The sequence below is a fragment of the Typopeltis vanoorti genome, chromosome 16 (genome assembly GCF_054136105.1).
Source record: "Typopeltis vanoorti isolate ZY-2024b chromosome 16, IOZ_Tvanoo_1.0, whole genome shotgun sequence".
NCBI classification, from domain to species: domain Eukaryota; kingdom Metazoa; phylum Arthropoda; class Arachnida; order Uropygi; family Thelyphonidae; genus Typopeltis; species Typopeltis vanoorti.
In genome coordinates this window covers 114,748,842-115,325,557 of record NC_143564.1, presented here as the reverse complement: position 1 = coordinate 115,325,557, position 576,716 = coordinate 114,748,842, and the positions used below count along the sequence as shown (strand labels likewise).

At 35.6% G+C, this 576,716-nt stretch overlaps 4 protein-coding genes across 9 annotated transcripts in view; 1 reads left to right on the top strand and 3 right to left on the bottom strand.

The window, feature by feature from the left end:
• Nucleotides 1–55,537, top strand: part of Ufc1 (Ubiquitin-fold modifier conjugating enzyme 1) — a 115,767-nt gene extending 60,230 nt beyond the window's left edge. For 3 of the 4 annotated variants that reach the window (XM_090406117.1, XM_090406116.1, XM_090406115.1), the window contains exons 3-7: nucleotides 17,495–17,626; nucleotides 47,123–47,199; nucleotides 50,345–50,383; nucleotides 55,143–55,233; nucleotides 55,416–55,537. In XM_090406117.1, the coding sequence (XP_090262243.1) occupies nucleotides 17,495–17,626; nucleotides 47,123–47,199; nucleotides 50,345–50,383; nucleotides 55,143–55,233; nucleotides 55,416–55,493 (417 nt within the window). In that variant the 3' untranslated portion in view covers nucleotides 55,494–55,537. The remainder of the gene's footprint in view (nucleotides 1–17,494; nucleotides 17,627–47,122; nucleotides 47,200–50,344; nucleotides 50,384–55,142; nucleotides 55,234–55,415) is intronic. The other variant, XM_090406118.1, reaches the window with a different exon arrangement.
• A 56-nt stretch (nucleotides 55,538–55,593) lies between these two features.
• Nucleotides 55,594–243,783, bottom strand: LOC150098277 (uncharacterized). 3 transcript variants are annotated; one of them, XM_090406100.1, is made up of 12 exons: nucleotides 243,669–243,783; nucleotides 219,093–219,170; nucleotides 208,987–209,074; nucleotides 193,620–193,769; nucleotides 178,347–178,449; nucleotides 161,265–161,409; nucleotides 152,921–153,108; nucleotides 112,160–112,302; nucleotides 104,033–104,222; nucleotides 94,558–94,732; nucleotides 74,051–74,195; nucleotides 55,594–61,584 (listed from the first exon to the last, which is right to left on the bottom strand). In XM_090406100.1, exons 2-12 carry the CDS (start codon nucleotides 219,141–219,143, stop codon nucleotides 57,674–57,676), a joined length of 5,289 nt encoding a protein of 1,762 aa, XP_090262226.1. In that variant the 5' UTR covers nucleotides 219,144–219,170; nucleotides 243,669–243,783; the 3' UTR covers nucleotides 55,594–57,673. The 3 variants fall into 3 exon arrangements, with proteins under 3 accessions (XP_090262226.1, XP_090262225.1, XP_090262227.1); XM_090406099.1 differs by lacking the exon at nucleotides 243,669–243,783 and adding an exon at nucleotides 243,451–243,537; XM_090406101.1 differs by lacking the exons at nucleotides 178,347–178,449; nucleotides 208,987–209,074; nucleotides 219,093–219,170; nucleotides 243,669–243,783 and having other exon boundaries at nucleotides 193,620–193,702.
• Nucleotides 243,784–257,241: 13,458 nt separating this feature from the next.
• LOC150098276 (GTPase-activating protein rrc-1-like) lies at nucleotides 257,242–295,913 on the bottom strand. The gene is made up of 4 exons (XM_090406294.1): nucleotides 295,859–295,913; nucleotides 294,606–294,869; nucleotides 261,914–262,009; nucleotides 257,242–257,265 (listed from the first exon to the last, which is right to left on the bottom strand). The coding sequence occupies exons 2-4, from the start codon at nucleotides 294,708–294,710 to the stop codon at nucleotides 257,242–257,244; spliced, it is 225 nt and encodes a 74-aa protein (XP_090262420.1). The 5' UTR covers nucleotides 294,711–294,869; nucleotides 295,859–295,913.
• Nucleotides 295,914–323,100: 27,187 nt separating this feature from the next.
• LOC150098275 (uncharacterized) lies at nucleotides 323,101–576,395 on the bottom strand. Its single transcript, XM_090406293.1, has 4 exons — nucleotides 576,306–576,395; nucleotides 443,094–443,220; nucleotides 426,864–426,966; nucleotides 323,101–323,238 (listed from the first exon to the last, which is right to left on the bottom strand). Exons 1-4 carry the CDS (start codon nucleotides 576,370–576,372, stop codon nucleotides 323,101–323,103), a joined length of 435 nt encoding a protein of 144 aa, XP_090262419.1. The 5' UTR covers nucleotides 576,373–576,395.
• Between the last annotated feature and the right edge of the window lie 321 nt (nucleotides 576,396–576,716).

Genomic DNA, 576,716 nt, shown 5'->3' with positions numbered 1-576,716 from the left:
TTGTGTAATAATTTCTTGTGGGTATAAAATAGAAATGGAATCAAAAATTAAAAAAAAGTTATCCGGTGCACAAAATCGTAAGTGCCATGCTGCGAAAGAAGCAGATATTAAGAAACAAACTGGGGCTCTTAATAAATTTGTTAAAATATTAAAATATTCTGATGCAGATTGTGACTCGATACATTAGAAATCAGAGTTCAAAAACCGTGCACATCATCCAGTTTGCATGAAAGTACTATTGCAACTATTGAACAAGATAATTGAACATGATTTAAGTGAAAAATAGTTAGGATTTAGTCAACTACAACAAGTAGTTGTAGTTGACTAAATTAAAAAGTTGTTAGTCTCTGTAAATTTAGAAGATCCAGGTGAATGGGGAAATATTGATGAAAAATTACAAGTTGTTTAAATTGAAATGGCGCCTGTTCAAAATAAAAATATAATATATCCCAGAGATACATACGATCATAAATTTGGCGACACGTATTATAATAGAAAAATGGAAAATGGGAGCTCTTGCCAAGAACATGGCTCATTTATTCCGAAACTTTAAATTCTGTTTTTTGCTTTTGTTGCAAACTTGTCGCACCTACTGAATCACTTACTGAGTCTTGTAGAAGATTATAACGATTGGAGAAATGCAAGTACAACTTTACATAGACATGAGACTAGTTTAATTCACATGAAAAATTTCTTAAAATGGAAGGAACTTGATAAAAATTAAAAAAACAACAAAACTACTATTGATTTCCAGACTCAAAGCATGTATGAAATGGAAAAGAAACAATGGTCGGGTGTTTTAGAACAGCGCTTAACAAACTGTGGGCCGTAGGTTTTGTTGAGGGGGGCCATGAAATAATGAAAACAAATTTAAAATGTTTTAAGACTAAGTAGATTTTTTTATTTTAAAAGAAACGTATTTGACTTTTATTATTTCTTTTTTGTTATTTTTTATATTTTAATGCAAAAATTCGCACATTGGTGTTGGTTCACAAACTTTGCTTCCTGCGTATTTCGGCATTTAATGAATATTAGTAAATATTGTTTATTCATATGTTTCATTTCAAAGCAGTGGTTAATTGTATTTACTTCGAATGCTCTCCAGGGAAGTTCCAAATCTTCCTGTCCCTTTCATCACGCGTTCGTAATCAGGGACTGTTGATATTGACTTTATATACATATCAAAACTCGTTTTATATTATCACTGTCATCCGAGCTAGTTTTCTGTTACCAATAAAAGTTTCGCATATACTTCACACATGAAAAAAAAGCTTAAACAAGTTCATGTGGGGAGATAGTAACTTGCTTGCAGTGCTAAACAATACGCCCTCCCTAAAGTCACTATACTGCAGAGGCAATAAAAACAAGTACTTTTATTATGTCAGTGAATAAGGTATGAGAAGTCTGTGTAATATATTTCTCAACAAATAGTGCAATTAGAGACAACTGGGATAAAAACACTAATTAATGAATCACATGTCCCCTCATACAGAAACTAAGCTGTATAGGCTGAAACAAAACCATATGTTGCATGGGCAAACACAGTATCTAACTAAAAACTATTGTTATTAATTAGATGTGTGTGAGTTCGATTTCCCAAGGCAGCAATAAAATTCAACCGAACGTGTTAAAATTCGTAAAAGCGTTAAAACTAAGTAATATATATATATATATAATGAATGTTATGGCAGTTTCACATATGGAAATCGGTTGAAGAGAGTTAGCATTTCAACTCAATTGTCAGCTATGCTTTTATCTTTCAGTTGCGCGATCTTTTGTTAATACCGCACCAATCATATGCATGTTTTAATAACCTGCCTTTGCTGTCTGTTTCGCGTTAGGATTAATTACCTTAAAGGGAGAAAAGTCACAAAAGAGAAAAATGTTCCTTGTCCGGGGAGTCCCTTATTCAGGTAATATTCACTAATTTCATGGCATCAGTCTGTGGTGTGCCAGTATCGGTAAGTGGTGATATTATTTGATCTATTCTACGTTAAAAAATTTAACCCTGGGATGGAGAAGTGGCTGATAAAAAATATAAAAAAATTCCCCGAACAATCAGAAGAAGCAGAAACAGACTCAAAAAAAAGGACAGTATTTCATATTTTACCAGAACGTTTTTGAAATTTTAAATAATGAAAATTTTAATAAAGAAACTCAGCATGAAGCACAAACATTATGTGCTAAAACAAAGGACTACAAATTTATTTGCTCTATTATAACTTGGCATGATTTACTTAACAGAATAAACCCTGTGAGTAAAATGCTTCTGGACAAAAATATGAACATTACACTTGCTTTAGAATCTATCGAAGACTTAAAAATATTCTTACAAGAGTATCGATCAGATACAAATTTTAAAGAAGTTCTAAAAACGGCAAAAGAACTGAGTGAAGAGGTGGATGGAGAACAAGAATTTAAAACTGGTACGGAAGTTCGACAACGAAAGAAGACATGACAATTGGACTACGAGCATCATGACGAAACACCACAATCACCAGAAGATAAATTTAGAGTGAATGTGTTTTATACACTTCTAGACGTTGCAATGTGTTCGTTAATAGAACGTTTTGAACAACTAAAAGATATGATAATTTCAATTTCTTGTATAGATTACTACAAATTAATTAGCGAAGATTTACGAAGAAATTGTGACGATTTAGAGATTCTCTTGAAGGACTGCGACAATAAAGACGTAAATGCAATAGAACTATTTGACGAGTTATATGCTTTTCGGGATATTTTTCGGAAGGATAATTTAAATATTCAAAAGCCCTTTCGATATTCTAAATTTTATTGTGTCCAATAACTTATCTTTCCCTAACTTTTCAATTGCTTTAAGAATACTATTAACCTTAACTGTTAGTGTAGCAAGCGGTGAACGTTCCTTTTCCAAGTTGAAAATTGATTAAAACCTACTTAAGAACAAGTATGTCACAAAAAAGGCTTGTTAGTTTGCCACTAATAACTATTGAAAATGATATATGTGCGGAATTAGATGTTAAGAACATTATTTCTAATTTTGTGAATATGAAATCAAGAACCTTAAAATTTTAATTAAATAAATTTCAAGTATATTTATGTAATTTAATTTATTTTCTGTTATTCTGTAAAGATGTTATTTTTTGAATACTTATATTAAATGTTCTAATTATTTCTGAATTCTTTTCTTATTTTCTCATCTATCTTGAGTTTCTTTTATTTTCCTAAAAATTGGTTCCATTTATAAGAATTATTAAAAAATTTTTACAAGTTACTAAGAATTTAGTAACTTGTAAAATGCAAGAATTTTTTAAACTTTAGTTCAAATAAATTTTAACTTTAATTAAAAGTCATTTTAATTTTGGTAGCGATTTGGGTCAGTGAGAAGGATATAATCCTTGTATCATTATATTAAACGATTAAAGTGAAGTGGCTTTATCAAAATTTGCTTTAACTTTTGAGAATTTTTTGAATATTCAGGTTTTTAATGATTATCCTGCCTAGTCAACACTCCCGGTTCATTACATTTAGCGAACCAACGTGGGTCTGTTCTGTCAATATTTATTTAAGAAATTTCAAATAATTTAAATTTTTATTATCGTAAAAGAACCACACACTTCCGGATCGTTACAGGGGCGCTTAGATAGAAATTGCATGCAGGTGGCAAAGACCCTAGCACCGGCTCTGAGTATGATATAGGGAGTATTGTATTTTCAGAGGGAATAAACAAAATAGGACGAGAGGAGAGTTATCACTGATGATAGCTGAAGAACTATAACAACTGAAATGGCTCATTTGAGGTTGTTTGGATGTATGATAGAGGCCATCATCATCAATTGCATCAGTCTTGGGACTGGTAGCTCAGTAGCAGTTTCCTTTATTCCACTGTCTTCTTAATCTCCTGGTGACTCCTCAGGCCCATGCTTTCTTTGACTTGGTCAACAAAGCTTTTCCTTGGTCTGCTCCTTCTTTTCCCCTCTATTTTGCCTTCAGTTTTTTTTTTCCACAAGTCCAACTTGCTGAAGTATATGTCCATACCGCCTATCTCTTCTAATTTTGATTAATCTAATTAGACTTCTTGTTTTGCTTATCTCTCTCAGGACTCGTGTTTGATTTTTGTTTTTTTTTCTTTCCAATTTATTTCGTTCAAGCAGTGCTAGCACCACATTTCAAAAGCCTTCACTCTTCTTACGTCTTCTCTACCTAGAATCCAGGTTTCACATCCATACAGTGCTATACTCCATATCTTCTATGTCTTCTCTTGCTCTGCCATCTTCTGTTATTAGGCTTCCTTAAGTACTTAAGGCTTTTTACTTGTTTTATTTGTTTCCCATTGATATCTGTATGCTCTATAATTGATAGGGATTTTGCCTGTAACAAGAATTTTAGTCTTATCTGTATTGATTTTCATTTTATATTTTTCGAAGTTATTGTTTAATAATTCTAGTATTGTTTTTAATGTTCTTCTGTTTTCTGCTACAAGGGCTATATTCTGTCCATCGGCAAATCTCAAACACGACTTGTTCTCCATTTATCTTTATGCCACTATTTATTTTTTCTTTAGTTTCCTTAATGGCATTTTTCAATATATAAATGAAATAAAAGTGGTGAAAGTATACATCCTTATCTTACTCCACTCATATTTATTATTTTCTCTTTATCATTGATTTTAATCTGCCCATTTTGATTTTTATATATTTGATAAATTATTTTTCTATCCCTCAAGTCTGTGCCGATATTAGGTAGGCAATTTAGGAGTATTTGGTGGTTTACTTTATCAAACACTTTCTCTAAATCGTAGAAGCAAATGTAAATATTTTTATTAAGATCTATTCTCTCTATTATTTTCTTAAACAGAGTATTTTTCCTTATTTCTGAATTCAAATTGGTCTTCATCCAGTAGACAGTCTATTTTTGAATAATTCTTAGCAGAATTTTGCTGACATGTGGGATTAAAGCTATTGTTGTAATTTGGCAGCATTTATTAGATTTTTTTTTATTGGCATTCTAGTTGATTTCATAAACCCCTTTGGTATTTATCCTCTATCATAGATTTGGACTATTAATTGATAGAGTAAGGTTTTTGTCTTATCACCTAGATTTTGTAGTACTTTTATAGCAATATTGTCTACACCTGGACCTTTTCCCTTACTCATTTCTGATAGTGCTTTATCAAATTCTTGCATTATTGGGAGTCCTAGATTATCTTCATTTTGATTTTCTATGTTAATATCGACATGTAGTTCATCGCCATTATAGTGATTTTCAAGATAATTCTTCCATTCCATTAATATATCCTCAGATTCTATGACTAATTTTCCATTTTCATCTTTGATGGCATTGTTTTTGCTATTATTAAATTTGAAAGTAAATTTGTTAATTTATTTATAGGCTCTCTCTCTCTATGTTTTCTTTTTTAAATAATTCATCTATGTTATTACATTATTCTTCCAGATATTATTTTTTGGCTTGTCTACATTTTCTTGTAATTTGATTTTTAAGATATTTGTATTTGGCCATATCTTTTTCTTTAATAGCATTTTTATATTTTCTTTTTTCATCTATAAGGCCAAGTATTTCATCTGTTATCCAATGTTTGGTCTTTCCCTTTTCCAAATTTTTCAATAATTGATTTGATTCATTTGTAATAGATTCTTTAATCATATTCCATTGGTTATATTACTCTGACTATTTATGTTTTCTGAAATGTTGTGTCAGTTGTCTCTTGGTATCTTCTCTTTACTTCTTCACTCTTTAATTTTCCAAGGTTCCATCTTATTGGTTTGTCTCTTGATTTATTCTCTATGTTTCAGTTCTGCTTTCATTAAGACAAGGTAATGGTCACTGTTGATGTCGGTACCTGGATAGCTTTTGCAGTTTTTATTTGGTTTCTGTATCTTTTCTTGACCAATATATAATCTATTTGAATCCCCAGGTGCTTTCCTGGTGTATCTTCTTTTTGGAACTTAAAATAATGTATTTGCTATAACTAACTGTTTTTGCATTCAAAATTCTGTTAATTGCTTTCCTCTTTCATTCTACGTCCAAGATGAAATCATCCTGAAACATTATCATTGCCCTCTTCTCCCACTATAGCATTCTGATCTCCCATTATTGTTGTATTGAATCTGGTTTTAAAGCTGTTCAAGATTTCTTCATCGCTATGTTGTGATGTTGGCATGTAGACCATTATAATATTGAGGTTTACTGGTTCATTTTGAATACTTATAGCCATGATTCTGTCACTGTGGTTAATTATTGTAGTAATTAAATTTCCAACTTTTTTCTGAAACATTATTGCAATGCCTGACTCTCGAGATAGAGGCCAACAAGATACAATATAAACTAGGATATACAGAGGTTCAACGTGATGTATCAGCAAATTATAATGAGTACAGGCTAATCAGTGAACATGGAGAACTTCAACTGTGGGGATGTAGATTGAAGGGTGAAAAAATCACATGGTAAGATGGAAATGGAATTTATATAGTTGCTAGGTCTAATTACTGGAAACAGCATATGGTGGAGGGTACCAGTTGAGTGTGTTGGCTCTGATAATAGCATGAGGAGATGTATCCTTAAGATAGCCACTGCCACTTACAGGAGAAAATGACAATGTAGTCTTGTTCTGAGAGGTTGCTAAACACACAGAATTCTCATACCATTGATTTTAACAAGCTTCGAGTAGAATGGAGTAAAAAGCTACTGGCGAAGAATGTTAGTAGTACATGGGAAATGATCAGGGGTGTTATAGGAGGGAAGCAGTATCAAACTGCATATGGTCAGGATAATAAACCAAGTGGAAATTAAATGGATGAGTAACAACATAAAGCAGGAGCTGGGGGGAAAAAAACAGAAAAAGAAACATTGTATGGTGAGTGGGGGATATAAATAAAAAGGTGATCAGCTTGTCCATGAGCAATACAAAGTCCAGGCAAGAAAAGTGACCAGCATGGTAAGGAAAGCTAAATCACATTATGAGAGGAAATTAGCTAAGAACAGCTAAAGGAAATCCGAAAGAGTTTTTTCTTGTACAGCAAGTAAGGTGAAAATGATTATGGGAGATTAACTTTAATCATTGCTGATGGTAGGAAAGTGACAGAAGCAGAAGAAATGTTGAGTTATTGAGTAATCACTTTGGAAAAGTGTATTCTTGTCCATCCTTGAGTCCTTAATGGATTAAAGCCTTCCACCTTTTTCTGTCTAAAAGCAATCTCTTTCATGCCAACAGCCTTGACAAGTTCAGTGAATTTTAAGGGCTTTATACCATGTTATTGATCTTCCTCTGGGTCTTGTACCCTCCGTAATGCCCTCATATACCAGGCAAGGTCATCTGTCTGGTTCCATTTGCACAATATGACCAAATCAATGGCATCGATGCTTTTTAACTATGTTATCTTGAAGCACTTGTGCATTAGTCTTATGTTCTGTCCAAGGCAAGGACTTCCATACGTCCAGTCAGATGGTAATATATGGTTGGGTAGAGTCAGCCACTGTTGTGTGGTCCGTACCCAGTTCTATTTATTTTCCTGAAACATTTTGATTTCAAAAGCCAACAGTTTCTTCCTGCTTTTTTTTTTTTTTTAAGGTCTGAGTTTCTGTCCCTTGGAGAACTGTTGGTAGTATTATAATTTTATTTGTAAATTAATTTCATTATAAAATTTTATTTTTAACTTGTTCTATTAAGTGTTATCCTTGATTATTATTACTATTATTATTATTGATTTGATTATCCCTATATTTCATTGATTAGGTGTTATCTGTATTGGATATTTTCCAATTTTCATTATATTTGTTTTACTTGAATTTATAATCACATAATTTCTGCAAGTTTCTTATAATTTTGTCATTAGAGATTTGAGATTTGGTTTAGATCAACTGCATATATGATATGTGTAATTGGTCTTCCATTGACTTTTACTTCTTTTGATGAGGACAGGACTACTCTACCAAATGGTAGTACTTAAAAAAAAAAAAAAAAAAATCCAATGAGTTGATCAAAAGTTACACAACGTGTATGTTTATGAGTTACCTTATATATTTTTTATTAATAATAGCATTTATTAATGTACTGGATGATAAGTAGTCAATGACATATCATTTAAATTTCAGTTTTTGAGTATTTCAGTTACATTCATGTTGAGATTGTGCATAGATTTATACGATGGTGGTCTGAAAAGTTCTCTGCCTAACAATAAAAAAATGGATTTATAATTTCAAAATTATTTTTATTTTTCAGTGTAATCTCTTAAAACTAATACATTTATACCAGCGATGCTCCAGCACCATTATCCCATCCCTGTAGTGTTCTCAGTAAGATCTGCAAAATACCTCTCTACAGCTGCAATCACCTCTTGATTAGAAGAAAAACGCTGACCAGCAAGGAAGAGTTTTAGTTTTGGGAAGAGATAGAAGTCACAGGGAGCCAAATCTGGGGAATAGGGTGGATGTTTCAACAATTCATAGTACAGATCCCTTAATTTTCCTATTGCCCAAACAGCTTTGTGGGCAGGTGCATTGTCCTGATGAAAGATGATTTTTTTCGTCTGCAAACTAGGTCTTTTCTCATGAATTTTTTCATCTAGTCTGGTTGAAAGATTGGAATAATATTCCCTGGTTATTGTTTTACCCTTTTCAAGATAATTAATAAACAAAATGCCTTTAGCATCCCAAAACACCGATGCCATGGCCTTTCCTTCTGACAGAACCGATTTTGTATTCTCAACCACTCGCTTCTGTCCACTGTTTTGACTGCTGTTTGGATTCTGTTGTGTAATGGTGAATCCAAATCTCATCCGTAGTGATAAATTGATGCACAAAATCAGTTTTATTCTTGTTAAAAATGCTCCAAGCACTGTTCAGAGATTTTCATGCAAGTACGTTTTTGATCTGCTGTGCACAAGTGCAGCACCCATCTTGCACAAAGCTTTTTCATTTGCAATTCTTCGTGCAAAATATATCCTACACTTTCTTTTGAAATGCCTATAGTCTCAGCAAATTTCACGCACTTTGACTTGCCGGTCATCCAATACTATATCGTGCATCTTCAAGGCTGGTACAGCCATGTTTAAACTCAGCAGCCCATTTCTTAATTGTTGAAAATGAAGGAGAAGAGTGCCCATAAACTTTTATGCACTTTGAATGAATTTCTTTTGGTGTTAAACCTTCTTTTACAATGAAATTTATAACCGCACGATAATCGATTTTATCCATTTCAAGGAATACAGTCAACACTTTTGCTTCAGACAGATGTATCAACTTGGAAAAAAAAATCTTCCCGATAGTGTTGCCATCTATGGTCGAGGCTGAGAACCTTTCAGACCACCCTCGTATTTCAAGTCTGGGATGTATCTTCAAAGTTAGGTAAATTGTTTAGCTTGTTCAGTGCCTTTCTAGTGTGATTGGAAAAGACCCAAGTTTGATTCTCTTTATTACGAGGAGAATCTTTATATGTTCTTTTTCAAATAAAGGTGAATTAGCCAGTCTCATATGGAGCAGCAGGGATTTTTTTTTTTCTTGAAAACTCAAGTTTTTCATCTCACATACAAGCAAATCGTTGACTAGAACACATAATTTACATATAGAAAATACTGTTTGTGGTAGGGGGTAGATGGCATCGTGTATGTGTTGATTGTAATAGTTGGAGAATGAAGTAGGGGAGATGGTGAGTTATGTAGAGTGCCCTCCTGCAATGAGTCCTTGGAGGTGTCATGTAATAATAATATAATTATAAAGATATTTTTATCTGAATTGGCATAGTGCACAAGGGCTTGCTGGTTTCTTAGTGGATATGGTCTCAGATCCATACTGTGTTGATTTGCTTTTGTTTCCTTGATATTTAAGATAGATCAGATGGATTAATAGACTGTGTGAAGAAATGGTTTTAGTTTTTAGTCAGATTCTTTAGGCTGAGCGTGATTTTAAGGTGGTCTGAGAGATTGAATCATTTTGTTACACTTTCGTAAGCATTATGACATATTGGTGTTAGATATTTGAAAATGGTGTGAGAGAATTCAGAGGTGAATGATCATTTTGGTCATTCACCTCTGAATTTGTAGAGTGCTCCACAAACCTTCATTTACACAAACTTCAGCTGATAGGTGATAATGAGGGAATATGATAGAAACATGGAGTTTTAGAGTAGATGCTAAAGATATTTCTGTATGTAACACAGAAGAAAACAATGGATCATCCCTGTCCCTGGAAGTTGTGCATTAATGTGATTAGCAAGTGTGGAAATAGATTTTTTGCATGGAGAGTAGTAAATGAGTAGAGTAGGTTGTCAGAGGTGGTGTTGAGTGTGTTGTTGGTAAAAAGCTTTATCACATTTGCACTAGGATATGTTTTGTGTTGCATATTGCAAAACAGCACAAGTACAGCCTGGCTTGAATGTGTTAAGGAGAGATATGATAGGTTTGCTTTTTTTTTTTTTTTTAATACTGATCCCATACACAAAAGGTCAAAGAACTTATTGGCACATCAGTACCATGTGGGATGCAGGTGAGAATTTGAGAAAGAAGTTTATTGATATTTTTATTGAAGAGCTGTAGGTTGTAATTATTTGGGAATGCTTCATGAAAAAAGCTGCTCCAGAGGACAGGAGTTGATTGAATAAAAGAGGAAAAGTAGAAGGTTTGGTGTTTTTGCAGTTGTACTGAAAAGGAATGTTTGGCAGCTGCTATTCTTGTTTTAACAGATCCACTAGACAAATGGGGGAATGATGGTAATCAGTTCCGTGGAGCAATGACAATGGAAGTGCCTGTAGAATTGACACAGTGCTGAAACTGCATCTGAGAAAAATAGAGGTCGAAGTGAGTTTGTAAGGGAGGGGATCATCTGTGAGCCAAATTCCTTGCCTCTGGACATCACAAAAATACAGAGTAAAAGAAAAATTGGAAAGAGTTTGGTAACAACATAGAAGATAGATCTTATGAAGGTGGAAAAATATTTTAAAGGCTGTTTAAAAACATAGAAATTGACTATTCAGAGATGAAGATATGCATAAACTAAATCAGTGATGCTAATTACTTATATGAAAAATTATTTAACATGAACATGTGCTAGACACAGCTCAGCATGAACATGTTAATTCAATACATCCTTGATTTAACAGACTAACTGGGGGAAACAGTGTATGTAAGGTTGAAAAGTCTGTTAAATCAAAAATCCATAAACTAGTATCTACCTAGTTTAGCCATAAATAAAGTTACAACTTGAACAGTGCATAAACCTTTATCCATAAATCATTTACAGCTTTCAGCACATATAAACCACATGTATATAACAGCACTCAATGTTTGAAATGTCCTCCTTTTGTCTTCATGCACACCCAAAGTCTGTGAGGCCCATATCGATGGTGGCATGCACAACATCCAGTGGAAACGTTGCCACTTCTCACTCCAAATCCACCTTTAGGCACGATGCGGGGGTGTTATTTCTTGCAGGCTACTTTCAAAAGCTCCAACCACAATTTGAAGTCCAATGGATTCAGATTGGGACTTCCACAAGCCAGTCAGATGGTGATATATAGTTGGGTACATTCACTTCCAACCACTATGTTCTCCCCGGGACTTTTTGAATGGGCAAACCACCTGGCTGGTTTTACTGACCGCCCGGCTAATTAATGTTGTGAATTGACATGGAAAAATAATTTAAGACATTTTTTAATTAATAGTGATGAGAAATCGAACCGGAGAGTCTCGATACTCGTGAGACACCAATCTCGAGAGCTTTCGATATTCACTTTGATGCACACCAATCCGTATGTGGAAGAAGACAAATATAGGGATCTTGAATACAACAGTATCGGTTGCAAAGAAGATCTTTTACGAAAGAGACATAATTTTGATGTTTGAAAGAAATAAATTGTGAAAATTGAGCGAATTCGAATCAAAGGCAAAAATCAATGTTAAAAATCTACATTTATTTTTCTTAATAATGGTTTTTGTCCAAAAATCGTGAGTCAAGTATTTAATATTTTATTTTGTGAAAGAAAATAGACCTGCGCATCAAATATAGTTGTGATCTTGGAGAATTCTCAAAACTCTCGAGGACTATGACATCAGTCTCAAGTGATACCAATTCCCATTCCTAGTAATTAATACTTATAAATAGTAAAATTGGGACATAACATGCATTATGTGTCTCGGGTATTACTGTCAGTGCATAATTCGGTGATTTGTTCTGATTAATTTAATAACAATGATATTTTGTATTTATTAAATTACCCCAAAATGAGTAAAAAGTCGAGTCAGAAAACCACACTTTCTTAAGTTATTTTAAGAAAGATGAAATCAATAAGCATAGTAGCGAAGACACCAAACCAACAACAGAATCATTGATTTCTTCAGAGTCTTTCAAATGTAAAATATGCGTCTAAACACCGTTTATCAGGTATTAACAGTGATTGGTTTAAAAAATTCCATTGGTTAGTAGTGAAAGATAATGGAATGATGTGTTCCACATGTATGAAATATGGAAAGAGATGACCCACAAACAAGGAAGTGACTTGGGTAACTATTATTATTATAATCATTATTTCGGGCAACTCCAAGGAGTCGACAGCCTCATCAAGAGAGGCCCTAATATCATGTCAAGAACAACTATTCGACATTCACATAGTATCTATCATACCTCGCCTTGAACTAGCTCTAACACCGTTGTTAACCACATTCTTGCCCAGCTTCCATGAATAGTCCCTAGTCCTCCCACCACCAATCCTATTCTCAAAAATATCTTCTGGATTGATCTTATAGAAACCCTTCAGTAATTTGAATGTCTCAATCATATCACCCCCTTTTCTGCCTATCAACCAATTTTTGCAACCCACAAATCTTCAATCTGTTCTCATAAGGTTCATTCCACAGACCTACCACCATCTTGGTCACTCGTCTCTGGATCCTCTCCACCTCCTCCCCATCAAGAAGAAACTCCGGTGCCTATATCTGAGCACAATAGTCCAGGTGGAGTCTTATCAGGGCTCAATATAGAGGAACAATAACTTGTTTGTCTCTGCTTGTTAAAGTATTTTTCAGTAACCAAGTGATTTGATGAGCTGATTTAGCCATTTTTGCAATGTGTCCCCTAAACTTCAACTCTCTATCCACCAACACCCCCAAATCTCTGGCTTCATCAATCTCTTGGAGTACGGTTCCACCAATGTGATATACTGCTGCTAATCTTTTCACTCCAAAATGCAAACCTTACACTTTGCCATATTAAATTGACATCCATTTTCCCTAGCCCAGTCCTCCAAACTATCCAAATCATCCTGCAAAATTTTGACATCCTGTGCACTCACAATTGCTCTACCCAACTTTGCATCATCAGCAAACAAGTGAACACTTCCTCTCAGATCCTTTCCTATATCGTTAATGAACAAATTGAAAAGTAGTGGTCCAAGAACAGAACCCTGCAGCACACCACTAGTTACAAGCCATCTTTTTGACTCCACTCCTGAATAAACCACTCTCTGGTATCTCTCCATCAGCCACCCTCCTTTCCATCTCACCAACCCTATATCCATCCCCATCTGTTCCAGTTTACTGATTAGAGTTCCATGTGGTATCCTGTCAAAGGCCTTGGCAAGGTCCAGTAGAATCACTGTAAACCCATTACCCTTATTCAGTTGAGCCGTCGCTGTGTTATAAAATGTGAGCAAGTTACTGAGGCATGATCTACCCTTCACAAAACCATGTTGCCCCCCATACAGTATCCCATTTTCATCTATCCAATCCTGTATTCTTCTCTTGACTAGTTTCTCCAAGAACTTGACAACGATTCCTGATATGCTAATCGGTCGGTAATTTACAACAGTAGTCTTGGAACCTCCTTTATGCAATGGAACTATTTTCTCCTCTTTCCATCCCCCTCAGGACTAACCCAGACCCGAGACGCAGATTAAACAAAATGGTCAAGGGTACTGACAATTCTTTAGCCGCTTCACGTATGACACTAGCTGGTATACCATCCAATCCCACAGATGTATTGACATTGAGGTTTTGCAATAGACTACTCACCTCCACCTCATTCACCACAATTCCCATATAATCTATTGGTTCATTCATTTCTGCAATGTCAACACCTGGATGATATACTCTTGCAAAGTGCTCGCTTAGTAATTCAACTATATCAACTGATTCAGTTACCTCCCTACCATCGGCATTCTTTAAAATCATTCTGCCATATACATTTTTTCTTTTACTTGCAACATATCGAAAAAACTGTTTAGGATTCTCTTTAGCCTGCATGGCCAATGTTCTTTCGTAATCCTTTTTTGCTTTTCTTACTACACTCGTTACCCCTCTGGCCTGGGCTTTATATTGTTCATGTGCCTGCCGGTCACCTTTCTCCTTAAATTCCCTCCATAGTTGTTTCTTTTTTTGCAGCTCAGGCTTAATGTTGTTATTCATCCATTTAACTCCTACTTGATTTATTATTCGGACTCTAGGTATACAGTCAGCCATTGCTTCATGTAAACACTTTTTAACTGCCTCCCATGCACTGTCAACTTCTAGCCCTTGCAGTTGTACATGGCATGGCACGGCACTGTACCAATCAATCTCCTAAGCTTGTCATACTTACCAGCCTGATAATTCCACATGTACCCTGTCTTAATTGTAAATTCCACACCTTTAGCCACCTCCCAAGTCAAGACCCCATGATCACTCACCAGTTGGTGGCAATGTGGTCATATTCGTTACAACCAAATTCTCAGATGCAGTTACCAGGTCATGCACTCTCTGACCCCTAGTATTTTCCATTACATGCATCGCAGATAGTTATCCCTTAATAACCGCATAAAATCCAATTCCTTCCTCCCATGTGTCCTCTCCTCCTTCCAGTCAATGTTACCATACTTGAAATCTCCCATAATAATTACCCTCCTTCCACTCATTTCTTCTATTTGCTTATGCATATTATCTCCACCATCTATTCCATCATCTGGTCTATAGCAGCACCCAACTGTATATTTTGTTCTGCTAATTTCAATCTCACACCAAATAGCCTCAGATATGCTCTTTTCTCTATCCTGCAGTTCCACTTCTATTCACCTTGGCTGTAGCTCATCCGCTATCATCAATAACACACCTCCCCCCATTTTATTCTCCCTGTCTCTTCTGAACACACCATACCCCTCACATTCAGTCCCACTAGCTGTATCATCTTCTGTCAGCCATGTTTCACTAATGCCAATAACCTGTGGTCTGGAAGTGCCAAACCAAGGCCAAAAATTCTTCCCTCTTGTTCCTAATACTTCTGGCATTTGTATACATGAATTGCAGAAGCCGATTTGTCCAATCCCTATTTTCATGCCTTATACTAACTATCCCATTCTGATTCGTGGTCTTTCCTACTCGCTTGGGTATATTACACACATTCACACACTCAACTGTCTCCCTAAAATCTGCATATCTACTCCTCTCCCCTTAATAACTCTAGTTTCCCTGGTTCTGTACATTTACTTCCACTACATTCGACAACACCTTTTCAATCTCCATACACCAAATCCATTCAAATGTAAACCATCCATTTTATATAATTCCTTTCGCCCATCGAACTCATTCCACACATCCACAAATTCCACACCACTCATCAAACATAATTCACGCATAAAGTCATTGGCAATTATGGCTCTCCTTCTATACGCTTCACTGTCATACTGCGGAAACAGACTCACCATCCTAACTCTCTCACTCTTTTCTTTTGCTACCTCAAGCAATTCCTTCACATCCTCACTCGTAGCCTTTTTTTGTTTCCTTTCAAATCATTTGTACCTGCAACCACTATCAATTCCTTCACTCGCTGTTTTTGCATTCTAATTGACTCACTTACATTCTTTACATTCGCACCAGGTTGATACGATTTTGTTAAACACTCAACTAACACACCTCTTACTAAGGAATCCCCATACAACACACGCTCTTTCATTTTGTTTACACTCACTTTCATACCCTTATTTTTTCTATCATACTTTTGCCGATTATTAGTCGGTACGCTTGTTAAAGATTTTTGCCAACACTCCAGCTACTGATTTGCTCTGTGTATTGCTCCATGTAATAGTGCTATTTCACTCATTGCGTCAGTGTCATCATTTTTATTCTCCGAAGATTCATTCAATCGTTCTGTATGCTTAACTTCATTCTCTCTTTCAACGCCACTCTCACAGCTATCAGGTACTACCTCGCAAATATCATCATTCATACCTCAAATATCGCTGTTATCTAGATTTTCACTTTCGACAATGATATTACTCACATGACCTGAAACACTCTTTAAATCCTCACATTCTTTACACTTTTTGCACACATTCACTCCACTATCATTGTTTAACCAGACTCCAGCAGCTCTCTGCAATGCATACATTTCGCAAATGGTACACTGAATCAAGTCTTTTAAGTTAAGATTTTCAGACAAATATGGCGGCCTGGACGCCATCTATCTATTCCTCTTTATGGGAGCCATGTGCACAGATAATCGTATCTATCAATTTACTTATTAAAATACAGTCATACCCCGACTTATGCGAATCCAGAGTTACGCGGTTTCATATATGTACGTATTCCCGTCCCGCTTCGCGCCTCACCACTAGTCGTATCTTTCCGGCGCTGGCCGCATTCGCCAGTGTCTCAATGGCACCGGTCTCATGCTAAGCATTGAAATTCATCTCCCGCCAAAAGACAATCACAAACATCCATGCCTATAGTGGGATTCAAACCTCTACAGCCTGTTGGTTGGACAAGGTATTCTAACCACTTGACCAACCATTATTTTAACTAATGCCATTATAACTGGAATATGATGGCTCTTTCAAGTGCCCAGCAAGTTCCAAATAACACCAAAAATATTTCTCTTTGTAAATTATTACATTCTTTATTTTGCAAAAGAAAGAAAATATTTGCAAAATAATTCTTTATTTTGCAAATTATTTTGCTTTAATCAATAATACAAATGTATTATCATTTAATAGCCCACTCTGTATTATATTCAAGAGAAGAATATTTTTCATACTTTTTTTATAATCTAATCAAGTTTTGTATGTAACCCTCATCTCCTCTCAAAAAAAAAAAAAAAAAAAAAAAAAAAAAAAAAAAAAAAAGCTGGAATCCTGCTCTAGAAACCAGTCATTCAGGACTCCAACAAACAGGATGGTAGTCAGACATCAGGTGATTCTCATCTCCTGGTGTCTGACTACCATCCTGTTTGCTAGTAGTCAGACATCAGGGCTTTACAAACATCCATCTGCTTAAGTGGGACTCAGGCCCACAGCCTCTTCATTACAAAAGCAGATGCTATTTGCCCCTCCCCTCCCCCCACAAGTTATCATAAAATGCCTTAATGTCAGTGTAACTGCAACATTCTTTAATTACAACTCAATTCCAGTTAACCTGGATGTTTGTTTAGATATTCACAAACATCCATGCTTATTAGAATTCTAATGCTTTTTTATTCCTTTTTTTATTCATTTGCTTATTTTCTCACAGAAATATCAAACTTCTATTTTCAATTTCAGTATGTACAAAACAACAAAGATAGCGACAATGACTGGTTTCGATTAGAATCAAACAAGGATGGTACTCGATGGTTTGGGAAATGCTGGTACATTCATGAGTTGCTGAAGTATGAATTTGATATAGAGTTTGATGTAAGTTATCATTATTATCCTTATGATATTTTCACTGTATTAATAACTTGATATGCACTGTCAATTTAAGTTTGTGTTTCTAGTATCACTCCAAGAGATTGAAACAAATTGTCTAATTCAGTATATAAACAGTCTGACGATTTTTAGTATCACCAAAAGGGATTGCATTTCTCTCCTTGTACTGCCATTTATCTCGAACTTCTCCTTGCCTAGACACATCAGTAGCTTCCTGAGCATCTAAAAAAACAGGCATTATTTTCCTAAGATGTTATTTTTTTTTTTTTTTTCACCCATCCTTAGAGTACTGCTCACATGCTTGGTGGTGCACTTAAAAAAATTCTCCATGCTGTTGAAATTCTTCATTTATCTTTTGTAGCATTTCCATTCACATTGCTTTTCTGAACTTGGAACCGTCATTCCTCCATTTTCTGTTGGGCATGTTAAAATAAGAGCAATAACTGTCCAACATCCCATTATAGCTGTAAACACACCAAACCTGCTTCTCCTTTTCTTCTTTTATTTCTATCACTCTGGAACAACCTACCTCAGATAGTGTTCCCCAAACAACTATAACCTTCAGCCAATGAAAATATCAATAGACTTCATTTTCTAACCCTCACCAATTGTACACTACACACGGTGTTAATGTGTTATTAATGTGTTCTACCTGTTATTTATGGGATCAGTATTTAAGAAGGGAAAAAAAGTCTGATTTCTTTGTGTGCTTCCTTTCTATGTAGTGGAACATGCATGTCCCAAATCATCTTGATTGAAGCATTCCCTCTATGAAAAAAAATGCCTCAAAGTTTGCAAAAAATTAAAAATGCCTGACTTTTGAAGCCCAAAAGAGTTATGCAGGAGACAAATAAACATTTGAAATTTTTATGGGAGTTGCTCTTAATAGGTAGTGTTTATAAAACAAAATTGGTACCATTCTGTTATTTTCATTCCTTTAACATAGATAACCTTTGGAAAATGAACAAAACTGGATTTTTTTGTTTCAGCACGTATTTAGTACATCCACTTATCAGTTCTATCATTTTGAGTTCATGAGTAGTGTGCCATATGATAGTAGCGAAGAAAGTAAAAAATAAATGAATGAATGCTTAAAAAAGAAAATAATATTGATGTTCAGGTGCATGAAACAAATTGAATGTTTAAATTGAAGAAACTAATTTAATCTGTAGGTTTTTTTTTTACAGTTCATTACATTTCATTTTGATAAATTGATAACATAATATATATATATATATATATATAGTGCCTGTAGTGCCTCCATAGTGCAATTGGATGAATGATGATACTTTGCACCCTTCGATTGGAAAAAGTCGAACTTGGTTCTCATTGTGATGGGAGGAATCTTTATATGGACTTTTTCAGTTGAAGGTGAGTTAGCCGATCCTATACAGAGGTAGCAGGGTTTTTCCTTTGGAAACTCTGGATTTTTCATCCCACATACAGACAAAAAATACTAGTGGTGGTGGTGGGCAGTAGATGGCATTGATGTAGATGATAATAGTAGAGGTTGGGTGTAGTTGTGGAGTGTGTGTCTTCTCTCGATGATTCCTCGTACTCTTGGGAGGTGTCATGAAATAATAATATGAACATGAAGTATATGAAACAATTAGATTCACATGTTCAAATCTGAAAAGAATTGTGGCGGCCACAGAACTTGTGGCAATTCATGCACGTTTGAACTTGAGTTTTTCTGAATCACTAAGGTTCAGACAGTATTCAACATTTTATTTGTCATTCCTCCTTGACTCTTTACTCCAGCTTTGTTTAGTCTCATGTTAGATATATTGGTGTGAAGTTTGGTTTGTACCCAAATTGACTAAATGTGAATATGTAGTATACTGTTCATCTTTTTTGGTAAACAAGCGAGCCATAATCTTCTTGATTCTATCATCATCATCATCAGTTTTGGGACTGGTAGCTCAGCAGCAATTTCCTCCATTCTGCTCTTTATTCTATATCATTTTAATTAATAGATGATAATGAGTTACGGTTGTAAATATGTATGTGTATCATTAATAAGATGTGTAGAGAAATATTTTTATACGTTGTCATCATCAAATTCTTGATATTTACCCTTCATGGAAGAGGTGTACAGGATATTATGACAGTACTACATAAAAAATTTACATCATTATTAACTTCATATTTGCAATTTTCCTCCAAATTAATCTTTTATCTGTCAGGACTCCAGTGACATCATCATCAGCAAATTCCTGACATTTACCCTCGTTGGTTGGGGTGTACAGGATATGATGATAGTACTACATGAAACATCGACATCATTACTAACTTCCTATCAACGATTTTCCTCCAATCAACCTGTTATCTGTCAAGACTCCAACATTACCGGATCTTATATTACTGTCTTCTAAGGCACATTTTACTGTATCAATCCACCTATATCTTGATATAGTAATAATAATATGAACTTGGCCTTCCTCTGGGTCTTTTTCCTGCCAACCTGGCACAGAACACTTGTTTTACTAATCTTTCCTCTCTGGTTCTGGTTAAGTGACCATACCACCTGAGATTTGCTCTGCTAACGCATTCCTGGATGCTGACAATTTTAAATTCCTTTCCTAATATCCTCATTTTTCATATGATATTGCCATTGATGTCATCTTTTCACACCAATAATCTTTCTCAGAACTCATATCTGTGGCTTCTAGTCTTTGGTCAAGTGTTTTACTTCTGAACCAGCTCTCAGATCCATAAGTTAAAACTGGTTTGAACACTGTCTGTATATAGCTAAATTAGTGTCTGACTAATTTCTCGGGGTGCTTAAGGGTGAAAGCTATATAACTGAGAGGAGACCTTCACCATAGCCTTTAAAGGAATGCAGAGAACCGACCAGAGCTTCTGACCTAATGTCCAATCCTCACCTTGTCGTGGTACACCCTGTTGAGTATCTACCTGAACGATACTGAACGAACGAGGATGGACTAGCAACTTAGGATTTAGCCGACCAAATTGTATTCTTATTGGCTTAAACCAAATTACAAAATGATGGTACAACATGACAAAATTTCATGCTGCCTGGTGCTTCGCATGGTTAAACAAGGCCTCTGTTGTTTTCGGCAGAGAACAAGGAGGAACAGCAAAAAGTCAGCTACTAGAACAAATCTGAAAACACACCCCAACTCAACATCACCAGAGTTAAAGATCGGCACTGTCAGCATAAGAAGCCTGAATGGCAAAGAAATGGAGCTAGCTGAGGAATTAGATAAGTACCAGATCAACATAATAGGGGTGACTGAAACAAAAAAGACAAAAACTGGTGAAATCTTTCTGAGCAATAAATACAAAATGTTATATTCATGCAATGACAATCAAGGAAAAGAAGCAGTAGCCATAGTATTCAACATTAAATACGAGGCTAATCTTCTTGAATGGCAAGCAGTCTGAAGTAGAGTATTGTGGGCAAATATGAGAATGGTGAACTGGACAATGAGACTTATTTGTGCCCATGGTCCTACAGAAGGTTCCACTAAGGTAGAAATGGAGGAATTTTTTGATGCTTTAGAAAAAGCAACTGACACAATGAAAAAGGAAAAGTTGGTCCTTGTTGGGGATCTAAATAGCAGAGTAGGAAATGATTTTCAGACATGCAAAAATATTTTGGGAAAATTTGGAGAAAAGAGCAAAGCTAATAATAATGACAAATACCTGTTGGATTTATGCTCAGGACATGGACTGGTTATTACTAACACCATGTTCCAACATAAAAATGTGCACAAATTCACATGGAGAGAAGAGGCAAGAAATAAGAAAAGTCTCATTGACTATGTTATTGTTGATAGTGATGTTTTTTCCATGGTGCAGGACACCAGAGTGTACAGAGGATTTGAAATTGGAAGTGTTCACTGTTTAGTCTTGAGCAGGATAGAATTGAATTTCATATTGAAAAGAATAACATGTAAGAAAGTTTTAAAGTGAATAAAACTTGAGCAGCTCTTAGATATGAACTGTAAACTAAAGTACACAAACATTGAAGAAAAAATGAAAGAGTTTGAGAACAGAAACCAAACCTTGGAGATTCAGTGGCAAGCCTTGAAGAAAACCCTCATTGATTCAGCCAGAGAGGCATGTGATGAGGTTGTCTGCAAGGATAGAAAAATCAGAACTCCATGGTGGTCACAGGAAGTTAAAGAGACAGTGAATGAAAAGAAGAAAGCGTATCAAAAGTTCCTGGCAAATAAGTCAGCTGGTGTGCTGATAAAATACAGAGACAAATCTAAGAATGCTAAACACTGTGTAAAACTAGCTAAACAAAAAAAGTCATGGAAGGACTTTGGCAAAAACATTGAAAATAAATATCAAGAAGTTGGTAAGATATTCTGTAGATTATTGAAGAAGCTTAGAAATTGAGGAAAGAGTACTGTAAAAGGAGTTAGAGATGATAAAGGTGACATGAAAACAGGAGAAAAAGATATCCTTCATGTATGGACTAATTACTTCAAAAAATTGCTAAATGAAACAAAAAGTGATATCACAGTGGTAAAAAACACTCAACAGGCATACAGTCAGGAATACATATCCATACTTGAAGTAGAAAAAACCATCAAAGGCTTGAAATGTGGAAAGGCAGCAGGAGTAGATGATATTCGACCAGAAATGCTGAAGTATGGCGGTATAAAAGTCTTACAGTGGCTGCACTGCATAGTTCAGAAAGCCTGGACAGAGGGACGAATTCCCGATGATTGGAGTAGAGCTCTCATAGTACCCATGTATAAAAGGGAAATAAAACTGAATGTGAGAATTACAGAGGTATTTCCCTACTGAGTGTTCCGGTAAGATTTATGCAAGTATACTTCAGAAGTGGTTGAGAAAAATTGTGGAAATAAAGCTTGGTGTAGAACAAGCTGGATTCAGGCCAAATAGAGGCTGTCAGGATCAGATCTTCACTTTACGACAAATAGTTGAGAAATCATGGGAATATAACAATGATCTATATTTAAGTTTTGTAGATCTGGAAAAGGCATATGATAAGGTGTCAATGGGGCATTATATCAAGCAATACTTGTTTAAATCATTGTTTAAAGATTGGGTTTATAAAACCCCCAAAAGAGAGCAATATAGCAAATACAAGTAGCTGTAAGCAACAAGAAAACATTGATATTGCATCTGGGTCAAATGAAATTGATAAGAGTGTGTCGTCTGACATCTCTACAGAACCAAAATTTTAAAATAAATCATTTTTTGTTTAAATGAATATATAAATTCAAATAAAATAGATATTTAATTTTAATTAATATTTTTACTTAATTAATTAGTGGGTAAGCCTGTGTAGCTCAGCGGATGTGGCGTTTGCACACCACGGCGCTTGGCCGCACGAAGGAAGGCTTGGTTTCGAGTCTAGTCGGCGACTAGAGGAAATTTTTCTAAGCCTTTTTTCGACCGGTTCCCGAGTTAGTCGATCTCTGGTACGGGCAAGCGGGTTTTTCCTCCCGGAAACTCGGGTTTTTCGTCCCGTAAACTCAAGAAAATCGACCGTAGAACCCACATTATTTTAGACATTAAATATATTGTGTTAGGGTTAGGGACCACGAGATGGCAGCACATTTGAGCCGTCTCTCTTCACTGTGTACCGCTTAATTAGTGATAGCCTTGGGCCATCTATCTCTGATTGGTACCAGTGGAGATTGAACTGCCCACTCAGTCTCCAAAAGTTAGATTGGGCCTCGCCTAATAATGGCCTCGCCTAATCCCGTATACGGGAATGAATAAAAAGGCGTTAGCTGATTTTTTTTTTTTTTTAATTAGTGGGTACTTGGTAATAATGAAAATTTAAGAAGGGGTACACAGATATCTGAAGTTCGAGAAACACTGATCTATGTGAATCACATTATGAAGGAAAGTGGTATTAAACATCATATCAAAATTGGAGGTGTGAATGTCAGTTCTTTGCTTTATGCAGACAATGTTATACTGTAAAACTGGGATTCCAATTTTAATTTAATATTTGTATTCATATATATATATCTTCTGTTCTGACTTTCCCCATTTAGTAATTTCTTAATCTAACATCAGCGAGTCATGTCTTAACTATCAATCTAGTCCAATGAGCAATTTTACTAGATGTGCACATCGGCTATGAAGACAAGGGAAATGTCGTTAATTGGTGCCAATTCCTTTGTTTCAATTCTGGTATTGGTTCCTTTTTAATTTTACGGAAAATTCATATTTATACTGCACCACCCTAAAATGTACTTGATGAATATTTATTCAAGGAACCAAAGTCTAGATCAGCACACTGTCTCATAATTCTTAAACACTTCGCAGAGTATTCTCAATTAATCTCACTATTAGGAATTACCTCGCAGTCGTAGCCCCCTATTTTATGTTTGTTATTCTTGCCTCCCTCCTTGGTTCGAACTTTTATGAACAGTTCAGTAAAATGAAAATCAGCCAAGTCTTCATATTCATTTCAAAAGAAATTAACATTTAATTCACTGAATAGGCATAATACATGTTATAAGAAATTTTTACTGACATAAAATTAATCTTCATAATATTGGGAAGTGAGTAGTTTCATTTATGATTGCTAAATCTCCTTTAACTCATTAGATCATAATTTCATACCATTAATTCTAACAAAGATCTAATTCTCATCTATATATGACACCATTAAAGACTATCCTTTCTATAATTCACATACATTCACAAATATCTTCACACTATTATTCCAATTAAAGTATAGAGTTCCTAAGTTTCATCAGCATAACTCCTAAAGTTCTTTCAATGAGGGCTCAGTCCTGAGTTGAAGATTTTACCTATATCTAATTATTGACTCCTACACAATTTTACACAACAAATAAGAGTGTACATTACCCATAGTTGGGGACACACTAGGCCTGCATGTGTATCCCTACAGCACCTTCAATTTCCAGATTACTTTCCAGGTTTACCTCGGCTTTTCTACACGAGTTGAATTTCGACATGACACATCGCTGATGGGGGAAGCAATTCTGGCTCCCCGCTCGCTCATCAATCAGCTGGGCATGAGTCTTCAATATCCGGCATGATCTGGAACTTTACTGTGTCAGGTCATTCCATAGCCTAGAACTGCCCATGGACACTGCTGCTTGCTGCGATGACCACTCCAGTACAGGGAATGAGAAAAAAGCCTAGAGCTGGTGCCGCAGCACCTTTTAAAACGTGTGCCCTATGTTTCTTGCCTATGTCATCCTGATTTCTCCCTTTCCTCACGGCACGTCACGCCTTTCAGCACCTAGCGTGCTCTTCGGAGGACATTCGCGTGCGCGTCCTAGTGCACGTGTATGACACAAGGCCATTGCTGTATAAACGGATTGTCCTTTGCCTTCAACATTGTAATAGCACTTACATAGATTACACATAGTTTAAACTTCACAAAACACTTAATTATTTTCAATATGATGCATTAGGTAAAACTTTCTTAAATATTAACGTAACTGATAAATTACAATTGGTTATTTTTCTCTTGATATATTAATACTGGCTCTGGAATTGATAAACCGTGTTAAATCTGAATGAAGGTAAAGGTTTTGACTTTTCCTTTCATTCAGAGTATAACAATGCTTCTAAATAAATCAGCTACAAGTCTGCAAGAGTCCTTAACTAAATTGAATAGTTGTTGTAATAGATATGGTATGAAGGTCAGCAATAAAAAGACAAAGACAATGAAAATAGGCATAATCGTTAAAAATGTCAACTGCATTGTGAACGGAGAACCTGTGGAACAAGTAAAACATTTCAGCTACTTAGGCACAATTATTTAGTGAAGATGGTAAATCAAATATGGAAATAGACATGAGAATCAACAAAGCTGCTATGGTAGGAAGCCAATTGAATAAATTCATATGGAATAAGAGAGAAATTAGTCAGAACACTAAATTAGTTATATACAAGACAGTGTTCAAACCAGTTTTAACTTATGGATCTGAGAGCTGGGTCAGAAGTAAAACACTTGACCAAAGACTAGAGACCGCAGATATGAGAGTCCTGAGAAAGATTATAGGCGTGAACAGATGGCATCAATGGCAATATCATATTAAAAACGAGGATATTAGGAAAGAACTTGACATTGTCAACATCCAGGAATGCGTTAGCAGAGCTAATCTCAGGTGGTATGGTCACTTAAACAGAATGGGCGAGGAAAGATTAGCAAAATAAGTGTTCTCTGCCAGGTTGGCAGGAAAACGACCCAGAGGAGGACCAAGATATAGGTGGATTGATACTGTACAAAGTTCCTTAGATAATAGAAATATAAGATCTGATAATGTTGGAGTCTTGACAAGTAACAGACTAATTTGGAGGAAAATTGTAGATAGGAAATTAGTAATAATGTAAATTTTTCATGTCGTACTATCATATCCTGTAGACACCTCTTGAGGGTACATTGCAGGAATTTGATGATGATGATGATGACTAATTTCTCTCTTATTCCATATGAATTTATTCAATTGACTTCCTACCATACCAGCTTTGTTGATTTTGTTGTCTATTTCCATATTTAATTTACCATCTTCACTAAAAATCGTGCCTGAGTAGCTGAAATGTTATACTTGTTCCACAGGTTCTCCATTCACAACGCATTCGACATTTTCAACGATTCTGCCTATTTTCATTGTCTTTGTCTTTTTATTGCTGACCTTCATATCATATCTATTACAACAGCTATTCAATTTAGTCAGGGAATCTTGCAGACTTGTAGTGGATTTATTTAGAAGTATAACATCATCTGCATAAAGCAAAGAGCTGACATTAACATCTCCAATTTTGATATCAGGTTTAATACTACTTTCCTTCATAATGTGATCCATATAGATAATGAGTAACAGAAGGGATAATATGCATCCTTGTCTTCACCACATTTAATATCAAATCATCTTCCTGTACTTCCTTCAGTTTTAACTGCTGACTTACAACTCAAATAAAGACTAAGTATTGCTTGATATAATGCCCCATTGACACTATATAACTTTAACGTTTTCAATAGCTTTTCTTTTCACCTTGTCATATGCCATTTGCAGGTTTACAAAACTTAGATACAGATCTTTGTTATATTCCCACGAGTTCCTTTGTTCAATGTCCAGGTAGATACCTAACAGGGTGCACCATGAGAAGGTGAGGATTGGATATTAGGTCAGCAGCCCTTGTCGGCTCTCTGCATTCCTTTAAAGGCTATGTGGAGCACCCCCTCCAAGTAGAAATCCAACATATATTTGTCGTTATTATTAGTTTTGCTCTCTTCTCCAAATTTTCACAATATTTGTGTATGTCTGACAATCATTTCCTACTCTGCTATTTAGATCTCCAACAAGGCCCAACTTTTTTTTTTTTGCATTGTGTCAGTTGCTTTCTCTACACCCTCAAAAAATTCCTTCACTTCAACTGTAATAGAATCTTCTGTGGGATTATATGTTATATTTTGGTCTTCTAAGGAACTTACTGTATCAATCCACCTAAATCTTGATCATCTGCTCTGTCTCTTTCTTGGCATTCTGGCAAAAAAGACTTGTTTTGGAAACCTTTCCTCTCCCATTCTATTTAAGTTACTGTACCATCTTAGATTAGCTCTGCTCATCATGTATTCCTGAATGCTAGCAGTGTCAAGTTCCTTCATATAGACTATGTATTGTTCAGTATGATGCACCATTAATATGGTACAGTTCTGATGTTTTGAATAGCTCTTCTCATGGCACTTTGACACTTGCCTTTTTCAGATCTACAAACCTCAATACAGATTCACCTTATATTCCCATGTTTTCTCAACTTCTTTGTCTTAGATTGAAAAATGTAATCCTTACAACCTGTATTTTGTCTGAACCAAACTTGTTCTTCTCCAGGTTTTCCTTCCACATTTTTTCTTAGTCTCTTTTAATGTATGTTTGCATAAATCTTCCTGGAATGCTCAGTAGGGAAATTCCTTTGTAATTCCAACATCCAGTTTTAATTCCCTCATTTTTATAAATGGCTTCTATGATAGCTCCAATCATCTGAAATTCAACTTTGAGACCAAGCTATCTGAATTATGCATTGTAGCTATTGTAACACTTTTATATTTCCATCGTTGATCATTTCTAGTCAAATATTATTTATTCCAGCTGCATTTCCACATTTTTATGGCTTTTCGTGCCTTGAAGTATTGATATGTTCTTCTGATTGCATTACTCTTGACTGCTTTCTAGCACTGTTCTGTCACTTCTGATTTCATTCACTATTCTTTCAAACTAATTACTCCAGACTTCAAGAAAATCCTTATTTTCTGTTTTCATCTTGCCTTTTCATCACTAATTCCTTTTACAACACTCTTTCCTCCATTTCTAAACTTTTACAGTATCCTCCAGAATGTTTTGCCACTTTCTGATATTTATCTTGTATATCCTGAAGTCTTCTGACTTTTGGTCAGCTACTTTTTCACCTTGCTTTGCTTTCTTACATTTTTCTCTATGATTTATTTTTGTGAAAATTTTCTATAGTCTTTCTTCCTTTTCATGAAGAGTCTTTTAACTTTCTGAGTCTACCATGTTCCCCAGTTCAGAACACCATGGTGTTCTGAACATGGTGTTTTTCTATCCTTGCCTTTGTCTTAGATTTTTCAATCTAAACAAAGAAGTTGAGAAAACGTGGGAATATAATGTAAATCTGTATTGAGGTTTGTAGATCTGAAAAAGGCAATTGTCAAAGTGCCATGCACAATAAGTGGAAGATGTTTAACTAAAAGTCTAAAAACATTAGAGAAATTTTTCACGGAACACTTGTTCAGATTTCACGGGACATTAGTGTTTTGCAGAACATAGTTTGATAAATGCTGATCTAGATGTCTGTAAGTAGTGTGACCTCAATGTAATCACTAGTATTGAAGAACACAGTGGTATTACCATCTATTGGTACTACCAGCACTAATAGAGGGCTTTTGTTGCGAAATGAAAAGTGTTTCATGACTAAAAAAATTTGTGAGGAACACTGATCTAGATAATCCTACTAATTCATCCAAAAAAAACTACCAGAACTTTAAAAAAAATGCATCATCATCAAATTCCTGCCATGTACCCTCAAGGGGTGTATATGATATGATAGTACTACATGAAAAAAATTACATCATTAGTAACTTCCTATCTACAATTTTCCTCCAAATCAGTCTGTTACTTGTCAAGATTCCAACATTATCAGATCTTATATTTCTATCGTCTAAGGCACTTTGTACCGCATCAATCCACCTATATCTTGGTCTTCCTCTGGATCGTTTTGCTGCCAACCTGGCAGAGAACACTTGTTTTGCTAATCTTTCTTCGCCCATTCTGTTTAAGTGACCATACCACCTGAGATTAGCTCTGCTAACGCATTCTTGGATGCTGACAATGTCAAGTTCTTTCCTAATATCCTTGTTTTTAATATGATATTGCCATTGATGCCATCTGTTCACGCCTATAATCTTTCTCAGGACTCTTATATCTGCGGTCTCTAGTCTTTGGTCAAGTGTTTTACTTCTGCCCCAGCTCTCAGATCCATAAGTTAAAACTGGTTTGAACACTGTCTTGTATATAACTAATTTAGTGTTCTGACTAATTTCTCTCTTATTCCATATGAATTTATTCAATTGACTTCCTACCATACCAGCTTTGTTGATTCTCATGTCTATTTCCATATTTGATTTACCATCTTCACTAAATAATTGTGCCTAAGTAGCTGAAATGTTTTACTTGTTCCACAGGTTCTCCGTTCACAACGCAGTTGACATTTTTAACAATTCTGCCTATTTTCATTGTCTTTGTCTTTTTATTGCTGACCTTCATACCATATCTATTACAACAGCTATTCAATTTAGTCAGAGAATCTTGCAGATTTGTAGCGGATTTATTTAGAAGTATAACATCATCCGCATAAAGCAAAGAGCTGACATTAACATCTCCAATTTTGATATCATGTTTAATACCACTTTCCTTCATAATGTGATCCATATAGATAATGAATAACAGAGGGAATAATGTACATCCTTGTCTCACACCAGATTTAACATTAAACCAACTTCCTGTACTCCCTTCAATTTTAACTGCTGACTTACAACTCAAATAAAGATTAAGTATTGCTTGATATAATGTCCCCATTGACACCATATAACTGTAGCATACTGAATAGCTTCTCTCTTGGCACGTTGTCATATGCCTTTTCCAGATCTACAAAACTTAAATACAGATCTTTGTTATATTCCCATTATTTCTCAGCAATTTGTCGTAAAGTGAAGATCTGATCCTGACAGCCTCTATTTGGCCTGAATCCAGCTTGTTCTTCACCAAGCTTTTCTTCCACAATTCTTCTGAGCCATTTCTCAAGTATACTTGTATAAATCTTACCAGAAACACTCAGTAGGGAAATACCTCTGTAATTCTGACATTCAGTTTTATTTACCTTTTTATATATATGTACTATGAGAGCTCTACTCCAATCATTGGGAATTCGTCCCTCTGTCCAGGCCTTCCGAACTATGCAGTTCAGCCACTGTAAGACTTTTATGCCACCATACTTCAGCATTTCTGATCGAATATCTTTGAATCCTGCTGCCTTTCCACTTTCAAGCCTTTGATGACTTTTTCTACTTCAAGTATGTACATGTATTCTTGACTGTATGCCTGTTGAGTTTTTTTTTTCCACTGTGCTATCACTGCTTGTTTCATTTAGCAATTTTTCAAAGTAATTACTCCATACTTCAAGGATATCTTTTTCTCCAGTTTTCATGTCACCGATATCATCTCTAATTCCTTTTACAACACGCTTTCCTCCATTTCTGAGCTTCTTCAACAAAATCCAGAATATCTTGCCACCTTGATATTTATTTTCTATGTTCTTACCAAAGTCTTCCCTTGACTTTTGTTTAGACTAGTTTTACACAGTGTTTAGCTTTCTTACATTTGTCTATGTATTCTCTAAGAACACAAGCTGAGTTATTTGCCAGGAACTTTTGATATGCTTTCTTCTTTTCCTTCACTGCCTCTTTAATTTCCTGTGTCCACCATGGAGGTCTGATTTTTCTATCCTTGCAGACAACCTCACCACATGCCTCTCTGGGTGAATCAATAAGTGTTTTCCTCAAGGCTTGCCACTGAATCTACAAGGTTTGATTCCTGTTCTCAAACTCTTTCATTTTTTCTTCAATAATCTTTATGTATTTTAGTCTACAGTTCACATCTGGGAGCTGCTGAACTTTTATTCGCTTTAAAATTTTCTTACATGATAGTAAGAAAGATTTAACATTAAACCATTCTTTTCAATATGAAATTCAATTTTATCCTGCTCAAAACTAAATAGTAATCACGTCCAATTTCAAATCCTCTGTACACTCTGGTGTCCTGCACCAGGGAGAAAACATCACTATCGACAATAACATAGTCAATGAGACTTTTCTTATTCCTTGCCTCTCTCCACGTGAATTTGTGCACATTTTTATATTGGAACATGGTGTTAGTAATAACCAGTCCATGTCCTGAACAGAAATCCAACAGGTATTTGCCATTATTATTAGCTTTGCTCTTTTCTCCAAATTTTCCCAATATATTTTTGTATGTATGATGATCATTTCCTACTCTGCTATTTAGATCCCTAACAAGGACCAACTTTTCCTTTTTCATTGTGTCAGTTGCTTTCTCTAAAGCTTCAAAAAATTACTCCATGTCTACCTTAGTAGAACCTTCTCTCTGACCATAGGCACAAATAAGTGTCATTGTCCAGTTCTCTATTCTGATATTTGTCCACGTGACTCTACTTGAGACTGCCTGCCATTCAAGAAGATTAGCCTCGTATTTAGTGTTGAATACTGTGGCTACTCCTTCTTTTCCTTGATTGTCATTGCCTGAATATAACATTTTGTATTTATTGCTCAGAAAGGTCTCACCAGTTTTTGTCTTTTTTGTTTCAGTCACCCTTAATATGTCGATCTGGTACTTATCTAATTCCTCAGCTAGCTTAATTTCTTTGCCATTCAGGCTTCTTATGTTGATAGTATACTGATCTTTAACTCTGGTGATGTTGAGTTGGGGTGTGTTTTCAGATTTGTTCCAGTAACTGACTCTTCGCTGTTCGCCCTGGTTCCCTGGCAAACAACGGGGGCCTTGTGTAACAGAGTGACGCCCCAACCGGCATGAAATTCTGCCATGTTGTACCATCATTTATGTTTTGGTTTAAGCCAATAAGAATACAATTTGGTTGGCTAAATTCCAAATTGCCAGCCCGTCCTCGTTCTTTCATTATCTAGGTAGAAAGTGTTTCATGACTGAAAAAGTTTGCAGAACACTGATCTAGATTATGATCCTACTAATTCATCCCCCCCCCCCCAAAAAAAAACCCCTTTAAAATGGCATTCTTAAGAATGTTACATCTTGGTCTCTGAATTAGTTAAAAAAAATCCAAACCTTTTTGTCCTCTCCACCCTGGATATACAGAATACCAAAAATTCACTAACCAAAAAAACCCCTGCTCCATCCTATAGTAGATGCCTGATTCTCGCTTCTTTAAACTAGCCAAAAATGAGCTAAATAGGTATTTCTCCCCTCCCCCCTTACTTGGCCATACTTTATCTGATATAAAGAATTCCATCCACTTGAAATCTTTAATCCAAAACTTAGTTTTAAACAATAATGATATCATGGTTAGTTTTGACTTTTTTACATCAATTCTTTATTCACCAATAACCCCCCTATTTTCTGACACTTGGCTTACAAATCCTCCAACATCACATAACTGATACAATTTTGCCATCCATCAGTTAATTCATTTGAAATGGCACTATATGTATATACAGATAGTGTACAGCCATTGGCACTCTTTCTCTCTCTCCTGTTCTAGCCAATTGCTGTGTGGAGCTTTTTGAAAAACATTCTCTTGATACTGCTGTTCTCATACCTTTTGGCTACGATATAGTGATGATGTGTTCTCCATTTGGCCACATAGCTCAAGCACATTAGTCTCATTCCTTCTCCACTTCAGCATCCCAGAATCCAATTCACTATAGAAAAAGAAATTAACAGTAGTCTATCTTTTCTAGACACTAATCCCAATGTTACTCTTTCTTTCTTTCTGTTTCCATTGTCAGCCTAGCCATATAAGTACAACCCCTGGCAAAAAGTATCCGATCAATGTTATTTATCACTGTGACTGCAATATACCCTGTATATTTTTGGAAAGTTTAACATACGAACATTTTAGCATGCAAGAAATGAAATAGCTCACTTTAAAGTATAAAATGAAAAGAAAAAGTTATGTACGATTCAAAGATTTAAAAGTTAATTTACAGAAAATAAATTATCTGTGTTAAAAAAAGTATCTAATCAAGCTGACAATTGAAAAAAAAAATTAAGCTATCGCTGAGGAAACAAACACTTATCATTCCCCAATATGCAAATCTACAATTGTCTGTGCACACGTAAAGTAAAGCATAGAGAAAACATTGATAAGGAGCGAATCGTGGGTGTGAAATCCAAATTCTTTCTGTAGTGTCAAAGGATGACTCTTGTGAAAGAACTTTCCAGCAATTTAAAAAACCGAATGATTGAATATCTGAATGACCATGCAGCATTAAGTTGTTTGGATCTAACTACAGAGTGAAGATAAGTGACTGCACAGTAATTTGAAATCGGCTGAATGGTCAAGTATTTCACTTTTGCAAAGCAAAAACAAAACCTCTTTGACAAAGCAACACAAAAAAGTGCATTTCTAATGGTGTAAAAATCATGTAAATTGGGAATTTGTGACTGGAAAAAAGGTTATTTTTAGTGACGAATCTTGAATTTGCCTTGGAACCAGTGATAATAACGGTATGGAGAAAACTTGGTAAAAAGTTCTTCAATGAGTGCATTAATACTAAGGCTAAATTTTCACCCTCATTTACCATTCGGAGTTGCGTGACATCACACGGTGTTGGAAAACTATGTATCATGTTACATACAGTCGACTCTGAAGTCCACAAAAAAATTTTAGAGCATTTTTTGTTTGGTTCCTAGCATTGAAAAATATACCAGTATTCCAATGACTTCATTTTTCAAGATGATAATGCATCTTGTCACTGCAGCAGATGAATCAACTATCTGTGAAACAATAGAAACACTCCAATTGAAACTATGACTTGGCCTTTGAATAGCCTGAACCTTAATCCAATTTGAAAATGTTTGGAATATTTTAAAGTGAAAAATTAACACCAAAGACCCACAAATGCCGCCGAATTACATCAAGCAATCATGAAAAGCTGGAGTGAAATTCTGCCAACTGACTGTCAAAAGCTTATTGAGTCCATGCCACGAAGGATGAAACCATCATTTGGGCTAAAGGAAGAACAACAAGATGCTGAGTTTGGTGATTGGATATACATTTCCCAATTAAAGAATGATTGCATACTTTTTTCTTCAGTGTTTGATTTCCATTCACCTAATTTCTGATTTTCATTCACCTAGGTCCAGTGGTTAAAAGTAACTATAAAATATTTTTTGTAATAAATTTTGTTTCTTTTTTAACCATATATATAATCATAACTATTCAGTTTGAACAAAATTTGTTTTGGGGAAAAATAAATCCTAATATACATATGATGTTTGTGTTACAGTCATTGATCGGATACTTTTTGCCAGGGGATGTAGATTGTAGATACATATGCTAATTTTCCAATCATCCCCCCCCCATCCCCCAAACATGAAAGATATCATTAAAACCTTTTGAACAGAGCCTCCAATCTTTGTTCATTTCCAGGCTCCCCCCCCCCTTCCTGTCCAGTGGCTATAATGACAAAAAGATTAAAGTAGTTTTTCCTATTGTCACCTCACATCCCTCTCAACATACAGATTATAATAATGTCATTGCCATTCCCTATATGCATGGTACCTCTGAAAAAATTGCCAGAACTTTAAAGAAATACCTCTGCACCGCTTTTAAACCTCATGTGACTATCCTTACTGATGTAAGAATCAACTACTCTTGCCACTATGTGTTCAAGAAGTGTGAAAACTTCTCTGTTCTTGTAGCTTGTTATTTTATGGTTTAACTATATTATGGGAGATTTGCCAATATTATTATTATTATTATCCGTGACACCTCCAAGGAGTCCGAAGACTCATCACATCCCACTATATAACACTCCGCCTCCACTACCAATCACCCACACCAATGCCATCCACTGCCCACAACCACTACTACCACAGCTAGTATTTTTTGTCTGTAAATTGCGTGTGTTCTGAAGGGCCGATTTGTATCTATGCTAGATGAAAAACCCGAGTTTCCGGGAGAAAAAACCCTACTACCTCCGTATGAGATTGGCTAACTCACCTTCGATTGAAAAAGTCCATATAAAGATTCCTTCCGTCATGACGAGAATCGAACTTAGGCCTTTTCTAATCGAAGGGTGCAACGCAACATACCGTCATTCTTCCAGTTGCGCTACGAAGGCACTTATATATCTGCCTTAAAAGACAGAAATACAGCATCAACTGCCAAAACTGTGGTCAGCTGCATCTAGATGACCATGCCTTCGATACCTTGCACAAAATCAAATTTAAAAAAATACTGTGTTTTACTATAGCAAATACAACTCAAAAAACCTTTTGGAATTAGCAGCAGATTTAAAAGACTAACCCATTCCAAATATAAATATTAGTAATATTTATTTAGAATTGCTTGGGCACAATCAATGTTAGTAAGTAACATTGATTCTAAAAAAGAAGGATAAATGAATAAAGAAGGGCTATAATATCAAATGATTGGATTTGTAGGCTGTGTAGAAGGAACAGATGTGAATTTTTTGATGTGTGGAGTGAGTTTGAGGGAAGATTGGATTTGTGTAAGAGGGATACTGCACGCTTGAATGCATTTGTTATCAGGAGTATTGAAAAACTAACTGGTATGAGACCTAGCACAAAGAGTCAGGGAAACTAAACTCTAATGGGAGGAATCGGCATTGTCATGGAAATGATTGTGAGAAGAGAACGATTTCAACTTTGTGCTAGTCTGGTTCAGACCCATCAAATGTGTGCAAAGATGTCCACATCTTTAAGGTACTAGAGAAGAACAGAGATCTGTAATTTGTCAAACTGTGTCATGCAGACTATAGACAAGAGTACACAAAAGAACATGCAGGTAGCTTATGTCTGTACACAAATGCTAGGAGTATCAGAAACCAAGGGGTAGAGTTTCCTGCTTTGGTCAATATGTTGGGACCTCAGATTGTAAGCTTTAGTGAGACCTGGCTATCAGAATCAGACATACTAATATCAAGTGTAAAGGGTACAGTAGGGTAGGAGTCAAATAGATGCGTAATCTTAATAACAGCAGGCAAGAAGAGTCACAGCTGTTGTATGGAAAGCTGAGTATGAAAAGAAACCAACTCTGCAAAGCTAAAGACAACCACTAAGAATTCTATCAATATGCTGCAAGTAAAAGAAAGAATGAATATTAAAGAATAACTACTGAATGCAGAAGTGGTTATTTAACTACTAAGTGCCCATTTTGCTAAAAGCTATCAAACTGGTGTATGCAACATTGAATTCGCTACCACCTCTTCAATAATGAAGAAACTCAGGTGTATGAAGAGGAGGTATTGGAGTTGTTGCACAAACTGAATAAGAATTCGGCAATAGGGACTGATGGAATATCAGCACAAGTACAAAAAGAGTGTTCTGAACTGGCTATTCCTTTGACCAGGGTATAATCTGAGTCTCAGAACTGGGAAGATACCTCAGGAATAAAAAGAATGTATGGTAATTCCATTGCACAAGGTTGTGCAAAGACCGATTTTTTTCAACTGTTGACCAGTCAGTATCTCAGGAGTAGTGGTGAAGATTTTGGAAAAGTTGGTTAGGACTCGTATTCAGAAATGGGTTGACAGTGAATCTCTATTTTGTAATGAGCAACATGGGCTTACTAAGGGAAGGTCATGTTTTAGCAACTTGCTCACATTCTATAATAATGTTACCATTGAGCTAGACAAGGAATTGGATACACCATGATGCTTTTGGGTTTTGCTAAAGCTTTTGATTTAGTGTGGATAAGAGGATGTCTGACTGACAGATATCAAACAGCGGTACACCACAAGGATCAATCCTAGGTCCAGTGTTATGCATTCCGTACATAAATAACAATGGGAAGGATTTGACAAGTTGACATACGGCTATTTGCTGATGATGCAAAGATAGGTCAGGTAATCAGGAATGTGACTGATATGCAGTACTTGCAGAATGATTTAAATACGCTGTAATTGTGGGCATACAAAAATGGATGTAAGTAAATGTCAAGTCATGCACTTTGGCATGATTAGATATCCAATGTTGTATTATATTGGTGGGATTATGTTAGAAAAAACTGAACAGGCTAGGGATTTTGGAGTGTTTGTAGTAGAAAGTTGAAGTTCAGGGCCCATGAAGCAGAGATTGTAAATACAACTCAGAAGATAATTGTAATGCTGAAATGAACTTTCATATGCATAGATAAGGATGTCATTTTGCTTCTTTACAAGGCCTTGATAAGACCTCACATGGACTATTGTGCACAGGTCTGGTATCCTGATTTTTGTTGTGATTCCGATACAGTGGAGAGAGGTCAAAGGAGAGTGTCAAAAATGATATTAGGATTGTGGAATACTGATTATGATGATAGATTGAAAATTTGTAGACTACAGACACCAGCAAACAAGAGAAATAGGGGCGATATGATTGATACTTACAAACTTAAGAAAGGGTCTTACAAGATTTCAGTTGATGGAATATTTCATTTTATGGAGGGTGGGGACAGGACAAAGGGCATCTTTGGAAGCTGAGAATGAATGCTGCTTAAGTGGTGAGGGCTAAATTTTTGTCTCATAGAGTTGGACGCGATTTGAGTGGATTGCTGTTGGATGTTGTGTGTACACAAGCAGTATGAATGAATTCAAGAGCAAGTCTGATCAGGGACGGCTCATGCATAGGCACTGCGAAACTGCAGCACCCCCAGTTTTTCTCGATATATAAATATATTTATTAATTTATTTATATTTGCTTGTAATATTTAATTTTATCATCAACTGACTTACAGCTATACAATTCTATACAATCCTATACAATTCTCTTATTTTGTATAAAAATTAATAAAACTCCATCTTGTAGCACTTAGGAGGGCGAAGGACACTAGCAGCACTGTGTTTACCACAGTGTCATATTGCTACGCGCACAGGCATATGCACGTCATACGATCTATTAGCGTAATGTGGCACTGTCCGTCGTGCAGTTCCACTGTTGTTTATATGCAGTTTGCACCAGTAGTCGAGTGTTTGTAGTGCTTATCGTGTTTACTCAGTCTCTTTAAATATTTGGACATTACAATTAAGGGATTATTATAATTACGGCTATTTTGCCTGCTTCAGTTTAGGAGTGCCCCTGTTTAAATGTCATTGGCTATTTCGGATTCTTAGGGCATTGTAGAATCCATGAGTAAATAGCAAATGACATTTAAACAGGGGCACTCCTAAACTGAAGCAGGCAAAATAGCCGTAATTATAATAGTTTATTAAGAGGAGTAACATGGGAGTTTTCCCAGAAATAATATACACAATTAAGGGATTTAATTGTAATGTCCAAAAATTGTAAATCCATTTCTTTAATTACAATTAAAGGAATGGATTTTATTTTTAAGTAATTTTGAATTATACCAAACTGTATAATTTTATCGATAATAAACAATATTTTTTCATGTTTAATTTTTTTTTAATTTTTACCATAATTTTGATATTTTATCCAAACACACATACACTGTATACTTACAGTGTGTATGTATATTTCGAAAGTTGCAGCACCCCCACGATTTCAAGCCACGAGCCGCCACTGAGTATGATAGCTGGTGCATGTAGTATGTGGCCTGAAGGTCTCTCTTAATAATAATAATAATAAACTTCCCAAGATTTGGTAAACATTAATTCTTAGACCTTCCTATCCAATAGCCAAGGCTAGCTACTACTACTACCATAGATAATGCCTTTCTAAGGACTTTTAGGTTTCTAGTCTTAACATCTACTTATTGTGCATGTTTGTGTATGGTAGTACAATTTTTATATTGTATCCCAGATGTCTCTTTGACAGAAAAATAAATTATTTTTTCTCTGTCTTGAACTGCTGTCACTGCCTCTGCACTCTCATGCTCTGGCAGAAAGCGGCTCAGCATGGCAACGGACAGTGAGTAAAGGACACTTTGGTGTAACCAAGAGGTCCAAAAAACTGTCCTGGCAAAAAAGGAGGCCTACCTAACATGGTTAAGGTCAGGTCACCTGAGATGCATTTACGGTACACTGAGGCATGAATAGCTGCTGCTGAGGCAGTAAAGACAGCAAAGCAGAAGGCTTGCGAATCCTTTGGAGAAAGATTAGACTCATCCTATGCAAATACAAACAAAGTATTCTGGCAGACCATCCGTTGCCTTCAAGGGAGGAAATCGTGCACAGCAAGGGCAATTAAGGCCTCTGATTGTGCACTTTTAACAACCAAGAAGGATATCCTCCACAGATGGAGGGAATACTTTGAGAGCCTTCTTAACCCAGGTGGCCCAGCAGTTGTGGACATCCAAGAGGTGCAGATCAGGCGATGACTAGTCTCACAGCAGAAGAGGTACATTTATCAATAAAATCGCTAAAATCAGGCAAGGCTGCTGGTGATGATGAAATTCGACCCAAAATGCTAAAAGCTTTAAATCAAGACGGGGTTCTCTGACTGACTCAAGTGTGTCAGGCTGCTTGGATATCTGGGCGAGCACCAAAGCAATGGCAGACAGGCATAATAATACCAGTCTTCAAGAAGGGAGACCAGAGAGATTGCAGCAACTATCGTGGCATCTCTCTGCTCAGCCTGCCTGGGAAAGAAGATGCAGGAGCATAGTTGAGTCAAAGTTCCAGGAAGACCAATGCGGCTTTTGTCCTGGTAGAAGCACAACTGATCAAATCTTCAGTTTAAGGCAAGTCTTTGAGAAATCTTGGGAATATGCCAAGACTGTCTATACATGTTTTGTGGACTTGGAGAAGGCATATGATTGGGTTCCTTGGGATAAGCTTTGGCAAATAGTACAGGAGTATGGAATGGATGACCAACTATTAGCTGCCATCAAGTTATGAATGCCCGGAGTTTTGTGTCAGGGTAAACAGCACACAGTCTCCGTTGGCCTCTGCCAAGGATGCGTTCTCTCACCCCTCCTTTTCATATTATTTATGGACTGGATTGATAGGCACAGCCAAGGCAGTGAGTGTGTCAGAATTGGAAGATGTAGCATTGGACATCTGCTTTTTGCAGATGACCTAGTTCTGCTTAGCTCTTCCACAGATGACCTCCAGCGAACCCTGGATAAGTTTGTAGCTGTTTGTGCAGAAGCCGGAATGAAGATCAATGTGGCCAAAATGAAACAATTGTGGTCTCAAGACAACCATCCCAGTGCACTCTACATGTGAGTGGAGTCCCACTGAGGTAGGTGAAGAAGTTTAAATACCTTGGTTCCATATTCACGAGTGATGGAAAGTGGGACGAAGAGCTAGATACTCGGATTGGCTCAGCAAGTGCAATTTGCGGGAGCTTGGGAGTATTGAAGCAGGAGTTAAGCCAGAAGGCAAAGCTGGCTGTCTTCAATACAGTCTGTCCCATCCTCACCTATGAGGTTCCTTCGAGGGGTTACGGGGCTGACAAGACTCGACAGAGTCAGAAGCTCTGCAATTGTTAAGATAAACTCTAACCGTTGCTTTTCCGTGTTGAGAGATATCACAGTTATGTTGGTACGGGCACCTGGTCAGAATGTCACAAGAGAGGCTCCCTCAGCAGGCCCTCTTTAACCCAGAGGGTGGGAGGCCACATGGAAGACCAAGGACTCGCTGGATAGATTATATCCAAAACCTTGGGTGGACACGTTTGGGAGTCCCACCAGAACACCTGAGCTTGGTGGCAGAGGATCATGACCATTGGAAGTTCCTCTTGCATCTGCTGCCCCCACAACCCAGTTAGGAAAGGTGTACCTTGACGATGAATGAAAAAAAAAAAAAAAAAGGAATGAATTCTATGTTAGTAATAATTAGTTTTTTTTTTTTTTTTTTTTTTTTTTGTGCGTGTGCTGTTTTCTTTCTTTTAAACCTAATTATGAGATTTGTGCTAGGTTTCTGCAGTGTGACTTCATCTATATCAATTATTGGAGAATTGTGATATTAAGTTTCATGTTTGTTTCCTTCATAATGTAATTAATATACATTTTGAATAACAGTTGACATAGCACCCACCCTTGTCTTACATCTGGCCATCTTCCTGTGCATCCTTCAATTCTAATAGACTTAAGTATTGTTCTGTGTAATGCTTCATTTATATCATATAATTGGAGTGTTTAAAGAGCCTTTCTTTTCTGGATTCCACAAAACTTAAATACAATAAGTTCGCTCTTGTGACCTAGCCTTCTAAATTATGAAGAATAGCTGCTCCAACACTTTTATACCTCCTTATTTGACCTTATTAACTAGAAACATCACATAAAGATGAGAGACTTTGGGTTAGAAAGACTTGGGTTCAAACCCTTCTAAGACATTAGGAATCTTTATATGGACTTTTCACTTGTATCAGAGTTTAATGGATATGAAGTTGGTGGGATTTTCTTTTCAAATGAGACACCAGTCAGAGGAATGCATGCAATTAACAAATATAATGTGCTTCCTCATGCCCTGACTTGCTTCAGCCATAAACACAACCAAACTAAAGCTGTCATATACTTAATGGTATAGATAGCATCATCAATTATGTGCCAAAGAAATTAGCAGGAGCACTTTATGTAAGAGAAAGGAAAGATCCATGAAGAACCCACAACATTTCATTAATAAGACTTATTGTGAGAAACACTGGAAATGCTCTGGTTAGTTGGTCACTGTCCTGTTCAGTAATATTTCCGTCAGTAATACTATTCTATTGTTACAGAAGAAATCCTTGACTCATATTGCTGTCCTCTTCTCACATCTCTTACAGTCAAGATGCTTTCTCCAAGTAACTTTTTCATGCAGAACAAGGGTACAGCCATGGGCTTTCCACTTTTCACCTCAATAGTCCATTGTTAGATGGATTCTTTTGGCAGGAAACATTAGACTTCTATCCTTTAAAAGCCAAAGTATGGCTCACGTATGCAGAAGATGTGTTCATTATCTGGCTGCATAGTGTTTAAGCCATTATTGCTTTCCTTTTAAACAAAGTCTGCACAGTTAGCATAGTGCGCTTCACAATCTTATGCCCGGTAAAGGAGTGTCCTGGGTTCATTTCCCGTCGTTGATATGAAGAGCTTAAGGATCTTTCTCAGACATAGCCAAGTTATCCAGTCTTGGGCGTGGACAGCAGGGTTTTTCTCCCCAGTTTATCTGGGGTTTTTCCTTCCACAAGCAGGCAAACCAGCCCCATGAACACACGCAGCTACAGTCATAGAATATACCGGGAGGCATAGGGCTACTCACCTTATTCTCGGGATGGGTTGAACTAAGAAGAGCTTAAAATAGCTCTGTAACAGGCCAGTAGGCCTAACACGTAGAAGGAAGAAGAAGAGAAGAGTAAACAAAATACAATTCACAGTTCAACTTTAAGAAACGGAAATAAACTTTCATTTTCAACACATTCATTTACCACTCTCCATCAGGTGATCTGTCATTTTCTGCTTATTGTAAACCGATACATACATGTAAACTCCTTCTGCCATAAGACATGTTAGAAAAATGGCCTGTCCATTTGTTCCAGTTAATAGTTTACATAAGCAAAAAAGACCATCAGTAATGGTCTTTTTTATAATCATGATTATAAAAATCTCGATTATAATCATGCTGTATCCATTCCAGTATACCAAAAAGATTTCAGGAAAAAATAGCACAGGGGAGTACAACCCTATAGCAGCTTTCAAATGTCAGTCAAAAATTAATAACTTCATTTCTTCAAAAGATCACCTTCTCTTAAATTGTAATAGATGATCAATTACAGGACTAAGTTTTGTTAATATGTTATTTTTTACATATATAGTAGATCTCCTCATTTTTTGATCAGTATAAATTTTCTAGGGGATACTTAAAGCTGTGTAACTGAGAAGAGGCCTCCACATAGACTTAAAGGAATACAGAGAACCGACCACAGCTTCTGACCTAATGTCCAATTCTCACCTTCTCGTGGTGTCTATTAGGTGTCTACCTGGATACTGAACAAATGAGGGTGGGCTGGCAATTTGGGAATTAGCCAACCAAATCGTATTCTTATTGACTTAAACCACAAAGTAAAATCATGTTGGAGGCTTAATGGATTTTTTTACAACACTCAAAAAGAATTAAAATAGAATTTAATACTTCCTATATTTCGTCCTAGTCACTAGGACATCTGCGGGGATTACAGAAACAATTAATGTAACATGCACACACAAATCTTACAGTACTTAGCCCAACCACGTGGGTGACACTAAAGTCCTATCTAGGTGGAGCACCCTCTAAGGGCGGTAGTAGGTGGCCTGGAATGTAAGGTGGGACCTCTGGTGATGAGTGTTTCCCAAATCTTCGGAAGCTTAATGCAACCGTATTTTTTAAGATTTGGTTGGTTTCTGAGAGCTGCTGCTGCTTCTAAGAAAAGTCTCTCTTTCTTGAATTTGCTGTGGTGGAGCATGGTGGTTTTCTTCCATGATACTCTGTGGGTGGTGTCCAAAACATGGTCAGCCAAGCCTGAATGGCCATAGTTATGTTTGCACATGTAAGACTTGTGTTCCTCCAGGCGGATGGATGCTGATCTGCCTGTCTGTCCAAAGTACGCCAGCTTACAGGAACAAGGTACTTTGTAAACTCCAGGCAGCGAGAGAGGAGGGAGTTGATCTTTCGTAGAACGGATAAGGGTAGCAAGTTTGCGGTAGGGCTTATATGCTGTGTGTAGGTTGTACTTTTTTAGTATCTTGGCTATTTTATCAGATGTGCCATGGATGTAGGGTATGGTGATGGTATTTTTAAAATCTTTTTGACGAGTAGGACAGGGAATGGGGGAGAAACTGATTATTTTTTTGATACTGTGTTCGCTGTAGCCATTGGAGAGGAAAGTGTTGTATGTGGTTAAGCTCAGTAGTAAGGGCGGTTCCACTGGAACAAAGATTGTGGGCTCTCTTAGTAAGAGTTTTGATCATGCCATACTGTTGTGAGGGGTGGTGGTGGGAGAGTTTGTGAATGTATCTGCCTGTGTGTGTGGGGGGGGTTTCTGTATACAGTGAAGGCAAGTGTATCATTAGGCAGGCGTGTGACTAAGTTGTCTAGGAAGGGTAAAACAATTGTTCTTTTCCCTTTCCATCGTAAACTGGATTCTTGAATGTAGGCTGTTGAGGTGACTGAAGAAGGAGTCTAATGAGTCTGGGCCATGAGGCCAAATAGAGAACATCATCTACATATCTTATCCAGATAGAAGGTTTGAGTGAGGCTGAGTCTATGGCTTGTTTTTCGAAATCTTCCATATAGAAATTGGCAGGGGGGGGGGGGTGAGAGGGGGGAACCCACTCTATCTGCTTGTAGATTTTGTTCTTCCAAGAGAAATACCCAGAGTTAATGGCAAAGGAAAAGAGATCTAAGATGTCAGAGGGAAAAACGTTTTCTAAGAGAGATAAGGTGTCAGTTAGGGGAATATTGGTAAACAAAGAGGAAATATCAAAGCTTACCAATATGTCTGCATTATTCAAAGTTAAATTTTCTGTGAGGGCTTTAAAATGGGTCGAGTTTTTTATATAGGAAGTGGACCTTCCGGTTAGAGGGGGTCAGAGAGTTAGCCAGCTGTTTAGACAGTCTGTAGCAAGGTGGCATCTACTATAGGTCTGAGTGGGGAATTGGGTTTGTGGATTTTTGGTAAACCGTATAATCGGGGGGGGGACGGGAGCGGAAAGGTTTAAGTTTTTTCGTGACTTCAGGGGGCCAGGAAGGTTACTTTTTTAAGTAAGATTTTTAATTTCTTAGCCTGTGTTTTTGTGGGGTCGTGTTCTAGCGGGATGTAGGTAGCTCGATCGCGGAGGATAATGTTCATTTTACGATTGTATTCACTGGTATTAAGAACGACTGTGGCATTACTCTTATCCGCTCTGGTGATGACGATACTTTTTTCTTTGCGTAGTTTCACGAGAGCCATGCGTTGGGCATATGATAAGTTGCTTTTTGGAGGCGAAGAACGAGCGAGGATGTTGGCTACGTCAAGCCTGATGTTGTTGGCTATCTCCAATGGTAAGCGACCGATCCCCCGTTCGATGTTAACCATAACATCGAGCACCGGCACTTTCTTCGGGGCGACGGCAAAATTACAGCCGAGGCAAAGGGCACTGACGGCATCGTCGCTGAGCCTTTTGGAAGAGAGGTTTACTACTGTCTGGAGCGGTTGAATTTGTGGTTGTGGTTTATTTTTAACCAGGTTGCTATATTTCTTGACGTGTTTATTTTTTATTTTTTGAAATTCTCTCTGTGCGGAGGTTTCCGAAATGCCAGAGAGAATCGACCAAAGTTCTGGGTTAAGAACGGTGGAGAGCTCTGAATGTAAGGAGCCAATGACGGCGTTCGTCACTGAGAGGGTGGCACGAGTAGAGGTGATTTGCTCGCGTAGTAATGCCAGGCTGACACGGTTATATATACGGAGTGCTTTTTTGGAATGGAAATTGATCTTCATTTTAACGCAGTTCGGTATCACTCTTGTATCCCGACATCCGTTTAGAAAGGCCAGCCTATTTAGTTGCCTAGATAGTCGTAGTTTTGACTTACCGTATTGCTTGGATTTGCGTGCTAGATCTTCTCCATGAATGATTTGAATTCGTGTGTAGAGGCTTAAATGCTGGGAATACAAAAAGGGAGCACAAAGTAAAATGATGGTACAACATGAAAGAATTTCATGAGAGCTCGGGCGTCGCCCGGTTAAACAAGGTCTCCATTGTTTTAACCAGGGAACTAGGGCGAACAGCGAAAAGTCAGCTACTGGAACAAATCTTGAAACATATCCGAACATAACATCACCAGAGTTAAAGATGAGTACTATCAACATATGGAGCTGGCTGAGAAATTGGTTAAGTACCAGATCGACATAATAGGGGTGACGGAAACCAAAAAAAAAAAAAAAAAAACTGGTGATTTCTTCCCAGGCAATAACAATCAAGGAAAAGAATGAGTAGCTATAGTAAAGAAAACAATTCAAAAACAGAAAAGAAAAGTAAATGAGATCGTAATTGTAGTAGATACTAAACTAGTGTTAGTTCAGTGTTAGTACTAGTTCAGTATGAGAGAAGACATGTGAAAGGGTTGTTGGAAGAGGCAAGAGTGAAGAGTAAGAAAATGAAAATAGTCAGTATATTACCTCAATGTAATAAAAAATGAATTAAGAAGAAGGGCTATGATGGGGAAATGATTCGATGCAATACATAGGCTGTGTAGAAGGAATAGATGCAAGTTTTTGGATGTCGGAGTGAGTTTGAGAGAAGATTAGATTTGTATAAGAGGATGGCCTACACCTGAATGCGTTTGGTATCAGGAGTCTTGAAAAATTAAGAGAGTCAGGGAAACTAAATTATAAAGGGAGGAATGGTGAGAATGTGAATGTAAGAACGACAATGTTATATTATTATTATTATTATGTGACACCACCTCCAGGGAGTCCAAAGACTCATCGAGGGAAAGTGTGCCAACAGCATCAAACGATTGAACCCCTTTCAACTACTAACTGCGCTCAAACTTGCTTTACTTTTTGTGAGCCATTAGCAGAGGCTCTACCAATTGACCAACCTTTGCTGGCTATGACAGGAATGGGCTTTATCATGGAAATGGTTGAGAGGAGAGAACGATTTCGGCTTTATGTTCGTCTGGATCGGACCCATCAAACATGTACAAAGATGTCTACATGTATAAGGCACTAGAGGAGATTAGAGATCTGCAAATTGTGTCATGCAGACAAGGGTGCACAAAAGAACATGCAGGTAGATTATTATGTATGTACACAAATGCTAGGAGTATCAGAAACAAAGGGGTAGAGATTGTTCCCTTGGTCAAGTGTAAAGGGTACAGCATTTTTAGGAAGGATAGGAGAGGAGGGGCATGCTTGCTAATGATATCAGAGACTTGAATCCAGTTAGAGTTGAGACCTATAATTGTAGTACTACTACTAACAGTATTTCATGTGGCAGTGAGTTTGAAGCCGTCTGGTGTGAGGTAGAATCTAACAAGATCAATTACATGGTGGGATGTTGTTACAGACCTGGTTGATAGTGATGAAGAAATGCAAAAAGAGTAATCACAATGGGAGACTTTAATTATCTAAATATTGATTGGGTAGCAGTAGAAGCTAGTGTGGGGAGGTGCAATTTGATTAGACATTTGCTCTAAAATCTGCTGAGATTTTTTCCTCTCTCTTTCCAAGAAAGATACTATGGCTGAGTTAGTCATTCATTTTGAGAAAAAAGTTTCATACAAAAATCCAAAGTAAATAAAGAAGGGGACTAATATTTATTTTTTTTTCTCTCCCTTGGAAGATTCCTGTTACTTATCCCACTACAGCTCCAGAAATAGCCATTCCTGAATTAGATGGAAAGACTGCAAAAATGTACAGGTGAGTTGCTGTTAATTAGTCCAGATTATATTGCTATGCAACAGATGTTACCATTTATACACAGTCTTGCCATAAATATTGTTACAACTAAAGTGCAGCCAACATTTGTGTTTCATATAGCTAAATAACTCTCTACTGATAGTTAACATGCAGTGGAAGATTATGAGGGTTGAAATGCAGCTACCTGTTATTTTCAACATACTAAAATCACTCAGGATCAGTAGGATGTTTGTGTATCGGACTATTAACCATTATAACTGTACTGAAGACTTATCTGACTGCTAAAGAACAGGTCAATATGCTGCATTAGGAAGCAATAGCTTGTGAGGGCCTGTGAAAGCATATCTCTGCCATAATACTGTGAAATATGAAAGTTTTGCAGAGAATGATGCTACATGTACTAATTGAAGACCTGGGTGTGAGTGCTTATCATTCTACTGGACACTTCCTAACATCACAGCTTATGTGGCAGAGGGTGATAAAATAAAAAGCACTTATCCAGCTTTATGCAAATGACAGATGAGATTTTCATCATTGAAAAGTCACATAACCGCCATAGCACCCAAGATTCAGAGAGGTTATCAGTGATGGAGGGGGAGGTATCCAAGTTGCATTTCTGCAAGAAAGGGGGCCAAAGTGTATCAAGACACCATGCTGGAATCTCTGGTACGGCCCCTGAACAATACTTTATTTATTACTAACTATTATAATAATGGAATTAACTCACGTAAATTATTCTTTATTCGTAGAATTTTCACCTGAGTATCACAGGCATCATCAGTACAGGTACAAAGCTAATTAAACAATAACTGTTAGATTCACAAAGTGCCACCTAAGTAGCTCAGGTTAAATTTCCTAAATTTATTTAATTATTTAATATTTAATTCAATTATAATAATTTAATTTTTTTTAATAAATACTGTATATATAAATGTGTATACAATTATATGTTAGGAAAGATTTTCTGCTTTATAAAGTACTATCTCCCACAAGGGGGGAAAGACGTAGACCATCGGATCTGTTTAGGTTAGGGGAGTGAAGTAATGTTTCACATGTTTCTTTGTATAACCGTTCCATTAGGAACCAACTTTTGTGAATGACTTTTGTCTTGTTCCACTTAACTCTGTCTTATGTTGATGGCATGTTCTGCAATTCCAGACTGTTTGGGTTCAAGGTACTGGATGTACGACTGGTGTTCTTCTAACCGGACCTGGAGCAGATCTTCCTGTTTGTCCGAAATATGATAATCCACACGAGCAGGGAATCTGGTAGACACCTGGATAGCTGAGATGTGGGAGCGTGTCCTTTGGAGACATTGGGAATGTGGAGATTTTTCTGATGGGTCGAAAAGCCACACAGATATTTAGTGGTTTTAGCACCTTAGCTATGCGTTCACTAACCCTGTGTACATAGGGGATAGGTATACGTGTAGGTTCTTCTGTACTTGAAGAGGATGCTGGAGCATGACTACTTAAAGCTCTTTTTATGAAGGAGGAATTAATATACTGTAATTCTTTTTGTAAAAGTTCTGAAGAACAAAAGGAGTTGGCTGTATGAACTAGTGTTTTTATAGTACCTGCCTTTTGGCTGGGATGGTGATGTGATTCAGCGTGGATGTACTGGCCTGTATGAGTCTCTTTCCTATAGACTGTGAATTGTAGATAATCATCTGGTTGGTGAAGAATCAAGAGGTCTAGAAGGGCTAACTGCTTATTTACTTCTACTTCTAGGGATGAAGTGCATTAATTTTTGAGAGAAACTGTTGTAGTTCTGAGGTACCCTTCCATATGGCAAAAATGTCATCCAAATATTAGGTCTGGATGTAATGTTGTCAAAGATATGCTGTTCGAAATGCTCCATGAAGTAGTTGGCAATAATCCAAAATAGTATTTTGGATTATTGGATTACCCATTGCTGTCCCTTCAATTTGTTGGTATAACTGGTTTTTGAAGGAAAAATAACTGGACTTTATTACAAATTCAAATAATTTGACAATGTCTGCAGGAAATTCTTGGTGTAGTAATTCTATGCTGTCCGCCAACGGAACATTCGTAAATAGCGAAACAACATCTAGACTAATCATAATCATCCGAATCGTCTAGATGCAGATCGGAAATTTTATTTCTGAAGTCCACAGAATTTTTTATATTTATATATGTAGCAGTTCTTCTAGTTGAAGAAGTGAGTAAATTTGACAGAAATTTTGATATTTTGTAAGTGGGACAACCTATACAGTCTACAACCGGTCTTAATGGAATTCCTGGCTTATGTACTTTTGGAAGACCATATAATCTCAGTGGGCACTTGAAGGGGGTCTTTAGTGTTTTCTTTTTATCTTCATCCCATATCGATATTTTTTCTATAAGGGCCTTAAGCTTTTTTATTTGAATACCGGCAGGATCTGAAGTGAGGGGCCTATAAGTCGAATAGTCGCGGAGTAACAGTGATATTTTTCTCTCATATTCTCCTCTGTCTTGGATGACTACAGCCTTCCCGTTGTCAGCTTTCATAATAATTAGGTTCTTGTTATTTTTAGCGATTTCAGTGCTTTTTGTCTAGCATACAATACGTTCAGCCGCGGAGGCTTGGCATTAAAAAGAATTTTTGCACACTCGAATCTTGTTCTGTTAGCTGTTTTTTGGGGTAAGGATCGAATACCTCTGTCTATACTATGGAAAAAAGTCTATTATGGGTACTTTATTCGGAGGAACGGCAAAATTATGCCCTTTTGACAGAACGAAACATTCGCTGTCTGTCAGTGGGCGGCCTGATACGTTGATCACTACTCTATCTGTATCAATGACAGTATTACTAGATTTGGGGTGGCTCACCAGTGAATCAAACTAGCGTTTCAATCTATCACGGGAAGCATTAAAAACCTTTCAGTATGACTTTTTTTTAATTATTATAATTGAATAATTAAATTTAGGAAATTTAACCTTAGCTACTTAGGTGGAGCTTTGTGAATATAAGTTATTGTTTAATTAGCCTTGTACCTGTACTGACGATGCCTGTGATACTCAGGTGAAAATTCTACGAATAAAGAATAATTTATGCGAGTTAAATCCGTTATTATAATAGTTAGTAATATGTCTACTCACAGTATTTCCTTACTGAAACTAATACTTTATTTATTTCATGGTAGGCAGTGGATCTTCCAAGAGGACTCTGCACTGCACATAAGGTAAGGACCACACAACTGTGGTTGGAGATGACGTGTCCAACCACAACCCATTGCTCTTCAAATTGTGGTCTGGGCTTAGGAGAGTTGCTTACAAGAAACAACACCAGCCTGAAGGTGGATTTAGAGTGAGCAGTGGCAGCATTTCCATTGGATGTTATATGTGCTGAAAACTGTAAATGATTTATTGGTAGGTGTATTTATGGTTTGCAGGAATAGTCGAGACTTCTTGGCAGGTTGCTATGATGCCTGTCGAAAAGACTCAGAACTAGGTAAAACAAATAAGGATGCAATTCCCATCTATAACAACCAGTTTCATTGCAAATATCCAGGTTAATTTAATTATTGAAGAAAGGGCCAACAGATAAACTATGCTGTCTTTTTAATTAGTACTGAAAGATCAGAGGAAGTTGGGTTACTCTTTATGGATATATTATAACTAATGAAAAAAAAAAATTTTTTTTTCTCCTGACTAGCATTGTGATGGAAGATGATCAATTATCCCCTTACATTAAAATTTTTAATTCACTTTTATCACACATTAGATGATTTCAAGTTTGGCTTATACAATATTTTACTCCATGTGAGTTTAGGTTTAAAACACCTGCATATGGATATTTCAGGATTTTACAGAAAAAATAGTGATAATGTGACAATCCATTAGCCTTTCTATGATACTATGCTGTTGTAGTTTCTTTTATTTTTTTTTTATGAAAATGCACAAAATGTTTCATTGTGGCAGGGTACTAGTGACTGCCACTGTACTGGTGTCAAGTAATAAGTAGTCAAAAACAAAATAATTTCTTTTGAGGAGGTTCTTAAGAGTCAAAGCTGGATTACTGGGAAGAAACCTCCACATTCCTTAAATGCTATGTGGAGAACCAGCCAGCACTTCTGACTTAATGCCCTGGCTTGAGAATTAGCAGGAAATTTGACCAAAAATTTTTTTATTGGCTTATGAGTTCAAGATTTGTACCATCAATGAAAAAGAACTGGATAAGTACCAGATCAACATAATAGGTGTGATCTTTCTAAGCAAAATATATTTAACACTAAATATGAGGATAATCTTCTTTAAGAGTCTAGGAAGAACAAATTCCTCTCTTCTGTTTCTAGATTGCTATTGGCTAGTTTATAAAATCATTAACTGTATAACTTATAGTCAGAAATATGGTACTATTCCACAGTATGAGCTGCATCTGTAATGTGGTTGGGAATCCAAACATCAAAAGTTGTAATACATCACCAAGCACTGGATGTGGATTATACACCAGAGAGAACAGTCTGTATAAATTACATGCTTTTGGCATTTTTATATGCACAAGTGTGAGCTGAATGGCAGCCAACTTGAGATTTCTTGCCCATCTATACTGATGGTTCAAGATCAGAGTGGGCTGCTCAGCTATAGAAGTTTGTGTGCATTAAAGGGTGCAGGTAATGTTGTCAACATTCATGCAAGTAGCTTCTTGAACGTGCATACCAAAAGGATGAATGGCAGTCTGATGTGTGTGATATTGAGCCTCCCCACATAGAGAAAAGAGACTAGTCAATATAGAATGATCTGATTATTTTTAGAGCATAACTATATTGAATCAAATGAACTCCCTCTATCTCTTAAACACATTGAATGGGTGATGTGCAAAAAAGCACTGATAGCTATCCAACCACCAGTGTGCACATGATAATTACATGAAAATGAACATCGCTCAGCACCCCAATCCAAGATGATGAACATGTGTAAAGTCTGCAGAAAAGCTAAATCCATGAAGAAACATAATTGTCTTTTAATGACTATTTCAGGAGTGACAATTTACTAAGTGTAACCCTCTTCTTGATGAGATGTGGTTGTTTAGTTACAAGACAGTTTTTTGACCAATTTTAACTTGTAGGCTCCAGAGATTTGATTTTTATGGTGCAAAGGTAATTGGTTGGCAGGATTATATTAAATTAAAAATGAGGAAAGAACTTTGTTAGCAGAGTTTCAGGTGGTATGGTTACTTGAACATAATGTTGATAGGAAAGGTTAGCAAAACGGTTTTTTTTTTACTGCCCTGGCAAGGAGTACAAGATCTAGATAGATTTTTAATTTATCAAACACCTTAGAAGAATATTGTGTGCCAAGACTACAATATTATCAGATTACTATCAACAATTTTTCTTCAAATTAGTACTACATGAAAAAGTTTCATAATATGCTGTATACTCCCTGAGGGTACATGTCAGGAATTTGATGATTTCTTTTGATAAACAATGCCAAGTATAAACTTTTACTAAGTGTAACCTTAAAGGAAAGCCAAAATTCCATGGTTGGCTCTAGAAGCATAACAGTTCTTAGAAAATAAAGTAATAAAAAAAATTATCTTCTGTTTAAAGAATTAAAGGAAATAGTACTTTAGAATATCTCCAGTTTTCACTTTACTTTGATCACCTTTTAATGTGACTCTCACAGTGGGATTCAAAACTTCATCCTGTTGATTAGAGAGTAGATAAGCCAACAGATTACTTTTAAGATGGTTAAATGAAATACAGATGCTGCATGACTACTATAGGTTGTAAAAAAAGAAAAAAATCAGAAACATGAAATGTGGAAAGGTACTTGAATATATAATACTCAAGGATAGAAGTTATATAGTAATCATCTATATAAAAAAAAATAGAAAAATCTAGGTTCAGACCAAATAAGAATTATCAAGATCAGAATATTTGATTTGAGAAAATATAGGACTTTTGCATAGAGCAATTATGTAGCCTATATTTACAACAAAGCCCTCGAGATGTCCTATGTGAACACTAGTTATGTATATGCAGCATTTGATTATATTTCTAATATGGCATAATGCAGTCATATTCAACAAAATGTTTATCTTAGTGATAATTCATTGCCTGATATGAAACATCTTTAAAGCAAGATTTCTAGATGATCTAACCCTTCAGCTCACAGCTGCTTGTGGGGAAAAACTGTATTGACCACCAGATATAAAAATAAGTTTAGGAGATGTGTGTAGGTATTATAGTGAATGAAAATATCTGATAGATAAAGGTTGTATGATTTCATTTAGCCCTCTGACAAATATTTTTGGTAAGTGATTCTGGAAAACATGAAGGCTGAGTGCTACAATTCATTTAAATTTCAAGTTTTAAACTGCTTCTGTTTTATTTATATGACAGGCAACACTGAATAATCCAATAGAATTCTAAGTGGTTACAGAGAAAAGGCAACATTTTTTGTTAGTTCCTTTATATGCTTCATACAAGTTCTAAATCAAAACAACATTGTGTAGAAGATTAACACTACTGCCAAAGGGTAGTTCCCCCGAAAAATACCCTAAAGTTACAGCACCATGGCTAGATGCTGTAACTTATACGAGGGCTGTTCAATAAGTAATAAGACTAATTTTACTGTCGCGAAACCACTCATCACGATATTAATTTCTGTGGAATAAAGAAATGTTGCTGTCTGTATTAACAAAAGAGGCTGATAGATGGCGTATACGGGCTGGTGTGCCAGAGTGTCACGTGACTAAACACAAGCTTGTTTCGCCGTGACCAGTCATCGAAATGGAAGCGTCCTTGGAACAGTATTATACTGTTCCAAGGACACTTCCATTTAATTATGCAATTAAATTTTGTGTGCGTTTGCAAAAATCGGCATTGGACACTTTTAACATGATACGCGAAGCTTTCCGCGATGAAGCAATGTTGAGGGCAAGTGTTTTTCACTGGCATAAAACTTTTAAGGAAGGAAGGCAAAATGTGGAAGATCTTGAACATGAGGGAAGACCTTCAGCGATTATCATCAAGCAGGATGCAGAATTACAGTACGCCAGCATGTTGTCCTGAATATTTCTGTGGGAAGTGTTCACTCAATCATGGCTGAACATTTGGGACTGAAACATGTTTGTGCCCGATGGATTCCCAAACTCTTGATGCTAGAGTGGATGTGTGCACAGAATGGAAAGAAAGACTGGAACAAGAAGGTGACAACTTCTTAAAATGCATCATTACAGCAGATGAAGCTTGGGTGTATCACTATGACCCTACAATGAAACAACAAAGCAGTGAATGGAAGCATCCATCTTTGCCTACTCCCAAGAAAGCAGAAACTGTAAAATCAGCTGGTAAAATTATGACCATACTGTTTTTTTTTTGACTACGAAGGCATTGTAGAACTGTAGAACCCGGGAATACTGTAAACGGCTCATACTATGTTCACATCATGTTTTACGGACAATGGTACAGCACATCAAAAGGAAATGTCCATTGCTGAAGAATGGCTTCTTATTGCACCACGATAATGTAAGGCCACATATTGCTGGTGGTGTAGTGGACGTTTTGCAGAAGAACAACATAGATATCCTACCACACCCTCCATACAGTCCTGATCTTGCACCGTGCAATTTCTGGCTGTTTCCTCAGCTCAAGAAACCACTAAGAGGCCGCCGTTTCGAAAGAACTCTCAAAAAACGGACTTTCACATGTGTTTAAGAAGTGGACGCAACGTTGGGACGAATGCATCGTGTCTCACGGTAGTTACTTCAAAAAAGACCATGTAAATGATGACGATTAAAGGTAATCTGTTTTCTATATAAATATAGTCTTATAACTTATTGAACAGCCTATGTACACAGACACTTTCTCTGGAGTTAATGACATGTAGCTGAGAAATTGTGCTATAAATTATAACAATATAATATTTTAGTTCACTTCGGCTGCCTTCTTTTATGATAATTATGTACAGTAATTTATTTCTTTGTATTTAAAGAGGAGGAAAAATCTGCTTGACTGATCACTTTAAACCACTTTGGGCAAGGAATGTACCTAAGTTTGGAATTGCACATGCTATGGCACTTGGCGTAAGTATCGCGATAATAGTTCATTTTTGTAATTTCAGACTTTAATTGACAATTTAAAAAGATTCATTGCTGTAGTAATAAGGCTATTACATGGGGGAATGTGTATAACTGAAGTAGAAAATTATATATATATATAATCTTACTGCCTGATTAAATTAATATCTTTTCTTTTATTTCTCTAGTTAGGACCTTGGTTAGCTGTTGAAATTCCAGATATGATTCAACGAAGTATCATTGTTCACAAGAACCAAGAAATGTAACCGTGTTATTAACTGTCTGATTGATTAAACATTATTTTCCAGCATGGCTTTGTTTCATAGCTTAATATATATATTTTAAAAGATTCAAGTACACACTATAGCAACACATACCATTTTAATTTTTGCAGTGACTTATACATGAATGCATTCTGTACAATGATAAGATGAACTATGACTCAATATCATCTCCTGCTAGTTTGTAAATTCTCAACAAGAAAAAAAAATACAGGCTATATACATTTTCCCCCCCCACACACACACACTTCATTATCAATCTCTGGCATCTCAGAAACAACATGCATTACAGCTCTTTCACAATGATCAATGCAAAATATACATAACATTTCAGGATATAAATATTTTTTTTTGTTTTTGTTTTTTTTTTACAGAGGATACTAACCATCAATGCACATACATATCATGGTTCATTTCTCATAGATCTTCCATACATTTATTACAAAAATAACAAGCAACTTATAAATGCATTCATACTTATAGATAACACCAAAGAAAGATGAATTCTAAAACTGTACAAATGAACATAATTCTCTCGGATAATTTCTACAATAGGTTTCCATTTCAAGCTGTGAGTTAGTTTAAATGCATAGTGCATAAAGAATTCTAAAAACCTCCATATTAACTTTAACTCTTTCAGGACCCACGTGGGTTTGACTGCTTAGGCATGTTCTTTTGAGATCACTAAATTTCTGTACATAATGAATTGCAGATGAAAAATAATACAGCATTAATGATTATATTACATGTGAAATCTGTACAAACCTTTTTTTTCAAAACTGTACAATATGCAACTTGAAGGAAGACAAGGAATGTCTATATAGGTTATAGTAGCAAACCAATTCTGATACTAACAAGAAAATTGTTATATATATATATATATATTTGTAAAAGCACATCCTGCAACCGTCATAAAATTCATCGTGTTTTTTTAAAAGAAAATTGCAATAAGCAAAGGCTATTTTCAGTACAAAATAACTCCACACAAATGACAACGAATATTTCAAATAAAAAGTTAGTGAATTAAGTATGCCTATTACAAGATATTGTTAAACACTCAACTCCTATATATATGTGTGTGTAAAAAAAGTGCTTACTAACACATTTCTGTTCAGGATAAGTATAGTAAATACACAAAAATTTGTGTGATTAATGTAAAATACATTAGTTTCATAAAAAAATGTAAAAGATCATTAGTGGAAGCATATAAACAAAGAATAAAAAATATAGGAACAAGTATCTTAATAGTAAGCTAGGAGAATTTTTTTTTTTTTTAAGTAAATGTAAATCAACATCTATGGGCCAGACATGAATGTTATGGAACTTATGTGAGATGTAGGCAATTGCAAATTTTATTATTGAAGCAGAAGTGAAGTGGTACAGATTAAATTGTTCATCTGTTTTCTGACTGTTTAAAATTATGTTAGTTCAGGACATAGTAAATTTACTGAGATTTATTTAAAAAATGCCAGGCTAAAGTGAATTTAAAAGTTGTATAACAGATTACGTTATAAAAATACTGATTGCAAAAACTACTGCAACTATTTATATATATATTAGAAACAAAGGTCCTGAAAGAGTAAAGCAAAATACAGTTATGATTCTGTCTAAATGCAACTGCTATTAAAGGTTATAAATGCTGTAATCTACTATTCTATATCTATAGGCAATGAAAGGCTTTTAGGAAGATTGATTTTTTTTTTAAGAAATTTTTTTTTTAATTTAAAAAAAAAAAAAGCTAGAATCACCACAATAAGTTGCTATATATAGTGTTCTAGCTCTATTCTTTTTAATCATAAATGGAATGGAAGGATAAAAATGAGTTTAATAAGTGTGAGTAAATGGTCAAACTCTGCAACAGTAGGGCATGGCAGTTGCATTCAGGTTTGGTCTATCTTGGAAGCCCTTATGCAGTGGAATTTTTAATCCCACCCCATTGGCTGTTGCATGGTAATAGCTTATAATTATACATAAGCCTTTTTATTTGAAAGTCACAGTTAAGACTCACTTTATTATTATTATTATACAACACATTATTTGGTCTTCCAGATTACATGCACAGCATGCACAACTTGTACTCAACAACCTTTTGACTGCCTTCCAGCAGTCATGCAAGTTAATGTTTTACCTGAGCTTATTTTCACATAACTCTTCCCTATAAGTCATTAATGATGGGAAGAGGACAATGCAGATTTCGAAGTTTCATCTTTTGAAGGAAGTCCTGGCACCTGGCCAGACCTTGCAGCACCAAAAGTATCACTGGAACGTTCAAACATGGCTGCCCGTTCACGTACTAATTTAGGCACAGCCGACAGTCCACGACTAGTAGCAAGTTCCTCATGTTTCCTTGCTATAATGTTCGAATGAGGAGATCTGTGTTTTGGCACACTCTCCGAGTCTGTTTCTAATAAAGTTACCTCCTTCTCTGGCCTAGTTAAACCTATCTGCACAGCAGAAGGTTGTGTGTCTGTAGTGGCAGCCCTAGATGTAGGTGGAGGTAATGACTTTGGCCTCTCTTTTGGTGGAGAAATCCGCTGCAGTCTCTCCTTATCTGTACTTGGACATACATCTCTTAAATGTGCAGTTTCAAGATGATGATCCTTACCAGGCAAATTGTCACATGGCAAGTTATCAGTTTTTTTATCTGGATGACTGGTCTGCCACCTACAGAGCTCTTGTTTGTGAATCACATTATCTTTTCTTTCAGTGTTGCATTCTAAATCTGACATCCTTGCCCTACCTTTATCTCCATTTTCAGATTTAACAGATGAAAGTTCCATGTTACTTTCGATATCTGCTTCTTTTCCCCTTTTAGATGGAGAAAGATGGCGGCACTCACTTGCTTGGGAATCATGATTAGGACTAGATGGAATAGAACTCGTACCACCTCTACCTGAACGAAACTTAGTTTGAACCCTATCTTTTTCACTTATATCTGTCCGTAAACTGTCTAACTGAAGCATTTCTCTGAGTTGTGCTCTACGTTCTTCTTTGTAACGATCTATCCTTTCTCTTCTTGTTCCATTTCTATCAGAAATAGAAGGTCTTTTTTCTAAAGGCTTAGAGTTGCTGGTTGGGGATTCAGGTGATTTCAAGGCAGTAGGACTTTCAGGTTTTCGGGAGTTATGCATTTCAGTAGCATGTGAAGGAGAATGAAGAACTTTGTTTTGCGGTGACCTTGTCAATGACGTATCAGCTATTTGTTCAAAAACTGGTGAATGATCAGAGAGAGCATTATTGGATATCTGAGACCTTGAAATGGAAGCTTTTGGTGGCCGACCAATGTCAAGACTCTGAGGTCTCTCAGAATGTTGACTTTTCCTGGGTGTGGGGCTGTCTTCTTTACTTGAAGATTCTTGTTCCTTCCAAAATACTGGAGAGGGTATCCTGCTGATAGATGACTTTGACATTGCTACACTTTCTGCTTGTGGTTTTTCAACAGGTTCTTGAAAGTTAATTTTTTGAGAAGGTTCTGCAGCACATGCATGCAGTGAAGAAGACTGCAGAGATTGTAGTTTCAATACTTTCAATTGGGTGAATAAGCTAGGCTGAGAGAGTTTTGATTTGGTTTGTGGTGGTGGTGGTACAGGTTCTTCAGTAACTGGAGTTCTTTCTGGTTGAACAGTAGTAATTTCATCCCTGGATGGCTGGCTTTCAAACTTAGATAACAATTCCTTCACTGAGGCTTTTTTCTCCATCCTTAAATAACGACTGTACATTTGTGAAGGTGGTGGCTCTGAAAGTCGTTTATGCTCACCCCTCACATCATATTTATTTGCACCTAAGACATCTTCAGGTTCAGAAATTCGTTTCCTGCCAGCATCTGAAGAAAATACTTCAAGTTGTCTTCCTGGAGATCTTCTAAACTCAACATCCTGCAAAAGAATATCATCATCTTCTTTAATAATTTTGTCTGAAAGTTGTCCCATAATTGCATCTTTTACAGAAGCAGGAGTTTCTTGTCTCTGCTGTGTTTTTTGTTGCCATTCAGCTTGTATTTGCTCCATTTCTTGCCTCATTTGACGATCACGGACAATTGTTCTCCCAATTTCAGATTCAAATTTCCTTCTTGACTCTTCAACTGGTGAAACTGGGGATAATTTTTCTATACAAATTTTCCTCCTTCCAATGAAAGGAGAAACAGAAGAATCCTGACTCATAGAAGAAAAGTCTTGATTGTTAAAGTCATCAGAGCTGTTTTGTGATTCATCTGGTTCTTTCACACTTGTTCTCTGGTCCACTATCTCATCCCCTATATTTCCAATTAAATTGTGTTCAGAATCTAAACCAGAACTGTTAAATAAATCATCACCACCAGGTGCAGAAAACAGAGATTCTACACATATATCTTTTATATCAGATATCTCACTTTCTTTTGTAATAACACTGGGAGACAGCTTCTTTTCATCAATAAACACAAGATCAGCAAAACATGGCATCTCTACAGAGGAATGAGTAGTCACCAATAAGGCAGAAGCATTATCTGGTGGTGTATTTAATTTATTTTCTTCTAGGAATTCTCTAGTTTTCAGTTCCTTCTCAACACAGAATTGATGTTCTGGACATGTAGGTGTGATTGTTTGATGTGTATGCCTATCATCCACAGAATCCTTTACAGATGAATCTTTAGTTTCAATGCTAGCAGTCTCATCATAATCTGATAAAATATGAAGTGGAGCTACAGCTATTTCTAGCTGCTTGCATTCTTCAGCTACGAATGCCACACAAGTATTATTAGGACCTGCACCCTCACTTTGTAGTTCAGATGATCTCCCTCTTTCAGCATCTTCTGGACTTCCACTTAATTCAGATTCTGCACTACTACTAGGCATGTCAGAAACATTATCCATAGTTGGAGACTCTGGGGTAGCTAAAGAACTGTCCATAGGTGGAATGCAGTACATATCAACTCCTTCCTCACCCTCTTGAGCAAAACTTTCAGAAAAGAGGCTCTGTTCTGGAGAATCAAAAGAAAGCAATTGAGACAAACTAAGAGTATCAGAAAGAGTAGCTTCCACTGAAAGACTAAGAAGAATTTCTCTTGTCTCCTTTGTATCTGTCAATGGGCCTGTCTTCTGCTGGTTTTTTTCCTCCCTATTTTGTTTATCCAATTCTGGAACAACTTCATGAAAGCTACATTCATCTCTCTTTAAGAGCTTTGAACTTTCATCTTGTTCATCATCTGAGGAGCTTTCTTGAGTAGCATGAACTTCAACAATGACAGTCTTTTCATTTCCATACCTCTCTACCACTGTCTTATTGGCCTCTGCTTCGGCACTAATATCAGTAGGCTCACTACCTAAAGGAATTAAAGGTTCAACCACTCCAATTTCGTTAGATGGAGTTTCACGTTTACTATCTGCATCATTTTGGTTATTTTCTAAAAAGAGAGGTGATATTTCCAATGTAGAATCTTTATTTTCTCTTGAAGTGACATCCATTCCAATGAACTGTTCTGAACTACAAAGGCTTGCAGATTTAAACAAGTTTAAACCATCTGAGAACATATTGTGAGTAGCTTTTAATTCCTTTTGATTATTAGAATTTAAATTTTCTGGGAAGACATCACTGTTACTTTGTCCACTAAAAGTCAAAGTATCTTCCGATGTGTGAAAACCATTTGGATGCATCTTGGAACTTAGTTTCTGAACTTTAGGTGTGCATACTTCTGAATCAACACAGGAAAGTTTCTGTTTATGAGCAGTTTTTTGTGAACCATTAGGTGATGTGTAGGAGCTGCTGCCATCGTATTTTTGATGTCCACTGTCTAAAATGAAATCACCATTTATGTGAAGAAGCTCTTGAAAATCCATATCACTATCACCTTCATTATCATGATAATCTTGATTCATCAAAAGGGATTTACATGTTCTCTGAAATAGAACATCATCCTCTTCCATCTCTTGTTCTTCTTGCACTGGGATATCAACACCATGTTCAAAATAAGAGTCATGAGAAACAGATCTTATATGTTTATGGTAGCCTGGTGATTTTGAAGGAGAAGAGTAGTCAGGAGTACCATCTGGGAGAGAGCTATACTCTGGAGTGGGTTGCCAAGAAGGAATTCTACTGACATCTGAAAGGAAAAGAATTAATTACTTTTAATTCATAAATTTTGTGTACCTAATATTAATATGATAATATGTAAACTAACTGAAGAGCTAAAGCAACTAAAATGGGACATTCTCGGACTGTGTGAAGTTAGACGTAATGGTGAAGATATTCTTTAATTAAAAAAACTGAGACATATTATATTGTAGATGCCAAGATAACAAAAGAATCAGTGTGGTTGGGTTCATGATCAACAAAAAATTGAAGAACAGCATAATAGAATTTGGTATAATAGCAAACAACAACCGATGAAGAAATTGAAGCCTTCTATCATGATGTCCCAACTCTACAAGAAAGGAAAACATCATTTCAGAATTGTAATGTGAATGATATTGGTTTAAAAATTGGTAAACAATAATCAGATGAGAACTCAATGGGAAATTTTGGATATGGCATGAGAGACGATAGAGGAGCAAGGTTAATAGAATTTGCAGAAAAAGAAAACCTGTACATCATGAATTTCTTATTCAAGAAAAAAACACATAGGAAGTGGACATGGAAAAGTCCAAATGGAAAAAATAGGGAAACTGACTTTATCCTCAGCAATAAGAAAAACATCTTTCAAGACTACTTTGTCTACAACATTGGAAGTGACCATCATATGGTACGCAGTAAAATCCAAATAAACTGCCAAAAAGAAAGAAGGAAAATGTTTTGAAGATCAAAACAAAACACAGATGTACATGAACTAAATAACGAATTTAAACATTTTATTATAGATGACAATGCTGATCCATCAGAAAGTAATGACATTATTATCCAAAACCTTTTACAATGCTCTCTTGAAATAGCTGGTACCACAGAACAGTAACAAAACAGCTTATGAAGGAACGAAGAGAAATGAAACAATCAAACAACCTACAGAATAAAATTGAATATAATGAAGTGTGCAAAATGATCAGAAAGCATATCACAGAAGATATAAGGAAATTCAATTGAAATTCATACGACAAACAATTAAAAACAACTGTAATCTCAATAAAGCCAAACAGCAATAAACAGATGATTGCAGTCAAACTACAAGATGGGACCATAACCAGAGATAGATATACTACTATAGCAAAAAGAATTTTACTCAGTATTATATCAGGATGATGAATTAAATGAAAAAGACAACTACGAAATAGCTGAAGTACCACAGATTCTACCAGAAAACGTTATGTGGAGCATCCAAAGCTTGCAAAATGGAAAAGCAGCATGATAGAGTTATAGCTGAACTTCTAAAAACAGGTGGAGAAATAATCTACAAACTTTTAGCAAAACTATTTACTTTATGCCTGAAGAAAAATGATGTACCAAGAACATCGAAGAAGGCTACCCTAATTCTGCTACATAAAAAAGGTGAGATAGATGACTTGAACTACTGACACATTAGTCTACTATCTGTGATTTACAAAGTGTTTACAAAAGTCTTAACTCATAGGCTTTGTACAACTCTAGACCTAGTACAACCAAAAGAGCAGGCAGGCTTTTGAAGTGGCTTTGGTACAGTGGACCATATTCAAGTTGTACAGCAGATTATTGAACGGTGTAATGAATATCAGTGAAATAATCAATAAAACCAAGACATACCATTACGTCTTGGTTTTATTGATTATGAGAAAGCCTTTAATTCAGTAAAAACTTGTGAAATACTTATGAAACCAACAAGTGGAGGAGCCATATGTTAGGATAAAATCAGCATGCAGCAATTCATTTCAATGGAAACATCTCTACTGTGGAAATACAGAGAGGTTAGACAGGGTGATGCAATATCCCAGAAATTATTCACAGCATGCCTAGAAGAAAAATTCAAACTTCTTGGTTGGGAAGGGAAAGGTCTGAAGATAAACGGAAGATATTTAAGCCATTTATGCTTTGCATATGATATAGTTGTCTTTACTTCAACTGCACATGAATTATGGATTTGTATCCATGAACTCCAAATTTCTAGAAAAACAGCTGGCCTAAAGAAGACCCAAGTTATGTCCAACCAGAAATAATAAAAATCAATAATCAGGAAATTAAACAAGTAGATCATTACATATACTTAGGACAACAGTTATCAATGGAACAAAATATCATGGACAAAATTAAAAGACACACGATGCTTGGGTGGAAAGCATTTGAAAAATTACTTTCAATAATCAAAAGCCAACTTTACTTCAACCCAAGGTCCATTATGCCTGAAAAGAAAAGTTTTTAACCAATGTGTTCTTCCTATATTGGCAGATGGCTGTAAAACATGGACACTAAATGCAAAGGAAATTCAAAAATTAAGAACAATACAATTTAGTATGGAAAGAAGTATGCTTGGTATCACAAGACTGGATCATAAAAGGAATGCATGGATAAGAAACTAAAGTCTCTGCATCATAGGAAGAGCGAAACATCTGAAGTGGCAATGGGCTGGGCATGTTGCTCGAAGATAAGATCAACGATGGATAAAAAAGTACTGGAATGGATTCCATGAGAGGAAAAATGACCACAACACTGACCTAAATCATGGTGGATTTACCCTCCTGCAAATCTGATGATATCATCAGATTTGCAGGAGGGCCACTGACAGACAGTTTTGGAGTAATCTTGGAAAGGCCCTCATCCAGCAGTGGATCACCAATGGCTGATAATGATGATGAATATGTAAGTTGTATACATCATATAAAGTTGACTGCATGAACAGCTCAATTAGTAAAACCCATTGTTATCTACTGTCACAGCAGGTCCAAAATGCCGTCTAAGAGAATAAGGCTTGACTGAGAAAGGACAAGCCTTATAAAGTTACTTAATAACTTGTTTACAGGCTATATGGCTGGTATACATATTTATACCACTATGAAAATAACACGAGAAACCATGTGAGGTTGTGAAGAATATCATGTGACTGTCGGATACCAGAAATGGTTGGCAATGATCAAATGACGCAATACATCGTTGCACTATGAAACAAGATGTTTCTGACAGCAGAAGTCTATTTGACTAATTCGTATAACAAAAACTGCACTAATTTGTGTAGGTTTTAATTATGCATTTTACTAAATTAATTAGTAAAAAGTGTTTTGTTGTTGGTCATCTTATTTAAGAATAATCAGTGTGATTGGGTGTAGATAATGATGGGGGGGGGGGGGGCAAGGGGATCCTGCTATTTCCATATGAGAATGGGTAATTAATTTATACTTGTTTTTCACTCAGGTCTTTCCAAAGTTTATACACACACGCACATCATTTTATGACAGATTTACTAATTTCATTTTATTTTACAGCATACTATTTCATGGATCTGACACATCATGTTCTAGGCAAGTTTTGTTCCAGGAGTCAGCTAAACATGCAAATGGACTATGTAACTGTAAAAATCATGAATTTTCCAAGCTCTTTTGAAATGGCCCTTGTAGTATGTAATGTTCTTTACATTGTGAATGCTTAGCTTCACCACCTAATTAATGTGAAAGTGGACTTCAAGTAAAACACTATGCACTCGTTTTCTTTCATGTGTGCTTGTTCCATAAAGTAAGACTTCAAAATGGAGAACTGGACTTAGGTGACATACTGCACTATATATATATACACACACACACACACATCATGCTTTACATGAGGTGTGCTGATGGTGCAGTAGGGTTCACAGCACAATGTCATGTTAGTTACTTCACTCCCATGAATGCCATATGAGCATTAAAGTCAATCTAAAAAGTGGTAGGTTATCACCAGCTTAGATGACACATATGTTTGCTTAATTGGCGACTTCTGTTTTTTAGGATCTGTGATTAAATTTTGAAGAAGAGAAAAAGTTACCTTAGAAAGGGCTAAAGACAGTTTTTAATGATTTTGCAATATTTTGAACCAGAACTGAAAAAAAACTGTAGATATTTCACTAGAAAAACTTTCTGGTCAAATATCACCTACGACATTACAAGCTTTTGATGTCCCACCACCTCAAGTATTGATATGTATTCCGAACTACATTCCTCTTGAATATTTTTCACTACAGCTTTATAATTTAAGTCCTAAGCATTTACTCCAGATATCCAAAATATCTTTAATTTCAATGTCCATGTCACTTTTATCATCTAATTCTGTTTACTGCACTTTTCTACCATTTCTACATTTTTTCTAAGCCTCCAAAACATTTTGCCACCTTCCTGATATTTATCTTTCATATTACCAGTCTTCCCATAATTTTTACACATAGCTTAGTTCTCTTACATTTTTCTCTGTATTCTCTTAGGTCTCTTGTCTTAAGAGAATACTTTATGTTCAAATATCCTGGATATCTGGAGTAAATCTGCCAAATGACTTGCTAGAAACTTGCAATATGATTTCTTCTTTTCCCAGACATAATAAAAAATCAGACCTCTGCCATAGAGGTCCAATTTTTCTATCCTTACAAGCAACCTCACTACATACCTGCCTGGCTGAATCAATGTTTTCTTCAGGGTTTGCCAAGACCCCAAGGTTTGATTCTTGTTTTCGAACTCTTTCTTTTTTTTTTTCTTCAATAATGCTTGTATAGCTGAGTCTGCAAGTTCACCTGTAAAATCTGTTCAACTTTAATTTAAAAAAAAAAAAAAAAAAAAACTTTCTTTTCAATATAAATTTGAAGTAGGATAAAAATGAATAAGTGATGATCATTTCCAATTTCAAATCCCCTGTATACAATAGTTCATGTAAATATATCACTATCAAAGACAATATAATCAATAAGATGTGTCTTTTTATTATTATATGAATTTGTGCACATCTTTATGTAATGTTAGTAGTGACTAGTCAATGTCCTTAAACAAAAATCCAGCAAGTACCTATCATTAGCTTTGCACTTATCTCCTAATTTTCCCCAAACAATTCTATATGCCTGGGATTCATTTATTATCCTGCTGAGATCCTAGACATAAATGTTTCATTGTCCAATTCCACATTTTGAAACATGCTCACATAAACTTCTTGAATGGCAGACAGTTTCAAGTAGTGGTGATGAATGTTATTACTACTCTCTCCTTTCTTACATTTTTTATTTAGACTGCACCTGTTTTAGTCTTCTGTCTCAGAATCAGGAGAATGGGTTGGCAATTTGGGATTTAACAGACCAAACTGTGTTTCTTATTGGAACCATAATGCAAAATGATGGAACGACAGGACAGAACTTCACACTGGCTGGGACGTCACCTGGTTAAACAAGCCCTCTGTTGTTTTCATCAGGGAACTAGGGCGAACAACAAAAAAGTCAGCTACTGAATTTTTGCTGAAGATGATTGGTACAATCAATGTAAGAAACATCAATGGAACTAGCAGAAAAACTGGATAAGTACCAGATCAATATAATAAGTGTTAAAACAAAAACAGGTGCGATATTCAGCAATAAATACAAGATATTCTATTCAGGCGAGAATTACATAGACATGTAGAAGGAGTAGCTATTGCCTGAATCTTGTCATGAATAGAACTGCTTACCATTCAATTTTCTTGAATGGCAAGCAATATCAAGCAGAGTGATATGGGCAAATATCAGAATGGACAATGAGATTTATTTGTGCCCAAAAGAAATTTGTACTGTTTCTAAGGAAGAAATGGAGGGATTTTCTGAGGCATTAGAGAAGACAACGAGCATGACAAAAAGGAAAACTTGGTCCTTGTTGGATATCTAAACAGCAGATTAGAAATGAATACCAGACATGTAGAAAAGAGCAAAACTAATAATGGTAATTATTTGCTGGATTTCTGTTCAGGATATGCACTAGTTATTCCTAGCACCATGTTTCAACATAATGCACACTAATTCATGTGGAGAGAAGACGCAAGAAATAACATAGTCTATGAGATTTTTCTTATTGTTGATAGCAATGTTTCCCACTGCTTCAGGACAGAAAAGTATACAGAGGGTTTAAAATTGGAAGTAATCACCATTTAGTTTTGAACAGGATAAAATTTTATATTGAAAAGAAGAGTATGTAAGAAAGTTTTAAAATGAATCAAAGTTGATCAGCTTGCAGACTAAAATACAAAAAATGTTATTCAAGAAAAAAATGAAAGTTTGAAAACAAGAACCAACCTTGTAGATTCAGTGCCAAACCCTGAAGAACAATGATTGATTCAGCCAGAAAACTGAATGGGTTGAAAATTCAGAACTCCATTTGGGGACTCAGGAAGTTAAAGCGGCTATATCAAGGAAAAGAAGAAAAGTGTCAAAAGTTAAGTCTGCTTGTGCTCTTAGAGAATACTGAGAAAAATGTAAGAAAGTGAAGCACTGTGTAAAACTAGCTAAACAAAAGTCATGGGAAGACTTTAGTAAGAACATAAAAAGAAATATCAGAAAGGTAGCAAAATATCCTAGAGGTTATTGAAAAATCTTAGAAATAGAGGAAAGAGATAAAGATATTATAGATGTCTGGAGTAATTACTTAGAAAAACTGCTGAATGAGACAAGCATTAGCAGCATGGTGAAAGATTTCATTCAACAGGAAGACAAATACTTGAAGCAGGAAAAATCCATCAAAAACTTGACATGCAAAAAAACAACTGGAGAAGATATCCAATCAGAAATACTCAATACAGAGGTATACAAGTTTTACAGTGGCTACACTGCATAATTTAGAAGGCTTGGTCAGCAGGTCAAATTCTGGATGATGGGAGAAGAACTTTCAATAATACACATCTATAAAAAGGGAAATAAAACTGAATGTGAGAATTACATAGGAATTTCAATACTGAGTGTTCCTGGTGAGATTTATGCAAGTATAATTAAGAAATGGGTAAGAAAATTTGAAGAAGGCAAGTTTGGAAAAGAACAAGCTGGATTCGGGCCAAATAGATGTTGTCATGATCAAATTTTCACTTTAAGACGTTTAAATAGTGGAGAATTCATGAGAATATCACAAGAATTTGTATTTAAGTTTCATAGGAAAGGCATACAGTACAATAAAGTGCCAAGAGAAAAGCTGTTCTAAATGCTATGGTTATATGTTGTGAACAGGACATTATATCAAGCAATATTAATTGAAAGAAGTACAGGAAGATGGTGTGATTTTAAATAAGACATAAATGAGCGATTATCTCCACTGTTATTCATCATCTTTACAGATCATATTATAAAGCAAAGTAGTATTAGATCTGATATTAAAATTAGAGATGTTAATCTCAGCTCTTTACTATATGCAAGTGATGTTGTACTTCTAAATAAATAAATACTGCAGACTTATACAGTTTGCAGTATTCCCTGACTAAACTAGATGCTGTTATAATAAATTTAGTTTAATCCTTTATCCGAGTGTGAGCAAACAAAGTTTGCGCCTGAAAATATCTTCAGGACTCTGGTAAGATAGCAACACTGGGTAACTCATAGGCAAAGGTGGACCAAGCTAACATCACTGTTGAATGCTGTTATAATAAATTTGAAGTAGGCAGACACACTGAAAACATAAAATGCATCCTGAATGGAGATCCTATAGAACAAGTAAAATATTTTTGCTTGTTAATTATCATTTTTAACAGGAGTTGAAATAAATATCCAAAAAATGAATCCTCAGACAATTGTTCCAGATGGGAACAATATATTTCTATTCTACTGAAACATTTGATGTTAAGGTTTTGGGATATCTATCTTTGAATATATAATCCATAGGATTTATTCTCCACTGCAGTTCAGAGAAAAAATTTCACTCTCACAAAATGATGCTGTCTGAAACACACACTGCTTATATCCTCTCTATAAATAAAACTTTTCTTTTATTTCTGTTTTGTATTTCAATAAATTTAAATTATCAATATTATTTTCCTTGTTAATATTAACAATAAACAAAGAAATACTATTTTTGCATCTTTTTTTTTTCACTATGATAAAAATATGCACAAAATATGATAAAAATGTGCACAACTTCACATGGAGAGAAGAGGCAAGGAATAAGAAAGTCTCATTGACTATGTTATTGTTGATAGTGATGTTTTTCTCCCTGGTGCAGGACACCAGAGTGTACAGAGGATTTTGTCTATTTAGTCTTGAGCAGGATAAAATTGAATTCCATATTGAAAAGAATAGCATGTAAGAGTTTAAAGTGAATAAAAGTTCAGTAGCTCTCAGATGTGAACTATAGACTAAAATACACAAAGTTTATTGAATTAAAAATGAAAGTTTGAGAACAGGAACCAAACTTTGGAGATTAAGTGGCAAGTCTTGAAGAAAACCCTGATTGATTCAGCCAGAGAGGCATGTGGTGAGGTTGTCTGCAAGTATAGAAAAATCAGAACTCCATGGTGGACACAGAAAGTTAAAAAGGCAGTGAAGGAAAAGAAAAAAGCAATCAAAAGTTCCTGGCAAATAAGTCTGCTTGTGCTCTTAGAGAATACAGAGACAAATGTAAGAAAGCTGAACACTGTGTAAAATTAGCTAAACAAAAGTCATGGGAGGACTTGGGCAAGAACATAGAAAATAAATATCAAGAAGGTGGCAAAATATTCTGGAGTTTGTTGAAGAAGCTCAGAAATGGAGGAAAGAGTGCTGTAAAAAGATTTAGAGATGATAAAGGTGATATGAAAACAGGAGAAAAAGATATCCTTGAAGTATGGAGTAATTACTTCGAAAATTTGCTAAATGAAACAAGCAGTGATGCACAGTGGTAAAAAAAAAAAAACTTAACAGGCATACAGTCAGAAATACATATCCATACTTGAAATAGAAAAAGCCATCAAAGGCTTTAAATATTGAAAGGCAGCAGGATTCGATGATATTCGATCAGAAATGCTGAAGTATGGTGGCATAAAAGTCTTACAGTGGCTATACTGCATAGTTCGGAAAGCCGGAACAGAGGGATGAATTCCAGGTGATTGGAGTAGAGCTCTCATAATACCCATATATAAAAAGGAAAATAAAACTGAATGTGAAAATTACAGAGGTATTTCCCTACTGAATGTTAAATGAAACAAGCAGTGATGCACAGTGGTAAAAAAAAAAAAAAACTTAACAGGCATACAGTCAGAAATACATATTCATACTATAATATAAATAGAAATATAATTATATAATTATAAATAGAATTATAAATAGAAAATTTATTTTATAAATTTTCTATTTATAAAAATAAAAACAAACAGAATCATAAGATTATTGGATGAAGCTCAGCCTAATGAACAAGCTAGATGCCAACAAGATTCCCTGCTACAAGTCTGCAAGATGTATGCATATACTTGAGAAACAGTTGAGAAGAAGTGTGGAAGAAAAGCTTGGTGAAGCTGGATTCAAGCCAAATAGAGGCTGTCAGGATCAGATCTTCACTTTACGACAAATAGTTGAGAGAAATCATGGGAATATAACAAAGATCTGTATTAAGTTTTGTCGATCTGGAAAAGGCATATGACAAAGTGCCAAGAGAGAAGCTATTCAATACACAAGTTATATGGTGTGAATGGGGCATTATATCAAGCAATAATTGGTCTTTATTTGAGTTGTAAGTCAGCAGTTAGAAATGAAGGAAGTACAGGAAGATGGTTTAATGTTAAATCTGGTGTGAAACAAGGATGTACATTATCCCCTATGTTATTCATTATCTATATGGATCACATTATGAAGGAAAGTGGTATGATATCAAAATTGGAGATGTTAACGTCAGCTCTTGCTTTATGCGGATGATGTTATACTTCTAAATAAATCTGCTACAAGTCTGCAAGATTCCCTGACTAAATTGGATAACTGTTGTAATAGATACGGTATGAAGGTCAGCAATAAAAATATGCAAAATCGTTGAAGACGTCGACTGCATTGTGAACGGAGAACCTGTGGAACAAGTAAAACATTTCAGCTACTTAGGCACAATTTTTAGTGAAGATGGTAAAATAAATATGGAAATAGACAACAGAATCAACAAACCTGGTATGGTAGGAAGTCAACTGAATAAATTCATATGGATTAAGAGAGAGATTAGTCGGAACACTAAATTAGCTGTATACAAGACAGTGTTCAAACCAGTTTTAACTTATGGATCTGAGAGCTGGGTCAGAAGTAAAACACTTGACCAAAGACCGCAGATATGAGAGTCCTGAGAAAGATTAGAGGTGTGAACAGATGGCATCAATGGCAATATCATATTAAAAACGAGGATATTAGGAAAGAACTTGATATTGTCAGCATCCAGGAATGTGTTAGTAGAGCTAATCTCAGGTGGTATGGTCACTTAAACAGAATGGGCAAGGAAAGATTAGTAAAACAAGTATTCTCTTCAGGTTGGCAGGAAAACGACCCAGAGGAAGACCAAGATATAGGTGGATTGATACGGTGCGAAGTGCCTTAGACGATAGAAATATAAGATCTGATACTGTTGGAGTCTTGACAAGTAACAGACTGATTTGGAGGAAAATTGTAGACAGGAAGTTAGTAATGATGTAAATTTTTCATGTAGTACTATCATATCATATACACCTTTTGAGGGTACATGGCAGGAATTTGATGATGATAAAAAACGTCTGACACTAGCCAAAAAAGAAATACTAAAATTAGCAGATGTAAGTGGACAAGATATCAAAGATAAAAAAGGCTACACAATATTTTTCAAAATTGTATAACACCATCAGCACTGTTGAAAACACTAATACATGGAAGTCAGAATAATATGAACATTTTCCAGAATTACAAAATTTTGAAATCGAACAAGCAATGAAAGATATGAAAAATAATAAAATGCCAAGAGAAATATAGAACTAAAAATCTATTCAATAAATGCCTAAAAACAGAAAAATATACAAACAGCTGGAACAATGCTATTATGATACTCTGACAGCAAGTTATATATAGGTCTATAATTTTCTATTTATAAAAATAAAAACAAACAGAATCATAAGATTATTGGATGAAGCTCAGCCTAATGAACAAGCTAGATGCCAAAAAGGATTTAGCACAATTGACCATCTGCAGACATTGAATCAGCCAAGAGAAAAATGCAGAGAATACACTATGTTACCTAGGGTTTTATAAATTATAAAAAACCTTCAATTCAGTTGAAAAACAGGAAGTCATTGCTATTATTATAATAGCAATGAAGAAACATGGAGTAAGCTAAAATTATATACAGATAATGAAATACATGAAAAAGCAACTGCTAGTATCCTTATAAATGAACATAATAACCATTCCAAATAAACAGAGTACAACAAGGAGATACTATTTCACCAAAATTATTCAGTGCAGTATTAGAATATGGCCTGAGTGAATTAGATTGGAGTGACATTAATGGTAAAAAAACTAAATCATTTATGATATGCTGATGATATTGTAGTAATAGCAAACAACAAAACAGAACAAGAAGAAATGATGAATTAAACACAGTATCAAATAAAGTAAGATATACATAAACTATGAAAAGACTAAAATGCTGACAAATATTGAAGGAAACAAGATAACAGAAGAACAAACAACAATAGATAATAACAAAATAGAACAATATGAGAATATGTATACCTTGATAGAATCTTTACCTCAGGAGAAAAAAAAAAGAAATCATTTATGCAGAAATAAAACAGAGAATTCAGCCAGGGTGGCTTTTGGTAAACTGAAAAAATTCCCATGCAGTAAAATAAAACCACAAACTAGGGCTAACCTTTTTCAACTAGAGATATGGCCAATAACCAAACAAATACTGGACAAAATAAAGAAAACTAAGTGCAGAATGGAGAGAGAGAGAGTCATGCTAAACATCAAAATGAAAGACAAAATAAGGAATGAAGATAAAAGGAAAAAAAGTGGTGGATATATGGGAAGAAATTTCAAAATTAAAATAGAGATGGGCAGGACATATTGCTTAGATGAAATGAAGGAAGATGAATGCCTGGATGACCATGAGAAGATAGATGGAGAATGTTGGCATCAGAAAGCATTCAACAGAGAAAGTTGGAGGCCTTTAAAACATAAATGGTTATCAAATAATGGGCTAGAAGAAGAAGATCATAATTCTTAATCCCAAATAGTAATTAAATATATGTGGGTGTGTTTTGAATTATTCCGAGAGGAACAGAACATTTTATTTTGGTTCAAAACTATTACAACCCCTCATTTTTAGTCAAGATGGCAAATGAAATATGGAAATTGACAACAGAATTAGCAATAACACAAAAGTAAGTGTGTGTATCTAGCTTGCAGAGACTTTTACAGCTATTGAAAGAACTATAGTCAAGCATCTGCTATTATTATTAACCTGTGTGAAACTCCATTTAAGTTGCACGTATTGATTTTGAAGGAACTTTTACTTCGAACCACATAACTTAGTAATAAACAAATCAAAATGTGAAACAAGAAACGCTTCCACTACAGTGATTCAATTCGAAGATTACATTGTTTGAGTAATTCATTTAGAAAAATCTTTTTAAATGTACATGTAACAAATTTATTCATTTCTCAATCCCTACAGTCTGCAATGTGAGTGGAGAAGTAATTAATTATAAACTATGATCAGATTCTCAATGTAGGAGATTATTACCTGAAGGACTAAAGGAATCCAATATATCAGAATTTCGACAAGATATTCCACCTCCTGAAGAAGATATCAAGGATTCTGCGCTTTTGACAGTCCTTAATTTCTTTGGATTTGTATGAGATACATCTAATTCTGTAACAGCTTTGTCCTGCAACAGATGAAGTTTACATTAATTTAGAATATCAGATTAAGAACAAGTTCAACAGATTTGCCTTCATTGGCAGTATGTCTGACAGTACAGCAATATGATGTCACCATAATAATTGCAACAGTCTCTCTAGCACAGTGGTTTCACTTAATCAGAAAGATCTGCATATTGATCTATAAATGTGAGGCAGAATGACCAACAAGATCTTTACACTTCATGATTTATTTAAAAAAAAAAGCATTTTATAAGAAACTACCACTTATGAAATACATCTGAACATCCTCAGTGCAAAATTATGAGCATACTTTAAAAAATATTTTTTAAAAAATCAGCTAACGCCTTTTTGTTCCTGTATAGGGAGTAGGCGAGGCCGTTTTTAAGCCCTATCTAACTTTTGGAGATTGAGTGGGCAGTTCAATCTCCACTGGTAGCCAATCAGAGATAGCTTGCCCAAAACTATCACTAATTAATCGGCACGCAGTGAAGAAGGTGGCTAGTAAGTGCTGTCATCTGGTGGTCCCTAAACCTAACACAATATTTTTAATGTCTGAAAATAGTGTAGGTTCGACGGCCGATTTTCTTGAGTTTACAGGAGAAAAAACCCACTAGCCTGTGCCAGAGAGATTGACTAACTCTGGAACCGGTCGAGAAAAGGCTTAGAAAAAGTTCCTCTAGTCGCCGACTAGATTCGAACGTCTTTCGTCGTGCGGCCAAGCGCTGTAGAGTGCAAACGCCACTTCTACTGAGCTACACAGGATAATAACAGAAATGTAATCTCCAAACAACAGTGTCTTAAAAACAAACAAAAGAACTTTAAAAAAAAAAAAAACTGTGGTTTTAAAAGATTTGCATACAATATATTTAGTCCATTACTATCAAGTAAACAGGACCTTCTTTTTTGCTTAATGACCTTCATCTGTGTTAGGAATTCTAAATACCCATAAAAATTACTAAAAATTAAAAATATTACTTAAAACCATTAATTATTATTATTACGGGCTCTCCAGGGAGGCCCTAAACATCATGTCCACACAACTATACGACATTCTCGCGGTATCTATCATACCTTGCCTTGAACTCACTCACCGTCACAGCACCCACAACAGACTCTGGCAGCTTATTCCACTCATTTATCACTCTAAAAGTAAAGAATCTCTAACACCCCTGCTAACCACACTCTTGCCCAGCTTCCATAGGTGTCCCCTAGTTCCACCACCACCAGTCCTGATCTCAAAAATATCCACTGAATTAATCCTATAGAAACCCTTTAGCAATTTGAATGTCTCAATCATATCTCCCCTTTTCCACCTATCAACTAATTTCTGCAACCCACAAATCTTCAACCTGTTCTCATATGGTTCATTCCATTGACCCGCTATCATCTTAGTCACTCGCCTCTGGATCCTCCCCATAATAAATTATAATGAATTATAAAATTCTCTGCTAGTTTCCAGGAAATTAAAAGATCACAATAACCAGGCACTTCTAAAAGTAAGGGAACAAAATATATTATAGTCAAGAAATCCAAGTAAGATATTCACGAGGTAAGTCCTGAATTGCATTTTTTTTTTTGCAAGTTCAAACTTCAGCTTAAAAAGTATATTTTTTAAGATAAAACATACTTTTCACGTATAGTTGTTCTCTATAAGTTTACATCCCCCCCCCCCATCACAGAAAGATTCTACAATTCATAAGTCACAAGGGTCACTACTATTGTACTAACCGGTGCACTAGCAGAATTATTTGTTAGACAAGTGGTCAGTATACTTACTCTCCAACCAACATGGGTTCAAATGCTGCCATGGATATGATGTTCGTGAATGTCTTTATGATGAATGTCAATGTATGAAATTTTTTGAAGATATTCCAGATGTAAAAACCTCACATAATTGCAATTTACTTATGTTTATTTTCTGCAGTAAATGGGTTTATTTTTGTTACATGATAATAAATAAATAAATTCTGTTCTCATTTTGCAAACTTAATTGTTCTTATCTTAATTGTTTACAAATGTGTGCCTTAGCATTACTGGAACTACTGTTGTGTCCCTATTTACGATTATTAAACTTTCCTTTTCTCCTTTCAAGTGAATCTCTATTTTCTGTAATCAAAACTTAACTATGCACGAGATATTACAAAATTCAATTTAAGCTTTTTCTCCCCTTAGTGTCCCTAATATTTATATTATACTGCGCCTTTCAGGACATTTAGTTTTAGATATATAATTTGAAAACAAGGAGCAAAATACAAAAACATGTCTGAGCGTGAAATTATTAAGCAGTCGTGACCCTCTATCTCGTAACTTAACACATTAATTTCACCACGTGATTAGGTTCATACGTTTTTCAAGTGGTGCATTAGGCGGCAATTTCAGACAACTGTATTATTAGTGAATAAAAGTTTTATTTAAAATTGCAAACATGGTACAATTCAATTTCTATTATATAAAACACAATTCAATACTAAGAATAAAGATTACAAAATTACACAAGCAAAATACAAGTATTAGGGCAAAATCCTATATGGGAATTTGCGATCATGGCATCATAACAGACTTTATAGATATAAATATACACATATAATCCTGGAACAAATTAACACTTTACTTAACCTTATACTAGTCAGAATGCTCTATATTGCTATAATACCATGGACATTAATGTTTATTTTCAGTTTACCTTATCTAACTTACAGAACAAAACAATATAGATTAAACTATCCTTTCGCTATACCCATACATACATTTGACCTTTAAGACACTCTCATATGAGATACCATGCGCATACATAAATCTCTAGCACATGAATGCTTATCAAATAATATAAACTAGTTTACTCTCACTCTGCTCTGATTTGTACTAAAGTCCTAGTATATCTTCGACTGTCCAGTAATTAACAATGATTGCCACTATATGCAATTTCAATTGATACAAGATTTTACAGTACCTTTCTAGGACAAACCCTGGTTTTCACATTCTATACCTTTCATGTTTGAATTAAGGACACACACAGGATCTTCTATTCTATCACTATGGAACTCATCACGTGAGCACGGACTTCTGTATGGATCTTCTTTCCCTCGATACGAGTACTGAATGATGAGATACACAGACAATTCCTTCCTTCTTATAACTAGACGCCGTTCCTCATCGCTTGCAATAGGATTACGGGATCGAATTCCCACAGACTTTGTTTCCTTGTTGCGTAGGATGGAGATAACTCCTACGCTGTCACTCAGGAAAACCTGTGTTACCTATATGAAATTTTCATGAAGAAACTCTGAGAAAAAAAGCCTTGTGTGTGTGTGGGGGGGGGGGGGGAGTTCTAACCCTTTTATCTGCATGGCCCCTATCGGCACCTTCTTCAATTTCTTTTCTTCCCCCCTACTGGAGTCGATCTCACTCACCAATTAAAGTTGCGTTTTTCTGCCCAAAACATGCTATTGTTCCTCGCACGCGACTCTCAAGTGACGACGTCTCACTTCGGGAGTTGACCTTGAGCGATCGTCATTTGTTTTAAGCTAGCTTCTATACTAAATTAATCCCCTTTTTTGAATTTACTTGAATATTTTAATCTCCTTTTTTCAAGTGTTAAACTAGCCTCTCACATACAAATTCTTATCTCTAATCTTCTTTACCTTACTTAACCTATCTTTTTCATATCCTCTTTTGTAATAAGATTCCCTTTTTCACTATTTAGTTAACAAACAATTTCTGCTATATTTATTTTACTTGGATGCAAGCATATTTTTTGTCTTTCTTTAAATATTTTGTATTGGCTACATACATAGGATTTTATATTTTTATTTTCTTGTTACACCATGATAACTGAAATTTTAACATTCTTGGTTATCAGGGTGTAACAAAAGTCCCCCTTTTAAATAAAAATTTTTTCTTAAAAATTTTTCTATGAAGTGTTCCTCTTCTCATATCCTGGGTTTTCCCCTTCCTCCCCCCCCCCTTTTTTTTTGAGATTCCACATTTCTTGGATTTCCTCCCTATCATCTGATAAACCTTCCACTCCCTCTCCTCTCATCCCTACAGGAACTTGCTGTTTGTTGAAGAAATACCTGGTGAATTGTATGCACCGAGCTCTGCTATGTGCTTTATCCTGATTGTATCTCCCTCCTTTAGATTTCCTTCTCATACTTTTCCCCTTTGTGCCCTTTGTTGAGATCCTTTCGTCAGACATCCATTTATCGGAGGCATGCATCTTTAAGGGATAAACTCCTTTCCTGTGGTCCACCTTACCATTTTGTCAGGGCCTAAGGTTATACCGGGTTTGTTCTAGTAATCTGTCTTCACTCTGACCCCCATAGACCCCATTCCCCGTATTTGTCGGCATTTGCTTGTTTGTTATGCTTTCCCCCATACACTGTATAAACTGATTGAACCTGGAGGACTGTCGATCTGAGACTGGAATTTCGCCCTCTCATTGACAATCAGTACTATTCCCTCTTCTTGAGGGGGCATTCACATCATGTCTTCCTTCTTGACAAAGACTGTTACCTCCTTTTGTAGTCCTTCTCCTTCTGTATTCACTCTCCATCGAATCTCCATGGCATACCAGCTTATTAGACCTTGTCCTAGTTTTAATCTATCAGAGTGTACTACCAGGATTTCCCTTGTTTAGATTTCTCTCTTATTTTAAATGTCACTGGGGGACAATTTTTCTTGAATTTCATATGGTCTGGCTGTGCTCCTTCCAAACTTCCCCCCCTTTTTATTAATAGAATTCTGTTCTAACAAGACCAGATCGCTGGGATTCAGATCCTTGTATCTCCTCAATTTGTTAGCATAATTTCTTGCCCTTTGTGAGCAAGCCTCACTGGATTCGTACACCATCTCATACACAATTCTGTTATTGGCGATCGGGCTATTGAGATAATCATCAATGTCTGGAAAGCCCGAATGTACATGGGAATTTCTGAAATCAGCAGGGAAGGTTGACTCAAAACCATAGAGGATAACGGTGGGGGCTTCTCTGATGGCGGTATGTAGGGCAGTTCTGCATGTGAATAACGTGCGAAGTAAAAAGATATCCCAATTCGAGATCTGGAGAGTGGATATTTTAGACAAGGTAAGCTTCAAGGTCCTGTTCAATCTTTCCACCATTCCATTTCCTTGAGGATGATAAGGAGTGGTGAACAATTTCTTTACTCTTAACAACTTACACAGCTGTAACATGACTTCAGCTGTGAAGTTGGAGCCCTTGTCAGAGAGAGAGAGAAGTGTCTGGGGCGTCCCATATCTAGAAATAATCAGCTTGAAAAATTTATAACTTACTGTTTGGGCCGATTGGTTCTTAATTGCTACAGCCTCTGGATATCATGAAAACATGTCTATGACCACTAAGATGTACCTATTTCCCTTCTTAGTGATAGGTGGGGGGGGCCCCACGATATCCATGGCTACAGCCTGAAAAGGATGCATGGGATTAGGAAAAGACTGAAGGGGAGCCTTACCCACAATGCTGGACTTCTGCTGACACAAATGACAAGAAGTCACATACGATTCTACATCTCCCTTCATCCCCTTCCATATATATCGATTACGAACTCTGTTCCACATTCTATGCACCCCTTGGTGACCTGCCAGGTCAGCGTCATGAAAGGTGAATAGCAACCATGGGATCATTTTCTCTGGAACTACGATTTTGTCCTTCCATCTCCCTGTGATGCTTTGTTTGGACAATAAGAGACCATTCGGATCAATGTATAGTGTGTGATTAAAAGAATCTTTAATAAGGAACTTCTCTCCTCTCAAAACTTTCTCATAAATCTCCCCCCATACTGGATCTCTCCTTTGCTCTTCGATTATGCGAGACTTATCCTATACTTGTTCTAAAGAATTTAATTCCCTTCTTGCCTATTTCTTTTCTTTGTATATAGGGAAAATCACCTCTTTACTAGGACTGACATCACTATCATGTACACCATCCAGAGATCTGGACAGATAGTCGGCAACCACGTTCACTGAGCCAGGGATGTATTTTACTTCCAAATCAAATTCTTGCATCTCCAGAGCCCACCTAATGATTCTCTGATTTTTGTCCTTCACTGAGGATATAAATGACAATGACTTGTGATCAGAGCGCAAGATGAGATTTTATCCTAATAACATATACCTGAACTTTCTTAATGCATAAACAATAGCAAGAGCTTCCTTTTCAATTACTGAGTAATTTATCTCAGAAAGCTTTCTACTGATAAAGGCGATTGGCTTAAACCCCCCTTCCTCCTTCTGCTCTACAACAGAGGCGATTGTATCATTGGAAGCATCAGCGGAGAGATAAAATTCCTTACCCAGTTTGGGATAGGCCAGGACAGGTGACTTAGTTAGAGCTAGATTTAAGCGTTGATGTGCAATCTACTGTTCGTTTCCCCACTCGAATTTTTTTCCTTTCTTTGTGAGTCTAACTATAGGTTCCATCAGTTTGGAGCATTTGGGAATGAACTTCCTGTAGAAGTTGATCATTCCCAAATACCTCCTAACATGCCTTACAGTTGTGGGAGTTCTTGCCTTCAATATGGAAGATTTGCATTTAGAACACTTCAGAGATAACTGAGCTCTGTTAAGCCTTTCCATGAGCTCTATGAGTAGTCTTTTATGCTCCTTAACACAAGATGAGTAAACCAGAAGATCATCCTGGAAACAGATAACCCCTTCTCCCAACATATCTGACAGCACAGAGTTCATCAGACTCTGAAAACTCAAGGCTGAGTTCCTGGCCCCCTGAGGGAGTCGACACAGCTGATACTTCTGCCATCTTGTGGTGAAGGCAAAGTATTTTCTGTCCTCCTCCCTCAAAGAAATCTGGAAATAGCCAGAGTTCAGATCTAGTTTGGAGAAGTACTTAGCTCCCTACAGGCCAATCAACGTCCTCAATTTTGCACACAGGAAAATCTATAGGTTTTGTGACCTTATTGATTTCCCTCAGGTCCAGTACAAACCTTAACTCACCATTAGGCTTTTCTACTAAGATAAATGGGCTATTCCATCTAGAATTTGACTTTTCAATAATTCCAGCCTTCTCATATTCCAGGAGTAATTTCTTGAATGTTTCCATATGCTTTAGTGGGGTCTGATATTGCCTCACATATATGGGCACATCAGAACTGATTTTAACAGCATGTTGAACCAGGTTAGTACAAGAAAGCGAGCTGATCTCTTCTGTGAACACTTTTGGATACTTGTGGAATACTGAATTAAACAACTCCATCATGTGAATCCTTTCCTGCTCAGAACTAAGGTTCTTAATGGTATCTTGGATCAGTTTATTCCTCCACATGCTGGACTCCTCTTCCCAATCCTTCAATTCAACCTTTCAAGGCTTCTCTCTTCCCTACATGGTCTTGCATTCTGCACTGCGGCCTGCACTCTTTTCCACAAAGAAACAGTATTCCACTTGCAAAATCACACATAAAGTTATGTTTTTCTAAAAAATCAATCCCCAGTATGATTTGATTGCTAGTGTCTGCAGCCTAGGGTAAGACAAGCATCTCATGCCTGATATTGATAGGAAAGCAGGGTATGGAAATTCTTGCCTTCACTCTCATGACTGAAGAAAGCTTAACCTTCACAATTCCCATGATCTTGATGGGTTGACTTAGTTTAGTAAAGCTATTAGAGACTACATCCTGGAATGCCTCAACCAAATTTTCTGGGATTACCGATATGTGAGCACCAGTATCAAACAGGAATTTACAGGGTATACCCTCTATCAAACCTTCTACCAATGGCAGGGGCAATTCCCTTTTCACCTCTGCTAAGGAAACAGTTTGCATTCTTACCCCTTCTCCCTTCACTGAATCATCTCTCCCAGTTGAACTACCGACAACCGCACTTATACTTCTCTCATTCTCTTTACTTAACCCCTTTCTTAGTTGTTCCCTCAGAGAAGAGGCTTGCTCCATTTCATCCAAATTTTTCTCTCTTTTTCTGGCCAGGCTAAAGCACGAATCTAGGTCCTGGGCCCCTTTCTTAAATATCACTTCTCTTAGTCAATCACATAATCCGATTCTAAACTGTTGGAAGGCTAACCACTTCAAGTGGGCCTTTTCCTCTGGGAACGAGAACCTCATGGATTGTGACACAGACATAATTCTGCTCAGAAATTTAGATATACTTTCTCCCTCCTCTTGTAGGCAATTATACAACTCCTTCAATACTTGGGAACTCCCCTTTTTCTAGCAAATTCTGAGACCAATATTTCTTTGAATTGTTGATAATTCAAGGCTTCCCTTAAGAACGCCTTGGCCTTTCCCACCAGTTTAGTCCTGAGCAAGACTAGCAACTGAAAATCAGTCCATCCTCCAACTCTCCTAAGCTCTTCTATGTAACTAAAAAAATTTAGGACGTCATCAGTCTCCTCACCCGAAAATTGTGGGAACACCTGCTGTGGGTTAATGTAATGAAAAAATTCGCTGTTATTCATGCCTAAATTTACTACTAGAGGGTTCAGTCATACTTGCATCCAATTTACACTAATTTACTCTTTAAAATTTTCAACAAAACTTAACTAAACTTTTGCCTCTCAGTTGTCTGACCTGCACCCAAAACCAACTTGTTGTGAATAGCTTATAATTAAGATTTTAATTAGCTAAACTACATCCTGTCGACTGCGCCATTTATGTTGTGTCCCTATTTACGATCATTAAACTTTCCTTTTCTCCTTTCAAGTGAATCTCTATATTTTCTTTAATCAAAACTTAACTATGCACGAGATATTACAAAATTCAAATATTTAAGCTTTTTCTCCCCTTAGCGTCCCTAATATTTATATTATACTGCACCTTTCAGGACATTTAGTTTTAGATATATAATTTGAAAACAAGGAGCAAAATACAAAAACATGTCTGAGCGTGAAATTTTAAGCAGTCGTGACCCTCTATCTCGTAACTTAACACATTAATTTCCCACGTGATTAGGTTCATACGTTTTTTAGTTTTAGATATATAATTTGAAAACAAGGAGCAAAATACAAAAACATGTCTGAGCGTGAAATTTTAAGCAGTCGTGACCCTCTATCTCGTAAATTAACACATTAATTTCCCACGTGATTAGGTTCATACGTTTTTCAAGTGGTGCATTAGGCAGCAATTTCAGACAACTGTATTATTAGTGAACAAAAGTTTATTTAATATCGCAAACATGGTACAATTCAATTTCTATTATATAAAACACAATTCAATACTAAGAATAAAAATTACAAAATTACACAAGCAAAATACAAGTATTAGGGCAAAATCCTATATGGGAATTTGCGATCATGGTGTCATAACAGACTTTATAGATATAAATATACACATATAATCCTGGAACAAATTAACACTTTACTTAACCTTACAGAACAAAACAATATAGATTAAACTATCCTTTCGCTATACCCATACATACATTTGACCTTTAAGACACTCTCATATGAGATACCATGCGCATACATAAATCTCTAGCACATGAATACTTATCAAATAATATAAATTAGTTTACTCTCACTCTTTTACTGTCCAGTAATTAACAATGATTGCCACTATATGCAATTTCAATTGATACAAGATTTTACAGTACCTTTCTAGGACTTGTTTTTACGATCTATACCTTTCGTGCTTGAATTAAGGACACACACACACAGGATCTTCTATTCTATCACTATGGAACTCATCACGTGGGCACGGATTTCTGTATGGATCTTCTTTCCCTCGATACGAGTACTGGATGATGAGATACATAGACAATTCCTTCCTTCTCGTAACTAGACGGCGTTCCTCGTCTCTTGCAATAGAATTACGGGATCAAATTCCGCACACTTTGTTTCCTTGTGTTATCTATACAAAATTTTCGTGAAGAAACTCTGAGAAAAAAAGCCATGTGAGGGGGTTCCTAACCCTTTTATCTGCATGGCCCTTATCGGCACCTTCTTCAATTTCTTCCCCCCCCCCCCTACTGGAGTCGATCTCACTAACCAATTAAAGTCGTGTTTTTCTGCCCAAAACATGCTACGGTTCCTTGCATGCGACTCTCAAGTGACAACGTCTCTTCGGGAGTTGACCTTGAGCGATCGTAATTTGTTTTAAGCTAGCCTCTATACTAAATTAATCCCCTTTTTTGAATTTACTTGAATATTTTAATCTCCTTTTTTCAAGTGTTAAACTAGTCTCTCACATACAAATTCTTATCTCTAATCTTCTTTGTCTTACTTAACCTATCTTTTTCATATCCTCTTTTGTAATAAGATTCCCTTTTTCATTATTTAGTTAACAAACAATTTCTGCTATGTTTATTTTACTTGGATGCAAGTATATTTTCTCTTTAAATATTTTGTATTAGCTACTTACATAGGATTTTATATTTTTATTTTCTTGTTACACCATGATAACTGAAATTTTTACATTCTTGGTTATCAGGGTGCAACACTACCATATGGTTAAGCAGCACTGAAAGAAACGAAAGAGTTGCATTTAAATAGTGAATTTGCTCAACATAATAATATAATCCTTAGTGAATTATATAAAAGATTATACTTCTTCTTCTGCAGCTTCTCCCACTTAAGTGGAGTCACTGTTGATGATGAGTCTCCTCCACATCCTCCTGTTTTGGGCTGTCACCACATCCAAGTTCTTCATCCTCAAGTCCTCTTCTACCAGCTCCCTCCATCTCTTCTTTGGCCGCCCACACTTCCTCTTTCCTTGCACATCCATCTGCATGACCCTTCTTCCCACATATTCGTGCTCCCTCCTCATCACATGACCAAACCATCTCAACCTTGCCTCCTGTATTTTCGCTCCTAAGTTCGTAACTTTCACTGTTCCCCTGACATAGTCATTTCTCAGATGATCCTTTCTGGTCACACCGCACATCCACCTAAGCATTCTCATCTCTGCTACTTCCATCCTGCTGATGTTATTTTTCCTCAGGGCCACAGTTTTTATTGCATATGTCATAGATGGCCTCACTACTGTCCTATATAAAAAATTATACATACAACATTATTTCTATGTCTGTTTTTAGTATTCCTATTGTAACATGCAATTGCTTGACTGATAGTGCCCATGTTGTCGCTTGAGATTTGCTTTGGATCTTGTATTACTAATTTCCTCCAAATTATTACTATCAGCATTCCAATATAGTCATACTTAATATGCTGGTCTTCATTTGGGTCTTTTTTCTGCCATCTTAGCATCAGACTCCTGTTTCGCTAACCTTTCCTCTCCTATTCTGCTTAAGTGATCATACCATCTCAGTTTAGCTCTACTCACACATTCTTGAATTCTAACGATGTCAAGTATCTTCCTAATATCTTCATTTTTAATATGATATTGCCATTGATGCCATCTGTTCACTCCCCTAATTTTTCTAAGAACCCATATCTGTGGTCTCTAGTCTTTGTGTGCTTTATTTCTAACCCAACTCTCAGATCCACAACATAAAACTGGTTTGAATACTGCTAGTTTAGTGTTTTGGCTAATTTCTCTCTTCTTTCATATAATTTTATTTGACTGTCTCCCTGCCATACCAGCTTTGCTTATTCTGTTGTCTATTTCCATATTTAATTTACCATCTTCACTAACTGTGCCTAAAGAACTATAGAAATTGTTCTATAGATTTGAGAATGCAGGCAGTTTTCATGTTCCTGTCTATTTTCATAGTTTTGGTCTTTTTATTGCTGATTTTCATACCGAATTTTTTAATTCAGAGAATCCTGGAGACTTGCATTGGATGTATATAGGAGTACATCATCTGCATACCACAAAGAGCTAAGGTTGATATATATCAAATTCTAATGTCATGTTTAATGCCATTTTCTTTCATAATGCAATCCATATAGATGATGAATAAGAGTGGAGAATGTGTTCACTCTTATCGAACATCTGATTTTACATCAAACCATCTTCTAACTGCTGACTTACAACCTAAATATAGTTCGTATGTCACTTTGTATAATGTTTCATTTATGCCATATAATTGCACCTTTTTTAAAGGGCTTGTTTCCTGGCACCTTGTCACATGTTATTGTGACAGATCTCTTTTCCAGATTTATGAAATATAAGTAGAGATCTTCTTACATTTTCATGGTTTCTCAACCTATCTGTTGTGAAGTGAAAATCTGATCTTGACAACCTCCATTTGGCTTGAACCCACTGTTCTTACCTGGAACGCTTAGAAGAGAAATTCCTCTGTAATTCTCACATTCAGTTTTATTCCCCTTTTTATAGATGGAGCTAAGAACTCTACTCCAGTCTTCTGAATTATACAAGTGTAGCCACTGCAAAACATTTATACCTCCACATTTGAGCATTTCTGATTAAATATCTTCTACTCCAGCTAACCAGCCAATAAACAAAATATAATTATTTATATTCAGTTAACTCAATATCTACAACTGACTTTTAACATAAAAAGTTGGATACATGCAAAGGTGTGGGTTAACACCATGTTCAGTCTCTAGAGAGCAGGGTTTTCAGATTCTGTACAATAGGTTTACAACCTTTGTTTTAAGTCATACTAAAAACCATTCAACCAACAGAGGGTTACAAAAATCATGTAATCAAGAGGTGAGTAGATATATCTGTTGATCACACAACAAGTCAATATGACAACAAAATACAGCTTCGGTGACAGGGTATAACTCTCACCAGTTTAAGGCATGCAGCAACGATTGCAACAGCACAGGTAATAAAAAAAAGATGCTGTCTGAAACAAATCAGAGTTGCAGTTGTCCTACAATGCAGCAGGCAGGAACACTACAGAATAGTGGCTGATGGTGGTGTGAAAAGTTTTCTTGGCTTACATTACATTCCCTGAATGAAGCACAGATCTTCTGTGAACAGGAACGTGGAGAAGTTTGCTACACTTTGTTGGCTGGCTCAATCACCAAGTATACTAATTCAGAAGCTGTAGAATGAGATGAAATGAGTTATTTGCAACAGGGATCTTCCTGGTCCAGTGTGAAGCATTTGCATAAAACAGCATCTGTTTTATGCAAATGTTTCACACTGTTATTAGGTATACATCTACCTAATAAACTGATCAGTTGGCTGAGTGAGCAGAGCATATACTCTCTAACCAAAACATTGTAGTACAGCAGATTCCACTGTATACATGGATATTTGTAAATGTCAAGATAGAAGATGAATTTTATCATCTAGTATGAAACCACTACTCTCCTTATTGAAGTTCTGAATGGCTTGAAAGTGTGATCTCTAGAGCATGAATTTATAGACACAGTTTATCAAAACAGTCCCTTGCTATATTCAATACTTGTATGCTAATTACAGAACAGTCAAAGTAAAAGTCAACTTCATGATTTCAAAAAATATACCATGCTTTTTCTCAATGTTAACTGATATCCCTTCTTTCTTGCAATAAGGATATTGTTGTGTCCTTTTTAGAATTTTTATTCTAACTAGTAATTTCCTCTCATCTATGTTCTACTATTATCTATGCTCGAGATATCACCAAAATTTTTACTAATATCTAAGTTATTTCTCCCCTTAGTTCCCCTAATATTTGTATTATACTGCACCTTTTGGGATATTTAGTTTGAGACATTATATACAAAAACAAGGAGAAAGAACTAAAATATGTCTGAAAGTGAAACAATGTTGCAGTCGTGACACTTTATCTCGTTTCTTAACACATTAATTTCCTGCGTGATTAGGTTCGTAATTTTTCAAGTGGTGCATTGGACAGCAATTTCAGACAACTGTTTTACCATTGGACAAAAGGTTTATTAAATTCCTTAACATGGTACAATTCAAATTTTAGTTATTACTCGATTCAATGCTATACTAAATATTTACAAACTGACATTAGCTTATCATAAATAATTAAGCTATGATCCTATAATGGGTATTACGATCATGCCGCCATACACATTCAACACATAACTTCATATGACATGGACATATAAGATTAATTCACACTATTTCACTATCCAGACTTAAGTAGCTTAACTAAACCATTTACTGCACTAACACATAACTATGACATTTAAACTTTCTTATACAATATAACAGACATGAAAAATTCTCAGGACACTTAATAACTCATATAACATTAACACTAGCCAGCTTACTTTCAATATATATTGTCAGATACTAAAGTCTTAGTATTGTTTTCTTGGTCACTTCAACAGTTCAGTATTAGAATAATGATAACTAATACAGACGAATCTTAGTTAACATGAGATATAATTTACAGTACCTTTCTTTCCTGAGTTTTCCATATGGGCCTCTATCTTTGTCTGATTGAAGTATCCTGGTATAACCTCTCCGATAATCTGCTTCTCCTATGTTCCCTTTTGAATTGAACTATGCCTACGTGGTCTTTACCTTTCGTTATTCAGGACACACTTCGAATTGTCTAAATAACGGCTGTGCAACTCGCGACGTGGATATCGATTTCTTTAAAGCTTTCCCTTTTTCGTGGTTGTCACTGAAGTTGAAACACAAAGAATATGCTTTCTTTTCCTCGACTATATGGCATTCTTCGCTCCTTACATAGGAAATACGGAACCGAAATTCCGCTCACTTTTGTTTCCGTGTTGTGACGACGGAGATATAACTCCAATCTCGCCACTCAGGAAAACACCGTGAAACCCATACGAAGGAGCTCGCGAAGAACTCTCCTGGAACAGAACCAAAAGCCTAAAAAGCCTCTTGGGGGGGGCCCAACCCTTTTATACTTGCTCTCCTAACGGCACCCTCTTTAACTTCTTTTCTCTGCCCCCTACTTGATTTTACTTCACCGACCAATTAGGGTGGCGTTTTTCTGCCAAACGTCCTTTGGTTGGCGAGCCCGTAACGATGTCTCAATCCGGGAATCGGCCCTGAGCAAGTGTCTGTTGTTTGTCTTTTGCTAGTCTCTAACTTAATCCCCTTTCCAAAATTTCTCTATGAATTTACTTAATATTTTAATCTCTTACATACTCTAATACTTTAGCCTCTCACATACCATCTCTTATGACTAATCTCTTACATACTTTAGTCTCTTATTATATTTTAATCTCTTACATACTCTAATACTTTAGCCTCTCACATACCATCTCTTATGACTAATCCTTTTCTGTTTTATTTAGTTAAATTTTCTCTCTTATATCATATCACAACATTAATATATTCTTTCTTTTTATTAGTTAGTTCAACAAACACCTTTATATTTTATATATTTTATTGAATGCAAGAATATTTCCTTTTCTTTTAAATAATTCATCTTAATTAGCTATTAGCTTTAATGCAGGGTTTTTTATTTATTTGCTCTTCATGTTACACCATGATAACTGAGAATTCTACATTCTTAAGATATCAGGGTTTAACAATATCCAGCAATGGTGAGGAATCTGAAGATAGGAAGCAACCACAGGGACATGCAGTGAATGCATCAAAAGATGTAAGCCTACTGACCAACCAAATGCCCCTGGAAATTTCCAAGTATCTCCAACTCATTCCTTGGCTTGTACCAAAAAGTATGTAATGTAGGCTAGATCTATTAGAAATCAAATGGTAGAATGCATACTAATGGTCATCAACTAATTGACAAACCTCTAAATGGTGAAGGAGTTCACAGCATAAACTTTTAAACTTTCTCCATTATTTTAAAAAGAACTAAAGTGAGAGAGCAATAATGGGAAGGTAGTGGTAGTTAATTTTTTTTTCTTTTTTGAATAGATATTTTTTTTGAACAGAATAGATACTGGCTAAATTAATTCCACCCACAAGGTGAGCTATCTGGTAATCCTGATCTAGAATTTTTAGAACAGAATTTTTTCAAACCACGTCAGACTAAAATTCATTTACCACCTGAAGATATTCCATGTCCTGAATGGGACTGGACAGTGCAGGTGCTATGTACTTGGCCAAAAACAGAGAAATACAATACGGAATGGATTCTATATTATCTCTGTGATTTAATAAAAAAAAAAGGTCTGGCAATAATTTATCTGAAATTTTTTTTAAAAAATGCCAAAGTATTATTATTATTTTTTTTTTGAAAAAAGATTAAACAAATCTACACAAATTGGGCGAGAAAAGATTAGCAAAACAAGTGTTCTCTGCTGGGGTGCTTAAGGGTCAAAGCTGTATAACTGAGAGGAGACCTCCACATAGCCTTTAAAGGAATGCAGAGAACCCACTAGGACTTCTGACCTAATGTCCAATCCTCCAATTCACGTGGTGCACCCTGTTAGGTATCTACTTGAATACTGAATGAACGAGGATGAGCTGGCAATTTCGGATTTAGCTGACCAAATTGTATTCTTATTGGTTAAACCAAAATAAAAAATGATGGCACGACATGACAAAATTTCATGCCAGCTGGGGTGTCGCATGGTTAAACAAAGCCCCCGTTGTTTACGCCAGGGAACCAGGGCGAACAGCGAAAAGTCAGCTACTGGAAAAAATCTGAAAACAAACCCAAACTCAACGTCACCAGAGTTAAAGATCGGTACTATCAACATAAGAAGCCTGAATGGCAAAGAAATGGAGCTAGCTGAGGAATTAGATAAGTACCAGATCAACATAATAGGAGTGACTGAAACAAAAAAGACAAAAACTGGCGAGATCTTTCTGAGCAATAAATACAAAATGTTATATTCAGGAAATGAAAATTAAGGAAAAGAAGGAGTAGCAATAGTATTCAACACAAAATACGAGGCTAATCTTCTTGAATGGCAGTCGGTCTCAAGTAGAGTAATGTGGGCAAATATGAGAATGGGGACTGGACAATGAGACTTACTTGTGCCTATGGTCCCACAGAAGGTTCTACTAACGTAGAAGTGGAGGAATTTTTTGAGCCTTTAGAAAAAGCAACTGACACAATGAAAAAGGAAAAGTTGATCCTTGTTGGGTATCTAAATAGCAGAGTAGGAAATGATTGTGAGACATACAAAAATATTTTGGGAAAATTTGAAGAAAAGAGCAAAGCTAATAATAATGGCAAATATCTGTTGGATTTCTGCTCAGGACATGGACTGGTTATTACTAACACCATGTTCCAACATAAAAATGTGCACAAATTCACATGGAGAGAAGAGGCAAGGAATAAGAAAAGTCTCATTGACTATGTTATTGTTGATAGTGATGTTTTCTCCCTGGTGCAGGACACCAGAGTGTACATAAGATTTAAAATTGGAAGCGATCACTATTTAGTCTTGAGCAGGATAAAATTGAATTTCATATTGAAAAGAATAACATGTATGAAAGTTTTAAAGCGAATAAAAGTTAAGCAGCTCTCGGATGTGAACTGTAGACTAAAATACACAAAGATTATTCATGAAAAAATGAAAGAGTTTGAGAACAGGAATCAAACCTTGGAGATTCAGTGGCAAACTCTGAAGAAAACATTGATTGATTCTGCTAGAGAGGCATGTGGTGAGGTTGTCTGCAAGGATAAAAAAATCAGAACTCCCTGGTGGACACAGGATGTTAAAGAGGCAGTGAAGGAAAAGAAGAAAGCATATCAAAAGTTCCTGGCAAATAATCCAGCTTGTGCTCTTAGAGAATACAGAGACAAATGCAAGAATGCTAAACACTATGTACAAACTAGTTAAACAAAAGTCATGGGAGGACTTTGGCAAGAATATAGAAAATAAATATCAAGAAGGTGGCAAAATATTCTGGTGGTTGTTGAAGAAGCTTAGGATTGGAGGAAAGAGTGCTGTAAAAGGAGTTAGAGATGATAAAGGTGACATGAAAATGGGAGAAAAAGATATCCATGAAGTATGGAGTAATTACTTTGAATAACTGCTAAATGAAACAACCAGTGATGACAGCACAGTGGTAAAAAACACTGACCATGCATGCAGTCAGGAATACATATCCATACTTGAAGTAGAAAAAGCCATCAAAGGCTTGAAATGTGGAAAGGCGGCAGGAGTAGATGATATTCGACCAGAAATGCTGAAGTATGGTGGTGTAAGAGACATATATAGTGGTGTAAGAGACTTATACAGTGGCTGCACTGCATAAGTCAGAAAGCCTGGACAGAGGGACGAATTCCCGATGATTGCAGTAGAGCTCTCATAGTACCCATATATAAAAAGGGAAATAAAACTGAATGTGAGAATTACAGAGGTATTTCCCTACTGAGTGTTCCTGGCAAGATCTTGCAAGTATACTTGATAAACGGTTGAGAAGAATTGTGGAAGAAAAGCTTGATGAAGAACAAGCTGGATTCAGGCCAAATAGAGGCTGTCAGGATCAGATCTTCACTTTACGACAAATAGTCGAGAAAGCATGGGAATATAACAGAGATCTGTATTTAAGTTTTGTCAATTTGGAAAAGGCATATGACAAGGTGCCAAGAGAGAAGCTATTCAATACGCTACAGTTATATGGTGTCAATGGGGCATTATATCAAGCAATACTTAGTCTTTATTTGAGTTGTAAGTCAGCAGTTAGAATTGAAGTACAGGAAGATGGTTTAATGTTAAATCTGGTGTGAGACAAGGATGTACATTATCCCCTCTGTTATTCATTATCTATATGGATCACATTATAAAGGAAAGTGGTATTAAACACGATATCAAAATTGGAGATGTTAATGTCAGCTCTTTGCTTTATGCGGATGATGTTATACTTCTAAATAAATCTGCTACAAGTCCACAAGATTCTTTGACTAAATTGAATAGCTGTTGTAATAGATATGGTATGAAGGTCAGCAATAAAAAGACAAAGACAATGAAAATAGGCAGAATCATTGAAAATGTCAACTGTGTTGTGAATGGAGAACCTGTGGAACAAGTAAAACATTTCAGCTACTTAGGAAAGATTTTTAGTGAAGATGGTAAATTAAATATGGAAATAGACATCAGAATCAACAAAGCTGGTATGGTAGGAAGTCAATTGAATAAATTCATACGGAATAAGAGAGAAATTAGTTGGAACACTAAATTAGCTATACAAAAGACAGTGTTCAAACCAGTTTTAACTTATGGATCTGAGAGCTGGGTCAGAAGTAAAACACTTGACCAAAGACCACAGATATGAGAGTCCTGAGAAAGATTAGAGATGTGAACAGATGGCATCAATGGTAATATCATATTAAAAACGAGAATATTAGGAAAGAACTTGACATTGTCAGCATCCAGGAATGTGTTAGCAGAGCTAATCTCAGGTGGTATGGTCACTTAAACAGAATGGGCGAAGAAAGATTAGCAAAACAAGTGTTCTCTGCCAGGTTGGCAGGAAAACAACCCAGAGGAAGACCAAGATATAGGTGGATTGATACGGTACAAAGTGCCTTAGACGATAGAAATATAAGATCTGATAATGTTGGAGTCTTGACAAGTATCAGACTGATTTGGAGGAAAATTGTAGATAGGAAGTTAGTAATGATGTAAATTTTTCGTGTAGTACTATCATATCCTGTACACCCTCTTGAGGGTACATGGCAGGAATTTGATGATGATGGTGGATACATTTATCTTTTAACAGACATAAAAGAGAAACTTGTAACTGCTGGGGCTGTACTATATTAATCATTAATCTGTCTTTGGTATTTCTGAATTTTCTCATATTATTATTATGTAACACCTCCAGGGAATCCAAAGACTCATCAAGGGAGGGCATCTGTTCTACAACTCTATGTCTCCACCTTCATCATCCACACCAAAGCCATCTAATGCCGACCACCACTAGTACTTGCACAGACAATCACAAACATCCATGCCCACGGCGGGATTCGAACCTGCAGCCTTTTGGCTGGAGAACGGATACACTAACCACTCAGCCAACCAGGCATATCTTAAGCATTCCGGATAGATTTAGAAGATTTTGTTATGCATCAGTTAACTTGTTAATGATGTGAAGAAAGCAATCAGCTCTTTGAAGTGCTGAGTTGCAAAGTTGAAAAAAATTAACAGTCCCTTCAGGAGATTTGTAATAGGCTGACAATTAGATATAATAAATACAATAAACATTTTTAGCTGGTAACTAGAAGGTTTTAGCATTCCTTCTGGAATGCTGAAAGTTTTCTCAAGTTACTGGAACAAATGTTCACACACACACACACACACACACACACACACACACACACACACACACACACACACACACACACACACACACACAAAGTTACTGAACCAGAAACAGTAGGTAATCATCAGATACTCTGATGAAGAAGTAAATCAGCTTTTTGAAATTTAAAGTAACGTAAAAACGAAACATTATTTCCAGCATTTGAAATAAAAAAATCAATTGCATAGCAACCTTTTTTCATTATACAGCACCGCAAAGATACCTCATACCAGTAAAATAAATAAAAAAATCTGTCAATTTCATTGGACTTGCACACATGAAGGCATGATTCGTGTATATGAAATTATGATGCATTAACCATTTTAACTGGGAATTAAATATTTCTTACCTGTAGTGGAAGAGGAGAGTGCTGCAGTGAACTAGAGCTAATCTTTCGAGGACTCTGGATTCTGGGAACCATTTTTCCTCTTTCTTTATCCCTAGCACTACTTGTATGCCATCCTCTAGAAAAGAAAGACTTCCAACTAGAAGGAGACTTCTTTAACTTGGTGCTACCACGTTTACTGTCAAACAGAAACAGTGAATAATCAGTGTGTATCAATAGAAGCAAATCTTTGAATAAGAAATACAGGTAAGAAATATCAAACATCAGATTTTTAATAATTCTTTCAATTTCATCATTTTTTATGCATCCTTGAGGGTTGTGGAGAATATAACTGGATATGGTGTATACACTGCTGCTATCCTTCCCTTCTGACAATTGATAACATGGGACAGAACTTGGCATACTCAATTAGTAAAAATCTTCTACTTTGTAGTTTGACATGTAGCTTTTTTTGAATGCTTTTTTTTAGCTATTTCCAGGTCAGTATAGCATGATCACTGTCAACAAGAGAACCCCCCTCTGACACTATAATGAGATCAACACTCTTTGACCTCAAGTTCTTTCTGTAACATGCTGCTTGAGGAAACTATCTCACAATGCCTCAATGAATTTTACTTCATTCTTCTCAAAAATGCAACCACTACCTAATCATTTAGTCACCCATGATAATTGCTGTTTAGCACCCATTAGGTCGATTTGGTGATGTCTTTCATTATCACTAGATCTGCAACAACACCTCATTATATATATTTATAGTGAGGTGTTGAACTTGTATATTTGAACTTGTCAAAATCCACCTCACACCAGACAGCTTTAAATTTGCTGCTACGTGGAAAATTGACCCCCATGGAGCTTGCGACTTGCAGGCACGGACATGGCTAACCCAGGTTCCCAGAGCTAAGTATGATCTATTTCAAAGCTTTTGGTCATACTTTTCTCTTCCTCTTCCACGTCTTGTGTCTACTCTCATACTAATATTCTTCCTGATGAGGGTTCTTCACTTAAAACTTATCTGTCTCTTTTCTTGCTTACTAACCCCAGGAGGAGGAGGTCCTCCATTCTCCCTGAAGCTATTAGAGTATTCGAGGGCTAGGGGTGTTTCCTCCTCTTTCAACTAACCACTAACATTCCTAGTAGTGGGCAGCAGCAGTGCTATTTGTATTAGTAGCACTGTAGCTACTTGTACTACCACATTACATTTCCAAATAAAAGCAGCAATGGAAGTTAAAAAAGTTAAGATCGGTGATGGAGCCTTCATTGAAGGAGTCATGCCTGGCAGAAGAAGTAACCAGGCTTCTCAGGTCGACAGCCAATGAAATCCTGGTACTTATTCAAAAACGAAGACAAGAAATAAGCTGAATATTGGAACGTGGAATGCAAGAACACTACTAGAATCAGGTAAAATGGAAAATGTGAAAAAAAATGGAAGACTTAAAATAGACATTCTGGACATTAGTGAGATGAGGGACAGGGTGATTTCTGGAGTGGAGAATTTCGAATAATATATTCAGGACAAAAGAAGGGAGAGTCTGGCATTGCAATAATGCTTCAGAAAAAAGTTGGAAATTTAATCACTACAAGAATTAACACAGTGATAGAATCATGGCTATAAGTGTTCAAAATGAACCAGTAAACCTTAATATTATAATAAAGAAGATGGTCTACATGCCAACATCATGATATAGCGATGAAGAAATTTATGAACAAATAGAAGAAATCTGGAACAGCTTTAAAGACAGAGACAATACAATAATAATGGGAGAAGAGAGCAATGATAATCTTTCAGGAAGATTTGGTCTTGGATGGAGGAATAAAAGAGGAAAGCAATTAACAGAATTTTGTACACACAAGCAGTTAGTTATAGCAAATACACTATTTCAAGTCCCAAAAAGAAGAAGATACACCTGGGGATTCAAATAGATTATATTTTGGTCAAGAAAAGATACAGAAATCAAATAAAAAAATTGCAAAAGCTATCCAGGTGCCGACATCAATAGTGACCATAACCTTGTCTTAATCAAAACAAAACTGAAACATAGGAAACAAATCCAAAGAGGCAAACCAATAAGATGGAACCTTGAAAAATTAAAGAGTAAAGGAGCAACTGATCACAACATTCCAGAAAACATAAATAGTCAGAATAATATTGAAAGCCAATGGAATATGATTAAAGAATCTATTACAAATGCATCAAGTCAATTATTGAAAAATACAGAGAAAGAAAAAATAAAACATTGGATAACAGATGAAATACTTAGCCTTATGAATGAAAGAGGAAAATATAAAAATGCTGTTAAAGAAGAATATATGGCCAAAACCAAATTGTAAGAAAATGTAGACAAACCAAAAAAGAATACTTGGCAGATGTAATAACATGGATGAATTATTTAAAAAAGAAAACATAGAGAGAGAGCTATAAAGAAATTCACAAACTGACTTTCAAATTTAATAAAAATAGCAAAAACAATGCCATCAAAGATGGAAATGGAAAATTACTCATAGAATCTGAGGATATATTAATGGAATGGAAGAATTATCTTGAAAATCTCTATAATGGCAATGAACTTGATGTCGATATTAGCACAGAAAATCAAAATCAAAAAATCCTTTCCAATATCAATGATATTGGAAAGGATCTGAGAGGAAGTGTTCACTTGTTTGCTGATGATGCAAAGTTGGGTAGAGCAATTGTGAGTGCACAGGATGTCAAAATTTTACAGGATGATTTGGATAGTTTGGAGGACTGGGCTAGGAAAAATGGATGTCAATTTAATGTGGCAAAGTGTAAGGTTATGCACTTTGGGGTGAAAAGAATAGCAGCAGTATATCGCATTGGTGGAACCATACTCCAGGAGATTGATGAGGCCAGAGATTTGGGAGTGTTGGTGGATAGGGAGTTGAAGTTTAGGGGGCACATTGCAAAAGTAACTAAAACAGCTCACCAAATCACTTGGCTTCTGAAAAATACTTTAACATGCAGAGACGAACAAGTTGTTGTTCCTCTGTATCGAGCCTTGATAAGACCCCATCTGGACTTCTGTGCCCAGTTATGGGCACCAGGGTTTCTTCGTGATGGGGAGGAAGTCGAGAGGGTCCAGAGACGAGTGACCAAGATGATAGCAGGTCTGTGGAATGAACCTTATGAGAATAGGTTGAAGATTTGTGGGTTGCAGAAATTGGACGATAGGCGAAGGAGGGGTGATATGATTGAGACATTCAAATTACTGAAGGGTTTTTATAAGATTGATCCAGAAGATATTTTTGAAAATATGACTGGTGGTGGGAGGACTAGGGGCCATGCATGGAAGCTGGGCAAGAGCGTGGTTGACAAGGGTGTTAGAGCTAGGTTCTTTACTTGGAGAGTGGTAAACGAGTGGAATAAGCTTCCAGAGTCTGTTGTGGGTGCTACGACCATGAATGAGTTCAAGGCAAGGTATGATAGATACTGTGTGAATGCTGAATAGTTGTTCTTGACATGATGTTAGGGCCTCCCTCGATGAGTCTGTCGACTCCTTGGAGTTTCCCGGAACAATAATAATAATAATAATAATAATAATAATAATAGCCCTTGTAGCAGAAACCAGAAGATGGTTAAAAACAATACTAGCATTACTAAATGTTGTACCATCAAGGTAAAGAAGGAGAAGCCATAGTATTCAACACTAAATATGAGGCTAATCTTGAATGGTAGGCAATCTCAAGTAGAGTGATTTTTCCATAAACATATAAAAAAATATAACAATTTGTGTAAATCCAAACCGCAACCACTCCAGACGGTAGTTAATCTATCTTCCAAAAGGCTCAACGACGATGCAGTCAGTGCCCTAAGCCTCGGAAAAATTTTGCGGTTGCACCGAAAGAAGTGGCGGTGCTTGATGTAATGTTTATTATCGAACATGGGTTCTGTCGCTTAACGCCGGAGAAAGCAAATAACATTAGACTTGATGTTATTCGCCAAAATCCTTGCCCAGTCTTCGCCTCCAAAAAGTAATTTATCATCCGGACAATGCACTGCTCTCATGAAATTACGGAAAAAAAAAAGTATCATCACCACCAGAGCGGATAAGGGTAATGCCACAGAATACAATCGAAAAATGGAGATTATCCTCCGAGATCACTCTACCTACATCCCACTAGAACACGACCCCACAAAAACACAATTAAAAAATTACTTGAAAAAGTATCTTCCTGACATTACGAAAAAACTCAAACCTTTCTGTTCCCATTCCCCCCCCCCGAATATACGGTTTACCAAAAATCCACAACCCGATTCCCCACTGAGACCTATAGTAGATGCCACTAATGCACCTTGCTACAAACTGTCAGAACAGCTGATCAACTCTCTGACCCCATCACTGAACTTTCCACATTCTATATAAAAAAACTTTGCCCAATTTAAAACCCAAATAGAAAATATAACCTTAAATAACACAGACATATTGCTAAGCTTTGACGTCTCCTCATTGTTTACCGATATTCCCTTAATTGATACCTTAACACTCTTAGAAAACGTTTTCCTTCTGCCATCTTAGCTCTCTTTTCCTTTGCCATCAATTCTGGTTATTTTTCTTGGAAGAACAAAATCTACAAGCAGATAGAGGGAACCGCCATGGGTTTCCCCCCTCGCATCCCCTTTTGCAAATTTTTATATGGAAGATTTTGAAAAACGAGCCATAGACTCAGCCCCTCCCAAACCTTCTATCTGGATAAGATATGTAGATGATGTTCTCTATTTGGCCTCATGGCCCAGACTCATTAGACTCCTTCCTCAGTCACCTCAACAGCCTACATTCAAGAATCCAGTTTACGATGGAAAGGGAAAAGAACAATTGTTTACCCTTCCTAGACACCTTAGTTACACGCCTTCCTACCGGTACACTTTCCTTCACTGTATATAGAAAACCTACACACACAGGCAGATACATTCGCAAACTCTCCCACGACCACCCCACTAAATGGCATTATTAAAACGCTAACCAAGAGAGCCCACAATCTTTGTTCCAGTGGAACCTCCCTTACAACTGCGCTTGACCACATACATAACACTTTCCTCTCCCATGGAATTACGGAAAGAACATTATTAAAAATCACACAGCGATCACAGTATTAAAAAAATAATCAGTTGCTTCCCCATTCCCTGGTCTTCTCTTCAGAAAGCGTTTAGAAATGCCATCATAATACCCTATATCCATGGCACATCGGAAAATAGCCAAGATTTTAAAAAGGACAACCTACACACAGCATTTAAGCCCCACCGCAGACTCGCTATCCTTATCCGTTCTACAAAAGATCAGCTCCCTCCTCTCTCAGTACCTGGAGTTTATAAAAAATATCCTGTTCCTGTAAGCTTGCATACTTTGGACAGAAGGCAGATCAGCAATCATCCACCTGGAGGAACACAAGTCATACATCTGCAACCACTACTAAGGTCAGTCAGGCCTGGTTGACCATGTCTTCGGTACAACCCACAGGATCTCATGGAAAAAAAACCACCATGCTCCACCACCACAAATTCAAAAAAGAGAGAATATTTTTAGAATCAGCAGCAGCTCTCAGAAATCAACCCAATCTTAATAAATACAGTTGCGTAATCCAACACCGGGCAATTCATTGCAAAGGTGGAGCAAGCTAACATCACTCCTATCTGAGTATCTCCCATAATGCAAAAATTTCTCAGTATCTCCCTTAATGCATAACATTATACATATCCACAAGGAGATGTGTTTTGCATTATGGGAGATACTGAGATAGGAGTGATGTTAGCTTCCTCCACCTTTGCAATGAGTTTCCCGGTGTTGTACCACCTTACCCCAGTCCTGAAGATCCTTTCAGGCGCAAACTTTGTTTACTCACACTTGGATAAAGGATTAAACTAAATTTATTCTAGTCTAACCAAGTGAAAAATAAACTTTCAACAGTTGCATTAAGCTTCCTAAGATTTGGGAAACACTTATCATTAGAGATCCCATCTTACATTTCAGGCCACCTACAATTGCGTTAGAGGGTGCTCCACCTAGATAGGACTTTAGAATCACCCAAGTGGTTGGGCTTAATATTGTGTGGTATTTGTGTATATGTTACATTAGTTTTTTCGTAATCCCTGAAGATGTCTCAGTGACTGAGATGAAATATAGGAAGCATTAATTCTGTTTTAATCCTTTCTGAGTGCTGTATACAATCGATTAAGCCTCCAACATGATGGCCTCAGAGCACTTAAGCCTCTACACAAGGATGTACATTATCCCTCTGTTATTCATTATCTATATGGATCACCTTATGAAGTTAAGTGGTATTAAATCTAATATCAAAATTGGAGATATTAATGTCATCATCTGCATAAAATCACTTTTATGCAGATGATGTTATACTTCTAAATAAATCCCCTACAAGTCTGCAAGATTCCCTGACTAAATTGAATAACTTTGTTTAAATTGAATAAAGTTGTAATAGATATGGTATGAAGGTAAGCATTAAAAAGACAAAAACAATGAAAATAGGCAGAAACATTGAAAATATCAACTGCATTGTGAATGGAGAACCCATAGAACAAGTAAAACATTTCATCTGCTTAGGCACGATTTTTAGCAAAGACAATAAATTAAATATGGAAATAGACAACAGAATCAACAAAGCTAGTATGGTAGGAAGTCAATTGAATAAATTTATATGGAATAAGAGAGAAATTAGCCAAAACATTAAATTAGCTATATACAAGACAGTGTTCAAACCAATTTTAATTTATGGATCTGAGAGCTGGGTTAGAAGTAAAACACTTGACCAAAGATTAGAGACCACAGATATGAGATTCCTGAGAAAGATTAGTGGCATGAACAGATGGCATCAATGGCAATATCATATTAAAAATGTGGATATTAGGAAACAACTTTATATTAACAGCATCCAGGAATGCATTAGCAGAGCTAATCTCAGGTGGTATGGTCACTTAAGAAGAATGGGAGAGGAAAGATTAGCAAAACAAAAAGACCCAGAGGAAGACCAAGATATAGGTGGATTGATACAGTAAAAAATGCCTTAGAAGACAGAAATATAAGACCTGATAATATTGGAATCTTGACAGGCAACAGACTGATTTAGAGGAAAAGTATATATGGGAAGTTAGTAATGGTGTAAATTTTTCATGTAGTATTATCATATCCTGTACACCCACATTCCTGATATATACTACCCCTTGAGGGTATATATCAGGAATTTGATGATGAATTACTATATAATAACCTTGAAAAATATAAAATGAAAATCAACACAGATAGGACTAAAATACTGGTTACTGGCAAAACCCCTATACCAATATAAAGCATATAGACATCAGCAGGAAACAAATAAAACAAGTAATAAGCTTTAAATACTTAGAAAGCCTAATAACAGAAGATGGCAGAACAAGAGAAGACATAACATCAAGAATAAACAATGCAAAAGCCCAATTCTCTAAAATGAAAAGCATTTTATCAGGAAACCTCAACCTATAATTGAAAAAAAAAAAAAATTAATAAAGACATTGATATGGAGCATCGCACTGTATGGATGTGAAACCTGAATTCTAGGCAGAGAAGATGTAAGAAGATTGGGGGCTTTTGAAATGTGGTGCCACATGAACAAAATAAATAGACAGAAAAATAAATCAAATGAACAAGTCCTGAGAGAGATAAGCAAAACAAGAAGTCTAATTAGATCGATCAAAATTAGAAGGGATAGGTGGTATGGACATATACTTCGGCATGATGCACTTGTGAAAAGAATAACTGAAGGCAAAATAGAGGAAAAAAGAAGAGGAGGCAGACCAAGGAAAAGCTTTGTTGACCAAGTCAAAGAAAGCATGGGCTTGAGGAGTTACCAAGAGATTAAGAAGAAAGCCAATAACAGAGTGGAATGGAGAAAATTGCTGCTGAGCTACCAGTCCCAAGATTGATGATGATAGAAAATTGTTACTTGTATAGCTCTCTACCCTAGTTGAACTCAAATCATCCAACATTAACCCCCCCCACTTTCCATATCTTGCCTATCCTTCCAAAAAAACTGTGATCTTTACTTTGGATATCAGTAAGCATATCTATCTCCCAAGAGTCAGGTTTCACTAATGTCTATAATCTGAAGTCTCATTTTATTCACTAAGGCAACACAGCTCTTTGTTCCTGATACTCCTCACACTCATATATACAGCCACAGTACACCTTAAGGCTTTTCTCATACACTCCTCTGTAGTTTGCATGACTCAGTCAGACAACCTTCAGACCATTGTTCATATTGAATGCTTTAATTATATAGATATCCTTATAATCCAAACCGGACGAACATGCAATCAACCTTTTCTAATAATCACATCCATGATAATGCACATTCATACCATTAACAGAGTTGCAGAAATTTTCACCATTCCTTTGACAATTATCTACACATACTGGCCACTGAATTAGAACCTTTTAACCCCAGGATATCTCACCTTTTGAGAAACCAGTCAGTTGCTCTGCTGTTTTCAAAATCGTGGCTCCAGTCAGGCAGGCACCTGCAATAAGCCCTTTATCAAACTCCAAAAGAATTTTTTTTTAACCTATTGTGATTAAAACTACCGGCAATTACTGACCAGCAGAATTCTTAAATAGTTGCTTACAATACATAGTGACCAAGTATTTTGCATATATATGTAGTTTCCCTGGCTCTCCAATATTGAGTCACTTATCAACAAATAGTGTTTCCAGACCCCTGATATCAAATGCATTCAAGTGCAGGCTGTTCCTCATATAAATCAGCTCTTCCCTCAAGCTCACTCCACCATCCAAAAGCTCTCATCTATTACTTCTACTCAGCCTACACATCAAATCTTTTGTCATCATAGCCTTCTTAATTTAGTGTTATCATATCTTGCAACAAACTGTATTTATCACTAGTTAAATCAATTGTACCTACATTATTTTCTGTTTTTCAAATGCATTTGTTATGTTTGATTTTTTTTTTCCTCCAGGAAAACAATAACACAGTCATGTCCCTCCTTCCTCCAGGAAACTAATGACACCAGTCATTATGTTTTATGAGGTGATTGCCACACCAAATAACACCCTTTTTACATTCAACTTTACCTTGTCATTACGTAATATTGACCAATGACCACACAAATAATTTTTCTCTTCCCTTTTAAACCCAAGGAGTTGAAAGATTTTCCAAACATCAGACAGGCTTGATTCATCTGGGAATGCTGCCTAAAGTTACAATAACAATCCTAACTATTTTCTTTGGCACATTTTCCAAACACCATCTACTACCTGTATTTCATGTGAACAACATATGCTATTCAAATACAATACGAGTAGTTGACAGCAACAAATACATACTAAAGCAGTTCTCACTGAAACAACATGCGAGATTATGGGAAAAGAATCTACAGTTTATGTGAAAAGCAACTTAAAAATTCTGCAAAGGCAATTTTAATGAACATAACCTATAAAGAGGTTATTCTTAATCTTACCTTGTTGGAAGATCAATGACAGTATGATATTTTGCAGGTAAGTTATCAGGTCCACCGCCAACTTCAATGTATTTTTGCTGCGTAGGTGGCAAGTTAGCTGAAAGAGCTCTAGATCGAGCCTCTTCTAGAGATAGCAGTTTTGTAGGTGTTGAAATAGCAAGTGATTTTGGCCTTGTTCTTTTGGGAGTACCTAAACATTCAAATTAAATTTAATTTAGGAATTATAAGAATAATACAATAATAGCCTTAAAAAGAAAGTCAATTTTATTCTAGAACTATTACATAGGGGGTGCTTAAGGGTCAAAGCTACATAACTGAGAGGAGACCTCCACATAGCCTTTAAAGGAATGCGGAGAACCGACTAGGGCTTCTGACCTAATGTCCAATCCTCCAATTCTCGTGGTACACCCTGTTGGGTATCTACTTGGATACTGAACGAATGAGGATGGGCTGGCAATTTGGGATTTAGCCGACCAAATTGTATTCTTATTGGTTAAACCAAAATAAAAAATGATGGTACGACATGACAAAATTTCATGCCAGCTGGGGCGTCACCTGGTTAAACAAAGCCCCCATTGTTTTTGCCAGGGAACTAGCGCAAACAGCGAAAAGTCAGCTACTGGAACAAATCCTAAAACCCATCCCAACTCGATGTGGAGGAAAATTGTAGTCGTGTAGTACTATCATATCCTATACACATCTTGAAGGTATATATATCAGGAATTTGATGATAATGATGAACTATTACATATAGTTCATCATCATCATCAATTATAATTGTTTCTGGCACAAGTTCACAAGAAAAAAGAAAAAGCCTCATTGACTGTCATTGTTGATAGTGATATTTTCTTGCTGGTTAAAGATACAAGAGTGTACAGTATGTCTGAAATTGGAAGTAACCATTACTTAGTGCTAAGCAGGATAAAAATGGATATTCATTGCAAAGAACAGTATGTTAGAAAGTTTTAAAAAGAATTAAAGTTGAATAGCTTTTACAGGTAAACTGTAGGCTTGACTATACAAACATTATTGAAGAAAATTTGAAACAGTTTGAAAATAAGAATCAAAACCTTGGAATCTCAGTGGGAAATGTTGAAGAAGACATTGACTGAATCAGCTAGGGAGGTATGTGGTGAAGTTGTCTGTAAAGATAGAAAAATAAGAATCCCATGGTGGACACAGGTAATTGTGGAGGAAAAGAAATCATACCAAAAGTTCCTAACAAATAAGCAGATGCCCTAAAATGAAATTTGTCACCTAGTAAGTCCATTACTCTATATTATTGGAGTCCTGAATGGCTTGCATGTTTGGTCTTATAGAGCAGGGTTTCTGGATTAAGAAAAATAAATAAATAAGAATTATAAAAGTTAATAAAAATAGAATAAAAAAAAATCCTCATGAGTGAGATAGGGATTTATAAACTTTCTTGGTGGGAGTCATATGGCTTAAATGCTTGGAAATTTTCTTTAGGTGCTGGGCAAACTTCACTATTTATTGACATTCTGGAGTTACAAGAAGAGTTTTCAAATTCCATTCATGGCACTAATGGCCACAGGTTTACAATTTTTTTGTATGTACAGTAATCATGAAAAACTTTAATCACTGTAATGTATTTAGCACACACTTCATGCAAAGTGCAAATACAAAGTTTTAATTGAATTCGAAGTCCTCTACTGAAAGTATATTGAAAAATTCTAATAAATGGGCATGAAGCTTTTTTTTTGCTTCTTCCCACACCTCAGTTTAATCTCACTCATAAAAGCTAATAAACACATTTAGCAACTAACACCAAATATCAAACTTGCTTAAGGGTCAAAGCTGTATATGAATAAGGAATGCAGAGTCCCGACAAGGGTTTCTGACCTAATGTCCAATCTTTACCTTCTCGTGGTGCACCCTGTTCGGTATCTACCTGGATACTGAACGAACGAGGATGGGCTGGAAATTTGGGATTTAGCCAACCAAATTGTATTCCTACTGGTTAAACCAAAATACAAAATTATGGTACGACATGAAAAAATTTCATGCCGGCTGGGGCGTCGCCTGGGTAAACAAGGCCCCCGTTGTTTTCGCCAGAGAACCAGGAAGAACAGCAAAAAGTCAGCTACTGGAACAAGAAGCCTGAATGGCAAAGAAATAAAGCTAGCGGAGGAATTAGATAAGTACCAGATCGACATAATAGGGGTGACTGAAACAAAGACGACAAAAACTGGTGAAAACTTTCTGAGCAATAAATACAAATATTTTATTCAGGAAATGACAATCAAGGAAAAGAAGGAATAGCCATAGTATTCAACACAAAATACGAGGCTCATCTTCTTGAATGGCAGGCAGTGTCAAGTGAGTGATTTGGGCAAATATCAGAATGGGGAATTGGACAATGAGACTTATTTGTGGCTATGGTCCCACAGAAGACTCTACTAAGGCAGAAATGGAGGAATTTTTTGAGGCTCTAGAGAAAGCTACTGACACAATGAAAAAGGAAAAGTTGGTCCTTGTTGGGGATCTAAATAGCAGAGTAGGAAGTGATTGTCAGACATACAAAAATGTTTTGGGAAAATTTGGAGATAAGAGCAACGCTAATAATAATGGCAAATACCTGTTGGATTTCTGCTCAGGACATGGACTGGTTATTACTAACATCATGTTCCAACATAAAAATGTGCACAAATTCACATGGAGAGAAGAGGCAAGGAATAAGAAAAGTCTCATTGACTATGTTATTGTTGATAGTGATGTTTTCTCCCTGGTGCAGGACACCAGAGTGTACAGAGGATTTGAAATTGGAAGTGATCACTATTTATTCTTGAGCAGGATAAAATTGAATTTCATATTGAAAAGAATGACATGTAAGAAAGTTTTAAAGCGAATAAAAGTTGAGCAGCTCTCAGATGTGAACTGTGAAAAGACTAAAATACACAAAGATTATTGAAGAAAAAATGAAAGAGTTTGAGAACAGGAACCAAACCTTGGAGATTCAGTGTCAAGCCTTGAAGAAAACCCTGATTGATTCAGCTAGAGAGGTATGTGGTGAAGTTGTCTGCAAGGATAGAAAAATTAGAACTCCATGGTGGACACAGGAAGTTAAAGAGACAGTGAAGGAAAAGAAGAAAGCATATCAAACGTTCCTGGCAAATAAGTAAGCTTGTGCTCTTAGAGAATACAGAGACAAATATAAGAAAGCTAAACAGTGTGTCTTCTTCTTCTTATTGTGCTATCTTCTATCAAAGGTCAGCGACCATCTTGGCGAACAAACTGCACTCGTGCTAATCTGAGCAGTTGTGCGCTGCTCTTTCCTGTCCACGTCTTGATGTTGTCAAACCATGATATTCTTTTTCTTCCTCTAGTTCCTTTGCCACCAATTCTTCCTATCAAAATAGTTTGTAGAAGTTGGTATTTGCTGTTTCTCATGATGTGGCCAAGATATGATATTTTTCGTTTCTTGATTATTTGTACAAGATGTTTAGCTTTGCCAATGGATTTTAAGACATCTTCATTGGTAATTTTTTCTGTCCATGATATCTTTAGCATTCTTCTGTATAGCCACATCTCAAAGGCTTCGATTTTCTTGATGGTTGTCACATTCAATGTCCATGTTTCAACTCCATAAAGCAGAATAGACCACACGTAGCATTTCAGCATTCGGCATCTGACTTCCATGTTTAGGTCTTTATTGCAGATTAGTGTTCTCATTTTCATGAAGGACTGCCGTGCAACTTCAATCCTTGTCTTTATATCTATTTCTGGATCCCACCGTTCATTAAGCCAGCAACCAAGATATTTATATCTTGACACTTGATCAATATTTTTCCCATTGAGTGTCAGTTTCATTGATGAGGCTGGATGTTTGCTGATGATCATGTATTTTGTCTTGTTGATGTTTATATTTATTCCCATTCTTTGGCTTTCTATGTATACTCTGTCAATGAGTTTTTGGAGATCCATAATATTATCTGCAATTAGCACGGCGTCATCTGCATATCGAAGGTTGTTAACAATCTTTCCATTTATTGTGATTCCCTCTGGACATTCTTCCAATGCTTTTTTAAAGATTACCTCTGCATATATGTTGAACAGGAGTGGTGAGAGCACACATCCTTGTCTCACTCCTCTTTTAATGTTAATATCACTGGTGGTAATGTTGTCTAATTGAACGGTAGCTGACTGATTCCAATACAGATTTGTTATTAGTCTTATGTCTTGTTCGTCTAGCCTTATTTGTTGAAGGACTTCTATTAAGTTAGTGTGCCTGACTTTGTCGAATGCTTTTTCAAAATCTATGAAACACATAAAGACAGATTTCTGTTTTTCTATGCATTTTTGTATCAATATTTGGGTACAGAAAAGGGCCTCTCTAGTACCAAAACCATTCCGAAAGCCAAATTGTGTTTCACTTAGAGTTTCTTCACTTTTTCTATAAATGCGATTTTGAATTACTTTCAAAAATATTTTTAATGTTTGGCTCATTAGACTAATAAGTCGGAAGTCACCACAGGAATTCACTTTGGGTTTCTTTGGGATAGTGATAAATGTAGATTTGAGCCAATCTGATGGAAATTCATCACTTTCATATATTTCATTAAATAGTTTTTCAAGAAGTTTGATGTTATCTGGTTCTATTAATTTTAAAAATTCTGATTGCACACCATCTGGTCCACTGGCTTTTCCTGTTTTATTTGTTCGTATAGCATTCTCTATTTCGCATTTCATGATTGCTGGTCCTTGAATGTTATCTTTTATATTTATAGGCTTCTGTCTAGTATCATTGAAAAGTTCTGTTACATATTTTATCCAAATCTGTGCTTTATTCTCTTCTTCTAGAACTATTTTTCCATTTTCGTCTCTTAGAGACACTATTTGCTTTTTCCTCATTTTTCCAGAAATTTCATTGATTTTCTTATACAGATTGAAATTATCATGTTTCTTCTGAAGCAGTTCAATTTCAGTACATAAATTTTTCATCCAATTTTCCTTCGCTTCTTTTATTTTTTTTCTTGATGATGTTATGTGTTTCTGTATACCTGGTAAGGTCTTTGTTTTTGTACATTCTTCTTGTATCAATAAGAGAAAGAATCTCATCTGTCATCCATTCCTGTTGTTTTATATTATTCACATAACCTACTTCTTCAATACTTGTTGTTACGATGGCATTCTTTAAGCTATTCCAAAGAGATTCCACACTTTTATTTTCTTCTATGTTAATCTGTTGTAATCGCAGGTTAAGCTGTGTCTTGGCACTTTTATTTATGTTCGGGTCTTTCAGTTTTTCTACATCAATTTTCTTTTTCTTCTTTTGTGATTTTTTAGCTGATTTTAATCTAAGACGTACTTCTGCAACTATGAGATTTTGGTCTGATGAGATATCTGCTCCAGGATAAGTTCTTTGCACTCTTTATACTACTGTGGAATCTTTTATTTATCAGTATATAATCAATTTGATTTCTGACAATGTTATGTTGGTTATCTTGAGGCGATTTCCAAGTGTACAGTCTTCTGGGTGGAAGTTTAAACCAGGTATTTGCTATTGTTAGATCTTCTTCCTGACAGAACTGGACTAGGCTATCTCCTCTGTCGTTTCTGGTGCCTAAGCCAGGTTCGCCAACAATTTCTCCATCACCTCCTCTTCCCACTTTTGCATTGAAGTCACCCTTCACTATGTTTATATCATGTTTCTTTGTTAGTTTTTTAATCTGTTTTAGGTGTTCATAAAACTCTTCAACATCTTCTTCACTTTTGTCAGCTGTGGGTGCATAAGCTTGGATGATATTTATGTTAATGGGGTTTCCCTTAAGTTGTAACAGCATTATCCTTTCAGAAAATGGAATCCAATTTATTACTGATTTATTGATTTCTTCATCTACTAAACAGTGTGTAAAACTAGCTAAATAAAAGTCATGGGAGGACTTTGGCAAGAACATTGAAAATAAATATCAAGAAGGTGGGAAAATATTATGGAGGTTGTTGAAAAAGATATACTTGAAGTATGGAGTAATTACTTTGAAAATTTGCTAAATGAATCAAGCAGTGATGACAGCACAGTGATAAAAAAACACTGACCAGGCATGCATTCAGCAATACATATCCATACTTGAAGTAGAAAAAGCCATCAAAGGCTTGAAATGTGGAAAGGCAGCAGGAGTAGATGATATTTGACCAGAAATGCTGAAGCATGGTGGTATAAAAGTCTTACAGTGGCTGCACTGCATAGTTCAGAAAGCCTGGACAGAGGGACGAATTCCTGATGATTGGAATAGAGCTCTCATAGTACCTATATATTAAAAGGGAAATAAAACTGAATGTGAGAATTACAGAGGTATTTCCCTACTGAGTGTTCCTGGCAAGATCTATGCAAGTATACTTGAGAAACGGTTGAGAAGAATTGTGGAAGAAAAGCTTGGTGAAGAACAAGCTGGATTCAGGTCAAATAGAGGCTGTCAGGATTAGATCTTCACTTTATGAAAAATAGTGGAGAAATCATGGGAATATAACAAAATCTGAATTTAAGTTTTGTCGATTTGGAAAAGGCAAATGACAAGGTGCCAAGAGAGAAGCTATTCAATACGCTACAGTTATATGGTGTCAATGGAGCATTATATCAAGCAATACTTAGTCTTTATTTGAGTTGTAAGTCAGCAGTTAGAATTAAAGGAAGTACAGGAAGATGGTTTAATGTTAAATCTGGTGTGAGACAAGGATGTACATTATCCCCTCTGTTATTCATTATCTATATGGTTCACATTATGAAGGAAAGTGGTATCAAAATTGGAGATTTTAATGTCAGCTTTTTGCTTTATGCAGATGATGTTATACTTCTAAATAAATCCACTACAAGTCTGCAAGATTCTCTGACTAAATTGAATAACTATTGTAATAGATGTGGTATGAAGGTCAGCAATAAAAAGACAGAATGAAAATAGGTAGAATCGTTGAAAATGTCAAGTGGTTTTGAATGGAGAACCTGTGGAACAAGTAAAACATTTCAGCTACTTAGGCACGATTTTTAGTGAAGATGGTAAATTAAATATGGGAATAGACAACAGAATCAACAAAGCTGGTATGATAGGAAGTCAATTGAATAATTTCATATGGAATAAGAGAGAAATTAGTCGGAACACTAAATTACTGTATACAAGACAGTGTTCAAACCAGTTTTAACTTATGGATCTGAGAGCTGGGTCAGAAGTAAAACACTTGACCAAAGACCACAGATATGAGAGTCCTGAGAAAGATTAGAGATGTGAACAGATGGCATCAATGGTAATATCATATTAAAAACGAGAATATTAGGAAAGAACTTGACATTGTCAGCATCCAGGAATGCGTTAGCAGAGCTAATCTCAGGTGGTATGGTCACATAAACAGAATGGGCGAGGAAAGATTAGCAAAACAAGTGTTCTCTGCCAAGTTGGCAGGAAAACGATCCAGAGGAAGACCAAGATATAGGTGGATTGATACGGTACAAAGTGCCTTAGACGATAGAAATATAAGATCTGGTAATGTTAGAGTCTTGAATAGTAACAGACTGATTTGGAGGAAAATTGTAGATAGGAAGTTAGTAATGATGTAAATTTTTCATGTAGTACTATCATATCCTGTGCACTCCTTGAGGATACATGGCAGGAATTTGATGATGATGAAGCCAATGTAGTTCTCAAATAAATGGGCTAACAATCTCACACTACACAATAAAAGTGACTACCCACCTAAAGACTTTCACAAACATCCAAGCCGAAGTGGGATTTGAACTGTTAGTCTGTTAAGAGCAGAGATACAACATTTAGTTCTAATTAATTAAGAAGTCCTGAAGAGAATATAAGTGACTTTTGGAAGCTTCAAACTTCTTTATATTTTTCCAGTATAGTTTCCCAGTACTTCCCATCCACCAGATGCATGTCAATCACCAAATGGGAAGTGAGGATCCCCATTCGAGTTTAAAAAGCAAGAATAAGGTGTTGTCTTGAAAGTAGGCATTCTAATAAGTGTCGATCTCATAATGTCCAAAAAAAGGTGCCAATACAATGAGAAGACAATAGGTCTAATCTACATAATTCTATCAGCAAGTAAAACAGCACTCAAAATAAATATATTTTTAAATTAGTTTAATGATTTTAATAAATTTCAACATACCATCACCTGGCCCAGGACTATGAAACATAGGCATCTTCTCACTAAATATGATGTCTGTATATCTAATAAGATACTCTGTCAGCACTGCTTGGACACCAACAACATGCAAGGCACCAACTCCACCTCCTTCCACATCTCTAGACCTAAAAGAAAAAAAAAGAAAGAAAGCTATCAAGTAATGTTTTCACTAAATGAAGATGTGATATATCAAATTACACTAACTTCAAAGCTGCTATTCACAACTCTGCAATACCACCCCCCTCCTGCCATCCAAGAATATTACATGAGCTCCTTAGCTGTTTGGTTGCTTGGTATTAATATCCCCCCTCTCCCCCCCCATGCACAGTGAGAAGGGATTAAATTATTCTTGCTTTTCTAATTCTCATGGAATTTAGGAATGATTAGATAATCAAAAATTCCAGATATGAATACATACTTATGATTAAACACTATAATATGAAATAACTAAAAAAAAAAGCATTAATTTATATATATATATATATATATAAACTATCAAAAAAATTTATAACTAAATCCTCAAAACAGCTTAAAAACAAAAGTGAATTATTATAAAAATGATGAATGTTACATATCTACCTAATCTTACTTAAAACAGCTGATATGTAAGTATAGTAGATATGTAACATTCATCATTTTTATAATTATTCACTTTTGTTTTTAAGCTGTTTTGAGGATTTAGTTATAAATTTCTTTGATAGTTTATTTATATATATATATATATATATATATATATATATATATATATATAAATTAATGCTTTTTTTTTTTACTTATTTCATATTATAGTGTTTAATCATAAGTATGTATTCATATCTGGAATTTTTGATTTAGTTTAATGTAAGATAGATTATCTTACATTAAACTTCCCCTTCCAAATCCAAGCTTGTTCAGAACCAATCACACAGCCCAATGCTCGATTATGGAAAATTCAGGAAGTATCACATTTTTTCCTGTTCAATCACCATTTTGTAATTTAGTTACGATGTCAAGTTTCTCTTTTAGAGTCAAAAAACAACACATTCATATTTTTTAAAGTCTTTCAACATCGATATTTTCAAAGATGCTATTCCACAATAAAAGGAGAGGACAATGTATCAAAACATATCTCAGAGACAGATGGGAATAGAAATATGAGTGTAAGAGATCCTAATGGATGTTTACAAACCATTAAAAAAAAAAAAAACACAGACGTCCGCTTATACATATAACCAAGTGAGAAACTTCCTAATAGCACATTCTGACTTATGTAAGAGTTATATCCTGCAAACCTTTATGTAGTCAAATTTAACCTGCTCCACTAGTTAATTACACCCTATTATATGTGTTTACAGTATGCATACATACATTAACATGTTTTAAATGATATTTCTATTAGTTTTATTCACAGGATGCATGCACAAATTAGACTTTAATATGTTGTTATTAATGTGAAGTAATATAATACAATAAAAATAAATAGCAGAAGAAATAAAAATGATTACTTTGGCCATTTGACTTTCCTTATGAAATTATCAAGATATGAGTGTGTTAATTCATGGCTTTTGATACCAATCTTGGAAATAAAATTTCCAAGACTGGTATCAAAACACAGGAAAATGTGTGTAAGACTGAATTTAGGTTAAGTCGGGGTATGTTTGTACACCTAACTATATCGATTTTGCAGCAAGACAGATCACTTCAAATAAAGGCCAAGCTACATTTAGATTCAATAAAAGCCAACATTATATCCACCTAACCAAAAGAAGAATAAATAAAGCTTTGCTGTCATTATCACATAATCCAAGGTCAGTTTCCCTTTTATAAATGGTAAGATTTCTAGTGGTAGGTTTTTCAAAAATACATGAAATGCATTTTTTTTTTAATATGACTCCTGTCGACTAACAGTTGTAAATCCAATATTATTGATAGTGTGGGCTAAGGATTAATTATTTTTTTATTAATATTTATACTTTTATTATATTATAATTTATTATTTTACATAATCCAGAGATCCTGATATAGAGACCAAATGTGGAACTTTTTCAAGCCACTTCAGGCAGCTAATAAATGGGACCACACTGGATGATGAAATTCATCTTCCACCTGTCATAGTATTCAAACTTGCAGTTTGTTGGTTGGTGAGTAAATATACTACTCAGCCAACTAAGCCAGGAATTAATATTTTTTTAATGTCAACCTCCACTAAGGTTGTTGAAAATTTACAGTGCATTAATGCCAAGAGTGGGCCAAGGTTGCTCTTTAAAGGCCCATTATTAACATTAGGTTTCACCATACAAACATAAAAATGCAATGATAAAACAAATTGTAAACTCAATCTGCATATCAACTCTAGTGAGCATGCAAAAAAATTCCTTACTTGAAAACACTGAAGTAAAATTGTATACAGCAACAAATTTTGGCCAAAAATAAAGATGAACAGTAGCCAAATAGTAATTGTAGTAGCCAAATCTCTTGTAGTAGCTTACTTCTGTGACATGGAGCTACAATAGAAGTTACTGTCAAGAATTTCAATGTCTTTTTTATACAGCTGTACAGTTATTTGGAAACCCTTCATCTCCCATAGAAATGACAAACCACCTATAGTGGAGTCTAGAACATAGACTAATGAACTATAGCAAAAGAATGTACCATGATTAGTAATCAAACAGAATTCCTACTTATCCTCTATGAGATTGCAAAGCTGGGGTTTGGATCCACAATATACTTCATGATTTATAGATCTGTCCTGATTTTGCTGAATGTGGCCACTTCAGCAAAATGAATCATTTTGCTGAAGTGGCTATGTCATCGCACAAGCTTGGTTAGGACTCCTATCCAGACAAGAACAGTATAGTATGATGACATTATCTTAGAAAAGGCAGAAAGTTCACCTAAAATAACACTGCCACTATTCATTGAGCAAAAAATGTTTCACGAGTGGTATCATTAACAATAAGTTCTGCCTAGTCTATCAACTGAATCTTACTGAAAAGATGTGGGATCATATATCACGAACAATTACCTACAGTCTCTTACTAGAAATATTTTGGGGTGTCATTCCAAGAGATCTAGATGAAGTGCAGCAATTTCATTTTAAACACTGGAGGTAGTCCATCTTAGAAAAAGCACTCAAATTCAAAAATCAGAAATATTTCTGGATAATCCATGACTACTAAAGTCTTTACAAGTATCCTTTCTTCCCGACTAATTTCCCGACATTTCGACCTTCATATTAAGGTCATCATCTGGAGTATATACAAATATACAAGGACAAGCTGAGTTACATTTCACACAGTACGCTAAAGAGACAATGAATTGAACAACGATTATTCTACTGGCATGACCTCTAGTGAAAATATAATATAGTAATTTGAAGCTCTGTAAGACAAGTGATTTTTTTTTTTTTATTTATTGAGTTTTTTTTTTAGATTAGTTAATGTGTTTTTGAAGACAAAAGTAGTAATGGCCATTAAAGAACTAAAATGTGGAAAGGCAGAAGGAATATATGAAATACCTGCAGAATTCCTGAAAAAACAACTACAGAAGAAAGGAACTGAAGAAATAACCAAAATAATAAATTTAATTTATAACAAAGGAGAATTACCAAAAGATTTTATGACCTTAATGGTTATACCTATACCAAAGAAAAGTAATGCAGTGAACTGCAAGGACTTGAGAACAATAAGCCTCATTTCCCATACATCAAAAATACTTATGAGAATCTTAACACAAAGAATTGCACTTCCGAGATATTTGCATCTAAATTGCATCTAAAGTAGAAGAATTTCTTGGAGAACATCAGTTTGGTTTCAGGAAGGTAGGGGAACAAGAGATGCGATTGGACTGTTAAGAATAGTAAGTGAAAGAAGTCTAGAAGTGAATAAAGAAGTTAACATCTGTTATATAGATTTTGAGAAAGCTTTTGACTATGTAAAATGGATAAGATGGTGGAAGTAATGGAAAATATTGGTATAGATTGGAAAGACATAAGGCTAATTATTTGGTGAGAGACATATATAGTACAAAAGAACCAGGTATCATTGGACGAGGAGTAAGACAAGGCTGTTCTCTGTCACCAATTTTGTTCAACATGTATTCCGAAGCAATGCTAAAAGAAGCACTGGAGAATTCGGAAGAAGGAATAAAGATTGGAGATAGACAGATATTTGCAATAAGATACGCAGATGACAAGGCATTACTATCAAACACTGAAACAGGACTACAACATCTGTTGAACAGATTACTGGAATCCTGTATCAATTATGGAATGAAAATTAACATCAGAAAAACAAAGGTGATGAAAATAGCAAGGAAAGAAGCAAATATGGATATCAGAATAAATGGGGAAAAATTGAATCAAGTAAATACATTTAAATATCTCGGAAGTGTTATTAGCAGTGATGGAAGATGTAAAAGTGACATAAAAGCAAGAATAGCAATGGGAAGAGATGCCTTTAATAGAAAATGGAATTTATTCAGAAGTAAAATGGATAGAGACCTAAAGAAAAGACTAATAAAATGTTATGTGGGGAGTGTTGCCCTCTATGCATCTGAAACTTGGACATTGAAGAAAGAAGAAATTAAGATTTTAGAAAGTTTTGAGATGTGGATTTGGAGAATGGAAAAAATCAAATGGACAGATAAAATAACTAAAGAGGTCTTAAAAGAGTAGAAGAAGAAAGAAGTCTGTTAAGGAGGATAAAAAGAAGCAAGGGAAACTGGATCGGACATATTCTGAGAGGGAATGGAATCATCAGAGATGCCATCGAAGGAAAAATAGGTGGAAAAAGACCCAGAGGAAGAGTAAGGAAAACAATGCTAGATGACATGCTCAATGGAGACAGGTACACAACCTTGAAAGAGAAGGCTCAGAACAGAAGAGAGTGAAAGGAAAGTTTCTGCTACTAAAAGAAGAACCTGCTCAATTGCAGAATACTAAAGAAGAAGAAGTAGTGTGCTTTTACTATATTATTGTGGTGTTTAGTGATTTTATTATATTTAATACATCTGCTAATATATTTTAAGATATGTTGTTAAATTAAGATAGTTTTAACAACAATAACATGAATTCCAGAAACGAGAACCTTTAATACTAATAACATACATGAAGAAAAATTAACATATGAAATTTCCAAAAGGGATATTAGAAAATCGACCAGAGGGTTAGAGAAAACAGAGAAATGTTTACAATAAAGCAGAAAAGAAAAATAAGGAGAATAATAAGAGGCAGGAAAGCAGAAATTCTTAAGTTTTCAATGAATAATAACAAAGGTAAAAAAAAAAAAAATTTTAATAGGGGGGGGGGGTTTCAATTAAAATATATGAAATGCATGGGATATATGTGAAGTATCCTCATAAGTAGGCTACGTGTATATATCCATCCATCAGTGGCTTTAACAGGCACTTAAGTGCCCATAGTCTTCCAAGTATCCTTGGATTTCTTAACTGTAATATGAGGATAAGGTGGTAACCCTATGTCTCTAAATATTCTTGTTTGTAAATTGTGTGTGTTTGTGCATGCGAATTTAACTGCCTCTGTATGAAAATAACTTCCTCTTAATTGTGTATATTACTATGCATTATGGGAAGATCACTCCCAGACCAATTTTGACTGGTCCAGGAGTTTTGATGTACAAACTTTGCTTGCTTATACTTAGATAAAGGTTAAACAAGAATATAATTTCTTGGCAAGTATAACTTACTAAGTGAAAACAACTCTCAAACACTGTTATAGTAAGCTCACTCATATAACAAACTATCAAAAGTCTTCAAAGCCCTATAGCATCAATCCTATTCTAAGTAAATTCACTACAGCAAGCTCTTCATCATAAATTCAATGATTTCAGGAAAAACACAAAAATAACAAAAATAAAGAAATGAATAAAAAATTACAACAACAAATAAATAAATAAAAAATACATTAAATTACAAACTGGAGTTTAGTTCTGAACACATCGCCTTATTATCCCATAAAGAAAAACGCTTCCTTTTAATTGTGTATATTACTATGATTATGGGAAGATCACTCCCAGACCAATTTTGATTGGTCCAGGAGTTTTGATATACAAACTTTGTTTGCTTAGTTTGTACATCAAAACTTAGATAAAGGTTAACAAAAATATAATTTCTTGGCAAGTATAACTTACTAAGTGAAAAAAACTCTCAAACACTGTTATAGTAAGCTCACTCATATAACAAAAGTCTTCAAAGCCCTATAGCATCAATCCTATTCTAAATAAATTCACTATAGCAAACTCTTCATTATAAATTCAATGATTTCAGGAAAAATGCATTTAACAAAAATAAATAAAAAATACATTAAATCACAAACTGGAGTTTAGTTCTGAATACATCAGCAAATAGTAATGAAGGGTCATCACACGCTGTTATGACAACTCAGTATCTCACAAGTTATTGCTTATAACTTTTACTGAGAATTAACACTTTAACTGCCCCGATACTAATTTTTTTTTCCGTCTTCACAGGCCACTGCGCTGAATTGTAATATTATATTATTCTAGTGATTATTTCACTTAACCACGCTGTGAAAACAATTTTTTGTTTTGGTTGAGACATTTATTCAGTGTGACACGTGCATTTCACGTGGCCTGGTGAGAAAAGTAAGACTGTGCCAACAATAAAACACCACGTGGCCATTTGAGGCATGCGCATTTCGCACATAACCTATCTACCAAATTTGGATTTCTTAGTATAGTTGTTTACCGAGTTGTTTTGACTTTGTTTTATCGCTAGCTAAGTGATATTGTGAAACAAAAAACAGGTACTTCTTTTCATTATGTAATTCTGATGTAAAATATTGAATGTTTTGAGAAAGTTATTATTTTAGTAATATGGGTGACCAGGGCTATCAGAAGTGGGCATGCAGAGCATGCAGGCGCCACTACGAAGGGGACGCCGCCACCGGGGAACGGTTCATAAGTTAATTTTTAAGAAATAAAATTTTTATCATGAAAACAAAAAATTCTTAGAATGATCAATATTAAAATAAATAAGGCCGGATACACTGAATAAAAATTTAAAAACAAATTGTAAACTGCAAAATTGTATCAGCTGGCTGTTTACAATTTTGCAGTGAGAGCAGGCTAAACTTGGCTGCAGAATGGTGTGTCTACTACAGTTTACCTAAAGTAAAATGGTAAACAGTTTTTTTGTGCAGAAACGAATTTTCATACAAAATATTTGTTCCTAGTTAGCCAGTCATATGGTACGCATCTCAGTAGGCTACTGACAGCAGCACAGTGCGAACTATTATTTCGTCTCTGTGTCGTGTTGTGTAATAATTTCTTGTGGGTATAAAATAGCAATGGAATCAAAAATTAAAAAAAAGTTATCCGGTGCACAAAATCATAAGCGTCATGCTGCGAAAGAAGCAGATATTAAGAAACAAACTGGGGCTCTTAATAAATTTGTTAAAATATTCTAATGCAGATTGTAACCAACTCGATACATCAGAAATCAGAGTTGACAAACCATGCACATCATCCAGTTTGAATGAAAGTTGTACTATTACAACTGTTGAACAAGATAATAAGACGCAGGATTTAAGTGAAAAACAGTTAGGAGAAGATTTAGTTGTAGTTGACCACGAAACTAACATGTTGTTAGTCTCTGTAAATTTAGAAGATACAGGTGAATGGGGAAATATTGATGAAAAATTATGAGCTGTTTTAATTGAAATGGGGCCTGTTCAAAAGAAAAATATAATATATCCCAGAGATACATATGGTTGCAAATTTGGCGACACGTATTATAATAGAAAAATGGAAAACGGGAAGCTCGTGCAAAGAACATGGCTCATTTATTCCGAAACTTTAAATTCTGTTTTTTGCTTTCGTTGCAAACTTGTCGCACCTACTGAATCAAGTAGTCTTGTAGAAGGTTATAACGATTGGCGAAATGTAAGTACAACTTTGCATAGACATGAGACTAGTTTAACTCACATGAAAAATTTCTTAAAATGGAAGGAACTTGATAAAAAATTTAATAATCAAAACTACTATTGATTGCCAGACTCAAAGCATGTATGAAATGGAAAAGAAACATTGGACGAGTGTTTTAGAACGCTTGATTGAAATTATAAAATTCCTTGGTAGCCAAAATTTAGCTTTTTGCGGATCATCTGAAAAATTATGTGAAAGGAATAACGGCAATTTTTTAAAAATTAATCTAACTGTTTGCGAAGTTTGATCCCGTTATGGAAAACTCGTGTTGAAAGGGCCCTACATAGAAATAATTGAGTACACTATTTAAGTAAAGACAGACAAAATGAAATATTGGAAACTTTAAGTAAAGCAATCAGGGATACAAGTTTATTATCAATTTGAAAATCTAAATATTATTCCATAATTTTAGACTGCACACCTGATGCAAGTAAAACAGAATGACCATTATTATTTGCTTTGTTTCCTGTGACAATGGAATTGTCAAGATCAGGAGAAACATTTTAGGTTTTGTAGATATATCAGATTCCATAGGACATGGTTTATGTGCAACAATAATGGAACAACTGGAAAAATGGAACATTCCCATTGAAGACATGCGAGGTCAAGGGTATGACAATGCGGCAAATATGAAAGGGAAAAAAATATGGGCTCCAAAATTTCCTTTTGAACAAAAATCCTCGAGCTTTCGTGCCATGTGCTGCTCACACTCTAAATCTAATCATTAACGATGCAGCCAAAGTGAATGCAGATACAATTAGTTTCTTTGCAATTATTCAAGAAATATACAATTTCTTTTCATTCTCTTACAAACATTGTGCGATCCTTTTAAGGTTCGTGAAAATTTTAACATTGAAACAGCCATCAGAAACGCTATGGGAAAGTAAAATTAATGCAATCCCCCCCCCTCTACAATATCAGTTAGGAGAAATTTATGATGCACTTTTTGAAAATTTAAATAATGAAAATTTTCATAAAGAAACTCAGCATGAAGCACAAACATTATGTGCTAAAATAAAGGACTACAAATTTATTTGCTCTCTTATAACTTGGCATGATTTACTTAACAGAATAAACCTGTGAGTAAAATGCTTCAAGACAAAAATATGAACATTACACTTGCTTTACAATCTATCGTAAACTTAAAAATATTCTTACAAGAGTATCGATCAGATACAAATTTTAAAGAAGTTCCAAAAACGACAAAAGAACTGAGTGAAGAGGTGGATGGAGAACAAGAATTTAAAACTGGTACGGAAGTTCGACGATGAAAGAAGACATGACAATTTGACTACGAGCATCATGACGAAACGTCACAATCGCCAGAAGATAAATTTAGAGTGAATGTGTTTTATACACTTCTAAACGTTGCAATGTGTTCATTAATAGAACGTTTTGAACAACTAAAAACATATTATGATAATTTCAATTTCTTGTATAGATTACTACAAATTAATAATGAAGATTTACGAAAAGATTGTGACGATTTAGAGATTCTCTTGAAGGACGACGGCAATAAAGACGTAAATGCAATAGAACTATATGACGAGTTATGTGCTTTCCGGGATATTTTTCAGAAGGATAATTTAAATATTCAAAACCCTTTCGATATTCTTAATTTTATTGTGTCCAATAATTTACCTATCCCTAACTTTTCAACTGCTTTAAGAATACTATTAACCTTACCTGTTAGTGTAGCGAGCAGTGAACGTTCTTTTTCCACGTTGAATTGATTAAAACCTACTTAAGAACAAGTATGTCACAAAAAAAGGCTTGTTAGTTTGGCGTTAATAACTATTGAAAATTATATATGTGCAGAATTAGACGTTAAGAACATTATTTTTAATTTTGTGAATATTAAATCAAAAACCCTAAAATTTTAATTTAAAAAATGTCAAGTATATTTATCTAATTTAATTTATTTTTTGTTATTCTGTAAAGATGTAATTTTTTGAATACTTATATTAAATGTTCTAATTATTTCTGAATTCTTTTCTTATTTTTTCATCTATCTTGAGTTTCTTTTATTTTCCTAAAAGATAATTCCACTTATAAAAATTATTAAAAAAATTTTACAAGTTACTAAGAATTTACTAACTTGTAAAATGAAAGAATTTTTTAAACTTTAGTTCAAATAAATTTTAACTTTAATTAAAATTCATTTTAATTTTGTTAGCTATTCGGGTCGGTGAGAAGGCTTTAATCCCTGTATCATTATATCCAACGATTAAAGTGAAGTGGCTTTGTCAAAATTTGCTTTAACTTTTAAGAATTTTTTGAATATTCGGGTTTTTAACGATTATCCTGCCTAGTCAACACCCCCGATTCATTTACATTTAGAGAACCAATGTGTGGCTGTTCTGTCAAAATTTATTTAAGAAATTTCAAATAATTTAAATTTTTATTATCGTAAAAGAACCACACTCGTCCGGATCGTTACAGGGGTGCTTAGATAGAAATTGCATGCGGGCGCCAAAGACCCTAGCGCCGGTTCTGTGGGTGACTATGAGAAACAGCAGCAAAGATTGCAAAAACGTTTGGATGAATTGATGTCTGAAAAAGAAGACCATCCTTTCGAGGGCTCATCTGATGATGCAGAGTATGAGCCAAGCAAAGCAGGTGGCTCATCATCTTCAGATAGTGAAAAACTGCTCTTGAAAAAGAAAAAAACACTGCCAGACATTCCTGCTATTTTTCCATCTTGTTCCTCATCCACAAACTTGCCTACGAAAAACTATTTTACAGACGACCACATAATAATTTCTACCTAAATGATTCTTCAGAAAAAGAATATGAAGATGAATTACCTTCTCTGGCATGGGGCGAAGTAATGGGAAGGTATTTGAAGGAATTTCCATTCTAAGATGAAAATGCAGGAAAATACTTGAACTTTTTGAAAATATGTTCGAAAAGTTCACCCATCGATTTTTATAGATTGTTCTTAGATGATCATTTGTTGGAAGTCATGATCAATGAAACTAATCTTTATGCTTCTCACAAAATAAACGCAAGTTGTTTGCCTAGTGCAAGAATCAACAAATGGGAAGATACCAACATACAAGAAATGAAGAATTTCACTGGATTGCAGCTTTGGATGGGTCTTTTCCGTCTGCCTCACCTGTCTGACTATTGGTCGAAAAAATAATGTATTCAAATAAATGAGTAATGTCATGTCACGAAATCGTTTCGAGCTGCTGCTATCAAACTGGCATTTTTTGAATAATGAAACTGCAGATGTTTCCAATAGACTATATAAGCACACGCCACTAATTGAATCTTTGAGAGCTAATTTCAAATGTTATTTAACACCCAGAGAATGAGTTTGTATAGACAAGACATTGGTCCCTTTTCGAGGCAGGATAACATTCCTGCAATACAAAAAAAAAACAAACAACATAAATTCACAGTCAACCTATTCAAAGTTATGCGTCGAAAGTGCTATATAGACCTATGACTTCAGAATTTACTGCAGGAAAGAGAAAAATCTGACAAATGTCAATGAAAATGACCCAACTACTGTTGTTATGAAATTATACGACCCACTGCTGGATTGTGGCAGAACAGTTTACATAGACAATTAGTACATGTGTAGATCTCGCCCATAAGTTACTTGAAAGAAAAACACACCTCGTCGGTACCTTGAGGAAAAACAACCCCAAGAGAAATAATTAAAAAAAAACTAAGAAAAGGTGAATGTATCTCTACAGGAATTGTGGTCAAAAAGTGGCAGGACAAATGTGATATCCTAACTCTTCCTACAAAGAAGCATGTTGGTCAGATGATGATGGTCAGCTCCAGTAGAAATTCTGAAGTAAATAAGCCTGATGCTGCCGTAGATTATAACAAATCTAAGACTTTCATAGATTTATCTAACCAGATCAAATCTTACTCAACAAATTTGAAAAAGGGTATCAAATGGTACAGAAAAATTGCCGTTGAAATGCTTCTAGGGTGGTCTGTCGTAAACTCTTATTTTCTCTATAAAGGTGTGGCTGGTAGAAACATATCAACAACTGCTTTTAGAGAGCAAGCTGACGAATCTTTGTTAAGTCTGTGTAAAAATAATCAAGAACGTCAATCCCAGAAGATGAATAAACATATGTTGGCAGATAGGGGTACATCTAACAGGCAAAGATGTGTTGTTTTCTATAACAAAATATGAACATAAAGTGGCAAAAATGTTTACATAGACAATTTTATTTTCACTAAAGAATAATGACAGCTAAGAAAGCATCAACTTCTCGGTGGAAATGTGACCAGTGCGAAAAATATTACCGTGTGACATGCTTTTGCAAAGCCCATGGATTGTACTCTTTAGCGATTAGCTATTTTTTTTTTTCATTTATTGACTAAAAATAATGTTTCATTTATTGTCTTCAAGCTGAAATCAAAATAGCTTTCGTTTCTTGCCGTTTTGAAATAAGTACTTCAATTTATCTCCTTTGTTTTATTGAAACACTTGCGAAAAAAATAGTAAAAATGTATACATATATTTTCTTATTTTGATACATGAAAAATTTCAAGTATTTTGATGGCTAAGCTCGGTTTCTAGTGCACCAGGCCATGCTTATATACATACAGCCCATGCATTAAAAATAGCTGCTGTGAGACACAGCTGTTTCACTAAAGAATAATGACAAGTTAACCTGTGAAACAGATACGTATCACATGGCACTAGTGGAAAGTGCATTTGTGAGGCACACTTGTTGCATACAACAGTCAAAGTGTTAAAAACTGTAATTTGCACAAAAAAAAAAAAAAAATAGAAAACACAAAAAAGTGAGACAAAAACAACTAACTTGAGATATTGGAAGAATGGATCTAACCTAAATCAGAGAACTGACAGATATGTAAAAGATCTGATGATGTTGACAGAATTAAAATAAAATGCAATGGCAAACTTCTATACAATACCAAATTATGGTTTGTAGATGATTTGTGAGAGGAACAAAGGAACAAGTATGTACATGCAGAACATTAGTTTGAAAAGAATTGACTCTGTAGTACAACATTCTAATTATGTCAACCTAGATATGTTTTGAAGAGATTTTGCATAGTGGATGAAAGCAAAAAATATGATTTTTGTCATAATCTCTTCATTATCTGTTCTTGTTGTGAAATCAATCTGCTGTCACTTAAATAAACATATGGTTGGATAGTACAGATGACTCCTGTTCTATGAGTCAAATGATATACTAACCTATCAAAACCTAGTTAACTAAGCCCCATTATTTGAGATTTGGATAACAAAATTACTGCATTATTATACAAAAATCTTACATCCTATTCAATTGAAATCTTTATTAAATTGAGAAATATTCTAATAAACTATGCAGAAAAATTAACACTTTAGCTACATTAATCAAAATTCAAAAATGAATTGCTTTGAGAAGAAAAAAAAGCACATATATGCAGCTTCAAAATGCGATCCACTAAAGCACTTTTTTTTTCTTCCAATTTTCACATCACTAGCAAAAGCACACAATTGACAGTTAAGCAGTAAATATGCTAAGCAATGCAGCAATTCACATAAAGAAACATATACCTACCCATGAACATATCCAAGATTGCAGGAACAAAATGAAATTTATTATTTTCCAGTATTAATAACTTAGCAAGAATATTATAAACCTTATATTTGCATCTGTATTCAGATATTATTATTTTTATTATAAGTAGTAGTATATAATATTTTTTAAGGAAAATAAAACATAACTAGTACAAAATAAGATGTGCATTAATTTTGAAATAAGTGTACAGGAAATTTTCAAAAACAAAATTAACACCATAATTCTCTGTTGTTCTGTGCAATCCAGTTGTCTTGGTCTTGAAAACAAAAGCTCTCCATCCCACTTGCCCTCTTGTCTTTTCTTTCAGCAACTGTAAGCTCCTTTATGTGCTTTAACTTTTGTGGCCTAACTCACAGTTTTTATCTTTCATAATTTTTGTTAGATTTAACAACTTATTTTTTTTTCATATGGCTGTCCTTCATTTAATTTCATCTTCACATTTACCATTACTGCTTATTCTGGACCCCAGTAAATCATACCTTTCAATGATCTCTATTTTATATCTTCCTCTACCATTAATTCATCTAAATTGCCAGAAGCCATCATTTTTGCTTTGCTGATTAAGCTGGGCTTTGTTACTTTCCCTTTTCATCAATAAAAATCTACCACTCCAGATCTTCTTTAGTTTCTTCTATGAGGGTTGCATCATCTGCATTTCTTAAATTATTTATTTTTCTAGTCCAACAAAAAGACTGTAGAAAATGGACATGGCGATCAAATGATGGGAAAACCAAGAACATGATCGATATGATTACGATTCAAAGAAGATGGATAACATCAGTACAGCAGTATTGAACTTTTCAAGGAGTGGATATAGACTCGGATCATAGTTTAGTGATTGCAAACATCAAGTTGAAATTAAAAAGAAAATATAAACCCCATCATCAGAAACAAAGAGATAAACAATCATAAGTGAAGCAGAAATAGGAAGAAGGTACAGAACAGTGTTAGAAGAAAAACTTAAGAGTGTGGACAAAGAAAAAAATTCGAATCTAAGAGTCAAAAGAGTAATGAAGGCGATAGAAATGCAGTTAAAGAAACAGTACCAGAAGAAGAGAAGATCAAGAAGTGGATTAGACAAGAAACACTGAAGTTAGTACAGGAGAAAAGAATGCTGAAGATAAGAAGGGATACATCAGAACAAATAGAGGAACAATACAGAAGAAAGTGTAATGAGGTGAAAAAAGCAGGGAGGTGTACAAAATGATTAGAACCATTAATAGAAAGTGGCAACCAAAACAGACCAAAATTAAAGATGAAAAAGACAAAAAATAGTTAAAAAATTACAGAAATGCACCATCTATCTTTACTCATCAATGATATTGATGAGTAAAGATAAAAATTGTACAGCAGTGGACAAGATACTTTAGTGAGTTATATGAAGAAAAACTAGATTTAGATAGAGTTGGGAAGCTGACCTGATTGAAGAATTGAAGCAGATATCACCATCATGTAATGAGTATGATAAGGACATTTTAAGAGAAGACGTAGAAAAAGCAATAGGACGGCTAAAACACAACAAGATAGGAGAAATGATAAAATATGGTGACAAAAGTATGGTTACAGAAATGCACCAACTATGTAATATGATATGGAAAGAAGAGAGGCCAGAGGAGTGGGTGAAATCAATATTAGGTGACATTATACAAGAAAGAAAATAAGCTAGAATGTAAACATTATAGAACAAATGCCTTGACAAGTCATCTTGATAAGATGGTGATGATGATATTGACAGAAAGATTGAGAATACAATTTGAAGCATACCTCAGACGAGCAAGCATGATTTGTAAAAAAGAAATAAAGATCAGGATTGTAAAGGGAAGAACAAATCTGAAGACCATGAATAACATCTGGAAAAGTAAAGTGATCAGCCTGCAAACAAAACTAAGAGTACTGGAAACATGCATCTTTAGCAGTATACTGTATGGATCTGAAACGTGGGTAATAAATAAAGAACCAAGAAAAGGAATTTTGGCATTTAAAATAACTTGTTACAGGAAGATTCTAAGAAAAGGATGGGTACAGAAAGTAACAAATGAAGAGCTGTATCAAAAGATACAATCAAAGGAGACTCTAATGCAGAAATGGTTATAAAATGGAAGCTGCAATTATTTGGACACATCTACAGAATTAATGAGGACCGGAAGATAAAGACATTCATGTTTGGTATTATGGATGGTGTAAACAGAAGAGGTAGACCATACAGAGAATGGATAGACGACATAAAGGACTGGTGTGGAATGGGTGTACAGAAACAGTGACACTGTGCAATGGATGAAGAAAGGTGGAAGAAGACAGTGAAGGAGGCATTGGATACCAGCGGACAGTGAGCTCATGATTCGTGATGATGATGAATCTTAATTCCAGCTGGGTCTTTGTCCAAGTTAGCCATTCTCATAGTATATTCATATAAATAGTAAAAAGATAGGGCAACAATATACAGCCTTACTGCATCCCTTTTTCCACTTGAAAAATGTTTTGCCAAAGACTGTTTTCACTGAAACTTCTTGGTTGTCATACAGTTCTCTTATCGAGAGAGATGCTCATGTATTTCCATTAATCTCATCAGAATCCAGTCTGTTGTGATCCACAAAATCCAAAGCTTTCTTACAATCAATAAAACAGATGAATACTTCCTTCTGAAATTCTCTTTTTCTTTCCATAATTCATCTCATGTTCGCTATCTGGTCTCTAGTTCCTCTACCTCTCCTAAAGTCTGCCTTTTCTTCTGGCATTTCTCTATTCACATATGGCTCCAACCTTTGCTGGATCACTTTCAGCATAACTTTACTTGCACATGAAATTAAAGTGATGGTTCTATTAATTCTCACAGTCTCTGGGATATGATTTTTTTTGGAACTGGGATGAATATTGATGTTTTCCAATCTCTAGGCCAGTATATTTTCTTCCAAACCTGTTGATAAATTTCAGTTAATATATCCATTGCTTCATCCCCAGCTGCTCTCAATAATTCCACTAACACTCCAGGAGCTTTTCCTTTTGGCAGCTGTTCCACCACTGATATCACTTCACTTTTCAGGTAATATATTACCTTTTCAGATATCGTATTACATGAAATAGGTAATATTACCTATTTCAGGCCATATATTACCCTCCCCAACTGTTATACTTGTTCTTCATTCATTCACACTATCTACACTCACCACCCCCAATGGCAATCCATTCCAATCATGCACTGCTCAGAGAAAAATATAGCTCTTGCCTCTTCCTGTTGGCATTTTTTCTCAACTTCCAAAGATGCTCTTGTCCTTTCTACACCCTCAATAAAATGAAAAATTCCATGTGTGTGTGTGTGTAGGGTTAATAGCCTCACCTACTCCCTATAGAGGAATAAAAGACATTTTGCTAGTGCCTGCAGTCCACAAATTCTCAATCCGTCTTCATAATATGTACTACACAATCCCAATATCGTTTTGAACACTATCCTTTGCACTCTCTCTCTCTCTCTCTCTCTCTCCCCCCCCACTATACCAGAATTGCCACAGAAATCAGACCTGTGCACAATAGTCCAAGTGAGATCTTATCACAGTCTTGTAAACAAAATTACTTGCTTATCAGCACTGCAATCTTTAACCTTAAACTTCAACTTCCTATCTATTAAAACTTTAAGATCACTAGCTGGATCAGTTTTTCCTAACATAATCTCACCAATATAATATGACAATTGGATATCTCATCACACTAAAGTGCATGACTTTATATTTACCAGCATTGAACTAACAGTCATTTTCACATGCCCATAATTCCAGCCTATTAAAAAATAATTCTGTAAATACTTCATATCAATTGTATTCCTGATTATTCTGCCTATCTTTGCATCTTCAGCAAATAGCTGCATGTCTCCTGTCAAATTCTTGTCAATGTCATTAACGTATAGATTGTATAACGTATAACAATGGACTAAGGACTGTTCCTTGTAGTACACCACTAGTTTTGCAGACTAACATCATCCACATACCACTTTTTGATATCTGTCAACCAGCCATCATATCTTTACAATAATATTTTATAATCCAATCCTATATTCTCCAATTTATACAACAGTCTTCCATGATGTATTCTGTCAAAAGGCTTAGCAAAGTCCAAAAGCATCATGGTGTATCCATTCCTCATGTCTTAATGGTAATATTATTATAGAATGTAAGCAAGCTGCTCAAACATGACCTTCCCTTAGTAAAACCCATGCTGTTCATTGTAAAGTATAGATTCTCTATCAACCCATTTCTGTATGTGAGAACTTCTCCAAAATCTTCACCACCACTCCAGAGATACTGATAGATCAACAGTTGGATACAACAAAGTGCACCACCCTTGTGCAATGGGATAACCACACACATTCTTTGCATTCCTGTAGAATCTCCCCTATTTTGAGAGAAAAATTATAGAGCCTGGTCAAAGGAATATTATCCTAACTACTCTTTCTACAGGGGATATAAAATAAATAAAAAAAGTTTGCCAATCCAAGTTTATGGACATTTTTCCTTTTATTCTCTTCTTAATGAAACTGATGACAACTGTGAAGTTTGAAATCACTCCAAAATGCAAAATTACTCAAAAATAAAAAATAAAACAAATTTTATATATATACACACACAGACAAAAAATTTATATATATATATATACACACACACATCACACAGCTTTTTTTTTTTTTTTTTCCCAAACAGTTTTCCATCCATCCATAATGATCATAGATATAACAGACTATTATCTTTTGTTTACAAGCATACTAAATTTAGGCCAAGGAGGAAAAAACTTATTAAAGAATAATTTAATAAGTCAGAACAGTTTAGAAATAACTGTGAAGAAAGGGAAACCAATGAGATAATTGACTCTGAGTTTGAATTTAGACTAAAAGAATTGTGGCTCACATTCTGAGAATGAGCAGAATGAGTGCTTACTTTGTTTTACAAAATAAGCACTCACTAAGGTGTTGGTACTCTTTGTTTGGTATACTAGGTAAATGTGTAAAAAATTGCACATTTACTATCCATATGTCAACACATCATGATTAATATAAAAGTGCCAGTACTCTGTACCTTGCCTACTCTCTTAAAAAAAAAAAAAAGCACTGGATAGAATTATTTTTTCTCTCTTCTTCTGAAGATGTATAAAATATAGTGCAAAAATTATCAAGTGCATATGGGAAGGTGTGTTGGTGAAAAAGGATATCAATGAACACAAATATTGGCTAACATGAACACTAATTGAATCGCACAGTAAAAACTAGTAGTGCAAATGTTTCTACCATTATCACTGAAATACGTAGCAGTGGGTGTAGAGCTTTTGCTGTGGCTAAGACAAATTTTTCCAACCATTTTTTATACTTTAGTTCAGTATCACAAATTGACAAAAAAAAAAGTTTAACTTTTTTTTTTAAGAAATGCAATTTGATTTGACTATTTCAACAAGTAAATTTTACAAAAATAGTGAATTATATATATATATATGTGATGATCAGCTTTTACTCGGTTGTTATACATTTGAAAAAAATATAGATTTAATGACTATAAGACCGAGATAACATATAAAGATTTTAATGATAAATACTACTAGTTTCGGCATATAGCAGCCTTCTTCAGGTATTTATAAAGGAAAAGAATACTAATAAACATTGAATTATTTAACAAACTGGAAATTACAGGTACAAATTGCCTCACATAATCGATACATAAAACCATTGTGATATATATATATATATCACAACGTTTATATGTATATATTTTATATATATATAAATATATACATCTATATTTATATATTTCATATGTATATATTTCATATATACATATGAAATATATGTATATATGAAATATATACATATATTTTTTTTTTATATATTTTCATTTATATATATACATATATATAAAAATATATACATCTATATTTATATATTTCATATGTATATATGAAATATATGTATATTTCATATATACATATATGTATATATAAAACATATGTTTTATATATATAAAAATGTATATATATATATATATATATATACACACACATACACACACACACACACACTATTAATGCAGTTCACAAACAATGAATTTTATCACTAACTATATTTTATTTATATAGATGAATCTTACTGTACACCCTGCCTTGCTTACTTAGCAACATTCAGCAATTGTGACTGTTTAAAAATAAGTCCAAGTAGCTATGACTAGAGACAAATACATATATATATATATATATATATATATACTGTATTTTTCCGTGTATAAGATGATACCTTTTTCTAAAATTTTTAGACCAAAAATTGGGGGACATCTTATACATGAGGAAGTAACCAGTTGAGAGACCCACGGTTGCCATGGCAAAACTGCCAATACCTTGTCTCCGCAAACAGGCTTCCACCAATCACTAGCATTTGTTAACTTTGTGGATTGACGTCATTAACGGCTGATTCTGAATAAACCAATCAAAACTCTGAAAGCATTCATACGTCTGCAACTCATTGGTGGGGTAGGTTAATGCATTAACAATATTTTGAGCACTAGCCCATAAAAATGTCCAAAAATAAAAAACGATTGTCATATTCTTCAAATTCAAGTTAAAAGTCATCAATTATGCACAAGAACATGGAAATAAAGCTTCAGAGAGACAGTTTGGACCACTGATTGTATAAAAACTCAGTGGTCCAAACTGTCTCTCTACTGTCTAAGTAGACAGTAGAGAAAACAGGAAGAACAACTACTCAAGATGCCAAAAAAGAAGAGGACCTTAAGAGGAAAACCAGCAAAATGACCAAACTTGGAGCACAGGCTTAAGACTTGGATTATGGAGCAGTGCCAGAGTGGGATATGTGTGTCAACCAAGCTTATTCCATATGATGCAAAAAGGCTTGCCAGAGAAATGAACATTGCTGATTTCATAGGAAAGGCAAAATGGTGCTTCAACTTCATGAGGAGAGAAGGGTTGGCCATGAGAACACAAACCAAGTTAGCTCAGAAATATTACCTAATTACTAAATATACTTTGAATATTTAAAAAATATATCAAATGTGTTTTATGTTTAAAATACCGATTTCTTAATTTTGGGTTAAAAAAAGTAGTGTTCGTCTTATACACGGAAAAATATGGTGTGTGCGTGTGTGAGAGAGAGAGAGAGATAACAGATTTACTCAGCTGAGAGACATATTTTTCAAAAAGATTAAATGACTGAAAGCAGAGAGATAAAAGTAGATTGCACAACTAGTGACTTCTTTGGGTGCATAACAAGAGGGAACAACCAACAAAAATTAAAGAGACAAAAAACTATACATTAAAGCATTAGTGTATTAACATTTGAAGATGTTCTGTGTATCTCTTCATTGTTGGGCGTGCGCATGCGTTCAACATCTCGTGAATGCTAAAGTTGGATGGCAGTGCAATGACAGTCTGAGAGATTATAGCTGAGATTAGTGTTGAGATGTACTTGATTTAGGACGATTTCTTTAGATTCTACAATTCTTCTTTCCAGTTCATCATAGCATCGAAAGATATTTCCAGATTTGTCCCATAAGAGTAGATGAATAAAGTTTTCCTCATTAGTGTCAGCAGAATTCAGGACATGGTTCGACATAGCACTAGCTCTGGTTCTGCCATATGTGATGTCTCTTTTATGTTCCTCAAGACTTAATTCTATGGATTTTTCTGTCTGTCCAAAATAAGGCTTATTGCAGTTACACCAAATTCAGTAAATGCCAGGATATTTCAAGTTGTTATGTTTTTTGTTTGGGCCTACTGAACAAGGAACGAAGTTTCAGAAGAGGAGTGAAAGAAGTCCGGATGTTGTATATTTTTTAAGAACTTTGGCTAATTTTGGCAAAACGGAACTGATATATGGTAGGGATATGTAGCCTTTTTCACTATGGCAAGGAGGTAGATTAAAAAGTAACTTATTAACTGTTTGTTTCGAATTTACCTAGCGTAGAGATAATACCAAGTTTTTGAGGTTGAAAGTGAGACTGTGCATGGAGATATCTACTGGTGTGAGGTGGTTTCCTGTAAATAGAGATTTTTAATTTCTCAGAAATACAAGTGAGTTTGACATCTAAGAATGGAAGAGAGCCAATCTCTAATTTGGCAGTAAATTGGATTTTTGGGTGTTGACTGTTGAGGTGGTCTAGGAAATTCTTTAGAGATTCAGGACCGTGACTCCAGATTAAGAAGATGTCATCGATATATCTTTTCCACAATCTTGGTTTCAATGGAAAAGAGGAGATAGCTTTTTTTCTTCAAAAGATTCCAAATGTAAATTCACCAGTATGGGCGATAACGGATTACCCATGGCTAAACTAAAGTTTTGTTCGTAAATAATGTCTCTAAACTAGAAGGAATTAACACAATGGGTTAAGATGAAACTAGTCATGCAATTAAAATAGCATTTTTACTTTTATCACTCAGCTTTTAGTCATTTAATCTTTTTTAAAAAAAAAAAAAAAAATATATATATATATATATACAGTAAAACTCCGTTTTTACGTTCCCACAATTTACGTCATTTTCCGTTGGTCCCATCTTAAGGCCTATTCTTAAGATATATTGTTTTCCCATCATTAACAACTTGATGTGGACGTTATTTCCCGTGCTTTGCAGTTTTTTCTCGGGTGACAACACTGATTTTCGAATCGGTTTCCTCTCATTCAAATCGATTTCTGCAGAAATCTGTGGATTTCTGTTCACAGATGGCGTTGCTTTTGGCTGTAGTTTCGTTTCCGCCATCATGGTGACTTGCACGTTTGCAGCAGTGATGTACGATACCATGATTTTTCAATCACAGTACGAATTGATACCGTGAAGTTTTCAGATCAGTAATTTTAAACTGTCAGTAACTCGTGGCACCTGTAACGTGTTGTGATGTGGTTTCACGTTCACAGTGCTATATTGAAATCGTGAACAAAGATCATACACAAATTGCAAAATCACATTCACGCTTCTACCAAGTAACAGTTGTTACTCGTGAATATTAGATATCAGTGAATAAACCACAGTTCGTGAAATATCGCTTCACTAGCTTGCAGTGTTGGTGTTCGTAGTCCCAATTCAGAAGCATGTGGTATATTGCAGAATTTCTGCTATGTAATTTAGCGTGTGATAGTTGCTTTCAAGTTGCGGTGGTGGATGATCCATGTTAGTAACATGGAGAAAAAAGACAGAAAATGTATTTCGGTAGAAGAAAAGATGGCAATTCTGCGACATGTAGATTGGCATGCTGGAACACGTGTGTAATTAGCAAAAGATCTTGGAATCTCCCTGTCCACTTTGAACACGATAGTAAAAAACAGGTCAAGCATTGAACTCAATGCAAAGCAATCTGGCACTATGTCAAAAACACGAAAATATATCCGGACATCGACATACGATGAATTGGATAAACTTGTGGCAGAGTGGTTTGTTTCTACGAGAGCATCGAGGTTGGGAATTAATGGTTTTACTGCATCAAATGGATGGACTGATCGTTTCAAGACTTATCACAATATTGTGTATAATCAAGTGTGTGGAGAAAGTAATAGTGTTGCAGGGGAAACTGTAAACCAGTGGAAACATGAACTAAAGTTTATTATTCAGAACTACGAACCAAAAAATATTTTCAATGTTGATGAAACTGGGCTCTTTTATAACATTCTGCAAGTAAAACTTTGTTTTAAAGGAGAGAAGTGTCACAGTGGAAAACTCAGCAAGCAGAGGGTAACTGTTTTGCTCATGGTCAATGCTGATGGATCAGAAAAATTACCTCCACTGGTAATTGGTAAATTTAAAAAGCCAAGGTGTTTTAAGAACGTGAAAAATCTGACTACTAAGCATGATGCCAACAGCACAGCATGGATGACCAGCATCTTTACATCCACCATGCATGCTCTGGATGCTAAAATAGGGGTAAATCACAGCAAAATACTACTACTGCTAGACAAATATCCTGCATACCCTGAAGATCTGCAGCTCAGTAACATAAGATTTAGTGTTCTTCCCCCTAATTGTACAAGTGAGTTTCAGCCATTAGATCTGGGCATCATCCATGCATTTAAATGGAAATATAGAAAAATGCTTGTTGATAAAGCTGTGTTTATGCATGATAATGGTATGGACCCAAAACAAATGACCATATCAATCCTTGATGCCATGCATTATGTGGCCAAAGCATGGTTGCATGTTACTCCTGAAACCATATCCAACCGTTTCTGGAAGGCAGGAAGAGGAAGGTAAGAAGTTTGTGGAAGAGGAGGAACAACTACAGGAAGAAGAAATGTTAGAGCCCAACAACTGGTATGTAATGGATAAGTCTTCCTCATTTCAAGACTATGTTGATGTTGATGCTGGTGTGATCACATCAGTGGTATCAAGTGTAGAAGACATCTTTTCCAACCACCTTGGTGAAGAAGAAGAAAAGGAAGAAGTGTTTGAAAAAGACTGTAATCATGAACCTACCGTCCCTACTAGTAAAGAAGCAATGGACGCTATCTCTGTTTTGAGGCAGTATATTGCAAGTGCATCAGGAGATGATGGGGCATTTAATGCCTTATACACAGTGGAGAGGCAGGTAGAACTTATAAGAGTGCAGAAAAAGCAAAAACAATCAACAATTAAAGATTTTTTTAAATAGATAAATGTAAGTAATTGTAAATTCATTTATTTTCAGTTATTAAATTTTGTAATCTAGTATGTAGAGTCACATACTAGCAGTAAGTCATCTTTTAGTCTTTTTTTCATGTTTTTTTTTTCCTGCTTTTACACTTTCTTGCTATTTACACTATTTTCCATCAGTTCCCTTTTTTTCTATTTCAAAACATCATCTCATTCACTGTCAAGTTATTTATTGATCGCATTTGGCTGCCAAATTTATCAAAGCAGTTTTATTTCCAGAAGGTGGGAAGGATTGAGACAGCCCGTAAGATTTGCAGTACAAGCACATGAAACATAAAATGATTAGTAATAAAGAAAGATGATGGATGTGTTTCAATACTGCTACACAAGAAGTCAATATCAGGTAAATATTTGAAACTGCAATTCTTAGATTTCTGCTTTGAAATTAAACATATGAATAAACTAATCCGCGCAGTTAGCCTAGTGGCTATGCGCTTCGCAACCATATGCCTGGGGAAGGAGTGTCCTAGGTTCGATTCCCGTCGGTGACGTGAGGAGCTGAAGGATCTTCCTCAGCCATAGCCAAGTTAGCCAGTCTTGGGCATGGACAGCAGGGTTTTTTCCCAAGTTTATTCTGGGGTTTTTCATCCCGCAAAGCAGGCAAACTGGCCTTGAGAACTCAACACTACAGGCCATAGGATACACCGGGGCATAAGGCTGACCACCTTATCCTGTAAACGGAGTGAGGTCCGATGATCAATGGACCCTCGACACCGCAAGGTAAAAGAGGGTATAAGGAAGATGAGATGAGATAAACATATATTTACTAATATTCATTAAGTGCCGAAATACGCAGGAAGCAAAATTTGCGAACCCGCACCAATGTGCAATTTTTTTCTCATTAAAATATAAAAAAATAACAAAAAAGAAATAATAAATAATAAAAATTAAATAGGTTTCTTTTAAGATAAAAAAATTAAAACATTAAAAAATTAAAACATTTTCAATTTGTTTTCATTATTTCACAGCCCCCCCTCAACAAAATCTACGGCCCCCAAGGGGTCTGCTGCCCTAAACAACACTCTCTCTCTAATGCTCTTTAAACATAGGACTATCTAAATCCAAAGCCGATGTCAGTGGCAAAATAGCCAAAGACAAAGCAATTGATGTCCTGGCTCTCCAGGAAACCCATGTCCTGACACAGCCCTCAATAGACTAAAGATTCCAGGCCTAATTCTTCTATCTTATGACTGCCATCCCAAGCATGGCCTGGCAACCTAATCCAGCCTGGCCTCAAGGACATAACCCAATGTGTACCTGATGCAGAATACTGCATAGGTATTAAAGTTCAAAAAACCACCATCGCAATCCTGGCCTGATCAGATGGACTGGCCACCACCTCACCCTGCTATCTATGTTAGTGACTTCAACTCTCATCACACCATGTGGGGATATTCCTCTAACAACAGGGATGGTAATAATCTAGTTAACTGGATAGATACATATAACCTGTATTTGATTTACGATGCCAAGCATGAAGGCACTCTCCACTCAACCAGATGGAACAGAACCTACACCCCGAATCTACGCGTAGTCTCTAAAGATTCTGAAGACCACCCTCTGCCAACAACCAGAACCATCCTCAACAGACTCCCAAATAGTCAGCATTGTCCTACACTAATAGAGACAGACACATCAATCCCAGTCATCAGCAGAACACCAATCACTAGATGGAACCTTCGCAGATCCAACTGGAATGCATTTGAGAAACAAATCAAGCAAACCATTAAAGCAATTCCAAACACCCCTAATTGCTATCCCAGATTTGTTAAATTAATCAAAACTGCAGCCAAAGCATCTATTCCTAGATGCTACAGAAAACAATACATCCCATGCTGGAGTAGAGAAACTGAGGAACTTTTAGCCAAATATGAAGACTGAAGATCCAACTGTTGCTAAGGAGCTCATAGCAACTCTGGATAAAAACAGAAAGGAAAGATGGTTCTCAACCATCCATGAACTTGATTTCACCACATCCAGCTGGAAAAGCTGGTCACTTCTGAGAAAATTAGGTGGTGCAGAACCAACAACACACAAAACAATAGAGATAACTCCTGATCAAATGGCTAATCATTTACTGAAAACCACCAAGATATGTCCCAGCTCTGTCAGGAAAATTACTGTGCAATCTTCCATCAGAAAAATCCTGAAGACTGGCCCTCGAGCTTCCTGAACTTGTACACCCAGTATCTTGGGAAGAGGTACAGGAAGCCTTAAAACTCACCAAGAATGGCAAGGCTGCAGGAGTGGATGGTATCCTCCACGAGTTTCTAAAACATCTCGGTCAATGAGGTCAAACATGGCTGGCCACCCTTTTCTCAAAAATTATAATGACTGGAAAACTACCAAATCTGTGGCAGCAAGCCAAAATAATTGCCGTGCCCAAACCAGGGAAAGATCAAAATGATGTCAAAAATCTACAACCTATCTCCTTGCTTTGCTCCACCTTTAATTAAGCTCTTTGAAAGAATTCTCCTTAAAAGAATTTCACCACTCATCGAAAGAGCACTCCCGATTGAACAAACTGGCTTCAGGGTGGGAAGAAGTCGATGTGACCAGGTCCTGGCAACACAGACTGAAGCAGGTTTCCAGAAGAAACTTAAATCGAGAGCCACTTTCATTAACCTAACATCAGCTTATGACACAGTCTGAATCAGGGGCCTCCTCCTAAAACTAGGAAATATTATAAGGTGCAAAAAAAATTTCCAGCTTTTTGAATCCATTCTCTCCAACAGAAAGATCTGGGTCCATACTGGTGGAAACAAGAGCAGGCTCAGATTCCTTCACAACGGTCTCCTGCAGAGCTCTGTGTTAGCCCCTTTACTCTTTAACATCTACGTGTATGACTTACCACATACCAGCTCAAGCAAGCTTATGTAGCTGATGACCTAGTGATCCTACATCAATCTACCTACCTCCTTTGCCAACCTGAAATCAACCTTGAACATGGACCTGAACATCCTGGAAGAATACTTCAAGCAGTGGTACTTGAAGCCAAATTCAACAAAAAAAAAATGTGTCCACAGTATTTCACCTGAACAATGCAGAGGTGAATCGACACCTCAACCTTTCTTTCTGTGGAAAAATGGTAGAACACGAGCCTCACCCAAAATACCTTGGAGTGGGCCTGGACAGAAGCCTAACCTATAAAAGGCACATCACCAACCTATCCAACAAAATTAAAACGAGAAACAATATCATTTCAAGGCTTGCTGGAACAACCTGGGGTGCAGAAGTTCTAAGGTCGCCTGCACCAGTCCTTGCATTCTCTGCGGCAGAATACTGTGCCCCTGTCTGGGAAAGAAGTGCACATATTAGCATTATAGACACCCAGCTAAACTGTAACATGTGAACAATTAGGGGGACAGTGAGAAGCACACCTCTCTCCTGGCTGCCTCTCCTATCTAACATTACTCCAGCAAACATATGGAGAAGACAAGCCTCGATTAAAGAATTTAATAAAGTGATGAGCAAACCCATTCTCTCATATATCCACCAAAACCAGAAAAAACAAAACCAGACTCTCATAAATCCACCTACTCTTCGCCTAAAATCTAGAAAGCCTTTCTGGTCCATGGACGAACTCTCTTCAGCTGCCCTATCATCAACACCTAACATATGGAAAGAACACTGGTCCAACAATCTTCCAACAAACGGCTTCCCGGTAGAAGATCCCAGTGCTCTACAGCCTGGTTTTATCCTTCCTAGGAAGATTTGGTCATTTATCAACAGGATCAGAACTAACCACGGCAGATATGGCTACCTACTACATAAATGGAAGCTGTTAGACTACCCATATTGTGATTTTTCTCCCATGGCCCAGACGATTACTCATATTGTGAACGACTGCCCAAGGTGAAAATTTCACTGTGGTGGCCTATAGGACATCCACAAGGTGATGGGTGAGGCCCTAGATTGGCTTTCCAGACTGGACATTGACCTGTAGCTGTTTTGTATTCCTTTTGCCATAAGAATAAATAAATAAATTTCCAAAGGGTTGGAATCTAAAATGTCTGGAACTGAAATCCTTAATTCGAACATAATAGCATTCCCTTTTAAAGACTCTAAAAACACTTTCAATTTCAGTTACCAGTTTTCTATTAAAAGTCAAAACGTAAATCATCTTCACTTTCTTCCATTCTTGAAGGTTCAGAAGTTTATTTTCTTTCTATGTGAAAGACTACGAAAAAATTAACAGTCATTAGGTTGCTGTATCTTCTTCCCCAATAGTTGTTCTGTCATCATTGTTGTAACATCCACTGATAACTATCAAATGAAAAATTTCATAAATATCTGTTATCAAGTTCCAAAAATATCCTAATTTCTCTCATAGAAATATTATAGTATTATTTTCACTCCATGCATGCTCCACTAAGGGGTACAGTTATGGGTTTTCATTTCAGTCATGAAGTGAGAAAGATGAGCTGCCATTGTGTGTTATAATTAGGCACCAGACATGAAAACAGTAAATCTGTTTTCATGTCGAGTAAACAAGTAATCTTTTCATATCATGAATACATTTAAATTAAATTACAATTATTGTTTCTAAAAAAGAAATTTTTAAACAAATCAATGCATTCATTTAGTTAAATTTTAACCTTAAAAACGCATATACAGTATGCATGACAAATGTATATAATAGGCAATCTATTATTTTAAAAAATATATATTTGTACTTTTCTCACAATATAATTTCATTAACAAAATAAACAGATCACCATAAACAAAAATTAAAATTGGCACATTCTAATTAAATACCATAGTACATCTATACATCTTATTGTTCGAACACCATAAGTAGGTGCACAGTCATAATATAGTATCATATTAAGCTTATTTTCACAGCTCACAACATCAATTAGCTTAGCGAGATTAAATGCTTAAAACTTTTACATAACAAAAATGCATTTAATACTGTTATTTAAAAAATACAATTATCTTGCACAGACGAGTCAAAGACTAGATCATGTGACTGAGTGCTACCTACTTTGTTTTCCGAGATTTTTAATATTTGTCTTTCCTATAAAATTATTATTGGAGAATTTATATTAATTCACTCTTATTATGAACAATAAATGAAAGACACAAACTGAGTTGCAATGAGCTGTTGTTGCATACATTTTAAACCCATGTTACAGAAAAGCATATTTCTGTGTAATGTATAATGAGAATTAAAGAATGTATTACTTTGTTTTGCCATCATAACATTTAGTTTATTAAAACATCACCTATACCAATATTTATATAAAGTAGACCAATACATTCTCACAATGGTAAGCAGTACCACTTTCACGGCAAATCAAGTGTCATCTAGAATAGGAGGAAAGACTAAAACAACTCATCTGTAAAGAGTACAGGGTATAAAAACATTACTGCAAATGTGTCTACGATATGCTGTGGATAAAGGCATGCAAGACTACAGGCCTTTGGGAGCACAGACCTACTCGTTGCAGATGTCATGCCACATTTTGTTGAGATATTTGGTTACCTGTGTTTGAATGGAACCAACCTGCAAGCTGACTTCACGTGGTGCATCAATTACGTTTTGCTGTTATAACCAAAAATCTTTCTTCATGCTCTGTCTGGAACACATTCCATTGGTTTGAAATGCTGTCCAGAGCCTAGATACAACGCAATGTGAGATTCCTAACTCTGGCAATATCAGTAATTCTGTAGCCTTCTTCAAACCTTCCAATAATTCTCTGTGTGAAGTCATCTAGATGTCTTTGAGAGATTACAAGATATCCAAGTTTGCAACTTTATTCCTTCACGAAAAGAACTTCCTTCAAACACAATTCACTTAGCACAGCCTTATGCCTTTTATCCTATTGAGTGCTACCATGTGACCCCTTTGTGTATGATTCAAAAATTTAAATGTGTACCTGCTTTCTGCTTGAAATCATCAGTTATACAAATTGCCACAAGCTGATGTACCTAAATTTCCTGTTGTAATCTTCAGAAATAGTGTTTGTCCTTAGATTTTGGATCCCAGTGTATGACAGTCATATAAAGATGGCTACGACAAGTCACTGACCATATCTCAATATGCGCAATTTCAATAATTTGCAAATGGTTTCAGATTTTCGTAGCAGAAGCAATGATGGACCTAGAACTCTGACTAGGACAATCACTAATCCCAGTTGCATCAGAAGCCAAGTTCTTGCGACTGATATTTGAATAAATTCAATTTCCTCCCTCACATATGTCAGTTATGAATGATCAACAGATTTTCTACTTTTCCAGCGACAGATATAGCAGTGCTGGGGTCATGGTGTGGGAAGGCATTATGCTTAATGTACACACCAAGCTACAAATGCTGGAAAAAAAACTATGACTGGTGAACGACATTGCAGCAAAATTCTTCAACATCATGTTCAATTGTTCCATGGTGCTGTATGGGAAGAATTCATTTTTACAAATGAATATGCCACGCGACATTGTACACGCGAAGCGGAGATACTTGTAGTGACCGAAGATATTAATCAAATCGAGTGGCCAGCATGCTCCCCAGATTCAACCCCATAGAACACATTTAGGTCACTATAGGAAGATGCACTGCTGCTTGAAATTTCCCACCAGAAAACAAACAAGCCCTTATCAGCTCAAGAATTACTGAATCACTTGGTGCTAAGCATGATATGCCATTGTGAGAGCTGCATTGCAGTTTGGGTAGACATATCCCATACTGAAATGTCTCCTGCATAGTTTTCTGAAGCCCCGTACATTAATTCCTTAACTACATCTTTAAGAAATTTGTAGTTTTTGCCAAAAACATATTGCAACTTAATTTGTATGAAATTTATAACACATTTTTTGTGTAACATAATTTATTATGCTGGCAATAAATTTATGTCCACATTTGGCTGTAATCATGAAAATGTTTTCATATATAGGTAAAAATGTAGTTCATTCTTAGCTTTTGGACAACTGTGTATCACATGAGTGACAGAAGATGGTAAAGTCATTCACATATAGGGCATTACTTATTGTTGGAGAAAGCTGTTCTGTTACTGAGTTGACACTGATTGCAAAAAGCATGACACTTAGAACCTTGTGGAATTCCCTTTTCTCCATTACAGGGGCAGGAGAGGGAAGTTCCTACTCAGACTTGGAAGATTCGGTTAGATAAGATGTTTATGATTAAAAAAAAAAAAAAAAAAGAGGGAGATTATTCCTTCTAAGACCAAAATTATATAAGTCTTTCAGTGTTCCAAATCTCCAAGCAGTGTCATATGCTTTCCATATTAAAAGACAAGAGTTAACCATTTTTTCAAGAATCTTACGAGTAGCTCGTTAGAGCAATTTGACAGTAGTTATTTCAGAATAATGGATATTTCCCTGGCTTAGGAAAGACAATTATAATCACCTTTTGCCAGGTATCTGAAAATATGCTCTCACAGAAAATTCTGTTGTAAAGGTGCAACAGCTAATCTGTAGCTGATGTTGACAGATGCTTTACCATCTTGTAATGGATATTATCTGATCCAACGGCAGTTGGACAACATTTAAGCAAAGTAGCTTTTATTTCTTCTCTGGTAAATGGTCTGTTGTATTCTATTGTGCTGTTCAAAGGAAAACAGATTTGTTGTTTTTCTGTTTTGCTTTTTTGAGGAGCAAGGGACTCAGAGGGATAAGAATATGTGCCAATGTTCTTGCAAAAATCTCCTCGAGTGTGTCAGCAATCACTATTGAATCAGCAATTGTGCAACCATTGTGCTCAAGGATAGAGAGCTGGTGGGTAATATATTCACCTTTCATTTTTTGAATTTTTTCCCATACTTAATACAGAAGAAGTAAATTGGATCAAAGATTCCTTTTGGTTCTGATGTCTGATGTGTCTTGCTCAAGCTCATTTGAAAGCAATTAGATTTGTCACTGTGGAACATCTGCAAAAAAATACCCCAAGCTTTCTTCTGGGCTTCTTTAGCTGTTGTGCAATCATCATTCCACTATGGTTTATGAAACTGTGGTAATGAGCTGATGGTTCACAGTTGCAGTTGTGGCTGCTATTATAATACATTCTGTTACAGGCATCACTGATTGATAGGAGATGAACTGACTGTTGCAGAATCAAAAACTGCTAATGAGGAAAAGGTGTACCACCAGCATGCTCAATTTATATCCACCATGATATCACGAGAAAGTGATCACTCCCAAATAGGTCATCAGTTTCTCACTTAAATTTACAGTGGGAAAAGGGATAGTTAAGTCAATGGCAGTGAATGTTGAGATGCGTATGGAAGAAGGTGCTGCTTTCTGTATTTAACAGGTTGTTGTTGAGCATATGCTTGAAATTCTTCCTCTGATGTTTGTTTGAGCACTACTCAACAGTGTTGGGTCCATTTAATTCCCCCATTAAAAGTAAGGAGGATCATAACTGTAATATGACATCATTACAGTCATCTTAAGAAATAGCTGTGACAGGAGGAAGGTAGATGCAGCATGCCGTTATCATATTTCTGACTCAGAGTCAGATAGCAACTGCTTCCACGTTAGTGTTAATTTGGATTCATTGCAAGGGGTATCACAAAGATGGTGACTTCTCTGTGGGTAGGTCCATCTCCTATCCAGTCCTTATGAATAATAGTAACATTACAGAGAGCCAGATCACTGCTCAGTTTCAGATATGTTTACTGCAAGCAGAAGCATATTGGTTTATACTTTTGCAAGAGAACCTCGATGTCGTCTATGTTTTGTCGGAATCCATGACTAATCCATTGTAGGAATGTTTCCGTTATTTTTTTTTTGTGATATCACCTGGCTTCCTATGAGTAGTTTTGTTTTCATCAGTCTTGAATTATTTTCTTTTTTGAGAATTGTGGACAAGCCAGTATCCATCATTTCTTTTGGAAAAATATCCAAGACATCCTCAAATTGCACTCCCTCTAGGACAAGAGGGAGTGCAATTGATTGTTTTATATTCCTGAGGAGAAGCAGAGGTATTCTGTTAATGAGCCATGTAATAAAGGATCTGAAAGCATATCTTTAATTCTCTGTGGTGCAGAATCCAATATTTTTAATAAGAGGATTTTCATGTAGTGGGACCCCTTTTTTGGGATATCTTCAGGAATGAGTCCATAATGACTTCACTTTCATTTGCTCAAAGGAGATAGCAAGCAAATCATATCTTTCAGGGATATTGTAGTTGTGAAAAGGCAGGATTGACATCCTTATCAATGTCCCAACTGAAACTTTCTTTACAGTTTCCTATTCAGTAAGAGAGTTTAGCAGATGTTGTTGTTGTTGCTACTGCTGTGGTATACTGCCTCTACACATCCTTGTATGTGGCATTGCTCTGTTTTTAACTTTTGTATCTCTTTTCATCCTTCCACCTTTGGCATGTCAGGTGGCCTATATCTTCTATATATTTCCAGGTGGTCTATATATTTTCACATTCCTTACCAACACATCAGGCACAGATCAGATGGCAGAGCTACTATAGGCAGTTTGAGTATGACCACATTTCCACCATTTAAAGCAACATAAGGGATATAGATGTATGTGGCATTGCTCTGTTTTTAACTTTTGTATTTCTTTTCATCCTTCCACCTTTGACATGTCAGGTGGCCTATATCTTCTATATATTTTCAGGTGGTCAATATATTTTCACATTCCTTACCAATACATCAGGCACAGATGGCAGAGCTACTATAGGCAGTTTGAGTATGACCACATTTCCACATTTAAAGCAACATAAGGGATATACAGCTGTTCTGAACATTTGTGACATCCTGCTTTGATATCACAAATCTGCTACTTACGGCTGTCACTCTGTGGTACTTGAGTTCAGAGCATATCTTTTCAATGGAACATGAAGGAGGTCTCATTTGGATAATACACCTTGAGAAAAGTTTAAAGTTTTGTGGTGAGTAATTGTAATCAATATTCCCCACGATAGATATTCTATGGAGTACTTTTTTTCTAAGTGTGCTACTGTAGCTGTTTCAATAAGGATATCTACTGAACACAGTTTCTTGACATTTGAAGAAAGGTGACAGTTTTCTAATTGGACGTTCACCTGTTAAGTGTATGATTAGGAACAGTGGCATATTTGTTGCAGCTTCTGGTATTTTTTGTTTCATACTTTGCTTTTCTGTTGATGATCCTATGGTTTCTGTACCTTTTTTGGAGCTTGTTAAGGACCCTGATAAACATTCATTATATTTTTTTTATTCAATAATCATTCTCAGGAAGAGTTGAATTTGTTTGAGCTCTCCACTCGCCACAGAGCTACAAATGGATGCCCACTCTATATGAGCACCACAGCAAGCCCACAAGTCGACTAATGCTGTCCAGGCCATCCAGGACCACCTGCTTTGCCAAAGTAGTACAAGACTACCAGGATCAACACATACACACACACACTTAATTAGTTCTAAAATATGTTTCAGTATTTGTCTCATTGTGTTTTAGTTAATCAAAATACATGTAAAGAGGTTTATCGCCTATTGTTGATCTACTTTTCCTAAATCCTTGTTATTCATCAGATACTTCAATGAAATTATTTATTATATTTCCTATTATTTTTGTGCATAATTTTAATGTAGTACAGAACAGATTTATCCCTCTGCAGTTGTCTGGATCTGTCCTGTCTCCTTTCTTAATGATTGGTATCATTGTCTTTCGCCAATCCCTTGGTATTCTTTTTGATTTAAATACTATATTTATCATAGATATCATATAGTACAAAATTTTACAAACTGTTTCCCCAACATATAGATTTGAATAGTTCATTCTGAATCTTACCTATTCCAGCTGATTTTCTTTTTTCTTAATTCCTTAAGAGTTTAATATCTTTTTCTATTACTTCAAAAGTTCCATTATCCTCTTCATAAACACTGTCTTCGATATTATGTTTTTTTTTTTTTCTGTATATAATTTTAAAAAAATCGTTATAAGATCTCAAGGTTCATACTTTCATTTAGCTCTTTTGAGTATCATAAAAATATTGTTCTAATTCTTTAGAGTAGTTATTCCAGTGTTCCTGTTTCATTTTCCTTATCTCACTATTTACTTTATTTTGTATAGTTTTGTATTCTTCATACATTTCATACTTTATATATTGAGATATTTGATTTGTATATATCTGTGAAATGCAGTTTTCTTTTTTCACTAAGCATCTTATTTTTTTTAAAACCATGGTATCCATCTCTGATTATTTTATCTCCGGGTGCTTAAGGGTCAAAGCTATATAACTGAGAGGAGACCTCCACATAGCCTTTAAAGGAATGCGGAGAACTGACCAGGGCTTCTGACCTAATGTCCAATCCTCACCTTCTCGGGGTGCACCCTGCTGGGTATCTACCTGGATACTGAACGAACGAGGATGGGCAGGCAATTTGGGATATAGCCGACCAAATTGTATTCTTATTGGCTTAAACAAAGATACAAAATGATGGTACAACATGACAAAATTTCATGAAAGCTGGGGCGTAGCCTGGTTAAACAAGGCCCACCGTTGTTTTCGCCAAGGAACCAGGGCGAACAGCGAAAAGTCAGCTACTGGAACAAATCTCAAAGCACACCCCAACTCAACATCACCAGAGTTAAAGATCGGTATTATCAACATAAGAAGCCTGAATGGCAAAGAAATGTAGCTAGCTGAATAATGAGATAAGTACCAGATCCACATAATACGGGTGGGATAAACAAAAAAGACAAAAAATGGTCAGATCCTTTTGAGCAATAAATACAAAATGTTATATTCAAGCAATGACAATCAAGGAAAAGAAGATGTAGCAATAGTATTCAACACTAAACACAAGCTAATCTTCTTCAATGGCAGGCAATCTCAAGTAGAGTGATGTGGTCAAATATCAGAATGGGGAACTGGACAATGAGACTTATTTGTACCTATGGTACCAGAGAAGGTTCTACTAAGGTAGAAGTGGAGGAATTTTTTGATGCTTTAGAGAAAGCAACTGACACAATGAAAAAGGAAAAGTTGGTCCTTGTTGGGGATCTAAATAGCAGAGTAGGAAGTGATTATCAGACATACAAAAATATTTTGGAAAAATTTGGAGAAAAGCTAATAATAATAGCAAATACCTATTGGATTTCTGCTCAGGACATGGACTGGTTATTACTACCACCATGTTCCAACATAAAAATGTGCACAAATTCACATGGAGAGAAGAGGCAAGGAATAAGAAAAGTCTCATTGACCATGTTATTGTTGATAGTGATGTTTTCTCCCTGGTGCAGGACACCAGAGTGTACAGAGGATTTGAAATTGGAAGTATTCACTATTTAGTCTTGAGCAGGATAAAACTGAATTTCATGTAAGAATGTCTTAAAGCGAATAAAAGTTGAGCAGCTTTCAGATATGAACTGTATACTAAAATACACAAAGATTACTGAAGAAAAAGATGGAAGAGTTTGAGAACAAGAATCACAGCTTAAAGTTTCAGGGGCAAACCTTGAAGAAAACCCTGATTGATTCAGCCAGAGAGGCATGTGGAAAGGTTGTCTGCAAGGATAAAAAATTCAGAACTCCATGGTGGACACAGGAAGAAAAGAGGCAGTGAAGGAAAAGAAGAAAGCATATCAAAAGTTCCTGGCAAATAAGTCTGCTTGTGCTCTTAGAGAATACAGAGACAAATATAAGCTAAACACTATGTAAAACTAGCTAAACAAAAGTCATGGGAGGACTTTGGCAAGAACACAGAAAATAAATATCAAGAAGGTGGTAAGATATTCTAGAGGTTGTTGAAGAAGCTTAGAAATGGAGGAAAGAGTGCTGTAAAAAGAGTTAGAGATAATAAAGGTGACATGAAAATGGGAGAAAAAGATATCCTTGAAGTATGGAGTAATAACTTTGAAAAACTGCTGAATGAAACAAGCAGTGATGACAGCAGAGTGGTAAAAAACACTGACCAGGCATGCAGGCAGGAATACATATCCATACTTGAAGTAGAAAAAGCCATCAAAGGCTTGATATGTGGAAAGGCAGCAGGAGTAGATGATATTTGACCAGAAATGCTGAAGTATGGTGGTATAAGAGTCCTTTCAGTGACTGCACTGCATAGTTCAGAAAGCCTGGACAGAGGGATGAATTCCCGATGATTGGAGTAAAGCTCTCATAGTACCCATATATAAAAAGGGAAATAAAACTGAATGTGAGAATTACAGACGTATTTCCCTACTGAGTGTTCCTGGCAAAATCTATGCAAGTATACTTGAGAAACGGTTGAGAAGAGTTGTGGAAGAAAAGCTTGGTGAAGAACAAGCTGGATTCAGGCCAAACAGAGGCTGTCAGGATCAGATCTTCACTTTACTACGAATAGTTGAAAAAGCATGGGAATATAACAAAGATCTGTATTTAAGTTTTGTCGATTGGGAAAAGGCATATGACAAGGTGCCAAGAGAGAAGCTCTTCAGTACGCTGCAGTTATATGGTGTCAATGGGGCATTATATCAAGCAATACTGAGTCTTTATTTGAGTTGTAAGTCAGCAGTTAGAATTGAAGGAAGTACAGGAAGATGGTTTAATGTTAAATCTGGTGTGAGACAAGGATGTACATTATCCCCTCTGTTATTTATTATCTATATGGATCACATTATAAAGGAAAGTGGTATTAAACATGATATCAAAATTGGAGATGTTAATGTCAGCCGTTTGCTTTATGCGGATGATGTTATATTTCTAAATAAATCTGCTACAAGTCTGCAAGATTCTCTGACTAAAGTGAATAGCTGTTGTAATAGATATGGTATGAAGATCAGCAATAAAAAGACAAAGACAATGAAAATAGGCAGAATCATTGAAAATGTCAATTGTGTTGTGAATGGAGAACCTGTGGAACAAGTAAAACATTTCAGCTACTTAGGACGATTTTTAGTCCTAAGTAGTCCTAAATCCCAAATTGCCAGCCCATCCTCGTTCATTCAGTATCCAAGTAGATACCCAACAGGGTGTACCACGAGAATTGGAGGATTGGACATTAGGTCAGAAGCCCTGGTCAGTTCTCAGCATTCCTTTAAAGGCTATATGGAGGTCTCCTCTCAGTTATACAGCTTTGACCCTTAAGCACCCCTCACTTCCTCATTATATTACAAAAGGTGATTAATTAGCTTTTATAATAATATAGTTGCAGTTATAGCATGTGCGAAGAGGACCAATTCCCATGTGCATGTTTAGTAGCTTGCACTGTGTACAGATTTAGTGCAAATTTTCATATCCAAATAATGTATTACCAGAATGAAAATAAGGTGACATATTTAATATTCAAACACAACTGATAATTTAAATAAAATTTAAATTATATAACTAAATGTATTTTACATAATGAACAAAAGAGTAAATTATACATAAATGCAGTGCAGCACATTTTACGGTATGTAGTGTACTATGAATATATGAAGTGATGAGTTTTTCATCACTTCATATATCCTCATCCAATATTCATCAGAATACCAAATACTTACTTTTGTAAAATGTAACATCAGAAAATTAATAGTTAAATATTAGTTAAATATATTGTTAAAACTTGAATATTTTGTTCACAGTTTTACAGAGTAATAAATTACATGAATGCATTTGAAAAGTTTATAAAACTGCTTTTTTTAAAAAAAAAAAGCAAATATTTCAGTGCATTTTAACTGAGAACTTTTATATGCAAAATCATAACCTACAGCATCCCATATAACATCTGAATCCAAGGTATGTGACACTGTTATAAGTGGAGATAACAGTATTTTGTTTACTAGCCTGGATATTATAACAATAAAAAATACTCATCTGCTAGTCGGTGACTATAAAATCATCAGAAATCTACTATTTTGAATTTTGCCCCCTCCTTCAGTACATACATGTTTCAAGTATAGAGGAATGACAATGATGGTAAACAGCACACTAGGCATACCAGCAAGTATCATCAAAGATGAAATGAGAAGAAATAAGGCATTACTGTGAAAATACAGGCTGAAACTGTAACTAATTACTAAAATAGCAGTAGTAATGAGAATAAGAGCCTCTGTAGCTCAGTCAGTATAGACGAAGCCCTTTGGTTGGAAAGACCTGGGTTCGATTCCCGTCAGTGATGTGAGGAACTTTAACTGGTCTCTTTCGACCAAAGGCGGGTTAGCCGGTCTCATATGAAGGGTAGGGGATTTGTTCACCTGGAAACTCGAGTTTTTAATCCCTCAGAACAGACAAACTGTCCATCTCCGTGAACACACATGGATTACAGTCATGAATATGTCCCAGCTATGTGCTGGTCCCGAGCCTGGATAAAATTGGGAAGAAAGCAATGGTGAACTACCCTGTAAAAATCTCACCAGAAACTTTGTGAGCAATGCCTATAAAGTCACCTATGGTCAGTGAAAATACAGTGAAAACTACTTCAGAATACAAATAAAAGGGAAAAACAAGAACTAATGAGAATAATCCTGAATCAATCCCAAAGTGACTACAGATATCATTTTTATAGTTATACCATCATGCACGAGGATGAAAGTTTTATATCAACAGAATGTTTTATTATGAAAACCTTCATCCATCTGTTTTTCTGGCAATAGATAAATATGACAAATGCACAGAAATCAGCAGTATACCTGGCATCCAGTATAACACAAGTCAACAAGAATACAGCAAACATACTAGATTCCTGTAGCTTACATTGTAATGACCTTCATTACAATTCCAAAAGACTTTGGAATGGGAAATATCGTATACATTTCTGCTGAGCAGTAGAAGTGCATGTTTCTGCTAGGAAATGGACATTGCAAAATCAAATTGGAAACCTCTTGTAGAATTTTTGTTTTCTTAATCCAATCGAATGGTGTAACATTTAAAGAGTATCATACAAGTATAGTACTTTACTTTTAATTCTGAATGCCTGTGTCAATGAAGAGAGCGCTTTTATGATAAATGAAGTCAGTCTGAATATCATTTTACATTTCAATCTTCTCGTAGGCATGCTATGTCAGTTGTTCAAATTAGGTCAACAAATTAAACTCATCCACAGTGAATGCTTAAGCATTATTTTAATAAATACTATTTTAATATTTCAAGTGAAGTTAAAATTGTTTTCCAAGAAAGGTCAATTTATCTTAGCATGCTTTAATCCCATAATGATACAATCGCATCACTTTGGTGCAGTGAGAAAGAATGGATTGCATCATCCTATAAAAGCCGATCAAACCAATTCACCTTCTCAATTCTCAGTTGGGCTAATGACAGTATGTGAACTACTTCAGAATACAATAAATAATACTGAAAAAGTAAAATCAGTTTCATTATTTGGGCAATTGTTAGTTGATAAGTGTGAGAAACAAAGGTAATGTTACTTTCACACCAACTTAAATAGATCTGAAACATTAAATAATTAATTCCTATTATGCTATTATAGGTGTTATCAGAAGATTCAATTTAAATGTTCAATTTCCCAAAAATAAAATGGACTAAAACATTTAGTAAATTATATGCAACCAAAATTTTACACATTTATCTTACATAATACAAACAGTGAACAATCAAATTTTCTCTTCCTGTTACATTTTCACTTTTTCAAACATTAATGGTTTAATGCAACAGGAATAACAATATTAAAAGAGCAACTTAAAAAACCAACCTTAAGAGATTAGGTGCCCATACAATAGCAACATTCTTAGGTGTCATACCGGTTTGAGCACCATAAGCAGCAACTTTAGTAAGATGGCGCATGAGATATTCCAATGTCCTATAATGAGGTGGTGGAAGTTGTTGAACAACATCCCGCAGTTTCAATAATCGCACTTCCTCATCAGCCTGGACTGCACTCTGAGAAAATTGTTATAATTTAAATGGGTTGTTTATAGAATATCAATAGCAAAAGTGAATGAGCCAAGATAAAAATCATTTGAAAAAATACTTTTAATTCAGACATCTGATGCATCATATTACAAACAATAATAATAATACAGAAAAATGAAATCAAATCCCATTTATTCCATAAATAAATTAACAATCAAGTTCAATTATAAGAAATATTACATCTTTTTCTCTAATTAACACAAAAAGAGTGATCACATATCTTTAAGTGATTATTCCTGTTGTGTTAATTAGATAAAGATTACTTATATATTTTTACACATCAGATACACAATGTGTACATGTAATGTGGTTGGCAGGTAAGAATAAAATCAAGTGAATCACTCTATAAAGTATACATTATCATTTAAATTTCATGTAATCTTTTCTATGGTATAAGCAAAAACATTTCAATAGGAAATAGGGTAATATAATTATAATATTTAGAATACTGTAAAATTTCATTCAAAGCACACTCAATTTATTTCACAGTAGCAATATATAACACTGGAATACATTCCAGAAATATATTTTTATATTATGGGTAAACAAATAAAGTTTCACAGATTGTTTAACAAGAGTGTTTATTTCTGTACAATTTCATACAAACTACCATCTTCTGCCTTAGAAACTATATATATAAGATTTGACAATATTGGAATGAAATAAACACTCTTGTTAATATCTTGAAGAAAGCTGTTCAAAATGCTCCAGTTATATAGTGTAAATGGGATACTATATCAAGCAATACATAGTCTCTATTTGAGTTGTAAATATGCAATTAGATTAAAGGAGGTACAGGAAGTGGTTTGATGTTAAGTCAGGTGTGCAACAATGTCATACATTATCTCCACTCTTATTCATCATCTATATGGATCATATTATGAAGGAAGTGGTATTAAACCTGATATCAAAATTGGATATGTTAATCTCGGCTCTTTACTTTATATGGAGAGGATGTTATAGTCCTGAATAAATCCAGAACAAGTCTGCAGGATTCCTGGCTAAATTGAATAACTGCTGTAGTAAATTTGGAATGAAAATCAGCATTTAAATGACAAAGACAATGAAATACAGTGGTATCTCGCTAATCCGAACCTCTTTAGTTCGAACCCTCTAGTAATTCGAATTGTGGTTTGAAAGAAAAAATGTTTTATTTATTATGTATTATTATTTTAACTATTATTATTTATTTTATTATTATTACAGTAGAGTATTTTTTTCATACTGTCAATTGTACGGTTATACTGTAGGCTTATTTTGATTTATTGTAAAGACCTGCTTTTAAATGTAATTTCCTGAAATTAAGACGTTACTACATCAATAAAAAATACAAATTTGAAGGATGTAGCTTTCTCAGTTGTTGCTTTGGAAGCTGTCAAACCTGAAGCAATTCGAGCGTCATGGAAAAAACTGTGGCCTTCTAGAATTTACTAAGATAACTACGATGATACACAAAAAGAGGAAATTCAAAATGTGCATAATTTGGTTAAAAATCTAAATCCAGATGTTGAAATTTCACAAACAGATGTTACGGAATGGATCACAGGTAGAATTGAAAGTGAATTCGAAATCAAATCAGATGCTGAAATTATAAATATGACGCTACAGAATGAACTAGAAGACGATGATGACGATAAAGAACTCTAAGAAAAAAAAGTAAAACATAAAGAGGCAGTTGACAGTTTTAATAAGCGTATAGAATGGGCTAAGCAGAATTATATGCTATTCCCTTCCACAAAATTTTATTGCTAATGCAGCTCCGAGAAAAAGCATTCCAAAAACATTTAGCTTCCAAGAAACAAAAGAACATCAAATACATTAAAGAGCCAAGAGGCTATTTTTCCGGCGGCGTAAATTAAGTTAAGGGGATAATAAATCCCACATTATTTTATTTTAAAGCTGGATTCGAAACTTGGAGATCAGAATCTATCAAAATCTAAGAGTTTCATGCCGAAGAACTATCGGCGAGTCCAGGCGTAAGTGATCACCTGGGTGGTACAACACTAGGGCAACTCGTTGCACAGATGGAGCAAACTCCTTCACTATCCTTAATATTTTCTCATAATGTAACACGCAGCTCCTTGGGGATTTATTATCCCATTAACTTAATTTACACTGCTGGAAAAATGGCCTCTTGGCTCTTTAAAGTAGTAATAATAATATATAATAATAATATATGGGTACACTGCTCTGGCAATTCGTTAGTGGGGTTTATGTAAGTTCGGTTCACTCAAACCTTGGTATTCCAGGTCTACCTGCTCACTGATGAGACCTCAATAAAGGTTGACACCGGTCTGGGTAGTGACCTCTCCTCATAATGCAAAACAATAATACATCTCCAAGCAGCTGCATTTTACATTATAAGAAAATATTAAGGACAGTGAAGGAGTTTGCTCCACCTTTGCAAAGAGTTGCCCTAGTGTTGTGCTACCCAGGTGATCACTTACACCCCTGGACTCGCCGATAGTTCTTCGTCATGAAACTCTTACGTTGATAGATTTTGATCTCCGAGTTTCATATCCGGCTTTAAAATAAAATAATGTGGGATTTATTATCCCCTTAACTTAAGAACGTCAGATACTTTTTTAGAAAGAAATAAAAAAAACTTTTCTGTGTTGTGTGCAAGAAAGTGATTTTTTTTACGCAAATTAAGTTACGTACTGACGTATGCAATTTAAAAAAAAAAAAAAAATCAGCTAACGCCTTTTTATTCCCGTATATGGGAGTAGGCGAGGCCATTTAGCCCTATCTAACTTTTGGAGACTGAGTGCCAGTTCAATCTCCACTGGTACCAATCAGAGATAGATTGCCCAAGGCTATCACAAATTAAGCGGTACACAGTGAAGAGAGACGGCTCAAATGTGCCACCATCTCGTGGTCCCTAACCCTCACATAATATATTTAATGTCTGAAATAATGCGAGTTCTACGGCCGATTTTCTTGAGTTTACAGTATGCAAATTTTATTAAATCAGAATCCTCAACAATACAGATACATACAAACTAAATTTTTTACTAAAATAAATTTGTGTGCTGTATTATTTTTTAAGTTTTACATTACAGTACAGTAGCTTTTTTTTTTCTATCAGTTACTTCATTTATTTACAGAATTAAATTGATGTACCATTAGAATCTGATTATTTTTGTCTTAAATGCTAGTTATTGTTGTCTCTTGGGGGAAAATTCGCTAATCCAAACAAGCATAGTTTGGATTAGCAAATAATCTATGGTTTGGATTAGTAAGATACCACTGTACGTAGAAATAATGAAAGCATCAAATGCATCCTATAGAACAAGTAAAACATTTCAGCTATTTAGGCACAATTTTAGTGAAGATGGCAAATTAAATTTGGAAACAGGCAGCAGAATTAGCAAAGTAGGTATGATAAGTCAACTGAATAAATTTATATTGAATAAGAAAGAGATTAGTCAAAACACTAAACTAGCTGTATACAAGACAGTGTTCAAACCAATTTTAACTTATGGATCTGAGAGCTAGGTTACAGACTGGAGACCACAGATATGAGAGTCATGAGAAAGATTAGGACACTAAACAGATGGTATCAGTGGCAGTAGCATATTAAAAACAAGGATATTATGAAAGAACTTGACATTGTTAGCATTCAAGAATGTGTTAGCAGAGCTAATCTCAGGTGGTATGGACACTTGAACAGAATCGGAGAGGAAAGATAAGCTAAACGTATTCTTTGCCAGGATGGCAGGAAAAAGACCCAGAGGAAGACCAAGAGGCAGATGGATTGATAAAGTAAAAAGTGTCTTAGAATAAGACACTTTTTACTTTATCAGAACAGAATAAGTTCTGATAATATTGGAATGTTGACAGATAACAGGCTAATCGGAGGAAAACTGTTGATAGGTAGTAATGATGTAACTTCCTAGCATACCAGCTTTATTAATTCTGTAACCTATATCCATATTTACTTTACCATCTTCACTAAAAATTGTGCCCAAATAGCTGAAATATTTTACTTCTATAGTGTTCACCATTCAAGATACAGTGGATGTTTTCAATGTTTCTGCCTACTTTCACTGTCTATGGCATTGCTGATTTTCATACCAAATTTATTACAACAGTTACTCAATTTACTCAGGGAATACTGCAGACTTGTACTGGATTAATTCAGAAGTGTAACATCATCTGCATAAAGTAAAGAGCTAAGATTAACACTGCCAGTTTTAGCATCAGATTTACTACCACTTTCTTTCATAATGTGATCCATATAGATAATGAATAACAGTGGAGATAATGTGCACCCTTGTCATGCACCTGATTTAATATCAAACGATCTTCCTGTATGTCATTCAATTCTAAGTGCTGACTTACACAGCTTACACAGAGACTATGTATAGCTTGATACAGTGGCCCATTTACACCATATGATTGTAGCATTTTGAAGAGCTCATTGGCACCTTTTCACATGCCTTTTCCAGATCTATGAAACTTTAAATACAAATTCTTGTTATTTTCCCAAGATTTCTCAACTATTTGTCTTAAAGTGAAAATTTGATCTTGACCTCTATTTGGCCTGAATCCAGCTGTTCTTCACCAAGATTCCCTTCCACACTTTTTTTTTAACTGTTTCTCAAGCATAATTGCATACATCTTATCAAGAACTTTCAGTTGGGAAATACTTCTGAAATTCTCATATTCAGTTTTATTTCTTATTTTTTTTTTATAGATAGGTACTAATGAGAGCTCTGCTCTAATCATCTGGAATTTGACCCTCTGATCAAGGCCTTCTGAATTATGCAATGCAGTCACCATAAAACTTTTGGACCTCTATTTTCTACCCCTTTTATACCCCTATTTGAGCATACTGGTGAAAATCCATCTACTCCAGCTGCTCTTCTGCATTTCAGGTTTTTGATTACTTGTTTCTATTTCAAGTACGGATAGGTATTCCTGACTGCATTCCTGTTGTGAGTTTCTACCATTGTGCTGACACTGCCTGTTTCATTTAGCAGTTCTTGCCAAGTAATTACTCCATACATCTAGCGTATTCTTGAGTTTTCATGTCGCCTTTATCATTTCTGATTCCTTTTACAGTACTTTTTCCTCCGTTTCTAAACCTTTTTCAATAGCCTCCAGAATATTTTACCACCTTCCTGATATTTATAATCTATGTTCTTATTAAAATCTTCCCATAACTTTTATTAAGCTAGTTTTACACAGTACTTTGTTTTCTTAGATTTTTCTGTGTATTTTTTTAGGTGCACAAGCTGACTTACTTGTGCAGAACTTTCGATAAGCTTTCTTCTTTTCCTTGACTGCCTCTTTAATTTCCTGAATCAACCACTGAGTTCAGATTTTTCTATCCTTACAACCTCAGCACATTCCTCTCTGGCTGAATCAATCAATGTTTTTTTCATGGTCTGCCAATGAATCTCCAAGATTTGGTTCTCATTCTCAAACTCTTTCATTATTTCTTGAATAATGTTTGTGTATTTTAGTTTACAGTTCACATCTGAGAGCTGCTCAACTTATTTGCTTTAAAAATTTCTTACATGTTCTTCTTTACAGTATGAAATTCAAATTCATCCCCCTCAAAACTAAACAGTGATCACTTCCTATTTCAGATCCTCTATATACTCTTGTGATCAGAACCAGTGGGAAAACATTGCTATCAACTATAATATAGTCAATGAGATTTTTCTTATTGCATCTTCTCTCCATGTGAATTTGCACACATCTTTATATTGGAACATGGTGTTAGTAATAACTAATCCATATCCTGAACAGAAATCCAGCAAACACTTAACATTATTTCTTTCCTCTTTTCCTCAAATTTTCCAAAAAGATTTCTATATGCCCAGTAATCATTTCCACTGTGCTTTTTAGATCTCCAACAAGGACCAACTTTTCCTTTCTCATTGTGCCGGCTGCCTTCTCTAATGCTTCAAAAAAATTTCTCCATTTCTTAGAACCTTCTGTAGAATAATAAGCACAAATAAGTCTTATTGTCCAATTACCTATTATAATATTTGCTCACATCACTCTACTTGATATTGCCTGACATTCAAGAAGATTATCCTCATATTTAGTGTTGAATACTATAGCCCCCTCTTTTCACTAATTGTTATTGCCTGAATTTGTTAGTCAGAAAGATCTCACTTGTTATCTTCTTTGTTTCAGTCATGCCTATTATGTCAATCTGGTACTATTCAATTCTTCTGCTAGTTCCCTTTCTCTTCCACCGACGCTTATTGCACTGACAGTACCAATCTTGGACTTTGCTGATGTTGAGTTAGGATGTGTTCTGGGATTTGTTCCAGTAGCGGACTTTGCACTGTTTGCTCTGGTTCCCTGACAAAAAGAAAAAGAGCTTTGTTTAATCAGGTCATGCCCCAGCTGGCATGAAATTCTGTCATGTTGTATGATCATTTTACATTGTGGTTTGCCAATAAGAATACAATCTGGTCAGTTATATCCCAAATTGCCAGTCCATCCTCATTCATTCAGTATCCAGGTAGTTACCTGATAGGGCGCACCACGAGAAGGTGAGGAATGGATATTAGATCAGAAGTCCCAGTCAGTTCTCCACATTCCTTAAAAGGCTAGGTGGAGATCTCCACAGAGTGTTAAAAGCTTAGATACACTAAATTAAACTAATATGTACACAATTTGGAGATGATATAGACTGATACCCTGTAAAAATGTGAAAACAAGGGTGACACTTGATGAATCTGATAAAATCTGCTTCAGTTTATAGGGCTCAGACAGATTATGAATGCAGTCACTATTTAGCAGTGACCGCATTTGTTGACAAAGCAAGGGCCGTCAATTAAAATAGGAGTGATGGTTAGTCCAGTACACGACTCACACATAGGCAAGTCATCACCCCTCAACAGGAAGTAGCAAGAGCCAAGCAAGAACAACTTCCTCTTGACAGTCCAGTGCAGACTAGACTACGACAATTTGACTTTAGCGATGCTATGATGGAGCTTATTATTGAAGTCTCTATTCCATGATGACTGTCACTGGGATAAAAGTTTATATCTGATCTGCCAAAAATAATACATGGGAGAGGCAGATTGGCTGCAGCATTGGCATACTGATTTCCTACAATCCCAATGTGGCTTGGAATCCAACAATATCCAATGGAATAACAGATGACTGTTGCTTGGATAAAGTTGTATCTGATAATATGCTAGAAATTCATGTATGGGATAGGCAGATGATGAAAGATTGAGAAACAATCTGACCTGACTGCAGTATTTGCAGCTTCATTTCCTCCAATCCCAATGTGGATTACAATCCAACAGAAGTGTACATCCAAGTGTAGCTTACATAACTGGATTAAGAACAGTAGTGTATTTGTTAAAATTTCTGATGTTTTTATTTCTTATTTTCATTTTCTGTTGATGATTCTACGGTTTCTGAATCTGGTTTGGGCTTGTTCGGGGCCATGATAAACAAGAGGATGAAAAATTATTCATACTCAAAGGGAGATTGATTCAGTGCCAGAGCTCCCCATCTACCATAGAGCTACATAGGGATGCCTGCCAGAGAGCAGGCAGCTAGCCTTGAGCACTGTCCCTAGACCATGAAGAAGATACTTGTGACAACCTGGACCCTTGAAGGCAAGTCCACTAGCTAATTGATCCTGGCCTGCCCAACCAGGATCATCTGACTAGCCAAAGCAGAGGCCAAAGTAGTGCAAAACCACCAGTTTTTCCCGATTTCAGATATCCATGGGTCGGTATAGCACAACGAACATAGCAATGAATATTGGATCCCAATGACGATTATCTTGAATGCAGGATAATTAAAAAGACTCAGGAGAAGTACAGTGAAGAATATAGGAGGCATAGAAAAAGAATAAGAACAAAAAGAGCCAGCACCATCACTGGGAAGTCACCTCCAGCATGAATAGGTACTCAAATGGAATGGAGGGGAAAAAAAAAAGAATAATTTGCATGGAAACAGGGCAATTTAACTCTTTTCAAAAGCTAATTGTTTAGATGAAAATGGATATACTACAGAAATTTCCAATCAAAAATAACAAAAAACATTGCAAAATCAATTATACACCAATTTTAATTGAAATAACATTCAGGATGTTTCAAATGAATGTTAATATATCAAAACATTTTGTTACTTACTACAAATTTGTCATATAAGTGGTATGTAAGAAGTGGATTTGGCAATTCTCTGAAATACATTTTAAGAAGAGAGGCAACACAGTGAATATCTTGAAGGATTGCTTCATCATAAAGATCAGGTACTCTATCTTCATCAAATGCCAACCTGTACATAAAACATCTTACATAAATACTAATATAGCAGAATACAGAAAGAAAAAAAAATACTTATGAAGTAAAAAAAAAATATATATATATATATATATATATATTTTTTTTTGGTGCTGTTGTTAAGCATTACTTTTCCAACAATGTACCTGTAACATACCACTGTGGAATGTTATACAATATCAACAGTATTTCTCATCTTCATACAATAAATATTGAAATCATCAACACGACTAAACTGCAGGATATAGAGATGATGCATGGTGTTACAGTTCTGCTCACATGCTGCAAAATTCCAACTCTATTGTTAAATTCTAGCTTCGTATTTAACAGTAACCAAAAGCTAGGTAACGTTTTCTTTTCAGATGAAGAATAAGTCATTTAAATAGTAGACAGAATACCTATTAAAGGAGTTTTCAGAAGAACTTATGAAATGCTATTTATACCTGGTGAATATCAGCAAATAGCAGACAGTTTCTCTGAACAGAGTTACTGGTCCAATATTGTTTGAAGAAAGCTATTGCAGAACATTATTAGAGCACATAATAGTTTGGTTTGCTAGAGTTAGAAGCAGGATTTGTAGTTCAATATGACAGGATCAAACCACATACCAGACAAACATGACATTACTGGAAAATAATTGTGATAAAGAATTATTTATGCAGGGGGATCTGACACCACAGGATTACTCACATTACTCACTCCCCCCCATGGGATCATCTTAAAGAACATACATACAATAATTCTCAGAGCATGAAGAATAAGAAAAACTGCAAGGTAGCAATTTCCAACAGTGATTATGGTACTCTTTTATCAGGTGGCATGCAATGTGGTAAAATGAGCAAAATATCTGCATGGAGAAGATGCTTATTTCACCTTATGCTTGTCATAAAATTATACTCTTCTTTATGCTTTGCATGCACTTTGAGTAGATTTTCTTGAATTTAAATAACAAGGTTTTTATCTTGTATAAGCTTTTATTTATACTAGCTGTATACGTTTATGCTTTACCCAAGAGTAAGCAAACAAAGTTTACACGTGAAGTACCTCCATGCCTTGGCTATTTGCATATAGAGGCTGTTGAATTCACTCAATTGCCTTTGTATTCAATAATACAAAGCACACTTCCTTTTAGATACATATATATTCCTATGTAGTATGGAAAAGGTAACTACTATGACTGATTTTGACCTTTACTGAGATACTGTTAAAGTGCAGGGAGGTATCTCTCCAAAAACTGTGAATGATCTACAAGATCACTTTAAAATCTCACTGAGTGATCCAAAAGGATTACTAACCTAAACACATCACTTTTGCTCAGCAGTGACTCCACTCAGTGACAAGCAAAATTTAATACCACACACAACTGCTCTATTCCCGTGAAGAAAATTCAAAGACAAACATTATTAAAATGTCATCAATAGGAACAAGACTCAGGAAGATACCAAGGTTATCAATTATCAACTTTACTGACATAAGGGGTGAAGCAAAAGCTTTTCATATTCCCCACTATCTTGAGAGAAACTGTGAGTGAAGAAAGTTTATGAGCTAATTGCTCACCCTGAGTGGGCTAGGAGATTAGTCCTCAGTGTTGAAGTTTAGGATGGCTTTAGGTCTTTTATGTTTGAAATAATCCATTGCGTCATAATCTGCAGCCAGTTTGATCAGTTTGTTAAGGTGCACAGAGCTTTTGAGAAGAATTTGATTGCTATAGTCTGCATGAAAGTGTAAATACAGGGGACATTTGTGTCCTGGTGTAGCTGGACAGTTTACATGAACCACGGGGCGCCCAGGATCATTCTGAGACATTTATTCTGGATACATTGTAATTTGAGAATATTAGTATTTGAAGTACGACTCCAGGACGGTGAAGCGTAGATGACTATTGGACGAACCATCAGTTTGTATATGAGGTTTGATTGTGGTGCTCAGCTTACTGTTTCTGTTAATTAGCGGGTAGAGCTGGGCTGTGGTATTTGATGTGTTTGCACAGAAAGTCTTGATATGCGAGCTGAAAGTCAATTTTCTGTCTAATATTACTCCAAGATATTTGATCTCAGTTTTCCATGGGATTTTAGTGTTGAAAAGGAGGATATCTTCTTTAGGAAGCACTGATCATCTAGAGAATAGGACGGCTACACTCTTCAGGGGATTCACTTGGAGTCACCATTTGGTGAAATACTGTTCGATTAGAAGTAGGTTTTCTTGCAGTTTCTTGATGGTTAGGTGTGGCTTAAAAGATCTGGCCAATATCGCTGTATCATCTGCATATAGAGTTTTAATTGAAGATAATGGGTTGTGCAGTATATCATAAGTATAAGGAGAATAGGATTGGTACTAGTAAGGATCCTTGTGGAACTCCAGCCAAGATGTGTTTTTGTGTCGAGACTACCCCACACATCCTGACTTGCATGCGCCTATCGTAGAGGTATGCCCTTTATAAGATGAATGATTCCGGTTGGTACACCAGATGATATCAGTTTGTATAGCAAACCATAATGCCAAACCTTGTCAAATGCACTGGCTATGTCAAGGAAAACAGTGCATTGATGCCAGTTAAAACCCATGATGATGTGTTCCACTAATCTGTGTATTTGTTGTGTGGTGCTATGCGATTGTCGGAAGCCAAACTGCTCCTCAGGAAGGATATTTAGTCGGAGTACTGAATCTTGGAGTCTGGTAAGAATTACCTTCTCGGCAATTTTGCCAAGATTTGAGATGAGGCCAATTGGTCTGTAATTTTGAGGCAATCTGGGATCTTTTCCAGGTTTATGGATTGGTATTATGTCCACCAGTTTCCAGTAGGAAGGGAAATGTTTGTAGTGAAGGATGGAGTTAATTATATTTGTCAGATGGACAATAGCTCTACGTGGTAGAAGCTTTATTATTTTGTTAGAGATACCATCGGATCCAGGAGCCTTTTTGTTCTTAAACTTCTTAATAAGATCATATATTTCAGCAGGTGAGGTGGGTGTAATTTGAGTGGAATATGTGAGAACAAAATTGAGTGAATATCTGACGTTACGGTGTATCTTGTATATATGGTTAAAATCGAGGTGATCGTATGCAGGTTTACATTGTTTTTCAAGATGATTTGCTATTGCTTCAGCTTTATCAGCATCAGTGTGGATGAGACCTGAATCTGTTTGGAGGGGAGGAGAAGAGGTTCATTTCTGTTTTTAATCTTTCGGATGAGATTCCATATGGAGTGGTTATCAATAGAGATGGAGGTCAGTTTTTCTTCCCAGAGTTGAGTTCTATGGGCTGTGAGGGCATCGCTCACTGCAGAGTTGAACCTGTTCAAGATCTGTTTGTCTTGTGGTGCCCTGGTGTTGTGGTATCTTTTTCTTACCTTATTTTTTTTTTTCTCTAATCAGATTCATAATATCTTCTGGCAAGTGGTTGGATTTGCAGGTAGTTGCAGGGGTAGTAAATGCTGCACAGGTTGCTTTAATCTGTTCTGTTAATTTGTAACGGCTGTTTCAATTTCCTCTTTTGATTTAATGATGGGAACAGGACCAATATATTTTGGAAGTACCTTGGAGAGCCTTTCCCAAGGAATGAATGAGTGGGAGGGAAGAGATAATTTTTCAAGGTTTCCCAATTTTAACCGTATTGGGTTATGGTCTGATGACAGATCGTTAATCGTCATTAAATTGTATTGGAGTCTGATGTGCTGCAATATGGCTATGCCCAACACATCAGCCAGACCATAAGTGTTGTGATGGGTGGGGTCAGCGGGACCTATTACATGAAGATTGTTGAAACCAGCATAGTTTTGTAGTATCTGTCCTTTGTTGGTGGAACGGCTATTCCAGGTTGAATGCTTGGCATTTAAATCACCTGCCAGAATGATAGGCTCTCTGGTATCAAATACAGCGTTCAAATCCGAGAACAGTAATGTCTTTTGCGGAGGATGATATGCTATGAAGATCTTCAATTTGCCGACAGAACTCTTGAGAATCTCAATGCCTGTGACCTTGAGGTTGGTGGTAGGAGGGATGTTTATGGAGTGATGAGAGATGAAACTTTTAATGAAAATGGCCGTGCCTCCTCCTCTGTGGAATAGTCCATCAGCTCTGTACAGTTGGTATCCACAAATTTTGAGGTTGTCTGAAGGTCGTAGGTGCATCTCATTTAGTAAAAGGAAATTTGGCTGATGTCTTTGGACAAAATTTTGAAGTTCTAAAATCTTACTCCTCAGGCCGTTCGCATTCCACGCAATGATCTCTAAAGATTCTGGTTTTAATTTGTTACTGTTCATTAGTGAGCGCTGAAATAATGGCTTGTGCGTCCTTTAGAAATCTGTTAGTAGAACTTTGTGAAGGGTTGGATCTGCTAAAATCCAACAGCATATTTGCAAGAGAAGAGGTAATGATAGCTGTCACATTTGTGTGTGGTGTTGTCTGTTCATGGGATGACTGTTTAGGACGAGTTACATCCGCATATGTCCTAGATTGTTGTTGTGGAGTTACTCTTTTGGGAACCTCTGGCTTCGTCTGAAGGGCATCTGACCTTTTATATTGAACTTCAGGAAACTGTGAAGTAATCTCTGACGTAGGTGTGCTGAGTGAGGAAGAAAATGTTTCTGCTTCTGATTTTCTATTTCTTGGATTGTGAGCACATCCTTTGTAATTGGCAGTGTGAGGACCGCCACAATTGGCACATTGAGCCAGGGTAGATTTTGGTTTAGTGCATGTATTTGTCGGGTGGGCGACCCTACATTTTAGACATCTGAATTCAGCCCTGCACATCTTTTGGGCGTGGCCAAATCTTTGACATCTGTGGCACTGCCCTGTTGAAGATCTTTTTCTTAGTGGTTCTATAGTAGTTTTTTGTCCACAGATGGATGTCAGTTCATATATGTGCTTATAAGCTTGATTGATCTCAATTAGAACCAATGGCATTGGAGTCTTGTCTTTTTTGGTCATTTTACTGACCTTGACGGGTGGTAGGTCTTGTTGGTGTAGATCCGCAACCACTTCTTCTATGGATATGTCTTCCAAGACACCTCTGATTACTACCTTGAGATTTCTTTCTGATCCTAGTGAAAAGGTGTGATACTGTATACCTTTGGCATCCAATTCACCAGTCAACCTTCGATAATCCATCACTGAGCAGGGCTGTATTTTAATACCTTCTGTGACATTCTTTGCTTGACTGTATGAAATCTTTAAATTGGACATCATAGTCCTTAGGGACATCCATTTTTTCTTTTCTCGCATAATAATCGGAGGTATCTTTTCCCTTGAGGAGGTAGGAGAGTCCGGGTCAGGACTGTCTTCTTCCATTCCATCTGCTTTGGGTGGTTCAGAGGCTGGAGTTTTGTGTTTTTTGTGAGCGCGAACCTCCTGATAATCGCTATAATCTGCAATGGAATTGTCATCAGCAGTTGTTTCTATTATGCTGGCGCTACTTTGATGGATACTGGGCAGAAGTTCAGAGAGTTGAGGGTCATTTGAATCAATCTCTTTTATTTGATGAATTACGACTTTACCTGGCCATTTAGTATGCAGTAGATTGCCTACATGCCAGAAGTTCTTTGAAATTTAGTTCTTCATATGGTGCCTCCATGATTGGCCCCAAACTCTGTCCTGTGGGGCAGGACATGCCTTGTCACGATAGCAAATAGATAGTTGCTTATGATTACAAGATATGAAACAATGGCAATACTAGCGGCAGTAGGCCTAGTGTATCGCCCTTGTAATTTCAATTGACTTACCTGGATAAACCACTATGGAAAAATAAAGTGTCTGTTTATGATAGCAGGCAATTAACTACTATTACTAGTGAATAAGCATAAATTGCTAAAAAACATATCAATCAAATTCGCAATTCACCAACAATACACGAAACACTAACATGTGAGACGCCATCTTTTCTCACATCTCGATTTTCCGATCATTCCGCTGTGTTCCTCCTTTTTTTATGTACTGCTCATGACCAGATACCAAGGTTGAATTAATGAAGAAATCATATATTTTCTATATATAAGTAGCAGAAAGGTGTATTGACTTATTATTAAATTACTCTGGATTAGAGATGGTTGTAAAAAGTTTTTTCACTACATTACAAAGTAAATTATACCTGTTAAAAAGTTATATTCTTGTTTAATCCTTTGCTCAAGTGGAAAGTGTTACTACCTAGAATAAAACCAGCTTGTACAGGCATTATAAGAGTCAGTTGAAAATCTAGAAGTACTACATTTTTTCCCAGATTTAACTTGGGCTGTATCTGAAATTTAGAACTGTTTGTGTGTCCATGAAATGAAAAATTATTTTTATTTTATCGCTTCATGGCATTATGCCAACATTCAACAGAACTACTTATGTCAGAAATGTCAAATGCTCCTATATTCTTATTGTCTTCTATTACACAATGAGATCTCATTACTGACGATTAGTATAGAACTCCTTCTCTCTCTTTCCTGATGATATGCAATTTTCATAACTTGTGGTCAGCACATATACTTCACCACTAGTTTTACATCCAGGGAAGAAAGACCATATGACAGAGATCAACTTGGAGATTTCTTCTGCTGTGTGAACTAGTACAAATATTTTCCTAGATAACAGATGTAGAGAGAATTGAACACATTTACATTCATAAAAGATGTCACCACTGTTAAGTTGTGAATGAAGATATTTTATATGTTTTAATACTTCATTCACATTTAACATAATCCACCATGTCATAAGCAAGACTTGTAAATATTATTTGTTGTTAGTCTCTTGCTTGTAATATATTATTCATATAAATGCTTTGAGTTTTGTTTGTTATTAATTATTTAATCTTAGAATATGTAATAATAATAAAAACACTCTATATAAACATGTCATTCATTTTATTTAGTTTATTCTGTAAAATTTATTATAAGAAACTGTATGTATGTAAATTTAAATGTATATTATATGAATTGCAATATATCTTTTATTTCTGTATGTAAGCGTGATTTTATGTAATTCTTCTGATAGGATTTGATTGACTGCTGAAGGAGAAACGGAGTTTGTTTTAGTTAGCTCGTGCTGAGAATGTGAGCTACTGTGTATAAACAGAGAAGCCAGTGGAAATAAGCTGAACTGGTTAGAACCGGATTTTGGCGGGAAGACGGAACGTAGTTGATTGGAAAAACGAAAGTAAGTAAAAGGAGAAGCCTTAGAGAGAGCATAGAGACCGGTTGTGTGTAACAGAAGGAGGAGTTGATATATGCCGTAAATCGACTATGAAAGGACGGGGAATAATAGGCATTGTGAATTACTTCTATGGGAGTTCTGATACTACAATATTTTCCAAGTGGTTTGTGGAAGAATAGTGCAGAACCGAAGTTAATACATAGAAGAAAATAAGGAATTAGTAGATAACTGAAACCTAGTGCATCAAGACTTGTATATTTCTGTGTCTATAATTCAGTTATTATAGTGGAAAATTTCTTTAGAATTGTGTTGCCATAAAATAAAAGTCGACAAGAGTTTCAAATGTACCTTTGTGAATTTGATGTGTAGCAACAGTAACCCGGTAAGAGTTGTCCTTTCTGTAACCTGTGAAGCTATAACTGTTAACTCCGTCGGATATATTTTAACCTTAGCTGTGGTGTTATGTCGATTAATGGTCGAATGTTAGATGTGCTGAAGTACTTTCCCCACAAAATAATAAGTGTCATGTTGTTCTATTAAATGTTAGCTGACTGAGAAAAAATAAAGTGTAGCCTGTCATAAGATTAATTATTGTAACATCTGGAAGGTCGAACTTTTAAGAATTGTTTTCAACTTGGTTGACTGAACATAACTGATAAATGAATGTTTGATAATTTATGGATTGTAATTATTCTCAATACTTTAAACTGAGCTAATATATTTATGATATGATTCATCCAATTGGTTAGAGTGAAATATGTCAGAGAAATACTAATGCTTTGTGAATTAACAATTGTTAACATTAGTCATGATCCTCAAAATTAAATGAGAAGTTATTAATGTATGAATGTGAATTCTTATAATATTTTAATTGGATGCAGATAGTTATACTTAAATGTATATATTGTACTTTTCCACATTAAATGTTTTCTTTTGTTGAGTTAAACTTGGTGTTTGCCTGATTTTCTTTCATTGCACCGCTCTTAAAATTATTCGGACCTTTGCAGAAGCCTTAAATACTAGTAATAACCTCGGCCTGAAGATAAAGTGATAATATAAGTTTAGCTAATGATTCATTCCTCTATATTGTTTAGACTAATCTGAATACAGGGTGGCGCAGTATAATATAAATTTCTTTATATTTAGATGAGCATCAATCAACAACTAACCAAGTATTATGGAAATTAAAGAGGCAAAGATAAGATTAACAAACCAACAAAAATGGAACAGTCAGTTAAGTGGGACGTTCCAACACCACATGCCAGAGAAATTCAAACATGTTTAAAATTTGTTCTGGCAGAGATTTGATGAAAAAGTGCACTAGAGAATAGTCAAGCTCAGAATGGGTGCAATTTTTAAATTTACTGTTAAAGATAACTCAAACACAGCAGCAAAAAATGTTAAAACCTACATGTCGTATTGTCTAGGACTTCACAATTATCCTGTAGTCATGGATGTTTATGAATTTCATTAGCATGTATGAGATCGCCACTCTACTTTGCAGACCTAAAACAGCTTGAAAAAGTTAAGTTGTCTAGAAAGCATGGTATCCTGATTATCTAACCCTAAGCATATGCATGTACAATGGGTTTATACATTTTCTTGAATAGGATTCACAAAAAAAAAAACACATTTCATTACTAAGAATGGTCAGATTTAACTAAATTTAAGGTGGCAAGGAAAATTTTAATAGTGTTGCCATAGTGTGGTCAATAACAGCAATGCATTTTGTTTGCAAAGACCTGATGTTGGAGTTCTATCTAGGATGTGAAGAATATTTTATAAGGGCTTAGGGTTTTTTGCCCTCCAAGAAACTTTCATCCCACAAAACAGACAAACCAGTATGAGAATACACACAACGGACAAATGGAACAGACTATGTAGATAGAATTAACTCCCCTATCATAACATTAATTAGTTTATAAGAAGGTTAATACGGGGTGCTTAAGGGTCAAAGCTGTATAACTGGGAGGAGACCTCCACATAGCTTTTAAAGGAATGCGGAGAACCGACCAGGGCTTCTGACCTAATGTCCAATCCTCCAATTCTCATGGTGCACCCTGTTGGGTATCTACTTGGATACTGAACGAACGAGGATGGGCTGGCAATTTGGGATTTAGCCGACCAAATTGTATTCTTATTGGTTAAACCAAAATAAAAAATGTTGGTACAACATGACAAAATTTCATGCCGGCTGGGGCGTCGCCTGGTTAAACAAGGCGCCCCCGTTGTTTTCGCCAGGGAACCAGGGCAAACAGCAAAAAGTCAGCTACTGGAACAAATCTGAAAACAAACCCCAACTCAACATCACCAGAGTTAAAGATCGGTACTATCAACGTAAGAAGCCTGAATGGCAAAGAAATGGAGCTAGCTGAGGAATTATATAAGTACCAGATCGACATAATAGGAGTGACTAAAACAAAAAAGACCAAAACTGGTGAGATCTTTCTGAGCAATAAATACAAAATGTTATTTTCAGGCAATGACAATCAAGGAAAAGAAGGAGTAGCCATAGTATTCAACACAAAATACGAGGCTAATCTTCTTGAATGGCAGTCAGTCTCAAGTAGAGTAATGTGGGCAAATATGAGAATGGGGAACTGGACAATGAGATGTATTTGTGCCTATGGTCCCACAGAAGGTTCTACTAAGGTAGAAGTGGAGGAATTTTTTGAGGCTTTAGAAAAAGCAACTGACACAATGAAAAAGGAAAAGTTGGTCCTTGTTGGGGATCTAAATAGCAGAGTAGGAAATGATTGTGAGACATACAAAAATATTTTGGGAAAATTTGGAGAAAAGAGCAAAGCTAATAATAATGGCAAATATCTGTTGGATTTTTGCTCAGGACATGGACTGGTTATTACTAACACCATGTTCCAACATAAAAATGTGCACAAATTCACATGGAGAGAAGAGGATAGGAATAAAAAAAGTCTCATTGACTATGTTATTGTTGATAGTGATGTTTTCTCCCTGGTGCAGGACACCAGAGTGTACAGAGGATTTGAAATTGGAAGTGATCACTATTTAGTCTTGAGCAGGATAAAATTGAATTTCATATTGAAAAGAATAACATGTATGAAAGTTTTAAAGCGAATAAAAGTTGAGCAGCTCTCGGATGTGAACTGTAGACTAAAATACACAAAGATTATTGAAGAAAAAATGAAAGAGTTTGAGAACAGGAATCAAACCTTGGAGATTCAGTGGCAAACTCTGAAGAAAACATTGATTGATTCTGCCAGAGAAGCATGTGGTGAGATTGTCTGCAAGGATAAAAAAATCAGAACTCCTTGGTGGACACAGGAAGTTAAATAGGCAGTGAAGGAAAAGAAGAAAGCATATCAAAAGTTCCTGGCAAATAAGTCAGCTTGTGCTCTTAGAGAATATAGAGACAAATGCAAGAATGCTAAACACTGTGTAAAACTAGCTAAACAAAAGTCATGGGAGCACTTTGGCAAGAACACAGAAAATAAATATCAAGAAGGTGGCAAAATATTCTGGAGGTTGTTGAAGAAGCTTAGGAATGCAGGAAAGAGTGCTGTAAAAGGAGTTAGAGATGATAAAGGTGACATAAAAACTGGAGAAAAAGATATCCTTGAAGTATGGAGTAATTATTTTGAAAAACTGCTAAATGAAACAAGCAGTGATGACAACACAGTGGTAAAAAACACTGACCAGGCATGCAGGCAGGAATACATATCCATACTTGAAGTAGAAAAAGCCATCAAAGGCTTGAAATATGAAAAGGCAGCTGCAGTAGATGATATTCGACCAAAAATGCTCAAGTATGGTAGTATAAGAGTCTTACAGTGGCTGCACTGCATAGTTCAGAATGCCTGGACAGAGGGACGAATTCCCCGATGATTGGAGTAGAACTCTCATAGTACCCATATACAAAAAGGGAAATAAAACTGAATGTGAGAATTACAGAGGCATTTCCCTACTGAGTGTTCCTGGCAAGATCTATGCAAGTATACTTGAGAAACGGTTGAGAAGAATTGTGGAAGAAAAGCTTGGTGAAGAACAAGCTGGATTCAGGCCAAATAGAGGCTGTCAGGATCAGATCTTCACTTTACGACAAACAGTCAAGAAAGCATGGGAATATAACAAAGATCTGTATTTAAGTTTTGTCGATTTGGAAAAGGCATATGATAAGGTGCCAAGAGAGAAGCTCTTCAATACGCTGCAGTTATGTTATATGGTGTCAATGGGGCATTATATCAAGCAATACTTAGTCTTTATTTGAGTTGTAAGTCAGCAGTTAGAATTGAAGGAAGTTCAGGAAGATGGTTTAATGTTAAATCTGGTGTCAGACAAGGATGTACATTATCCCCTCTGTTATTCATTATTTATATGGATCACATTATGAAGGAAAGTGGTATTAAACATGATATCAAAATTGGAGATGTTAATGTCAGCTCTTTGCTTTATGATGTTATACTTCTAAATAAATCCGCTACAAGTCTGCAAGATTCTCTGACTAAACTGAATATTTGTTGTAATAGATATGGTATGAAGGTCAGCAATAAAAAGACAAAGACAATGAAAATAGGCAGAATCATTGAAAATGTCAACTGTGTTGTGAATGGAGAACCTGTGGAACAAGTAAAACATTTCAGCTACTTAGGCACGATTTTTAGTGAAGATGGTAAATTAAATATGGGAATAGACAACAGAATCAACAAAGCTGGTATGATAGGAAGTCAATTGAATAAATTCATATGGAATAAGAGAGAAATTAGTCGGAACACTAAATTAGCTGTATACAAGACAGTGTTCAAACCAGTTTTAACTTATGGATCTGAGAGCTGGGTCAGAAGTAAAACACTTGACCAAAGACTAGAGACCGCAGATATGAGAGTCCTGAGAAAGATTATAGGCATGAACAGATGGCATCAATGGCAATATCATATTAAAAACGAGGATATTAGGAAAAAACTTGATATTGTCAGCATCCAGGAATGCGTTAGCAGAGCTAATCTCAGGTGGTATGGTCACCTAAACAGAATGGGCGAGAAAAGATTAGCAAAACAAGTGTTCTCTGCCAGGTTGACAGCAAAACGACCCATAGGAAGACCAAGATATAGGTGTATTGATACGGTACAAAGTGCCTTAGACAATAGAAATATAAGATCTGATAATGTTGGAGTCTTGACAAGTAACAGACTGATTTGGAGGAAAATTGTAGATAGGAAGTTAGTAATGATATAATTTTTTCATGTAGTACTATCATATCCTGTACACACCTTGTAGGTACATGGCAGGAATTTGATGATGATGATGATGAAGGCTAATACATAAGATGAGATGAGACAATTTTAGTAATGATCCCAAATTTTATCAAAAATTCATCAACCAGGCAGAGCTTAGCTGTTACATAAATATTCAAGATAAAAGAAACTCAAGAGCCATTTACTACAGCATTACAACTCATTATTATTATATTTTAATGACAGTTCCACTTATAAAAAGTTGGAAACTTATAGTAATTATCAACACTATGTGGAGAATAAAGAGTATTATCCAAAACACATGTTTCAAAGATTAAAAAAACAAGGCTAATTTTCATGCTGCTTCAGTACTATAATAAACAAGGTGGCACAGGACAAACAAAATGTAGTACACAAAGTAGAGATATTATACATAGGACATGCTTAAGCAGGGAAAAACTGAAAACAGTTTTGAAGAGACAAAGTTTATGATGGTTAAACATAGGGATTGGCACTAATTCATTACAATTATTTAATAGTATTAACAACAAAATAAATGATAAATGATAATTTATTAAGAGGGTTATTTAAGAGTCAGAGCTGGAAAACTGAGAGGAGTTTTTTCTTACCCAATGCCCACTTCTCATCCTCTCACATGCATTGTGTTACTAGCTATCAGGATACAGAACAAATGAAGATGGACTGGCAGTGGGACTCAGTTGTCCAAACAGCATTTTGTATTGACTTCAAATACAAACATGATGGTGCAGACACAATCAAAAGTCACACGAGTTGGTGGTTACCCAGTCAAATGAGGCTCACCAATTTCATGAGGGAATCCAGGGTGAAAAGTCAAGCTACTTGAAACAACCTTAAACTGTAGAAGTGAAAGTGAACACAAGCACCCTAAGTAACAAGCATCAATGCAAAAAGATATACAAGCTAGTAAAAGAATTCGAGAAATATCAAAATGAGAAAATAAGTTACTGACATGACGACAAAAACAAGCAAGATACTTCCAAAGGAAAACTAAGATGCAGCTATATTCAGTAATAGATGATCAGGAAAAAGAAAGAGTTGCTATGGTATTCAATACCAAACTTATACAATAAACAAAACAAACAAACATCTTGAATGACAGGCAATTTCAAATGCTTATGTGGGGAAATTTCAAAATCTGAAAATAAGACTTATTCGTGACTAACGTCCTACAGAAGGTTGCAGTACAAATAAAGTTGAGGATATTTTGTTAATCAGTAAAGAGTGCAGTTGATATGAAGAAAATGAAATGGCTGGTTTTTGTTGGAGACCTAAATAACAGATAAATGAGTCTCACAGAGATATATTTAGAAAACATTTACAAAAAAGATAATAATAATGAATCCTTGCTGGATTTTTTTGTTCAGAACGCACATTGCCTAGTCATCACAAACACCAAATTCTAATATAAAGATGTGCATAAATTTACATGGAGAGAACACACAAGAAATAATAAAAGACAAGTTATTGATGCTAGTGGTATCTTCAGACTGATTCAAGATGTCCATGTATCCAGGGATCTATAATGGGGGAGGGGGGGATCTATAATAAGAGAGATCACTACCTAGTTTTGAGTTACATATCACACAATTATATGGTGTAAGTGGAACAGGATAATGAGAGCACAGAACTAATACTTTATTTGTAAGTCAGGAATTAGGATTGAACGATGTATAAATGATGGTCTGATGTAAAATCAAGTGGAAAACTATTTTTTTTCTATTAGATATTATATCTGACACGAGCAACTCCTAACACTGTCTAAATCCCAAATCCATCCTATCTTAGAATACTTATCTCATATATGGAGTGGTTCACCAAAAATCTCTATAAATGCTTGATGCTGTCCAGAAAAGAGAGAGAGACTCAGTTAACCAGTGACTGTTCTTATAGACTCACTCCATACACTATGTCACAGATATATTGTTTATGCTCTGTACCTTATACAGGGATTTTCATAGGTGTCATTTAGCTGAACTGGCTAATGCCATTCATCCACTTTCTCACAAAAACATGCAGCTGTGGAACAACATTAATTCACTGTCCAGATCCAAACAATACTAAATCAACTTCCCATCCTTCTTTTTCATACGCTCTACCTCTGTACTATGGGGAAGTCTTCTGCACAGAGTTTACTAAGGACTACAACCTTCAATTGTTCCAAAAAACTATGAATATGTTCCTCCCCCCATGACCACTTGCCCACATATGGCAATGTGTTATGAGTCTTGCATGCTCATGTGTGTGTGGGAGGGATATATATGCACATAATCAATTCAAATCAGCAAATTTCAAAATGGAGAATTTGAGAGAAACTAATTTGTGTCTATGGTCCCAAGAAAAGATTATACCCTGGAAGAGGTGGAATTCAAGTTATTTTTGAAGTCATTAGAGAAGAAAGATGAAAAAGAAAAAGGAAAAGCTGGTTCTTGTTGAAATTTAAACAGTAAGATAGGAAGCAAACTCCAGATATACAGAACTGCTTTGGAAAAATATAACTGACTGCCATTCTTTATAAAACTTTCTTGCATATTTTTGTCATGCTGAAAACTAAATGGTGATCACTTCCTATTTCAAATACCCTGTATGCTTGTATCCTGACCCAGCATGAAGATAACCATTTAATAACAATCAATAAGACTTTGCTTCTTTCCATATGAACTTTATGTTGCAACAACCTTTTCTTCAGTTTAGGAGATATTCATTGAACCATCCTCTCAGAAAGAATCCGAGCAACTCCATTGTGAAGCTACCTCAAAATCGGGGAAATAAATCATGAAACTCGGATTCTCTCGAATCCTTAACGTTTCTGATGGAGAGATTTGCTCCAAATCAAAAAGTTAATTAGTGACAGCCATAAGAAGAATTCTTATACCTGGAGATGGTATCCTAGTACTGACCAAGAATACTTTTACATTTAACAACCTGAAAAAAATCTCCCAAATCAGTACAAGGTAAATGAGATTCATTGCTTTCACATATCCCCAAACCCTATGTGCTGCTTTAAATGTCAGAAATGCAGTTGTGATCATATCGCCAGTCATGGCTCAGTCATGTGTCCAATGTGGCAGCAAATAGCATGAGAATGAAGACTAAGTACAAAATACCCAATTCTAGTAATAGTGAGAGGGAAATCCAACCTACTCTTAAGCATGCAAATGTGGAGGGATGTAAAGGAGATGTAAAAGATCAAAACCCAAGAAGAACATACCATATCTGGAGACACAAAGAAAGTATACTATAACATCTACTGGAAAATCTTCTTATTCTGAGAACATTAAAAAGGTATCTAAGTTGACATTAACATCATTACTGTCCCACCTTCTCACAGCTACATAATCCCTGAATGGAATGATATAAAAGCAGTCTCAATAGAGTGAATAAGAGAGGGGAAGGGGGAACTCTGAAAACATACCACAAATTATTCTGCTACACCAAAACCTGCTAGTCAGTAAAATAATGAACCATGCTCCTCAAAGAATAAAGGATGTGTTTCCAGATCCAGTAATAGATAGGATGGATAGCACAATCTCCCCCCCACACACACACACCTGTCAAGACAGAAAAAGAAAACAATAAAACTACCAAGTGTCCTAGACAGCTTAGAATTTGACAATTTTTGGATGCTTCCCTTGGTAGCCAAAAAAAATAAAATCCATTAATGAAAGCAAATCCTTACTTTTAAAACCAGATACCAGATGGAGATTTACTAAAGATAATAACTAGCACTTTCCTTTGATGAACCTGTCACTTAAAGGTGAAAGCTAGTTAACTGGGAGAAAAACTCCACAGAACCTTTTAAGGAGTGTGAAGAACTAATTGATAATGTCTAATTCTCACCATCACATGATACATAAGTAGGTATACACTGAATGCCGAGCAAAGGATGTGTTGGCAGTTTAGGGCTTAGCCAACCAAACTTATTCTGTATTAACTTAAACCAGAAATAAACACAATGGAAAAACACAGTGAAATGTCATGCCAACCTGGTTAAACAAGATCCCTGCTTGTTTTCATCAGAGAGCCAGACACAATTTGTTACAAAAAAATAAATAAATAAAAATAATAATAATAATAAATTGTTTAACAAAATTCCAGTACTCCATTTTAATTAAAACTAATTGGTGGTCTTCATAATAAATTAATTTTTGGACCATCCATGATACTAACATGCTAAAGGTTTTCAGTCTTTTGCAGAAAAGACTGAAATAAAAATTAAACATGTATTCCTCGTAATCATTTCTGAATTTTGATAACTCCACAAAAAAGAAAGTAGTTGTTCAGTGTTGGGGCTTGTTGCAATTAAAAACCTGTACAATAGTTATAAAAAATCTGACACAGATGTTTAAAATATCCATTATCATTCTCGTGTGGTGATAAGAATATATAATTCTTATTACATATTACACATGTCAATGTGGCTCAAAGAATTGCATTTCCAGACTTTTAAATGCAGCAAATCCCAACATTGAAATCCTGATGACTTGTCCTTTGTGAGTATATGTTCAACTGCTGATAACATATTTCTAAAACATCCTGTATGTACAACATACCTTAGCTTTTGTATGTTAGATGTCACTCCTGATAATCTGTATATTCCATCAACAATTCCATGTTCTTCAATGAACTCTGAACAACACTTTAGCACTAGAGGAACTACATACAAAATTGAACTACTTGTTAAAGAGCAGGAAAACTGCAACACTTTTTATATTTTATAAATTATATTTATAGAAATAATTATATTTATTCTTCTAATACAGGTAACATTCAAGAAATTTCAACTGCATACTTTTACAGTTCACAAGTATTTGCAAATAAATCTCTAAATCAAAGAATTAGAATAATTTCTAAAAATACTTGAATTTCAAATTAATTTGAAACCTTTCTATTTCTATGAGAAGCTTTTTTGAAACATTAACAAATTAAAATTCTAAAACCAGATAATGAGGTACAAAACTAGTGGAGTCATTTAAGAGTCGAATCTAGACAACTGAAAAAATTCTACATAGCCTAAAAAACTCACGTAGAAAGATTATTTATTAGTATAATTTTCGCCTGTGTGTCACAGGCATCCTCAGGCGAAAATTATACTAATAAATAATCTTTCTACGTGAGTTTTTTCCGTTATTTATTGTGTACCGATATGTCTACTCATGGTTTACCTCTTTTAAAACTTCTACATAGCCTGCTTGAGAACCAACCAATGTTCAATCATCACCATACCTTACCTATGGTACACCCAGTTAGTAGGTATTCTTAGATACTGAATGAATGAAGAAGGTTTGTGTCTATCTTTTCCCTGGTTGTCATTATATACTAGAGTTGACCTGCTTAAGCAGTTAATATCACAGATTTAGATCCAGGATATTATTATTATAATAAGTTAAGAGATAAAGAAAATTCAAAAATAATATCTTTATTTACAAATACTTAATATTAGTGTAGATTTATGGTATTGCCTTAACAGTGTATGAAAATGTTTGTTTCATAAGCATATATGCAAATTTGAATTATAAATAAACTTGTCTCCTAAAGAGAAAACGGCTCACAATCTTATCAGCATAGTTAAAGAACATAAACTTCAAGCAAAATTCCTTGTCTTCTCTTCAAGATCACAGGATTTGATGAGAATACACAAACTAAAACAGTTAACTTCAAACCTATAAAGTACAGTTTCTTCTGCTCTCAATAATGGTCATTAAAATATAATTACTTAGCTCATACCTGTTTTTCTTTTAAAACAAGAAAATAATATGTGCACAACGTTTCTTAAGAGAGAACATACCTTCTGAATAATGTCGGTTCCTTTCCTATTTCCTTTAAAGATAACTTTAAATTTCCCTTTTTTCCTTGTGGAAACTTCTTTATCCTTAAACACAAAAAAAAATTCATCTCTTTCAGGTTTACAGCGCTTAACTAGAACACTGCATATATCAAAAAGGAACTGTCCATTGCTTCAGAAGAAACTATATATCACTTATCCATGCCAGAACTTAGCTTCATATAAGAGAAATTCATCCACTGATTTTGCAATAACTATTTGTTTCCCTCATCACACTTGTTTCCACCTTTTTTGGTTTAAGAATTCCTTTAAACTCTATTTCACCTCTAAACTTGCAACTTTTTAAAAAGTCATTTATTCTAATCAATACCACAGCTGTTCTATTATTCTTTCTTACTAACTAATTCAAGTTCTTCTTTGCAAGTACAATCTTTGCACAAGCACACTACCTGATGTAATAAGCAACATGGTGGTGAGATGAAAGTCACTTGTTGTAAACAAGACTGCAGTTCTTCAATGGCATGAAAATGACATTGAAAAGGTCAATATTTTCTTCTCTGAAGAAAATATGAAGAAGATATGTTACAGATATAAAAAAATAGAGACGAGTCCTTTTTTTAGAAATAAATATGCAATCAAACAGTTTGCAACAGGTCATACGTATACAAAAATTTTAACAAAAGATAACTAACACTGGATTTTAATAGATCATAATACATATTTAATTAAACCGACTAGTTATGCTATTTCATTAAACCAATCACATATGCTAGTGACTTCTTCTAGGTTAGGCAGAACAAACAAATATACAATAAGTGGTAAACATGAACCATTACATAACTAAAGAGTAAAATATAAAAGCTGTGTAAAAATAATCAATAAACAGCATCTGTGTATGTGTCACTTATTAAATACTGGTGGTAAGGAATACATCAATATGACAAAAGTCTGCATGATAAGATGATTTCATCTGAGCATGGCACAAATCACATTTTGAGCAGTGAGTGTTCCACCAATCTACGTCCAACTGTACTGTTTTATATGTGAAAATTCATCGTTCTGTTTCTGTGCATAATATTTTACCATATTTGCAATGCTGCATTACTGAAGGGTAAGATGGGTAAGAACAGAAATTTTAGCCACAAGTTAACCATCAATATACTTTACCAACAAAATTACATATTGTTGCTTATTAATGTTGCATATTAAGTAAAAATGTCATGCCAACTGTAGCCACAAATACCTGTTTCCTTTTCTTCTTCTTCTTTGAGTGCCATCTATTATCAGAGGTCAGTGACCACCTTGGCAAATTTTGAGCGATCCTCAGCCACTCTGAGCAGTCTCTTAGAGTCCATACCAGTCCACTGTCTGATATCTGTCAGCCAAGATTTTCTTCATCTTCCTTATATTTTTCATTAAAAAGTAGGTGACCAAGATATGCAGTTTTCCTTCTTTTTATAGTATCTAAAGTTCACATGATTTCCCCATTTGTTCCAGTACTTCCTGATTGGACGTTTTTGCTGTCCATGGGATGTTTAACATTCATTGTATAACCACATCTCAAGGGCTTCAAGTCTTTTTATTGATATTGTCTTCAAGATCCAAGTTTTGCACCATACAGCAGTACAGACCATACATAGCATTTAACCATGCGTACTCTAAACTATAAATTTAAACTGCGGTTACACAATGTTGATTTCATCAAGAGAAAATTTTTTCTTGCCATTTTAATTTCTGGATTGCAATCTTCATTTAACCAGCATCCAAGATATTTAAACTTTGCCACTCTTTCTATTTGTTTTCCATTTAAAGAAAGTGCTAAATTAAGAATTGGTTTCTTGCTTATGACCATGAATTTAGTTTTGGTGATATTTATTTTTAATCCTATCTTTTCACTCTCTTTGTTCGCTAGTTCTGGAAGATTTTCAACATCCTGAATATTGTCAGCCAGGAGAGCTATGTCATCAGCATATCGAATGTTACTGATGATTTCATCATTTACATTAATCCCTTCCTTTCTTCTTTCCTTTTAAGACTTTTTGAAATATGGCTTCTGAGTAAATGTTAAAAAGAAGAGGAGACAGCAAGCATCCTTGCCTTACTTCTCATTTGATGTTAATGGGGTCTGTAATAATGTCATCAACTTGAACAGATGCCATTTGGTTCCAATACAAGTTTTCAATGATCCTGATGTCTTTACCATCTAATCTAATTCTTTTTAATAGTGCAATCATTTCAGCATGTTGGACTTTGTCAAATGCTTTCTCGAAGTCGATGAAACAAATGAATATTCCCTTGTTTTGGTCAATACATTTTTGGAATAAGATCTGAGAACAGAAAAGGGCCTCTCTTGTTCCCAAGCCGTTTCTAAATCCGAATTGGGTATCACTGATGGTGTCTTCACGTTTTCTGTATATTCTTTTTTGAATTATTTTCAGAAACATTTTGAGAACGTGACTCATTAGGCTGATCATTCTATAGTCATTACAAGTTTTCGCATTTACTCAATTTGTTTCTTATCTCAGGTTTTTTAATTTTCCTAAATCAAACCTTTTTTGTTGATGTTTCTTAGTATAACTTTCAGTCTAAGTTGTGTTTCCTTTTATTACATTTAAATATCATGCAATAATCATAAAATCAGACTCTTACAACGTACAGATATCTCAGTAAGATGCAAACACAAACCAATTTCAGTAATAAATATTTAAAAATTACTGTTTTTAATTCCTTGAAATACTTGTAATATTCCGTCTTTTGTGACAATTTTTTTTTTCTATGAGGATACATCAGAGACAGCTCAAAAATATTCATTTCATACAAAAAAAATTTCAAAAAATAAAATAATAAAGTGGAAAATTTATTTTAATTTGGTTAATTTAAATGAAAAAAATTTGTAAAAATGAGTGGGCCCAATAGAGAAAGTATGTATGTATTGGCATGCATTGCACATGCAGCCTAGTGTGAATTCATTTTGGTAGTAACAATGTAGCATCATCATTGTCACATTAATCAAAAATAACTGAATAATTGCAATAACTGAAATAATCATTTATAAGCAAAGTGTTCATGCACTCCAGGTTGGTTTTCCAAATAGACAGCATATTTACTCTGTAATCAACAAGCTGTGGGGTCTAAAATCACAGTGGCAGATGATTTTTCTTCATCATCATCATCAAATTCCTGCCATGTACCCTCAAGGGGTGTACAGGATATGACAGTACTACATGAAAAAATTACATCATTACTAACTTCCTATCTACAATTTTCCTCCAAATCAGTCTGTTACTTGTCAAGACTCCAACATTATCAGATCTTATATTTCTATCGTCTAAGGCACTTTGTACCATATCAATCCACCTATATCTTGGTCTTCCTCTGGATCGTTTTCCTGCCAACCTAGCAGAGAACACTTGTTTTGCTAATCTTTCCTTGCCCATTCTGTTTAAGTGACCACACCACCTGAGATTAGCTCTGCTAACGCATTCCTGGAAGCTGACAATGTCAAGTTCTTTCCTAATATCCTCGTTTTTAATATGATATTGCCATTGATGCCATCTGTTCACACCTCTAATCTTTCTCAGGACTCTCATATCTGCGGTCTCTAATCTTTGGTCAAGTGTTTTACTTCTGTCCCAGCTCTCAGATCCATAAGTTAAAACTGGTTTGAACACTGTCTTGTATATAACTAATTTAGTGTTCTGACTAATTTCTCTCTTATTCCAAATGAATTTATTCAATTGATTTCCTACCATACCAGCTTTGTTGATTCTGTTTGTCTATTTCCATATTTAATTTACCAGCTTTTTCTACTTCAAGTATGGATGTGTATTCCTGACTATATGCCTGTTGAGTGTTTTTTACCACTGGGCTATCACTGCTTGTTTCATTTAGCAATTTTTTGAAGTAATTACTCCATATTTCAAGGATATCTTTTTCTCCTGTTTTCATGTCACCTTTATGATCTCTAATTCCTTTTACAGCACTCTTTCCTCCATTTCTGAGCTTCTTCAACAACTTCCAGAATATTTTGCCACCGTCTTGATATTTATTTTCTATGTTCTTGCCAAAGTGCTCCCATGACTTTTGTTTAGCTAGTTTTACATAGTGTTTAGCTTTCTTACATTTGTCTCTGTATTCTCTAAGAACACAAGCCGACTTATTTGCCAAGAACTTTTGATATGCTTTCTTCTTTTCCTTCACTGCCTCTTTTACTTCCTGTGTCCACCATGGAGTTCTGATTTTTCTAACCTTGCAGACAACCTCACCACATGCCTCTCTGGCTGAATTAATCAGGGTTGTTAGATCCTAAATGAAGGAATCTTGGAAAGAAATCATTCATTTGAAATCTAACATATAAAACTTGCTGACAAAGAGAAATACTGCACATCAGCTGTAATTAAAAGTGAAACTTCTTCACTTTATGCAAAATTTGTATTCTTTATTTCAAGTGCCTTATATTTAAGCTGATGTGATTATATTAAGATTTCATTTTTAAGTATGTCTAAAGAGAGAGATAATTTGATTTAAATTTAAGCCTCACTTAAGCTATGTAAAATTTACTGTGAGTCATATAAAAAGTTGCTAAGTAATAATTCCTGGAAGGCATAAAGCTACATGTGTACAGTGTAACACCAGCAGCTATAACTTACTCGGAAAATTACGTTGCCATGTATTCTGTGAATCCAAGTATAACAGCGTCGTAAAAGCGAAGGATGAACCCAAAGGGAATGAAAAGATAAGGGCCATGTGCAGAAAGGGGACTGAGAAAAGAGGGCACTCTATAGAAGAATATAAGGGGTTGAGCCCGTATCGAAAGGCTCTCTGGTCGTAACATTTTCCTGTTTTGGTGGTTCGGAAGTTAGCGGGCAGTTTTGCGTAAAGGGGGGTGGGGGGGATTGAAGTATGTGATAAAATGTCAGACTGCGTGCATTCTTAAAATGAAGCAGGATTCTATGCAAAGCTGAAAGTAAAAATTCTAGTCCTAGCAGAATCAAGCTGTCGCTGAAAAGTCCCATTGAGTTGTTCCTGAAACGCAAACATTTGAGTCTGTTTTCGGCAGAAGGAATGAAGATAGCGTAACCCGTACGAACAGCCAATAGATGAGAAGTATCCAGACATACACATGGAGCAGAACAACGCAGAAGAAGCTCGGTAAGGTGCAATTACTCTAATTTTGTGTGAAAGTTCATTAGAAGAGAGAAGATTATTTACGAATGTGAAATTAAGAACTGTATTCTAAAGAACTCTGTGGACAGTATCTATTTAAAAAGTTAACCTCCGTTGAGAGTAAGAAGAATTGTTTGGAAGAGATCTTTTGTAATTTTGTATGTGATAGGATTAACTTGATGCAATCAGAATAGTAGAATTTAGTATCTCAGTAACATTAGAATGTTTGTTAGTTTTCTCTTACGAGTAATACTACTGAAAGGAATTTAGCTTAACTTCATATCATTTGCTATCTATATCCCAATGTGCAGTTACTGTGTTCAGCATGCCTTATAAGATTTAATTAGTTTGGAATGTTAATCTCTTAGTTCGAGTTTTATTTGGTATTGAACATAATTGAGTGTATGAATTTTGTATTGTGTTTTAGATATTCCAATAAACACGTCATATTTACCTGAACCTGAGTCATGCCTGATTACGATTCTAACTTACCACTTATAAAAATAGAACCTATTTTGGCGAGAAGGGTTTAGAGAGTGAATATAATAATAGATTTCGGTCACGACTGCAATAATCTAAATCTATACGGCAGTTTAAGTAAGATATTGTGTAAGTAATCTTCAGACTCTAGTATTGTCTCCCTGAGCAAGGATCTTTTCTGCTATAGGATACTGGCTGGCGCAGCAAAATATAAATTTGCCAGTATCCGAAGAGGAAACAATCCTAGATATAAGAATAGGATTAAAGTAAGTGAATAAAGAGAATAAATCACAAAAGATAAATATTTAACAATAGAGCAGCCGGTAGGATTTTGATTGTATAAGTTTTAGGTAAGAAAGGATAGATTTAAGTAAACAACTAATTAAGCATAAATCATATAGAAACATAGATATAACAGGGTTTTCTTCAAGGTTTCCCACTGAATCTCCAAGGTTTGGTTCCTGTTCTCAAACTCTTTCATTTTCTCTTCAATAATCTTTGTGTATTTTAGTCTACAGTTCACATCTTAGAGCTGCTCAACTTTCATTCTCTTTAAAACTTTCTTACATATTATTCTTTTCAATATGAAATTCAATTTTATCCTGCTCATGACTAAATAGTGATTGCTTCCAATTTCAAATCCTCTGCACACTCTGGTGTCCTGAACCAGGGAGAAAACATCACTATCAACAATAACATAGTCAATGAGACTTTTGTTATTCCTTGCCTCTTCTCTCTATGTGAATTTGTGCACATTTTTATATTGGAACATGGTGTTAGTAATAACCAGTCCATGTCCTGAGCAGAAATCCAACAGGTATTTGCCATTATTATTTAGCTTTGCTCTTTTCTCCAAATTTTCCCAAAATATTTTTGTATGTCTCACAATACCTTTCTACTCTGCTATTTAGAACCCCAACAAGGACCAACTTTTCCTTTTTCACTGTGTCAGTAGCTCCTGAATGGTAGGTAACATCAAGTAGAGTGATGTGGGCAAATATCAAAATATGGAAATGGGAAGCAAGATACATTCATGCCTATGATCCCCACAGATGGTTTTACAAAGGAAGATGTGGAGAAATTATTCAAATCATTAGAGAAAACTGATGACAAAGAAAAAGTTGGTGTTTGTTGGAGATCTAAAATAGCACAAAAGGAAATGAATATTAAACATAAAATGTTTTGTGAAAATTTGGAGAAAACAGAAAAGCTAATGATAATAATTAAGTACCTGGCAGATTTCTGTTTAGGACATGGGCTAGTCATTATTAGACAATGTTCCAACATAATGATGTGAACAAAATCAGAGAAAGAGAGAGAATACAAGAAGAAGACTGATTATGTTATTGTTCATAGAAATATCTTCAAACAGGTTCAGGATACAAAATAGAAAATGATCACCATTTACTTTTGGGCAGAACAAAACTGAATATAGTCCATGGTATAACCTGAACATTATACTGAAAAACAAAACACATAAGAAAGTTTTATAAACAATTAGAGTTGAGTGGCTTACAGGTGGGGAACTCTGGACTCAAATATACAAATATTATTCAAGAAGAAGAAAAAAGAAGAATTTTAAAACAAAATCCAAACCTTGGAGACCTATTGGGAAATTCTGAAATAAAAAAACTGACTATTTCAGAAGCACGTTAATTTGTCCGCAAAGATAGAAAAATCAGAATTCCATAGTGCAGTTAGAAAGTTAAAGAGGCAGTCAATGAAAAGAAGAAAGCATAATGAAAGTTCTTGGGATGTAAGTCAGCTTGCATGCTATGAGAGAAATACAGAAAAAATGTAAAACTTCATTTATATATCATCATCATCATCATCAAATTCCTGCCATGTACCCTCAAGGGATGTATAGGATATGATAGTACTACATGAAAAATTTACATCATTACTAACTTCCTATCTACAATTTTCCTCCAAATCAGTCTGTTACTTGTCAAGACTCCAACATTATCAGGTCTTATATTTCTATCGTCTAAGGTACTTTTTACCGTATCAATCCAGCTATATCATGGTCTTCCTCTGGGTCGTTTTCTAAAAAAAATATACATAATGTAAACTTTTACATAGTGTAAAATGTTTTACACTAGGTAAAACTAACTAGCTAAACAAGTCATAGGAAGACAGGCGAAAATATAGAAAAGAAATATAAAAATGGCAGCACAATGTTCTGAAGGCTATTGAAAAGTGTTTAGAACTGGAGGAAAGAGTACTGTAAAAGGAATCTGATGACAAAGACATTCTGGAAGTTTGCAGCAATTACTCAGAATGATTGCTAAATGAAACAAGAAGTGACAAAACAAGGGTAGAAAATATTCAAGTGAAATGAAATCATGAGTGCACATCAATACTTGAAGTAGAAAATCCATCAAATACTGAAATGTGGAAATGCATAGTAGATATTTGATCAGAAATGTCAACTATGGAAGTATAATGGGCTACTAATACTACTAAAAGTCTTCTGATGTGCAACATATAGCCTCTTGTAGTTAAGTCATCCCCACCTTCCCGGGGTTTAGCCTTTTTCTACAAATTGGGGCTCTGGTTGTCCCTAGCAAGCATTGCTACCAGGGACAACCAGAAGTACATTTTTCCTAGTAGGAGAAAATATAGACTAGACCTCTAGGTGGTAAATGTCTTTCATCGCTTAGTGATATACCACCATCTTGCTTATTAGAGACCTGAAGTAGCTGCAGCCATGTTTGGTCTAGAGCAAGGATTCCAGTTTCTATCTCCACTCTTTTCCCACATGCAGTGAGAGTGATACTCTCAATGACATGCCAATCATACTGTAGGCATCCTCCCCCATTTGAAGGTAGAGCAGTAAAATGGTTCCACAGGCTGGCCACTGAACTGAACAGGACTGAATCGGTTAGTAATCTAGAGGCTTCCTGATCAGCTAGCATCAAATCCTGTAGCCACTTTGCCAGTTTCTGACTGAAGGAAGACCAAGTACAGTAACTACAGAGAAAACTGTTAAGGCCATGTATGGACAGAAGACATGATTCTTTCTAAGTGGGAGATATGTTTGCAAGTCTGTCATCTCTCACTGCATGCCCCATTTCCTTTTAATCTCTTCTTCATTACAATCGATCACAACCCAAAGAAATGTGACTACTGCAGATCATGAAAATTCACTCTCAAAAAATAGTTGACAGCCCCAAACAGCCCACCAACATTGATTCTTAACAAAAAAAAATTTTCACCTCCACTTCACCAAATTTGTGGCCTAAACAGCAATATAAATGGTGTGCACCACCACCTACAGTCACTTAAACCAGAATTACTATTCTTATCAGAACCCCAACTGGCAATCTCAACTGCCCAAACTACACATTGCATAATTCTTTATGTCACAATGGCAGCACAACTTGTGCATTCATCAAAAACTAACATACTATGCCAGAGATTGCTAAGCTTTGAATTACCCTGCCTACACCCATTTCATCTTCTCTGACTCAAAATTTTCCCACTAATCTAAGCTGATCTTTCCATATGCTCTCTCTCTCTCTCTCGCCCCCTCCCCAAACTCCATTAACCACCCTTACTATGATCTCGTCAACTCTCTCTCTCTAAAGCTCGACATTCTACAGTCGAAATATCCTAATAGTGAGGTAATCCTTCTTGGGAACTTCAACATCCACAGCTCACATTGGCTTCCCTTCACCAGTTTCACTGATCAAGCAGGCAGGGATGCCAAGGTGATGACCTGTAATAGGCCATTAGCAATGCCCTATCACAAATCATCAATCTCACTACCAGAATACCTGACAATTCCCCCCCCCCACCCCAATCTGCCAATACAATTGACTTCTTCCTAACAAGCACCTCTTCCAAGTATACTGTGGATGACAGTAATCCTCTTTTTTAACTGAGATCACAACCTCATACAAGTCTCTTTTGCCGCAGGACAAACTCCACCCACTAGTTCTCAGGCTTGTGTCCTTTGGCACTATAAGGGTGCCAAACGAGATGACCTCCCATGACATCTATTCCTCCTTCCCATAGTCCAATTACTGCTTCATTTTCTCTGACCCAAATACCAGCTCATACCAAATAACAGAAATCATTCTCACAGGAATGAAGGCCTTCATCCCTTATGCCACCATCCAAATCATTGATCTCAAAAAAAAACTGTGCCAACACAGTCAAATAAAAACACTCTGCATACCATGAATAACTCAAGACCAAAACTCCAGCTGCTCGCTCAATCTATACTGCAGCTCACAACAACTGTAAAACAATTATCACCAAATCCAAATCAGACTATGAAAGGGCACACTCTGTAGCTGCATTGCCAACTCTCACTAGTCACTCACTATGTGATATGGTGGACTGTTTCCTCTCCTCAGCACCAATGCAGGGGTACCCCAGGATTCTGTTCTTTTTTCCACTCTCTTCTTCTTATATGAGGGTGGTCTGAAAAGTTCCCAGTCTCGACCACAGATGGCAACACTATCGGCAAGATTTTTTTTCTTAAGTTGGTACATCTGTCATAAGCATCCATGTGAAATTGCAAGACATTCTATCAAGTAGTTTGTTTTATACAGCTGTCTGAAGCAAAAGTATTCTCTGTATCCCTTGATATGGATAAAATTGAGTATCGTGCAGTTATAAAATTCTTTGTAAAAGAAGGGTTAACACCAAAAGAACTTCAGTTGAAGTTCATAAAAGTTTATGGACACTCTTCTCCTTTGTTTTCGATTAAGAAATGGGCTGCCGAGTTTAAACATGGACGTACCAGCCTTGAAAATGATCCACGTGACTGGTGTCCAAAAAGCGTAACACCACCAGAAATCATTGATCAAGTGCACAATATGGTATTGGATGACCGACAAGTCAAAGTGAAGAAATTCCTGAGACTATAGGCATTTCAAAAGAACGTGTAGCATATATTTTGCATGAAGAATTGCAAATGAAAAAGCTTTGTGCTTGCTCACAGCAGATCAAAAACGCACTCGCATGAAAATCTCTGAACAGTGCTTGGAGCATTTTAACAAGAATAAAACTGATTTTGCACGTCGATTTATTACTATGGATGAGACTTGGATTTACCATTACACACCTGAATCCAAACAGCAGGCAAAACAGTGGCCAGAAGCCGGTAGTTCAGAAGACAAAGTTGGTTCTATCAGCAGGAAAGGTCATGGCATCGGTGGTTTGGGATAAACAAAAAAATTAATAAACAAAATGCTAAAGGCATTTTGTTTATTAATTATCTTGAAAAGGGTAAAACAATAACCAGGGAATATTATTCCGATCTTTTAACAAGAAACAAGACTAGACAAAAAAATTCGTGAGCAAAGACCTGGTTTGCAGAAGGGAAAAAATCATCTTTCATCAGGACAATGCACCTGCCCACAAAGGTGTTTTGGCAATGGGAAAATTAAGGGATCTGCACTATGAATTGTTGGAACACCACCCTATTCCCCAAATTTGGCTCCCTCTGACCTATCTCTTCCCAAATATAAAACTCTTCCTTGCTGGTCAGCGTTTTTCTTCAAATCAAGAGGTGGTTGCAGCTGTAGAGGGGTATTTTGCAGATCTTACTGTAGAACCACTAAGGGACAGGTTAATGGCACTGGAGCATCACTGGAATAAATGTATTAGTCTTAAGGAGAGATTATGTTGAAAAATAAAAATAAGTCTGAAATTATAAATTCGTTTTTTCATTGCGTTTTTTCAGACCACCCTCGTATATAAATGACCTGCTCTCATGGATTTCCAATCCTATCTATACTTTTGCTGATAACAGTACACTCCATTCATCCTTTTCATTTGACAAACCTTGTAGTGCTCAAGTATTAAAATCTTCAAGATAAACAACCAGTGGCTTGAACTCCCAGCTGTATTCCAGTAGTGGAAGGACAACCTTGTAGACTACACTGCCACCAAAACTCAGTCCTGTCAGATCTCTTGCAAGAAAGAGCTCACATTCCTTCCCCCTTACCTTTAACAATATTCAGATATCCAAACGCAATCAGATTTCCCTAGTTGGAATGACCTACACCTCTGATCGTTCCTGGCACAAACACATTACAATCTTAGCATCTGCAGCTGCTAAAAAACTTGATGTACTTTTCTGCACATGACCCTACTTCACACCTTCACAGCTACTAACTCTATACAAATCCACCCAACCAGGAAATATTGCTGACATATTTGAGGTGGTGCACCAAAATCCTCGCTAAGATTGCTAATTCAGAAAAGGGCAATCCCACTAATTAACAATCCCCCTCTCTTTCGCATATCCACTTCAATCAATTAATCAATTCTCTCTCTCTCTCTCACAGGAATTCATTGTCTGCCTTCTGCCTCTTCTACAGATACTTTCATAGACAATGCCCTGCCGAATTGGTCACTATTATTCCTCCAAAATCATTAGAACAAGAGCCACTGCTAATCAACACCCTTTTTCAGTCCATCTTGAAACTCACTGAACCAACTTCACTGCTTAGTCTTTCATTCCATCTATTGCCAAATACTGAAATAGATGGAATGCCAAGTATTCTTTGGCAATATTTAAAATATTGCCAAAAAATACAACCTTCAGCTGTTCAAACAAAATGTGAGCAGATTCTTCCTTTCTTATTGTCAACACATGGCACCAATATAAGCCAATTGTATTTTTATAAAAAATAAAAATACAATTGGCTTCACTGCACATAAATCAAAGTACTTGGTTAGAAGGGTGAATTCCAGATAATTGGGAATGGAGCTCTTAGTGTAACCATCTATAAAAAGGACACAAACTGAATGTGAGATTATACAGAGGTATTTTCCTGTTGAGTGTTACAGGTAAGGTTTATGCAAGCATACTTGAAAAGAGACTAAGAAAAATTATAGAAGGGAGCTTGGATCAGGATCAGATTGCACTTTAAGACAAACAAATAATAATGGGAATATAACAAGCTCTGTAACTTTTGTGGGTCTGGTAAAGACGTGACAAAGTATCAAGTGAAAAGCTGTTGAAAATGCTACAGTATATTGAATAATACATATTTTATATATGCATTGTAATTATCAGTAAGAAATGAAAGCGGTACAGGTGGATGGTATGATGTAAAATCAAGTGAGAGACAAGAGTGCACATATCTTCATTGTTATTCATCATCTATATGGATCACATTGTGAAGGAAAGAGTATTAGACCTGATATCAAAATTGGGGTTCTTTATCTCTGCTCTTTTCTTTAAGGAAATGTATAAGATAAAATAAACTATTATAAGTCTCCCAGGATTCCCTAAGTAAAAAACAGCTATAATAAATTTGTTATGAAAATAGGCAGGAACACTAAACCATTAGCTGCCTCTTGAATGGATAATTTACAAATCAAGTAAAACACTTCACATATTTAGGCACAAATTTCAGTAATAGAAAATTAAATATGGAAATGGACAACAGAATAAGCAAAGCTGTTGGGGAATCAAATGAATAAATTTATATGAAATTAGAAAGAAATTACATGCGATATTATTTAAGGAAATTGACAGCACAGACTAAATAATAAATAAAAATTAATTATTATTTCCAATATTTTGTCAAAGTTAAATTGGCATCTTCATGTATTAATATACCTGTATCAACACATGAATGCAAGCACACTTCAGCAAACGAGATGGAACAAGAGAAATACAGGAAGGCCTATAAGTCCTAACTACAACACCTATTTATTGGATTTGGTTGGGTGTTTGTTGACATTGAGCTGATTGTCTGCAGATGAGTTTCCCATATGAGAAGTAATTTGATGCAGCCACATCTATCTTCAGTTAACTGAAGTAGGCTCAAGTTTTTGCACTGCATAGTAGGAGACCTTTATGAGTGACTCGTTTAGAAATGGCTGTCTGGAATACCACCGATTCTTACATATACCATATTTATACTCAAACTCCCCTGCCCCCCCAAAAAAAATAAAAATAAAATAAGTGCAACATTGATTTATGTGGATTACTCACTAAATTTGCTTAATATTTTCTTTTAAAAAAGTGTGATCATACCAAAAACGAAACTGTGAAATTCATCATATGGTACTATTAAAATATTGCCTGAAAATTATTCATTAGCAGCAAATCTTGCAGTTTGGTATTATGTCAGTGAATCCTTATATGTTATAAGTGCCCACAAATCCTCCAATATAATCTCAGATTATCATTTGTTAGGTCTCAGAATTCATACTCTGAATTATATCACATTTTTTTCACAAAAGTTGTGAACTTTTCCAAGGAAGATAGTGGAAAACATGGCCATACAATAATGTATAATGTCAGCAAAGACTATGAAGGAGGACTACAAAGTTTATTATGATGTTAAAGGATGTTTAAAGTAATATTTATAAGATACTCAAGCATTATACTATAAATTTACTTATTAAATAATAAACTTACTATCCCTTCCAGTATTCATTAGATGTTCTCCTAAATCACAACCAAATACACGTTCCTTTAAAATGCCACTCTGTTTTAATTTGCGACGTGATGGTCGAGACAATAAGAAGGATCTGAAAAAAGCTATTAATTTTCCATGTTTCCGAAGAACTGCAAAAGAGAAGGGGAAGAGGGGAAAATATTAGAAAAACTGGAAAATATTTGATATAGAGGAAAATAAAAATAACAAATTCTACTATAAACAAATCAAGTAATACTGGCTTAGTTATTCCTTATATATATATATAATTATAAACAGCAATGAATGAACTTCTATCAATATGTATATCCATGTTATCTTTAAGAATGTAATCAAATTATAATTGATATGCCAAACAAAACTCATAATTTTATTTGAATGACAATCAATACACAAGGTGTGCTCAAAAAACAAAAAATAGCCAAATTTAATTTTGGCTATAATAGATAAAAATGACTCCAACCGATCTCTACTTCAAAATAATCCCCTTATTTTTGAACACATTCCTGGAGACTTGGGGGAGAGGGAACTTCTGCATTTAATTTAATGGAATCCATGTTTTCAAAATGCTTCTCCTAAAACACTGAGTTCAATTTTGGAAAATTTATAGGAAGCCAAATAAGCTAGCACATCACTATGATTCAAGATCCACTGCTAATACTACTGCATCTTGCAGACATTACATCTCACAATCTTTTCACAACTGCTTGTAAAACTTATGGCTTCCTGACCAGTAAGAGCTCAGAGTAAATAATGTCATCAATGACAAAAACACAATCCTTTCTTTTAGGCTTGCACGGTGATCCGAGTGCATTTTTGAAAATTATGGAGACAACTACCGTGTTTGAATAAAAACTTTAGTTTAATATAACTAAAATCTACAATTCGACGTTTCGACCTTTATGTCAAGGTCATCTTCTGGAGCATACAAATATACACAAGAAACAAGCTATACTACAATCAAACTGGTTCGTTAAAGACACTGACCAACCGCTACCACAATTGTTGGCCTGACCTCTGGTGAAAAAAAAAAAAAAAAAAAAAAAAAAAAAAAAAAAAAAAAAATTAAAAATTATACATCAACGCTAGAGTCCTATTATTTGTGTTGTCTTCTATATACATATATTAACATCATTCCAGCCAGTTGGAGTGGAATGGTTTCTAATACTAGCGGATTGGCTAGAGTCCTGACTTATGTTGAATCTTTCATATTAGGTTGGCTGAATGTGTGCCATCCAGATCCTTGGAATTTTCATACCATCTTTGTTATTGATATTTGGGTGGTTTATCAGGATTTCGCAGGATTCCTTAAATTTTCTTTCGTACCAGGTTTTTGTGCAGTGTAAGGAGCAGGTGCTTTTCCAGTTGATTTGGTGTAAGGTGTTATTTATATTAACTTTAGTTATATTAAATTAAAGTTTTTATTCAAACACGGTAGTTGTCTCCATAATTTTCAAAAATGCACAAAAACACAATCATCACGTTTCAACTTCTGGGTAAAGAGCCCTTGTTTTTATTTCTAATCCGATTCTTGGTTAGCTTAGCTGGATACTTTCTAAACCAGATGTTAAATGAGTCTGTTTCTATACAGCTGTAAACCCAGATCTCAATTACCTGCAGCTAACATTTAAACAAGAATATTTCAATTTTATATGATTATTATTACTGGATCCAATTTAAACAGTGTATATACAAACTTAGTGACAAAACAAGTTTTAAATTTTGACTGAATTTTAAAAAAATACATATTATGATTGAGCATTTGCTATTAGTAGTATACAAGCAATAAATTAATTCTATAGTCTTTGATCATCTTGAAGCCTTCAGTCACAAGTTTAACTTTTTGCTTAGCTCAAAATTTACTAATTATATACTAATAAATCTATAATGTTGATAAATTTAGATTACAAGATTCTTTTTTCAGTCCTTGCTCTGTATTGATATTTCTTTTGAACATAATTCAAAATGCTGTTTATAAAGAACATAACTAAAATTATAGTGCAATAAACTCAAAATAAATCCTCTTAATGTTATTTTTTCCCTACAAGAATAAGAACTTCTAGAACAGAACTCCTAAGAAGAACCCCCTTGTCATAATCACTGACGCAACTGAATTCATTTAAACCAAGGACTGCACCAAAGTTCAATTAACTCAGGAACTGGTTGAAAAAAGTTCACAAAGAAGACAGACTGAAGTCGAACCTATAATGGTTTTCAATTCTTCCATCTATTGGCATGGAAATGGAAGGCTATACAGACACCTGATATATAAACTTAAATAAATGAACTATTTATTCTAACTGTTTATTTCAATCTTGTTCAAAGACACCAACAATGGTGAAAAATTAAAAAGAAACAGTAAGAATATCTGGTTTGAAATGAACAGATGATAATGAGTAGAACAAGAACAGCAGTAATGTGAAAACAAAAAATGTAATTATGCACAATTAAATGAAAATAACAGTGTCAATATTATGCTAAATAGTCTACAGCATCAATAAGCTGATCTAGACAACAGTCAGTAGTATTAAAAAATAAAAATACTGACACTGAAAGAATTAAAAATAATCTCTCAAAATTAAGAAAGTTTTAGGCTAGTGTTACTGTTTAACTTGAATGTACAGATTAGAACTTCACTACTTTTTTTGAATCTTCAAATAAGGAACTACTTTTATAAGGACCTTCGTCTTATTCCATCTAACTACGACTAGCTTGAAATACATAACACATGTAGATCAGACAGATTCAGAAGATATAGTTTATGTGTTCAGGAAATAACAGAAGATATAGTTTATGTGTTCAGGAAATGTGCCTCTGCCAATCTGTCAAAATATAACAGATCAGAGGAGCAGGTAATCTTGTAAATTTGCCGGTTGATCAAGTGAAAACACTTGTTCAACCAAAATAGCATTGCAGAGGTTATCTCCTCTCTCAGCAACTCAGACCACAATCTTGTGTAAGTTTCCAGTATCAAAGAACGCCCTTCCTCTGACCACACCCAGCTTCGTGTCCTTTGCATGGCATGAATATTGCTTTCACTCATCTAACCCAGACACCTGCACTGAGCAAGTCACAGAAATCATCCACAGTGGGATGACATTTATCCCTCACTCCATCTGCTTTTCAAGCCCTGGTTCAACATAAGATGTATGAAAGCATTCAATGAAAAAAAAACTTAGTTTACCAGCTTGCATCAGGAAGCCAGCTTCATACTCAGCCTATGGTAAAGCACAGAAAAAATATAAAACTATCAGCAAATTCAAATCCAACTTCACAAAGACCAATAGCAGAAAACTGCCTCTTATCCAAATGGATGTTGTGATTTCTAGTCTAAGCAAAAGCCACTGGACACAATTTCTGCTCACCTACACTTCCACCTCTCTCTCATTCAAGTGGCATCACTGTTACAGCAGCCAAAGATAAAGCTGACTGCCTGGTATCACTCTTTTCCTCTAACTCATGCATGGTGAGTTAGAGGCCATTCACTGTCAAATTATTTGATCACAGGCAGTTACCAAAGCTTTATTTCCAACCAGGAGATAGCACCACCTTATGTAATTATGAAGAAATTAATTTATTTATTTAGCCATTACCAAAATGATATGAAAGTTACTGATAATGTTATTAAACAAGAATCAGTTAAGGAAATCAAAGGTTGAAATTGAAATAAGGATGAAATTGTCCATTATATGAGATACATAGATAAAAATTGGAAATTGAAAGAGGTATATTCATTATTATAATTCCCCTGCAAGCTGCAGGGTACTCTGATATATTAGAAACTGAAATAAGCAAGTTATTCTTGCCTCACCAGCTCATAATGCACAGCACTCCCATTCAGGCCAGGAAACAAAATTCTGCACAACTAGGCTACTGATGAAAAGCAAGTAATGTGAATTCAACAGTCTCATTCTATATACAATTAGCTTAGTGATGAAAATGCCTTGAACACAAATTTTGTTTTTCACGAAGAAATTGGAATTGGTCAGTAGGCATCAGAACAGATGGAGAAAGACAACATGCTGGGGAAAATTAACCGACTAGTTGGCAAAATTAAAGAGAAATGTGCCAGATCTTATATCAATACACTGCACATAGCCTAAAACTGGTTATTTTAAATTGTATTAATTAACCAAATTAACCAAAAAGATGGAAAGAATTGGGGAAAGTAGCAGCCATATTACAAACAAAAATCCAAAAGTTCAAGTAACAGCCATTCAAGTAAAGCAACAGGAGCAGGATACTGACTGCAGTTGATAAAAACTACTCTGCATCAAAAATGCATTTGGAGGAAATAGTCAATGGAAAAGGGGATGATGCTGCAGCATCAGGCTTGTTAAAGAAAATGAAGACATAAATGATATTCAGATAATGCATGCAGAGAGCTATTCCAATGTTTAATAAAAAAAAATCTAATAGATGAAGGAATAATGTATTTGGAAGCTGTCTCAAATTTACCTGACCTGAAGATCTGGAAGATTTTGGGAAGGAGAAATTAAGATTTTGGTAAAATTTTGATGATAATGAAGAAACAGTTGCAGTGAATGAGTAGTAATTAGTTCAAAGTTGTGGGGAAGCATTTAAACATATACCAGATCTTGATGAAGGAAAAATGAGTAATAATAACAGGTTTCCATTTCTTTCAAACAGCTTGAAGTTACAGCCATTATACCAACAAGTAAAAAAAAAAAATCAGTTAACGACTTTTTATTCCCGTATAGAGAGTAGGCGAGGCCATTTAGCCCTATCTAACTTTTTGGAGACTGAGTGGGCAGTTCAATCTCCACTGGCAGCCAATCAGAGATAGTTGGCCTAAGGCTATCACTAATTAAGCAGCACGCAGTGATGAGAGATGGCTCAACAAGTGTCGCCATCTCGTGATCCCTAACCCTAACACAATATATTTAATGTCTGAAATAATGTGGGTTCTACAGTCGATTTTCTTGAGTTTACGGGACGAAAAACCCGAGTTTCCGGGAGAAAATAACCGCTTGCCCGTGCCAGAGATCGACCTAACTCGGGAACCGGTCGAAAAAAGGCTTAGAAACATTTCCTCTAGTCGACAACTAGATTCGAAACAAAGTCTTCCTTCGTGTGGTCAAGCACCGTGGTGTGCAAACGCCACATCCACTGAGCTACACAGGCTCTCATACCAACAAGTACATCATAAGAATGAGGTTTTAGTTAAGTGAATCAATTTAATAAAAGGGAAGTTGAGGTCATCGATGAATCCCTCTACCCTGAATAATTTACTGTCAACACATATGAATAGCACTTCTCTGCAAGACTTTATTCAAGAAAGACACACTGGAAGATATGTGAAGCCCTTATGTGTGTTAGCATTAGTGGCATACATTTTAAACCAACACTGAAATGAAAGGATATTTCTGTGCAATTCCATGTAATGTGTAGTAAGAATTAAATAATGTATTACCTTGTTGATAATGAATTATCTTATCATAACATTACAACACACTCTAGCAGTCAAAACTATAAACATGTTTGTTACTTTTATTCAACAGGCTGTCCTGTAAAAAATTACTTAATGAGCACACTGTATTACTGGAATAATTCAAAAATCTGTCATATCCAATCATACAGCGGGAAGAGAAAAAAAAATAATATGATTAATGACATATGCCAGTGGTCATTAATTTTTACTTTCAACCTTTTTTACTATGTAAGCTACTTTTCTATAAAAAGTTATTCGCCGATCTACTCTCTTATATATAAGTCATTCGGCGATCTACTCTCTTATAGAGATCACGTTCCCCCAACCTGATATCTGATTACACACAAATAAACAACTAAAAACTTTATTTGTGTATTTAAAAATTTATTTATCACTTTTAATTATTTTAATACAACAAAAAAAAAAAAAAAAACATATTGGAATAAAATATTTCTTTCTCTATTTTGGAAAACCAAAGTTAGAAAAAACAACAGATTGATTACAAACTCACAAGTTACAGGAAATGCTGGTTGATTAAAAAAAAAAAAAAAATTTAATGTGAAATTTGACATTGTTTGGACCTCGCAATATTTTCATAGTAAAGTTGATATGAAGAAGTGGCCAATCACAGACAATCATCCAAATGATCATTTGTAATTTGGTTTCTTAACTGATTTTTTATGATGGTCATATTTGAAAAAGCGAATTCTGACAAGTATGTCGACTGAAACACAACAGAATTTTTCGCGCAATATCAGTTAATATTGGGAAATTTTCATGTGCATACTTCCAAATGACGTCATTGTTTATTGATTTTAAATGTAAACTATTCTGAATGTTTATTATCTCAAGTTCTACTTCAGCTTGGTTTATATCAAACAGCTCACTAATTTTATTTGAAATTTCTGTGATGTTCAAGTTTTCTTGAAATGGATTATTGATAAAAGATACAATCATTTCAGTTTATTAAAATCTTTAAATCTTGAATTTATTTCTTCCTCAACTAATTCTATTTCATGAATAAATTCTTTTAAATCATAGCGAAGCATTTCTTGATTTTGTTCAAAAAATTTTAATAAATATGGGAGATGTCTAAATTTGCGGTCATTTATATTTTTCTTTAATAAAAGTAAGTATTGTTGGAAAGTTTTTATTGAACTTAACATGTCAATTAAATTTTTATCTCTACCTTGTAACTCTAAATTTAAATTGCTTAATTTCGTACAGAAATCTACTAAAAATGATAAGTGTAACAACCATCTTTTATCACTCAATTATGGATAAATATCTCCTTTTTCATCAAGAAAATTTTTTATAAGAAATCTTTCTAAAAATTGACTTCTGCTGAGCCAGCGAACATTATTGTATAACAGAAGTTCCCTATCATCATCTGCCTGTAATTTAAATAACTGCCGTTGCAAGGCTTTTCCTCAAACAGAATTTACAATTTTTAAATGTAATATCCAAAACATCTTTTGTGTTTAATCTTTTACTACACAGTACTTGTTGGTGAATAATACAGTGGTATGTTAAAAAATCTGGATATTTCTCATCGTTTTTACATAATGAAATGAAGCCTGATTTATTACCTATGATTGCAGGAGCACCATCAGAAGTAATAGACACAAGTTTAAAAAGTGAAAGTTTGTGTTGTTTCACAAATTCATCAAATGCCGAAAAAATGTCTTCTCCCCTAGTCCTTCCCAATAATGGTATAATTTTCAAAAGTTCTTCTTTACTTGAATAATCTTGAAATACCATGCAAATAAATACCATTAACTAAGCAATATCAGTGAAGTCGTTTGATTCATCAAACTGTAATGAAAACGCAACACACTGGTGAATGTCTGACATTAACCTGGCCTGGAAACTTTTCTCCGGCAATTGGAACTCTTCCTTTAGGCAATTTGAAACCTTGTCTGCAGCCTAGAAGTAGTCTCTCTCTAGCGATGTCTCGAACCAAAAAGCTCCTTTCTGGAAGCAAGAAACTCCTCTCTCAAGCAACGTAGATCTAGGCAGTCTCTCTGATAGCGACTCTGGACTGGGCGGCCTCCTCTCTGACAGCAATTCTGGAACCAGGATCCCTTCTGCTTGCTTCAGTCCTTTTTTATTAGGCCTCCACTGAGACCTTGCATGAAGTTCGGCAACCCCCAAAAAATCGGTATGAGTCTTTCATCTTAAGTTTCAAGTTCGGCACGCTTTTTGTTCTCCTCCGCTTTCTTTTGACTGTAAGTTGCCGGCCATCGGAAATTTGTTTGAACTCTTTCTGATTGACTTCGGAGATGTTTACACTTAGAGCCTGCAATCGTTTCTCATACATACAAGTTTCAATAACAATCTTTCTAATGCTGCCATGTACACCTTCGGCGACAAAAACATTGCCTTTGTTTTTAACACTCTAACATATTCTTATTAAAGCAGTATATACAGTTAGTTTCAAAAGAGTTATTTACAAAACATCTAATACAAACTATACTGGGACAAACAAAGTTTATTTTTTTACAATATTCACACGGGACTTAACCTAAGTAAAAAATCGATGTAATGTGCTTTGGAATATTTAATATTTAAGCTACAATCAAGTTTTACGCTTTGCTTATAATCATATTCACTCGGCTCGCTGTTTGACTTCCACTGATCCAAATTAATTCATTTACCCGGACTTATAAGAAAATTACTGATTTGATAATTTTAATGAAAAATAAATAAACAATAGCAATATACCTAAAGTGAATTAAAAATAATACAAAATAATGATAAATAATATATTATGTTTTCAGTTTTAATTAAACCTGTAAGTAAGGAGGAATACACAAGAGATCGACCAAAAATCGCTCCGTGATCGATCTGTTGTAATAGATATGGTATGAAGGTCAGCAATAAAAAGACAGACAATGACAATGAAAATAGGTAGAATCGTTGAAAATGTCAAGTGGTTTTGAATGGAGAACCTGTGGAACAAGTAAAACATTTCAGCTACTTAGGCACGATTTTTAGTGAAGATGGTAAATTAAATATGGAAATAGAGAATCAACAAAGCTGGTATGGTAGGAAGTCAATTGAATAAATTCATATGGAATAAGAGAGAAATTAGTCGGAACACTAAATTAGCTGTATACAAGACAGTATTCAAACCAGTTTTAACTTATGGATCTGAGAGCTAGGTCAGAAGTAAAACACTTGACCAAAGACTAGAGACCACAGATATGAGAGTCCTGAGAAAGATTAGAGGCATGAACAGATGGCATCAATGGCAATATCATATTAAAAACGAGGATATTAGGAAAGAACTTGACATTGTGAGCATCCAGGAATGCGTTAGCAGAGCTAATCTCAGGTGGTATGGTCACTTAAATAGAATGGGAAAGGAAAGATTAGCAAAACAAGTGTTCTCTGCCAGGTTGGCAGAAAAACGACCCAGAGGAAGACCAAGATATAGGTGGATCGATACGGTGCAAAGTGACTTAGACGATAGAAATATAAGATCTGATAATGTTGGAGTCTTGACAAGTAACAGACTGATTTGAAGGAAAATTGTAGATAAGAAGTTAGTAATGATGTAATTTTTTCATGTAGTAGTATCATATCCTGTACACCCCTTGAGGGTACATGGCAGGAATTTGATGATGATGATGGTCCAACTTCATTATATTCATTTTTTAGTTCAATGTTGCACTGGAGTTCAATTACTTCCATTTGTAATTCTTCGTCAACATTTTCAATATTAATTAAAAAAGGTGAACTGAATAATAATAAAATTTCATTTTCAAACTGGTTGAAATCAGAAAATCTTTTGTCAAATTCAATTTTCAATTCTTCAATTTGAGGAATGTACTTTTCAGCATCATTATTATTTTGAGAAATCAATTTAAGTGTAGTAAAGTGGGCTAAATTATTCTTTGCCAACTGTGTTTGCCAAAGATAGAGTTTTGCTAGAAATGACTTAATTGAATCATACATATGGCATACCAACTGTTCACATCCTTGCAGAGCAGTATTCAAGGTGTTTAAGTGGCTTGTCATCAACTAAAAAGGCCCAGACTTTGAACCAATCTTCATAGGTGAGCTGAGGAAATTTTCCTTTGGATGAAGTAAATGTGTCAATTTCTTTTAAGAGTCTAAACATTTTTTTTAAAATGACACCACGACTAAGCCACCTTACCTCCGCATAATATAGCAAACTACTGTATTGTGAATCCAATTCATCCAACAAAGCATTGAATTGTTGATGATTCAAGGCATGAAAGGATATCCAATTTACTGTTTTACTCATGACATGTTCCATCTTTAGTTTTTTAGCACAAAGTGACTCCTGGTGTATTACTTGCACAACATTTCCTTTTTCATTTGAAGATTTGTAACAAGTCCAATGTTAACACCAACAATAGCAGGAGTCCCATCTGTAGTTACACTTACCAATTTTGACCAGTCTGCGTAAGCTGCTTAAAGACTTTTCTCAATACATAAGTCATTTCCTGTCATTGTTCCTGACATAGGCACTATATCCAATAGCTCTTCAGTCACATTCATATCGTCATCAACGTCATGAATAAATATTGCTAACTGGGAAGTATTAATGATGCCTGTACATTCATCAACTGCAATGGAAAACGCTACAAAACTTTATTTTTTCACGCAATATATCTTGGAAGTTCTCTGCTATATCTTCAACATGCTCCGCAAATGTATTTCCTGAGAGGCTTATACTTTGAAATGCTTTCTTTTTTTCTAGACTTATGATTTTGACTGCACTTAAAATACAATTTTTAATAAATTCTCCATCAGTAACAGGTTTCAAAGCCCGAGCAAACAGGTTTCAAAGCCCGAGCAATTCTTTCACTTATGATGTAACTACATTTAAAAGCAGTAGCATCACTTGTTGTGATAACAGTCGTCCAGTTCATTTTTTAAATCTTTAAGTTCATCATCACGCATCTTTTCTGTATATTTATCACAGTTCTTATGGTTTGTTTCATAATGGAGTTTTATATATTCTTGGTGACATGGTGACACTTTGTCTACATATCAAAATGTTGGAGTATTTTTTACTTCCACAATTTTTCTTGAAAAGTTCTGCCTTCTTGATATATTTTTCTTTTTTTAACTTTAAATTCAGACATTGTTATGGGCAAAAAAAATACAAGTTATTGAGGTAACTTTTTATTAACACACTATCATATTACAATGGTAACCTGTAACTTATTGACATTGTATCATGTGCCTTAAAATCGCTATGTGACAAGTAACTTCCATTCAGTATTGCCAACATTTGATGATAGAAACATGGTACAAAGAATTATAGTAATAAGTTTTACTTTTGTTTAAAGCTGTCATAAAACATTTAGAAGTTTGAATTTTTTCTGTTTTAATCCCTGCAGGATGTTAGAAACATTAATTTTCAGAAAAGAAATCATTAAGGTTGTGGGGCAGATACGAAGTATTCGCAGGCTATATCTGGCCCACGGGCCGCCACTTTGTGACCCCCCCCCTGCTATAAAACTATGACAAAGTTCCAGAAAAGTCGAATATCATCAATGCTATGATGAAAAATATTCACTTACCGAACTCTGCACTACAATAAACATCCTCTGTTCCCTCTGAGTTTGCTGTAGTAGTCATCATAATCAATTTCCTAATAAATACAGGGTACTATGACCAGTGCCGTAACTAGCTTTTCATGTGCCCTGTGCAAGATTTCATTTTTAGTCCCCCCTTTATTTGGAAAAAATAAAAAATACGATAGAAATAGATCGGTTAATTTTAAACTTTAACCAAAAACATTATGGAATCAGTCTCCATAGTGGCAAAACTTAAAATATGAAAATATAATACTGATTATTTTTTTGATACCCCATTTCAGGCCCCCTTTGTCCTGAGTCTGTGCATCTGCCTAGTTACAGCACCGACTATGACTATTTAAGTCTCTTCTTCACCATACACCATTAGGGCACTATGGTGACAGTTCTAACATGCTCTCCAGGTGTTTCTGTCTTGGGATGGCTTAACAAAGGTGGAGAATGAAAGATTTACTGCATTTTCCTAATATTATCTATTATCCAGGTAATTCTAGGTCGCACTGGTGTTTTTTTACCTAAAATAGCACTATAGGACATGACCAGAAGTCAAGTCCTATAGCGCTATTTTAGGTAAAATGATCTGATTTAGCCATCGGAGCTGTTTTTCATGTATTTTAGTGATATTTTCTTGTGTTCTAGCAATGGAGCAGATTTTCCATCTAGTCTCATCTTTTGTTACATGTGCAATGTATGGTATCTTCAAAAGTTTGCTGTAGCACTTAATCGAGAAGGTCAATAGTCTATTCTCGTCTTCGTTTTGCAACGTCCAATTCTCACATCCAAATAATAAGATGAGTCAACAAGAGTATCGATGAGATAGTCTTGTAGTTAGCTATATTTTATTGTCCTTCCAAAGTAGCTGTAATCTCTGAAGAGCAACAGTTGCTTTAGGAATGCATGCTTTAATATCATGTTTATACTGGCCATCTCTGTGTTGTACACTTCCCAAGTAGGTGAATCTTTCAACTTCTTCCAATTTTTCATCATTAACTGATTGCTTGAAGATATTATTTTTGATTTGTAAATACTGACCATTAATCCATAATCACTAATCATAATCACTAAAAATCATGCCTAAGTAGCTAAAATGTTTTACTTGTTCTGTAGGTTTTTCCATTCACAATGCAGTTGATATTTTCAATGCTTCTGCCTATTTTCATTGTCTTGTTATTGCTGACCTTCATACCATATCTATAACAACGCTTATTCAATTTAGTCAGTGAATCTTGCAGACTTGTAGCGAATTTATTTAGAAGTATAACATCGTCCACATGAAGCAAAGAGCTGATATTAACATCTCCAATTTTGATATCAAGTTTAATACCACTTTCTTTCATAATGTGATCCATATAGATAATGAATAACAGAGGGGATAATGTACATCCTTATCTGACACCAGATTTAACATTAAACCATCTTCCTCTACTCCTTCAATTCTAACTGCTGACTTACAACTCAAATAAAGACTAAGTATTGCTTGGTATAATGCCCCATTGACACCATATAACTGTAGCATTTTGAATAGCTTCTCTCTCTCTCTCTCTCTTGGCACCTTGTCATATGCCTTTTCCAGATCTACAAAACTTAAATACAGATTGTTATATTCCCATGATTTCTCAACTATATGTTGTAAAGTGAAAACCTGATCCTGACAGCCTATATTTCTCAAGTATACTTGTGTAAATCTTACTAGGAACACTCTATAGAGAAATACCTCTTAATTCTCACATTCAGTTTTATTTCCCTTTTTATATATGGGTACTATGAGAGCTCTACTCCAATCATCTGAATTCGTCCCTCTGTCCAGGCCTTCTGAACTATGCAGTGCAGCCACTGCAAGACTTTTATACCGCCATACTTGAGCATTTTTGGTCGAATATCATCTACTCCATTGCCTTTCCACATTTCAGGCCTTTGATGACTTTTTGTACTTCAAGTATGGATATGTATTCCTGACTGCATGCCTGGTCAGTGTTTTTTACCACTGTGTTGTCATCACTGCTTGTTTCATTTAGCAGTTTTTTGAAGTAATTACTCCATACTTCAAGGATATCTTTTTCTCCAGTTTTCATGTCACCTTTAATTATCTCTAATTCTTTTTACAGCACTCTTTCTTCCATTTCTGAGCTTCTTCAACAACCTAAAGAATATCTTACAACCTTCTTGATATTTATTTATCTTCTATGTTCTCCAAAGTCTTCCCATGACTTTTGTTTAGCTTTCTTACATTTGTCTCTGTATTCTCTAAGAGCACAAGCTGACTTATTTGCCAGGAATTTCTGATATGCTTTCTTCTTTTCCTTCACTGCCTCTTTAACTTCCTGTGTCCACCATGGAGTTCTGATTTTTCTATCCTTGCAGACAACTGCACTGCAAGTCGCTCAGGCTGAATCGATCAATGATTTCTTCAGGACTTGCCACTTTCTAATATACACTATTTTAAAACAAGCACACTGTCCCCCACTCAGTGAAGATTTGGTTACAATTAATTGATTAATTACAGTATTCAAAGTTATCCTACAACTATTTGCATTGGTCCAATTAAGAGTGTATAGCACATCAGTGCTATACGCTCTTAAAACTTTCATATATCAATAAAAAATGCAATCATACGGTCAAACTGACGTGAATTTTGTAGCATGGGTTGCATAAGTCGTGGCAGCACACCCAAGCAACACCACTGATATATATATATATAGGCAGTACACTGTAACATGACTTTCTAAAAGCAAAATCAGGTGCAGTATTTATTTAAGATATGAATTTTCCTCGAATTTTAGTCTTTAATTATGGGTTATATGACAAGATGTTAACAAAAAGTGTAGAAGGATAAACGTGGAAGGAACAAGCTGGTTGAGAAAGGACTTCATTCTTAATTTAATAGTCAGGAAGTCATGGGCATATAACAAGTATTGCAAGAATCTGTCTGGAAACTTACCATTTTATTATATGCAAAATACAAATAAAAGATACAACTCAGACATTACACAGAACAATATATAACCTGTATGCAACCTCTAAGTCAGCAGTCAGAACTAAGGATATGTACATGTAGTCATAACATGTACAGGGCAATGGTGTAAAATACAATGAAAGAAGAGTGCAGACACTGTTATTCATCATTTATATGAATCATATTATTAAAGAAGAAAAGTGGCATTACACTTAATATCAAAAGTGGAAATATTAAATGTTACTTCCCTTTGTTAATAATAATAATAAATACTTAAATATTTCAGATATCTGGTATGAAATTCAGCAATTAAAAAAAAAAGACAAAAACAAAGAAAATAGGTAGAGACATAAAAAATGCATCATCAATACAGAACGTAAATTCAGAATGAGTAAAACATTTCAATTATTTAGGCACAAAGTTTAGTGAAGGTTACAAATTAAATGCAGAAAGAACAGAACATAAAGAGCTTGTTAAGAGCAAAATTTACCTGAAGAATAAACTAGCAATATAAAAGACAGGGTTTAAATTGATTTTATCTTATAAATCTCAAAGCTAGATGAGAAATAAAACACGTAATCAAAGATACAGTTAATAGTGCCAAAAAAGATCTGATGAGCTGCTAAAATCTTAAGATTCCTACATAAAGTTCTGAGGTAGCAGATATGCCAGCAGTACATATATTTTGTGTACTTTTATCCCTAGGAAATGTCAGTGTAACGAGTCATTGGAAGTCATAAGTCATAAAAAAAGGCATTTTTACATATTACTTATTGAAATAGAACAAAGTATAATTAATTAGGTAGTAATTTCCATGTGGTTTCTTGGCATTTGCAATAATCTGTGATAATGAATACACAAACTCTAGCAACTAATGGGGCTTGTTGACTTTGTCCATGATTTAACATATGGTATACTGGATTACAGGAACTCAGGTCATTCCAACAAAGTGATAATAAAGGCTGCCATATATTTATCTGTTAAGTTTGCTCTTTTATCAGTATAAATAATATTCATAGAAAAAGATTGAAGGGGGGGGGAAGAAAAAGCTTATTCTGGTTCTGCAGAATAATGCCAGTCATGTTCATAATTTGTTTGCTTTCCTCACTGTTTATGGATTAAGAAGATTTTTTAGTTTAATGCCATTCTTAATTAATGAATTTTCATAGTCATGAAAATCCATTAACTACAAAAATGTATTTAATTCATGCATTTCCCCATCCCCCTCTGATTTAGCAATTAAGATAACAGCCATGATAGAGTTCATTCTTAATGAATTCCTGGTATTATGGGTACGGCTGATAATAATGTGCAAATACATACTATGAAAATTCTTATTTAAGCACTTATGCATTATTAAACATTACCTGGCTTAGTTGGGACTTTTGGAATTTTAAGAGATTGAGGTACTTTATCACCAATAACTTCTACACACTCACATGGGAAGAAGCCAACCTAATAGGAAAAAATGTGGAAATATGAGTAAAGTTGAATTTTTTTCAGATTATATTTTATATCTCAATAAAGTGTAGCTGTTAAAAAAAAAATTTTTTTTTTAAAAAGCTGAACAATTTATTAATGATTAAGGCTTCATTTATTTAACTACAATTTTGTTTTAGATGCAGCAAACATAATCTGTATTTATATTTAACAAAATTATTATCAAGAAATGACTATGGTTTTGTCAGTCCTCAAAATAATGCTGATGATGGCAACTTTAACTAGAAAAGTGAGATAGTAACCAATCTGTGAATGAGGCATAAGCCACTTCTAAAATCCAATACAGCAACAATCATGTATTATTATAGCTTCTAAACTACTAATGAATAATACAATATATACATATGCTAATTTTTGGTAGATCAAGATATAAGTTCAAAAATGAAAAATATTTAATGAAATGAAAAAGGAAGAAAAAATGTTCAGAACAGAAATAATACATGTTAATATTTCCCAGGCCACAAAAAAGGTCTAAAACTATAGAAACTACACAATTTATATTAACTTATCAAGACTTATATGTGTATACTCATTAAGAAGGAAATAAAAAAAGCTAATTTTACCATTTAATTTATTTATCCATCTTATATACAGTATCAACATTTCAAGGAAATCAAGTTTGAATTTTAAGAAACCATTGTAAAAAATTAACCTTATCAAATTAAGCCATTAATGCTCAAAACTTCAAATAAGGATCTAGTAATATTTATTTATTACCAATAGCAGGATTGCAACCAACAGTTTGCAATCCTATTTTTACCTGAATTGCACTTCCAGTAAATAAGTGCAATGCATTACCACCTCCAGGGAGTTCAGTGACTCATCGAACTCCCTGGAGGTATAATGCAACAGCGAACTGCATCATCTACACCAACACCATCTACTGCCCACAACCACCACTAGTATTTTCACAGACAATCACAAACATCCATGCCCATGGTGGGATTTGAACCTGCAACCTTTTGGCTGGAGAGCAGATACGCTAACCACGCAGCCAACCAGGCCGGTTATCCATATGTATCCAAATATACGTCACTGAGGCTGTCATTAAGATTAAGATAACAAATACAGTACTAAATTAACACTCATTCAGAATCATTTAAAGAAACTTTTCAAGATTTGTTCAAAATACCAAAAATTGTACTAAAACTCAAAAAGCTACAAAGAAATTATAACCGAATATGATTTTGAAAAAACAAAAGCAAAAACACTTGTCTCAATTGAAGAGAATCTTGCCTCTAGCTTTCTTCCTAGCATATTATAATTTGATAGCATGACAAAGCTGACATAACGAGGCAAAATAAAATCTTAAAGCTTAAGTGATATTTATGTATACATATATGAAAGCAGACCCTGACTTACGTAAATTTGATTTATTAAATAAATTATGTAAATCCCTCCACTAAAATTCAATATATAGTACTGTATGATCGAGTTCCATTTCTCACGCTATCACGTATACAACAGATGAATCTGTTTAAGTTTGTTAAACTGCAAAGCAGCATGCAATGAGCGAATTTTTGATGCACAAAAAATGTGAGAGCTACTGAAATTCATTGCATGATTACAAGGGTTTTATAGCAAAGCACCTGTAGATGTGATTATTATGGTTTGTTGGCCAAAAAATGCAAATGATTTCTGTAAGCAAAATATAGAACGGTTAATCAGAGAAAAAAAAATTAGACTGGTTTAGCATGAGTTGAATCATTATAGAATTGGATTACAATTACTATATTTACTCGAATATAACTCGCACTTTTCCCCAAAAAATTAAAGTTAAAAAATCATGGTGCGAGATATATGTGGGGATTGTTGGAAATCAAAGTTTTTCAGGAAAAAATTAAATTCAACATTTATAATTAAATTCTTAGTATTCATTACAATTTATAATCCAGAGGTGAGCGACTAAGATAATAGCGAGTCTATGGAATGAACCATATGAGAACAGGTTGAAGATTTGTGGGTTCCAGAAATTAGTTGATAGGTGGAAAAGGAGAGATATGATTGAGACATTCAAATTGCTAAAGGGTTTCTATAGGATTAATTCAGAGGATATTTTTGAGATCAGGACTGGTGGTGGCAGAACTAGGGGACACCTATGGAAGCTGGGCAAGAGTGTGGTTAGCAGGGGTGTTAGAGCTGGGTTCTTTACTTTTAGAGTGGTAAATGAGTGGAATAAGCTGCCAGAGTCTGTTGTGGGTGCTATGATGGTGAGCGAGTTCAAGGCAAGGTATGATAGATACTGTGAGAATGTCGTATAGTTGTGTGGACATGATGTTTAGGGCCTCCCTGGAGTCGCCCGTAATAATAATAATAATTACTCACAATATTTATAATATTAATGCATTTAAATTTTAATTATCAACATTATTTACATGATTTTAATTATTTTGATAATTTTGTTGATAATTTTAATTATCAACATTATTTACATGATTGGCAGGTCATCTTCCTCACGATATATTTGAATCTTTAGCGACAATGCTTCTGTAATTAAATTAAAACAAACAGTTTCATTATTACTTTCCCTTTTATAATTTTGGAGTCATAAGATCACCATGCTTTAAAAATACTGAAAATGGGTATGACTTAACCAAGACTATTATTTGCTATCGCTACTTCCAGTCTTGCATATGATTGGTGTGGTTATTAACACAAGATCGCATGACTCAACAACAAAGGCAAGCTGACGATTGTTGAGTTGAAATTAATGTTGCCAATTTAGCTCTTCTGGAGCTAGATATAGCTCCTTTTTTTCTTCCCTAGCTCCAAAAATTTGAATCTAGCACCTAGCTCCAAATCTAGCTGCTTCAGAACTTGTTTCAGCTCTTTTTAGTTGTTTTTATAACCTAGTTTTAAAGAAATTGTTTTAAAAGTTTTCCAGATATTTGCATTTGATAAAGAATCGTATTGTACATTTGGTGCGAGTATCATACACAATTCAAATGTGCGATGACATCAGTCAGTCACGTGACCCAACAGTCTGCCATTTTGTCGCCTTGAAGTTGACAGCACCACTACAAGTTAGTCTGTAGTACAGTGGTAGCTACAATGAGTGGGAAGTTTTCAAAGACTGATCGTAATTCATTGCAGTAAAGAGTTGTATATCCTTCTTCAAAAATGAGCAAAGAGACAAAGCTTACAAGCAAAAATTCAGGAGGGAGTGGTTGTAAATGAGAATGTTTGGTAAATGGCTATGTGAAGTTCCTGGTGATGCCACTGTAAGTTTTGCAAATGTGATATAGCTGCTAAATATTGTCAGCTTGTAAAGCATAGTGAAACTAAGAAAAATAATCATGCTGCAGTTCCATATACAGCTGTTCCTATTATAAATATGCTTGTGAAGAAGTCTGATGAGCCAGCAAACTTTGAAGGCGGCTTAGCATTATTTCTTTGTTGTCACTCATCATTCAACAGTTGCGATCATCTAGTAGATCTTTGCAAAAATATCATCCCAGACAGTCAAATTATGCCAACCAAGTGCTCTGCAATTGAAAAGAATATTCTAAGTGAGCATTTTGGCAAAGATCTAATTGCAGACATTGGAGATGAAAATTTCAGCTTGCTAATAGATGAATCGAATGATATCACAGTGAATAAGATACTGTGTGAATGTTGAATAGCTGTTCTTGACATGATGTTGGGCCTCCCTCGATGAGTCTAAGGACTCCTTGGAGTTGCCCGTAATAATGATAATAAGATTTTAGGAATGGCCATGGTTTATTATAGCAAGAAATTAAACAAAATTATGCATACATTTCTGAGCGCAGTGGTTCTAGAAAAGCGTGATGCTAGTGGTATTGTGGCTGCACTGAAAAAAGAGCTCTTGACCAAGAAACTGGACATTAAAAATATCATTGCAATTGGCACAGACAACGCTAGTGTTATAGTTGCTGTCAATAATGATGTTTATGAACAACTGAAGGCATATATTCCTTCCTTAATTTTAATTAGATGTGTATGCCATTCATTAAAACTGGCAACTGTCTCACACGTGTGCAGAATCTCTCCCAAGAAAATTAGAATTTTTAGTTGCCAAAATGAATAAGTGGTCTTCACATTCTTCTTCAAGACAAGCAGCATACAAACAGCTGTTTCAAACTATCAACGAAAATGATGCTTCTCTGAAAATTGTAAGGAACTGTACAACAAGGTGGCTCTCCATTGAACTTGCAGTAGACAGAATTCTCAGCCAGTGGTTGGAATTAAAAACTCACTTCGAAGTCGTGAGTATGACTGAAAAATGTTACAAAGCTCAAATTTTGTGAGAGATGTACAAAAATGAAAGGAATCTGTTGTACCTTTTATTTTTGCATCCTGTTCTAGTTCAAGTTCAGCGAGTTAACAAAATTTTCAAATCTAACCAGTGCAGATAAGACGAGATTATTTGAAGATTTTTCTCGTTTGATTCACTCTATTGCTAATATGTTAGTGCTACCATCATCCACAGTCAATCCTCTAGAGTCAGAGATGGATGACTATTTGGATCCTAAACCAAATCTTGGTTACAGATTTGAAAGAAAAATTTCAGAGTTGATAATACAAAAGAAAATAACACAAAATGAGCAAAATCTTAGAAATAGAGCAAGACAGTTTCTTCTTGGTCTCTTCAAACAGCTTAAGCAAAGGTTGCCTGAAAACTTGAATATTTTAAGAATGATCTCTTCATTTTCTGTTGACAGTAACCCTAAAACATATAAAAGAACTTGTTACTTCCATCTTAGAATAATGCTGAGAACAGAAAAAGATGTTACTGCTGCTGAATACCAGTACAATACTATCCACTTAAATAAATGGACAAATATAGGAAACACTGAGCTATTCTGGACTGAAGTACAAAATACAAAGATGCATCCGGAATGAATCCATTTAAAGAAATTGCTCAGCGTGCAATAAATTGATTAATATTGTCAAATTCTAATGTGGAAATTGAAAGAATTTTTAGTTCCATGAATGTAGTTAAAACTAAATTAAGAAACAAGATGAAAATGCTCATGCTGACAGATATTTTGTCAGTCAAATATAGCCTCAGGTGTAACAACAAGTGCTGTACAGACTATCATTTACCAACATCTACACTGAGTAATATTGAAACAATGGCCACATATAATAAAGCTGAAAATCTAAGTGAAAACGTGGATGAATTAAACACAGAAACCACCTGGAAGATGTCTTCAGCCACTAATATGCAAGTATCACTTCAACTTGAATAAAGTAACTAACTAAAAAACTGAAAAGTATCATCAGCTACTACTTCTAAAATTTTAGCTTCAAATTTTTATTTATAACTCCATCATGTGACTAGCAAAATAAAACAGAGAATGAAAGTTTGTTGCAGTTTGTTATTGATTCACTTCAGTGTTACCAAAGGGAAAAAAAACAGTGCTTTACTTCACAATATTGTGACTAAGGATGAAAGTTGAATCATTATGATTCCAAAATAAAGATTTAGTCTAGGGAATATCCCCAATCCTACCTCAACAACCTCCCCCCCCCAAAAAAAAAAAAAATTAAAAAAATAAATAAAACTCAATCTTGTGTCAAAAAATCCACTAGCCTCTTTTGGAAGAGCAAAGGTCATTCACCAAGACGCATGGTGAAAGAGATGGCAATTTGCAAAACTGTGTGAAGACCTTGAAAAAGCTGAGGAAAAGAAACAGCTATTGATTTTACAAAAGCACAGCAATTCAAAGGCGGTACATGAGCATGTTCACTTCAATGGATATCCAAGAGATCAGTTTTGATGTCACAGAACATCCTTTCTACAACCTTGCCTAGGCACCATCACATTTCTATTTCTTAACTAAAGTTACATATCAAAGGTGATGATGAAAGAACAAGTCAGAGCAGAGATGCAAAAAGATTTCGAAAACAACCTGAAAAGTTTTATTATTACAACTAAAATCTTGTTACACATGGAGGAAAATTTATTCAAGGAGGAAAGGAGATGCAGTTGATGTTTTGTGTTTTACTTCATCAACACATTTATTTTGGTGGAAAGCTATCACAATGAAGACATTAATTTCAGAAGACTCAACATATATGTCAAAATAGATCTGTATTTCAGAAAATCTAAACTGCACATTTCAATAATGTGCTGGTCTTTGGCTCTAATAATACTTTCTAGTCTTCTTAGTATACCCTCCACCAATTTGTAATCATACCACTAAGTATTCTGCACTATTTTTTTTTCATGACTATGTCCAGCCATACTGATTGCACTGGTCTGTTGCAAACTCCGTTGTATTCCATGAAGGCCAATTGATGCTTTTCATGCTATTTCCTCGAGCCATACCACATGATATACTTGCAATATGATATAAGTGTTGTCCTGTGGAAAGAGACTAAATTGTTCTAAAAATGCCACGATGAAAGAAATATTTGTATCATATATTTGTCCCTGTTCGGGCAATCTTCTTTGCTAATAAAGGTAGGTCAATTGGTAGAGCCTCTGCTACTAATGGCTCACGCAAAAAGTTAAGCAAGTTTGAGTGTGGTTAGTAGTTGGAAGGGGTTCAATGGTGTTGGCACACGCTCCCTCGATGAGTTTTTAGACTCCCTGGAGGTGTCAAATAATAATAAAATCTAGATTCATTTTCCGAGTGAGGTGCCAAAGACTTCCAACAAAATGCTGCTTATGTATTAATGGCCAAAGTATATTGAAGATATTGTTAAAAGTGTTGTTAATTTTTTTTTTTTTTTTATGTTGCTCCAACCCATGAAAGGTTATTTACAAACCTATGGTACTTGTACCATGAGTGGGATATGAATTTCTTTTTCTATTTTTATTAATTTTATATATTTTTTTAATTTATTTTTTTACAAGTTCGAAAACACTACTCTAGAGATCAAACATGGAACTTTTTCAAGTCACTTTAAGCCTCCAATAAGTGGAGCAGTAGTCTCACACCAAGAATGAAATTCACCTCCCACCTAAAAAAAGTGTTTAAAAAAGTTTTAAAAAAATTGTTTCATTAAAACACTTAAAGTACCATTGCACCTCCAAGCTAAAAAATTGTTATTACATTCTAATACAAGAGTATAAGATAAATTATTGAGACTGCAAAATTTTATGTTCACTAAAGCCTAAAAAGATAAACCACTGATTAATGTTCACTCAAAAGACATACACACAGATGGAGAGAGAGAGATCCATGATGGTATACCCGAGCCCTTCGGTTGGAAAGAAATTACAGGTAACCCTCATATAACGCAGTACTTATACAATGCCGTTTCGATATAACATGGTCTACAAATTGTAGTATCCCTTGTTCAACGAGGTTTCGATATAATGCTGACTGCAAATTGTAGTAACCCTTGTTCAACACGGTTTCGATATAATGCTGACTGCAAATTGTAGTAACCCTTGTTCAACGCAGTTTCGATATAAATCAAAACCGCGGTCTGCAAATTATAATAACCATTTAAAAACATGGTCTGCAAATTGTAGTAACCCTTTATCTTTTCATATATTTTTCACTGTGCGACTTAAAAACAGGTAAGATCTTTCTAAGCAACAAATACAAGATGTTAGATATAGGCAGTATTCAACTCTAAGCATAAAAATAGTCTTCTTGAATGGCAAGTAACATCAAGTAGAGTAATGTTGGGAAATATCAGAATGGGGAAATAGAGGATGAGACTTGAGATATTTGTGCCTATAGTCCCACATAAGGTTCTAATAATGAAGAAGAGGTATTTTCTGAGACACTAGAGAAGGCACCTGACAACAAAAAAAAGAAAAGTTGGTCCTTGTTAGAGATCTAAACAGAAGAGTAGGAAATGATAACCAGACATATAGAAATGTTTTCGGAAAATTTGGAAAAAGAACGAAGCTAATACCTGCTAGATTTCTATTCAGAACATGAACTAGTCATTACTAACACTATATTCCAACATAAAGATATGCACAAATTCAAGTGGAGAAAAATTCCAAGAAATAAGTCTTATTAATTAATCTCTATCATCAGTAATCTATGTTACTGATGATAGAGATAGGTTTTCAGAACACAAGAATGTATACAGAGAATATGAAATGGGAAGTAATCACCGTTTAGATTTGAGCAGGATATATTTGAATATCATATTGGAATATGAGATCTCATAATTGGAGTCTTCACATATGAAGGATTAATTTGGAAGAAAGTTTTCAACAGGAAGTTAGTAGTGATGGAATTTTTCATGTAGTTTCCCGTACATCTCATGAGATATCAGGAATTTGTTGATGCTATTTCATCATCACAATCATTGGGGCATATTCAGGGATATAATATGCGAATTATGATGTGCACAAAAACAAGAAAAAATAAGTGAAAGGTATTAGATTAAAAGCCTAAAGTTCTGTGTGGAAAGAGAGGGGGAGAAATCAAACTAGAAGATCTGACATGTACATTTGGAAAAACAGAAATATATCTGCCATCACAATTATGGTCAAATCTACCTTGGAACACCATATACATGGAACTGAGGAGGAGAGAGAAACTACTGATCCTTCATTGCAGTAAACAAACTTTTTTTTTTTTTTTTTTTTTTTGGAAAACAGCAATAGATCACCCAACTTCAATAATGATATGTAAAACTTCAAAATAAGGGGAAACTATAATTCTTGATCAGCTGTTCATCAGCCAATGCTATCTACAAGTGCCCACAGAGAGTGCACCTCATAGGACATTTGACTTTCAATCTAACCTCTTCCACTTGTGTCTTATGTTGTTTGTGTACACATTACAATTCTTATATTGTATTCCCAAAGATGTATCCATGACAAAATATTTCAAATCACTAAACCATTAATTCATTCCAAATGCTGTCTTTCTTCATTCATTAAACCTTAATGACTTTTGCAATCTAATTTGAATGCGAGAGGTTGATTAAAAAAATTCTAGCTATCTTACTAGTCCTTACCTAAAATCCTTAATTGTTGTCCCTTCCCTTATATAAAGAGGGAAGTAACGTGTACATATAAAAGTAACTTCACTACAAAAATTGAAAGCCCAAACTAGATATAAAGTAGCAACATTTCTGGAGGAAATGTAGCTACCTTATTAGAAATGCACATAACCAGAGCTGAGGTTTTTATTTCTATGACTCCCAACATAGTAAAGGTATTTGTACATACCATAGGTAGCACAAAGATTTTTTCTATTTTTTTAATTAATTTTATTTATTTATTTATATATATATATATATAGAGAGAGAGAGAGAGCCTCCATAGCTCAGTCCGTATAGACAAAGTCCTTTAGTCAGAAAGACCTGGGTTTGATTCCCTTCCATGACATGAGGAACCTTTATCTGGTCTCTCTTTCGACTAAAGGTGAGTTAGCCGGTCTCAAACGAAGGTAGAGGGTTTTTCATCCCTCAGAAGAGGCAAACTGGCCCCATGAACACTAGCATCTACAGGCATAGGATACCCCTGGAATAAGAATTGACTGACCTATTCCATGGAATTTCCGGTTTCGAATCGTAAAAGGCCACTGGGCCTAATATGTAAAAGGAAGAAGAAGAAGGTGTGTGTTCATTTATTTATTTTTTTGCACCATCTGGAAATACTATTCTAGGGACCAAACATACAACTTTTTCAAGCCACTCTGGCCCTCCAATAAGTGGAGCATCAGTCTCACACCAGTTGATGACATTCATCTCTACCCATAAACAAATGTCGACACTCACAGCAAGATTCAAACCCACAGTCCACTGACTGGAGAATGGATATGCTAAATACTCACTCCTATATGCTAAATGGATATGCTAAATACACCTGGTCAGTCAACCAGGCCACCAAAGTTACAGATGGGATGTATTCTGAGCTACACATGGAGCTCCCAAATGAACTTGTTCATCCCATATTCAAAATGTCTATCACTGCTGTTTCTTAATAATGTTTTCAATAAATAAGTGCATTTAAAATACCATCTTTTTTGTGGAAAGCATACATTTCTTATGAAAATACAAAGAAGACAGAAAACATTTATACCTGAAATCCTTTCTTCCCTCTCCACCAGGAAGATTCTTCAGGTGGAGGCATGTCAATCACAGATATTATATCTCCAACCTATAATCAAACCAGTAATGCACACTATGAATGAAAAAAGAGATATATCTTATCTAAGATAATATTATATTAATTTGATACATCTCTATATTATTTTCTTCTGTTCTTAACCATCTTATCAAATTTAGTCTAATAAAATTATGAAAAAACAGCAGAAATAATTCACTAACTTTCAGAAAATTGACATGTTCACTTGACCAATTAAGAGATTAAAAAACCTGAGGGATCTAAATTAACTACCTGCTGCCAGTTGGAAAAATTGCAGTTTTCTGAAACTGCAATAGAAAGTTAGCTTGAATCAAGTTTTTCAAGAATAACTTTTCCCATTTATACTTTGTGATCTGGTATCAATACCCATTTTGCATATTCCATAAATATCAAATTTTGCATTATCACATATTTCACAAATCTCACCACAGAAATAAAATCTACAAAAGTTATTTTTAAATGCAGTATCATATTATGCTGCAATTATTTTTGCACTGCTTCTTTTGTAGGTTGTCAAACTGTAGAAAGTGTTTCTGCAGTCAGCATGCAAAGTAGAAGCCATTTCTTGTAGATAAGCTTACACATTGGTAACACATGACTATTAAATTATTTCAGGAAATTACAACATATACTAAATATTAATTAAAATAAAACTTTAATCAATACTTCCTATATTTTGGCAATGTAACATTGCCATCTTCATGGGAACATAAAACTATAATAAGTGCATGCAGGCACTAACAACGAGCAAATGTGGCCAAAGAGAGTAATTAATTGTTCCTAGAGTCATAAAGGTACCCCCCTAATGGGATAAATTGGGTTGTCTTGACTGTTGGGCTGATGTTCTCATGATGCAAGCCTCCTAAATTTGGGGCAGTCTCATAGTCAAAGTAGAAGCCTTTATTTTAGCATGAACAGTAAGAGAGGAGGAGGAGGGAAATCTTTCCAATACACCAAACTGAAAGAAACTTTTCACTTTTAATATAGAACAGTTCAATTTCATTTTCCACAGCAGAATCTGCATCAAACACTGAATTGGATGTTTAGGGATGAATGTCCATAACATTTGCCACAAATTACATAGCATTTAAACCAGCTTTTCAATATATCTGAATTCACATCTCTTTAGAAATAGAGCTTGTTGTGAGTAAGTGGTATAAACACCAAGAGTGAGACCAATATTCCCCCAATAACCACCAACATTCAGGTGATTTTTAGCTACTTTTAGAATTGGCCTACCTTTGATATGCATACAAAATGTTGCTGAGGTGCAGCATTGTTAAAGCCCAACAACAATCAATAAATCTCTGCTATTTCTTTCAGTGGTGCAGTGTATAAAAGCAAGAAGAACTGCTCTCTTTCTCTCTCCTGCTTTAACATGTTGTGAAGATTTCAATCACAAACTAAACTTGCCATACAGGTGGGGCCCATTTCTTAAGAATTGTGAAGGATTGGAGTTTACTTTTCTATCAAACTAAAACTTGTAGTGATTATCACAACCAATACAGATAAAAGCATTTAGCAAATAATCTTGCATGATTTTTCACAAATAGAAGGATATAATTTTCATTCCCCTATAATCACTGCTATTAAACCAGCAGCATTAATAACTGGATTCAGCATTGCTGAGCTTCATTAACAATAAATGCTTCTTGAAATCCATTTTACCAGCATGCTGAGCGATCAGCTTTCATACTGGTCATTTAATAAAAAATCTCTTCCTGCCTGACTGTAGCTAGCACTGATTGTTCATGGAAATTTCTAAAGCTCTTAGTAATGGAAACAGCAAAAACTTTGTTTATTATGTTGGAAAATTCATATCGTAACATTCACTGATTTTAGGCCATATGATCTTAGACTTCACAAAGTCTTCACATAAGACTTTGTGAAGACAAAAGTGATTTTGAAGCATCAGATACCCTCTCCATAAAAAAAGAAGATATCTGACTTGATTAACATTTTTGTTTCACACAAATATAAGAAAATAGAGAACAGGAAGAAGGTCAATTCATTTTTCTTGGCTATACAAGGGTGGTCTGAAAAGTTCTTGGCCTCGACCATTGATGGCAACACTATTGGAACGATTTTTTTTTTTCTAAGTTGGTACATCTATCATAAGCATCCATGTGAAATTGCAAGTCATTCTATCAAATAGTTTGTTTTATACAGCTGTCTGAAGCAAAAGTGTTGTCTGTATTCCTTGAAATGGATAACATTGAGTATCGTGCAGTTACAATATTCTTTGTAAAAGAAGGTTTACAGTCAAAAGAAATTCATTCGACGTTCATAAACGTTTATGGGTACTATTCTCCTTCATTTTCGACAATTAAGACCTGCTGAGTTTAAACATTGCCGTACTAGCCTTGAAGATGATCCATGTGAAGGACGTCCAAAAAATGATTTCTAGTTCATTGATCAAGTGCATGATATGGTATTGGATGACTGCCAAGTCAAAGTGCATGAAATTGCTGATACTATAGGCATTTCTAAAGAACGTGTAGCATATATTTTGCATGAAGAATTGCAGATGAAAAAGAAAGCTCTGCGCAAGATGGGTGTCGCACTTGCTCACAGCAGATCAAAAACGCACTCGCATGAAAATCTCTGAACAGTGCTTGGAGCATTTTAACAAGAATAAAACTGATTTTGCACGTCGATTTATTACTATGTATGAGACTTGGATTCACCATTACACACCAGAATCCAAACAGGTCAAAACAGTGGCCAGAAGCCGGTAGTTCAGAAGACAAAGTTGGTTCTATCAGCAGGAAAGGTCATGGCATCGGTGGTTTGGGATAAACAAAAAAATTAATAAACAAAATGCTAAAGGCATTTTGTTTATTAATTATCTTGAAAAGGGTAAAACAATAACCAGGGAATATTATTCCGATCTTTTAACAAGACTAGACAAAAAAATTCGTGAGCAAAGACCTGTTTTGCAGAAGGAAAAAAATCATCTTTCATCAGGACAATGCACCTGCCCACAAAGGTGTTTTTGGCAATGGGAACATTAAGGGATCTGCACTATGAATTGTTGGACATCCACCCTATTCCCCAGATTTGGCTCTCTCTGACTTCTATCTCTTCCCAAAACTAAAAATACTAGTGGTGGTGGTCGACAGTAGATAGCATTGGTGTAGTTGCAGGATTGAGTGGTGGAGACAGAGTTGTAGAACAGGTACCCTCTCTCAGTGAGTTCTTGGACTCCCTGGAGGTGTCTAATAATAATAATAATAAAACTCTTCCTTGCTGGTCAGCGTTTTTCTTTGAATCAAGAGGTAATTGCAGCTGTAGAGTGGTATTTTGCAGATCTTACTGAAAACCACTACAGGGATGGGATAATGGCACTGGAGCATCGCTGGAATAAATGTATCAGTCTTAAGGGAGATTATGTTAAAAAATAAAAATAATTTTGAAATTATAAATTCATTGTTTCATTGTTAGTACGAGAACTTTTCAGACCACCCTCGTACATAGGCATAAAACTTCCCTGGAACACTCATCATCATTCCTGATATGTCCCTGGGGGGGGGGGGGATATATGATGTAAAATCTTGTATAGAAAGATTTCTGTATAAAATTCTTTCTATAGGCCTAAAACTTCCCTGGAACACTCATCGTCATTCCTGATATGTCCCTGGTGGGGGGGTACATGATGTAAAATCTTGAATAGAAAGAATTTTGCATAAAATTCTTATATACCGATTTTACTTGTAGTTAAATTAACAATTTTTAATAAGTATTTTATGTAATCTGGTGAAATATTGGAATGAATTCTTAAATTATTTAACCAGCAATATGTACTCTATAAAAATATTAGAATGAATTGCTAAATTATTTGACTGCCAATATTGTACAAACAAAGAGATAGCCCAGACAGAATTAGAATGTAGACCTGAGCCTATCACCAGGTGCGAATTGTGGGAGCCAGACCCAGAAGTGGTGGTGGAGAGGTCGTATTTACTTATACGAGTTGCCAAATTTTGACTTCTAGGTGTGATGCTGCTGGGTCTCACTTCCACTGATGAGACCTCAATAAAGGTTGAAACCGGTCAGAGTAGCGGCCCATTCCCTTAATGCATAGCATTGTACATGTCTGCAAGGAGATGTGCTTGGCATTATGGGAGATACTGAGACAAGGAGGGATGAGAGCATGGTCCACCTTTACTATGAGTTACCTCTGTCCTGAAGATACTTCAGGCGCACACGTTGTTTGCTTACACTTGGATAAAGGATTAAAATAAATTTATTATAGTGTAACCAAGTGGAAAATAAACTTCCAACATCTTTCTCTAAATCCAGAGTAATTTAATAATAAGGTGGTACACCTTTTGGCAAAAAACACACAAAAAACCACAGGATTGGAATTAGGAATGTTAGAAGCATGAAACAAGGTAAGCTGGAAATAATAAAGATGGAAATGGAGTGCAAGAAGCTGGATATATTGGGAATAAGTGAACTCAGATGGAGACAGGAATGGGCCATTTTCAGTCAGAGGACTATATGGTGTATTACTCAGGATATGAGCCAAGTCGAAAAAATGGAGTATCTTTCTTACTCAGGAAAAAGATGGCTCGGTATGTATTGGGTTATAATCCAGTGAGTGACAGAATCATTTCTCTCAGAGTAAGTGGACAGCCAATGAATATGACCATCATTCAGGTTTATTCACCTACTACAGAGGCATCAGAAGAAGACATTGAAGAATTTTATGGCAAGTTACAAGAAGTGATAGATGCAGCACCATAGCGAGATTTATGGCTACTTACTAGAGATTGGAATGCAAAAGTGGGAGAGACTGAGGAACAAGGAATAACAGGTCGTTTTGGTTTAGGTATTCATAACACTGCAGGGAAGAGACTAGTTGAGTTTTGTGCAGAGAATTCTTTGTTGGTTGCTAACACCTGCTTTAAACAGCACAAAAGAAGTTGTACACATGGTTATCACCTGATGGACAACACCGAAATCAAATTGACTATATACTTGGACAAAGAAGATGGAGAAGTGCAATTCAGTCAGTCAAGATTTTTCCAGGTGCAGACTGTGAAACAGACCATGAGTTATTAGCGGCTATGATACATGTGAAACTACGGAAACTGAAAGCATCAAAAATATCTATCAGATATGATCTTGGAAACATACCAGCTGAATACAATATTAGCATACAGAACAGATTCAACACAATTTGTGTTGAATCTGTTCTGTATGCTAATATTGTATTCAATTTGTGTGAAAGAGAACCAGATGAACTATGGGAACAGATTAAAGATATAATTAAAACAGAAGCAAAGAAGAATATTCCAACAGTTGGTAAGAAGAAGAAGTCTAAATGGCTGTCAGAAGATGCCATCAAAACTGCTCAGGAAAGAAGGAAAATGAAGGCCACAGGAAATTTGCAGGAAGTATGGCATTTGAATGCAGAGTTTCAACGACAAGCCAGAAGAGACAAGGAAAAATACTTTAACCAGGAATGCCAACAAATAGAAGACCAAAACAAGAAAGGAAAAACAAGAGATCTTTTCAAAAAAATCAGAGAACTAACAGGGAAGTTTAGTGCCAAGGTGACAATATTAAAAAGTAAACACAAAGGATATCTTACAGAAGCTGCAGACATCAAAGAAAGATGAAAGAGTATACAGAAGACCTTTACAGAAAGGACTCCAAAATTACTGAGAAATTTGAAGAGCAGTATAATGCACAGGAGCCAGTACCAGTGGAGAGTCAAGTGAGGTAGGCAGTGCAACAGATATCCAGTAAGAAAGCACCAGGAGATGGAATACCCATTGAGCTGCTCAAAGACCTGGGAGAAGAGGTTGTTAAAATTTTAACAGCTCTATGTCAGCGAATTTGGATCACAACTACATGGCCTAGGGCAATGCTTCCCAAACTTCTGGATGCCAGGGCCCCCTTTGGAAAAATTAAAACATTTCACGGCCACCCTCGAAAAAAAAATCATAATATAGACATATATTATTATAATATTTATTGTATTTATATTCAATGCAAAACATACACAGCGACTATTGTAAAAATCAAATGCAAATATTACATTTTTAGCATCTTACATACACATTTGACATGGCACATTATCTCATATTTTTATATAGATAGATATTGTTATTGTACATTTGCAGTACAAGCACATGAAACATAAAACGATTAGTAATAAAGAAAGAATTAAAAACATAAAAGAAGTTTAATAACAATTTAATGTGATGGATGTGTTTCAATACTGCTACACAAAAAGTCAATATCAGGTGAAATATTTGAAACTACAATTCTTAGATTTCTGCTTTGAAATGAAACTTATATGAATAAGCATATATTTACTAATATTTATTAAGCGCCGAAATATGTAGGAAGTAAAATTTGTGATCCCGCAACAATGTGCAATTTTTTTCCATTAAAATATAAAAAATAACAAAAAAGAAATAATAAATAATAAAAATTAAATATGTTTCTTTTAAGATAAAAAAAAATCTACTTCGCTTAAAACATTTTAAATTTGTTTTCATTATTTTATGGCCCCCCTTAACAAAACCTACGGTCCACAGCTTGGGAAGCGCTGGCCTAAGGAATGGAAAAAATCAGTTTATATACCTTTATTGAAGAAAGGCGATGCAAGAGAGTGCGAAAATTATATCAAACTATAGCATTGATTGCTCATGCAAATAAAGTCTTACTTAAGATCATTCAGAAAAGACTGGAACCATTCATGAAAAGAGAAATGCCAGATGAACAGGCAGGATTTCGAAAAGGCAGAGGAACAAGAGATCAAATTGCCAATGTGAGATGAATAATAGAAAGAGCACAGGAATATCACAAGAATGTCTACCTTTGTTTCCTTGACTATAGCAAGGCTTTTGACTCTGTAGAGCCTGTGAAACTGTGGAATGTGTTAAGAACAATGGGAGTCCCAGAGCATTTCATTATCCTTCTGAGGAATCTTTATTATGAACTCCAAGATCTACTATCCGAACAGATCTTGGAGAAACTGAGTATTTCACAATAGGTAAAGGGGTGCAACAAGGATGTATTTTATCTCCATACCTGTTTAACTTGTACAGCGAATACATTTTAAGAATGGCAGGGATGGAGAAGTCTTCAGTTGGAATTAAAATTGGTGGAAAAAATATTAATAATTTGAGGTATGCAGATGATACCACCTTGCTAGCAGAATGCAAAGAAGATTTGAAGGAACTTATTATGAAAGTTAAAGAAGAAAGTGCTAAATATGGTCTTAAACTTAACCTCAAAAAGATAAAAATTATGGCAACATGTGAACTTAATGATTTTGAAGTAGATGGGGAGAAAATTGAAACAGTTAACAATTTTTTGTTCCTAGGATCCCGAATTGATAAAGATGGTTATTGTACCGAAGAAGTTAGAAGAAGATTATTACTCGGAAAAAAAGCAATGACAAATTTAAGCAAGATCTTTAAAGATAAAGATATTAGCCTCACAACAAAAATCAGAATCGTGAAAGCAATGGTATTCCCTGTGGTGCTGTATGGATGTCAAAGTTGGACCCTGAGAAAGAGTGAAAGAAGGAAGATAGATGCATTTGAATTATGGGTTTGGAGACACTTACTAAGAATACCATGGACTGCAAAGCAAACCAATAAATCAGTGATAGACAGAATAAAGCCAGATTGCGCTCTTGAAGCTATGATCATCAAGCAAAAATTGTCATACTTCGGACATATTATGCGAGCAAATGACAGTCTGGAGAAGATGATGATGCTTGCTAAAGTTGATGGAAGCAGGAGAAGAGGAAGACCAAGAATTAGAGTGGATGGCGTTAAAGAAGCAACTGGAGTGCACTTGGAGGTTCTGAAAGACAGTCAGGGACTGATCGGAATGGAGAGTGTATATTCGTGGAGTAGCCAGGAGTCAGAAACAACTCGATGGATCATAACACACACACACACACGCTATGGCAACTCGTATAAGTAAATATGACTTCTCCATTGCTTCTGCCTTAGTATCACCACTTCTGGGTCTGGCTCCCACTGATGAGACCTCACTAAAGGTCAAAACCGGTCTGGGTAGTGGGCCTTCCCTTAATGCATAGTATTATACATGTCTGCAAGGAGATGTGCTTGGCATTATGGGAGATACTGAGACAAGGAGTGATGAGAGCTTGGTCCACCTTTACTACGAGTTGCTTCAGTCCTGAAGATACTTCAGGTGCAAACTTTGTTTGCTTACACTTGGATAAAGGATTAAACTAAATTTATTATAATATTGAATATATTTAGAATCAACTATACAATAAAAAATTAAAGAACACATAAAAATCATTTATTATTACAATGATATTATGATAGTACTAGATGAAAAGTTTACATCATTACTAACTTCCTATTGGCAATTCTCCTCCAAATTAATCAGTTATCCATCAGGAAAATATCAGCTATTATACTTCTGTCTTCTAAGGCATTTCTCACTGTATCAATCTACCTAGATCCTGGTCTTCTTCTGGGTCTTTTTCCTGCCATGCTGGCAAAGAAAACATTTTGCTAACTGTTCCTCTCCCATTCTGAGGATGCTATGCTCATACATTCCTAAATGCTAACAACGCCATGTTCTTCTTAATATTCTAATTTTTAATATGATTCTGTTCACTACTTTAGTCTTTCTCAGAACTCTCAAATCTACTACCGAGTCTTTCATCAAGTGTTTTACTTCTCAGATCTTCAAGTTAAGAGATTTGAACACTGTCTTGTATAAAGCTAGTTAAGTGTTTTGACCAATTTCTCTCTATTCCAATATAAATTTATTCAGCTGACTTCTTACCATACAAGCTTTACTAATTCTATTGTCTATTTTGATATTTAACTTATCTTTGGTACAGATTGTGCCTAAACAGCTGCAATGTTTTACATGTTTATTGGAATATTCAAAAGAGAAATTCCTATGTAATTCTCATATTTTCCATTTATTTTTTAACAGAAGGGTGCTGTGACAGCTTTACTCCAAATCATCTGGGAACTGGATCTTCCGACCAGGCATGCCTTCTAAATTACGCAACGTAGTCACTGTATAACTTTTATACCTTCATCTTCAGCTGCCTTTTAAGGATTCTGATGGCTGTTCTACAAGTACTGATATATATATGTTAAAGATACTAAGAATTTCTATACTTGGTTTTAATCCTTTAGCCAAGGAAGTAAAACAATGTTTTGCATGTGAAATATATTCACGTCTGACCTACCTTCTATATAAAGGCTAATGACTTCACATCACTTGCCTCAGTATGTATCCCATAATGCAAAGCACACACACCCCTTCGGGTGTGTAAAATGCTTTAAATAATGAGAAGGGCCACTACCCAGACCGCTTTGACTTTTATTGAGGTGTCATCAGTAGGAGCCAGACCCAGTAGAGATAACAAGGTTGAAGTAATGCAGAAGTTATATATAACTCATATACAAGTAGCCAAAAGGTGATAGACCTTATTAATAAAAATATCTGGATGAGAAAAATATGCAGAAAGTTTATTACCTTGGTTGTTGTTTTATATATTAAAGATACCAAGAAATTATATACTTGGTTTTAATCCTTTACCCAAGAAAGCAAAACAATGTTTTAAATATGAAATATATGCTGAGCTACTTGTACAGGGTGTCCCAAAATTCACGCAAGATTTAAATTTAGTGTGGTAAAGTGTTGCCAATGAGAAAAAAAAGACAGCGTGACAGCTGACAGTTCAGGGTTATTAAAAATGACCATACACAGCGAAGAGAGTTCGTTGAATGGATTATGGAACAACAACAAGTGGATGCTTATTTTTCGAACAAAATCATCTTCAGCGATGAGGCTCATTTTCATCTTGATGGCTTCATTAATCAACAAAATTGTCGCATTTGGGGTTCAGAAAATCCATGAGTGATTGTTGAGAAACAAATGCATCCACAACGTGTCACTGTTTGGTGCGGATTTGGGGCTGGAGGTATCATCGGTCCATTCTTCTTCGAAAATGCAGCTGGTAAGGCAATAACAGTTAATGGTGCTCGCTATCGCGACATGATAATCCAGTTTTTTGTTCCTAAATTGCAAGATATGGATGTGGACGATATGTGGTTTCAACAAGACGGTGCCACATGCCATACAGCCCGAGAAACAATTCAATTACTACATTAGTCATTTCCTGGTTGTGTAATTTCCCGTTTTGGTGATCAGAATTGGCACCCAGATCATGTGACTTAACGCCGTTGGACTCATGCAGTCCAACAGCGTTATGCCAACAAATGGCAGTGGTTTATGCCAACAAGCCCACGACCACCCACGCCTTGAAGGAGGAAATTGAGTGCTGTATCAACGAAATTCAGCCACATTTATGCAAAACGGTCATGGAAAATTTCGACAAAAGAGTGCGTATGTGCCAGCAAAGCTGTGGAGGCCATTTACCAGATATGCTATTCCATGCATAACCCTATACTGTATACTTTATGAATCAATAAGAAATTACAATTTTTAATTAAAAACCTGTGTTTTCTATCAAAATTACTTCTTGCGTGAATTTTGGGACACCCTGTATATAGAGGCTAATGACTTCATATCACTTGCCTTATTATGTACCCCATAATGCAAAGCACATATACCCCTCACGAACATGTAAAATGCTATGCATAATGAGAAGGACCACTATCCAGACGGGTTTCAACCTTTATGGAGGGCTCATCAGTAGAAGCTAAACCCAACAGAGATACCAAGGTTAAAGTAATGCAGATGTCATATATATCTCACATAAAGGTCAAACCAGTCTGAGTAGTGGCCCTTCTCATTATGCATAGCATTTTACATGTCTGAAAGGGGATATGTGTTGCGTTATAGGATACATATTAAAGCAAGTGATGTGAAGTCATTAGCCTCTATATACAAGTAGCTCAGACATGAATATATTTCATGCACAAAACATTATTTTTGCTTCCTTGGGTAAAGGATTAAAACCAAATACAGGTAACCCCCATATAACATGGTCATTAAGTTCCTAAAAAATGCCGTGTTATGCAAATTTGTGTTATAAGAAACAAAGAACTAGTACAAAAAACAGGGTTAGGTTCCAAAAGTTAAAAACACCATACCATTTTCTTTTTATAACTAAGAAATGTATGTTTATTAAAACAATAATTGATCAAAAGTTAAAAAAATGTTTAATTTTCTTGACCAAAAAGCTCTGGAAATACTTTTATTGGGATTATATTGATCAAGTGCATATAACAACAACTAAGTTATACCAACTAGTTTCACCAATATAGGACGTTATTTAGATTTCACTTCCTCACACCACATTTCTCAGAAACTTAGTATTGTACATATGTTGAAGAACCGTGCCTCTCTCCTTACAACAGATCAACAAGACCTCCAGGAAGAACTATCCCTGATATCCACCAACCTTACCATGAATGGATTTCCTCGAACACTCGTCCACAAGATACTTTTCTCTGAACCACAACAAAGACAACAAGATGATGTACGTTATATTTCTACCATCATCATTCCATACGTGGGGACAGTTTCCAATAAGATTGCTAGACTCCTTAGACCACATAAAATAAGAGTGGCCTTTAAACCCACAGAAACGATTAGACAATTCTTAAGATCTCCAAAAGATAGCCATCCTTTCTCCAAATATGCTCGAGTTTATAACATACCATGCTCGTGTGGCTTGAATTACATTGGCCAAACTTCAAGGAGCCTTGAAATTAGGCAAAAAGAACACATAGGTGACGTCAATAATAACAGAGAAGAAAAATCGGGATTCGCTTTTCATTTCTCAAGAACGAACCATACCATAGAGTGGGATAGAAGCACAATTCCTTACATGGAGAACTTCTGCTCCCGAATTTTTAAAGGGGCCACAACAGTTGCCCGCTGTATACAAAACCTTAACAGGAACCAAGGACTAATCTTGAACATGATCTGGAAGACCCTTATCAGATCCTTCAACTCGCCAGAACTGAATTACAGTGCCAACTATAGAACATTCCTAAATAACAACAAGTGATATCATCCACGCTCTATGAATGTATTGTACGTACTCTGTTCTTTGTTTAATATAATTGGAATCGGTTGATTATAGTTTGTAAGTTTTTTTTTACTTTTTAGTGCCGTACATCAGTTATGTACCCTGAAGATGCCAACAGACTTAGTTGGTGAAACTAGTTGGTATAACTTAGTTGTTGTTATATGCACTTGATCAATATAATCCCAATAAAAGTATTTCCATTGATCAAAAGTATTACATATTAATATTATTACATAATGTTACATAACTGCATAATGTTTTCTTCGTCATCACTACTAAGCAATATCAAACGAGGGCATTTTCTTTCTGGCAAAATATCCTCATCTTCTGAGCTTTCTTCAGCAGCATCTTGAGGTCCTGCTTTACTTTTTTCAAAAAATCTGTTATTTTCGATTGTTTGCTTTTAGCTCGGAGATCTTTATAAATTTCGTTGTATGGAGCTAAGCACTTGTGAAGTTCTCTCTTAAATTTTGTGCTTCTTTCAGTGGAAGGATCTCCATTTAGAAAATATAACCCAAATTGTTCGGCTAAGTCTAGGCCAGTGATGGCGAACCTATGACACGCGTGTCAGCACTGACACACTTGAGGGTTTCAGGTGACACACCTTGGATGTTGAAAAATATTGGTATTCTGATGAAAAAAAACTAATTTCGATAATTTCAGTTTATTAAATTAATTGTATAATATGAATTCATAGCTTGTATATCAATGTCCTATTAAATAAATAGCCTAATATGATATGTATAATTCACCATTTATGATTAAGTAGTTAAATTTATAATGCATGTATGCAAGTGGCACATCAACGTCAATATTTAAAAAAAAAAAAAGATGTTTGACACACCTGGTTAAAAAGGTTCGCCATCACTGGTCTAGGCCTTTCTTTATGATTTTTAGGATAAAATGTTTAACTTCATCTGTGCTCCAGTCCTCTGTACATAATTTTTTGGTATCTCAAACGTATAATAGAACCAAGGTAAAAAACTTTCTACATATACAGTCATCCCTTGACTTACGGCGGGGTTCCGTTCCATCCAGCAGGACATAAGTCGAATCAGACATAAGTCGATACATTAAATCAACAGAGTTATAGGTGTTAGGGACTTAACCGTAATAAGTATACTCTCATTTTAATTTTTAAATCGTATTATAAAACTGCACTGTCTGTTACTGCCACTATAAAACAGAAGAATAATCACCCAAATCTTCTCATCCATATTAAATATTTGCTGTGGCAAATAATTTTCCCCTGTAATAATTTTATTGAATTTTCCACAAACTTGTTGGCAGCCTTCTCAGCACTTGCAGATTCCCATATATTTTCATATTATGCAGAATAAAACGCTGCTTGAATCTCAAGAACCAACCAGAAGAAGTGTTGAATTCATAGTCATAATCGGGTTCTGCTTTCTCCTTCAACATGTTGAAAAGGTTTAGTGCCTTAGCGGTTATGGTCACAGTGCTAAAGGGTATGCGCTTTCGGTTCAGGTCCATGATGCAAGCAGCTTTTTCATGTCACTGATAGGACCTTGTCGTTGCTTCGCCTCTATCATCGATTTAATGGGAGCAGATCCTTTCACAGTTTCTATGATTTTATCCTTATTTTTCAAAATGGTCATCACTGTAGAATGAGACCATTTGAAGTCATGTGCGATCACACTGACGGGTTTACCAGCTTCATGTTGCTTTATAACTTGCAACTTCGTTTCAAGATCAATTGCTCGCTCTTTTTCTGTGATTCTTCACCAGGTTTTCTGATTGTTCGTGTAGGGGCCATGTTGCACAAAACATAGCGAAATATTTAACGATAAATACTCAAATAACCCATTTCTCAAACACAAAATCCACAGAGGAACTGTTGAAGATACATGCTGACTGCCTAGGGAGGTTGCCGCTGAAAGCGCTGTTGCCACTGTGAATGCTTTACCTTAAGCTCCTTTGCGCCTTGTTCAAAAGTATAGCCGAAAATGTTATTTATTCCCTTATAGGATTACGTACGTATCTTCGAAAGGACATAAGTCAAGGGATGACTGTGTGTGTGTGTGTGTGTGTGTATATATATATATATATATATATATATAACAATAATATATATATATATATATATGTGTGTGTGTGTGTGTGTGTGTGCGTGCATTCCTGAGCTTCTACTCAGTTGTAATGGTACATTTTAAAGAATAAATATTTAATGACTTAAACTGAGATAAAATATGAAGTTTTAATGAAAATGATACAACTAGTTTCAGCCTTTTACAGCCTTCTATAGGTATCCACTAAAGGTACAACACAGTAATAAAAATTGAAATTACAAAAAACTGAGAAAAATACAAAAACGTTGTATTTTTTATCTATCTAACGCACTATTGTTTGTTGCATGCGAGCTTGCAAGTTCTCGTGAACGCCAGTATTGAACAACTGCAGCATGGCTATCAGGGATGTTGTAACTCAAATTGCTGTTCAAATGTTCAGGATTTAGGAGGATTTCCCTGGACTCCACGATTTTCCTTTCAAACTCATCACTGCAACGGAAATTGTTTATTAGCTTACTTAACATGCATTAGTTTACCCTTGAAATATGATATCAATCCAACAGCTCTTCTGATTCCTTTACTCATGAAATGAAAATTCTCACTCATAGCAAGCATACAAATGTGTTTTTCAAGCCCTGCAGACAACAATACCCACTGACATATTCAAAAACGTGTAACACACATTCTTGGCTAATGGACATAACCCCCCAAAGTTATTAAAATGGCTTCCCACCAACCTAATTTTGCTCCCCTGCTGCCAATACAAACCATAACATTAAAATTTCTTATCATATATATATATTATAACACTCCACTTTGTGAAAGGTTGAAAACCTACAGCACATTAGTGAAATGACAGACGACTAGTAATCCTATTCTAGACTCTGAACATGATACTTTTCAAGCCACTTCAATTCTCCAATAAGCAATGAGAAGAGGTAGCAAATCAGACAAAATTCACCTAAACCTAAAGGCATTCAAAAACATCCCTGTCTAGGAGGGATTCGAATGCACAACTCGAATGCGAGGCCGTTTGCATATTTCAGAAAAAAATTAAACAAGTACTCAATAAAATGTGACTTATGACTTATATGCCACTTTCAAGCTTGTCATAAAATTAACTGTTATCCACTTTCACAAAAATTGGAGGATTTTATGAATCACCATATCAGAACCATGTTGTCAACATGCAAAAAAGTCATGAATATGTATTTCAGAAATTAACACATATAATTCAAAGTTCTTATATTTCAAATAATGGGAGATCCCAGCATGCAATAACCTTTCAGCTTATAAAATCTAATAAAGACCAACTTGTTTCACAAACATGTACAGAATTCCAAACCAGAAAAGAAGTTATTTTGGGACAGGAAGAGCAATTACATCAGACAACTATTATGGAAAATCTAAATTTGAAGACCATAAAATTTGTTGGATCCTCTACAGATGCCAATTTAAAGATCAGAGGCATTTCATTAAATTTAAATCTACCCTCAAAAACACACATCCAACTTAAGTAACTACAGGTGTTAAAAAATGCATTCTACTTCAACCAAGTACCAACTAATCATCTTAGTAGTTACTTGGTTGCATAACTGAACAATGGTAGAAAAAAGTTTCTCAGTATACTTTAATACCACTCAATGTAATAATGTTGTCGATATCATTAGCATGGTTGATGTCCCTAAAGATACAACTCAAATTTTGCTAATTTTCAAATTGGTTTTTCACTCCCAGAAACTCACGCTTTCCATCCTGCAAAGTAAGCAACCTTACCAGAAAAGCAAGTGCAATTAATGCAAATAATACACTGGCCTCATAGCCTTAACTGTTTTGACTGCTTCAAAACAACCCAAACCTTTTCTAATGTTTGTCATTAACAAGAATTAATAAACTAGAATTTTTAAAAAAATTTGACACAGAGCCTAAAAGACAGTTGTGTATATATTATTTTTAATCAAACAAGATAGAATGCACAGTTGTTGTGCCTAACTAGGATAACCTATCAAATTCAATGGCCACCACAACATGGGTATATCTGTACAATGAAATCCTGTAAATCTGTGGTAACTAATTCCTATATGTTGATGAACCGGTCAGTAGCCATACAAATATCCCTCATCCCCCCACCCTCAAGCCATAAGGTTTTAACCACCCAACTGGTGCCATAATATATATTTATGTCAACAACACCTGGATGCAAAGTGTTCATTAAAATTACAAAACCATTGATATTCCACTGAAATAACATGGATATGAAGCACAAGATGATTGATATATTTAATCCATGTAAAAGTTGGGGTGAAAAAAAAAAGAGAGGAAAAAAACTGCTGGCATTTGAAATGAAATGCTTAAGAAAAATAAATAGAACAAGTTGGATAGAAAAGAAAACAAACATCACAGTCAGACAAGAACTACTGTATAAAAAGACAATAATAGAAAAAATTAGAAAACAACAACTGAGATGGTTTGGACACACTGTACGCAGACAGACTTCCTAAAGTCCTAATCAATACTTTTCCAACTGAAAAAAGAAGACCTGGAAGACCAAGAATTACCTGGCTGAAATTAATAAAGAACATCTCGGGATGCAGAACATATAAGGAACTTTTTCGAACAGCAAGGAATAGAGAAGACTGGAAGATCCTGCTCAAGAGAAGACTCAACCCGTCTTAGATGGAAGAGAAGAAGAAAAGTTGGGGTGGTTAAACCAAGAGATCAGAAGATCTGAAGGAATGAACCAACATAGGCAAGAGTATGAATGTGGCATCAATATCCCTCAGAGGAAAGCCACTATGATAAGCACCATGCAAGTTAGTGGAGCTTCATTGGAAGCCTGAAGTGGCTAAGAACCAAGTCTGAGTTCCACAGAAGAGTCCCAGGTTGTTTACTTTTTGTCCGTTTTTTTTTTCCAGAGAGAGAGAGGTCCAACATTTCTTCTAGTCAAGAGTACAGTAATTCTACAGAGCAGCAACTAGATAGTATAATAGATTAAACCTTTTAATAATTCAAGAGGCTTCCAGATTGGTTAGATAAGAATCTTCATTGCCATTGTTCAGCAAGGTGTGAATGAGGGAGTGTGATTGCTAGCAGTAATAAGTAAGCTACACTGGTAAGACCTCAGTTTATACAGGAGTTGAATGAAATTCTCCACTATATGATTAGCAAAGAATCAATTTCTACATATTTTCTTATCACACCCAATTGCAACTCTACCCCTCCCCCAAATTGGCAGTATTTCAAAGCAATCCAACTTGATCCTTGAACCAGTGCTTAGAAAAGACAAAAATTAAATTTTTGTCTTTTCTAAGCACTGGTTCAAGAAAAATGTGTCAAGACTGTTCATGAGAAAAGAAGAAGGATTAAGTAGATACCAGCCCACTTCCATTTAAATTTCTAGCTTTCTTTTCTGCCCATACTCAAACTGAAAATATCACAATTATCACCAAATCAAAAATTTGATGGGCCAAATGAATGAAACCTATATCATGTTCTAAATGCAGTCATGCTTTCTGGTGCCTTGACAAAAAAAAAAAAAAAAAACTGGCATTAGTGATTCTAGCACTCTTCTCTAAATCTGTTAAGACACATGAAACAGCGGTGAGCAATGTTCCTTCCAAGTTCAACAACAAACCCACTCTTCATTCACAGAACAGCCATAAAGATGGCTGTTCTTTGAAACCTTTCCACTTCTAATGCATTTCCTGAAGTGCATAATCTACAGATCTGCAAATTCAATGTTAATAGGTTTCTTCTTTCACAACTTTCTGCTCATCGGAGTACCATTTAAAAACAGCATTTTTTCTTCAGCAAAATGGAATGAGTTGAGCTGAGATTTTTTATTCACTCAATCTTTAGAAATTATGTTTACATTAGGTTCTCAAAGGTGACAGAGTCAAGAAAACTAAATTATAAAGGGAGGATTGGTGAGAATGTGAGTGTAAGAGCGACAAGTTATATAATTATATAATGACAGGAATGAGATTTGTCATGGAAATGTAGATGAGGAGAGAATGATTTCGACTTTGTGTTCATCCGGTTCAGACCCATCAAACGTGTAAAGATGTCTACATGTATAAGGCACTAGAGAAGAATAGCGATCTGAAAGTTGTCCAACTGCGTCATGCAGAGCGCAGACAAGAGCATAGAAAAGAACATGCAGATAGAATTTTATATCAGTACACAAATGCTAGGAGTATCAGAAACAAAGGGGTAGAGTTTGTTGCCTTAGTCAATGTGTTGGGACCTCAGATAATAGGCATTAATGAGACCTGGCTATCAGAATTAGACATACTAACTGGTATCAAGTGCAAAAGGTACACTATTTTTAGGAAGGATAAAGAGGAGAGGAGGGGGGGGGGTGCTAATGATATCAGATGACTTGAATCCAGTTAGAGTTGAGACCTATGTAGAGTTGAGTGGACCACATGAAATACTGATAGTACTACCAACAGTATTTCATGTGGCAGTGAGTTTGAAGCCATCTGGTGCAAGGTGGAATCTAACAAGCTCAATTACATAGTGGCATGTTGTTACAGACCTGGTTGTTTGGTTGCTAGTGATGAAGAAATGCATCACCAAATAGACAAGATGAGCACGAAAAGAGTAATCATAATGGGAGACTTTAATTATCCAAATATTATTGAAGAATGAAAATGCATTTATTGAGCTGTTGAAGGGACAACTTCCTCAAGCAGCATGTGACAAAAGGAACTTGAGGCCAAAGAGTGTTAGATTTGATTATAGTGTCAGAGGACGTTTCAGTTAAAGACGTAACTATTCTGCCTCCAGTTGGTGACAGTGATCATGCAGTACTCACTTGGGATGTGACTAAGTTTATGAATGTTCCATTCAGAAAAAGTTACATGCTGAACTACAAAGCAGGAAATTATGACCAACTGAGGAGTACACCCAAACTTCTTTTTATGTGAATTTTTTTTACGCGAATTGGGAAATCAAAAATATTTTTTTTTTTACGCGATTTTTATTCACTTTTATGCGACCAACCTAAAGTCTAAGTTAGGAAAAAATCCGTAATTCAAGAAAATTCTGAGAATTTTGTAGAATTGCATTCTCGTTTCAATTAAGAAAATTCTAAATTCTTACGAATTTCATTTATTGGGAATTCCCTGAATTATATAACTGACTGTGCATAAAAAAGCAGTTCTTAGCAGTTTGAATTTGGTGTTCGAGTAGACAACACAGTTACCGCATTTTTTGCATTTGCATTTTTTAAGTGAAATCAAAATAAAAATTGCGTTATAAAATTAATAATTTTGCCAAGAAATAATAAATGATAAGCTATATGTAATTTTCAAACTTTCATTTCATTAACCGAAGATTTTAATCCAGCCCTCACACGATGTTGCCGATAACCAAAAAAAAAAAAGAAAAGAAAGCCGTTTCCTTGGATATAAAAATTCAAATTTTAGATCGTCTTCAAACTGGGGAAGGTGGGACGGCTGTGGGTAAGCATTTTGGAGTCCGTGAATCAACTGTCAGATCAATAAAGAAAAATGAAGAGGCTATTAGAAAAGCAGTATGTTCTGGTACAAAATCGAGTGCGAAATTATCATCATACACAAGAAATGTTGTTCTAGAAAAAGGCCGAAAAAGCTTTAGTGACATGGATAGAAGATAATGTACAAAAAGAATGCCAGTTGACGGAAATTCCATCAAGCAATCAGCATTGAGATTTTATGAACAGATTAAAAAACTGCAGCCAGATACTTCACCTCAACGGAGGAAAAAATATGAATTTCATGCAAGCAATGGTTGGTTGGCTAAGTTTATTAAAAGACATGCTCTTCATAATATAAAAATTAAAGGTGAAACGGCTTCTGCTGATGAAACAGCTGCTAAAGCATTTCCACAGAAACTTGCTAAAATAATTGAAGATGGCAGTTACACTCGTGAACAAGTTTGGAATATGGATGAAACCGGCCTTTTCTGGAAAAGAATGCCAAACAGAACTTACGTATCAAAAATGCAAAAAACGGTTGGTGGGTTCAAAGCGGCAAAGGATCGCATAACACTCCTATTTTGTTTGAACGCTTTAGGAGATCGGATGTTAAAACCACTGCTCATAAATTGATTATTAAGACCACGGCCAATGAAAGGCATAGATTTTCAAAAATCGCCAGTTCATTGGATGGCCAACAAAAAAGCTTGGGTGACCATTGATATTTTCACTGAATGGTTCCACAAACATTTTGTACCAGAAGTTAGACGCTATTTGAATGACAAGGGTCTCGAATTTAAATTGCTTTTGATTCTTGATAATGCACCCCATCATCCTGCCATAGAACACCCAAATTTTCTGCCGCCCAATACCACTTCATTACTACCTCTAGATCAGGGTATAATTGCAACTTTTAAAACATTATGTCAGACGAACATTTCAGTACGTTTTGAACAAGCTAAATGATGATGAAACACTGTCAATTATGGATGTGTGGAAAAAAATTTCAATTATGGATTGTACTGATCAGGTTCGATTATCGTTATCTGAACTGAGACCAGAAACTATGAATGCATGCTGGAAAGCTATTTGGCCCACATGTGTTAAAGAGAATGCTCCTGTTCCCCTCAATCACACTGCAGAATTCCCCAATATAATAAGTTTGGCATGTGAAATTGGCAGAGAAGGATTCGATGATCTTACATCAGCAGATATCGAAAAATTGTTAATTCATAAACCTCTTAACGATAACGAAACAGTGAAGATTGTTTCTAAGACTCCTGAAAGAGAAGAAGTTAATAATAATGATCAAGATAATCCTACTTTTACTGCTGATATAATTAAAAAAGGTCTTAAACTGGCCAGTAATTTAGGCATGATCCAAATGAAGAACGTGCAGAAAAGTTTTCACGTGAGCTTAAGTTGTTAATGTCTTCATAGAGAGAATTATATCGTGACTTATATAAAGCATCAACACAGCAATTAATAACTGAGTTCATGCCTAAAACTACTGAAACAACCAGTGGTACTTTTGTTCAAGACATGACAAGAATCATTCCACAAGTTGAGGCAGAAGTCGATGACAATAATACCATTACTATTACAGTCTCACGAAAACGAAAGCTTTCGTGTTTGTCAGAAACTGATATCAAATAACATAATTTTTTTATAGAATCCTTAGCAAACAACTGAAATGAATATGTTTTTTTTAAGTTATTAAAATTCATTATATGTATTGTGTTCTCCATGAAATGTAAATAAAAATCTTATGATCCTAACGAATTTAATGTTTGTTTTTTTCATTATTTTGCTTATTTCAGGTTTGGAACCAATCTTCACTTTTTCTATGGAGTCAGTAGTTCTATTTACGCATCATTTTTAGGAACGTATCTATCGCGTAAAAAGAGGTTTAGGTGTATATTGAGTTCAGTGGAAAGGGATTGGTTGATGAATGAGAAGAATATCGATAGTGCATGGGAAGCATTTAAACAATACTTATATTATGCGATATCAGAGGTGTGTCCTAAGAGTTTGAGGTATAAATAGGGTAGGAATCAAAGGGATGTGTAGTCTTATTAAGCAAGAGATTTGTAAAAAAGGATGATGTGGAAGGAATACCGTGTGCATAAGGATGATGTCCGTTGTGAAAATTATAAGCAGCAGGCTAGAATAGTCACAATGGTTGTATAGAAGGCAAAGTCTGAGTATGAAACGAAACTGGCTCTGCATGCTAAAGACAACCCACAAGAATTCTATCGATATGCTGCAAGTAAAAGAAAGAATGAATATGAAAGAATAACTCTTATAAATGCAAGATGGCATGAGGGTTACAGATGCAGTTGTTCAACTAATGAGTGCCCATTTTGTTAAAAACTATCAACTTAAGTGTATGCAACATTGAGCTCACTGGTACCTCTTCACTTGATGAAGAAACTCAGGTGTATGAGGACAAGATATTAGAGCTGTTGTACAAACTGAATCAGAATTCAGCAATAGGGACTTATGGGATATCAGCATGTGTGCTAAAAGAGTGCTCATTTGAACCGGCTATTCCTTTGACCAGGCTGTTTAATATGAGTCTCAGAACAGGGAAGATTCTGCAGAATGGAATGCATAAGCATGGTGCAAAGACCAATGTATCCAACTATCAACCAATTAGTATCTCAGGAATGGTGGTGAAGATTTTGAAAAAAAAAATTTGCTCATTTACTATAACAATGTTACCATTGAACTAGACAAATGAAACGGATACACCATGATACTTTTGGATTGTTTTTGACAGAATACCGCATGGTAAACTGTTGCATAAATTGGAGAACATGGGTTTGGATTATAGAATATTAGCATGGATAAGAGGATGGCTGACTGACAGACAACAGATATCAAAATGTAGTATATGGGGACATCGGCCTGCAAGATTTAAGGTAACCAGTGGTGTACCATAAGGATCAGTGCTTGGTCCACTGTTATTCAATCTATACATTAATGATATTGGGAAGGATTTGACAAGTGACATACAGCTATTTGCTGATGATGCAATGATAGGAAGGGTAATCAGGAATGCTGCTGGTATATAGTACTTATGATTTGAATAGGCTGAAATTGTGGGCATGGGAAAATATGTCAGTAAATGTAAAGTCATGCACTTCGGCATGATAGATATCCAATGTCGTATTATATTGGTGGGATTATGCTTGAAGAAACTGATGAGGCTAGGGATCATGGTGTGTTAGTAAATAGGAATTTGAAATTCAGGGGCCATGTAGCAAAGATTGCAAAAACAACTCAAAAGATAATTGCAATGCTGAAACAAATGTTCAGGGAAACAAAATTATAAAGGGAGGAATGTTGAGAATGTGAGTGCAAGAGTGACAATGTAAAGATAAGGATGTCATTTTGTCCCTTATACAAGGCCTTCATAAGACTTCACTTGGACTACTGTGCACAGGTCTGGTCTCTTAGTTTCCAGTGTGATTCTGATATATTGGAGAGAGTGCAAAGGAGAGTGTTAAAAATGATATCAGGATTATGGCACACTGATTATGAAGACAGACTGAGAATTTGTACACTGCAGAAAGAGGGGTGATATGATTGAGACTTACAAACTTCTGAAAGGGTCATAGAGGATTTCAGTTGATGGAATTTTTCAATTTACAGAAGATGGGGAAAGGACAAGAGGGCATTCTTGGAAGCTGAGAATGAATGATGCTAAGAAGGGGTGAGGGCTAGATTTGTCTCTTATAGGGTGGTGCATGATTTGAATGGATTGCCATTGGATGTTGTTTGTGCAAGCAGTGCGAATGAATTCAAGAAAAAGTACAATAGCTGGTGTGTGTAGTACGTGGCCTCCCTCAATGAGTCCCTGACTCCCTGGAGGTTTCTCTTAATAATATTTCTTAAGCCATGCTACACCAATCTCGGGGGGGGGGGGGGGGATTATGGAACTTTTTTCTCATCACAATGCAATTATGGTTAGTTAAGTTTCCTCCTTTTTTGCAAGTATAAACTTGGGAAAGAAGGCAAAATTTTTCCACAGGTGAATTTAATAAGCTTAAAGTAGACTTTTTCTTTCATGTTTAGCAAGATATCATGAGTACACTTAGATAGCTGGAGATTTACTTGATTACTGAAAATCTGCTGGCTCCTAGGTTGAAAAATTCTCGTGATAAGAGAAATTCCACACTAGATGGTCTTTTTTTTTTTTTTTACTGAAAGTGTATTGAAACGTTCGTTAAGTTTATGATGTGTCAAATATTTCTATTCACTTTAAAGAAGAACATGGCAAAGTCTATCTCTCCACATATGGGATGAAATACAATTATTTCTCTGAAAAGCAATTACCACGAAACCGCAATGTGCTTGAGGATAGGCGGCAGCACTCAAGAAACCATTGACGCCACTATTAAACATGGTTTCGGTCAACATAGACCTTAAGTAAAATAACACGCTATACAAAATGGGAATATGTTAATAACTTGATAATTTAAAGCCGGAAATAATATGAGAAACAAATCGCTGGTCTTTCTGAACTGCTAATCAAAAATGAATAATTAACGTACAACTTTCTTCATGTGTAAAAAATAATATAATCTGATAAAATAAGTTAGTTTGTATTTATCAAATGATTTTGATATCACAGAAAAGAAATACTATTTTAGTTTCTTATCTGACTAACCATACAAAATGGCTTCAAGAAAAGTATTTATAAACTTGTCTCAAAAAGTATTCCAATCTAGGCCAATCCAATGGCCTACCTAAGACACTTACTCTTCCCTTCAAACGAACAGCCCATCCCAGCAACAACTTCATCAAATACGCTATCTCCTAAACTGCTTCCTAGACTCCTCCTTGGAAAATGGAACTGTACCTCTTTTTTTTTTTTTTTTTTTTTCACATACGCTGTCACAGTATGAAGTCATGAGCGATAATTCCATAACAACAACAACAACAAGGGCGATCTGACAACAAATGGTATAATTTCTTACCCATTCCAGTTGGCACGCTGGTCTCGACAACGCCGTCAACGTATCCAGCTTGACTGCAAATATGATCACATCTCAAACATTTACAAAAACACTACGACAAAGGAGTGGTTCAAGCAGCCATTACATCCGTCCGCCGACGGCATGATAACGTCGCCAATATAGCGGCACGATGCCGAGCCCAACTTTGGAAGCTGCACGGAAGTCAGTAGCGTACACATGCAGTACATGGGAGGGGCCAGCTAAAAAGTTTTGATGTCAGCAGACGCTAGGGGGAGTCCACGTGCTGGGCTGGGGAGTAGCAACATACCATACTTCCGCTTCCGAGAAAACGAGCGGAGTAAACCACAAAAAAGCTGAATAACTTGTATTATTTTCTAACCACTTGAGGATATGTGATCTGATTGTAGCTGCTTTCATCAACAGGAAAGGCAAAAATTTGAATTAAAACATGTTTCACATCTTAACGCACATGAAGATAACAGCTAATATATATATATATATATATATATATATATATATATATATATATATATATATATATATATATATATATATATAGCAACTAAGTTTTGTGCAAACCATATCGGCAAAATGTGCTTAAACTAAGGCGATGAGATCAAGCATTTTCAAGAAACCGTTTCTTTTACGTCCAGCTTCGCAATGAATTATTATTTAGTGCTATTAGTCAACCATTTTGAATTTTATTAACAAATCAAGCAAAGCATATCCAGTAGAAAATATCGAAACTTGAACCAGAAAAAATGGATTTGTGAAGAGGAAGAATTTAAAAGTGATTTCAACTTGTTTTAATTAGTAGATTTGTATCCTTATTTCTCACGGCACCGTGAGATATTATTATTGTTATATAATACAGGAATCAAATAATTTAAATGTTGCTACCTCAGTGCGAGAAATGCTAAATTTATCATTGAAGAGTGACTGCCATTTGAACTGAAAGAGGATGGCAAGACAGTGAGCGCAGAAAGAATATTATCTTTTAAAGGCAATTGGAAAGGATGGGATAAAAATTATTAAATGAAGCGAAAATACATGTAAGGTAGCAGCAGTGTAATTCTATGCCTCTGGAGCGGTAGGATCGATAAAATGGACGTAAAGTGACAATGAAAATTTGAGTATGCACGAAAGAATTGGAATGGTTGTGTTGAAATATTCGTGGAACAGAACCAACGTTGGAGACAAATCAGAAACGACTGGAGAGCAGTATAGTGAATGAATATGAGAATGATATATAAAAATGAGTAAATAGGAATTTATATCGCGCATGGAGATAATGCGATTCAGGAGGTGGCTGGCGAGTGACAAAATCATACTTTCCATTCTGAAGCTGTGAGGATTAAAAGAGAGAGAGATAATGGTTATTACTTGGGACGAACAATCTAACAGGTGACAAATTCGTTGTACAGCCTGTACGAAAGAATCGTCAAAATTAGTAGAGGAAAACAGAAAAGCAAAATCAGAAGATGATCGTTGATTTTTTATGTCACATCTGTATCTGAAGTTATAATGTGCCATGTCAAAAAAAAAAAGGGGGGGGGTATTTGTTTCAATGATTAAATACCGTGAGTTGGCATAATGAAAAGAATTATAAAAACGAAGAAAACTCATGTAAAAAACTTTATTAACATAGAATATTTGCCTAAGTCATTGTCAGTATAAGATCACAGAATGGTAACTTAAACAACAGACAATTCTAAAAAGCGCCACCTGAGTAGTTAATGTAAGATAACTAAAAACAAAGCCAATAATTTCCTAACTTATTTTTAAATATATATATAGAGAGAGGGAGAAAGTTATGAAACATTGAAAAAGTACTATCTTCCGCAAAGGAGTCACATGCAGACCATTTGATCTCTTTAAGTTAGGACAATGAAGAGTTTTAGAGGTTCTATGAGGAAAGGACTTTTATGAAGGATTCATCTTATTTCAATGAACTCTGTGTTTAGAGAAGATAGAATGCTCTGCAAATCTGGACTATTCTGGCTCATGTATTTAATATAAGACGTGTCTTTCCAAATGAATAAAAACAGATCTTCCTGTTTGTCCAAAATAAGATATCTACAAGAACAAGGAATCTGGTAGATGCCTAGATAACTGAAAGGTAGAAGCTTGTCCTTGGGAGAAGCGAGAAAGGTGGTGATTTTTCTGATGGGGTGAAAGGCAAGAAAAATATCAGTGTTTTTAAAAACTTTCGCTATGAAATATGCATAACGTATAGGAATGCATGACTGCCACCCTGCAAGAACATAAAGAATGGACACGATGTACTAAAGTCTTAATAGTTCTAGCCTTTTGACTAGGATTGTAATGAGATTCGGCGTTGATACGACGGCCCAGGAAACACTTCTTCATGAAACGTGGATGCTGGATTCAGAGGTGAGTGTGGGTAAAAAAGGACTGAGATGCCCTTAGATGTGAAGGGAGAGAGAGGGTGTGAGGAAAATTGCAGAATTGGTGATAATATAGAAGGGACTGAGGAAGATATTGAACAATCACATCAGAGAAGTGATGTTAATAAAAGAACTGTAAAACCAGAAATGATTTCTTACATTTGTTTACTAATTCCAGAAGTATTCGAAATAAGGGAAATGAAATTGTTGCATTGATTGAGTTCTGTCCCAAAATTGTTGGTATAAGCGAGACGTGGTTAGATAAAGATGACATCCTGATAGGAATAGAGATAAATGGATATTTTTCATGAAGGTATACAGGGAAGAAAGGGAGGAGGTGTACTGTTGATGAGCTGTGTCCATCTAAGGTCGATTTGTAATAGTGGCCGTGATTTTGAGGCAGAGGTGAACAGGATGAAAGATTTAGTTGGGTGTTGTTATAGACCTGGTAATATGGAGGGTAATGAGAAACTAATGCATAAGAAATTAGCCCCTAGTTAGCAAGAAACAAGTGATCATTATGGATAACTTTAATTATGAAAACATAGACTAGAATCAAGAGCCTGCATGGAGTTTTTGAGAGACAATTACCAATACATAACAGAGGGTACACAAGGATCAAGGGCATTGCATTGGCTTTGATCCTCTCATTAGATGATATTATTTTAAATGGGGTGTCAAATCTTCCACCAGTTAGTAATTGACCATATGGTTATGACTCAAATGACTGGCCACACTTGCAGGGTATCGAGTCATTTGAGGACTTCTGTTAGAAAGGGATGTATGGGGAATTATAAGGCTAGTAATTATGAAAACCCAGGAAATAGCTTGCAGAAATAACTTGGAAAGAGGAACTGGATGGAAAGGGTATCAATGCTGCTTGGGCCCTACTCAAGAACTATTTAGTGGAGGCAATATCAGAACGTATCTATTTACCCTCTTTGACCAAAGGTCAAAGAGGGTAAATAGAGCAGGTGTGAAATTGATGAACCAAGAGACAAGGTATACAAATCTGGAAGAAGCACAAGATGAGTAGTTATAACTTACCAGTTGCATGAGAAGTACAAAGAGCAGACAAGGAAGGTGACTCACTTGATAAGGGTAGCAAAAGTGCAGTATGAGCAGCAGTTAGCTAATGTGACTTAAAAAAAATCCTAGGGAATTTTTTTGATATGTGGCTAGTAGAAGAAAGAATGATTATGGAAGGATGGCAGTGAATGGTGAAAATGGAGGAATGATAACTGCTGCACAGAATATAGTTGGGGTATTTAATAAGCAATTTATAAAGGTATTTCAATCTTGTGAATATGACATCATGCAGAACTTGAATGTAATGGGAAAGGAGGAGGAACTATTAGTAAGTGAGCAGGAGGTATATGAGGAATACAATAAACTTGATGTAAATAAGGCTGTAGGACATGGAGCTATTTCATCATGTGTTTTGAGGGAATGTTTCAGGGAGTTAACAATAGCTTTTACATATCTTTTTCACATGAGTCTTGCACTGGGACAAGTTCCAAAGGAGTGGAAAGAGGGTAAAATTGTTCCAATTCATAAGGAAGGTGATAATACTAAAGCTTTGAATTATAGGCCATTCTTGTGTCTGGAGTTGTGATTAAAGTTGACAAGAGAAAAATACTCTTTGGTGGCCATCATGGGTTCGTTAAAGGAAAATTGTGTTTTAGCAATCTGCTTACTTATTATAATAAGGTGATAAATGCATTGGATAAGGGTTATGCATACACAGTGTTATATTTAGATTTTGAAATGGCCTTTGATAAATTGCCACATGACAAGCTGGTAATTAAATTGGAATTGATGAGGCTAAACAGTAGATTAGTGCGCTGGATTCGAGCTTGGCTGTCTGACAGGTAGCAGTGAGTTGTCTATGGAGGAGCAATATCTCAGAAAAGAAAAGTTACTAGTGGCATATCCCACGGGTCCATTGCTGTTTAATTTGTATGTAAATTATATTGGGAGAGGTCTAAATGATAATATGCAGATGATGCAAAATTGGGGAGAGCTATCAGGAATAGAGCAGATGCCGTGAGTTTGCAAAAGGACTTGAATACACTGGCTGAATGTTAAATGAGTGGGGATGTCAGCACAATATTCTGAAGTGTAAAGTTTTGAAATTTGGAAAGCAAAGATGGGATGCAGAGTACATAATTAGTGGAAATATCTTGGAAGAGGTTTGTGCACAGATTTGGTCACCTGGTTTTCAAAAAAATTAAGATGTATTTGAAAATGTCCAAAGATGATTGACTGAGGCAGTTTCTGGTCTACGAAATGTTGAGTATGAAGACAGATTGAGAAAATGCAATTTTCAGAAATTGGTGGATAGGAAAAGGAGAGGGGGGATGGATATGATCGAGACTATAAGCTGTTAAGGGGGTCATTATCAGAATAATGGAGAAGGGGAGTTTTTGTATAGAATGGGTGAAGATAGGGAGAGAACAATAGGTTAGCCCTGAAAACTGTATAAACACAGTGCCATAATGCTGCATCCTACTGTTTTACATGCCCTAGCATGATTGAATTTCTTTCCTCCTAAACTTGAATGCTAAGCAACTTCTAGCTTGTTTGCCAGCTACAGAGTAAAGAAATATATTCGCATATCATAGGGTCATATGATATGTATTGTAATTACTCTGCCAGCGAAATCACTCATTTACTTTCACTTCAAACAAAACACAAATAAATTTCAGGTAAATTATTTGGAGATACGACGGGCGATACAAAAGTATTGCATCCTCTTTTTTTTTTTCAAAAAAATTTTAAAAAATGAAATAATTTATTTAGCAACCACTTTTATGCAGATTAATTCTCATCTTCTTGGTATTGGGTCATTTTTAACAAAGTCTACATCATATCGATCCCGTAAAAGTCTTTTCTGATGTCGAAGCTCTTCGTAAACATCTTTGTTTAACTCCCTGTCAACCACAAAATGCCCTTCGAATCAGAGCCGGCGCTAGGGTCTTTGCCGCCCGCATGCAATGTCTATCTAAGCGTCCCCTGGCGAGTGTGGTTCTTTTACGATAATAAAAATTTAAATTATTTGAAATTTCTTAAATAAATTTTGACAGAACAACCACACGTTGGTTCTCTAAATGTAACAAACCAGGGGTGTTGACTAGGCAGGATAATCGTTAAAACCCGAATATTCAAAAAATTCTCAAAAGTTAGAGCAAATTTTGATAAAGGCACTTTACTTTAATCGGTGAATATAATGATACAGGGATTATAGCCGTGTCACCAACCTGAATTGCTAACAACATTAAAATGAATTTTAATTAAAGTTAAAATTTATTTGAACTAAAGTTTAAAAAATTCTTGCATTTTACAAGTTACTAAATTCTTAGTAACTTGTAAAATTTTTTAATAATTTTTATAAGTGGAACTATCTTTTAGGAAAATAAAAGAAACTCAAGATAGATGAGAAAATAAAAAAAGAATTCAGAAATAATTAGAACATTTAATATAAGTATTCAAAAAATAACATCTTTACAGAATAAAAGAAAATAAATTAAATTACATAAATATCCTTGACATTTTTTTAATTAAAATTTTAGGGTTTTCGATTTAATATTCACAAAATTAGAAATAATGTTCTTAACATCTAATTCCACACATATATAATTTTCAATAGCTATTAATGCCAAACTAACAGGCTTTTTTGTGACATACTTGTTCTTAAGTAGGTTTCAAATTAAAACCTACTTTTAATCAATTTCAACTTGGAAAAGGAACGTTCACCACTCGCTATACTAAGAGGTAAGGTTAATAGTATTCTTAAAGCAATTGAAAAGTTAGGGAAAGATAAATTATTGGACACAATAAAATGAAGAATATCGAAAGGATTTTGAATATTTAAATTATCCTTCTGAAAAATATCCCGGAAGCATAACTCGTCATATAGTTCTATTGCATTTATGTCTTTATTGTCACCGTCCTTCAAGAGAATCTCTAAATCATCACAATTTTTTCATAAGTCTTTGTTATTAATTTGTAGTAATCTATACAAGAAATTGAAATTATCATAATATGATTTTAGTTGTTCAAAACGTTCTATTAATGAACACATTGCAACGCCTAGAAGTGTATAAAACACATTCACTCTAAATTTATCTTCTGGCGATTGTGGCATTTTGTCATGATGCTCGTAGTCAAATTGTCGTGTCTTCTTTCATCGTCAGACTTCCGTACCAGTTTTAAATTCTTGTTCTCTGTCCACCTCTTCACTCAGTTCTTTTGGCGTTTTAGAACTTCTTTAAAATTTGTATCTGATCGATACTCTTGTAAGAATATTTTTAAGTTTTCGATCGATTCTAAAGCAAGTGTAATGTTCATATTTTTGTCATGAAGCATTTTACTCACAGGGTTTATTCTGTTAAGTAAATCATGCCCAGTTATAAGAGAGCAAATAAATTTGTAGTCCTTCATTTTAGCACATAATGTTTGTGCTTCATGCTGAGTTTCTTTATTAAAATTTTCATTATTTAAAATTTCAAAAAGTGCATCGTAAATTTCTCCAAACTGATATCGTAGAGAGCGGATTGCATTAATTTTACTTTCCCATCGCGTATCTGAGCTGTTTCAATGTTAATTTTTTCTACAAACTTTAAAAGGATTGCCCAACTTTTGTAAGAGAATGAAAAATTATATATTTCTTGAATAATTGCAAAGAAACTAATTGTATCTGTATACACTTTGGCTGCATCGTTAATGATTAAATTTAGAGTATGAGCAGCACATGGCACGTAAAAAGCTCGAGGATTTTTGTTCAAAAGCAAATTTTGGAGCCCATATTTTTTCCCTTTCATATTTGCCCCATTGTCATACTGGAAAAATGGGAATGTTCCATTTTTCCAGTTGTTCAATTATTGTTGCACATAAACCACATCCTGTGGAATCTGATCTATCTGCAAAACCTAAAAGATTTTCCCTGATCTTGGCAATTCCATTGTCTCAGGAAACAAAGCGAATAATAATGGTCATTTGTTCTGTTTTACTTACATCTGGTGTGCAGTCTAAAATTATGGAATAATATTTAGATTTTCGAATTGATACCATAATTGTATCCCTGATTGCGTTACTTAAAATTTCCAAAGTTCATTTTGACTGTATTTACTCAAATAGTGTACTCTATTCTACATGATTTTCCATAACGAGATCAAACTTCGCAAACAGTTCGACTAATTTTAAAAAATTGCCATTATTCCTTTCATATAATTTATCAGATGATCCGCGAAAAGCTAAATTTTGGCTACCAAGGAATTTTATAATTTCAATCAAGCGTTCTAAAACACTCATCCAATGTTTCTTTTCCATTGTGGGGGGGGGGGGTGGGGGGGGGGGGGGGTGGGGGGGGGGGGGGGTGGGGGGGGGGGGGGGTGGGGGGGGGGGGGGGTGGGGGGGGGGGGGGGTGGGGGGGGGGGGGGGTGGGGGGGGGGGGGGGTGGGGGGGGGGGGGGGTGGGGGGGGGGGGGGGTGGGGGGGGGGGGGGGTGGGGGGGGGGGGGGGTGGGGGGGGGGGGGGGTGGGGGGGGGGGGGGGTGGGGGGGGGGGGGGGTGGGGGGGGGGGGGGGTGGGGGGGGGGGGGGGTGGGGGGGGGGGGGGGTGGGGGGGGGGGGGGGTGGGGGGGGGGGGGGGTGGGGGGGGGGGGGGGTGGGGGGGGGGGGGGGTGGGGGGGGGGGGGGGTGGGGGGGGGGGGGGGTGGGGGGGGGGGGGGGTGGGGGGGGGGGGGGGTGGGGGGGGGGGGGGGTGGGGGGGGGGGGGGGTGGGGGGGGGGGGGGGTGGGGGGGGGGGGGGGTGGGGGGGGGGGGGGGTGGGGGGACCTCCACATAGCCTTTAAAGGAATGCAGAGAACCGACCAGGGCTTCTGACCTAATGTCCAATCCTCACCTTCTCGTGGTGCACCCTGTTGGGTATCTACCTGGATACTGAACGGACGAGAATGGGTTGGCAATTTGGGATTTAGTCGACCAAATTGTATTCTTATTGACTTAAACCAAAATAAAAAATGATGGTACAACATGACAAAATTTCATGCCGGCTGGGACGTCGCCCGGATAAACAAGGTCTCTTTTGTTTTTGCCAGGGAACCAGTGCAAACAGCAACAGGTCAGCTACTGGAACAAATCTGAAAACACACCCCAACTCAACATCACCAGAGTTAAAGATCGGTACTATCAACATAAGAAGCCTGAATGGCAAAGAAATGGAGCTAGCTGAGGAATTAGATAAGTACCAGATCGACATAATAGGGGTGACTGAAACAAGAAAGACAAAAATTGGTGAGATATTTCTGAGTAATAAATACAAAATGTTATATTTAGGCAATGACAATCAAGGAAAAGAAGGAGTAGCCATAGTATTCAACACTAAATACGAGGCTAATTTTCTTGAATGGCAGGCAGTCTCAAGTAGAGTGATGTGAGCAAATATCAGAAAGGGGAACTGGACAAAGAGACGTATTTGTGGCTATGGTCCCACAGAAGGTTCTACTAAAGTAGAAGTGGAGGAATTTTTTGAGGCTTTAGAGAAAGCAACTGACACAATGAAAAAGGAAAAGTTGGTCCTTGTTGGGGATGTAAATAGCAGAGTAGGAAATGATTGTCAGACATACAAAAATATTTTGAGAAAATTTAGAGAAAAGAGCAAAGCTAATAATAATGGCAAATACTTGTTGGATTTCTGCTCAGGACATGGACTGGTTATTACTAACACCATGTTCCAACATAAAAATGTGCACAAATTCACATGGAGAGAAGAAGCAAGGAATAAGAAAAGTCTCGTTGACTATTGTTAAATTGTGAATGAAGATATTTGGGAATTATAACTCTTCATTCACATTTAACATAATCTGCCATAACTTAAGCAAGACTTGTAAATATTATTTGATGTTAATCTCTTGCTTGTAAATTAATATTCATATAATTAGTTTGAGTTTATTTATTACTGTTTAATTATATAATTTTGAGATATGTATTAGTAATGAAAGAACTCTGTGTTAAAATGTCATTCAATTTATTTTATTTACTCCTGTATTAATATTATAAGAAGCTATGTATATATATGTATATATATAAGAATTTGTGCTCATCATATTTAAATATATATTATATGAATTATACAATATCCTTTTATTTTGTTTCTGTATGTAAGGTATAATTTTATGTAATTCTTCTAATTAGATTTGACTGGCTGTTGTCAAGGAAACGGAGTTAATTTTAGATAGTGCGTGCATGGAGCGTGAGCTACAGTATTCGAAGGGAGACGGAGTTGATATGAGCTGAACTGGCTAGAACCGGATTTTGGCGGGAAGTATGAAGGTATATGGAGTAGAGCTCTCATATTACCCCATATATAAAAAGGGAAATAAATCTGAATGAGAATTAAAGAGATATTTCCCTAAACAGTGTTCCTGGTAAGATTTATTCAAGTATACTTGAGAAACGGTTGAGAAGAATTGTGGAAGAAAAGCTTGGTGAAGAACAAGCTGCATTCAGGCCAGATAGAGGCTGGCTGTCAGGATCAGATCTTCACTTTACAACAAATAGTTGAAAAATCATAGGAATATAACAAAGATCTGTATTTAAGTTTTGTCGATCTGGAAAAGGCATATGACAAGGTGCCAAGTGAGAGAAGCTATTCAATACGCTACAGTTATATGGTGTCAATGGAGCATTATATCAAGCAATACTTAGTCTTTATTTGAGTTGTAAATCAGCAGATAGGATTGAAGGAAGTACATAAAGATGGTTTGAGATTAAATCTGGTGTCAGATAGGGATGTACATTATCCCCTCTGTTATTCATTATCTATATGGATCGCATTATGAAGTATTAAACCTGATATCAAAATTGGAGATGTTAATGTCAGCTCTTCGCTTTATGCAGATGATGTTATACTTCTAAATAAATCTTCTACAAGTCTGCAATATTCCCTGACTAAATTGAATAACTGTTGTAATAGATATGGTATGAAGGTCAGCAATAAAAAGACAAAGGCAATGAAAATAGGTAGAATCGTTGAAAATGTCAAATGCGTTGTGAATGGAGAACCTGTTGAACAAGTAAAACATTTCAGCTACTTAGGGGCACGATTTTTAATGAAGATGGTAAATTAAATATGGAAATAGACAACAGAATCAACAAAGCTGGTATGGTAGGAAGTCAATTGAATAAATTCATATGGAATAAGAGAGAAATTAGTCGGAATACTAAATTAGCTGTAGACAGACGGTGTTTAAACCAGTTTTAACTTATGGATCTGAGAGCTGGGTTAGAAGTTAAACACTTGACCAAAGACTAGAGACCACAGATATGAGAGTCCTGAGAAAGATTAGAGGCGTGAACAGATGGCAACATTATATTAAAAATAAGGATATTAGGAAAGAACTTGACATTGTCAGTATCCAGGAATGCGTTAGAAGAGCTAATCTCAGATGGTATGGTCACTTAAACAGAATGGGCAAGGAAAGATTAGCAAAAACAAGTGTTCTCTGCTAGGTTGGCAGGAAAACGACCCAGAGGAAGACCAAGATATAGGTGGATACAGTACAAAGTGCCTTAGATGATAGAAATATAAGATCTGATAATGTTGTAGTCTTGACAAGTAACAGACTGATTTGGAGGAAAATTGTAGATAGGAAGTTAGTAATGATGTAAATTTTTCATATAGTATTATCATATCCTGTACACCTCTTGAGGGTACATGGCAGGAATTTGATGATGATGATGATAATACAGTGACAACTGAGTTGGATAAAAGAATCTATACAATGATTCTGCTGGATTTTGCAAAGGCATTTGATAGGATACTAAATATAACTCTATTACTCAGATTAGAAGAAATGGGGATAGGTACGACATGAGTTATATGGATACGAGGGTGGCTGATGGATAGATATCAATAAGTGGTATATTATTATTATTACATGACACCTTCAGGGAATCCAAAGACGCATCAAGGGAGGGCACCTGTTCTAGAACTCTGCATCTCCACCACTCAATCCACCAACTACAATGAACCGCAACTACCTTCATCATCTACCACTAATAACCACCACTAGTATTTTCACAGACAATCACAAGCATCCATGCCCATGACAGGATTCGAACCTGCAGCCTTTTGGCTGAAGAGCGGTTAAGCAAACCACTCAGCCAACCAGGCCGGTATATGGAGAAGCAGAATCCTGGAGAATTTAAATGATTAGTGGTGTGTCAAAGGGGTCTGTGTTATAGCCATTGCTGTTTAATTTGTACATAAATGATATGGAAAGTAATCCAAAAGAAAATATTTAGTTGTTTGCTGATGATGCACAATTAGACAAAGTGATAGTTAAGGTGATGTGAAGAGCTTGCAGAATGATTTAAATAGGCTGTCAGTGTGGGCAAAGGATAACGGGTATCAGTTTCAAATGGAGAAATGTAAAGTTATGCATTTGGGGATTAACAGATTACAAGCTGAAGTACGGTTCCATCAATGTGTACCACATTGATGGAACCGTACTTCAGGAAATAGATGAAACTAGAGATTTGGAGGTGGTAGTAGATAGAGTTGAAGTTTATAAGGCATATTGACAAGGTAGCTAATAGGATTACTTCACTATTTATTTATTTATATTATATTAGATTGATTTATTCTATGATTCTTCTTTATGAGGTTTGACACATGCAGATTACTGTTCTCAGTTCTGGTCACCTATATTTCTTGGAGATGAGGAAGCAGCAGAGAGGATTCAGTTGCGAGTGATCAAGATGTTAAGTGGTCTGTGGAATTGTTAAGTGGTCCCTTTGCAAGTTAGTGGGTTGCAAGGCAAAAAAAAAAAAAAAAGAGGAGATATGATAGAAACATTTTAGTTGCTTAAAGGGTTTTATAGTATTAATGTAGGGGAAGTGTTTCAGTACTTGGCTAGAGGGGGTAGAACAAGAGGTAGGGGTGCGAGGACTAGATATTTTGCTTGGAGAGTGGTGAATGAATGGAATGGGTTGTCAGAAACAGTTGTTAGTGTTTTGTCTGTTAATGGGTTCAAGGAGATGTATGACATACTGTGTGGATAGTTTGGATCTCCCGTGATAAGTCTTCAGAATCCATAGAGGTGACCGTACAAATAATAGTAATATAGAATCATATGTGAGAAAATTATGATCATAAGTGAACTTTCAGTAGGGGCATAATCAAATTACTAAAGTATAGAGCCAAAAGACTTCAAATTGACATAAACAAGCTATTAAAATACAGAATATTATGGATTCAGCCATATTTTTATAGCCAAATATAAAAAGAAACCTAAGAAAAGTTTAAAAAAAATGGATTCTATAGTAAACACATATCCTATTTAACTCTATATTAAGTATATTATCTCCTCTAAACACAAACATTTTTGAAAAAAATTATTAGTCTTACATAAAAGTGGTTTCTTCATGGAATATCTGCATACAAAAAGTGCTGTGAAACCTTGCTACATAACTTTAACTTAATCTCAATAAATTCAATGGACTGCAATTATCTTCTTTATGGAAAATTGTTCACTTTTAATGCTATTTATCTAAGTTAATAAAAAAAAAAAAAAAAACATTAAGACCAGCACAGATTACACTATGCTGCTTTACATTATTCATGTTTTAACCTTCAGATATGCACTGCTTAATCTTCAGTTATGTATTTTTATCCCAATTTTTTGGCTAGGCCAAAAATTTTAAATGAAATAAATCATTTCACATACCTACTTATGTTTCAATTATTCAAGAAATCCAAACTTCCAGTTATCTGGTCCTTCTAAATATTGACCTAACAAACAAAAATTGGCTGTTGCAATGTCCATTATTTGTTTTATTCATAATATGAATACCAAACCCTTACTTATCATTGAAAATTAAGAAGGCTATCATTACTATGTTGATATGTGTAGCCAAATTTTATCTGATTTGCCCATCAGATTCTTACTTAACTTCAAAATAGTGTGACAATTTATTATCACAATGTTCATTATTTGATTTTATTAATTATCCAAACCCCTATCTAACATTGAAAAGATTTTACACCAGGAAAAAAAAGTCCAAAAATCAATTCTGATTATGTCTTTTATTTGTGGTTGTACCAATTATCTGAACATCAAACACAGTCCAATATCCAAGGAGCCAGATGTAACAATAATCCATCAATTAGTACAGTTAATATGTACCTGAAAAATGATACACTAATTGAAATCAGTTAAATACAAAATAGGGAAATTTGTGTAAGATTTTTAAAATATGTACTAAATTTAAAAAAAAAAAAATTTATTGTTACAATAAAATATATTTTTAAAAATTTGATCAAAAGCATATGCATAAAAATTTATGAAAAGTACAAAATTTATTTTTGGGGGGGGGGAGATACTACTTGAATAGCAAAGTTTGAACTATATGTTAGCATTTTTCTTCTTCTCTTTGCACATTTTTCTGCAGCATAATAATATCTTCCTATAGATTTCAGCAGCTTTATGTACTTCACCATGTTAGGATTACTATCCATAATTTGCTGCTTTAAAGCTGCAAAGAGTGCAAAATATTTTGCCAAATTCTTGTAAAGTGAACTCCTTTTTTTTATATCTCTCACAATTTGCCTCCTTCCATTGTTCATCGTTAATCAGGTTTAGTGTAAGGATAGAAATGCAAAATAAACTACAGTATTCATGTAGACTTTTGTTCTAAGTTCAAGGATGGGAAAAGAGTCTTCTAAGGTTTCAGAAATTTTGTTGATTGGGTAGAAGGCGACTTTTAAGTTTTGCTGGTGATGCAATCTTGCTATTTTATCTGTGATTGATTATATTGGAGATTGAAAGAGAGTTTTTTGACTAATGTTCTGTTGTAGCCATTTTTTGGAAGGAGAAAATTAAGATACTGTTTCAAAAATTCTATTTCAACCTCCAAAACAATAAGAAGAACAAAAAAAAAGAGTATACAAAGGAGCAGTGATTCTTCCATATATACAATCAATTGCAGATAACACAAAAAATTACCTTCTACCCTTAAAAGAAGGTAACTTAAAACAAAATACAGTAGGTAACTTAAAAGTTACCTTCTGTATTTTGCATATTTCATGCAATGTTTTAATACACTTAAAATTACAAGTATTGTGTGCTTGGTCAGAAGAAACTGTTAAGAAAGTAATCACTGCAATTCCAAGCATTTCTGCCATAATCACTATTTCAGTTATCAAAATCTCTGAACACCTGAAACAAAATCAACGAAACCTCTGAACACCTGAAGCCTTCACATCTGATACTCAAAAAACTATGGGTCTACAAGATCAGTTGCAATTTTGGTCTGCACTGCACAGAACTGACTGGCAGATCTGGTGAGATATGCCAATCAGAACACTTCAAGAACTTTGAGAATGAGAGAAAGCACAAATCAGGGCTTGCAGCACATACAATGGAAACAAAATACCAAGTAGAATGATATTTTCAAATAATCAGCTGAAATGATGAAGCATCCTCTACAACATAACAAAAAATAAGGGATGGTTTTACATCAAGTCTGAGCTTCCTTAATCCATCACAACACACTTGTATCTACAGTAACCCATGAACCAGCAGCTATCGTAATAGCAAATGTACACTTTCCATTGTTTAAATGTTTTCACTAGAGATGTTAACTGTTATTACTTGTTTTCTAGTTTCTAGTTAATTCACGTTATTTCCTGATGAAGTAAAATATTTCATGAAACTAGTCGAAATAAAAACATAGTTTCTCTTTGATATCTTTGTGATTGTATACCAAAAAAAAAAAAAAAAGGTTCTAAAAAGTACAGTACTGTATGTACAACACTGGTGAAAGACAATAAGCAAATGTGCATATACTAGGAAAGTCAGAGCACAATGCTTTCCTGCACTTGTACATGCATCAGTGTATTAGAAAATTTCAGCTTACATACAGTAGTGTATGCTCAGCACAAAACAACACTAATGAAAATGTGATGAAATAAAATAAAAAAACAAAATTTGGTATCAAATTATAAAGCACAATAAATAGAAAATCACATTAATCAAAGCTACAAAAATTGAGGAATTGCTGTAATTCAAAATTTTATTACTGACTTATTCATAAATTATCCTAATACCTAGAATTCTGTTAAAACAAATCCTTACAGGATAGAATTTTTGGAGGGATGAAGACTGATTCAGAATCTCAAACTGCCCACATTAATTTCGGTTTAATTTGTTGACCTGTACAGACAAATTTTCTATTTTCAACAAACTCTCCCATCTACCTAATCTTAAAGAGAATCATCTATAAAATATAGTACTGATAATATGATGCTTAAAAATCAGACAAGTAAAGAGAAATAAAATATGTGAAATAGAAAAACCAGGTGCTCTTCATCATTTAACTACAAATGTAAACAAAGTCATCTCAATGTTATACAGCAATATGACAATTCCAAGATATGCTGATGTGCTAAGTTTGCAAACAGACTTGGAAATGTATGTATAACATTTTTGATGTAAGCACCAAAATAAATCAATACAAAAACTGCATATCCAACAACTGATTTGTTGACTCCTTGCTCCACACTAGTTGGCTGTATAACAAAACAGTGTACTCACTTTGCATCCAAGAGGCTGTTTATTAAAATCCCTCTCTAGATGTGGATGTGTCTAAATATCTTTAGGTGGTAGATAAATTTGAGTTTCTGGTATGTGAAACTATCACCTTATTTATTGGAAGCTTAAAAAAAGTCTCACAAGCAGGGAAAAAAAAACAGATTATCTAACTTGAGCCCAGCCACAGTATTTAGATGTGCAATATATTTACAACAATTGGTGGAGGTTTATATTAAAATCAAGAACAGCTAAAAAAAATTCACATTTTGTAGTGCTTCCTACAGATTGTGTTTGGCAAAAATTATAGTGCAGAATAATATTATAAAAATCTTTTTTAGTGTGTCATAAACCTTAGTAACTTCACCCAGGGATAGGTCACTGAATTCATGTCAGTTATCTATCAAAACTCTATAGGAACACATCCATCCCTCAGAGCACTAACTTCTGTAATAGAAACAATCCATGATACCAAATGTCTTCACTGTGCAGTCAACTTACTCATAGGGCTTATCTGTATTTTGCATATTTCATGCAATGTTTTAATACACTTAAAATTACAAGTATTGTGTGCTTGGTCAGAAGAAACTGTTAAGTAATCACTGCAATTCCAAGCATTTCTGCCATAATCACTATTTCAGTTATCTGTGAAGATTTTGACACAAAAACCACAGTAATATAAATGAAAAAGTGTGAAGAGACAATGTCAACACAAATGAAAGAGCATGCATTGGTACAAAAGAAAAGACTGAAGGCACAGATTCAAAGAGTTCATTCATACATGCAGCAGCTTTTTTTTTCTCCACCACAAATGTTGAAATGATTACAAAACTTCACATTTTGGTTTCACTGCATTCAGCCAACCACTATGTATCATGATACTTAAATCATCCTAACCTGTGGCACATAAATTACTGGCTTACATTTGGTCTCTAGAGTAGGGTTTCTGAATTATGTAAAAATAAGTAAATATATATATAAACATAATAAACTAAAATCTTAACCCACCTGCAGTATTAATGTGCTATAGGTCTGCCACCTTTGGTGGGTGGGAATCATCATATATATATATTATCTTCTCTTAGGAAAGAAATGTGTCAGCAAAAGTATTCTAAGGTAGTACTGGTATAGTCACTTGAACAGAATAGAAGAGGAAAAATGGTGTTTGATCCCAGAATAGCAGAAAAAAGACCCGGGGGAGGACCAAGATCTAGTTGGATTGATGCAGTTAGAAGTGTCTTAGAAGACTGAAATATAATATCTGACAATATTGAAGTCCTCGCAATAACAGACTAATTTAAAGGGAAACTGTCAATAGGAAGCTACCTTACACATGGCACTGATATAATATAGGTTCTTGTACCTCTTGTGGGGGAGGGGATAAAAATAAAGTAATAATACAACCTTTTCATGTAGTACTAACATAATATCCTGTATACCCCTGAGGATACATATTAGGAATTTGATAATTATGATATTGGGAATAATCTGGTCATGTGAATATCCATATTTTACAATGAAGCTAAAGTGAGGTGAATAATCATTAATAAAAATGATATGTATGTCTCTCTACTGAAAGAATTTGCAAGATGATTTAAATAAATTGACAGTCTATTCAAATTTGAATACAGTGACTGGAAGTGTAGGCTCCACTGACATCCAATAATGGATGAAAGTTTAATGTGGCAAAAATGGGAAGTTATGCACTTGAAATGAAACGACTGCAAACTGCATATCATACTGATTAGATCACACTGCTAGAAATTGATGAGGCTAGAAATTTAGGGATGATAGTGGACAGGGCATTGAAGTTCAAAGACCATACTGCAAAATGTGGGCAATACAGTTCAAAGGATAACACCAACAAGAAGGGAGTTATTATTCATCTTCATATTCTAAAGAATAACAATAGTGATAATTACATAAAACAACTTAAGACAATAAGACAAGTATATTACTTCAGTTACTTGTGCATATTTCCTAAGTGGTTTTCAGTAATGTAGAAGCAAAGTACTGCTGCCTCCATATAAGACTGGCTATTTCACTTTCAGATGAAAATTCCTCATATACTGATTCAAATCAAATGTCAACAGTACCTAAATATATACTAGAACTGTATAATGCCTACTGGACCACAAACACTTATTAGACACATTTTGGAAGTTCTTGGACAAAAGGATGTTGCACCCTTCATATTGTTGCAATCAAAAATGAGAAGGGCATTAAATTTCAATATTTTACTTACCTCAAGCCAGTTGAGCACAGGACCACAGTTAATAAGACTACCAGCCAACTGAGAAAATCTTTCTAAGTATTCTGTCAGCATCACACGAATTACCTCCTGGAATTAAAAAAAAATCTAAATTAGACTAAGCTGATAACTATAATAAAGTATACCTTCTATGAAAACTACTGAAAAATCCTAAAGAATGGTATACTAAAAGTAAGTCATTATTATTATTACTACTACGGGCTACTCCAGGAGTCCTTAGACTCATCGAGGGAGGCCCTAAACATCATGTTCACACAGCTGTTCAACATTCTCACGGTATCTATCATACCTTGCCTTGAACTCGCTCACTGTCATAGCACCCACAACAGACTCTGGCAGCTTATTCCACTCATTTACCACTCTAAAAGTAAAGAACCCTGCTCTAACACCCCTGCTAACCACACTCTTGCCCAGCTTCCATGGGTGTCCCCTAGTTCTCCCAACACCAGTCCTGATCTCAAAAATATCATCTGAATTAATCTTATAGAATCCTTTTAGCAATTTGAATGTCTCAATCATATCTCCCCTTTTCCGCCTATCAACTAGTTTCTGCAACCCACAAATCTTCAACCTGTTCTCATATGGTTCATTCCATAGACCTGCTATCATCTTAGTCACTCGCCTCTGGATCCTCTCAACCTCCTCCCCATCAAGAAGGAACCGAGGTGACCAAATCTGGGCACAGTAGTCGAGATGAGGTCTTATCAAGGCTCGGTACAGAGGTACAATAACTTGTTTTTCTCTGCTTGTCAAGGTATTTTTCAACAACCAAGTGAGTTGATGAGCTGATTTAGCTACTTTCGCAATGTGCCCCCTAAACTTCATCTCCCTATCCACCAACACTCCCAAGTCCCTGGCCTCATCAATCTCTTGGAGTACAGTTCCACCAATGTGGTATACTGCTGCTAATCTTTTCACTCCAAAATGCATAACCTTACATTTTGTCACATTAAATTGACATCCATTCTCCTTAGTCCAGAACTCCAATCTATCTAAGTCATCTTGCAAGACTTTGACATCTTCTGCATTCACTATCGCCCTACCCAACTTTGCATCATCAGCGAACAAATGAACTGTCCCACTTAGACCCTTCCCTATATCGTTAATGAACAGATTAAACAGCAGTGGTCCAAGAACAGAACCCTGTGGCACACCACTAGTCACAGGCCGTTTTATGGACTCTACTCCTGAATAAACTACTCTTTGATATCTCTCCATCAACCACCCAGCTATCCATCTCACCAACCCTATATCCATTCCCATATGTTGTAGTTTACGGATTAGAATTCCATGTGATATCCTGTCAAACGCCTTTGCCAGGTCCAGCAGTATCACTGTAAACCCATTTCCCTTATCCAGTTCAGCCGTCACCTTGTTATAAAACTTGAGCATTATAACAAACTATTATCTATCAGACCTTACAAATTTGCTGTGTATACAGCATATATATATATATATTTTAGAGAATAAATTTTAAATGACTTTAAACCGAGATAAAATATTAAATTTTAATGATACAACTAGTTTCAGCCTTCTTCAGGTATCCACTAAAGGTAGAACACAGTAATAAAAAATTGAAGTTATTACAAAAAACTGAGAATTACAGGAAAAAAATGCAATACATAATTGACACAAAAACGTATTTTTCAAGTCGTTCTATCTAACATGCTATTGTTTGTTGTATGCATGCTTGCAGGTTCTTGTGAGCACCAGTGTTGAACAACTGCAGTATGGCTATCAGGGATGTTATAACTCAAACTGCAGTTCAAATGTTCAGGATTAAGGAGGATTTCTCTGGACTCCACGATTTTCCTTTCAAACTCATCACTACAGCGAAAAATGTTTTCGGATTTATCCCAGCAAACGGAGTGACTCTGTAGATCATCATGAGGGTTATTAGAGAAAAGAACATGACTGGATAGTGCAGATGCATGTGATCTTTTATAGGAGATGTCTCTCTTATGCTCCTCAATACGCAATTCAACAGATTTGTTAGTCTGTCCAAAATAAGGAATATTACAGTATTCCTTAACTTGTAAACACCTGGATATTTCAGGTTGCTTATAAGAGAATGGACTTTAGGGAGTATAGTGAAAAACGTCCTGATGTTGTATTTTTTAAGGACTTTAGCCAATTTATTGGAGACTGAACTAACGTAAGATATCGAGATGCTACCTTTAAAATCAGTAGTTTTCGTAGTACACTAGGAGGATCCAGAAGAAATTTCTTAATTGTTTTTTCAGAATATCCATTTTGTTTAAAGATAAGAGAAAGTTGTTCAATTTCTTTTTGGAGTTCATCTGGTTCATTTAAAAGAGATCATGCTCTATGTCCTAAGGTAGAAATAGTTCCAAGCTTTTGTGGTGGAAAGTGATGAGATTGATAGTGCAGATATCTGTTAGTATGAGTTGGTTTTCGGTATATAGAGATTTTAAATCTCTATATACCGTGGTCAACCATGGTTGGCAGAGAGGAAGGAACAGAGAGAAAGAGAAAAGAGTGGTTAGGGAAATATAAATTGAAGGCCTAGGCAGAAAAAGAAGTGATATAACAGATTTTTGTTACATCACCTCTTTTCATCTCTATTATATCACCTCTGACTTAGTTGTTAATGCTAGAAGTATCAGTGACCTTAAAGTTCAATAAAGAATAGAGAGGAAGAGATCTCCCACAACATACCACATACTAAATGGGACATCTAGTATGTGAGTTGTTGTGGGAGATTAGCATGGCACATCCAGTTAACTCCATATTTGCTATGATAATGTCACTTCACTACAGAAATACTTAAATTCAAACTAAAAATATACTGAATGCAGCATTCGTCAGACACTATGCTAAATAAATACAAGAAGTTGATTCAAACACAGCAGTGGGATTGTATAAAGTATTGGCAAGAGTGTTAAAATAACATGCAACAGAAATAAAAGTGCCTCTGCACTTACTGGGCATAATATATGTTTAAGTTAGTAAAGAGATTTTACATAAATATAATAATGCATGTCGAGGCTCAATATGAGCTCAATTCCTAATGAACAAAAGGAGAGCAAGATAATTCCATTATACAAGGCATTGCAGGCAGGGTATACCAAGAGTGGAGCTAAGACAGAAGCAACCAATTATATACGTCATACCTCTAGAGTGGTCATTAAGGTGTTTGAGAAACTAATTAGGATCCACATCTAGATAGAGGACATTATGGTTTTGTTAAAATCACAATTAACTAATGTTTTATAACAGTGGCTGCAGAGTTGGAAATGGATATACAATACTTTTGAATTTTTCCAAGGCATCTGATAGAATATTTATCGGGATTCAACAATTTCTATACAAAGATTGTTATACAAATTTAAAGGCATCGGTTTACAAAATTATTTTTATGACATGGATAGGAGCGTGGAATAATAACAGTTAGAGTGTAATGCAATTATGAATCTAAGAGAAAGAAGATAAAGCTAAGATTCTTCACTTATGCCACTATTGTTTAATTTCTATTTTAATGATATTGTGGTTGGTCTGGATAGTAATGTATAATTATTATTAAAGTAACCTCCACAAAGTCAGCAGACTCATTGCAGGAGGCTTACTCATCTAGCAATGTCTATCATACTGAAACTTGAAATCATTTACACTGCCTGTATTTGCAATGTACTCCAGAAATGTGTTCCACTCACCAACTACTTTTCATGTAAAAAAATCTACTCCTCACACCCTCCTTCACCATATGATCCTTATAAAACAACCAGGAATAGCCTCTCGTTCTTCCCATCTTATCCTCCAGTCTTTTTATGATTCCTATGTATTAATCTGTTAAAATCCATTAACCAAACTTAAAGGTCCCTAAACACACCTCTTTTCCTCCTATCCACTAAACTCTGCAATCTACATTCATTCCTTCACCCACTCTGCATAACTAACGCTTCTGAGTCCTGATATCACTTTGGTCATTCATCTTTGGATCCTTTCTAATGCTTACACATCACAATGAAAACTGTGTGACCAAATTTGAGCACAATAATCCATGTCTGGATACAGAGGCACCATCATCTCCTTATCCCTAGGCATTAACATACTTTTTTTTTTATCATAATAGCAGTATGATGTGCAGTCTTTGCAATATGCCTCAGAACTTTAGTCCACTTTTTACCATTGTTCCAAGATCCTGACCCTCATCCACTTACAGAAGCACGGTTCCACCAATACAGTACCATAGCCTTATATTCTCTACACACCTCAAAGAACATTAAAAACATTAATTTAATTTAATTAATTTAATTTTAAGAACATTAAAACCAACTCCAGTAATCTGTCCAAGCTAAAAGTCTATTCAATCTATAGAGAATTAACTTCAACAATACTCCTGAAATATCAATCTATATGAAATATCATTAACAAATATGCTAAACAGTAGAGGCTCAAGGAAAGAACTCTGAGGAAAGTCACTGGTCACCCTCCTTTTCTGAGACACAGCTCTATCATACACAACTTGCTGGTATCGTTCAGAAAGCTAATCTTCAATTCATCTAATAAATATGTTATCCAATCCTATCTTCTGCACAAATCTGTCATGTGGTAAGCTATCAAATGCCTTTGCAAAGTCAAAGAATATTGGTGTGTGTGAATCTTCTTTATCCAAAACATCTGTCACCTTATCATAAAATGTAAGTAGATTGCTAAAACAAGACTGCCCTTCACAAACCCATGCTGACCATCATAGAGAATCCTCTGTCCATCATCCCAATCCCGTATTCTATTCCTAACCAGTTTCTACAGTACCTTCACTACAACTGCAAATATACAGACTGATCTACAGGAAACGTCTGTCCTAGAACCATGCTTGTGGCAAGGTACTATTTGGCCTTCTTTCCATTCCTTAGGAAACCTTCCCACTGGAAGACTTTCATTAAATAACCAGGTCAAGGGCAGAGCTAACTCTTTTGCACATTCCTTAAAAATGCATGGTGATATCCATGTACATTCATTCATTCCCACAGACTTATTAACATCTAACCCAAGCAACACTTGATACACCTCTAATATTTGCTTCCCTTCTGCATGTTGCACAGCATCATATACACTGATTAAAGTGCTCATTAAATACTCGACTATATCCTTTATTATGGTTGCTTTATTATCAACCAGTTGCCCTTCCATAATTATTCTTCCTCTTGCTTGGCACATACCAGAAAAACCCTTGGATTATCTTTGACCAGACTGGCTAATCTCCTCTTATATTCTACTTTTTCTATTTTTACCATGTTTATTAGCTTCTGACTAGCAGAAGCTAATAAACCTCATATTCCTCGTGCATCTATTTACTACAAACACTGTCTTGTACCTCCTCCACAATACCTTCTTTAACCACACTGTTTGCTTGATTTCACTTTCATCCATCGCGCTCCTGCTCTATTTATTTGCTTAATTCTTGATATGCATTCATGCTTGCTTGTGTCAGATGATGACTTATCATTTCAAATGCACTGTCAACATCTTTTCTACACAGCTCATCAACCCAATGAATTAATGCTAGTTGACTACAGAGCTTCTCAAAATCACACACCTTGTAGTTCCACATATATCTTCTTGACAGCAACCTTTTCCTATTTGAATCCCTTCCAAACTACTATATCATGATCACTCTCACTAACAGGTAGCAGTGTTGATACCTCCTTCATAACCACATCCTGTGAGGATACTACCAAATCCTCACAAATTCACTCTGCCTGTTACCATACATTATCTCTTCTTTCCGATCCACATTCCTATAATTAAAATCTCCTATTAAATCACTTTCTTTTTACTTGCCCAACGAATCTGTCTAAACATCTCATCAGTACTCTCTAGATTCTTTGACCCCCCCCCCCTAAGAAAATCTCAATTCCACACAAAGCAGTTTCAAAATCTTCATGGGTGCTATTTTCCTACTATTTTCCAGTTCCTTTAAAAAGGACATCATGATTCCTCTGCTATTATTAGCAGCACTCCCCTAACTTTCTTCACATTCCTATCCTTTCAGAAAATCTTATGTCCTACCATTTCTAGTTCCAACAGTATATCACTGTCAGACAACTAAGTTTCACTTGCACCAGTTGTATTTGGGCATACTGACTCAATAATACTGACCCTTTATTTCTGATACCCCCTTACATTAGTATACAATCATAATTCTCCACTCTTTTGAGGCAATTCCCCAACACCATCACTGTACTCTGGCTGTTATAGTACACCTCTCTCTTTGTATCTGTATGTATCTTCTTCGTGTCCTTCCACAACTTGCTTTTCAATCTCTCTCTCTCTCTCTCTCTGACCCTTACCCAAGCTAATTTCACATGGACCCTGTATACTCTTAACAAATGGCAATCACTCCAAATGTCCAACATCAAACACAGTACACCAGCTTTAAACCATTCTAACTTACCTTCAAATTTACTCCATACACAAACAAACTGACCACCCTTTGCTTGAGAAAATTAAGCCATCTTGTCATTCTGTATCATTGCTCTCCTCATTTCACTATTATCATATCTGTGCAACATACTAACCACTTCCCAGCAACACTATTATCCTTCACCTCCTGCAACAACTTCTTCAAATCCCTTTCCACGTTCCTTGTCTCACTATCCAAGTCATTTGTGCCTCACAACTACTAATTCTGATTCCTGTTTCTTCTTTCCTTCCATGCAGAGCATCAGATATTCATTTCAATGTACTACCTGGAAATCATGTCTTATGTACCTTATTATTTATCACACCTTTAATGTTTGGCTCTTGATATAAAGCCACCCTATCACCCTTGGATACTTGCTTCCTCCTATTAATTTAACCTCCTTCTCAATCACATCAGTTAATTGCTTCTTTGAACATCCAATTTCCTTCTCCATATGCTCAAACCTCACTCTTCATTTTCATCAACTCTTGCCTAAGCTCTTCCACTTCACTTCTATTACTATCATCGCCAACATTTCCATCCATTTTCTGATTACTTCTGATGACATAGTTCTCAGTTTTGGAATACTCTAGCCTTGTCATTGTACTTCTCACACACTGTAATGCATTCATTCTTTTTATTTAAACTAACAGTCCATAAATCTTTCACATTTTTGGACATATACATGTAATAATTTTTGCAGCACATCCACTATGAAATATGACAAAAACTTGATCTACATTCTACAAGTTCAAACTTTCTGCATCACTAGTATGCTCATTTTTATTGCCCCCATTTTAACTAGTAATGTTAACTAGCATGTTAAACTAAAAACATCAACAACTTAACATGGTTCAAAAACGCCACTACTTCTCTTCGTGTCAAAGCTATATATTATTAAACTAAAAAGCAACTATTACCATATATTTTTGATGCAAAATAAGGAAGGGTGACATTTCCAATACAGGATCCATACAAGCTAATCTGAACAAATTGGTTCTATGAGCAACTGACAACAAATGTCAGTTCAATGTTGCTAAATACAATGTTATGCATTGTATTTAGCAACAGTGAACTATCATATCTATGCAACACACTAACCACTTCCCAGCAACACTATTATCCTTCACCTCTGGAAAGAAAATTGCAAGTAAAACATTATATTAATTATTAATAGTAATTTGCTACAAGCAGACAATAAGCTAGAGACCTGGGGCAGCGATGGTACAGAGAGAGAGTTTAGGGGAAGCATTGCTAAAGTGATCACATTAGATAACCGCTGCAACATTAAAGAGAGCACCACCTTGTATGAATAAGAAAATTATTCTTCCACTATACAAAGCTTTGATAAGACCCCATCTTAAATACTGTGATCAGATATGGTTCCCTGGGTTCAGAGGAGACATTAAAATATCCAGAAGATAACAAAGATGATATCTGACTTTAAATCTGAATTTGAGGTCTTCAAAGTCTGAGTGATAGAAGATATTGAATAAAAACATAAGATGGTAAAGGGATTTTACAGATAGATGCAAATAAAACTTCACACCTCATGGAAAGTGGGAGAACTTTAGGTCATCCCTGAAAACTGAGTAAAGGCATAGTTAAGAAGGATGTGAAGTCCTTCTTACACACTGTGTGTGTGTGAGAGAGAGAGAGAGAGATTGGCTAACAGATGTTGTGAAGAGCATCTTCAATGAACATTTTCAAGGTAAAATAAATAATGAGGCATTCTGTGACCTAGAAGAGGCTCACCTCAATAAGTCCTTCACTGCCTGTATAATAATAATAATAATAATAATAACAATAACCAAGATGAACAAAAATTCAACCCAGATTATAGCAGTGGTATGCTGATCTCCACAATGATGTTAATTTAATGATAGAATTAGAATTCTGTTTTAACTCATATTTGATAATTATCTTAGAAATGTCCAAATGTCAATGTTTTCAAAACTATATTTTAAACCTTTGTTCTTCTTGAAGTCGAAGATCAATGGATTAGAAAAACATATTTAACCTTATACTCAGAGAACAGCTCATGACTGCCTACTTAAAAGAAGAGGAAAGTAATAATTCTCTAGGCTATAGTGGCATCACACTGAAAAAATTCACATATTTATTTTGATAATTTGTTTTTCTCTTTCTCTCTCTCATTGTGAAACTGATTTGAAAGATAAAACTGGTTCAGCTTCTAGAATAATCAAGTTCCTGTCGCAAGTCATTGTCATTAACAAGTACAAAAGGTGATATTTATGCTTGTTAATAGCCAACAAGGAGTTCACAGCCATTATAAATAAAAATAATGAAAAAATATAAAATGAGTATAACTATGTATATACTAAATTTAAGAATACTGAAATAGCTAAGTGTAATAAATTTTAAAAAATACTGAAATAACTAATGAACACTACACATGCAATTTTAAGGATGAGGAGGCTAGACTTTTCCCTACTTCCTCTAAACAAGCCTGTACCATTAATGCTATGACAACTTCAGTAAAGAATATGGTCAAAAAGTATTTCAATAGAATATATTTCAATAAAAATAGACTTTATCTTATAAAAATAAACCATGAAGTCAACAAAAATCCTATTATCTCCTCTCAAAATTATGTCACTTCTACATAATCCAGATAAGTTAAACTACAATTGAACTGATTTTACAATGTTATGATTTCAAATTAATTTTATGATTCTCTTGATCAGATTATTTGGATATGATTTTATTTTTAATTTCCAAGTTTTCAACAGAGTTCTTTTTCTATTTCTTTATTTATTCATTACATCTAAAAGGAGACATATAATACTGGTTATTTTTTATAATAATCTGACCTGCAAAAGGTTATAAATCTACAGCATATTAACAGTGTGGGTAACCCAAACAGTCCATCCACAAGCTCCATTCTCACATCAGATCATGAATGAAAATCATCTATCAGCACTTAAAAGACAAACATCTGTACCATAAATTTAAACTCATGATCTTTACGTTGGATAGCAGAGACACTATCAACTTGACCAATCAGACTAGTGCTGCTTAAGAGCACTACAAGTTAGCCATATGCAGGGAGTTCTTATATGACTCTAAGAAGCATTAGAGAAAAAAAAAAATCTTAAGAATTTTGGCTGCTTAAACATTTCACTAAGTCTATCTACCTTCCTTTACAAATTAAAGCCCGCTAACTAAAAAAAATTATTTTAAAAGTATTATTATTATGAGTAATATTCTAACACTCTTATAAAGTAATAATATTATAATAAAATAATAATATAGAGTATTATAAAGAATAACACTCCTGACTCCAGGGAATCAGGGACTCATCCAGAGAGGTCACATACTACATGCAACAGCTATCATACTTTTTCTTGCATTCATTCACACTGCTTGCACAAACAACATCCAATGGCAATCCATTCTAATCATGCACCACCCTATGAGAGAAAAATCTACCCCTCATCCCCTTCTTAGCAGCATTCATTCTCTGCTTACGAGGACGGCCTCTTGTCCTTTTCCCATCCTCCATAAAATGAAAAATTCCATCAACTTTAATCCTGTATGGCCTCAGAAGTTTGTAAGTCACAATCATATCACCCCTCTTTCTCTTGTTCTCTAGTGTGTGCAGTTTCCAAAAAAATCAAAAGAAATCATTGTTATATTTTTGCTACTTTGAAATATGAGGGTTGAAAATAAATAAACATATGGATAATGCCAATATTGTCATAAATCAAATGCTAACATCTTAAGGCATGCTTATGTGATATAGATGGCAGTATCATTGTTTTCATCTGTTACTTCAGAGAAACATTTCAAACTGTGAAAGTGTCACTTAGATTAAAGTAGACAGCAGCTGCCTGAATGGGTTGGAACATGTTCAAAATTAGAATAATGTTTTGAAGATCAAAATTCGGCTTTCTTATATTATCTCACTGATTATTCAAGGAAACACAGACTCATAATACAATTTAATGGAATAACTACAGCACAATGAGAAATAAAGTAGGTTTAATCATTTCAATATTTCATCTCTGTCACAGAAACAAAATATTGAAACAACTGGGTGCATATAATTTGCTGAATAGCAATCATTAGATTGTTTGCTATAAAGCAAATGATCTAATGATTGCAAACACATTGTTCTGTCAATGCCCTAATAATAAATATACATGGGCATCCCCCAGATGGTAATATAAAGAACTGCATAAACTATATCATCATAAACAAACAATGGAAAAGATCAGTAAATAATGTACAAATTAAGACGCTTTGATTTCAACACTGACCACGAAATATTAACTGCCAAAGTGAAGACAAAATTCAACAGGAAAAACAATATCAGAACACATCAACCTATCAAAACTAAAAGATAGCTCAAGCAAGCAAAAGTAGATTTTTTGAACGGATGTGCTTGAAATTAAAACCCTCCATCTTCCAGAACAGCAGAAAATACTGGGAAGAAAGAAAAGAAACAGTGTTATCAATTGCAAAAGACACTCTAGGTACCAAACTCAAAATAAACAAACAGTGGATAACCCAAGAAATCCTAGCTACAATAGAAGAAAAAAGAGAGGCCAAGATACTTGTAATAAACCAACAAAACAATGAAGAGAATAGAGAAAAATACAGAGCACTAAAAAATAAAGTTGATAACCTGTGCAAAAAAGCCAAAGAAAAATGGTTAGAAGAAAAAGATAAGAAATGCCAAGAAGCATACCAACAAAACAACCTAAAAGTCTTCCATGACCTATAAGAGAAATTACAAAGGAATTCTCCGCAAAAGCAGTAACAATGATAAACAACAAGATGACTGAAACAGGAATATTGAAGATATAAGAAAAATCTAGTCAAACCATTTTAAGACTATCTTTCACCAATGAAACAAAACTACAATGCCAACATTAGATGAAAATAACGACCACCCAAAATTTTACAAGTAGTAGTTAGATACACAATAAAACAGATGAAAAACAATAAAAAACCAAGCATTGATACTATCCCTACTGAACTATGGTCATATGGAGACAGCACATCAATAGAATATTTAACAACCCTATTCAATAAAATACTACAAACAGGAGAGATCCCAGATGACTGGAGAACTGGAAAGATCATCCCAATATACAAGAAAGGAGATAAAAGAGACTGCAGAAATTACAGACCAATCAATTTACTCTCCCGCACCTATGAAATATTCATAAGAATTATACAGAACAGATTGAAAAACACTTATGAAGAACTGATAGGCATAGAACAAGCTGGTTTCCGAGGAAACTTTCAACAATAGACCAGATTTTCACATTGCACCAACTAGAAGAGCTCAGCTAGGAAGACCATAAAGAACTATATTGTTGTTTTGTGGACTTTAAATAAGCTTTCGATAGTATCAACAGAGAACTCCTTCTTAAAGTTCTACTAGAAAAAGCAATAGACAAATATATAATACAGTTTCTGATAAAAATATTACTCTAAGACAAATGCAATAATTAAAAAGGACACACTCACAACAGAACCCATAGAGATCCAAAAAGAAGCAATGCAAGGATGCCCATTATCCCCATGCCTATTCAACATATATCTAGACGAAGTTGTAAAGAAGACAATGAGCCTGGAATCAATGTCAATGGTTTTAACATAAATAATATCAAATATGTAGATGATCTCGTCCTTATTGCAAGAAAGCCAAAAGAACTACAAAGGTTGATAAAACGAAACCTGTAAAACATATGACATGACAATAAATATACAAAAGACAAGAGTGATGAAAATAGGGAGGAACAGAATACCATCTCAGCCACCCTAAATGGAGAACAAATAGAACAAGTAGACATCCTATATCTTGGATCAAAACTAACAGAAGCAATAGATGAACTCAAAACAATCAAACACAGAATAGCGATAGGATGGATCACCATGGGGAAAATTACAGAAAATCTGGAAAACAAACAAGATATCTAAGCAAGCCAAAATCAAATTATATGAATCAATAATTATACCAATAGTCATCTATGAAGTAGAAGCATGAACAGTTAAGAAAAGAGAGGAGAAAAAACTGCTGGCATTTGAAATGCTTAAGAAAAATAAATAGAACAAGTCGGATAGAAAAGAAAACAAGCGGCACAGTCAGACAAGAATTATTGTATAAAAAGAGAATAATAGAAACAATTAGAAAACAATAACTGAGATGGTTTGGCCACACTGTATGCATGGACGCAGACAGACTTCCTAACGTCCTTATCAATACTTTTCCAACTGAAAAAAGAAGACCCGGAAGACCAAGAATTACCTGGCTGAAATTAATAAAGAACATTTCGGAATGAATAACATATAAGGAACTTTTTCAAACAGCAAGGAATAGAGAAGACTGGAAGATCCTGCTCAAGGGAAGACTCAACCTGTCTTAGACGGAAGAGAAGAAGCAGTTTGCTGAATTAAATAAGTAGATTTACACTATCCATAAAAGTAAAAGAAACTTAATTTCACTATTGATTCATCAATCATTATAATTCATACATCATTTCTATCTAAACGAGAAATTAATCTTTAAACGAGAAATTAATCTTTAAACGAGAAAAGATCTAACGTGAGTGATGTTTGGCATCGTAATTGCAAGTGTCAAAGGAAAAGAAGTCCATTTAATTCTCAAATTTGGTTTGCCATCCAATATATTTCTATACTTCTGTTTCAAGAAACAAAGTTCAGATGTCACTTTCAGATTTGTAACTTTTGTTATAACATATTTCAGTCAGATTATGGGTGTATTTTGCATCTCTTTTGGCATTATGAATGTGGCTGATTTCAGAGGCACTTCTAAATATTCATTTTAACAACTCAGCCAAAAATTAATTGAGGAGGGTTTATCAAAAAGATCAATGTGATAAATTCTCCTTGTTTGGTTTTTGGCTTTCAAGGTCTTTCAATGAATCCATTTTTGATTCATTCATTGTAATACTTCATTTCTTTTAATAATAAATGAGTTTGTGAGCCACATTTTACTAGTAACAATCAGTCAGTTTTAAGTTTTTTTTTGTTTTTGTTCATAACTCACTTGAAAAGTGCAAAAGCTTAAACAAATACTCCTTAAAAAAGCCTAAAAAAATACTCCTTTCAACTTATTAAGCCAACAAGCAAAGGTTTCAAACTGTTGCTTCTACTTTTTCCAGCAATTAAAAAAAAAAAAAATGAATGTTAGCACCTTAAGTTCAGATTTAACTCATTTAAGAAAAAAATATCACATAAACCACCTTGAAATCAACTGCTATTAGGTCTATCTCTCTCTCTTTTCAGCCATCATTAATCCATACTGAATACTTTAGATGAGTAGGTATTTCATTATTGTAAAAAAAAAAAATAATAATAATAATAATAAAAAGAAGCAAGGCTAATTAATTATCTCGGGGTTCATAATGGGCACAATGCAAAATATGCATAGTGCATATCTTGCATTGTGCTTTGCACACATGTCCCTGCAGCAGTCTGCTATCACCAGGTGATATCAACAGGACTGGGGTGTTATGTGCATGTTATTAAACTTGAATAAACAATCTTTACACACATTACTGTCATTAACTATTTAATCATTTCTAGCTTGATTTTCTATACTGACAGCTCACATTGTGTATTTGAATTTTAAATATTTTCCAAAGGATCGAGAAAATTTTGCCTTGTTTATCGAGGAACCAATGCTGGATTTTAGACCACATTTTGGAAACTCTGCTCTAGAGAACAGTATTTTATAAGACAAATTGATGAAACATAACTAATTGTTGGTTCGATACCTGTAATTTGAACCGCACAGCAAACAATCATTTATTATTATATATATGAAGTTATTTGACAAACTTAAGGAAATCTTTAAAGGTACATGTGGCACGACTATAAACAACAAATAGCATGATAACCACAGTAATTAACTTTAATGAAATGAAAGTACAGATATTTTGTACTGAAAATAATAGTACATCATCGGTATTTATCGAAAACCTACCTTTACTGACAGATACATTCATCAAAAGTCAGCATCATCATCTACAGCCCTGGATGAGGCAAGGGCTTCCTCTGAAGATTTTGCCAGCTACCTTTATTTCTGGCTTTCATTTATGTAATTGCTTTCATTTATGTTATTGAAAAGGATTTTCGAGAATCCTTTTCAAAAACATCTTCCAATCGTAATCTTGGTCTTCCTCATTTTTGCCTTCCTTGGGGTTTTGCAAGAATTTTTTTTTTTTTTTTTTTTTTTTTTTTTTTTTTTTTTTTTTTTACAGGATTGTTATTCATTCTTATCAGATGTGCAGCCCAGTTAAAACAATTAATTTGAAGAAATCTGATTATGTCTTGTTCTTTAAAATATCTATAGAGTTCAAAGTTGAAGCATCTTCTCCACTGATCATTTTCCTTAATAGCACCAAGGATGCTACTGAGTATTTTTCTTTCAAAAACAGCAGCAATTTGCTTTTCCTCGTCCTTTGTCAATGTCCAGGTTTCTGAACCATATGTCAACACAGGGGGCGAATCAAAGTTTTATAGAGCAGGAATTTATTATTTCTGGATATAAACTATAATTTCATTATTTTCCTAACCACAGAAACTTTTATTAGCAGCAATAATTCTTTTCTGTACTTCTGGTGAAGTTTTATTTTGGCAGTTTAATTCAGATCCGAAGTAGATAAAGCTATGGACACTTTCAAATATATATGATCCTATTTCAATAAAGGGCAGATTGTTTTGGTATTCGTTTCTGGTGCAGTGCATATATTTAGTTTTATCTTGATTATCTAGCCTGAAGGGCAAGAAAGGTTAACTTAAGAGCATTAATTGTCCTTGCAACTAAATCAATGCCATCGGCATAGGCAAAGATTTGTACAGATTTATAGAAAATGTTTCCTTCTGTATTAATTCCTGAATCTCTTGTGACTTTTTCTAGAGAGATATTAAATAGAAAACATGATGAGTCTTACTTGATGAACTCCATTTTTTATACAAAATATATTTGAAAGATTGCCATGTATTTGAATTTTGGATACTGTTTTCTCTATTGTAGACTTAACTAACCTAATGAGTTTTGGAGGAATACATAATTCCTGCATTGCTCTGAAGTCTACAAATAAATTATGAGTATCAATACCATATTCAATAGTCCTTTCAGTATCTATCTTAAACTAAATATTTAATCAACTGTAGATTTTCCCTTACGAAAGCCACATTGGTATTCCCCAATTCATTGATCAACATACGGCAATAGTCTTTCAAAGAGTATATTTGAAAAAAAAATATATGATGTGCAGAAAATGCTAATACCTCTTTAGTTAGAACAAATCATGGAATCTCCTTTCCTTAGTATTGGACAGATAATGATTGTGTTCCAGTCTAATGGATGGAAGTTTCTCTGTATCCCAAATTTTAACTATCAATTCACGCATTTTTTAAGTAGTTCAGGCACATAGTTTTTTTTAGCGATTCTGATGTTATACCATCAAGGCCAGGCATTTTGTTGTTTTTGAGTTTTTCAATGGCTACTTTAACTTCATCTACAGATGGTGCCTATTCATTAGGTTCTTTATTAGTGTTAAGTATAATAAAATCAAACTCTTGTGCTTCTTCGTTCAATAGGTCATTAAAATGTTCTGTCCATCTACTGAGTATAGGTCGTTTATCACTAATAATTTCACAACTTTTACCTCAACAGAGAGTTAATCTAGGTTTAAAGTCTCTTTGACGGGAAATGATTTTTTGATAGAATGCTCTGCATTTATTAATCCCTCTAAGATGTTCAATATCTTTAAAAAAATCTCTGCTCATATAACCGTTTTTTTTAGCCGCTGAAGCTTCCTTTCTAGCTGTACAATATTCATCAGATGCAATTCTGGTGTTTCTTTGAAGAATCTTTTTATATACGTCATTCTTTTTATTTGTGGCCATGGCAGATTCTTCATCAAACCAATCTTTATTCCAGGGTTTTTTAAATTTGCCGAAGACAGAACTTGCTGCTTTAAGTATATTTGTTTTCAGTGCAGACCAAAATTCTTCCAAAGAACTAACATCTGTAGTTTCAGACAATGATTTTTCAAGTAAGGTCATAAGGTCATTTCTGAAACTGAAGTAGGTCATATATTCATTTTTGTACATCTCATCTTTTAATTTTTCACAGTCAAATTTTTCCAAACAAACTCAGTGTTCTTTTTTTGGCATGAAAATCTTTCCACGTAATTTGGCTACAATTAAGTAATGATCACAATCAATGTTTGCCCCTCTACAAGTTCTTACATCTAACAGGTAGGTTTTATGCCTTGCATCAATTAAAATGTGATCAATTTGGTATTGAGTTTTTCCATCTAGTGACCTCCAAGATGCTTTAAGAATGCTGAAAAAAGTACTGCCAATTACCATATTATGTGATGTAGAGTAATCTACAAGCAAGCCTTGTAGATTACTTATGGCTTTTCCCACTTTGGCATTCAAGTCTCCAATAACTATCTTAATATCACTAGCAGGATAACTACCAAAAAAAGTCTATCCAAGTGTTCATAAAATATTTCTTTTTCATCATCATCCTTCTCTTCAGTTGGTGCATATGCACAAATAATACTATAATTAAAGAGCTTTCCTCTGATTCTAATTTTATATAGTCTGGGTGACTGGGCTTTAAAATCCATTACAAGATGTTTAATCTTTTTGTTCACAATGAATCCAGTTCCTTCAACATGCTTTTTTGTATGACAGCTATAAAATAGTATTTAATTTCTTCTTTCTAAATAACCCTGCCTTTTCCATCTAATTTCTTGAATCACAGTTACATTAATCCTATACTTGTCAAGTTGTTGCATCAACAACTGCAGGGCCTTACTTCGGTATAAAGAAAGAACATTCCAGCTTCCGAGTCCTAAATCCTTGCATTGTTTGCCAGGTCATTTCCATAAAAGCAGCTGGTTAAATTTTCACAGGGTGGGGTTGTTATCCACATGCCCAACCCCCAACCTGGAGGACTAGGCCTCCAAATGTATGTCCCCTGGAGGCACGATGGTCCAGCTATATCCCCAGGCACTGGATACCCATTTTAGTCACCTCTTATGACATGCATGGGCTACATTGGGACTAATCTTTAACCTCAGTCACCACATTAAGATAGTCTGCTCATCGCACCTCTCAAAAAATTGGTGTTATCAAGTCTATAAATAGAGTACATAATGTGTGCTCCTCTTCCTTTGCCCAACTCAAACAACAAGAACTTCTCACTATCAAAACTTTAATGGATTGAATGGTTACAACCTTAATCAAATCGAGCAGATAATTGACTCCTATATTCCAACACCTTAGGATTCTTCCACAGACTGCAGGGTTCCAATCCCTTATATTTCTGGTATCTCTGAACTGATGGTAGAATTTTGAAGAAGTATCACCTTATTCCCACATATTTTCCTATCAACAAAATTTCTCATCTGTTTCCATCTACAAAAGACATTCACCTCTATCATTAGCTGGCGTTTACCAGATACCTTGTGAATGTAATCTGGCATACTTTGGGCAGACAGGCCATTTTTGTGGAAAAAAGAATTAATGAACATCAATATTATATTGAGTACATGAAACCTCAAAAATCTGGTCTGGCACAATATAGTATTGACACTAAACACAATATCTGGTGGGATGAAACTCGTCTTCTCCATAGAAGCAGTTTTAAATATGAATGCCTTTTCAAAAAAAGTTGTGAAGTCCTTTTACATTGGCCAAATCTGAATTGGAATGATAGTCTCTCTCTCCCCCAAAAGTTTGGGAGATTCATATTTTATGTAACCATCAAAACTAGTTTTAATAATATTATTTATTAATATTAATTTCTAGCATGCGGCAACAGTTTTTAATTGGTAAGACACCAATTGTTGTATGTATACCTTGTATTCCCATTTTTTTTATTTGTATTTGCTTGTTTCTACGCACTGATGACGTAATGTTATTTTCAGTATGAAATATCTGTACTTTCATTTCATTAAGTTAATGACTGTGGTTATTGTGCAATTTGTTATTTAAACTTAAGCAAAATTTTAAGTGGAAAACATTGAAGAATGTTTTCCACATTAAAATAAAAGAATCTCTCAGATAAAACATTACATATTCTATTTTCAGAGCAAATGGAATTATGCATTCTGGAGATGGTCAGGTTATACTTCAGTTATAAGTATAACTGAAAAGTTATACTTTTCAGTGTGAGGAGAAAAAATGCATATCACATTAACAGGATACTTTAAATATATGATATCATGAAAAAATAATACAGTCATTCATCCATCTATGTTACAAACTCACTGCAAAACTTTTGCTACATTTCTAAAATGTGCAGTTTGATTTTATACCCAACTATCCCTTATCTATGTTTTATAATGAGATCAGATTTCAATTGTGAGTGTTCGTTCATGGTAATCCCATCCGGAATATGTTGAAAATCTATAGTATCCTTTGTTTCATGGTCAATGAAATTTAGGTAAGCTGGAAACCTGATCTGGACACCAAATGATTAAATTCGTTTACTACCATATTATGTTATTAGCTTATCTTAACAAAGCAAATGCATCTCTCAAATCTCATAAACAGTCCTATAATAATGTTATTTTTAGAATATCAATATTTTGAAATTATTATAATGCTCTTCACATATGATAAGAATATTCACTGAAGCATTTTTTTTATAAAAGTTAATCAATATTCTTATATCTTGTCAAAGAAATAATTATGCAATTTAATTCAAGTTATCAAAGACAAAGCATCATAAAAATAATGATAAAATTATATTAAAGTATGCATTAATGATTAATTATTAAAGAATACATAACAGAATAATTTCAACAAAATGAAAATGATCATGCGCGAACTTATATATGGATGTCCTCATTAAATATTTTCTGCTATAGACAAAGTACGCTCCGCGGTTGCCATAACAACACGCACTAATCATTGTAACCAATGAATCACGATCACTGTGACTCACTATAACATCACGACTAACTGAACTAGTCGATGAGGTCATGAAGTATAAGAATGAATATAAAATAAATTGCTAATGAGCTATGAATGATAAAAACTAAAAGAAATGTATAACTCTTTTCATCCATTGCTAAGTCCTTATAAACAGTAGTTAGTGCAACTTACAGTCCTAGAATTTAGAGAAATCAATGTTTCAATTAAGAAAACGATCAATTAAGATAAATATGCTCACTTGTAATAACAGGAATTATCCTGCACCATCTAGAAAGTATATATCCAAAACTTCATAACCCTTTCATAAACTCCCACTACTTCATAAAAATGTATCTTCTTAAGAAGAAACTAATCCAAATAAAGATGCACTTGCAAAAGTAAAAAGCACCAGAAATTTAAATGATGTAATGTATCACAAATGTGAAATATACATAATTTATGATACACATAAAAAGAACACTCCTAGAAAGATTTCTTCCAGCAACACATGTGCTCATCCCTTCCTGAAACAAATTCATGTCTAAAATTTATCACAACTAAACTGCATTGTATAAAATTTGAAGTAGGTCAAATTCATTAAGATTCCTGAGGTGTTAGTTTCACAAACACAATTATACAGATCAAATCTTACAAGTACTCCGATTGGCTAGATTACAAATTTCATGTCATAGAGTAGCAATGACCAGTTGGTTAATTCGTGTGAAATCATACATGATTAATGGTTTACTCATCTGGGATAAGTATTATTTACCAGGATAAAGTTGTACGTATGACAAAATCATCCTATCCTGGATGTACCTTTCCATTAAGTCCAAAGACGCTCGCCACCATTCCGATATACACAATTCCGCTGATAAACCTATCAGTTCTAAGGTCGACGTCCTAGAAGACATAATTATCGCCTTAAGAACACCTATAACCCGTTACGTTATCGGTCACAGAGACAGAAACAAAGTTCCGCACATACGTCTGCTGCACAACAAACGAAGTTCGTATACATACGCTACTTTCTAGTGTCGAAGGCCGAAAAAAGAGCCAATCACACGTCAGTTAGTGGCACCAAGCTGTCTGAAAAGAGACAGGACGCGAAGGGGAGAAATACAAGAACCGACTGCCAAACACGACAGTCGAGAGGTGACTCACCTCCGCAAAAGCACGTGTGATTGCCCAACTCAAACCCCACTTACAAGGAATACCAACTAGCTTCCTATTAAACGTAAACGAATAAAATTAGCAATCCTACAAGGATTAAAACTTTCGGAGATAAGAAGTACATTTCTGGGTATAAGAAGTTAATATAATTGAAATTATAACATAATTTAATAATTGAAAGGTGTATATACAGTGTGTGTTATATATATATATATATATATATATATATATATATATATATATATATATATATATATACACACACACACACACACACACACACACACACACACGGTTCCAGAAATCCACTCGCCAAGTGAAAAGTGGCGAGTGAATTTTCAGCCTACTTCTAAATGCATTCAAAATATATATATATATATATATTTCTCCCACCGCATTATTTACACTTTTTTTTATTTCCTTAAAATAGCTCATTCACTGTCAAGTTACTTGATCACGTGTGCCTACTTATGAATTAATTAAAAAAGTTTTATTTCCGGAGAGTTGGAAATAAAACTTCTGGATCTGAAATCCTTAATTGGAACACTACAGCATTCTCTTTTAAAGAATAGCCGAAACAGTTGCAATTTTGGTTGCCGGTTTTCTCTAAAAGTCATAATAACGTAAGCCAATCATCTTCACTTTCTTTACCCTTTTATCTCCTTTAAGGTTCAGAACTTTATTTTTCTTTCTATATGAAAGACTTTTTTTTGTAGTAATTAAAAAACTCATTCCCCCAACGTTCTGTCATCATTGTCGTAATATAACAATTGCTAACTTTTAAACATTTTTTTTCTATATGATAACACTTCATAAATATCAGCTTTCGAGTTTCAAAAATCTCATTTCTCACAACAATATTATAGGTTTCTTTTTTCTCAATGCATGCTCCACTACGCACCACGCTTCTGGTTTTCGTTTCAGTCATGAAGCGATAAAAATGAGACGCTATTATGTGTTATAGTTACACACTTTACTTGAAACAGTAAATCTCGTACACTTATAGTGTGCGAGAAAATGTTTATCATATATACATTTAAATCCAAATGCAGTTATCATTTCCAATAAATAAATTTTTAATCAAATTAATGGATTCATTTACTTCAATATTAACCTTACGCGTATATAAAGTACGTACGACATATGTAATAGACAATTATTCTTTTAAAAAATAATAATTTTACTTTTCTTAGAATATAATTTCATTAACAAACAAAACTGGTAAGTATAAATAAACACAGAAATTAAAATTGGCAAAAAAAAAATCTTTATAACTTAAGTAGGTGCGCAATTGTAATATAGTATTTGTTCTCAGCTTATTTTCACAGCTAACAACATGAAGTAGCTCAATGCAATTAAATACTTGAACATTTTACATAATTAAAATGATTTTTAATACTGTTATTTAAAAAATACGATTATCTTGTAACAAGTCAAAAACCGGATCATGTAACTGAGTGCATCGTGAAAAGTGAATTTGGCTCCACATCTAGTGATACTACCTCTTTCTTGTTTTCGTGAAACTTTATAATTGTTCATAGATAAATTCAACCTTCATTTTGAACAATAAACGAAATAACCTGGGTTGCGATGAGCAGTGTTGTGACGTATATTTTAAAACGCTAAAGGAAAGCCTATTTCAGTATAATTACATGTAATATATAGTGAGAATTAAAGAATGTATGACTTGGTTTTGTCATCATAACATTGAGTGTTTTTTTGTTAATATTACCTATAATAATATTTATATAAAGTAGACTAATACTTTGGACGAGTAAGTTTTTTCTGCCTAATAGATTTAAGCTGTATTTCTGAAGTCGTGTGTGTCGGCGTACATGCTAATCTAAAACTACTGATTATGCTTATTTCTTAAAGCTAGGTCCATAAATTAAATTACGTGAGTTTTGGCACATTTCGGTTACCCTATGTTACTAAATGAAAGTTGCAATATAATAATCTAGAGGTCAAATATCATTGGATTCGAATCCCACATTCCAAGGCCTTCGTAATCAATAATAAGTCCTTATCCAAGGGTGTTCGATATTCAGAATAAGAGAGATGTTATGAAGGCTGATTAGAATTACCTAACGAGAGACTATGGGATAAAATATTGTGTATACTTTATACACAAACATTTAGTAATGTATCATAATGCATAACGCTGAATTCGACATAAAAGTATGATGTCCGATGAAGTTGTATGAAAAGCAACGTTAACAGAAAATTAGGTTGATTACCCCCGCCCCCATCCATTTAGGCCGTATAGGTCTTTTTCCTACCGCAGGAATTGATTAATTTAGTCTTAAATTTTTGGCTGTATGAAATCGACGTTCAGTTTACAGAAACGCAAACCCAGTACCACACTTTTCTCATACAGCTTCTACTCTCAATAACTAAATGTCGCTCCTAATGGAGAAAAAAAAATTGTTCTATAGTACTCAAAAAAATAAAAATAAATAAGCAAATGTTGTACCAAAAATGTCAGGAGTGGAATAAACTTTTCTTGAATGTACAGTACTCGGTTATTTTAATGAAATTCGATTAAACTATTTTCTCAGCGACAGTTTCCTTCTATTTGACAATGAGAGTACCGATTTCTAGTAAGGACCACCATCCACTCTGAAATCTCAACTAAGGCGGAGTTCTAGAAAGCATACATTATATCATAGCGGTAATTTATTTTCAGAGCCGCGATTTTAATGGTGAATTAGCAAGTCTTAAAAATTTAAGTCATACTGTGACAGAGACCAAATTACAAACTGCTGGCACACGCAAGAACCACGAAAAAGAACGACCCTGGTTTAAAAAAAATAGCGGTAATTTATTTTCAGAGCCGCGATTTTAATGGTGAATTAGCAAGTCTTAAAAATTTAAGTCATACTGTGACAGAGACCAAATTACAAACTGCTGGCACACGCAAGAACCACGAAAAAGAACGACCCTGGTTTAAAAAAAAGAAAGGAAAAAGCGATAAGTCTAATAATAAATCCAGGCTGAAGCAGTCTCCGTAGATCAGGCGAAAACTACGATGCCCTTCTGTTGGTAAGACCTGAGTTCGAATCCAGTCGAAGGACGCAAAAATCAATACGGATTTTTCAAATGAAAGCGAGTTTAAAAGTTTAATGCGAAGGTGAAATCTGGGTTTCCTGCAGCAGGTTTCACAAAGCAATACAAATTGTTTCGCAACTAGCAGACAAGATTAATTAGATTTTTATAAAGCTCAGTTACTGTGAGAGGCCACTATGCCTAAAACGGAGAAATTACGACTAACTCTAATAAATTAAGTTAAGTCTTAGAATGTTTGAAAAAACATGCAGGAACTACGATTACTAGACCCTTCAATTTTTGAAGGATCCAATAATCAGATTATTTTAGTTTGAGTGAATGAATGCAAAATATTGCACCGAAGCAATTTTTCCCTTTTTAATCTATCATTTTATTATTATTGTTTTTCATCATTTCTGTATCATTTTATTATAATTAGTATGTGAGAGGTCTAAAAAGAAAGATAATAATAGAATTTCAAATATAATTGTTTATATAAACGATTATAATAAATAACAGCAAAGTAATAAATAAAAAAGTAAAAAAAAAACGCATATGAAACCAACAAACTTATTGAAAGGAATGTAAAAATCTTTTGTTTCAGTGCGTCATTTCGGATGCAACACAGCAGTTTAAATTTTACTTGCAACGTCAAATCAGAAGTTTACAATAATATAATGGCTTCTCACTTTTTATTTATTGATTTATTTAAAAAAAATAAAAAAATACCACTAACAAAGCATTTCGTTCGTTAACGTCATTTACGTTTCACCAGGTGGTCTTAAGGATAAGATACTTGGGAAACCTTTAGTCATTATAAGATTGTATTACTACAGTAATAGTCATTGCAGTAATACAATTGAAGCATGCGAAACAATTATATTTGAACTGTAAGTAATTAAAAATAATTATTCATTTCTAAATGGGCTTGTTTACTATTAGTTTTGCCTAGTTAGCGCACTCAGGATTTAATCTTGGGGGGGGGGGGGGGGGGGGTTGAGTACACGATTTGAGAATACACACTACGCATCGCATTTTTGGGAAATTTTCTAGCGTTTTTTTTTCCTTTTTCTTTGGGGGTAGGGCCAATTGGACCCCTTTGGGTGCGCCACTGGTTTTGCCTTTAAACTGCAACAGACACGTTGCCTTAAGAGTTTGGACATAGTAGTTCTTTCACGTGCAAACGAAAACCCTGCACTTTCACTTAATTTCCTTTTTATCTGTAATGCAAATTTCACATCTTCGTATTTCCGAAGACGTGAAACAAATCTAGCAAAAGAAAAAAAAAAAAAAATCCTTACGATATCCATGAAATACTTTTGTCACTTCTTCAAATTTTAGGGTCCTTTATTAATTTTTATAATTTCCACTCTGGGTAGAAAGAATTTAATATAACTAATATTCAAGAATTCTGCTTAAATTTGTGTTCTCATTTTTAGTTTAAATCACACTTATTTGTAGGATCAAAATTTGGCAACGTGCGAAACGAAACAAAATTACATGTTACAAACGATACACCGTCATAGCCAAAATGAACTGATTAGAAATCATGAATGTGTTCCGGTCATGATAAAACATTTTAGGCAGGCGTGCGTGCGTGCGTGTGTGATTGAGAAATTTTGGTAACTTCGCCATTGTATTACTTAATTTTTGCAAATTGGTTCATTTCTAATGTGACTTACTGAAAAATACTAACGTTAAGGCAGTTTCGTACGCATACCAGAGTGATAAAACAAAACTCCAAATTCGAAGAACTGCACGGCTGAATTATTATTATTATACGGGCACCTCTATGGAGAGCGAAAACTCATCGCGGGAGACTCGATCTATCATACCTCTCCTTGAATCCATTACCAGAAAAAAGCACACCCTACTGACTCTGGCAATCCATTCCACTCATTCACTACTTTCCACGCAAAATATCTAGTCCTCACACCCCTACTGACCACACCTTATTCTGGTCCCTCTAGCCAAGTGCTGAAACATTTCCCTGCATCCATCCTATAAAATCCTTTAAGCAACTCAAATGTTTCTATCATATCCCCTCTTTTTCTCCATCGACCAACTTCTGCAATCCACACACCTCCAATCTATCCTCATAAGGAACATTCCAGGCCATTCGCCATCTGGCTCACTCGCCTCTGAATCCCCTCTGCAGTTTCCTCATCCCCAAGAAACCAAAGAGGACCAGGCACAGTAATCCAGACGTATCAAAGCCTTATAAAGAGGAATTACAACTTCATTATCACTGCAGAGGTGATAATGAAGTTCTTCATAGAAATGTGTTCTTCATAGCCAAGTAATCTTATGGGCTAATTTAGCAACATTAGCAATATGTCCTCTAAACTTTAACTCTTTGTCTACCACCACTCCTAAAATCTCTAGCTTCATCTATTTACTGGAGTACAGTGCCATCAATGTGATACATTGTTTGTAATCTATTTACCCCAAAATGCATAATTTTACATTTCTCAACATTAAACTGACACCCATTAGCTTTATGCAAGCTCTCCACATTCCTTTGATTAACTACTACTCTACCTAATTTCGCATCATCAGCAAACAACTAAATAATTCCTTTCAGGTTATTTCCTATATCATTTATGTACAAATTAAACGGCAATGGTCCCAGCACTGAACCTTGTGACCAGGGCCGGCGGAAGCGGGCATGCAGGCGCCGCCGCCGCCAAGGAACGGTCCATAAGTTAATTTTTAAGAAACAAAATTTTTATCATAAAAACAAAAAATTCTTAGAATGATCAATATTAAAATAAATAAGGCCGGATACACCGAATAAAAATTTTTAAAAAATTGTATATTGCTGCCTCTTTGATCAGCGGGCTGTTTGCAATTTTGCAGTGAGAGCAGACGCTTGCCTTCAGAAGCAGGCAAGCGTCTGCTGAATGTTGTGTCTACTGCAGTCTATCTAAAGTGAAACGGTGAACATGCGCAGAAACGAATTTTCGTACAAAACATTTGTTGCTAGGTATACCAGTCATATGGTACGCATCTCAGAAAGCTACTGACAGTAGCGCAGTGCGGACTATTATTTTGTCTGTGTCGTGTTATGTAATAATTTATTGTGTGTATAAAATAGAAATGGAATCAAAAATTAAAAAAAGTTATCGTCCACAAAATCGTAAGCGTCATGCTGCGAAAGAAGCAGATATTAAGAAACAAACTGGGGCTCTTAATAAATTTGTTAAAATATTAAAATATTCTGATGCAGATTGTGACTCGATACATCAGAAATCTGAGTTGATGAACCGTGCACATCATCCTCTTTGTATGAAAGTACTATTGCAACTATTGAACAAGATAACAAGACGCATGATTTAAGTGAAAAACAGTTAGGAGAAGATTTAGTTGTTGTTGATCACAAAACTAACACATTGTTAGTCTCTGTAAATTTAGAAGATCCAGGTGAATGGGGAAATATTGATGAAATATTACGAGTTGTTTTAATTGAAATGGGGCCTGTTCAAAAGAAAAATATAATATATCCCAGAGATACATATAGTCGTAAATTTCGCGACACCTATTATAATAGAACAATGGAAAACGGGCAGCTCGTGCCAAGAACATGGCTCATTTATTCCAAAACTTTAAATTCTGTTTTTTGCTTTTGTTGCAAACTTTCCGCACGTACTGAATCAAGTAGTCTTGTAGAAGGTAATAACGATTGGAGAAATGTAAATACAACTTTGCATAGACAAGAGACTAGTTTAACTCGCATGAAAAATTTCTTAAAATGGAAGGAACTTGATAAAAATTTAAAAAACAAAACTACAATTGATTGCCAGACTCAAAGCATGTATGAAATGGAAAAGAAACATTGGACGAGTGTTTTAGAACGCTTGATTGAAATTATAAAATTCCTTGGTAGCCAAAATTTAGCTTTTCGCGGATCACCTGATAAATTATATGAAAGGAATAACGGTAATTTTTAAAAAATTAGTCGAACTGTTTGCGAAGTTTGATCCCGTTATGGAAAATCATGTTGAATGAGCCCTACAACGAAACAATAGAGTACACTATTTGAGTAAAGACAGTTTGAGTAAAGTCAAAACGAAATATTTGAAACTTTAAGCAACGCAATCAGGGATACAATTTTATTATCAATTCTAAAATCTAAATATTATTCCATAATTTTAGACTGTACACATGATGCAAGTAAAACAGAACGAATGACCATTATTATTCGCTTTGTTTCCTGTGACAATGGAATTGTCAAGATCAGGGAAAACATTTTAGGTTTTGCAGATATATCAGATTCCACAGGAAGTGGTTTATGTTCAACAATAATGGAAAAAATGGAACATTCCCATTGAAGACATGCGAGGTCAAGGGTACGACAATGGGACAAATATGAAAGGGAAAAAATATGGGCTCCAAAATTTGCTTTTGAACAAATATCCTCGAGCTTTTTACGTGCCATGTGCTGCTCACAATCTAAATTTAATCATTAACGATGCAGCCAAAGTGTATACAGATTCAATTAGTTTCTTTGCAATTATTCAAGAAATATACAATTTCTTTTCATTCTCTTACAAAAGTTGGGCAATCCTTTTAAAGTTTGTAAAAAAATTAACATTGAAACAGCCATCAGATACGCGATGGGAAAGTAAAATTAATGCAATCCGCCCTCTACGATATCAGTTACGAGAAATTTACGATGCACTTTTTGAAATTTTAAATAAGGAAAATTTTAATAAAGAAACTCAGCATGAAGCACAAACATTATGTGCTAAAATAAAGGACTACAAATTTATTTGCTCTCTTATAACTTGGCATGATTTAACAGAATAAACCCTGTGAGTAAAATGCTTCAAGACAAAAATATGAACATTACACTTTCTTTGGAATCTATCGAAAACTTAAAAATATTCTTACAAGAGTATCGATCAGATACAAATTTTAAAGAAGTTCTAAAAACGGCAAAAGAACTGAGTGAAGAGGTGGATGGAGAACAAGAATTTAAAACTGATACGGAAGTTCGACGACGAAAGAAGACACGACAATTGGACTACGAGCTTCATGATGAAACGCCACAATCGCCAGAAGATAAATTTAGAGTGAATGTGTTTTATACACTTCTAGACGCTTTGAACGTTTTGAACAATTAAAATCATATTATGATAATTTCAATTTCTTGTATAGATTACTACAAATTAACAACGAAGATTTACGAAAAAATTGTGACGATTTAGAGATTCTCTTGAAGGACGGCGACAATAAAGACGTAAATGCAATAGAACTATATGACGAGTTTTGTGCTTTTCGGGATATTTTTCGGATGGATAATTTAAATATTCAAAACCCTTTCGATATTCTTAATTTTATTGTGTCCAATAATTTATCTTTCCCTAACTTTTCAATTGCTTTAAGAATACTATTAACCTTACCTGTTAGTGTAGCGAGCGGAGAACGTTCCTTTTCCAAGTTGAAATTGATTAAAACCTACTTAAGAACATGTCACAAAATAGGCTTGCTAGTTTGGCGTTAATAGGTTGAAAATGATATATGTGCGGAATTAGACGTTAAGACCATTATTTATAATTTTGTGAATATGAAATCAAAAACTCTAAAATTTGAATTAAAAAAATTTTAAGTATATTTATGTAATTTAATTTATTTTCTGTTATTCTGTGAAGATTTTATTTTTCGAATTTAATTTATTTTCTGTTATTCTGTGAAGATTTTATTTTTCGAATACTTATATTACATGTTCTAATTATTTCTGAATTCTTTTCTTATTTTCTCATCTATCTTGAGTTTCTTTTATTTTCCTAAAAGATAGTTCCACTGATAAAAATTATTAAAAACTTTTTACAAGTTACTAAGAATTTAGTAACTACTACTTCTTCCTAACATGGAATTTAGGCCAAGTGGCCTGTTCCGGTCTCATGCCATCTCTTTCTTGGTCTTCCGATTCTTATTTTTCCACTTATTTTGTATCTGTATAATATTTTGGCAGTCTTCTGTTGTCCATTCAATTAAAATGTTCTAGCCATTTTTGTTTATACTGTCTTATGTAGTAATTAATTGATTTTATTTTCAGGGATTGTAAGATTTCTTCATTTGTTTTGTGGTCCCACTTGGTATATCCAGCTGTTTTTCTGAGGAACTTCATTTTTGCTGTTTGAATTCGTTTTTCATCTTTCCTTTTCATGGTCCATGTTACTCTATTAGAAAAAGTTAATAAATTACTAAGGCATAACCGACCTTTCACAAAGCCATGTTGACCCTCATACAGTATCATATTTTTATCTACCCATTCTAATTCTATTTTTTACCAATTTTTCTAGTACTTTTACTACTATGTCTGAGATAATGATTGGTCTATAATTTGCTACTGTAGTCTTAGAACCTCCCTTATGCAAAGATATAATTTTGCCCTCTTTCCACTCCCTTGGAACTCTACCAGAGCTGAGACCTAAATAGCTTAGTCAAAGGCACTGCCAGTTCCCTTGCACATTGTCGTAAATTTCTACCTGATATCCCATCTAATCCCACAGCTGTATTTTCATTGAGATTCTGCAATATCCTAAGAACCTCCAATTCATCCACCTCTGTTCCCACATTAGTATCGCATAGGTTAAAGCAATAACATCACTAGAAAATATATGCTTGCAAAGTGGTCACTCAATAACTCAACTATTATATCCACTTCTGTCTCCTTGTAACCATCATCACTCATTAAGGTTAATCTTCCATAGTTATTCTTCCTCTTACTTGCCACATAACAAAAATAATTCTTTGGGATTTCCTTTGGCCAGCTCAGCTAAATTCTTCTCATAATCTGATTTTGCCTTTCTTGCCTGAGCCTTGTACCATTCATGAGTTTGCTGGTCACCTTTCTCTTTATATACCCTCCACAGTAGTTTCTTCTTCTGCAGCTCGTGCTTAATGATATTACTCATCCATTTAACTCCTACCTGATTAACCTTCCTTACCCTAGGTATACAATTTAATACTGCTTCCTTTAGATGACCCTAAACTATATCCCATGCACTCCTAACATCCTTACCCTGCAGTGTTCCAGATTTAAGCTTTTTCCTATGCATGTCATAATCATCTGCCTTGTAGGTCCACAAATACCTCTTCTTGATAGAAGATTTGTGTTTTACAATCTCCCAAGTCAAGACCACATAGTCACTTTCACCAATTGGAGGAAATGTTGCCACCTTGGTTATGGATAGCTCTTCTGAACCTATGACCAGGTCCAATACTCTCCCACTCCCCCTCCATCACATGCTGCCTTAAGTAATTATGCCTCAGCAGGTGAATAAATGGAAAGTATTCTGCCAGGAGCAAACAAAACTTAAAGTATTGCAAGTTGGAAAAAATAATAATAAATAAAAACAATAATATCACATTTTAAAATGATGCCAGTTTAATTACAAATCAGAAACTGAACTAGTAGTTTAAGAGTTAACTTTCAGAAAAGAATAACAATCAAACAGGCACCCAAATGACAAAATAATTTAAGACCGCAATGATTATATTTTTTTTTCAAATAAAAACATAACTAAAATATATATATATATATATATATATATATATATATATATATATATTTTTTTTTTTTTTTTGTAAATCGACAAGCAACTGATCTCCATTCTCAGGTGTCACTAAAAGCCATGCCATGATTATCGATTATTTCAGAGGTATCAAGAGAAAACATAAGCAGACAACTGCCACCATCTTGTGATACATGCTAGAGTTAGGATCACAAAATGGCAGCAGTTGTTTGCCATATGTCTTCTCTTCTATTAAAATTTGTCACATCATCACAATTTTGGTCTCACAGACCATTTTTGGTGGTGAAACATTACCTATCGAAAGCCAAATTTGGCTCTCGATAGGTAATGTTTAAAATTTACTAAAAATTGTGCTGCCTGTATAGCTTTGCAGCAAGGACCATAATGCTAGACCATCAGAAGAAAGAGCATTACAGTTTCTGTTTTTGTCAATGATTAGAGGAACTTTTTGCAGCGCCTTTTCCAATCGTTTTCCGAATTAAGCGATCGTTGGTGCAAACAAATAGGATTTTAACCTTGCATATCAGAAGAAAACCTTAGAACTCACATCGTTGTCTACAATTTCACAACCAAAAATGGTCTGTGAGACCAAAATTGCGATGACTCGGCAAATTTTAATAAAGATCTCAAATATCAAATTTCATCAAATTCTCAATAAAGAGCGCAACTATTTATATGCGTAACATAATATCTATTAGACGCTTTGCATAAGCATTTTGAAAAATGCATTTAGAAAGTTAATTTTAAAGGAGGTAAATTGAAAAGCATTATAAAAACAAATGTTGGCCAAGTGGATAGCCCGCCCGCTCTCCAACCAACAGGTTGTGTTTTGCATAAGCCTGTTCTACATGAGCTTGTATAGCTCCTTGAGTTTATAAAACTTGTCGTTAAAAAATAAAATAAAATCTAGAAAGCTTGGAATGATTCTGACTATTTATATAGCATACAAATAGACTTCTTTACAACATTAAACTTCGCTAAGCATGAAATGCTCGAGCTGATTTGCGTTACAGTATTCGGAATTATAAAAATAATTAGCACAACTGTGGTATACAGGAAATCGACAGACAATACGCTTCTACTAAAAAATTCGAAAAAGAAGGCATAGCTTCTTTTTTTTTTTTAGTGTTCGGATTATAAAATTCATAACAATCTCCCCCCACACACACTTGTTGTTTATCAATGAAAATATCCATATAAGAAATTCGAATTCTGTTCGGGTCAGACAAGGAGATACCACGTCTATTACCATGAGATATATCCCTGAAGGGTGAATTTTCAAACTCTTCTAAAGCAACTTCGCGTTTTAGAATTTTTTGCATCAAATGAACAAACATTTTGATCTACAAATCCTAATGATTAAACAATGAATAACCGAGTGCGATTAAAGATGCGATTCATTTGTTATATATATTTTTTGTACACTTTTCACTAAGGTTTTTAAATGAATGTAAATATAATAATATAACACTGGTCTGACCAAAATTTTGGCAAAAAATTTGAAAAAAGTCGATGTCAAAAAACAGCTTACCTCCCTACATTTTCCTTCTTCTAGTTGTAGTTCTCCATATGGATATTCTCTCAAGAGACTAAATTTCCTGTCATAAACACAACGATGTAACTGACGGTCCAACATGCGAAAGTTTTCGTAACTTCGCCGTACTACCCATGATCGTCCGTTGCTAGTCACTTGCACACAAAACCACCAAGGAGTAATCTCATTTTCCTTATCTGCTCCATTTACAGCAGACAGACTTCCTTTGGTAGTATCAGGCTTCTCGTCGCAAAGACTAACCTGTGATGAAACAAAATGTATAATTAGCGAAATGTAAAATGATGGAGACCAATGTTCTCACTTCTAACTGATCAAACATATTAAAAAGTCGGAAACAATAATTATGCGAAAAATATCACAAGCGACTCCTGATATGAATCAAATTATAACTATTTTATGTTGAAACAATCTGAAAGAATTATGTCTCAGTATTATCAGTTGATAACTTCTGCCTAGTTCAGGATCCAAATTAACAGCGCTCAAATATGTAAAGGTGGCTAAACAAAAGTCACTGGAAAACTGGGTAGAATATAGAAGATAAATATCTTGAAGACTATGACATAAGAAGTAGAGGAAAAGTAATAAACGTGATCTAAAAACTAAAGGATATGTTCACTGAAACTCTTCTTAGAAACAAGATCTCAAAAAAGATGTTCTCTTTATTTATGCATTGTATTAATTCAGACTACTTCAGGTTTTGAGGACAAGATTTACAAACAAAATAGCGGATTAGCCATGGGTAGTCCACTATCTCCGGTACTAGCAAACATTTTTCTCGAAGATTTCGAAGAAAAAGCCATTTCTTCTGCTAAGCTGAAACCTAAAATTTGGCTCCGGTAAATAGTCGATGTTTTCCTGATATGGGAGCACGGAACAGACAACCTTCAAGTTTTTCTAAATCATTTAAATAACTTTCATCCCGAAATCAAGTTTACCGCCGAATTTGCAGTAAATGGTTCTTTGGCCTTTCTAGACATCAAACTTACCAGGTTGTCTGATACGTTAAAAATCTCAATCTTCAGAAAACCGACATATACAGATAGATACCTGCATGCGTCCTCTCACCACTATCCACTACAAAAATTATGCATCATATCCACTCATCACTTTCGCTCATCGTGCCAGTTCCGTATTATCAGATGAAGAAGAGCTCAAAAATGAACTGAAACATCGTAAAAGGACCTTCATAAATAATAGTTACTCTTCGAAAAGTATTAACAATACTTAACTATTATACTAACAACTATACCACCGTAATCAACATACTAATGAGGTTTCTACTAGCCCCAGAGCCTACATCTCCTTACATCAGTTCCCTCTTCCCTAAACTGGCAAGAATGTTTAAGAGGTTCGATATCAAAGCGTGTTTCTCCACTTTACCAAAAGTCCGGTCAATCCTAAGCCACCCCAAAGAATATCATCACCATCTTCAGTTTCCAGGTGTCTACAAAATTGTATGCGATTGTTGGAAGCCATATTATGGCCCAACTGAAAGGTCTATCTGCGTCTCGAAGAACACCAGACATACATCTCATATAACAGAACCCGAGCCAGCGCCCTCTCCAGCGACATATTGTTCTCAGTTAACTCCAATGATGAAGGCCGCCAACATCAAATAGACTGGAATTTAACATCCAACATATATAAATGTTACGATGAACTAGAACGTCGCATCCTTGAATCAAAAGAAATAATCTTCGACTCTTCCCACATGAACAGCAATCTCAGTTACAGTTTGCCAGACTCGCACAGCTGTGCTATTCAGTATTGGCGAACAAGAGAAGTCACACGATCGCATGTGCATAACTAGAACTGTACCTCGGACTCCAATTCAAACATACACCGTAACTGTAGTTTTTTATGCTCTGTTGTTGTAGAAGTGCAATGTTTTTTACGGTCTTTTATTTACTTTTGTGTTATCACACCTGAAGAAATCGGCGTCCAGACGAAACTAGTTGTGTGGATATATTAAATTTACTTTAATTTAATATATCTCGGAATTCAGTCATTAGATAATAGTATATATATATACTTTTTATATATATAAATAGAATGTTTATAAATGTTATAAATAGAATGTTTATATATATATATATATATATATATATATATATATATATATATATAAACATTCTATTTATAACAAAGACCATAGCGTTCATGAGCATGATCACATTTTTACACAATGGTGTGTGTATTCCCCATTCCAACTCTTGATGTAAACACATGCAGTTAACCATGACTCAACATTCAAGTCACGTTCACTCTTGCGCTTTACTAATTGACATAACGAATGCTGAGCGAACAAAGAATTACAATCCTTGGAATTGAAATGGAATATCAATTGGCATTTATGCTCGATACTAAGAACTCCATTAAACTGATGAGGTAACAAGCAACTTTATGCTTGCTATATTCATTATATTTTTTATTATTTGACACCTCCAGGGAGTCCAAGGACTCATCGAGGGAGGGTACCAGGTCTACAACTACACCAATGCCATCTCATCTACCGCCTACCACCACTAGTATTTCCACAGACAATCACAAACATCCATGCCCACGGCGAGATTCGAACTGGAGAGCGGATACGCTATCCACTCGGCCAACCAGGCCGGCAATTTATAAATTTTCATTTATAAATATTAAGTCCAGAAAAACCTTTATGACCCTATATGATATACAGCCTATTAGGATAAAATGAGGTTTTGCCACGTCCATATATCATATATGAACGTCATCATTAGGCATTTTTACACTATTTTACATATACAATATATGCGCAAAAAAATCAGAAAAATCCTTTCACATTATCTCCTACGAGAGTAAACTGCGCAGTGAGTTGGAGAAGCGATACCATTTTACGCACTTCGATAGCTGTGCAATAGTTTTCTTGTCAATTGGATTATCAGAAGAGAGCACAGTATACTATTTTGGTGAATATAATTTTTTTTTTTTTCAGGCACAGATCGCCACTGAGAAATATACTGTGTGTGTATAAAATACCAATCAATAATTTTGTGTAATTAAAAAACAATACTAAAAGCCCTGGATCACGGCTTTCCAGAACCATTTTAGTATACTGCTTCTTTTAAGAGTTGCATACTATCTTTATACTGGCATCTCGTCACATATATATATGTGACTATGCACTAAAAACTAAGAAATCTGATTTAATGTTTTAAAATATATAACCTATCAATGGCAAATATTAAGAAGACTAGAATGGAAGTAAATATTGCACTATTCAACTTTCTTCAGTCCCAGAGTAAGATTCTTCCCAAGAACGGGTTCCTCGTCTTTCGTAAGTGTTAAATATCAACTTCTTCTTATGCATGTATATAAAACACAATGATAAAACTATAAATATTCAAATTATTATTTAATTTTTGCAATGAAACAAAATAGTCAGAGCTCACAACAGTGGAAAAACAACTTTTTTTTTTTTTTTCATTCTGCTGAAGGGAAATAGAGAATAAATCATAAGCAATAACAAAATCTAAGGGAAAGAAGGGGGGGGGGTGAATCTCTTAATGCCTTTTCATTCCAGAAAGGGAGCATGCGGAATTCTTTCAGTCAAAATTTTGGAAATTGATAGATAGCCGGCTCCACTCTTCTTCATTATTCAGCAGTTCATTTCTATCGACGTTTTGTAGGAGAATAAAAAAAAAGTTCATATAGTCAGCGACTAAACTCGAACCTAATAACGGCGTTGCTTCAACAAATCTAACGTCATGGAAGTTATAGTTCGCCCACCGATTTGAGGTCCCTCGACACTTCTGCGCATGTCAGAAAAAGGAGAATAAATTCCGATAATAGGGTAATCAGTCTGTCTTCTGGGATGTAATAATAAACAAACTGAGATTGTTTATTATTACAGGTCGGAAAATTTAGCTTTTCTTTTACGAACATTGCTGTTTTTAAAGTGTAACTATTTTGCTTGTATAACAGTTGGAAAAATGTACGTAGAGTGTTAATACGTGCAAATACTGCGTTCTACGTAAAACAATGTCACTTCGCTCCATGATAAGTTTCCTTTTATTCTGGGACTTTTTAAAACAAAATCCGATTTCATGAAGTATTTTCCTTAAAGTTTCTCTTTTCCAAGGAAAATTAATTTTTTCTTTAAGCACAGGAATCAATTTCGGAACAGTTGGCACTCTTTCTCGACCACGTAAAATTCGTAAATAGCTCTTCTTATAACGTCTACATCAAAATCATTCAAAGATACGGTTTCGATGGTGTTCTTTCTCTGGCGCTTTTTTTTTTTTTAGGAGATTTAAATTTTGGCTTATCTTCACCTTTTGATTCCCTATGAATTCTTTTAACAGTCGACCCCGATACGCCCGCAATTGCACTTGCACGTTTTATGACTTGAGAAAGGGGAACAAGAAGACGGCCTTCTGACGATTCTTTTTCGCAGAATGTCAGCACATTATTCAATATTCTTTTGCAAGAGCTACTGAAACGTGTAACAATAGAACTTGTTGACTGTACTGGATCCATCATACAAATTAATAATAAAAAAAAATGCAAAAAGAGAACAACAAAAATCAAGCTAGTACTAGTACAGCGACAGACAAGAAAGCACGTGATTTCGCATGTTGGCGACCAATTCGTACATCCTTCATTTCTTTCTCCCCTTCAGCATGAATCGACTATTCTTGGCACCAAGCCAAGAAGGGATCTAGAAATGGTGGGCGAACTATAACAGGTTACACAAGCTTCAGGAGCACTACTGAATATTAATCAGTATTGAATCGCTAATGAGTAATCAGTGTTATAACTTGAGTCAAAACAGGTAAGCACTCAAAACAACGGCTCAGGAGAACCTCATTGTATCCACTTACAATGTTCGTACCCTCCTGAAATGTGGAAAGTTCCATTAACTTTTCACCAGAGCAGAGTTGGTAATCATTAGTGCAGTCTTCATCCGAGAACACAGGTGGAGAATTTTTGAATGGAATGAAGTCATATTGAACTGAAAAAATAGACTTTCATGTATTCATCGGCAAACAAATCTGGTGGTAGGGGAACTGGAGTCCTAGTCAACAAAAGAATCTATAGTTACCTTTCAACTATGTCCAAGTCTCCAACAGAATAATGGCCATAACTTTAAACTCGAACCCAAAAGCAACTAAAAACTGTATCCATGCACAGAGATTTCGGACCAAAACTCCAAGAATGCTTTCTACAATCCAGGCAGATGTTTCAAGAACAGTGGCGGCCGGTGAAATTTTTAGGGGGGGGGGGGGGGCATATACCAAATAAAAAAAAAATTATTTTTTTCCTAATCAGTAACCAATTTATTAATACATAAATTTACATATTAAAAAATTGCTTTATTAAAAATATTTCACCCTCACCACGAACAAACACCAATAATATAAGTTTCGTATCTCACAGAAATAACGCGCGTAGGCATACACTGCCCAAACGAGTAGTGTCGAAATTACTTGTAACGTGCAATCACAAGCGCAAACGAATAACGGCGAGTGTGGCTGCATTTGGCCAAATGCGATAATTATGACAGTGCGTTAGATCGCAGTGTATTTGTTTCGTGTAACGATAATTGAAAATATATAATCTTTTTCAGCAGTGACACTCGTCATAATTCAGCCTTGTATATATAATAAATAAATAATTATATGTTATTTTAACAGAATAAAATAAGATTTGCAAAAAGTAGTTCACCACGAACACGCATCAACAATAAAAGTTTCGTATCTCACAGAAATAACGCGCAAGCGTACGATACACTGCCCAACCGAGCAGTGTCGGAATGACTTGTAACGTGCAATCACAAGCTCAAACGAATATCAGCGAGTCTGGCTGCGATTGGTCGAACGTGATAATTCCGACACTGTGTTAGATCACAGTGTATTTGTTTCGTAATTTAACGCGTTAATCGAACAATTCCAATTATTAACTATTCAATCACTGTCGAAACATAAGCTGTAACCTTTAACATGTTGTATTGCGTTTATATAATGTTGTAAGTATTGTTATTATTTATAAACACAAACAAAATTAAAACTTTTCATTTTTTCCTTGGGGGTAATTTCATGCTGCAGTGTCGCAGTGCTTATGTATGGGCCACCACTGTTCAAGAATTTGGAAAAATATAGGACCATTCACGTTCCACAAACATAAACGTACATCTAACTGAACTGAACTTTGTCAATTTACAGAGCAAATTTCCATGCAAACTTGGAAGAAAGTAGATCTTGAAACATCCAAATGGAACAAAATCACAAAACAAAACAACATCAACGGAAATTGAGGGAGATCAGCTCAAAATTGCAAACCTTATGAGAGTATAGAAGTAAACTCTGACCACAGAATAGTAAGCACACACATAAAACTTCGTCTTAGTGCTATCAAACTTAAAATAAGAATGGCAAGTAAATATCAATAGTGAGAAACTTGAAGCTTCCTACCATAAAAAAACAGTATAAAAGAGGCATTACAAAATAAACTAATTGCAAATCCATATGCCTGAAGAACCATCCCAGAGCTTCACTTATATTGCACAAATCATCTGTGAAGCAGCAGCAAAAACTTCGATCACCAAACCTGATTCATCATCTCAAATGAAAAATGTGAAATTGAAGAATTAAAGAAACCCAATGACATTAAACAGCAATACAGGAATCAGTGGACGCATGACCTATATGATGTGCTAGATGAATTAAGATCAAGTATGTGCTCGTCATTTGAAACAAAGTAAACCACATCCAAACTATCTGTAAGAAATCAGAACTGTAACAAAATAGGTATAAGAGCAGAGAAATGTACCTAGTAGCTAATTCCTTATTAGCTACTAGGTACTATTATTAAGATCGTAACTTATTAGCTACTAGAATTAACTATCCTATTCTGTCGGATTCGAGTTCAAATACCTGCACAGTAAAGTGTGGATCTACACAAAAACATAAATCTGGAAGGAAGGAACAAACAGATAACATAGATGGAAGGGATTTTGAGACTTGCATAATGGGGAAAATGTTATTATTATAAACACCCCTCTTGAATCAAGAATTTATTGAAGTGAAAAAGAAAATCTTGGAGCAGATGAGCAATTAATGACTTAGCTAAATGGAAAATTGCAGGTACAAATGAGATTTGAGCTGAATTTTTAAAAAATCTGGGAGATGTGTAACATAAGAAGCTTTATTTAAATTGATTAGGTTGATCTATCAAGAGAGAAAGAATACTATCACAACTCCTGTACACCCTTTCAATAGTACATGATTTCTATGAAAAGTTGATAGTAGTAATACCCCAAGAGAGGGAATGAATGCAACAGATTGAATTATTGCATTCAGTCTGGTGAATTACTAAACACTAAGTTTATTTAATCATGCCTCAAAGATTAGACTAAACATAGTGAAACACAGAATAAAATAAAACATTTGAATGTTATTTATATGAAGACAGTTTGAATAATAGAATATAAAGGGAACTAACGAAACAATACAAGCTTTGGGAACAATAACAGACCAGGAACAGAAACAGAAAAAAAGTCCATAGACTCTTTTCCAATCTACATACGTTGCCTTTATAGATTTGGAAAAGGCATTTGATAATATGCAATGGAGTGAGGTCTTCAAATAATGAAGGAAATTGGAATCAGCTAGAGAAAGAAATAAGACTAATGAAAAAATATGCTAAACAGAAAATTGCAAAAGTAAAAAAAGGTGTAGGGCATGATTGTGCATTATCACCTTACTTTTCAACCTGTATATAGAGAAGGCAATGAAAGTAATGAAGGGATTAACTAGGCAGAGTACAGATATATATGGTATACTTTGCTAATATAACTGTTAAAGACATTTGCTTGGCAGTAGATGGCGAGCAACAGCAGTATTTTTGTCTGTAAATTTCATATGTTCTGAAGCTCCTCACTCTGTTTTCTAACTACTCTCTGCTTCCAAGGATTGGTTCTTCTTTTATTCTCTCCTAACACATATTCAAAAATATCCTAAGTGTCTATCCTGTAATTCCCTTCAACCTATATATCTCTATCATATTCCTTTTTTTTTTTCCCTACAAAATGGCAAAGCTTTACAAATCAGCATTTTCATAATTTATTCTCATATTCAACATTGCAGCCTTGATATCATCACAGCTATTTACTTCAATACCCTCCGCTATTTCCGCATCTCAAACCTAGTAAACTACATCTGCACACAGTATTCCAGATACAGTTAGATCAAGGCCTTATAAAGATTTATGATAACTGATTCCTACTACTCACTGTTCTTCTAACCCTTCGCAATATGTATGTTCCTATTCATCAGTGCATTTCTCAACACAACAGTTATCATTTACACTGTTTTTATCACTTTGGTTACATGTCAGAAGAACTTCAACTACTTATCCACTAGACCTATGGCACAATTATATCTGGGCCTCTTCAAATGCAACTGGACTTCCTTTCATGTATTTCTAATCAAAATGGTGCACATTCATCAACTTCAGTCCAAAATTTAAAACCTTACACTTGGCAAACCATTCTCCTCATTCGTAAATGGCTCCATTCTTATTGCTCTTCCCAACTTTACATCATTATTGTAATAATGATGTAAAGTTCGGACCAGCATTATATAATGTGTTAATATAACACATTACAATATGCTAGTCCAAGGACAGAGTCCTGCAGCATTCTATCTGTAAACTACATTTTTGTTTGATTCTGTTCCTCCTATAGTCTGCTCATTGCCATTATCTGATGGTTACCCTCTTTTCCTTGCTACTAGCTTATCATCCACTCCCAACCTAATTTATATAAGCTATAGTGTGGTTCTGTCAAAGGCTTATTGCAAAGTTCAGTAATAACCATATGGTAATTGTTTAGCCAATTCAAATGTCACGTTATTATAAACTTCTCCCAAGTTATGGTTCTTAAACATTTCCAAGCCTTCAAACAATCACTACAGAAATACTAATATATCTGCAACTTGTTGCCTCCCTTGTGGCAATTATTCTTGTACAAATGGACTATCTCCCTTTTTTTTTACTATTTTCTAACACTCTGCTAGAGTTAAGACTAAAATTTAACAACCATAAAAGTGCTTGCAACTCCTTTGGACATTTCTTTCTTCAGCTAATCAACTTCTATTTTCTCATATATATTCTAAAGGTACCAGGCACTACTGAAAATGGGTGCTCAATAATTCAAGTGCATTTACTATGGTCACTGTCTTGCATTTATCAAAGTTACTCTTGTATAATCCTTTTTCCTTTTATAAGAAGCATAACTAAAGAATTCCCCATGTTTTTCTTAAGCCTACTCAACTAGTTTTCTCTTATAATCTGATTTTGCTTTCCTTATCATATTACTTTTCTAGTCTATGTTCTGTACTGCTCATGCATCACTTTATGCATCACTTTTCCCTGTATTTTCTCCACATTAGCATTTTGTTAGTTGGTAGACCAAAAAACCTATGGAAAGACTGCCTGTATTGAAGATGCAACAAGCTGAAGCTTAAAGCAAGAAGAAGTTTCCTTTTGTATCTACTTAGTGATAACTTTTACATTTAACTCCTACTGGATTTACTCTTAACTTTTGGAATATAGTCTAACAATGCTTGTTTCAAATATGATTTGAACATTTCCTATACACTATTCGCTTACAATTTTTTGTGAATTAGCTATAATCTGCTGTCTCAGCTTACTATAATTTCATGCTCAATATTTTTATAAGTATCCACTGCTAAGAGAAATTTCCACGTGCATGACAATTTCCCATATCATGCATCTTAACCCATTTTAAATTATTAGCAACATGGTGTAAATAGGCACGAATGCTCATGCTGACAAAACAGTGGGGGGGGGGGGGGGGGTAATAGTACTGAATCTATTTGATAATTTTTATTATGCCCATTCTTAGAAGAAACTATAACAAGTAATAATTCATGGGAATGCATATATCGTTCTAAACATTAGTTTATAACTGTACTGTAAATAAGTGATTGGCTAGCACACACATTCCAAGAGATTTAGAATAAAACAGCAATCTTAAATGTCATTTTGAATATGTTTACACAGGTATCTCTTAGAAACATCTATCAGAAAAAGCACATAGCAAAAAATGGGGGTCATCACTCTAATGTGATATCAATAATTAACACCCCCACTCACTTGCCGGGAAAAACTTTTTTTTTTTTTTTTTTAAGTTTTGAAGGATACCAATCTCAGATATTGAACAGTATTTTATGATGCAGAAAATTGAGCACAGAATTTGTTTCAGAAGAGAAATAAAAAGAGATGCAAAAGAGTTAAGACTAAACTTGACTTCTTGGATGTTAAAGAATAACAGGTATGATACTATAATTATAGGGCCAAGGCAAACATTAGTGCCTCTGGGGCTCAGTTGGTTGCAATGAAACCCTCTAGTTGGAAAGAAGATAAGGTTCAAATTCCATCTCAGATTCAAAGAACCTTAAGGGCTTCTCAATTGATGGCGAGTCAGCAGGTCTTATACAGAGGTGGAATAATTTTTCCTTAGAAAACTCAGATTTTCTATCCCACAACTATGTAGACTAGCCAGGAGAACACACACAATTTACTTACAAGAAAAGATATTTAGGCATAAGACTAATTATCTTATTCTAAAATTATGGTTACTTGGGGGGGGGGGGGGGTGGGGGGGGGGGGGGGTGGGGGGGGGGGGGGGTGGGGGGGGGGGGGGGTGGGGGGGGGGGGGGGTGGGGGGGGGGGGGGGTGGGGGGGGGGGGGGGTGGGGGGGGGGGGGGGTGGGGGGGGGGGGGGGTGGGGGGGGGGGGGGGTGGGGGGGGGGGGGGGTGGGGGGGGGGGGGGGTGGGGGGGGGGGGGGGTGGGGGGGGGGGGGGGTGGGGGGGGGGGGGGGTGGGGGGGGGGGGGGGTGGGGGGGGGGGGGGGTGGGGGGGGGGGGGGGTGGGGGGGGGGGGGGGTGGGGGGGGGGGGGGGTGGGGGGGGGGGGGGGTGGGGGGGGGGGGGGGTGGGGGGGGGGGGGGGTGGGGGGGGGGGGGGGTGGGGGGGGGGGGGGGTGGGGGGGGGGGGGGGTGGGGGGGGGGGGGGGTGGGGGGGGGGGGGGGTGGGGGGGGGGGGGGGTGGGGGGGGGGGGGGGTGGGGGGGGGGGGGGGTGGGTTGACGTTATATCCATGTAATGTTATACTGAATGCTAAAAGAAAATAATGGTATTCTGTCTATATATACATTGCATAAATCTTCAACAGGTGCTAGTATGTTTAAAATTTATAAATTCCTAATAATCTTTATTCCCGCTATACTATAAACACCTTATTTAAGAGGTCACTGTTCCCCTTTATAAAAGATAGTCATTTTACTGTACAAGGAGTTTCACCTGCTTTATTTCATTCATTGAAATTTAAAAGTTTAAAACTGTTATAAAGTTTTATAAAGTTATGCCACTTTAAAAAAAATAATAATGTTTAAAAATGCCTTATTTTTAAAACATAAAAGAAAGAAAAGTCACAGTACCAAGTAGCCTCTTCAACATTGCTGAAAAGTAAATGCCTGCTGTCATGGAAGTTAATTTTATTTGTGCCTGTTATTACCTACTGCATTCTTTTGGATATCTTCACTGTAAGAAAAAAATAGTGCCTACGCTACTATGGGAACAATCTGGACAAATTAACCTGCAACCTAATTTTGCACTTCGCGAATAGCTACACCGCAAGAACTAAAATAAGTTCTTATTTTTTTTCTTTTTATGTGCTGCACGATTTTAAAAATAAAATTATTTTGCGCTTCAAGTAATCACATACATACATATTATTCCCATCTCTCCTTTCACACGGGACGTCCTTTTTACCTTGTTGACTGTCAAGGAACTACAAACGGAACATGCAACAAGCTATTATACCATAAGGATTGCAAGAAATTTTTGTTTGTCATAGTTACTTATTATGTGCATGCACATGATATCAGAATTAAATGTTCATAACCAATATAAATATAGTTCACTTATTATTACGGCAAATCCAAGAAGTCCTTAGACTCATCAAGGGAGGCCCTAAACATCATACCAAGAACAACTATTCAGCATATGCACAGTATCTATCATAATTTGCTGGAATTCATTTACAGTCATGGCACCCACAGCAAATTCTGGCAGCTTATTCCACTCATTCACCACTCTCCAAGTAAAAAAACCTAGTTCTAACACCCTTGCTAAACTCTTGCTCAGTTTCCAAGGAGCCCGTAATTCTTCCATCACCAGACCTGTTCTGAAAAATTTCCTCTGAATTAATCTTGTAAAAACCCTTCAGTAATTTGAATGTCTCAATCATATCATCCCTTTTCTGTCTATCAACCAATTTCTGTAATCCACAGATCTTCAACCTTTTCTTGTAAGGTTCATTCCATAGACCAGCTATCATCTTGGTCACTCGCCTCTGGATCCTCTCTACCTCCTTCCCATCAAGAAGAAACCCAGGGGCACAATAGTCAAGATGGGGTCTTATCAAGGCTTGATAAAGAGGAACATTAGCTCGTCAAAGTATTCTTCAGTAACCAAGTGATCTGATGAGCTGATTTAGCCACTTTTGCTGTGCCCCCTAAACTTCAACTCCCTATCCACCAACACACCCAAATCTCTAGCTTCATCAACCTCCTGGAGTACAGTTCAACCAATGTGATATACGGCTGCTAATTTTTTCACCCCAAAATGCATAACCTTACACTTTGCTACATTAAATTGACATCCATTCTTATTAGCCCAGACTGCCAATCTATCCAAATCATCCTGCAAAATTGTTTACATCGTGTGCATTCACTATTGCTCTACCCAACTTGGCATCATCAGCAAATAAATGAACAGTTCCTCTCAAATCCTTTCCTATATCATTAATGAACAAATTAAATAGCAGTGGTCCAAGAACAGAACTCTGTGGCACATCACTAGTAACAGACCTTCTTTTGGACTCCACTCCTGAATAAACTATTCTCTGATATCTCTCCATCAACCATCCTCCTATCCATCTCACCAACCCTATATCCATCCCCATGTGCTGCATTTTACTGATTAGAATTCCATGTGGTATCCTGTCAAAGGTCTTAGCAAAGTCCAGCAGTATCACTGTAAATCCATTACCCTTATCCAGTTCAGCTGTCATGTATTGTAAAACATGAGCAAGCTACTGAGGCATGATCCACCCTTCACAAAACCATGCTGTCCTCCATACAGTATCCCATTTTCATCTATCCATTCCTGTATTTTGCACTTGACTAATATCTCCAAAACCTTGACAACGATTCCTGATATGGTGATCGGTAGGTAATTTGCAACAGCAGTATTGGAACCTCCTTTATGCAATGGAACTATTTTCTATTATATAAACTGATTATTTATCCTCTGCACTGACCTCGTAAGCAAACTGAAAAATTCTAAGAAAATTATAATTTCACAGTTTAGATACTAGTAACATAATTTAAGACGTCACCTGTAAATCGATAGTGTTGGTAATTGGAGGTTCCTCAGATTAAATAGGCAGCTATTTGATTAACATGTTCACAAAACCACAACAGCGTTTACATTGAGTTTCTTGTGCAACATCTTTTGTCCGATTACGAGATATGACCTTGATCCTAGCATCGAAATGTCAACAGTTGTGTAGAGCATAAAGGCCTACAAATAATAATTAATTAGTAATTAAACAGTAAAACTAATTTACTAGAAGAATCAACCTGAACCTGGCGCTGTTCACTGCCTATGACTGCGCTGTTAACAGCACTTCTATGACTACACTAGTCCTTTTTGTCTAGGCCCAAAATAGATAAAATTCTGAAGGGCAAGTGAGTAAGAACAATTCTTTTCTGGTAATACTTTCCAAAGTAAGGTTTACAATTTGATATTTTTTTTTTTTTTTTTACAATTAATAATTAATTGTAAAATTCCTGCATACCTTAGGAAACAAAAGATGTTTCCTAAGGTGTACAGCCATGTGCAAGACTATTCCCACTCACTGTCAAAGTCTTAAGAGTGTTTGATATGCATAAGTATATTTTATGTACAATATAAAATATTGTGCATCAAATATATGTATAGATTTCAAAACAATCTTAAGAAGTAATTTAACATGAGCTACTGTCGGTTCCTCTCCAATTTTTAAAAATAACTTTGGAATCTTATAAATCTATATTATGCATCTCCTCCCGAAAATCACTGCCCTATTCTCGCCAAGGCAAATTCAGTTGCTGCTCAGAAGATGTAAAAACTTTATTTTCTTCCCTGGCTTTAGGGAACGTTAAAAAATTTGTGCATTGCTCTTATTTCATTAAATACATTTAGCCTGGGAAATTAGTATTATATAAAATAATTCAAACCTAAACAAATGACAAGGTTATTCTTGAAATATATGCTTGCTTCCTGAAAATATATAGAATAAAAATCTGTAGCTTTGTTAAACTACAAGTTAGCTCTATGATGTAAGCTTATTTTTAAGACTGTTTCTCAACACATATGCACCTATCCTCGTTGCAGTCTATCATCAATTTTAATGAAATTTGATATCAGAAGTCTTAACAAAAACTATGGGATTATTATTATTTTTTCATGAATGCAACTTACAAAATGGTAAAGGTTAAACCCTATTCTAGAGATTAAACATTACTTTGCTCAAGCAACTTCCGGCCTCCACAATAAGCAGGATGTTAGTTTCACCCCGGATGATGAAATTCATTTATCACCTAGTGGGGTTTGAACCCAAAACCTGTTGGAGAGAAGAAACGCTACACATTCGGCTAACTTTGTGACATAAAGTATTCATTTATTCATTTATTATCTTCTTCATGCCTCGTGGCATGTAAGGCCAAGATCTGTTTCTTCCCGATACCTCTACATTGTGCCACCTCAGTTTCTCAACAGCTATCATCATAACCAGTCATTCTTCTTTTCTGCCATTCTCTGCCAATTTAATTTAGGCCTTCTCCTTTATGGAACCCACGTGAAACCTACTCTTGGAATCACTACTGTCCATTCTCAATATTTGTCCAATCCATTTCAATGTACGTTTTTTTTTTTTGGACTGGTGATGCTTCTTTTTGTTCAGTCAGTTTATATAAGTCATCATTTGCCTATACATTTGTGTCATTTAATTTAACTTCCTGTTGTTTGGTCAGTTCCATGTCTCCGATCCATATAATAATAAGGTTCTCTTGAAATCTCTGTTGTCCACTACGTTTTTTTTTTTTTTTATTTGACAGGTGATGCTTTTTTGTGCAATCAGTTTATATAATTGCTCTTGAAGATCTTTATTTTGGCTTTATGATGATATTTGGATGATTTCCATATATTATTTAACTTTATGAAAACTGTAATTGTTTTGTCAATATTTTCATTATATCCCTTCAGTGTACATTTGTTTCTAAGTATGTAAAATTATTAACGTTTTCATGTCCTTTCAGATCTTCAATAAGCAGGGCAAGGCGTTAGTCTCTCACCAAGCAATGAAATTCATCTCTTCCCTGAAGACATTTACAAAGGGATTCAAATCCAAGAGCTATTGGCCGAAACTGAGACACTACTTACTGAACCAAAGATTTTGCATTGGGTATTTGAGTGATGAGCGACAGTTCCTTGCGAAAACAATGGAAATATCGATAATCGAAAATTTAACTGGAAACAATTTCGAAAAAAAACAATACTTGTAAAGAATTCTAAAAGCCTGCTATGTGTCAAGATTACCAACTGATAAACCTTTTTCCTCCACCTAGCGTTCCATTTTTTAATTCAAACTATTCCGAGGAAATTGTAATAATTTAATAAAATTACTCAGTTATTTAGGTAGATAACAACATCGTATTTAGGATTAGCATTAAAATTTGGCAGGAAATTTCAACTGGACCATTTTAATGGAAAAATCATGCAAAAACAACTTTAGGCTCAACTATTGTGATAATGAATGATGTCAGTACAACACGTTATTAGGCAATGTACTTTTTTTTTTAATTAAATGAAATATTTTCTTAGTTTTCAGCTTATGCATTATAGATTATTTATTTATTGTCATTAGCAAAACATGAGCCTCAATAGCTCAGTCGGTATAGACGAAGCCCTTTGGTCGGAAAGACGTGAGGAACCTTTATCTGGTCTATTTCGACTAAAGGCGAGTTGAGCGGTCTCATATGACGGTAGTTTTTTTTTTTTCCCTTCTCATCTGGAAACTCGGGTTTTTCGTCCCCCAGAACAGGCAAACCGGTCCCATGAACACATGCATACAGACATAGGACACATTGATAGGCATAGGGCCAACAACCTTATCCTCGAGGCGATCGGTTGTGAAGTCCACAGCTAAGAACCTTAATGGTTGGTGAAGGCTTAAAACAAGACATTAGTAAAACAATTTTGTTTACCAATTATTTTGCTACTAACAATGGTCTGATTTAAAGAAAATTGAAATTCTGCGACAAACCTAGAGGAAATCGTATATACCATTTTTTTTTATTATTATTAAATTCCATCTCTCAGGGGACCCTGTAACCCCTAGAGAGTGCATCCCCTGGGTGGGGAGCCCACCATGTGTGTGTGTGTGTACATGCGCGTGTGTGTGTGTGTGTATATATATATATATATATGGTGGGGTGGTCTGAATATACTGAATAAGGACTCGTGGACCAACAGGGCCATAAGGGGCAATCATCTTGATTGTAAGGGAAGCGGCACTCCCATGGACCCCTAGCTGGATCTATCCTCTCCTTCTTCTACTTTGAGGAAGACCCACTTACTTTAATCTTTCCTATAAGGCCTTATCAGCCAACTCTTCTTACTTTATGACCCTTGTGCTATTAGAGTACCCGAGGGCCATGGGGTCCTTTCATTTCTGGCCTTACAACTATGTCCTCTCTATAAACCTTACTATATTTCTTCTATAATCTACCCTTTCCCCTTCAATATACCCTATTCCTCCTATGGGTTTAAATTCGGAAGAAGGCGAGTTCAGAAGCCTTAAGGTAGCAGCCCTACCACTGAACTATTCCATCGTCAGGCTAGTCCACTGACATGGAGAACATAACCATACTTGTAAGCTGACAGAAAAAGATAATCGGATTGAATCTATGGGAAACGACCCTGGAATGGAAAAGGGAAAATGAAAATGGAAACGACAAAATATAATACACATAGCAAACTGGAATGTAAGAGGAATATCATATAAAGAAATAGAATTAGACCAGTTATTAAATGAAAGAAATTTTAAAATAGCAGTAATCACTGAAACAAAAAAGAAATTAAAAGGAACTATGAGAACTGAAAATTTTAATGTGATATACAGTGGAGTCGACAGAGACCAAAGAGCACAAGCAAGAGTCATGATTTGGATTCATAACTCCCTTTCAAAACAGTTAAAACATTATAAATTATGGAATGAAAGAATAATAGAAGCTAGAATAAAAATAGATAGAGGCTATTTAACAATAATTGGTTTATATGCCCCAGAAGAAGGAAGAGAACAGGATAATATTGATTTTTATAATCAGCTACAAAACATATATAATAAAATAAATAAAAATGATTACATAATTTTAGCAGGAGACTTAAATTGGAAACACGAATTGGAAACACGAAAATTAATAATAATATAGGAATACATGGAGAACACACTCTAAACAGAAATGGTAAAAAATTAATTGACTTTGTAGTTTATAATAACCTAAAAATAATGAATTCCTTCTATACACATAAAGACATACATAAATATACTTGGGCAGCAAGAGGATGGAAATCAATATTAGATTACTTCATATTAAATGAAAAGACATCAAAATTTTCACTAGATGTTAGAGTTCACAGAGGATATGAAATAAGCAGTGACCACTTCCTTGTTAAAATAAAATTAAGATTACCACCTAAATGGCTACTAACAAGAACAGAAAGAAAAATTGAAACATTTGTTTATAAAACTAGACTATTGATGACACAAATGTACAATGGCTATATGAACAAAGAATTAACCAGTATCTAGATAAAATAAAACAAAATGAAGAAATAGAATGGCTAAATATAAAAACAATACTAAATGCAGCAGCAAATGAAAGCTTAGGAAAGACCAAAAAATTCAATAAAAGAAAAAAACTGAAGATCTGGGATGATACAATCAAAGAAATAATCAAAAAGAAAAAAAGAAGCCTATCACAAATGGTTAAGCAGTAAAAGATTAGAAGATGAAATAGAATATAAAAGAATAAGCACCATAGCTAAAAGAGAAGTCAGAAAAAGACATAGAGAATCATGGAATAAATTTGTTTCTAATTTAGAACATGATTTATATAAAATAAGACCCAATGTATATAAGATTTTGAAACACCTAAATGCAGATACCAAAGAAAACATAAAATTAAACACTGAATTAAAATTAGAAGAATTTCTAAATTACTACACAGAACTGTGGACAGACAAATATTTTAAAAAAGACAACTGGCAAACAATTAACGAAAATGAAAAGGAAATAACTGAAGAAGAATTAGAAATCAGCCTGAAAGAAACAAGAAACGGAAAATCACCTAGAGAAGATAAGCTAGGTTCAGAACTATATAAATACGCAGGAACAAGAATCAAAGGAAGACTCTTATTATTTTTAAATAAAATTTACTCAACTGGTATCCCCCCAATAGAATGGAAAAAAGCAATTGTGATTCCTATCTTTAAGAAAGGTAATAGAGATGACCCTAAAAACTATAGAGGTATCAGTATACTAAATTCATGTTACAAAATATACAGCAGAATCTTAAATAACAAACTAATGAAATATTCCGAAAACTTTATTCTAGAGGTACAAAATGGATTTAGAAAAGGACGATCATGTATAGACCCAGCCTTCTGCCTAAAATTAATAATAGAGAAAAGAAGAGAATATAATTTAGAAACACATATTGCATTTATTGACTTTGAAAAAGCATTTGACAAAGTTAAAAGAAACATATTATTTAACATATTAAAAGAAAGACAAATACCAAATAATATCCTAAAAGCTGTCACAAGTATATATGAAAATAATCAAATACAAATAAGATTAAATCATGAGCTATCATATACAAGAGAGATAAACCAAGGGGTCCGACAGGGATGTCCCCTCTCAGCAACTCTTTTTCATATCTACTTAAATGAAATAATAATAAAATGGAGTAAAAATTTACATCAAGGAATTAAACTTTCACCTACAGTTAACTTAAACACTCTCCTCTTTGCAGACGACCAAATAATAATTACAAATTCTGAAGATAACTTACAGAAAGCTATTTTAAATCTAAATGAGATATCCAAAGATTATGGTATGATAATATCAATAGAAAAATCAAAAACTATGGCCTTTAAAGGACAAGATCCAGCAAGAACTAAAATAGTATTAGATAACAAGATCTTAGAACAGGTGAATTCATTTAACTACCTAGGATGTATGATCACTTATGAAAATGAAAAAGATATAAACATAAAAATTGCAAAATATTTAAAAATAACAGGAGTAATTAACTCTATATTTAAACCAAACCTAGTTCAAAAACAAACCAGGCTAAAAGTATACAATACATTAGCCCTACCAGTCTTAATGTATGGAAGCGAAATCTGGACAATAAAACAAAAAGACAAACAAAGATTAACAACAGCAGAAATGAAGTTTATGAGAAAAACTGCAAAGTATACCCTATTTGATCACAAAAGAAACGAAGATATTATGAAAGAACTAAACCAGGAACCATTAATTGAAAAAATTAAAAAATATAAATATAGATAATATAAATATAAATATAGGAACACGTTCAAAGAATGAAAACAGAAAGATTACCAAAACAAGCCTTAAAGTACAAGCCATTAGGAAAAAGAAAACCAGGACGTCCTCTTAAACGATGACTTCTAAGGCCGGAACAGGCCATACTTAGGCCTAAATCCTTGATACGTATGATGATGATGATTAAATTCCATGCAGAGCAATTACTTTTTATTATTTGAAACTCTTTTGGCCTTACAATTGGTTCGATTTAAACCAAAAACTGAAATCACCTGACAAGTTGTCATATGAAATCTTAATACTAATATTTTATTAAATTACTATAAAGTAATTCCACTCTGTTGTATCTTGTAGAAATGCTTTACCTAATTTTGAACTCGCAAATGGTCGATTAAAGGAAAGTTTGAAGTTCCAGACAAATTTTTGCAACGGTCCTAAATTTGTTGGAAATTTTATTAAAAATCCAATACACTTCTAACAACTTCATTTTGCAACCAAAGTGAAGTTTTTCGAAGTGCAGACAAAATGAATTTCAAAGGTATGCACACATTTTTTAAAACATACTAATTAACCAATTAAAAACTGCTCATCTATAATTTCGAGAGGTATTAGTATGCATTATACATACTAATGGTCAATATCATGTCGCAAGCTTATTCATAAAATTTAACTGATACGAATAGAATAAGCAATTTTCCAGACTTGCTTCACAAATTTCAACTGCTATATATTTCAAATGTCTAAACCAGTGTTCCGCCGGTGAAAGATGTCGCATGACGCTTTACTACGAAGCACGCCAATCTTGCTTCAAAAATTAAAGATTATTTCAATAGATTGTTGAACATGCAAGTTAAACAAGTAAAATATTTTGAAAAGACTGTTAAAATTTCCGATTGGTCGATTAGTAGAGCCTCTGCTACTAATGACTCAGTTAAGTAAGTTTGAGCGCGGTTAGTAGTTGGAAGGGATCCAATCGTTCGATGCTGTTGGCACACTCTCCCTCAATGAGTCTTTGGACTCCCTGAAGGTGTCAAATAATAATAATAAGGTATCTGAATTAATTGCTGTAAAATTATAACCACACACTATTGAAAGAGTCTTTTATTTTACCAGCATGTTGTGAAATAGTAAACATAATTTTTGGCGACGAAGCAAAAAAAAAAGGAAATTATGAATACTCATTCGGACGATACAATAGAAAATAAAATTAAAGATATGTCATATGATACTGAGAAAACAGTTATCAATAAACTTTCCAAACAACATTTTTGCTTTACAGATTGACGAGTCCACTGATATTAGCGGTAAAGCTCATATACTAGGATTTGTTCGTCTCATTAATGAAAACGAAATAGTGAATCAATTTCTATGCTGCAGAGAACTTACCGAACGCACAACAGGACAAGATATTTTTGACTCTATTACGTCATATTTAGAAAATTTTAAAATTTTAATTGGAATTTGAAATATGTGTGTAGGAATTTGTACGGACCGTGCTCCATGAATGGTAGGCTCTATAAAAGGATTTGTTACCCTTTCAAAGAAAATAAAACCAAATATTATATATACAAACTGTTTTTTTGTACAGAGAATCCCTAGTTTCAAAAACATTACCGGCAATATTAAAACCTGTACTAAATCAAGTTGTAAATATGGTAAATTACATCAAGTCAAGACCTTTAAAAGCACACCTTTTTAAAAAACGTTGCATATCTATGGAAGTCAGGTACGAATCATTGCTTTTGCACACTGAAATAAGATGGTTATCCAGGTACTATTCCGAATTTTAGAACTTAAGAATGAATTATTGGCCTTTTTCAAAATGAAGGTACAGATGCTTTTGTAAAATGTCTTCAAAATGATATTTGATGTGCTAAAATGGCATATTTAACCGATATTTTTGATTACTTAAATAGCGTTAATACAAGTATCCAAGAGAAAAATTAAAATATTTTGACATCCACTGACAAATTGTCAGCTTTTCAGAAAAAAGTGTCTTTTTGGAAAAACCTCATATCAGAAAAAAATACAGTAGATAAGTTTCCTTCGATCCATAATAAAATATCGAGGGAATTATTTCCGTTATAACAGAACATTTAACAATATTGGAAGAAAAGATTTCAAGTTACTTTCCTTACTTAAATACACACAATTATGACTGGATACGAAAGCTATTTGACACAGTTAATACATCGAGTTGTGAATTTTCGTTACAAGAAGAAGAACATTTAGTTTGTTACCTTGTCAACGGATCATACTCAAAAAATGAAATTCTCTGAAATAACTCTTGAGGAATTTTGGATTTTTGTCCAAGCCGAATAACCAGCTCTCTCCACAAGGGCACTGAAAATTTTGTTATAGTTTTCAACATCATATTTGTGTGAGCTCAGTTTCTCAATATTAACCAATATAAAAACTAAAAAGCGTGAAAGACTTACGAATATAGACAAAAATATAGGGTAGCTATATCACATATTAGACCTGATATTGCGGAAATCTGCAAACGCCGACAAACTCCGACATATTTACAGTCATAGGAGACTACTGCACAAGGAAGGCAAACGGGCAACCACTTGTCTATAATAACTGCCTAGTAATAGTAGCATTGCTATTCCATCAACCATTGGGTCGAGGGACAACACAACGCAGAATTATCTGATATACTGTGCAATACATCTAAACAATTGGAATGAAACCATAATACAGTATATATTACTGCATAATACATAACATCACACATTTTTAACACTTGGGAGGTCGCGGTGGTAATTTTGTAGCCTAGGACGCGGTATATCTGAGAGATAACATTCATTACTAGTATGTGCTAAAATACAAAAAAAAAAAATTAAAAAAAAAAACACTGCAAATATAATACATGATGGTACAAATTAAGTGAATATTGAATCCAACATTATTTCATAGCCGAATATAGAAACTACAAGAGTTTTGTGCCAAACTTTTCGTTTCTATATATATATATATATATATATATATATATATATACAGGTTGTTCGGGATAAATTTGACAGTTTCGTAAGGAAAAAGAAAATCTTCTTTGTATCTATTAAATTTAATGAATTGACAAAAAAACATTACAGGCAGAGTTAATTACAATACTATCAACAAGATTTACTCAAAATAACCACCATTAGCATCGATCACAGCTTCAATTCTGCTTCGGAACCTCGAACAAGCTGATGCTACAGTCTCCCTGGGAAGGGCCGCAAAAACTGTTTTAATTTTATCCATTAACTGGGCTTTTGTATTACTGGAAGTGCGATTGGTGTCTTTTTCAACTGCGCCCCATACAAAATAATCCATGGGGTTAAGGTCTGGGGAGTTTGGAGGCCAAACATTTGGACTGGTGAAGTCGTAGAAATTTTCAGACAACCATTTTTGACTTTTCCCAGAGGTGTGGCAAGGGGCCGAATCCTGCTGCCATACATACGGCCTACCATTGCCTACCCTTGTTATCCAGGGCTTGACTACAGTTAGCAACTCCACGAACAAAGCCCGAATTCCAATGCCAGGGTTCTTCAACACCTGTTCCTGCAGATTTGCGAGGAATTCTGCTGTACGAACGCAATCAGATCGTCTGCTAGGGATCTTTCTTCTTGCTACATCCTCGTAGTCACCATTGCAAGTCTCTAGTTCATGCCTGATTGTTTTTACTGTATTCAGGGAGCATTGGGCAGCAGTCGTAATATCCTTATTTTGATGGCGGGCACGAATCATCATGATACAAGTTATTCTCTTCCATGATTCAGGTGGGTTCCAGCTATCCATCCTTTCTGACATCTTGTATGTGAATGAAGAAGGGTCCAAACTTTTAAACGAAGAGAAGTGTGTGTTAATACATGTAACTTACGGAAAAATATAATTAATTATAAATATGTCAAATTTATCCCGAACACCCTGTATAGAAACGAAAAGTTTCGGCGGATGCAAGCATAAGTAGTGCAACTTATGGGCAACTCGTAGTAAAGGTGGAGCAAGCTCCAGACCACTTTCCTTAGTATTTTTCATAAACGTAACGAACATCTCCTAGAGCAGGGGTCGGCGACCGCATGTGGCCCAAACGTGCATTTTTGGCGGCCCATAAAAGGTTGACCATACTTACATGGCATGTGGCATGTAAAATTTCATCATCAAGAAAAGACATTACGGACATTTCAACAGGACGTTATCTACTAGTCAAATGCTCGATGGTTAAGTAGAAGTGCTGTGCTAGAAATATTTTTTCATTTAAGTGAAGAAATAGATATTTTCATGACCGAACACGAAAATACTGTCTCACAATTATCGGATAAAAAATGGATTATGTCTCTTGCATTCATGGTAGACATTACAACTACCTTAATAAACTTAATCTGAACCTGCAGGGCCAAGGTAAATTACTATCAGAACTGTTTTCCGACAATAAAAGCTTTTGAAGGCAAACTATGTCTGTTGAAGAAATATATGATGGAAGAAAATCTACATGATTATATATGTTGCAAATCGGCATCTACAGTTGGGTGACAAACACAAAAGGAAACTTTTGTTGGTATTATTGAAGATTTAGAAAACGGAATTTTCAATAAGATTTGTGGATACTGAACTTTTTTAATGTCGACATTGATGACCTATCAAACCGACTATTGATGGAAATTTTGGAATTGCAACACAATGAAGTATTAAAGAACGCATTTTCGTTAGAAAATATTCAAACATTTTATTGATGCTTACCAAAAAAATTTGAAGGATTAATCAGTTTCGCAAAAAAGATGATAGTCGCATTTGGAAGCACATACATTTGCGAATAAGCATCTTCTGCCATGAGTTTTAGAATAAATAAATTTTCTTTTCGACTAACTGATGAACATTTGCATGCTTTGATTCGAATTTACATCTCAGGTTATAAAGTGGATCTAGATAATTTGGCTAAGGGAAAACAATCACAAAAGTCACATTAATCATGGATACACATGTTGTGATGCATAAACTATATTACTTTGTTTTTACATGAAAATGATTTTTCATTGAATTTCATTTTCATGCTTGTTTCATATCTCGTACTTTAAATATTTCTGTTGTTGTTTTTTTTTAAAGATTGATATAATAAAAATTGATACCTTGAGTATTTCTTTCACTCACTATTTTCTTGCGGCCCAATTATTAAAAATAAAAGTTGAATGTGGCCCGCGAGTCTGAAAAGGTTGTCGACCCCTGTCCTAGAGGATATGTATGATAAATATTGAATCCAGCATTATTTCATAGCCGAATATAGAAACTACAAGAGTTTCGTGCCGAATATATAGAAACTAAAAGTTTCGGCGGACGCAAGCATAAGTAGTGCCATACTGGGCAACTCGTAGTAAAGGTGGAGCAAGTTCCAGAGCACTGTCGTATTTTCCATAAATGTAAAACACATCTCCTAGAGGATATGTATGATAAAAATAAGCCTTTGGCTCTCTATTTCAGTAATACATGACGGTTTATTTATTTTCAGTTACAATCTAGAAATTATTGAACAAAGAATAAAAATACAACAACTAAACCATACTATACTGACATCGGAGGTCGCGGTATCTCTCAGATACAATTTACTGTCAAATATCACAAACCTTTACATAACATGTGTTAAACCAAACTGACAGCAAAAAAACAGTGCGGAATATCACGCGTAACATATGAATGCACAGCTACTCGTGACCTCCAAGCAATACACTGAATTGTGTAAGAATATTTATATTAAATATTTTGCATATATCTGTCAGATCAGATGCGACCTCCCGAGTGTTAAGCTTAAATATAGAAGTAAAAAAAGATTATGTACAAAGAGAAGATATTATATTATTATTATTATACACTTAACAAAATCTACTTAAATAAAAAAAAAAAAAAAGAATGAATGAAACCGTAAAAATCAAAATGTACTTATATGGAATAACTCCCTCCAATGCCCCCCCCCCCCCCCACACACACACTAATCATCTCCGTGTTATCATAATTGCTTGGAATTACTTTTGGTACCGCACGCTCATTTTAAGGTTTGCATATTTTGAGGATATGGCAAGATGGCGTAGTAATGTGAAATGAGTACAGGGGATATTGCATTATAACTTGGAATAGTGTTTGGTGTCCCGCAGCACATGTTAGGTACGAGTGCAATATCTCATTCATTCGGTTAAAATGATATGACTTGCCACAAGAAATTCCAATAATCAAAATAGAATGAAACGTTTTAAAAGTAAAACTATAAATTAAATTAGAAAATGCAACAGCACCTATGCTAAGTGGACTATTAATTGCGGCATGATTCACACACGGTTAACAGAACAAGTGCATATTGCTGATTACTGTTATCAGGATAAGATCATAAGGTTGATAATTTGCGCAGTCACCAAGCTTCTACTCAAAACAATCAAATAAAAACGGAATAAAGATCATCCATTTCATTTTTTTAGTTCGCCAACAACGCAAATTTAGTTTGCCAATAAATTTCAAACGTTTTCATTGATTTTTTTTACTCTGTTGCATCCTTGTATAGGAAAGAAACTTAAGCAAAATCCAACTATCTATCTATCTCCCCGTGTATGTTCGCTAATAACCGCCTAAACCATCTATAACCAACAAAAAAACTGTGTTAGTTTGAATCGCGGTTCAACTACATACAACAGGAAAATGATCCTATACAATCATGAAAAGGTGCATTTCATAATCTGCTTTTAGTACAGTGACATTATTATCAACACAACTAAACCTAGAACTTGCCACCCTTTTGAACAAGTGTACTGTTAGACAATTTTGTTGCATCTCTTTTTACATTTAAATGCTAAAATTGTAGCGAAAGGAGGTGGGTCAAAATATTGTTAATATTTCATCTTCTATTTCCCAATGAAACGACTTATAGTGGTGGGGAGGGGGAGTAAAAATCTCTCTCTGAGCAGTCGTGAAACAAGGACAAGTTTAACAACAAAAACTACTGCACAACAATGAAATTAAAATTAGAATCTCATAATTTTTATACACAGTACAGTATTCTGTCGATCCTGAGGCAATAACCTACCAGATGCGTCTCTTTAACAGATGTGGGAGAGACTCCTGAATTGAAACCCGTCCCCTGATAGATATTCTCCAAATCATATGTAGAATAAGGGGCCATGGATCATGTAGATCCAATGCCTAGAAATATAGCTGGACTACTTATTTCTGTGGTTATATCACCCAGAAGCAGGTACCTCAGCTATACTCTAAGTAGGTTGGGGACTGAGCAATGGGCTGACAATCGATTTCCAGAAAAGCACTACTTGTTAAGAAATGTGGCCTAAAATCAGGCAGTGGGGCACATTGGGCAGACCTTGGATGTACAGCCACAGGAAGATTATTTTGATCCGAGTTAATTTTCGAGTGTCGATATGTCCACTATTTTCGTTAGATTTATGGTGGTATGTGACAAAGTTATTTTATTCAAACAACTATCCAGTGGTGTATACTTCTGTAAAAACATGACCAATCTATCAAAAGTTATGTTTTTAAGGCAGGTTAACCTGTTACTGGAATAAGTCGGCAAATTTTAACAAAGATCTATACCAAAGCAACTCATAGAAGTTCTTCGAAGCAAAGGAACTTTGGAACTCTGTTAGAAGTTTCTCAGTACAAACATCAGTTGGCCTACTTGCTGTGGAAAGCAATCTCCCTAAAATAATCACCAAGCAACTTTTAAAGATTTTTTTCAATGAAAAAAAGTTATTATTAAATCCATTAATTAATGGAATACAGTGCACCCACGCATTTTATTGTTTCCTGCTAAATTACTTTTATAGCATTAAACTGCAATAAAAAATGAAAGCATCTTTTCAATGGTCAAATTTCTGGCCATTCATGTTCAATTAACTGTCGGTGGACGTAGAAAAGAAAACCGCCAATGAAACCATAATTCATAGAAAGTGTTAAAGTACGGCTACCCCTCCTATAGATATAGAACGAAAATACACAAATGCTAATACGTCTTTCGAGTATTTAACTATGAGTGAATCTCTAAGTTTTATTTTACTGGGAACGATTATAGCACATTGACTGCTGCTGTTTGAAATTACAGCCGAAAGCAACTAAGGCTATGATGTCAATGTGTTATGTTTGTTAAATAGTGTGTTCTTCTGACTGGTCTGTGTTATGAAGGATGAAAAACTCGAGTTTCCAGAGGAAAAATTCTACAACCACCTTATGAGAGCTGTTAACTCACCTGTAAAGAAAACTGTAAAGGTTTTCTTTTATTCGCGTTCGGGAATTTGAACAAAATCTTTCCAACCAAAGGGGATCGTCAATATAGACTTGTGTAGCTGGATCCTCTATAGCTGTGCATCATGTGAGATGCTATTTAAAGTTAGGTACACAATCCAGCATATAGATTGGATCGCTAACATCGCTTTGTATACCTACAAATAACCTACAAATCATAACTTCATTTTTAATCCTAGTGTTTTAAAAGATTTGTGAAACCTTGTACAACGATTTCTGATTAAAACATTTTGGCACCAGTCTTAAAACATTTCAGTAATGAGGCCTCGCACTTTATACTGGAAAGTGCAAATAAATCAGTGTTCAAATACAGTATATACTATCCCTGTATCCCTCAGATAAAAGTGCAATCCGCCAGTTTAGAAATAGCGGAAGCCAATCAAAGCATTTTACTACATTTCTAAACTTCAAAGATCATATTAACAAAATTAAAACTAGCGAATAGATAATACAAGCATCTAACAATGCAAAATTTCATACGGGTAATCAACTTGCCTAGTAAGATGTTTGATTCTAACGCTTGGGTGTGCAATGGGACTGCCTCCTCCTCCTCCTTTGAGGCTCTCCATAGTATCAGACATGGAGCAGATCCCACTCTGCAAAAAAAAAAAAAAAAAAAAATTAAAACATATATTTCATTTAATACGCATTTTATATATATTATTAGCACATTAAGAACTGTAAATTAAAGATAAGTTTATCTTTTAACTTCCAACCAGTCACCAACTAAGTAGCCTGAGATGAACACAGCTTTTATTGAAAACTTATAAATAGGCATAAAATTATATATTAAAAATCAGTACCAGATTTTTGTTACATTTGTAATGCGCCCTGCCGCATATTTAGAAGTTTTCGAAGTTGATTCTTGATTCTTGTGCTATTAGCGACAGGCGTTAAAAAACGTCTTTACCGTAAATTCTCATTGTGCTCGCAACACTCTTAAACGTCGCTTCCGTAACGTAACGCATTTCATGGCGAAAGTTTCTGAATAACTCTGGAAGAGGTTTTAAACGTTAAAGCGATCCTATGAGACGCAATTAAAAACATATAATCTGAAAAGTTTTCAACTAAGATGACCTGTTATGCCATGCTCCCCCTCATCCTGGAAGCATTTACTTTGTGAAATTGATACAGGGCGCCTCGAGTTCGTGCTGTGTTCATTTGCAGAAATGTCACATTTCGAAATCAAAAAGGGATACACTGCATTTTTTTTTTAAATTTAATCGTGATATATTATCAAATATTTCCTCCTTCGATTCCAAATGTTTCTTTTCTTTTTAGTTTGGGGGGGGGGGGCAGAATAAAGCCTCAAGGTGCAGAATAGCTAAAAAGTTATTTTTCAGGCTAGAAATTGGCTGCAATCCGTCACTTCTCTGAAAATGATTTTTTTTACTATCTAAATGAGGATCCCTAATAAAATAAATCGAAGCTCATGATACATCTCTTTTCATGAACAAAAATTCTGATCTAGCAATACGTTCCTTCGTTTTGCGATTAGTGTTCCCAGATTTCAGTATCAACAACGGACATTACTTTTGAACCATCATTCCCTCACCGAAAGCAAGTCTCAACATTTCTAATATCTATGCGACTCCTTTAAATTTAGAATTTAAAGGAGCGGAATTAACACACTCACTCACACTTTACAAACACACACTTTTACTTTCCAATAATATAAGCTACAGCTTCGAAATAAACAGCATATGTACTCAGCAGATGCCACTGTACCTAGGAGAAACTTTGTATTGACTGCTACAGTGTCATTTGGCGATCAGTCGGGAAACTTCTGATCACACTTAGTGTTTAAGGCTTAGCAACCATAAAACGAAACACTGCGACAGTGTGGGAGATAGATCAGCTCACCAAATGCGTGCTTAACGCTTACTTTACCCTATCGGGGATGAACAAACTACAGGGGTATCTTAAAGCTAGAGAGCGGGGTTTTTTTTTTTTTTTTTGGTATTATGGAGGAAGCAACTGAAGTTATGATGTCAAAGTATTGTAATGCCTGTTTTGTGGGTTGAAAAACCCAAGTTTCCAGGAGGGAAACACTATCCTCTCCAGGCCTCCATAAGAGACCTAATGACTACACTTCAGTTGAAAAGTCTTTATAAAGGCTTTACAAGTCCTAGCGGGATTCCAACACAGGTCTTTCTAACTAAAGGCTATCGTCGTTACTGAATGAGCTACAAAGACTCTGGAGGACTCGGAGAGAAAAATCATAGTTACATTAGATACCCAATGATGCAAGACTACAAATTTAAGTATCAAATTGGAGACTTCTCTTTAATTGTTTCATTGGTGCTTTTAATGAATAAGACAATGCATAATGAAGATGCTATTTCTTACATAATAGTTAAAAAGAACAGCTCACAATACTAAATGTCAGCCATTTCCCTCACTGCGTTAACATAATGGTGTTATGTTAATGCAGTGAGGGAAATAGATGATCTAAATAGGGATTTAGATGTCCTTTAGTTATAAGTGAATGAAGTATTATTATTCTGCAGTTTAATAAGCCGCCTCAATTTGTGACTTCAATAAAATTAGATTACACCAACTCCCCACTCTTTTTTGACTTCAAAGGTTGATTATAAGACTTAGCTGTACTCAGATAATTATCTGAGTACAGCTAAGTTATCACATTTCGTTATCCGCCAAATAATCCATCTATTATAATAGATGGATTATTTGGCGGATAACGAAATGTGCAGTTGACAGTCATATCATCTTCATTCGCCAGTCCAATTAGCCTCTCTTGTGGTGGAAGAGGCCTGCCACAATGAGAGTTTGAAAAACCTTGGAAAATGCTCCATGCCTGGAGCCGTGATCGGACATCCCGAATTATCCAACCCTTAGCCTACCGCGATAAGTTACTAACATGTCCTGGGTGGGAATGACATAATATACTGTACATTGATTTGGTTGAAGTTGGTCGGCAACAATGTTCAGAAGCCAACTGCAGTAATCAGTCATATTAGATACCTTTATTAGATGATATGCGGAACGATATGCTTCATTAATAGGAGAAGCCAAGAATAAGTGTCTATATAATCTGTTAGGTTGCTGATGGGTTAGATTACAGAATAAGTGACCAAGGCCGTGAGATTATTACACTGACTGATAGTTGTGTATGCTTCTGCAGGTATGTCAATTTATGGAAGCCCTGCAGCTTATTTTCATTTTCAGTTTAATTAGCATGTCATTGTAATTTAGTGTATTTGTGTAATCTGTCCCCCAATGCTCCACTATCACAGGATTTACAGCTTTATGATTGGATCCAGTATAATAATGAACAGAAGCTGATTTAAGATTATCATTACCATGATCAATATTAAAAATGATTTTCAAGTAACTGTACTGTTGATGTGTTTCAACGAAGACTAGAATCCTGTCTTAATTTCTGTTAAAATTTAATGTTCATCGGTTGCAACAAAAAAGTTCAATTCATATTACTTTCTAAAAATAAATTTCTTCGCTTCTCATCAATTATAGACATTTATTCTCGGCTTCTCCTGTGAATGAAGCATATCGTTCAGGAAAAGCAGAAAAGAAACGTGCTGTTTTACAGACATGTTAATTTTTTAAAGTGCACTAGTTTTAATGATTTTAATTCGTGTACACGTTTATTCAATTATCACTGAGAAAAAAAAAGTCAGCGCAAGTTACAGACAGTACTAGTTTTCAGACTGGATCAAATTAATATATTAATCAAATCTACATTTGAGACTGGCTATGCCCGAGCTGATTCATATCCTGTCTAAAAGTAAGTAATCTTAATCACCACATGATTATTGGTGACCAACTGTGAGTCAGTGCACGACAGTTCCGTACTTAAGAGAAAAACGTAAAAAGCACATTCCCTACCAGATGTGGTAGATCTCACCTAAAAGCAAAATGAGTGATACAAGATTTGTATCAACATCTTGCATACCGATACAGAAATCGTTTTATTCAACATAAAAACAATAGATCTTTACTATACTTCGTCTTTTTCAGCTAATTTTCATGAATATTTAGTCATTTAATAAGCATTTTCTTCATAATAATCTAGTTTACTATAAAATTAATTATTTTCATTATGTGTTACATGTGCGGAATGTTGCAATGATATTTTTCATATTTTTATGATAATTCAAACAGAAAAGTTATAAATGTATAGCACTTGATTGCCATGCGTAACCAAAGGATCGCATAGTCGAAAAATTCTGCTCTGAACACCAAACAGCACTCTTTGAAACCACTTCAGGCCTCTAAGAAGCAGGGTGGTTGTCTCACGCTAGGAGATGAAATTCATCTGCCTACCTAAATGTTCAGGTCATAATAAATTATAATGCCTTTCTCTCTCCTTCTTGCTGTCATATGAAATAAAGAAATGCAACTTAGTTTCCTCTTTGCCGTAGCGTATTTCCCCCAAAAAATAAATAAATACTCAGGATTTAAATATATATAAGTACCTTGGTTAACAAACCCACTTTTGATTAAGCATAAACCAAGTTCTTACAAAACAACATGTACGTTTAATCCAAAGATAAAAGTAGGTTCGTTATGTATTTCAGTAGCATGCTATCTCGTTTGCCACAAGTCCGCCATCACTATATTACTACATCCCAGTTATGACCAAACAAATGGAATAACGGAATTCACATAACAACTATCAGATAGACACAATTGACATCCAAGTCAAGAGGAAATCATTACACTTCAAAATCATGATCAGGTTAATTTAGCCATTAAAAAATTATAATCAAAGTATAAGAGACATACTCGTTTTCCTAGATTTAGTACAGAAGTACTGTTGCTAATCGACTCTTTTTTTGAACATATTTATATCGTAATCAAAAGAGGTGTGTTTGCGTGTCGTCTGCTTTGACCGGATGCTACACCGTTTCCCTTCCTTCACGCTCTTACTATGGCATATGAAACAAAGTACTTCAACATAACTAAGCGTTTGCAACTGTTGTGATATGTTACGTAAATACAACGATGCTATCGGTGCTGCAATGTTTACTGGCAACCGCCAGCTCAATAAATTATGCTTTATAAACCTGATAGCGAGATTTGAACACCGAATCGCGGCGCGTTTACCGAAATGAAAGAGAAATCGAATATGCAAAATAGTATAGGCTCGAATCAATGATTGAAACTCGCTACTTGAACAGTTTTTAATTCATACAATGTGCATATATCACCAAGTGTTTGATATAGCTTTCTGTTTCCTGCAATCAATACTATATAAACTTTTCCCTTGCACTAGATTTTATATTAATACAAGCTATGATTGATATATTTTAAGTAGATAAATTTCATCGCCCTATGTAAATAATTCTACAGTACTCTGCTTACAGGAAGAAACGTGAAGTGACAAAAAGTATTTGCTATTCCAGAGCAGGATTTTCGGATTTATTTAACCTTAGACCAGGGGTGGCCAACCTTTTATAGTTCATGCGTCAATTTTTTCATTTTTAAGTTAAGATGCGCCATGAAAACTTATACCACTTTTCAGCCCTTTTAAAATATGATAATATGGATATATTTAACAGTTATGCATAAATGTTTTATTATATATATGGTAATATAGACACTTTTAGCAGTTTTAAATAAAAGGATTTCATATAAAGTAATCATGAAATTTCAATTTCATATGATTACTTTATTGATTTGTTATTTATTTTATTGAGACTTTTGAAATTGCTTTGCTTTTGCTATGCTTGTAGTGTATTTTGGAGTAAAATCAGTTACAGAAAGCATCAAACAGTTTTTCAAATTTGAATCAGTCAGTCGCGACCGTAGTTTGTTCTTAATCATTTTCATTGATGAAAATGCTTGTTCGCATCTGTATGTAGTTCCAAAACGACAGATATAACTCTGAGCAAATTTTCTCAAGTCTGGAAAATGTTCACAGGGCAACGATCGCCAGATATTAATTATTGGCGACCATAAAGAATTGGTTCTGAGATCAATAAGTTCCATTTGTATGTTACTGGACATCGTCAAGATATTTTGTTCAGTAAGTGAAAAGGGATTTATAAATGCAAGTATGCAGTCTTCTTCTTCGGCAAAATCGCCAAAACGACTGTTAAAGGACTCTTGCAATAATCTGAGTTTCTCAGTATATTCTGTAAAGTTGCCATTATCTTCAATAGATTCACTATGTTCTTTTAAATGTTGAAATTGACTTAAATCCCCGTTTTCTAACTGGGAGATGAACAGTTTTAATTTCATTTTGAATGCACTGATGTCATTTACTAAGCTAGGAAACAATTTGTTCTTGCCCTGCAGTTTCAAATTTAGATCACTGAAGTGGCTGGTAACATCAACTAAAAATGCTAAATCAAATAGCCATTTTTCATCACACAACAGGGCTTTTTCCTCATGCAGCTCATCCTTCTCTTCCAGAAAATTACGAACACTTCCTTTCAGCTTCCAAAATCTACTGAGAACTTGTCCTTTAGAAAGCCAGCGCACCTCACAATGAAGGATGAGTTAACCATATTCCATATCTAACAGTTCACAATATTCTCTGAATTCTCTTCTGTTTAACCCTCTTGCTCTAATTTTATTCACACACTTTACGACTGGTATCATAACATGCTTCAAATTTAGAGTTTTCCCACACAGAGATTCTTCATGTATAATACAGCGATACTTCTGTAGAGAACGACCTAAAAATCTTTCAAGTAAAGTTAAAGTCCCAGAAACTCTACCTACCATTGACGGTGCTCCATCAGTGCAAACACTGATGAGCTTACTAGAATCTAGTTGTTGATTTTCTAGACATGACTTTACTTTGTCAAATATGTCTGACCCTCTTGTTTTTCCATTAAGTGACTCAAGACCGATAAGTTCTTCAAAGATGTTAAAATTACCATAAATTCCTCTTATAAAAATGTTTAATTGGGCAACATCACATATATCAGTTGATTCGTCCAAGGCTAAAGAAAAGAAATAACAACCATGAACATGGACTTTCAATTGCTCATTAATATCATGGGAAAGTTCTTCGATGCGTCTTGTAATTGTTTGCTTGGACAGAGCAATTTGGTTTACTTTTCTTTCAACATTCTTATCACCATGATATTTTGCAAATTTTTCGAGACAGGGCTTAACGACTTCCTCTCCATCAGAGAAAGGCTTGTGTTTTTTAGCCAACACAAAGGCAATTTCATAAGACGCCTCCAGCATTGCCACACTTTCTCAACTTCGTTTCACAAATATATTTTGTCTCTTTTTTTATTTCTTCCTTTTTCTTAACCACATATTCTTTCCGTAACTCAGACCCAGGAAGTAACTTCAGTTTTTCTTCTAATTCAGCTTGATGTTTTCTATAGTGTCTGTTAAGATCATGTCTTCTATTATCTGAGAGAGTGCTTTCACAAACAATGCATAACGGTTTTCCTGAAGGACCCGCAATAAATAAGAACTCATTTTCCCACAGTTCATTAAACTGGCGCTTGCTATCACCTTCTGCTTTTCTTCTGCTCATTTTATTTTGCAAAGTAATGGGTAACTGACTGTAAAAAAAAAATTATCCCAAAAAGTAAAGCTTATTATTAAATAATTTATTTTATTAAATTATTTAATAATAATTTAAATAATTATTTTATCGTTTTTAACATTATAAACATTCAAAAACAGTTCTACAAGTTTAAGATAAGATTCCTGTTTTCATGTAGGCTAAATACAGTTCTATAAGTTTAAAAATCATATACATATATATATATTTTTTTTTTTTTTCATAGAGAGTTTTCGTCTCTCTCTCGTAATCTATTATGACAAATGAAATACGAGATCGCTTCCTGCCATAAATCAGTCGATCAGCTGGCAATCACACACACACAACCCAAACATCCTCATTACGAAAGCTTTGCTGATGATTAGCAAAGCTATACGTAAATAAAAAGGAAAGATATTGTATAAAAAAACATAAAAACACACATACAAATACACTGAATAATTGCAGGTTTCTGTAATCAGCAAATCAGTTGAGCGGGAAAGAACTTGACATACGCGTTCAAAATGAAAAAAGTTATTTTTAAATTTACAGAACTATATTAAGCCTTCATGAAAACAGAAATCTTATCTTAAACTTAAAGAACTGTTAATAAAAAAACATAAGTTCGAAAACACAGGACTGTTCAGTCACATCGAATCAGAAGTTCATCGAACGTTATGACACGAGAGTCAGCTGTAAACTGATTGAGTAACTGGTGACGCCGGTGCCTGCTGCTTCAAGATCAAACAAGTATAATAAATGCGCACTCTAGAATTCAGTGGTAAGTTAATTGTGTGTTTATATATATATATATATATATATATATATATATATATATCGTATAGAAATTTTTTTTTAATTTTTCTCTGGGGTTCAGTGCGCCACTTCTAATCATGCGATGCACCACTTTTGGCGCATGCTCCATAGGTTGGCCACCCCTGCCTTAGACCATCTGAAGCACTGAAATGCAATAATTATATTCGCGTAATAATACAACTCTGTAGTATTATAGTGCAATACTATATATCAATTAAAAAGAATAACCCATGTTGGATGACCGAATGAGGAAGGGCGCGCCCATAAATTAAGTGATGCTCTTGATAAACGGTTTTGTAACATTAAGGAGGAAGGGAATCTAAGAACATGTTTCGTAAGAAAATTTCTTAATTTCCAAAAATAAAAAAATTTCTCTCCATCTTGTTAATATTATTATTACATCACACCTCCAGAGACTCATCGAGGGAGGACATCTACTCTACAGCTCTTCGTCTCACTACTCCACCAACCTTCATCCCCTAACACCAACGCCATCTACCGCCGACCACCGCCACTGGTACTTTCACGGCACTCAAGAACATCCATGGCGGGATTCGAACCCGCAGCCTTTTGGGTGGATAGCGAATATGCTAACCACTCGGCCAACCAGGCCGGCTATATATTATTGTTCGGATAAGTTATCCGAGTAATAACCAGTCTATATTAACAAGATGGTGTCAATCTAAAACAGTGTTTTAGGTTGACACCATCTAAATCATTAAATCTAAAAATGACACCAAACGGGGAAAAAAAAAACGAATACAGAGTTGATAAAGAACTAAAAAGGTATATATTTATATTAAGATAAATATTTACAACAACAACAAAAATACTTGCATACAATTAACATCTCTTTGAACAACATTCTTAGCTGAATGGATAGCCACTAGCTCTCCGACCAACAAGGAGGGGGTTCGAATTCAAATTTAGCATAAATTCATGTCTCAATTTAGACATGAATATATCTCAATTTAGACAAGGTTGTAGACAATTGTCGTAACAAGCGAAAGCACCAACCTGTTTAATCTTCCTGAATTAACCATTACTCCCTCACGATGAACTATATGTTTCCTGTCATTCGTGAGAGCAATTCACATAAAATACATAGAACAAACTTCACATATCAGCTGGAAAGGTCACATTTTGTTAAAAATTAATATCTAAAAAGTAACTGCTCACAAATATCGAAAAATTCAGAGAGAGAGAGAGAGAGAAATTACGAAGGTTATTGTTCAAGAGGAAAATGAGGTGTAGAATAGAATTTCCAAGTGACTACTTGATTACATGGACAAAGTATAATGAACTAAAATATATTTAATATTAATGGAGCATTAAAAGTATTATAAATTATAAGTTGAATTATTTCATAATTATCTTCATCTTCCAGTTAACCGTTAGGCTTAATGACCTGTCATGGACTAGTAATTTGGCTTCATAGAAATTCTGAAGCTCTCAAAGAGAGCGGTTAATCCTATAATCTTACTATCCATCAAATTTATGTATTCTACATTCGGTTTGCCTCTCTTGCGGATGAAAAAAACCTCACAAGTGCACAGTGGCGCACCTAGGGAGGAGGCCCTGGCCCCCACAAATTTAAAACACTAGAAAATTTTCCAAAATACTTTTCCTAATTAATCATTTTTTATTTATATTGTGTCGTGTCTTCTATTTCTGTACTACTTATGAATTAGAGGTCACATAAGGTGAGAGGAACCCTATAGCAGTGTTTCTCGACCTATGGTCCGCGACGATCGAACAGGTTGTCCACAGGCTTAAATTAACCAAATAAATCTATATATTTTAATTATCCAAACAAAACAAATTAAAATTGATTAAGTAAGTAAAAATTATTAAAATAACATGAATACTTTAAAAAAAAAAATAGCGGCAGAATGACGAGTAATAAAAGAGGTGTGAAGTGAAAAACAATATGGCTTTATTGCTTCCACCTTCCCTTGCTGTTCTGTTCAGATTTGAAGTGAACATGTGTTATCCACATGACCACATTTCAACCAATTGCTTGTTGTTTATTGATTTTTATTGTTGAAGGTTTTCCTCCTTCAACTAAGGCTCAATATATCTTCAGAAGTGCTAAGTAATACTTGGACAAAATGTGTTGTGAGTTAACTCCAGTATTTATATATTTTTCGGAAATCGCGCGAAAAGCAAGCTGACAACTGAGTTGAAATGCTAACACTCTTCAACCGAATTCCAATAATATGTGAAACTGCCATAACAGCATTCACTATATATCTTAGTTTTAACACGTTTACGAATTTTAACACTTTCGGTTGAATTTTATTGCTGCCGAGCGAACTCACACAATCTAATTAATAACAATAGTTTTTAGTTAGATACTGTGTTGGCCGGTGCAACATATGGTTTTGCTTGAGTCTATATATACAGCATAGTTTCTGTATGAGGGGACATGTGATTTACCAGTTGTCTCTAATTGCACTATGTGTTGAGAAATATATTACACAGACTGCTTATACCTTATTCACCGACATAATAAAAGTACTTGTTTTTCTTGCCTCTGCAATATAGTGGCTATTGGAGAAGGGAGTGTTGTTTACCGTGGGAGCAAGTTACTATCGCTCTGCTCTGAACGTGTTTCAGCTTTTTTTTTTTTTTTTTTCATTTGCGAGGTATATGCGAAACTTTTTAATTTCTTTTTTCGAAAAGTAAAATCAGGGGTGAGAGTTATATGCGAGTAAGTAGGTATTTCAATTATGGATAAGTACATTGGTATCTTCTTTAAACGGAAAAATATCTCGGATGACAGTGATAACACAAAACGAGTTTGGAATGACGGTTTGTGTGTAGTTTCTGAAGAGAAAGAGGTCTGTAACGAATCTGCAGAAACACAGAATTCCCATCAGTTGCAATAAGATAATATTAATACGCTTAACGAAAGGAAAGATTTGCTGGCTTGCTGGACACTCGACAAGTGGATCGCATTCAAAGGTAAATACAATTGATTAGTTTGTAGAAACATTTTTCTGTTTTGTGACTTTTCTCCTCTTACGGTAATTATGCCTACATTATTGTGTTATTATTCGACAATTGTTTACAGTTTTGAATGTGTATATCAAGTCAATATCAACAGGAGCCTAATTACGAACGCGTGATGAAAGGGACAGGGAGGTTGGAGCTTCCCCGGATAGTATTCAAAAGGTAAATACAACTGGTTATTTTGTATAGGGCCCCGAAACTTATTAGTTTAGAATTTAGTCACTGGGAAAGGGTTTGTGTCCACCTCAAAACTCTGAAACAGAATTTGGAAACATTTTCCGAATAACTTTCTATAAGAAATTTCTGTGATTTCACGATCCATTTCAGGCTTGCAGTCACGAGAACGACCTTTCGTTATCGAAAAAAGTGCAGCTAATTGAGCTTTCAAGTGACAGTGGGCTTAAAATGCAATTCCGTGATCGTGGTTTGGCTCGATTCTGGATCTCGCCTTCAGTGAGAAGTGAATTTCCCGAATTTCTTTTTCACATGCGAGAAACGATTTTCATCGCTCCTTCAAATAAAAACAAAATACAGAATTCGTCTTAGTGTGTGTGTGTGTGTGTGTCAATCTTCGACTGAAGTTGACCAATATTGAGCCAGATATCCAGCAACTCTGCAGATGCCGAGAAGCTGAATCATCTCATTAAAAGTAAATAGTGACATAATTATATCATATTATTTATTTGTTTAATAAAAATTAAAACTTTGTTTTAATTTTGATCCAAAAATTTAATTTTTTATCTATATATCCGGCCTGGTTGGCCGCCTCTCCAGCCAAAAGGCTGCGAGTTCGAATACCGCAGTGGGCATGGATGTTTGTGATTTTCTGTAAAAATACTAGTGGTCGGAAGTAGACAGCGTTGATGTAGATGGTGATGATGATTGTAGCTGTAGAAGACGGAGAGTTGTAGAGTAGGTGCCCTTCCTCGATATGTCTTTGGACTACCTGAAGGTGTTATGTAATAATGATATCGACAAGCTTCGTATGTTCATTGTGCATCACATACTTGGAAATGCTATATCTGTGACAAATAAGAAATTGCATTGGCATAATTGAAAAGGTACATAATTTCTTTAATACCCCTAAAAGACATGACGTCCTTATTGTTTATAATATTATAATATTAATATCTTTTAAGATTTATAATATCTTTCTTTAGCTTGCAAAAAATATTTGCGTGCACCTTACCATTGTCTAAAATAATGCAAAAATCTGACAGTGACCTCTTAATTGCCCTACATTTTGTTGGTGATGTTGTGGCTCAATTAAATAATTGAGAAACACCGTTCGTGAAACACCAGATTCTTCATTTAAAGATATTTACGATGAAGCACGTATAAAAGCCAATAATTTTAATATTGACATTAAAAAGCCAAGGACTTCATCAAAACAGACCTTAATGTTCCAGCCGATTCTGTAGAAGTGTATTTCAGGAGAACTATTTCATTCCATTTATTGACCAAATATTGACTCAACTTCATGAACGTTTCACTCGGCACCGCAACATTTTGAACAATATTTTTTTTCTCTTCTACCAAATGGAAAAGATGCTCCAACAGCAAGTGCAATGGAAGATCTTCGTCAATTATGTGAATTTTATGCCGGTGATTTGCCTTATACAAATCCAGCAATTTTGAACGCCGAATTCAAGTTGTGGTATAAGAAATTTGAAAAACCGTTTGCAATAGCTCCATGCAAAAATGCCGTTGATGCAGTTTCAAAGTGTGACAAAATGATATATCCTAACATCTATAACTTATTAAAAATATTTGCAACGCTTCCGGTAACAATATGCAGTGAAAGGTCATTTTCTAACTTGCGCCTTTTAAAACCTATTTAAGATCTACCATGACACAATCACGATTGAACGGACTGGCTTTGCTATATATATATATATATATATATACACACACACACAGAGAGATTAATGTAACCACGACTGAAATAATTCAAGAGCTTTGCAAAAATAAAAGAAAACTGGATTTTATTCAAGTTAAGGGATATTACATCCCATATTGTTTCTTAGCCGAATAAGAAACTCAAAGAGTTTCATGCCGAATATAGAAACTATATAAAGTTCGGCGAGTCCAAGCGTAAGCAAATACCTGGATAGTGCAACACGACCCATTTGGTAGTGCAAACTGGGGCAACTCATAGTAAAGGTGGAGCAAGCTCCGATCACTATTCTTGGTATTTACCCATAATGTGAACTTAGCTCCTAGGAGCTGTATTACTGTTCTACATTATGAGAGGTCACTACCCAGACCGGTTTCAGCCTTTATTGAGGTCTCATCAGTGAGTAGGTAGACCCAGTTAATACCTAGTAGCGAACAGAACTTACATCCCTTCTTTGAGAATTGCCAAGAAGGTGTCCTAATTAATTACTAATTATATGAAGAGCCAAAAGCTTCAATTCGGCGACATGAACTTATTTAAGTTAAGGGATATTACATCCCATATTGTTTCTTAGCCGAATAAGAATAGCCGAACTGGATTTTATTCTTTAAATAAATTTTTATAATCACCTAATGAATTTTATTGACTGAAATTTAACGAATTTTAGTTGAACGGATAAAAATATTTTAATGCAAATTCATTGTATTAAAAATATTTTTATCCGTTCAACTCCCCCCCCCCGCCCTCAAGATTAAATCCTGGGAGCGCCACTGCAAGTGCATGAGAACCGGATATCTCACCTTAAGTTGAAAGGCCCTTATAAAAGTTATTCGCATTCCACATGAGATTCGAACCCAGATGTTTCCTACCCAAGGGCATTGACTAATATTATCAACAAGAGGGTCTTCATCTTATCAAATAAAATAAATTACTGATATAGTATATTATAATATATACCGATCTATTATTTTAACAATTTCCATATCATAAAAAACAGGAAATCGATGGGTCATGTGTAAATGGAGCTATAGAAAACGAGTGACCACACAAACAATTCGAACGGTAAATGGAGCGAGACATAGCAATGGAGGTAGGAAAGTTATTTATCCTGTTAGTCAGTGCTTAAAATAAAAATAATAAAAAGTGCCGGTACTCATTCTTTGCTACAACAGGAAAAACTGAAAATTAGAAGAATATGAAAAGACACTAAAAATTATTTACTGATATTTTGTTTACTTCGTAGTATGATAATATTTTTGGGATAAGAGCAGCAAACAAAGTATAAAACGCAATTTATTAAGCATAGATTTATTCTACAAGGATTAAAAAAAAAACAGAAAAATGTATACGATAATTTTTAATAAAAATTTTATATAGCAAATATCTTAACAATGGACGTAGTAAAAACTATAAATTTTATTAACTAACTAAGCTGATTCGAATGCTGAGGCTAAGGGTCACTGTTGATAAGGTGCCGGTACACAGTACCGTCCCCCAAAAAAAGCAGAGCTGTTAGTAATTACTAATATATTATTAAAGTAATATTTTATAATTATCCTCTTAGTATTTACTAACTTTATTATTAAAGTAATATGTTTTATATTATCAAACTAAGATGTTAAAATATAATTCACATGTTCTAATGAAACTTGTGTTTTCGAAGAGAGGAATCGGATATTCGTTGATAACTTTTGAAGAGATTATTTTATGCAAAGAGAAAAGTCCGGAAATCCGTGTTATGTAACTTATGAACGAGTCCTACAGCATAAACGTTATCCACTCAACCAATGAAAACAGACGTGGAGCTCGACTAGCTATGACTACTGACACTTATATGCAAATTAGTGGTGTCCTGTCTTCATGCGAGTTATTGAACAGAAAGCTGTCCGCGCAGTTAGCCTAGTGGCTATGCGCTTCGCAACCTGGAGATGGACCTAGGTTCGATTCCCGTCGACGACGGGAGGAGCTTAAGGATCTTCCTCAGCCACAGCCAAGTTAGCCGATCTTGGGAGTGGACAGCAGGATTTTTCATCCCGCAAGCAGACAAACTGGCACCGTGAATGCACACAGAGGATACAGTCAGGAATACTTAAGACAATCCCTCCTATTCATAGGTCTGAATTGTCAGCTATGCCAGTCCCGAGCTCGGATAAAAATAGGGGGGGGGGTTTGAGGTGGTGCCATACCTCCCCGTAAAAGGGGCTCACGGCCGTTGAATTACCATATGAAATGAATGAATGAACAGAAAGCTGTATTTGGTAATTTGAAAAAGTCTTTTCTCCTAGGTTACGGTAGCCTAGTTCTCGCCAAATACTTACAAAAGGCAGATTTTAATACACACTTAACTGGTAGTACAAAAACAGATATTGTTTTGTCGGTTCAGTTTGGTCTTCCTCGATTCAAGGACCCTACGATTGATATAAAAGCACAAAAATATTTACTCTGTTATCGATGTATGTGACCGGTCACTGTGATACTCAATGGCAGTCACCGTATAATTAATAATAAAATATAAAAAAATGTTTGAGTATTCGTTCTCCTCCCCTTTGGTCCTCTTACGTAGATTTTTCAAATCATGGAGTTGAAATGATCAGGTGTGTGTTACACAGTGGCGTAATTAGCGAATGCATTTCAAACGTAATTTGACTACACAGATTTGGGCAATGCTCGCGTGATTTCGGTACTTTATTTATTTTGGTGATGAATACACAGATTCTCATCGCCATATAAATTGGCGAATAACAGATGTTGAGCAATGACTATTTTATCCTTTAAACTGCAAATAGCGCCTCCATAGTAACGATGCCCTTTTTTGAAAATACCTGAATTCGATTTCTACAGTAGTACCAGGGTAACATTTATAACTTCAAGAGCAAGTAAATGTATGGTCGACTTTCAGGGTGGCAGAATTTTTTACTTTCCGTATAATCTGGTTTGTCACCCGGCACTGCAAATTTTTCAGAGAACACGTGCAATTTGCATCATAAAACAGTTCATCTAATAGTGTTCGTTTTCTGTGAAGTAATCTGTGCAACGAATCCACGCACGCAGTGCAAACAAAGCAATAAATATCAGCTAACAAATACACACTTTTAAATGTATTAATTTTAAAATGCAAGTCTATTTGACAAATTTCGCATTATTAATGGCTAAACGTAAAATATACGATTAAGAAAAAAAGAGCTGTTCGGGATATGAAGAAGCGGGCCAACGTGCATAAAACGGGCAAGACATCGACCTCCTGTGGAACTGAGGAAAGAGCATACGACTAAGGTAAGTTATGAAATGTTCGGGAAAACATCCAGAACCAGAACAAAGAAAAAATGAAAAATGTTGAAATCCCCTTGTCGGACCAGAAGAAATCGGGAAATGACTAGGAAAGAATCCCATCATGAAACTAAAGGAAGCTGGAAAGAAAGACTAAGAAATATGTAACCAACATGATGGGAGATGAAACTCATTTCAATGCTCAATCGGATAAGATTCTGATTATTAAATGAAAAAGAATATAAAACTTTAATTGCGTAAAATTAAAGTTTTATTTTAGCATCATGTTAGTTATTGATTGTGCCTTTTTTTTGATAATTACTTCGTTTGTAGCATTAGTCAGTCGAATTATTAAGTATTACTATGAAAAAACATGTTACCCAATTTCGTTTCCTGTGTGCTGAAATATTTTAGCCTAACATACTAATTTCTTCTGGAAGCAATTAAACTTTTCGTAGAAGGATTTGCCACGTGACTAAATGAAGATTTTATATATGAAATATGAAATCTGTTAAATAAAAAAAGAAAAACAATTGTATGATATTCCAGTTGTAAATTAAGTTCAAGTTTTGACAGCTTTAAATTCCACTTACTTTTAATAACTGGGTTGTAAAAGAGAGAAGAAAAAAACAACAACTAAGCATTGATTAGAAAAAAGCCTAAGAAATCAATAAAAACAAAATTGGAGGACAATTGTTTACATTAAGAGAAAAGAAAATTACAATTCTTAAATTTCCATTCCGCATAAAATAGTAACTTAAGGAGACGATTGGGGGGGGGGGGGTCATTAGATTTTTAACAATCCGTAAACTGAATTTGTCTGAAGAGAACCGATAGTTCGAAACTGGTGCTGTTAAGTTAGTAAGCTTCTTAATCAAAAGTACAGTACTAAAACGCAAATGCTCGCAGTCAGCGTTTTTTTTTTAATACAATACGAAGGAAAATCATGAGAAATTGCGTAATTTTGTAAGTGATTGATCACTTTAAAAGCACAGATATTGTTTGTTTACTTAGAATATAAAACAGATGGATATTTATTATCCTAGCTATTAATAAAATACAAGGATTCATTTTGATTACTACTTTCCATACTGGAATACTTAGTCTGTGTATAATTTTAGTTTTCTGTAGAAAGTTTAAAGTATATTAAGAATTTCTGTGTATATAGAAATTCTACAATTCTAAAGTAAACAGCGAATTTTTTTTCTGTAGGAAACTCCCAAGATTCGAGATTCCTGCCGTCATTACAATTATCTAATCCAAGTACAGTATTTTCCAATCAAAAAGAGCATACCACATGGTCCTTGGACCAAGGCGCTTATTCATTCGCCCTTGATAATGGATACATTTCATGATGCATATGAAATTTTATTTTATATTTCCATACATATGGTTCTGTGATTATCATACACTTAATGAAGATGACTTAAGGGATAGATTTTTATGTTCACTGGCAACACAGCTTTTTTTTTTCTTCTTCTTTTTAACCACTTTGACCTGCGACATACAACCTCTATCACTACAGATAAGCAACTGTGTGTGTGTGTGTGTGTATATATATATATATGGTAAGATTTGTTCACATCTTTCAGGAAAAAAAGTCAGTCATAATTTCTGGAAAATGAGAGTATTCCACGGGATAACAAGAGATGGAATGGGAGAGGATGGAATTCGATACAAATCGAATCTCACCTTGGGTATGGATGTTTGTGAATATCTTCAGGTGGTACAGATGAATTTTCATCACTCGGTGTGAGTCCACCACCATGCTTATTGAAGGACTTAAGTAGCTTCAAAAGTTCCAACATTGGGTCTCTTGCCGAATTATGCTACAGGACGATACTTACACTTAGTAGTATTTTATATTTAATATGAATCCTGCCATGCACAAAAGGCTCAGCCTCTCGTGGTGGGATTCATATTTAAAAAAAAAAAAAAGAAGCTAATTAGCGGTTGGTTAATTAAGAAATTGCATAGCTCAGCGATGAGTTATTAACCAAACGACTGATCTTGTTGAATAGTCTAGAATTTATGAGAAAGCTTGGGGGCATTACCAAATATGTTAACAGTACTCCACGAGAGCTCAATTCGCAATGTTCTGAAGAATAAGATTGCAATAAGAGAAAAAAAAATGGAATGAAAGGGGGGGAAAAAATCTAGATTTCTGGTTAATAAGGCAACTAAGTGTGATATATTATGCCCAGAGGGAAGTGTGTCTGTATGGAGAGATGGAATCGTTCTTGAGTTTCATGCATGGGTAGCATTCATTCATTGGGAACGGGGAGTGAATAACGTTAAGACAATTTAAGTAAACTAAGTAATTTCTTCTTTTCCACTGACGAAAGGCATTGAGACGGATCATATACAGAATTAGTTATATTATTTCTATTCCTTGCTTTTATGCACTGCAAGGTCTATGAAATGAAGAGAAGCAGTACAATATCAACAGAGCTACGAATGGAATTTTCATATAGTGAAACGTTAGCACATAAAATAAAAGAGGAAAATAATATGCGAAAAAAAAAACAAAAGCTTGAATTGCGCTTGCATTTAATAGAGAAGCTCGAGGACAAATACTTACCCAACATCAACACATGTATGTAATTGCAAAAGGGGAAAACTACTGGATCGAAATTTATTCAGAAATCTGTTTCGCCTTGGGGATATTGAGAACAATAACTTGAGTTCCTCAAATTTTTTCATAGCGTTTGTTCAGACGGTAAAAGGAAAGGATTATAGTACAGTTGTGCCTGTATCTATTCCATGCTGGTGACAGCTGATAAGGTAAGAGACTTTCCGGTAGTGTAGAAGTTGCAAATGGCTCCAACTTCAGATATACTTGAAGGTCGTCGATCGATGCAGGTACGTAACATACAGGGTGTTCGGGATAAATTTGACATATTTATAATTAATTATATTTTTCCGTAAGTTACATGTATTAACACACACTTCTCTTCATTTAAAAGTTTGGACCCTTCTTCATTCATATACAAGATGTCAGAAAGGATGGATAGCTGGAACCCACCTGAATCATGGAAGAGAATAACTTGTATCATGATGATTCGTGCCCGCCATCAAAATAAGGATATTACGACTGCTGCCCAATGCTCCCTGAATACAGTAAAAACAATCAGGCATGAACTAGAGACTTGCAATGGTGACTACGAGGATGTAGCAAGAAGAAAGATCCCTAGCAGACGATCTGATTGCGTTCGTACAGCAGAATTCCTCGCAAATCTGCAGGAACAGGTGTCGAAGAACCCTGGCATTGGAATTCGGGCTTTGTTCGTGGAGTTGCTAACTGTAGTCAAGCCCTGGATAACAAGGGTAGCCAATGGTAGGCCGTATGTATGGCAGCAGGATTCGGCCCCTTGCCACACCTCTGGGAAAAGTCAAAAATGGTTGTCTGAAAATTTCTACGACTTCACCAGTCCAAATGTTTGGCCTCCAAACTCCCCAGACCTTAACCCCATGGATTATTTTGTATGGGGCGCAGTTGAAAAAGACACCAATCGCACTTCCAGTAATACAAAAGCCCAGTTAATGGATAAAATTAAAACAGTTTTTGCGGCCCTTCCCAGGGAGTAGCATCAGCTTGTTCGAGGTTCCGAAGCAGAATTGAAGCTGTGATCGATGCTAATGGTGGTTATTTTGAGTAAATCCTGTTGATAGTATTGTAATTAACTCTGCCTGTAATGTTTTTTTGTCAATTCATTAAATTTAATAGATACAAAGAAGATTTTCTTTTTCCTTACGAAACTGTCAAATTTATCCCGAACACCCTGTATATGGTCAATAAAAAAGCAATGTGCAGCATTACATATACTAATTAATCAGCAGCAAATATCTCGGGTGACATACGAAATATTTCGGTAGTCTGAAGATAAAGACGAGGACATGAAAATTTGTCAGTCATTTTTTTTCAAAAACGAATGAAATGGAATGAATCGTTTATAATTAATGTAATGACTATAGCAGTATAGCGCAATCACTTCACCAAGAATGGTTTTAATACTTTTCAATTCACTCAAATTATATGTTGAATATAAGTAGCGCAAAAAGTGCCACCATAAGGCAACTGGAAGAACTGTACATTGCACCATCCATTCTCGTGGTGACGAGAGAAATCTTCATATGTGCTCTTTCAATTGGAAGTGAGTTATCCATTTCGTGCGGAAACAGTACGGTTTTTTCATCCCGAATAGACTAGGATAACACAAGCAATTTACAGACAAAAAATACTATTGGTAACAGGTGGTAGATTTGTGTACAGATGATGATAGTGGAGTTGTGTGAAGTTGAGACAGCGAGTTGTGTGCAGTAGAACAAAATGCCCTCCGTCGATGAGTCCTTGGGTGTCACGTAATAGTAACGATACACGTGCCGGCCACTGAATTAAAAACCTTTATGCAATGTACGTAAATGTCACTTACGAGCGTATATGCAAAATACTTGGTCACTTGCGTCATCACGTGTTCTTGGCAACCACGTATTTAAGAATGCAGCTGGTCAGTAAGCCAATAGTGTTGATCACAATGGGAAAAACAAAGGATCTTTCGCAGTTCGATAAAGGATTTGTTGTGCGTGCCTGCCTGGCTGGAGCCACAATTTTGAAAACAGTAGAGCCGACTGGTTTCTCAAAAGGTGAAATATCCTGGGTGTTTAATCAGTGGAAAAATAACCCAAGTTGCTTGTCCAAGAGGCATAACTACGGTCCTTAATCTGTCAGGAACGAGATGGCTGTCCTCTCAGATGTTTGTACAGACAAACAGAACTTCCTGTGTGTATCAATTGACCGAAGCATTTAATGAATATTGTTCCTGACTCGTATTTCACCGAGCTATGCACAGGAAATTGAAGATCTGTACTAGCTATACGTAAAATGAAAGTTTCTAATTCAGTGGCCGATATGTGTGGATATTGTTGAGAATAATTTAGATTACTATTTCTTAAAATCATCGAGTTCCAATTGTAAAAACTCATGGAACTCGATACTTTTGAAATTATAATTTTGAAATATGGAGTTCAGTCACCTCTTGACTGATCCTATTTCTTTCTCGGTTCGTTTAATGTTCCAACTCTTCGAAACAACTGTTAACAGAACAAAATAAGCCAACTTCATTTCTCTGCAAAGATTTAAGACAGATTTTTTAAGTAATTTTGTCCTTCCGTTAGTTGATATTACTTTTTATGCAGTTCGAAGAACAAAAACCTCACATAACACATTTATTAACATCGATCTCATCACAGTACAATATTACAAAAATCGTCATATATATATATATATATATATATATATATATATATATATATATATATATATATATATATATATATAATAAAACTATTTTCCTCGATCACCATCAAATTCCTGATATGTGCCTTCAAAGACGGGGGGGGAGGTGATGTTATGATAGTATTACATGAAAGTTGACATCATTACTAACTTCTTATCGACAATTCTCACACAAAGAGCGGAAGTGTTGATAACATTTCAATTGTTTTGCCAAATTATGTCAATAAAAACGGTATAACTGAGGGGAAAAAAAAGTTCACTAAATTATATAGCAAGAGTGAAGTTACTGCATTGCATAACGATTAACCCTGCAACTGATCGGGATGAAATAAAAATTGAAATGTCTTGACAAACTTCTGTAAGGATCCCAAACGTTGAAAATTGTGAGCATAGTAAAAACATTTATTTACATTGTGATTCAAATTATTCTTTAATTAGCCAAATGTCATTAACGAACAACAGTATTTTTTCCTCTTCGACAGCATCCCATAAGATGTTCAGTGTTATGATTTTAATTCATTAAATAGAAGCGCATGATTTAAAGATAAATAAAATATATTAACCAAGACGGGAAAATAAAAGCGCCGGGAACTATTTTAATACATTCGCAACAATCAACACATCTATCAGCACACGACAAAAGCAGCAATCGCACACTGAGTACGGAGAAACTATCCAAACTTCTCTTTTTAGAGTAGAAAATAGAGTAGAAAAAGTAATAAAAAACTTGAAATGTGGAAAGGCAGCTGAAGTAGATGGTATTCGACTAGAAATGCTCAAATATGGCAGTCTAAAAGTTTTTTAGTGGCTACACTGCATAATGTAGAAGGCCTGGTCAGATTGATTTCCAGATGATTAGAGAAGAGCTCATAGTTCATAATTTTTTTTTAATTTAAAAAAAGGAACAAAACAATGTGAGAATTACAGAAAACTGTCTCTATTTAGTGTTCCAGGTTAGACTGATGCAAGCATTCTTGAAAAGAGACTGAGAAAAATTACAGTTGAGAAACTTTGTGAAGAACAAGCTGGGTTCAGGCCAAACAAAGGTTGTCAAGATCAGATTTCCACTTTACGACAAATAGTAAGAAATCATGGGAATATGGCAAGGATCTGTACTTAAGAATTATTTGTATTAGTATTATTATAGATCTTCAAAAAGGAATATGATTTGCACAGAGAAAAAAGCTTATTGTATATTATGTTGATTGATTCCATGCTGTGTGTCAGGTGTTGTGGTTAAAGGGTTCGAAAGACTAGTGAGAATCAGGATCCAGAATTAGGTTGACAACAGTGGTATTATCTTTGATGGATAGCACGGATTTGCTAAAGGAAAGTCATGTTTTAGTAATCTATTTACTTATTACAATAAGGTGACAGCAAATTATAAGGAGATGGACACAGTAGTATACTTAGACTTTGCAAAGGCTTTTGACAGATTATCACATGACAAGCTGATAGTCAAACTAGAGATGGGCTGGATATTAGACTAGCGCAATGAATTGGGGATTGGCTGTCTGATAGGTAACAACAAATTGTGTATGGAGAGCAATATCTCACAACAGGAAAGTCACCAGTGGTGTATGCCTCAGGGGTCTGTTTTAGGGCCATTGCTGTTTAAGTTGTATTGTAGGTCTAGTGCAGGATCTGCACTAGACCTACAATACAACTTAATGTGCAGGATCTGGCAACTCCTTTTTTGTGGATAGGTATGATCTGACTTGTTCTCCATTCTGTTGGTAAATTTCCTTCCTTTAGTATTTTGCTGAACAGTTTCCTTAGGTAATTTATTATGTTTTCTCCCCCTTTTTCCAGAAGTTTTTTTTTTGAAAGTTGTCTATGCCTGGTGCTTTATCATTTTTCATTTGTTTGACTGCTCTATGTACTAGTATTTCTTCATTTAGAATGTCTTTTGTGTCAGAAGTTTCTTCTAGGTTGAAGGCATTTTTGATCTATGTTTTCCTCAGCTGTAAACGTTTCTTTAAAATGATTAGTCCATATTTCTTTTATTGTTTCACTGCTACTTGTTGTGGTTCCATCCTTTTGCAATATTGAAACTGGGTTGGGTGAGTATATTCTAGTTATCTCTTTATTTCATAAATGGTCTTGGAGTAATGTTTTTTTGTATGCTTCTTCACACATTCCTGCTTTTCCTTCTAAACATGTGATTTCTGCTAATCTGCATTTTTTGCCTATTTCTTTTTTCAAATTTTTGTATAATATTCTATTTTCTTCATTATCTTCTTTTGAGAGGTTAGTTTTGGATATGCTTTTTCTCTCCCATAAGTCCAAAATCTCTGGTGTAAGCCAATCTTTATTTACTCTTGTCTGGTAGCCCAGGTGTTTTGTTGCTGTTTCTTTAATCATTTCTTTGCCTTTTTTCCAAGACTGTATCTAAAGCAAGATTATTTAATTTTTCTTTCAATGTTCTCTGAAAGTTAGATCTGGTCATTGAGGCTCTCATTACGCCATAGATGTGCGGCGTAATGAGAGCTACTGTGCACAGATTTGGTCATTGGTTTTTTAAAAGGATGAAGATATATTGGAGAAGATCCAGAGGCGATTGACCAAAATAGTTTCTGATCTCTAGAATGTTGAATATGAAGAAAGGGTGAGACGATGCAATTTGCCGTCTAGCGGATAGGAGAAAGAGAGGCGATATGATGGACGTACAAGTTAGTAAGGGGTTGGAGATAGGAAAAGAACAAGAGGTCATCCCTGGAAGCTTTATAAGGAGTAGTAGAAGTAGGTTTTTTACATGGAGAGTTGTGAAATGATTGGAATGCATTGCCTGAGAACGTGGTGTCTGAAGAGAATTTGAATGTGTTTAAATCGCGGTATGAGCTGTGTGTATGACAAAAGGGACCTCCTAGATGAGTCTGTGACTCCATGTTTTAGATCTGTTCTATTTAGATCCACTCATCGCAGAAATATCTGCAAAGTTCTCCATGTTGCATTAAAAGTTCTAATATAAGCATTTATACACCAAGTGTGTTCATGGTTCCATGAGGAGAACAAGGAGTACCTGCCATCATTTTTCCATATTTTGTCGAACACGAGTCTATGTTAATTGTAAGTTAGAGGTGAAGTGAAGCAATTCCTTTGGCTGTGCTAACAAACTTGTGTCACAGTGGATGCTCCTTTAAAAACTAGTCAGATTAGGTATATCAAAATTAACGTTTTCAAAAAATCCCCCAAGCTTTATTTCAGCTTCTTCTTTTTTTTTTTTCCCATATCGCTACTGCACATTCAACATCCCGCTGATTTCGGATAAAGTGGAAATCAAAATGACATTCTGAAAACAGTAAGTCGTAACTTAAATAAACTGGGATGATGCAACAACGATGATAGTTTCACTTACCAATGATTTATTTATTTACTTCAGCTGTGAAAAGGTATTTCTAGTCAGTGTGATCAATATTTCACAATGATATCCCAGAGACGATCCATTAATCACTAAGGAGGATAATACAAAATCATACAGACATGATTACTTTGTAGATGTTACCCAACTGCCTCACATCATGAGTTGTGAAGGATTAACGGCATAAAACGAATAAATGTGGAAAGTGTTATTTTTCCCTCTTATACGGTCGAAATTCTTTGCATAAGCTCAAAATGAACTCTTGACAGATGTCATTCGGACTCATTAGTAAGGTGAAATAACGTAAACAAGACGAAATAACTAACAGGCGGACTGTTTGGATTGTAAACGGTTTCAAAATGCTCCTGGAATAGCCGTAATTTAATTTAAAATATTTCCAGCAAAATAAATCAGATCAGATCATTCTGCCGACAAAAAACGTCCTGCAGGAGACATGAATTCTCTCGGAACGTAAGTATCATAATTCCATCGGAGAAATTCAATTATTATCTTAAATAAAATACATTGATGTATAATCATATATTTAAAAAATTATATCAAATATTGATCAGATTATTAAATTATGGAAAACAGAAATAAAACAAGGAATCCAGTTAGCCAAAAGAACTTAATACAATGCTGTATGCAGATGATCAGATTATATTACAAGACAATGAAGATGACCTTCAAATATCAGTTTACGAATTAAACTAAATAAGTCAACAACACAATTTAAAAATATCACAAAAGAAAACAAAAGTCATGCCACTTAAAGGTCGAAATCATGTTAGATCAAAATTGGTTATAGAAAATAAAATAATACTCGTAGAACAGATGACACAGTTTAATTATTTAGGCCGCATGACAACATATCTAAAAGATAAAGGCAGATGAAAAAATAAAGAAATTTCAGAAAATCTGTGGAACAATTAAAAGGGCACTGGAAAAAAAAAGAAAAAAAAAAAAAGACGAGAAACAACTAAACTAAAATTTTACAAAGTAATGGGAATTAGTGAGAAGGTGATGATTGTGTGGAGTGACCGGCAAGTGATATTTGTTGTAAATGTGTCCTGAACACCACGCCATTATATATCAGTGCTCCTACCCAAAAAATCCAGAGTCCTGCATAAGTCCCGGTAAGGCTTCATCTGCACGGTAAGCGGGATTTTTTTTTCCCCAAATTTATATACTTCACATTGATAGTCATGGAAAAACAGCTAAATGAGACAATATATATACAGAATTTATAAGACTAGGTGAACTACTAACATCAATTGGCCGCGAAAAGTGAAACTTTACAAACCACGTTCCCCCCCCGGAAAGTGTCACAGACGTTGTTAGAATCGGTGCCTTCTACTCCTTCAGACTGTGTAGAAGTGCGCGCACGCAAAAAGCGAAGAACAACAGAAGAACCGCACAAAGACAACGAAATGGAACAGGATGCTCAGGGTTTGGACGCCGCTATTTCTCCCAAAGAAAAGGTGCATCCGATCATCCTTAGAGAAAAGCAGAAATGGGCAGCTTAAGATCCACAATGTCCAATCTGCACATTGGCTTCATTAAGCCCAAAAACATGGATGAAGGCATAAACTTCATCTGGACGATAGAGGCATCCAGTATCATGCCTTTGCGCTCAGCTCGGAAAAAAACTTAAAAGTGGTCCTTCGTGGTGTCTGTGAAGACTGACACTGCAGAAATAGCTGCTGACCTTAATTCTCAGGATCTGCCTCCAGTCAAGGTCAGCAGAATGTACAAAGCAGACAAGACTCCCATGCCATTAGTCCTAGTAGAGATTCATAAAATTTACAAAAAATATCTACAACTTAAAAGCAGTCTGTGGTCTCATCAGGGCCGACCATCTCGGGGGTACAGTGGGTGCAATGCACACGGGCCCCACGATCAAGTGAGCACAGTCGGTACACATTTGCAGAAACGTATTATATTTCAAATGTTTTTTTTTTTTTTTTTTTTTTTTTGTTTTCCTGTGCCAAAATCATTTGCAGGTAAGAGGTTTTACAATACGTTTATTTCGAATCCTTTAATTTTTACCTTTGAAAAATATTTTAGGGCCCCAAAAGGTTTCTTGCACCTGGGCTCTTTATAGAGAAGGCCGACCCTGGGTCTCATCGTCACACCAGAACCACTCCGGAAAAGATCATCTTCTGGGCAGTGCCACGGGTGCCAGAAGTTTGGCTATGCCCAGAATCTATGTAGAGCGGAATATAGATGTTTGAAATGTGGGGACAGCCACCCAACCAATACCTGCACAAAGCTGAGGACCACCTCGGCCAAATGTGCCAACTGCGGTGGCCCTCATCCTGCGAACTACAAAGGATGTACTCAGCACCCAAAGAACAGGGCAGCAGAATGTACACATTCTGCTGCCCTGTTCTTTGACGGATGGAGGCAGTCAATCAACCCTCCTCCTACAGTATAAGAACACCAGAGGCCCAGGCATCAAAACCGGAGACTCAGCAGCCACAGTCGGAGACCTCCAATAATAGAGACACCCAAAAGCAAACAAGAAGTTATGCCGATGTGACCCGTACAAATACACCAATACCAGAACAAAATCAACCAATAGCACCTAAAAATCTAACAGCTGTTATTACGGCCTCACTAGCAAACAAGCTACAAGATTTCAGCCTGTCAAACCCTACTGCAACCTCCACAAAAATATTTCTTCGTGAAACGCAGGTCATCCTCACAGCTCTCATAAATGAATAGTAACAAACTCATTCTAACATCTCTTCAGATCGTTGCTTGGAATGCAAATGGCCTCAAAAACAAAATTCTGGAACTCCGAGATTTCACATATAGATATCAACCAGATGTTATATTAATCAGTGAAACTCATTTAAGACCCTCAGACAATCCTAAAATAAAGGGTTATTGCCTATACAGAAATGATAGATTACTCTACAGAGGCGGCGGCACTGCCATCTTCATTAAAAATTACATTGAGCACCACTCTGTGAGCAACCCTTCAACTACTAATCTTGAGATCACAGGCGTGGAAGTAGTCACCAGCTCCGCTGGCAGATTGAAAATCTACTCAGCTCACAACCCTCCCCAAAAATCTCTACTACACTCTGACCTAAATGCCATCTTATGCGTCAGAGAGCCCACCATTATAGCCGAGGATCTGAACTCCAAGCACCCTACATGGAATTGCACAACTACCAAGAAGAAGAATGGTTGCATCCTTTCCAATTACTTAGGATCAAGCAATGCTGTTGTGGCAGGCCCCACCGAACCAACCGAACTCATCTCAGTATGTTTGGCACTGCTGACATCCTGGATATAGCTATCCTGCAGGATATGAAACTTCAATACATCATTATATCTATGGATGAACTATCATCCGATCGCAACCCAATTCTACTACAGCTGGGAAAACAAGAATACCTGTCTCCTCCTCACTCCTACATAGCATAGGAAAGACTGTCAACAGCACTCAGGGATTATACTGAACCTGATCCTCACATACGCACTAAAGAAGAAGTTGAAACTGCAGTTACAAATCTCACACAACAAATTAATTCTGCTATAACGGTAGCTACCTCCTACAAATCTGCCCGCAAGCCAGATCGTTTGCCTGAAGACATCATGAACTTGATCAGAGACAAATACAGAGTTAGGAAAAGATTCTGTAACACGCGTGCACCACAAGATAAAACAGCTCTAAACAGATTAAATGGGGCAATAAGAGATGCGCTCAAAGCTCAAGTAAAGTAGCCTCCTTTCACCTACTGATCACTCCATCTGGGGACTACTGAAAAATATCAGAAACAAAGACAGATCCCTTCCCCCAATATTCTCTGAACAGGGCCTTGCTCACACAGATGTAGACAAAGCAGAAATTATAGCAAACAATTTGGAGGAGCAATGCAGGCCTTCGTATGAAAACCTTGACTTTGACCACATATATAAGACTCACAGCAAGGTCAGACACTCACTCGAACTTCCTGACACCAGCACTGACCATAGTGCACCAACATCACCTGCTGAGATATGACATTATTAAAAAAATATAGAATAAAAAAGCTCCTGGGCCAGACGGCATTACTAATCGGGTGATCAAACTTCTGCCCCGAAAAGCAGTAGTGCACCTGACCACAATTATAAATGCAATCCTAAGTCTTCACTATTTTCCTTCCACCTGGAAACTGACCGATGTAATTCCTATACATAAGCCAGGAAAGGATCCTTACCTGCCTCAAAATTATCGTCCAATCTCATATTCAACCTAGGAAAGATTGCGGAGAAGGTCATCCTCGCACGCCTTCAAGCCTCAATAAATGAACTAGACATCCTTCCTAAAGAGCAGTTCGGCTTTCGGCAATACCACAGTACTACTCACAAAATCCACAGAATTGTGGAATACATTACTACCAGCTACAACTGGCGTCAATACACAAGAGCTGTTTTCCTTGACCTATCTAAAGCATTTGACAAAATATGGCACTTTGGATTGCTACATAAATTTATCTCAGCTGGTATCTCAATGAAATTGACACATTTAGTTAGTTCATATCTGCATAACAGGACCATGCACGTCAAGAGTAACGGCACTACCTCATCTCAGCGACCCATCTTGGCCGGAGTGCCACAGGGATCACTACTGGCTCCACTGCTGTTCTCTGTATAGATGTCTGATATCCCGCACAACCCAATGCCATCCATCATGGCCCTGTATGCAGATGACACAGCATTATTAGTCAGATCTCTCCGACCACATTTATTACTAGAAAACTTCAAGAAAACCATCTAAAATTAGAAACATGGTTCTCCAAATGGAGACTGCAAGTAAATCCCTAAAAAGTTCAGCTATTCTCTTCACAAAAAGGTCGATATCTCCTGTAGGAGACATCTTTTATTCAATACCAAAATTCCCTGGCAGACGGAAACAATTTACTTAGGTGTCGTCCTCGACAAAAAATTAACTTTTAACCAACACATCAAGGCTACATGTACAAAGGCATCTAAAGCCATCGCTCAGATCTACCCCTTAATAAACAGAAGCAACAAGCTAAACATCAGAATCAAACTGCGTTTATACCAGCTGACGATTCGTCCTATAGGTACTTATGCTTCTCCAGCCTGGAGCCACACCTCCACTACAAATATTATCAAATTGCAACGGGTTCAGAACAAATGCTTGAGAATGATCCTAAACGCCCCATGGTTCGTCAGAACCATGGGGCGTTTAGGATCATTCAAACATTCCTTATATTCCTTATATCTTCCTTATATAGATACAAATATTCCTTATATCTTCTCCTTCCTACAAACTTTAGCTGCAAAGTTCTTTCTAAAGACGTCCACTCATCCCAATGAGCATGGAGATTATACAATGATGTATAATCTCCATGCCCATTCTGGGCGAGCAAACTGCTCATAATATTTTCCCTCACTGGACTGTTAAAAAGAAAGATGAAAGTAAAATATAAGCTGCAGAGATGAGATTTTTAAGAGCAATAAAAGGATGCACAAAATTGGACCATATAAGAAATGAAGACATCCGAAAAGAACTAGATATTTATAACGCAAATGAAAAGATCAAGGAATATAGAGAGAAAAATGGAAAGAACATCTATTTAGGATGGAAAGATATCAGTTACCAAAAGAAGTGGAATTAGAGACTAAAGGGGGGTTGGGAGAGGAAGACCAGTGGCAAGATGGAAGACCAGTGAAGCCAGAATACTGTACTTAATCCTTGAAAAGAAGAATATCCTGGCATAGAAGACAGTAATTAAAAGAAAAAAAAAAAAATTTTAACTTCAACTAAATGAAGAGTGGCTATTAAAGTGTTACACTGAATCAGCAAAGATAAGAGAAAGAGTGTGTAATATGTTAGTTGTGATATTCTCTGGCTGGTTTGTCTAGTACAGGGGTTCCCAACCCTATGCACACGGGAACCATGGCGCCCGTCGACCAATTTGTGTGTCCCCGCCGCTGTTCAACCGTGTGCCGTATAGTTTGAAATAATCACGCAACAATTCATGGCATGCTATATGACGCATGCGTTAATGCGTTTAAGAATTGGAATATCATCATATTCTCCTAATTATGAAGCACTGGCCAATGAAATGCAATGCCAAAGATCACACTAACTTACATATATATATTTAAATTTTTATATAATGTAAACTTTGTATGTATTCATTTAACAAACGAATTCAAAATATTTGCTTGAAAAAATAGATGGTGCCCGTCGCCCTATTTAGAATGTGCTCTAGGTCTAGTATATATTATGCAAAAGCAACTAAGGTCGTGTATGCCATTTATGTGTTCTCAATCTGGTTGGGACCAGCCAGACTGATCATATGAGACTTAACTTCTTCTGAAAAGTACTTATAAGACGGAATTAGAATCTAGGTCTTTCCATTAAATAGCACAAGTTTTTCTATGATGTGAAACTGTTAATAATGACAATAAGGAACACTCACGCCCAAGTGCTGTAGCCAGTCACTGAACTACTCTTATTACAGAAAACATAAAATTTGACCTGCTAAACCATGATTCTAAGTTAGTAGGATCGATTGGCCATTTTTATTCGATATTCAACAGGTCATGTCCTGCAAAATCGGAACCATAAATCCAATTAATAAGAAACTCTAGATCCTCTTGAGAAGGATTTAGAGTTTCCTCTAGATTGTCCTCTTCGAAGTTCTGTAGAGGTATTAGTCAACATACTTTTGACCAAATTTGGAATGATGTTGCTTCTTACGCTATTGTTGGGTCGCATGAGAAATTCTACTGAATCAGATTAAAATGAAAGTGAGATCCACGAAGATATCTCTACAACTGCCTCTACCTGCTTTCGACTAAATCGGTAATATAATTATGTTGCTTATGTTACCAAGAAAACGTCTGTACAATTGGACAAAAATGAAAAGTGGCAGCGAGTCCTTCGCAAACGCTTCTACAAGATGCATCCATTCAATTGATTTCAACCAAATTGAAATGACTGTTTCTGACATTGCATAATGTCTTTCTATAAAAAAATTCGGCCAATCATACAAAACCGAAGTGAGATTGCAAGGAGAATACCACTGCCAAAAGGGTGGCCATGTAACTATTTAGCTCTGTGATAGGCGGACGCACAGAAGAGCAGAAGTATGCAAAAGGCACCATTTTCAATTATAATTTCATCTTCTAATCAACAGTTTACTCACAGTGTACAAATTATTTAAACATGAGTTACTGTTGGTATTCTGTGTTTCTATCTGAATCTGAAGGATTAGTTTGAGACAAAACTATTAGACCAGTAGAATCACTGATCGTGAGTAATAATGAAAGATAGGTAATACAGAGACTATTTCATGATCATGCTCTTTAAAATAACACAAAACCAAAATTCCTCCAAGTCACAAACCATTACTAAACTCTCTTCAGTAGTTTTTTTTTTTAATTTAATTTTTTTTTTTTTTATTCTCTAAATAAGTTTCGGTAGCAAGATGAGACTTTTAAGACTTTTTTTTTCCAGTTTATAGAGAATTATATTCTGCTACTCAGGAGCATAGTGATATATACTCGGTTAGCTTTGCATTAGGAACACCCACCTAACAACGCGTTGGTCCACCTCTCTGTGCAATCAGGACTCACAGAGCCTAAAGACAGATTCCACAAGGTGTAGAATGCATAACTTCACCTGTATGCGCTGCAGCAACTCCATCAGTTCACGCTCATTCCATGGAAGAAGATCAGCAGTTTTCACATTCAGTTCTAGTATATCCAAACATGTTCAATTGGATTACAGTCAGGGGACTTGGGGGGGAGGGCAAGGTAATGTGGTGAATTCATTGTCGTGTTCTTCCAACTACTCAATAGTTGTACGAGCCAGATGACAAGGTAAGTTGTCCTGTTGAAAGATGGAAATGTGGTCAGAGTAGACCTCCTGTAGATATGGAAATGGTTGGCTAACAGATCCCCTGTAGTGTTCACCATTCAATGTTTGAGGGATGGTAACCAACAGACCTAGGGCATATCAGGAAAAAGTTCCCCAAATCATAACCCCAACTGTTGAACCATGGGATAGGGCTTCGTGCTGTTTACGCCAAATGCCAACCTGGCTATCAGCATGGTGCAGCAGAAAATAGGACTTATCACTCCAGACGACCTTCTTCCATCTGTCAAGGGTTCACTGCCGATGTTCTTTGACCCATGCGAAGCGTTTTTGCAATTCCTGGCCATTATCATGGGTACCGCTGTGGAACCCTAAGCGAGGCAAGATATGGCGCTTGGTGCATGAGGAAATGGGTCGAACTGCCCCGCTGTTGTACTGTTGAGAGAACTGTGTCACTGTTGCACGTCGTTGCCGAGATACGTCGTGATACCCAATGCTCACCTCTAGGATCAACCATGCGTGGCTGACCAACGTGAGCCCTTCTGCTGAATGTTAATCCATTCCTGGTACCCTTGATACAGTGGTATGGGAGTAACCAACAAGTGCGGCTGTTTACAAAATACTGAAAGTGGGCAGAACGTTACTGGTTTGATGGGTGAAGCATATATGCTTTTCATATTCCCCTTTGCCTGAGACTGAAGTTCTTTGAGTGGAGAGTTATTGAGCTTTAAGTTGGCCCTGGAAGGGCAGTGAGTTTAGCTGTGTTCAGCTGAGCATAGAATTGACTTTGGTATTTTGTATTTGTAGAATTCTGCTTCATTGTAGTCTGAAGCTTGCTTGATCAGCAGGTTTGGATGATTGCTTGTCTTGATGAAGAACTTTTCTGCTAGATCATAAAGGAGAGATGTGATGTAGGGAATGTTGACTTCTCTGTGAATCTGGGAGTTTCTAATGAACCATGGGGCGTCCAGAATCATTCTCAGACATTTATTCTGTATCCTTTGCAGTTTCTAAATGTTTATATCCGAGGTATGGCTCCATGCAGTAGATGCATAAGTGATGACTGGGCGTATTACCATCCTGCATATGAGTAGTTTGTTCCGAGTATCCAGTTTGCTTCTTCTGTTGATCATGGGGTAGAGTTGCGCAATTACTTTGGATGTCTTCAAGCTTATGTGTTTTATATGACTGAGGAATTGGAGTTTTTTGTCAAGCATCACGCCGAGATATTTGACTTCGGTCTGCCATGGAATCTTGACTACTAGTAGGTGTATATTTTCCTTGGTCTGGACCTTCTTTTTGGAGAACAGTATGGCTGAACTCTTCTGGGGGTTTGCTTGGATCCTCCAGTGTATGAATACTGCTTTGCAGTCTTCTTATAGTCAGTTTGGAGCTGAGAGATCTTGCTAATAAAGCAGTATCATCTGCATATAATGCAGCGATTGTTGAATTTGGGTTTTGAGGAATATCAACTATGTAGATAGAAAATAGCAGGGGGGCCCAGACGTGAGCCCTGTGGCACACCTGCTAAGATCTTGGGTCTGGTTGATACAGTTTCATTTATTTTGACCTGCATGTATCTGTCTTTGAGGTATGTGTCAATTATTTTTTTATTAGATTAATTGGTATATTGAATTGATGAGTTTGTAGAGAAGACCCTGATGCCACACCTTATCAAAGGCCTTCGCAGCATCTATAAACAATGCAGCTGTGTGGAAATTCCAGTTGAAACCTTTCGTGATATATTCGACAAGTCGGTGTATTTGTTGTACAGTGCTATGGTTTTTTCTGAATGCTCACTTGGAATAATACCTAATTTATCCGTTGCTGATTGAAGCGTTGTAAGGACGACTTTTTCCGCAACCTTTCCAAGGCTAGATAGAAGACTGATAGGTCTATGGCTTTTGGGGAGTTGAGAGTTCTTTCCAATGGCTTTTCTGGGGAGTAGTTTCATTATTCAGTTTGTGATTCCATCATGACCTGGAGCCTTGTTGTTGTTCAGATGGGTTATGATATTTGTATCTTCTGCTGGAGAAGTGGGTGTGGTAGGGTCTGAGTTATCCTTTTGTCTTAAGACCTGCTTGAGTCGGTGATGAATCTTGTAGATAAGATTGATGTTCAGATTTTCATAATAGGGGTTACTGAGTTTCCAAGCTGTCAATTAGGGCTTCGGCTTTTTCTTTATCTGTGTGAGCAATTCCTTTCTTGGTCTGTATTGGCGGTATAGATTAGCATTTAGTGCGGAGGGTTCTCAAGAATTTCCAGATTGAGTTGTCCTCTGGGTTCAGATTAGTCGGTTTGGTTTCCCAATCTTAGTTTCGATGTTTTTGCAGAGCTTCGCGGACTTGTCTATTTAAATTATTCAGAGATGTTTTATCTTGTGGGCTCTTATATTATGGTACCTCTTGCTGGCTTTGTTTTTAATAATAATCTGATTAGGTCCATGATTTCCTCAGGGATCTGACTGCTAGGGATAAAGTTTGTTGTTTGTATAACTGATACTATTGCTTTTTTGATTTGGCTGGTAAGGTTGTTTATGGCTATGTCTATTTTCTCTTTTTTTGTGGATAACAGGTACTGGGCTGATGTGATCTGAGAGAATTCTGGAGAGCTTGTCCGAAGATATAAAGGAGTGCAGAGGAGAGAACTGCTCTTTTGTACCGAACTTAAGCAGAATGAGGTTGTGATCAAAAGATAACCTGTTTAACATTTCCAGTTGATATTGGTATCTGATGTTTCTGAGAATGGCGATGTCCAGTACATCTGAGCTTCCAGTCGGGCTGTGATGGATGGGCTCTGTGGGTCCAGCTAAAATCATATTCTAAATGATTTAGAATACGACCTTTGTCATTGATTGTGGAGCTGAACCAAGCTGTATGCTTGCCATTCAAGTCTCCAGCCATGATGATGGATTCTGTGGAACTGAAGTCAGATACCAGTAATGGAATGCTGGGTGGACTGTATACAGCATAGATTTTGATACTGCCAGCATTGTTTGTATGAACTTCAATACCTGTTATCTCTAGGTTCTTGGTTTGAGTTGGTCAGGACGTTGTGGCTTAGATAGTTTTTAATGTATACAGCTGTACCTCTGTTGGTGGTGAGTCTGTCTGTTTTGTACAATATGTAGCTCTGTAATTTAGGGTTATTAGCTAGCCTGAAATGCATTTCATTTACTATCACAACAAGACTACTCATTTACAGAGGATGTTGTCTTTGCCTCAGTATACCATGATGCAGCATACTTCCTTTAAGACGTGTATATTCCTATGCATTATATATAGGAAGGTCACTACTCAGATTGGTTTTGCCTTTGAGTTCTCATCAATAGGACCCAGACACAGGAAAATACTGAGGTTAAATCAATACAAAGAAAATATATGGTTTCTGCAAAGGATTAAAGCAATTTCTTGGTTACAAAGTAAATTATACTTGGTAACACTTGTTACAACAATCTGTTCCAGTGTGTTTTACTAATAGGTGACACGCCATTTTACTACTTGTATATAGAAAAAATATAAAAGAATGAATGCAGTCAATAAAAGAGATAAAAGTTAGGCTAGGATTTTCTCTAATAGAGTGGTACATGATTGGAATGGACTATATCTGGAAGTGGTAAGTACAAGTAGTGTAATGAATTCAAGAAAAGGCATGACAGCTAGAGTGCACATATGTGACCTTTCTTGAAATGAATCCCTGACTACCTGGAGGTCTCTGATAATAATGACTTCTGCACTCTGATTTAACCTCAGTATTTATTTTCCTGGGTCTCCTAATGATAAGATCTCAATAAAGAGCATAAATGGTTTGGATAGTGACCCATCCCATAATGCATACACATATTGCTATGACAATATACAGATCTAAAAGTATGCTGTGCATTATGGAATACCGAGGCAACTAATAAGAAGTTAACAGTATATACAAGTAGCTTAGCCATGAAGTAACTTCACAATAAAAATTTGTTTGCTTAAGCTTGGGAGGAGGATTAAAACCAAAAAATTTCTTGTCTGGTATAATTTACTTTGTAACCAAGAGAAACCTTTTTTACAATTATTTCTAAGAAAGTGTATACAAGAAAAGTGAATTTCCTGAGTTTTATATAACTTAAGCAACATGTGATGGAAGCAATACAGTTTGAGGGTATTGGATTTGGTGATATTCTCACAGGATGTGGTTGTGAGCGAGGCATCAATACTACCACTAGATGGTGAGAGTGATCATGAGATAATGTTCTGGAGAGTGGTCAAACAGAAAAAAGTTACTCTCAAGGAAGGAGATATGTTGATTATAAGGCGAGTGATTAAGAAAAACTTCACAGTCAACTAGTATCAATACCTTGGGATGATGACCTGTGAAGAAAAGAGGTTGACAAAGCATGAGAAATGATTAAGTCATCCAACAAGCAATGCACAGCTGTTTACCAAGAGTTGTGCAAATAAACAGATTGGGAGTGAGGTGGATGAACAATGAAATTGGGCAAGCAGTGTGCTTTGGCTCATTTATCACTTATGAAGGAGTACAAAACAGTTGGTAGTGATCAAATGCACGCTAGAAAGGTGATAAGCATGGTAAAGAAAGAAAAAGGGTATGAGAGGAGATTCACTAGTCACATCAAGGGTAATTCAAGGGAATCCACTATGTAACAAGCAACATGAAGAATAATTATAGAAGAGTGATATTGCTGGGTAGTTATGATAGTAGAGTGACCATTACAAAAGATCACTATCATCATCAATTTCCTGATACGTATGCTCAATCGGTGTTCAAATTACTATGACAGCACTACACAATTAAGTTTACCTTATTATTAATCTCCTCTCAACAATTTTCTCCCAAATGAGTCTACTTGTCAGCACTCCAATACTATCATATCTACCATTTCATTCTTAAGGCACATCTGACTGAATCAATTCACTTAGACCTTTGTCTCCCTCTGGGTCTTTTTTCCTGCCTTCAAACACATGTTTTACTAACATTTCTCTTCATATTCTGTTTAAGTGATCATATCACCTTAGATTAGCCCTGTTCACACATTCTTAAATGCAAATAATGTCAAGTTCTTTCCTTGTTTTATTCATTTTTAATATTCTGTAATTCTGTCATTGATGCCATCTATTATGGCCCCTGATGTTTCTCAGAACACTCACATCTGTGGTCTCTACTCTCTAATCAAGTTACTTTGCTTTCTGTTATCTATTTCCATATTTAATTTGCCATCTTCACTAAAAACTGGGCCTAAATAGGCGAAATATTTTATTTGTTCTATAGGTTCTCCACTGAGAATGCAGCTGAAATTTTATGTACTCCTATTTTCATTGTTTGAGTATTTTTATTGCTGACTTTCATGACAAATTTGTTATATCTGTCATTCAATTTTAGAGAATCCTGGAGACTTGAATTGGATGTGTTTAGTAGTACAACATTATCTACATAAAACAAATAGCTAAGTTTTAATATCTCTGATTCTAATATCTGGTTTAATGACACTTTCTTTCATAATGCAATCCATATAGACGAATAAGAGTGGAAATAATGTGCACGTTTTCATATCCCTGATTGTACATTAAACCATCTTCATGTATCTTCAATTCTAACTCCTGATTTACAACTTAAATATAGACTATGTACTGCTCTGTATAATGTTCCATTTACCCCATATAAATATAATATTTTGAACAGCTTTTCTCATAGCACGGTCATATGCTTTTTCTAGATCTACAAAACTTAAATACAGATTCTTGTTGTATTTCCATGATTTCTGAACTATTTGTCATAAAGTGAAAAATCTGATCCTGACAACCTCCATTTGGCCTGAATTCAGCTTGCTCTTCTCCCAATTTCTCTCCTACAATTTTTCTCAGTCTCTTTTCAAGGATGCTCACATAAATCCTGAAACACTTAGTAGAGAAATTCCTCTACTAAGTATTCCAAAAGATATAATAGCATTATTTGATGGGAACTTTATTAGCATATCTCATACTAGTGCAGATGATGATATGCAAAATCTTGATGTGAAAATAATTAGAGGTGAAAGAATTAGTGCTATATTGTGTGGATTGGACTAGATGTTAATAAGGCTGTAGGAATAAATGGCATATTACCATATATTTGATGTAATGTGTGAAAGTTAGCTTAGCTATGCATTTGACTTGGTTATTTAGTGAACGTTTTGCAGTGGGAACATTCCTAAAGAGCAGAAAGAAAGCAAAATAGTATCACTCCACAAGCACTATTCTAAAATAGTTTTCAGTTATAGACTAGTCTGTATCTGCAGTTGTGGTCAAAATATTGGATAAATTAATTAGAATACAGAACTGGGCTGATGTCTGATTTTAGCAATATTCTTGTAAATCATGATAAGGGAACATGTTTTGGATAAGGAGGATTCATATATGGTGATATTCTAAAACTTTGGTTTGGAATGATTTGAGACTAGCCCTTTGAACAACACCAGCAATTTGTGTATAATGAGGTGGCATCTCAAAAAAGAAGGTGATTAGTGGCATCCTTCAGGATTCTGTTCTTGGGCACCATGCTGTTTAACTCTTCTCCTGGGTTTCTTCGGGATGAAGACATGGTGGAGAAGATTCAGATGCAACTGACTAAGATGGCGAGTGGTCTGTTCCCTATGAAGATAGATTGAGAGTGTGTTGGTTTTATAGGATTGATGCAGGAGAAATGTTTTCTAGCACTTGACTGGAAGGGCCAGACCAAGGGGTCATCCCTAGAAGTTGAATAAAGGTGTGGTTAGTAGGGTTGTGAAAACTAGATTTTTTGCATGGAGAGTTGTGAATGAGTGGAATGGGTTGCCAGAGTCCATTGTGAGTGCTTTGTCTTTAATGGGTTCAAGCAGAGATATGACAGATTATGTGGATAGTTTGGGTCTCCCACGATCAATCTTTGGACTCCATGGAGGTGTCCGTACAATAATAATAATTATAATAGCTTATTTGGTAATGATATTTTGGGCAGATTGACTGGAGATCATTGATTGTTTGCTGATGATGTAAAGTTGGGAAGAATTATATGAAGGGTTACTGATGTTGATTCCCTTCAGAAGATTGGAATAGAGACTTTCATCTTTTGCAAATGAGTGGGACTGTAATTCTAATATTAAAAAAAGCTACATTAATATTTATAATGCAGCCTTTATTAATATTTATATTAATAAACAGCTGGGTGCTTATTTGGAAAAACTGTTCTTCAAGAAGTGGATGAGATTCAGGATCTGGGAGTGATGGTTGATTGCAGACCAAAGTTCAGAGAACATACTGCAAGCATTACAATGACTGCACATTGTATTGCTGCTATGATAAGGAATACATTGATGGGTAACGATAAGGAAGTAGTGGGACCACTGTATAAGGGATTAGTCGGAGAACTGTACTGAAATGTGGTCACCTAATTTTCCCTATAAAGTGTAAAACTAGAGAGGATCCAATGATGAATGACCAAGGTAATATCGGGACTGGAATGTTGCCAAGAGAATATAGAGAACAGAGTTCAGTGAAGTGGAAATATGACAGAAACATCCAAGTTATTAATGGAGTTTTACTGGATTAATACAGTAAAATAATATATAATAATAATAACAAAAAGAATGGAAGGATAAGAGGCCATTGCTGGAAGATATGTAAAGGTCTCCTGCAAATGTGATGATCGCATCAATCCACCTTGATTTAGGTGGCGTCATGTCCGTTGTATCTCTCATGAAATCCAATCCAGTACTTCTTTTGACCATCGTTGATGTTGTCTTCAAGCAATATGCCCATTGCCACTTCAGATGTTTCACTCTTCCTATGATATCAGAGACTTTGATTTGATTTCTTACCCATGTATTCCTTTTGTGATACCAAGCATACTAAATTGTCACCATCATCAAATTCCTGACATTTACCCTCAAGAGGTGTATAGGATACTAAATTGTGTTGTTCTTAATTTTTTTGAATTTCCTTTGCATTTAGTGTCCATGTTTCATAGCCATATGTCAATATAGGAAGAATACATTGGTTAAAATACATTGGTGAAGCCACATAGCGCAATTGGAAGAATAACGGAACATTGCGCCCTTCAAGTGGAAAAGACCTGGGTTCGATTATCGTCGAGTCGAGGGGAATCCTTATATGGGCTTTTTCAGTTGAAGGTGACTTAGCCAATCTCAAATGGTAGTAGCAGGATTTTTTCCTCCCAGAAACTCGGGTTTTTCATCCTGCATACAGACAAATCGGCCTTCAGAACACATACAATTTACAGATGAAAAAAACACTGTTGTTGGTGATGATGGGGGGTAGATGGCGTTGATAACAGTGTCATAGTTGGGATGAGATGTATTTAGTGAGGTAGAGTAGTGTGCCCTCTCATGATGAGACCTTGGACTCCTTGGAGGTATCACGTAATAATAATAATAAAAACTTTTCTTTTCAGACATAATGGTAGTTGGCTTTTGAATATTGAATGTAATTTTCCAAATGCTTTCCACCCAAGCATCATGCATCTTTTAATTTTGTTCTTGATATTTTGTTCCACTGATATCTGTTGTCCTAAGTATATGTAATGATCTATTTGTTTAATTTCTTCATCATTAATTTTTATTATTTCTAATGTTTTAAGGATACTTGTGACACAAAGACTGAATAATATAAGCACGTAAACACAAGAAAGATGTTTAATTAACCAAATATTTCAGTCTGGAAATAGCAGACTATCTTCAGTGGCACTACAAGAACAGTTTAAAAAAAAATACAAGATGGAATACTAACGATAGATCATTTAAAAATAGAACAAACCGCGTGATGTTATATCACTAAGTATTAAAGGGATATCAATTCCTTACATCATTGTATAAAGTTTACTATGGAAATGGAAGAAAACAACCAGTTATCTTTTTTTGACGTTCTCCTCATCCGGTCACCTTCAAATACTCTTACAACTACAGTTTACAGGAAACTAACATTCGCAGGTCGCTATATTCTTAGGGAATCAGCCCATCATCCTTGTCAAAAAACAGGAATCATAAAATGTCTAATCAGAAGAGCCAAAACTAATCGTTCTACTTCTAACTTTCTACAGAAAGAACTTTCTACTATCCAACAACACATGAAACTCAATGGCTTTTCTGAAAAGAGTACTCAACATCTTCTCGATTCTTATAATCCACCACAAAAAAGATTCAACACATTGAGTTCCAATTCCATACATCTCGATTTCAGAACCTATCGTGAGAATTCTGAAGAAATATGAGTTAACAGCTATGTATTCCCCTATTAACAAATTATCTTCCCATTTTCCTTCTCCTAAAGACAAACGCTCAACTATGTCTCTTCCTTACAAGTTTATCAGAGTTTATCAAATTCCCTGCAACTGTGATCTCTCCTATTTTGGACAAACTGGACATTCTCTTGAAAAAATAATCCAAGAACATCAATCCTCCATTCATCACAACAAACCTGAAAAATCTGGATTGGCTCAGCACGGGATTGAAACTAACCACAACATCCTTTGAACATGTCTCTGAACTCTAACCACAACATCCTTTGGTCAAAAACTCGCCTCTTAACATAGATCCCGTTATAAATTTGAACGTTTGTTCAAAGAAAGCATAGAGGCCTTACTCCATCGTCCTAACCTGAATCGGAATGACTATATATCTATATTAAAAATCTGGGAAAGTCTAATCAGGATAACTCATTAATTCATATTAATTTTATGTTATTTAATATTATTAATTAATATCTTTATTTCAATCATGTCTCTGCTTAAAAATATTCCCTTTAATACTTAGTGATATAACATCACGCGGCTTGTTCTATTTTTAAATGATCTATTGTTAGTATTCCACCTTGCATTTTTTTTTTTTAAACTGTTCTTGTAGTGCCACTGAAGATGGTCTGCTATTTCCAGACCGAAATATTTGGTTAATTAAATATCTTTCTTGTGTTTACATGCTTATATTATTCAGTTTTTATTATTTCATGTTGAACATAACTTGGGTCTTCCTTAGGTTTATCTTTAGTCCAGCTGTTTTGCTAGCAATTTGGAGCTCTTGGATACAAGTCTGTAATTCATGTGCAGTTGAAGTAAAAATAACTATGTCATCTGCAAAACATAAAAGGCTTAAATATCTTCCATTTATCTTCAGACCTTTCCTTTCCCAATCAAGAAGTTTGAATATTTCTTCTAGGCACACTGTGAATAATTTCGAAGGTATTGTGTCACCCTGTCTTATTACTCTTCCACAGTAGAGATGTTTCCGTTGAAATGAATTGCTGCTGTGGCATTGGTGTATGCTGATTTGATGGTCCTGACATATGGTTCCTCCACTAGTTGGTTTCGTAATGCTTTAAGTATTGCACAAATTTTTACTGAATCAAAGGCTCTCTCATAATCAATAAAACCAAGACATAATGATAACTGATATTCATTAAACCATTCAATAATCTGTTGTACAACTTGAATATGGTCCATTATACTAATGCCACTTTGAAAGCCTGCCTGTTCTTTTGGTTGTGCTAGTTCCAGATTTGTACAAAGTCTATGAGCTAAGACTTTTGTAAACACTTTGGAAAACACTGATAGTAGACTGATGGGTTGGTAGTTGGCCAAGTCTTCTACCTCGTCTTTTTTTATGTAGCAGAATTAGGGTAGCCTTCTTCCATGTTCTTGTTAGAGCTATTTCATTTTTCTTCAGGCATAAAGTAAATAGTTTTGCTAAGGGTTTGCAGATCATTTCTCCACTTGCTTTCATAAGTTCAGCTATAACTCCATCCTCACCTGCAGCTTTTCATTTTGCAAGCTTTGGATGCTCCACATAAATTCTTCTGGTAGAATCTGGTAATCTTCAGTTATTTTATAGTTGTCTTCTTCTTCATTCAATTCATCATCCTGATATAATACTGAGTAAAATCCTTCAATTCTTTTTGCTATTGCATATATAGCTCTGGTTATGGTCCCATCTTGTATAATAGTTTGATTGCAACCATTTGTTTATTGCTGTTAATCAATTATGTTTGGCTTTTTTGAGACTACGGTTGTTTTCAATTGTTTGTTGTATGAAATTACAATTGAATTTTCTTAATTCTTCTGTGATACTTTTCCTGATCGTTTTGCACAATTCATCATCATCAAATTCCTGACATGTACCCTCAAGGGGTGTATAGGATATGACAGTACTACATGAAAAATTTACATCATTACTAACTTCCTATCTACAATTTTCCTCCAAATCAGTCTGTTACTTGTCAAGACTCCAACATTATCAGATCTTATATTTCTATCGCCTAAGGCACTTTGTACAGTAACAATCTACCTATATCTTGGTCTTCCTCTGGGTCGTTTTCCTGCCAACCTGGCAGAGAACACTTGTTTTGCCACTCTTTCCTCGCCCATTCTGTTTAGGTGACCATTCCACCTGAGATTAGCTCTGCTAATGCATTCCTGGATGCTGACAATGTCAAGTTCTTTCCTAATATCCTTGTTTTTAATATGATATTGCCATTGATGCCATCTGTTCATGCCTCTAATCTTTCTCAGGACTCTCATATCTACGGTCTCCAGTTTGGTCAAGTGTTTAACTTCTGACCCAGCTCTCAGATCCATAAGTTAAAACTGGTTGCACAATTCAGTATATTCAATTTTATTCTGTAGGTTATTAGATTGTTTCATTTCTCTTCGTTTCTTCATAAGCTGTTTTGTTTTTTCAGAAATTCTGTCTTGTTTCTGTTCTGTTGTACCAGGTATTTCAAGTGAGCATTGTAAAAGGTTTTGGATAATAATGTCATTACACTCTGATGGATCAGCATTGTCATCTATAATAAGATGTTTAAGTCTATTGTTTAGTTCATGTTGGAATATATCTTTTTTAATACTGAGTTTGAGTACATCTATGTTTTGCTTTGATCTTTGAAACATTTTTCTACTTTCTTTTTGGCCGTTTATTTGGATTTTACTGCATACCATATGATGGTCACTTCCAATGTTGAAGATGTTTCTAACAGAGCAGTCTTGAAAGGTGTTTTTCTTATTGCTGAGGATAAAGCAATTTCACTAGTTTTTCCATTTGGACTTTTCCATGTCCACATCCTATGTGTTTTTTTCTTGAAAAAAGAATTCATAATGTACAGGTTCTTTTTCTGCAAATTCTATTAACCTTGCTCCTCTATCATTTCTCAAACCATCTCCAAAATTTCCCATTGAGCTTTCATGTGATTGTTGTATACCAATTCTAGCAGCATATTAGTTGTATTGGAATACAATTCTAGTTGTATACCAATTGACAGAATACATTGTGAATACAGGAAAAGAGTCTAAATGAGTTCAAGCTTCAACGATAAACATGTTTACCTCCAACAAAGTTCAAACTCCCATGACGTGCCTGCTGTAATATAATAAGTAACTTTTAAGACATATTTCACTAGCATCATAAGAACTGAAACAATGAGGCCTTCTAAATTTTATTTTTTTTCGTAAAAATGATATTTTCAAAGTTTATATCATATATTATGATATAAACTATGATATATAATAAAAAATATAATAATATTTTTATTATATATATTTTATTATATATTTGATTATATAATATTCATATTATATTATATATATGACCTTGACTCAATTAGTCATAATCTCAGCTCTGGGAATGCTTGCTAATGCATACTGGTCAAAAATTACTTTTATACTTTTATTGTAGGTAATGCTCAAGACATGTACTGGTCTTATGAACAGAGACATAGTTTGAATCTACAGATGATATATCATCATCATCAGATGAAAGCATTTAAAAAGATATTAACAATTAGGGGCTACAATAACACAAATGCAGTATGTTCTCGCACTCATTCATTTTTGAATCACCCATTACTTTACTACTATGCCATATATTTAAGTCAGATGTTATAAAATACATATACCACTTTTGGTGAGTGAGATTCACGTACAGGTTTCAAGAAGCATACAATGTTCTTACAATGCTTTGAGTGTGAAATAAAGGGCTGAGATAAGGAAAATGAGTTGCTTCGTCTTGCTGCATGCTTAGTAGAGTTAAATTAACTCAATCATCATCACAGAAAATGCTAGACTAACTTTTGGAGTACCAATAAGTTGGCAAAAAATCAAAAACTGTTATTTCTCTTTGATTAATATCTGGATTTTCTATGAAAAAGAAGGATTTGATATTGTATCGAAACTTAGAATCTGCCAAAAGGCCAGCGTGCTCTTATGTTTAGCACCTGTTCTGCCATTGCCATAAAATGTTGTGGTAATGATAGATAATCAATCTTTCAGTGTGGATGGTATATCACTGTTATCAGATGAAAACATTTACAAAGTTATTAACAAACCTTGTTAACAAATCTGATCAAACAAAGAATTAAATAATCTTGTTAATGATCTACATTTACACCATCTGATCAAAAATATACAGATGCCTGCTCATCCTGACTCTTACTCTAATATGTTAATAGGGAGTTGGTCAACCCTTTGCTGCTATAACAGCCTTCAATCTTCTAGAAAGGCTTCCTAGATTTTGGTACAGTGCTGTGATAATTTCTTTCCATTCTTCTAGAAGAGCATTAGTGGGGTCAGTCACTTTCACTGATGTCAGGAGATTCAGCTTGGCTCACAGCATTCCACTTCATCTCTGAGTTCTTCAATGGAGTTGAGATCAGGACTATGTGCAGGCCAGTCAAGTTCTTCAACACCCATCTTATCAAACATTCCTGCAAAGAACTCATTTTGTGGATGGGTGATGTTCTATCACCAAACTATAGTACACAGCACACTTTACAGTACCTTTGACAGACATTTTTATTTTGTCAACTGTTAATATTACAATAAGCCTTGCTGATAACCAGCCATAGAAGCTTTTTGAACCTAATGACTAAATTCAAATATGAAACAGTAAGATCTGTAACAAAATAATGAAGTACAAACCATTACTAGATTTATTTAGTCAGTGGTTGACCTTTAATAAGTTCGGACAATGCACAGAAAAATTCTCATAAGATTCTAGTATATTTTTTGAATAATGGCTTCTCACACGTAAGAGAAAAACTAAATATAATTTGTTACTCCTATATATTTCACTCAATATGTCATGAGCTTCTTTCAGGGAGAAGACAGAAAAACTACTAACAACAGCTGTTCTAGTAAGAGGAAACACTATTAGAGTTCAGAGACATGAGAATAATGTATAATTAATTAATTTAAAAGGCATATGTACTAGCACTATGAAAGCAAATGTCATTCTCACAGAATCATAAGATTCTGTGAGAATGACATTTGCTTTCATAGTGCTAGTCTGCCAGAAGAAAGACCATTCCAAGATTGATTCCAGTCGCCAACTACAGGAGCTTTCTCTAGTCCTTTTTCAGCCATTTCTGAAGTTAGTCAATTTTGGCATAAGCAAGGGGTTCTCCCATATCTCCTCTTCCAGAAACTGGTTTCATACCTTGCAACTCAAGAAAAATAACCACAGACCTCACACTATTCCACAAAAGCATATATAGTGTTAGGGACCATGAGATGGCAGCAATTGTCTTCCTTACTCTCTTTTCTGGATGCCTTTGATTACTGATAGTGTCTTCAACTAGCTATCAGTAACAGCTAAGGGTGGAAATTGTTGAAAATGTTGAGGCTAAAAGCCTCGCCTACTCCCTTGGGAGGATGAAAGAGGTAGTAGATCATTATTAACAGAATTCTATAATATAAAATTATGTTCAAATTAAAAATACTGTCATTTGTTTTTAAGTGGAGGATGAAATGAGATAACTGGAATAGATCAGTACTAGTTGATTTATCAAAATCAAGACTCATCACATACTAATATTACTATAAAAATATGATAGTCTGCGCAAAGTAATGTGTTTCAACTTTATTCAATATTCAATAACAATAACAAAAATGTAATTACTTGGGGCACTTCCAATGAAGTCACTCGTTGACAGTTTTCACAAAACCATAGGAATCCAAAATGTTATTCACAAAAATTTATTTATTCCAAAGTAAACCGATATTCATACCCATGTGGGAAAACAAAACAAACTTATTTAAACTGAAACTAATAGCGCTAATACACCTACCAAGCGGCGTATAGTGCCCTTGGCAATTCTTAGCTAAGCGCCCTTTTATAGTGTAAAAATTTCGATAACTGGTAAAATATCCAACCCCTGGCGCCATTGGCAACTGCCTCCATTCTAAAGCATTCATACGCCACTGTGCATCTATCTACCTACCTCACTTATTGTTATCTATGCATACATTCTAAATATATTCGATTTTTTTAAGTTGAAATCTGTCTCGAACCTACTCTGCAAATGATATTTTTGAATTAGTGACGGCCAAACTTTAAAATGGGCTGAAATGAGATAACAGGGAAATGTCTCAGTATGACACCGTTTAATGCAAAAATATCAAACTAGTCCAAGTTATTTTCAGCAAAAGTCAAGCGGGGGTTTGAACGAAAGAAAAGAAAATTATTGCCCAAAACTTGACAGCTGGGCTTGGAACTTGATTTGGACGAATGGTATCAGAAACCTAGGAAATAAACTAAGCAAGCTTCAATTTGCTGATGATATTGCCTTCTTCAGAGATGCCACCGCTGAATGATAAGGATGATAAATGAATTGAACAACCCAAGCAAGCTGCTGAGACATTAAATGAATTTCACGAAAACAGAAATCATGATTAATAACTCAAAAAGGCCCATTATGTTGAGTGGTAAATCAAGATTTAGTAGGCGCCAGAGTATATCTATTTGGACAAATTATATCTCAGCAAAAGAGAGGATCCAAAGATACAGTCCACGATAACCAAAACATGGAATAATTACTGGAGTTTGGACCGGAGATGACGGGTGATTTCCCAGAAGGAAGCTGGTGGATTCCATTATATTGTCAACACTGGCATCCGGTGTTCAAACATGATTCTTGACAAAATAAAGAAATAAAGGAAAGAAGTATTTTAAAAATTAAAAGAACACATAAAGGAAAAAACAGACATTATACAAATCGCAAAATATTTAATGTTATTCGTGTGTTTTTAATGTTATTCGTGAATGTTTAATGTTATTACCCAAACAAAGTGCAACTGAGCTGACCATGTAACCAAAATGAAAGATATAACTTCACTACAGTTTCGATTCCCAAAAAGAGGAAGAAATCTAGAGGATGAGGTGAAGAGATAAATAAGATCATAGGAAAGGCATGGAAAAAATTGGATGAGAACTACTCAGAGAGGAAAGTGCGAAAAAAACTGGGTGCAAGAGGCCAATGATAATTGCAAAATATGCATTCCTTCCAGGTTAAACACACGCATGAATAAAATGATAAATAATGAAATTTTCAATGTTTCCTGCGTGTTTGTTTGTTTGTTTTTTTTAAGAAGGGGCTCAATTATATTGCTTTAACTTTGTTCGAATTCTGTGTAGAATTAATTTTAACTGTCTATACAGGGAGTGATAAACAACTTGAGTATACTCGGTACCACTTTACTTTTATGGGCTGTTCGAACAATACATTCAAAATATAAGAGTACACTCTTTAAAATACAACCCTTTATATTTTTTATATAAAGAATTACCTTTGGAAATTTAGTTTTCAAGAGTGATCAAGGGCGCTCTTTATAGCATTAACTTTTCAATAAATAACAAACACAAATTACACGTTAATCACAGTAATTAACTTTAACGAAATGGAAGTACAGATATTTCGCACTGAAAATAACAGTACATAAGTGTATAATAAAATTAGTTTAATCCTTTATCCAAGTGTGAGCAACATCAGTACATAAGTGTGTAGAAAATCAAAGGAACGGGAATACAAGGTACATACAACATGCGGTGGTTTACCAATTAAAAACTGTTGGAAATGAATATTAATATTAAATAATATTATTAAAGTTTATGAAAGTTATTGTTTATAGTCATGCCACAGGTACCTTTAAAGATTAAAGAGCAAACAGTTTTGCAAAATGCACAGATATTTCTACAGACTTGTCAACCTCTGTTTACATCAATAGATAAGACATTTCCAATTGCTACAAGGAGCTTAAAATCTAAAATTTAATCTGAAAGTTTAAAAAATGCCTTATTATGTGGATGGGAGATTTAAAATATGGGATATTTCGGCTTACACTTGGACAAAATGTTGAGGAATAAAACGCCTCAATTACCCACACCCAAAGAAAAAATAGCGTGTGTAAAAGCAACCTTAACACATCGCCTAACAATTTATAACTGATCAGAACCCTATCGAGGTGGTACGGATATATATATATATATATATATAAAAGGAGGAAGGGCTACGGATAAAATGCCTTTTCTAGTGGGGAATGGAGCTGTGATTACATTTATCTTGGGAGGGACATGTCTAGAGGTGATATTGATTTCATGTTCGCAAGTATTTTTGTTCTCTTTACCTAAAATTGTATGAAGTTTATGAGCACAGAAATTTTAAGATTAATCCAGAACGAGATTTATGGTTGTCGTAGGTTCCTTCAGTAGGTACATTTTTGGTTATCTATACCAGTGCTTCCCAAACTTATGGATGCCAAGGCCCCCTTTGAAAAATTAAAATATTTCACAGGTCCCCGAAGAGAAAAAAAACCTAATATAGACATATATTATTATAATATTTATTGTATTTATATTCAAGATTTTGCGTTTGTAATATTTTTTGTGTTTCTTATCAATACCTTTGAAATGAATTTGTGAACTAACACCAATGTGTGATTTTTTCCATTAAAATATATAAAAGAACAAAAAAGAAATAATAAATAAATAAAATTAAATACGTTTCTTTTAAGATTAAAAAAAATCTACTTAGTCTTAAAAGATTTTAAATTTGTTTTCATTATTTCACGTCCTCCTCAACAAAGTGTACGGCCCCAAGGGGGTGGGGGGCCGCGGCCCACAGTTTGGGAAGCGCTGATCTATACTGAGATGGAGTTAGTTATTCACATGTGACGTCACTGGACGCCGTATGGTCACTCCCGTACCTCATGGGGTTTGGGGAGTAAAACCTTCTGCTAGAATAAGTGGAATGGTTGTGATTGCCCCTTCCACACCAAGTTAGTATCTCAAACATTGATACCTCTTGGCTGGGGAGCGGAAAAAGTAACTATTGGACTAACCAAGCTAACACTAGGATCGAGGCCCGTGGAATGTCGGGCCCTAATGCTGGTCTAGCTTACCCGTAAATCCTCGAAGTTTTCAGATGACAACAGCGGAACTAATTTTTTTGAGCTACTCCGAAACGTTTTTATTTATAGGAGCATGTCCCTGAGAGCTCTTAGGTTAGGTTAGGTTAGTCCTCTAAAGACTGAGCTATTTCATAGCATGGAATTTACGCCATTGTCAATTGACGATTTCAACCTGGTAACAGTACCATCGACAGGGTGTAGCATAGAGGCAGCCTGCCTCACGGCGCGGCTTAATAAGGGCGCTTGTTCAGCCATATTGCGGTAGGCGTCGTCGCTACGTTAACAATTTAGCGTAGCAAGTGCAGAAAAATTTTTTTCCAAGCTTAAATGGATTAAAAATTATTTGCGAACAGCAATCACCCAAGAAAGATTGGTTGGTCTAGCAACTATATCGATAGTGGCGAACATTGCTTATAATTTAAATTTAGAAGAGCTTATAAACAGTTTTATTGTGCGATATCCTCCCCGTAGAGCAATCATTTAATTAATATTATGATGTAATCGTTTTGCATTAATGTTTCTCTTGTAATAAAAACTAAATGGCAATTGGAGATTTTCTTATACTGTATTTTTGTCTTATAATCCATCAGCAGCGATATTTAATTGTTTGCCTAAGATCTAAACTGGCGACGGCCCTGTCTGGTAAATATATACATTTATTTACGTGCATTTACACTTAAAATTGCACATAAATAAAAATGAAAACTACGATTAACGCAACACTGTATTAAACACACAGCATAGAATAGAAATTCGCTGACTGCTTACTCAATTGATTAACTAGATGTTTTTTAATACTTTTTTTTGTTTGTTTTTCACTGCTTTTGAATATGTGATTTCAAAACTAAGAAACATTATGAGAACCCAATAACAGATAACACACTTGGGGGGGGGGTGACGATACACTCAAGACCTCTGACATACCTTTAAAGTATATGAAATTCTTGATATCTGTTTATATCCTGTCTGTTTTACTTAATGCTAGGAACTGCTCAGGTATATAAAGGTTTACTAAGGCTAAGTCAACAGGTAGCATGTCACTTTTAAAGCACAGTGTTTTGAATCAACAAATAAAGCTGCTATATGCTAAAATTTTTACAACTGATTATTAGAAAATTCAAATACTTACACACTGAAAAGCTAGTTCGCTCCAACCAGAAGGCATATTCCGCTTGAGGTCACGACGATACTAGCCTGGAGCGTTGTCTAGGTCGGCGAAGTGCAGGAGCACAGAATTGGCCGACATAGCAGACTCTACGATATATCATGCTTGCCGTACGTTGGCCTGACCTGAGGTTTTATGGCATCTCTTAAGGCACAATCATCAATAATTCAAATTTCTTCAAAAACAATATGGATTAAAACAAGTATGCTTGAACGGAGCACGTGCACTTTAAAAGCAATGAAGATGATCATCACATATCCGAAAATTTGGATTCAACTCAATGTGAACACTACACATCTTCAGCACAAGGTTTTTCCTTGTCAACTTCTATATATCCACCCTTGTTTCAATGACGATAAGCAATGGGGTGTTTCTGATCGCACTGAACATTCCCACCAAACGACCTGCGGTCTGGGTGGTACTAGGTCACACGAATATCCTTATATGACCTGCCACGTGGTATTAAGCCCCACCTGTTTCAAATTGATCCACTAATAAATACGCAGAAGTGTTGATCTTGTAGTTTTGATGAAAGATCACTTTCTCTCAACTCTAGGAATAAAGTATGCCAAAATGGGTATGAAAGTAGAAAACTTTAACACAGTTAAGACTTGTGCAAAACTACATGAAGTTTAAAATTCTTTTTTCCCCATACTACACTCCGTTTAACTCAGAATCAGAATGACATTTACACACTACAACTTTCAGTACCCAGATATGAAAGATATAGTGTTAACATAATTTACACGTGAAAACAAAGCACCTTGCATACACATAAGATCAACCACCGACACTTACACAACAACAGTCACGGCATACCTCGCTCCAGACAACTGGTCGATCAGGTTACGGCACACTCCAACGCTACTCAACTCCACGAACGGAAGAGGACCGCACTGAATACTATCACGAGCTGCTATTGGTCAACTTGCATTCATGAAATAAAAGTACATACAAGTAGTCGCATTAGTAACTAAAATGTGTCATAGGCCAATAACTAGTTCGTAGTGATATTATCTGAGGCGGTAATGTTTATCAACAGGTCTTTAACTTTAAATAATTTGCTAATCAATATAAACGCAACTGAAAAAAAATAACAATGCAACACTCAACAATTATTAAAATAACCGAGTTCGTAAGTTATGAAAGATGGCGCCAAGAGAGGTGTAACAGAAACATACGAGCAATGTTGCCTAATATCATAATCCGAGCTGTTTGCCGTCCCAGGTAAATGTAAAATACTTGAACGTGTTAGTCAAGTATTTCGAAATACATGTCATTGTTTCGACCGTTCTAAGAAAACGTACAAATGGAAAATTAAGTGGTAATAATTTTAGAAATTTTAAATACACAGCTAAATACTAAATTACATATTGTTCTGGCAGTTACTTACAACATATTGCGTAACTCTTCGGAGAGAGAGAGAATTTATATATTAAGGGAGGAGATGCTTCTGTTTGATTTATTACGTATTAATTAAATACACTAAAGTGTATTTATACATTTCGTTACATATATTAAATGCACTTTGTTTTGCTTGTCTGCTTTTGCAACTTATATTATCAGTATAAGATAATTCTTTTTTTGCTTGTTGATCATGGTGTTCGGGTATCATATTTTTTCTCGAAGTCTACATCTTTACATATCTATAACACATACACCGTGGACGGTTTATTAAGAAAAAAAATGTTAAAAAAAGCCTTTTTAGACTATGAAATTAAACAATAATTATATCTAGTAATAATATTAATCTAACTCGATGAAGATTTCAAATCCAGTATAGACAATCTTAATTATAAAGTATTAATCTTGTATCTCTGTAATACACAGAGATAAGATTTATAGTTTTCCTATAACTAATTTTTTTTTACGGATGAATCCTAATTTACAATACATTCTTATATATAGTGGCTTCATTATGCTGCAGTTGAGACGGGTAATAAAGAATTTCAAAAATTCTTGAAACGAATGAATAACTACCAGCATGCTTTACTAAATTATCGGAACGGGCTAATGCAAAACTAGAGAAGATAGCAGAGAACAACTTTATTGTGGCTCTTTTCACATACTGCAGGGAGATGATTGAGGATTTCCGTTCAACGTCAAAGTACGTATATAAGTTTGAATTAAGGATTGGTTGGTTGGAATTACAGAGGAAGCAACTAAGGGTATGATGCCAGTATATTAGGCTCGTTAACTGCAGTTCTTTAGTTTATTTTGCTGGATGAAAAATTCGAATTTCTGGAAGGAAAAATTCTTACCCCTCCGCGTGCCAACGTAACAATCCATTGTCTGAGCAATTACGTAGCACATTAAGAACTGAATAAAGAAGTAATGAGATGACCGCCCTATTTACCCTACATTTAATACCTAGTAACTTATTATTGAACCTCCGTAGCTCAGTCAGTATAGACGAAGCCCTTCGGTTGGAAAGACCTGGATTCGATTCCCGTAAGTGACCTGAGAACCTTTATCTCATCTCTTTCGACTAAAGGTGAGTTAACCAGTCTCGTACGGTGGTAGCGTTTTTTTTTTTTTTCCACACGGAAACTCGGGTTTTTCGTCCTCCAGAACAAGAAAACCGGTCCCATGAATACACGCTTCTACAGACATGGGACACCTCCAGGAATAAGGAGTAACCAACCTATTCCGTAGGATTTCGGTTCCGAACACCTACACGGTAAAATGTATAGGTCTACGCGTGAGCGGAACTTATTATTACGTGATACCGCAACTCCACGTAATCCACCGTCTCCACTAGTTCATCTCTATCAATATACACCGGCAATATTGACCGCCTACATACAAAAATCACCAATAGTAATAAGCCGAAAGGCTATTTTACAGGCGAATTTGTTAATTAAGAGGGAGATGTTAAATCCCGTTTTATTTTATAGCCGGGTACGAAACTCGGGTCGAAATCCATCGACCTCCATAGAGTTTCACTGCCGAAAAAACTATCGGCGGAACCAAGTGTAATGATCACTTGGATAGTACAACACCAGGGCAACTCCATGCAAAGGTGGAGCAAGCTCCCTCACTAACTTTAATATTCTTTCATAATGTAAAACCCAGCCCCCTAAGAGATGTAAATATATAAATATATAAAATTATGAAAGAATATTAAAGTTAGTGAGGGAGCTTGCTCCACCTTTGCATGGAGTTGCCCTGGTGTTGTACTATCCAAGTGATCATTTACACTTGGTTCCGCCGATAGTTTTTTCGGCAGTGAAACTCTATGGAGGTCGATGGATTTCGACCCGAGTTTCGTACCTGGCTATAAAATAAAACGGGATTTAACATCTCCCTCTTAATTAATCACCAATTGTGTTTTTGTCTTTAAAATTACGTGTTCTGGCCGATTTGCTTGTGTACGGGAGAAAAAAAAAACAGTTTCTAGAAGAAAAGCCCTGCTACCTTCGTATGAGATCAGCTAATTCACTTTCAATTAAAAAAGTCATTTTAAAAATTCCTTTACTCAAGATGACAATAGAACGGTATCTTTTCCAGTGAAAAAGGAAAGAGCCGTGTTCCTCCAATTAAATTAAAACAAATGCCATAAAGTCAAAAAACAACTTCTTGGACGTTATTTTTGGGAGGCACATCATATTAAATATGTGCCTTAAAAATGTTCTGAAATGAATAAAAAGTGGAGAATGCATGCAGTTCTAAGCGAAATACTGGAAAAATATTGCATTATCCATTTGTAACTCACTGTCACCTCTAAAGATTATATCAATGCTACTATTTTTTAAGTCTCTCGTATAAATCAGTTTTCATCCAACTTTCACAGTTAATTCCTGCCTATATATCACAGATATATAGGCAGGAATTATATAGGCTGCCTATATAAAAAAAAAAAATCACAGAGTGATTTTTGTTAAGTGCGGTTCCAACTGGTGTGTACAAAATGCATGCAAGAATCATTAAAAATTGCCGAGTGGCTAAAGCATCATCTTTCTCCAACAACTAGGTGAGGTTTCCAATCCTACCTTGTGCATGGATGTTTGTGATTGTTTTCAAGTATGACAGAACTCAATCGCCTGAATCAGTCTGAATTTAACACAGTAATATGAATATTACTGCCTTAAATGTCTTTTTTTTTCTTTTTTTTTTTTATGGCTGATATGCATGTGAGATACGTACATTTTATTTTTGGAAATTCTAAATAATGCGTTCCCGACCCCCCTTCACTTTTCCGACAATGCTCATCATGACGAAAGGAATCTCTATATGAGCTCTTTCAATTGAGGAACTTGGCCAGTCTCTTTAAAAAATTTTTCGTTTTTTAAAGAGACGGGCTCTGACCAAAAAAATTTCTTGGTCAGAGCTTTAAAAAATTACCCTTTTTTTTTCGCCCATTCAATTTTCCTTGTAGGTAATTAAATAAACCAAATTGTGCTAAAATATTTCATATCGTTGGTAAAAGTGACAGCACTACAAAAAACATGCATATTTGCTATATTTAACCAGAGGCATTACTGCTATTTCTAAGTCTCCCACCCCGGAAAAAAAAAAAAGAAATCAGTTGGCCTACCTAAACTTTCGTAGTCTACTATTGGTTTCGCGGTTTAGTAGGTTTCGTTGGGTGCATTAGGTTTACCCCTGATTTAGACATATCTGAAGAGCACAGTAAGCAAAATCCTTAAACTAATGCATTACAAAGAACGGTACGATATTAAAAATAGTAACTCGGATTGCTATAATATTAATATAAAATGTTCATGCCGCGGAGCATCTTTTATCAGATAGGATAAAAGATGCTCGGAGGCATGAAATAGATTATGAGCAAGTCTGAAGAAATTGAAAGATCTCTCCAAATTTCAAAATTGTCGAAAGACAATCTTAAAACATCTCAAAAGGTGTCAGTATAGCATACATGATATCAATATTATCATCATCAGACCTCCATGGAATCAAGAGACTCATCGCGGAAGGTCCTACTAGTACACACACCGTTCATCATACCGTGCTTCAAATATATTTACCATCTCCGCATTCATAACACTCTCAGGCATTGTATTCCAATCACCCACCACTCTCCATGCAAAAAAAAATTTCTTTGCTCCCTTGCTCACATCCTTCTTATACAGCTTCCACGGATGACTTTGTTTTTGCCCATTCTATGTTAAACAGCATCCACAATAATCTCGTAATAATCCTTTAATAACTTACATCTCAATCATACCCCTCCTCCTATCCACTGTAATTTGTATTTTCTCAATCTGCCTTCATACTCAACATTAAAGACACTATAAACCACTTCAGTCAATCGTCTCTAGACCTTTTCCAATATCTCTTCATCCTTGTGAAAAACCAGGCGACCTAATCTGTGTACAATAGTCCACACATGGCCTAATCAAAGTCTTGTACAGTGGAACCATAGCATATTTACTTCTACATGTAGGAGAACAATTAGGTGATATTAAGAGACCAATTACAAAAATGCGATGGTTATGTGGATGTGGTTAGAGCATCGTCTTTCTCCAACAATTAGGTGAGACTTCGAATCCTACCTTGTGCGTGGATGTTTGTGATTTTTTTCAAGTATGACAGAACTCAATCGTTGGGCGGGACACCATCTCATCCCTTATACATAAATAAACACTATTACCGGTAAGATTTATTTAACAGGTTCTGTTACGATATTTGAGATTTTCTTTAAGTGGGAGATGAATTTCATCATTCAGTGTAATGAAAGTTCAAGCTTACTGCAGTCTCCTGAAGTGACTTGAAAAAGTTCCATTTTTGGTTTAAATAAAAAATAAAAAAATTATTTATTTTTTACATAAACCGGAAGATCTACTCTAGAAACCCAAAATGGAACTTTTACAAGTCACTTCAGTAACCTCCAGTAAGCTTGGGCTTTCATTACACTGAATGATAAAATTTATCTCCCGCTTAAAGAAAATCTCAAACATCGCAACAAAACCTGTTAAATAAACTGGTCTTACCAATAGTGCAAAATTATTATTAATGTATAAGCTGTGTAATGCTTATGTATTGTTTATGTATAAGCGAGGAGATGGTCTCCCCGGCGATTGAGTTCTGTCATACTTGAAAACAATTAGAAACATCTACACACAAGGTAGGATTCGAAACCTCACCTATTTGTTGGAGAAAGATGATGCTTTAACCATTTGGCAATTTTTAATGATTCTTGAATGCATTTTGTTAATGGAAAATAAATAAAAATTGCCGAGTGGTTAAAGCATCATCTTTCTCCAACAACTAGGTGAGCTTTCGATTCCTACCTTGTGCGTGGATGTTTGTAATTGTTTTCAAGTATGACAGAACTCAATCGCCGGGGAGACCATCTCCTCGCTTATACATAAACAATACATAAGCATTACACAGCTTATATTATAGTGCCAACTATAGAACGTTCCTAAATAACAACAAGTGATATCATGCACGCGCTATGCATGTATTGTACGCGCTCTGTTCTTTGTTTAATATAATTGGAATCAGTTGATTATAGTTTGTAAGTTTTTTACTTTTTAGTGTCTTACATCAGTTATGTACCCTGAAGATGCCAAGCCTTAGTTGGTGAAACTAGTTGTAACATAGTTGTTTATTATATGCACTTGATCAATATGACCCCATTAAAAGTCTTTCCAGAGCTTTTTGGTCAAGAAAATTAAATATTTTTTAATATTACACAGCTTATACATAAATAATAATAATAATTTTGCATTATTGGTAAGCCAAGTTTATTTAACAGGTTCTGTTGCGATGTTTGAGATTTTCTTTAGGCGGGAGATAAATTTCATCATTCAGTGTAATGAAAGCCCAAAACTAATAGGCACGACATGGGGAGCAACAGCCGATCATCTAAGGATTACAGGTCTCGGACTAGTTTTCCCTGTTGCCGAATATTGCTCACTAAGTGTGGCTAAATCAGTCTAAATCAATCAATGCCAGAAATCAGTCTCATTGTATTATTTACTTGTTGATAACCAACTAAATAATACAATGAGACTGATTTCTGGCACAATTAAATAAACACCCACACACTGGCTTCCGGCTCTTAGCAATATTGTTCCACCAAATCTGTGCAGAACTAAAGCTCTCTTACAGGAGTATAAGAAGATCTTGGAGAACACAGTCCTACCAATACACTTAGATCTCCCAGATTGTACAACAACTGAGATCGAGACATCCACCATTACAATTAGCCCAACAACTATTACAATCTAACTTTGACCGAAGCAAAAGTGGCAAGAACAGTGGGAGAACCAGACAGATGATATTACAAAATTTTTTTCTCAACAAATTACAAGAAAGTTTTGAATGCTTGCTCAAACCTTCCACGAAAATCCTAGACTCAGCTTAATTGAATACGAACTAGTCATGATGTATGTGTGGACATGCTTTTTACATGGGGTAAACGACTGTCCCCACATTGTGACCCAGTGTTATCTTAAAGCATATTCAGGAGACAAAATCGGACTTTAAGTGCTACTCACAAAGCTATGAACTATTTGACTAATATGGATATAACCTTTTTTTAAAATGGCTTTTAATTTTATATCTTTTTAAAATGACAGTGTATTGTCATTTTAAAAATGACAAATAAATGCAAGAATCAAAGCTTGTTATTTTAACAGTCAAATATAAATAGTGAATTCGCGTGCAGTATATGCACGCGAATGATTATTGCAGTATAATTTATAAAGTGACGACATTGAAATCTGCTAGGAGCGCTGAAACTTCTGGATCTTTTTTTCTAGTTTTTTGCAATGGAAATAGAACTGCAAAACTCACTGCTTGTTCCTCAGTTCAGCTGGAAAAACAGGAAATTCTTACGACGCTCCATTCAAGAACAGTAAGCACTGATATGAGCGTAAGACTGTTGCACTAACGACTTTTTTTTTATAAATCGAAATATAAAATTAAATAATACAAATTAAACGTGAAGTAAATAAGTATTCAAAATATGACGTAACTAGTAACAAATAATAATAATAATAAAATTAAACAATATCAATTCTATAATATTCGTTAATCCTCCCTCCCCCTCAAAAATATTTAAGAATTAGGATTAATTTTTTTCTGTTCTTAGTATTTCCCGTTAAATCCCATAAGCATGAGATATAACAGGAAAATCTTAATTTTGAAGTTGGTAATGCTATAAAAAATTGATTGTCATGAAAACTAACTTTATTGATGCAGTTTATGATTTTAAGCAAACTGTAGGGAAAAAAAAAAAAAAAAAATATGTTCATTTATTTATTTATTTGAGGAGGGATACTATTTCGAATAACAGCAACAAATTGAGAATATGAGACCAGTGTATTCTGTCTGTTATTATTCTGATTCTGTTCGATTTGTCTTTTTTGCTATGAAAAATCCGAGTTTCCAGAAGTAATGGGAAGGGAGGGATAAACTCATAAAAAAAAAACGACTTCAATTTCAAATGAAGGACTCGGACATTTCTGAACTATACGCCAAGCATTTCCTCTCCCCCCCCCCCTTTTTTTTCTTTTTTCACATTTTTAACGCCTTTCAGTACTGGTTTACACTTCCACAATGACGTAAAAGGATAAAGAGGAAGTGCAGAAATAAACAGCGTAATCCCTACAAAATATAACAATAAAATAAAAGGTTAGGTCGGCCAGATTTCTAGGTTAGTGTAAGTCCACCTCTCTTGAAGCACTGTGGGTATGGATGTCTTCGCATTGTCAAGATGAACCATATGAGTATTTCTTTTTCAAAAACGTTAAGCTGTTCAACATTTCTATTTCTTTTAAACAATATTTACCATAAACAGAGCCGGAGCTAGGATCTTTGACGCCCGCATGCAATTTCTATCTAAGCGCCCCTGTAACAATCCGGGAGTGTGTGGTTCTTTTACGATAATAAAAGTTTTAATTATTTGAAATTTATTAAATAAATTTTGACAGAAAAGCCACACGTTGGTTCGCTAAATGTAACGAACCGGGAGTGTTGACTAGGCAGGATAATCGTTAAAAACCAGTATATATTCAAAAAATTCTCAAAAGTTGAAGCAAATTTTGATAAAGCCACTTCACTTTAATCGTTGAATATAATGATACAGGGATTATATCCTTCTCACCGACCCGAATCGCTAACAAAATTAAAATGAATTTTAATTAAAGTTAAAATTTATTTGAACTAAAGTTTAAAAAATTCTTGCATTTTACAAGTTACTAAATTCTTAGTAACTTGTAATAATTTTTATAAGTGGAACTATCTTTTAGGGAATTAAAAGAAACTCAAGATAGATGAGAAAATAATAAAAGAATTCAGAAATAATTAGAACATTTAATATAAGTATTCAAAAAATAATATCTTTTTAGAATAACAGAAAATAAATTAAATTACATAAATATACTTTAAAAAATTTTATTAAAATTTTAAGGTCTTAACGTCGAATTCCGCACATACTGTATATCATTTTCAACCTATTAACGCCAAACTAGCAAGCCTATTTTGTGACATGTTCTTAAGTAGGTTTTAATCAATTTCAACTTGGAAAAGGAACGTTCTCCGCTGGCTACACTAACAGGTAAGGTTAATAGTATTCTTAAAGCAATTGAAAAGTTAGGGAAAGATAAATTATTGGATACAATAAAATGAAGAATATCGAAAGGGCTTTTGAATATTTAAATTATCCATCCGAAAAATATCAAGGAAAGCACATAACTCGTCATATAGTTCTATTGCATTTACGTTTTTATTGTTCGCAGTCCTTCAAGAGAATCTCTAAATCGTCACAATTTTTTGTAAAATATTCGTTATTAATTTGTAGTAATCTATACAAGAAATTGAAATTATCATATCTTTTAGTTGTTCAAAACGTTCTCTTAACGAACACATTGCAACGTCTAGAAGTGTATAAAACACATTCACTCTAAATTCATCTTCTGGCGTTTCATCATGATGCTCGTAGTCAAATTCTCGCGTCTTCTTTCGTCGTCGAACTTCCGTATCAGTTTTAAATTCTTGTTCTCCATCCACCTCTTCACTCAGTTATTTTGCCGTTTTTAGAACTTCTTTAAAATTTGTATCTGATCGATACTCTTGTAAGAATATTTTTAAGTTTTCGATAGATTCTAAAGCAAGTGTAATGTTCATATTTTTGTCTTGAAGCATTTTACTCACAGAGTTTATTCTGTTAAGTAAATCGTACCAAGTTATAAGAGAGCAAATAAATTTGTAGTCGTTTATTTTAGCACATAATGTTTGTGCTTCATGCTGAGTTTCTTTATTAAAATTTTCATTATTTAAAATTTCAAAAAGTGCATCATAAATTTCTCCTAACTGATATCGTAGAGGGCGGATTGCATTAATTTTACTATCCCATCGCGTTTCTGATGGCTGTTTCAATGTTAATTTTTTTACGAACTTTAAAAGGATTGCCCAACGTTTGTAAGAGAATGAAAAGAATTGTATATTTCTTGAATAACTGCAAAGAAACTGATTGCATCTGCATTCACTTTGGCTGCATCGTTAATGATTAAATTTAGGCTATGAGCAACACATGGCACGTGAAAAGCTAGAGGATTTTTGTTCAAAAGCAAATTTTGGAGCCCATATTTGCCCCATTGTCGTACCCTTGACCTCGCATGTCTTCAATGGGAATGTTCCATTTTTCCAGTTGTTCCATTTGCACAAAAACCACGTCCTGTGGAATCTGATATATCTGCAAAACCTAAAACGTTTTCCCTGATCTTGACAATTCCATTGTCACAGGAAACAATGCGAATAATAATGGTCATTTGTTCTGTTTTACTTGCATCAGGTGTGCAGTCTAAAATTATGGAATAATATTTAGATTTTAGAATTGATAATAAAATTGTATCCCTGATTGCGTTACTTAAAGTTTCCAATATTTCATTTTGACTGTCTTTACTCAAATAGTGTACTCTAATGTTTCGTTGTAGGGCCCTTTCAACATGATTTTCCATAACGGGATCAAACTTCCCAAACAGTTCGACTAATTTTAAAAAATTGCCTTTATTTCTTTCATATAATTTATCAGATGATCCGCGAAAAGCTAAATTTCGGCTACCAAGGAATTTTATAATTTCAATCAAGAGTTCTAAAACACTCGTCCAATGTTTCTTTTCCATTTCATACATGCTTTGAGTCTGGAAATCAATAGTAGTTTTTTTTTTAAATTTTTAATCAAGTTCCTTCCATTTTAAGAAATTTTTCATGTGAGTTAAACTAGTCTCATGTCTATGTAAAGTTGTAATTACATTTCTCCAATCGTTATAATCTTCTACACGACTCAGTGGGTGACTCAGTTGATTCAGTAGGTGCGACAAGTTTGCAACAAAAGCAAAACACAGAATTTAAAGTTTCGGAATAAATGAGCCATGTTCTTGGCACGAGCACCCGTTTTCCATTTTTCTATTATAATACGTGTCGCCAAATTTACGACCATATGTATCTCTGGGATATATTATATTTTTCTTTTGAACAGGCCCCATTTCAATTAAAACAACTCGTAATTTTTCATCAATATTTCCCGGTTCACCTGGATCTTCTAAATTCACAGAGACTAACAATGTGTTAGTTTCGTGGTCAACTACAACTAAATATCGTTGTAGTTGACTAAATCCTAACTATTTTTCACTTAAATCATGTTCAATTATCTTGTTCAATAGTTGCAGTATTACCTTCATGCAAACTGGATGATGTTCACGGTTCTTCAACTCTGATTTCTGATGTATCGAGTTGGTTACAATCTGCATCAGAATATTTTAATATTTTAACAAATTTATTAAGAGCCCCAGTTTGTTTCTTAATATCTGCTTCTTTCGCAGCGTGACTCTTATGATTTTTACGAAAATTCGTTTCTGTGCATAAAAACTGTTCACCGTTTCACTTTAGATAGACTGCAGTAGACACAACATTCTGCAAGCATTTAGCTGCAAAATTGTAAACAGCCGGCTGATCAAAGAGGCGGAAATATACATTTTTTTAAATTTATATTTAGTGTATACGGCCTCATTTATTTTAATATTGATCATTCTAAGAATTTTTTAGTTTTTATGATAAAATTTTTTTCTTAAAAATTAACTTATGAACCGTTCCCTGGCGGCGGCGGCGGCGCCCCCATCGTAGCGATGCTCGCTTCCGCCGGCTCTGACCATAAAATTAGGGAATACTACTAATTTTGATTTAATGTTCTATAACAGCGTTTCCCAAACCATGCTTCTCAAAACACTAATATTCTGTACATTGGTGTTGCAAAGTTAATAGGTTTTCCTACAGAAAACCATTATTTTAAATTTTAATAAAATATGAAACGCTTACAAATCTATTTTAAATTATGAGTGTAGCCGCGTGCCGGCAACCTCTTTATACCAATATTCAGAGTGTCTACACGTATCAGTTAAACTGTACAGTTCGGCTGCGTCTCTTTCCTCAGCTTAGTAGGTTCGGACATACCAAGATATTTCAACGAATTAAAAACTCATTCCAGTTAATAATTATGAGTGTTTCGTAAGTTTTTTAAGCTAAAACCTATTCCGTGGATTAAAAAAAAAAAAAAACTCGGAAGCGCTGCATTGCATAATTATTTTAGTATGGCAGTTGAGTACACGAATGAGTGAATACCAACAGTTGCTAAGTACCGTCCGTCTCGGCTAAAAATTGCCATTTCAAGTTTTCTAAGCAGGTAATGAAAAATCATCTGCCACCTAGGTTTTTTTTTTTTTTTTTTTTTGACAACTCCAATATAATAGAGAGAGAGATTTTCGATTCGATATTCTTCAAATGAGATTCGAAGTCACTGACCACCGAATATCACCATTTATTAGTATTTGGTGACAGAATATCATAAAATACACAATTACAAATGATCTTTGCATTTCGAAACATTAGAAACAAACCAACAAAAATGGAAAAATTACTCCATACGGATATGGAATGGAAATATACAAGTCTGGCACCGCTAGTCACTTCGCTTCACTTAACCCTAAAGTTATTTTATCTACACATTGAGTAAACATCTACATGCCAACTGAATGAATACTAAACTATTTATAGCGTATATATAATACAAAATAGTTAGTCTTCTAAGGCAGTGACACCTCATTAGCAAATAAAGATAGGAGCTCCAAGATTGTGGAAACTGGTTGCTGACCAGCAATATCAAAGATAATCAAAATCGGACAGGGAATGTTCGGAGGTCTTCGGAAACGAGGTTAGCTCGAACCTATGTGGTATATCCTCCACCCATAATATTATTTAATAGTTATCCTTCGAATTTGTCTGTTAGTGCTTTAAAGTTTCTATCAAGCAGCAATTTTGGTACGCGCAATGCCGGCTTCTTTATTCTCTAGTAAGGAATAAATGGAAGATCTATATAGACCAAGTGGATGGTGGAAGGAGGTCTCAAATTATGCTTCACGGTTTGCATCAGAAAATAAGTTATTCAAAAATTAATGCAGCGCCACATTAGTACTTTTTATTAATTATTGAATAATTAATGATATTCAAATCACACTATAAATTCAAGCATTAATTTTAAAAAATTGCATTTATTTTCTACATTTTTTCCTCAAAACATGAAGCCAAATTCATACTTAATATTTATAATAAATTTCAAAAATGTTTCTCTATTAAATTTAAATCCAGACTTTTTAAAGAGGTTCGTTTTAAAAAAGAGTCGTAAAAAATGTAAAACTAAACTTTATATACAGACCAGCTATCCCTCACCCCACAAAGCAGGTGTTCTTTCTGTTGAACTCTGTAAATATCTAGATCATGAAACCACAAAACGCAACATAGCCAATCTAAGAGTTGAGTTTTGTCTAATCTCATAAGTCTTCAATGTTTTAAAGTGTAACAATTATTTACAGTAACCCTTCTATAGTCAATCAGGATTAAGTTCAGTGAACAGACTCCTGTTTCCATTTGGAGGTATAGGTTCCAGCTAAATGGTCTAATATTTTTTTAAGAAAAAAGCTAACAAATTTGAGCAAATTTATGCATGAAACAGTTTAACTGTCAGCATTACTAGTAATTCTATCTATAGAATGTCTGTTTTCTTTTTAATTAAAAATCACTACATAAGCTGAATTCATCGCACGTCACTTCAATTGCCACATTTTTACAGTAAATTCTTAACTAGTAAAATAACTCATTTCGACAATTGATATTAATAATGTCTATACGAAAATTCAGCTCTATTTAAATTTCTTTCAGTTGACAGCAGCTTAAATAGATTAGGTGCTCAACAGTTGTCAACTTTTATCCAATGGCGAAAGCAAGCCAATCACTGGTCACCATTAATGAGGCTCAAATGACGACGGCCAAATGGAACATATGAAATGCAGAAAGAAATGCCGGAAATGAGGAGCAAATCATAAATGCGAGACATTTCCCAGATATCCTCCAGGTGTCCCTTGTGGCTCTTTGTCCTGCACTTCAGGACAAAGACTAAAATCTGGGATGCCTGTTTTTGCTGTAATTAAGGAGAAAAAAAAATATATATATATATATTCTGGTTTTGCTGCATAACTTAATAAATTAATTATCCAATCATCAGTGTAATAACTAAACTTCATTATCCAGTTGCAAGTAATTTTTTAATAGAATCAGACTTTCAATTCTCTGCTTATGCAACTTATGACATGTTGAGATTATTTTTTTTCACTTCAGTTCAACCAATGATGTGATGAGTCACTGACGCCAACTGTAGCTGTCATTATATGAGCTGTGTCCAGACAGTGTCTGATTGACTCACTACACCAAATTATCAGAAACGCTATTGCACAATAGATAACACGCAGCTCCCAAAGGATGTAACCACAGACATCGTTAATGAATGTAATTTTTATATGAGCCTATTACTTTTATGCAATTTAGTTTTTCGCACTAGTTTTAGTAATTAGGTAAAACGCATGTATCGATGTTCTATTATTATTTTAACTCCATGCTGCATATTTATGAATATACCGATGAATGTTATGTACATCAAAAATACTTCGACCTCTTGAAAGTCAGGAAAAACGTCTTTTAATCTCGAACGTTATACTCCGATTGCGTTTTCTATTGGCCTGCTTTTGATTCTTTATTCTAAAAAGGGGCATTCTTTAATTTATGTGTGTGCGCACGCACGTTTATTATCACCCATTACAGCCTCAAAAATCCTAGGTTAAGCATTTTGACGTTTTTATTTTCAGCTAATAAAGTGGTGCTGAAAGCTAATAATGTAAATTGCTGAAAAATTTAGAGACGATTACAGAAATAAACCACCAAGGACATTTTACTCTTGAGAATTCAGCTTCAGTTCTCAAGACAATGCTTGTGATTACTACTTTTGTGTGTGTAACGCAAATGAGAAAATCTGTGTGGACATTACTGTTATTAGCAGAAAATTAACAATTGACTGAAATATAATTTACAATTCGCGTAAAAATATGTAATACTGAGTCCCCTTCCCCAATCCAGTACAATTAGTTATGATTATTGTGAACTAGATTAAAAAAAAAAAGGGGGAAAAAAAGGAGGAACTGAAAGTTTAAGCTCCATCATAGCTACATGCTGGAGAGGCGAGACTGGAGTTAATTTTTAATATTTATTGATTGTATGATGTAAAATTCTGCAGCAGTTTAATTCCATTTGTAGAACAATACAGTACTTTTAATAACATTTGATATACTTCATCTTGTAGCATATTTTGCACAAGATGAAATATTGCACATCGATATTTCCGTCATGATTATACTTATGTTTGGTGGCTGATTTTAATTTTTTTTTTATCCTTATGATAATTGGATTTCTAAAAGGCTAACGAGATTCTTTTAAAAATAAAATAAAAATACTGATCCCAAACACGAGAAGTCGATGAGCCTGTACGTGAGGACTGACAAAGATGATGTGCAAATAAAAAAAAGTAGAACATCAATATTATGATGTAACAAACTACAGTAGTATTATCTTTTTCGTGTTCATACACGGAAGAAAATAGCCCGAACAATACAATGCGGCTAACGTAGGTGTACATGATTTCCTAAATTCTGGATGTTAGGGGCTTGGCTCCCTGAAACTATCCGAAAACAGTGACCTCAACATACTTCGGTACTTGATGAACAGGATCATTTTCCTGCTGAAGGTTGAAAAATAGTGATGAAATCATTTACTAAAACTCCACGCTATATATCACCTACATGAAAGACAAAAAAATCCCATTACTATGTACTTGAAGCAGCCCAGCCCACATGCCATTTGTGTCTCCAACTGTATAGCACTTTTATAACATCTGAAGGAACGATGATTTACAGTCCTTGATAATACCGTATTTAGTTTGCGATAGAAAACTACAGATGTATTAACAATTCTGATTACGGTATTTGTAACATAGGAAACTATTTATTTGCACAATGACACAAAACGTGAATTATAATTGGACATTCTGCAGTTATAGCAGGAGTTGAGTATTAATCATGGAATATTAATTCAAGTGATGAAATGGGAAGGAAAGGAAAAATTAGATATTAGATATTGTGGATCACCCAGTAGTTACACACTCACAAAAAAAAGAGCGTATATCTGAAAAACTTTATACATTATAATAAAACAATTTCCCGTATGTTAGTGTGATTAAAGAATGCAAAGCTCATTTACTGCATCGATATCAGAAACATTGTGTTCCTGATCGTCTCGAACTATTAACAGTATGTAATAAAGTAACTTTCCTCAGTAAAACCTACCGAATAAATAAAACGATTTCCAATAAATTACTGTACTTAAGCACGAAATGAAAGGAATAGCAGCTACACGGTAAATTAATTCTTTCAAATGACTTTTCTGGGGTGTTTAGATTTCTCTAAATGTCCTTATTTTGCTGCTTAAAAGAATCGGTTATTACAATACTTTTAAGAAGTTCATTCCAGGGCTTAAATCTTTCCCTAAAATAATATTTTATTAAATATAACCTGGAATAACCCTTTTTAGTTTAAAGGTTGCTCTAAGTTAAATTTAAGTAAATACCGAGAAATGAAATTAAAATTGAAAATAGTATTAAGAAAATAAGCGGTCTATTAGAATTCTTGCCTGACGAGTATGCGGCCCAGGACAATTCCCACACAGGAAAAGTCTTGAGCTGACAGGAGAGACAACATGCAGCATACGAGTTCCGCGATCAATAATAAGTTACAAGGTTCAATCAACTGCTGTATGGATGTTTGTGAATGTCTTTAAGAGGTAGATGATTTCATCGCCCTGTGCGAGACGATCACCCTGCTCATTGGAGGCCTAACTGTGTTGACAAAGTTCTGTGTTTGATCTCTAATTATTCAATTCAATTTGATCTACTGATTTTTAATCCTTTTCTTATCCATAATACTAATGTACTAGGTTTACGGCTTTTGTGGGTAAGATTCGCATAAAAATAAATAAATGCAATCAGCAAATCCTACTAGATCACGTTTGCGACTGTTTACTTTACACGCACACACAGGACGGAGGGAGAGAGAGAGACAGAGAGAAGAAAAATGGAATAATGAGCAGTAACAACACAAATAGCAATAAAATATTAATAGCTCTTTGTAATATTTCTTTCTACATTAGAAAAACGCCTAGCTAGATGTAAGTATATTTTTCGCTTTATGCTTACACGTAGATCCTTACTACAACATCTTACTATGCAGACTTTGAAAACCATATCCGACGGAATAAGTTAATTAGTCGTCTGGTGCTAAAGGGTACGTTATCATTTCAAACAGTAAATAAGAAGAGTGAGTAAGGATTCTTCAGAGTATCTGTAAATTATCTGCATTCCTTCGGATCGAATGAAAAAGCAGGAGCGTTTCTATCGAAAAATCCTGAATAAGTAAATGCCACCGACAAAAAAAAAAAAAAAAAAAAAAAAAAAGCCTAGACAAACTCATTCCAGTCATCGAAATGACTAATCCTAGATTAGCTTTAAGCAGTTATCTACTACAAAGCCGCGGTGGTGGTCCTAAATTATTTGACCATGGCTGAATCTAGACAGTTTAACCGGGGAGGGGATAAGAACTGACCATTTCGTCATGCACGACAGTAGAATTGTTAATTAACAAGAACTAGGCTTGTATCAATATTAGTTTAAGTTACTTACCGGATTGTTTTGCGCAAACTCAACAAAAGCTAGGCTTGGAATGTAATAAAAATTTCAACGATTGAACCAAAGCTTACTCTCTCTTAGAAATTGAAACGATAAGAAGCTAATTGTATAGAACTAAATAGTCACTAATGTTCGTTGTCGAATATACCCTTATTAACTTCCCGCAAAGTGGTGTTGAATCATATCCGGCAACGAAAACAGTAACATTGTTTTTGTTGCCGAATGTGATCCCACAATAGAAACTTAACATTATAACACAATAATTTGTCAGCATTTCAGAATCTCCATTGCAAAGACGTCTCTTTGCTTTGGTAGTCACATATTTAAATAATACATCTCATATCTAAATAAGACGAACATATTTACACATGCCTGTCTTGTTTAGCCAACTTTGCTCATGAGCACCAAAGCTGCATTGACAAGTGCATAAAAATATAGACAATCCGCAGTAAGGATCAACTCATAAATTTTGTTAAAAATAACTACTTTCACGCAGTCTGATTTATAATCTGATTTACAAAGGAAAAAAATCAAAATAAATAAATAAATAAATATAAAATTAGTTAACGTCTTGTGTTTTGAAAGAAAAACATTTAGAAGACACTACAAAACTCAGTGCGAGGATGGGCGGCTCAGCTGGTTCGGTAGAATTCAAAGAAGAGAAAAAGGGAAAAGTGGAAGCTTTTTTTGCAAGGAATCACGCTACCACTTATTCGTCCACACAGAAATCAGAATCTAACAGCACTGGCTGGTAGACACAAACTGTTAATGATCTGGCAATATGCATTATGTAGAGAAAAGTAGAAGGGGAAAAATTATTCCATCTCGTTCGCAACCCACTTTTCAAGTATACTTCGCAGCTTGTAAATTTTTTTCATTAAAAAAAAAAAAAAACCGCTTGCAGCTCACTGGTATCGTATAATTGAATGACAATACTGAAGCATAATTTATTTAATAATAAAATATCGATGACTAGTTCTGTAAACGTCTTTACAATACCAAATTCTATAAATGAAATTATGTTCCTTGTGAATCCTTCAAAATCGCTGAACATTTACCTGTGTTTATTTTTATTCAGAATGATAATATGATAATATTAATGTAGTTCAGTTATTAATTAATGAACTACCTATTATGGTCAATTTTAAAAATATCCGTTAAGGAAATCCTAATGCTACATGCAGTAAAATTCGATTATAAGCATGAACTTTATCATAATTCATTTACATATGTTAACTATGATATATAATTGGTATCGATAAAGTTTATATAATAACAATAGCCTCAAGTTTTCATTTGTTCAAAGAAAAACAAATACGCAGAAACTATTTAGTATCAATTACATGATCTGTGTAGTACTAGCCAGTGAGTGTTATTTTTAAACTGCTTGTTGTTGATGTAAAATAAAAAATGCCACTCTTTCTAATACTGAGAATGAATGATAAAAACATAAGCTTGTATGCTTGCACCGAGGCTACAAACTACGCATGCGTGCACCTCATTAGTTATCCACAAAAATGTTCACCAACTAATGTAAGATTTCCAAACAGGGATAGTTTTTAAATTATTTTTGACCAAACGTATGCAGTTGTGATTATAATCTGTTTTTTAGCATGTTATCTACACGTTTTTCTTCAATATCTGTTGTTTTTTCTGCAAATTCACCAAGAGACCAGCATATTTTTAAAATATATTAATAACCGATTACACATTTAATTCATAAATCCATTCAAGTTTCTAAGTGTGATAATTCAAGCATTTTACAGTGTGCTTGAGTCTTACGAGCACAAACTTCATAGCAGTTTCATTTGATACCAAGTTATAAGTCAATTATAATCATTAAATGGACTGGTATGGCGAATACTGCAATGCTGCAAGAGGAATTTTCTACCACCTATTATCATGTTGTCACAACCTTGGATCGTTCGCGTTCTTCCCTTCTACAGACATTTCAATGCTAGCGCATAGCAACAGGATATGCGGGATGTCCGAAACGCTCGAAAAATTAACAAACGACAGAGTAATTGGCGAAGGCCAATTACGCTGCTTGACGTCAAGAGCAGTTGGAAGGCGTTTGTAACAGCGAAGACTTCATTAGAGAAATCATGGAAGAAATAGGAAACTCTTGATAAATAAGTTACTTCTATACTTATGTACACTTTAAATACTTCAAGTAATTTTTTTATGCAACCCAAATAAAAACTTTTCGCTTATTGCATCAATGATACGCATCTTCTAGGACATGGAAAATACGATACATTTGAAAGCGAAATAAAAGCTAATAGCAGTAGCTGAAATTCAGATTATAGACTGCAAAAATGTAAACAGAACATGTTTTCGTAATCGCGAGATTGAAAGAAGTTCTCGTTAATGATTTTCATTGCCACAGGAAGTATCAGAACTAATTAGAAATAGCAATATCTATTACTTAAGAGGTGTCCCGTAATTAGAAGGGGGGGGGGAAGGAATTCCTCTCTTCTAATAAAACTGAATAAATGCTAGTCTTCGCAGATATCATTTAATAATATCAGCGAAGACTAGCATTTACTCAAAGTCTGTCTAAATATGTCCATTTATTTCAAGTCTGCTATTGAGGTCTTTAGCTCGCTGCTCTTCTTCCCCTATGCTAATCTTGCGCAGCAGAATAGCAAATATAATTGCATGCAAGACAGAATCAAAAGAAAGAATCGAATTATTTTAATTATCGCCATACATTTTACCTTTCAAAGCATTCCAAGAATCAAAACGATGGGCTAATGCACGAAAATGACGATTTAAAAAATAGCGAAGCGAATCCCGGTGCCTGAAAGTGCTAATAACTTGTGATTGAATCCAAGAGTCTCAGAAATAACGGAAATAGTTCTTCCACAGGATGTCTAAAAATCATCTCTAGGGTTCTTCGTCAGTGTAATCAGTACTGGAAGATATACTGGAATTTATTGTGTAGCATTTGTATGTTATGACCGGTGTTCAAAACATTCACGGAATTCAAAGATATAGCTGTGGTAAGAAAATTGCAAACGGGTTGAAACCGAAGAATTCTTATTATTATTATATGGGTATCTCCATGGAGTCAGACGACTCATCGCGGAAACCCAAGCTATCAAAACAATATCTATCATACCTCTTCTTGAACTCATTTACAGACGAAGCACTCACAACTGAGTTAGGCAATGCATTCCATTCATTCATCACTCTCCAAGCAAAAAATCTGGTTCTCACACCTTTGTTATTAACCACACTTTTCCTTAATTTCCAGGGATGACCTCTTGTTCTTCCATCACAGCTGAAACATTTCCCCTGCATCAACCATATAAAAATCTTTAAGTAATTTAAATGTTTATATCATATCCCCTCTTCTCCGCCTATCAACCAACCTCTCTAATCCACAAGCTCTCAATCTATCAATGTAGGGAGCATTTTTTACACCACTCACCAACTTAGTCACTCTCCTCTGAGCCCCCCTCCACCAATTCCTCATCTCCAAGGAATCCAGGCGACCAGACTTGAGCACAGTAATCCAAATGTGGAAGTATCAACGCCTTATAAAGAGGAATAATAACCTCGTTATCTCTGGATGTTAGTGTGTTCTTCAATAACCAAGTAATCATATGTGCACAATCTTGGACACCTTAGCAATGTGTCCTCTGAACTTTAATTCCATATCCACTAATACCCCCAAGTCCCTAGCCTCATCAATCTCTCGGAGTTCCGTTAATGTGGTACACAGCTGGAAATCTTTTAACCCCAAAATGCAAAACTTTACACTTTTCCAGATTGAACTGACATCCATTACCCTTTGCCCATTTTGCCAACTTATTTAAATCATCCTGCAAACTCTCGACATCAGCTTGATTTCTTATTGCGCTTCCCAACTTTGCATCGTCAGCAAACAACTGAACATTTCCCTTCAAGTCATTTCCTATATCATTTATGTAGAAATTAAACAATAACGGCCCAAGCACAGAGCCCTGAGGCACACCACTGGTCACCTGCTCCATCCTGGACTCTGCGCCTTCATACACTACTTTCTGGTATCTCTCTCCATAAGCCAATCTCTTATCCATAACACCAGTTTAGTATCCATCCCCATTTGTTGTAATTTGCGCAACAGTATTCCATGGGTATCCTGTCAAAAGCCTTTGCAAAATCCAGAAGTATCACTGTGTAGCCCTTGTCCAACTCAGATGTCACTCTATTATAAAAAGTTAATAAATTGATAAGGCAGGACCGACCTTTAACGAAACTATGTTAGCCTTTATAGAGTATCGTATTCTGATCCACCCAATCCTGAATTTTGACGTTAACTAACTTTTCCAGTACTTTTACCACCACTCCCGAGATGGTAATTGGTCTGTAATTTACAACCGCAGTCTTGGAGCCTCCTTTATGCAAAGGAACTATTTTCCCTTCCTTTCACTCCCTAATCATGCGAAGAACCTAGATAATCGATAACGTCTATTCGGGGGGAGGTGCACTTTTTTTTTTTTATTTTTTTTTTGCATAGTACTACAATTAATCTACGATTCTAATATTCATAGAGTACGTCGTGAGATTTGCCAATTAATCATTCTCCTTTATATCAAAATCCACGCAAACGGATAAGTCAACTGTAATGCAACACTTAATTAAAACAACACCATTGCGTTATGAGTATTTGTTTTTCCCCAAATCATTTCTCCAAATACGTGCTGAACATATCTGTTTATCTTCTGCTTATTAGTTTTAGTTCAGAAACCACTAAGGATTCGGTATGTCTCATACCGAAAAATTTATTCATAATTTTTTGAATAAGACCTCTTTGCTGTTGACTGATGCATGCGTCTTTGAAGATTTTATTTATTCACCTGATGACAGTTACAGGTACCTTTTTCTGTGCGTGCGTGCGTGTGTAAACCTCCAGCCTACAGTTTCGAGCACTGCGAAGAGCATGAAGTCGAATGACACTCTTTCACTTAAAGGAACAATATTAAAATAGGTAATAATTTTATCATGGAAACAAACCATAGTCAGCAAACAAAGAATCAACAGATATATCAGAAAAATACTACTAAAAAAATACACACACACATATTTGCCCCCTGTTGTTACATGGGGAAAGGGAAAATGAAAAGAGCTTCAGTTAAAAATGAAATATATTATTTAAAGAAACTTAAGTTAGTGCTTTGAACTTTAAAAGTCACCGGTGTGAAAATTGAGTTATCTGACTTGAAAACAAATTCAGATAACTTTAGAAGTCATCTGAAAAAGGAGAAAAAAAAAAAAAAAACTGCCCCCAAATCATGTTAACTTCAAAATTACATCTTTCAATGCTTATACTTTATCACGCAGTGTAATTTCATTGAAAGCGAAGTTTAAAAAAAAAAATTTGTATATGTATTTGAGACCAAGAAACAATTCGACTGAAAAACAATCCAAACTGGAATATGAGGGGGATTTAAGAGGGGGGGAAAATCAACTTTAAAGTATAGATGAGATTTGTGGTATCATGAAATCAACCACGAGCAGCAAGAATAACCTCACGAATAATGGCTAAGTGACCCCCCCCCCCCTGAAGTTTCGGACACAGGAACCAATTTTTACATAGTACATTACAAAGAAACGTTTATACATAACTAATTTACAAAAGACGGGTTTTTTACGCCGCCACTTAACGAGTGCATTAATCAACAGAACAGGCGGTTCCGAAGAAAGAACGTATCTTCTTCAATATATTTTTAGTTGATTTTCTAGACCAGACCAGAACTAAATTATTTATTAATTTGTTACATTGAAACAAAACAAAAAACGAAATGAAGAAATATCTAGTAAGAAGTTTCTTATGTGACAACAGAGAAAGCAAATTTATTGGTTTATGGGTTTGGTCCGTGTCAACTGCACAATTAGGTCATGTCAGTATATATATTTAGTCTTAGGTTTACTCAAAAATTACTTGATTACTACTATTTATAAAAGATTATTGTTAGCAATATCTCCTCCTCCCCTTCGCTTTGGCTCCGGTCTTCGGGAGTAGTTTACTTAAAATGACCCATTTTGTCATAACTGGCTTACAAAGCTGGAGGGAGAAGTGTGGAGAGAGAGATTGTTACACTAACTGATGGAATTTTTCCTCTTGAGAAGAATGTTTCTGCTTTCTCTCATGATTCGGAATTCTGTTTAGTCATTGTTTCTCAGAATGGATATGAATTAGAACTCAGTCAAGAGTGGACTGAAACAAAACGGTTCTCGCAGAACTCCAAAACGGATACGCGGTCTTATTCTGCTCTTCTTAACGTAGTCGACCACGTTAAGAAGAGCCTTTGGCTTTAAAAACAGAGTTCGATTACCGTCACAATTAGGAGAAAGAGCTTTATAAGATCTTTCCACTAAAGGTGAGTTAGTCTTATACGAAGATAAAGTTTCTCATGGCATGAAAATAGGATCAGAGAATGCATGCATTTTACACCTAAAAAGAGTTGTTTTAATTACAGGAATTTATTCCTGTAATTATTAACAGGAATAGCAGGACAAAGCTGATATTTCGTGTATTAAAGTTTTTGTAACTTGAATCACTAAAAGCATTTAGCTCGAGTGATGTCCTTAATAAATTATGGATTAGAAAGCATCTTTTGTTCTGCTAATCCTTACTTCCCCCTTTGCCCATTAACCGAGTATAGAACTCAGACGTCAGGAACGAAAAGAACTGAAGGGGTCCGATGCTGACAATCTAAAGCAAGGCTTTTCACATGAGATTATTCCTTTCACAGAGGACGCTCTCTAACCCCATCCCCGAATAATCCAAACTAAATGTGTATTTGCTATTTCATGTATCAACTGGTCCTATTCCTAACGTTATTGCAGACCACAGACTGGCAATGTAGATACTCGTATTAGATAAAAGGAGTGATAAAAACTCCTGAAACACTGTTCCACAGCTGTAATTAAAACGTTCTGAGTAATAACGTGGTGTTGAGTGTCGTAATTCAACACCATGTTACAATAGATATAATTATGAATGATCACTGACGCGGGAAACCGCTATCCCGGAAGAACGAATCTTTAACAGACCACTTTTCCTCACAGAGTGGTGTACGGTTTAACGTCCTTTCTCCTCATGGATGATAATTTGGGATTTAAATATAGGCAATGTTGTCGAAGTCACATTTTCAATCCTTTGGCAGTGTATTCAAGGATTCCGCGCACGAGAATTCACCGATCAAGATTTTGAAAATAAATAATAATAATAATAATAAATAAATAAACTGTTGAGTTCGCTAGGGAACGCAACAGGATGTTGCGTGGGTCCAACCCGCAGATTTATTTAGATACTATAAGGTGTCATGAATGTAATTTTTTTTTCACGAGGAATTTTTGTGTGTTTTATTTGCTAGCACTTTGTTTTTATGACTGCATAAAAAAATAATTAGAATTTAAGACCAAACATACACAGTCAACAGAATTAAATTACTTTTCGAATTAATGTTCATCTCCTCAAATGGAAATTAACTAGTTTTATATAAAAAATAGCAAGGTTTTAAACTTCATCGGGAAATACTGATATTTTGTCACTGGATAATTGTAAATAACTCGTGAAAAAACGATGGCATGTTTGAATTTTTCAACTATGAATCATGACAGATATTAGAAATATAGAGTAAATAAATATACAGGGATTAAATTTAATATTACCTCGCATTTTGGTTTGTGAAAACAGGAGAAAAAATAAAAATAAAACTTCTGTATGACACTCTTTACGGCAGCGAAAATGTTGGCATTGTCAACGGATATGGCCACTCTGTATTTCAATGCATTTTAATAAAAATAGTACTTGATATATATATATATCATATTATTATTATTATTTGACACCTCCAGCGAGTCCAAGGGCTCATCGAGGGAGGGCACCTGCTCTACAACTCCGTCTTCACCATTCAATCAACAACTGACCCCCCCTCTCTCTCTCTCTCTCTCTCTCTCTCTCTCTCTCTCTCTCTCTCTCTCTCTATATATATATATATATATATATATATATATATATATATATATATATATATATATAAAATACATGGACATTTAATTCTGCAATATATTATTCATTACGCTGTTTCAAAATTCAAAGTTCAGAAAATTACTGTAGTTAATGATACATGTTAATTTATAGTATATAAGGTACTAAAAACAGTATTTATTTTTCAATCGGCATGAATAAATAAATATTCGAATCCTTAAAAATATCTTTAAAGCTTTAAACATTTTTAATGGGGGGGGGAATGCCCTGAAAATCTATATTCGTTTCTGAGAAGGCGCGTATTCTGTAAATGTCTTTTCTTGTTAGAGAGAGTCATCCTTTTGGTGATATGTGATATTCTCTTTCTCAATCATCTTGCTCTTTTCCGCGTTCATTTTCTTAAGCAAATGCCTCTACTTCCAAGAAAATCATTGATATGGGCTGACCAAAAATTCTAAGAATTTTATTATGACTGAATTTTATGATGCAATTATAAAAAAAAAAATAAAAAAAAACGATGATAGCATTTCTTTGGTAATTCGATCCTTTTTTTGGGGGGGGGGGGTAATACATCACTGAGAGAGGTCGTGTTATCACAGAGCATCAGAAGCGAAACTTTGTAACCAAATGCTCAGAAAGTGCATGTTATAAATGGGAGTATTCTTTTATCACAAAGTATACAAGAATGACATGGAGGTGATCCAAGAATAATGTCAGTTGCCGATATATCTGGAAGTGATGTACTACTGAAGTAATTATATTTGTATTTTAATTCTTTGAAGTAACTGAGCTTTAATTAACGAATATCAAAACAACTTAACAGATTAGCAAATGTGTGTTCAATCAACAATTTACCGAATTCACTCGTCGTATTATTTTAATATATTCTGGATTTGGAGGTTACTTCAGCAAATTTTAAAATACAAATAACTCAAGTTTGTTGCATATATTTTTTACATACACATTACAGTTAGGGAGGGAAAGATCCAACTGGAAATTAGAGCTCATTAATCAAGCAATATACTTGATTACTGACCCAAATATTTCATCGACGGTAATAAAAGACATTTTTCAGAGGATTGGCTTCAGACAATCCCAAAATTACTTCTTGTACCCAACATTTTTACAGGAAAGAGAACTTGGGGGAAAATTCTCTACCTCATGGAATAGCCTTGGCACCTTTCCAAAAACGGTTTCATGGTAACGCTGTGTGTACAAAAGGAGCACAGAGGTACGGGAGATCTACAGAGCAAGGTCATAGGTCGGCATGACAAAGCCTGATAACAACGGTCTTTTTCTAGTTTGTCCCTGAAATATTGTTTCGACTTCCGGAACGTCTGAGGCCTTGAAGCTTTATAAATTGCAATATGAGATTGAATTACTGTAACATTTTCTTTTTTTTTTCCTTTTGGAAGATTACTGTTCCATAGAATCAAGTGCGTATTTTACTAGCTCTGATCGTGTGCGTGGCCTGTGCATTATTCGTATATCTGACGCTTTAAAGCATCATGCTCGTAATCAGCATTTGGATAAGTGGCGGTTAGACCAGATCATTGTCTATTATTGAATTATTTCAACAGGAGCAATTCAAATGTCAAGATCGCCTTTGATGCTTACAATAGAGACGACCGTTAGGTTAGTTAAGCAAGGACAAAATAAATAGTTTTTATTCAAATCAGGCTAGAAATTTGTAACGTTTTTTTATTTTGTCTGAAGAAATATAGTGAGGCTGGTAGAGTAGTTCAAGCAATTGCAATGATAGTGGTAGGTTTTGAATCAAGATGCAGGTTTCGACAAAGTTTCACATCCGGGAAGTTCACCATATCATCCTCTAAATATAGGGCGATATATATATATATATATAAGCATAAAGCAATTAAGTGAATAAAGATATTGCATTTGGTTAAATGAAAATGATAAAAGGAAGAGTTCAAATAAGTTACGTTGATATAAGTATTGGGACAGTTTAGAAATATGAACGATAATGGACATGCAATATTTCTGGAAAATGTAATGTTTTCTACACTGGAAGTTTTATGAAAGAAATCTGTGGCTCTTTCAACATGACAATACACCGTGTCATATTGGAGGCGTTCTCGTAATTTGGTTTGAGGAAAGAGATGAGAAACACTTTGCTGACCTGAACAGTCCCAATCTCAACTGAATGGGACACCTCTGGGACGAACGAAATGTCAGATGCTGCTGAAGGAAGAATGCGATGAGTCAGATATTTTGGATCCAACTGGCAGAGGACATGCAGTGAAGGGTGGAAAGTATGATGAGGACCTAAAGAAGGTCCCCACGCTATTGAAATAAGTGCGTGCAATTTAGGTTTCTGTAAAATATAGTGCTTTCAGAATACCTATTTTAACATTTAACTACGCTCTATTGATGCGCCGATGTTAATTTAAAAGATGGCGAAGCTTGAGTCATGAAATTTGTAAAGAGATTACTAAAAGGATTTACTCAAGCAGGATCCGATGATTTTTGGTTACGCGAAACTAGAAAATAAATAAGGAATCCTGTGCATATTTCAATCTGGATTAACAACGGGTGATAGGCAATATCTCCTCCCAATACAAAGTTTAATGTGCACATGCGGTATTTCTTTACAAAAGACACTAAAGATGCTTTCGATCATTTAAAAATACTTATCTATTTTCAGGTTATCGGAATTCTTTATTGTTTGTAGTTTAAGCTATGTGCTGTAGTATATGACACTGTATGACGAAGATTTTTGCTTAGACATGTATGATTTATGTCAATCTACAGGAAATGGAGAACAGAGAAGATAGTGTATATTAAGAATAATAAGTAAAAATGGAGATACGAAACGGGGAATGTATAAGAATTCGATTCAGAATCTAAAACAAACAAAAAAAAAAAATAAGGATGAATTAAAAGGAGTTATTCAAGTAAAAATGATAGTCTCGTTTCATTGAAAACAAACGAGAATTCTCGTACTTGAAAAAATAATTTTTGTATTTGTCTGAGCATAAAGACGAAACACGAAATAAAAAGGATGAAATTGATTTGTTGATGTTTTTTTTTTTACAGTCAACTAGTGGAGGGGGGGTATTTATCTCTTATAGTAATTTGCTTTCCTTAAATGCAATTTGGTTGTTTGTATATAAAATATACAACTGGATCAATTGGAGAATTTCACTAATTTTTGTTATCTCATAGTTCATTAGTAGTTTTAAATAAGCCAAGTTGACAAATACATCGGGGTGGGTCTTTGACATCAACTTGTGATAGAAACGCTTATCATCTTATTTTAGTCTTACTTTCGGACACACATTCAAAGTTTTTTTTTTATTATTATTACGAATTTTCCTTCAAAATATGTTTTTCACAAGACGATTTTGAAGGTGACTTTTCGTATCTCTGATATACAGATCTAATGAGCTAACAACAACAAAAACAAATGAAATGCAAGGCAGAACGAAAAGGAAAGGGAAAGTCTGTCCTGGCTCTTTGGGGTCAGTTAAGCGATCTACTAGGTGAGAAAAACTGGCAGTATTAGATCTATTTAAAATGAACAAATTTTGATTATTAATAAGCCTTATTCATGCAATATATTTCAAAAGGATATAAAAAATAACTTTTTGATTTAATGTAATAATTCAAGCCAAATTCTTTGAATGATTGGGAGGTAAGATCTTTCACTGTATGTAGCATTTTCAGATAAGAAATATAGTTATATTGCATTCAAATATAGCGTGGCCTCGTAGTAACTGCCCTGCTGCTAGCTCTGCAAAAGAAAGCTGTTCTTCATTCATTAGAAGAACTTTTTCAAAGGCTTTCCTCCCCCCTCCGATTCCAGTCCATCACTGGTGCGGGCGACCAGAACTATTCTTTTCTGAAATAAACTAGTGTTCTTTATCCAATAACTCAACAAAACTGACTGCAGAATAAACAGACACAAACGACTTTGACATATCGCCTTTTTTTAATTGGCACAAGTTGAAACAAAATATCCCAAGAGTATCAATTGTTCGTCACCTTCAAAATCGTCTTGTGAAAAACAAACATATTTTGAAGGAAAATTCATATTAAAAAATAACATAAAAAAAACTTCGAATGTGTGTCCGAAAGTAAGATTAAGATGGACTGCTTTTTTTTTTTTTTTTTTTTAAATACGGAAAATAAAATGTCTGGTTTAAACACTTGTTATGACTATCTAGAATTTAATCTAAAAAATGGCATTCGAAATGATCAAATTGGTAGATGTTTGTTTTTTTTTTTTTTTTTTTTTTTGCTAGTGCTCTCAGAAATACTTTTTTTACCCCAAGTCTTTATCAAACTTCATTTTCTGCTAATATTCCCTTGAACGAAAGGGGACCCGCTTCAAGTGTTCGTCCTTATCGTTCATTGTTCCTAGGGTATACTGCGTATATACAATGGATCAGATGCTTGAACGTGAAATATTCGAGACCACAGGCGGGGACGCTACAAAAGAAAGCTCTCCAAGTAGTCTAAAAGCTTGTTGTGGAGGCGGTGAGTCCAAATATCATGGTTACACCATTGCATACACTCTGCAAATTAACTGTATATAGTCATTTGAAAAATTCTGCAGAAATGCCTAAATAAATTACTTGCACAGCAGTTCATATCCACCCATTACAGGCACTGAACTTCTTGTTGAGAAATCGTCGCCTTTAGGTCCTCTTGCGTGGTAGAACTAACATAATAAAATACAGCATTAAACTAGCAATATGAAATAAGTCGCAGTATACTCATTTGAACAGTACTATCGTACTGGGAGGCGCAGTTCAGATGGCATGAATTAATTCCCAAGTGTGGGAACAAAGCTGATATGGTTGGCCTAGTTTTCCAGGTCATGTTTTAATCGCGTTTTACACCGACGACCTCGTTCTGCAGGAATAAAATGGATGATGACTGTTATTTGAATAATGCCAGTTGTGATGTCAGTGCTGGATGAATAAATGTCTTCTCTTTATCTATTCGTAACACACAATGCAGGCATAGATGTTATTGGGAAATAAACCGCAGAGTTTGACTGATATCGTGTAATAATTCAAGCAATAACAAACAGGCCTAAGTACAATGTATATGCTCATAGTCGCCACCATGAGATGCAATAGTATAACTTAAATCTCCACTGTTCTTGATAGAGACGAACGTGACCAAATATACAAGTTAAATTCCCTTCCCCTCACTCCTAAAATTTTTATTCCATTGTCAGGTAGTGCTAAGCATCGGTTTACATTTAAGAAGGGACTAAAACATCAGAATTAAATATTAATTCCATCCAATAATAATAAAGAAAGATATGTGGGAATTGAATGTTTAATTTAATTTTCTTTTTTTAAATAAAGACTATTTCAGTTTCGCTTTTTTTTTTTATCTCAAAAACCCATGACTAACAGTATGTCTTAAAGATTAGCTATAACTTGGTTTCAATTGCAAACATTTCTAAATATCCACTATTCGTTTATTTGAAATTATGTCCATATAGAGATTGCTAGTGTTCAGACTGAACGAATTGCTTTAGTATGACCATTAACTACATAGACTTTGGGTTTCAGTCCGAGAAAGGATATTAATAATATCGACAACTAGCTTTCATTGTCTGGTGAGGTACCACCATTTTGTCTACTGACAACGGAGGTGATAAATGATGATGATTGTTATTACTGACACTAGATTCCAGAGTGGAAATTATACTAACCTTTGGCTTCACGGTACTGCCATAACCAGTAGTATACAGGAAAGACCATGAATCTCAATCCCCCCCTCCTCCCACCCCAACACACACTCATTTTTAGAAGTGGTACACATCAGCTCAGTGGCGCACCAGGGGGGGTCTGACCCCCCAAATGAAAAGGAAAAACACAATTAATAAAATTAATTTTTTAAAATTTATATTGTGTCGTGTTTTCTATTTCTTTCCTACTTATGAATTAGCGATTCATTGCAGATGCAGTCCTAGATCGTATGCGATGCGTAGTATGTATTCTCAAATCGTCTACTCAACTCCCCCCCCCCGAAGATTAAATCCTGAGTACTCTATTGCATCAGCTACAGTAAAATGATGGAAGGCACCTGAATGCACTTGTTTAAACAAAGTTATACTGAGTTGCAAAGTTATAACAAGTTTTTCAGACACGACAAAATGTCCAAACACAATCCACAGAATATTCAGTAGCCTCTGCCTTGGGAGTAATCTAAACCAACCATTACTATCTTCTATGCAGTCAATTATCATCAAACTGACAGAATGATGAAATTCGCCACAACAATGGTGATAATCATTTTACTGCACTGGAACTTTCGAAAGTGTACACTTACTCTGACTGGTATGTGTCACTGATATACTAGGTGAAGTAATCGCTATTGCCGACGATAATACGTCACCACATGTTTCAAATACTAGAGAGAAAAATAAAGAAAATAGCAAACAGATTCAAAAGCGAGTTTCGTTCATTTGCAGCGTATATCTATAGGAGTACATGGAACTCTTGCAGTTATTGGTAAAGACGTCTGAGTCTTGTTAGCTGAGGAAAGGGGCATTTTCGGATTCAAATAGTTAACCAACTTCAAAAGGTCATCTAAGGCCGCGTTGTGTAAACTGGCTTGCCACTTAGTACTAAAACAAGCAATTCTTTAATCACCTGCTCTTGGCCAACTCACAAAACCATCTGTGGGCAAAGCAAAGGTATCACAAATCAACCCCACTACTTTCAACTATTGATCCGTGAGATTTATTTACGCTTATGGTGAAACTTAACAGAATTGGAAATTGTACCCTACCCTTTAAAATTGAAATCCTGATAGTACAATAAGAATCCTTGGAATGAACGTATATCCTGTTCTACTACTTGGCGAATTGGAGTAGCTTCGGTCACGCAATTAAAAAGTTATTTAACAAGCAATCGGGTTCCTCAAACGTATTAGGGTGCACTTTAAGTTTTGTGTTGTTGTTGTTTTGATACTTCTGAAAAAACTAGATTGGATAATTAACAATTTTTTCAGAATATACAACAGTTTCCACTGACTTCTTTTTTTATATATATCGCTAATTTTCATCTTCCGGTATTATCAATGAATGTTCCTGTTCACAGGTCGACAGCATTACTTCTAGGTGCTACAATGGTCCGCACGTAACCTGTGCTATCTCTAATTGCTTGTGATAATTAACAGTACTTGCATTATAATTGATTTTAAAATGATTTAAGAATCAAAACTAAAGAAGGGAAGAAAGCATTACAGAAATTGAAAGAACATCAACTTGAATTTCTAAGAATTAAATATTTGCACAGCCAGGAGAATTCAGTCATGAAAGGATAAAACCCCAATATTTAACTTAAATTAAGGGGATATTAAATCCCACATAGTTTTAAAACCGAATAAGAAACTCAAAGATTGGAATCAGAGAGTTTCTTGCCGAATATAGTAAACTATAAAGTATCGGCGACTCTCTGATTCCAATCTTTGAGTTTCTTATTCGGTTTTAAAACTATGTGGGATTCAATATCCCCTTAATTTAAGTAATGTTTTCATTGCCGAAATGAAGCTTATTAGCTCTTTATACTTAAGCCCAATATTTAATTTATTTTTTGTACTTCCCTAAAGGGGTGAAAGTCTCATCTAATTTGCATTTGTAGGAACAATTCTGAGACTTTAATTGTGAAACGGAACAAGCCACAGGAAAATAAGTTTCCCGAATCCCAAAAATTAATCACGCTAACACTGTTAATCGTGTATTAGCATTATTTTCATGATGGACGTACAAGGGAGTCAGCCGATTTCATACAGACGTGGGAGGGTCTCCACCTCTAGGAAACGACGGTTTTTTATTTCGTAAAACAGACAAGCCAGTTAACCAGAAGAAAACAAGTGAAAACCTAATACTGGCCTCATAGCTAATATAGTGTGTTTGATAATGGTAGTAATTCCAAAACCAGCCGACATTGCATACAACAACCCTTTAAGATGACAATGTAGCAGTATCTTCGGAAACTAAAATTCTTGGTTGGTTCGTAAGTAAGCACCGCAAATGAGAAACATTTTAAATGAAAGAACAAGCATTTTCTTTCTGTTAAAAGTATGCTGTTAGGTAACCTGCATCCTGTTTCAATCCTTTTTTTTTTTTTTTTTTAAAAAGTTAGTGAAATCATCAACTTATTATTGTTATCCGCAGAGAAGTGTAATGTTCGAAGAAATAATGCGGAAACACAATTTCGCAGGTCCTGAAATATGCGACTAAAATGGGACACGCAGAAGCTGCGTGCATCCTTATCACTAGTAGCATCGCTATTAACTCACGCCTTGGTAATTTTCACGAAACAAAGAAAACTGGAGAAAAGTGCTATTGGTGACTTTTATAGCCTTGTACCAAAACTTTGAGGTGCACAAATGCGGGAAGTGCAGCCTGGAAATCTTGCCATCGTTAATGTTCTTTCTCTCCCGCCCACCCGCCCGTTTTTATTTCCTTCGTATGGTGTAATCATCTTATTGTGCGTTCGTTCACTTCCTGACATTACATCAGCATCTTCTCTGGGAAAATAGGCCAATAAGTAGTTGCATGAGAGAAAGTATGAGCTTAGGAATATGCATAGGGCAAATCAAACTGAACTAACCAGTCTAATGCACGCAATGTTGGGGGTTAAATTTCCTAAGATAATAACAAAATGATATTTCTTTCATTAGCGATATTATGAAAGGTGAAAAAACCGAGTTTCAATGTACTATGCGCTCATTAATTCACATACATACCAGTGTCTTCTTATCTGTGCATGATTATATCATGCGATAATTTCTGTTATGAGTGCATCATATATTCAGCATGGAAAGCAAATGCGTGAAGATATGGGTTTTCTTTCTCCATCCCATCCACAATGACCAACGAAAGTGTTAAGAATATGAATGAAAAATAGTAAATTAATTCCTCTGGCGTAAAACTCGAAGACGTTAACATAACAATGATAGTAGTAAAGTTCTTGAAGGTAAAAATTCATTTCAAGAATAAGAAGTTGACCATATCTTGGGATAAAACACATATCCTGAGATCTAAATAGTCAAGTACAAAGTTTATGCATTTGCCGTTATCAATGGTCCTCACTGTCATATCACACTACGCTTTCTTCAATATCTGATTTAAATTTTCTTTTAAGAGTTCATGTAAAGACCACTTTACAAATGGATCTTCGGTCATAAGTGTGTAGACCAAAAGACTTTTACAAAAAGCTGCCTTTTTAACCACTTTTCGTCCACACACCACTGATGTGTTATATAATAATAAATAACATCAGTGCGATACTGATGTTATTTATTATTTTATTTAGTTATTTGTGATAATCCCAATTATAAACTTATAGCACTTTAAATACTGCAAATCAGCTAAAATAATCTAGGAATCCTGCTCTGAGGACTCAACGTGAAACTTTTTCAAGCTACTTGAAGCCTCACAGCAAGCAGAGTGGTAGTCTCACACTGGGTAAAGAAAATAGTCCGTCATTTAAGGGCTAGTAGTAAATATTCCTCTAATCTTTGTTATAGTAAAATCAAAACATTAAAGGAATATTTGCTATTATTATTTATTTATTTCTGTAACCCCCCCCCCCCAACACACATAAATACGAGGTGACATTCTGACTTTCTGATTTAAGTGCACAGTTTGTGAGTATGGCTGCTACTTGGTATAAAATATTTATACCAAGTTGACAAAACTAATGTTTCCGTTACGAACACTTTCAAAGGAATCAATATTTTAAAATTGATTCCTTTGAAATTGTTTTGGTAAATACACATTTACCAAAACACCACGTATTTCTAATAGCACTTCTCGGAGATCAGATAATTCAGAATACCTGCAATGTAATAATAACCCAGTGTTTTTCAAAGTGGGATCGTGACCGATTAGTGGATCGCGAAACTACTTTAGTTGGTGGAGCCAACTTACACTGAGTATCAAAAATAAATTTTTATAGTTCCGATTAAATTGGATAAAACTCATCAAATTTTATTAAACAATCAAATATCCGCTTATTGGAAGCCTGAAGTAGCTTGGGAAATGTTTCAGCAGTGTTTCCGGACTACGTAAATTTTTTTTTTTTTTTTTTTTTTTTTTTTTTTTTTTTTAAATACAAAACATATATACCGCGACGGTATATATACCGTCACTCTCACAGAGGTGACGTACAATAATAATATCAATAAAAAAATACATATAAAAAAAATCCTTAGCCTATCCACGGGACAAATGTACCAAAGATTTACAAACAAACCTTTCATGGTGGGAGCTATAAAAAGAGAAAGACCGCTAATAGCTATTTTCGTATGAGTACGAAACTGGCTATTAGCAATTTTATTTAATTGTTTTGAAAAATTCTTTTGGCACTGTTTCCTCTTCTGGATTTAATTATTAATACATTCATATATAATATTAACCTTTTATTATATTTCTAAAATATGCTATAAAACGTAATTTGGTATTATTTCCTGTGGTGGATCGTGATCAGAAAAGTTTGAAACACACAGAAATAACCCAAGTTTAAATATCATGCAGTCTCTGAGTGTAACCGACCTAGACCTCTGAAGCATACCACAAATGTGTTCTTTCTAAGTGTATTTTGAGCCAGTTCGCTTAGTGGTAATGTTGGTCTAATTAGTAGTGTATATATCCCCCCCCCCCCTGTACACACCAACTTCATACGTAAGGATACGAATTTTCAGTCATTTACTGTTTGTACAGAACATATTCTTCAGTAGTGCTCTGCTGCATATATACTCCTTCAAGTCAAAACATAAAAAATTATATGGATCTTGACTCTGTTTCTACTTTGTTTGTATTTGATGTGCTACGCTTAATCATAAATATTTAAGTTAACTAACTGGTTAAAAAGCATGATCTAGGAATCGGAAATTGCTGCTTCTACTTTTCATACATATCAAGAAACCAGTGAACTAATTCAGAAAAAGTATCATCTATCGAACTCGTCTGATAAAATTTTCAGTTAACCACTTTCAATTTAATTTATTCCTTGTTTTATATATGTTAAAAAGTATACTTACCAATCACACAATATTTGATTCATTCAAAAGAAACGATTATGGCGTAATGAACTCAATATACAAAATAACAGCTAAGAATTGCGCTTGATTAAACTGATATGGCGATAAAATGCAGTGAGAGCGAGGCTAAACAACAGTACCACCTGGTAATAAGAGAAATACTTTTAAAATATCGTACGAGCGTATTCGCAGTATAATATCATACAGCATGAATATATAAGCATTAAACACTGGTGCGTTTTACAAAGTTGCCCTACATCTTTGTAAAATTAAAACAAACTACTACAGTTTGTTTTAATACTTCTACTTATCGCTGTTATTCCCATTCCATGCTAGCCTTTAAAGCCGAGTCTCTTTCGTGAGCGCGTGCACAAATTTATCACATGCTTAGTGTTTTTTTTTTTTTTCATCTTTTTCTTTTTGCTGCTACGAACTAAACACTGTTTTTACCTTTCCAAATAGTATAGTCATTCGAAGCACTGACTGAAAATGGAAGCTGGCCTCACTAGGGAGTGACATTAATGCGGAAGGTATACGCGATTATCCCTTCCGTACGAAGCAGGAATGAATGAAAATTTCGGTATGCTAATAGTTCTCCAACATGCTACGCAGGGAAAGACAGATGTTTTGATGAGATTCCCCAAGTCCTCTCCCCCTTCCTCCCAGAAAGAGTATTTACGTCCGGATGTGGAGCAGCTTAAGCACCTGTGAAGGGGAAGTAATGATGTTCCTTCGTGAAGCAGATGCCGATCAAAGCCATTTTTCTTTTGGTGAAAACAGCTGCCGCAGTGAACCATAGCCTCATCACCTGTAGCGTTTTCCTGAGGGAGGGCAGTTCGGCGATTGCAAAACTACTTGTCAAGGTATTTGCACACTCTTTTACGGCGTTGCAATAGTGACATAAACAGACTCCAAGGCTGTTTATGTCATAACTTAGGTACAAGAGCTTGGCAGAAGAGGATTATGAAACATGTATCGGATTGAATGTCCGATGTGGAAATGAAGAATTTGATTTTTTTTTCTTCTCTCCTTAAAAGGAAGTTTTATACTGTTCCTTTAAGATATTATTTAAGTTGCAATATGAATGATTCAAAACGATATAACATACCTAAATAATTACTAAGAATTATTTACATTCTCTAAAAAAAGAAATCGTTGTCTTATATCTGTCCGCACTCTTTTTGTAATAAAATAAAAACAAATCGACTGCCTTCTACTTTAGACATTCGGTGTCATGATGAGAGTTATGTGTCCTCATTATACAAAATACAAAATTTGCACCACGTCCAGTCATTCGTTGGAAGATATAAAAATAAAAAAAATAAAAAGAAGAAGAAAAATTGTTCGCCAGTGGCTTACGGAATCAATCCCCATATTTCCCCTTCGCTTTGTTATTCTAGCCATTTGTCAGCTCCCATTCACTTATTTTGACAAGTACACACGATATATCAACAACACTTCATATAACAACGGAATGTCAACTTAAAAAAGAGTAATATCAGTTTGTCAGACGTCAGCTAAAGGAATTTGAAAATTTCCAGTGCGCAGATAGCAATACAACTTGGTAGTAATCACTTTTAGATAACGTCTTCCAAAGTCCATTTCCTCAGCTATCAAACAAGTCGTATTATTGAACTAGCGCACTAATGAACACTTGATATATCTAACTGAAGCTTAGAACGTTAATTCCTATCAGTAATTTCTAAAATTTCTCTTTGTTTTCTGCATGATAGCTTTCAATCCGGATGATATTCAAATAAATTAATTACTAAATTCATATTTTATATTTTTCAGACCAAACTATTATCATTTATCAGAATCGCATCCATATTTGTTTAGACAACAAGAACCGGAAGTGATTCTAGAATTTATTATTCTCAAATCAAAATCGCATTCATATTTATTTAGACAAGAAGAACCGGAAGTAATTCTAGGTACCCACCGGGTAAATATTAAAAAAAAAAAACTTCAAAAGGCACAGCGGCAATAGTAGAGACGTATGATTCCAAATCAAGTTTTTCCGGCCCTTATGAGCATTTCCTCGAGCATTTGACCTGAGGTACCTATTAAGAAACCGGTCGCTAAAATATTAACAAAGCCTAATTTTTTGCTTCTTTAGTACTTGTACTCATTGAGAGCTTTAAGCACGAAATTCATTAACATGTGTCAATGCATCTCTGCAGATAAATTGTTTTGGAAACTGCTGATTAAAATAGAATTGTGCTAACTGCATCTAAAAGTACGGTCTTGTTTGCTGATTCGCTTGTGCAGCTGCTTGAACGTTGGCAATACGAACTTCAAGTGGTTGATAATTTATTTATTTCGAATGGGATTTCCCCCTATCCTCCCCAGTCCCTTAGGACGGGTTGAGCCCTCCTAATGAGGGACTGAGTATGTATTTTATGGCTGTAGAGTATGTGTTCGTGGAGCAGGTTTGCCTGTTCTAAGGGACGAAAAACCCGTCTAGTATGAGACCGGCTAACTCACCTTTAGTCGAAAGACCAGATAAAGGTTCCTCACGTCACTGACAGGAATCGAACCCAGGTCTTTCCGACCAAAGGGCTTCATACCGACTGAGCTACGGAGGCTCGGTGCTTGATAAGAAGCGATCTTTATTTTCAATTAAGTGCCAATCATGTGATTTCTTTAATTACAGTTACGATAGTAAACAACATTACCAATTGCACCTTTCATTTTAATCTTTAATGATTAAATAAATCAGTATTTCTTTGAAAATATTATCTATTAGAAAGGATGATAATTATAGCGATATTATCTCCAGTTTAATATTTGGTATGTTGTATAGTTGGCATGATTTATTTTTTTTAGTAGTTATTCTCTACCTGTGCATACAAGGCCTCACGCTAATTTGAAAATAACAGATTAACAATAAAGTATGACTAATTCTTTTTCAATATTAACCAAGTAGTAGAACTTCAGAATTGCGTTCGTTGCATCATCCGCTACTGAAATGCCTTCATTTAAATTTCAGAACTGGAAACTTCAAGTTCTGGTGACGCGTATCTGCATGAATTCAGTATAATGCAATGAATGAACTTTAGACGTAAAACATCTGCCATAGTAAGCAGTTTAGAACACGGAAATACTAAACATACTTAATACTAAATAATAAACACAAAAAAAAAAAAAAAATTAAAAGGCAAAAAATAAATACAGTATCAGTAAATTTTTACTTAAAATTAAATATAAATTAAACCACGACTTTAACATTTTTTTTTAAACCTAGGCAATGGTTTTTGCTTAAAAAAATAAATCTAACATGGACTGCCTGATTCTTTTTCGCCTAGTATGCCAAATAATCTGCCAACACGCACGCCTAACGCAACGCTCCGTAGAATTCTCGGACTCATCATTGGAAGCACATAATTATATCTTATAGATTCTGCTTATTTTATTTTCAAGATAATACGAGAAAAACAGAATTTTGTTTTTTTTTCTTGTCAGTTCTCCAAATTCATGTTATCTGAAGTAGGGTGGAGAGAAAATTGAGAACTGGTATTTAAATAACAAAGACTATGATCTTGACAAGCGATTTATTATTTCTTAATTCTTTATGAACTTCATTTTTTTTTCCAGCCAGGCAGGCGATAATGTCACTCCATTTATTAATAATAATCGCTTTTAAGCGAAATGAAATAATAGCTAAAAAAAATCCTAAATTTCAAATGGAAGGATACATGACGTCATTGAGTGACACAAACATCTGATATAACATCTTGAAGTCATTAAACTTTAAATAAATAAAAACACTGCACTCCAACCACACTGCTCTGTCTTTCTGGTCTAGTATTAAATGCTATCACCTAAACAATATCCATATACTCAAGTCTGGAATAACTTTACAACTTCTAAAGATGAATGTAACGCATTTAAACTTCTCTCATTTTAAAAATATGTCGCTATTTCGATTATAAACTTTATTTTCATGCATTTAATTTTTATAACTATTTTTAGCAACTCTCTATAGTTGAGTACATTATTAACAACCTGTTCACAGATTCCTCGGCAAGCCTGGACGCCCTTTACTACTTATAGAAGTCTTGCATCAACAACACTTCATTTTACAGTATTATCACCCAAGCACTTCTTCCTCACTTTTAAGTGCAGAATTCCGTCTTCACAAACATTTAAGGATATTGCAACTCTGCGTAGTTAATTCAAATACGGCGGATTGGTTTCCGAGCCGTACTACTGATTCATTCTTACACAGTTCAGTGATTTCTGCACTTAATGATAAACCTCTTTCGGAAATAACTGAGCAATTAACAGCATTCGGTACATACGCTGTCTTCTACTGGAAAATGAATTCTAGACAAAGATCACTTAAGAGGTAACCATGCAAGCATAAGGGACTATTTATTTTTTCAGTTATCGAGTTCTTGACTTAACAAAAAAAAAAATTCTTGTGCTCAGGATGGAAACTCAACCGGAAAGAAAATTTACGAATGCACATTATTCTCTAGAGCACACTCATTCGGAAATTGCAACTTGGTCAAATTTCAAAATAGAATGCGTTTAGCATTCCTCTAGTAGACTGCCCGACGCATTGTCGGATATCATATACGTAATGTTGCCAGAAGAATAACCAATAAAAAACAACTTGAATGGAGATGAGGATATTATGATAGATTCAAGAACGAGTTTTTCATAACAAGTATTTATGATAAGAACTGTCTGAGATATCATGAAGTTCATCGAATCGAGCGATTGAAGTAAAAGAGTGCGGGGAAGGACGCTTGAAATGCTGCACTTTCCATACAAAAGAATAAATTAATACACTTCTGGCAGATTACGCGGTCAGAAATATTTAAATAATTGTATGAATAAATTCATCAAATACGCTCTAGCTTGCAACTAGAAGATTAATTATCGAAATTACTGTAAAAAGAAGCTGCGCAGTACGAAATTCTCTCCTGTCGTAATCTCAGTACTGCACAGTAATAAAGTTTTGTTTGTACATTTCATTATTAAACTAAAAATAAACTATGCATTCTTGTAATCAGTTTTATCGTTAATTACCTTTTTTCACTCTAATAACTGATTAGCTTGAAACCCAACATTTTAATATCACGGATTGACTAACACACAATTTTCGTAAATAAAGGATAAAGTTAAGAATTCGTAACAGTGGACCAGTATGTAGAGCATAGCTGAAATCTTTTCCCCTCCATTTTAAAGGCAAAACAAAATTAAAAACTAAGCATTTGTTTATCTTCATTAGCATAGTGTGACAGTACATTCAAGATAAAAATATAGTTGACTCCTTGAGGTAAGCAATGTGCGAAATAAAAAATACAACAATATATTAATTAAATTATTAATTTTATACCAGATTATTATACGTGCTTATCTAATATCGTTGGTGGCAGGGATGTTACTATAATGCCGTGATATCTAAGAATTTTGAGAGAAGGAAGTCATAAATTTAACGGCATATTTTTATGTAATTTCAGAATAGAAAAAAATGAAACTCCGTGTCAAATTACACGATCGTGTTTCATTGACAAGCAAAAACAGCGCGCGCACAATAATATTCATAGCTTAGGCATAGACACAAGATTTTGAAACAGAAAGGCAACTTTTTAGGTTTGGGACTGGGTAGGCGATTTTTACTTAATATTTAAAAAAATATCATATTATTTTTACGAGAACCATATTTACTGCGGGTAACAGAAAAATTAGTCCTTAATTTTTGAATTAGAAATATAAAAATGATGAAAAAAGCAGTTATGCAGAATGTAATTTAGCACGTCTACAGTTCTTTATTTGTAGATCGCGATTACCAAATTTCTTTCCAAAATGAATGCTGAGTACAAGCTGGTGTTAATTAAGAATTCAGGAAATTTTCAATTTTTGATTAATATGCAGAATTCGACTTAGAGTTGAGTTCGTCTCAATCATAGATAGAATTTTTCTTCCAACTACACAGCCGCAGAACACAGTGATGAATACATTGGCCTCACAGCCTAATTAATAACTATGGTTTGACCGTAACGGCAACGATCGCAATTCAATACAACCTCAGAATTTTCTTTTGAGTTAAAATTTTTTAAATAAGACTTCTTCCACCGCCTAAGTTTGCCAATGGAAAAGCGTGTTTATAGAAACGAGGGTATCTAGAAACACTTCCTGTCGATCCATTTGGCCTTGGGGATATTGGTTTCACCCGCCAACCAACACGCTGTAGGTTCGAATCGTACTGTGGTATGAGTCTTTTAGGTGGCAGACGAATTTCATTATCCAGCGAGACCAACGTACCCCTTTCTGGAATCGTGAATGTGGCTTGACAAGGTACAATGATTGGTGTTTTGAGCAGGAAAACCGGATTATCTATTCCTCAACCCACCGTATAAAATCTATAATAGATTTACTTTTAGGGTGTGTATGTACGTGCAGGGAGTAATTCTCCTATATATAAAATATATGCAAGTTATTACTTTTTTTTAATGTTGCGCTTTCAAATACTGCTCTCTACAACGTGGAATTAAGCGGTAAACGTTTCGTTCAAACTATGGAGCCAAAAAGTCACTGCAAATATTCTAAATTTTTAGAAATCAATAACACCCACGGGGAAAGAAAAGAAACAAATTGCTATGAAAATTCAAATGTTATATACATGGTAGCCATAAAATAACTTCCCCTCTTTAGAGGCATCTGTAGCTAAAACCAATAAACGGAATGAGACCAAATTTTATATTGAGACTTTTGAAGGCACGGGAAGATGATTTCCGCAAAAAAAAAAAAAAAAACTTTTAGTACCAAAAGTCGCCGATGTGGGAAATTTTGGCGCTGGTGGAGCCGAAAACAAGCGGATAATTACATTAAATGCAGATAAAATGGAATAACAACATTTCGAAGGTGTAAGCAACAGCCGCGTCACTCATTCCAGCTGGATATGTGGTGCGTTACAGTGATAATAAGAATAATAATAATTAAACTAAAATAACTTGCGAGAGAGACAGAAATTAATGCAGTGATTGAACTCACAGGAAATAATGTTTTATACATCAGAATCAGGGTCCCCTGCACCACATACATGATCTTCAATGTGCTGACCTTTCTTGTGTACAACAAATTGCATCCGATGTGCGACATGCTCTGCAGCTGAGCGTAGGAAGTCGGATTGGATGTTCATAACAGCTCGTTTTATGTTCTCTTTCAAGACATGCAAGTTGGGAACGCCACCAACATACACAACGGATTTCAATTATCCCCACAGCCAAAAGTCACATGGAGTGATGTCCGGGGATCGAGGCGGCCATGCCGTCGGAAAGAACTGACTGCTAACCCTCTCATTACTGAAATGCTGGCGTAAAAGGCGTACTGAACGTTCAATGTGTGGCTGTGCTCCATCCTGCATAAAAATTATGGAGTCCAAACATTGTCTTTGCTGCAATGCAGGAATGACAAAATTTTCCAGTATTCGTCGATAAATCTCTCCAATAATGGAGCAGGTTACAGGACCTGTAGGGGTAATACGCTCAAAAAAGCATAGTCCTGTTATGAAATCGGCTCCGAAGCCACACCGCACAGTTACTTTTGGAGAATGCAGTGGTACTTGCTGAATCGCTTGGGGATGTTCAGTTGCCCAAATTCTGCAGTTGTGAATGTTGACCGACCCATTCAGATAAAAATGAGCCATCACCCCACAATATTCTCTAAGGCCAGTCATTGTCGACTTCCATTCGGGCAAGAAACGTTAGCGCGAAGGTCATGCGCTTATCATAATCTGCGGTAGTTAGTGCTTGCACACGACTGAACTTATACGGATAGAAGTGAAGCATTTTCCAGACTGTACCGTAAGCAATATCAAGTTAGCGAGCTATGGCACGAGCGCTTGGACCAGTACTGGTCTCTGTGTTGTCGAACACCGCAGTAGCAACGTCTGTTACTGTCTCTTCTTGCACTGCTTTCCGTCCTCTGCCAGGTCTAACTCCTAGTGATCCAGTTTCTTCAAACTTCTTAATGATAGCTCTCAGTGCTACAGCTGACATAGGACCTGTACGCAGGCTATGAAGCCTTCTAAATTCCCGAAGGGCCGCTACGGCATTGTATTGTTTAAGGTAAAACAACTTAACAAGTAAAGCAAGCTGAGGCAAGGTAGGAGGCATATTGAGCACAATTCGTCAGTCATTCGAATAACTGCCTGAACGTTCCCAATCCCTTTTTAAGTGGAATTGTTGGCGCTGCTGTCACGTACGCACATTAAAATGTGCATAATCCTTTTTACCTGCGTTTACTGCAAATATTTGACTGCTTTCGGCTCCGCCAACGCCCAAAATTCCTCTATCGGCGGCTTTTGGTACTAAATGTTTTTTTCGCGGAATTCATCTCCCCATGCCTTCGAAGGTCTCAATACAAAATGTGGTCTCATTTCGTGCATTAGTTTTAGGTATCTGTAGCTAAAACTAATGCACGGAATGAGACCACATTTTATATTGAGACTTTCGAAGGCATGGGGAGATGAATTCCGCGAAAAAAACATTTAGTACCAAAAGCCGCCGATAAATTAACTTTCCCTCCAAAGAGGGAAAGTTAATTTATGGCCACCCTGTACTTTATTTAATCCTTCTCTTCTACCTTTTACGGTGTCCAGGTAAGTTTTCTTGCAACCGCAACCAGAGGATAAGGTGGTTAGCGCTATGCCTCTCGGTGCGTCCAATGTCTGTAGATGCGTGTGTTCATGGGGCCAGTTTGCCTGTTCTGGGGGACGAATCCCCCTACCTCCGTATGAGACCGGCTAACTCACCTTTCGTCGAAAGAGACCAGATAAAGGTTCCTTACGTCATTGACGGGAATCAAACCCAGGTCTTTCAGACCCAAGGGCTACGGAGGCTCTCAAATCTTATATAATAGCAATAAAATGATCCTCCCCTAAGAACTTGGGTAAAACAAACATATACCTTAATTTTATTTACAATATTTTTTCCTTAGTTACATTTATCAGCCTCCAGAGTACTATTCTGAAAATCAAATATTACTTTAAATTTAAATGTAATAACTTCTCCGTTTTTTTTTTTTTTTTTTTTTTCATTTTACTTAAGGCGTGACGAAACTCTTAGCCCTAACTTTTTTGAAAATTCGGACAGCTGACTGCTTCCTCCTCATTGCTGATGGCGAGGAAGAATTATACGTTCGCAATACTAATCTCAAATAGTATTTGTTTTTATGCACTCGTATGACGCGGTCCAGTTTTGTTGATTTGTGTGGAATTAAAAACCCGACTTCTGGGAGACCAAATCTGTACTTGTCTGAGCTAAAAATCAATAACTCTGGAATCGGTCGAAAAAAATATCCCTCTATTTAGTGACTAGAATCGAACCTAAAATGAAATTTCTTCTGCACACCTAACAACGTGAATTACGAAAGTTATTACGAAACTACAATAATTTATATATTAATTCTTTTAAGTTTGCGAAGTTTAAACCGAATGAAAGGAGGCAGGTATAGCTAGGCAGAATGCTGCATTTTACGTACATACGACGGAAAAAAGAAAAATAAATTATACTTGGCAAAACGTAAGTGGTTTGGCTTCTATAGTTTGTATGGAGAGGCTATTGACCACATCAATTGCCTGGCATCCCATAACGCACAGCAACTTTCTTTATTGTATATATTGCTATATATTATAGGTACATTACTCAGACCGGTTTCGGTCGCGCGGTTAACCTGGGACACACCTTCCCCATATGCCTGGGGAAGGGGTGTCCCAGGTTCGATTCCCGTCGAAGACGTGAGGAATTTGAGGATCTTCCTCAGCCATAGCCAAGTTAGCCGGTCTTGGGCGCGGGCAGTAGGTGTTTTTCCACCAGTTTATCTGGCGTTTTTCATCCCGCAAGCAGGTAAACCGCCCCGTGAACATACGCTACTATAACCAAAAATATATCCCCCCCCCCCCAGCGGCAGGTCGGTTGGGAGTGGTAGTAACAAGAAGTCGCATCTAAGTAACACGCGGACCCTGCATAGGAAACGGGAATAACGCGTGGTTGAAGAAGACTCAGACCGGTTTCGACCTTTATTGAAGCCCCATGAATTGGGACTAAATCCGTTGGGATACTGAAAGCTAAGTGAATGCAGCAGTTATATTCATATGGGAAATATACGACTTAAGTATCCTCACTTTCACACTTGGTAAAGGATTAAAACAAGAATATCATTTCTTATCAACAGGAAGGCGAAAAAAACTATGCAATGCGAAAATCCCCGCCACTTGTTATACTGGATTATTTTTTAATGCGGAGCTGCGGACAATTTGAAGTTATGGCGGAATGAACGAGCGTTATGAGGTCTGGGTGTATTCGAGTTGGTAACGACGATGCCCTGTGCAACAAAGGGCATAAGTTAGAAAGCCCCAAGATCGGTTTGTCTGTTCATTCCATAGAACTGGCAAACCGACAAGCAGTTAACAGATAATGTCTGTTAACTGGTCTCGCAACTACAATTGTTTCGGCCATTGCTTCAAACAGCATTGTTTTTCTGTTTTGTCCTGCAGGGTGAAAAACCCTCCTGCCTTCGTATGAAACCGACTCTCCTTCAGTTGAATCCTCTCATTTTCGAAAATTCAAGCAAGAAACTTCCATTCGATATCACAGCTAAAGCTATGTAAATTATTATGAATGAAACGCACTTTTTAAGTGGTTAATGGAATGAAATATTTCTTATCAGTTGCATTAAAGGCTTTTTTTTTTTTATTCAACTGCCGATATAATTTGAGTAATCATGTATCCAACATATGGAGTTCAAATAAAGATCAAAGTTTCTGAATAATTTAGCAACAGTTCCAAGTTCTAAAATGCCTTGTTTCGAAAACCTGTCCAATGTTTTTGAGATAACGTTCCGTATATTCAGAATACACAACGAAACACTACATTGCGTATTTTATAGATAACCAATTTTAAGTTACCCGTCAGAAAACAAAGAAAATGCATAAAAAACGGGCAGTATTTGAAAACAAACTGCTCTCACGATAATAATAATAAAAAAAATGTGTTTTCGAATAATAATAATTCATTAATAACGAAATTGAATTATACTAAAATATTAAAAATTCTCAAAAAATAATTATTCCCCCAAAACCTGTATTCCCACCAACCAAATGCGAGGTTTGAAAATAGCCTCCTCTCTATAATCTGTTGGAATTGCATCAAAAATTAGGAAATGCAGATTTGTGCAAGAACAAAGACATTTGTCCTTATATATTGAACATTAGACTGGGTATCAAGTAGGATTTCGTACAAATAATCAACTTACGGGATTTCACGGGTACACAGCAAGCAGCAGATAGCCCTTTAAGTGCGAAAGGCTATTTCAATTAACGTCATTAGACAGACCGAGGGAAAAAATCAACCTTGAATTATCTTACACTCGGCGACAATTAGCCTTGGCGTCCCCCTGCTGGCTGCAGATTACATTAACGTTTCCCTGCTTCGAAGCAAGAGGGAAAACTGTTTGTATTGCAAAACATATTTACATATGTTGTATTCTGAAAATGTATAACCGTTTTTTTAACAAACAAAAGTAGTTTTATTAGCCTCATCAGTTAAAAATAACAATCCTATCACAAAAAGAATATATTCGATTGGAATATTTTGAATATATTTGAATACTGGATGCAAAACTCATGATTCAAGAGAACGTCTATATAAAAACATGAGAGCTCGCGCACTCTTACACACGTGTTCTTTGATTGCAGATCTTGAAATCAAAGGTCATAGATCAACGTTTATATATTCTTACGGGATATGTAAGATGTTTGTATACGTAAGTTAAATAAGCTGAACGTGATCATTCCTCAGCTCGCTTTAGGCCACAGACACCCTCACATCAGAAATGTTTCGAGATAAACTTGTGTCACACACTAGTTTTCTTCACATGCTTTTATTAAACGGACTTTTCTTTAAAATGCTATTTTGATATCCTCAATAATATGAATTCATCGATACGAAGACATTTTATTTTAGTGAATTACCCTTAACAACATTCGATTTAAAAAAAAAAAAAAAACTGCTTGTAGATCAGCAAGGTATAAAAGGTTGATGACCTCTATTATGGAGGGGGACCTGGCATGGTCTATTAATAGACATTTTCGTGGTTATCAAGAAAACATTTAATACGGGAAGGAAAGCAGATTGCAGTTAAACGTTGCGCTGGCCCACAGGAACCCGTTGTAATGGTAGCCTATTTGAGTCTCTTAAATCATTTCAGTAAAAGGGTCTCACAAGCGCATTTCATTTGAATTATCACCAGAATAGCTGGAAGGAACAGTTGAATAGACGTCACTAAGTGGAGCTCCGCAACATACCGCAGCGAACATAATCCAAAAGCAAGCGTTCGACAGGTGAGGAAGCGGAAATAATCGTTGAAAGCCTGGTGCTCAGTGTAAACTGAATAACAAAAGCATAAGAGAGAGAAATGATGTCAATCAAACTAGAAACCCAGCTTGCAAATACCCTACGTACACATAATAGAAGAATCCCAAGTATCATCGTCAAAGGCTAAGACTCTTCACTCGTTAAAACCGCAAGGGAGGTGGGGGGGGGGATGTAGTGCCGTATAATAAAAACCATGTTCTGGTAGTATTCCTGTACATTAATTCGGTTTGATCTGGAAATTCTGGGAGATTCATTTACACTTTTTGTGTGGGATTATATATTTTTTTTTCCTCTAATTTTATGCATATCCTCTATGCATCATAAAGAGCCAATAAATGCTCAACCAATCAGGAAGTATCTCAAATGTTTTCTTTATTTTTAAAATGTTTTCTTGCTGAATTATCCGTGTGAAAATGACCACTCTGCTGGTTACATGAAGAAGAGTCGTTTGCAGTAATTCGAGCTGTGAGATGAAGTGTAGCAAGTACACAAATCGAAGGCCTTTCCGCAAAATATCATAGAGAAAGAAAGCATTAGTTTCTTTCTCGGCGAAATTAGTAGGAGTGCATCATCATACTTTCGAAAACTGCCAAACAAGTAGCTATTCAAAGATGGATAGCACAATACATCTCGCACGGCCGAGCATAGGCAAAACCATTTAGACAACTGTAATCACCATTTACATCGGAAAGAATACCTTCAAGAGATACTGTCTTTCACGTTGGCGAAGAAATTTAGATCCACTCCCCTACTACGAGACGGAGAGCAAAAAAAAAAAAAAAAGTTTGTAACAGAAAAGCACAACTGTCCTCTGTCAAGTACCAGTTCGAATCACAATCTTCAGCTAAAAAAAGAAATGCTCCCACAGGGGAGCATTTCCACAGGGGCACTCCTAAACTGAAGCAGGCAAAATAGCCGTAATTATAATAGAAATGCTCCCACTTTTCTGGAATTTACAAGCAAAAGCGATTTGGAGTCAAGGGTGATGTCACTTGGTGTGTCACTGCATGACCGCTTGTCTCCGTATTGCAGATCAAACTGAGGCGCCACTCCACAAGCTATATGAGGTCATACCTTTCACCGTTTAATCATCACCTGTTAACGTCATCACTCAAAAAGGATGTTAATTCTGATAGCGATCACAAACAGAAAGAATACGTAGTTACCGCCCGAAATTTTTTTTTTCCCCTGCATTATTCCAAAAACCTAAATGCCCCATCAAGAAAAAGGAGAAGAAGCGGGAAATTATATTGAGAAACGGTGCACTTGAACTGTCGTGCGCATTCTAATTTTAAGAAATATAGGAATATTATCTGATTCCACTCTGGTAAATATTTCCAGTCAGTCACAGTCTAATTTGATACATCCTTAAAGTTAGACTGTGACTGATTGGAAATACATTTTATCATACCAGAGTAGGTTCAGATAATATTCCTAATGTATTTCTTAAAATTATCAGAAAATGTCCTTATTAGTGTGTGTGTGTGTGTGTGTGTGTGTGTGTGTGTGTGTGTGTGTGTGTGTGTGTGTGTGTGTGTGTGTGTGTGTGTGAAATTTAAGAATAAGTCCATCTTTCCATATTTTCCGATACTTCTGGGAAAGTGGACTCGTTCTTAACCTACGTGGTGCTTGCGTGAGAAATCGAGTCTTTTTAATATATTCACTAATAAGAACGACATTTCCTGATAATTTTATACGTGTCACAGAAACATCAACCGTCATAATGTAGACTAAATCTATCTCGAAAAAGTATGAGTTTCCATATTAACTTCTTTTGAATGAAGAAAAGTTTAAAACAAAATTTCGGCATATATGTTTGGTAACCTACCAAATATATACAGCGTTCTTGGCGATTTCTATCGGCCGATAATAATAAAATCGGGACAGTATGCAAAATACATTAATTCACGAAGATTTTCAAAATTTTTGATAACATTGTAATAATAAATTCTGAATAGACAACACCGGTTGAACATATATAAAAACTGAACCAATCACATGCAATTTTATTAAGCACATCCGTTTACATAGAGAATAAGTATACGATAACGGTTCTTGGTTTTTCACATCTAAAAGAAAATGAGTCGGGCATGGACGAATACCATATGCACTTACGGTGATCTCTCCCCCCCCCCCTTCTACCTACCCACAGAAAATTACTAAATGTAATTTGCTGCAAAGTTTTAAAGAGCATATTTGGAAGCTTCTTCCTTATTCAGTTATTCCATAAGAAAAGAAAATCGAGCTTGGCAGTTATCTTATGAAAACTCACCATTTACAGTCCGCTTTGGTTTGCATGCTGCAATAAACGTTTTTCTTTTACTAACATGTGAAGAGTTATTAACTCACCAGTGAATGGGCATCGTTGTCGACGTCAGTGTAGGTGACATGTCGCCTAGGAAGACCCACGGATGACGGGGGGCTGTGACTATCTTCTTCACTGTCAGGATGCCTATAGAAAGTAAAGCTGCATAAATCACAGGTAACCACTACGTCATATTTCATCAATACTTCTTAATAGCAACAGTTAAAAAACGGCAGTTTTCATATTAAAAAAGCACTTAATGCTTCCTCCACTCGTAGGAACTTATTCTTTCCCACGTATTTAGCACTCCATTCCGGAGTAACTTTTAATTTCCAGTTAGTGAATAGCACAGAGCATGATGCAATTATTCAATACGATTCCAGGCGAAAATGAAATGAAGCAGAACTTCAAAACTCCCGTGAAACATTATGGCTCACGCAAGATCTCTAATTGTATTGCGCACGGCCACTAGCTACAGTTAAGAAACGATGGAAATGGGTCATCGAAACAGGTTTAAACCTTTGTAACCTACAAATATGTGTGCTTGAAAGCTGAGCTATACATTTCTTCAGATTAAAAAGAAAACATTTTAAAAGCAACAAATCGTGTGCTCATAAAAAAACAACACAATTTAGAGAATTGCAGCTATAAATATACCGATCTGGAAAAATTAGAGAAGCTGAAAAAAAAAACGCTGGAAATATACGATTGTTTTCCTCGTAGTGAATATTAAGGAAGTGTTTGTACCACGGTTATGGGATGGCAGAACTTCCTCTTTCCTTCCAATACTTAAGGCAGTAGTTGCACACTTCACACTCCTAGTCATATTCTTGTAAATGCTGAGATAGAAGCACTGAACGAGGGCGCGCGCGTGTGTGTGTGTGTGTATGGGTCCGTAGATCTGAATCATGCACTATAAGGATGTATCTCAATGTTAAAATATTCGTATACTAGAATAATAGTACAGAGATTTATGCTGCCAAATTACCAATTGTAACTTGACGCAACCCTAGTTCAAGTGCTGGAGGAAACAAAAGAAAAAAATATACAACTTAATTCGTTTTATTATTATTATTATTAATCTCTTGAATACATCACTCGTGGTGTGTGGAGAGAGGAAGGCAGGAGGCACAAAGTCCATTCTTCCTAAGAAGAAAGGTCTAAGTTCTGGGACAGGTTATTCAAATGCATCACTGATCTGTAATCTAGATCTTGGTAACTAATGAAGTCATAACTTCAAGAAGGATACCAACTACAGACTGAGACTCAAGGCCTTCATCAACCTACATTATATGTGCGTGTTTTGACTTATAATAGTTCAAGGGCTGACTCAAAGATGACGATTTAGGTACTGTTGGTATTTTTACATATACAAACGGTTCTAACCGTAATATTGACTATATCATACCAAACTGCTAATATTATTCTATTGCCACTCTATGTTCCAAAATATCACGCAAAATAGCGGAAATAATATATACTAACTTTTATTAATAAAACATTAATACAACGAAGAATTGATATTCTGATAATAAATTAGTGTAACTTCGGCCATTGTGATGTATACCTAAAAACGCAACCTCCTTAAAATGGGAAAGTACTTGTTTGGAATTACGGCCGAAGCGGCCAAGGCAGACCTTATATAGACACTGCGTGTAATCCTGTAATCGGTTTGCCTGTTTTGCAGAATAAAAATCGCGAGTTTCCGGCGAACTCTCTCATCTCTGTATGAAACCATCTAACTCGTATTTAGAAGAAAAAAAACCTTATAAAGGTTCATCGTATTCTGTACTGGATTCGAAAGAATCTACTATTAGATTCGAACAGGGGTGACTCGTGCATAGGTACTGCAGCACACCCCCAATTTTTCTCGATATATAAATATATTTATTAATTTATTTATATTTGCTTGTAATATTTAATTTTATCATCAACAATCCTATACAATTCTCTTATTTTGTATAAAAAATAATAAAAATCAATCTTGTAACACTTAGGAGGGCGAAGGACGCTAGCGGCACTGTGTTTATCACAGTGTCATATTGCTACGCGCGCAAGCGTATGCACGTCATAGTGAGATGCAAGCTATTAGCGTGATGCGGCACTGTCCGTCGCGCAGTTCCACTGTTGTTTATATGCAGTTTGCGCCAGTAGTAGAGTGTTTTCGTAGTGCTTATCGTGTTTACTCCTTCTCTTTAAATATTTAGACATTACAATTAAAGGATTTAATTGCAATGTACAAAACTTGTAAATCCATTCCTTTATTTACAATTAAAGGAATGGATTTTATTTTTAAGTAATTTTGAATTATACCAAACTGTATATTTTTATCGATAACAAACAATATTTTTTCATGTTTGATTTTTTTTTAAATTTTTACCATAATTTTGATATTTTATCCAAACACGTATACACTGTACTTACAGTGTGCATGTATATTTCGAAAGTTGCAGCACCCCCACGATTTCAAGCCACGAGCCGCCACTGGATTCGAATTAGAACGAAATGAAAATTGAGTTTCAGATCTGAGTTCATACTCAGCTAACATTGTTATAAAAGCGAAAAATGGAGGCCAATCTTAATCTCCCCAAGTTCCACTGAAAGCTTATTCCATCGGAAAGACGATTGGGAACTACGAAAATTCTTAGTTCATAATCATCACGAATAACTAAAACATGAATGATGTTACAATCGAAGACGCACGATGCAAAAGTGGGGATCTGAGAGTTAAAATTCCCCTTCTCGAAATTCGCAAATTAAAAAAATAAATAAAAAATTTTAAAAAAATGAAGATGAGAGAACTATACACATTTTGCAACTGAATTTTTTTTTTTTCCTGTTCTTTGAAGAGGGTTAGAAAAATTTCAATTTTATTAAATAATTGACTAACCACAATACAATTAACTTCGGTTACAATGGACTGCTCAAGTTTACCTTCAAATGTGACAAAACAAATAAATAAAAATTGCCCTCGACTCGCCCAGAACAATAATGTGCTATAGGGCACATTAATGTGCACATCAAAATTACAGTTGTGATTCTACTTCACATGGGTAATAATACAGAGTACGAAATAAATCATTTCTTGATTTTGCTCAACTTCTATGAACTCTGGAGGAAGCAGAGATCGGATTGTTGGGAATATAGTCGAAGAGACTGAGGCTACGAGGCCAGTGTATTATGCTGGTTAACTGCGTGCGCTATTTTGGGAATGAAACTGCCGAGGTTGGAAAATCTCGTCATGTTCATTTGAGAACGGCTATCTGGCGTCAGTTGAAAATCCCTTATAAAGCGTCTTCGGATCCTAGTCGAAATTCAACTCAGGTCAGTTGTTATGTGCTCTTGTTTTTGAACGAAACCCATTATCCGAATAGGCCACGAAGATCATTTTGAACTAGTGATTTGTTTTAACATTAATGATACTCCATCGGGATACAAATGAAATGAGATTTTCATTGAGATTTTTCAGAGAAAAATCGGGTTTTTGTTGGTTAAAAAAATTATCCGCAATGCATGCAATGGTCTTAAGAATTAATAAATGAAAAAATAAATGATCAAAGTTACTTACCAAAGTAATTTACCTATGATAATGTAAGAAAAACCCTATCAACTAAGCTTCAGAAGTTATATATAGAATAGTATTTTGACAAACAGCTAATAAACCAGGTTTCAGATTCCTTTGTCGACATCCAAATTTGTCCAATTCTCAGAAATTGCAGAATATTGTTGACAAAATGACTAATGTCAAATTTAAGAAAACAGGTTTCTGGAAGATTAACACTGACGCTCCTCGCTTATCTTATAAATTTTAAACTCCGAACGGCCTAGGAGATAAAAAAGTAAATAAATAAAAATAAACAGGAATGTTATCATCCCACTTTATCATTGGTGTGGTCACCTGGTGGCTAATTAAACGAGCTTGCAGGTTGAGGTTTTTTTAAAAACCACGAACATTAGTTTTGTTAATTCCACGGCTGAAAAATTAAAAAGGTATTTTTAATTAGGTGGCTCAACAAATCAGCCTTCCGACTCCAAAATGAAGTAATGTGTAAACTATGATAAGCAAGCCATCGAAATTGAGAACTTGTAATAGACGTTAAGCATAATTGGTCGGCAGAATATTGGAAAGCAGATCACGTATATCAAGAAAGTTGGGACTCCATAAGAGGAAAAAATATACTGAGAAGTACAGCACGTTAAGATAATGATGCGAAAGTATTCTCTTTTTAAGCTAAAAATGAGTTGCCCATTTCTTTCACTGTCAGTTATGTTTTCTGGTCAGTAAAAATGCCTTCTAGTGTGATTTCTAATATATAGAAATCACATATATAGTAATAAAAAAATCAACCTCGGGATTCCGCAAGGAGATAGCTATTTTTTTCCTATTTAAAAAGTTGTTCCCAATGTCACTGTTAGCCATTAAAAGCTTGCGATTTCTGCAGCAGGTAAATGTCAGAAATAATTGAAACGGTCATTTCAATTTGAAAGAAAAAAAAAAATAAATAAATGATTAAAACTAACCGTCAACCGTTTTACTCCTTCCCTGAAAACTGTTCAAACAATATCGAAGTAACCACTATACAAGTCTTGTTACCTTTGGAATAATCAACACTATTATCAAAAATTACAATAGAAGATTGTGTAAATTTCTTCTTTCTATTTACATACAGTGTTGCTGCTTACTATAGGATTAAAGCAAGTTAAACTCCAATATTGTCGAAGATTTCTTTCAATACTGTACTTGCTTTCTTGACAAGACATTCTCTTATTAAGGAGCTTCCAGAATGTTATAAATATATTTTCGATGGGTGTTGCCATTACTGAAAGTGTGAACATTGTTTTGTGACCACCTTTGTAACCAAAAATACGACAAATATATAAATATGCATTTTCATCAGAAATTGCATCACTGGTGCACTTAGGCATTTCCTCGCTAAGTTGGTATAACTTTTAAAATTAAAATTTTTGTGCTTTATCTGCTAATGTATCATTCCAGCGGTAACAAGGATTCATAAGGAATAAACCGACAAAAGAATATTAAGTGCTGTGCACTGGTCATGATTTTGATCCCGTGTCCTTGGAGTTATTTTTTTTTTTCGTTTTTAAGGACAAAAGAATGAAACGTTTGGATGAACTTCCTAAATAAGCGCTCTCTAACATGCTTTTACTGTTTATTTATTCATGCTGTTCATCTTTTTGTTCTATAATCAGCAACATAATCCTAAAATATTGATATGTACAAATATGCATTATTTTCGATGATTTTTATTATGATCTATTAAGGTCACTGACTATGACTGAATCAACCTTTCATTACCTTAGAAAGTCACGACAATCATTCCCAGGGCCAGTGCAATAAGTACAAATAAGAAAATCCATCAAGTTGACCATAAAGAGATACGGCAGGAATATGCGTCACCATCTATGTAGGCCAAAATGTAACCCGACCTCTGCTCTGCCAAATCGAAGCTGCTGAGCGTATAGTAATACAGAATGAGAACTCGATTGCACTTTTAGCGAGCTTTGTCCACAGCTTAAACAAGGCCCAGTCGTAGGCAGCTGCTTAAATCGACAGAGGGGAAAATGACATGGTTAGTCTGCAGCGATGCGTTCAGCTGGAGGAAAGAGGGTCACGCAGTCATTGGGTCTAAAATGCTAGCTGGCGCATAGGCAACGAAGATTATATGAGTAAGTAACTGCCGAAAATGACCCCTAATTATTTATCGACTAGTGAAAGACAGGAGAACTATCTGCGCTTTTGTCTCTCTCTCTGAGAACAACAGACGGAGTGGCTGTATCAGCAGCGGAAAGAACTACTAAATGAAATCGCTGCTCATCACCAAAAGGGAAGTCAAACTGGGATTCTTTTAGTTAAAATACTTTATGACTGGAATCAAAATGAGAGTACGAAATTATTTCTAGTACATTATAATAGACGACCAAGAAGGAGGACGAAAATTCCAAGTGGGCAGTTTGTTGGAGCAAAAAATCACAGCTAGGGTCGTGGGAAGAACAAGTTATTATACGCTATAATAAGAAATACCTGCTAGAAATAATGGTTGTGGTTATTTGTGATCCCGAAGGACAAAGAATCACGTGTATTTTAATGCGTAAAAATATACGCTGTGAAAATCTAGTTGACGAGTTCACTTACGAAAGGTTGTAGCGTGGTGTCATTAGTACCATGGACGACGTGCGGGTTAGATAATTAGGAACCACTGCTCTAGAAACCGAACACGAAACTTTTTCATGCCACTTCAAGCCTTCAGTAAGCAGACTGATGGTCTCACGCAGGCAATGAAATTCATTTAAAACCGGTTGGAGAGCAGTACCATCCCCCATCGGTCGACCACGCCGGAAGAAAGCTAAAAATACATTTTGGAAAATGTATTTTAGAAATGAAGGTGTTAAATCAAATTAAAGAAATGCATGCCGATAAGAAAATAATATTCGGTAGAAAAACAACAGTTTGATATCTGTACTTTATATATGAACATTTTTTATTAATTCCTGATAATAATGCTTAGTCGGAAACCGACTTACGATACAAGGTCTGACTTTCGGTTTTATATATACTTGTGTGCGTGTAATTTCATCCTACTTCCTTTTTTTATGATCAAACGATAAGTCGCATTGTAATGAAGCGAGCAAAAACAAAATAAACAAGAACGGACTTGCTAATCTACACACACAATTGAAATTTCAGCTATTTAGCAGTTTTCTGATTGTCGCATCTCCAACATATTGAAAATATGCCAATGAAAGTATTTTGAAATGACTTGCATAATGACAATATCTTCAGAAAACATTGAGAATATTTTTGAGTATAATATTTTGAGCAGACAAATAAAAGCAAAGCTGGCAAGATGAGTAGCCAGCTGAATATATTTATATGGAATAAGAGCGAAATGAGTCAAAACGCCAAAGTAGCAGTATACAAGACAGTGTTTAAACCAGTTTTAAGTTATTCATCTGACAGTTGGGTTAGAAATGAAGCACTTGATCAAAGAATAGAAACTACAGATAATGAGGGTTGTGAGAAATTAGAAAGGAACCTGACACTATTAGTATTCAAGAATGTGTAAGCAGAGCTAATCTAAGGTGGTATGGCCACTTAAATTTAAATAGAATAGGTAAGGAAAGGTTAACAAAAGAAGTTTGATGCCAAGATGACAGGAAAGAGACCAGGGGAAGACCAAGGTGAATTGATTCGGTTAGAACCGCTTTAGAAGTGGAATGTTAGATATGACAATATTGGAGTGCTCACAAGTAATGGATTAATTTCGATGAAGAAGTTAAATTATTTTGTAATGTTTTGTTCACTTTTTTCTTTATGTTCAGAATGCCTTACAGAATTTCTCGCAAGCTAAATAGTCGAAATCTGGAACCACCACCTGACGTACATTTTTAAGATAATAAAAAAAAATATACATAATAAAGGTGAGGGGAAATAATCTAGAGACCAAGTACAAGCACTTCCTCTTTCAGCACTGTTAAGATTTTTGAGCGATTTGACCTGCCCAACCCAATTATTTTTCCCATAGTAAGGTTAAGGGAGTTGGATGAGTGTGTGGTTGGGGGGCTTTGTCTTAATTCAATCCATTACTGTAAATTTTCGAAAATTTTAGGTGCTTGATGCTTAAATTTGAGCGCACACGCACACACACACACACACACACACATATATATATATATATATATATATATATATATATATATATATATATATATATATATATGATATCAGTACGTTAGATACATAAACGAACTACTGATATAATCACCAGAACAGGATACAAGTTTGTAGAAGTTAATTACGTCAAAATATATTCAGAAAAATATTCTCGTTTATGATGATAACTGACATTGCGCTAAAAGCACATCGTAAATAATAATTTACATCATCGCCTGAATGATTTTGATATTCATCACGTCTACGTCAAAAGCTTCATTACTAGAATAAAATAAACAAGAAATGAAAGCATCGATTAAATTTCAAAGCGACATTTGATGTAACATATGCTGCGGATATTGGAATGGAGGAACTCAAATCGTGGTCAGTAGTGAATTCTGCATATTACAGAAAACAAAATCAAGAAGGGGAAACATGAGATGAATTTTTTTTTTTTTTTTTTTTTAATGGCGAATCCACCCACTAAAGGTTGCGACCTATCGAATTAGTCCTGTATGCGGCTTACAAGCTAGATAATCCAAAAAGTGTGCTTTTCTAGTATTTCAACGGTCTCAACACCGGGTGATAAAGTCATTAATAGAAACGCTATGTTCTACAATCAGAACTTATGGCATACATGAATCATTTGTTAATCTTTCTTAAAAAATTGACTTTAAAACTGCTTCAACTCTCATTAAAATATTTTTAATGAAAAGACAAGCAACCAATGTAGATCACATGCGGATCTAGAACGACGGGCATTTTTTGTTGTCATTAATGGAGTTAACGCCTTCTTTCCCTTCTGTTGAGACTGTTACATTCCATGATAAATCTTGCTATTAAAATTAAGTCGTAAATTTGAACCGACTCTAATCTTGAGATAATAATGAGTGGTTTACGACCAGGTGATATCTATTCCCAATTATACGTAACATGCGTTACATTTCCTCGAACTCCGTGCTTTACGAAAGCCCACACAGCTAGATTAGGATTTTTTTTTTTTTTTTTTTTTGCATGCAACGTGTTACAATCCTCTTTGGTTGCTCCAGATTAAGCACTCAAAATGCTCACCACGAAAATGTAGAGTAGGAGGGCGGAAAATAGTGTAATTAAACTGGGAAATAATGCATAGATCTGGCTTGCTTACTAATTTTGTGGACAATATCAGAGAGCCCATTCAACAACCTGTTAAAACCACGCCCTGTTGTTTTCCATGTCCTTATTGATTCAAACAATAAAACAGTAATTTTGTTGTTATAGTGTAATATGAAAATTGGACTGTCTTCCTTCCCCCAGACGAGTCCTGGTTCTCTGTCCAAATATAAACTGTGCGCGTAGCTGGCAAATTACGATCTAGGTCACCTGGAATGTACGTTTTTCAGCGTCGCTGTAGCGCAGTCGGAAAGATGTTACAACACACGTCTCTCTTGTTGGAAATATTCGAATCTAAATGACGTACAATTATAAGGCCTTAAATTAAAGATGGCAAGAAATTATATTCTTAACGAGACGAAAGTGTGTTAGCCAGTCTCATGCATGGGCGATTTTCTCCAATTTTGGTTTTTTTTCCCTTCTTCTCCTGCAAAGCAAACAAAGAGAACGCATGTGGTAAAGACCAAAATACGACAGATCGTTCGGTCATTTCTACGATGAGCCACAGAACTCCATGGAGGTGTCTAGCCCTAATAATGACTTATCACTGAATAGGCTGGCAAAAGTTTCAGACTCTCATTTATTTATCGCGGATCGATTTCTAATCATCTTTCATGAAGTTCCACCGGCTTAACAAACAGCAGCAATTTATGCAGAGCTGAACTTAAATGGTTTGTCTTAAACCGAGACTGTCACCTGATGACGTCCAATTAAAAAAAAAAAAAAGGCAATGATCTTTAGAAAGCTCGAGGTATTACACAAGAGGTATCTTGAGATGGTCATTGCTTTACCTATCAGATAGGTTTTAATTATACGAAATCAGCAATAATAAGGATACAAAGTCCTTCCCCAAAGCAAAACGCTTTCAAGAGATTCATTGGTCTTATTATGCTCTCTAGCGCAACATTCCTTCTTGAACTTCACAGATGTCCTCCTGGGGAGTTCCTCCATGTGGCTGATCAGTCAGTTTTAACCGCGTGCGGCAAAATTAAAGAAAAATTACACCAGAGACGGATAACTTATAAAGTCTCGATCACGTTAAAATTTTAAAAGTTTCGAGAGTGCAAGTATTAAGCAGGTCTGGAGAGCGAAGATGCTGGCCGAGTGGACAGAACCTTCACTCATCAGCGAGGTATGGATTCGATTTCACAAGGAGGGAGCATGACTGTGTGTGAATGTTTTTGGGTTACAGACGATTTTCATATCTTGGTATAAGATCAGCCTACTTACTGGACACCTGAAGTGCCTTCAGAAATTACCATTTAGGGATTCCAGATTTGTTAACGCTTCTTCTGTTCACTATATGGTTCAACATTACGCGATAATGAATCTTATCTCATGATACTCTGATTTTACCGAATAAGATGTTTTGATTTTACCTTGATTTTAATTTAATTGTTCAAACTTTTGTAATAGCGGTCATCTGTGGAGATTTTAATGTTCATAACTCCTTTTCCAACTACACCAAACATGGTGACAGCAACTGCCAAGGTATTTGCTACCACCAATGACCTCATGCAAACTAAACATTGTCTACCAGAATACCCCGTAACTATAATCACTCTCCAAACACACCTGATCTCTTGACTCATCAATGATCGCTCTAAGTATACTGTGTGTGTGCTGCTAGTCCTCTGGGCAATTCAGAGCTCAATCTAACGTTGCTTTTTCCCCCTTCTTCTGAAGAAACATTCACACAAATATCTCAACCCACTTTCTTGGTTGAATTGTTGTTTCCAGTCTTCTGATCTAAAATTTGCACAGAACACATCACTGAAACAGTTCTTATTAAGTATCCATTTTAAATTCTCGTTCCTCACCCAAGCCTTTGTTTTCCAAGAAGGTGTGCTGAAAAATATGTAGGGGAATAATCAAACATATCACATATGGATTTCTTCTCCGTCTTCTTTTCCTGTTTACCTAAACAAAAACCCAAAAGAGTTGTCGCAATTTATCAACACGTCTAAAAGCAGGAAACTGGCTTGAATGGTAGAATATGCCTTCTGGTTCCTTGCCAAAGCTATTGGCCATAACATTGTCCAACCAGTCTTCTACCGATTTTGCACTAAGTTACTTCTATATCATCATTTCTTTACGTAAATTGTTCTCTTGAACGCGTACGTTTCCTCCATTTTAATCCTGATCTTAGTAAATTCCACTTACCATTCAATGTTCCCTTTGATTTTTCGCTAAAAAAGAGATCTTCGGTTCTCCGATGACTTATCTGTTCTAAAAGTTTGTGCTTCACAACTGACTTCTGTTTTGCCTCACTCTTTGATTCTGTTCGATTGTAATGGTATACATCCTGAAAAACTGGCAAACTAGCCAGAATAACACACGTAATTAACAGACATAACTTGCCTCACAGCTTTATTTGCTTTGGTTAAGTATGTTGATTAAAGGTGTCGTGGTGGATCATTATCCTCACCGTTTGCAGTGAATGCTAATGAAACACAGAATCTGTTAGTTCAATTTTTTTTTTTTTAATATATCAACAACATTCTGCAGTTAACTGCAAATCCAATCAGCAGTTCCGTTTTCATTTTCTTCCGATACAGAAAAGAAAAGTGTTTTGTTGTCACTTGGCTTCAGACACAATCGCTGCATGGTGCAAAATGAGTACAGGAAGCATATTGTGATTCATTTAATTCTTAATATTTTTTCCAAAAATTTAAAATTCGAGATAAGAAGAAAAACGAATATGATACAGTCCTCAAGATGGCTGTCTTCGTTACACATGGGCGATGATTCGTGTGAATAAAACAGCAACACAATCGATGCTGGGACGTTTACATTAAGTGTGAGCTTGTTACGAATAAAATCATTATGTTTCAGTGGATTATCCACGCTCACATGCACAGTAAATCTATGGCTTAACTCTTCTCCCGGAATACATTGAAGATATTAATAAGATAAACCGAACTCGCTTCATGATTGTTTAGGCCATCGTGACTTTGACTGCCCCTCCTTCGCATAAGCTCTTATTTGTCACCAGTAAAACTTCCCGGAATTAAAAGAAGTTCCAAACGGATGTCAGTCTTAGAAGTAATTTGATTAATACGAACGTGCTAGATAATATTTCTGACGCTGGAAGAGACACAAAGCAGTCGTGTTCGACAAATGTGCTCATTCATGGATATGAAGCTACAATTTCGTAACGGATTTCATTAATGAAAAATGTGGCATGCTAGTGATGAAAGAGCAACTTCATTGTTTAAAAAAACAAATAATAATCTTTTACTATATTCGGAATGAATGTTTTGATGTAAAAATGGTGTACTACAAATAATATCTACTTGTACTCTCAACGAAAGAGAAACAGAATATAGAGAATTGCTCTCAGTCTTAGTGAACAGTGTCTATTGTTACGTCATGATTATCAAGCAAAGTCTGCATTCACGAAAATGCGTGACGAAAAGCACGAGCAGTGGTGTGTGAGATCATTAATTAGTCGATAAGAGTAGAAAGATTGCTATCGAAAGTGAGTTGTATAGGCGAAGAGGCGGTGCATGAAGCACTTTGTCAACAGGATGGTGTAATTAGTGGCCTCTAGTGTTTCAGGAGCTCTCGCATCATCCGAGCCACTCGAATCAAGATTTCTTCAGCCCAAAATGATGTCAAAGAGAAGTATAAATGCTACTAATCTGTGTACAGTTTTACTCACGTAACTAAGTATTCTTATCTAGAAGGGGCTAGCATGAAAGTGGTATCAAGACAGAAGTTATTTGATGTGGAAATGAGAGATATAACGAAAGTAAAATATTATCAGTAGCATTAAAGAGCCCGAACCTCTTGACCTGTTATTTGAGCCTTTCGCACTAAGCATGTTTTACTATTAACGCCCAATGATAGAATTCCACGTCGGAATGCCTCACTCCATTCTGACGTGATCCGATTCTGCTATAAACGATTACGTCAGTTATTAGCAGTGGAACGAGGATAAATTAAAATGAAAACAATTTATTTATAGAAGGGGATAAATCGTTCTCGATTTATTTAAATCTAAGACGGTTTATGCCTTTCTAAGCAGAAAAATCTGATCGCAGGCACTTCTACAGGTATGATGCAAAGAGCGTCTTCTGTTATAACGTCAACAGTGAACTTTAAACCAAGTCAATGTAACGAGTCATTGACTGCTCCTATTACAAATATCGTTAGCGCCAAAACTCGACCTAGGTAACGTCGGTTCTACGTTGAATATTATCGATCCGCCACTTTAACCTGATAGTTATCGAACAGGACCCACGAAATTTGAAGCGCTAAATCCAATTAGGATAAGAAAACTAGTTCAATTCGCATCATTCTCGGTCTCTCCAAAATTCGGAATATTGCTGTTCCTGACACTGCTGACGAAATTCAGCAGGAAAGCACCTCCTCGGTAGAAGAGGAGGCGCCGCCTCCTACTTCAATCTCTACAGATTTCATCGTTCAAGAGTAACTTTATTCGAAATCTCTACCAAATTTCGAATAAAAGTGCCTTTTATGTTGCTTAGCTCTTGTTAGAATTTCAGCCACTCAAAAAAAGGTACAGAGGTGTTGGGGGGGAAGGAAATTGGATCCTTTACAGGTTGCATCGTTCAATCGATTTCGAGCATCCATATCGCAGTCAGCAATGACAATGCCTTTTGGTTGGATTCGAATTATGTCTAAGTAGCGAAGAATTTCTATAACTAAGAGCTTTTCGACTTCAGGTGAGTAATCCGTCCCCATACAGGTATACCATTTTTTTTTTCTTCTCTTGCAAAACAGGCCGACCCCCCCCCCCCAGGTTGCAATTAACAGAAATAATAATACGACTTCATTGTTAGTTGACCGGATAACTCAACTTAGTCGATTTCGATAATTTTTTGGGAAAAAAAATTCAGGTTTTTGATCCAAAGAAACAGGCCAAAAGAATGTGCACAATTTACATCCAATAACCCACTGGCCTCGCAGCTTACATTGCATCGGCCGGAAATCTAAACAACCCAACTCCCTACAGGAGCCGCATCGTCTTGTCGTTTTCGACCCAATTTGGATATCATTGTTTCTTACTTTGCCGAGAAACTGAGCTGAATTAGACTAAGATGAACAAGGAATTGTTGCCTTTTCTCGGACACCTGTTGAGGTCACTTTATTTAACCCTCTCTTCCTCTTTGACAGTGTTCGAATGACGGCGAGATTGCAAAGGAAAAAATGAAAATGCCTTCGACACTTTTAACCTAATTTCATCTAGGAAAATATAAACCTCCCACTTAAAAAAAAAAAAAAATTGAAGTGCAAGTGAAAAGCTGGCTGCAATTTAGAAGCAGCTACTTGACTGAAATTAGTGTTTTAATTGTGGAGATGTGAAGTCTCCTCTGAAATTCGAGCGAAACCATAACAGCAACAACAGTATTCATAGAAATGTCAGTAAACCAGCTGCTTCTGAATTGCATCTGGCCTCCTGCTTGGTCATCACTTTTTTTTTTAAATAAGAGATGTTCTTTTGATGAGGTTTTTATAATGAAAACTGCTTCTACTTTTTGATTTCTCTCTCATATTTATTTGTTATTTACCAACACAATCAGTAATTAACATTGCAGAAAAGAATAGCTTATATATAATCCAAGTCTTCTTTGTTCGTCCTTGATTCCGGTACTGAATATTTCTGTGTCGGTTTCGACTTCTCCTCCCACGGTACAACATTTTATTCGAGCTCAATTTTTATCTCGCCAACTGCTTCCCTCTTTTCTAATTTTCACCTGCTTATATCTCTGACATGACATTAGCTTTATCGTGTATTAAACTGATAAAATACGTTTTAAAATTGATACACCGAAATTATCTAACTGGTCGTAAGGAACTGGTCACCGTTGGTGATAAAATCTCAGTTATTTATCACCAAAACTTATAAGCGAAGGATAATTTTTTTATTCTTAAATGTAAAGGTAAAAACTCTGGTGTTAGAATATCAAGAGTTACCCATAATCACCGGATAAAAGTGATATTCCTCTGTTAACTATATTAAAAAAAATACAATAACATAATTGTAACTGGATAACCTCTAATTAGAGGAGGCAAAAGAGAACGCTAGATGCATGATCTCATTTCCCACGCTCAATGCTATCTAGATAAACTCAATTAGCACTAAACAGAAACTTGTTATAATACGGACTATAAAAAAATCTATCCAGAGAAGATCACATTCGTAAACACAACTAACATTCTGTCAGTCATTTTATTATTAGCTTCGATGTCATTTAAGAGTGTCTGAATATTAAAAAACAGCAACTAAACAATTACGAGAGTCGAAGTGGTTTGTTTAGAATCGTGGCAAGTAAGTCACTGAGAAGATGTCTCCTTTTTATAGCAAAGATATTCATTCTGTGAATGAAAAAATATCCACCTTATGTCGCAATTTTCCTTCGGATCAGCGCTTCCATAGCGCAGTCGTGAGGACCAAGTTGCTCTTCTGCTGAAAAACGTTTTTTCATCTACAAAACAGCCATGACACAATGGCCACAGAATTAAGAGACGTAAATATACTTGATTCATAGCCTTAAGTCATAATTCTAACTAACATCAACTTCCCTTTGGATTCTCAAGTTTCGTCCTGCATTATTATGCGCGCGCACACAATTGGATTTTTTATGCGATCTGCAGTGTGATGCTGCTTCTAAAAGGGAATGCGAATGAACCAAAATTAGGCATCGCCTGCGCAAGTGCTTTAGTAAACATTCTCTTTTTCTTTTTTCAGACGTAAATGGTCTGCAACAAAGATTTTTTTAAGTGATTATGTTGAAGTGTGAGTACCGAAAATGAATGCCTTCGCTAATGCCAATTCAGCCTTAGAATCGTCTTGAAAAGTAAGTAATCTGATAACAGACCGGTTTGCTTTAAGATATTAAGACGTGCATTACAAAAGCGTGTAATAATTTAAGAAATACATAAATAAAAATAAAAAAAAATTTGCAGTAAACTCCTACAATCGACATTGAAAACTAGGGCGTGTTATTTCAAACGACACTTTTTTTAATATTGATGGATTCTCTGGGGCTAGACAACAGTGAAGACATTTAAAAATGTTTAACTCCCAGCCTCATTCACTGAATCATCTTATAATTACTGCCTTGAAGTTTCAATCCTCCTTGCTTGTGTTGACACAGCATAAGGTATCAAATAACCCTATAAAAAGGGCGGAAGAGATACAAAAAAGTAAAATAAATGTTCGTGTGCTAAAAGATTTATACCGAAATCCTTCTGCGGAGTATTATATGATGCTCATCGGCAGACGTGACTCAGTACCAAATGGAATAATCCACTTATCAGAAAGGTTTTTAATTTTCTAAAAATGACTTGTTGAATGAAAATGGAGCCAAAGAAAATAGCGAATGCGAGTTCTTGTCTGGCGTAATGTCCTTTAAAGGGTGCTTCAAACTTTTGTTGTACACATAAAAGCTATAATAGAAGAATAAATATTGATTCTTACTTCAGTTCCACTAGAGGCACACTTGAGAACCTTGGACGACGGGGAATTACGGCCGGTAGAGGTGACGATGGCCGGGGACCCGCCCCGGAAATGCCCTGCTCTACTTCTAGCATCCTAGTAGAAGCCCCTAAGGAAAGAAAGAAAAAATACGATTCAATAATGCAACAGTGTTTCCGCATGGGGTCAGTCCGTTCATATCGTCTGTGTGAGGTCAAGGTCACATTGTAAAGATACTTTTAATAATGCTTCTTTTATGAACTCAAGTTACGTTCATATATACCAGACATAACTAATCCAAACATTTAAAAAAATTATAATGCAAAACGGATCCATAAAAAGTAATAAACTTATTATATTATCATTATTTTAAGAACTTCCTAAACATGTGGTTACGAAAGGCCAAGAGTTCATTAACAACAAACTATAATAACTTTGTTCATGATTAACTGTAAGGCTAAAAACTGGACTGATTTAAAGATGCCAAAGATCGTCGGGGTATATATATAAATACAGAAGAATTCTGAGTGTGGTAGCTCAGTTAATCCCTTCGAAAAATTTTAGTAGTGATTAAAAACCATTTCTTCAATAGTAAATTCCCTGTACCAGTTTCTTTCGTTCTATAAAGGAAGCTGGTACAGGGAAAACAATTGAATCATTATATAAAGATTTATGTAATATATGCAAGGCTGATCACAATATTTTCAATGCATTTTTAACTCTTCTTTCTCTGACAAAAACGATGAATTTTTGGCTTTTGAACTGTGTTTTTTTTATTATTGTTTTTTTTTTTTATTATTATTTTTATGGGCCTATTGAGCCCTGGTTTTTACCCTAAAAGATCCGTATAATTTATTATTTGAACGAATAAGTCCATGTTTTTAGTCTAGTAGGGAACTGCAAAATGTTGAGCCTGTCAACAAAATCTTAAACATGATGCGAGGGTTGACTTCACTTTCATCTATTCAGTTATCTTTAACTGAGTGGGAATTTGATCTCCTGTTATGCAACTACTTATTTAAAACGTGCAGAACTAAACACTTAAAATGAAATGCAGCAACAAGTGGGTATCTATGAATTGAACGCGACTGGTCTAAGCGTGTATATTGGAGTTTCTGTGGTTTTCGAAGATGAAAAAAATTCTGAACTATTAAATGAGATACTATATTACCATCTGTGGAACTATATTTGCATCTCAATTATAAAAGAAACTAACAAGCAGGTGCAATCATACGAGGCAGAGGTCAGAAAATTTTCGTACGTCAGATGAGCCAGTACTGCTCATTCATGAGCAGTTTTGTCAAAGCTGCAAAGAACATAATCTATGTTCTTTTGTCAAAGAACAGCACGTGTGCGCTTATGGAGATGAAACAATGAGCATACTCGATTCATCTGATTATTTTTCATGATCAGACTCGTCGTTTGTTGATGATGCTGAACTCTTCATCGTTCATCAACATGCAAAACCGAGAAAAACATTGCACGGATAAGGAATTTTGTCCATGAAAACATGTTACACTCATCAACATCCAGGTTGATGAGTGTAACATGTAAATGCATGTTTAATTCATGCTTTTCATTAGAATAACAGTCAAACCAGTTAAGGACACCAAGATCGTTTCAGAGCATTTTGACGGTGTCTAACGACAGCAATTCGTTCTTTTTTCTTTCTCTCTCCATGTGTATTGTATACGCAGGAATTTCTGACCAAACGCGATACGACTATAGAATCTGTGCTCTCTATATTCCTGAAGCATCGCAACCGTTTTATTTCTGAACTACTCAACTCAAATTGACCAAAACAAGTGAAAACATCATCCGTTTCTTTAAAGAAAAACTGCAAGTTAAAATTGCCCGTTCAAAACTTCTGCAAGTGTTTTAAAAAGTAGCAAGAAGTCTGGAAACGCTAGATCAAAGGAACTATTTCGAATGGAGAGAACATGAAATAGGAAATAAATACTGTTATCTCAGAACATACCTAATCAGGATATTTTCTGGATTGCGCTTGTTACAGCCTACACAAAGAATACACTGGCTCAGGTCGATATGCTCTGATACCCACGGTGAACGCTATGCGAACAATGCCACAACCCACTCGAACCCAGAATTCTCAGCGATATACAAAATCAGATGTTTATATTGAAGGGTGCATATTTTTTTTATTTCAATAATATTAAAAATATAAAATAAAAATATTTAATATTTTAATGAAAAATTGTAAAATAATTATCGAAATGTCTGTTTATATTAATTGAGAAATCTTTATTTCAAACACTCGATAAACTAAAAATCAATATTTGAATAAACCTTTATTGCCTTCTCTAGTGCTTTACCCCACTCGGAAGTGAAGTAGATTAGGATTCATAACGGTTTGGAAATTCTCGTTTTCAAAAAGAAATCCCCCCCCCCCAAAGCTGCAGATTGTGACTGTTGTTATGTATCGTCGACTGGTGGGAATATTCGCATAAATCAGTTCGCATCTTCAGCTCTGTTGTGGCATTCAAAATAGCATAATTGGTCCTTCCCCTGTATCATTGTTGGAAAAGGGGAAGAGCGGGAGCTGGTTTAATCCTTTACCCCCTCTTTTTTCCTCTCCTACTTTCAAGAATACGCATTGCCTTACCTGTCCTGCTGTTAAAAAGCGGAAGCCATTTAATCTTTTTCTGGTGTGCATGATATTGTTGACGCACATTTCTTGCCATTTGCAGAGAATGAGCAGAAGCCATTTTAGGAGAATATAGTTGGGGAACAAGAGCTGGGTACGCACATGATTTTTTTTCTGATATTTTGTGAGTAAATTAAATACATTCATAAGTGAATGGGGTTATTTGATGGTCTGTTCAAAGGAGAGGGGAGATCGGCGTCGTTTGAATCACTAAAGCTGCGAGGCCAGTGTACACAGTGCATTGTCTGTTAATTGTGTTCTCCTGCTAGTTTGGCCATTTAGCAGGACGAACCACCCTGCCGCATCTGTACGAGACCCGCTAATTCATCTTCAGTTCAAAAGCCTTTATTGAAGGTTTCTCGCGTCCTGGATGGAATTCTGATCCAGTTCTTTCCAGCCGAAATGGCAATTGTATCCTCGTCGAGACTGCGCACAACGAAGGCGTATAAAAAAAAAGGGGGAGGGGATGAGGAGAGAGGGTATCTGACATGCGCAATACAACTGATTTTTTTCTCCTCTCAATAGTTCAGAATTAAAATAATACTTAATCGTTTCTGAATTTTACGAGTACTTCGGGCCGGCTAAATTAAGAGTTAAATAATCTACAAACACAATAAGGAACTTCTTTTTCCTCAAGCCACTTCAGGACTCCCACAAGCAAGTGGAAGTCTCATCACACAATGGAAGCCATCGCAACTTAAAACTCCGCATTCGGAGATTTTTTTTTTTTTTTTTTTGTAAAAAGAGAAGAAGCAATGTTCCAGTCTTGATTGCCACAATTGCAGTGAGTAAGAAACGTGTGCTCATTATAATGCTTAAAATGCAAGTTCTCTCAAAAAAAAAAAAAATACTCCCGATAAGTCAGATACTTGCATGTTGCTCCAAGAAAAAAATAAAAACATGAATATCGTTTACATTTTCATTGCATGTGCCCATATTAACATTATCTGTACAGAAAATAAATGAAAGAATAAAAAAAAAAAAGTCAATAAGAATTATAAATTCATTCATAACCAAGCTCCTCGGCAGCTTTATGTTATGAATGAACCGCATGTTCGGAAGGAGAATGCGACAATCTTCTTTGGGTTGCAACATTTGATTTCGAATTTTTCTACGACTTCAGAAGCATTTAAATGCACTTCTTTCCAACTAACAACAGTTCTTTTGTTCTATGAGTTGGGTTGGTATTCTGTGGGGGAAGGCAACTAGATTTTCCTTCCTAGAAACTTTGAATTTCCTCAAGACAGTCTGAGAACGTATTCAATATATTTTATCTCTTAATTGGGTGAATGGGATCGATCGCTCTGTCGTATTGTAATGAATCCTGGATTCGTGTTGTGCTAAGTAATAATAAATTAATGGATTATATTTATATTTATTAATTTAATAAGAGTTATTTAAGTTTGAAATATAAAGTCAAACGATTGTCTGTAACCATAATATAATGTTTTCTCTATTATCAGAGAAACTCTCCGATTACCATTATTACCAGTTCGCGACATATGAAAACCAAATTTAATTTAGTTTTTTAAAAAAAATAAATAAATTTAATAGTAGTATTAGAACAGCATATGGTTGTAAACTGTAACGAGATATTAGCAAAATGCTATGCTAATGTTTTTGTCTGTGTGTGCCATTATGATAGTCACCGTGGTGTGCATCTACGGAACTGATATTATATCAAATATTAATTGAACTATACGGACAGCTGTGTTGTGCTTGTAAGTCATCACAATTTAGTTCCTCCCACATTAATACAACCGACATCTATTTTCCCAGGCGGTTGTGAGAAACGTAGACGTGTCCGTTTTTCAAAACAAGCCATCTGGCACCAGGATGCAGAGCGAACAGTCGGAATTATGTTAGTTCGCTTCTCGAGTTGCGTGTCCTTTAATACACGGTCGCGTCATACCTGCCTATATGCATAATTGATAACGTTAACCTATATTTTACCAGACTCAACGGGCACAGATATTACGTCACCCCAAATTAGCATTCGGAATTAAACAAAAATTTGTCACACTGGCCAGAGGCGCACTTTGTTTATCAACGACACAAACGTCGAACTGAAAATTTTCTTTTTTTTTTTTTTTTTGCAGCTGCAGATCATTAAACCATTTACTCAAATTCCGACCATAAAAAAAAAAAAAATCCAAATTCTGCGTGCAATTTATTTAGAAATGCAATTCAAACAATTTTTGTTGTTTGTTACTGTTCGTCATGAACTGTCCTTCAGTATGAAGAATTTCCCCAATCGAAGTGTCAATTCCGAACTCGCGATATCCCACAAAAGCAGGCCACCGCTTTGTTAGTGTGAAATAGGACACCGCTAATTACGTAACGCACATTAAAACCAGTTATGAGAAGTATATTGGTAGTCCCGGAGGACTTATCACAGATATTTGTCCTTGTCGCTCATAATTAGAGCAATGACGTGTCCAACATCGCATTAAAGACGAATGTGCACAAGTACACACATGCGACAATGCTATTTAGTACGTTTCCACTAGTTGTCAACTGCCTGTGACAAAATTTTTTTAAAAAAAGCGAACTTATTGTCATAATATATAATTTTACTGTTATATCGGTAACTCAGACTTCGACGCACGTTGGGAGTGAGCACTGACAATCGTTGGCGCCACCTATTATCCAATGCCATTGCCACAAACAGAGTTTCGATTGTAGCACTACTTGCCCGTATAACTTTTGTCTACCGAACCACGTGACACACAATCCAGCCTTTGTGGGTTCACTTCCGCAACTTACAACCACCGCTCTGTCATCCAGTAAGTATGACAAATAACCCAAATGGAGAGGGTGGGTGATGGGGAAATGACATCGACTAATTCATCACCATTGCATCGTAGTCCTCCCCCCCCCCCTACACACACACCCGTAGTTGAACTAAAACAGCAATAAGGAGCTTAAGTGCTAATACTCTATGCGTTTCTTTTTAATGTAAAGGTTGAATTTTAGCTTGCGCGGAAATCCTGAGCAATGAGTCGCAAGTTGTAAATTTTGGAAAAAGTGTCAACGTTTTTCTCCACAAATTTTTAAAGAAAAAAAATCAGCTAACGTCTTTTTTATTCCCCTATATAGGGAGTAGGCGAGGCCGTTTTAGCCCTATCTAACTATCTAAATTTTTAAAGAATATTAAAAACGTATATGCAGAAAGCAATTTTTTTCCCTGCTTATTGTCATCTTTTACTGTTAATGTCCTCGGAAATGGGGGAAAATATATTTAAAAATAAAGAGCAGTCTTTTTCTGCTTGAATTTGATCACGTGGCCGATTTTCTTAATACAGAGTTGTGTCAATGGATGGTATTTAATAATAAAAAAAAGACTATCAAATTAACTGGTCGCTATTGTTCGTGAAATGTCATCAATGCTTTTATATATTTGAATGCGATGGGGGTCTCTCTGCTGACTATTTAAGACGGGAATGATTCCTTAAGTGCGGGTCTAGTGGTTGTGTAATGCACACTTTAACCGAATCTATTACGCGATCCGTCAAACTGAATTAGCAACACTTTAAGGTGCGGAGCTTCAAAAGGCTTCCATGAATTCCAGAACCTGACGTCAATTCATAACAAATGGATCGCGTCGAATCCCTAAAAGTTAAGCTCGCATCTGGAACTGAAAAAATCCTCCTTGCACACTTGCTGTTATTCATCGCGCAGGAAGCGTTCTCTGCTCGCGAATAAAGAGCAGTTCCGGAATGATGAAAAGATTCCTTCGAATAATTTGCAATTACAGGAAATTAAGCGAAGGCATACAAGAAAGAAAGCAGATGGAAATTCATATTCTCGCGATGATGACCGCAGCTACTAAAGTAGGTCATACGTCCGTCTAATCAAATAAACAAATGCCGAAGGAACAACTCGGAACATTATGTGCGATGTCTGGCATGCAGCCAGTGATGACGTCGCCTCCTTCTGCTGATGAAAGGATGTGGAAAGCGCTACAGTGAAATACGTGGTATCATTAAGGCGGTTCTCGCGTGCGACTTAACTACCGGGAAATGGAAGGAAAAGGAATCATCTGCGATACCGAGAAATCTTGGGAGACGGATTCCCCAAGGTGAATAACCGGGACGGAAAGTATTTCTTATTTATAAGGCATTCGTCTTTTTCCCGGAGCGTCATTTGACACGAGTAATACGAAACGTGCTCACAGGAATTCATACTGAAACTCATATTTTGTTTTTGGTTTTTTATTTCCTCTTTTCAAGCCTCGTCCGTAAAACTCAGTCAAAGGAATAACCAGAAGAATGTTCTCAGCCCGAAAGAGATGCTGCGCTGCGTCCTGAAGATAGGGTTTTGAATGGTGCGTAGGGAATTGACGACACGCCCACGACACATACGAGGTGACCGACTGAGGGGAATTTAAAACAGCTGCTCGTAATATGAAATGTTCATTTCATCGGCCTGCAAATAAATCATTTGGAACTGGTGAGATTTCTTTAAAGTAACTTTCTCAGAAGAATTTAAAAATCAATTTTTTGAATGATGAACGAGTAAATGTGACGCCATTTCGAAACGAGTTCTTGCGAAACCATTTTACCCGAAAGAGAGGGTGTGCAACAAGATCCTGCATGACAGGTTGACTTAACTCAGAAACAACTCTTTAAGGAAACGATCTTATACATGAAGCGTCATGACAACAGCCTTTAATAATACTCGAGCTGGATTTGGAAGCAGAGAATCGACGACTCTGAAGCCGAGTTCCACGCAAATGAACCCTCGTCACGACCGCCTGATCCTATCATCACCCCAGAGAGATAAAAACAATAGAATCTACTTTGGCAGAGCTTATCAAGGGATTAATAAAAACAAAGAAACAGGAGGAATGAGACCTCGATGCGAACGAACGAGGAACCATTTCCCAGATAAGCGTGAGGTCGTACCACAATGCGGTCATTGATATCCGTCTACAAGATCATTCCACCACGAAATCGTAAAGCTATTTTATTATTTTTGGGAACTGCAAATAAACAGTTTCTATTAAAAATATAGAGGGCAAGAGAAGTCTATAAACAACGCTATTTCTAAAGTTTTAGCTTTTTTCAAATATTCTTACACATAACTGTGGTATTCCATCTTCGTTGATGGTACTTATTCTTTTGTACTGGGGATCACAAGTGTCTATCCCTCCATTTTATTCGTGGATCGAATGGGAAAATAAATGGAAAGAAAACCTAAACAAAACCCAGGAATACAAACGAGGTCAGCACATCTTTGATGATGAATGCGTGCGCGTTAGCTTCACGCAAATGCAATCAGCTGCGGTAGCTCCTCGACGTTTACGATGGGCATACTTCAATAGTAGCATTGAAGAGAAACAGACATCAGAAGAAGAAGAAAATAGCGATTACAGCAAATGGACAGTGAAGATGATATCTGGCAGTTCTGTAGACGAAACAAATAAATTAATCACAAAGAAAATGCGTAGATTAAAAAAAATATATACATGTTTTTTTTTTCGGAATCGATTGTTTATTTGAAATTCAATTTTTATTAATCGCAAATCTCAATAATCTACGTTCGAAGTGAAATGTGGCATAATGCTGACATATTTCCATAGCAACGTTCATCTGGATGTTTTACATCATCAAAAAGCAAAATAAGCGAGACGTCATAGTGGTAAGATTCCTGTTGTAATGACGGTACGCAGCTCAGTCATTAGCTGTCTTTTGGCCGGAAACACCTGGGTTCGAATCTCGTCTAGAACACGAAGAAGCTTTATATTGGATTTTCACCTAAAGGTAAGTTAGTCATATGGGGGAGAGAAAGATTTTTTCCCACCTGGGCAATTCAAAACGAGCAAACTAGACAAAGAATTCACGTAATTTACAGACAAAAAAAAAAAAAAAAAAAAAATCATCCAATAAGCAACATTGATTTCATAAGATGATGCCGCACTTGCCTTACGGTGCCTCGAGGCGTTATATAATTATTCGCAAAATAAATAAATAATGCTAAAATTAACATTCAATGTTCGAGTCCAGCAAACTTTTAGACTGAAAAAAAAAAAATGCTTCAGCTCGTGCTGAAAGGCTAGTACTGTAAATAACTACTTTTTATAGGACGATGGGAGTTTTTTTTTCCCCTTCAACTTTTCGTAGCTGGACAGCATAGCTTAAAAAAACCTTGACATTACAGTTCGTAGCCAGAGGAACCAACAGGTAAACCTTGCGACCATATCAACAGGCTCGTCCTTGTTTCATTGTTATTTTGTGAAGCTGTGGCGCACACCAGAAGATGGGGGGGCCCTGGGCCCCCAAACAAGAAGGAAAAATTTATGAATTAGCGATCATTGCAGATGCTCAGTCATTGGTCGTATCCGATGCGTACTGTGTATTCTCAAATTGTCTACTCAACTCGCTCCCCCCCCCCCCCCCCCCCACACACACACAAGATTAAACCTCGAGTGCGTTACTGATGTGAAGTATTCACAGCAAATGTACAAGGACTACCTGGACGGGCTCTTGCAACTACAATAAAGTGAGGTCACGGCGTATTAATAGTGATTGTCGACCTACAGATGCTTTTCAAAACTTAAGCTCTTTGGGGTACTTACAGTAAAATAAACTTAACTTGGGTGGTTTTAAAATTACATGAACGCTAAGTCTACAGCATTCCCTTGGGAATACTGACAAAAATAATCCAGAAATAGAAGAAAAGGCCTAAGTTTTATTTATAAGGGTGACCTCCTCCCACTTCAATTAAATAGTAAACATTGTAATTTTGAAACCCTTAAGGTTTCAAGATCAAATATTTACTATTATTAAATAACTTTTGCTATTATACATAACGAATTTCGTTTTTCAGTCAATATTCAGTTTAGTAACAAAAGTTAATAAAGCAAGCGTGTGATTTAAATCCTTAAGGAGTTTAACTCCTTATGCATAAAGGTTAGGCCTTTTCTATTATTAGGTTATTTTTGTAATTCCCTTGAAGGCTGCTAATAGATAAAGATCTCGGTTTGGTTTGTTGGAATTAAAAATAACAAAAATGGCACTACAAGACTCAATCTGGATTCCTCAATATAGAAAATACCTAAGATATAACAGTGGGCGGTTGGCTTAAGAATCATGGGAGAGACATGCTAAGGTACTGTATGCAGTAGCGCACTCAGGATTTAATCTTGGGGGTTGGCGAATTGAGTAGACGATTTGAGAATACACAGTACGCATCGCATACGACCTGTGACTGAGCATCTGCAATGATCGCTAATTCATAAGTAGTATGGAAATAGAAGACATGACACAACATAAATTTAAAAAAAAAATTCATTAATTAGGAAAAGGTTTTTGGAAAATTTTCTAGTGTTTTTTTCCTTTTTCTTTAGGGGAGGGTCCCCTCTGGGTGCACCACTGACTATACAATTATTGGCTATTCCAATGATAAGAATCATTAGGGTCAAAACGTTGCAACTCTAGTTCTAAGTAGAATATTATGGATTTCATTTTTTTTTAATTTTTTTTATTTGACGGAGACATTCAGCAGATCTCAGACGGCTAAATTTGAAGCGTTAATTTCGATTAACGAAAGAATTAGGTGAAAGTAGAGAAAATTGGCCCAAAATGGATTCATCTACTTGAAGTAAAACGAAGAATAAAAACCTGATTTTAAAAACAATTTTCGTATAAAAATATTTTCAATATTTCGGTTCTTTCTGGGAATTCCTTCGGGATTTCCTTTGAAACCACTTATCGAGGCCGTTCTCGTTTTAAACACGCAGGCTGACGTCACTAACTCTGTAGGCGGCACTGATTTCTTCCCCCACCACGAGCTGTAACGTCAAACGTTTTCCTGAGTCCCCATGACATTTACGGTGATAACCGAGCTTTGATAACTAGAAATGTCAACGCTGTTCGGTGCTGAGGTTACTTCCACGTTGTGAGCTGCGCGATAAACAAAAGAAGATTTGCAGAAAACAAAATTCTCTACAAATGCAAAAGTGCCGATTAGGCTTGATGGCAGATTTTCCATTTCGGAAAGTATTTTGAATTTGGCAGCGGGGTGGTCATTATACAAAAACCGTGCCGCACTAATGGACGCTACTGTTGGTGCTTCAAACGCAAGTTGAACTTCCAAATCTCGATCACTGATTACGGCAGCGTGCTAAACAGTCCTAGGAATGATTTTTTTATTATTATTATTATTGGTGAAGTTTTGTGTGGGAAAGGGGGTGCGCTGTACCCTGTTATAGAGGAAACAGCAATACATATTATAAAATTGTCATCCAAGATTTTATTCTAACACCAATTCTTTTCGATACTTGTTGCGTATCGAAAGGAATTGGTTTCGTTCATTTAAAGATTTCATCAATGACTGCTTTTGAAAATTCGCAGAAAAAAAAATTTATTATTCGCAGGTGTGATCAGCCAAGTGGGTGGCGTTTTTGCTCTTAAACCACAGGGTTTGGGTTCCAGTTCCACGGTAGGAATGCTTATGAGTGTCTTTGTTAAAGATGATTTTCATCGTGCGGTGGGAGACAACCATGCTGTTTATTTGGAAGCCTGAAGTGTCTTAAAAAATCCTATATTTCGTCTCAGGATTCGTGGATTATTTGACACCCAGCCGACTCATAGTATCCTAGATTTACAACTTTTGGGTGTGGTTAAAAGATAAGTGAATCATCTTCCTATACCGATACTAGTCAACTGATTTCATTCTCAGCTTCATGTGGAGTTTTCAATTCTTTTTCACCTGAAACACAAATATATTTGCAATTTTCGAACTCAAACTTGATATGGCTTAGATTTCAGAAGGTCAAATTCCCTAAATTATGACATTCAACTTCCGGAAGAGTTCCTGACGAACTTCATAAATAAAGCCGAAAACAATTTCTCAGAAAAATTCGGAAATGTTTTAGATTCGAAGTGCAGCTCTTCAAGTCATTAAAAAATCGATTAAAAGGACGTGAAATGTTAAGCGTGAATAGAATGCAGGTTTTGATATAGAAATACCAAAGCACATTATCATGCAGGAACCATTAAAATGTAGAAATTTATGGAAAATTTTTTTGCCATTTATTTTACTTTCTTAAAAAAATGCAGCAGAGTAGAGTTTAAAAAAAGTGCAACATCACTTAAAATACATCTAATGGGATCATTAAATGTTTCCTAACATCTGCATTAACAGCCAATTTTAATAAAACAACAGATTCAGTCGTCCATATTTATTTTATTACAAGATTCCTCTGCCAGCATACAAAAAAGTTCACATGTAAAAGTGCACCAATTGGTGACTGAAGCACACGTTTATAACCTCCGGCGAAAAAGTCGTTCATCTTTTCATTGCCGTCAGCATCTGAAGTCAAGATAAGAAGCTGACATGAAACTACAGATGTTCGGTTTCACCTGTTGACTCGATAATCAAGTCATCAGTCAAGGTATTACTGCTAAAGTACTTTAAGAATACAAAAAAAAAAATAATAAATAAATAAATTCCTATGCCCTCGATATGTAAATAACAGCATTACACTACAGAAAACACAGGACTAAGAGATAAACCTGCCATCTATTAGCAGATTTCCTAACTATTCGAAGAAATTATTGAAGGACGTGATATAACTACAGAAAACTCAATTTACTGCCATAATAGTACATCAACAATTTTGTCAAAGCACATAGGAAAGCATTTTCGCATATTTGTTATTGGAAACAACGAATTCATATATAGTGCATTGCTTGGTACAGATAATATTATTAAAATCTTTCAGCAAGATCAGCATCCAAGAAGTACTACAGCAGAATTACTTTTTCATTCTAATACAAACTCCCGATTCACAATTGAACTTACTCTTCTTTTTATTTCTTGCTCACTCTTTCTCTCACACCCCTTTATCCTTTGGTGACAGCTATACTGGACGCTCTCTCGCCGCAAGGAGGTTCATTTTGGAGTCTTGATTTCGCGCATGTCGTATAAGCTCGGTAACTAAAGTAATTATCCAGGCAGGTTTTAATAGGTTAATCCATCATCCACGCCGAAGTGTCGAAAGAACATTAATGTGAATTACGCCTGCATCACCGAGAAGTGTTAAATGGGGCGGAAGAGAAGGCTGCTTCTTCCTTCCTTCCCTCTCAACTATGTTAAACAAGTTCACTCCAAATAGTAGCCCATCAAAAGCTTGAGTTAACAGGAGCGAAATGAGCAGGTTTGGTGGGAAGCTTCTTCATATACTTGTTATGACTTGTTGGATCTTGCGTATGTAAACTGCAAGCGTTTTAAAAGGTGGCATCTCTTTGGCAGAATGAAATACCAGAGAAGAGGATATTACGATTGATATAAAAGAGCCATCGAAGCAAGAGTGTGTCTAGAATTAATTTTTGTGAGAAAGACTGGGAAATATTCTTTCAGTTTGTCATTAGTAATCTTTGTTAATTAAAATTAGCAATGTTTTCTCTCTCTCTGGTTTCTTCATTGCACAGATATATACATGTCAGCCTAGCTGGCTAAATAGATCCACTAAATGGATTCTCCCAAATAAATCCACTGCTGTCATCGATGTGTCTTTAGGTGACAGACTTTTCGACACTCACTCTTCTTAACGTTTGGCCTATAGAGCAGGGTTTCTGGATTATCTAATCCTTAGCCTGTCCATAGTATTAAACTATTGTAAGTCAACAACCTTTGGTGGGTGGGGATTTGCATTTAAAAAAATGCGAAGCTAGATCTGTGCAATTAAAAACAAAAGATTCCGGTACTTTTTTTTCACTTTAACGACATCAGAATGGCAATCGCACGTCGCATGCGTTACAAGTAAACTGTATATTCTCGCTCACACGCACGCGAAGCCGTTTCACCTACACACTACCACGTGACAGAATTATTCCCCAAAGCGATGCATTTGCACCGATCAACTACCCACCATTCCTAGACGCTCCCCCATCGCTCTTTTCGTGATGTACTATTCGTCACGAGTCGTCAACTCGTATGCGAACATTTCGTGCACTTGACCTTCCGATTCGATGCTAATGAAGAGAGCGAGCGAGCACACGTCAGAGGAAAAGAGATCGCAGTGTCGGTTCTGGAAACACTTCACGGAGCCGCAGCTGTCTCCAGTTGTGATTTAAGGACACCGTGAGTGAATTCGTATCTTAAAACTGTCCGCTCACGCATTCCGTAAAACGTTACTGAAGAAACAGTTTGCAATATTTAAAACCTCCTTCGGACAACCCTTTAATGCCCTCAAAAGAGTTAGCAAATTTCATTTACTGAAAATTTGCTAACCCACACGATGTAATTATTGGAAAACAAATTTCAGTGCTTCCGGAATGAGCTCGGTACGATTTTTTGCACAAAGTACTGACCTCAATGGTGAAGCGACCCCTTACGCCTCCGACTCCAACACAAAGCAGAGCTTCCTTTATTCCGCTGTGTAGCTCGATAAGTTCTGGTTGTGTCTCTTAGTGTCCCCGCACTTATGCTAATTATCCTTTCACTTCGCAAATAAGTCGCGCGAGAACGTAGCGACTTACTGGGGGTGGTCTCGTTTCCGACGGTTATTTTGGTTTTTGCATTTTTGCTCCGAAATCTGACTCACTGATAAATTCCACTGCTGGCACACACGAAGGAAAGGCAATACGCATGCGTAGATAACAGCTCTTTGTCTTGGTTGTCTAGTAGCAGACAGGTCAATACAACTACGCAAAATCTTACGTATCGACCCGAGTCGAAGTAGATTCTCTTGCATCTCGGGGAAACTTTCTTTGGATTGATATCGAATGGTTGTGTTGCCACGTGCTAGAAGAGCCAATATCAGATAACTTCGCGGGCAACAACGCCGGTTTTAAAACTCTCGGAATTCTAATATATATAAAGCATTATTATTTTTTCAAGGATTGCTTCTTGCTAAATATGAGAACAGGGAAAGAACGGAGCTGCATAGAAGGCAACCTACACATTGGCCCAATCCCAGACGTCTGGCAAAAGAAAGAGGTCATGTCCTCTTCACGTCCGCTCCACATTTAAATAAACTTGTATTGTTCTGCCTTTTTAATTGGGAATAAAAAAATGATAAACAAATCTAAACCACGTGTCATTTTCTACTCGTCTAGTGGTGGATATTTAGAATTAGCCGAAACAACCAAGGCTGTTAAAGCCAGTATTCGTTAACTGCGTGTGATTTGCTTGTTTTTTTGGGATGAAAAACCCCGCCCATCCCAGCATCAGACGGACTAGCTCATTCTTAAAATTTCTCGCGTCCTAGAACGGATTCGAACCCAGGGTTTTCCAACTGAAATGTAGTCATCGCTGTTAACTACGGAGGTCCTCCTGGTGTTTGGTAATCCGTACATAAATAACTTTGAATTCATGAAATTATAGCTAACTCCGTGAATCCTCCACTAAAAGTGAAATGCATCCATGATGTGCATCTACAGAAGCGACTGGAAGTGTTGCATCCCTTGCAACGACCAAAATTGGAAGTATACAGCAACCGATAGAAAACGTCAGACGTTTCTCTAAGACAAAGCTTTCTTAAAAGTCTGGGGAAGATTTTCTATAAAAGACCCACTAAGAACAATGGATAAAGCTTCGTTATTTTTTTTTTTATCTACATAACTTAAAAAAATACACAAACCTCCAGAAAAATCAAAACCGTTTTTAGTGAACTAAAAGTATAAATAATTAAAAATTATTAAATTGGCATTTGATTTATTTAGACGAGTTAATTCACACGGAGGGCCGCAAAAGATCTCATGTTTTCCTCCGATCCTTCTATGAGATGTCCAAGTGTTTTGCTAAAGGAGGGGAAGAGCACCCATTAATCTGCACTCATTCCCCCCCCCCCCCCCCACACACACAAAGGATATCAAGCTACAGTGTTTTGATGTTACCTGAAATATGTAATGCATATTTCAGGTAACAACAAGAGGGAATTCGTTTCACTCGCGTGATGCATTACAAAGGAATTCCCAGTAGCATCTTTAAACGTTAAAGATGGTTGGGAGATAAATTTCCATCATTCGGTGTCAGATTGACACTTTGCTTATTGGAGAACCTAAGGGTTAGATGAGTAACTCATCTAACCCTTAGGCCACTCACTTTTGTGGTTGAGAATGACATAAAATTACAAAATGAGACTTTCACGGAAACAACTGTTCCGAGCATAGCATCGACCAACAGCAGTGTATGTGACGAACAAAGAACAGCGAAGGCGCTTTTCTGACGAGATACGCTTTTGTATCTCACTGTTGATCTTTTTTTCTTCGAATAGAAATGCAGTTCAATCAGTGCAGATGATACTACGAAAATACATTTGCGCCCTTGGATTTAAGGGGATTCCATGTGTAACAACGGCCGAAACCAGGAGAGCAATTCGTCATGAGGCAGCAAGAACCCTATTAAGGAAGCACTAAGTTCGTTATACATCAGTGTTTCGTTGACGTAAAACAATGGGGTTGATGAGTAGCTCACTCAAGCCTAACTCATCTGGCTGTTCAACATATAGGCGGCTGCCACTTTGACCCGACACAAGGCTCAAGTTTCTGGCCTGCTTTGTTAAGGAAGTAACACTTGTTAGGGGTAGCAACAGGTGTCGTAAAGAAAGATTTAAGACCAGCAGAGCGACCGTCACTCGAGGGGAAAGGGAAACATTCGTTGCAATTGTACACTACCGTTTTCTTTTAATCGTATGACCTCGGTCGATATACGTATACTGTTATAACACTACACTCAGTCTGGCATAAATAAGAAAAGAAAAACTCTTACGTGTTTCTTCAATAATACAACGCTGCATAAGTGGCGATATCCAGTCCGAGCAGCACATCGCACTAGCGAACTGTGAAACCAGACGGCTTGCAGGTGAAGTGGGTGATGTTAACATTTGCGCCGATAGCTGGCAATCATCGAAAGCTGATAAGACATTTCCAGAAAACGCAGCGGAGATAATGGCGGTATTTCGATGTTTATACGAGAAACGAAGTTTGTGTCGTGCAGTTTGAGGTTCTGATAGTGTGCATGTGTAGTGAAGGATGGCAATAACTAAACAAAAAAAAAAAAAGAAAGAAAAAAGTTCGTTGACTAACAAGACTTACAGTTAATTGTTTTCCTATGTATGTGGAACTTTAGAAAATTGGAACTTGCATGCTGGGATCGAAACTCGCCTGTTATAAATCCTACGTGGATGAACTAACAAGGACATCGAGCAACACGTCAAAAGTAAAGCGATCGACAAGGAATATTTAAGACCACCTAAGCACGTAGCCTACGCAAGAAGAAATAGAGTCGCTGTGGGCGATCCGATGGATGCCAATACGCACATACACACAACACCATCTTTCAGTCACGGGACACATTAGACAAATGTGCCCTATCAGATGAATCGCTATCACGAAGTCGATCCAGAGTAAGGCATACCAACTAGAACGGGGGGGGGGGGGGGCGCACACACACACACGTCAATTTCACTGTTATTAAGATTCCAAAACTTACTGGGTCGAAGTGACGCTCGAAATACACACCGCTATCCTGACGTAAATCATTAAGGCGTGCCGTAAACTCTTGGCAAGCGTCCAACGTTTGTTTGTGTAGATTTGCAAAGAATTTAGAACAACCTTCGAACCATTTAGAAACCACGCACAATTGCGTGACTGCATTAAGTGTAGACGTTTAATTTAAAATAGTGATAAAGTGGGTAACAGAAATATTTACAACTCGCAGATTTCGTTAAAAAAAAAAAAAAAAAAAAGCAACATCTGGTCGCAGCGCACGCTGTTGGAATGTGTGGCGAAACTGGAAAATTTATTAGGAAATTTAAACAAAACGACTCGGGATGTTAATATTTCTTCAAAATTACCAGAGGAACAAACATTTCTGGAACAATTTTTAACTCTGATGACGATCTCATACGTTGGCCAAATAAAGATAAATAAATAACATTCAACCTTCTGACTGAACGCGCAGTGTTTTCGACTCGTAAACTAATCACCAAACCGGAACCCCTGCTGTGTTGAAAGTGAAATAAAATCGAACCAACAGTTTTAAATCAAAAACTCACAGCCGCATCAAGTTGAAATCGTGAGGGAAGCCCAAAGACAATCAAAGAGAAAACATCCTTTGCCAAACAGCTGACTTCAAGGTATTGAAACATAACTTAAGCTTTCCCTTAGGAAGGATAAAGAAAACTGTTGATAATTCGCACCGTAATTTGTGAGCGAAATATTTTAACGAACAGGAGATAAGACACAGAACTTATTTCAGGTGTTAGAAATCAAATACAATACGCATTAAATAATAAAATGGCAAAAAAATCCCAGAAAAGAAAGGAAGTTTATGAATTAATTAATCGGCTGAGAAGCATCTCTACTTAGTTTAATTAGAAGGGAATAGATAAAGACAGAATATTGGCTAACTCATTCTATCACATTTAGCGAAAATCTTCTATAAGCGTTAAAACCTACACTCGTGAATTACACCCATAAAAGAATTCCTTTCTCCACTTGGTAATCAGAAGCGCCAACCTAAACACGGCTGAATTTCCAGAATTAGTAACGTTCAAATCAAAAGTCAAGGAGTGTACCTAATGAACCCTTAGGGTACATTTCAACTTACCGCCGATGACTGGCATGTTGTCATCAATTACACTGATGAGAAGGATGTAGTAATACCGGTTTATAAAAAAGAAAAATAATTTAGAAATTGAAGACCAATCTCTCGCCTATTTTTCCCTCAAAAAAAAAAAAAAAAGTTGTACTGTTTCAAATAGTTTAAATTTAAACACAAATTCAATAATGAACATCATTGACCAAAGTCAATCTCCATCCCTCCACAAAGTGAGTTGAGTACTTTTTTTTCAGGGATTACAGAAAACCTTGGACACGATAATATCCCAGGAAATATTATTAAAGAAGAAATGACCGAAATACGAGTACTGCTCTAATCGGCCTTCAAGTTATTTAAATACCCATTCTGACATGTAAAAATAAATAGCAGTTTATTATAGATTGCAGTGTTCGACAGGGATCTGTCCTAATACAAATCTTATTCATTTATATTATCGTTTGTATATCTCGCGAGAGATACAAACTATCCACGCAATATCCATCATACCTCTTCTTGAACTCATTGACAGACGAAGCACTCACAACTGAGTGAGTCCATTCATTCACCACTCTCCAAGCGAAAATTCTAGTCCTCACACCCTTGTTAACCACACTCTTACTTAATTTCCAGGGATGATCTCTTGTTCTACCGTCACTATCCCGCTGCTAAAATATTTCCCCCGCATCAATCTTATAAAAACATTTCAGTAACTTGAATGTTTCCATCATATCCGCCGCCCCCCCCCCCCTTCTCCACCCATCCAACTTCACAAAAACTCTCAATGCAGGGAGCATTCCTTACACCACTCACCTCGTGAATCTTTTCTACCACTTCCTCATCTCGAAGGAATCCAGGCGACCAGACTAATGCTGATTAGTAAAATTCATGCTTCGTGTTAATTTTACTATTTAGACTTACTTTACTAAGACAGATGACTGTCTCAAGTTTCTCTTTGGTTTCAGTCGAAGAAATGAAAAAATTATGCGAGACCAATTTCAAACATTTTACGTGATTACAACTTTAACTGCCATGGAAACAGGAAAACTTAACGCAATAAGTTATTTATGACTGAAGATCGATTGTGATTTAAGCTGGAAATAGCATATCACCGATTAAGGGAATCATTGAGTAGGCATTGCATTTGCATATTGTTAAAGTTCAAAATGTTAAACATTATAGTCTGCATAGTTTCAAACCATTCTACACTAAACATTACGCAATTTTAAACTTGGGTAGTATCTACCCTAATACATTGAAACCTCTAGTTTCGATGCAAAATAAATGAATTCAAATCTTAACTAGAAATAGAGTACCGCAGTGTGCACTAGATATACCATACGGAACCTATCACTTTATTTTTTTCTCATTGTATTTCATTCTATGTATACTAAAAGGAAACAAGATGTTTTATATTTTATACCAGGCATGAAATATACATTTCCCAAATCACTCAAAGAGACAAACGCATCAGTGCTACAAAGCGAAAAATATTTCATAGTCTACGTTTATCAATAAGAAATAATATCAAAGTAAACAAATAACAGAATCCCATTAAAAGAATATTCCGCAGAAATGAGGAAAATTTGTTTCGAATTGATTGAATAACATTGCAAGAAATTCTGTCGCATGTGTAGAATGCAAGCAATGCTATTTAACTGCTCGGTTTAGTTTGTTCCAAAAACGGTATTTGAATGTAATTTGTAGTCGTTTGTACTTTTATGTAACTTAAATTAGTTGCTCTCAGGTTACACATTAATTTTTTTTTCACAAAATGTTTGCTATAATGTGAAATTTAGAATAACATGATTGAAATGAGTGATGACAGCTTATCTAATAAATATTTACGATCATCCTATTTTTAGTGCTATGGCGAAGTGCTCTTCACTATGGAGATAATATCCGTTTATCCAATTTTTCTTCATCCAAGAAAAAAAAAAAAAACCTCTTAGTAATAAATAAACGAACCCGCATCACAATTCAGCGTTCAGAACGACCTGCTTCGAATTTCACGTACTGTTGAAACAAAACGTATTTCTTGTAGGACCACTTCAAACAGGGGCGGTATGTTATTCGTGAAATGCCGTAACTTAGTGACCTGAAAACGATGCTAATTTTATTACTTCATCACAAATAAGGGTGCACGAAAGAATTAACTGCGTACAGAAACGTTAAATAAAGAGATTGGCTTTTTTCCGATTAAGTTTGAAGATGTTAAAGATACCAAGCAATTTTATAAGCTAGGTTTTAATCCTTTTTCCCAAGTAAGCAAACAGACAAGTCAAGTTTGCGCCTGACCATAGTTCAAGTCCGAGGCAACTCTTGATAAAGGCGGAGTAAGCTCCGATCACTTTGCTTACTTCACCTTTACCACGAGTTGCCTCAGACTTGAACTATGGTCAGGCGCAAACTTGACTTGTCTGTTTGCTTACTTGGGAAAAAGGATTAAAACCTAGCTTATAAAATTGCTTGGTATCTTTAACATAGTATACCCAAGTTAAAAAACTTTCTACATAAGTTTGAATATGTTTAATACGAACCTGCTGACACATTTTATGGCATCAACCTCGAAATAATTTAAAATATGATTTACTGAGACGTACCCATGAAGTGCTAATGACAGAACTCGACAATGGCCACAAGTTACTGCGTACTCTTTATCCACCTCTGTTTACCAGAGGTGCACGTTAATTTTTTTTAAGTGAAATTGATATTTTTTATGACTTTGTTAAAAGGTCACCGCTGCACACATAACTAAACAGCAGTGACCTATGCTGGATGGGAGGTAGGAGAGAAACCATAAATTATTAGGCCCGCTTACACTAAAAACGTGCTGCAATTTATTAACGTTGTTTCGGAAGAGTGAATTTTTGTTGTTGGTCGCGTGTTCCTCCGTCAAGAAAATACAACCTCAGTTCTCTGTATTAAATGGAAGAAATAGGCCATCTCAGCCTCTTGCGGAAGGGATCGGATAAATGTGACAAGAGACGGAGGTGCTTTTTTTGTGACGTCTGTCGTAAAGAAACGTTGAAGGAAAATGTGTAACCATCTTTTCAAAACCTTAAAGTGATTTAAAAATTCAAACAAAGAATTATGAATACAAACAGAAATAACTTATTTTATGAGTCCAACACGTGATACTGGGAGGATTACATAACTGCGTTATATTTACAGAATTTGAAGTTTATCTGAAAATTATCAAGGAAACGTTTTCTTTTAAATGTGACGTACATAAAGATGTTTTTGTTCTGAAACTGTTGGAGGAGGAGGAAGCGGAAGGACGGTGATATTATTCAGGCCAATCCCAGTTAACGAACGGCTAGATTCTGTGCGAGTCATCTGCCCCACGTGCTGCCATCTATTGTCTGATGAAGAAACATTCACGACAGTTTCAGTTAAAAACTTAACGAATTTACTATTTTGAGTTTCCGTATATTTATTACAGCCGTGGATTAAAGACAGTCACTTAAATTGATTCAATAAGCAAATCTCAGTATATGAGCAATGGGAGTAACGTACGTGTTATTCTATGAAAAAAAATCAATTAAACAAATGAATAATTTTACAAAGTTTTCGATTCTTATTAAAACCTTGGGAAATATCTACTCAAGATTGCAAAGTTCTCTGGAAAAGAAATCCGGATATTTGACGCAATGGCACATTAAAATGTTCGTTGAAGCTCATCTAATTATTACAAAAATTAGTTCCCTCGAGGAATTTCACTCTCAGGAGAAGGGAAGTGATGTTTAAGCAGACTCTCGGACCTCTACTTCGTATTACTGAGTCGGAGTGAAAATCGCCATCCGGTTTTGACACCCCCAGTTGAAAATAGGCATTTTTGAAATGCGCTTATCTGCACCGTTGTACAATAACAGTATCGGAACACCCAATAATCAATACACAGAGTTGTTAACAACAATTTTGAAAAATAACGAGTCCTCCGAACTGTGACAGTTAAAACATCAGAGCCATGAAAAGTCCTCATCCTTAAAAACACCCGAAAGAAATGAATTTATAATCAACCAGCGATGAAGAACTTTAGATTTATTCCGCTGCAAATATTTACCACACATCGGTTCATCACCCCCACTCCTCTTCTCTTCAGCATTTCGATGAGTTCACTTTAACGTCCTCCTGTCGCAGTGCACCCTGGTCTATTTTTGGAACCACCTTTCGGGGGTAAAGGTGAAAGAGATACGGTAACCCCAGATCAACCCCGTCTACTCCGACAGTAATTTAATATCTCGGAGTGATGTTAAGCGCGTAGGCTTTGTTAGAATCGTTCCAGAAATAAACAGACGTGGAAACATGCAAAAACGCTTCTAACATTTTTTTTTTTTAAATCAGTCAAGTGAAGAAAAGGAAACTCCTTTCCTCTTAATTGTCTCAACAAGCCGTTAATCTCGACGCAAAAACGACTAGAACATTCTGCACGCGATATCTAATCTCTACACCTGTTTCTCGGTGTTTGGATATCAAAACGCGAATTCATCCAAAAGGTGAGCGACCCCCCCTACTTCGGCTGAAACAACTTAGCATCGATTTATTACCTGCATAAAAAAGGAGAAGCTAATATTTGACTCGCTACAAAGAAAAGTATTCGACTAAAGACAACTCTCTATTTCTCAAGTCCACTCCGATGAAGACTGGGAAAAAGTTAAGGAAACGCTGGTTAATAAATGGATGTTTCTAATGACGACAGGTTCACTGTACAGTAATCCAAATCTACGTCTAACCAGGCTCGGAATTCTGAGATTTGTTGAGCGCAGATAACAGAAAATGGGTCGGGAAGTGATGATAGGTAAGGTAAGAGAGCAGCAAGTAAGTTAATCCGATGCTATTTGATGGGGGTGGAACGCAGCAAAAGTACTTCGCAGTCGGGTGATAATCCTCATGTTGCTGTTCAGCTAATTCTTAGTTGCATTGTGGAGTAAACGTAGAATTAATGAAAGACATTATTTTTTGATTATTTTGATAATTTCAAAGTATCCAATCCTTATTTTGATTTTCTGAAATGAAATCAAATGAAAATAAGAACTAGAAGAGTTCCTATAGGAAATCCTCTAGTTCTTAATCTTATTATTCTGCAGAAAACGCCCGAGGCCACAGTTCTGAAGGGTTTTTCCGCACTGCTGTTACAACAAATTCTTCCGCTGCAGCCAAAAGCCAGCCTGTCGAAATAATATTTAGCTTTTAATTGATGCGCGCGCTCTCAAACATCTTGATGGGAGACAACAGTAGAGTCAGATTGCAAAGTGCATTACGCAACCGCTTTTATTGTGGTCGGCATTCAGCTGGGGAGACGCCCAAGGAGTGGTGTCACATTTTCCACATGCCCTACGTTCCAAGAAAACAGACCTTTCGGATAGCAAGATTCTAAGCCTAATGTCTTTCTCATACAGTAACTTTTCTTTCGGTGCATCCTGACAGCTTTCTCAAGAGACGAGCAGATACAAATCTGTTTTTTTTTTGTTTGTTTTTTCCTAGAAATAAATGGGAGGTTTCTCAGCCGAAAGTTTTCATTATGCAATCCTATTTCTCAAGCTAACAAGAGCGCAGATATGACATGCATGAAGCAGAAGAGGAAACTCGTGTGAAAAAGTTGAACAGTGTGGATAAGCAGAAAACAAAATGTATTTGCTTTCTCTAAATTACAAGGCTCGATTAGGTGCTTGCGACCATAATTCGCTCTGAAAAATCATTACAAATCTTAATTTAATGTGGAAAGTTTTTTTTTTTTTTTTTTTTACTAGGCTAGAAAGTAAATCATACTTGCCAAGAAACTATATTCTTGTAAATAAACAAAGCTGGTTGATGAAGTATCTTCGCGTAAGACTGCTTGTAGTTCGAGGCTGCGGACTTCACGCCAATTGCCTCAGTATTCCCTAATGCAGGAACTTTATGGGAAGGATTATTGCCTAAACCGATTGCGACCTTTACCGAGGTCTCATCGGTAACCTGTGCACTGATTTAGCCTAAGTATCATCCTGGGTCCAGCTTCCACTAATGGGATCTGCATAAAGGTCGAAACTGGTTTGAATAGTGATGCATTCCCATAAAGTTCCTGCATTAGGGATACTGGGTAATTGGTGTGAAGTCAGCAGCTTCGAACTACAAGCAGTCTTACGCGAAGATACTTCATCAACCAGCTTTGTTTGCTTTCACTTGGATTATTAAACAAGAATACAGTTTCTTGGCAAGTATGAACAAAATTAAACTAAAATAACAGTTTAATAATGTTGGGTTTTCTCTGAACAAAATACAGTTACGAAGTTCTCATGAAGGCAAAAATACTCCAAATCCTTAAGTATACAAAGTACTGATCACACTCAAACCTGAAATTGCAATCCTGAGATTCACTGCAGCAGGATGATTAGAATGTTTTTTCATAGAATGGAAAAATCTATATTTCATCCAAGGGATTTTTACTTATTTCGTACGGGGTACCCCCTTTCCACCCCTGTCCCTTTAGGATGGGTCGAACCCTTATAATGAGGGAGTGAAAAAAACCCTACCGCCGTATGAGACCACATAACTCACCTTTAGTCGAAAGAGACCAGATGGAGGTTCCTCACGTCATGGATGGCGAATCGAACCCAGGTCTTTCTGAGCAAAAAGTACTTCGTCTATACCGGCTGAGCTACGGAGGCTCTGGTCTAGTTGATTAACTCTAGACTTATTCTGCGCCCTTCGATTGGTCAGTCACAAATCTGTAAGCTTTTACGTCCATCTCACATACAGCCAAACTGACCGTAGAACACAGTAAACTTTTTTAAACTGAATTTCGGAAAATTAGTGCGATAAATTGAAACGTTCCTAAATATTTGTAAAGACACGACGATAGCATCGCTGAATAAAATGGTCACTGCTTAAGAAATCTCCTTTGGGGGAGAGGGTGGGGAGCTGCTTATTATTATTTACGTCACCCCTTCAATTATTCGATCGTTGAGGGTAGAGCCGACTGGAAATTTCTACGTGCGGATTACAACAGGATTATCTTTAATGAGATTAGATTCTGCTCAGGGAAGAACGACAAACGCATTCGGTTCTTTTTTGACATTTACTTTTTCATTAATGTAATGTACTGCACTGTTTCCTTAATGATTATTTTCCAAAAATGTTATTATCATAATCAGAAAAAGCACGCGTTTTTATTTTTAACTGGTTGTTTGTTCTTTAAGGTAGGAGTGGATAATCGCTCCTCTCTTGGATCCAATAAGCAGTGGCGGCGCATCTCACTTCCGATTTGACACCGCAAAGCGCCCCCTCGATTTAAAAATTGTTTCTGCGAAAAATGTTCCCACCAAAATGTGTGCAGTCATTCGAATCGTGCGCGCGCACTGCGTCCGCAAGTTTACTTTCCCATCCCACCCACGCACCTCATGCAAGAGCGGACACACGCACTCGTTTCACCCACGTGAGACCTAATTGTCGCGTGTTATTATACACCGTCGAGGATAATGAATGGTGACAGTTCTTTCTGTCACAGTTCAAGGCCTCAGAAGTCGTTCGTTACGTCAGGAAACACTCCTTCCATTGTTTCCACGCGTCCATTTCTCTCTCTCTCCGACTCGGTAGACGGTGGTGAATTCCGGTGTGGGTATTTAACGCAAATAGTCACGAACGCCAAGAAAAATCGAGACGTGCAACGATGTCAAGTTCTCTTTTTAGCTACAAACGGCTGATATGCGCAAAAGGACAGGCGGGAACCTTTCCCAAAATCACCGAATTAAATAAATTGTAAACCTTAAATAACAAAAAAAAAAAAAAAAAAAATGATATTCAGAAAGTCAGTCAGTCAAAGTCGCATCTCTTTCGGTGGGGACAGGGAAGATTTAGAACCTTTCCGTAACGGGAAAGAGAGTAATCTATAGTTTAGGATTTGGTAGTGTTCAATGTAACGTGGGTCCCACCCACCAAAGGTTTCATGTAAATCTGAAGAAGACACGTGAAGAGATTGACCTGTACTAATAAAGAACATATAAAAGAAAAATATCATACGTGGGTCCTGTTGCGAGGCATGGAAATCTCCAGAAAAGATTTATCAGACGTAATAACTGAAGGTAAGCGAAGAACGTTCGCTGCCGGTGGTGGTGGGGATGCCATAAACCGCATCGCCGATGTCTTGGTTTAATAATCTATTTTTCTTCTTCTTGGGACAAGCGATATATTTGCTTGGGGTTCCTGGACACGATTCAAAAAGGTAAACGACTGGCTGGGCTTGAATTATACAGCGAGAAAAAACTAACTGGAGATCCATAATAACCACCCTCCTGAATGGAGATAACACGTGACATGGGTGGACTAAGGAGTTTTCTCTTTGCTTTTATTAATTTTATTATTTTTTTTTTTGTATTTTTATTTTATTCATAGTCCCGACATCCCGCTGTAGAGACCAAACATGGAACTTTTCAAGCCACTTCAGGCCTCCAATAAGCGGGACAAAGCGAAACCACTTAAAGACAATCTCTCTCACATTCGTGCCCGATTTGAACCCGCAGTCTGTTGAGTGGAGAGCGTATACACCAGTGCCGTAACGAGGGCGTGGCGAAAGAGGGCGTAACTAAATTTGGGGGCGCAAAACGCAAAAAAATGTAAAAAATAAAAATAAATAAGTAGATATAAAACTCCGCTATTTTATATTCTATTTTTAAATTTCGGCAATACGCCGCTTTAGACACACAAATTCTGCAACTCATTTTGATGGGGTTAACAGTAAGTATTTAGCATATTGCATTTGTAAAATTTAACTTATTATATTTAAGTTTTTCAAAATGTTTGTCATTTTTCAGTTAGGGGGCCAAGTTAGACACTTGCCACAGGCGCTTCATACCCTCGTTATTGTAATGGTATACACTAGCCACTCGACCAACGGTTCTAAATCTACCCACCGAAAGAGATGGCTTTGACCAAAGTGCTAACTTACTCTCTGAATCTCTCTTTTTTTTTTTCTTTTAATGAGTATTCTCTCCTTCCCTTCCAGTTTGTAAATAATGCATCGGTAAATGTGACACAGCGACTATTTCGTAGAGTGCAGATTGCTGACTGATTATTCGAATAAACATAAAAATAACGAACCAGTCCGCTCCACAATCCTCTCAGCTTCACTTTAATGTTCCCACTTGAGAGTCATCTCAAGTGGGAACATTAAAGGTCGATAGTCAATACATATGATTTCGAAATTCTTTTGTCATTATATTCCGTTTTTATTTTATAAAAGTGTTACAATAATAAAAACAACGGAATGGCGACTGAGGCAAGTTATTGAGGCAGGCAGCACTGGGATTTTTGCATTTACGCTAAGATTTGAAATTAGAAATCTCAGACGTTGATATTGAACTGCCATCGACGTGTTTCTTTCTTAAATCGAATTTAAGCTATTCATAAGATAAATGAGCCATTTGATTCAATTGAATGCTGCCAGATGTCGTTTCGGGGAGATGGCCGAAGCCAGTGTATTATATCTGTTTATGCGTATTTTCTCTGGTCGATTTGGGGGATGAAAAGCCGAAGTTTCCCCGAAGGAAAACCCCGCCACCTCTATGAATCCTGATTTAACTGAAATCGCCGGGTAAACAATGCGAAATAGGCGTGGTTTCATTCCTGTATTTTCTTTGGGGTTTTATTTTAATGTAGTTCCTACCCACGAAAGGTTTTTTCTAAACCTATAGTACGTTTGTACCTTGGGCGGGCTAAGATGTTTTTCTATTTTATTTTCTTATTAATATTTTTATTTATTTACATCGTCTTAAAGCCCTGCTCTCTTGACCAAGAAGACATGCCACAGCAAGCCTCCACTAAGGCGATCTCACGGCGAGGGATGAAATTCATCTCCCATCTAAAGACAATCACAAACATCAATCCCCTCGACGGGATTCGAACCCGGGACCTGTTAGTTGGAGAGCAGCTACACGAACCACTCGCTCAACCCGGTTGGCACTGTGGGGAGCATTTCCCCCCCCCCTCCATTTCCAGATCTGATTATGGAGAGTATTCGTTATGCCGAACTTCGGCTGAACATCTTCGTTCATGAAGAATAAATCAGACTGCGAAATAACAAGAGGATCAGCAATTAATGAGCAGTTAAAAATAATTGAACAAAAATATCAATGATTGAAAATCGATTATGATGCTCATCGCTTGGATCAGCATTTGCTGCTGAGCAGAACTTGACTTTTTTTTCTTTTTTTTTTTTGCCTTTTTAAGTTAATTATACACGGATAGTACATTATATATATATATATATATATATATATATATATAATATATATATAAAATGACCACGTCTTGTCGAGGAAAGATCGAAAACCTGTAGCGCATATCACTGGCCATGGGATAAGGATTAGATAATCTGCAAGCGTTTTCTCTCTCTCGGACCAAACAGGGCACTTTTTCAAGCCACTTCGTGCCTCCAGTAATGAGCGGTCTCGGGCACCAAACAATGAAATTCATCTACAACCTAAAATGAATCCGGCTGTGACTCACTGCGCATCAATGTTCGTTTCGAAGGGAAATATCCCGCAAAAATCTGCTACTTCTGCATTGCAACCAGATAATCCTGAAAAACAAACTCCAGGAAACGCACTTTAGTTTCGTATTGAAATATTACTGGATATTTCTCAAAGATGGCTAATTCAATGAATTTTAATACAAGAACAGAAAAGATAATTCGTTTAAAATGAGCGACATTCAAGAATCATTACGAAAATAAGGAAAGGTCACTCTCGGCAGTGATATTTAATCCAGTAATTTTAGACATTTTTTCTAAATGTTTTTAATCTGAAATTTCAATTTTAATTGCCGACATTAGGAAGATCTGCAACCTATTTCGTGACAGTGAAGGAACATCGCGCGAACACCCAATGTGTGTGTCCGTTTGTTTACATCGCTACAGACAGCAGACGATGAGCGAACTTCACTAGCGGTTTCATATAATTGATGAATTTTTTTAATATCGTTTATGCAAAATTGATTTTTCCAGAGTGGAAAAAAAAAAAAAATTCAGATGAATTCAGCTTTTGGGGGGGGGGGGGGGGGGGAAGGAGTCGAATAAAGGAGGATTAAGTTTGATAGCCAATGTACACCACTAACAGAAATGCGTATTCCTCAATAGCACGTGGAATATTTAATGTTACTAAAAACTTCTTTTCGAGTACGAGCTACCCAACCAAAAAGTGAGTTAACCGGTGTCATATGGTGGGTTCTCCTCCCGGAAACTTTTTTTTCATCCCTAAAAGCAGACAGACAGACAGACAGACCAGACAATACACGCAGTTTACAGACAAAAAAATTGCAATGTAATGCTATGCATGTAATGTCTTGTTAATTGCGCATGCTCTTCTGCTCGTTCGTCTGCGAGATGGAAACCCCAAGTTTCCGGGAGGGGAAAAATCCTTTCACCTCAGTATGAGACCGTCTAACCTATCTTCGATCGAGAAGTCCCCGATAAAGATTCTTCGCGACCTATACTGGATTCGAACCCAAGTCTTTCCAACTAAATTTACGGCATCGATGTCGACTGAGCCTACGGAGGAGGGTATCGATCAGGAAAATTTGCATGGGATAATTTCTCTGGAAACCACTAAAGATTAAAAACCATAACTTTAATTTCGTTTCAATTTAAAGAAAAACTCAACGTGCTGGAAGAACTCTGGGTATTGTGTCCATCGAAATATCCTCCGTGCATTCAACACGCACAGCAATGTTCTCTGAAGTCATCAGTGAGTATAAAAAGTCTTTGAATTTTTAGTTCAGTCTTCATGACTCATCCAGCGCGTGAAAGAAAACTTCTACTGCCAAAGTCAGTTCAGTTTTTTGGGTGATTGATACAACGTGCATATATGAGAATTCCTTCAATAAACAAGGATTACATAATTTAAAAAAATAATAAGAGAAGGAGAGTGGCAATTTCATAAACACCTAATATAGCTTGGCGACTGCTTCTTCTGTAAGGTGAACAACATGAATCCTCCCCCCTTTCAGAGCTTAAACATTAACTGGAAAATGATGCATTAAATGAGAATATCCTTCGAGGAAAATGGTAATAAAATGGGTAGCACTTCAATCATGAAATATTTAGTTTAATTACTGTAAATTTGTTACTAATAGCAACCAGTCGTTCAGAGGCGAATTCTCCATGCTTGCTATGCTTATTATTTCTCATTAATTGAAAGAAGTAATATTTATTTGTTAATAAATTAATGCATTTATAAGCATTCCATTTAGGCTTTCATTTTTGTAGACAGAAGACGTTTTAAGCTCGCGCGGCAATAATTGAGCTTTGTGTATCGAAGGCCGATGCTTGCTCGGTTGTAGGAGCTTCCGGGTCCTCGCAGCAGCGCTGTGATTTCATGCGCGCGCATAGCCATTTCACGTCGTCTCTCTCTGTTGCTTAAACACAGGCCATACGCAATCAACGTAGCTTCAGCCAGCCTTTACAAATGTGCGTGTTGCTTGGGAAAATTAAGTTACAACCAACATTTTATGACGATGTTATTGACCAGTTCATCAAGAAGAACCGGAGGGTAGAATTTGTATTCAAGTAGCTAAATTGAAAAAAGATAGAATATCATTCGTAAAATAAATGTTGTATTTGTATGATTAAACGTACATAAATTTCTAAATATATTGTTTTAAATGGTCAGTAATTCTTATTCCGCTAATCAGACTCCAATCACACCTCTCACCCCCTGAATGATAACATGAGCCAGCCTGAATTTCAAGACCAGCATTCGCCCCTGCAGTCGTTAACTATGTGTAAATTATAATGTTGATGTATCATGAACACAAGTTTAACTACTTTCAATGTCTGATATTTCGAAATTTATCAGGACAGCATATTCTCTCAATGAATGCAACATCGCAGCGTTTTGAGTTTCATTTCGTAGGACGCTAAATAAACTCGAGCAGTAACCAGGAGCATTTTCTTCTCGCTGAAATTAGGTTAACATTTAAAAAAAAATTGCAGCTGTTGAAAATTTTTAATCAAAATACCGTTACGATTGCTCTGATTCTATAACACAAATATTAGTTCATCAGCATTTATGCACGAAATTTTTAAAACCGTGTTTGGAACTGTGCATGTAACAAAATTTTAATAGTAACAATATGCACACTTATGTTGCTATAAGTCGAGTACCATTGAAAATTACTGCCTATTATCACGTAATTCCCAAGGCCAGCACTCAATTGTGATATGTATATTTAAAGCTACACAAAAGAATTGCATGAAAATCACTTACCATCCTAAAGAATTCAGCGCCGAAGCACGAAGACAACTGAGTGGTGCGCTACTCAACAGCCAGGTGGCAGCGTGCAACCAGTGTCCCAGCGTACAACTGGGATTAACCTCACGAACAAAGTACGCGTTCTGCACGATCATTTCCACCCCTCCTCAATGTTTCAGATTAACTATCAATATGTAATGTGTCGTCTCTTGCATAGGTTAATACCATGAAGAGCAGGAAAGTCAGTTTGATCGAAGGAACATTTCGGTGAGATATTTTCCTGCGCGTGTGTGGACACAAATTAGTTTAAGAATACCACTGCTGTAGGATGTCTTACAGGGTGCATTTCTAAAAACAGATGTAGCTTGATAAAGTGTTCATTAAAAATAAATAAATAAATAAAAATAACACTTAGCTTTAGTTCAGCTGCTCGGAGTCTTACGTGTGTCCCAGAACAGCTTAAATATTTAGATCCTTAAGGAGGCACAATGATTTTTAAGGCGAAGACAACACTGCAGGGCTTAGTTCATTTTAGTTCCAGTATTTGGATTCGCTGCTTGCTTAGCTTAATACGCTGCAGTGAGGATGATACTGTTCACTCCTACGTCCTCTGAGAAAAAGGATCTCTCGAATCAAAGGCAGAAAATTGAATCTAAAATAAGGAATGACTTGCAAAACGATAACCCAAAAGAAGTGAAGACATCGTGATTATTTCCTTTTGCACATTATATGAAATAATGGTGACTTAGTTTTCATCGGTGAAAGTTAAAAGATAGAAAGAAAAAGAAGGCAAAACTGACAATTTTAGGAAGACCATTACGATTCTTAATCTTCTGGAACTGAAGAAATGTCCAAGTAAGAAACAGATGGCATCTATTAAAAAGTTAAACCTCTATCACAATTATTAAACAATAAAAATTCACCTGTGCAATAAATAATAGGACGTAACTTAAGATTTTACAAATACCGAGGACAATGTCTTCGTAAATATTCCCAGGCTTTATTATTTTTTTTATTGATATAACAAATACAATTAGGTTATGAATAAAATAGGATCCTACTTTAGCACGTTCCTCACAATTAAAAGATAAATTAAGCACCTTCCATTTTAGAGAAATAATTTTATAATGATCTAATCAACTAACTTGAACTTTCCCCCTTTAAATATACATAAAATTTGGTTTTGAACATTGGCTTTTCAATAAAGATATCAAATCGTCAGTTTACTATACATTTTTTTTTTTTTTTTGTCCAGTATTTCTTCTGTAGAGAGTAAGGTTGTTGCATATTTTGTGTAATGTTTGAACCATAGATGCAAATGGATCAGATGTCCATGCACCAATAAACTCCAAATCAAACAACCAACGTAAAAGAAACGCAAAAATTTTGTAAACACGTGTTCTACAAAAGGGAGAAGGACATAAAAAGTTAGCTTTGATCATTTAATTCTTTATGGCGACTTTTGGTGTAATTTGCTTATATGGTAGTGGTTCCACTCTGCGGAACGATTGCTCTATTCCAACATCTTACCTCCGCTTTCAAGACAGTATCTTAGCTAAGTTTTTGGCGTCTTCGTATACGCGCCTTTTTTTTTTTAGTGCGACAATTTCGCTAAGTGGTACAATATTTTGTCACTGGCATGCTTATGACATCAGCGCCTTTGGCAACTGCCCCAGCGTCACAGCTTTCCCACGCTTTTGTTTCAAAGACAGCAGAATTTGCATCATACAAGGCGGCGGGATACATGTGCAGTGGCGTAGTGAGAAATACCGCATCTCCCCTCACTTGACCCGTTATTAAACAAATATTTGCAGGAATCTTATATCTCTCCCTCCCTGTGGGAGGGGTGCTGTTGTCATATGGTTAATGTGTCATTAGCTATATGACAGCATGCCAATAGATCTTGTTGTTTCGTAGTAAAAACTACTTCATTTATTTCTGAAGCACATGCGCATCTCACTCAGTAATAATTCCGCAGCTCCCAACTGTGCCGCCCAACGATTAACTGGAAAATTTAGGAATCCCTGTGACCATGCAGGATATTATTGACTTCCTCACGACATGGCTGATGTTAATGTATTTATTCATATCGGCCTAACACTAAGAAATTCCAGAGGTGCAGTTTAATCGATAACAGTCAGGGACGCTCCAAAAGGATCCTGATCTTCATATGAAAGTAAAATCTTCAGATGGGGTGAATTTGAGTTTCATGTCAATAGACATTGAGATAAGCAATGACTAGTGGCACGTCACCGAAAAAATTAATTGCATTTTGCAAAAATACGGAATCAAATTTTATTCTATAATTTTTTTTTGCGTGGAATGCGATTTTTTTCTGGGTTTCAATCAATCATTTCAGAAATGATAATAAGAGTGGACCAACTAATGTATTTCTAGTATCTGACTAACGTATGCTCACAGTTTGCTGAAATATGAATTGAATACGTAGCAAGAGCAAGTAATAAAATATGTAGCTGAATGTTGCTGCCATCTGTCGTTGAAATGAAGAAACAAATGGGATAATCTTACCTCCAATTGTATTTAAAAATTGAGGATTTTGCATTTGTTGAGATATTTCTCAAATTTAAACACTTTTTCTTTTACAATATAATATTATAAATTACCCTCATAATAACGATTTTTACACGAATAAATTAATGCACTAGACTGTATTAGAAATAACTATCATAAGTCGGTTGCAAAGTATACTGCAAGCGGCGCTGTCGCGTAAGGATACATTCTATAAATACACGTACAGCATTAAATCGATTGTAAATCACAAGAGTCACGAGTAATGTTTGCTGGATATTCTGTTTGCCGGGTATATTTCTGTACATGTAAAAATAGCAGTCTGCATGTGTTCCAGTCCAGACATTCTGATGAATTGAGTGGAAATTTAAATCTGCTGTAACGCAAGAAACCTTTTAACAAGAATTACAGAGGAGTTCTAGATGGATGGTATATAAAAAGGAACATGTAATTGCGGGTGGAGTTTCATAGTTCTGCAAGCATGTTAAAAACATTACCTGCCAAAAGGCACAAAAATATTTCCAAGTTATAATAGAGCAGGCTGGTGACAGTTCATGAAATATTGAAACATGGGCCCACAGCAAATATTTCTTTTCTTTTTTTTTTTTTTTATTTTTAAGAGATGATCAGCGCAAATTTATCATTTCCATGCTATAAAATTCAACGAACAGATTACAGCCCAACCTCGAAAATATTCAATTAGCACGTAGTCATTTTAGAGGATATTCGTGTCTGGAAGAACAGTTAATTGAAATAACACGAGGGAAACACATTGGCACGTGACCAATGCATGCGTTGATCGGGTCGATTTCCAATGAATACCTGAACTTTATACGGAAAGATGACACCTAAAGACGAACAATACACGAGTGCTTGAGATTCCTTTCAAGACATTTGGCACGAAGACTATCGTACTAAAGGAGGAAAACATCAAATTACTGGACTGCACATCTCAGTTTCAACCCTTTGCTTTAGTAATGTGATGAAATAAGGAGAATATAATGTGTAAAGCCATACAAAACATGAGTGTTATGATGCCATGATTCACGAGAAATAATAATAATAATGCCTATCAAGGATTTAGGCCTAGCATGGCCTGTTCCGGCCTTAGAAGTCATCGTTGAATCGTTTAAAAGGACGTCCTGGTTTTCTTTTTCCTAATGGTTTGTACTTTAAGGCTTGTTTTGGTAATCTTTCTGTTTTCATTCTTTCAATGTGTTCTATCCATTTGTGTTTTTATTTTTTTCTATTACTGATTCCTGGTTTAATTCTTTCATAATTTCTTCGTTTCTTTTGTGATCAAACAGAGTATACTTTGCAGTAATTATTATTTGGTCGTCGGCAAAAAAAGGAGAGTGTTTAAGCTCACAGTAGGAGAAAGTTACCTTGATGGAAATTTTCATTCCATTTTATTATTACTTCATTTAGATAAATATTAAAAATAGGGTTTTTCCCCAATTTATCCTGGGGAAATATTTAAAAATAACAGGTGTAATTTTTAAATATTTCCTAGGATGTATGATCACATATGAAAATGAAAAAGATATAAACGTAAAAATTGCAAAATATTTAAAAATAACAGGAGTAATTAACTCTATATTTAAACCAAACCTAGTTCAAAAACAAACCAGACTAATAACTTTGCGGGATTTTTCATCCCGCAAAGCAAGCCAACCGCCCTTGAGAACTCAACACTACAGGACATAGGATACACCGGGGGGGGGGGGGGGGGGGGGGGCTGACCACCTTATCCTGTGAACGGTTTGAGGTCTGATGATTAATAAACCCTCGACACCGCAAGGTAAAAGGAAGATGAGGTGAGATTTGCAGTTTTTCTCATAAACTTCATTTCTGCTGTTGTTAATCTTTGTTTGTCTTTTGTTTTATTGTCCAGATTTCACTTCCATACAATTACACTGGTAGGGCTAATGTATTGTATACTTTTAGTCTGGTTTGTTTTTGAACTAGGTTTGGTTCAAATATAGAGTTAATTACACCTGTTATTTTTAAATATTTTGCAATTTTTACGTTTATATCTTTTTCAATTTCATATGTGATCATACATCCTAGGTAGTTAAATGAATTCACCTGTTCTAAGATCTTGTTATCTATTACTATTTTAGTTCTTGCTGGATCTTGTCCTTTAAAAGCCATAGTTTTTGATTTTTCTGTTGATATTATCATACCATAATCTTCGGCTATCTCATTTAGATTTAAAATAGCTTTCTGTAGTTTATCTTCAGAATTTGTAATTATTATTTGGTCGTCTGCAAAGAGGAGAGTGTTTAAGTTAACTGTAGGTGAAAGTTTAATTCCTTGATGTAAATTTTTACTCCATTTTATTATTTCGTTTAAGTAGATATTAAAAAGAGTTGCTGAGAGGGGACATCCCTGTCGGACTCCTTGGTTTATCTCTCTTGTATATGATAGCTCGTGATTTAATCTTATTTGTATTTGATTATTTTCATATATACTTATGATGGCTTTTAGATTATTTAGTATTTGTCTTTCTTTTAATATGTTAAATACAATTCTTATTAATAATAATTATTATTATTATTATCACATCTAAAACATTCTATCCTGAGCAGTCGCGTAGATCTTTGGCCACTGAGTCGACTTTCATTTAAAAATAAAAACAAAAACAGGGGCATCACTATTAAAATGGTCCATCCCTGTCCAGTGCGTGATAACTAAGGATTGAGTTAATTCCGCTGGTAGAGAGCAAGTTCGATAAACTTCGTACGATTCAGTTCTGAAACTGCCGAAAAGATAACCTCCGGGTAACAAGTTTTCGATCGATAAAGTGGTCGGTCAAGAGAAACCAAATAATTCAATGGCTTATTAGCAATTCGTGAATATGCGTTCGTCTGGAATATCACAGAGTTTAATAATAACGTCTTGGGAACATGTGACAAATGAGACACTCATGATTATTTTTCTTTTATTTTCAGAAAGTATTAAGATATACCGATTGGTTTTAGATTTTTTAAAAATACAAAATTATTCCTATTTTGAAATTTACATGTAAGCGGATGCATAAAATAATAATAAAACTTGGTCCGCAATACAGGATGCAAAAGTTAAGTAAAGTTAAGCCTTAGTTTGCGAAGAAACTGATTATTTAGGAATTATTTTTAAGATTTGGTGTTTTAATGCATCGAGTCCATTCGCGGCGAAAAAGTGTGGCAGATGTGCCGACTCTTCGTGGAAGAAACCGTGCAAGATATTTTAATAGTTTTGGTCTTGTTAAGCTAGTTTTACTATAAACTGATGTTGCGTTTCTGATTCTGAGTATCAAACGGAGCAAGGTTGAAAAAATATACACGTGGAAGTTTCTCTTCTAATTTTAAGATTGTTTAAGCGACTTTGGTTTGTCATCACAGTCGTAGATGTCTTTTACATCGAATGCATGAATTTGGTTAAAATTCTCTCTCATAATATTGAAATCACTGAGGTTTCCTGGTACCGCTTAAGAGTAATGAATGTGGATGTCAATCATTTCAGGAAGGCTAACTAAGTAAGTCACGAAAGGAACGCAGTATGATTCAACCTCTGAGTGCAAACAGCAACGTTCAGAGACCTAACCTGCGGTATAAATTTGTGAATTTTAATAAAAACTTTAGATTTGTTTAACAGCGCAGTCAACTGAACGGTTCTCGTCTCATCTTTTACTTATTAGACGAACTAAATGGCCAAATAATTTGACACTCGTGAGCTTAATTTTCTCTTCAATAAAGCAGTTAATCCTATTCCACAATCTGCTACATCGGTTAACAGTGCGTGTTATCGCGATGCTTAGTCTGGTCTGTGAGGGCTACAGAAGAACCAGTTTCCAGATGAAAAACCTTGTCGCTTGAAATGCATAGAGGTTTACCACGTCCTGGAAGGGATTCGAATTCAGGTCGGCCAAAAGAACACACCTAACAGACAATATCCTGTCCAATAGCCACTATTGTGACAAATCATGTCACAATAAATGTTGTATCACTGTTGCTAAGGTATTAGCAACAGTGATACAACAACAACAACTTTAAGTGGGAGATGAATTGGAATTTCATCGCCCGCTTATTGGACACCCGAAGCGATTTAAAAAATTACATGTTTGATCTCTAGAGTCCGGTTTCCGAATTGGTAAAAATTAAAAATAAATAAAAAAATTAATAAAAATAGAAAAAAATCCTTAGCTCACCTGAGGTACTAATGTACTATAGATTTATAGCCTTTAGTAGGTATGAGTCACACACACACACATTTAAACCAAAAGACATGTCGTTCTGGCTATTGTACGGAGGCTCTATCCATTATTTCTCTTTTCGGCCATATAACGTTATGGTTAATTTTTCGCTTAATAGTAAACATATTTTCGAATAAACACACTTTGTTCTTTACACTTAAGTTACGTTGACGTTCAGAACTAGCAAGTAATTGTCAATCCGTCCTGGTCAATCCGTACTATAGATTTATAGCCTTTAGTAGGTATGAGTCACACACACACACATTTAAACCAAAAGACTTATGTCGTTCTGGCTATTGTACGGAGGCTCTATCCATTATTTCTCTTTTCGGCCATATAACGTTATGGTTAATTTTTCGCTTAATAGTAAACATATTTTCGAATAAACACACTTTGTTCTTTACACTTAAGTTACGTTGACGTTCAGAACTAGCAAGTAATTGTCAATCCGTCCTGGGCTGAACTTTCTGCCGATCGGTAACAAATCGGAGATTATTTAAATAGCGAAAGCATATTATATATATATATATATATATATATATATATATACCTCAGTATTGACAGACTCAAAAAATCCTCGAAACTATTGTCACACGAACAGTTCTCAGGAAACCACACTGCATGAGTTTCCTAAGCGCAAGCTTTCCGTGGCAGCAGAAGTGAAATCCCATCTAATGTCCCATCTGTCTATTTGATTTCATTCTAAGTGAGGTAATCAGCTCCTTAGAACGGTTGTTTCGTTATTCAGTCCACAGGATTATGATAAAGAGTACGATCGCCTCCATTCTAAGGTTGGAATGTCAGTGACAATATTTCTCTTCCCATACACCGTGGCAAGTCTGAAACGTCTGTTTGGTTACCATCAAGACTAGCAAAACAGTCGAATTGAAGATAACAGTATTATTCCGCCTTGCTGAACTCGCACTTGAATATCAAATGGTTTCGCTGTTTGAATACCGTGAGTTAACATAATAACTATAAAAACTGAAGAAAACTCAGGTTAAAACTTATAGAATTTTCGCATAAGTAACATAGGCATGTTCAGTGCGGATTATAGAACGGTCTCCCATAAAGGAGATAGACGTAGACCATCCGATTAGGACAGTTGAGTAATTCACACGTTTCTTTATAAAAACGTTCTATGAGGAAACGACTTTTATGAAGGATTCTTGTCTGGTTTCACTGAACTCTATGTTTAGTGCAGATAGCATGCTTGGCAAGTCCAGATTGTTTAGCTCATGATATTTATTATAATACTTGTGTTCTTCTAGATGAATAAAAGCAGATCTTCTGTTTTGTCTAAAATAAGATAAGCTGCAAGAACAAGGAATCCGGTCGACGCCTGGAAAATCAAGAGGTGAAGCTTATGCTTAAGAGAAGCGACAAAGATGAAGATTTTTCTGATAGGGCGAAAGGCAACAAAAATATTTAGTGGTTTTAAAACTTTCGCTATGCGTTCAGAAATACCTTGCACATAAGGGATAAGAATGCAAGTTATATCTTTTAGATTAGGAGAGGCAAAGATTCCATAATTGCGAAATACTTTTTGATGAAGGAATCATTAAAAACAATTTTTTGATAAAAAGGGTGGATTTAACATGTTGTAATTCTTTCTGTAAAAGTTCGTCAGGAGAACATAAAGACGAAGAATTAGTAGATCTAAAAAAGTTATTTGTTTCTTTTTGGAATGTGAATCGGATCATGGGATGAAGTGCATTTAATTTCGAAAGAAACTGCCGTAACTCAGAGGAAGGGCCATTCCAAATTGCCAAAATATCACCCACATATCTGTATCAATGTGTAGGTTTTGGCAAAAGTTTCATTAAAGAGATGTTGTTCAATGTGTTCCATGAAAAAGTTGCCAATGGTTGGAGAAAGAGGACTGCCCATAGCTGTTTCTTCAATCTGTTGATATAATTGGTTTCTAAAAGGAGAAATAACCAGAATGTATAGCAAAATCAAAAGAATATTAGTGAACAAGAACAAAATATCTAAGTTGATCATAACATCGGAAGCGTCTAGATGAAGATCACAAATTTTACTTGTGATCTTCATCTAGTTGATACGTTGATATATAAGTTGAAGTAAAAGTCGCAAGGAAATTGGAACAAGAATTTAGATACCTTTATAAGTGAGACATACAGCCGATCTTAATGGAATGCCTGGGTTACGAATTTTCGGTAGACTATATTATCTAGGTGGATGATTATAGAAAGTTTTAAGCTTTTTCCTTTGTTCTTCACCCCACATAGAAACATCATCAAATAATATAAACATTTTTCTATCATATTCTCCTTTATCTTGAACAACAGCCTTTCCTTTGTCTGCTTTGGTAATAATGAAACTGTTGTCATTCTTCAAGGACTTCAACGGTTTAAATTCAGAAAAAGAAAGATTAAGAAGAGGAGGAAGCTTAGCGCTAAAAAGAATTTTTGCACATTCAAACCGAATCCTGTTTAAGAGATGTTTTGAGGAATAAGGATCGAAGGACTATCTACGCTGTGGAAAAAAAAAAATCCATAAAAGATACCTTTTTTTGGGGGGGGGGGGGGGGAAACGACGAAGTCACGTCCTTTTGATAAAACAATAAGCTCATCATGTGTTAGTGAACGGCCGGATATACAGATGACAAGTTTATCTAAGTATCAGACAACATTATGAGTACTGGCGTAAAGTGGCTTACGAGTGAATCAAACTTACGCTTTAAATTATCACGAGTAGAACTAAAAACACGCTGGTAAGAAGTTGATGAAATATCAACAATAATGATAAAAAATTCTTCCACTAATACAGATTCTACAACAATCTTGATAGAATCGATTTCCCTATTGAACAGAATTAACAACGCACTTCAACAGCGGAGATGAGCATCGATTTCTAGATGTTTGGAATTAAAGCGACGAGGCAGGTGCATGTCTGTAAGATGCTTGCATTCACCAGGCAGTTTGCTTTGCTTATTTAAAGGAAAAACCGGAGTTTTAAAGGGCGGGTAGAAACTCTTCCAACTGTCCTGCTAAAGAGAACAAGTCAGTTTCAGTTGAAAAGGTTCGTGAAGTGCTCCAGCGTTCCTTGAAGTATTTCAATACAATTATTATTATCTTAATGAGATGGCATATGTTGCTTCCGACTGGGCCACGGAACTCTTTCACGAGGCGAAATAAAGTACATAGCTATAATCAACTGGTAGTCTTTCCTACAAGATCGCGAGAGTTGTATGGAACCAAAAGAACGCCAAGAGTTCAACGTTGATGGTCCGACTACTCTGGGAATCGTTGTTCTTCAGGAGCGATAAACTGTCCAGTTGTTCATTTGTGCAAAGGATGAGTGCAAATAAGGTAGCGGAATCGTTTCCGAATCTGTAAAGAAGGGGTGAATGGCATCTTTTATCCCCACTTCGACGCCTTCGTAGCTGAATGGTTTCGCCATACGTCACATGACTTAAAAAGAGACGGGAGGTCACGGCCTGTGTGTGATGGCAAATATTCTAGACTTTTTTCTAAGTAACTCAAGTTAAGGCCTAGACTGGATAAAACTTTATTCCAGGAAAATAAACTCGTCTAAGAACGCTTGCAACTTATTAACAACCTACTAACATCTTGTGGTCTTAATATCAGTGGTAATCCTAAAGAATCTAATTCAAGCAACACGATTTCTATTGGCAGCCTCTTTTTTGAGAGTAGAGAACCCACACATACTCTTCATAAAAAAAGTCGTGTTCTGTTTCGACTCCCGTCCTTATGGAAGTCAGTGGAAAAGATACCACGACAACTTTTACTAAAAATATAATTAAATGTTTCGCCAGCATCCTGTCTGCACGTAATTAAGATCCTTAACATCACAGAGCCATGTTAAGGATACAGTCAGGAGCAAGTCAAAAATTTTGGGCAATCTAGACATTTTTAAATGTTTCTAATTCGGTGCCTCATCGACACTAAACTTTGCATTGCACGTGAATTAAAACTGGATTTATTTTATTAAAAGTAAGTTTAATAAACAATATATTTCTGAAAACAAACATGAAAAGTCCAGCAACAGTCTTTTCTGGTTTAAAGTGGACAAAATCATATGTAGGGTGGTGGAGTGTGCCACGCCAAGTTCCTGCTTTTGGCTCGGAAGTATTTTTAACACATTAAAAACGCTAGTGAAAAGCAAGACACGTCTTCCATTGAGAATCTGACCTTCGATGTTGGACAAGCCGGCCAAAAGTCTTATTCTGTTAATAAGAGCGTATCACTATGAGAAACGTCAGATTCTTACCTCTCCATCAAATGGTTCAGTGACGATGATAACGAAGTAATTCTTTCAATATTAGTGCCTCTTCGGTTAGTGAGAAAGTTTTAGTCCAGAATGGATTACTTTCTCCGGTTTTATCCCCACCCCCGGAAAAACTATTTACTTTCTCTTGATTTTTCACCTTCAGTTTCTTTGTGTGTGTGGGGGGGGGGCATAATTCTCTCTGCCTTTCATTCTTAAACCACTCCCGATGTTCGGATTCATTTGATAACTGTGCCCTCTTGTAGAAGTTTTTAATCTTTTTTTACTTCGTTTCCAGGAATTTAACTACACACACTACTCGTGCGATACCAATATCATATTCCACTGTTAGTCACTGTAGTAGACTTCATTTTTATATCTTTATTTTTTAAATATCGTGTTCTATCGCGATCACCGCAGGTCCACTAAACATCCCTTGAGATACAATTGATTCGAAATATAATTTTTAAAGGTTTAATTTGGTGAAGTTCTTTCACTTGCAACCTAGTTATTGATAGAATTGACATGTCCGGCAATTCAATTTGTGAAACGAAACTTAAATATTTCTTTAAAAAAAGTAAAAAGTCACCCCCCCCCCTCCACACACATGTATACACACACACACACACAAGCAAACACTTCTGTTTAGATGGTTGAGAAGGTCCTGCATACAAAGTGTTACTTGAAACTTTCCCACACGGTTCGAAAAAAAAAAAAAAAAAGATACATTCAACCCACATCTAGTAGTGGTTCTTCTTTCTAATGTTTGTTGTAGTATCGCGCTAACTGAATGGGCCTTCATTCCGTCGTCTATCAGGAGATGGATATAAATAACTTCCAGCAAAGTTTCTGAGATAAAGTTTACCACATGCCAAGTCTACCTTTCCAGGCGCGCCCAACTGAGAATGTTCAGTTACCACGTAATGCTTAATGAGGACTGGCAAGCAAACGTTAATTGAGTTTTAAGAAACTCCATCCTTGGAAATTCACCGATGACTGCTTTCTGTTAGGCATTTGCGCTTGAGAAATCACGGCTTGCCGAGATGAAAACGTCTACGAACATTCGCTGCATCAAAACAGAAACCAGTCGTATTGCGAAAGGTGATAGTTCACCTAAACTTTTCCACTGATGTTCCTGCGAAGAAAAAATGTTCCTGTTGATATGCAAACATGACAAACAGCCATAAATAATCTTTTGTCAGAGCAATTTCGAGGAACATCAGTTCAGTGGAATTTTTTTTTCTCCTTTTTTAGTAGGTGTAATCAGCCCTTCCGTTTCCTGCTTCCTGTAGGGAAATCAGGAAATGGGTTTGGTTACAAAAGTCATGGTTCACCGTCGCGTGACCACGTGCATCTCCGGGTGAAGGTATAGGTCATGATGTTGACTTCCGATGGTTCTTCCAAAGCTTGGTTCCAACCATTACAACAGCAGCTGACCACATTCCAATAACACATCACATGTATATGAATGTTCAACCAAGAGGAAGAAACACGAAATTAATTCCACTCCTTCGAGTCACAATGGATACGTTTCCTTATAAAGTTCACATGAATCTATTTTCTATCTGCTACAAGTACAACGCATGCGCTAAAACATCTCAATTGATCTTTACGATAAGTCCCTGGGCAGCTATAAGAAATGGGAGTGCATTGGTTATGAAGAACCATAGATTGAAAGTGACACGTCATAAACATCGGAAATAAGACTACATCATCCAAAATTAATGAATAGCCATCAAGTTATTGATATCCTTTCTTGAAAATTCCAAAAACTAAAGAGATTCGATGTTTAATAAGCAACCACTGCAATTAATCTCATATTATTTGATATGTTAGGTTTGGGAGCGAAGTGCTTGCTACAGGGATCTCCAGGATTTAGAATGCTTGTTCTAAATGTTTTTAGAACAGCCTCTTTGAAAACAAATTTGCATTCACCCGTAGCATACCGACACTTAATCTAATCTTCAAGTTGGAGGACAGTTTCTACAGTATCGTATTTGCTATAATACGATACTGTATTATAGTATAACTCGCACTTTTTTCCTCCAAAAGTAAAGTTAAAAAATCGTGACGAGAGATATATGCGTGGAATTTCGGAAATGGAAATTTTTTCAGGAAAAAATTAAATTGACGTTTATAATTAAATCCTCAGTATTCATTATAATTGATAATTGCTCACATTATTCATAAAATTAATTCATTTAAATTTTAATTATCCAAGTTATTTATTCGATCGGTGGCTCACCTTCATCACACGATATTTTTGAATCTTTAGCAACAATGCTTCTGTAATTAAATTAAAAGTTTCATTATTGCTTGTCCTTTTATCATTTCGGAATCATAAGAAGATCACCATGTTTTAAAAATACTGAAAACGAGTATGACTTACCAAGAATCTACTATTCGCTATCGCTACTTCCAGTTTCGCATATGATTGGTGCGGTATTAACAAAAGGTCGCGCGACTCAACAACAAAGGCAAGCCGACGATTGTTGAGTTGAATGCTAATTCTCTTGAAGTGAATTCCAAAATATCTGAAACTGCCATAACAACATTCACGTTTTATTTTTTTTATCGTTTTCAACTTTCTTCGTGTGCGTAAAGAGTGTGTGAAATATACGAAACTTTTTAATTTCTTTTTTCGTAAAGTAAAATCAGGGGTTCGTTATATTCGAGTAAATACGGTACTACGTACAGACTGCCCTCCTATCGTACTATGACACAAAACTATAAAGCGTCGACGTTGAGGTTTATAAAAGCATTCCGCCGATCCCTATAATCATGGCTGCTAAAAATCAATTGAATGTTTTAATAAGAAAACCTAGTAGAGAAATTCTGATCCGCAGGTGATTGTATAAGCACTTGACTAAAACAGTTCTTTGTTTTCAGTAATTAATTATTCAAATTCTAATGAGCATATACATATTTCAGCAATTTTTACTGTGTTCAGCAATGCCTTTGTTTTTCAAAGGGATTTTACTACATTAAACTATTATAGTTGAAAGAGAGAGAAAAAAAATCACTAAGGCTTTAAAATAAAGCCTTAGTGATTTTCTGCATCAACTGATGCGATAAAGATTTAGTAGAAAAGTTAGTCAGATTAAGGCGAAATACAACAAATAATAAAAAAAAAAAAACTTACATTTCCGGCCCAATCCCTTGGATCGGAAAGGATTTTTTCCCATCTTAAATAACGAATTACCTTGCATGGAAAGCATTTAAAAAATTATTCTGCTAGTTTTTAACGATTGGGGGTTGAAAACACATTCCTATGAAGTCATCCAAACACCTCGGTAAGACAGTTACTTTAAAGCCAAAACCCTTGCGGCTATTGAGAAAATAAACCTGCAAGTGAACATCTTAAAACTGAACTGCACATTTTTTAATAACACTCGGTGTTTTTAATCCACTGACGATATTGTTACTGTGCCTGGGAAGAGAACGCTGGTTTATGACGACCAACACACACACACCTACAACAAAGACAGGAAGTCTTCCTATCTTGTTTTTTTGTCGCATGATTTGGCACACTGCCAGTTAAAACCTCTCATATTTTCTGTTGAAATTATTAGACAAGCAGAGAAAATAACATTCCACTCGTAGCGATTAAAATACTGGAATGTAATATGTGCATAAAATAACCTAAGCATTTGATATAGCTGTCTTTGTGAATGGCAAATACATCATTCGCTGTACTTTTTTTTTTTTTTTTTTGAGCAGTTACGGCAAGTATTGATATCGTGCGTTCGAGCATGTTCTAACACAAGAGCAGACTCCTGGAAAGATTTCCTTTATCACCTGGTCAGTGTTTGCAGAACGAGTGGATGGCTCATAAATGGTACTATTTCTGTTTTAGAATAAACTGATATTTGACGGAGGGAAAAAAAAAAAAAAACTCAAGAAAATTTCCCGAACAAACACGAGATCTTTACAAGGAAATGTCGAACGCAATCCTAATTTATCCTATTGATTAGCAAACACTGTTCCTTTAAAGGAATCATGTTTACAGTTCTCTCACCCACAAAAGGTTGAAAACCTATAGTACATATTAACGTGGGCGGTTAACGATTTTATCATTTTATTTTTTGTATTTTTAAGTATTTATTTATTTGTGAAATATATCTAGCAAACAAACAAACAAAAACGAGGGCTGTTTGTTGTGCTTGTGTGAAGTTAATCATTCAATAGAATAATAAGACGTGTTAATTATTGCTGAAGAAACAAAGACTATGAGGTCAACAATGCAGGATGCTAAAGCGCATGTTCTCCAGCAAATAAGTCAGTTTGGTGGAATGAAAAAAGTCACCATCTCCGTATGAAACCGCCCTGGGTTTATTTGTGTTCGAGGATACAAGTCAATTTTTTATCCGGAATAGCAGCAGATTCTGACGACGACTGCCTGTGATAATTTGATTAACAGAATGTTGTCGAATTGTCACCTTGTGAACGACATTAATGGGTCCAAGTGCTGACGATTTAATACAAAAGTAAAAAATAAATAAATAAATAAAACTGTGCATACATTACCGGAAGAACATGTGGCTGAAAGTTATTCTGCATCCTCTTTTCTAATTCGGAAAAATATTTTTCATCGTGTTTAATTCAAATTTTAATGTCAAGGTAATTTGAAGCCCCAGTGACAGCTAGAACCCCTGTTAAGTGATGCATCATTCCCGACACGAGTTGGCAGTACAGCACTATGATATTGACACTGCGCTTGTTCGAGAGATAATCAGTTCAGAAATGCTTGTTTACTTGCTACACATCGCACTTTATCAAATACAAGTCAAGTATCAGTAATGTACGCTATTAAGTTATTACGCGAACGATGACACAACGCAAATAACAAGTGAGTTAATGAGCGTTTTTAGAAACTTGCTTCTCTCGTGAGCACCGAGCTCACTTCAAAGGAAGACCTGCGATGCCAACATGGTACAGTCGCACTCCCCGCCCCCCTTTCCCCGTTTACAAACAGAAGTCTCGCGGTGAAAGAGAGAATCCTCGGTGACTCCCATCCGTCAATAAAATCGATGATTCCTTGCACTCTAGTGTGTCATGCCTTTATGGAAGAAGAGCCTTATCGTCATCCGTATATATCCTGTTTCTTCGTGTCTCCAACTCCCCTCTCCAACACACACAACCGCTGCGAGACTCGAATCCCCTTGTACTTGATTACGAGACGTGCATTAACTGCGGAAGTACATCGTAAAGTCCCTCTCGGAGCGGGCGGAACCCCAGCTTCATTGTTACCATCAAGTGTAAGTCCCCGCCTCATCTGTACGCTTCTTACGGTTCGTGCACCCTAATCAAAGCGGGAGGGGGCGGGGGTTGAGTAGTCCTACGTAACAAGTGTTAAAACTATCGGTGCAGGTGAGGGCTGACTTGCGGTCATAACCGCACTCGCAGTTGAGACAAAATGAACGTAATGGAGAATGCTTGTCGTGGAGCAGCTGTTTAAGAGGCCTTTTCTTCATTACCTTGGCGGTCTAACGCTACGATGCGATCAGCAGGTGCAAGGTCGAAAGACGGCAGATGCTCGTACCGAAGCCTCAGGCGCATAATACCCATGTGGGTCCAAGGAGCAAAAACTGAACCTGTTTGCCATCGAGAAGGTCGTATGACGTCACTTAAGGATATTTAAGCGAGATGATTTGCATTCAACTTTCGCTAAAGCCAGAACCGCGATATATCATATTACCAAGAAAACCAACAGATGTCACTCACTGAAATTGCCTTTAGAGTGATGAGACCTACTTCCGGGAAATATAAGATTTATTGAAATTTTAAACCGAACTTTAAAAATGACGATAACGCTAATTGTCGGTGTGACGAGGACAATTTTCGCATGATGAGATGACTCACGGTTTGCTTTTTTCTTTATTTTTTTTTTTAATAACAAGGTTTTAACGTACAGCTGTGAAACGTATCAATTTATTTCTAGAATATTTTTTTTTATCTCCGAACAGCCACGACAATGTCTTCATTATGAAAAAGAAGCAAAAAAGGGCCTCAAAATCGAATGAAATATTTCGTCCATCATCTGAAAGTGCCTCAGACTAGACTAGACGAGGATAAAGAAACGAAGAAGCAGTTTCAAAATGGGAGTTTAACAACCCTTCTTATGTTTCCTTCTACGAGTGGTATCTTTATTCAAATACACAATAAAATATTTTTAGAACTTATCCATTTCTTATGCGTGAAGCAGTGGTCATACCAGTTATATATTCATGCGTATGCAGTGACGCTCATAGCTGTAATCCAGCTTTGAGTTAACTACAGTAATCACTCGAGATGGAAAAGTTACAGGCGTTCCAAGTGAAGGATTGGGGGATGTCAGCTGGGAACCGGTTGGAAAGAGGCGTGCTATATCTCGATGTATTGATCTTATTAAAGTTGAATGATCGCATTCTGGCACGCTGGGATTGTTCGTCTTCCCACACCAACTTTCAAAAAGATGCAGCAATTTGTCTAGATGAGGTAAGTGATAAAAGCGGTGGAAGGCTTTCCGCGCACGTTCTGGAGGAATGGATTCTAGATGGCTTTTTTGTATGCTATATTTATCTTCATAATCCTGTAAAGGCTGTAAGGAAGTAGATAAGAAACGTTTTCTGTCTGAGAGGTTACAGGAAATGTAAGTTCAGGAAGTCGTATGAGAATCTATTACACGGATTAAAACCCCTGTCATCATTTCTGACCTCGTGGAGTGGCGCTACCTCTTCCACGGATAGTTCAGCACAACAGATGAATCACTAACCCTTGTTTGAGGGGGGGGGGTACATATCAGTATCCGCTCCCCGGACACCACCTGAGGGATCGCTTAAAAGTTGCCGTATAAAAACGGGCTGTCCCCCTTCTGAACAGAAGAGACACAGAAATGTTATCTGAATAGCAATGTGCCAAAGCGGAGGTCACATAAATTTAGTAAACTGTTTTAAGATTTGCTTAATAACTTGGAAAAATCAAACTCCATTGAACTGACTTCTCTTAAATTTGCGCAAGAAATTAAGCCCTTGTTGGTTACGCTTCTTTAACAGCAATCTTTCTAAACTTGCAAACTGGAGAGTAGCATTTAAACGCAACCGGATTTTCACCTTCAATTATATCGGAGAAATATGCAATTAAAGACTTCCTGATAAAATAATAATAATATTCAATATATTGCTATAGCTATGGGCATCGAAATGAAACTTGGCGGATTTGAATGCTGGGATGATTCGTTAATGATTATTTATTAATATTTCATTTTCTAAAATAGGCAAAACTTAGACGGAACACAGATAAATAAACGCGAGGTTAAAAATCAATCCCGTATTTATTTATTTACGTTTAAAATTCTTGTGTTCCATTTCATAAGGGGCATTTAATAAATCTTGGGCATTTCCCAAGAATGGACTCTGTTAGCAGCAATGAAGAAATAAGTGGGAACGGAATGCACGGGGAAAATGACCCACCCGTTGTTCTGATACGACACCACAGCGATGAGATGGCATGAAGACTATTGTGGTACTCAAGAGCAGGATTTCTGTAAATCCATAACAAAAACAGTACTCATAAACTTCATGCGCGTGATCTTTTGTGGGCGGAACTGCCATAAAAATACTGCCCAATCAGTATTGATACGGACCAGTCAAAATAACCTTTCTGGTATATGCTGGACAGCTCTTCGAGCCACTCCGTTTCTGCTTATACACCAATCAGAATGTGTTTTTTTTTTTACCACGTTAGGAAAAAACAGAGCTTTGTGCTTATGTAGGTCATCGATTTTGCTTTTATTTTTCCAGCACGCGGCTTATCCAGATCATTCTCTTCTCGGTGCTTTCTGTGTGCGGGAACACGAAATCAACGGACATCACACAACGATGGATTTGAAGGAGGGGAATAAGAACTGGGAAGAATAAAAAACAAGAAGAAATCTTAAATAGTCCTAATAGTATTCAACATAAAAAATACTCAAGCAAAGTATGCTGACGTCACTATCCACACATTAAAACTGGAATAGTTATACTCAAAGCGATTAGCTGAGATTCTAGAAGTATGGAGATAATTGTTGATTTTCCCGTGATTATTATTATTATTATTATTCAGATGTGTTTATGCATCTTTCTTGTCTGTTTTGGATTGACATATTAAAATTGTTACCAGGCAGGGTTTTTCTTCCCCCCCCCTCCCCTCAGTTAGGTAAACCACAAAAGTAAGCGCTAGCTATACTGGACTTTGGACTATGTTCATTGATTGTCACAGCCATACGACAAGAAAGATCTAAGTCCATTACTACAATAAGTCCGGATGACTTCAATAATATGATATCCGGAGAGTTCATCGAAAAGACAATTAATCGAAAGACAATTCATCGAAAATGCAATTCATAGAAAAAAACAATTCACCGAAAATTTTAACTTTTCGAAAACGTTATGATAAAAGTGATCCATTCAGAACAAAAACTGAACCGTGCAGAGTGAGAAATCAATGCTACTTTAATAGGGAATAATTATAGAGCAATATGGTTTTTTATAGTCTTTCTTGTCCGATAACTGTTTCATGTCTGTTCGTGGGACTGATTTGCCTGTTTCCGGGAGGAAAAGCCCAGCCTACGCAGGCTCCAATATTATTATTGTTACTAGTAGTAATATGCGACTTCAATGCAGCAATTATTATGGGATGGATAAAAGTTTCAAATAGCGAATCAGATTCGCTATCTGAAACTTTTACAAGAAAATGTCGAACTGTTTCAGTTCAGCTATATTCGGGGCAACAAAGAAATAACGTGTCCAAATTATGTACTACAATAACTCTCTGACTTGGCGGAACGTTAGTAGAAGTTGTTGGTACAAGAAGCTGTTTGCATGGTTCAGTTTTTGTTCTAAATGGATCACTTTTATCATAACATTTTCGAAATGATATTAGCAATTCCGCTTTGGCTGGATCAATTTAATGAAATTTTAGTTGAAAATTTCGGTGAATTGTTTTTTCGATGAGTTGCATTTTCGATGAATTGTCGTTCGATGATTTGTTCATTCGATGAATTGCCTTTTCGATGAATTGTCTTTCGATTAACTGTTTTTTTCGATGAATTTTCATGGAACCGAATTGTGTAGTAGAGTGCCCCCTGCGATGAGTCCTTGGAGGGCACACCACAATACTCTGCCACATAATTATTATTGGTACGTTATTATTATTTCCTGGAAGAATAATGTATCGTGTGAAAGAAACCAAACTGGCTTCGAAGGGACTCAGATTATTAACTAAGCTTTTTTATATATTTTTTGACTTCAGAAAAGTTCATACAAAATATGAATACTGTCGAGTATTACTTGGGAAAAAGGATTAAAACCAAGGTTATATTATATATATATATATATATATACACGTACACACAAGTTATGGAATATACGCAGAAGTTGTGCATCGTGCTAGGCTCTTTAGCCGAATCCTGATTACTTAACATGTTTTGCAAAATGATCGACTGGACGTAAAAAGAAAGAGAGAGAGAGAGAGAGAGAGCACCTGAGCCAATGTGAATACTTAATTATAAGTGATAACAGAAAGCATGGAGTTAAGAATCAGAATCGTCGAAGTTGTTCTTTGGCCGTAAATTGTTTCTGTCAGAAATAAAAGTGTATTTAATTTTTCAGATGTGAATATTTCTCCCACTAACAAATAACTAAGATATAAGACCATAATTATACATCAGACATCGCGTAATTTCATTTTATCGTTGGTGGTGAATTTATTTTTAATATTTGATGTCAGTAATTAGTCATCGCTGATCAACAATTTAGGTTGGCGAATGGTGGCGTTGAATAAAAAGAAATAACCACCATTCAAAGCGGCGGCAATCAAGTTTCTCCACAACACTGACAAGCTAATAGAAAGTTCACATGATAAAACTAAGAATGAAACAGATTTAAAATAAATAAATAAAAACTCATTCGAAAGCATCACATTGACTTGACATTAATATGATATTCATAATATTATTAAGTTGCGCGTAATTTTTTAATTTGTTAATACATTAACAAAGAATAATAACATGAATTTGAACTCTGTATTTTGATATATTTGCAGACTTGCGTATTTTATTTAAGCATGTTAATAAATCTTTTTAATTAATAATTATTTAGGTACTTTCTTAATTTAAAATTGAAATTAAATTTTATTTAAGAATTTTATTTACTTAATTTAAAATTTTCAAAATTACTTCATTTTGCTATTTCAATTATAAAAAGCGAAACACGTAAAGAAATGTGCAGTTGAATGCCATTTTCACTTGTCTTCATGTTCTTATAACGCAAATTTCACCTCTATTAAACAAGCCCGCTCATCTTATATAGCAAAAAAAAAAAAAAAAGTAAAGAGTGGCGCGTTCTCTTCCGCACACAAAAACGCATCAGTTTGAGACAGCCTTGAGATTACTATGGAGCTGACTGTCTCGTTGCTCCATTAAGTGTTTTACAAATCGCGGGAGGAGGGGGGGGGGGGGTAGAAAGTGTCATTCATACAGTCTTTTTTATTTATTTTTTTCTTTTTAAATTGGGATACCACAATTCTTCAAGAAAGTTGACAATTTTTTTTCTTCATTTTTAAATTCATTCAACATAAAAATAAAACTTCTTCAGCCTGAATTTCTTATGTTTTTAAAGCTTCGTGACCGTTTAAGTGACAACAAGACGGTGTGACCTTGAGCGAAGTAACACAAATCCAAAGAGGATTATTAAGCGGAAGTGCAATGAAAGGTGAGCAAAGATGTTTATAGCCAAAGAATGCCTCCCCTCCTATGAATCTGTAGCAGTCGCTGCGCACTGAATATTCGGAATACGTGATGTGGAAGATGGTGGGTCCGGTAATAAAAATCACGAAGATCCAAGGAAATTTCATCGCCTAGTCGGGGACAATAAAAAGTCCTCTGGGGGTGTATACGTATCTTGTCGTATCAGCAGTAACTGCGAATCATATTCACCAGCATCGCCACTAATGTCCTTCATTTCTGCCGAGGCCAAATTACAGTACATGAGAGGTTTCGATGTCGCAGTTTGGATCACCGATTCGGGATTCATGCAGACCAGTTGTAGCTGTCCTATTTTGCTAATAGTTCCTCTGCCTACAGAAGAAGCCGCGCCCTAAAGGTATCTATTGCTGCATGATGTATTCCACAAGCACTCGTGAAACAGGTTATCCTGCATTTCGTGTTTCTTGATGAGGCAGCTGCTGTTTATGCATGGAGTCAAGGAACATCTGAAACTCGTGTTTGTTCTTAAGGGAAGACTAGTATTCGGAAACCTGAAATTGTATATACCTTTTCCAATCATAATTAGTGGATGAACTTCACATAACAAAGTATTTCAGATGTAACTACTGCACGCGAGATAAGAGTTGGCAGTAGAGTGTGTTCTGCAACTCTACTGCAAAATATTCCTCTCGGAACAATTCAAAAAAAACTTTTTTCCCCCTGATTTTTTTTTTTTTTTTTTTTTTTTTTTGGTTATCGTGATTTTTTTTTTTTTTTCTCTCTCTCTCTCTCCGGATCGGACAAAATAGAAATATTTACAAAAAACATTTGGTTCCATTCCTGAATAATCTGAGGATCAAAACGGATTCGTTCTTAGGATATTTATTTCAATTGCTGGCATGAGTTGAACATGTCATTCGCAGGTTATTCCTCAATCTTAATTATTAACGCACGCAGTTTTGAGGATTTCAATGGATTCAGTTGCATATACGTGTACAGATGAAACAGTAGATGAAAATTAACATTTTTCAAGAAAATGTCAATGAAATATTCTTACAGAACGGATTTATTTTGTAACCAGCACATTTATGGCACTTCAGTCATAATAACAAATAAATTTAGAATTAAAGCAATAAACCAATTTAGGTGGGAGATGAATTCCATCGTTGAATTACACCGACGAGCTTTTTTCATAGTCTGGAATGGCCGCTTGAAAAAGTTCCATGTTTGATCTCTGGAGCAGCGGTTTTCCGAATTATTCTACATTTATTCCACTCACGGGCGCGAATGGTCTGACAATCTTACAGCATTTCCTTGGGTGGAATATTTTATTAAATAAAATAAAGCCAATTAATTAAAGCCGATATTGCATTTTAGCTTAGCCAGGAACTACATGAAAACAAAAATGAAACGAAGAGGATGAGTACGTAACCAGAAGGTTATCATGATGAAGACTTTGCTAATGTGTAATACCCCTTCCGCTGACTTTAAATTACGTAATCAGCGGAAGGGAAATGAAACTTTAGTAATTAAACCAGACCTTCAGAACTATACGCAGTTATGTCGTCAAGATAAGGCGACAGGCTGTTGCAAAAATGTCATCATCGTCTATTTCATTCCTGACGACGTAACTGTAATTTCATGGAAGCAGGGGCCAAACCACGTAATTAATTACTCAGTTTCATTCAATTAGCATACAACTAAATAAAGGACATCGTTAACGGTTGACAGTGAAAACATGTACGCAATATTGCGTGAACGTAACCTATTGTTTCAGTGATGCGAACATTCGTCTTAGTCAACAACAAACAAGTGAAATTATTTTAATATTTCTACAGAAGAATGCCGGTATTTGAAGTGTAGTTTTTAGTGCAAATTCTTGATAGTTACCTAACCAATCCAATAAATTGTGCACGCTGTCAGTTGTCTACGGATGCGCAATGTATCTCACGTGGCGAAAGTTAATAATTTTAAATTTAAAAAAAATTAAAATTAAAAAAAAATAAAAAGAAACTGGAAATATTGAGACGCACTCAGAATTTTGGAATTCTTCCATGTGGAAGTACCGACATTACGTCTTTAGATTCTTCGCCATCCACACTGTGGAATTACTTAAATGATCAAGTACACCACAGGGTAATTTACCCATAATCTCAGGTTACCGTCTTGTGAGATTAAAGGGGACCAAATCCGACTGGTTTAAATGAAAACACTATAATCAAGAAAAAAAAATTAATAAACTCATACCAAAACATCTAAAACGTTACGCAAACAAACTGTCCGCAGGGCACCTACAGCTACCAAATCGTTTCACGTATGTAGTAAAAAATCGTCTGCCCGTAATATTGATACGTAATTCAAAAAAGTGCGACTAATGTAAAAAAAAAAAAAAAGACTGTGATGAGACAAAATTATTACAACTGCTGAGAATTTATTATTAATGCGCTGCATTTTTCTATAAAACAACTTGAATGTGCAACTCGAGCTGCCGCGCGTTGAAAACAAAATATTTTGATCCCGCCTAATTGGCGTGTGTTTAAACTTGACCGTACGCGTTTCATCTTGCCGCTGTTATGTTTCTAAGTCTACACCAGAGAACATTATTATTATTCGTGACACCTCCAAGGAGTCCGAAGACTCATCGCGAGAGGACACCTACTGTACAACTCTCCGTCTCCACTACCACACAAAACCTCTACTACCAACCCACATCAACGCCCACCACCACAGCTAGTATTTTTTATCTGTAAATTGCGTGTGTTCTGAAGGGCCGATTTGTTTGTATGCGGGATGAAAAACTAATACTACTTGTTTGGAAATAGATTTTGCTAAATTGGCAAGAATAACAATACTTAAGATTCTTACTGATGAATTTCATGGAAATGTTTTTGTTAGTGTATCTCGTGTGCCGTTAAAATACGTTCATGTAATACGATTTCCATTCATTTACTTTTAATTTTTAAATTCCATCCACAATATTAAAGTTAAAAGGTGAGTTTTTTTTTTTTTTTTTTTTTTTTCAGAAATGTTGGTTGGTAAATTAATGTCAGTTTCAGATAAAATATGGAGAGTTGCTAAACTTTTTATATGCTTTGTACAATTTTTATAATTTCTTTTTTTAAAAAAAATCAAGCTATCTTCAATTTATGTTAGCATCATTGGATGATTGCTAATGTATAAATATATAATAATTCAGGTGTGGCCACGCCAGCAATAAGCAGCTGATCCCTTGTCATCGATATTGATGAAGATTGTGAATAGCTTAAATCGATAAATAAAATAGAAACCCTGATCTCTGGCGGAAATGTATTTCTGGTTGTAGTTCGGCGTAACCGACAAGAATTAAAAGAAGTCAGCACCCATATCTGTAGCATACGGATCCGTGCCGCATCATGAACAGACGTGCAGTGTCTATATGCTAAACACAACTTAGGTCAAACGTAAGTTTGAGTGATGGTTACATTTTAAATGAAGGAAAATCGCAAAATTTACCTTAAGTATAATATCCAAATCCTCGTCCGTCCAAGACGGGTTTGACCGATCTCGTATGATATCGGTCAAACCCGTCAAATCAAATGGAGTTGACCGGTCTCATACGAGACCGGTCACCTCCATTTGATTGAAAAGACCAGATAAAGATTCCTCGCGTCATAGACGGGATTCGAACCCAGGTTTTTATTCCAAACAAAGGATCGTCTGTACCAACTGAGCAATGGAGGCTCGGTAATATAATCGCCATACTTTAATTTTCGACAAGAATGTCAAATTATTTAAATAAAGAGCCAATAGGCTTCATTTCGGCGAGGTAACATTATTTAAATTAAGGAAATATTAAATCCCTCATTGTGTTTCTTATTCGATTTTGAAACAATGTGGGATTAATATCCCCTTAATTTAAATAATGTCAAAACCGATATAAATTCCAATACTAATTTTCGTTGCACTCGGCTTTTAATTGTAATGCGCAGCTGAAAACTAAACGCGCAGAGGGAATGAGTGCTGATAAAAGTATTATGCATAGTACAAAAATATTTAATTAAGCAATAAGATTGTATTTTATACAAAGTATGCAAATAAATAAGAATATATATATAATTACAATAAATTAAGAATTTATTGTTATTGGTCGAAGTTTCGCCATTCTCTCTCTCCCTCCTTCTTGTCAGCTTCTTTGAAAGTTCTTTTGTATCGTGCTTGCTCCTTAGCTTTGCTAGTTTCTGTAATTTGTTAATCCTGTTTATTTAAAAACCGAGTTTCGTCGAAACTTGTACTTGCAGAGTGCAGGATTTTTTTTAAAAAAAAAAAAGAAAACATGTAATGTGCGTATAAATTACCAAAATATTTTGTTATTCTGGTATACATATTGTAGCATACAAAAGCATACTGGGCAAATTTCTTCTACTATTTTTTAAACACTTGTATAAATGTTTTCGTTTTTAATTTTTTTTTATGTTTATAGTATTTAAGATCTTCCAAATTTTAAAACTAATATTTCTCAGGTACAAATAAAAGTTAAGTATTTCAAAAAATGTATTAATTTTATTTTTATTATTGCACTTATCATACGTAACTTCTCTACGAGAGCCTTATTTACAGAAAACGACTTGAGAGATTAGAGTTAGAGGCACCGAATGCATGCCCTGCTATACTTGGAGATCTCATTGAACTTATTTACTTGATATAAAGCTAATGCTTTACACTTTATCATTTACAACATCATTTATTTAGTTTTCCATAAATATTAAGAAGAAAATATTCTTTGGTGGGAAGTATGTGTAGAGGAATATACAGAGAAAGAGAGAGAAATATAACAATTCGTCCTAAAGAACCAAAAACTACCTAACACAAAACAGAATATTTCTTTTCCATCTTCGAATCAGAGAATGAAGATGAGCACGTAATTCCCAAGTATATAAACACCGTAGGACAAGGGGAGCGAAGAATTTTCAGATAACTCAAGGTCAAGGATTATCGGCTGTATAAAGAGAACGGTTGCTTTCTTTTGTTAAGAACCAATGCTTACAAACCCAGAGGATATACAAGAAAAAAAAAAAATTCCCAATGCAAGTCCCCTACCGCTGAAATCATCACACATAATTTGCTTTCCGTGAGAACGTTCATTGCGAGATTTAAACCAACTAATGAAAATTGTACAACGCATGAAAGTAATTTTTCGAGGTGCTTGAGATGCTGCAGCACGAGTACCTCGCAGAGAAAACAACATCTATATTCAATTTTAAAATTATGAAAGTGCTTTTCTGTAATAACAATAGATTAGGGAATCGCCCGACTCAAGAGGTCTCAGGTACCGACTATATAAGAATAAAAGTAACATTTGTCACGATGCTCTGTAGAACTGCGAACTTTATTTTATGCTCATCTGTTGCAGATGATCGGATCCGGAAAAAATTACACCCTCTAAATGTCTTCATTTATTACGACTATCTGCAAAATTGCTTGTGCCTTTATTCCCTTTTGTATTCACAACTCTCGGAGGTGAGGGGTTTTGCTGACGTGTGTATTTATCATAGCTCGGAGGTATCTTTAACAAGTTCATTTACTTTAATTGAGAATTTCCACAGTTCTTGACCTAAGAAAAGATTGATCCCAACCGTTATCGTTTCAATGCTATTTCTACTTCTCAGGAAGAGGCACTTGCAACAAGAGCATTCAACCACGTCCTCTTCTACAAACGTATCGAATTATTATGGCACGGCTCAGTGCATGCCGGGACTTTTGTTTCCAGCTGACGTCGGACAGCTAAATCTCGTTAGGCGGACGTGCAAAATATTCTCATTTAAATTGATTACTACCGTTTCTTTATTAATGAGCATGAACGAGGGAGGACGGGGGTCTCTTCCTTTCAAGAAATACGCTGCTTGTGAATTTTTAGTTAAAAGACTTCTATTTTTAATTTACAATGCAGATTATAGTTCCGAAAAATAAGTATACGTGAAAAACTGAAAGCACTTTAAATAAATGTTAAAAATTCTAATAAGTATATCTCAGTAGTTCTTCCCCCCCACTTCTAGTATTAATTAATTTCTCCCTTTCGCCTATCAAACCGAAATCTGAATCCAGCTCTCAGCATCTTTTAATTTCTGTTCAACTGCTCTCCGTTCCGAAACCCGAAGATCATTTATCACTTCTGTTATTCAGATTGGTCCAAGCATAATTAATTCTACTGTCACCGTAACTCCCAGCTGTCACCTATTTTTATAATTTCTCCTTCCGACGTGTCTTTCGGGCAAACTTGCATCTTAATCCGTTGCGCAGCCTCTTATTAAGCGGCACTTATGTGTCTACCACCCCGTATTGATTTCCTCATTAGGCTGCTATGAGATCAACAACCTCAATGAATTTTAAAATTCGCTTCTTTGTTTGGATGAATGTTGTATGAGAAAAGCATCATTCGCAGGAGATCACAAACTGAGTTAGCTGATATTGTTAACATTGCTTGATTACGTACGTCTACTCATCGCTTATCGCATTCATTTATTGTCGGGATTCATTCCTACTTTAAAGGTGAAAATCGTCCTTTTTTTTTTTTTTTAAAGTTCGATGATATTTTGCACCATAAACGATGCCGAGAAAGTTAGCAAGAATGCAACTTGTCGTTACGATTCTCAGTTCTATAGGAATTCTGCTGAGAAGCCATTTTAGGAACCGCTTTTGAGATAAAAGATTCAGGATGTGGCATTTATTATTAGATAAGGAAGATAATCAAGAAGCGTTTTTAATGAAAGAGATAATATTTTAAGTGATGCTAATTACCTTTTAGAAGAGAGGCTCAGATTCATCTTTCTTACGTGATGTTTACGAGTTTCATTTGAATTCTAAATTTTAAAAGTTAAGTTTGAATTGTAAATTCAAATTGGAATTCAAAGTTGACCCGACAAAAAATAAATAAATAAATAATAAATAATATATATATATATATATATATTTTTTTTTTGACTGACTGAAACCGAGATGAAGATGAACATATCCAATCACCAAGTCAATGTGATTTTATATACGAAATTAGTATAATATATGCATACTAATTTATTTAATCCTAACACTACTTTTTATCTTAATAATTTATCCGAAATCTTAATTTTCCATTAAATGGTATATTTTAATCACATTCTACCAAATTCTAGGAGGAGTTTGGACATTCCTTACTGTAAACAATGCAGTACTCAAGATGCATTCCAAACACGTGGGATTAAAACACACTCAGCACTTCAAAGAGAGTGATGCACTGTATCGCTCATTCAGTACATTATTCCATTAATAGTGCGAAACTAATATTCTTGTGGGAAAATGAACTAATCACGGGTTAATCTATCTTTAAAATGTCACCAAGATGTTTCATTATTTTTAAGCTCTGCAGGGAGAATCGCGATGATCCATTTATGTTTCTGGTAGCAAGTTTTGACACAAATTGTAAAGATTCTCTTGAAGCCAAACTGCATGTAAGTGTCCCTTCAACAAACCTCACAAGAATAGATCGCAGTGGCGGTCTGCACTGGTCCATCAATTAATGCGGATTAGAATAAATCTCCCAAGAGAAGCCTTCCAAGTCTGGTGCGTCATGGCTCCACAAACTGTGCATATTTTATGTAGGAAACTGGGAGTGCTCCAAAGGTTAGTCTGTATGTTTTGTGAAGTAACAAACTAAGTTTCCGAGTGTGTGTGTGGGGGGGGGGGGTGGCAGACTAACTCAATAGGATTTAATAATATTAAGAAAAAAAAGTTGCAGCCATCAATGGCGGGATTCGAACCCTAACCTTTTCAGTCAACAGAAGACGTCATTAATAAGCCACGAAGGTCGTGAGAAGCTTGTGAATAGGTTCTGTGCAATTATTCTAGAAACCGAGTGTAGAGAGCTTACGGATCTCTTACCCAACTGGCGACTGTCATTCACCATGTAATTCTATGGACATTTGAGCTACCCTGGCCCTTTTCATTTTAGACGGTAATCCTACAAGACGAGGGAGGTCGTTAACTGGTGTTTCTACCACTGTTCTTCCTCTTCCAGACGACAACGTGCCTGTCGCAGCCCATGACAGTGCGATATCACTTCTACTATGTAGTGACATATTTCTGTCAGGCGAACACCCACTCGCACTCTCACTTTCAACTTAGGTCTTTCTTAGACGCTAGGCTATCCGAAAACTAGGAATGCAGTGAGACTAGCAATTTGCATGTAAAAAAAAAAATGCGATGGTATTTGTGTAATTGATTTTGTAAAGAATATGAACAGATGTTCCACTGCTTGTCCGCTATAGAAAAGTTTCTTGTTTTCGTATTATCGTATATAATGAAACATTAGACAAAACAAAATTCTAGCTGGATTACTAATAGCGAAATTGATTGGTTTATTTGTGGACAGAGAGGCGCTGATATACAGCGTTTCCTAATCAACAAAGTTTTCGGTACACATTAAAGTCCTCTTTTTATGATGACACTTTGCGATAAAAACAGCATTATGTTTCATTATTATAAATACACCATTCAAATTTTTTGTCGCATTTTTAAGCTGAGAGATATTTTCGCAATGAAGTCATTTTTGTCAAGCTGCTTAGGGATAGAAATTGCTTCACGTGGATAATTGGACCTTGTCGATTCAACTGGTACTGTTAATGGTGAAAATTATCGTGAACTGTCGAGAGATTATGCTGTATCAAAGATCAGAAATATGTTTAGAAATACAATGGTGGTTTTTTTCAACAAGATGATGCACCTCTACATTAGCATACAGCGATGCAGGATATCTGACAATTAATTTCTTTATTATTGGATAGGTCGCATAGGAAGTGCTTTTGAATGCTCTCCAGGTTTCCGCCACATCTCACTCCTTCGATTTTTTTTTTTCCCCCCCATTGGAATGCTTGAAAAATAATGTTCACATTTCAAACTGCAAACATTGGAAGAAATGTGAATGATAATACTACAGGAAGCAGAAAAATGCCTTATGCCTTTCAGTTTCTGGATCGGTTGGTGAGAGATGTCGCTCATGTATGCATGCTGATGATGGGCATTTTGGACATTTAATTAAACTAAATTTACGTCAATGTGAAAAAACTCTCAATCTATAGTTTAAAATGTGATAAGAAAATTTATATGTATGTTATTCGTGAAATATATTTTTTAAGTGTGTATACATAATTCTGAAACACCCTGCGTATATTTCTCACGAGAATCTTTCATTATCTATTTTTTTTTTTTTTTTTTGTCAAAAGAACTCGCTCTCATTTGGAAAGATTATAGTCGTTCAAATAACAATGTCATATGCCAACCCAATAATTACCTTTAATGCCTGATAAGAAACAGACTGGATGCCACTTACATACAATGAATTTAAATTTTAAGTAAAATTCAGAACTGAACATTACTAACGAGTGTCCAGCATTATTCTTTTTTTAAAAGTCATATTAGTAAAGTCAATCTTATATGCTGTTCTCATAAGAACATTGAAAAACCGTAGGAAAAGAGTGGAGAAGAAAGAATACTCCGAAAAAACCTCAGCATGAACAGGAAACCTTATTAGAAACTGTTGAAACAGGAACGATCAGCACACAAACATGCTCGCGATGACTCTACTAGTGGATGGATTATGCAATCAATTCTGCGGGCGGACAAAATACGGAACACGAATACTTATGGCAAGGAAGTGAGTGGTATAATGAGATAAGCCAAGTGCCGAGTTAAGGAGATCAATAGTTCAGGCAAGCAGGGGTGCGTGGATTCCCTCTCTTGGGATGTGCAGTAAAGTCATTCGAACGATTTTACGACTACGCTGGGAGATGGCGATATTTGGAAAGATTGGCAGCCATGTAGTGCCTTTGTTTAGTACTCGTTTGGGTGGCTACTATCAGGCTCATATATTGGACAGCAAGTGTTCACTTAATGGAAGAACTGCATCAGGCCCGTCTTCCTGGAATCTCTTCGCTAAAGTAACTTTTATGATTGGCACATGCAGAGATGACTTTCTGCACTCATCTAGCGACGACACAAACATCTGACATGTATAGAGGCTGGGCTAGATGGATGGAGCGCGTGGTTGTAGTCATCCCAACTAAAGCAGACTGGGAATGCGAAGTGATTTCATCTTTCTGGCATTGCAGTTATCGAAAATGAAACAGGCCAATCTTGAAACTCTGAGAGGTTTCGCCACTCCTTTTTCAAGGTGTCACTTTTCTAATTTACTTGTAAATTAGAAAAGTGACACATATAAAGTGACTACTATAAAAGTATTTGTTATCTACCCTATAATATTCAAATTATATAAATTTAAAGAAATTTTCAGTTATCATAGAGTATAATAATTACTATCTGAAATACAAGTTAAAATTGTTATGTTAAGACTGCTATTTATTTATTTAAATTATACACTATTTAAAAGAAAATAGCGTGAGTGCTAGGAAGCAGTCCATGTTGCAGTGTCATAAATTTTCACGGTAATTTTCAAGAAAATATTTCTTCTTGTCCTTACTTGTATGACAATCGCCACCCACGAAAACACTGGAAACCTGGTAACCACAAATGAATGAGGAATTCAGATTTTTTTCTTGCAACAACTGGGTCTCTTAGGACTGAACCTGATCCTAAAAGCCCGGTTTTTCGTTCTCTTAGGTTTGGTCTTTTAAGAGACATAAGCAGTCACGTTCATTCACCTCCTAAAGACATCCCCAAACATTCATGCTTACAGCGGGATTACGGTACGCTGTTCACAACAGAGATTCCATCCGCATGGCTACGCAAATCAGAACTTCAATTTAGCCCGCTGAATATCCAGTTTTGGCACTGATTGAGTTGCGGGATTAGAATGAGCAATTTTCAGTTGTGATTGTTTAGAATTACAGCCGAAGAAACGAATGTCTTAATCATGTCTGTAAACTGCGTGTAAGTAATGTGATGAAGAACTCATGCTTCGGAGAGGTTTTCGAGGACGATGAAAAACCCTTTCACCACCGGATGAGACGGCTAACTCACTTTCGGGTGGAGGAAAAAATTATAAAGAATTTCTCGTCTTAGACGGGATTTGAACCCAAGTCTTTCCAACCGAAGGCCAACGCCTATACTAAGTTACTTCGATACTTGGTACTACGTAAATTTCGAAAATTATTAATTTAGTTCTACTTCATCTTAATCATAACAAAGTTAACCTGCAGTTTTGTTATCATTCAGAAAATACTACGCATCGCTCTCATATGGCACGGTTTTTTATTCCGTAAAGCAAGCAAACCGGCTAGAAAAACGCACATATTTTACAGACACAACCCACTGGTCTCGTAGCTTTGGCCGTGATTCCAGTACCCGAAATAACCGACCACCTACGAATCCTTTCGAAGTTTTCGCACAAGGCAGTCAACTGAAATTCACACCCCGATTAACTTCCGCCAACTGTAAGCAACGTCACTGTTCAAAGATTTTGTGATGAAATTGAACAGATAAAGAATGCTTGAAACAACCATCTGGTATGCAATTTGGTACCCAGATTGCATACCTTGAAAGAAACATATGAAGATTATCAGCTGCGCAGGTGGATTCGCGCAAGAACTGAGTACACGAACCACTCCCACGTGCTTAGAGCTGGTCTTGTTTGGAGTCGGCTATTACAACCTACTGAGAAGGAACAAAAATCAAGATTTCAAACAAGTGATGATCAGAGATCACTCTACGAGCACAGACCGTTTTAAAATCTTTAAATGAAGTCCCAAAGCAAACACTATTACGAATGAGAACCATTTTAATGCATTGAAAACGACCCTCGATGATGGGTATAAGGATTGTTTCTTTTAGAAACAATCCTTATACCCATCATCGAGGCTGCAGAGAGCTGCAGCCAACTAAGTTGCTTGGCAAGAAAGGAACCTGTCAACAATCAGGGACCTGACGTTACGCTTCCACACCCGCCAACCTCCTTTCAAAGTCTTTTTTCACGGCACGATGAACACTTTAACTTCCGCCGACTCCAAGCAAAGTCACCGTTCAAAGTGCTGGGTGGGAGCTGCCTTTAGCTCCCACGGAACAGCGTGCAACGAGTGCTCTACGGCTAAAGGTCATCATGTGAAAGTAACGAAGAGAGTTTCAGACAGTCAACTGAAGTTCACATCCCGAGCGAAGAGTAGGCGGTAAGAGGAAATTAGGGAAGTCTCTACTAAGGCACCGTCATAGCTACAGATGTCACATCAAACCGCGGTATTTGGGTATTAAAAAAAGTGTGTGTGTGCGTGTGTGTGTGTGTGTGTGTGTGTGTGTGTGTGTGTGTGTGTGTGTGTGTGTGTGTGTGTGTGCGTGTGTGTGTGTGTGTGTGCGTGCGCGCGCGTGCTTGCATTTTCTCTAAACCCTTAAAAACAGAGAAAGTCCCCAAAGGGTTATTTCAATATACACCGCTACACTTGAGCGATATCGCGCATGTCAAAGATGATGGAACCAACGTTAAAGCAACAACTTTATGATGTTGTTTTATGGTAATTAATTTTTCTAAATGTTATATTCCCAAACATAATGAAGATATAAGAATGAAGTCGACAGTTTTAAATTTCTCCACATAATAGACTACGAATGTGAAGTTCCTTCTAAAATAGTGAATACAAGTTTAGTGCAAAAGAAGCAAAGTGAGGCATTTTGTATAATTTTTGATATTCACCATTTTTTCTTCATACTCTTAAGTTCAAAAAACGCTTCAGGAAATTTTCCGTTGATAGGAAAGACATGAAAAATAATTGAAAAATGTTTGCGTCAATGTACACGCATTAGATTCAAGTGAAGAAACTTCTGGAAACGAACTTTTAGAAGCATTCAGAAAAGTGCTCAAGATGCTGCAACGTCCCTTAAATGCTCAAAAAAAAGTATATTTTTGAGCATTTAAGGCATTTTTTTAACATTCATCTCCCAAATAAATCCTGATACTACATAAGAATATTTTAATCAACTAAATGGAAACCTTCGAGGTAGTGAAAGCACTAAAATAATGGCCTACTTACAGAACATAAATACACTGGATAAATAATAAAATAAATTTGTTTGATCATTCGGAATCAGAGACCGACACAAATGCACGCAATGAAACTTCACTGTTGTGTGCTAACAATGAGAACGCTCACGCTAGCTGTCAGCGTTTCTCCTCCTTCGCAAACTGAGGAGTTACACATCGCGTGCAAGATAAACAAGAATTACAGCACAAAAAAAGAACGAAAGTAAATACGGGAGCCAACAATGTTTGTCAGTGAGGATTTTGTGGTAAATTGCACCGCGTATTTGCATGAATAAACCTGCGGCTTTGCATTTGCAGCAGTGCATTCGATAGCTTTGTGTTTATAATTTATCTAAGATTAAACTCTCTCCCGGGCTTTCTCTGGTAACAAACGGTTATTCGTTTCCGCCTGCTGTTCATAAAAATAGACAGAAAAAGCTTCCGAAGCGAACAATGTGGATGTTCGTTTGTCTTCGGGGATTCTGGTGTTGACAGTAACTTATGCCTCCCTCGTGTATGACATCAATTCCTTATATCACTAAGTGTTTTTTCTTAAACTGGATGAGTCAACTCGAGAGGCGGACAACATAAAACCGATATTACATTCTGTCACTTTCCATACTTAGAACATCTCTTCGTCCAGAAAGAAAGAGAGACGCTCTTTCTCATCGTTCAGAGAGGGGACGTCAACGTGTATTTATTATGTATTTTTAGCAGCAGCGACTCCATTGAACATTGGACTAAGTGCTGCAATAATTCCACCACAAATACAGCGTAGAAAAACGAACGGGTTTCGGCTGACACTTGGAAGTTGCGCACTGACCTTTGAAGCATGGTATTCGCAATGTTTCAATCGATTTCGTGGAACTGGTCGGCTAATCCTTTAATTCTGATGTGAACATTCTCAATGGCTAGGACAGTTCGTGGAGTAGTCTACTTCAGGATCAACCGTTTCCTCGGGATGATACCAGTGTTAATGATAACAAAGAATATCGCTATACGAAAACAATCGGATCAACAAAGCAAACGTTTAAAATTTTCCAACGCTATTTTAAATTAGACGAATGTTGCATTACACAAACGGCACACAGATTAAGTCATATGAAGTCATGCAGATATTATCGGAGCGAGAGGAGCAGGAGAAGGGCCTTCCAGTTATTATACAAATGTCAATGTGTTAGATGCCGTCTTCATGAACCCTGCAAGTAGACAGGATCAAACCAAAAAGGATGACACAAGGCGTATAATAAGAGCGCGCATCCCCCCCCCCCACTCACACACATAAATTCAAATCCTCAAACGAATGTCACGAATAATAGCTTTAAACAAGTATAAGAATCAGGTAAACTCTAAACTGAAAGAAGGAAAAACAATTAATACCGTAATGAAATTTTAAAAAGCAAGATAATGCTAAAAACTAAAAAGAACTCGAACAGTTAATTTAATAACTTCATAAATCAATTAAAATCTTGTTAACTATCACTAACATTAGTAAACTGTAATGCTAAAAAAAATAAAAAACTGAAGTTCATGTAGTTTTTTTTCTATATTCGAAATATTACGAGAGGACTTTGAAAAATTGATTGCGGTAGCATTGAATCCCGTTGCTAATCGCACAGCTTCCGATGTACAATTAGAAAAACGTAGGTCTGAATTCCACTAGTGGAGAGGCATGATCGTCTAAGAACGTCTTTGTGGTAGAAGAATTGCATCCTTCGGCTTGAGACAGCATCTTGCTGTCTGAGAGGACTGAACCAGATTGGAAAAATTCAAAATTTGGTCTCAAGAGCAAGGAAACCGCAAGTTTCCTTGCTCTGGAGATGCTAGATTTTCTAACCCTCAGCACATCCATGGTACTAACTAAGATTAGGGTGCTATAGGTTTACGGCCATTCGTGAATTAAAAAAAAAAAATTAATAATTTGAAGCACATCCTGTCTGTTGAAAGCTTTGACGAACCGCTTCCATTAAAGACAATGTTGTTGTCACTATTTGGAATTACAGCCAAAGCAAGTTGAGGATAAGAGTGTGAGGCGAGTGCACGCCCCTTTTGTCTGATTTGCAGAATGAAATACTCTTCTACCTCCGTCTGAGACTGGCTGTTTCACTATCAGTCGAAAAGCCCCAGAAAGATTCAGTTCCTGAGATTTCTGTCATTTGCCGGTGCTAACGTTTCACTCAGCTATCCCATTCACAAAGCAGGAATGGAAATTTAGTGTAGTTGGATTGCAGGTCGATTAAAAATCGAAATACTTTCAAGCCCCCCCCCCCACTTTCCATCATATGACTGATTTGAGTTTCATACGCCAATTTTTCCAAGAGTTGAAGTTCTCGGAGGTTTCTTTCAAACTATAGTAACATAACAACATCATAATAATCCATCATGGTAACTCCTTTTGGACGAATTATTAAGAATATTCAATCATTCAGAATGTAAGTAGATTTCCATGTTTTGCTAAGCCACTGCAGTATTCCAACGAACCAACTTCCAGTAAATAAATGGCACATTTATTTTCGCGATTTCTATATCAAGTAAAAGGTGTTTCTTGAAAAAGCAAGCTTCCTCCTAGTTGAGGCCTACTAGTTCATTTGAATGTCTTAATTCTTTCACCAAATAGTTTATTCATTTGATGAAAAAAAGTTTTAGCTGGCGATTTTGGTGGTCTACGTATAAGACACGTCAGCTTTTACCCTTTGGAGTAATAGGCCACCAAGCAAATATACTGAGTTGAAGGAACGGAACTTCGAGTATGGTTTTGTTTGGCCGGAATGACGGCCGAAGCAACGATTGCTAAGAGACCAATGGATTATTTCTTTAAGGCGCTCTAACGAAATCACTTAAATCTTAACCACAGTCTCAATGTTTTAATGAAAGTATTACTATTGGGGAAGGGGGGTTAATCACCAAATCTATCTTTCAATTATGCATAACTTTTTTTCTTTTCTTTTTTTTTTATGACACCTTCATGGTACAGTTGGAAGAACGATGGGACGATGCTTCTTTCGACTGGAAAAAGAGTAGGTTTCGCTTTTCATCCCGAGTGAAATTTTACTCTGAAGCACGAATTAGCTCACCTGATATGGAGGTAGCAAATGAGGTTCTTTCTCCAGAAAGCTCGGATTTTTTTAATGCCCACGAGTGTTTGTGTTTTCTGGCGAATCAGCGAGAGAACACACAATTAACTGACAAAAATACGATTAGTGAGTAGTAGATGGTGAATTGTGTTGTATTGTGTGGTATAGAATGACCTCGCGATGAGTCCTCGGGTAGAAAAACAACATGAGTTTAACGCTTCTCATTATAAATTTCACAGCCCACCACTCCCCCTCAACCCACAAACTAATAAATAGGCAGATTTAGTAATGAAATTGTTGAGTCAACTTTTTTTAATTAAGAAGGCCAACATTTTCTGTTTTAACATAACTTATGTCTTGTTTTTCCATAGCAAAATGGGAAATGACGTGGAAAGTTTGTGGCATATTGATGACGTTCATTATATATCATTTGCATATGACACGACAAAATGCATCCGACTTATAAAATGTACCACACTGTATAAATAGTGCTCCCCAGGTCTAAACGGGAGAAAGCAATTACCGCAAATGGAAAATATGAGGAAAAAATGTCGCAATTCATGTGCTTCAATCTTGTGTTAGATTTTTTCAAAAACCCAGAATGATCTCTTATGCCACGAAAATAAACTTGCCAACAGCAATATATTTTTTTACTCTTGATATATCATGAGTAGCCCTGTAAAATGCCTCAGGTTAAATAAACGGCCAAGGGTACAAAAATGCGCCTACATAAGATAGGAAAGATGTGACACGTTACAGACTTTTCCATTTACGTTTCCAGAATTATTATTATTATTTATTTATTTATTATTTTATTTTTCAAATAGTCAAGTTCGTCTTTAAACCAGATACTTACAGGATAACGTCGAAACGATTTTTTTTTTTTTTTTTCATTTCATCAAATGGAGGAAAAATGATCATCTAAATAATCACAATAAAGAAGAGCAAACGGATTGAAAGCATTGAGGTCAATGGCTGCATCAAACATCACAGTAGCGATTCTTAAAGCAAGCACCGTATCTAGTTAAGTGACCGTTTTATAATGAGAATCACGAGGGCTAAAATTCGATCTAAATAAACTACTAAGTCGAATAAATATTATCAGTCTGTCATTTTTGAAGGTTTAAATCCAACTAATGAAAGAATTAAAGCATTTGAAAAACAATGACTCCCCCCCCCCCAAAAAAAAGTCCATTTCGCAGATCAGGTCACATCGTTCGACAGATTTCAACAAAATCTGGCATATATTTGTTTCTTAAGTTGCTTAGACTTTTCTTAAAAATTCAATACAATAAGGTTAGAATGAATGATGACCGTAAGGTGCTACTTTCTCCGCAGACAATTCTACAGGTCACATCATTCGACCAATTTCGATTAAACTGGAAGAAGAAGAAAGTAAAATGCCGTAGATACCGCTACTGGTCTTATCAAATTTTGACCAGATGTTTTCTTATTGTTTAATCTACCCTAATAAAAAAAGTGGAGAACGCAAATAAGTCGACTTACTTAGATGGCTTACATTAGTATTTTGAATTGTTGAGATCGTAAATTCCTTTCTGATTGAACATTATCATAATAGCATCAATTCCACTAACTGATGAAAATAATGTCAGTAAAGTAGCTGCTTCCAAATTACCGCTAATCTCCGTCCTTCTCAGTATTTAGTTCGCTTTTTACATATGAGATTTGTTTTAATGAGATTAGATACTACCACAGCAAGACGCAACGAGGAAGCTCGAGAAGCGGACTTCTCTAGTTGAAACCATTGTTTAAATTCACCAGGAATACAATTTATGTTGGACTAATGACAAGAAACTAGATCATTCTTATCTAATTTACATAAGAGGGGAAATCTGAAAATTGTGACAATGTTCTTTTTTTATCGATCCTCGTACCACCCAAGTTGAGGTCACAGTCGCGAGTTAAATGACCTCTTCTCTCGGTCATTCTGATGATTCCAGTACCGCTACAGGGCAGCCATTACAATAGGAGTGTCTCTTCGCTGTGGGTTGAAATTAATAATAATTTTCGTCAGTGCAGGGAGGAAAAGGGGTTTTCCCAATTTATTATTTACTACAAACACAACACGTAATCAGGTCGCCGAGTTCATTTTTATGGTAGACATCGTAACAGAGTTCATGTGAGTACCTTTGACGCGATAGCGTCATCTACCAGACCTGTCTATTAATATCACGATAATTACGGAAACCACCCTGTTTAGGAGGGGAGCGTCTGCAGTTAATGAAGACACGTACGAGTACAGTAAACCTGGGGGATTGGGAGGTTAATGCCATCCCCAAGAGGGAGACATTTACCGCAATTGGGTTCCCATTAATACTATAAACGGCTGTAATTGCTAATGATGTAACTCGTGGGGAGAATCTGTTTACTTGATGATCTTGGTCTGGTAAATTATTCAATCAAGCAGTTTACTTTGTAGCCATATCAGGTTAATGTACGTTCCATGTGGACGTATTCGACGTTTTTTATAAAGCAGTCTGAAAAACAGAGCGACTAATACTGGAACATGCATTAGCAACGTTATCTACATCTCGGTTTCCAGGTTTCGATGTTGTAAAGTCGACTATAAACCGAAAGATGCGCAAAATAAGCAGTCGAAAGCCTCACTGGTACGACTTAAACTGAAGGAAGACAATAAAAGGTTTTATTATTGAGTACTCGAAAGAGGGTGCGTGGAACAATGAAGTGAGTTTTATCACCTCCTCGAAACATGTTAAACGTGGGAAAGCAAAAAAAAAAAAAAAAAAAAACTGCTGTAAAATAGCAAAAAAGAAATGGGGTAACGACATAACGTCTAAAAAACGTCTTTGCCACTTCACTTCGAGTTTGCTTTCACAGAACATTCCAAGAGAGTGAATTTATATTGGATGGAAAGAGTGGCGATATTAAGGCCGAAAAATCTTTATCTTCTGTTGCATAAACGAAATATAATTTAACAAAATTTAAAAACAGTACGAATCAGAAAGAGTCAAATCATAAAGTGAAATTTTATAATCCCATTTCTACACGGAAAAACATCATTAGATCTCCAGCAATCCTAAATTTATTATTACTATGAAATAATAATGAAAGAACACGTGATAATGGCGCTATATTTTACGAATAAAATAGTAAAACTTGTCATATGCTTTTTTTCTTTATATGTAATAAATATTAATAGATTTCGAGAATCCGCGGTAAATTAAAGCGTAGATTCTTAGGTTGCCGAAGTACATATAAAGAAAAAAAGCATATGACAAGTTTTACTATTTTCGGTCTTATGAGTGATGTACTCAAAAATGCTTGATTGATGTACATGTCGAAGATAAGGTGAACGAACGCGAAGAGGAGTAACGTACAGTCAACTTAATTTTTATACACTGCAACTTCGGGACTTTTTTTTTCCCTTTAAAAAAACTGGCGTCATTAAACTTCAAATTTTTACAGAATGAACTATGATCACAGAGTTACTTAAAAAAAATGCAAGCCAGTCGAATTAATGGAAACTATCTCCGTCGATAAATAATGCATTTTATCTGATCTGAAAACAGCAAGTGCATGTTTGAACATTCTTGATATCAGCATATTTTTGAAGATATGAGGGTTCTTTTCACGGGTGAGTTACTTGTCATCCGTTTCTGGGGTTTTCGTTTTCCGAAGTTAAAAATATGAGACTTAGGTAACGTCTCCATTCACCTCCGTTACCATTAAAAAAAGGGTAACCGAACTGGATCGCTACTAATCTTCAATTCAACATTACGTAGCTCACCTCAACTAACTTCACGTTTACAATACGCATTTCAAATAAGTAGGGCTAGAAAAAGAATGAATTCTACGAGCACCAACCTTGTTACAGATCTTTGACCTCAACCGTGAACAAAGGAGTACTTCGCTCCAGCATCTTATCTTTTCCGTGCAGACGGTACCGCTAATTAAGGTGCATTTTTATCCCAGTTGGTTTATTAAACCCGATGGGAAATCAATTATCGTTTTTTTTTCTTTTCTTTTTTTTTTTCGCAGTTAGCGGATGTTAGTACGGCTCCCATTAGAAGAAATAAGGGGCGCATTCCAACCTTAACAGGTGGATTACCATACGAAGAATGTTTTAGAAATCTTTTGTCTTGACAAAGTTATTCTTATAACACAAATGTCACGAGAAATTAAGGGTAAAATGAGTACAACATAATGAGTTTCAGTGTGGAAATCATTTTTGAATCAAGATCTTGTTGGCATTTAAAAGCAACACATTTTCTGATGGGGGGGGGGATCACAAACATGCGGCAATCTAAACATAAAGGAAAGCCTGTTGGTTAATAGGTCAACTACACTATCTGCAATAATTTACGGCTTCAGAAAAATCAACGACAGCGCAAAAGTTTCCAACACGTGTAAGTTGTGAAACAGAAAATCGTTGGGTGGTAGATTTTATCTTCTGATGCAACACTGCCACTATTTTCATTAATGGTAGCCTGGACCATGATTAAGTGATATGACCCATGCTCAGAGGTATTAACGACGCCTTTCGGCTTGAAATACCTAAGTTCGAATCCAGTCTAGGACACTCACAACCTTTATATATGAACTTAGGTTCTCATAAAGATTTTCACCAAATTTTATTCCAACTTATTTATGAAATACTATGGGATAACTGACGCTAGTGATAACCACCATTGACCTGAGTGAAATAAGACGCCTCCTACGTCACGTGACAACATTATGTGATTACCGCCAATTGAACACAGGGAAAAGACTCAATATCGTTGAACATTTTGAAAATGCGCGGTTACTCACTTGTTGAAAACAATCACCTCTCTTGGATCACCAACTCTTTTTATTTATCTTACTTTCAGAAGAGATGAAAAAAAAAAGATGGGTCTTTTCTGCTGAAGCGCAAGTTCGCAATGCAGATCAAATAAAAGATATTCTTAGGGGAATACCAATCAGTTATAAGCAGTTGGAATCCATAAGAGATCATCTTAGAATTTCAAAAGGATAAGATGGTGTGAGAAAAATTACCTTACGAAAAATATTTCACATCAGAAGTACGTGGCTTGTTGTTTCCGATCACAGCAATTTCGTCAAAGTTGAAGCATAAACGAAAGATTAAGAAACAAGAATAATATTTAATAAAACGGTTGGCGCATTTTTATGCACTGTTCTGAGATTCCACCAAACCTGAATTGACAGCAATGGCTGTTGACTTCTGACTGCAACTTTTTGATCAGTGTTGCTGGATATCAGAAAAGTAAGAAATCGACTTCCTGAAAGACTTAAAAAATGTTTCATTGGAAATCTGAATATCTTCAGAATGACTTGATGGAGAATTAGAGCCAGACGAAAGGAAACCGCTGTGAATGTCAGCGAGCAAAGAGGTATGAAACCACGACTACTGATGCGCAACGCCACTGCTTGCCAAGCATAGAGTTCACCTAATTCCCACCTTTCCACCTCGTCACTAACTACCGAGTGCTGACACTGGCAGTTTACACACAAAACACTTCAGAAGAACGCTCAGAAGACGAACATTACTCAAATTCAGCCAAACGTGAATGTACATCCTATGTACGGCCCCTTGCCCAAAAAATCACAAATCACAGTACATTACTGCCATTTATCTTAATTTAGTTTATTTTTTGGAAGGAAAGTGGCTAGTTTTTTTTTTCTATTATGCATAAAAAAAAACTATCTGCATTCACAATTCTCTCTAGCTAAACAATCCTCAGTCAGTAACAATAAGGCTTTTTAGCTGAAAGTGAATTAGCTGGTCTCATATGAAGGTAGAAGGTCCCCCGCCTGGATACAGGGGTTTCCTCCCGAAGAACAAGCAAAAGGACAAGAGAACACGATTAACAGACAGAAATACATCCACAAGTTAGATGGACGTAGTGCAGAGTGATCACACATGATGAATTGGCATCGTATGAAACGGCCTTACATAATGAGCCATGGAACTCCACGTAGATGAAATAATACAGCCAAGAAAAGGTGACAGACTTGTTAGCGTGCCAAGGGGGTGCAAATGGTTAGCTTTTAAGGGAAGGTGAATATATTTTTTTACTTGACACAGATTGTAATAATTAATAATACAAGTATTATTATTAAATTAATCATTTGTAACTGCTCTGAAAGTTGCAGCAGCTACTGTAATTAATTTCTCTCTCTCTCTCTCTCTGTGTGTGTGTGTGTGTCTTAATTAAATACAAAAAAAAAAAAAATTAAGTACTTGCAAAGTTTACAAATTTACTTTCAAAAATCCCATGGCGCCATCTATTAGCCAAACAACGAACTGTCATCCAACTACTGTATATCTTTGTGAATACGGAAAAGTAAATGTCATCCGAGTCGAATGTAAGCAAGCAGTTCCAAAACCGCAGAGAGCATAATTTAGTATCCGGGGGAAAGGGAAGGGTGTAGGATTAACGCCCACGTGAGAGCTTCAGTTAAACTACCAGTGCAACTGAAGTTATGTGTAAAATTGCAAGTTAAAAACACCACGAAATGAGAATCTTTACACTGAAAAACAAGTCCATTCACACTAAAATAGCACATTTTTAAATAGGACGGAAATTGCAAAACAGAATCATCTTATAATTACAATATTACATTATTCGAAAACACAGTGAATTAATGTATATATCTTTATAAAACTTTAGCTTTAAAATGTATTAATTTAGCAAACACAAATAATTTGCATTAAATTTATATGCATCTGATCTTCCTCTCGGATGATGCCGGGATGAAGTAATTTTATGCCATTCTCTTCATCGCCTTATTCGAAATGTTTTCCTAATTGCTAATGTGCACAATTTAAAAAGGTGGTGGAGGTTATAAAAAAAAATCGACATTAAAGCTCCTTTTGTTGTCCAATTTTAGCACAGTGACTCAGCATCTACCTCACCAACTATTGCATAAGAGTTAATGTTAAGTGAGCGAAGGAATGATAGGGATTGTAACTCTAAGAACAAACCTCTTATGTAAAAGCAATTAGAAATCACATACACACACGCAAAAAAAAAAAAAAAAAAAAGAGTTTCTCATCAGAATCAGTTCAAAAATTCAAGTTTCCAAAGAAGGGAAGTTTTACATAAACTGGACATTCCAGTGGCAAATGAAAGAAATGTTTGTCACCCAGTCATTAAAAAGACTTTTTTTAACAGCTTCGCTGCCAAGTTGGCATCTCCCCCCTGTTCGATTCCCTCTGCGTAACAACAAATTCAGCTTTAACTGCATCATCCATTACAACTGTGAACACAAAGCCGGGTGGTCGCCTGAAAGACGCTGATGCAGCTGTAAGGTACGACTACGAGAGACAGCATATGCGTCACAGTGTCACATGATTTGCTGGATTACAGCACTGCGGGCATAACAGGAATTCTCTGTGTCTCCTGTGTCCCCATTGTCCTTGCTTTCCCCTTCCTATCTCTTTGGTGTGTCCTACGACAATCGCGAGTAATTCTTGTGCACTTGAGAAAGAATTGCCACAATGCGGACTGCGGGAAAGAAAGGAACACCTCAACAACGACAGGATGCACGAGCTCACGACTTTTCGTCGCTGATTTCTTTGACATTGCTGCGGGATGCAATCCTATAGCATCCCTCCCATCCCTACAAAGAGGGGGAAGTTTTAAAAGACCAAATTGTAATCCATTAATAAGCGACCATGATGTGTTTAAGGAAAATAGCCGATTGCATCCGAAATTATCAGGATTTAAAAGTTCCTTTAGGAAAATTTTTGTTTGTTTGTTTAAGAAGAAAGCGGAAATGCCGACCAGTTAAATCAGGGAGAATGTGATAGTCACCCTAAAAGGCAGGATTAACTGCATTTCATAAATGCAAGTGTCAATATGTAAACACCATCACAATAGCTAAGCATTTTGATCATCAACAAGATCACTGCAAGTTATTGTCAATTAACTCCATGAAATAGATATTAAAACACAGCGGGTTAACTCTAAATTTTCGTTTCGCTCGCGGCCTGCCACACTTTCTGCGGACCTCCTTGAATCTCTTGCTCACAGTTCGGTGGAGATAGGAAGGGAATATGTTGCAGGATTTTACGCGAGTTTTCCATGCGTATTAAGTATTCCATGTAAGCGCAGCGTCATCCTTCTGCTTCGTCAAGTCACTAATTGGGCGAGGCTTCCCGAATCTCCATCAGAAGAACATGCACCTTATATACCTATATTTTCCACTCTTTTTCAGCTGAAGTTGTTTGAATTTAGAAGGCGATGAAAGGACTTTTCTCCGAGAAACTCGAGTTTTTTTTTACAGTAAAATAAACGGCAGGTATAACTGAAGACCATAATACGATAATTTTGCTCACGAGCGCGCGCACACACACACACACACAGAGTGAGAGAGAGAGATTACAGCTTTCATTTCCTGAGAAGGAAATGCAATTTTGCAATGAAGATATAATTCAATCACACATATTTAAGAAAAAAAAAGTTCTGGTAGTTTAAATCAATAACATAGTATCGTACTGTGCACTGTAAATCACGCCAAACATATTTTTATCGATATAAAGTTCCAGTGATTCTTCATAAGACGTACTGGCTAAAACCATTGCATTAAAAAACAAAACGCGTTCTAATTTTACCAGACTCGCGTTCTTCTCGTCGCTCAATTACATTTCATACTCTCCTATGACAAAAAATAAATGTGCAGACCTAAAATTGCAGCTCCGAGGACAATGTCCCATCCGTCCTGTTCTGTGCAATGTCGTCCTCAAACCGAGGATACTCAGTAGCACTTTTGAAACTAAAGAAATGAGATCGTAATAAGACCTTCGGTAGTTACCTCTTGAATTTCCAGGTACAATCAAACATAATTATGGTATCAGTTGTGTGTGGGGGGGGGGAGGATACGTGTGCACGCTCTCACTATGATCAGTTTGCTTGCTATAAGAGAAATCGACTTGTTTGAGGGAACGGAGAGAAGGCTTCTTCAAGTTGGGTTATCTCATTCTGGTTGATAATGGGATTCAATGGCTCCAATCAAGTAAAGTGTGACGAAAGCACTGCTCACCGAGATGCAGCAATTACATCCTAGCGCGAATCGAACAGCGTCCTATGATGCGTACGAATCTGATCGCCGCCCTAACTAGCCACTTGGAACAGGCAGGAGAATAATTTCCTTGCCAACTGCTCTCCGAAGAGTTAAATCCAGTTATATATCCGATCATATACAGGCCTGATTTGTGAAATCTCTAGTTAGACGTGCCTTCTTCTATTCTTATTCATATTTTTTCTTCAGGTAAAGGTACTAAGAGATTATATTTTAGTTTCCATTTTTGTCAACATATTGTTATCTCCTTTAGTGCTTTTGCTTTTCTGTACCTCTCCACTAATCAAATGCATCTTCACACGTGAATTCTAAGAAATAAATACGTCTAGATGTTCTAGTTCGTAATAGATATAAACACAGACGTGTGGTATTTGCTTTAGCTTACATAAAAAAATAATAAAAAAAAAAAAATGAAAGCCGATAATTATGACTGTTGGAATTTAGAAAACACGATACAGCAAATGGAGTGCAAAATGTTTCGGAGGAAATAATATAATTTTTAATGCGTATACTATAATATGTTAATAACGTTTTCTTGCAGTTAAATTATTTGTTTTATTCTATTATTTGTATTATTTATTTATTTATTTAATTTTTGCTTAGAAGGCAGCATTTACAGAACATCTGCAGCAGTGAGGTTATAAAACAACAAAACAGCCAAAGAACTTACTTTTTCATACATTTTAGCCCACACACGGCATTGCAGTTTTTCGCGTGGGAGGGATAATAAAATAATAATAAACCGCAAGTTTTGATAATTCACTAGTACAGATGTCTCCAATCATTGAAGTAAATCATAAACATGAAGTAAACGAAATCATAGAAACCAGCTAAAATTCACACCAGAAAATTTACAGAAATTCTTGCGCGTGGGTGGATAAATAGATTCGGTGCTAAAATGGGGAAATTGTTTATATTCTTTTAAACTTTTAAAACTGAAGCAAACTAATCCGTTAAAAAAATTGAGTTGATATCGAACGCCAATGAAAAAATAAATAAATAAAATATGTTTACGAAGAATGAAATGATAAAAGTCGGAGTTTGATAAATTAAAGTTGGGTCTACAATAATAACCGCCACAGCACGTGCCAGTTATTATAAGGGAGTCATCTTTCTCATCAAGAGCTCTGAGATGAGATGAATTTAAAAAAAAAGAAAAAAAAAAGAGGAAAACAAAAGAAATTTTCCTTAAAGTTGACTATTTTATGGCGTAGTATTAGTCATTATAATCAAAAAAAAATAATGTACTGCTGGAATCAATACTTTATGTTTAGAAATAATCAAATTATGGTCTGTGGTCTTTCATGAAAACCGCAGTCTTTTCGCCCATTTAACGTTGTTGTTCTTTTATAACAAAATCGTGTTAAATTCAAAATCTTATATGCGATTTTTTTTTTTTTTTTTTAAATAAAGAGACGTCTTCTTTATAAAGCAAGTGCATCAACTCTCAAATAAGCAAATTTATCCATCTGGTTAAATTGCCATTTCCACCCCAAATGTTAATAACACGTTGTCAATATGTTAATATTGACAACGAAAATGTGTGCAGTCTTATCCGGCAATTCGACCACTTCACAGACGGAACCCAAAAATTTCGTGACCATCTCAGAACTACCACAGCTTACAGGGAAAAAACTCGGCGATCGAAATGCACAAAAGCGCAAGCGTCCGTCGTGTTAAACTGGGCGTCAGACTTCCTTTTATCAGCTGCGGTCACTTCGGAGACAGCAGAACGTAGTGGCAATTCAGAAGGCTCATTTCGGCTTCTGACACAACACATTGCTGTTGACACTGCGATGGAACTTGGCTGGCGGTGCTGCGTATTGATTTTCAGTATCTCGCGAGCTTTCTTCCATCGGACAGAAAGATTACTCGAAAATCTGAAATCGATTAAAACGATGGAATGCGAGGAAGGTCAAAGGAAATGATCGAGCCTCCACTCCAAATATGCAGCTGCACAGAAAACCTTGCGTCAACTTTCGGCCGAATTTCGATGCCGTTTTTCCTCTTAAACGGCAATACTGCTCGCAGAAGTAATATTAGTCTTATTTTTTATTGGATATTTGAATGTTTTTACAAACCAACACTTCCATCATGCTTCGTGTACTTGCATATTGGTCGAAGTTCCTTGAAGTAAACAGAGAGTTCCAATGGACAAATCAGGGCTGCTTCGAACTTTTGGGTTCTCCTCAGAGGCCAGTTAGAAACCCAAACAGCTGCTCTTTCGTTTAAGTGGTGAATAAATTGAGTTATTCATTGGCAGCCGAAATCGAAATTACTGAAGAAAGAGCAAAATGCATTATTAAAGAAGCAAAATATGAACTCGTCGGATATTGTATTGCCATTAAGTCTTACTCGAATTTTCTTGGGCTATCGAACTAACTCAAGCTAGCAATCGTTTGCAAATCCTCTTTACAAGTTTCAAAACCTACGTATAAAATATCAACATTTTCTTTTTTTTTTAAATAAAGACACGTATATCAGCAATGATAATTTACAACAAGATATTGATTATTTAATTATTTATATGCCGTAGGAGGCGAGGAATCTTTATAAGCTGAGTCGGTCGAGTGCGCATTTTCCTCCTAGAAACTAGGGTTTTTCCATCCCATGAAATAAGAAACCAGCCAGCCAGAAGAACAGTAGTTAACAGGCATAACACACACACACACACACACACACACACACACACACACACACACACACACACACACACACACACACACACACACAAGCCTTAGAGTCTTAGTTTCTTCAGCCGGAATTTCAAAACAACTTATTTATCATCAGTTATAAATATTAAATCCTAAACGCAAAATTAACTTAAAAGCATCATAGTTATTTAAATACCAAAATTAGACTTCCAGTGAACAACGAGACTTGTAAAATTAGAGTGGCATAAAAGTATTTTCGATGATTAAGTACTGGAATCCTCAAATACCTCCAAACATTATTGGTCTTGTGTGCCTCAAATACTACAGACAATGTGGGTACTGAAGCTCCAGATAACTCAAGCGACTATTGTTTTTCAAATACTTCGGTACCTGAAGTTCATTTTAGAATACTTTGCTCAGCTCTGCTTGTGGCTCTCCTGAACAACGAGCTACAAAACTGTCGTGTGACTTTTCAGCATACGCCACACGCTGTTCATGGAAGCACATTTGTATTTTATTTCTGACAGACGCAAAGGTAGCTTTGCCGATCGTCAGTGTTGTCCCCATTACATCAAAGGCCAAGGCGTAGTATCTTTTGTTGTTGTAATGTTTCCAAAGTCAGGACAGATGACACATTCGTTGTGAGAGCATACAAGGAATGGGAGTATCTCATACGAAGTGTACGCCAGCTTGTCTAATAAACTGGAGCGTACACTAACCACAGCAAAATGTTTCTCTCTTAAAAAAAACAAAAACTAATTATCGTTATTCCCAATGGGTACAGAAATTCCCAGCGGTGAATGGATGTACCGGGGGAGGGCAGACAGGTGTGCACGGTTAACACTGGCAGCTCTTCCGCCTCCGCTCACTCTACTCGGGCTGATAATTGCGTTAAAGCGAACTCATGTTGTCGGAGCTGGTGAACGACCTTGTATCTCCCAACACCTGTGGACACACACATTTCCACCCTCCCTGGCGGACTATGACTGAATGTGTGGGGAGGGGGAGCCCGCAACGCTCCGCTCCATCTGACCTGCAGACGTCCACGTTTTATTTTTCGCTCCACTTTTCGACCGGATCTGTAGCTGGAATATCATGACTTTTAGAGGCGGCCAGTTCACGCCCGAAGCATGCACTCACACAGAAGTTCAGGTGATGCAAATTACGTCGGTTGGTAAACCAGTTATCGGGTCGTTGTATGCAAGCTCGAAAGTGTCGATTATTAAAAGAATCAAAGCATGTCAAGGGAGGACACGAACAGAAACCCAGTTTACGATTGTATTTCGAAAAAGAAAAAGAAAAAAACAAACGTCCAAGACTCGCCTGCTACCAATCCAGAACTTGAATGCTTTCGAGATAAAAAAAAGTAATTAAATAACGAAATGCTAAATTTTCTTAGAATTCAAAAGGAAGAAAGAATCCATTATCTACTGTATGACGTTTACATATTGTATCGATTTGGCTAAAAATGGCTCGTTCCATCCTTCGCAAAACTTTAAATATTAACTATATATATATATATATATATATATATATATATATATATATATAAAACTGCCAATTCACTAATTCAAGGGATTAGCACAAATGGGCAGACGTTATCCCTATCCTCTGTTTTTCTTCGTTAAGTTTTTAGTGAAGATTATCAAATGAAGTTGTTTAACACAAAGTAATTTGGATAAGTAAAGAACCACAATGAATGAAAACTGAAGTTACGCAGTTTTTCAATGGAAACTGTAAAGCCAAAGTAGTAGGGAGGAAAGTAAATAAAAAATAGAACATATTACTAATTAAAATTATTGTGATATTAAAGATACTTGATTGAGCATCAGAATTGCAAGGAAAGAGATAAGTTCCAAAGTAGTTTTAAAAAAGATGAAAAAGGAGAAGTTAAAGAACTCCACGGTTTGCGTATGAAGACAAAGCTTCACAAATAGAAAGCAAATCAGCTGTTCTTAGACAAATTCTGTAAATGTATAGCAATCTCCATCAAGTGATTATAATCACTTGATGGAGATACTACTTTCTTCATTTCGAACGAAAACAGAAAACTTAAAAGAGTTCGGTCAACTTAAACCACATTTATACTACCGGTCGCAAAGAAAAAGAACTGGTTTGGACTAACGAAAAGAAGATTATCCTGGGGATGTTGCTAGTTAGGCTAATGACAAGCAGTTATCTGACGTAATGGTTGGAAACTTTAAACCTTGTCAGAGGAGAGAGAGAGAGAGAGAGAGAGAGAGAGTTGCTTTCTTAAGCAAAAAAAAAAAAAGAAATTGTTTATGCGAGGCCGAAAAACTGCACGGAAATCTTAAAATTGCCACCGTAACTTGCGCTTCGTACGGTGGGCACGTCTCAGAGATGTGAAAGGCCACCATAAACCAGAATAATAATCACTGAGATGCATTCTCCCCTTTCATAAACATCTCAGTGATTGTGGTATCTGCATAGGGGCTCTGCAAAGATGGCCTACTCGTTGCTCCACTTCGATCATTAACTCCTGCTAATCCACAGACTTCACAAATGCGTTTAAAATTTGCGAGTGATACCCTGGACTTAAAGCTTCGTGATGCATACAATGTAAGTAAGTATGAAGAGCAATTCATGTGCACGCAATGCAATTTCGTAACGCAGTGACTCGAATGGCGGATGTCTTCTCCCTCATATTCGTCTTCTAGGGTATTCTGGCAGGGAAAAGATCTCTTTTGTGGATAACAACAACAACACGAAAAGTTGGGACTGACGTAAACACACTTAAGAAGAGCAATAATCATAATTACAAGGTGATACTTCGTACCAACCTTTGTCGTTTTAAAGTTCCAGCACTTGCAGAATTGATTTTTTTAACAGGAAGTACCTTCTCTTAGGTCCGTTTAGTAGAGGAAAAAACATTAGGTATACAACAGAAGGAATGACTACTGTAAACATATAATAATAAAAATAAGCAAGTGAAAAAGAGAGAGAGAGAAAAAAAAACATTAAATCGAGTGGGATTTGTATAGTAGTTCAAACTCTGAAAAGTAGCAGAAAAAAAATTGAATTTCAAGCTAGATAAATGGAAGGAAAACAATTCATTTCTCCTGGCGGAATGATTTAGCAGTATGCATAACGAGTGATATCGTATCAGAACTGTTGTAATGCGCTGTAAACTATGTGAAACATGGAAAAGTTATTTCTATTGCGAATGACTTACTGGAGAGCAAGAAGTGAAACCTAATATTTTCTGCTGTCAGATGAATTAAACAAGTGATGAAAAAAAGCTTCCTCTCTTCTCCCCCCCCGAAAAAATGATATTGTTCCAGAGGCCACTTGACGATTTTATGAGGAAAAATTAGAAGGGGAGGAGCACTTCAGTTTTGAACTTAATGGAAAGTAAACATCCTTAGCTCGCTGTATAAAGACCGCAGAATTGATAATAATCCTGCCTTCTTTATGCATTTCATTATTCCAACAGCACATTTAATAATTCATAAAGAAAGCATAAATCACGCACGTATTTCATAATACCTTGAGACAGAAATATTAAACACTAACCTATAGAACACAACAAGAAGTTCTCAGTTCCTCTTCAGCTCTGGAATTTGGTATACTATTAGTGAATGAAAAAGAGAATTAACATAGCTAGAATCATAATGCGCTATGCTGCCCTTCACACACACACACACACACACACACACACACACACACACACACACACACACATTTCGTGATTCCCACTCACCAAAGGTTGTTAGCTTATAGTGCATCAGCGCCGCGAGTGGGCTAAGCTTTTTTTTTTTTTTTTCTATTTTTGATTTTATAATTTTTTTGTATTTTCGAATTCGGAAACCCTGATCTAGAGACCAAACATGGAACTTTTTCAAGCCACTTCAGTGGCTTGAAACAGTTCCCCATTTATTCCGCCACCCTGCTTATTGGAGGCCTGAAAGTCTCCAATAAACAGGGTGGTGGTCTCGCATTGGGCGATGAAATTCACCATCCACCTAAAGACAATCACAAGCATCCGTCCATGTCCACAGTGGGATTCGAACCCGCTACCAGTTGGATGGAGAGCGGATACGCTAACCATCCGGCCAACCAGTGCTATGGTTTTTTTTTTTTTATAGCAAAAAAACATAGCATTATTCTGATTGGAAGGATTGTTTTTTAATAGTAGTCTTGTTATACTGTACATTAGTCTCATGTGTAGGCAGTGTCATTTCTGAATACGGAATTAGCTGGTTTAGTTGATTTTCTTATCCTATCAACTAGAATAATACCTTCTCTATTGATAGAGGATTCAACGAGATTCCTTATTTCCTGGAAAGATATATTGCCGAAATTGATTTGTAATTTTTTTTTATTTCATCGTTAAAAAAGCGAAAAGATATTTTGTTCAATCCCAATTGCTATTTGTAGCCAGCTGTCTCTTTTGATAATCAGGAAATTTGATGGAGAGAGTTCTTAGTGTTCAGCGTGGTAGACTTCTTAATATCCCGTTAATAAATATCAACCCCACACATGCAAGAGCCATTCTGCGCATAACCAAACACATTTTGAAATCGTGAGGGTTTTTTTTTTGTTGTTGTTGAAAAAAAATTGATTCTAATCTGGAAAATTCAAAATTTTATGAACATCGTTACACTTCTAAATATACCCTCTCCGTCACTAAATGTTAAATTTTCCAGACACACACACACACACACATAGAGAGAGAGAGAAAGTGTGATTAGGAAAGAGACTTCTGGTCACGCAACGGAAAAATAAACGTAAATTCCCTACTAAATAATAATAATTGACTAATATCACATGTTTCACCGCAATGAAATCGAAGTAAAATGTACTTACTTCAGTGTTTCAGACGATGTTCTGTATGGGTGGCTGACATCATTGAAAAGAAATTAAACTTTGTCCTCCGTGCACTTCAGCAATCACTTCTCCGGCAAGTACGCAATTCACTATCGCGTACTGACACAAGATCGTTGCCTCTCAGTGACGAGGTGATCGGCCTCATTTGTCTGCTGCAACTGAAAGCATCTTAAAACGCCAGTGTCAACTACGTAAGTACTGTATAATCTTCCTTTCCAAAGCTGTGCCGTCAGTTCTTCCGCTGTTCACTGACATACGGTGTCAATTTAATGTCAAAATGAGCAGAGATAATCATATTTCTTGTCCAATGAGACGAGTTTCGTGTAACCTTTGTTTTCGCATAAATCGCAGTTCCGGATTTTAAGGGTCCCCCTTCTGCTCCGTCCTCTGATGGGTGACACTCATTAGATACGGTAACCTTTACACCAATCGCATTAATAAATGCTGATCGGAGAATGTCGATCTCATAGAGGACTTAATGGATTCTTTTATTCCTCGGTTGCACGGTGCTGTGCTACTGGATAGGATTACGGAAAGAACTCTTAAACCCCACGATCGCTTTGCTCTTTGAAGCAGTTTCAATCCCAACCCTTACCCTGCCATTCTGTCTGCCCAACAGGTAGGAGCGGCTGTTGGAAAGGGCAAAGATATTGCTGAGTGGTTTTGTCTTGGAAGTAGAAGGCGAGCCGATCCTAATTACTGCCGCTCCTGTCGTCGCATTCCAATCAACGTTCTGTTCTGCGACAGATTAAATAGAGGGAAATCTAATCAGAAATGCTGCTGGAAGCTGAAGTGACGCAGCGTGATTTTTATTTTTTGAAATTTAATTAGCAGCTAATACTGCGAACTTATCATACAATTCCATTGTATTACTCATTTCTTTCAAAAAATGAGAGATAAGAAAAAAAAATCGTACAAGGGATTAAAAAATTCGACAATGTGAGGAAAGAATTATGGCAATTTTAATAACACTTTTTTATATTTCAACGTATCAGCAGACTTAGACCAACACTTTTAAAGCACGGAACATAAGGAGGAGCTGATATGTGCTCTTGAGAACTCTTTCAAAAAGACTCTGCCCAATTTTGTGGTTAAGGAGACTGAGGTTTCTTAAAGTTTGATTCCAAAACTTATTCGGGTTTTGATTCTGATATTAAAAAACACGGTTCTTCGTAAAATTGCATTTAAAAATTATATTTTAATCTAGCTTAGTCTTTTTGATTTTGTGAAATCCGTCTCTCACTCTCTCTTTTTCATATTATTAATATCTAATATAGTTCCGAAGCCTCCCTAGCTCAGCCAGTATAGACTTCGGTCGGAAAGACCTGGGTTCAATTCCCATCAGTGACGTGAGGAATCCAGTCATTTTATCTAGTCTCTTTCGCCTAAATATGAGTTAACTGGTCTCATAAGGAGGTGGAGGGCTTTTCTTCCTAGTAACTCGGGTTTTTCATCCCTCAAAACCGTCAAATCGGTCCCGTGAAACCACACGGCTACAGTCATAAAATATACTACGGCAAGGAAGGTAACGGGAAACCACCTTGCTCATAATCATCTCCCCAGTATGGTAGCACATAGCTACCCCCCCCCCCCCTAGCCGTATGGCTGAGGGAATACGAGGAATATAGTTCTGGTCTTCTCTTTTTTTGTAACGATCGTTATTCCTGGATGCTTAAAATTTATGTATCCACACTAATAAAGTATACGTTACCCTTGTGTAGAAACAAGAATTGCAAATTCTTAATCCGATTCAGGCATTCAGAAAATTTACTTGTTTTCTTGATAATTCATACATTATAAAAACAAAAACAAAAACTAAATCTATCAAAAAGCCAGTTAAGGACGAAATAATATGAACTACTTCTCTTTTTCTTCTTGCTTTGGGATGTATAGTATTCCTTGTCAGTGTAGATTCTGATATTTTGCACGGGGGAAGGGGGGGGGGATGAGCGACCAACTTAAAGATGAAAGATAACAAAGCAAGCTTCTACATGGATCGGCTACTCTTTGTTTCCAGAATTGAACTTTTTACTTAAATTAGCTGAACGTAGCAACGCACTTTCGAGAACCGCAGTCACTTCACCCGATGACGCCGCATGACCTGACTGAACTCTTTCGCCAAATCGTTGTAAATGACCACCCGAATCGGAAGACTATGCCCAGACAGGCACGAGAGACAGAAGCCACTATCTTAGTCAGATAATCAATGCTCTTGAACCGAGAAACCTGAAGAAAGGGTGTAGTTTATTTGATGGATTGGAAAGAGGAGCATCGAACCTATCAAGTGCCATTTTCGTCCGCCCCTCGAAGAGTCATAGGAAGGGTGGAGAAATTCGTGTTTTTACATCCGTCCACTTCCCAACCGACTAAATAAACTCCTCCCTTTTCAACGAGATTCTGCGTTCAAGAGTTTCAGTACCGAATGCCCATAACGCGTGTTATGGGAGGAACGGACAACGAGACTGGAAATCTCTTGTTTCAGAAGACTTGAATAAACAATGACGTGTTTCCACTTACTAAACGAAAATAATAAACAGTTTTTGTTTTCCGTTTTGTTTTTGAATCAGCAACAAGAGCAATGAACTGCGCATTTGATAGATGAGTCACGCGTATTAACTGCTCACAGAATGGAATTGCTGCTTGATTAAAAAAATAAAAAGTAAAAGAAAAAATACGTTTTATTCCTTGCAATGAGCACAGATATTTCTTGTATCTGTGCTTTTTTTATGTAACTCCATCTTGAAAATGCTATAATATGAGATATTCGCGTTAAAAATTATTTTAAAAATATGGGAAATGCTTCGTTTGAAACTTATTCGATTATGCCCCGATGCAGCAACCCGGTGATGGGGAGGACGGCATCGAGGATTCCGAATGCGAAGCATTTTGGACAAAATCATATGGCATGGGAGATTTCTCCCAAAGCACACAGCACTAGTTAAACCCGTGACAGAACGGCCTGAATACTGAAAAACGATCCTCACTGTTTATTCTCCTTTTCTCTCACTCTCTGCAAGGTTAAACTAAAATTTCACCGACTCTTAGCAAGAAAATCATTAATATTACATTAGCACTAGCATCTCGCACATTAGCAATTAAAATAATGGAAATCAATGCTATAATGGAGACCTCGGAACGAAGATGCACTTAAATATACGAATGAAATTGTTGAATGAACAACGCAGGTCTCACATTCACCTTACGGAACGCCTCGATTTTTAAGATTCTACACTCAAGAGTGTTCGCAATATCCGCTGTTCTCTTCCGCGCAGTTTTCCAGTAATGAATGTATAGCGAGTTGCAGTTTTTTTTTGTTTGTTTCCCTATTTCTTGCCTACAACATTCTTCGAACTGGAAAAAAAAATCAAATGGGAAAATAGTTACAAAATAATAATTATTATACAAAAACAATGTCATAAATATAACAGCCTTTGCATATTCAGCACTTGCATATTTTGTTATATTTGCAAATTAAATTAGAATATTTAAAAAATAAATAAAAAGGAAAAAAAGCACACACGAATTTAAAGTACTTCATTTCGTATTGCAAGCATTTCACTGAGCTCTATTTGGAGAAACCAACAATAATCTCCAATCATATGCAATAATTCGATCTACCTTCTGCTCCATAATCATATTTGTCGTACTCGTCACTGACTATGTTTGGCTTGTTGTTGTTTGGAACGGCCTAAACAACTGTGACTCAGTTATTAACTGCGTGTACGAGTTATTACGGCAGTTTGCTGTTTTTCGAAAATAAAAACCTGATTTTGTATTCTTCAGATCTCTGAAGAAAAACACCAGAGATTTGAGTGATAGAAGTAACAAGGGAAAAAATCTTCCGCTGCTGAAACTGGCTAACTCACCTACAACTGAAAAGTCCTTGCGAATTAGGCGAAATTCAAACCCAGGTCTTTTCGACAGAAGGGCAAATTGTGCCCGTCTCAAGAATGCGCTGTGGAGAATTTGCCACTGCATTAATATTTTCGCACCGAGAAAGAAATCTGGTGAGAGAGAAGAAATTAGTCCTCGGTGACATCTCGCTCCCTTCTTATGGTAGTGTGTTATGAGATGATGAACTACACATACCGGCCACAGAATTAAAAAACTTAGGTATAGGCATGGGACTGCCAACATCGATCCTCTTCAATTCCCTGCGCATTAGTTTGGTGAGATAAATGCTTCGGTCTATTGCAGAACACAGAAAGCTCTGTTTGTCTGTACAAGCCTTCTCAGATCACGGCGATCTCGATCCTGTCTTATTACCACAGTTACGCCTCTTAGACAAGCAAAATGGGTTATTTTTCCACTGATTAAACAACCGGGATATCTCACCCTTTGAAAAACCAGTCAGCTCTGCTGTTTTTTACAAAATCGTGACTCCAGCCAGACGGGCACCCACAGTTAGCCTTTTATCGAACTCCGAAACGAAAGATCCTTTATTGTTCCCATTTTGATCAACACTATTGACGATTACTGACCATCAGGATTCTTAAATAGTTACCGAGAACACAGGGTGACGCACGTGACCAAGTATTTTGCATATACGCTGCGTAAGTGGCGTGTACGTTACAAAAGGGTTTCTAATTCAGTGGCCGCTGCGTGTAGTTATTTATCATTTTCAGCATTACTGTTTCCCCAAAAACATTCCACAAAATCTCTGAAGGATTTCAAGGCTTCTAGTTCTGTTTCAGTGAGGGTCCCCTTCCCGCCCCGAATTCGTCCTCTTCTGATATTTCTTTCATTTGAAGGGAAATGTTGGAAAATCGATTACGCACGTCCATTTTTGTCCGATGCTTTAACTAAGTTTTTCGTGGGATCCAGTTTTAATATGAAACAGTGACAGAAATATTTTTTGGGATCAACAAAGGATTATCTCTTCCTGGAGTAAAATCTATTGGAAAGACGTACCACATGCTTTTTTAGTTTTCTCCAAATTACTATCACCTCAAAAGTCAAGACTCGCCCACCCATTTTTTAAATCTCGGTCTCTTATTTTACACCTAAAGTACATCCATACAGCGCAAATGATATCGTTAACCCATGTAAATGAACCACATGCATAACAAAAAATAGCCTGTGGCATTTAATAAAACAAAAAAAATGGGATTCAAAGGTGTCCGAGTGCGAATGAGAACTTAAATCCTCGATATCCAGATGTGTTCAAACTAACTTTTCGTTCGTTCAGTTTTGTGACTGTTGTGACTCTGAGAGTCACAACAGTCACAAAACGGCAATTAAAAATGCATTATTATTATTATTACTGACTAATTCGTATAAACATATTCCGAAAAACTTTGGAAGGCATAAATATGTGTAAAAAAACGTGGTGGTATTTTTGGATGGCAAATCTGAATTTATATGTTTCAATGCATGTGAATCACATAAATACATCCCCCCCCCCCAAAAAAAATAATAATTTGATAAATTTTATTCTAAACTACAGCTCCATAATCAATATTTACTGGAAAAAATGAAAAAGACGAGCTCGCCTTTCATTAAAATCCGTGCAAGTTTTATTAGCTGTGGTAACAGCATCCAGTCAGACACTGTATTTTTATTAGCAGATAAACCCTGTCTGTCAACAGAAACCAAGTCAAAATAAAATAAATTTTGATATTTCCATAGTGATTATTGCAGATGAATCAAGTCAAAGAAGACGGATTCATCATCTGCAACCACTGTGCAGCAAGCAATGCACAATGAAGAAAACTCACTACTAAGAATGGGAGTTTGATCTTTCGAGAATGGAATATTTCTAATTGCATACCATTTCCACCACTAAGTTTTTCGCGCATTCAATAAATTGTAACCGAAACGACTCCCCGAATGGCAATTCTTAAAAAGGAATGGCCTCTGGTTTTTGCTTACTATCGCTTCGTAACCCTACTCTTAACGTACGAGGGTCATTACCTTTTCCCTTCGCCGTAATACCATTCGCTTTTATCACCTACTCCTGGGCCGCTTCTCACTGCCTCCGTAACTCCACACACACACACACACACACACACACACACACACACACACACACACACACACACACACACACACACACACACACACACACACACACACACAGCACTGCAGGCAGTAAACCGTTGGGAAAGGTGACTTATCAGAACGGCAACGAGAAATGAATTCTGCCTTTATGTATTTGCAGGTGGTGACGTCACGATAGCATTAGCGAAATATTGCTATTGCAATCTGAGTGGTGGCAGATGGAGAAATAAGTCCCCAATTATTTCGCTGGGAAAGTTTCAACGTTGTTTGGCACATACTGACATATCTACGTGCGATGGAGATGGCACAGACATATCCCTATTATGAAACAGGTCGTTGTTAATGAGCACGCTTGATATTAGAAAGTCGGTAGAGCAAAACATATACTGGATGAAAAGAGACAGTAAAATATCGTCGAGTAGGAGGAGAGGAGAGGGCGGGCGGGAGAGTTAGCTAATCACCGTTTTAACATACAATAACAAACATACGGAATGTGTTAAGATTTCTGCAAAAGGTATGATCGATAAAAAGTGATTTTCTTTTTTACACAAGAGTTTAATTTAATTAATTCTTTAATTTAGTTACAACTCCAACCAAATAAATAAATGCATAGTTTACAACATTGGCTTGTCGAATACTGAAACCTGGTATATTTCACGTCACCTCAGATCTCCAAAGAACAGAGTGGTGACCTCCCACGGAGTAACGAATATCATCTGCCTCCTAAAGACGTCCATCCGCAGTGTATTCGGAGTATGGAGGGCTGCTTAGATTGAAGTGAAAGTTGGTTATTCGTATAGTCCACAACAAGAGGAGCAGAATGGCAAGAAAATCGGTTTCATACCCGCACAAGCAGAAGAAATGTCGTTTCGTCGACGTGTATTGAATACTGCAGTCGTGCGGTGAGTATAAAATGGACACGAAAAGTCTCCCAATATTAGTAGCAACATGCTGCTGCCATCCGTTGAAACCATCGTGATTCAGATGGGAGACGTCGTATTTACCAATAGTATATCCATCGAACAGTTTTTGTACTGTTGGCCAATACTTAGTTTTCTATGAGAAAAAAAAAAGCACCATTTCCCTCCAGGTGGTGGAAATGTTTTTTTTTTCTTTTTTCTTTTTTTTCCCACTCTGATAATGTTCAACACTACATCGTATGCCAAAGTTTACCATTTTGACCAATAAAAGGCACAGCAAAGATTTGTTCTTTAAAGGAACTAAGGCTATAATTCCAGTTTATAATGTCTATTAATCGTGTGTTTTAAAAAACCCGAGCTTAAAAAAACAAATCCTGCAATCCCGTATTAGACTTGAGACCTCACCTACAGTTGAGACAGTCATTATAAAGGTTCTTTGAGACCTAGACGATATTCGAATCCAGGTTTTTTCAAACCAATAGGCATCATCGATACCAACTGAGCTACAGCGGCTAACATCTGCTGCATGCCAGCTCTGAAATAAAAAAAAATAAAAAAAGGAACCAATAAAAAGCAAAGATGTTCAGAGTCCGTTTCTTTTATATCATCTGATGTTCACAAACATTTTATTGGACGAAGTATGTCATTTACTGTACTTTTGAATTTAAAATAAAAGTTGATTTCATTTATTCCACATCGCTCATATTAATATATCATCTACAAAATTCTAAGACAGGGGATTCAAGCCACAAGCAGTGACATTTCAAAACAATTAAATTATCTTTAATCGTTTTGAAATTGTTTTAGGGAATCATAAAACGCCTTTCATGAAGATCACTTTCATATGATATTCTTCCAGAAAGTTGTGACGTTTACATTAACAAAATATCACCGCTGTGGAATAAAGGAGCTAAGTATGGATAGGGGAGTATTTGCTGATCAAACTGAAGGTGGCAGGGTTTTTTATACAAGAAAAGATCCCGAAGAGGACACGTCATGAACACTGGCCTCATATCCTTACGTGATTTTTACCTGTAATCCTAAATAACAATATCTGGCTCTATCAAACAGTATTATCACTAGGAGTTTCCTGACAGTTGAGAGTGGTAGATGAGATGACAGTTGTCATTCATATTTGAATAATTTGAGGAGCGTAGCCTAAAGAATACATTATTATCCCTGCAACAACGCTGCTGTTGAGATTCGTTCATAGTGAAGTACTAATATTTTGAAGTTCAAAAAAAAAAAAAAAATATATATATATATATATATATATATATATATATATTATGTTAAAGATACCAAGCAATTTTATAAGCTAGGATTTTTAATCCTTTTTCCCAAGTAAGCAAACAGATAAGTCAAGTTTGCGGCTGCACGTAGTGCAACACTAGGCAACTCTTAGTAAAGGTGGAGCAAGCTCTGATCACTTTCCTTAGAATTTTCCCCTAATGCGAAGCACATCCCCTTGCAGGGATGAATGATGCTATGCATTAGTGTTGCACTACGTGCAGCCGCAAACTTGACTTACTTGTCTGTTTGCTTACTTGGGAAAAAGGATTAAAAAACCTAGCTTATAAAATTGCTTGGTATCTTTAACATAATATATACCCCAAGGTAAAAAACTTTCTACACACACACATATATATATATTTATCAGTTAGTGTAACAGATTGGCCAGCGGCTAATTTGCAGCATCTAACGCAATATATAATATTGTCAAGATATGCGTTATTTTTTCTGTATATCTGAAACTGAATAGAACTATTCGAAACTTTACAACTTTATCTGAAATTTTGTCACAAAATAAACAGACTTCCGAGTACATTAATTAGTATTTATTAATAATTTTGTCAAAAGTTTATGATTTCTCAAATCATATCCGATCTACTGACACAGCATGAAGATACCACAAAGAAGTCTAGATAAATAGAAGACGAGATCAACATGCATCGAGTTTGTTGAATTAGTACGAATAATGAATGAAAAGAAAAAGGAATAAAAGGAAGAGGAAAATAACATGAACTTGAAATGCAATGAAAGTGTAGAATCAAAACAGAAATATAAAAACATCTACGCCCAGAGTGTTGACTCTTTCGAAAATAACTCACACCCCTTTGTTTCAAGTGCTAAGGATTTCTTCCTCGTACTTTTCTCCTAAAAACAGACGAACCAACCGTCGAATGTAAGCAACTGACGGTCATAAAATAGTTTTATGATAGTTTTCTTTTTTTTTAATGTGGTTCCCACTGACGGTCATCAATAAACCTATAGTACATTTGTACCGTGGGCGGGCTAAGAATTTTTTTTTATCAATTTACACACACACACACATTATTTTTACCTAGTTCGGAAATCCTGCTCTAGAGACCAAACACGGAACTTTTTCCAGACACTTCAGGCATCCAATAAGCAGGGAGGTGGTCTCACACACACACACACACACACACACACACACACATTTTTTTTTTTCTAGGCTTAACTAATAAGACGAATTAATGAAATTATTTTAAAATAATATTTGATGATTCTCTTCATGAAGTAGTCAAGTAATCTTGATTGGCATCTCACGATAACAGACCTCGTAACTAGATAAAGAAATATTTATTCTTCTTCTTCTTGAGAAGAAAAAAACGCAAGTAATGCAATTGTTTTAAACTGATTTACAAATTGTAGTTTACATTAAACATTTTGTTTTTTAACTGGGAAATAAATATTAAATCGTGGTTTCGCTTTTTTTTTTTAAAGTGAATCGCGCCGATGAAAGACTGTTTCACTTTGCTGAAAATACCTCCATTCGTTCCCCATCAGTGATGAAAGGAACCTTTAAAAGTCTTTTCAGCTGAAGGTTGGCAAGCTGGTCTCTTACGGTGGTGGCAGGACTTTTTCTCCCGGGATTTAGATTTTTTTCTTTTTTTTTAATACTGAATTACATATATATCGGTTATAGAATTACACACAGTTTAGAGACACGATACACAAGTCATATTAAATGCCAGAAACCATCTTCCCAGCAGGGAAAAGGATCGATACTTCAAAGGAAGGAAGAGATAATCAGATTACGCAGATAATAGTTTGGTCTGAACTGATTTTTATTTCTTCCTGAAAGCCACCACTCCTCTTAAACGATTTTTTTCTTCAATTATACAGCTATTCAGTCTATATTGCTCTCCGATCAGAAACATATTTCATACACGCTTGCTTCCATGACATTTGAGAACAATTATGTAACAAAGGAAACATAAAAGATAAAGGAAAGAAAATAATAAGAATTTTTACTTAGAGTGCGCCTAAAGTGTGGTATCAGATGCTGACAGTGCGCAAATACTAAAATCTCGAAATAAAACTCAAAGACGATATTTTGAATATTTACTTTGGAATTGCCAACTTCGTTCGAATCTCGCGTTTGGCGAAATGGATCTAAAACAAGAGAAAGGAAAAGATATTTAAATACGATTAGCATACCAGTTGATTATAAACTCAGTCCGCAAAGATGCTGACGGCTGTTTGTTGGAGTTTTGTTGCTGCCGTTGACATCAGCCGAACAGCACACAACCAGTTCCGATTGAGAGACAGCGGAACAAAACACGTAACCTTCCTTAATCAGAGTAGTCTCAATCTTTAAAGAGATCACGTTTTTTCGCGTCAATCCAAGGAAACCTCGCTAACAAACAATGGCGTTCGTTCCAGATGGGGTGGACACACTTCGACTGTTTACTGAGTGATACGCGGACAGATCAAAAAGGCAGTCGACTGTTCACCTGCAAACAAAGCATTTTCGTCTTGCACAGGACGCGACTTGCAGAGTTCTGAATGAGCTGCTCACGACAGTGACGGGGTAGCAGTGGCTCACGTGCAGAAAAGGGTAATTGCATCACTGCCCTATCTTGCAGGTGGTATGCGCCAAGTCTGGCCTAGAGGACATCACGCGAGATTAAATCGGACAGATGGCGGAATGGGAGAAAGAGCGTGTTTCATTAAACATACACTGGTTCAGACTAGTTGGCGTCTTGGCCGGGCCTTCAGACAAGTCACGTTGAATGTGGCAGGTGCAACAGTGACCTTTCACCCCCTTCCTTCCGCTGCCAGATTTCAGTATTTGAATGCGTTATTTGTTAAAGGAAGGAACGAAATTGACATCAATGTGAACCATCTAATCGCTAACAAAGCGAATCATTTATCGGGGTAATTATTTTATGATATTAACGGTGGAACGCGAAAGATCTGAATTACAAAAAAAGGTATTTACATAATGTAAAGCGAACAATAGGAACTAGCAAGTTTCTTAAAATAAAGACGTGTGACTCTAAATTATAAATAATTATTTGTTCGTCTCGTGATGTGTTAGTAAAACATCCTTCCGTTTGGCAGCTCCTTCTTTGACGTGCGTACGCATATGATCAACTCCGCATGCTGACCGACCTCGGTGAAATGCATGCACGTTGCGTTTCGTGACTGGTCATTAATTGTAAGCCAACGCTCAGTTCAGTGTAACATGCAGTAAGTAGCTGTTTAGGTATATACAACAACACTGCGACACGAAACATTTATTAAACTTCTGTTAAGTTAGCGGATCCCAAACTTCTCTCTAAATAACCGGGTCATTTACACGTGTTAAAGCTACGTCATAAATTTCATAATTTGACAAGGGATATTTGGAATTTTTCATGAAACGATAAAAACTAATTTCAGACTTTGTTGTCAGTAATCTACTAACTTTTATGTGTTATTTCATTTCGTGACTTAATGCAAATTTAGACGCTTGACTCTTAAGTGCTAAATGCAAAGCTGGATGCCAGTTACATTCATTAGCTGGTACGTATTCGCAGAAAGCACGACAAAAATGATGCATCGCAATGATCATAGAAAGATTGTGATCATTCTGTAAATGGTGTATTTCCGGAGGACATGAAAATCTCCCATTAGCACCGATTGTTGGAGAGAATAGTTGGCATGCCAAGGACTCATTATGGTTCTTTCCATCTCAATGACATACACTGGAGGAGACTGAGAGAAGAATCGATAAAAAAGGAGAGCCACGCCCTTCACCTAGCGCTTTGCCGTTTGAAATGCAGCATCGCTGTGAGCTGCCGGGAGGTCTTCGCTACTGCCGTCGTTGTGATGTTTCTCCAAATGCGCGGAAGATGTTGGTTGAAGAAAGTGAGACTTGATGGAAACTGCAGAATTTCGGGTCGAACTTCAACGGCAGGTTTCTACCCCCCCTATTTACGATAATAGCCGACCAAATATCCTGCTTTGATCTTACGAAATGGCCTTCTCCTTGCTTGCAGTGGGTAGTTGTCATGGCAACGAGATGCAGGAGGAAAGAAGCTGAGGATAAGGATTTGATAAAGAAAGATGGAGCAGTGAAAATAGAAGAAATCATCTAGGTGTTAAATACGGATACAATTACGTTGTTCATTCATTTATTTATTATTCACCATTCCGTTTCGACCAAAGTAAAGAATTTAAGAGCATCATGCAATAAATACTTCTTTGCTATTCACAGTGATTATGAATTTCATATACATGTTTTGATTTTGTACACGTTGTTGTTGTTGTGTGTGTGTGTGTGTGTGCGCGCGCGCGCGTTAACCCTTCCGTAATAACATTTCTATTATCCGAGTAACATAATACCAAATATAAAATTAATAAAAAAAAATAAGAAATCTTTACCATTTTAGTACTAATTTACTATAATTTTTACAACCTAATTAGTGGGTGGGAATCACATTAAAAATCACCATATTGTTTAAGTCGAGGTAATGGCGACTTGGCTGACGCAAAACCCAAACATTCCTAAGAATCGATCGTAAAATATTATCATAGTTCGCAAATATCTCTGGAAATATTCAGATATTTCCGGAGATATATATTTTTTCCAAGCTTTTGTAACTGAAAGCACTTCTTCCATATCGATGGAAATGTGCTTTCAAGCATTAACAGTTCTTTTTGGGATTCATCTAGACAGTCTGGAAGATTGTCCTCGTTATCAGAAAAATGCTAAAAACCTCCGAACATTGTAAAATAGTTCACAATTGAAGTCAAGCGGAACCGTGATGGCATTGGATGATGATGAACACAATAACTTTCAGCAATCGTAGGAAATTTGTTGCGAAGCAGAAACGATGAGAACCACGTATGCATGTATATGTAATTTTGTGTACACTCTTGCTCGTTTGGTCAATGAGAAGTCTAGTATTTGAGTAAGAATATTACACTCAATACAATGAAGAGGACTAGGACAGAGGAACAGTTAGCACAGTGCAATCTGAACTTTTCAAAACAATATGCAGTAGTAAAGGACATCAGAACTGCAACTTCATTAATTTGCAGGAACTTCGATTGGGAAAAAAAAAAAAAAAGATGGATTATTCCCACATGTAAAACAATGATTAGAATTCATTGTAAGTTTGAAACTTCAGAGAAAAGGAGAATAAGATAATTCGACGAACGTTTATAAAGTGTTACCAGCATTAAGTAAATGTAATTCGTATAAAAATGTAAAACAGAAGAATATTTTTACATTTTCCTAGGAACAGCGTGCTGGGAGATTCAGGTTTTGAACCAATGAAACGTAGCTCGATTTAAGGAAATATTCTTTCAAGAGCAATTGATCATTAGAATAAACTTCCGGCAAGTATTGCGGTTTAAATACTTTAAAGCAAAGTAAGGAGGGTCTGGGGAAATATAACATCCCTTGTAATTTGTACTTGAGTTGATTTATTTACCTTGGTACGATATTCGTGTGGTTAATGGTTGGATGACACCATCAACCATTCTGTTCTTAATGTTTGTGATGCCGCTACTACACAAACAAAAACGAAATTTAATATCGCTTAACAAAAAATGTTTTTTTTTTATTTTTTAATTTATTGCTTACTGTTCATTATTGCAAGCCTCTGCTGGTTCAAATGAAATGCCACTTGATTAGAAAGATAACATCATGGGTTAGGATTCTGTCCGGAACGTGAGGCACTTTTCTAGTGAAGATAAGTTGACTGGTCTCCATACAATAAGACAGAAGTAATCATCATATCTTACATATACGAAGTTTATATAAGCATTCACATATGGTATTTATAAGTTACTTGGCAATGACAGGTCACTTAGCCTAACAGTTGAAGAGAAGGCGAGATTGATCATTACAGAGGGGGCGTTCATTTTGAAAAAAAGATGCCCACTTAAAAAAATAAATAAAAAAAGTAAATCCCTTGCGTTTCAACAGTGCAACAAAAACGACTTCTTTATAGTACAGAACGGTGAATCGAAGAGATGATTTTTATTAACGGTGAGGGTTGAAGCCAATGATAGTCTTAAAAAAATCACGACTGCACAAGGCGGAGCACTTAGGAAAATTACAGTATGTTCAAAGTTTTACGATGCATAATGTGTACACTAAAGGTCGGTACGTAGATGAAAAATCCAAGAGGCATATTTTTTTTAAAAATCCAGAAAGAATAGAAATTTATTAACAAATCATGAACTCCCTGAATTAAATGACTGTCAAAACCGCAGTTGATATTCAAACTTACTAACTTAAATGAACTCCAAAATTTAAAAAATAAAAAAAATAAAAATTCTTCAATGCTAACTGAAGAAATTTTGTTGGAATGGATAATTTTGTTTATTATTATTATTATTATTATTCACATCACGTATACAAATTATACATATTATACTATTCAACTTGTATAATTATGACAATATTTCACAATACAATTCAATGCACAGTACAATGTTACAACATAAAATTCAAGTATTACTATCATATTCTGTTGGTACTAACACTTATTACGGCTATTATTTTATTATGGTTAATAAAAAGTTCTCTCATATATGCAAGTAGAATATAATATATTTCAAATGGTTTCAAAGTTATTATAAGTAATTGGTTGAGAGTAATGTAAGTTAGTTAATGCAAATATGTGTCACCAAGGGGCCCTAGCCATACTGCTTACTAGAAACGTGATTAGCTTAAAACAGACACTGAGAGTCCGGGGACCACATCTAAGAGGGCTCCCTTATCAGTTATAATAATGTACATGTTGATATTTTAATTCCTAATTGAATGAACCAATTTGTAAATCAATACCTTAATTGGTTATGATATGTGAGTTATAAAGATCTCTTAAACCATACGTTTAAAGTAATTGTCAACATTCTTTAATCCCATAAGGTAGTTTCTCAATCTTTTTCTGAATACATATTCTGAGGTTATAGATTTAATTTCATTCGGAAGTTTATTATAGCTGCTCGCCGCAATGTACTCGAAAGATTTATGAAAAATTTCTTTGTTAGCCTTCGGTACTTCCAGCGTGTTTCGATCGCAGCGCAATCCATAGTCTACATTACATACCAAGAAACTTTTAGTGTTTCTTTTTACATATAACAGACAACCATAGAGATAGTTTCTGAAATGGTAGAATATTATGAACGATATACAGATCATTGGTTGAATGTGCGAAGTCGGTAGTAGTTATGGCTCTAATTATTCCGTTTTGTATTCTTATTAATGGAAGCAGATTGTTATAATAGTCTCCCCCCCCCCAACAGGTAATGCCATATTGCAGTGAAGAATTTACCCAGGAATAGTATAAACATCTTAAGAATGCTGCATTTACAAATTTTTTAACATAATATATTCTGTTAATTATGACCCTAAACTTATTTGTTAAGAAAGTGGTGTGGGAATTCCACTTCAAATTGCTATCGATATGGAGGCCCAAATACTTGACGGTTTTTGTTTTTTTGATTAAGCTACATCTACAATTTAGAGTATCACTACATTTCCTTTCATGCCATTTTATAGTTATACTGTGATCTAATTTGTCTGTTAATGTAAAGTACACATATCTCGTTTTGTCGGTATTAATGTTAAATCCGTTGTTGCTAAACCATATACAGTACTTAGTTTTAACATATCGCTATTAATCCGATTTTTTAGATTTTCAAGGGTTGTTTCGGTGTATACTAAAGCCGTATCGTCAGCAAAGGATATCATTTTGCCAAAAAAGTTTGTATTTACATAGATCATTAATATATATTATGAATAGGATGGGTCCTAATACCGACCCTTGTGGGACTCCGTATTTTATTATGTCTGTTGTGCTTTTAAATATATCATAGCTGGTATGGTGTTTTCTATTATTCAGATAAGATCTGAACCATTCATTAGTAATTCCCCTAATACTGTATTTGGACATTTTTAATAGCAATAGGTCATGATGAACACAGTCGAACGCTTTAGATATATCAGGAAAAACAGATGCCGTATGCATTCCTTCATTTATTCCACGATGGACCTTTTTATGAAACTCGAGTAGCGCTTTTTCAGTATTGCTTCCAGATCTGAACCCATATTGATTAGCTTAAAAGGATATTGTATTTAAATAGCTATTTAAGCGTTTTTCTATCAAAATTTTAATAACCTTTGAGATTGTGGATAGTATAGATATTGGTCTATAATTTTTGATTTCATTTCTATTTCCTCTTTCAAATAACGGTACAACTGAAGCAGTCTTTAGGTGTTCTATAAATTTACCATGTTCAAAGGATATTTATTAATGATATTTGTAAAGAATTGTAATTTATGCCTAATGATAATGTTTAACTTTTTAACATTCATGTTGTCACATCCCACTTTTTTCCCTTTTTTTAATCCGATTACTACACTCTTCACTTCATCTTCGTTTACTGTATGTAGATACATAGAATTCTTAATCCGCGGAAGGTGACTGACATACTTTGCCCTTTCTGCAGGGTCGAAAACACAACTGACATAGTTGGTAAAGTGGTTGTTCATTTTGTTAAGTATATCAGTGATGTCACTGCCCTCTAGAAATTCTCGCGTTTTCTGTTTTGTGTTACCTATTATCATATTGACCAACCTCCATTCTTTACTTTTATCATTACAACAAGAAAGAAATTTCGAATAGCAGAGAATGTTCTTTTGTCTGTTTTATTTTTTCCTTTAGATGTTTAACGAAATTTTTATAGTCATACTCAAAATTTAAATTGTATGGATTTTTTATGCTTATAGTAGAGCTTCTCTTTTGTCTTTATCATATTTTTTAGTTCATCTGTTATCCAGTGTGTGTGAACGTCCTGTTTTGTAGTAACTGTTTTATGAATTGTGATTTACTGCCTGCATATTTAATCATTTGGATACATTCATCATATAACTGAAACTGATTTGTGTCTAATAAGTCAGTTTGTGGCAATTGATAATGTTTTATGTATCTTTCAATTTTTTTAATAATTGGTGCCAATTACAAATTTATTCTGACTACCTGTGCAACTCATGTTAACATTATCAGGTATAGATAGTTTCAAAAGTATCGAATGGTGATCTGTTATATTACTAATGTAGATTGCAGTGGATCCTCATAGGCCATTCTGTTTCTTATGAATATGTGATCAATGCAACTAGTCGAGTTGTACACTTCTCTCGTATTGCCATCGATGTAAGCAAGAAACCCATGAGTAGATAATATATTTTTATATTCTTCAGTTTTACTATTACTCTTATGAAGGTCCAAATTTATATCCCCCACTAGTATGATATCGTATCATACTAGTATCATATTTTAAGATTTTTAAGACATTATTTAGCTCTTTTAGAAAGATATCTACTGGGCCATCGCATGCACGGTATATAGCAATTATAAGTATATTCATTGCTGTATCGTAAATCATTACAGTTTCAGCACTTTGCAATTTTAATTCCAGTCTGTGAAATTTATAAATATTTTTTTAGCATATAGAATTCTCCAGTATATTCTCGGAATTGACAGTATCTTATTCAGTTCATCTCAGTGATCCCGTATTTCATTTCTTATATATCTAACTTGTAAGAAGCGCAATTTTACTTTTATATCGGAGGCTGCTTTATCTTTGAAGTTATTGAAGTAATGCTCTAAATATTCTTCCCATTTATCCACTGCTGTTGTCATTCAGTTTTTTTATTACTATAATGTGAATAAAGTAATCATAATACCAGTGATGCAGCGACACCGCATTCGTTTTTTTTTTTTTTTAACAGCTGGTAGTTCTTTCTGTCTCTCTTCAACACGTGTACGTTTCTAGCATGTAAGAAATGTAACAGATGAATTTCTTTTTCTAGAGAAAACAAGTTTTTTTTTCCCTTAATACGGAAGAGAGAAACAGAGAACTGCATCCCCCCCCCCCCTTTTCCCATCAACCATGCCAGTAGGCACTGTTACGAGCCCATGAAGCTTTGCACCAATAATCTCTCCTTTTAACCAAGCTATAAATGGACTCATTCTTTAAGGTTCACTAGCACTTCCTCGAGATCTAACTTAACCGGCCCGTTTATTGCACTAAGACAGCAACTTCTGAAGGAGAGTGAGGGAGGAATAGGGTACCCTGCAGAGACAGCGCTGCCTATGGGAAGAGAAGAGTGCATGCGGTGCAAACAACCTTATGCGGTGAGTTGTAATTTACTGAAGGGGGAAAGGAAGAGGGGGCGTTAACTGCAACCTCCTGCTGGAAGTGAACGCTGTCAGTTACCGACTTTTTCTTGTTTTCGAGTTGTTTTAGGAAGGAGTCAAGGCACAAGTAAGCAGAGTGCTTGCTACAGAAAAGCGCGGATAAATAAGGAAGGATACATAAGTGTGCGGCGAGGATTCTGCAACCAGTGGGTGGAGCTGCTGTAATTTTCACTTCTGTAGTATGACATGCCATACTTAAAATATCTCAGAAAATAAAATTAAATTAAAATTAACTAACGAACAAATATTTATACCTGATAATAAATAAATTCAACAAGAAAGCACCAAAAAAGGGGAAATTATACTTTATATTGTATTTTATATTATATTATGTATAAGTGAATAGAGGTACCTGAGTAGTAAACATCACTATAAGAAATAAAATACTAAATGGACTTAAACGCTGACAATAAATTATTTGATGACAACAGATTGCGTCTCATTCCAAGACACCATTTTCAATGCGTACATTTAAAGAAAAACAAAACAGAATAACAATTGAGAATAATATTGAAAATGATATCAAATATAATATTTGATATGAAATGCAGAAAGAGAACTCGACCTATGACTGTTCGAATGGTGGTATTGAAATAAGAAAATATACTGAAATTATTATCGAATAATAAAATGATTTAGTACAGTCATGAGGGGGGGGGCATTGAGTGGGATAACTTTCCCAATATTGGGAAAATCTTAGAGAATCAATTCTTTTTGGTTCGGATGGTGATTATGAACTCTTTTTTTGCACGCTTTTTCTAATAGAAATTGGTTTCTGTGTAAGACTTCAGCCTTATTCCAGTAAATCATGTCTAGCAGATATGATGTGACTGGCGAGACCTGACCTGTCTGCTCATAATATGACAGGTTTCAATAGCAAGAATTCTGCACTCCTGGATAGGATAGAAGGGGAGGGGGATATTTATCCTTTGGGAAGTGTAAGATAATTTATGGACAGGACAGAAGGAGAGTGGAAGGCATGCAGATTTGTCCTGGCATAGATACACATTTGGCAAGCTTCTCACGTAACTCCTTGACATATAGAAGAAAAACTTCTGAAGAAGAAGAATTAGGATGAAGGCCAAAGTTATCAATTATTTTGGTGATGGTGTTGGTCATGTTGCCATTAGAGAAAATAGTAGATCTAATTAAAGAAAAACACTTGAGTTTTTAGAAGAGAATCAGTAGAACATACGGTATGTGCACGATGTACTAAAGTTTTGATTATGCTTGACTTCTAAGATGGATGATGATGATAAGATTTTCTTTTAATACACACACACACACACACACACACACACACACACACACACACACACACACACGATAGCTTCATAACAACTAAGTTGGATCGTTATGTGATTATTAAATCACATTAATAGTTCGATAATGAACGAAAAACAACATCCTTGCACTTAGCTGAAGTAAAACATGTACTTGAATGTACAAAGCAGCTTCCTAACATTTGGCTATAAGTGAAAAATAAGGGGCAATCATTGATATGCTTGCTGAAAGAAAATAATTTTTATGTGCAGAAAACCGCCGAATCAGTTTGCAGCTATAGCGCACGAATCTCGTTGTGTGCTCACATTCCGATTTAGGCAGTGGTTATATACAAAAAAAAAAAAAAAAAAAAAAAAAAAACCTGTATAAATACTGCTTGTACGGCTACTGCTTACTTAATGGTTCACACTGAATCTACAAACCGATTCAGTAGATCGCGGTACATAATAGTATGCTTTTCTCTAAGTGTATTTGTCCCTCTTTTTTTTTTTTTATTTATTTTATCGTTCACTACCTTTCTTGTAATTCATCGATAACGCCTCCTAAGTGACAAGGGGGAAGTGCAAATAAGATATTCTATCGTGTGATTATTCTTGACATTGTTAATTAACGCTTTATTTACATAAATAAAATAATTATTATGATAGTCATTTATGAAAACTAATAGAAGGAAAAAAAAATTTTTTTTAATCCTAAGATGGGGAGGTTGGTCGTTTTTGTATCAGGACAGAAGCAACTGAGGCTAGAAGGCCGGCATATTAATCGAGTGTGTTCTCTCTCCTGTCTGCTTGTTTCATTTCACGGATGAAAAATCCAAGTTTCCGTGAAGAAGACCCATTCAATCTCCAGATGAGAGCCATTAACTTTCAACTGAAATGCCCATATAAAATTTCTTTGTTTCCTAGAGGGATTCGAACCCGGGTCTTTCCAACCAACAGTTATCGTATATACACTGAGTACGATGTTCCCAGTGACCTTCCTTCCCCTGCCATTTATGCTGCGTTCACTCTTGCCTTCAAGTTTCATCCCATTGTTCTGATGGTCATAAGCGAGAACAACGTAGTGCATTCCGCCACTGTTAAAATAATTCTTCAGAGTAGGTTGCATGTTAGCGTGGTTTCGATTATTTAATGGTTAGATTACTTATTAGGACAGTGTAAGGTTAGTTTAAGACAGAACAGTCACAAGTAGGTTTTTACAGGATCTCGAGATTCGGTTTAGTGTCCGAACCTTACTACGAGAAAAAAAAAAATTAAGTGTATGAGGCACATCCACATTAAAACGCTTATAGCGTAAAAATAAGTTTTCAAAATGTTAATGTATTGATGATGGGACTGATTTAAGGTTAGATTAGTCAAGTTAATGTATAATATATCTTAATGTATAATACAGCTTAGCAAAAAAAAAAAAAAAAGTATAAAGGCTCGAATCCTTCGGCCTTCTAACTGGCCTAATCATTTTAAGTCGTTCAAATAACAGCGAAGCAACGAAAACCAAGCAAAGAAAAGCAATCCAGAGTCAAACACTCCCACAACTATTTAATTATGGAAGAATGCTTACTCTGTATATTAAGTGTCATATGTAACTTTAATAACTTTAATCAACCAATTAATTTACCTAACTAACAATTAATCAATACTGTGAAAAGTCAGAAGGACGATATCTGATCATGCAAAATTAGGAAGAGCAGTAAGGAGTGACTCTAGCATAGTATTACTTCAAGACGACGTCAATAAATCAGCAGTGTGCGTAGAGGAGAATGGATGCCATTATAATGTTATTCATAATGTTACCTTATTCACATTTGGACTGAAGATATTGCAGAGTGCTTATCATATTGGTGAGACTACACAATCCACAAGACCAAATTTAAGATGAATATCATAAAAGCACTCAATTCCTGTTTATCAGTGTTTTTCTCAAGTAGTACATTGAGAAAAACACTGATAAACAGGAATAAGGAAAACGATTCTTCTTTATATGGCCTTCATCAGGTCGCATCTGAAATCGTCTGGTTTCAGTGGATGATGTATAAATAACCGAGAGAGAGAGAGAGAGAGAGAATGATATCATGACTGTGGAACGTTGAATGCGAGGATGGATTAAGGAAGTGTGAAATGCAAAGTTTGGCAAATAAGCAGAACAACGGTGACAAGACATGACAGACAGAAGTCGATAAAAGGATGATTTTGCAGGACAAATACAGTCCTGAGTTTTTTAATGCATTGCAGGAGGGAAAGTCGTGCTGGGAATTTGAGTAACAGTGTAGTTAGCAGCAAGGGAGCGAGCAACATATTTTTCTCATGAAGTGCACTGAGCGAGTGAAATATGTTAGCTGAGGAAGTACTGGATACACCGACGGTGAATGACTCTAACAACACTGTTATGAGATCGAAAGGCCCCTCCTGTGATGGGTATTGGGATTCATATGATAATAATAAAATAAAAATCGTGATTACTTTTTGGCCTGCGAATACAAAATGATCCGAAAGCAGCAAATCAAAACAGCAGTTCCACACTACGATACATCATAAAACCAGAGTGTAGAAATTTCAAAATTTATTATTTGTTTCAAATTTCAGGCTAATTATGCAGTGTGGGTAAGTTTAGAAGTATAATTTGGAATAACAGATGAGAGGAGGGAGGGAAAGGCATGGTTTGTTTATTTATTTATTTATTCAATGATTATTGGCTTTGTGAAAGTCTTCAGCTGATAGGCGAATTTCTATTGTCCGGTGTGAGACCACCGGACAATAGAAATTATCCCTACCTTAAGGAAATCTGAGATGGCAGATCACCGGAATTTTTATATAAAACTCATGTTTCAAGATTTTTAGTACGAAATACAGGACAATTGGTCAAATTAAACCATTTGAAATGATCTGCTTTGCAATTAAGGCCAAAGCAACTAACGCTATTTTGTCAGTGCATTATGTCTGTTAAATGCGTGTGTTCCTCTGGCCAGTTTGCCTGTTTTATGGGATAAAAAACAATTCAGATATTCGGAAGGAAGAACTCTGTCTCTTAGCTAGTCTCGTATTCTGTACGACACTGGCTAACTCACATTTAGCTGAAAAGGCCTTTAAATCCTAGACAGAATTCGAAACTTGGAACCGAGAATAGTAAAGTGTTCAAACATCTTCATGACTACGGTACGGAGGCGCAATTAAGTCGGTTAGTCGAGGGACTGAGAAGTTACTTATTAAGGAAGGTTTATTAATATTAGACCACCGTGAAGAGTTGTAAGATGGGATCTTACAGAATTGCAAAATCTCATATTTCGCTTCTTTTGCAGTAATCGCTGAACCGTACGTCAATTCGCGAGAGTAAATAACGCGCGATGAAATACTATCCGCATCCTACAACTACGCAAACGAATTAGTATGTTGTAATTGAAACATCGGACTAGTGGAACACGGAACCGAGATGAGCGCTCGGAGTAATTGGAGTGAAAGCTCAGAACTCTTCTAACAGCAGTAACTAACTCAGAAAAATAAAACAGAAGATGAATACCACTCGCGAACTAATATTAAGAAGCTCGGGGTTACGTCATTTGCAATGCATTTACTGATGTGGTGAAATTCTTGGACGACCTGACATGGCATTTACGCAACACTTTTCTATTCCAGCAAAAATAAATAAATAAAACAAAAATGAAATGAGGAAGAAAGGAAATACTGACACGCTGAGGTAAAAGATATGTCTCTGAGATGACTCACTGTCTTACTTGAGTGGCAATGTGGTGGTGGGACAATAAAGGGGAAACTATCTTAGTTTCCTCTTAATCGAGCAGCTGGCGTCAACGTGTTCGTGTTAGTCATTAAGGGTGCCAATGATTCACAACTCTGTTTGAAATCCGATAGCTACTAGAAGCAAACTCAAATAATTGCTCGAAAATTCTCTCTTGGCGTAATGTATTTAGATAAAGGCATATAAACAATGCCTACTTCCAATTTATCGGGAAAAGGAACACGTGACTCACCACTTAAGCTATTTACTAATTCTATTATTAGTAAATAGCTTAAGCTATTTAGCTTAATAGCTTTGACACTAATAATAATTCTGTTATTATAAATGCCAAAGAAGAATCACCAGCTGTCATCACCATCAGTGAAGAAAGGTCACAGTTGAATCTCTTGAAGACTTCATGTATTCAACTTGATGCACAAAAGTCACTTCAGCATTTGTTGTATACGAACGAATGCTAATGACCAGTTGTGTGACTTAATTAGTAAAGAACAACAGACTTTTCTCATGAAGTTTTTCCAGCTCTTTTGAAGTGTGCGTCGTTGTGGATTTCGAAAAATGTTTTGTACAACGATCATATATTTAATTCCCCACTGAGTTTACCAATCGGATGTCTCACGAGATAACTGAGATTTCCTACATTTGCGCCATAATCTAAGATGTAGCGCAAAAGAATAGGTAATATACAAATATATATAAAACCTACTGAGAAAATCAGCAACGACTTTTGAATTTCCTTAGTCCAATATCTCGTTATTTTCGTGAGACTTCGCAATCAATTGAATCATCGGCCCAATTTGTCTAAAGCTTCAGTGGTGCTAATTTGTTCCTTACAAAATAAATTTACGCCCCTGTTGCAACATTATAAGAATAACTTAGTCTTCCGCTGAAGCCACTTTTGGCGGTTTTCGATCAAAAATACAGCCGATTTAAAACTGATGACATTTTTCTGACGCATGCTTGTAGAAAGGTCGAAGTTCTCCAATGTAATCAGAAAGTGCTTGTCCCTTGACGGAGAACGAACATGTGACTCACCATTACAACTATTTACTAATTCTTCCGTGTAGTGTCATCGAAGAAGAAAGACTGAATCACACAAAAACATTCAACTTTATGGACGAATTTCACGATTGTAAATAAATAAATGCTAATGACTAACTAGTCGTAGCCTAGGTGTTTCCTATTGCCATATTTCTACAACGAATGAGAATAAGCAATTTTTGTCTCTTGTGGTCGCACTATTTCTACCTTACTACTGTATTCTGAGAAAAGCAGGGCACTTACTGCGGAAAACAGAATGCATTCATACTCCGGGCAAAACAGCGCTGCTGAATGTATTCTCGGGTAGTTTCATATCACAACAATGCATGTCTAAATAGACCCTGTTAATCGATGGGGTTATTCTATTATTTGATATTTTTATTACAATAAAAATATTCCTTTCTAATATCTACAACAGAATTTCTCTACCGTGTGCTGCATCCAAGCAAAGTATCATATAAACTACAGCTAACCATGCCGGCATAAAAATAAAAAAAAAAAAAAAAGAAAGAAACCTACTCTTCTTCTTACTATTTCAGCTTTTTATTATTGCTTATTATTTATTTAGTTTTTTCTTTATCGTTACCAAACTTAAATGTTTGGTAACGATGTGAACCACGTATTCAAAGTACTATCACGTGAGATAGTGCGAATCCAGTTCGTACCTTTTAAACTTATCTTCCAAATTAACCCCGAAGAGCTCTTCATAATGCCACAAAGAAATGTAATAAAGCACTTTAATAAAATTAATCCAGTGAAGTGAGGCACCGAGGCTTTTTAATCCTCATTTTATTACACAGAAAATAAACATGAAAAATTCAAGAAAAAAAAAATTTTTTTCAGGTATTACTGAATGAATTTTTAGACGAACATATTGGTGCTGAGAACTGTTCTCGTTTTTTGCTAGTTTCCAATGTGGTATCATAAGTACAAGAAAAATAGCAGAAACAACAGAAGCAGAAAAACTTTATTCGTGTTTTTGCGCCCATTTTAATCCCTATCCATCCGCTGACCTTGCTGACAACAGTGGCAAGTTCTCTATTCGCTATTATGTCTGTAGATATGTCTCCGCTCAATGTGTTCAATGAGCCAGAACAAGCCCCGCTGAAATTAGCGCAGTGGAAAATAAATTAACCACCACAGAAGGGAATGGAGATGAACGAGTGCAGAACATTGTTCTATTTGGACATTGGCAGTGTGATTTTGGTAATGCGCAAATTGAAACTAAGTTGGGAAGTTGTAAGACAGGGAAAACACAGCCTACTCTCTGCCGATGTTGCTAACTGACGTTGACCTCCACCAGCGCAAACTAACCTTTCCAGAACCAAAATTAGTGATGACTGTGAAAACCCAAAAAAAAAACGTTATACATCTATGAAAACAGAAATCTGGGAAGCCTCCTACCAGAGCAGCCACGACAATCCATTAAAGAGGCTAGAACTGGAAAGTTCTGGGACCGGAAATAGTTTCTTTCCCGGGTACAAGGACTACAAGTAAGGAACTGGTTTACTGAGTACAGGGAGGATCAATTTTTGCTTCCTGTAATCAGATTGGTTGCTATGCTAGTTGTCGAGTTCATGAAGCGCAATTGCAGTCGGAATGAAGGAAGTAGTCAAAAGTTGAAGTAATTTTAAAACACATGAATGTTGCCACTTTATAGTATATCCTAATGGAAGGCGTGTTTTATGTGGTTCTGTAGCTATTTTAATATTGGCTAGAAAGAGAGAAAATATGTGTATACTTTCCAATCAAAGAGTGCGATACATTTTCTTTGGCTGGAAAGAGCTGGGTTTTATTCTCACAAGAGATGTGTTTTTTTTGCCTCCAGTTTTTCATCCCTAGGTTCTGCTCATCTTCAGCCAAACAAACATGTCCGTCTGTGGAGATAAGAACACCCTGGCCCAGTAAAAGATTACACTGAGAAAAGTCAAGTTACTCAGCTGTAGCTTGACTATTCAGAAGCATACATGAATGGAAGACGGTATGCATGGGTTATATGGCTGTTGACTGTCGCCTCGTCTAATAGTGGAGATTTAACGAATGTCACTGATTTAATAGGGAATAGATAAAGAAAGTCTTGAAGAGAAGAAAAGAGTTCCGCTCTAGTCAGTTTTTGCGGAATCAAAATTTGAAAGCTTAATCTGTTCTTAAAAAATTTGTCTTTTAATATTATAGGACAGCGAATGAGTTAATGATGACGCAATAATAACCAAAAACAACTCGTTTGGGTTATTATTGCGGACAGACCGACGTTCTTGTAGCAATTATCTTTTCAAATGAGTGTGCGTGTGCGCGCACACACAGAATATTTATACATTTATATATAACGTGTATATTTGGATCAGTTCCGCTAAATACATTATTTTAGACAAATTAAGTACGATTACTTCGCTCTACATTTCCAAACCTTCATTAGAAGAAATAATAGGTGAAGCCATTAAGAGAGAGAGAGTATTAGTCACAATGTACAGTAAAATATTGAAGTCTCGTACAACTGTAAAGATAACCATAACATCATATAGATAACATATTTCAATATAAGTTAAACAGCCCACAATTATTAGGTGCTGCTAATAACTATGGTTCCAAACACTTTGACTGCATCTGAAACCTATCACAGATATTTTAGAAACGTAAAGGGGTAAAGGAAGACACGAAGATCATCTTCGTGTCTTCCTTTACCCCTTTACGTTTCTAAATAATTTTAGAAGCAATTTTCTAAACAATTTCTAAACAATTCTACATTAAAAACAGTTGTTTACAAGAACTGTTTTTAATGTAGAATTAAAAAAAAAAAACTGCTCTGGAGGAGAATTTCTTATACAGTAAAGTGAAATCAAGGAAGCGTCACATAAATTTGAATTTATGCTATTATTTATTATATAATTAAATTATTATTGAATAATTATTTTATTCTAGAAATAAATACATTTCTAGAATGTATTTATTTCTAGAAATAAAGTGAGTACTAAACTAAGCAGCCATCTGTGAGGAAATGGGAATCGGTTCCAATGCTGTGATCGTTGCTAGGTGATTTGCTATAATTTCAAGTGAAACATGAGTGCAAAAGATTCAAGAAACATTGTCTAATTTATCCAAAATGCGCGTACGTGAAGATGACTGTCAGTAACTGCGTGTACAGTATTAGCTTCAGTGTATTAGCACTTACATAATAGAGATCATCTGTGGACGTCTTGTATAGCATACAAGACGTTTATGAGATAAAAATAATTGCACCTTCTTCCCCCCCACCCCCACACATTTCATATGTGATACTTGTTAGGGGTGAAATTTAGGTGAAGTGTTGGACCAAGCATTCTAATGCTCGATCCATACTTGAATGTGGTATGTATTTAGATGTATTTAGTATGCATCATCTTAGCTGGTGATAGTCTCATATACATTCAATAATCAAATAGTTCAAAATTACAACAGCTCACGACACTAAAAATAAAATATAAGGAGGTAAAATAGTTAATACTAAGCATCACATCACGTGACTCTACCTACACTATATGAAATACTTGCTTACTCTCGCAACTTAATCTCTCTCTCTCTGTTGAACATTTCGACATTATCTTAGCTATGATTATGCTGCTGTCTGGTGGATGTCGAATCCAGTTTTTGTTCCTGGATTAGCAGCTCATTAGAGACCCATTTAAAAGGATGTTGGGCAGAGGACCATACACATCAGTTATCACCATCGACTGATAAATTACCTCATTCACTTAAATGACCGAAGCAACGCATCGTTCAAAGACTCACGGAATGTTTCTCTACCTCAGATGGTTTAGTGAAGCTACCACAATGCACTTTACAGAATGTCAGAATTTCATTAGCTTCCTGTATCTCTTGCATCTTTCTTTCTAGCATCAGTCGACAGCTATCGCCCTGAAAGCTCCTTCGAGAAAGCTAAAAGTCTCGTACAAGATGAATGAGTTGTCGGTTTGGAACGATACCATTAGACAAGTGTAGCTTAGCAGCATGGAACAATTACATGTTCCTGTAATGATTTTTACCTTCACCATCTGCAAAAGACTGCATAGGAGATAACGTTGCCGAAACAAAGAAATGTAAATTTATGCGGTTGTTAACTCTCCTACTTTTCGCCAACTGACTTGAAGAATGCATAGAGGAAATGCTCTGTTGCCAAAATAAAATAAAATAAAAACAGTACGTAAAGGGCTAGATTGTTTTAATCCGGTCTCGCTCTCACAAGGCCATTCGAAAAGTAAGGCATATAAACATGCCCTGAAACTGCATTTATTTTCTATTTTCCTGCACAATCTTCATCTTTGTTGAGACAATTATCCCCGTAGGAAATCTTTGAAATAAAGTTCTTGGTAAAGAATTCTGACAAAATGCATATAACAGGTCATCATCATCACTGCCACAGAATAACATCACGTTATTTTCAAACAACTCTCCCAGTTTATTTTATTTTTATTATTTTTATTTTATTTTTTTTTGAGAGGCCCAAAGAGATGAAAGTCCAATGATGCCAGGTTGGGAATGCAAGATGCAGCACAACCATCCACATACGCTGCTGGATCACCCAGGGTTGTGAAAATGCACCATTTCTTAGTATTCCCTCTCTTTCTATGAACAGCTTATCCAGTTTTTCGAGTAATAAATGCACTTGTTGTTTCACCTCTAGGAAGAGGTTCCAGTAACAGGATGCACTGTGAGTCCCGAGAATACTGTTGCTAATTTTTTTCTCATTGAAGGCTATTTTTTTCTCTGTGATGACTCCGAGTAAATTTCAAGATGACAGATCAGCATAAAAAAAGACTGTAGCAGTTTCAATTCTAGTCGCAAGTAGACATCTTCTGTTTGTTTTTTGTTTTTTTCCAGAAGGTTACCGAGTTAGTCGATTTTTGGCAAAAGAAGCTTTTTTCCCCCCCTGAAATTCGGGTTCTAAACACCCGAATTGCGAGTGTTTAGAACCCGAATTTCATGGATGATTTCATGAATTTTCATTGTGTTCAGTACCACCGCATTAAATTTTCAGGTGTCGAATGCTGTGGATGAGGATTTTGAAGAAGTGACGGAGAAGGTCAACGACTAGTTTCCTCACTAACTTCTTTCTGGAGACCCATCGTTAATTAGTGATTATCAACCGGAATTCCGCCATTCCCGTCTACAGCAGACCTCTTCACTATTCTTAGAGACCTTTGGACATAGGCCATGAAAATATCTGATCAAGTATGGATTGGCCTTCTTTTCCAAATATCATCTTATGGTCTTCTTCTTACCCTTTATGAGTGGATTGCCAGCTTCCCCTCTGATCGTTCATTGCGTGTAATGGTGGATGGTTCCTCTTATTTCCATTTTCCATCAAAGCAGGAGTATCCCTTGCAGTATTCAAATGACTCAAGGTTCAGGATTGTCCATGGCCACTGCCTTGACCATCGATATTCTAGCCCTTTTCAGTGGCGATGAAGATAATTTAGTAAAAATTTAATGCTACCAAACAACAATCCCACCTTATTTTCGGAAATACTATGCTTATATATATATATATATAAGAATGATTAAAAAAAATAGAAGAAATAATCTTAGCTCACCTACGGTAAAAAATGTACTATAAGTTTCCTAGTAACCTTTCGTGGGTGGGATGGAAGTAATTTAAAAACCTTCACTCACCGGACTCTGTCAGTCTATCATTCCTTCCACGTGCGTTGCTTATACATACCTACAATTGATGACGTGCAAGAATGCATATAGCGCTGCTTCTAAAGCCATTTCGACGTCAGTCGCCAATGAAGTTATGATGCAGTTGTCGGAACGTGAAAGTTTACACGAATGCGCAGACAGTTCTGCGATGACATCCCCCCCCCCCATTCCCCTACGTAACTGCTTACCGATGGATTGCATATTCTGCTCATGGAAAAACTGTGCTAATCACACTTTATCTTATTAGTGCCAACACAAAAAGCAAGCTTAAATATTCTCGATCACAAATGACCTCAAGACTGAAAACACTTTCCGGAATCTTAAGTACTGCTACCTTTTACAGTCTTTCCGTGACATATGTGGCAATAAAGACTTAGAGCAGAAACTAGGAACTCATAATTGCGATGATAAGGAGAATAAATACTGATTCGCCAAACAGAAAAAGGGGGGGGGAAAAAGAAAGAAAGAAATGATGTAGATAATTCTTGTAGTGACATTTTTTGTTATGACATTTAAATCTAGATCTCTTTTTGTAGACATTTTAGTGACTGCAGACATAAAGTTTAGGGTCTAAGACCCTAAGTGCTATCATTTCGAATTATTCTACCACTAAAAATGATGAACTAAAACTGATCTGAGTGGACATAGTTTAGCGTATATTTTAAATACAAGATTTTGTTAAATTGCCAGAGATTTATTGCTTTATATGTTCGAAATTTTGCACGTGTAAATTCCAAGCACGTTACGAATGAATCGAAAACTAAGAAGGGGCGACAGATTTTTAAAAGAATTCGAAATATCAAATTTTAATAAATTTTCCAGGAGAGTTGCTTGCATAACATGTTGCATTATAGGAATAATGATTAATATAGTAAAAGGACCTAACGAGCTGTAAAACTGAGTATAGAAACAGACTCTCATCATTATGATAGACAATACTTCTATAAATGCATATTAGCATTTTTTTTATGTGAATCCCACCCATGAAAGGATGTAAACTTATAGTGCATTAGTATTAATACCATAAGGGTTAGAGAATTAACCTTTATGGTATATTAAAAAAGACAATTGGCAAACAATTAACGAAAGTGAAAAGGAAATAACTAAAGAAGAATTAGAAATCAACCTAAAAGAAACAAGAAACGGAAAATCACCTGGAGAAGATAAACTAGGTTCAGAACTATATAAATATGCAGGAACTAGATTCAAAGAAAGACTCTTATTATTTTTAAATAAAATTTATTCAACTGGTATTCCCCCAATAGAATGGAAAAAAGCAATTGTGATTCCTATCTTTAAGAAAGGTAATAGAGATGACCCTAAAAACTATAGAGGTATCAGCATACTAAATTCCTGTTACGAAATATATAGCAGAATCTTAAATAGCAAACTAATGAAATATTCCGAAAACTTTATTTTAGAAGTACAGAATGGATTTAGAAAAGGACAATCATGTATAGACCCGGCCTTTTGCCTAAAATTAATAATAGAGAAAATAAGAGAATACAATTTAGAAACACACGTATTGCATTTATTGACTTTGAAAAAGCATTTGACAAAGTTAAAAGAAACATATTATTTAACATATTAAAAGAAAGACAAATACCAAACAATATCCTAAAAGTTATCACAAGTATATATGAAAATAATCAAATACAAATAAGATTAAATCATGAGCTATCATATACGAGAGAGATAAACCAAGGGATGTCCCCTCTCAGCAACTCTTTTTAATATCTACTTAAATGAAATAATAATAAAATAGAATAAAAATTTACATCAAGGAATTAAACTTTCTCCTACAGTAAACTTAAACACTCTCTTCTTTGCCGACGACCAAATAATAATTACAAATTCTGAAGATAAACTACAGAAAGCTATTTTAGATCTAAATGAGATATCCAAAGATTGTGGTATGATAATATCAACAGAAAAATCAAAAACTATGGCCTTTAAAGGACAAGATCCAGCAAGAACAAAAATAGTAATAGATAACAAGATCTTAGAACAGGTGAATTCATTTAACTACCTAGGATGTATGATCACATATGAAAATGAAAAAGATATAAACGTAAAAATTGCAAAATATTTAAAAATAACAGGTGTAATTAACTCTATATTTAAACCAAACCTAGTTCAAAAACAAACCAGGCTAAAAGTATACAATACATTAGCCCTACCGGTCTTATTGTATGGAAGCGAAATCTGGGCAATAAAACAAAAAGACAAACAAAGATTAACAACAGCAGAAATGAAGTTTATGAGAAAAACTGCAAAGTATACCCTATTTGATCACAAAAGAAACGAAGAAATTATGAAAGAATTAAACCAAGAACCAGTAATAGAAAAAATTAAAAAATATAAACATAAACGGATGGAACACGTTCAAAGAATGAAAACAGAAAGATTATCAAAAGAAGCCTTAAAAGTACAAGCCATTAGGAAAAAGAAAACCAGGACGTCGTCTTAAACGATTCAACGATGACTTCTAAGGCCGGAACAGGCCATACTAGGCCTAAATTCCTTGATATGCATGATGATGATGATGTTGATGATGATGATGATGGGTTAGAGAATCCGAAACCTTTTCTGGAGACCAAACATGGAACTTTTTCAAGCCACTTCAGATCTCCAATAAGCAAGGTGATGGAGCAGGCGATGAAAATCAGCCACCAAGTTATCGATGGAAAATGAATTTTATCTTCTTCCGCTCGACCAACAATGTACTACCATCATCAGTTTAGAAAATTTTCTTATTCTCTTTTGAAAATACACGACGACGTGTTTGAAAGACTGAACATTGAACAAAGAAGTCAGTGCTTATACTTGCGCTATTGTTGAGGTCCACATAAGCGTCCAGTGAGATGGCACATGGGTTGAGATTTCTTCAGCTGGCTATTCGCAAGACATCACATGAAGTCACGATATCAGAGTCAGCGAGCTTTTGTCTCAGAGCACGAATGATTCAGTTGAGGAAGATAAAAATGAAATATTTTGCAATGGTGAAAAAAAAAAAAAAAAAAAAAAAAACCTTGATTTTCATATTACATTGGCTTAGGTTAACCCTCAGTTGCCCTAATATTGTAAGGTGAACCTCATAATCGGTGATCTGCATATAAGAATCATGGACATAGTTCCTAGACTCGCTTTTATGTCATTATGTTTTGTTGATGTCTCGCAATAAACTGATTCATGCATTCTCCGCTGTTCGACCCAGCTTTCTGTCAGCCTCAGTTCCAATGCCATTGTGATTATGTACAAATATTTGTTGTGATCCCTTCCCCACTTTTTGTGTGGGATTTACGAATGAAAGGCAACCCCCCCCCCCACACACACACAGGAATGCTTTTCATGTAGTGTAATAGTAAGACAATTTAATGAGAATCTTTTATAAAACGCTTATATATCAAAAGAGCCAATATATGAATTTTGGGAGGGAAGAAGGACAATATTTGCCTTTCGCTCTGCTGCATATTATGGCTTTTGAAACCGTTAATGTCAATTTTTAAGTGTTCTTCAGTATGTATGACTGTTTTAATCTGGCTATGCTTAAGTATGGCAGTATCAACATTATTTTATAGCCAAATATTTAAAAAAAAAAAAAAAAAGATGTGTGTGTACACACATATGCACGCACGCACACTTGTTACTTTACTTATGATCTACTACAAAAAAAAGTAGTCCTTTCATTAACATATTTAAATTTTAATTGAACAATTTTCTATTTAAAAATGCTGCAGTGCAAAATGATATTTTAATTATGAAGAAAGTAATTATTAAAAAAATATTAAAAAATATTAAAAAAGTAATACATACTAGTCACTAAGCCAATGAAATAAGTATTGCACAAAAGTCACATCAATATATATTCACGGGGAAATAAACGCAAAAACAATATATAATGACGTCCAAGTGGGAATGAAAGGCTCGAGAGAGAGAAATATTGAGAAACTGAAGTCCAACTGATATGGCTATTCTGAAGAATTAAAAGAATATTGAAATAAATGGTGGGAATAGTGTAAATATCGCGAATTGATAGCAGCATGAATAAACTGAAATACTGCAGCCAAAATATTCGCCAGGATCCAAAATGGATCTTTAAGTACAACTGAAGACAAAAATAAAATAAATAAATAAAAACTTCCAGGATGTCATTCCTTTGCTTAAATTCATTAAGATGAAAGAAGAGCATTTGGACACATTAATCTACCTTCAATTCTCTTCTCGCTTTTCTCAAGTCAAGTAGCACATCTATTACTCTCTCTCTCATCCTTTCTCTTACATAACTCCTTTCTTTCTCTCTTTGTTCCATCCTTTGCTTTCTCTTCCTTTAATCCAGTTCTGTCAGCAGAAAAAAAAAATTTGTGACACAAATATAAGAAAGAACAGGGGGTGGTTTATTGATCGATCGTCTGACTCGTGTGTGACTTGAAGAGATGGCTGAACATAAGGCACACCCATCATCTCGCAGTGAGATGCTGGAGACGCTTTTATATCAGAGCGGTGTCGTCAGACGCAGCGGAGTTCGATGTTCACAGATCAAGAGACATTCTGAAAGAATTCAGAATGCGCAGACAGTTCTGCGATGACATCCCCCCCCATTCCCCTATTTCTTTAACACCGTTGAAGGCAACAGTTTGTACTGAAGTTTATTTAAAAAATGCTTCAGTATTTTTTAGGTTTATCTGAAAATAAATATTCTGAAATAAGACCTAAGAAATAAATTTTATTTTGACAATTTGAACAAGAATTATTTAAACCAGAATAAAGGAAAAGAAATATTCTATTGGGGATAGAAAGCATTCAATAAAAATAAATGGATAGTAGCAATGAGCATCCAGAAATTCTCAAAAGGCTAACTACTCCATAAAGACAGATACTGGATAGAAATATCACATCAACAGCCCCAGAGGAAAATGTTTTCATGCCCCTACCGGGCAAGATAGTAAATGAATTTCGATAGTTCTCTCCATCGAGATGCCCTATCTTACCCACGCCTCAGTACAGATTCGAGAAAAATACCCAAGCGCTTAAAAAAAAAAAAAATGCGCTTCAAGTGCGTATCACTTCATCAATTCTTTCGTTCCTATCTCTGCTGTCCAGACCTTCAATGAACCCTTCAATGGCCTCAAGGAAAGACAACTATGCAGTAGCAAACATTTCTTTTTATGATACGGAATGCAATAAGTTCTGATTTTCCTCAAGGTAAGTAACAAGAGATGCCTGCAGCGACTGACAGTTATAAATCGGAGTGTCGCCATCTAAACAAATACAGACAGATCCTGGCATGTGGGTACTGTACTGAGAACTGAGACCTCGCGAAAAAGACTCTTGTCAGAACACACGCACGCACTCCTAGTGTTATAACCGATGTCACTAATACACCAACACGTTAAATCCATACAGGAAGGGTGGTTACTAATTGATTGATTACTGGGAGGAGTTAATGATGGATTAGATATTTGTGTATGGAGAGATTTTTGACCTGTACGGTACACGTACCTCGCTAATTTAGTAGAAGAGAATGGACAAAACCTGGTTTAAAACACCTGAACAACAGGTTTCTGAAATGCTAGAGAATGTCACCTCACCCGCTACGTACTGTTTTTTTTGTTTGTTTGTTTTGTTTTTAATTTGAATGCCTAATTTTTTAAAAACTTCCTGCTGTATCTCACCACCATTTCAATTTGTTTGCAAATATAATTCAACCATAAGAATTCTTCTCAGGCTCAATATATATACTGTATATATATATATATATATATATATATAATATTTATAAAATTACTTGGTAACCCTAATATACATTATTCCCAAGGTAAAAAAACTTATTTACACACACACACACACACACACACACACACACACACACACATATATATATATATATATATATATATATATATATATATATATATATATATTGACGAAGATATATCAGAACGCAATAATGTTCGCTTGTTCAAGACTACTCTTGGACTAGTCTAAGAACTCTTTTAAAAACCAATAAACATAATGAAAGTCAAGTTAAATAAATGAGGCGGATCCAGACTATTTTTTTAGGAACAGAGATTTGAAACGACGAGTGAGAAATAATTATTGGGGTTTTTAATGTTGCATGTTTCATCAATATAACTTCCTTCTGTTTCTCAGTAATAATGTTATGTATTTAAAATTGTATTTTAATTCAATAAACTAAACACAGTCAGGTTTTCTTCAATTGTTATATTTATTTAACTGAGAGTTGACAATATTTATTTGCTTTGTTTTCTTTAGTGTTGGTGAGTCATCCTACCTTCTGCTTCTGTGGGGGAACCGCGTATGGTCTAAAATTTAGAACAGAAACTTTTCTCACATCTATTTAAGGTCAAAATAGATGAGGAAAGATACTTTCTCATTATAGGGCATTACCAGGAAAATTTGTTATGAAATCAAATCCCTTAGTTATAAGCATTTAAAAAAAATAGAATTTTTTTGTAAGTGCTGAAGATGAATTCTGCATTAAAATCAAGACCGAGTGAACACAGTAGGCGTTATTACACAGCGAATTTGGCACAAACGCCACGCCAGTGCCCTTCGGCACTGGCGTGGCGTTTGTGCCAAAGTTAAGTTTTTAAAGAATGAGTTGCGTCCACCTTGAGCGGACTGAACTGCAATAGGCCGAAGAAGAGCACCCAACAAGACAATACGATGCACTCAAAAGGGAATGGCCATAAGTTATTTCGCTCTGTATGTGCCAGAAAGTGACTAGACGGAGAGAGAGAGAGGTCAACGTCCCTTGACAACCGTAGAAACGAATTGCGTGAAGTAGTCGCAGAGTTTTCCGTTCACAGCTGTCAACCGATGATGCAAATCCACTGCAATTTCAGAAGTGACGGATGTCCGTACAGCACGTCATTCAGTACAAGGGGTGGGGAATCACGCTCGAACTAGTCCTGACGATTAAACTATCAAGGCTTGGAAGTTGTTTCCCTGTTTAGGGGCACATCAAACGAAAAGTTGATTTACTCTTGAGGGAGATCCTTCGACGCCTTAATTAATTGCTTGGACGGGAATTGCTCGGAGGAGTGCGCTTGCCTATTAGAAGCTTTTTAAACTTAGATGTTTCTATTTAATTTTCTTACTTTCTTTTTTCCTTCCTTCTCACTAGCAAACATCTGACTCAATCTTCAGCTAAAGTCATTTATTTTTGCCGGTTATTCAAGTTTCTTCTTCATCCGTCACGGTAACGTAACATGTAGCACGGACACGCTGTACGAACGAAAATTAACTGTACGGCAGAAAGAAAACTGTTGGCATACGAGGAGAAAAATTTGTGTGGGAAAAAAAAATACAGCGTGTGAGTATGAAGGAAATAGTCAGTGCGAAAGACAGAAGCGTTCATGAAATATAATAGGAAGCTTGCCAGCTGAGGCGTAGATTCGTGTCTTAGCGTGTGCACTATTCATGGTTCATCTCCGTATTTTGATATTAACTAAGTTGAACTGTTTATGTTGGTGAATATTTTGTTGCAGCAATGCCAACTTAACAGGTGTTTGCTTTGTTTGCTCTGTGAGCACCCTTGACTTTTCCAGCCGTATGCTATACTAAAAGCTTGCCGAAAAGCCTAAATGGATGACTACTTAAGTGCCCCAAGGGTCTGGACTACGGAATAAGAACTATGCCACAAAAGACCTCTATAACCGGAAACTTACTACAAAGTTAATCCACTTAATTCTACGCAGAACTGTGGCGTAGTATATTAACGGTGTTCTAAAAAGGACGTGGTAATCAGTCGGCCTATATTTCTTTGGGAACCGGCACACGACTTGAAAGCGGACCCGACGCTTACTATGTTCTCAGGGAAAAAGCATTTTTAATTACACGGACTGGTAGGACAGAAAAGCTGGGTCCGAATACTAAACAATGACGAATTCAAAGTAACATTAATGAATTGCAGCTTACACAATCAAGCTGAGCCAATCTGGAGGGGAGAAAGGATTGAATACAGTTGAAAATATCAAATGAGCGAAGAAACAACACTTGATAGCCAAAGATGACTGTTTCTCAAACAAACACACGCATAGCAATCTCCAGGTCTATAAAGCTGCCGTTTTTACACTTGATACCCTATATGAAACTGTCAGTGAACTCTTGCAATGAATAATTCAAGTTTGAGTGGTTACGACGACTGGGTCCGAACCCAGTCGTCGTAACTGTAATTTCACTTGGTTCTCAATGTCTCGTGTTTGTTATATCAGGTTTTTTTTTCTTGTTTTTTTTTTCATAGACAATGCGAATAAATCTCTCGTGTTCTATCTACTCTTTAGCCTACGCATTGCAGGGTGAATATTTAAAATAATTATTGTAATTACAAAATAAAGTATTTTGATATTTTACTCTAAATATTAAATTATTTATAATATAAATATGTATGACGAAGGACACGTTTTCTCTAAATGGCGCTTTAAATACGATATGGAAAAACTGATTTTTTTGCAGTGGTTGCTTAAAGTGATAGCGCCCGCTATTTCTCGTATGAAATTCATTTAAGTGGGCTTTATTAATTTGCTTTTATTTTCTCAATATGGGCAAAAATATGAAATTGAGCGTTGTAGAAAGTTTTTCGCATGATTAGAAAGTAAATTAAACTAGACGAAATATATTCATGTCTTAATCCTTTAGCCAAGCGTAAGCAAGCAAAATTTGCGCGTGAAGTATTCATAACATGTATGCTTGTATAGAGAGACTTGTTAACTTCAGATATCAGTTGCCTCAGCATACTGCTTTAAATTATAGCAAGAATTATTACACAGGATAGTTGAGATAACGAAAGCTAAAATCAACGCAGAAATATATTTTCCATATGCAAGCAGCAAAATGGTGTATCATCACATTATTACTCGTAAAATACTCTGGACCAGAGAACAGTAGGGTTTCTTTTTGTTGGCTTTTACTTGCGTAAAAGATTAAAACAAGAATACATAATTTCTTGTCCACATTTACTTTTTACAACTACCTCTGATCCACAATATTTTAATTCCTTTTTTGAAAATAAAGATTCCTCACATCAGGTTGCTTTCCTCATTGAGTTTCATTCGCTCTTTTCCTTTAAAAATTTAAATTCCGTTCTAAGAAGAAGAGAAAAAAAAAATTGCTTTCCAGGACGCCATAACGAAATTAAAACTTTTTTTTTTTTTTTGTACGCCACAGCGTCCGTCTAAGAGAGTTCTGAGAAAATAGTGGAATGAATTAAACTTTTAATCTTCTTAGTTTCATTAAGAGGATTAAGGGATCGCTTAGTGTTCAAACCGTTGAACACTAAGCGAGCATGAAAGCATTTGAGCATGAAATATTTTAATAATTCCGAAATTATTAAAATATTGGCGTTATGGCAATCTGTTTTCGCGTAGAATGTACCAGAAATGGATCAGAATATTAACTAATTCAAAGCTATAGCAGGAAATATCGCAATTTTAGTATAAAATGCACAAAAACATCAACTTTCAACTGACGCTTATTATATCTGAAATCCGGCGATTCCATGAATATATGCAGATTTTTACCTTAAACAAGCCGAGCTTCTGTAACCTCAGTCGTACTGATAATTCCCTTGGTAAACATATTTATTCGAATCCTGTGTAGAAGGCGATGAAGCTTTATACGAGATTTTCAACTTAAGATGTTAGCTGGACTCATAGGGTCTCATACGTTGTTTTGGATTTACTACTGAAGCAACAAAGGATATTAGGCTAATGTGTGTGTGTGTGTGTGTGTGTGTGTGTGTGTGTGTGTGTGTGTGTGTGTGTGTGTGTGTGTGTGTGTGTTCTGGCTGGTTTGCTTTGAGTGTGTTCAAATGCTTACGAACATACACCGTTCTCTTAGTATCGTGTTACTTAAAAGGATACTGAATTAAAAAGACCGCGTTTGCCTTTTGGAGATACATTTTTTGGGTTCCCTCTACCAGATAGCACTATTTCAAAATTTGTTTGCTTCAGTGGGAACCTCTGACGCTAATAGATTAGCACATTGAAGTTGATAATTGGTAGTTACCATAATCAGAGCAAAGACAGGGCATCAATGATGAAATGCGAACGATTCCGATTAGGATAGAAGACTCGTCCTTAAATTCCAACATAAGGCTTCTGCCCTAGTAGGAGTTTGGTTTATACAGTAGTTTATTTGGCACAAAGACAACACAGGTCATACTGTGCATACTAAAGGTTACAACTATACATAAGCAGTTACAGAAAATTGTAAACAATATGTCGGTACAAAAATCTAGTTCCACAAAGCAGCATCTACAGATAAACAGAATTGCTGCAGAGGGCACAGCAACACACAAGGTCAGAGGTTATTACGGTAGTACAAAAATAGTTAACAATATAAGTTAACACAAAATGCGCAACACCAAGCCAAGGAATGCAGTATCTACATATATGTAAAATTATAACAGATGCTTTTACAGCAGTAGAAAAATAGGCAAAAAGGGATTATTATACAATATGCGTGGATGAAAATTTAATTTTCATCCAAGCATATTGTATAAATCAGATGTATTTAGCAATACATAGGAGTATTTCGATATTTAATTTAATCGTTGTTTTTATAGTTCATTCACTGACTACTACGTTAAAATAAAGAAACTTCTGTTTTTCCTCCCCTCTGGTATTAGCAGTACTTTACAACCTTTAATGAAGATGAAGATAAAGAAATGAAGCTGTGTAATTCCAAAGTGTCAAACACACGCACTTAAATATTGGATTGATTTCGAAATGAGATGCTTATTGTAATTACTTACTAAGAAAGTATTACTGGATAATTGCAAAAACTGGGTAGTATGTTGAAGGGGGGGGGCGCTCCATATACATATATATATATATATCCTCAGCCTACGGTGTACGCAATTTTTCTAATAATTCAGTGATTTACTTTCTTAATAAGTAATTATAAGAAGTATCTCATTTCAAAATCTCTCCCTCTCTCTCTCCCTCTCTCTCTCTCTCTCTCTTTGCATATATATATATATATATATATATATATATATATATATGCAAAGAGAGAGAGAGAGAGAGAGAGAGAGAGAGAGAGAAAAATGGTTGCGAATGATAACTTTTTTTTTTTTCTTAATTTGAACTTATGGTCGAGATAAGAGTTAGGTAGTGGCGTAACCTACTCTAAAGACCGACAATGAAACTTTTTCAAGCCTTCCGTGTAAAAGCCTTCCTTTTACACGGATCAAAGAAAATCAGCTATCATCTACAGCGAACGTTATTTGCATTTAATACGAAAATACTTTTACGTGTGACGAATACACTGAACTGAACTGGATGTAATGAAACATGTTTAATCCTAAACCAACCTTATTTCAAATTGTGGTCGTTTACTAACATTGTTTTGTTAACCTTTATATCAGACAGACCCATCAGGGTATGGATAATCTGAAATTAAAGAAAAATTTAATCTTAAACCGATTATTTATCTCTTTGATATAAAAAAAAAAAAAGCCATCGAAGGGCTTGTTATACTTCCTTAAAGAATGTGAAACACACAAACAAATAAAAATGGTAATAAATTTATTAAAAGTAACATTCGTACAATATTTTTTGTCGCATGTTTTTCTCATTTCAGGAGCACAGAGTTCCCGCAATGCGACCACTTTGCTATGCCACAGAACTGGATATAAACAATATTCGAAAGTATTAACAATGAAATGGGGGAAGTGGGGGGGGGGTAAAAATAAGTAATAAAATTTCAGAGAATAAAAGTTAAGTAACAGTAGTGTAAATTTCAGGCCTCTATAGCGCTTCCATAGTGTCCCTGAGAGAATTAATTGCACCCCACCCACCCACATACTCTTCCTTGGGAACCGGGGGATATCAGAATATGACATTCCATCAACAAGTGAGTTTCTCAACAGCGGTATGCAAGTAATTTCCACTCTTAGTATTTCTTCGAGGTACTAAGTTAAAAGCAGTTCTTTTCATTGTGTTGACGTAATTATTATTAAAAAAAAAAAAGACTAATCATTGGTAATACGATTACTTTGAATGTCTAAAGATTTCTGAATTAATAATCCAATTAAAAATCTGCATTATACTGAAAGCGTATGCAAATATATGATCTACAGTTAAGCAGCGAATCCGACCATAATGCATTTGGTAGAGCAGAGCTGAGATCTCAGAAATATTGGTCACCTTCGCCTAGAAAAGGAAATGGATATCTATCCCGCAGTATGTTCTCCACTACTTGAGATTTTTCTTTAACTGTCTTGCCATGGAATTGGGTGGAAATCCCTCCCCGTTCCAACGAACCTAGCAAGTTTTGATAGCGCAGTTTAACAACGTGTCCTCTGGTAGGAATGACGTTGGTTCGAATCTCGTCTACGACAAGGACCCTTCACAACTTTTCAAATCTAGTGAATTAACATGCCTCGTCTCAGTGTCTTTATTACAATGTTTGGAGGCTCCAAAACAAGATTTTTTTATTTAAAAAAAAAAAAAAAAGAGGTTTTCTGGGGTTTCTTTACTCTCCTTGAAGCCTCTTGAAAAGTGTCATTTGCTGAGCTCTTATCCCACCTTTATTCTGCTATTGCGAGGTTTCGGCTTGGTAGTCACACCACTCATTGGACATCAACTAACGTTTTCCAACAAAACTGCGTTTCGCTGAGTGATTGTTTTGCTACCTGTGGATGATTCTCCGCAAATCCCTTGACAATACTGTCTGGTGCACACTAAATCGTTAATGCTGTGGTAACAAATTGCACCTTCTCTTTTGATACCCACAAAAATGTTGAATGATGATCCTTATCCATTTGAATAGAGTCCCTAAATCAGAGTTCCCAAAAACGTGGCGGCGATCCACTTTGGGTCTACTTTTTGAAACGACTGAATGATGAAATATGATAAGAAAAATGTTTTTTAGTAACAAGTTTTAACAGCATACTGAAAAAAAAATTTCAAATTGTTATTTCAAATTGCTCGATTGAAGCAATATGCTTGTTTTATACAGAAATGTAAAATACAAACTTATAGAAAAGATACAGCGATTTTAGAAAGTAAACGTTCTTATAAATGCTTAAAATGTATTTTTAAAATTTAAATTTACTGATAATATAAAATATCGAAAGTACTCTATGCAGCGATACTCTGATTTTGAAAAGTTTGCATTTAGTTGCTAGTTCTATACAGTATATAAAAGTATTTGTATGCCCATTAGCTAATTTGAATATAAGCTGTTCATTTGCACTTGTTCTGGCAGAGGGCGTAAAATTTATAAAATATTTTAAGGAGGTGCAAGGTATATAAGTTTGGGCACCTCTGCTCTAAACAATGACTTGATGTTCTGCTACGCCTTAAACAAAGTAAAGGGTATTCAAAAGCATAATTTATTTTGTACTTTTATTGTAATAATCCAGTGGTTATAAATTACAGAGTAATCCAGGCCGGGTAGTGTTTCCAATCAAATGGTCACAGATTTTATATCATAGCGGTCCTCTTAAGAAATTTGAGTGATGAGGGTGTTTCTTTCGACTCGATCCGAGCATTTGCCCTTCGGTTTAAAAGACCTGGGTTCGATCCATGACGCAGGAACTTTACAAGCTCTCTACATCTGAAGATGAGTTAGCCGATCTCGCACTTCGGAAGTTGAATTTTTTCCCGTAAGCGCAATGTTTCACCCCCCCCCCAAAAAAAAGGAAAATTGGCCGGAGAATACACGCACAGTTAAGAGATATAAATACCCAAGTCTCATAGCTTTAGTTGCTTCGGCCGTAATTCCAAACAAGCTGGCTCAACTCTGCACATTCCCTGATAAGTTCTTGACGAGTTCTAAAACAAGCGAAGAGAGTTAATGCTTACTGAAACTTGAGCACCATCAGATGGTTTCTACTTTGATTCCCTGCGCAATCGTATTTCATTCATTTTACGTGCATCTTTTGACGTTAGCAAAATGCTGGGAATACTAAAGAATACTGTAAACTTAAAAAGTGCTTTCTAAATTTGTTAATAATGATAATGAGATTATTATTATTATTATTATTATTATTATTATTATTATTATTTAACTGCAATGCTGGATTTGCAGGCCTAATAACGAAATTTTCTCCCATAAATAAGCTTTTATTAATTTACAACTAAAAGCAGGTGCAACACACGAATCTGCGCATCGCAAATTGCTATACGGCACGGACTAAGAACTGAGCAATTTAAACTCTTTTTTTTTTTTTTTTTTTTTTTTTTTTGCTTAACAAAAATAATATTATTTGGTTTAATTCTTTATCCACGTGTAAGCAAACAGAGTTTGCGCTTGAAGTATTTTCAGGACTGGGGCAACTCGTATATAGAAGCTTATGACTTCTCATCATTTGCCTTAGTATCCCATAATGCAAAGCACATCTCCTTGCAGACATGTATGATGCTATGCATTATGGGAAGGGTCACTATCCAACCTTTACCAACCAAACCAGGTTTCAACCTTTATTGAGATCTCATTAGTGGGAGCAGACCCAGAGGTGGTGATACTAAGGTGGAAGCAATGGAGAAGTCATATTTTCATATACCAGTTGCCAAAAGGTGTCACCACCTTATTACTAAAATTCTCTGGATTAGAGATAGTTGATGGAAGTTTTTTCACTTGGCTATGCTACCAATTATATATTTAATTGGAAATGTGACTTCGGCATTACTTCAACCTTGCTATCACCTCTGGGTCTGGCTCCCACTGATGAGACCTCAATAAAGGTCGAAACCTGTCGGGGTAGTGACCCTTCCCTTAATGCATAGCATCATACATGTCCGCAAGGAGATGTGCTTTGCATTATGGGATACTGAGGTAAGTGATGAGAGGTCATAAGTTTCTATGTACGAGTTGTCCCAGTCCTGAAAATACTTCAAGAACAAACTTTGTTTGCTTACACTTGGATAAAGGATTAAACCAAATGTATAATTGGCAGCATAGCCAAGTGAAAAAACTTCCATCAAAAATAATATTATTGTTAAAAATATTCATAGAGGCAGCATTTTAAAAGTTTGAAACAAGAAACTAATAAGAATAATACCATATTATAATGACATAGTCAATGATTGTGGTATAAAGATAAGAAGGTAAAACAATGGATATCTGTTGGGTTGTTTTAGTTCCCTGGTTCATTTTATTTTTATTTATTTATTTATTTTTAGGTGAAGTCCAACTCAATCAAACAAACGAAAAATCCACCTCTGTTCATATCGATTGCTTATTTCTTGACCGCTTTGGATAAACAACATCCCTTTCCAGTCCCAAGAGCAAATGGATTAACCAAATAGCAGATGCTGCAGCAGAAGCAGAAGAATTAATTTTTGTGCCAAACCTCGTACATACGTAGCTATCAGAGTTGGAAACGTGCAGTTTTTATAGTGGTGGGGAGAGGGATTGGTTGAACACCATCTGGTAATTTATATTTTCCTGCAATACAATCCTTCTTCCTTAACTCTGCCATGCAAGAGACACACAATCGCTAAGTTATCCGAAATATAGGTCAAGTACTACGAAACCCGAAGGTCACAAAGAAGCTTTAGAAGGATGTTTTGGTGAGCTTCCGTTAACAACTTGCTTTCTTCTTCCTTGGATGTAAACGTGATGCAAATAACATTCCCATATGCGACACAGATTCTTATAACACTTCCACGCACGTACTCTATATGAAGTTTACCTCTTTTTTTTTATTTTAATTAATTAATTTACTTATTTATTTTATTTATTTGTAATTATATATCAGATAAAAGCAGTGCTGACTGAATAGTCCGTAAAGGTTACCTAGAGATCGTCTTTAATTCTGCACTATGAGTTCAGTTTCTTTTACAGTGGCTCAAATGTTTTTGAGTTCCTTATGGACTCATCTTTGTCTCATTACCAAATGAGGGCATGGAAAGGGGGGAGGGAGGAAGGGAATTCGTGTTGTATTTGGTCCAGAGTTTCGAAGAAACGCAACGAATATTTACCGCATACGCTTAATAGTGAGGTCAGAGAGGGAGGAAAATCATCACACTAGGATAACGCCGTTCGAAGATGATACTATAGAATATGAATGGTTCTCCCAAGGAAACTCTTATGAGAAGTCGTAAGCACATCATGTTTGTCAAGTGTGTTTGTGTATTCTCAGGCTAATCCAAACTGCCTGCCACGCCTATAAAAGCAGAACTCGGTGTTTAGATAATAACGTTTTCTTATATGCAAAATTATATATAATTATATTTTATCAGTAAACGTGTATAAAGTTCAAACAAAAACACATATTTATTTAGGAATGTTATCTTGTCTAACGTTTCTCCCTTCGGGAGGCTATGACGATTCTTTGAGAAGAATCCCACTTATGTGAGCCGTTAAGTTGGCGTAAATTGCACCATTGCCACAGGATCTATTAACAGAATCGATGAATCCATAAATGAACAATCTTCGCTAATTTGACTTTCAATGAAATTCCAGATAATGAAGTTTGCAGCTGCCTTTGTCTGAATAGGATAATGACTGCATATCATTATGTGCACACCTAAATACTTCTTTTGTGTTTGTCATGATGTGTGGCGACCACGTTATTAGCATGTGATACTTGGAAACAGCGAATGCAAAATATACTTTGTGCATTAGCCAACGGCGATGTGAAAGTTCAAGGTGTAGTTGGTTCGATCGAGAGCTGCATTTTAAGCATGCAGGAGCGTAGACATACTCCGTGTATTGTCAAGCACTGACTGTGTGTGTGGGGGGGGGGGGCATACTGAATGCAAACTATAATTTTACACAAGAATATTTTGCAGCGATTACTGGGGACGGAGAAGGCCTAAACAGTGAGAACTGCTGGAGAGTCGAATTAACACTCAACGGCATTTGTTACCAACTTGCGCCATTATGAATGCAGCAACAGAACGGCTTACTAGGAACATGACGGTGAGCTTGTGTGTGTGTGTGTGTGTGTGTGTGCCTCTCCGACCACTTTTCAAAATGCAATTGAAAGCTCCTTCTGATGTGCTATCTCTCGTCACCTTCCAAAAATCTCTTCCATGCAATTTTCAAATTATAATCGTTCGCACATTCAGACGACTCCCCACAACAACAACAAATCCCTAGCAAACGAACAACGCACTCTCGTGGCAAGCAGCGCGCCTGCACCACCACCACCACTTTCACTCCCTGAAAAAACGCAGGCAGCAGTATTTCCCCTAGAAGTCGGTCGCAAAATTCCCCCGCGTCCACACAAAAGGCAGCCATGCTCACTTACCCGCATACGTTCCTCCGGATTGTGGCCTCCTGCCCGTCACTGAGTCGCTCCCGCGTCCCCGTGGCATGGTTAGTCTACAAGGAAGAAGCTGGTGCTGCGTCGTCACATTTCTTGCCGTATCCACCAAGGAATAATGAGAACGACTCGAGACTGGACCCTGTCGAGAAATCCTGTAGATCACACACAAATGTGCAGCAGCAGCCGGACAACATCACAACCTTCCAGACGCCGTACAGTGTGACCGGGACTGCTGCATGCTATCACGCTCGAGCAACCCTGAGAGCCGCATGTGTGACGTCATTCCGGAAACCTGCCTGTATGCCATCGATCAGGCTGGCGAACGAGGTGCACTCTAGCCGCCACATTTAAAAACACTGCATCCCCAGTTAGCACTGGTTGTGGTCAGTCGGG

Bases quoted from the DNA above. Each gene is read 5' to 3' on its own strand.
- LOC150098277 (XM_090406099.1), bottom strand. From the start codon at position 243,492: ATGAAGTTGTTGCTGGGATGGGCTGTTCGTTTGAAGGGAAGA. The intron at 209,075-219,092 runs GTATAAATGTTT...TTTTCCTATTAG, and splicing joins GAGGGAAGAAAGGATTTCAG to GTTGGCTTCTTCCCATGTGA. The intron at 61,585-74,050 runs GTAATAATCTCC...TTTTCCTTTCAG, and splicing joins GGATTCCTTTAGTCCTTCAG to ATGTCAGTAGAATTCCTTCT.
- LOC150098275 (XM_090406293.1), bottom strand. From the start codon at position 576,372: ATGCCACGGGGACGCGGGAGCGACTCAGTGACGGGCAGGAGGCCACAA. The intron at 426,967-443,093 runs GTAAGAATCAAT...TACTTTCTATAG, and splicing joins GTGCCTCTAGTGGAACTGAA to GCATCCTGACAGTGAAGAAG. The intron at 323,239-426,863 runs GTGAGTTAATAA...TTTTTTTTGCAG, and splicing joins ACAACGATGCCCATTCACTG to AGTGGGATCTGCTCCATGTC.
- LOC150098276 (XM_090406294.1), bottom strand. From the start codon at position 294,710: ATGTTGGACCGTCAGTTACATCGTTGTGTTTATGACAGGAAATTTAGT. The intron at 262,010-294,605 runs GTAAGCTGTTTT...TTTTAATTCCAG, and splicing joins AAGAAGGAAAATGTAGGGAG to GAGGTAATTCGTGTGATGCT. The intron at 257,266-261,913 runs GTAAGTAAAATA...ATCATTTTTCAG, and splicing joins CTGTGCTCAACTGGCTTGAG to GTACATATTAACTGTACTAA.